This window comes from Pseudophryne corroboree, chromosome 5 (assembly GCF_028390025.1).
Source record: "Pseudophryne corroboree isolate aPseCor3 chromosome 5, aPseCor3.hap2, whole genome shotgun sequence".
NCBI lineage: Eukaryota > Metazoa > Chordata > Amphibia > Anura > Myobatrachidae > Pseudophryne > Pseudophryne corroboree.
In genome coordinates, this window is record NC_086448.1 from 343,772,341 (window position 1) to 344,314,706 (window position 542,366).

Below are 542,366 nucleotides of genomic sequence, written 5' to 3' on the forward strand. Positions count from 1 at the left end.
CAGCCCTTTCGATTTCCTGCAAGAGTTGTTCTTCCTTATGTATGCTAATATCTGGCTGTTTGTAGCACGTTCCTATAACTAGTTTTTTTGCATCAATACCCCCACTTGAGATTTCAACCCATAGTGACTCCACATTATCACCAGTCCCCTCATAAGTAACCTCCTTTAAGTATGGTTTAAGAGATGGTTTAACGGGGGGCGTGGCCTGGCTGCTGAGGCAACTAGACGTGTGGAGCTGGAGCTCCTGCCCGGGCCCCACATATTTACCCCATCTGCACCCCTTGGGTGTTCCACGACCCGCCACCCTCTCTGTTGCGGTCCCCCTGCTCCGGCCTGTAAGGTCCGCGGAGCCGGCAGACACCTCCTGTGTCTGCATGGGTTGCAGCCTGTGGGTCGGGGTGAAGCCGGGGCTTCTCCTGCTTTCTGGCTCCGGGACGTGCCTGCTGCTTCCGGACCCCGTGCGGCGGTGCTCACCTCGGCCACTGGACTCCTGCCTGCCGTCCGGGTCCTCCGGGCTCCCCTGGTCCTCACTTGGCCTCCTCACCCGCCTGGAGAAAGACGTCTGCCGCACACGAGACCTCCGGCCTCCTCTGCATCCGGAAGCCGGGTCCTGACACCGCATGCTGAGAGGTGAGATCCGGGGGTGCTGTGCGGCTGTGACGGGGGACACCGGTGGGCGGCATATATAGCCACAGACGGGAGCAGAGGGTGACTCCCAGCTGAAGCTTTGTGCTGGTCTTAGCAGCTTTCTTCAACCTGCCTGCCAGCAGCCTGCACACCTTTACCCTCCTTCCCTGACCTCTCCACGCGGGTCCTCAGCTACCTCTGCCTAGCGCTGCCTTCCCCATTCCCCTGGCAGCCTGTGTGTCTTCAGCACTCCTGCGGCCCGGGACCCCACGCTGAAGGCCCCCCTGCTGTGGCCCTCCGGAGCCCGTATTTCAGCCTGCCTGAGGGCCCCAGCACTCTCTCTGGCCCTGCACACTCCTGCCCCCCTGCGGGCTCCTGACTCTCCTGGCCCCCGTGATGGCCCTTACTACTGCTGGGGCCAGACACCCCTTTCCTGCCACCTGAGCTTGGTACTGTCCCGGTCACTGGCTGGTCCGTGTCCGGGCCTCATCCCCGCAGATCCTGGATAGGGGTGAATTTCCAGAGTGCACCAGCCCATCTCCTGCAACCTCTGATTGTCTGACTCCCCTCTGGGACCACATGGACCTTTCTATCTGCCGAAGCTCCCCGGCCCTGTCCCACCCACGCTGCTTTGCTGGCCGCGTCATGACATTTCTCTAGAACCCCCGCCTTACCCCCCCCTGGTCCTGAGCCATACTGCTGGAGCGCCTTCTCTCCCATTCTGCCGTCTACCCCCTTTCTCATCTGTTCAAGATGCCCAGAGGTGGCAAAAAATCGCAGGGATCTGACCTTACACCATTCCTTACTAAAAAGAGCACACCAGCCAAGAACAGGTCCGATGCTCCTGAACACCCCCATGGTCCCTCCGACTCCGATCCTAATGATGACGATCTCACACCCCTTACCCGCAGGGACTTTCTCTCCCTCCTTAAGGAGGTGCAGGATGTCAAGACCTCTGTCCAGGCTCTCCACTCCCTGAAGTCCGATATTGCCGAAATTGGCTCCAGAACTGATCAACTTGAACTGCGAGTAGAAGAGGTGGTGACGTTCCAACAATCGGTCGAGACCGACTTCCATCAACTCCGCCAAGATGTTGCCCAATTGCGGGAGGAGCATGAAGACCAGGACAATAGGGCGAGGAGAAATAATCTGAGGATTCGGGGTATTCCTGAAGAGGTTGAAGCGGCCCATCTTGATCTTTACCTTAAGCGCCTTTTTGCCCACCTATCACCTGACACCCCCGAAGACCATCTTCTCCTGGACCGAGCACATCGAGCCCTCCGACCTCGCTCCCAAGACTCTTCCCAGCCCAGGGATGTCATTCTCCGAATGCACTACTTCACTGCGAAAGAGGCCATTATGAGAGAAGCCAGGCGACTGGGGTCTGTGACCTTCCAGAATGTCTCCCTGCAGATCTTCCAGGACTTATCCCCGCTCACTCTAGCCAAACGTAGGGACTTTAAGCCCATCACTTCCCTGCTCTCCCAACACAATGTTAAGTACCGCTGGGGTTTCCCCTTCCGTATCCTGGTTTGGCATCAAGGGAAGCTGCTCACAGCCAGAAACCCACCTGAGGCTCAATCGCTGCTCTCCAAGCTGGGAATCCACACCGATGAACAGGACCTTTCTGCTCCACGCCTGCCTCCGCAGACACAGCGGAACCCACCTCCGCCTCTCCGTTCGGAGTGGTTCACGGTTCCAGCTTCTCCGGCCTCTCCGGCTCCACCTCCAGTTCCCTGATGGACTTCCAGCTTTCTGATTTGACGTCCTATATCTATATTTGTGTCAACCTTTCCTGGTCGTACTCCCTAGCTGGGGAGCTGTGTAACTTTAGATCTTCCATGTTCTGACTTCCCGATCCCTTAGTCGGTTCTCAACTGTTATGTTGTTACCCATTGTTACAATGTGATAATCTGTTTTTTCCATGCTCTGTTTTTCTCTTCTTCGATTTCTCTCTGGAGCTGGCGCACCATCTGTTCCTCGTTCCTGTTTTCTCTCTAGCTTTTCCCCTCAGGTCCCTCCAGGGGGGGTCTGCTTCTTAGCCATTCCTACGTGGTTTGTGATGCATCATCTGGATGCCATGCTGTGCCCCCTTAGGGCTTTTAGCCCTCTTGCTGACCTAGGTGCCCTCCTGACACATAGTACCCCTTTCCCCTGTCAGCACCACCGGTCCTGGCCTCTACCGCCGGATGACCAACTACCCTCCCTTCCGGTTTCCTTTCCTTCCTCCCTCCTTTCTGACCATGCTATCTTACGCTTTGTATCCCTCTCAGCTATTTCTCTTCCTTCTTACCCTACTTTCAGAGCTCTACACTCTTTCTATTCTGCCTACCTCTTTGCTGTTTGCCCATGGGTCTCTCTTTTAATGTGAAGGGCCTGAATAGCCCTCAAAAAAGAGGTAAGCTTTTTACCTCCCTTAAACTCCATAAGGGCGACCTGGTCTTTCTCCAGGAGACTCATTTCCTACATAACTCCCACCCTACGCTACAATGTAAACCATACCCTGATTCTTTCCATGCCTGTGATCATTCGGCCAAAAAACGGGGGGTCGCGATCTTATTTGCATGTCACCTCACCTTTGAGCTTCTAGATTCCCACGCTGATAAGGATGGCCGGTTTCTTGTTTTGGTGGGGAAACTTAACAACAAACTATGCACTTTAGCTAACATCTATGCCCCCAACCAACGACAAGAGTTATTCTTTGCAAAACTAGATACTCTCCTTACTCAAGTCCGGCAAGACGACCTCATACTTGCTAGGGATTTTAACTCTGTTTTAAATCCAAATATAGACCGCTCTCCCTCTCTGCCCACTGCTTCACCGTCTCATGTGATCCCAGCTTCTCTACGACTCCTGGAGGATAAAAGATCCCTCTGCGCGTGACTATACCTTTTATTCTGCTCCTCATAATTCCTACTCCCACATCGATATGGTCCTGCTCAGCCATGAACTTGCCCTGAATCTCCACGCTGCCCATATACACCCATTAATCTGGTCTGACCATGCCCCTATCTCTGCGACCTCTCTGGCCTGCTCTCTCGCTCCCGCCCCATGACATGGCGTCTTAACGACTTCCTCCTTCACAATCCGGAGATACGCTCCCATCTTCGGGATAAGCTTTCTGACTATTTTACCCTGAACGACTCCCCTGACATTTCTAGGTCCACTCTCTGGCTGGCACACAAGGCAGATCTTCGTGGGCACATCATCAGCCTGGCCTCGAAAGCCAAAAAAACAGTCTCTCACCCAGTTTAACAAACTCTCTATTAAACTCCACACCCTTGAGATCCAGCACAAGGCGTCCTCTGACCAGGTTATCTTGTCTGAACTCTGTACTGTCAAAGCGGAACTCGATCTCCTCTCCAGACGGGTGGCTAGACGTCTCAAATGGCTTCGCCAGTCTTTTTATGAGGAGGGAGATAAGGCAGACAAGATCCTGGCGGCACGACTCCGCTCCACGAGAGCCAAAACTAATATTATTTCTATTAGAGACCCTCTCAATCAGTTAGTTCATGACCCTACCACCATTAGGGCTGCCTTCCAATCCTACTACGCTGACTTGTACAACCTGCCACCCTCCTCACCTGGTTCTTCCTCCCCGTCCCACTCTGACCTAGTCTCTCACTTTCTTTCAGCTTCTAACCTGCCTAGATTGCCTCAGGACACCATGGACCATCTTAACAGTGAGATCTCGGTAGAAGAAATTGCCCAGACTATACTCATGCAAAAGATTGGTAAATCCCCTGGCCCGGACGGGTTCACAGCTCTCTACTACAAAAAAAATTCCGATCTTCTTTCCCCCCCACCTTCAGTCCCTGTTTAATAGGATTATCCATGGCGACTCTTTTCCTCCTGAGATGTTAGAGGCCTGAATTGTGGTGATCCCTAAGGAAGGCAAGGACACCCTTAACTGTACTAGCTACTGACCTATATCCCTCCTGAACCTGGACTTAATTTTTTTTGCTAAAATCCTAGCCAATCGCCTTAACCCATATCTCCCTTCCCTTGTCCACTACGACCAAGTGGGGTTTATTCTGGGCCGCCAGGCGAGGGATAACACCAGACGTGCTATCGATCTTATACACATCTCGAACTCCAGGGGATCCCCCGCTATCATGCTCTCCTTGGATGCTGAAAAAGCTTTCGACCAGATCTCCTGGAGTTTTCTGAGAGCCGCCCTGGAGGCCTATGGCTTGTCTGGTGTCTTTCTCACTGGTGTTCTGGCACTATACTCGACCCCCTCCGCCACAGTCTTAATCAATGGCGTCCCGTCTGCTCTGGTCCGCATATCAAATGGTACACGTCAGGGATGCCCTCTATCGCCGTTAATTTTTGCCCTTATTTTTGAGCCGCTCGCCTCCCAAATTAGAGCTCATCAAGGTATACATGGTATACAAGTAGGCCGTACTGATCCTAAAATCTCCCTCTTCGCTGATGACATTCTACTTTCCCTGACCCAGCCCCTTATCTTGCTCCCAAATTTATTTTCAGTCCTGCATTCTTATAGCCTTATATCAGGCTACAAGATCAATTATTCCAAGTCCGAGGCTATGCTGCTTCATGTTCCCCACTGAGAAGCTGAATCCCTTCGCGCCAACTTCAATTTTAAATGGCAGCCTACAAAGATCAAATATTTGGGGATTTACTTGACCTCCCGCTACGACTCTCTCTTCTGTGAAAACTTTCCACCCCTTCTCACCAAAACACACACTGACCCGACGTCCTGGAAAAGTCTCTTCATTTCGTGGCTGGGTAGGATCATAGCGGTTAAAATTAGCATAGTCCCCAAATGGCTCTATCTTTTTCAGACCCTCCCTGTGGCTGTCCCGGCCTCCTTTCTTCCTACTATCCAGCGAGAAGTCGTGCGTTTTATCTGGAACCACAGACCCCCTCGCATCGCTGCCAACACTCTGAAACGACCAACCTCCGCTGGCGGTAGGGGTCTTCCTGATATCAAACTCTATTACCTAGCCTCACATCTCTCCCATATTGTCACCTCTTATGCTCCTCCGGGGTCCGTATCCTGGTTGGATATCGAAGCAGCCCACGTCAACCTTACGGACCTGACCCCCTTGTGGGGTTTGCCCTCTACCTCCTGACCTCCAAACTCCTCCCCACTATTAAATTTAATCTTAGAATTTGGGATTCCCACTCTCTGAAGATAGGTCTTACCACTACCCCCTCACCCTTGACCCCTATCTGGCAGAACCCTATGTTTCCTCCTGGATTCTCAATTACGAGGTTCCGTACATGGATAAAGCTGGGCCTCAAATTCACGACTGATTTTGCCGATTGTGGTCAATGGTTGTCCCTACCTGATCTCCAACAGAAGACCCCCTCGTACTCACTTAATCCCTTTCAATTCCTACAAATCCGTCACTTTTTGGGTTCCCTGCCCTCTTCCGCTTTGCTCCGTGACCTTACCCCCTTTGAAAGTTTATGCATAAACTCCCACCTCTCCAAAGGTTTAATTTCCCAACTTTACTCCCTTTTACTGGATTCTTCCCTTCCCTCCTCCTGGTCCCATGAACTCGCATGAGAGCGTGATCTTGGGCCTCCCCTGGAGAACGAAGACTGGGAAGACATGAGACTGGGGATTGCTAAGTGCTCTATTGCTACTGCTTTCAAAGAGACGGCTTACAAAGTTTACTACCGTTGGTACTACACCCCTGATAGACTTAATAAATTCTTTCCATCTTCCTCCCCTAATTGCTGGAGGAACTGCGGATGTAGAGGCACTATGCTTCATATATGGTGCACTGCCCAACCATTGTTTCCTTCTGGAATCTAGTCCACTCCCTCCTTAACTCCCTTCTGGAATCCCCCGTGCTGAAAGATCCCTGGATCTTTTTGCTGTGTTACCCTCCCCCGATGCTTGATAAATTCTCCCAAAAACTGACTACACACATTCTAACTGCGGCAAAATCGCTGATAGCTCTCAATTGGAAAAACCCCTCTCCCCCCTCTCTCCCGTCCCTTAAAGCCAAAATTTGGCATATTGCATCAATGGAGAGGATTACATATTATCTCCACAATCGGGGTCATGTTTTTGAGCAGGTTTGGGCCCCCTGGCTCGTTACTGAACGTAGATCGCCGCCTCTCGCCTCTTGTTCCTAGCTCCATCCGCAGACCCATGGGCATCGACTACCGCTCCTCCTCCATCTCTTCTCTCCTTTTCTTTTTTCTTCTTCTTTTTCTCCTTCTTATCCTCTCTCGTCTCTCCCTTGCCCTCCTTCTCTTTCTTTTTTTCTGATCTCACTATTTCCAGGATATGTACTGTGCTTGGATTACACCGTGGTTTCCCCTCCCCTTATCCCCCTCTTTCTTCTCCCCCTTCCCCCCCATATTTGATACTTTGTTACCAATGTTTTATTTTTTATTGTTTTTGTTCTTTATTCTAAAAATGTGGTTTTTGTTGGACGTTGGTTCTCTTGACCGCTTGTCCCTTTTCTTTTCTTTTTTTAAACACATTTTATTAGGTGGATCACGAAATTGTTACATTAATAACAGAACATACCAGGCAAAGTAGGTAACCGAAGTACAAATGTAACTACAATAGGTTGTAACATCAACAGAGTGGATCCTTTTTTTTTTTTTAAAGTTAAGGCAATTGAAAAGGGTAACTCTCGGCAACGGAGTGGCCGTCCGTCAAAAAGAGTTGACAGTGGGAATTAGAAGAAAATAATACTCGGAGAGAAAATACAAGAGGTCAGAGAAATAGAAGAGATAGAGCAAATTCAGTCAAAAAGAAAGAAAGGGAGTAGAAAGGGGTGGAGGGGTGGCCTCCAGAGACAAGAGGTAGGTAGAGCTGCATGTTACGCACACCAGTGCTAACAGGAGTATACTGGTGTATGAACAGAGAGGGAAGCGAAGCAAACGAACTCACAGACAGTATAACATAACATACACAGGAGGTGATGGAATAACTAATAAACACAAAGTGAACGGAGAAGCCCAAAGGCTCAGGAATTGGGTGTCTCCCTAGTGTCAGGAATGCTCAGATGGAATAGAGCGGACAATGAAGCGATGTGTAGTGATTTAACATGTGGAGCACCTGAAATGATGTTGCTAAGAGCAACAGAGAAAACCCCAAAGGGTTACCAACGGGTGTGGGAATAAACTCCTTGGTCAGAGATAGAAATATAGACACAAGGAGAGTATCCACAATCCTAACCCCCACTTGCAGGGCACAGGTTCAGCTTACTGCCACTAAACTGACACCTGGACGCACAGTGAGGGAGGATTAAGCAAGCAGGTCTGAGAGTACAGTCGCAAACCTGCTGGGTTCACAGAATAGCAAAAGAACCCCAGCAGGTCAAACAACTGACTCCAGTCTTACTGCTAGGTCCGGATTGGCAGAATGAAGTACCGAATCCCAAGGCCTATTCGCAGTAAGCAACAAGTAAATACAAAGTCACACAGTACTAGCTAACTCTCTGGAACTGACTAACAAACAAAGATTCAGCAGCATTTGCCTAGCCTGAGGGGATGGTTTATATAGCAGGTGCTGTCCACGCCCCACTCAGACCTCACAGACTGTGAGCACAAAACCAGCACCGGATTCCCTGCCGTGCACAGAGCCTGTAACCACTACACAGTAAAAACCCGGACCGGAGTATCAGCTGCGCTCAGGTTACTTCGCTAACACTTGCCTCCCGGTTGCCATGGCGACGTGGCAGCACAGAGCAGGAGATCCTAACAGTACCCCCCCTCTGACGAGGGGTCAAAGAACCCCTACCACCGGGTTTATCGGGGAACTGCGAGAAGAAAGAGCGTATCAGTCTGGGGGCATGAAGATCACAACAGCGCACCCACGACCGCTCCTCCGGGCCATACCCCTTCCAGTGCACCAAAAATGACAGCCGACCCCGAACCATCTTGGAGTCAAGAACCCTTTCAACCACAAACTCCCTCTGACCCCGTATCAGAAGAGGAGAAGGTCTTCCACTGGAAGAAGGATTATTAATCGCCAGTTTTAAAAGGGAACAATGAAATGTTTTATTGATACCCAATGAACGGGGCAGATCTAACTGAAATGCCACCGGATTGATAACCCTGGTGATCTTATAAGGGCCAATGAACCGGGGGCCAAACTTATGAGATGGCTGTCTCAACTTCAAATTCTTGGTGGACAACCAGACGATGTCTCCTAATTTGAAGCTGCAGGGTCTTCTCCGCTTATCAAAAACCCTTTTGGTCACTAATGACAGAGACACAAGGGATTTCTTCACTTTCCTCAAATACCCCTAAGGACCGAAACAACAGAGGAACCACCAGACGTGGAATCCAGGGGGTCAAAAGAATTGGCCTTAGGATGATGCCCATTCACACAAAGGAAGGGAGAGATCCCTGTAGCAGAGTGAGCCGCGTTGTTATAGGCAAACTCCGCCATGGACAGATGAGCAACCCAGTCAGTATGACACTTGGAGACATAACACCTGAGGAACTGCTCCAAGGACTGGTTCACCCTCTCAGTCTGCCCATTAGACTGTGGATGGTAGCCTGACGACAAGCTCACAGAAATCTGGAGATCAGAACAAAATGCCCTCCAGAATTTGGCCACAAACTGGGATCCACGGTCAGAGACCACATCAAGAGGCAACCCGTGGAGGCGCACAACATGCTGCATAAATAACTCAGACAGGCGTCTGGCCGATGGCAACCCAACCAGTGGAACGAAATGCGCCATCTTCGAAAACCTGTCAACGACAACCCAAATGGCTGTCATCCCCGAGGATTTGGGCAAGTCCACCACAAAATCCATGGAAATGTGGGTCCATGGCTTAGACGGAATAGAGAGTGGATGTAATGGGCCGACAGGAACCCCTCTAGGAGTTTTATTTCGGGCACAAACGTCACATGCCCGAACCCACTGATCCACATCCCTAGCCACCGAGGGCCACCACACCGCCCTAGACAGCAACTCCCGAGTTCTGGCAATACCCGGATGCCCTGCCGACCTCTTGGCATGGAATTCCAGGAACACTCGCTGTCTTAACCTAGGAGGCACAAACAAGAGACCTACCGGAAGGTCTAGAGGAGCCTGCTCCTGTGCTCTAAGGACTAATGACAAGAGGTCCTGGGTAATGCCCACTTTAATACATGATGGGGACACAATGGGCAATGGCTCCTCGGTGGTCTCTTGAACTGGAGCAAAACTCAGCGAGAGCGCATCAGCCTTGATGTTTTTTGACCCAGGGCGATATGTTATCAAAAAATTAAAGCGAGCAAAAAACAAAGCCCATTGTGCCTGCCTGGCATTGAGCCGCTTCGCTGACTCTAAATATGCCAGATTCTTATGGTCGGTGAGAATTGAGACCACAAACTTAGCCCCCTCAAGCCAGTGTCTCCACTCCCCGAGTGCATCCTTTATAGCCAACAATTCCCGGTTACCCACATCATAATTCATCTCGGCAGACGAAAATTTACGGGAAAAGTAAGCACAGGGATGAAGGCGATTATCAGACACCCCCATCTGAGAGAGCACTGCCCCAATACCTATCTCCGAGGCATCCACTTCTACCACAAAAGGACGCTCTGGATCTGGGTGTCGCAGCACCTTGGCCGAGACAAATGCCCTTTTGAGACGGGCAAAGGCCGCTTTGGCCTCATAAGACCAGTGAGCAACATCCGCCCCTTTCTTAGTGAGTGCCACCAAGGGGGCCACTATAGACGAAAATCCAGCGATAAACCGTCTATAAAAATTTGCAAAGCCCAGAAAACGCTGAAGCGCCTTCAAACTAGTGGGCTGCACCCAATCCAGGACTGCCAGTACCTTAGAACCCTCCATTTGGAAACCTTCTGAGGAGATAATATACCCTAGAAATGCGATTTGCTGGACTTCAGACTCGCACTTCTCCAGCTTCGCCCCAAGCTGGTGGTCTCTGAGTTTCTGGAGGACTAAGCGTACATGCTTCCGATGTTCCTCCAGGGAATGAGAGAAGACTAGGATGTCATCTAGATAAACAACTAAGAATCTATCCAAATATTCCCTGAGCACATCGTTCATGAATTCCTGGAAGACTGCCGGGGCATTAGAGAGCCCAAAAGGCATCACCAAATATTCATAATGCCCTGAGTGGGTATTAAAGGCAGTCTTCCATTCATCCCCCTCTCTTATTCGGATTAGATTGTAAGCACCGCGTAGGTCAATCTTAGAAAAAATGGTGGCAGTACGAAGCTGGTCAAACAAAACCGAAATGAGAGGCAGTGGGTACGAGTTTTTAATCGTGATACGGTTCAATTCCCTGAAGTCGATGCAGGGTCGCAACGAACCGTCCTTTTAACCCACGAAAAAGAACCCCGACCCAACTGGGGACTGTGAGGGTCTGATAAATGCCTTAGCCAAGTTCTCCTGAATGTACTCTGCCATAGCCTGAGTCTCAGGACGTGACAGGGAGTACAACCTGCTCTTGGGAAGCTTAGCATCCGGCAACAAATCAATGGCACAGTCATAGGGGCGATGGGGAGGTAGTACCTCCACAACTTTTTTGGAGAACACATCCGCAAAATCTGCATAACATCCTGGCAATCCTGGCAAATTTAGCTGCGAGAGCCTGACTGGAAGGCTCAAGCAACTCCTGAAACAATCACTACCCCAACTAAGAATCTCCCCAGAGACCCAGTCAAATTGAGGGTTATGGGCCCTTAACCAGGGTAACCCCAAAACCAATGGGGCAAAAGAACAGACAGTCACATAAAAAGACAATTTTTCAGAGTGTGTGGCTCCAATAAACAAAGGAATTTGGCTGGTGCAGGAGGTAATTTTACCCTGGGACAATGGTTCCCCGTTTAACCCACAGATCTCAATCTCTGATGCCAAAGGTACTGAGGGAACAGAGTGTTCCAGGGCGAATTGACGGTCCATGAAAACCCCATCGGCCCCACTGTCATCACCCTCAGGCCCTGAAGTTTTCCGTTTTTTCTGGGCATGATACTACAACATGACCTTTATTCCCACAGTACAAACACAAACCCTGCTGTCTCCTCCGCGTCTTCTCACGCGAGGAGAGGCGGGTAGCCCCAATCTGCATAGGCTCCTCGGAATATTCCTCAGAATCTGAGGTTCCCTTGGGAAAAAAGGAAACTGCGGTCTCCCTTTCAAGCCTACGCTCTCTCAGCCGTCTATCCACCCGGATGGATAACTGCATGAGCTGATCTAAGCTATCAGGCGAGGGATATTGTACCAGTTGGTCCTTTATCTGGTCAGAAAGGCCCCTTCGGTACTGGTTTCTCAGGGCTGGGTCATTCCACTGGGTATCATGAGCCAACCTCCGAAACTCCGTACTATAAACCTCAGCTGGCCGTCGCCCTTGCTTAAGAACCGTAATCTGAGCCTCGGCTGAAGCTATCTTGTCAGGGTCATCATACAAAATGCCCAGTGCCGTAAAAAAAGCATCAACACTTTTAAGCAACAGACAGTCAGGCTGTAACCCATATGCCCAGACCTGTGGGTCTCCTTGTAGCAAGGAAATCACCATGCCCACCCGCTGAATCTCCGACCCAGAAGACTGGGGCCTAAACCTGAAATATAGCTTACAGCTCTCCTTGAAACAAAAGAACTGCGAGCGATCTCCAGAAAAACGATCCGGGAGATTTACTTTCGGCTCCATAACCCCTGAACTTGCCGCTGCTGCTGCGGGAGCTCCGCTAGCGGCCTGCGGGGTGTTCATTTTAATGGACATCTCATTAAATTGTCGAGTCAGGACCTGCACCTGATCGACCACCTGTTGCAAAGTATTTTGAGGGGTATCAGTGATCGCGCTGATCAAAAAAAAAAGTGGGTCCCAGGGACCCCTCACTTTTAAAAATTGGGGTCCTACCGGTCTTTTTCTGGGTCCCATCGGAATGAAGGTTCTTATTAATTTTAATCTTGTTTGGACACTACAAAAGTGTTGCAAGGTGGTGGGATGGGGTGACAATGCTGCTGGGCTGTGTAGCATGCAGGACACTCTGCACCAGAGCTGTAACTAGACATTTTGGTGCCCTAGGCATAAAGTGAATTGGTTTTCCACCTGCTAGAACGCAAAGCATAGGCAGTGCGCACCGCAAAATTTAAGAGGCATGGCTTCATGAGGAAGGGGCATGACCACATAAGTTCCAATTCACATTACACCACACACTAGTGCCGCTTATACACATTGCACCAGGTAGAACCGCCTATGCACACTGCGCCAGGTAGCGCACATTATACATATTGCGCCAGGTAGCGCACGTTATACATATTGCACCAGGTAGAGCACGTTACACATATTGCACCAGGTACAGCACGTTATACACTTTGCTCCAGGTACAGCACGTTATACACTTTACTCCAGGTACAGCTTGCTATACACTTTGCTCCAGGTAGAGCACATTATACACATTGCACCAGGTAGAGCACTTTATACACATTGCGCAGGCAGAGAACGTTATACACATTGCGCCAGTTAGAGTGCATTATTATACACATTGCACCAGTTAGAGCACATTATATACATTGCACCAGGTAGAGCACATATAAACATTGCACCAAGTAGAGCACATATAAACATTGCACCAGGTAGAGCACATATAAACATTGCACCAGGTAGAGCACATATAAACATTGCACCAGGTAGAGCACATATAAACATTGCACCAGGTAGAGCACATATATACATTGCACCATGTAGAACACTTAGACACATTGTACCAGGTAAAGCACATATAAACATTGCACCAGGCAGAGCACGTTATACACATTGCAGCAGGTAGAGCACATTATACAGATTGCACCAGGTAGAGCGCGTTATACACATTGCGCCAGGTAGAGCGCGTTATACACATTGCACCAGGTAGAGCGCGTTATACACATTGCACCAGGTAGAGCGCGTTATACACATTGCACCAGGTAGAGCGCGTTATACACATTGCACCAGGTAGAGCGCGTTATAGCACCAGGTAGAGCGCGTTATACATATTGCGCCAGGCATAGCACGTTATACACATTGCGCCAGGTGACCACTTAGACACATTGTAGCCACCATCTCGGACCCCCAGTTGTCATCCCCAGACACAGTGATCACGGGTGTCAGTGGAGGGGTTGTCAGATGGGTGTGTGCATAATGGGCACTGTGAACATGTTGTGGGGAGTGCGTATGATTGGCACTGTGTGAGTGTGTAATGGGCAATGTGTGAATATTGGGGGTGTGTATAATTGGCACTGTGTGAGTGTGTATAATGGCCAATGTGTGGGTATTGGGGGGGTGCAATAGGCAGTGTGTGTATGATGGGCACTGTGTGGTTGGTGGGGCGCATGTGATGGCACTTCGCTTCTACTCCTCACCGCCACGGCCAATCAGGACTCAGCGTTGCGGATGCCGCGCTGAGCCTTGGAATTCACCGGCGCATGCCCCTGCATCCTGAGTGCCCGTGGTGGTGATGGGGAGAAGTGAATAGCAGCGCCGGGATGAGGAGGAGACAGGTGGCCGCAGAGAAAGCCAGTTAATGCTGCAGTTCGGTCCGCCTTCTGAGTATGCCGGGTGCCGCAGCTGCATACAGGAGTGAAAGGCACCAACAGCTCCTCCTCCCCGTCTAATAGTCCTCACGGAAGCCCGGCTATTGGAAGGGTTTGAGAGGGAGACCACATTGTATCCACGTAATTAGCCGCTGGACCTGGATACCTAATAGGCACCACAGGATTGGCAGAGACATCAAAGAAGCCACAGGATTGACAGCGGGACCCGGCGGAGAGATCAAAGGAGCTACAGGACTGCCTACAACGGCACGCGTCCCCGGTACTCATTATGGAGTAAAATACACGCTATAGTGTGTTTTTGCGATCACTGAGGGAGCGATCTCCCTTTGGATCAATGCCAGTGTATACTGGGAATGGGCACAGGTGGGCTACATAGTGCCAGTGTACACGGGGTGAGAGCACAGACAAGGGGATGCAGCCAAGATCCTGCCAGTCAGAATACCACACACCATGGCACAGGAGAGGTATGTCACGGGAAAAGGGGGTTAATTTTAGCCTGCTTCCTGGGAGGGTTAGGGTGCAGGGAGAAGGGGGGGGGGGGGGGTTAGGCACCCCCTTCCAAAGGTTAGGCTTAGGCTGTGGGGTGGGAGGGATAGGTTTAGGCAGCGGGGACAGGGGGTTAGGTTTATACCCTTACCGGGGAAGGTTAGGGTTAGACACTGAGGGGGAGTAGGGGAGAGGGTAAAACTCCCCTTTCTCATCCCTTTCTGCTTTTTCTCACTCAGGATCCCGATGTTGGTATTTCTTACGTCGGGATCCCTTGCGCTAGCTTTCACTACTGAACCCCCAGACAAGGATGCAGTCTCAGTATACACAGGATGGGGGCATATATTGACTTTACAGTGTCAGTGTACACAGGGTTGGAGCAGAGGGAGGCTACACACAGTGTACTTCATACCTGTAGTTTGCAGACAGCTGCTACACAGGGGACACCAGTCTCCCAGTGCAATCACTCTAGAGTTGAAGTTCATATTGTGCAGGGATTTCATATAAATCAAATCCAGAGTGCTCTTAAGTTCAACAACCTCTGTGCCCCTCCAGCAGCAGGCTGCCTGTGACTCCAGGAGCACGAAGAGCAGCCTTATGTCGGCTGGGGGTGGGAGGGGGGAGTTATGGGTTGCAGTCTGCAAACTCCGTACTAGTCTACACAGTGAAATAGACTTTATTACTACTGGGAGGAGGGAGACAACGGGAGGGTTAAAGAAGAGGGACATTAGATTGTAATCTGGTCTGCCGCACAGGATGGAGGGGGCGGGGCTGGAGCTTGCAGTCCTCTCGCTGTTTCTACTCTATGCCTAAAGCTATGTGCGGCCAGCATTAGACTGTACAAGGGCATCAGCTTGCCGCAGCCCTGTAAGTGCACAGTATGATTCAGAAACCCTGTCCTGGAGCACATACCTTGGTGCCCTGCCCCGAAGCCGCCAATGTTGCTGATCGCAGTGCATATTCAATACAAGGGGTTAGCCTGTGCACTGCCGCTCAGTTCCTGGTGAGATGCAGCCTGTTTTCTTAAGCAGCACGGGAGCCCACCCTCTAGCCGGCACAGAACACGCTGATGCTGATGAGTGCAAAAGCCAGCAAATCCTGTTACCCGGAGTCCGTGGAGGAGGATGCCCAAATGCAGATTAAAGCTGCACAGAGGTAGGATGGGTGTGTGCTGGCGGCAGGACGCAATCGAATGGGGAGATGGGACTCGGGAGCCACTGCCGGCATCGGCAGTGATTGGCTGTGAAAACTGGGGACGCTGCAGCGGTGATTGGTTGTGACGGGGAATACTGCGGGCGGTGATTGGTGGGTGAGTCAGAGCGCGTCCTGCAGGACCCGCTCATATTTCAAAATTGAGTCCCTCACTGCCTATAGCGCGTAAAAAACGCGCTATAGCGCATTTTTGCGATCACTGGGGTATGCTCCATATTCCCACAAAATTTCAACAGGAGTAGGGCTGCTGAATATGTTACGCACACCAGTGCTAACAGGAGTATACTGGTGTATGAACAGAGAGGGAAGCGAAGCAAACAAACTCACAGACAGTATAACATAACATACACAGGAGGTGATGGAATAACTAATAAACACAAAGTGAACGGAGAAGCCCAAAGGCTCAGGAATTGGGTGTCTCCCTAGTGTCAGGAATGCTCAGATGGAATAGAGCGGACAATGAAGCGATGTGTAGTGATTTAACATGTGGAGCACCTGAAATGATGTTGCTAAGAGCAACAGAGAAAACCCCAAAAGGGTTACCAACGGGTGTGGGAATAAACTCCTTGGTCAGAGATAGAAATATAGACACAAGGAGAGTATCCACAATCCTAACCCCCACTTGCAGGGCACAGGTTCAGCTTACTGCCACTAAACTGACACCTGGACGCACAGTGAGGGAGGATTAAGCAAGCAGGTCTGAGAGTACAGCCGCAAACCTGCTGGGTTCACAGAATAGCAAAAGAACCCCAGCAGGTCAAACAACTGACTCCAGTCTTACTGCTAGGTCCGGATTGGCAGAATGAAGTACTGAATCCCAAGGCCTATTCGCAGTAAGCAACAAGTAAATACAAAGTCACACAGTACTAGCTAACTCTCTGGAACTGACTAACAAACAAAGATTCAGCAGCATTTGCCTAGCCTGAGAGGATGGTTTATATAGCAGGTGCTGTCCACGCCCCACTCAGACCTCACAGACTGTGAGCACAAAACCAGCGCCGGATTCCCTGCCGTGCACAGAGCCTGTAACCACTACACAGTAAAAACCCGGACCGGAGTATCAGCTGCGCTCAGGTTACTTCGCTAACACTTGCCTCCCGGTTGCCATGGCGACATGGCAGCACAGAGCAGGAGATCCTAACACTGCAATGCACGGTGTCAAGTTGCAAATGGGGAGGAAGCCTGTTGTAAGGTTAGCCATGGGGACCATATTTTATCAAATTGTTTCGAGGTGTTACGAATAACAGTGGTCATGTATTCCATTTTATGTACATACCAAATTCGGGAGATTATCACCGGTATTGGGGAGGGAGTCGGGTTCTTCCAGTCCGTGGCTATTTGGCATGTCATTGCCGAAACTACATGTCGAAATAGCTTGTTTTGGTGTCTGTTAAGAGTAGGGAGGGTCATAGGGAGCAGAAAGTATTGGGGGTCAGGAGAAATGGAGGTGTCAAATAAGCGCGAGAGCAATGTAATGAGCTCACCCCAAATTTTAAAAATTTTTGGCCAGGTCCACCATATGTGTAAAAACGAGCCAACGTCCACACAACCCCTCCAGCATCGATCCGGAGTGTCGGGAAACATAGTGTGTAGACGGGAAGGGACATAATACCAGCGGTAGAGTAATTTGTAGATATTTTCTTTAATTCTTACACATATGGAACTGGAGGCTGCATTATCCCAGATATCCACCCAATCTTCATTGTCTATAGTGAATCCCAGCTCCTTTTCCCATGCCAACTCGTGAGGGGCCCGGGATGAAGGAGGGTGGTCGCTAAGTAAAGCGTAAATATCGGAAATGAGGCCCTTAGTGTTGGTGCGTTTCCAGCTAATGTATTCGAAGGGGGATAGTTGTCTGTGGAGAAGGGTAGTGGTAATGGTGGAGTGAAAATGTCTAATTTGCAGATAGCGAAAGAAGTCCGAAGAAGGGATTACTGTTCCTTCTCGAATATCTGCAAATTGAGGGAAGGTAGCGTTAGAAGTGATGTCATTAATATATAGCATACCGCTCGAGCGCCAGGATGTATACGAGGACCTACACGTACCCGGGGGGAAGGCTGGATTATGAAATAACGGAAATAGCGGGGACGGGTTTGGGGCCAAAGTGAACCGTCTATTTGCCAGGTCCCATATTGCTAATGAGCGACTTACCACGGGATGTGAAAGGTCGTTCAACGCTTGTCCCTTTTCTTATTGTATTGTTTGCCCACTCTGTTTAACCACGCAAAAATAAAGAATTTAAAAAAAAACAGAGATGGTTTAACATAAAGACATACACCTTCTCCTCTTTTGCTTGCCCTGTCCCTCCTAAAAAGAGAATACCCCTCCATGTTTGCAACCCAGTCATGAGAGTCATCCCACCATGTTTCTGTAATACCTATGATATCATACTCAGCCCTTGATACTAACAATTCTAATTCTCCCATTTTACTTGCTAGACGTCTTGCGTTTGCAAGCATACATTTTAGTTTAGTGGTTCCCTTGCCCACCTGTTTTTTTAAAGGTGTCCCATCATGGTATACTAGAGCCTCACTAGAGTTACTCTTACTGACTGTCCTTTTCGCTCCCATTCCACCCCCACCATACTTAATACTGCCCACCTTACTCTTCTCTTTGATCAACCCAGTGTTTCGGCCAAAATTCTCCTCCCTGACATAAGTATTTTCTTTTATTCTACATGCATCCTTTTCTATATGCTGTAATGATGACACATAAATGTTAGTTAATGTTTTGGCCTTGTTACTACCCTTTTTAGAACCCATGCAAATACCCTTGCCCTTGCCGGCTGCTCTTTCCCTCCCCCCTCCTCCACCCCCATTTAGCTCACTACCACCATTTTTACTATTCTACATATATTCATACTTGCCTAAACTCCTGGAAGCTGCGGGAGAATCCTAATTTTTAGGGTAGTCCCCCGCAGCACCAAAAGGGTAAGTGGTTTTTCCGAATCCTGCTTCCTAGTGAAGTCAGCAAGATGAGGATTAAACCACTAAAAATGCTTGGACAGTGTGAAGGGGTGTTGCTAACTGAGGCACAAATTACGTCATTTAGCCCCACATCCTACCCGCGAATCTCGGGCATTTCCCCATCTTATGGGCAGGCCTGATGACATGACAGTAGGGTCCCGCCTTCTGAAGTAACCTCCTGCGTTTCCCTACGGGCTTCTCCTGGAGAGAGAGAAAAAAAAGTAGGTAAGTATACATACATTTATCAAGGGGCCCAGGCCATGCACTCATTAATGGTTAGCCAAACCAATATGGGGGCTGGACACACCCCATCTGGAGATTGACCACACCTCTAAACATGGTCCCTTACCACTGCATTCCCCTAGTGGGCCCTTCATGCCCCACTCCGACACTACAGGTGGCTTAGGCCTATGTTCCCTAAGGCTCATGCTCACCAGGACCAAATGTGAGGTCAGGGCTGAGGCAGACCACCAGGCAGTATTCATTTTGACAAGGATTTTCAATTTAGTTGTGGTCTTAGTTGCTTACTTAAAATTATAGTTGGTTTATAGTCACATTTTATTCTTTTTCTTTTGCTTTGTTTTAGTCAAGATTTAGGGGGATATATAATTAGCCCCGGTAAATTACCGGGGCTAATTGTTCCAACGGGGGCTAGCTAATTAGCCCTGATAAGCCGCGGCACGCGCCGGCTTATTGGGGATTTTGTTTCACCTGCCTCCTGCAGGTGAAGCAGAATCCCCGGAAGCAGCCCGTTTTTGTCCGAAAACGGGGCTGTTTCACATGAAAACACACAGGTTTCACTGAACCTGTGTGTTTTCGGGAGAAGGTTGGGGTTTTTTTTTTTACAGGCGATCCATCTGTGCTGAATTTGTATGATTTTTTTATTTAAATAGTGTGGTCACAATACCACTGGCACCGCGGATGTATGAGTGCTGTGGGTTCTTGCCTATTGATCCATCTGGATAGCCTGTAAAAAAAAAATCAGTGAAACATTGGAAAAAAGTCTGAAAAACGGCCCGATGTTTCACCAGGGATAATTGGATATCCCCCTTAGTCAGGGGATATCATTTTTTCATTTTAGTCTAATTTTAGTCAATGTTTTAGTCATAACTTTTGCAGTTAAATGATACTGTAATGAATTTTGCAGAAGAACATTGCTCTAAAATTCCCTTGAGAAGTTGGCATACCTTTAACTATGTGTTTAGTAATATATATTCAGTAGGCTGAGAATGTGTTACAAACTGAGTCTGACTTACCGTAGTACTCCCATACTGTATATCATATATACAGATTAATGCCTTAAGCTTGTTAGAACAAGTTCAATACACAATCCTATTTCCTTCACAGCAGTTCATATTGATTTTCTGCAAATATCTAGAACATATAATTTAATTTAAAACCCTACATCCAGTGTTAAGTCCAGTGTCCTTTGACAAGGATTTTAAATTTATATTTAGTCTTAGTCACTTTTTTGTGCTTCATTTTAGTTAAGATTCGCAGAACAAGGCCATCCAGCATATTAACTGCTGCCCCCCCTCCCCGACCACGCTGAAATTGCGGTCACATTGCAATTTCAGTCACCACGCAAACGTCACACAGCCGCCCCCATCACACCCATCATTTGACTGGCGCCGCCCCCATTTCTCTATCACCGCTCCTGCAACACTCCATCTCCGTCTTGGAAACGGAATGTTGGCGACGCCTCCCAGTAAATGCGGGTGCATGCGCAGGACAGGCCCTACGCATGCGCCCGCAGGGAAATCATAAAAAGTCAGTTTTGACCGCTATTTGCGATCCAACCTGAATTAGCCCCTTAATCAGTGAATCTCAGTTTTCATTTTAGTCTAATTGTAGGGGGATATCCAATTATCCCCAGTAAAACATTGGGTCTGAAAAACGGCCATTTTTCTGACTTTTTCCGATGTTTCACCGTTTTTTTTTTTACAGGCTATCCAGATGGATCACCTGTAAAAAAAAAAACAACCCTTCTAATTGGATATCCCCCTTAGTTTAGTCCTGACATAAACTGTTGTCGATGAATACTTCCAGTCTAAATTTTTGTCGACAACACTGCCACCAGGCCTGTGCCAACCTCCTCATGTCCGTTCTCTAGTCACTAATGCTACTGTTGCAGGATATTACGTTTCTGCAATGTTTGCTGTAGGGAAATCAACAGCCTCATGCTGCAGCAAGATTTTCCATTATCTCCATGAGCTAGGGGATCCTGCTGGTCTAGCAAGGGGACAAATTTGTCTTTCTGGTGATACATCCTCAGATTTGTGTTCCGCCACAATGCATGGTTACCCCACATCTATGAAAGAGAAAAAATGTTTTTTTCTATCTTTCTTAAATTAGTTGCTCTTGTTAATTCTTGAAGAGAAAAACAAATGTAATCACACAGATCCAGCTCGCTCCACTGTGTGTACCGTTGTGGGTACAGGTGTTTAGAGGCGCTGTGACCAGGCGTGTCGCCATCCTCCTGGTGATGAGTCCCATCTCTCGCTGAGTCATCAAACGACATTAATGACAAATAAAGTATCATATCGTAATCAAGTTATCATATGGAGTTGAAAATCAAAAGCACCCAAGAAAATATTTTTCCAACAGATTATAGTAAACTGTCTCTTAATGTGCAACCAGATCTTGTGATAACAAAAAGGAACAAATTGTATAAATGACAAGGATTTTGATTTGTGAGTTACATATGGCTATATATAGTACAGGTTGAGTATCCCTTATCCAAAATGCTTGGGACCGGAGGTATTTTGGATATGGGATTTTTCCATATTTTGGAATAATTGCATACCATAATGAGATATCATGGTGATGGGACCTAAGTCTAAGCACATAATGTATTTATGTTTCATATACACCTTATACACACAGCCTGAAGGTCATTTATTACAATATTTTGATAACTTTGTGTATTAAACAAAGTTTATGTACATTGAGCCATCAGAAAACAAAGGTTTCACTATATCACTCTCACTCAAAAAATTCCGTATTTCGGAATATTCCGAATTTCGGAATATTTGGATATGGGATACTCAACCTGTATTAGCAGACATGTTTGTGGATTGTTTGTGGATCTGGTTGCAACCTAGGGCACTGTGTCTTGCGGTGCACCATGGAGAGTTGCAGACAAAGCCCAAATTAATTCTGATGGTGCTATAATCCAATAGCATTGTCCCTTCTACTCCACCGCTTATGCCACACACTCACCGTCTCCTGCCAAAGCCGACTGCTTCAAAAGTTAGTCTGATTTTCATCCAAGACTGGACACATTCTGTTGGTATAGTGCGATGGATCGATACCATAGGTGTGCAGTGGGGAGCCTTAGATAAAGTATTACCTCAGGAGTTACCTTGTATACAGACAGAACGAGACTTGAGATGTATATCTTGTTTATATAGTACTGAAATAGCAGGATCAATACAACAGGTTTCAGTATCATCAGCTTATCTCCTTCTCCCTCAGAGACTCTTCTAGAATAACCACATGTGAGGTAAAACAAACAAGTACATAACATATGCAACAGACAAACACTACATCTCTGTAACTATACAGCGCCATCTGCTGCCCCTGTACGGTAACTACATGCATATTAACAAAACCATAGTCTGTTGTCCATATTTCAACACCCCTTCTCAACAGACTGGGTTTCTTCAGTTAGACCCATCTTTGACGTAAGTCTCCAATGTCTCTCTCTGGTAAGAGGCTTAGTCATGATATCAGCTGTCATATCTTCTGTTGGGCAATAGTTCAACTCTATAAGACCTTGTTCCTGTAGATCCCTTAGGAAGTGATGCTTGACATCAATGTGCTTGGTTCTTGGGTTCACTCTTTCTGTTTGCGCTAATGCAAGGCATCCTTGATTATCCTCATATATCTTGATAGGTTCTTCTTGAGGCATTCCTAGGTCTGATAGTAGTTGCATTAACCATACCACTTCTTGACTTAGTGTGAATGTTCCATTATCTTCTCTTGAGATTTGCATTCCCAAGTAATGCGTTATGTGGCCGAGGTCTTTTGTTTCAAACTGACGGTTTAGTTCTTGTAACAATTCAACTTCGTCCCCTTCTTGTTCAAAACAAACTAGCAAATCGTCCACGTAAATTAATACATAGAACCATCTTTCATCTATCAACTTTGTATAGAGACATGGGTCTGCTTTGCTTCTGATGAATCCCTTTTCTGTCAGAACTCCATTTATCTTTGTATTCCATGCTCTTGCTGCTTGTTTAAGACCATATATACTCTTGTTCAGTTTACATACGTGATCTGGGTTCTGAGAATTCACGAAGCCTGGTGGTTGTTCCATGTATATATCTTCCTTTAGTTCACCATGTAGGAAAGCCGTCTTTACATCGAAATGTTTCACTTTCATACCCTTTATGGCTGCTGTTAGGAGTAAGGTTCTAATGGTAGTGTGCTTCACAACTGGAGCAAACGTTTCATCATAATCTTCTCCAAATTTCTGTGAATATCCTTTAGCAACTTCTTCTCGTGATGCAGGTTCTTGCATGTTAACGGCTTTTGCTTTGTAAGATAAACGTGTAGGTGCTTTTCCCTTATTTTCTCTTGAAGAGCGTCTCACACCCTCGGATGTACTCTCATGAGTGTCGCTGGTATTTGTCTTGTGTTGCACTTCAACTTCTTGAGTGATCTCTACTTCATCTGTTTCTTTGAATTCGGTGCTTTCTTCTTCTTCAGTAGAGTCTACTGGAATTATGACATCATCTCGTGTTTCTTCTATGAATGTCACACTGTTGCTTATAACTACCTTTCCAGTTCTTGGATTTAAGATTCTGTAGCCTTTTGAATGTTCACTATAGCCGACTAGAACTCCCTCTTCTGCTCGGTTCTGCAACTTGCTTCGTTTTTCAGCAGGAATGTAAACGAAGGCTCTGCATCCAAAAACTCTAATGTGCTTTAAGTTGGGTTTCTTACCGTGCCACAGCTCATATGGTGTCTTCCTTACTGCTTTGGAAAGTAGTCTGTTTTGAAGATAGGTGGCTGTTGCTGCTGCTTCACCCCAATATTTATCAGGTAGTCCTGAATCTGTAAGCATGCACCTTATCATTTCTGTTAGTGATCTGTTTTTCCTCTCAGATACGCCATTTTGCTCTGGTGTATATGGTACTGTCTTCTGATGCTCAATACCGAGTCCTCTTAAGTACCGTTCTATTTTCTGTCCTGTGAACTCGCCTCCATTGTCGCTGCGTAGAGTTAGCATATTCCTCTTGAACTTGTTTCTGGTCATGTTCACGTAGTCTTGCAGCTTTTCAAAGACTTCATCTTTACTTTTTATTAGATAAGTGACTGTGAACCTGGAGTAGTCATCAATGAATGTCAGCATATACCTTTTGTCTCCTACGGTTCGCGTTTTCATAGGTCCGCATACATCACTATGTACCAGGTCTAGTGGTCTGGAAGCTCTGTTTTCACTTTTCTTAGGAATTGTTGTCCTTGTCGCTTTCGCTTTTATGCAGCATTGACACTTCATCATTTCTGAACAGTCTGACACTTTGAGATCCCTGGCTAGGTCTCTCTTCTGCATTTCCTTTATGCAATCTGGGTGTCTGTGTCCTAATCTTCTATGCCACTTGTGAATACAGTCAGCGTGTTTCTGTGTACTCAGCTTTGCCTGCTGTGCTGCGATATCCAGACAGTATAAATGTTCTTTTATTCTGGCTGTAGCTAGTGTTTCTCTTCCGTTTTGGATAAAACACTTATTATTCTGAAACTTTACAGTAAGTCCTTTTTCTACTAGATTCTTTACTGATAGCAGTGCTCCCTCAAGCTTGGGAACATATAGCACATCTGTTACGGGTATTTCTGTATAGCTGCCATTACCCTTGGAGCATAGGAATTGACCATTCCCTTTCCCTTCTGCAATGATATTTGTTCCATCTGCTAGGTAGATTGTTTCTTTATGGTTCAAATCAAGTTCAGTAAAGAAGTCCTTGTTATTTGTCATGTGACTAGTCGCTCCTGAGTCTACATACCACTTTTCTGATAATTGGTTTACTGTCGCTTTAAATGTTCCATTCCACTTGTGTGCTCCTGTATCTGTAAGTGTGGCTTTGGCTCTTTGTTTGTGTAATCTTTCTGGTGGTTTGTGCTGCTCTGCCTTCCATATGGTGCAATCTCTTTTCAGGTGACCCACTTTCTTGCATCTGAAACATGCTCTTGTTTCCCTGGTGTGTGGCTTAGTGTCCGCCATTTTAAGTGCTTTCTCTGTGTCACTTTCAGTATTGCACTCTGTAAGCTCCTTTCTGCGTTGATACTCCTCTATGAGCCTGTTCTTCACAAAGTCTGGTGTGATTTCTGCTTCAGGTCTCATTTCTAGTGCGTTTATTAGTGCACTGTATGTATCTGGTAAACTGCAAAGGAGGATGGCTACTATGTGGTTGCTTTTGATTTCTTCTCCCATTGACCTGAGCTGTATGGTTATCTCTAGTAGTGCACTGATGTGTTCTTGCATTGTCTTGCCTTTATTAAATCTCATTTGATATAATTTTCTTAATAGGAATAGTTTGCTGTTCAAACTTGCTCCTTCATGCACTCTCTGCAAAGCACACCACATGCCTTTAGCTGTACTCTCTTGTCTTATGTGTATAAGCTGTTCATCTTCCACTAGTAAACTTATAGTGGCTCTTGCCTGTCTGTCCTTCTTAATCCACTGCTGATCCTCTCCTTCAGGTCTGTCTGCATTTATAACATCCCATAAATCGTCTCTGGTTAATAGCATTTCTACTTTAAACTTCCATGTTTGATAGTTCTCATTAGAAAGCTTGCTAGCAGCTAGTCTGAGATCTGTGTAATTTGCCATAACCCTTCCTTGTATAGATCTCTCTATTCTTCTGTGGTATTAAACTTGTTTTACTCACAGTTTTCTTTCCAAGGTTCTCCTGGGTTGTTTCTTGTGCGTTACACAGTCTGCTGTCTGCGCCTGCTGGGACTTGCAGTGCGACTCGTGATCTGGATGCTGCTTAGGATGCACTCCTGAAAACTTTATCTTGTACAGACTCCAGTCTGGGCCCATAACCTGTTGGTATAGTGCGATGGATCGATACCATAGGTGTGCAGTGGGGAGCCTTAGATAAAGTATTACCTCAGGAGTTACCTTGTATACAGACAGAACGAGACTTGAGATGTATATCTTGTTTATATAGTACTGAAATAGCAGGATCAATACAACAGGTTTCAGTATCATCAGCTTATCTCCTTCTCCCTCAGAGACTCTTCTAGAATAACCACATGTGAGGTAAAACAAACAAGTACATAACATATGCAACAGACAAACACTACATCTCTGTAACTATACAGCGCCATCTGCTGCCCCTGTACGGTAACTACATGCATATTAACAAAACCATAGTCTGTTGACGATGCTGAAGTTAGCTTCTTATTCGGCCAGCTTCTTATTCACTTCTTATTCAAGCTCTAGCTTCTTATTCACTTCTTATTCGAACTCCAGCTTCTTATTCAGATCATTCAGTTTTGCAAGGGTTAATGAGTCTTGGGTAACACATTTGACACCAGAAATCAACAGAGCCCGGTCCCTTGCATATGACCCACTTGTATTTTGCCTGGCCCAACGCTGTTTTGGGCATGAAATACACTGGCAAAGTGGGCACACACACCATATTTTACCATTTTGAATAAGTAGCTGTAGTTTTGCAAGGGTTAACTAGTCTTGGGCCACAAATCTGACACCTGAAATCAACAGAGCGTGGTCACTTACATATGACGCAGTTGTATTTTGCCTGGCCCAACGCTGTTTTGGGCATGAAATACACTGGCAAAGTGGGCACACACACCATATTTTACCATTTTGAATAAGTAGCTGTAGTTTTGCAAGGGTTAACCAGTCTTGGGCCACAAATCTGACACCTGAAATCAACAGAGCGTGGTCACTTACATATGACGCAGTTGTATTTTGCTTGGCCCAACGCTGTTTTGGGCATGAAATACACTGGCAAAGTGGGCACACACACACCATATTTTACCATTTTGAATAAGTAGCTGTAGTTTTGCAAGGGTTAACCAGTCTTGGGCCACAAATCTGACACCTGAAATCAACAGAGGGTGGTCACTTACATATGACGCAGTTGTATTTTGCTTGGCCCAACGCTGTTTTGGGCATGAAATACACTGGCAAAGTGGGCACACACACCATATTTTACCATTTTGAATAAGTAGCTGTAGTTTTGCAAGGGTTAACTAGTCTTGGGCCACAAATCTGACACATGAAACCAACAGAGGGTGGTCACTTACATATGACGCAGTTGTATTTTGCTTGGCCCAACGCTGTTTTGGGCATGAAATACACTGGCAAAGTGGGCACACACACCATATTTTACCATTTTGAATAAGTAGCTGGAGTTTTGCAAGGGTTAACCAGTCTTGGGCCACAAATCTGACACCTGAAATCAACAGAGCCTGGTCACTTACATATGACGCAGTTGTATTTTGCTTGGCCCAACGCTGTTTTGGGCATGAAATACACTGGCAAAGTGGGTACACACACCATATTTTGCCATTTTACCATTTTGAATAAGTAGCTGTAGTTTTGCAAGGGTTAACCAGTCTTGGGCCACAAATCTGACTCCTGAAATCAACAGAGGGTGGTCACTTACATATGACGCAGTTGTATTTTGCTTGGCCCAACGCTGTTTTGGGCATGAAATACACTGGCAAAGTGGGCACACACACCATATTTTACCATTTTGAATAAGTAGCTGTAGTTTTGCAAGGGTTAACCAGTCTTGGGCCACAAATCTGACACCTGAAATCAACAGAGCGTGGTCACTTACATATGACGCAGTTGTATTTTGCTTGGCCCAACGCTGTTTTGGGCATGAAATACACTGGCAAAGTGGGCACACACACCATATTTTACCATTTTGAATAAGTAGCTGTAGTTTTGCAAGGGTTAACCAGTCTTGGGCCACAAATCTGACACCTGAAATCAACAGAGCGTGGTCACTTACATATGACGCAGTTGTATTTTGCTTGGCCCAACGCTGTTTTGGGCATGAAATACACTGGCAAAGTGGGCACACACACCATATTTTACCATTTTGAATAAGTAGCTGTAGTTTTGCAAGGGTTAACTAGTCTTGGGCCACAAATCTGACACATGAAACCAACAGAGGGTGGTCACTTACATATGATGCAGTTGTATTTTGCTTGGCCCAACGCTGTTTTGGGCATGAAATACACTGGCAAAGTGGGCACACACACCATATTTTACCATTTTGAATAAGTAGCTGGAGTTTTGCAAGGGTTAACCAGTCTTGGGCCACAAATCTGACACATGAAATCAACAGAGCCTGGTCACTTACATATGACGCAGTTGTATTTTGCTTGGCCCAACGCTGTTTTGGGCATGAAATACACTGGCAAAGTGGGTACACACACCATATTTTGCCATTTTACCATTTTGAATAAGTAGCTGTAGTTTTGCAAGGGTTAACCAGTCTTGGGCCACAAATCTGACTCCTGAAATCAACAGAGGGTGGTCACTTACATATGACGCAGTTGTATTTTGCTTGGCCCAACGCTGTTTTGGGCATGAAATACACTGGCAAAGTGGGCACACACACCATATTTTACCATTTTGAATAAGTAGCTGTAGTTTTGCAAGGGTTAACCAGTCTTGGGCCACAAATCTGACACCTGAAATCAACAGAGCGTGGTCACTTACATATGACGCAGTTGTATTTTGCTTGGCCCAACGCTGTTTTGGGCATGAAATACACTGGCAAAGTGGGCACACACACCATATTTTACCATTTTGAATAAGTAGCTGTAGTTTTGCAAGGGTTAACCAGTCTTGGGCCACAAATCTGACACCTGAAATCAACAGAGGGTGGTCACTTACATATGACACAGTTGTATTTTGCTTGGCCCAACGCTGTTTTGGGCATGAAATACACTGGCAAAGTGGGCACACACACCATATTTTGCCATTTTGAATAAGTAGCTGTAGTTTAGCAAGGGTTAACTAGTCTTAGGCCACAAATTTGACCCCCAAAAACAACAGAGGGTGGTCACTTGCATGTGACCCACTTGTATTTTGCTTGGCCCAACGCTGTTTTGGGCATGAAATACACTGGCAAAGTGGGCACACACACCATATTTTGCCATTTTGAATAAGTTTGAATAAGTAGCTGTAGTTTAGCAAGGGTTAACTAGTCTTGGGCCACAAATTTGACCCCCAAAAACAACAGAGGGTGGTCACTTACATATGACGCAGTTGTATTTTGCTTGGCCCAACGCTGTTTTGGGCATGAAATACACTGGCAAAGTGGGCACACACACCATATTTTGCCATTTTGAATAAGTTTGAATAAGTAGCTGTAGTTTAGCAAGGGTTAACTAGTCTTTGTTTGTACATTTTTCCTACCTTATATCTGTCTGTTTTTACCCAGTTGTTTACAATTGTAAAGTTCAACGTAATTTGCTGCGCTATATAAGAATCTGATAATAAGGAGATTTATTTTCAGAACTTAACTTTGTTAAATCTCTTTCTGCGAGGTACACTGGATTCCGCAGGGAATAACATTGGGGTGTAGAGTTGGATATTGATCCGAGGCACCAATAGGCTAAAGCTTCGACTGTTACCAGGATGCCTTGCACTGCCACCTCTATAACCCCGCCTGCATGTACAGGAGCTCAGTTTTGTTAACCAGTCCAATGCAGTAGCAGGTAAAAGATACGACAACAGTTAGTAGCCACACAGACCCACATTCTCACAACAGGAGAAGGTACCAGCGGCTAATGCCATACAAACCCAAAGAAGCTAAGTGTGTCAGGGTGGGTGCCCTGTGGAATCCAGTGTACCTCGCAGAAAGAGATTTAACAAAGGATAAGTTCTTACCATAAATATCCTTTTATGCAGCGGGGTACACTGTATTCCACAGGGAATAACATTGGGTATGTCCTAAATCAGTTCCTCATGGGTGGGGATGCAGTGTAGCGGGCACAAGAAACTTGCGTCCAAAGGAAGCATCCAGGGAGGCGGAAGAATCAAAGGCATAGAACCTAATGAACGTGTTTACTTAGGACCACGTAGCCGCCTTGTACAATTTTTCGAGGGAGGAGCCACGGCAGGCCGCCCAAGAAGGTCCAACAGCCCGAGTAGAATGGGCCTTGATAGTTGCAGGAGCTGGAAGACCAGCCTGTACATAAACTTGTGCAATCACCATTCTAATCCATCTGGCCAAGTTCTGCTTATTAGCAGGCCAGCCACGGTTTATGAAAACCAAAAAGAACAAATAGAGAATCCGATCTCCTAATGGAAGCGGTTCTCTTCACGTAGATACAGAGAGCCCGTACCACATCCAAATACCGCTCTTTGGAGGACAAATCAGGAGAGATAAAGGCCGGAACCACAATCTCTTGGCTAAGGTGGAATGATGACACTACCTTAGGTAAATAACCAGGGCGAGTTCTAAGAATCGCACGGTCACAGTGAAAAATCAAAAAGTGTGACCAACATGACAAGGCACCCAAGTCCGAAACCCGTCTAGCAGAGGCAATAGCCAGCAAAAACAAAACCTTAAGCGTAAGCCACTTAAGGTCCACAGACTTAAGAGGTTCAAACATAGCCTCATGCAGGGCATCTAGAACAACAGACAAATCCCAAGGAGCCACAGAAGGGACATAGGGAGGTTGAATCCTTAGAACACCCTGAGTGAAAGTATGAACGTCAGGCAGAGACGCAATTTTTTCTGAATCCATATCGACAAGGCTGAAATATAAACATTGAGGGAGGCCAGACGAAGGCCTAAGTCAAGGCCCTGTTGCAGGAATGCCAAAAGTTTTGCAGTACTGAACTTGTATGCATCATAATTCTTAGCCGCAGACCAGGTGAAGTAAGAATTCCAGACTCTATAATAAATCCGAGCCGAAGCTGGTTTACAGGCTTTCAACATCGTTTGAATGACCGCCTCAGAAAAAACTTTGGCACTCAGGACGGAAGCTTCAAGGGCCACGCTGTCAAAGCCAGACGGGACAAATCCTGGTAGACACAGGGGCCCTGAACTAGGAGGTCTGGGCATTGTGGAAGTAGAAGAGGACGCTCTATTGAGAGACCCTGTAGATCTGAGAAGCAATGTACTCTGGGACATGCTGGAGCGAGTAGAAGTAGGATTCCTCCTTTTTGCTTGAACTTCCTTATTACCCTGGGCAGGAGTGACACCGGAGGGAACACGTACGGCAGCCGAAAGTTCCATGGAATTGCCAGTGTGTCTACGAACGCTGCTTGAGGATCCCTTATTCTTGCTCCGAAGACCGTAACCTTGTCATTGTGTCGAGACGCAATCAGGTCTACATCTGGTAGACCCCACTTGTCTACTAGGAGTTGAAATACTTCAGGATGAAGGCTCCACTCTCTAGCGTGTATGTCCCGACGACCGAGGAAGTCCGCTTTCCAGTTGAGGACCCCCAGAATGAACACTTCCGATATGGCTGGCAGATGGCGTTCCGCCCAGTGAAGGATCTTTGACACTTCCAACATTGCCATGCGGCTTCGAGTGCCGCCTTGATGGTTTATGTACGCCACCGTGGTAGCATTGTCCATTTGTACTTGAAAAGGCCTGTTCTGTACCAGAGTCAGGGCAAGTTTCAGAGCATTGAACACTGCCCGCAACTCCAGAATATTTATCGGGAGGAGAGATTACTACCTGGTCCACCGACCCTGAAGAGAATGTAGTTCCAACACTGCACCCCAACCCCGCAGACTGGCATCCGTCGTCAGAAGGACCCAGTTGGAGATCCAGAAGGGACGACTCCTGCTCAATTGTTGGTCCTGTAGCCACCAGGTCAGTGACAGACGAACCTCTGGAGTAAAGAATATCATGCGAGATCTGATCCTGTGAGGCAGGCAGTCCCACTTGGCAAGGATTAGCTTCTGCAGAGGGCGAAAGTGAAACTGAGCATACTCCACCATGTCCAAAGCCGACACCATGAGGCCTAGTACTTGCATCGCCGACACTCGTGGGCGAGAAAGGAAGTATTGTAAACTGTCCTGACGCTTCAGGACCTTCTCCTGAGACGAGAACAACCGTTGGTTGAGTGTGTCCAACAATGCCCCGAGGTGCACCATGCTTTGAGCAGGGACCAGGGAGGATTTATTCCAGTTGATGAGCCACCCGTGGGCTTGCAGAAATTGGACCGTCAGTTCCAGATGACGGAGGAGAACCTCTGGGGAGTTTCCCAGGATAAAAAAATCGTCCAGACCTGGTGGGATCCTGATACCCTAACAGCGGAGTAGGGCAGTCATAACCGCCATGACCTTGTTGAAGATTTGTGGAGCCGTGGTCAGGCAAAAAGATAAGGCCTGGAATTGATAATGTAGGTTGCCAATGGCAAACCGCAGGTTTTGTTGATGCGATATGGCAATAGGTATATGTAGGTAAGTTTCCTGTGTGTCCATAGATACCATATAGTCCATGGGCTCCAAAGTCAGAACAATAGAGTGAAGGGTTTCCATACGGAACTTGGAAACCTTCACAAAATTGTTCAAAGAATTGAGGTTTAGAATAGGCCGGGAGGATCCATTCGGTTTCAGAACTAGGAACAACGTTGAATAGTACCCACTGCCTCTCTGAGCCAGAGGCACCATTACTATCACTCCTGTGTCCAGAAGGGATTGTACCACCAAATGGAGAGTTTTTGCTTTTACTGGGTCTGAGGGGATGTTTGTCAAGCAAAACTGGCAAGGGGGACATTTCTTGAAAGAGATAGCGTATCCGTGAGTGACGACTTCCCTTACCCAGTCATTTGAAGTGGTCTGTAACCATACCTGTGCGAACCTTAGAAGTCGGCCTCCCACCCTGGGATCCCCCAAGGGGAGGCCCACCCCATCATGCAGCAGGCTTTTCTGGTTTAGAAGCAGGCTGACGGGCCGCCCAGGAACGTTTAGGTTTGGGCTTAGAGGTTTTGGAAGTGTAAGCCTGTTTTCAGTACGCTTGACCCTTTGCTTTACTTGGAGGTAGAAAGGAATGAAAAGTGGTACTTTTAGCCTTCGGAGCGGAAGGATTAGTACACGTCATACATGCAGTTGTAGCAGACGCTAAGTCAGCAACAATCTTGTTCAAATCTTCCCCAAAAAGGATGTCTCCCTTAAAAGGGATAACCTCCAAGGTCTTTTTAGAGTCTGGATCCACAGACCAGACATGCAAGTCCACTGGTGGCAGAGTTTCCCAATTCATACTTAACTCTGCAGCGAGGGGATAATGAGCTAGCATTTTCTTAGAGAGGGCAAATTTCTTTCCTGGAGACTCCCAGGATTCCTGAGGTATGTCAACTAAATGGTCAGAAAGGTGCAAAATTAATTTAGTGACCTTCTGACGTTTGAACTTATCAGGTTTCTTAGACGTATCTTGAGGTGCAGATTCATCATCAAAAGAATCAGCCTGATAGCCTCAAGGAGGTCAAGAACATCCACCTGTGAAATAGATTACCCATCAGAAGCATCTGCATCAGTGTCTGTGGGGTCAGTGTATACGCCCATCTTCATGTGATGAAGTATCCGTAACATGCGTGGATTGTGAGGAGGTAATTGTCCGCTTATATTACCCTTTGGTCTTAGGGGGGGCGAGGGTTAGGTTTTTGTTTAACCAGAGACCGATTTAATTGCTGTACATGAGTTGACAGCATATCTGCCCAAGGCGGATTAACTGCAGGGACAATATGTGGCTGTAATGGCACAGTAGGTCTCACAGGGGGCGTAAGTCTCGTTATTAGCATAGTCAGCACATTAGAAAAGGCAGTCCAAGGTGGTTCTTGGTAAGCCACCAGTGCTACAGGCTGACTGAGGGGTACATAGCCCCCGGAACTTCGACCCTCAGCTGGAATATTTTCCTTAGATAAATCCTCGGCGTCACCACTGCATGACGCAGGATTCACCATGGATATCCCGCCCTGTGATGCAGACATAATATAGAAACGTAGACTTAGGGCGTAACAGTACAACATAGCCAGACGCACTACCTGACATAAACCCCCTGTGGAGTCTGACTGCAGATGCAGAACACAAACAGAGGATTTAAGCAGTATATGGTGACTGAAATAGACAGAAAAAGATACCGATGTAGTATTTCCTGTGAAACTCTCTCTCTCTCTATCTATATCTATATATATATATATATTTTTTTTTTTTTTATGATCCTGACTTACATAGCCCCCTCAGGGTACAGAATATAGGGAGAGATACATGGAATAAGAACCACACAGCAGCTATTGGCACACACAGTCACAGGTACAATGCAGAAATTATTACAAACAATAAAACTGCACCAGACTAGCAATACTAAGTAAAGCAGGGACGTGCAGTCAGGGGAGGCAGGGGAGGCAGTGCCTCCCCTGTCATTAATGATTACAGTAATACAAAGAAGATACTTATGACACATTCTGTGTCATAAGTATCATCTTTACATTATTCTAATAATTTTTAGGTATTAAATTAGTTTGGGAGGCACTGATAGCAGTGCCTCCCGCTGACAACAGTTACGGGGATAGAGAGGGGGGACGGGGCCGAGCACTGGGCTGTGAATGCCCATTGAAAAAAAGCAGTGAAAGCGGCACTTATACATGTGCCTCATTGACAGGGACGGGCTTCCCCTGCCAGCGAGGCACATGTGATTGGAGAGCGGATCCAGTGCTGGATCTGCTGGTCCAATTACCATACGAGGTTAACTCACCCCCCCTTCATTCCTCCCCTGCTGGTGGAGATAATGGGAGCTGCTGCTACCTTCCTGACAGGATCCGCCCCCGCTCGGAGTTCTCCGTTACCCGGCCGCTGGTGGTGATGATGAGAGCCGCTGCTGCCTTGCTGACAGGATCCGCCCGCGGCCGGAGCTCTCCGTTACCCGGATGCTGGTGGTGATGGGAGCCGCTGCTGCCTTGCTTACAGGATCCGCCCGCACCTGGAGCTCTCAGTTACCCAGCAATCAGCGGCGGCCGGCGCTCTCCTCCAGCCGAAGCTGGGAGTACACTGTGCGGCGGCAGCAGGCGCTCTCCCCCTACATTTCAGGAAGCAGCCTCTGCAGTGCCGCCGCCAGCTGCACTCTCCCGCTGGCAGCTCTCTGCACACAGGACCCAGGTGAGGGGCTAGGGGAGGAAAGTCATTGGAGAGCGGATCCAGCCCTGAGCGAGCTGTGACTATCTGACTGTCACTGCCAGTGCTGCGCCCCGGCTCTCTCTTTCCCTGTATTCCCGAGCCTCAGCAGCACCACATCATTCAGTGCTACTATGCACAGCACCTTGGCCCAGAACCTCTGTTTTATCCAGCGGGGACTCTACAGGAACGGTTTGACGATCATTAGTGCAGGGGTGAGTGGTTCCTTTCTCCCTGGCATGCCAGCCGCACGGCAACGCTGTCTCCCCATACCTGCCGCAAACCAACTGAATTTAACATTCTCCAGCAGCGGACACATCTCTGTGACTCCATAAATAAAGTAATATAGCCAAATTCATACAGTACTTGCATTTTTGCACAGCACTGCTTCATGTCAAGTGCATAAACCTCCCTTTTCCACCCCCATGTGTGCCTCCCCAGACAATGACCCCACCGCACGTCACTGAAGTAAAGCTATGTATGTATACAGATATAACAATGCACAGTAATACTGGATGGTATATCACAGTATACTTGTACTAAATATCCTAATAGTTATGCATTTGTTCTTAACTAACACTGTCTAAACGACATGTATAATACTTAAGTGTCCTGTAAATGCACAGCGCTGATGATGCAGGCGGCTTTACAGAGGAGACATCGCCCAGCAGTCCCAGAATCAGCGCAGCTCTGTGTAATGGCGCCCAAACGCTGAAAGGGAGTGAGGAAGAGAGAGATACAGCTCCATAGTGGGAACATTTGCAGTAAAGGATGCCTTGGTCTTGGGGAGGGGCAGGTCCAGTTATTGCCCTTGTGGCGCCCCGGGCAAAAGATATATGTGCGTGGCTTCATATGGGGACGTGATCAGTTACGCACCCATTTTTACCCCTTGAAGCGCCACTGAAAGAAAAAAAAAATACATTTATATTTACGATCCCCGCTCCTGATTCTAGACCACTGCAGACCTCCGCCGGCGCCGCTCTTCTCCTCTCCTCTCCTCCGATCTATGGGAGATGTCAGTCATGACGTCTCTCCCATAGCACAGCATAGACACTAGAGGTCAATTATGACCCCTAGCGTCTGTGCCACAATGCTGTGCGGTGCGCGATGACAGCAAAGGTCCTCTCCACGAAGGGAAACTAGACGCGTAGCGTCTGGTTCCCTTCGCAGCGGGGGGCACAGTGGCGGATCTGGCCATGGTGCGGTGCCCTCCAGAAGGCGGCGCCCCAGGCAAAAGTCCTGCTTGCCCGTGGCAAGATCCGCTACTGGGGAGGGGCTACAGGTCAGAGCCTTATCCCCTTTGATGGGCTTCACCACCGGGTATTGCGTGGCCTATTGTAAATGGATTTTAGTAAATCTGACCGGTGCCCCTTGCCCTGGTGGATATAGTGGGATCCCTGCCTAACCACAGTGTCCACGCCAGCTACGCCGTCCGTCTCCAGAGACCACGCTGGATTGCAATTTCTGTGGGTCCCACCTGGGGGGACCCTCTTACCTCCTCCCTGCACTTGCAGTCACGAGATCCCGGAGAGCAGCGGTGGGTGTGTGCCTGATGAAGCCAGAGCATCTCCGCTGTAAGTACCCTGCAACCAGGCGTGGGAGTATACAGCGCCGCTAGGGGAGAGGAGGGAGCCGCAGCACGCTATTTCAGACTGACATATAGCATTTCTAAATGCGTGTGCTGCGGCCCTTGAAGTCTTCTTTCTTGTCAGAAAAGCTCTTTTCAGGGCTGCCATAACAGCGTTGGGCCAAGGAAAATACAAGTGCGTCATATGTAAGTGACCACCCTCTGTTGTTTTTGGGGGTCAAATTTGTGGCCCAAGACTAGTTAACCCTTGCAAAACGACAGCTACTTATTCAAAATGGCAAAATATGGTGTGTGTGCCCACTTTGCCAGTGTATTTCATGCCCAAAACAGCGTTGGGCCAAGCAAAATACAACTGCGTCATATGTAAGTGACCACCCTCTGTTGGTTTCATGTGTCAGATTTGTGGCCCAAGACTAGTTAACCCTTGCTAAACTACAGCTACTTATTCAAAATGGCAAAATATGGTGTGTGTGCCCACTTTGCCAGTGTATTTCATGCCCAAAACAGCGTTGGGCCAAGCAAAATACAACTGCGTCATATGTAAGTGACCACCCTCTGTTGGTTTCATGTGTCAGATTTGTGGCCCAAGACTAGTTAACCCTTGCTAAACTACAGCTACTTATTCAAAATGGCAAAATATGGTGTGTGTGCCCACTTTGCCAGTGTATTTCATGCCCAAAACAGCGTTGGGCCAAGCAAAATACAACTGCGTCATATGTAAGTGACCACCCTCTGTTGGTTTCATGTGTCAGATTTGTGGCCCAAGACTAGTTAACCCTTGCTAAACTACAGCTACTTATTCAAAATGGCAAAATATGGTGTGTGTGCCCACTTTGCCAGTGTATTTCATGCCCAAAACAGCGTTGGGCCAAGGAAAATACAAGTGCGTCATATGTAAGTGACCACCCTCTGTTGTTTTTGGGGGTCAAATTTGTGGCCCAAGACTAGTTAACCCTTGCTAAACTACAGCTACTTATTCAAAATGGCAAAATATGGTGTGTGTGCCCACTTTGCCAGTGTATTTCATGCCCAAAACAGCGTTGGGCCAAGCAAAATACAACTGCGTCATATGTAAGTGACCACCCTCTGTTGGTTTCATGTGTCAGATTTGTGGCCCAAGACTAGTTAACCCTTGCTAAACTACAGCTACTTATTCAAAATGGCAAAATATGGTGTGTGTGCCCACTTTGCCAGTGTATTTCATGCCCAAAACAGCGTTGGGCCAAGGAAAATACAAGTGCGTCATATGTAAGTGACCACCCTCTGTTGTTTTTGGGGGTCAAATTTGTGGCCCAAGACTAGTTAACCCTTGCAAAACGACAGCTACTTATTCAAAATGGCAAAATATGGTGTGTGTGCCCACTTTGCCAGTGTATTTCATGCCCAAAACAGCGTTGGGCCAAGCAAAATACAACTGCGTCATATGTAAGTGACCACCCTCTGTTGGTTTCATGTGTCAGATTTGTGGCCCAAGACTAGTTAACCCTTGCTAAACTACAGCTACTTATTCAAAATGGCAAAATATGGTGTGTGTGCCCACTTTGCCAGTGTATTTCATGCCCAAAACAGCGTTGGGCCAAGCAAAATACAACTGCGTCATATGTAAGTGACCACCCTCTGTTGGTTTCATGTGTCAGATTTGTGGCCCAAGACTAGTTAACCCTTGCTAAACTACAGCTACTTATTCAAAATGGCAAAATATGGTGTGTGTGCCCACTTTGCCAGTGTATTTCATGCCCAAAACAGCGTTGGGCCAAGGAAAATACAAGTGCGTCATATGTAAGTGACCACCCTCTGTTGTTTTTGGGGGTCAAATTTGTGGCCCAAGACTAGTTAACCCTTGCTAAACTACAGCTACTTATTCAAAATGGCAAAATATGGTGTGTGTGCCCACTTTGCCAGTGTATTTCATGCCCAAAACAGCGTTGGGCCAAGCAAAATACAACTGCGTCATATGTAAGTGACCACCCTCTGTTGGTTTCATGTGTCAGATTTGTGGCCCAAGACTAGTTAACCCTTGCTAAACTACAGCTACTTATTCAAAATGGCAAAATATGGTGTGTGTGCCCACTTTGCCAGTGTATTTCATGCCCAAAACAGCGTTGGGCCAAGGAAAATACAAGTGCGTCATATGTAAGTGACCACCCTCTGTTGTTTTTGGGGGTCAAATTTGTGGCCCAAGACTAGTTAACCCTTGCAAAACGACAGCTACTTATTCAAAATGGCAAAATATGGTGTGTGTGCCCACTTTGCCAGTGTATTTCATGCCCAAAACAGCGTTGGGCCAAGCAAAATACAACTGCGTCATATGTAAGTGACCACCCTCTGTTGGTTTCATGTGTCAGATTTGTGGCCCAAGACTAGTTAACCCTTGCTAAACTACAGCTACTTATTCAAAATGGCAAAATATGGTGTGTGTGCCCACTTTGCCAGTGTATTTCATGCCCAAAACAGCGTTGGGCCAAGCAAAATACAACTGCGTCATATGTAAGTGACCACCCTCTGTTGGTTTCATGTGTCAGATTTGTGGCCCAAGACTAGTTAACCCTTGCTAAACTACAGCTACTTATTCAAAATGGCAAAATATGGTGTGTGTGCCCACTTTGCCAGTGTATTTCATGCCCAAAACAGCGTTGGGCCAAGGAAAATACAAGTGCGTCATATGTAAGTGACCACCCTCTGTTGTTTTTGGGGGTCAAATTTGTGGCCCAAGACTAGTTAACCCTTGCTAAACTACAGCTACTTATTCAAAATGGCAAAATATGGTGTGTGTGCCCACTTTGCCAGTGTATTTCATGCCCAAAACAGCGTTGGGCCAAGCAAAATACAACTGCGTCATATGTAAGTGACCACCCTCTGTTGGTTTCATGTGTCAGATTTGTGGCCCAAGACTAGTTAACCCTTGCTAAACTACAGCTACTTATTCAAAATGGCAAAATATGGTGTGTGTGCCCACTTTGCCAGTGTATTTCATGCCCAAAACAGCGTTGGGCCAAGCAAAATACAACTGCGTCATATGTAAGTGACCACCCTCTGTTGGTTTCATGTGTCAGATTTGTGGCCCAAGACTAGTTAACCCTTGCTAAACTACAGCTACTTATTCAAAATGGCAAAATATGGTGTGTGTGCCCACTTTGCCAGTGTATTTCATGCCCAAAACAGCGTTGGGCCAAGGAAAATACAAGTGCGTCATATGTAAGTGACCACCCTCTGTTGTTTTTGGGGGTCAAATTTGTGGCCCAAGACTAGTTAACCCTTGCAAAACGACAGCTACTTATTCAAAATGGCAAAATATGGTGTGTGTGCCCACTTTGCCAGTGTATTTCATGCCCAAAACAGCGTTGGGCCAAGCAAAATACAACTGCGTCATATGTAAGTGACCACCCTCTGTTGGTTTCATGTGTCAGATTTGTGGCCCAAGACTAGTTAACCCTTGCTAAACTACAGCTACTTATTCAAAATGGCAAAATATGGTGTGTGTGCCCACTTTGTCAGTGTATTTCATGCCCAAAACAGCGTTGGGCCAAGCAGACTACAACTGCGTCATATGTAAGTGACCACCCTCTGTTGATTTCAGGTGTCAGATTTGTGGCCCAAGACTGGTTAACCCTTGCAAAACTCCAGCTACTTATTCAAAATGGCAAATATGGTGTGTGTGCCCACTTTGCCAGTGTATTTCATGCCCAAAACAGCGTTGGGCCAAGCAAAATACAACTGCGTCATATGTAAGTGACCACCCTCTGTTGGTTTCATGTGTCAGATTTGTGGCCCAAGACTAGTTAACCCTTGCTAAACTACAGCTACTTATTCAAAATGGCAAAATATGGTGTGTGTGCCCACTTTGTCAGTGTATTTCATGCCCAAAACAGCGTTGGGCCAAGCAGACTACAACTGCGTCATATGTAAGTGACCACCCTCTGTTGATTTCAGGTGTCAGATTTGTGGCCCAAGACTGGTTAACCCTTGCAAAACGACAGCTACTTATTCAAAATGGCAAAATATGGTGTGTGTGCCCACTTTGTCAGTGTATTTCATGCCCAAAACAGCGTTGGGCCAAGCAAAATACAACTGCGTCATATGTAAGTGACCAGGCTCTGTTGATTTCAGGTGTCAGATTTGTGGCCCAAGACTGGTTAACCCTTGCTAAACTACAGCTACTTATTCAAAATGGCAAAATATGGTGTGTGTGCCCACTTTGTCAGTGTATTTCATGCCCAAAACAGCGTTGGGCCAAGCAGACTACAACTGCGTCATATGTAAGTGTCCACCCTCTGTTGGTTTCATGTGTCAGATTTGTGGCCCAAGACTAGTTAACCCTTGCTAAACTACAGCTACTTATTCAAAATGGCAAAATATGGTGTGTGTGCCCACTTTGTCAGTGTATTTCATGCCCAAAACAGCGTTGGGACAAGCAGACTACAACTGCGTCATATGTAAGTGACCACCCTCTGTTGATTTCAGGTGTCAGATTTGTGGCCCAAGACTGGTTAACCCTTGCAAAACGACAGCTACTTATTCAAAATGGCAAATATGGTGTGTGTGCCCACTTTGTCAGTGTATTTCATGCCCAAAACAGCGTTGGGCCAAGCAAAATACAACTGCGTCATATGTAAGTGACCACCCTCTGTTGATTTCAGGTGTCAGATTTGTGGCCCAAGACTGGTTAACCCTTGCAAAACGACAGCTACTTATTCAAAATGGCAAATATGGTGTGTGTGCCCACTTTGCCAGTGTATTTCATGCCCAAAACAGCGTTGGGCCAAGCAAAATACAACTGCGTCATATGTAAGTGACCACCCTCTGTTGATTTCAGGAGTCAGATTTGTGGCCCAAGACTGGTTAACCCTTGCAAAACTACAGCTACTTATTCAAAATGGTAAAATGGCAAAATATGGTGTGTGTACCCACTTTGCCAGTGTATTTCATGCCCAAAACAGCGTTGGGCCAAGCAAAATACAACTGCGTCATATGTAAGTGACCAGGCTCTGTTGATTTCAGGTGTCAGATTTGTGGCCCAAGACTGGTTAACCCTTGCAAAACTCCAGCTACTTATTCAAAATGGCAAAATATGGTGTGTGTGCCCACTTTGTCAGTGTATTTCATGCCCAAAACAGCGTTGGGCCAAGCAGACTACAACTGCGTCATATGTAAGTGACCACCCTCTGTTGGTTTCATGTGTCAGATTTGTGGCCCAAGACTAGTTAACCCTTGCTAAACTACAGCTACTTATTCAAAATGGCAAAATATGGTGTGTGTGCCCACTTTGCCAGTGTATTTCATGCCCAAAACAGCGTTGGGCCAAGCAGACTACAACTGCGTCATATGTAAGTGACCACCCTCTGTTGATTTCAGGTGTCAGATTTGTGGCCCAAGACTGGTTAACCCTTGCAAAACGACAGCTACTTATTCAAAATGGCAAAATATGGTGTGTGTGCCCACTTTGCCAGTGTATTTCATGCCCAAAACAGCGTTGGGCCAAACAAAATACAAGTGGGTGATATGTAAGTGACCACCCTCTGTTGATTTCAGGTGTCAAATTTGTGGCCCAAGACTAGTTAACCCTTGCTAAACTACAGCTACTTATTCAAAATGGCAAAATATGGTGTGTGTGCCCACTTTGTCAGTGTATTTCATGCCCAAAACAGCGTTGGGCCAAGCAAAATACAACTGCGTCATATGTAAGTGACCACCCTCTGTTGATTTCAGGAGTCAGATTTGTGGCCCAAGACTGGTTAACCCTTGCAAAACTACAGCTACTTATTCAAAATGGTAAAATGGCAAAATATGGTGTGTGTACCCACTTTGCCAGTGTATTTCATGCCCAAAACAGCGTTGGGCCAAGCAAAATACAACTGCGTCATATGTAAGTGACCAGGCTCTGTTGATTTCAGGTGTCAGATTTGTGGCCCAAGACTGGTTAACCCTTGCAAAACGACAGCTACTTATTCAAAATGGCAAAATATGGTGTGTGTGCCCACTTTGTCAGTGTATTTCATGCCCAAAACAGCGTTGGGCCAAGCAAAATACAACTGCGTCATATGTAAGTGACCAGGCTCTGTTGATTTCAGGTGTCAGATTTGTGGCCCAAGACTGGTTAACCCTTGCAAAACGACAGCTACTTATTCAAAATGGCAAATATGGTGTGTGTGCCCACTTTGCCAGTGTATTTCATGCCCAAAACAGCGTTGGGCCAAGCAAAATACAACTGCGTCATATGTAAGTGACCACCCTCTGTTGATTTCAGGAGTCAGATTTGTGGCCCAAGACTGGTTAACCCTTGCAAAACTACAGCTACTTATTCAAAATGGTAAAATGGCAAAATATGGTGTGTGTACCCACTTTGCCAGTGTATTTCATGCCCAAAACAGCGTTGGGCCAAGCAAAATACAACTGCGTCATATGTAAGTGACCAGGCTCTGTTGATTTCAGGTGTCAGATTTGTGGCCCAAGACTGGTTAACCCTTGCAAAACTCCAGCTACTTATTCAAAATGGCAAAATATGGTGTGTGTGCCCACTTTGTCAGTGTATTTCATGCCCAAAACAGCGTTGGGCCAAGCAGACTACAACTGCGTCATATGTAAGTGACCACCCTCTGTTGGTTTCATGTGTCAGATTTGTGGCCCAAGACTAGTTAACCCTTGCTAAACTACAGCTACTTATTCAAAATGGCAAAATATGGTGTGTGTGCCCACTTTGTCAGTGTATTTCATGCCCAAAACAGCGTTGGGCCAAGCAGACTACAACTGCGTCATATGTAAGTGACCACCCTCTGTTGATTTCAGGTGTCAGATTTGTGGCCCAAGACTGGTTAACCCTTGCAAAACGACAGCTACTTATTCAAAATGGCAAAATATGGTGTGTGTGCCCACTTTGCCAGTGTATTTCATGCCCAAAACCGCGTTGGGCCAAGCAAAATACAACTGCGTCATATGTAAGTGACCACCCTCTGTTGGTTTCATGTGTCAGATTTGTGGCCCAAGACTGGTTAACCCTTGCAAAACTACAGCTACTTATTCAAAATGGTAAAATGGCAAAATATGGTGTGTGTACCCACTTTGCCAGTGTATTTCATGCCCAAAACAGCGTTGGGCCAAGCAAAATACAACTGCGTCATATGTAAGTGACCAGGCTCTGTTGATTTCAGGTGTCAGATTTGTGGCCCAAGACTGGTTAACCCTTGCAAAACTCCAGCTACTTATTCAAAATGGCAAAATATGGTGTGTGTGCCCACTTTGTCAGTGTATTTCATGCCCAAAACAGCGTTGGGCCAAGCAAAATACAACTGCGTCATATGTAAGTGACCAGGCTCTGTTGATTTCAGGTGTCAGATTTGTGGCCCAAGACTGGTTAACCCTTGCAAAACGACAGCTACTTATTCAAAATGGCAAATATGGTGTGTGTGCCCACTTTGCCAGTGTATTTCATGCCCAAAACAGCGTTGGGCCAAGCAAAATACAACTGCGTCATATGTAAGTGACCACCCTCTGTTGATTTCAGGAGTCAGATTTGTGGCCCAAGACTGGTTAACCCTTGCAAAACTACAGCTACTTATTCAAAATGGTAAAATGGCAAAATATGGTGTGTGTACCCACTTTGCCAGTGTATTTCATGCCCAAAACAGCGTTGGGCCAAGCAAAATACAACTGCGTCATATGTAAGTGACCAGGCTCTGTTGATTTCAGGTGTCAGATTTGTGGCCCAAGACTGGTTAACCCTTGCAAAACTCCAGCTACTTATTCAAAATGGCAAAATATGGTGTGTGTGCCCACTTTGTCAGTGTATTTCATGCCCAAAACAGCGTTGGGCCAAGCAGACTACAACTGCGTCATATGTAAGTGACCACCCTCTGTTGGTTTCATGTGTCAGATTTGTGGCCCAAGACTAGTTAACCCTTGCTAAACTACAGCTACTTATTCAAAATGGCAAAATATGGTGTGTGTGCCCACTTTGTCAGTGTATTTCATGCCCAAAACAGCGCTGGGCCAAGCAGACTACAACTGCGTCATATGTAAGTGACCACCCTCTGTTGATTTCAGGTGTCAGATTTGTGGCCCAAGACTGGTTAACCCTTGCAAAACGACAGCTACTTATTCAAAATGGCAAAATATGGTGTGTGTGCCCACTTTGCCAGTGTATTTCATGCCCAAAACCGCGTTGGGCCAAGCAAAATACAACTGCGTCATATGTAAGTGACCACCCTCTGTTGGTTTCATGTGTCAGATTTGTGGCCCAAGACTAGTTAACCCTTGCTAAACTACAGCTACTTATTCAAAATGGCAAAATATGGTGTGTGTGCCCACTTTGTCAGTGTATTTCATGCCCAAAACAGCGTTGGGCCAAGCAAAATACAACTGCGTCATATGTAAGTGACCACCCTCTGTTGATTTCAGGTGTCAGATTTGTGGCCCAAGACTGGTTAACCCTTGCAAAACGACAGCTACTTATTCAAAATGGCAAAATATGGTGTGTGTGCCCACTTTGCCAGTGTATTTCATGCCCAAAACAGCGTTGGGCCAAGCAAAATACAACTGCGTCATATGTAAGTGACCACCCTCTGTTGATTTCAGGAGTCAGATTTGTGGCCCAAGACTGGTTAACCCTTGCAAAACTACAGCTACTTATTCAAAATGGTAAAATGGCAAAATATGGTGTGTGTACCCACTTTGCCAGTGTATTTCATGCCCAAAACAGCGTTGGGCCAAGCAAAATACAACTGCGTCATATGTAAGTGACCAGGCTCTGTTGATTTCAGGTGTCAGATTTGTGGCCCAAGACTGGTTAACCCTTGCAAAACTCCAGCTACTTATTCAAAATGGCAAAATATGGTGTGTGTGCCCACTTTGTCAGTGTATTTCATGCCCAAAACAGCGTTGGGCCAAGCAGACTACAACTGCGTCATATGTAAGTGACCAGGCTCTGTTGATTTCAGGTGTCAGATTTGTGGCCCAAGACTAGTTAACCCTTGCTAAACTACAGCTACTTATTCAAAATGGCAAAATATGGTGTGTGTGCCCACTTTGTCAGTGTATTTCATGCCCAAAACAGCGTTGGGCCAAGCAAAATACAACTGCGTCATATGTAAGTGACCACCCTCTGTTGATTTCAGGTGTCAGATTTGTGGCCCAAGACTGGTTAACCCTTGCAAAACGACAGCTACTTATTCAAAATGGCAAAATATGGTGTGTGTGCCCACTTTGCCAGTGTATTTCATGCCCAAAACAGCGTTGGGCCAAGCAAAATACAACTGCGTCATATGTAAGTGACCACCCTCTGTTGATTTCAGGAGTCAGATTTGTGGCCCAAGACTGGTTAACCCTTGCAAAACTACAGCTACTTATTCAAAATGGTAAAATGGCAAAATATGGTGTGTGTACCCACTTTGCCAGTGTATTTCATGCCCAAAACAGCGTTGGGCCAAGCAAAATACAACTGCGTCATATGTAAGTGACCACCCTCTGTTGGTTTCATGTGTCAGATTTGTGGCCCAAGACTAGTTAACCCTTGCTAAACTACAGCTACTTATTCAAAATGGCAAAATATGGTGTGTGTGCCCACTTTGTCAGTGTATTTCATGCCCAAAACAGCGTTGGGCCAAGCAGACTACAACTGCGTCATATGTAAGTGACCACCCTCTGTTGATTTCAGGTGTCAGATTTGTGGCCCAAGACTGGTTAACCCTTGCAAAACTACAGCTACTTATTCAAAATGGCAAAATATGGTGTGTGTGCCCACTTTGCCAGTGTATTTCATGCCCAAAACAGCGTTGGGCCAAGCAAAATACAACTGTGTCATATGTAAGTGACCAGGCTCTGTTGATTTCAGGTGTCAGATTTGTGGCCCAAGACTGGTTAACCCTTGCAAAACTCCAGCTACTTATTCAAAATGGCAAAATATGGTGTGTGTGCCCACTTTGTCAGTGTATTTCATGCCCAAAACAGCGTTGGGCCAAGCAGACTACAACTGCGTCATATGTAAGTGACCAGGCTCTGTTGATTTCAGGTGTCAGATTTGTGGCCCAAGACTAGTTAACCCTTGCTAAACTACAGCTACTTATTCAAAATGGCAAAATATGGTGTGTGTGCCCACTTTGTCAGTGTATTTCATGCCCAAAACAGCGTTGGGCCAAGCAAAATACAACTGCGTCATATGTAAGTGACCACCCTCTGTTGATTTCAGGTGTCAGATTTGTGGCCCAAGACTGGTTAACCCTTGCAAAACGACAGCTACTTATTCAAAATGGCAAAATATGGTGTGTGTGCCCACTTTGCCAGTGTATTTCATGCCCAAAACAGCGTTGGGCCAAGCAAAATACAACTGCGTCATATGTAAGTGACCACCCTCTGTTGATTTCAGGAGTCAGATTTGTGGCCCAAGACTGGTTAACCCTTGCAAAACTACAGCTACTTATTCAAAATGGTAAAATGGCAAAATATGGTGTGTGTACCCACTTTGCCAGTGTATTTCATGCCCAAAACAGCGTTGGGCCAAGCAAAATACAACTGCGTCATATGTAAGTGACCACCCTCTGTTGGTTTCATGTGTCAGATTTGTGGCCCAAGACTAGTTAACCCTTGCTAAACTACAGCTACTTATTCAAAATGGCAAAATATGGTGTGTGTGCCCACTTTGTCAGTGTATTTCATGCCCAAAACAGCGTTGGGCCAAGCAGACTACAACTGCGTCATATGTAAGTGACCACCCTCTGTTGATTTCAGGTGTCAGATTTGTGGCCCAAGACTGGTTAACCCTTGCAAAACTACAGCTACTTATTCAAAATGGCAAAATATGGTGTGTGTGCCCACTTTGCCAGTGTATTTCATGCCCAAAACAGCGTTGGGCCAAGCAAAATACAACTGCGTCATATGTAAGTGACCAGGCTCTGTTGATTTCAGGTGTCAGATTTGTGGCCCAAGACTGGTTAACCCTTGCAAAACGACAGCTACTTATTCAAAATGGCAAAATATGGTGTGTGTGCCCACTTTGCCAGTGTATTTCATGCCCAAAACAGCGTTGGGACAAGCAAAATACAACTGCGTCATATGTAAGTGACCAGGCTCTGTTGATTTCAGGTGTCAGATTTGTGGCCCAAGACTAGTTAACCCTTGCTAAACTACAGCTACTTATTCAAAATGGTAAAATATGGTGTGTGTGCCCACTTTGTCAGTGTATTTCATGCCCAAAACAGCGTTGGGCCAAGCAGACTACAACTGCGTCATATGTAAGTGACCACCCTCTGTTGGTTTCATGTGTCAGATTTGTGGCCCAAGACTAGTTAACCCTTGCTAAACTACAGCTACTTATTCAAAATGGCAAAATATGGTGTGTGTGCCCACTTTGTCAGTGTATTTCATGCCCAAAACAGCGTTGGGCCAAGCAGACTACAACTGCGTCATATGTAAGTGACCACCCTCTGTTGATTTCAGGTGTCAGATTTGTGGCCCAAGACTGGTTAACCCTTGCAAAACGACAGCTACTTATTCAAAATGGCAAAATATGGTGTGTGTGCCCACTTTGCCAGTGTATTTCATGCCCAAAACAGCGTTGGGCCAAGCAAAATACAACTGCGTCATATGTAAGTGACCACCCTCTGTTGGTTTCATGTGTCAGATTTGTGGCCCAAGACTGGTTAACCCTTGCAAAACTCCAGCTACTTATTCAAAATGGTAAAATATGGTGTGTGTGCCCACTTTGCCAGTGTATTTCATGCCCAAAACAGCGTTGGGCCAAGCAAAATACAACTGCGTCATATGTAAGTGACCACCCTCTGTTGGTTTCATGTGTCAGATTTGTGGCCCAAGACTAGTTAACCCTTGCTAAACTACAGCTACTTATTCAAAATGGCAAAATATGGTGTGTGTGCCCACTTTGTCAGTGTATTTCATGCCCAAAACAGCGTTGGGCCAAGCAGACTACAACTGCGTCATATGTAAGTGACCACCCTCTGTTGATTTCAGGTGTCAGATTTGTGGCCCAAGACTGGTTAACCCTTGCAAAACGACAGCTACTTATTCAAAATGGCAAAATATGGTGTGTGCGCCCACTTTGCCAGTGTATTTCATGCCCAAAACAGCGTTGGGCCAAGCAAAATACAACTGCGTCATATGTAAGTGACCAGGCTCTGTTGATTTCAGGTGTCAGATTTGTGGCCCAAGACTGGTTAACCCTTGCAAAACTCCAGCTACTTATTCAAAATGGCAAAATATGGTGTGTGTGCCCACTTTGTCAGTGTATTTCATGCCCAAAACAGCGTTGGGCCAAGCAGACTACAACTGCGTCATATGTAAGTGACCACCCTCTGTTGGTTTCATGTGTCAGATTTGTGGCCCAAGACTAGTTAACCCTTGCAAAACGACAGCTACTTATTCAAAATGGCAAAATATGGTGTGTGCGCCCACTTTGCCAGTGTATTTCATGCCCAAAACAGCGTTGGGCCAAGCAAAATACAACTGCGTCATATGTAAGTGACCAGGCTCTGTTGATTTCAGGTGTCAGATTTGTGGCCCAAGACTGGTTAACCCTTGCAAAACTCCAGCTACTTATTCAAAATGGCAAAATATGGTGTGTGTGCCCACTTTGTCAGTGTATTTCATGCCCAAAACAGCGTTGGGCCAAGCAGACTACAACTGCGTCATATGTAAGTGACCACCCTCTGTTGGTTTCATGTGTCAGATTTGTGGCCCAAGACTAGTTAACCCTTGCTAAACTACAGCTACTTATTCAAAATGGTAAAATATGGTGTGTGTGCCCACTTTGTCAGTGTATTTCATGCCCAAAACAGCGTTGGGCCAAGCAGACTACAACTGCGTCATATGTAAGTGACCACCCTCTGTTGATTTCAGGTGTCAGATTTGTGGCCCAAGACTGGTTAACCCTTGCAAAACGACAGCTACTTATTCAAAATGGCAAATATGGTGTGTGTGCCCACTTTGCCAGTGTATTTCATGCCCAAAACAGCGTTGGGCCAAGCAAAATACAACTGCGTCATATGTAAGTGACCACCCTCTGTTGATTTCAGGAGTCAGATTTGTGGCCCAAGACTGGTTAACCCTTGCAAAACTACAGCTACTTATTCAAAATGGCAAAATATGGTGTGTGTGCCCACTTTGTCAGTGTATTTCATGCCCAAAACAGCGTTGGGCCAAGCAGACTACAACTGCGTCATATGTAAGTGACCACCCTCTGTTGGTTTCATGTGTCAGATTTGTGGCCCAAGACTAGTTAACCCTTGCTAAACTACAGCTACTTATTCAAAATGGCAAAATATGGTGTGTGTGCCCACTTTGTCAGTGTATTTCATGCCCAAAACAGCGTTGGGCCAAGCAGACTACAACTGCGTCATATGTAAGTGACCACCCTCTGTTGATTTCAGGTGTCAGATTTGTGGCCCAAGACTGGTTAACCCTTGCAAAACGACAGCTACTTATTCAAAATGGCAAAATATGGTGTGTGTGCCCACTTTGCCAGTGTATTTCATGCCCAAAACAGCGTTGGGCCAAGCAAAATACAACTGCGTCATATGTAAGTGACCAGGCTCTGTTGATTTCAGGTGTCAGATTTGTGGCCCAAGACTGGTTAACCCTTGCAAAACTCCAGCTACTTATTCAAAATGGTAAAATATGGTGTGTGTGCCCACTTTGTCAGTGTATTTCATGCCCAAAACAGCGTTGGGCCAAGCAAAATACAACTGCGTCATATGTAAGTGACCAGGCTCTGTTGATTTCAGGTGTCAGATTTGTGGCCCAAGACTGGTTAACCCTTGCAAAACTACAGCTACTTATTCAAAATGGTAAAATATGGTGTGTGTGCCCACTTTGCCAGTGTATTTCATGCCCAAAACAGCGTTGGGCCAGGCAAAATACAAGTGGGTCATATGCAAGGGACCGGGCTCTGTTGATTTCTGGTGTCAAATGTGTTACCCAAGACTCATTAACCCTTGCAAAACTGAATGATCTGAATAAGAAGCTGGAGTTCGAATAAGAAGTGAATAAGAAGCTAGAGCTTGAATAAGAAGTGAATAAGAAGCTGGCCGAATAAGAAGCTAACTTCAGCCTCGTAGTCTGTTGTCCATATTTCAACACATTCTCTATCTTCTTTAATGAAATCTACAAACCCACGCCAAGTATCAACACAGATTCACACCCCGAAGCCCTCACTGAATCTCCACTACTGGGAAGTGAGAAAAGCGGATATCCAGTAAACAGTGCATTCCACACACATAAAGATACCACAAGGAACGATAGCACGGTGACACACAAAGTAGGAAGCAAACTGCTCCTATCACAGTACAGGGCCTAAGTCATGTTTGTACGCAATGGTCGATTATTACGAAATGGAGTGATTATCGTCAGACTGTGCATGTGCTGCAAACACCACACCGGCAGTTGCATTTGCACAGTTACCAACCAGCCAGCAAGTAAACACGGTAGTGGTACCTACTGGATTGAAAAAGTTTATGCGCCTGCGCAGTGCGAGGACCTGCCTCCCTGTCCGCTATTGGTCACCGTGTGACAAGTCACACGCCCCCGATCCTCAGCGCTCTGATGTCACGCACGGCAGGCTGTGGCCGGAGAATGCGCATGCGCGGGGCACGTCACCGGCCGGACGTTGAACGGGAAACCTCGAGAGAGAGGGAGAAGTGGCCCCGGGGTGACACACGGAGGGGGGTACAGAGGTAGGTCTGCTTGTCTATAACCAGGCATGCCATATATATACTGCGTGTGTGACATACTACTGCAGCATGCGCTCACAGGGCACGGAGCTGGGTAACTCACACACGCCGCACTGTACAGGGAGCATGTCCGCTGGCCAGACAGGGAAGAAGCACAATGGAGAGTGTCTGACAGCCTAGTGCACTGTATTCCTCCGCCATGCCCCTATCGCATAGGGTAGCTGCAACATCTATCCCACATCGTTATCCCACTGATACCAGTATATTATAGTACTGTCATCTCCCAGTCTAGTACCCTTGCACCCAGTATAGTGCTGTCACCTCCCATTATAGTACTGTCTATACCTAGTATAATAATCTGACACCCAGTATAGTACCCTGACATCCAGTATAGTGCTGTCACCTCCCAGTATAGTACCCTGACACCCAGTATAGTGCTGTCACCTCCCAGTATAGTACCCTGACACCCAGTATAGTGCTGTCACCTCCCAGTATAGTACCCTGACACTCAGTATAGTGCTGTCACCTCCCAGTATAGTACCCTGACATCCAGTATAGTGCTGTCACCTCCCAGTATAGTACCCTGACATCCAGTATAGTGCTGTCACCTCCCAGTATAGTACCTTGACACCCAGTATAGTGCTGTCACCTCCCAGTATAGTACCCTGACATCCAGTATAGTACTGTCACCTCCCAGTATAGTACCCTGACATCCAGTATAGTGCTGTCACCTCCCAGTATAGTACCCTGACACCCAGTATAGTACTGTCACCTCCCAGTATAGTACCCTGACACCCAGTATAGTGCTGTCACCTCCCAGTATAGTACCCTGACATCCAGTATAGTACTGTCACCTCCCAGTATAGTACCCTGACACCCAGAATAGTGCTGTCACCTCCCAGTATAGTACCCTGACACCCAGTATAGTGCTGTCACCTTCCAGTATAGTATCCTGACACCCAGTATAGTGATGTCACCTCCCAGTATAGTACCCTGACACCCAGTATAGTACTGTCACTTCCCAGTATAGTACCCTGTCACCCAGTATAGTGCTGTCACCTCCCAGTATAGTACCCTGACACCCAGTATAGTACTGTCACCTCCCAGTATAATACCCTGACACCCAGTATAGTACTGTCACCTCCCAGTATAGTACCCTGACATCCAGTATAGTGCTCTCACCTCCCAGTATAGTACCCTGATACCCAGTATAGTGCTGTCACCTCCCAGTATAGTACCCTGACACCCAGTATAGTGCTGTCACCTCCCAGTATAGTACCCTGACACCCAGTATAGTACTGTCACTTCCCAGTATAGTACCGTCACCCAGTATAGTGCTGTCACCTCCCAGTATAGTACCCTGACACCCAGTATAGTACTGTCACCTCCCAGTATAGTACCCTGACACCCAGTATAGTACTGTCACCTCCCAGTATAGTACCCTGACACCCAGTATAGTACTGTCACTTCCCAGTATAGTACCCTGTCACCCAGTATAGTGCTGTCACCTCCCAGTATAGTACCCTGACACCCAGTATAGTACTGTCACCTCCCAGTATAGTACCTTGACACCCTGTATAGTACTATCACCTCCCAGTATAATACCCTGACACCTAGTATAGTACTGTCACCTCCCAGTATAGTACCCTGACACCCAGTATAGTACTGTCACCTCCCAGTATAATACCCTGACACCCAGTATAGTAGTACCCTGTCACCTCCCAGTATAGTACTGTCACCTCCCAGTGTAGTACCCTGTCACCTCCCAGTGTAGTACCCTGTCACCTCCCAGTGTAGTACCCTGTCACCTCCCAGTGTAGTACCCTGTCACCTCCCAGTGTAGTACCCTGTCACCTCCCAGTGTAGTACCCTGTCACCTCCCAGTGTAGTACCCTGACACCCAGTATAGTGCTGTCACCTCCCAGTATAGTACCCTGACACCCAGTATAGTGCTGTCACCTCCCAGTATAGTATCTTGTCACCTCCCAGTATAGTACCCTGACACCCAGTATAGTGCTGTCACCTCCCAGTATAGTACCCTGACACCCAGTATAGTACTGTCACCTCCCATTATAGTTCCCTGACACCCAGTATTGTACTGTCACCTCCCAGTATAGTATCCTGACAACCAGTATTGTACTGTCACCTCCCAGTATAGTATCCTGACACCCAGTATAGTACTGTCACCTCCAAGTATAGTACTCTCCCAGTATTCTCCCAGAATAGTACCCGCATATCACTGTCACACTGCTAACAGTATTGTAGTACTACAGTGTCTTCCTCCAGCATAGTACTGTCACTGTATAGTACTGTCATTGCCCCAGTACAGTACCCTGACACCCAGTATAGTAATGTAATTTACCGTTATTCATTTAACTTGCCTCTACATGCAAGGGGGCAAGTTGCTGTTACATGGTGGCAACAGTAGCCAAACTTGCCCCTTCTCATGCCTGATCATGCCCTGTCCTCACTGATTTTTGTACGCAGCTCTGTGTGCGGCATATAAGTGCACTTACTCGCAGGGGTGAGGTGATCTCATACCTAATTGATTTGATCCCTAAATTGGCAACTGCAGTGTGATATTGTTACATTTTTTTATGTTTTTATGTTTATGCATAATAAAGAGAGGAACCAGGTCATACTGGTGTTTATAATTCCTAAGTGTAGGCTTCATATTTTTAAAGTAGTAACTGAGTATTTGGTAATTGTACAAATTTTGTAGCGAATATCTGATTTTAGCTGTGCTGCAGAAATGCAGTACGTGTGTGAGATAATCATGTCAAACTGTACTCATTAAAATAAAACAACAAAGGTTAAGAGTTAACTTGCAAAGTACAGTTTATTTCTTCCTATATCAGTGTTAGCCAACTACTTGGTTGTAAAGGGACATCAATTTTGGACTCCTAGAAAAGCTCTGTATTCTTAAGAGGAAAAGTGTTCCCATTCTAACACATGGAAATGCTCTTCCTCTGTCATAAAACAGTTTCTCCTAACTTCCATGCATCACTGGGTGTGCTGTAGAGTACTTACAAATGCTGCACATTTTTTGCCGGATCACCACCCTGAATTGCACATACAGTACATGTAGTATGAGCTAAATTTGTTCACAACATACTTGGCATCTCTGTTTTACATAAACACTATATATATATATATATATATATATATATATATATATATATATATATATATATATATATATATATATATATATATATATATATATATATATATATATATATTATATAGTGTGTGTATATATATATATATATATATATATATATATATATATTATATAGTGTATATATATATACATGCGAAAGCCCTCAGTCACTGACTGACTCGTACCCCTTTCACACCGCACAAATAACCCAGTATCAGCCCGGTATATTGCATGGTAGACCCGGGTCGCTGTGCGGTGTAAAAGGGGTCAGTCCCAAATTCTTGGGTCACCTGATCCGGGAATAAAGAAGGGTTATAACTGGGTTATTACCGGGTCAGGTGCAAATTGAACGGGTTGGCAGGTCGATGCGACCCGGAACCCGTTCACAGTATAGGCAGAGGCAATGTGGAGATGATTTCATCTCCCAGCGCCAATTCTGCAGCCGCCCCAGATGTCGTCAGCACTGGCTCCACCCCCTGCCCTAGATGACAACCCGATCTGAAAGCGGCATGACTCATCACTAATTCTCTTCTCGATATGTTAGGAAGCTGGAATTTAACAAAGGTATTCTTCAGATGGGAAATAGGAAAACTACGTAATTAGAATTTTAATAAGCCTCCCCTATGGGGATGAACAGGGTGTTGACATAATTACATCATTACCGATACGTGGCTTGTGTTGCCTGAACGAAAATGGACAATCGGATCAAAATTTGGATTGCACCTCCAGTGCGTATGATTTAATAAACTACAAAAATAGTCCTGTCACTTTTTACCATATCTGCTATGGGTGCTCCTTGGGTTACGCCAAGAACCATGGATTAGTGTTTACGTACATTAAGACATCTCAAATTTACATCTCTATAGATTTACCAAATTTTTAACACTTATTATATTTACAACCGTGAAAATCATAAACTCCCGTGCGAAGAACGGGTAGAACAGCTAGTACTAAACTAAAAACGTAAATGACTACATATGGAAGTTATAACATGATCTGCATCTCAGTTTCATTTGCATTCATTCAATATTGTACACTCAATAGAATATTTATGTCTGTACTTTAGTGTGGAAATAGTAAGTAAGTGTATGCGGTCTCCTGGGGATCAGTATGAATAACCGACGGTCGGGATGCCAGCCTTCAGTATACAGGCAGCGGGGCGAGCGCAGAGGGTCCCCTTGCAGGCTTGCTGCGCTTGCCACATGTTCTATTCCCCCTCTGTGGGTGTCGTGTACACCCACGAGTGGGAATAACCCCTGTGAGCCGGGATTGCGACTGCCGGCAATTTAACTGCACCCCGTCTTCTGGCTGTATGCATCTGTGCACATCACAGACAGAGTACTAGAATGCTAAGAACACTACAGCATTTCAAATGACACGTATCAGGCGTGAGCATAATTAATGACTATACATTTAAAATAAATGAAATAAGTTATTTACCCCTTGTTGGAGCATCAATCTAAGATCTGTTCCCTCTCAGCCTGTGAATAGCTATAGACAATGTAGTAAACAATGTTGTGACAGAACTCTGGACATATTTGTATTTAAGTTTTGTATGCCCATTGGGCAAAGGTTTGACTGAAAGGGCATGACGGAAGCTCACTGATTATTCATCCCTATGGTGTTGCTTAAAACTGCTTAAATTGCTTTGTTTCCACAAGGCTGCATTAGAAATGGAAATTTGAATGGTTTAATATCTTTATTGGACAACCTCTTGTAAAAACACATTAAAATGAACCTAGTCACCTACATGCCTGTCTCAGTTATTTCCTGTAACAATACCCATGAATATTAGCCACACAGTATTGTTATGTTGGTAACACTTACATAGTTTATGACATTACAAGAGTTAGAACAGAATGTTATAATTGTAGGCAATATCTTGAAAATATCAGAGCTGCGTATGGGGGATGTCGTAATTTCATATTTAATGTAGTTTATCTATAAACCTGTATCGTGTTCTTCGCATAATATGTTTTTGTTTTTTATTGCAGACTGGCTGTTGTTATTTTGGCAAAAGGAATAAGACAATATCAATAGGATTTAAAAAATGGGGACTCCTGGATCTGGAAGGAAGCGTACACAAATTAAAGACAGATTCTCTGCTGAAGATGAAGCCCTGAGTCATATAGCAAGAGAGGTTGGATTCTGTTTTCATAGATTTTGCTATACATCATCTATATTGTGTTCTTCCAAATTTATCTTTTTGCCATTTGAGTATGAAATAATGTTTAATGTCAGATACATATGTCTGTAATTGAACACTATGGGGTCGATTCTATTCGGCAACTTAAGAATAGCGCCGGGAATTAGCTCCCGACGCTATTCAATTCAGCTGCTAGTGACCCGCAATTGTCGGGAATTCTTCTCTCATCCTCGGGGGATGAGAGAAGAAACCCGACAAAAGTGCTGCCTCGCGGCCGGCGCGAGGCTGATTCTGTCGGGAATCAGCATCGCCGCGGGTAGTTAAGTCGGAGAATGCCCGTTATCCCGACAAAACTACCTGTTAAGTCGGCGAGAACGGGACATCGCCGACTTAACTGGAGCTGAATTGAATAGCGTCGGGAGCTAATTCCCGGCGCTATTCTTAAGTTGCCGAATAGAATCGACCCATATGTACAGAACAATATTTCGATGATACTGCGAATGTAACTTTTCCTGTGCACGAGGCGCCTTCCAAGAGACAACTACTTGGTCGTACTACTACTCCCCAACTATCTGCATTAACTTTGCCCACCAGCTAGGATGGTCAGCAGTCTGTTGTAACCATTAAATGGGAATCATTGCAGTGATCATTCCATGTCTTTTCTTAGACAGTATTATCCATAGCTTTCTCACTGCCGTGAATGCCAGCTGAGTGCATCTACATGTCAGCGATCACTCAGTGTACTATAATTGGGTTGCCAGTTATAAGGCTGTTTGTTAGAACCAGAGAACTAAACAGGGTGATTCAAAAGTCCCAGTACAGTCTTTTGTTTCAAAAACTGTGCTGGAAATGGGAAAACTGACTTAAGGTGGGTACACACTGGTAGATATATCTGCCGATCAATTGATCGGCAGATATATCTATGGACGAATCGGGCAGTGTGCTGTGCATACACACTGCCCGATCTGTCGGGGACTGACGTCATGAACTGGACGGGTGTGTACACACGCCCGCTCAGTTCAGCTGTCAATCACCGCCGGCTGCCGCAGCATGTGTACGGTACACACACAGCGACGCGCCAATATATCGTTAGATATATTGGCCGTCGGCTGTGCTGCGGGGCCAACGCGATACATCTGTGAACGACGGAGTTCACAGACGTATTGCCCGTACACACTGGCCGACGGACCCACAATATATTGGCCGTTCAAGAGAATGGCCGATATATCGGCCAGTTTGTACCCACCTTTAGATTCAAGATGGCCAATTTCAGGATGGCGCCCATGTTCGGTACATACCATAAAAGATAGCCCACCTCACCCATACCTTACTGGAGTACTCCAGGTTTCCCATTTCCTTCACAGTTTTTGAAACAAAAGGGTGTACTGTGACTTTCAAGTCATCCTGTATATTGGAAATTTGTAAACCATCAATTAATTTTTTTTTATTTCATTTCTCTGCTGTAGACACTTGAAATTAGCTCCTGAAGGGACTAGAAATTACATGTACCTTAAGTGGGTTGGTTATGGAATCCCAGCAGTCAGAATACAGACGCAGGGATCCCAGCCATCAGAATGCCGACAGCGGGGCGAGCACTAGAAAGCCACTTGCGGGCACAGTGGCTCACTGTGCTCGCCACAGGTTCTATTCCCACTCTATGGGTGTCGTGGACACCCACGAGTGGGAATAGCCCTGGCGCAGCTGTCGGCATTCTTGGCGGTCGGTATTCTGACCGCCAGGATCCCAACCGCCGAGATAGTAAATACATCCCCCTTAAGTGGACCTGCCTATGTGAATTATAGTGAAACAATTCCAGTGTTTATATCTGCCATTTTATAATAACATGATAATGCAAATTAGTTTTTAATTATGGTTCATATTCAACACCCACAAATGCAGGTTTATCTACTTTTCTGAAGCTGGAATGTATGCAGTCTCTCTGTAAGTTAATTAATAAATTAATTTGTCAGGGTTTTCACAGCCCACCTACAGTACTTCTGTCTTGTGTCAACAGATATGTTAAAGGTATATTACACCAAAATCTGTTAGGAAGTAAGTGGTTATCTTCCAGGGATGACCAACTACTTTTCAAGGTAGATTATAATTGAGGACAATTATGGAAACACATTCCAATACTAAAGCACTACACTTTAGGCTGGTTCAATATAAATCGGTGTGACAAACAACTACTACTCAGGTTCTAATTTGGGGAGCACTAACTTTTACATTAGCCTTAGTAAGGAGTCACACCAGATTGAGGATTTTTTTTTTCTTTTGAGTTCATATGACCAATTCAGGGTGGGAACACTCATCGGCCAGTGTGTACGCACCATTAGTGCTCCATGCAGATCTCAGTCTAATTGGACATCTGTGGTATGTGCAGGAAACTCAAGTCTAAGCCATGAGGCTCCATGAAAGACTACTGCATCTATTCTTTTCTTCACCTATATTCTTATATTATTTATACCACCAAAATGTGCAAAAAGCTAAAGTCTCTGAAAGCGCTTTGTGCTTCGACTTGTGTAAGCACATAAAGGTTTCCACCATTTACTATGTATGGTGACATTTGTTGAGTAAAGAGTTTACATTGGCTGATGAGTGGAGCTGTGTGGAGGGCGTTCCATTCTAGGCAAGGAATAGTTCCACTAGTGCACTTTGTTTTGAAAAGTATTTTCATTTCAAGGGTGTTTTGATAATGCATAGTTTTAGTAAATCTACCCCTTGGACTTTTCAGCCAAGGTGCTGATCACTGATGAGGGGACATTTTAATTTTGAAGAGCAAAATTTGGAAGTGACTTGTTGCTAAAACTGAAACACAGGTTTGGTAATGCATTTTAATGTGTACTTTGACCCATAGCTAACTCTCTTGTATTTAATTCTTCTCCAAAGCAAATCTTATTCATTAACGGGAATATTTTGATTTTAATTTCACAGCTTCAATCTTTACTTCACACCTTTGTACAAAAGTTCTCTGTTTTAAAATATTTTGCTGGTTTTGTCCTTAATTTAATGTCTTAGTATTTGTATTCAATAGCAAAATAAATTGTAGTACCTGACCAGAGTAATGTATTACCAAATAGAGTCAGTCAAGCATACTACCAGCAGTACAACCGGTCACAGTATGGACAAACCAAGAAAAAAAAATATTTTACAACCAAAATATTTATTGTATTTTTTTACCCATATGACTATACATCACTGACTGCCACTGAAAGTAACCTCCGGCAGAAGGGGAACAGCGGGGTGGGTCGGGCATCACTGCCCGAACTGCATTTGATCTCCAGCAGGAGGGCATTACTTCCCACGCTGAATTTAAGAGCCGGCAGGCGGGGGAGAGGGGGAAGAGGTCATCATGGCCCGCACTGAATAGCCGTCCCGGCGGGAGAGGGGGGTTTGGGCATTACTGCCCGCGCACAATACAAGAGCCGGCAGGAGGGGGAGAGGGGGTTTTGGGCATCACTGTCCAAGTTGAATATAAGCTCCATGTGGTACCCCTGCCCCGTGGCCACACGGCTATGGTGGTAGACCACAGCTGCCAACCTTCACAGCCATAGGGCACACAACAGACCCCCACCAATACTCAACCATGCCTACCAGCCAGAGTTGGGACAGAGACCAAGCTCAGGACGTCAGACAGTCAGCACACGCGCTCTTGTGTCCATAAAATGGCTGCTGCAAGGTTGTAGGCACGCCCATAAGCAGGTACTGGTTCCTGCCTCCCTGCACAAAATCTGGTTGCCAGGAAGCAGAATCTGGTCGCCATGGTGACCTGGCCCCCGGGATTTGTCGAGCCCTGTAACAAACCATGTATGTATTTGTGATTAATTAATAACACCGGTATCCTCACAATGCAGTAACATATAGCAAGCAATCAGTCATCAATTAGATTTGATCAGCCTACCAGAGAAGTTTATTTCTTTCTACATAATTAAGTAACTGAGCATTTAGACAAGCTATACTGTATGACTTTTAGGATGAGCAAAGGTTCTACAATTTTTCTTGATGATTTGCATCATTTTGTGAAGGTTGAACTATATACTACAGATATATAGTATGTCCTCATACAGTACATCTTTGCTGCAGTCACTCCAAACATGCCCTCTTGGCACACCAGGTCGCATGAGAATTCTCTAGCATCAGGCATCTTTTTTGCTTCTTTTTATGCCAAAAATGCATCTTATTCACAATGCAATGCAACTAACATGCATGGTAGACTGTGCTGCTCAATTTGATATCCGTTTGCGACGGAGTCTCTGAATCTGTATACGAAGTGCCACAACGTACGTAGCAGCCGCAGAGTTTTTCCAATACTAGTTCTGTTCTGCTCTGTATACAGTCTCAGTCACACACAATATACAAGTGTCATTTATCAAATTTATCAGCACAGCCGCCTTATGTGTTGCAAATTAGACTCCTTTTCCCCCAAAAATAGATCCTCTGCATTAGCAGAATTGCACAAGATCTGGGGGCTCACGCCAGGCATCTCACTCTGCATGGCTTATTGATGCTGGATGTGTGAGGACACCGTTGTACAGATATGTCCTCATATACGTCTTTACTACAATCACACCAAATAGCCCCTTGTGGCACGCCAGGTTACATGAGAATCTTTTAGTGTTGGACGTCTTTTTTGCCTCTGCCTCTTTTTGCCTCTGTTTTTGGCAAAAAATGTTTCTTATTCGCAACACAATGCAACTAGGAAGCATATGGATACTGTGCTGATTTATTTGATATATGTGTGACAGAGTCTCTCAATCTGTATACAAATTGCTACAATGTAGCAGCCACAGCTTTCTTCCAGTACAAGTTCTGTTCTGTTTACAGTGTCCGTCGCACAAAATATACAAGTGTCATATATCAAATTAATCAGCACAGTCTCCTCGTGCATCCATGTTGCATTGCGCTGCAAATAATACACATTTCTCTGACGTCCTAGTGGATGCTGGGAACTCCGTAAGGACCATGGGGATAGCGGCTCCGCAGGAGACTGGGCACAACTAAAGAAAGCTTTAGGTCACCTGGTGTGCACTGGCTCCTCCCACTATGACCCTCCTCCAAGCCTCAGTTAGATTTTGTGCCCGGCCGAGGTTGGATGCACACTAGGGGCTCTCCTGAGCTTCTAGAAAGAAAGTATAGAATTAGGTTTTTTATTTTCAGTGAGACCTGCTGGCAACAGGCTCACTGCAGCGAGGGACTAAGGGGAGAAGAAGCGAACCTGCCTGCTTGCAGCCAGCTTGGGCTTCTTAGGCTACTGGACACCATTAGCTCCAGAGGGATCGACCGCAGGCCCAGCCTTGGTGTTCGGTCCCGGAGCCGCGCCGCCGTCCCCCTAACAGAGCCAGAAGCAAGAAGAGGTCCGGAAAATCGGCGGCAGAAGACATCAGTCTTCACCAAGGTAGCGCACAGCACTGCAGCTGTGCGCCATTGCTCCTCATACACACTTCACACTCCGGTCACTGAGGGTGCAGGGCGCTTGGGGGGGGCGCCCTGAGCAGCAATAAAAACACCTTGGCTGGCAAAAATACCACAATATATAGCCCCAGAGGCTATATATGTGGTAAATACCCCTGCCAGAATCCAGAAAAAAGCGGGAGAAAAGTCCGCGAAAAAGGGGCGGAGCTATCTCCCTCAGACACACTGGCGCCATTTTCTCTTCACAGTGCAGCTGGAAGAAAGCTCCCCGGGCTCTCCCCTGTAGTTTTCAGGCTCAAAGGGTTAAAAAGAGAGGGGGGGCACTAAATTTAGGCGCAATATTATATATACAAGCAGCTATTGGGGAAATTTCACTCAGTTATAGTGTTAATCCCCACATTATATAGCGCTCTGGTGTGTGCTGGCATACTCTCTCTCTGTCTCCCCAAAGGGCTTTGTGGGGTCCTGTCCTCAGTCAGAGCATTCCCTGTGTGTGTGCGGTGTGTCGGTACGGCTGTGTCGACATGTTTAATGAGGAGGCTTATATGGTGACGGAGCAGATGCCGATAAACGCCCCCTGTGGGGCCGACACCAGAGTGGATGGTTAGGTGAAAGGTATTAACCGACAGTCTCCACTCCTTACATAAAAGGGTGGATGACGTAACAGCTGTGGGACAGCCGGCTTCTCAGTCCGCGCCTGCCCAGGCGTCTCAAAGGCCATCAGGGGCTCAAAAACGCCCGCTCACTCAGATGGCAGACACAGATGTCGACACGGAGTCTGACTCCAGTGTCGACAAGGTTGAGACATATACACAATCCACTAGGAACATCCGTGACTTGATCCCGGCAATAAAAAAAATGTGTTACACATTTCTGACATTAACCCTCTAAAAATGGGTTTTTATGTTGGGGAGAAAAAGCAGGCAGTGTTTTGTTCCCCCATCAGATGAATGAATGAAGTGTGTGAAAAGCGTGGGTTCCCCCCGATAAGAAACTGGTAATTTCTAAAAAGTTACTGATGGCGTACCCTTTCCCGCCAGAGGATAAGTTACGCTGGGAGATATCCCCTAGGGTGGATAAGGCGCTCACACGGTTGTCAAAAAAGGTGGCACTGCCGTTTTAGGAACGGCCACTTTGAAGGTACCTGTTGATAAAAAGCAGGAGGCTATCCTGAAGTCTGTATTTACACACTCAGGTACTAGACTGAGACCTGCAGATCGTGCTGCTGCAGCGTGGTCGGTGACCCTGTCAAACATGAGAACATATTAAAGACGTCGTCTTATATATGAGGGATGCGCAGAGGGATATTTTGCCGGCTGGCATCCAAAATGAATGTAATGTCCATTCTGTCAGGAGGGTATTAGAGACCTGTCACTGGACAGGTGATGCTGACTTTAAAAGGCGCATAGAGATTCTGCCTTATAAGGGTGAGGAATTATTTGGGGATGGTCTCTGGGACCTCGTATCCACAGCAACAGCTGGGAAGAAATATTTTTACCTCAGGTTTCCTCACAGACTAAGAAAGCACTGTATTATCTGGTACAGTCCTTTCGGCTTCAGAAAAGCAAGCGGGTCAAAGGCGCTTCCTTTCTGTACAGAGACATGGGAAGAGGGAAAAAGCTGCACCAGTCAGCCTGTTCCCAGAATCAAAATTCTTCTCTCGCTTCCTCTGAGTCCACAGCATGACGCGGGGGCTCCACAGGTGTAGCCAGGTATGGTGGGGGGCCGTCTCAAAAATTTCAGCGATCAGTGGGCTCGCTCACAGGTGGATCCCTGTTTCATTCAAGTAGTATTTCAGGGGTACAAGCTGGAATTCGAGATGTCTCCCCCCCGCCGTTTCCTCAAATATGCCTTGCCGACAACCCCCTCAGGCAGGGAGGCTGCGCTAGAGGCAATTAATAAGCTGTATTCCCAGCAGGTAATACTCAAGGTGCCCCTACTTCAACAAGGACGGGGTTACTATTCCACACGGTTTGGGGTACCGAAACTGCATGGTTCGGTGTGACCCATTTTATATTTAAAATCCTTGAACACATACATAAAAAAATTCAAGTTCAAGATGGAATCGCTCAGGGCGGTTATTGCAAGCCTGGACGAGGGGGATTACATGGGATCCCGGGACATCAAGGATGCTTACCTGCATGTCCCCATTTACCATTCTCGCCAGGAGTACCTCAGATTTGTGGTACAGGATTACCATTACCAAGTCCAGACACTGCCGTTTGGACTGTACATGGCACCGAGGGTGTTTACCAAGGTAATGGCCGAAATGATGATACTCCTTCGAAAAAAGGGAGTTTTCTCTGACGTCCTAGTGGATGCTGGGACTTCCGTAAGGACCATGGGGAATAGCGGCTCCGCAGGAGACTGGGCACAAACGTAAAAGCTTTAGACTAGCTGGTGTGCACTGGCTCCTCCCCCTATGACCCTCCTCCAAGCCTCAGTTAGATTTTTGTGCCCGAACGAGAAGGGTGCATGCTAGGTGGCTCTCCTGAGCTGCTTAGAAGTAAAAGTTTAAATAGGTTTTTTATTTTCAGTGAGTCCTGCTGGCAACAGGCTCACTGCATCGTGGGACTAAGGGGAGAAGAAGCGAACTCACCTGCGTGCAGAGTGGATTGGGCTTCTTGGCTACTGGACATTAGCTCCAGAGGGACGATCACAGGTTCAGCCTGGATGGGTCCCGGAGCCGCGCCGCCGGCCCCCTTACAGAGCCAGAAGAGCGAAGAGGTCCGGAGAAATCGGCGGCAGAAGACGTTCCTGTCTTCAGATAAGGTAGCGCACAGCACTGCAGCTGTGCGCCATTGCTCTCAGCACACTTCACACTCCGGTCACTGAGGGTGCAGGGCGCTGGGGGGGAGCGCCCTGAGACGCAATAAAACACTATAAAAACCTTATATGGCTAAAGAAATGCATCACATATAGCTCCTGGGCTATATGGATGCATTTAACCCCTGCCAGTTTTCCTGAAAAAAGCGGGAGAAAAGGCCGCCGTGAAGGGGGCGGAGCCTTTCTCCTCAGCACACAAGCGCCATTTTCTTTCACAGCTCCGCTGGAAGGACGGCTCCCTGACTCTCCCCTGCAGTCCTGCTACAAGAATCAGGGTAAAACAAGAGAGGGGGGGCACTATTGGCAGCTAATATAAAACAGCAGCTATAAAGGGAGTAACACTTACATAAGGTTATCCCTGTATATATATAGCGCTCTGGTGTGTGCTGGCAAACTCTCCCTCTGTCTCCCCAAAGGGCTCGTGGGGTCCTGTCCTCTTTCAGAGCATTCCCTGTGTGTGTGCTGGGTGTCGGTACGATTGTGTCGACATGTATGAGGAGGAAAATGATGTGGAAGCAGAGCAATTGCCTGTGTTAGTGATGTCACCCCCTAGGGAGTCGACACCTGACTGGATGGTTGTATTTAAAGAATTACGTGACAGTGTCAGCACTTTGCAAAAAACTGTTGACGACATGAGACAGCCGGCAAATCAATTAGTGCCTGTTCAGGCGTCTCAGACACCGTCGGGGGCGCTAAAACGCCCGTTACCTCAGATGGTCGACACAGACCCAGACACGGATACTGAATCCAGTGTCGACGGTGAGGAGACAAACGTAATGTCCAGTAGGGCCACACGTTACATGATCACGGCAATGAAGGAGGCATTGAATATTTCTGACACTACAAGTACCACAAAAAAGGGTATTATGTGGGGTGTGAAAAAACTACCAGTACTTTTTCCTGAATCAGATGAATTAAATGAGGTGTGTGAAACACCTCCTAGGGTAGATATGGCGCTCACACGCTTATCAAAACAAGTGGCGTTACCGTCTCCCGATACGGCCGCCCTTAAGGAACCAGCTGATAGAAGGCTGGAAAATATCCTAAAAGGTATATACACACATACTGGTGTTATACTGCGACCAGCAATCGCCTCAGCCTGGATGTGCAGTGCTGGAGTGGCTTGGTCGGATTCCCTGACTGAAAATATTGATACCCTGGATAGGGACAGTATATTATTAACTATAGAGCATTTAAAGGATGCATTACTATATATGCGAGATGCACAGAGGGATATTTGCACCCTGGCATCTAGAGTGAGTGCGATGTCCATTTCTGCCAGAAGAGCGTTATGGACGCGACAGTGGTCAGGTGATGCGGATTCCAAACGACATATGGAAGTATTGCCGTATAAAGGGGAGGAGTTATTTGGGGTCGGTCTATCGGACCTGGTGGCCACGGCTGGAAAATCCACCTTTTTACCCCAGGTCACCTCTCAGCAGAAAAAGACACCGTCTTTTCAAACTCAGTCCTTTCGTTCCCATAAGGGCAAGCGGGCAAAAGGCCACTCATTTCTGCCCCGGGGCAGAGGAAGGGGAAAAAGACTGCACCAGGCAGCCTCTTCCCAGGAGCAGAAGCCCTCCCCTGCTTCTGCCAAGTCTTCAGCATGACGCTGGGGCTCTACAAGCGGACTCAGGCACGGTGGGGGGCCGTCTCAAGAATTTCAGCGCACAGTGGGCTCACTCGCAAGTGGACCCCTGGATCCTGCAGGTAGTATCACAGGGGTACAAATTGGAATTCGAGACGTCTCCCCCTCGCCGGTTCCTGAAGTCTGCTCTACCAACGTCTCCCTCCGACAGGGAGGCGGTAGTGGAAGCTATTCACAAGCTGTATTCCCAGCAGGTGATAATCAAGGTACCCCTCCTACAACAGGGAAAGGGGTATTATTCCACGCTGTTTTGTGGTACCGAAGCCGGACGGCTCAGTGAGACCAATTTTAAATCTAAAATCCTTGAACACTTACATAAAAAGGTTCAAATTCAAGATGGAGTCACTCAGAGCAGTGATAGCGAACCTGGAAGAAGGGGACTATATGGTATCTCTAGACATCAAAGATGCTTATCTCCATGTCCCAATCTACCCTTCTCACCAAGGGTACCTCAGGTTTGTGGTACAAAACTGTCATTATCAGTTTCAGACGCTGCCGTTTGGATTGTCCACGGCACCACGGGTCTTTACCAAGGTAATAGCCGAAATGATGATTCTTCTTCGAAGAAAAGGCGTCTTAATTATCCCTTACTTGGACGATCTCCTGATAAGGGCAAGGTCCAGGGAACAGTTAGAGGTCGGAGTAGCACTATCTCAGGTAGTGCTACGTCAGCACGGGTGGATCCTAAATATCCCAAAATCACAGCTGATTCCAACAACACGTCTACTGTTCCTGGGGATGATTCTGGACACAGTCCAGAAAAAGGTGTTTCTCCCGGAGGAGAAGGCCAGGGAGTTATCCGAGCTAGTCAGGAAACTCCTAAAACCAGGCCAAGTGTCAGTGCATCAATGCACGAGAGTCCTGGGAAAAATGGTGGCTTCTTACGAAGCGATTCCATTCGGAAGATTCCATGCAAGAACTTTTCAGTGGGATCTGCTGGACAAATGGTCCGGATCGCATCTTCAGATGCATCAGCGGATAACCCTATCTCCAAGGACAAGGGTGTCTCTCCTGTGGTGGTTACAGAGTGCTCATCTTCTAGAGGGCCGCAGATTCGGCATTCAGGATTGGATGCTGGTGACCACCGATGCCAGCCTGAGAGGCTGGGGAGCAGTCACACAGGGAAGAAATTTCCAGGGCTTGTGGTCAAGCATGGAAACGTCTCTTCACATAAATATCCTGGAACTAAGGGCCATTTACAATGCCCTAAGTCAAGCAAGGCCTCTGCTTCAGGGTCAGTCGGTATTGATCCAATCGGACAACATCACGGCAGTCGCCCACGTCAACAGACAGGGCGGCACAAGAAGCAGGAGGGCAATGGCAGAAGCTGCAAGGATTCTTCGCTGGGCGGAAAATCATGTGGTGGCACTGTCAGCAGTGTTCATTCCGGGAGTGGACAACTGGGAAGCAGACTTCCTCAGCAGACACGACCTCCACCCGGGGGAGTGGGGACTTCACCCAGAAGTCTTTCAAGTGATTGTAAACCGTTGGGAAAAACCAAAGGTGGACATGATGGCGTCCCGTCTCAACAAAAAACTGGACAGATATTGCGCCAGGTCAAGGGACCCTCAGGCAATAGCGGTGGACGCTCTGGTAACACCGTGGGTGTACCATTCGGTGTATGTGTTCCCTCCTCTGCCTCTAATTCCAAAAGTACTGAGAATCATAAGAAGGAGAGGAATAAAGACTATACTCGTGGCTCCGGATTGGCCAAGAAGAACTTGGTACCCGGAACTGCAAGAGATGCTCACGGAGGACCCGTGGCCTCTACCGCTAAGAAAGGACCTGCTCCAGCAGGGACCTTGTCTGTTCCAAGACTTACCGCGGCTGCGTTTGACGGCATGGCGGTTGAACGCCGGATCCTGATGGAAAAAGGCATTCCAGATGAAGTCATCCCTACCCTGATCAAAGCCAGGAAGGATGTAACCGCAAAACATTATCACCGCATTTGGCGAAAATATGTTGCCTGGTGTGAGGCTAAGAAGGCCCCCACAGAGGAATTTCAACTGGGTCGTTTCCTGCATTTCCTGCAAGCAGGACTGTCTATGGGCCTAAAATTAGGATCCATTAAGGTTCAAATTTCGGCCCTGTCGATCTTCTTCCAGAAAGAACTGGCTTCAGTGCCTGAAGTTCAGACGTTTGTCAAGGGGGTACTGCATATACAGCCTCCTTTTGTGCCACCAGTGGCACCTTGGGATCTCAATGTAGTTTTAGGGTTCCTAAAATCACATTGGTTTGAACCACTCACCACTGTGGAATTAAAATATCTCACATGGAAGGTGGTCATGCTGTTAGCTCTGGCGTCAGCCAGGCGTGTCTCAGAATTGGCGGCTTTGTCATATAAAAGCCCTTACCTAATTTTTCATTCAGACAGGGCAGAATTGAGGACTCGTCCTCAATTTCTCCCTAAGGTGGTTTCAGCGTTTCACATGAACCAACCTATTGTGGTGCCTGCGGCTACTAGGGACTTGGAGGACTCCAAGTTGTTGGACGTAGTCAGGGCCCTGAAAATATGTTTCCAGGACGGCTGGAGTCAGAAAATCTGACTCGCTGTTTATCCTGTATGCACCCAACAATCTGGGTGCTCCTGCTTCTAAGCAGACGATTGCTCGTTGGATTTGTAGTACAATTCAGCTTGCACATTCTGTGGCAGGACTGCCACAGCCAAAATCTGTTAAAGCCCATTCCACAAGGAAAGTGGGCTCATCTTGGGCGGCTGCCCGAGGGTTCTCGGCTTTACAACTTTGCCGAGCAGCTACTTGGTCAGGGGCAAACACGTTTGCAAAATTTTACAAATTCGATACCCTGGCTGAGGAGGACCTGGAGTTCTCTCATTCGGTGCTGCAGAGTCATCCGCACTCTCCCGCCCGTTTGGGAGCTTTGGTATAATCCCCATGGTCCTTACGGAAGTCCCAGCATCTACTAGGACGTCAGAGAAAATAAGAATTTACTTACCGATAATTCTATTTCTCATAGTCCGTAGTGGATGCTGGGCGCCCATCCCAAGTGCGGATTGTCTGCAATACTTGTATATAGTTATTGTTACAAAAAAATCGGGTTGTTTATTGTTGTGAGCCATCTTTTCAGAGGCTCCTACGTTTATCATACTGTTAACTGGGTTCAGATCACAGGTTGTACAGTGTGATTGGTGTGGCTGGTATGAGTCTTACCCGGGATTCAAAATCCTTCCTTATTATGTACGCTCGTCCGGGCACAGTATCCTAACTGAGGCTTGGAGGAGGGTCATAGGGGGAGGAGCCAGTGCACACCAGCTAGTCTAAAGCTTTTACTTTTGTGCCCAGTCTCCTGCGGAGCCGCTATTCCCCATGGTCCTTACGGAAGTCCCAGCATCCACTACGGACTATGAGAAATAGAATTATCGGTAAGTAAATTCTTATTTTAATTATCCCGTACTTGGACAATCTCCTTATAAGGGCAAGGTCCAAGGAGCAGTTGCTAGTCGGGGTAGCACTATTTTGGAAAGTGCTACAACAGCACGGTTGGATTCTAAACAGTCCAAAGTCACAGCTGGTTCCTACGACACGTCTACTGTTCCTGGGGATGGTTCTGGACAGAGAACAGAAATAAGGGTTTCTCCCGGAGGAGAAAGCCAAGGAGCTGTCATCTCTAGTCAGAGACCTCCTGAAGCCAAAACAGGTATCGGTGCATCATTGCACGCGAGTCCTGGGAAAAATGGTAGCTTCCTACGAAGCAATCCCATTCGGCAGGTTCCATGCAAGAACTTTTCAGTGGGACCTGTTGGACAAGTGGTCCGGATCACATCTTCAGATGCATCGGCTGATAACCCTGTCTTCAAGGACCAGGGTATCTCTACTGTGGTGGCTGCAGAGTGCCCATCTTCAAGAGGGCCGCAGGTTCGGCATACAGGACTAGGTCCTAGTGACCATGGATGCCAGCCTTTGAGGCTGGGGGGCAGTCACACAGGGAAGAAACTTCCAGGGACTTTGGTCAAGTCAGGTGACTTCCCTACACATAAATATTCTGGAACTGAGGGCCATTTACAATGCCCTGAGTCAGGCAAGGCCTCTGCTTCAAAACCAGCCGGTACTGATCCAATCAGACAACATCACGGCAGTCGCCCATGTAAACCAACGGGGCGGTACAAGACGCAGGATGGCGATGGCAGAAGCCACAAGGATTCTCCGATGGGCGGAAAATCATGTGTTAGCACTGTCAGCAGTGTTCATTCCCGGAGTGGATGACTGGGAAGCAGATCTTCTCAGCAGACACGACCTCCACCCGGGAGAGTGGGGATTTCATCCAAAAGTCTTCCAAAGGATTGTACACCATTGGGAAAGGCCACAGGTGGACATGATGGCGTCCCGCCTCAACAAAAAGCTATAAAAGATATTGCGCCAGGTCAAGGGACCCTCAGGCGATAGCTGTGGACGCTCTGGTAACACTGTGGGTGTACCAGTCGGTTTATGTGTTCCCCCCTCTGCCTCTCATACAAAAGGTACTGAGAATAATAGGAAGGCGAGGAGTAAGAACGATACTCGTGGTTCCGGATTGGCCAAGAAGAGCTTGGTACCCAGAACTTCAAGAAATTATACCAGAGGACCCATGGCCTCTGCCGCTCAGACAGGACCTGCGGCAGCAGGGGCCCTGTCTGTTCCAAGACTTACCGCGGCTACGTTTTGACGGCATGACGGTTGAACGCCGGATCCTAAAGGAAAAGGGCATTCCGGAGGAAGTCATTCCTACGCTGATTCAAGCCAGGAAAGATGTAACTGCAAAACATTATCACCGCATATGGCGGAAATATGTTGCTTGGTGTGAGGCCAAAAAAGGCCCCAACAGAGGAATTTCAACTAGGTCGATTTCTGCATTTCCTACAAGCAGGAGTGTCTATGGGCCTAAAATTAGGCTCCATTAAGATACAGATCTCGGCTCTGTCGATTTTCTTCCAGAAAGAACTAGCTTCAGTACCTGAAGTTCAGACATTGTAAAAGGAGTGCTGCATATTCAGCCCCCGGTTGTGCCTCCAGTGGCACCTTGGGTTCTCAACGTGGTGTTGAGTTTCTTAAAATCACATTGGTGTGAGCGACTAAAAACCGTGGATCTAAAATATCTCACGCGGAAAGTGGTCATGTTATTGGCCTTGGCTTCGGCCAGGCGTGTATCAGAATTGGCGGCTTTGTCATATAAAAGTCCTTATCTGATTTTCCATATGGATAGGGCAGAATTGAGGACTCGTCCCCAGTTTCTCCCTAAGGTGGTATCAGCTTTTCACTTGAACCAACCTATTGTAGTGCCTGCGGCTACTAGGGACTTGGAGGATTCCAAGTTACTGGACGTAGTCAGGGCCTTGAAAAATTATGTTTCCAGGACGGCTAGAGTCAGGAGAACTGACTCGCTGTTTATCCTGTATGCACCCAACAAACTGGGTGCTCCTGCTTCTAAGCAGACTATTGCTCGCTGGATTTGTAGCACAATTCAGCTGGCGCATTCTGCGGCTGGACTACCGCAGCCAAAATCTGTAAAAGCCCATTCCACAAGGAAGGTGGGCTCATCTTGGGCAGCTGCCCGAGGGGTCTCGGCTTTCCAACTTTGCCGAGCTGCAACTTGGTCAGGGGCAAACACGTTTGCTAAATTCTACAAATTTGATACCCTGGCTGAGGAGGACCTGGAGTTCTCTCATTCGGTGCTGCAGAGTCATCCGCACTCTCCCGCCCGTTTGGGAGCTTTGGTATAATCCCCATGGTCCTTACGGAGTTCCCAGCATCCACTAGGACGTCAGAGAAAATAAGATTTTACTCACCGGTAAATCTATTTCTCGTAGTCCGTAGTGGATGCTGGGCGCCCATCCCAAGTGCGGATTGTCTGCAATACTTGTATATAGTTATTGTTAACTAAAGGGTTATTGTTATGAGCCATCTGTTGAGAGGCTCAGTTATATTCATACTGTTAACTGGGTATAGTATCACGAGTTATACGGTGTGATTGGTGTGGCTGGTATGAGTCTTACCCAGGATTCCAAATCCTTCCTTATTATGTCAGCTCGTCCGGGCACAGTGTCCTAACTGAGGCTTGGAGGAGGGTCATAGTGGGAGGAGCCAGTGCACACCAGGTGACCTAAAGCTTTCTTTAGTTGTGCCCAGTCTCCTGCGGAGCCGCTATCCCCATGGTCCTTACAGAGTTCCCAGCATCCACTACGGACTACGAGAAATAGATTTACCGGTGAGTAAAATCTTATTTTTTCGGCAAAATAAAAAAAAGATGCTCGCCGTTATCAGAGTTGCACAGGACCTGGTTGCTCACTTACGGCTGGATGTATGAAGACACATCTATATATTGTGGTAAAGCATACAGTATATTTTATACATCTGTTTGTAAATGTAGAATTATATTTACCTATGTATTTTAAAGATTTACTTAAGGAAAAACAAAGCTAAAATGAACCCCAACCTTTTCACCAGCGTATTATGAATTTGACTTTTCTCACTAATATGAAGTGTGTGTTGGTAACCTCTGGACAGCCAGCTAATGAAGTGGTCAGTTCCTATGATGGATAATACATTAAAGCTGCTTTTACGTTTTTAATCAATAATTTCTATAAAATCATCATCTTCTGCTATATGATTACCCCTAATATGAATGCTGTGTCTTCCGCTTAAACAGTTGTATCCAGAGAAGCTAGTGGTAGGGCGTAATGTCTGAGAATAACGCTTGTGTAGCTGCATAATGGAAAGCAAGGACATAATGGAAATGTATTCTTAAATAGGCTAAAATAGGCACATAAACTTAGTTTCTCTATCGTCCTAGTGGATGCTGGGGTTCCTGAAAGGACCATGGGGAATAGCGGCTCCGCAGGAGACAGGGCACAAAAAGTAAAGCTTTAGGATCAGGTGGTGTGCACTGGCTCCTCCCCCTATGACCCTCCTCCAAGCCAGTTAGATTTTTGTGCCCGGCCGAGAAGGGTGCAATCTAGGTGGCTCTCCTAAAGAGCTGCTTAGAAAAGTTTAGCTTAGGTTTTTTATTTTACAGTGAGTCCTGCTGGCAACAGGATCACTGCAACGAGGGACTTAGGGGAGAAGAAGTGAACTCACCTGCGTGCAGGATGGATTGGCTTCTTGGCTACTGGACATCAGCTCCAGAGGGACGATCACAGGTACAGCCTGGATGGTCACCGGAGCCTTGCCGCCGGCCCCCTTGCAGATGCTGAAGTAAGAAGAGGTCCAGAATCGGCGGCAGAAGACTCCTCAGTCTTCTAAAGGTAGCGCACAGCACTGCAGCTGTGCGCCATTTTCCTCTCAGCACACTTCACACGGCAGTCACTGAGGGTGCAGGGCGCTGGGAGGGGGGCGCCCTGGGAGGCAAATGAAAACCTATTTTGGCTAAAAATACCTCACATATAGCCTCCGGAGGCTATATGGAGATATTTAACCCCTGCCAGAATCCGTTAAAAGCGGGAGACGAGGCCGCCGAAAAAGGGGCGGGGCCTATCTCCTCAGCACACAGCGCCATTTTCCCTCACAGAAAGGCTGGAGGGAAGGCTCCCAGGCTCTCCCCTGCACTGCACTACAGAAACAGGGTTAAAACAGAGAGGGGGGGCACTAATTTGGCGTTAGAAATATATAAAACAGATGCTATAAGGGAAAACACTTATATAAGGTTGTCCCTATATAATTATAGCGTTTTTGGTGTGTGCTGGCAAACTCTCCCTCTGTCTCTCCAAAGGGCTAGTGGGTCCTGTCCTCTATCAGAGCATTCCCTGTGTGTGTGCTGTGTGTCGGTACGTGTGTGTCGACATGTATGAGGACGATGTTGGTGAGGAGGCGGAGCAATTGCCTGTAATGGTGATGTCACTCTCTAGGGAGTCGACACCGGAATGGATGGCTTATTTAGGGAATTACGTGATAATGTCAACACGCTGCAAGGTCGGTTGACGACATGAGACGGCCGACAAACAATTAGTACCGGTCCAGACGTCTCAAAAACACCGTCAGGGGTTTTAAAACGCCCGTTTACTTTAGTCGGTCGACACAGACACAGACAGGGACACTGAATCCAGTGTCGACGGTGAATAAACAAACGTATTCCTTATTAGGGCCACACGTTAAAGGCAATGAAGGAGGTGTTACATATTTCTGATACTACAAGTACCACAAAAGAGGGTATTATGTGGGATGTGAAAAAACTACAGTAGTTTTTCCTGAATCAGATAAATTAAATAAAGTGTGTGATGATGCGTGGGTTCCCCCCGATAGAAAATTATGGGTGGTATACCCTTTCCCGCCAGAAGTTAGGGCGCGTTGGGAAACACCCCTTAGGGTGGATAAGGCGCTCACACGCTTATCAAAACAAGTGGCGGTACCGTCTATAGATAGGGCCGTCCTCAAGGACCAGCTGACAGGAGGCTGGAAAATATCATAAAAGTATATACACACATACTGGTGTTATACTGCGACCAGCGATCGCCTCAGCCTGGATGTGCAGAGCTGGGGTGGCTTGGTCGGATTCCCTGACTAAAAATATTGATACCCTTGACAGGGACAGTATTTTATTGACTATAGAGCATTTAAAGGATGCATTTCTATATATGCGAGATGCACAGAGGGATATTTGCACTCTGGCATCAAGAGTAAATGCGATGTCCATATCTGCCAGAAGATGTTATGGACACGACAGTGGTCAGGTGATGCAGATTCCAAACGGCAAAAAGGTGTATTGCCGTATAAAGGAAGAGGAGTTTTTTGGGGTCGGTCCATCGGACCTGGTGGCCACGGCAACTGCTGGAAAATCCACCGTTTTTACCCTAAGTCACATCTCTGCAGAAAAAGACACCGTCTTTTCAACCTCAGTCTTTTCGTCCCTATAAGATCATATCTGCCCAGGGATAGAGGAAAGGGAAGAAGACTGCAGCAGGCAGCCCATTCCCAGGAACAGAAGCGCTCCATCGCTTCTGACAAGTTCTCAGCATGGCGCTGAGACCGTACAGGACCCCTGGATCCTACAAGTAGTATCCCAGGGGTACAGATTGGAATGTAGAGACGTTTCCTCTTCGCAGGCTCCTGAAGTCTGCTTTACCAAGGTCTCCCTCCGACAAGGAGGCAGTATGGGAAAAAATTCACAAGCTGTATTCCCAGCAGGTGATAATTAAATTACCCCTCCTACTACAAGGAAAAGGGGTATTATTCCACACTATATTGTGGTACTGAAGCCAGAAGGCTAGGTGAGACTTATTCTAAAAATTTTTTTGAACACTTACAAAGGTTCAAATCAAGATGGAGTCACTCAGAGCAGTGATAACGAACCAGGAAGAAGGGGACTATATAGTGTCCGGGGACATCAGGGATGCTTACCTCTATGTCCCAAATTTGCCCTTCTCACTAAGGGTACCTCAGGTTCGTGGTGCAGAACTGTCACTATCAGTTTTAGACGCTGCCGTTTGGATTGTCCACGGCACCCCGGGTCTTTACCAAGGTAATGGCCGAAATGATGATTCTTCTTCGAAGAAAAGGCGTCTTAATTATCCCTTACTTGGACGATCTCCTGATAAGGGCATAGTCCAGGGAACAGTTGGAGGTCGGAGTAGCACTATCTCGGATACTGCTACAACAGCACGGGTGGATTCTAAATATTCCAAAATCGCAGCTGATCCCGACGACACGTCTGCTGTGCCTAGGGATGATTCTGGACACAGTCCAGAAAAAGGTGTTTCTCCCGGAAGAGAAAGCCAGGGAGTTATCCGAGCTAGTCAGGAACCTCCTAAAAACAGTGCATCATTGCACAAGGGTCCTGGTAAAAATGGTGGCTTCCTACGAAGCAATTCCATTCGGCAGATTTCACGCAAGAACTTTTCAGTGGGATCTGCTGGAAAAATGGTCCGGATCGCATCTTCAGATGCATCAGCGGATAACCCTATATCCAAGGACAAGGGTGTCTCTCCTGTGGTGGTTATAGAGTGCCCATCTTCTAGAGGGCCGCAGATTTGGCATTCAGGATTGGATGCTGGTGACCACGGAGCCCAGCCCGAGAGGCTGGGGAGCAGTCACACAAGGAAAAAATTTCCAGGGAGTGTGATCAAGTCTGGAGACTTTTCTCCACATAAATATACTGGAGCTAAGGGTAAATTTATAATACTCTAAGCTTAGCAAGACCTCTGCTTCAAGGTCAGCCGGTATTGATCCAGTGGGAAAAACATCACGGCAGTCGCCCACGTAAACAGACAGGGCGACACAAGAAGCAGGAGGGCAATGGCAAAAACTGCAAGGACTTTTCGCTGGGCGGAAAATCATGTGATAGCACTGTCAGCAGTGTTTCATCCCGGGAATGGAAACTGGGAAGCAGACTTCCTCAGCAGGCACGACCTCCACCCGGGAGAGTGGAAACTTCATCGGGAAGTTTTTTCCACATGATTGTAAACCGTTGGGAAATACCAAAGGTGGACATGATGGCGTCCCGTCTGAACAAAAAACGGGACAGGTATTGCGCCAGGTCAAGAGACCCTCAGGCAATAGCTGTGGACGTTCTGGTAACACCGTGGGTGTACCAGTCGGTGTATGTGTTCCCTCCTCTGCTTCTCATACCTAAGGTGCTGAGAATTATAAGACGTAGAGGAGTAAGAACTATACTCATGGCTCCGGATTGGCCAAGAAGGACTTGGTACCCGGAACTTCAAGAGATGCTTACAGAGGTTTTATGGCCTCTGCCGCTAAGAAGGGACTTGCTTCAGCAAGTACCATGTCTGTTCCAAGACTTACCGCAGCTGCGTTTGTCGGCATGGCGGTGGAACGCCGGATCCTAAGGGAAAAAGGCATTCCGGAAGAGGTCATTCCTACCCTGGTCAAAGCCAGAAAGGAGGTGACCGCACAACATTATCACCACATGTGGCGAAAATATGTTGCGTGGTGTGAGGCCAGGAAGGCCCCACAAAGAAATTTCAACTCGGTCGTTTCCTGCATTTCCTGAAAACAGGAGTGTCTATGGGCCTCAAATTGGGGTCCATTAAGGTTCAAATTTCGGCCCTGTCGATTTTCTTCCAGAAAGAATTGGCTTCAGTTCCTGAAGTCCAGAATTTTGTCAAGGGAGTATTGCATATACAACCCCCTTTTGTGCCTCCAGTGGCACTGTGGGATCTCAACGTAGTTCTGGGATTCCTCAAATCACATTGGTTTAAAACCAGTCAAATCTGTGGATTTGAAGCATCTCACATGAAAAGTGACCATGATCTTGGCCCTGGCCTGGACCAGGCGAGTGTCAAATTGGTGGTTTTTTCTCAAAAAAGCCCATATCTGTTTGTCCATTCGGACAGGGCAGAGCTGCGGACTCGTCCCCAGTTCTCTCCCTAAGGTGGTGTCAGTGTTTCACCTGAACCAGCTTATTGTGGTGCCTTGCACCTACTAGGGACTTGGAGGACTCCAAGTTGCTAGATGTTGTCAGGGCCCTGAAAATATGTTCCAGGACGGCTGGAGTCAGGAAAACTGACTTGCTGTTATCCTGTATGCACCCAACAAACTGGGTGCTTTTGCTTCTAAGCAGACTATTGCTAGTTGGATGTGTAATACAATTCAGCTTGCACATTCTGTGGCAGGCCTGCCACAGCCAAAATATGTAAATGCCCATTCCACAAGGAAGGTGGGCTCATCTTGGGCGGCTGCCCGAGGGGTCTCGGCTTTTACAACTTTGCCGAGCGGTTATTTAGTCAGGGGCAAACACGTTTGTAAAATCCTACAAATTTGATACCCTGGCTAAGGAGGACCTGGAGTTCTCTCATTCGGTGCTGCAGAGTCATCCGCACTCTCCCGCCCGTTTGGGAGCTTTGGTATTATCCCCATGGTCCTTTCAGGAACCCCAGCATCCACTAGGACGATAGAGAAAATAAGAATTTACTTACCGATAATTCTATTTCTCGGAGTCCGTAGTGGATGCTGGGCGCCCATCCCAAGTGCGGATTATCTGCAATACTTGTACATAGTTACAAAAATCGGGTTATTATTGTTGTGAGCCATCTTTTCAGAGGCTCCGCTGTTATCATACTGTTAACTGGGTTCAGATCACAGGTTGTACAGTGTGATTGGTGTGGCTGGTATGAGTCTTACCCGGGATTCAAAATCCTTCCTTATTATGTACGCTCGTCCGGGCACAGTATCTAACTGGCTTGGAGGAGGGTCATAGGGGGAGGAGCCAGTGCACACCACCTGATCCTAAAGCTTTACTTTTTGTGCCCTGTCTCCTGCGGAGCCGCTATTCCCCATGGTCCTTTCAGGAACCCCAGCATCCACTACGGACTCCGAGAAATAGAATTATCGGTAAGTAAATTCTTATTTTCTAATAACAGATGGCCTTGCTATATGTAGATAGTTGAGCCTGTGTCATTGCTAAATTGTGAAACTAGGAAGTTGTTATTCTATATATAGAATTAAATGCCTTGTCAGCTGTTGTGACCCATTTTGAGCACCCCTGAGAAGCAAATACAAGTCTCTTGGCAGGTGTGGTTTTTGGATATAAGGATGCTACCATTTTGTAGTATCTTATTTGCATGTCTTAGTTCTTAAGTTTAAGGTTAATAAGGAAAGTTCATAAAAACAGGCAGTGGAAAAAATGGGAACACCTCGTTAAATGAGGGACACCAACCAAACAAATTAAAAGCAAGGACTGCCATACAGGTGTGGTTTGTACTTATTTTAGATAAGTAATTTCCCACCATGACCAGCGTCATGTATAAAAATCTGGGATATCCTTGATTGCCTGTAATTGAATCTAGCATAGCTGCAACAGGATATGTCAGTTTGAAAGAAGATTTAATGTTGGGGGTGTGTGATGAAACGTCAGTGACAGCTCAAAGTACTAATGCAAAACAGTACAGTTCAGATTACTTTTTTGTGGATTATTTTTTTTTCTACTTCTTGAATTGACAACTTGTTGATGTTTCATGAGCAATTGAGCCTTATGGCAACAGAGGGCCAAAATTCATTTTCCCATATAGACAGTGCTGAAAATAGGGTGGTATGGAGTACCATTAAGAAATATGTTGGTACCACCAGCCCACCGCTGGGGCATAATTTATAAGGGGCATTTTTGTGTGTGGGACATAAAATGGTGTCAGTGGCATAACTGTGTGTGGCATAATATGTAATAGGCATTACAGTGTGTGGCATAATGTGTAATGGACATTACAGTGTGTTGACATAATGTGGCTATGCCCCTGTTGTCATGTAGCCACTCCCCTAGTTTTGTGTGACCACGCTCCCTCATGACACGTGACCACCCCCATTTCTCTTACGTCCTAGAGGATGCTGGGGACTCCGTAAGGACCATGGGGTATAGACGGGCTCCGCAGGAGATAGGGCACCTAAAAAGAACTTTGACTATGGGTGTGCACTGGCTCCTCCCTCTATGCCCCTCCTCCAGACCTCAGTTAGATCTTGTGCCCAGAGGGGAATGGGTGCACTGCAGAGAGCTCTCCAGAGTTTTCTGTGGAAAAATAATTTTGTTAGGTTTTTTATTTTCAGGGAGTCTTGTTGGCAACAGGCTCCCTGCATCGTGGGACAGAGGAGAGAGAAGCAGAGCTGGCTTGTCAAGTTGGGCACTGCTTCTAAGGCTACTGGACACCATTAGCTCCAGAGGGAGTCGGAACACAGGTCTCACCTGGGGTTCGTCCCGGAGCCGTGCCGCCGTCCTCCTCACAGATGCCGAAGATAGAAGCCGGATAGAGAAGGCAGAAGACATCTTAGGCGGCAGAAGACATCAGATCTTCATGAGGTAAGCTGCGCGCCATTGCTCCCAGTCACACACACACAGAGCAGCACTGAAGGGTGCAGGGCGCAGGGGGGGGGGCGCCCTGGGCAGCAATAAACCTCATATTTTGGCACAAATACAGTTGGATTAGACTGCGGATGCAGTAAATCTATGATCCCCCGCCATTTTATTGAAAAATCACTGGGACCGAAGCCCGCCGTCGGGTGGGCGGGGCTTGATCCTCAGCAATAACCAGCGCCATTTTCTCCACAGAAGCTGCATGAGAAAACGCTGGCTCCCTGGTCTCTCCCCTGCTGAACTCACAGGCTGGAAAAAAGAGGAGGGGGGCACATTAGCGACGCAGTGAGTGGGAATTGGCATGATATATCTAAAAAAGTGCTATCTGGACATATTTTTTCCAGTGTTTTTAAGCGCTGGTGTGTGCTGGCATACTCTTTCTCTGTCTCTCCTTAAGGACCTGGTTGGGGTTTTGTCCCCTTATAGGTTAATCCCTGTGTGTGTGGGGTGTCGGTACGTGTGTGTCGACATGTCTGAGGCGGATGGCTTCTCCAAGGAGGAGGTGGAGCAAATGAGTGGTGTGTTCCCGTCGTTGTGCCGACTCCAGATTGGATGGACATGTGGCATATGTTGAATGCAAGTGTGGCATCTTTACATAAAAGGCTTGATAAGGCTGATTTTAGGGGGGGGCATCAGGGGGTCAATCCTCAGATTGGACCGACTCACAGGGCCCGTCGGGGTCTCAAAAGCGTCCCTTAACACAAGACACTACTACCGACACGGATTCTGATTCCAGTGTCGACTATGACGAAGTAAAATTGCACCCTAGGGTGACTAAAACCATTCAGTGTATGATTGTGGCAATAAGGGATGTGTTGCATATTGTGGATGAACCCTCGGTCCCCGACACAAGGGTACACATGTTTAAAGAAAAGAAACAGATTATTAACTTTCCCACATCTAATGAATTAAATTAATTCTTTGGAAAAGCTTGGGAGACTCCGGATAAGAGACCGCAGATCCCCAAAAGAATTTATATGGCATACCCTTTCCCTAAGCAGGACAGGGAGATTTGGGAATCACCCCCCACTGTGGACAAGGCCCTGACGCGCTTGTCCAAGAAAGTAGCGCTACCATCTCCTGACACAGCGGCCCTTAAGGACCCTGCAGATCGCAGGCAAGAAACTACCTTAAAGGGTATTTATTCTCATACGGGTGCTGTGCTAAGACCGACAATTGCGTCGGCATGGGGGTGTAGCGCAATTGCAGCTTGGACAGATGAGCTGACAGATCAATTTGATAATATGGATAGGGATACTATAGCCCATATTAAAGACGCAGTCTTATTTATGAGGATGCTCAAAAGGACATTGGATTGCTAGCTTCTAGGGCCAATGCCATGTCTGTCTCAGCGAGAAGATCCTTATGGACTCGCCAATGGACGGGTGATGCGGATTCCAAGAAACATATGGAAGTACTACCCTATAAGGGGGATGTATTGTTTGGGGATGGGCTGACGGACCTGGTTTCCACAGCTACAGCAGGTAAATCAAATTTTTTACCACATATTCCCCAACAGCAAAAGAAAGTAACACTCTATCGGATGCAGTCCTTTCGGTCGCACAAGTCCAAAAGAGGTCGGGGATCCTCTTTCCACGCCAGAGGTAAGGGCAGAGGCAAGAGAGCACCTGCTTCGGCAGGTGCCCAGGAGCAAAAGTCCTCCCCGGCTGCTCCAAAACCCACAGCATGACGCTGGGGCTCCCCTGAGGGAGTCCGCACCGGTGGGGGCACGTCTTCGACTTTTCAGTCAGGCCTGGGTCAGTTCGGACCTGAATCCCTGGGTGTTGGAAATAGTTTCCCAGGGTTACAAATTGGAATTCGAGGAGGTGCCCCCGCGCCGATTTTTCAAATCAGCCCTACCAGCTTCCACATCGGAAAGGGATGTAGTGTTAGCTGCAATTCAAACGCTGTGTATATGTCACAACTGAGGGCCTGAGCTGACGGAAGGCAGCCTCAGTTGTAGGGGCTGAGATGTACCGGAACCTGGGAGGTTGTATCAGACCCCTGGACATGTAAGTAACATGAAGAGAAACCGCCCGAAGGCGTGACCACGACAACTTGAGTAAAAGTCAATGATATTTATTTATGACAAACTCCATGCATCACAGTAGCAGTAAAAAGTAACATAAAAATCAGCAGAGAAATAATAATACAGTTCCTGGGTACTACAGGGTGGCAGGGGCCACAGAGCTCTGGTGGTATGAGACAGTTCTTATTATCTGCAAGTTGGAAAGTCCTTACCAGGCTCAACTGTAGCAATGAGGAAAGCCCAGGGTCTTACCAGCTGGTGTTCCAGGGAAAGCTGGACTGCTGTAGATAAAATGCTGCTGTGGGTACTGGTTAGAACCAGACAGGTGTTGGCACGGAGTGGATACTGGCTGGAACCAGTTAAATAATAAATAAAGCTTGAGAGCGATGCAATATAGATGAAATGTAGAATTTGAGAGCGGAGAAATAATAATACCGGTGGAGAGTGGTAAACTGCAGAAAGGACACCGGCCCTTTAAGAGAAGCTGTACACTGCTGGAAGCTGAGCTGGAAGCAGGTGATGTTGTAGCTGGAAACAGGTGAGTCCAGAATGGATCGGAGAGTCAGGCTACACCGCAGATGGAATGCTGGTGCGGGTCTCTATAGCAGAAGTCTGGAGACAGGAGCTGGAACCTGGAAGACATTCACAGAAGAGAGACAAACTGGAACTAGGTTTGACAACCAAAGCACTGACGCCTTCCTTGCTCAGGCACAACCTATTTATACCTGCAGCAAGGAAGGCATTGGCTAGGCAATTATGCAAATTAATAATACTGACAACGGATTGGTAGGAATGATCAGCTGACAGAATCCAAGATGGCTGCGCCCATGCAGACACTTGGAGGGAAGTTTGGATTGTAATCCATGTGGTCTGGAAAACAGTAATGGCGGCGCCGGCCACCGGAGACAGGAGACGCCAGGCTGACAGATGCACATCCGACCACGCGGACACAGCGGAGGCCGCGGCTGACGTAATCGCCACTCTGAATGCAGAAGCTCAGGGACGGCGGCCGCGGGAGACGCCATGCCAGATGTATAAGGCGTTACTGTGACTGCGTCCAGAGAGACAGGAGAGGATGCGGGAATGTGCACATCAGGATAACAGATGGGATCCGGTCCTGGAGCGCTGAGCCAGCCTTAGGAGGCATCTGATAGGTAAGAACTGGCGTCCAGATACCCGGATCGTGACAGCACCCCCCCCTTTAGGAGTGGCCCCAGGACACTTCTTTGGCTTTTGAGGAAACTTGGAATGGAATCTCCGGACCAAGGCAGGAGCATGGACATCAGAAGCATTGGTCCATGAACGTTCCTCAGGGCCATAACCCTTCCAGTCAATAAGATACTGAAGTTGACCGTAACGGTGACGTGAGTCCAGGATCTTGGCTACTTCATACTCTACGCCTCGTTGAGTTTGGACTTTCGGAGTTGGAGGAAGTGAGGAATGAAACCGATTCAAGATTAGCGGTTTCAACAGGGAAACATGGAATGTCCTGGGTATCTTTAAGAAGGGAGGCAACTGGAGTCTGTAAGCAACAGGATTGATGACTTGATCAATTTTAAAAGGACCGATGTAGCGAGGTGCAAACTTCATACTGGGAACTCTTAACCTCAAATTCTTCGTGGATAACCATACCCGATCACCCACCTTGAGAGCAGGAACTGCTCGACGCTTCTTATCCGCAAACTTCTTGTACCTGAACGATGCCTTGAGCAGAGCTGATCGTACGCTCTTCCAGATATTGGCAAACTGATGCAAGGTGATATCCACTGCGGGAACAGAAGTTGCTGGAAGCGGTTGGAACTCAGGGACTTTAGGGTGGAATCCAAAGTTGGTGAAGAATGGTGTTGAAGAAGATGAAGAATGATACTGGTTGTTATGACAGAACTCGGCCCAGGGAAGTAATTGAACCCAGTCATCTTGAGAGGAGGACACATAGATGCGGAGGAAGGACTCCAAGTCCTGATTCACCCTCTCAGTTTGACCATTGGTCTGAGGATGGTAAGCCGTGGAAAACTTTAGCTTGACTTGGAGGGCTTGACATAAACTTCGCCAGAATTTGGCTGTGAATTGAACTCATCGATCTGAGATAATTTCTTCTGGAAGACCGTGGAGTCGAAAGATCTCTTGTATGAATACTTGAGCCAACTTGGAAGCTGACGGAAGACCGGTGAGAGGAATGAAGTGTGCCATCTTGGTGAACCGGTCAACTACCACCCAGATGGTATTAAACTTGTTGCACATGGGCAAATCTGTAATAAAATCCATCGACAAATGGGTCCATGGTCGACGGGGAACAGATAGTGGAACCAGTTGCCCCGCAGGCGACTGGCGGGATACTTTATGTTGAGCACACTTTGGGCAAGATGCAATAAACTCCAAAACGTCCTTTTTCTGAGTTGGCCACCAATAGGACCTAGAGATAAACTCCAGGGTTTTTTGGATACCTGTATGTCCGGCAAAGCGGGAAGCATGGGCCCAATGCATGAGCTTCTTCCTTAGTGTCGGCTTCACAAAACTTTTCCCTGATGGGGGCGTAGAGTCCATCCCTACCGTGGAGAATGCCAACGGATTTATAATAGGATGCTTGTCTGAAGACTCTGACTCATTTTCTTGCTCCCATGAGCGGGAAAGGGCATCGGCCTTGCGATTCTGAGAGCCCGGACAGAACTGGAGTTTAAAGTCGAACCTGGAAAAGAAAAGTGCCCATCTGGCCTGACGAGGGTTGAGACATTGTGCGCCTTTCAGATATAGAAGGTTCTTGTGGTCTGTAAGGATGGTGATTGAATGAGAAGCTCCTTCCAACAGATATCTCCACTCCTCTAGAGCGAGCTTGATGGCTAGCAACTCCTGGTCGCCAATGGCATAGTTGCGCTCCGCTGGGGAGAACTTCCGTGAGAAGAAACTGCAAGGATGTAAATGGCCATCTTTAGCCCTCTGAGATAACACCGCTCCTACTCCAACGGAGGAGGCATCCACCTCTAGGATGAAAGGAGAGTCGATGTCAGGCTGTTTCAGGACAGGCGCAGAGATGAACCTCTGTTTTAAAAGATGAAAAGCTTGCATGGCTTCTTCAGACCACTTGGACGGGTTAGCACCCTTCTTGGTGAAAGCAGTAATAGGCGCCACAATGGTGGAAAAGTCTCGTATAAACTTTCGGTAATAATTGGCGAACCCTAAGAACCTCTGGACCCCTTTGAGGGTTAAGGGTACCGGCCAATTCTGGATTGCTTGTAGTTTCTCAGGATCCATCTCTAGTCCGGAACCGGACACAATGTACCCTAGAAACGGAATGGACTTGACTTCAAAGACGCATTTCTCTAATTTGCAATAGAGATGATTGACACGGAGACGGGACAGAACCTCCTTTACCCAAAAACGATGTTCCTCTAAATTGTTGGCAAAAATGAGGATATCGTCTAGATAGACCACGACATGACGGTATAGAATGTCTCTGACGATCTCATTGACGAAATGCTGGAAGACAGCTGGAGCATTGCTCAATCCGAAGGGCATGACGAGGTACTCATAATGTCCGTCACGGGTGTTAAATGCGGTCTTCCACTCGTCACCCTCACGGATCCGGATGAGATTGTATGCACCTCTCAAGTCCAGCTTTGTAAAGATGGTAGCTCCGCTAACTCTGTCAAAGAGCTCAGTAATCAGGGGTAAAGGATAGCGGTTCTTGATGGTAATGTCGTTCAAACCTCTGTAGTCGATGCACGGCCGCAGACCACCATCTTTCTTTTTTACAAAAAGAAGCCTGCGCCGGCTGGAGAAGAAGAAGGTCGAATGAACCCCTTTGCTAGGTTCTCTTTAATGTATTCCTCCATAGAATGCGTCTCGGGCAGAGACAACGGATAAGTTCGGCCTCGAGGTGGAACCTTCCCAGGAACGAGATCAATCGGGCAGTCCCATTCTCTATGAGGAGGAAGGGTATCGGCAGAAGCTTTACTGAACACATCCGTGAAATCTTGATATGGAGGAGGTGGAACATCAGACGACCTGGGGGAGGAAGAACAGACAGGCAACACTTTAAACAAACATGTCTCAGCACAGGAGGGACCCCATGCCAGGATTTGCGTAGTCGTCCAATCAATTGTAGGATTGTGAAGACGGAGCCATGGAAGGCCCAGGACCACAGGATGTGTGGCTCTTGGAATCACTAAAAGTGAAATAAGTTCGGAATGAAGAACTCCCACTCTCAGACGAACTGGCAGAGTCCTTAGAGCAATAACTGTATCAAAAATTTTACTGCCATCCACGGCAGTTAAGGAAAAGGAGGAAGGAAGTCTCTCGGTGGGTAGGGACCACCGTTTAACATAGGCTTCGGTAATAAAGTTCCCAGCTGCTCCGGAATCCAGGAGGGCAATGACGTTCCGATAACGTTGAGCAACTTGAAGCGAGACTGGGAGATTACAATCTTGAGGAGATGGAGAGGAGATCATTACTCCTAGCCGGCCCTCTCCTTGGCGAGCTAGGATTTGGAGTTTTCCCGGACGTTTGGGACAGGCATTAATAGTGTGAGACGAAGCTGCACAATACAGACAGAGAGACTCAGAGAAACGTCTTCGGCGCTCAGCAGGAGTTAAACGGGAACGGCCAATTTGCATGGGTTCATCTTTAGTTGGTGACAGTTGGCGAGGAGGAGGAGCAGAAGATTTTGGAGCAGATGATCTTCCACGCTCAGTTGCTCTCTCTCTGAAACGTAAGTCAACTTTTGTACAAAGTGAGATTAGCTCATCTAACTTGGAGGGTAAGTCTCTGGTAGCTAACTCATCTTTAATACGCTCGGATAAACCATGCCAGAATGCAGCATACAGGGCCTCGTCGTTCCATGCCAGTTCAGATGCCAGGATCTGGAACTGTATAAGATATTGTCCTACAGTATGTGATCCCTGGCGTAAACGGAGAATCTCAGACGAAGCTGAAGTTACCCGGCCTGGCTCGTCGAAGATGCGCCTGAATGTTGACACGAATGCAGTGTAAGAAGATAGCAGGGTGTCGGACCTCTCCCATAACGGTGATGCCCAGTCAAGGGCTGAGCCACTGAGAAGAGAGATGATGTAGGCAATTTTTGTACGGTCACTGGGAAAATTGCCAGGTTGTAGCTCAAACTGAATCTCACACTGGTTGAGAAATCCCCTGCAGAATCTTGGAGATCCGTCAAATTTTGCTGGCGTTGGAAGGTGAAGACGTGGAGCAGAAACGGGTAAGGTGGGTGGGGTTATAGTTGGAGTCACTGTGGTTGACGCCCCAGATGCGCCTGATCCACGGAGAGTTGTCTGAATCCCATCCAGCCGAGTAGAGAGATCCTGGAGACAGCGGATGATGTGGCCCTGTGCAGCCTCCTGATGTTCAAGTCGGGCTGCCAGTTCTTGCATCGGCCTGGCCGCTTGATCCTGGTCTCCGGCTGGATTCATTTGGTCAGTGCTTACTGTCACAACTGAGGGCCTGAGCTGACGGAAGGCAGCCTCAGTTGTAGGGGCTGAGATGTACCGGAACCTGGGAGGTTGTATCAGACCCCTGGAAATGTAAGTAACATGAAGAGAAACCACCCGAAGGCGTGACCACGACAACTTGAGTAAAAGTCAATGATATTTATTTATGACAAACTCCATGCATCACAGTAGCAGTAAAAAGTAACATAAAAATCAGCAGAGAAATAATAACAGTTCCTGGGTACTACAGGGTGGCAGGGGCCACAGAGCTCTGGTGGTATGAGACAGTTCTTATTATCTGCAAGTTGGAAAGTCCTTACCAGGCTCAACTGTAGCAATGAGGAAAGCCCAGGGTCTTACCAGCTGGTGTTCCAGGGAAAGCTGGACTGCTGTAGATAAAATGCTGCTGTGGGTACTGGTTAGAACCAGACAGGTGTTGGCACGGAGTGGATACTGGCTGGAACCAGTTAAATAATAAATAAAGCTTGAGAGCGATGCAATATAGATGAAATGTAGAATTTGAGAGCGGAGAAATAATAATACCGGTGGAGAGTGGTAAACTGCAGAAAGGACACCGGCCCTTTAAGAGAAGCTGTACACTGCTGGAAGCTGAGCTGGAAGCAGGTGATGTTGTAGCTGGAAACAGGTGAGTCCAGAATGGATCGGAGAGTCAGGCTACACCGCAGATGGAATGCTGGTGCGGGTCTCTATAGCAGAAGTCTGGAGACAGGAGCTGGAACCTGGAAGACATTCACAGAAGAGAGACAAACTGGAACTAGGTTTGACAACCAAAGCACTGACGCCTTCCTTGCTCAGGCACAACCTATTTATACCTGCAGCAAGGAAGGCATTGGCTAGGCAATTATGCAAATTAATAATACTGACAACGGATTGGTAGGAATGATCAGCTGACAGAATCCAAGATGGCTGCGCCCATGCAGACACTTGGAGGGAAGTTTGGATTGTAATCCATGTGGTCTGGAAAACAGTAATGGCGGCGCCGGCCACCGGAGACAGGAGACGCCAGGCTGACAGATGCACATCCGACCACGCGGACACAGCGGAGGCCGCGGCTGACGTAATCGCCACTCTGAATGCAGAAGCTCAGGGACGGCGGCAGAGGCCGCGGGAGACGCCATGCCAGATGTATAAGGCGTTACTGTGACTGCGTCCAGAGAGACAGGAGAGGATGCGGGAATGTGCACATCAGGATAACAGATGGGATCCGGTCCTGGAGCGCTGAGCCAGCCTTAGGAGGCATCTGATAGGTAAGAACTGGCGTCCAGATACCCGGATCGTGACAGTATACAGCAAGTGATAATCAGGGTTCCCCTGCACCAGCAGGGAAGAGGTTACTATTCAACCCTATTTGTGGTCCCGAAACTGGACGGTTCGGTCAGACCTATTTTGAATCTGAAATCCCTAAACCTGTACATAAAAAGATTCAAATTCAAAATGGAATCTCTCAGAGCGATAATAGCCAACATGGAGGAGGGGGAGTTTATGGTGTCTCTGGACATAAAGGATGCGTACCTTCATGTCCCCATATATGCCCCCCATCAGGAATACCTGAGATTCGCTGTACAGGATTGTCATTACCAATTTCAGACGTTGCCGCTTGGACTCTCCGCGGCCCCGAGGATTTTCACCAAGATAATGGCGGAAATGATGGTGGTCCTGCGCAAGCATGGAGTCACAATTATCCCATACTTGGACGATCTCCTGATAAAAGCGAGATCAAGGGAGAAATTGCTGAGCAGTGTGGCGCTCTCTCTGAGAGTGCTCCAGCAACACGGTTGGATTCTAAATCTACCGAAGTCACAGTTGATTCCGACAACTCGGCTACCGTTCCTAGGTATGATACTGGATACGGAACAAATGAAGGTCTTCCTCCCAATAGAGAAAGCCCAAGACATCCAGAACATGGTCAGAGACCTGCTAAAACCGAAAAGGGTTTCAGTTCACCAATGCACTCGAGTTCTGGGGGAAATGGTGGCGGCCTACGAGGCCATTCCCTTCGGAAGGTTCCATGCAAGGACTTTTCAATGGGACCTTCTGGACAAGTGGTCCGGGTCCCATCTTAGATCGGAAAATAACTCTGTCCCCAGGGACCAGAGTGTCCCTCCTGTGGTGGTTGCAAAGTGCTCACCTCCTGGAGGGTCGCAGGTTCGGAATTCAGGATTGGATCCTGGTTACCACGGACGCGAGCCTCCGAGGATGGGGAGCGGTCACACAGGGAAAACATTTTCAGGGTCTTTGGTCAGACCAGGAGTCCTGTCTACACATCAATGTGTTGGAACTCAGGGCCATTTACAATGGCCTTCGACAAGCGGAGAGTTTTCTTCGAAACCTACCGGTTCTGATTCAATCAGACAATATCACAGCAGTGGCTCATGTGAACCGCCAAGGCGGGACAAGAAGCAGAGTCGCGATGGCGGAAGCCACAAGGATCCTTCGCTGGGCGGAAAATCATGTAAGCGCTCTGTCGGCTGTCTTCATTCCGGGAGTGGACAACTGGGAAGCAGACTTCCTCAGCAGACACGATCTCCATCCAGGAGAGTGGGGACTTCATCAAGAAGTCTTTGCAGACGTAACACGTCTTTGGGGAACTCCTCAAATAGACATGATGGCGTCACGCCTCAACAAAAAACTTCGGAGGTATTGCGCCAGGTCTCGGGACCCTCAGGCAGTAGCAGTAGACGCTCTGGTAACACCGTGGGTGTTCAAATCGGTCTACGTGTTTCCTCCTCTTCCTCTCATCACAAAAGTGTTGAGGATCATAAGACGAAGAAGAGTACAGACGATACTCGTTGTCCCAGACTGGCTTCGAAAGGCCTGGTACTCGGATCTACAAGAGATGCTCACAGGAGATCCCTGGCCTCTTCCTCTGAGGGAAGACCTGTTGCAGCAGGGGCCCTGTGTATTTCAAGACTTACCGCGGTTATGTTTGACGGCATGGCGGTTGAACGCCGAATCCTAGCGAAAAAGGGGATTCCGGAAGAGGTCATCCCTACTTTAATAAAGGCTAGAAAGGAGGTGACTGTAAAACATTATCATCGTATCTGGCGAAAGTATGTGTCTTGGTGTGAGACCAAGAATGCACCTACAGAAGATTTTCATCTGGGTCGTCTTCTCCACTTCCTACAGACAGGAGTGGATATGGGCCTGAAATTAGGCTCTGTTAAGGTACAGATTTCGGCCCTCTCGATTTTCTTTCAGAAGGAATTGGCTTCTCTTCCAGAAGTCCAGACGTTTGTAAAGGGAGTGCTGCACATCCAGCCCCCTTTTGTGCCTCCAGTGGCACCATGGGACCTGAACGTGGTGTTGCAGTTCCTAAAATCACATTGGTTTGAACCGCTTAACAAGGTTGAGTTGAAATTTCTTACCTGGAAGGTGGTCATGTTGTTGGCCTTAGCATCAGCAAGGCGAGTGTCTGAATTGGCGGCTTTGTCACACAAGAGCCCCTACTTGATTTTTCATGTGGATCGAGCTGAATTGAGGACACGTCCGCAATTTTTGCCTAAAGTGGTTTCTTCGTTCCATATGAATCAACCTATTGTGGTGCCTGTGGCTACAAGTGACCTGGAGGATTCCAGATCCATGGACGTAGTCAGGGCCTTAAAAATTTATGTAACCAGGACTGCTAGAATTAGGAAAACAGAGGCTCTGTTTGTCCTGTATGCGGCCAATAAGATTGGCGCTCCTGCTTCGAAGCAGACTATTGCTCGCTGGATCTGTAATATGATTCAGCAGGCTCACTCTACGGCTGGATTGCCGGTACCAAATTCGGTTAAGGCCCATTCCACTAGGAAGGTGGACTCTTTTTGGGCGGCTTACCGAGGCGTCTCGGCATTACAACTTTGCCGAGTGGCGACTTGGTCGGGGTCAAACACTTTTGCTAAATTCTACAAGTTTGATACCCTGGCTGATGGGGACCTAGCGTTTGCTCAGTCGGTGCTGCAGAGTCATACGCACTCTCCCGCCCGATTGGATGCTTTGGTATAAACCCCATGGTCCTTACGGAGTCCCCAGCATCCTCTAGGACGTAAGAGAAATAAGATTTTAAACCTACCGGTAAATCTATTTCTCCTAGTCCGTAGAGGATGCTGGGCGCCCATCCCAGTGCGGAAACTCTGCAAGACTTGTATATAGTTGTTGCTTACATAAGGGTTATGTTACAGTTGACATCGGTCTTGGACCGTTACTGTCGTTTGTTCATACTGTTAACTGGTTATGTATGTTCCAAGTTACATGGTATGATTGGTGTGGGCTGGTATGAATCTTGCCCTTGGATTGCTAAATCCTGCCTTGTATTGTCCATCTCCTCTGGGCACAGTTCTCTAACTGAGGTCTGGAGGAGAGGCATAGAGGGAGCAGCCAGTGCACACCCATAGTCAAAGTTCTTTTTAGGTGCCCTATCTCCTGCGGAGCCCGTCTATACCCCATGGTCCTTACGGAGTCCCCAGCATCCTCTACGGACTAGGAGAAATAGATTTACCGGTATGTTTAAAATCTTATTTTTTATTATCCGTACCAGTAAGAAAAAAATTCTACTTGCACCACTGCCTGCGTATAGCTATACCATGCATTTATTTGAAGTACAAGGTAAAACTGGCAAGCAACTGATCAATTGATTGTAGATTTTAACCTGTGCACAAGCAGTCCGCTTCATTATACTGTATCTGGTCTGACAAGAACTCCGCAGAGTAATACCTCACAGCCCAGTTGCATAACCCACTCATTACACTTGGCAAAGTATGTTTATGAGTTCAGTGGTGCAAAGAGCATAGGCAATGGAATACCAAGCATTAGAGAGAGATGATATAGTTAAATCAATCATCTAAAGAACTAAACCATTCTCAGAGCTTGTTTCCACTAGCAAGGATTCAATGATATTGGGGGTAATTCAGAGTTGATCGCAGTAGCGAATTTGTTATCAGTTGGGCAAAACCATGTGCACTGCAGGTGGGGCAGATATAACATGTGCAGAGACAGGTTTGGGTGGATTATTTTGTTTCTGTGCAGGGGAAATATTAGCTGCTTTATTTTTACACTGCAATTTGTAATTCAGTTTTAACACACCCCAACCAAATCTAACTCTCTCTGCACATGTTACATCTGCGTGTAGTGCAAATATCTAGTCGCATTACGTTTACCTGCGCCTTGTCGCAGCGTGGTGTATACAGTCACAGTGTAATAAATTACGGGGGTGATTCAGATCTTATCGTAGATGTGCTAAATTTAGCACATCTACAATCAGTTGCTCAGGCATGCGGGAGGACTCCCAGCACATGGGTAGTCCAGCACTGGCAGGTGGCTACCCGCCATGTCCCGGGTCGCAGCGGCTGCGTGTGATGTCACGCAGCCACTGCGAGCTGCCCTCGCAACAGTCCGGACACGCCTTGGTTGTCCGGACCGCACCCCACCAACTGTATCCTAACACCATTGGCACGGGGCGCCTCTGCCTGTCAGTCAGACTGAGGTGATCGCAGCCCTGAGATGCTTTTAGCATCTCACTGGGCCTCCCGGGGTGTGTCCGATGCGCGTGCGCACTCCTCAAAGTGCTTCAGACTGCGATCGCTGCCACTGCAAAAATAAAGTTCTTAAACTACAAACATCATTTTACTTTACAATGGAGACTTCACACATGCACAACGGTGGTTTTCTAAAGCACAACCTGGTCGATGAACACCAGTATAGCACTCGATAAAGACTTAGGTTTTCAAAAGCAATACTGGTGTTCATCCACCAGGTGTTGCTTTTGAAAACCACCATTGCGCATGTGTGAAGTCTCCATTGTAAAGTCAAACGATGTTTGTAGTTTAAGAACTACTCTTTTAGATCTCTCCACAGTTCCCCCAAACAAAACCAGCATGAGTCATTTATTTACATACAGTAGTGTACCGGCCGTATTGTGTTTGTCATTTACTAAGCAGTACAAACCATTCCGTGAAATCACACAGCGTTGGAGACGCTGAGCAACTCTTTTTCGGTGTTCAAATTTCTAGTTAATGTAGGTATCATTTTATACAGGGGAACCTTCAGTTGTAAGGCATGTTGTCACTGGGGTGCCTGCCGTTTGGTGATTTTGCACTCCACCCTGCAGTATTAATATATTAAAACAGAACTACTATATTTAATGTGCACTGGCCCACTTGTCAGGGCTTGCCACATTGTTCAGTATTCCGCAGTGCCGTATCCATCTCCTGCTCTTCAGCACTGTACTGTAGTTTTCATTAGTAGAACAATCGTCACCCTGTGGTAAAATTGTATATTGCATGCTGTGGGTCCTCTTGTGCCTTATCACGCCTTACTTCGCCTACCTGCGCTATTTGTATGGCACGACTAGGACGCCTGTATGGTGCAGCAGCAGAAACAGTGAGCGTGGCTCCATCTGTAAGTGAGGCATAGATGGTTGGGAGAGTGGCCTTGAGACTAGGTTATGCAGAGGGGTATGCTTCAAAGAACAAGTGGGTTTTCAGTTCCCGTTTAAAGCTTTGCAAGGTCAGGGAGAGTCTTATAGAGAGTGAAGGGGGACAGCGCGAGAAAAATCTTGGATTTGTGCATGGGATGCAGTGATCATGGTAGGGCAGAGGTGATGTTCATTAACCGAACGGAGAAGGCGTGAGGATTTATATAGCGAGATGAGGTTGGAGATGTAGGGAGCTCACTTCAGTCCGATGGAAATGTCCTGCTGAGCCTGGTCCTGTTGTTCACCCCCCACAGCTCCCTGCCCACCTTGAGGAGTAGGCCCGGGCGCAGTCATGATTATCTCATCCAAGGGGTGGTAATCCTGGAGATCTCATGGCAGAGGTGAGCGGTGGACAAATAGTGATCCTGAGTTTTGTGGTTGTAACACAGTCCTTCTGTAGTAATGTTGGTTTGTTTGTTTGCCTTCTATTTTCCCTCGGTTTAACTCTTATAACACTGCTACTGATTTTAAGCTGATACTTTGGGGCAGATTTATTAAGCTCGGTGAAGTGATAAAGTGAAAGGTGATAAAGTACCAGCCAATCAGATCTTAACTACCATGTCACAGGGTGGGTTTGAAAAATGGCAGTTAGGAGCTGAGTGGCTGGTCCTTTATCACCTTCCACTTTATCACTTCACCGAGTTTAATAAATCTGCCCCTTTATAACTAAACACTTCATATACTATCCATATCACATAACAAAAACCGGATCTGAATTTATGGGAGATTCTGAAGCAAAGCTTGAGACAGTGTTCTCACTACCATGAACCAAGTAAGTGTCCATTGAGTCACATTTTTGTGGAAGACTGGTGCTACATTCCCATGCACAATTCAGTATATTGGTTTGCTAGCGGCCATGGCACCAAGGATGGCTGGGGCTGTATTTTAGTCCTGGTATCCCTCTCTGCACATGTGCAGAGCCTCACAGAGGTGTGGACATGCCTAATGGGGCATGACCTTGCTGTTCGCACCTGTCTCCTGCTTGTTAGCTGAGCAGATCGCCGGGAGTGCAGGGATGGCCAGTCTGTCCCTGCCTCACACAAACACATTTTATTGGCCTAGTACCTGTTCATTAAATTATGATCCTCATAAACTAGCATCCCATGTGGGTTTTTTCCCCCCCATTATAATATTAGCACAAAGTTACTGGAATTCACTTCATAACTAGTCATTTCTACAGATTATTACTTTCAGATGTGATCTGAGAAGTAAAATGCAAGTAGTTATTGGGGCAACTGAAGCCAGTTGTTATGTGTATCAGGAGAAGCTTATGCCAGTGTTCCCAGTATTTGAGGCTGTGTAATGTTGGCGAAATCAGCCATCTAGTGGAGTCTGTATGGCTGCCAATGGAATCTATGCAAAGTGGACTAAACTTGTTCTTACCTTAGATACAGGTTGAGTCTCCCTTATCCAAAATGCTTGGGACCAGAGGTATTTTGGATATGGGATTTTTCCGTATTTTGGAATAATTGCATACCATAATGAGATATCATGTTGATGGGACCTAAGTCTAAGCACACAGTGCATTTATGTTACATATACACCTTATACACACAGCCTGGAGGTCATTTTAGCCAATATTTTTTATAACTTTGTGTATTTCACAAAGTGTGTCTACATTCACACAATTCATTTATGTTTCATATACACCTTATACACACAGCCTGAAGGTCATTTAATACAATATTTTTAATAACTTTGTGTATTAAACAAAGTTTGTGTACATTGAGCCATCAAAAAACAAAGGTTTCACTATCTCACTCAAAAAAGTCCGGATTTCGGAATATTCCGTATTTCGGAATATTTGGATATGGGATACTCAACCTGTATACGTTTAGTGTGGTACCAATAAGATTAGTACAATGTGTGTGCAAGATCTGTAGAGCTTTAGTAAGAATAACATTTGTGACTATACCTCCCACCTTTCCCCCTTCTCTATTTTGCCCTCTCCCGTTTCCTGTCCTATGCCCTCACCTCCCTTTTACCCTGTTTAAATTGAACGTTCTCATTTGCAGATATCCCACCTACTTTTATTCCCATTTCAATGCGTAATATGCCTGTTTCACCAATATCGTACATGAATCTTCTATGTTAAGAAAAGTGTTGTGATTCTGTGTCCCGTACCGTCTCAATTTAAAGTTTAAAAAATAATTACGTTTGTGCAGTGTGGCTGAAGGTAAGATTGGGGAAATATACAAGGGAACATGTGTTGGAAGCAGGAAAAATTGGCAGTCATAAGTATATGAGTGACTTTAACAAGGACCAAATTGTGATGACTAGACAACTGGGCCAGAATATCTCCAAAAGGCAGGTTTTTTGGTGGATGTACACTCTTTGCAGTGGTTAGTAACCACCAAAAGTGGTGCAAGGAATGACAACCGGTGAATTGGCAACATGGTCATCAGCGCCCGAGGCACATTGATGTGTGGGGAGCGAAGGCTAGCCCGTCTGGTCGGATCCCACCAAAGACCTATTATAGCACAGATTGCAAAAAGGTTAATGCAGGCTATAAAAAGGTGTCAGAACACACAAAGCATCATATCTTGCTACGTAGCTAGCTGCAGACCATTGAGTGCCCATGCTGCCACCCTTCCACTATTGAAAGAGCCTACAATGGGCCCATGAGCACCAGATCTGGACCATGGAGTAACGGAAGGAGATTTTAAGAATCGCATTTCTTTTGCACAATGTGGATGGCTGGGTGCGTGTATGTCTCTTATCTGGAGAAGAGACAACACCAGGATGCATTATGGGAATAAGCAAGCTGGCAGAGGCAGTGTGATGCTCTGGTTACTGTTCTGTTGGTTAACTTTGGGTCCTGCCATTCATGTGGATGTTACTTTTGACACCACCTACCTAAATTTTGTTGGAGACCAAGTACACCCCTTCATGGCAATTGTATTCCCCGATGACACGGACCTCTTTCAGCAGGATAATGCGCGCTGCCTCACTGCAAAAATTGTTCACGAATGGTTGACAAACACTACAAAGAGTTCAAGATATTGACTTGGCCTCCAAATTTGAACATACAATACAGTATGTGGGATGTGCTCGAATAAAACAAGTCTGATAGGCCCTACACACTGGCCGATTTTCTGAAAGATATGAACGATCTCGTTCATAAATGAACGAGAACTCGTTCATATCTTTCAGTGTGGAGACTCCAGCGATGAACGATGCGCGGTCCCGCGCTCGTTCATCGCTGGTCTCCCGTCGGCTGTGCATGCAGGCCAATATGGACGATCTCGTCCATATTTGCCTGCACTTCAATGCAGCCGCGTGACGTGGGGAGTGAAGAAACTTCACTCCCCCCGTCACTGCCCCCCCGCCGCCGGGTCGCTCGTCGGCCACCTCGGCGGCGCATCGTCAAATGTGTAGGGGCCCTTAGTCAAGGAGGTCCAGCCTCGCAACTTACAGGACTTAAATGATCTGCTGCTAACGTCTTGTGGAGTCCAAGCCTCAAAGGGTCAGAGCTGTATTGGCAGCATAAGGGAGACCTATACAAATAGTAGGCAGGTGGTTTTAAAATATATATGTACATACATGTCAACTGTTTTTGTTTATTTGTATGTTGTGTGTGTATATATGCACACAGTAAAACAGTCCAGGGCAAAGTGAATTTTGTGCATCATTAGTCAGGAGTTAAAATGACAGCTGGAAAGTGCACTGAGTAAGAGCCAGCGCTGTACTCTGATGTGTATAAGGCAGTTTTTGTATTGGGAACAGTGTTAATAATTGATGGTAACTATTCTAGGCAGTTATTTTAATTTGTAGCTACAGTGCATCCGGAAAGTATTCACAGTGCTTCACTTTTTCCACATTTTATGTTACAGCCTTATTCCAAAACAGAATAAATTCATTTTTTCCTAAAAATTCTACACATAATATCCTATAATGACAACGTGAAAAAAAAATATATATTTTTCTCTGACGTCCTAGTGGATGCTGGGAACTCCATAAGGACCATGGGGAATAGCGGCTCCGCAGGAGACTGGGCACAAAAGTAAAAGCTTTATGACTAGCTGGTGTGCACTGGCTCCTCCCCCTATGACCCTCCTCCAAGCCTCAGTTAGATTTTTGTGCCCGGCCGAGAAGGGTGCATGCTAGGTAGCTCTCCTGAGCTGCTTAGAGTAAAAGTTTAAATAGGTTTTTTATTTTCAGTGAGACCTGCTGGCAACAGGCTCACTGCATCGTGGGACTAAGGGGAGAAGAAGCGAACTCACCTGCATGCAGAGTGGATTGGGCTTCTTGGCTACTGGACATTAGCTCCAGAGGGACGATCACAGGCTCAGCTTGGATGGGTCCCGGAGCCGCGCCGCCGGCCCCCTTACAGAGCCAGAAGAGCGAAGAGGTCCGGAAAAATCGGCGGCAGAAGACGTTCCTGTCTTCAATAAGGTAGCGCACAGCACTGCAGCTGTGCGCCATTGCTCTCAGCACACTTCACACTCCGGTCACTGAGGGTGCAGGGCGCTGGGGGGGAGCGCCCTGAGACGCAATAAAACACGTTTTAAACCTTATATGGCTAAAAAAATGCATCACGTATAGCTCCTGGGCTATATGGATGCATTTAACCCCTGCCAGTTTTCCTAAAAAAAGCGGGAGAAAAGGCCGCCGAAAAGGGGGCGGAGCCTATCTCCTCAGCACACAAGCGCCATTTTCTCTCACAGCTCCGCTGGAAGGACGGCTCCCTGACTCTCCCCTGCAGTCCTACTACAGAATCAGGGTAAAACAAGAGAGGGGGGGCACTAATTGGCAGATAATACAAATACAGCAGCTATAGAAGGGAGAAACACTTATATAAGGTTATCCCTGTATATATATATAGCGCTCTGGTGTGTGCTGGCAAACTCTCCCTCTGTCTCCCCAAAGGGCTCGTGGGGTCCTGTCCTCTATCAGAGCATTCCCTGTGTGTGTGCTGTGTGTCGGTACGATTGTGTCGACATGTATGAGGAGGAAAATGATGTGGAGGCGGAGCAATTGCCTGTAATAGTGATGTCACCCCCTAGGGAGTCGACACCTGACTGGATGGTCGTATGGAAGGAATTACGTGACAGTGTCAGCACTTTGCAAAAAACTGTTGACGACATGAGACAGCCGGCAAATCAGTTAGTGCCTGTCCAGGCGTCTCAAACACCGTCAGGGGCTCTAAAGCGCCCGTTACCTCAGATGGTCGACACAGACCCAGACACGGATACTGACTCCAGCGTCGACGGTGACGAGACAAACGTAATGTCCAGTAGGGCCACACGTTACATGATCACGGCAATGAAGGAGGCTTTGAACATTTCTGATACTACAAGTACCACAAAAAGGGGTATTATGTGGGGTGTGAAAAAACTACCCATAGTTTCTCTGACGTCCTAAGTGGATGCTGGGGACTCCGTCAGGACCATGGGGAATAGCGGCTCCGCAGGAGACAGGGCACAAAAGTAAAAGCTTTAGGATCAGGTGGTGTGCACTGGCTCCTCCCCCTATGACCCTCCTCCAAGCCTCAGTTAGATCTTTGTGCCCGGCCGAGAAGGGTGCAATCTAGGTGGCTCTCCTAAAGAGCTGCTTAGAGTAAAAGTTTTGTTAGGTTTTTTATTTTCAGTGAGTCCTACTGGCAACAGGCTCACTGCATCGAGGGACTTAGGGGAGAAGAAGTGAACTCACCTGCGTGCAGGATGGATTGGCTTCTTAGGCTACTGGACACTAGCTCCAGAGGGACGATCACAGGTACAGCCTGGATGGGTCACCGGAGCCGCGCCGCCGACCCCCTTGCAGATGCTGAAGAGAGAAGAGGTCCAGAAATCGGCGGCTGAAGACTTCCCAGTCTTCTTAAGGTAGCGCACAGCACTGCAGCTGTGCGCCATTGCTCTCAGCACACTTCACACCAACGGTCACTGAGGGTGCAGGGCGCTGGGGGGGGCGCCCTGAGCAGCAATGAAAGTACCTATGCTGGCTAAAAATACATCACATATAGCCCCTGGGGCTATATGGATGTATTTAACCCCTGCCAGGTTGTCAGAAAAACGTGAGAAGAAGCCTGCCGAAAAGGGGGCGGGGCCTATTCTCCTCAGCACACAGCGCCATTTTCCCTCACAGAACTGCTGGTGGGAAGGCTCCCAGGCTCTCCCCTGCACTGCACTACAGAAACAGGGTTAAAACGGAGAGGGGGGGCATTTTTGTGGCGATATTATTACATATTAAGATGCTATAAGGGAAAACACTTATATAAGGTTGTCCCTGTAAAATTATAGCGTTTTGGTGTGTGCTGGCAAACTCTCCCTCTGTCTCCCCAAAGGGCTAGTGGGGTCCTGTCCTCTATCAGAGCATTCCCTGTGTGTGTGCTGTGTGTCGGTACGTGTGTGTCGACATGTATGAGGACGATGTTGGTGAGGAGGCGGAGCAATTGCCTGTAATGGTGATGTCACTCTCTAGGGAGTCGACACCGGAATGGATGGCTTATTTAGGGAATTAAAGGTCGGTTGACGACATGAGACGGCCGGCAAACCAATTAGTACCTGTCCAGGCGTCTCAAACACCGTCAGGGGCTTTAAAACGCCCATTACCTCAGTCGGTCGACACAGACACGGACACTGACTCCAGTGTCGACGGTGAAGAAACAAACGTATTTTCCATTAGGGCCACACGTTACATGTTAAGGGCAATGAAGGAGGTGTTACATATTTCTGATACTACAAGTACCACAAAAAAGGGTATTATGTGGGGTGTGAAAAAACTACCTGTAGTTTTTCCTGAATCAGATAAATTAAATGAAGTGTGTGATGATGCGTGGGTCTCCCCCGATAGAAAATTAAAGGCGCTCACACGCTTATCAAAACAAGTGGCGTTACCGTCTCCAGATACGGCCGCCCTCAAGGAGCCAGCTAATAGGAGGCTGGAAAATATCCTAAAAAGTATATACACACATACTGGTGTTATACTGCGACCAGCGATCGCCTCAGCCTGGATGTGCAGCGCTGGGGTGGCTTGGTCGTATTCCCTGACTGAAAATATTGATACCCTTGACAGGGACAGTATTTTATTGACTATAGAGCATTTAAAGGATGCATTTCTATATATGCGAGATGCACAGAGGGATATTTGCACTCTGGCATCAAGAGTAAGTGCGATGTCCATGTCTGCCAGAAGATGTTTATGGACACGACAGTGGTCAGGTGATGCAGATTCCAAACGGCAGTATTGCCGTATAAAGGGGAGGAGTTATTTGGGGTCGGTCCATCGGACCTGGTGGCCACGGCAACAGCTGGAAAATCCACCTTTTTTTACCCCAAGTCACATCTCAGCAGAAAAAGACACCGTCTTTTCAGCCTCAGTCCTTTCGTCCCCATAAGGGCAAGCGGGCAAAAGGCCAGTCATATCTGCCCAGGGGTAGAGGAACGGAAGAAGACTGCAGCAGGCAGCCCCTTCCCAGGAACAGAAGCCCTCCACCGCTTCTGCCAAGTCCTCAGCATGACGCTGGGGCAGTACAAGCGGACTCGGGTGCGGTGGGGGGGGGGTCGTCTCAAGAGTTTCAGTGCGCAGTGGGCTCACTCGCAAGTGGACCCCTGGATCCTACAAGTAGTATCCCAGGGGTACAGATTGGAAATTCGAGACGTCTCCCCCTCGCAGGTTCCTGAAATCTGCTTTACCAACGTCTCCCTCCGACAGGGAGGCAGTATTGGAAACAATTCACAAGCTGTATTCCCAGCAGGTGATAATCAAAGTACCCCTCCTACAACAAGGAAAGGGGTATTATTCCACACTATTTGTGGTACTGAAGCCAGACGGCTCGGTGAGATTTATTCTAAATCTGAAATCTTTGAACACTTACATACAAAGGTTCAAATCAAGATGGAGTCACTCAGAGCAGTGATAGCGAACCAGGAAGAAGGGGACTATATGGTGTCCCTGGACATCAAGGATGCTTACCTCCATGTCCCAAATTGCCCTTCTCACCAAGGGTACCTCAGGTTCGTGGTACAGAACTGTCACTATCAGTTTCAGACGCTGCCGTTTGGATTGTCCACGGCACCCCGGGTCTTTACCAAGGTAATGGCCGAAATGATGATTCTTCTTCAAAGAAAAGGCGTCTTAATTATCCCTTACTTGGACGATCTCCTGATAAGGGCAAGGTCCAGAGAACAGTTGGGGGTCGGAGTAGCACTATCTCAAGTAGTTCTACGACAGCACGGGTGGATTCTAAATATTCCAAAATCGCAGCTGATTCCGACGACACGTCTGCTGTTACTAGGGATGATTCTGGACACAGTCCAGAAAAAGGTGTTTCTCCCGGAGGAGAAAGCCTGGGAGTTATCCGAGCTAGTTAGGAACCTCCTAGAACCAGGCCAAGTGTCAGTGCATCAATGCACAAGAGTCCTGGGAAAAATGGTGGCTTCTTACGAAGCGATTCCATTCGGCAGATTTCACGAAAGAATTTTTCAGTGGGATCTGCTGGACAAATGGTCCGGATCGCATCTTCAGATGCATCAGCGGATAATCCTGTCTTCAAGGACAAGGGTGTCTCTTCTGTGGTGGCTGCAGAGTGCTCATCTACTAGAGGGCAGCAGATTCGGCATTCAGGACTGGGTCCTGGTGACCACGGATGCCAGCCTGAGAGGCTGGGGAGCAGTCACACAGGGAAGAAATTTCCAAGGAGTGTGGTCAAGTCTGGAGACTTCTCTCCACATAAATATACTGGAGCTAAGGGCAATTTACAATGCTCTGAGCCTAGGAAGACCTCTGCTTCAAAGTCAACCGGTGCTGATCCAGTCGGACAACATTACGGCAGTCGCCCACGTAAACAGACAGGGCGACACAAGAAGCAGGAGGGCAATGGCAGAAGCTGCAAGGATTCTTCGCTGGGCGGAAAATCATGTGATAGCACTGTCAGCAGTGTTCATTCCGGGAGTGGACAACTGGGAAGCAGACTTCCTCAGCAGGCACGACCTCCACCCGGGAGAGTGGGGACTTCACACGGAAGTCTTCCACATGATTGTGAACCATTGGGAAAAATGATGGCGTCCCGCCTGAACAAAAAACTGGACAGGTATTGCGCCAGGTCAAGAGACCCTCAGGCAATAGCTGTGGACGTTCTGGTAACACCGTGGGTGTACCAGTCGGTGTATGGGTTCCCTCCTCTGCTTCTCATACCTAAGGTACTGAGAATTATAAGACGTAGAGGAGTAAGAACTATACTCGTGGCTCCGGATTGGCCAAGAAGGACTTGGTACCCGGAACTTCAAGAGATGCTCACAGAGGACTCATGGCCTCTGCCACTAAGAAGGGACTTGCTTCAGCAAGTACCATGTCTGTTCCAAGACTTACCGCGGCTGCGTTTGACAGCATGGCGGTTGAACGCCGGATCCTAAGGGAAAAAGGCATTCCGGAAGAGGTCATCCCTACCCTGGTCAAAGCCAGGAAGGAGGTGACCGCACAACATTATCACCACATGTGGCGAAAATATGTTGCGTGGTGTGAGGCCAGGAAGGCCCCACGAAGAAATTTCAACTCGGTCGATTCCTGCATTTCCTGCAAACAGGAGTGTCTATGGGCCTCAAATTGGGATCCATTAAGGTTCAAATTTCGGCCCTGTCGATTTTCTTCCAGAAAGAATTGGCTTCAGTTCCTGAAGTCCAGAAGTTTGTCAAGGGAGTACTGCATATACAACCCCCTTTTGTGCCTCCAGTGGCACTGTGGGATCTCAACGTAGTTCTGGGATTCCTCAAATCACATTGGTTTAAACCGCTCAAATCTGTGGATTTGAAATATCTCACATGGAAAGTGACCATGATGTTGGCCCTGGCCTCGGCCAGGCGAGTGTCAGAATTGGCGGCTTTGTCTCAAAAAAGCCCATATCTGATTGTCCATTCGGACAGGGCAGAGCTGCGGACTCGTCCCCAGTTTCTCCCTAAGGTGGTGTCAGCGTTTCACCTGAACCAGCTTATTGTGGTACCTGCGGCTACTAGGGACTTGGAGGACTCCAAGTTGCTAGATGTTGTCAGGGCCCTGAAAATATAGGTTTCCAGGACGGCTGGAGTCAGGAAAACTGACTTGCTGTTATCCTGTATGCACCCAACAAACTGGGTGCTCTTGCTTCTAAGCAGACGATTGCTAGTTGGATGTGTAGTACAATTCAGCTTGCACATTCTGTGGCAGGCCTGCCACAGCCAAAATATGTAAATGCCCATTCCACAAGGAAGGTGGGCTCATCTTGGGCGGCTGCCCGAGTGGTCTCGGCTTTACAACTTTGCCGAGCTGCTACTTGGTCAGGGGCACACCCTGGCTGAGGAGGACCTGGAGTTCCCTCACTCGGTGCTGCAGAGTCATCCGCACTCTCCCGCCCGTTTGGGAGCTTTGGTATAATCCCCATGGTCCTGACGGAGTCCCCAGCATCCACTTAGGACGTCAGAGAAATTAAGAATTTACTTACCGATAATTCTATTTCTCGTAGTCCGTAGTGGATGCTGGGCGCCCATCCCAAGTGCGGATTGTCTGCAATACTTGTACATAGTTATTGTTACAAAAATCGGGTTATTATTGTTGTGAGCCATCTTTTCAGAGGCTCCGCTGTTATCATGCTGTTAACTGGGTTCAGATCACGGGTTGTACAGTGTGATTGGTGTGGCTGGTATGAGTCTTACCCGGGATTCAAAATCCTTCCTTATTGTGTACGCTCGTCCGGGCACAGTATCCTAACTGAGGCTTGGAGGAGGGTCATAGGGGGAGGAGCCAGTGCACACCACCTGATCCTAAAGCTTTTACTTTTGTGCCCTGTCTCCTGCGGAGCCGCTATTCCCCATGGTCCTGACGGAGTCCCCAGCATCCACTACGGACTACGAGAAATAGAATTATCGGTAAGTAAATTCTTATTTTTTCCTGAATCAGATGAATTAAATGAGGTGTGTGACAAAGCGTGGGTTTCCCCCGATAAAAAACTGCTGATTTCTAATAAATTATTGGCATTATACCCTTTCCCGCCAGAGGTTAGGGCGCGTTGGGAAACACCCCCTAGGGTAGATAAGGCGCTCACACGCTTATCAAAACAAGTGGCGTTGCCGTCTCCTGATACGGCCGCCCTCAAGGAACCAGCTGATAGAAAGCTGGAAAATATCCTAAAGGGTATATACACACATACTGGTGTTATACTACGACCAGCAATCGCCTCAGCCTGGATGTGCAGCGCTGGAGTGGCTTGGTCGGATTCCCTGACTGAAAATATTGATACCCTGGATAGGGACAGTATATTATTGACTATAGAGCATTTAAAGGATGCATTACTATATATGCGAGATGCACAGAGGGATATTTGCACCCTGGCATCAAGAGTAAGTGCGCTGTCCATTTCTGCCAGAAGAAGTTTATGGACACGACAGTGGTCAGGTGATGCGGATTCCAAACGGCATATGGAAGTTTTGCCGTATAAAGGGGAGGAGTTATTTGGGGTCGGTCTATCGGACCTGGTGGCCACGGCGACGGCTGGGAAATCCACCTTTTTACCCCAGGTCACCTCTCAGCAGAAAAAGACACCGTCTTTTCAAACTCAGTCCTTTCGTCCCCATAAGGGCAAGCGGGCAAAAGGCCACTCATTTCTGCCCCGGGGCAGAGGAAGGGGAAAAAGACTGCAGCAGGCAGCCTCTTCCCAGGATCAGAAGCCCTCCCCCGCTTCTGCCAAGTCTTCAGCATGACGCTGGGGCTTTACAAGCGGACTCAGGCACGGTGGGGGCCCGTCTCAAAAATTTCAACGCGCAGTGGGCTCACTCGCAAGTGGACCCCTGGATCCTGCAGGTAGTATCACAGGGGTACAAATTGGAATTCGAGACGTCTCCCCCTCGCCGGTTCCTGAAGTCTGCTCTACCAACGTCTCCCTCCGACAGGGAGGCAGTACTGGAAGCTATTCACAAGCTGTATTCCCAGCAGGTGATAATCAAGGTACCCCTCCTACAACAGGGAAAGGGGTATTACTCCACGCTGTTTGTGGTACCGAAGCCGGACGGCTCGGTGAGACCGATTTTAAATCTGAAATCATTGAACACTTACATAAAAAGGTTCAAATTCAAGATGGAGTCACTCAGAGCAGTGATAGCGAACCTGGAAGAAGGGGACTATATGGTGTCTCTGGACATCAAAGATGCTTATCTCCATGTCCCAATCTACCCTTCTCACCAAGGGTACCTCAGGTTTGTGGTACAAAACTGTCATTATCAGTTTCAGACGCTGCCGTTTGGATTGTCCACGGCACCACGGGTCTTTACCAAGGTAATGGCCGAAATAATGATTCTTCTTCGAAGAAAAGGCGTCTTAATGATCCCTTACTTGGACGATCTCCTGATAAGGGCAAGGTCCAGGGAACAGTTAGAGGTCGGAGTAGTACTATCTCAGGTAGTGCTACGTCAGCACGGGTGGATTCTAAATATTCCAAAATCGCAGCTGATTCCAACAACACGTCTACTGTTCCTAGGGATGATTCTGGACACAGTCCAGAAAAAGGTGTTTCTCCCGGAGGAGAAGGCCAGGGAGTTATCCGAGCTAGTCAGGAATCTCCTGAAACCAGGACAAGTGTCAGTGCATCAATGCACAAGGGTCCTGGGAAAGATGGTGGCTTCTTACGAAGCGATTCCATTCGGAAGATTCCATGCAAGAACTTTTCAGTGGGATCTGCTGGACAAATGGTCCGGATCGCATCTTCAGATGCATCAGCGGATAACCCTATCTCCAAGGACAAGGGTGTCTCTCCTGTGGTGGTTGCAGAGTGCTCATCTTCTAGAGGGCCGCAGATTCGGCATTCAGGACTGGATTCTGGTGACCACGGATGCCAGCCTGAGAGGCTGGGGAGCAGTCACGCAGGGAAGAAATTTCCAGGGCTTGTGGTCAAGCATGGAAACGTCTCTTCACATAAATATCCTGGAACTAAGGGCAATTTACAATGCCCTAAGTCAAGCAAGGCCTCTGCTTCAGGGTCAGTCGGTATTGATCCAATCGGACAACATCACGGCAGTCGCCCACGTAAACAGACAGGGCGGCACAAGAAGCAGGAGGGCAATGGCAGAAGCTGCAAGAATTCTTCGCTGGGCGGAAAATTATGTGACAGCACTGTCAGCGGTGTTCATTCCGGGAGTGGACAACTGGGAAGCAGACTTCCTCAGCAGACACGACCTCCACCCGGGGGAGTGGGGACTTCACCCAGAAGTCTTCCACGTGATTGTAAACCGTTGGGAAAAACCAAAGGTGGACATGATGGCGTCTCGTCTCAACAAGAAACTAGACAGATATTGCGCCAGGTCAAGGGACCTTCAGGCGATAGCGGTGGACGCTCTGGTAACACCGTGGGTGTACCAGTCAGTGTATGTGTTCCCTCCTCTGCCTCTCATACCCAAAGTATTGAGAATCATAAGAAGGAGAGGAGTAAGAACTATACTCGTGGCTCCGGATTGGCCAAGGAGGACTTGGTACCCGGAACTCCAAGAGATGCTCACGGAGGACCCGTGGCCTCTACCTCTAAGAAAGGACCTGCTCCAGCAGGGACCTTGTCTGTTCCAAGACTTACCGCGGCTGCGTTTGACGGCATGGAGATTGAACGCCGGATCCTGAAGGAAAAAGGCATTCCAGATGAAGTCATCCCTACCCTGATCAAGGCCAGGAAGGATGTAACCGCGAAACATTATCACCGCATTTGGCGAAAATATGTTGCGTGGTGTGAGGCCAAGAAGGCCCCTACAGAGGAATTTCAACTGGGTCGTTTCCTACATTTCCTGCAAACAGGACTATCTATGGGCCTAAAATTAGGGTCCATTAAGGTTCAAATTTCGGCCCTGTCAATATTCTTCCAAAAAGAACTGGCTTCAGTGCCTGAAGTTCAGACGTTTGTCAAAGGGGTACTGCATATACAGCCTCCTTTTGTGCCTCCAGTGGCACCTTGGGATCTCAATGTAGTGTTGAGTCTCCTAAAGTCACATTGGTTTGAACCACTCACCACTGTGGAATTAAAATATCTCACATGGAAAGTGGTCATGCTGTTAGCCCTGGCTTCAGCCAGGCGTGTCTCAGAATTGGCGGCTTTATCATATAAAAGCCCTTACCTAATTTTTCATTCAGACAGGGCAGAACTGAGGACTCGCCCTCAATTTCTCCCTAAGGTGGTTTCAGCGTTTCACATGAACCAGCCTATTGTGGTGCCTGCGGCTACTAGGGACTTGGAGGACTCCAAGTTGCTGGACGTAGTCAAGGCCCTGAAAATATATGTTTCCAGGACGGCTGCAGTCAGAAAATCTGACTCGCTGTTTATCCTGTATGCACCCAACAAGCTGGGTGCTCCTGCTTCTAAGCAGACGATTGCTCGTTGGATTTGTAGTACGATTCAGCTTGCACATTCTGTGGCAGGCCTGCCACAGCCAAAATCTGTAAAAGCCCATTCCACAAGGAAGGTGGGCTCATCTTGGGCGGCTGCCCGAGGGGTCTCGGCTTTGCAACTTTGCCGAGCAGCTACTTGGTCAGGGGCAAACACGTTTGCTAAATTTTACAAATTCGATACCCTGGCTGAGGAGGACCTGGAGTTCTCTCATTCGGTGCTGCAGAGTCATCCGCACTCTCCCGCCCGTTTGGGAGCTTTGGTATAATCCCCATGGTCCTTACGGAGTTCCCAGCATCCACTAGGACGTCAGAGAAAATAAGAATTTACTTACCGATAATTCTATTTCTCATAGTCCGTAGTGGATGCTGGGCGCCCATCCCAAGTGCGGATTGTCTGCAATACTTGTATATAGTTATTGTTACAAAAATCGGGTTGTTTATTGTTGTGAGCCATCTTTTCAGAGGCTCCTACGTTTATCATACTGTTAACTGGGTTCAGATCACAAGTTGTACGGTGTGATTGGTGTGGCTGGTATGAGTCTTACCCGGGATTCAAGATCCTTCCTTATTATGTACGCTCGTCCGGGCACAGTATCCTAACTGAGGCTTGGAGGAGGGTCATAGGGGGAGGAGCCAGTGCACACCAGCTAGTCATAAAGCTTTTACTTTTGTGCCCAGTCTCCTGCGGAGCCGCTATTCCCCATGGTCCTTACGGAGTTCCCAGCATCCACTACGGACTATGAGAAATAGAATTATCGGTAAGTAAATTCTTACTATTTTTTTGAAATTTTTGCAAATATATTAAAAATTAAAAAACTAAGAAATCACATGTACGTAAGTATTCACAGGCTTTGCTTGATACTTTGTTGATGATTGTTTGACAGCAATTACAGCCTGAAGTCTTTTTGAATATGATGCCACGAGCTTGGCACACCTATCTTTGGGCAGTTTCGCCCAATCCTCTTTGCAGCACCTCTCAAGCTCCATCAGGTTGGATGGGAAGCGTCTGTGCACAGCCATTTTTCAGATCTCTCCAGAGATGTTCAGTCGGATTCAAGTCTGGGCTCTGGCTCGGCCACTCAAGGATATTCACAGAGTTGTCCTGAAGCCACTCCTTTGATATCTTGGATGTGTGCTTTAGGGTCATTGTCCTGCTGAAAGATGAACCGTCTCCCCAGTCTGAGGTTAAGAGTGCTCTGGAGCAGGTTTTCATCCAGGATGTCTCTGTACATTGCTGCATTCATCTTTCCCTCTATCCTGACTAGTCTCCCAGTTCCTGCTGTTGAAAAACATCCCCACAGCATGATGCTGCCACAACCATGCTTCACTGTAGGGATGGTATTGGCTTGGTGATGAGTGGTGCCCGGTTTCCTCCAAACATGACGCCTGGCATTCACGCCAAAGAGTTCAATCTTTGTCTCATCAGACCAAAGAATTTTGTTTCTCATGGTCTGAGAGTCCTTCAGGTGCATTTTGGCATACACCAGGCAGGCTGCCATGTGCTTTTTACTAAGGAGTGGCTTCCGTCTGGCCAATAAACCATACAGGTCTGATTGGTGGATTGCTGCAGAGATGATTGTCTTTCTGGAAGGTTCTCCTTTCTCCACAGAAGAATGCTGTAGCTCTGACAGAGTGACCATTGGGTTCTTGGTCACCTCCCTGACTACAGCCCTTCTCTCCCGATCGCTCCGTTTAGACGGCCGGCCAGCTCTAGGAAGATTCTTGGTGGTTCTGAACTTTTTCCATTTACGGATGATGGAGGCCACTGTGCTCATTGGGACCTTTAAAACAGCAGATATTTTTCTGTGTCCTTCCCCAGATTTGTACCTCGAGGCAATCCTGTCTCGGAGGTCTACAGACAATTCCTTTTGACTTTATGCTTGGATTGTGCTCAGACATGCACTGTCAAGTGTGGGACCTTATATAGACAGGTGTGTGCCTTTCCAAATCATGCCCAATCAACTGAATTTACCACAGGTGGACTCCAATTAAGCTGTAGGAACATCTCAAGGATGATCAGTATAAACAGGATGCACCTGAGCTCAATTTTGAGCTTCATGACAAAGGCTGTGAATACTTATGTACATGTGATTTCTTAGATTTTTTATTTTTAATAAATTTGCAAAAATCTCAAAAACTTTTTTCACATTGTCATTATGGGGTATTGTGTGTAGAATTTTGAGGGAAAAAAATGATTTATTCAATTTTTGGAATATGGCTGTAACACAACAAAATGTGGAAGAAGTGAAGCGCTGTGAATGCTTTCCGGATGCACTGTATATGAGCTGGAAAAAAAATCTGAACATTGGTTTCAAAGTCCATAACTTTCTCTGACGTCCTAGTGGATGCTGGGAACTCCGTAAGGACCATGGGGAATAGACGGGCTCCGCAGGAGACTGGGCACTCTAAAGAAAAGATTAGGTACTATCTGGTGTGCACTGGCTCCTCCCTCTATGCCCCTCCTCCAGACCTCAGTTAGAATCTGTGCCCGGCCAGAGCTGGGTGCTCCTAGTGGGCTCTCCTGAGCTTACTAGTAAAGAAAGTATTTATTAGGTTTTTTATTTTCAGTGAGCTTCTGCTGGCAACAGACTCACTGCTACGTGGGACTAAGGGGAGAGAAGCAAACCTACCTGCTTGCAGCTAGTTTGTGCTTCTTAGGCTACTGGACACCATTAGCTCCAGAGGGTTCGAACACAGGCACCTGTCCACGATCGTCCGTTCCCGGAGCCGCGCCGCCGTCCCCCTTGCAGAGCCAGAAGAACAGAAGCTTGAAGACGACGAAATCTGCGGCTGAAGACTCCTGTCTTCATTAAGGTACTGCACAGCACCGCAGCTGTGCTCCATTGCTCCCAGCACACTTACACACTCCGGTCACTGTAGGGTGCAGGGCGCTGGGGGGGGGGGGCGCCCTGGGCTGCAATTGAAGTACCTTTGGCATAAAAACATACATATATACAGTCTAGCACTGTATATATGTAAAAACCCCTGCCATTTTTTTACATGGAAAGCGGGACAGAAGCCCGCCACTGAGGGGGCGGGGCCTTCTTCCTCAGCACACCAGCGCCATTTTTTCTTCACAGCTCCGCTGGAAGCAGCTCCCCAGGCTCTCCCCTGCAGTATTTGGGTACAAGATGGGTTAAAAAGAGAGGGGGGGCACATAAATTTAGGCGCAAATAATACAAAAAAAGCAGCTATTGGGTAAATCACTTATTAGCAGTGAAAATTCCTGTGTTATATAGCGCTGTGGTGTGTGCTGGCATACTCTCTCTCTGTCTCCCCAAAGGACTTTGTGGGGTCCTGTCCTCAGTCTGAGCATTCCCTGTGTGTGTGCGGTGTGTCGGTACGGCTGTGTCGACATGTTTGATGAAGGTTACGTGGAGGCGGAGCAAGGGCAGATAAGTGTGGTATCGCCCCCGTCGGGGCCGACACCTGATTGGATGGATATGTGGAAGGTCTTAAATGACAATGTAAACTCCTTACATAAAAGGTTTGATGACGCTGCAGCCTTGGGACAGCTGGGGTCTCAGCCCGCGCCTGCCCAGGCGACTCAGAAACCGTCAGGGGCTCTTAAACGCCCTCTATCTCAGATGGTTGACACAGATGCCGACACGGAGTCCGACTCCAGTGTCAACGATGATGAGGCACATTTACAGTCTAAAATGACCAAGGCCATCCGATACATGATTATTGAAATGAAAGATATATTACACATTTCTGAGAGTAACCCTGTTAATACCAAGATGGTTTATATGTTTGGGGAGAAAAAGCAACCAGTGACTTTTCCTCCATCTGATGAATTAAATGAATTGTGTGAAGAAGCGTGGAGTTCCCCTGATAAGAAACTAGTGATTTCTAAGAGGTTACTGATGGCGTACCCTTTCCCGCCAACGGACAGGTTACGTTGGGAAACATCCCCTAGGGTGGACAAGGCGCTGACACGCTTATCTAAAAAGGTGGCCCCGCCGTCTCAGGATACGGCCGCCCTTAAGGAGCCTGCGGATAGAAAGCAGGAAGCTATCCTGAAGTCAGTGTATACACACTCTGGTACTCTACTGAGACCTGCTATTGCTTCAGCCTGGATGTGTAGTGCTGTAGCAGCGTGAACAGATACTCTGTTACACGACATAGATTCCCTCGACAGAGATACTGTTTTGCTAACCCTGGGCCATATCAAAGACGTCGTCTTATATATGCGGGATGCTCAGAGGGACATTTGCCTGCTGGGCTCTAGAATTAATGCTATGTCCATTTCTGCCAGGAGGGTCTTATGGACTCGGTAATGGACAGGAGATGCTGATTCTAAAAAACACATGGAGGTTTTGCCTTATAAGGGTGAGGAATTGTTTGGGGACGGTCTGTCGGACCTCGTGTCTACAGCGACAGCTGGAAAGTCGACTTTCTTGCCTCAGGTTTCCTCACAGCCTAAGAAAGCACCGTATTATCAAATGCAGTCCTTTCGTTCCCAAAAAGGCAGGAGGGTCAGGGGCGCATCCTTTCTTGCCAGAGGCAGGGGTAGAGGTAAGAAGCTGCACCATGCAGCCAGTTCCCAGGAACAAAAGTCCTCCCCTGCTTCCACTAAGTCCACCGCATGACGTTGGGGCTCCACAGGCAGAGCCAGGTGCGGTGGGGGCGCGTCTCCGAAACTTCAGCAGCCAGTGGGTTCGCTCACAGGTGGATCTCTGGGCTATACAAATTGTATCTCAGGGATACAAGCTGGAATTCGAAGCGACTCCCCCCCGCCGTTACCTCAAATCAGCCTTGCCAGCTTCCCCCATGGAAAGGGAGGTAGTGCTGGCGGCAATTCACAAGCTGTACCTCCAGCAAGTGATTGTCAGGGTCCCCCTCCTTCAACAGGGAAGGGGTTACTATTCCACAATGTTTGCGGTACCGAAACCGGACGGTTCGGTGAGACCCATTCTGAATTTAAAGTCCTTGAACACTTATATAAAGAAATTCAAGTTCGAAATGGAATCGCTCAGAGCGGTTATTGCAAGCCTGGAAGAGGGGGATTTTATGGTGTCGCTGGACATCAAAGATGCTTACTTGCATGTCCCCATTTACCCACCTCACCAGGAGTACCTCAGATTTGTGGTACAGGACTGTCATTACCAATTCCAGACGTTGCCGTTTGGCCTGTCCACGGCACCGAGAATATTTACCAAGGTAATGGCCGAAATGATGATACTCCTTCGGAAGAAGGGAGTTATAATTATCCCGTACTTGGACGATCTCCTCATAAAGGCGAGGTCCAGGGAGCAGTTGTTGATCAGCGTAGCACTCTCTCAGGAAGTGCTACTACGGCACGGCTGGATTCTGAATGTTCCAAAGTCGCAGCTGATTCCTACGACGCGTCTGCTTTTCCTGAGCATGATTGTGGACCCAGAACAGAAGAAGGTGTTTCTCCCGGTGGAGAAGGCCCAGGAATTAGCATCTCTGGTCAGGGACCTCCTGAAACCAAAACAGGTATCGGTGCATCACTGCACGCGAGTCCTGGGAAAGATGGTGGCTTCATACGAAGCCATTCCCTTCGGCAGGTTCCATGCGAGGTTCTTTCAGTGGGATCTGTTGGACAAGTGGTCCGGATCGCATCTTCAGATGCATCGGCTGATCACCCTGTCCCCGAGGGCCAGGGTGTGTCTTCTGTGGTGGCTGCAGAGTGCTCACCTTCTCGAGGGCCGCAGGTTCGGCATACAGGACTTGGTCCTGGTGACCACGGATGCAAGCCTCCGAGGATGGGGGGCAGTCACTCAGGGAAGAAACTTCCAAGGGCTGTGGTCAAGTCTGGAGACTTCTCTACACATAAATATACTGGAATTAAGGGCCATTTACAACGCCCTGCTTCAAAACCGGCCAGTGCTGATTCAGTCAGACAACATCACGGCAGTCGCCCATGTAAACCGCCAGGGCGGCACAAGAAGCAGGATGGCAATGGCGGAAGCCACTAAGATTCTGCGATGGGCGGAGAATCACGTGCAAGCACTGTCAGCAGTGTTCATTCCGGGAGTGGACAACTGGGAAGCAGACTTCCTCTGCAGACACGACCTCCACCCGGGAGAGTGGGGACTTCATCAAGAAGTCTACCAACTGATTGCAAACCGATGGGAACTGCCACAGGTGGACATGATGGCGTCCCGTCTCAACAAAAAGCTAAAAAGATATTGCGCCAGGTCAAGGGACCCTCAGGCGATAGCTGTGGACGCCCTAGTGACACCGTGGGTGTACCAGTCGGTATATGTGTTTCCTCCTCTTCCTCTCATACCAAAAGTACTGAGAATAGTAAGAAAGAGAGGAATAAGAACAATACTCATTGTTCCGGACTGGCCAAGAAGGCCTTGGTACCCGGAACTGCAAGAAATGCGCACAGAGGACCCATGGCCTCTGCCTCTCAGACAGGACCTGCTGCAACAAGGGCCCTGTCTGTTCCAAGACTTACCGCGGCTGCGCTTGACGGCATGGCGGTTGAACGCCGGATCCTAGCGGAAAAAGGCATTCCGGATGAAGTTATTCCTACGCTGATAAAGGCTAGGAAAGACGTGACAGCAAAGCATTATCACCGTATATGGCGGAAGTATGTTGCTTGGTGTGAGGCCAGGAAGGCCCCTACAGAGGAATTCCAACTGGGTCGTTTCCTGCACTTCCTACAGTCAGGGGTGACTATGAGCCTAAAATTGGGGTCCATAAAGGTCCAGATTTCGGCCCTATCCATTTTCTTTCAAAAAGAATTGACTTCACTGCCTGAGGTTCAGACATTTGTTAAGGGAGTGCTGCATATTCAGCCCCCTTTTGTGCCACCAGTGGCACCCTGGGATCTTAACGTTGTGTTGGATTTCCTGAAATCCCACTGGTTTGAGCCACTTAGGACCGTGGAACTAAAGTATCTCACGTGGAAAGTGGTCATGCTGTTGGCCTTAGCATCGGCTAGGCGTGTGTGAGAATTGGCGGCTTTGTCATGTAAAAGCCCATATCTGATCTTCCATATGGACAGGGCAGAATTGAGGACTCGTCCCCAATTTCTCCCAAAGGTGGTGTCATCGTTTCATTTGAACCAACCTATTGTGGTGCCTGCGGCTACTCGGGACTTGGAGGACTCCAAGTTGCTGTACGTAGTCAGGGCTTTGAAAATATATGTTTCCAGAACGACTGGAGTCAGGAAGACTGACTCACTGTTTATCTTGCATGCACCCAACAAGCTGGATGCTCCTGCTTCAAAGCAAACTATTGCTCGCTGGATCTGTAGCACGATTCAGCAGGCTCATTCTGCGGCTGGATTGCCGCATCCAAAATCGGTGAAGGCCCATTCCACAAGGAAGGTGGGCTCTTCTTGGGCGGCTGCCCGAGGGGTCTCGGCTTTACAGCTTTGCCGAGCGGCTATTTGGTCGGGTTCAAACACATTTGCAAAGTTCTACAAGTTTGATACCCTGGCTGAGGAGGACCTTGTGTTTGCTCATTCGGTGCTGCAGAGTCATCCGCACTCTCCCGCCCGTTTGGGAGCTTTGGTATAATCCCCATGGTCCTTACGGAGTTCCCAGCATCCACTAAGACGTCAGAGAAAATAAGAATTTACTCACCGGTAATTCTATTTCTCGTAGTCCGTAGTGGATGCTGGGCGCCCGTCCCAAGTGCGGACTTTCTGCAATACGTGTATATAGTTATTGCTTAACTAAGGGTTATTGTTATGAGCCATCCGTTGAGTGAGGCTCAGTTGTTGTTCATACTGTTAACTGGGTAAGGTTATCACAAGTTGTACGGTGTGGTTGGTGTGGCTGGTATGAGTCTTACCCTGGATTCAAAATTTCCTTTCCTTGTAATGTCAGCTCTTCCGGGCACAGTTTCCCTAACTGAGGTCTGGAGGAGGGGCAAAGAGGGAGGAGCCAGTGCACACCAGATAGTACCTAATCTTTTCTTTAGAGTGCCCAGTCTCCTGCGGAGCCCGTCTATTCCCCATGGTCCTTACGGAGTTCCCAGCATCCACTACGGACTACGAGAAATAGAATTACCGGTGAGTAAATTCTTATTTTTTGCTTTTTAGTTGTTTCATTTCTGGGCATAGTATGCAAAGAATGTTTAAACGCAGCTACTGTTGATCAGCCTTCACAAATCTCCATTGCATACTAATGTCCAGTACTATCATACAATGCTTAAACAGTCGGGCGTTGTATTATTAAGATTCAAAGGCCATTACACCGCAAGTCTGTAAATTAAAGAGATGTTTTACTGTCAGGTGACAACATTGCACAAAATATTTCACATATGTAGGATACCGAAGTTGCACACAAACCATTTCCACACACAGCTTGCAGCAGAATGTAGGCACATGACTATTGGGTTACAGTCTTGCTGAAAGTTAGCTGCATTGATTCAGGTGCTTGGAATGGGTCTTTTTCTGTTTTTTTATCCTTTTTTTTTTTTTTTTTTACTGTTGTAACTCTTGTATATGCATGGAATCCACGCATCTTTTCTATATGAGGCAGCTTAATGAGATCATCATTTTTAAAGGGTGGTCTTCTGGTTGCCGAATGTCGGGATCCCGGCGCACAGTATACCGGCACCGGAATCCCGACACCCGGCATACCGACACATATTCTCCCTCATGGGGGTCCACGACCCCCCTGAAGGGAGAATAAATAGCGTGGCGCCACCGTGCCCGCAGCATGGCGAGCGCAGCGAGCCCGCAATGGGCTCATTTGCGCTCGCCACGCTGTCGGTATGCCCTTTTTAAAGACTATTCTTTTTGTTTTCCCGCCTCATCAGGCAAGAACTGGTGTCTGATACTTAGTTATTTGTGCAGTAACAGTATACAGTATGGCTCTTATTTCTCTAACGTCCTAGTGGATGCTGGGGACTCCGTAAGGACCATGGGGAATAGACGGCCTCCGCAGGAGACAGGGCACTTTAAGAAAGAATTAGGAATACTGGTGTGCACTGGCTCCTCCCTCTATGTCCCTCCTCCAGACCTCAGTTTGAATCTGTGCCCGGACGAGCTGGGTGCACTTTAGTGAGCTCTCCTGAGCTTGCTAAATAGAAAGTATTTTGTTAGGATTTTTTTATTTTCAGAGAGATCTGGTGGCAACAGACTCTCTGCTACGTGGGACTGAGGGGAGAGAAGCAGCCCTACTCACTGTGGATAGGTCATGCTTCTTAGGCTACTGGACACCATTAGCTCCAGAGGGATCGTACCCTTGGTCGTCCGATCCCAGAGCCGCGCCGCCGTCCCCCTCGTAGAGCCAGAAGCCAGAAGCCGGCGTGAGAAGCAATAAGACTTCAAAAGCGGCAGCATATGAGGTAGCGCACAGCACTGCAGCTGTGCGCCATTGCTCCCACATTAAACCCACACTCTGGTCACTGTAGGGTGCAGGGCGCAAGGGGGGGGCGCCCTGGGCAGCAATTAGAGACCTCTGGGCAAAGTGGGCATATATACAGTTGGGCACTGTATATATGCATGAGCCCCCGCCATTATTTTACACAAAATCGCGGGACAGAAGCCCGCTGCTGAGGGGGCGGGGCTTCTTCCTCCGCACTCACCAGCGCCATTTTCTCTCCACAGCTCCGCTGAGAGGAAGCTCCCCAGGCTCTCCCCTGCAGATTCAAGGTAGAAAGAAGGTAAAAAGAGAGGGGGGGGGGGGGCACATAAATTTAACGCAAAATCAGTATATACAGCAGCTACTGGGTAAACACTAAGTTACTGTGTAATTCCTGGGTCATATAGAGCTGGGGTGTGTGCTGGCATACTCTCTCTCTGTCTCTCCAAAAGGCCTTGTGGGGGTTCTGTCCTCAAATAGAGCATCCCCTGTGTGTGTGGTGTGTCGGTACGCTTGTGTCGGCATGTTTGACGAGAAAGGCTATGTGGAAGCAGAGCAGGTACAAATGAATGTGGGATCGCCGCCGACGCCTGATTGGATGGATATGTGGAAGGTTTTAAATGATAATGTTAATTCCTTGCATAAATGGTTGGATAAAGCTGAAGCCTTTGGACAGTCAGGGTCTCAACCCATGCCTGCTCCTACAGCGCAGAGGCCGTCAGGGTCTCAGAAGCGCCCACTATCCCAAATTGTTGACACAGATATCGACACGGATTCTGACTCCAGTGTCGATGGCGATGATGCAAAGTTGCAGCCTAAAATGGCTAAAGCCATCCGCTACATGATTATAGCAATGAAGGATGTATTACACATCTCAGAGGAAAACCCAATCCCTGACAAGAGGGTTTATATGTTTGGGGAAAAAAGGAATGAGGTGAACTTTCCCCCTTCACATGAGTTAAATGAGTTATGTGAAAAAGCTTGGGAATCTCCAGATAGAAAAATGCAGATTTCCAAACGGTTGCTTATGGCGTATCCTTTCCCACCAACGGACAGGTTACGCTGGGAATCCTCCCCTAGGGTAGACAAAGCTTTGACACGCTTATCTAAGAAGGTAGCCCTGCCGTCACAGGATACGGCCACCCTAAAAGATCCTGCGGATAGAAAGCAGGAAGGTATCCTGAAGTCCATTTATACACATTCAGGTACCCTACTAAGGCCGGCAATTGCGTCGGCCTGGATGTGTAGTGCTGTAGCAGCATGGACAGACACTTTATCTGAGGAACTTGATACCTTGGACAAGGATACTATATTACTGACCCTGGGGCATATAAAAGACGCTGTCCTATATATGAGAGATGCCCAGAGAGACATTAGCCTACTGGGCTCTAGAATAAATGCAATGTCGATTTCTGCCAGAAGGGTCCTGTGGACTCGGCAATGGACAGGTGATGCCGACTCAAAAAGGCACATGGAGGTTTTACCTTACAAGGAATTGTTTGGGGACGGTCTCTCTGACCTAGTTTCCACAGCTACGGCTGGGAAGTCAAATTTTTTGCCATATATTCCCTCACAACCTAAGAAAGTACCATATTACCAAATGCAGTCCTTTCGATCACAAAGAGGCAAGAGAGTCCGAGGTGCGTCCTTTCTTGCCAGAGGTAGGGGTAGAGGAAAGAAGCTGCACAATACAGCTAGTTCCCAGGAACAGAAGTCCTCCCCGGCTTCCACTAAATCCACCGCATGATGCTGGGGCTCCACAGGTGGAGCCAGGATCGGTGGGGCGCGTCTCCGAAATTTCACCCACCAGTGGGTTCGCTCACGGGTGGATCCCTGGGCTATACAGATTGTATCTCAGGGATACAAGCTGGAATTCGAAGTGATGCCCCCTCACCGTTACCTCAAATCGGCCCTGCCAGCTTCCCCCATAGAGAGGGAAATAGTGTTAGCGGCAATCCACAAATTATATCTCCAGCAGGTGGTGGTAAGGTTCCCCTCCTTCAACAGGGAAGGGGTTACTATTCGACAATGTTTGTGGTACCGAAACCGGACGGTTCGGTCAGACCCATATTGAATTTAAAATCCCTGAACAGTTACCTGAAAAGGTTCAAGTTCAAGATGGAATCGCTCAGAGCGGTCATTGCAAGCCTGGAAGAGGGGGATTTTATGGTGTCTCTGGACATAAAGGATGCTTACCTGCATGTCCCCATTTATCCACCTCATCAGGAGTACCTCAGATTTGTGGTACAGGACTGTCATTACCAATTCCAGACGTTGCCGTTTGGTCTGTCCACGGCACCGAGAATATTTACCAAGGTAATGGCAGAAATGATGGTGTTTCTGCGAAAGCAAGGAGTCACAATTATCCCATACTTGGATGATCTCCTCATAAAGGCGAGGTCCAGAGAGCAGTTGATCAGCGTAGCACACTCTCGGGAAGTGCTGCAACAGCACGGCTGGATTCTGAATATTCCAAAGTCGCAGCTGATTTCTACGACGCGTCTGCCCTTCCTGGGCATGATTCTGGACACAGACCAGAAGAAGGTTTTTCTCCCGACGGAGAAGGCTCAGGAGCTCGTGACTCTGGTCAGAGACCTCTTAAAACCAAAACAGGTGTCGGTGCATCACTGCACGAGAGTCCTGGGAAAGATGGTGGCGTCATACGAGGCCATTCCCTTCGGAAGGTTCCATGCGAGGACCTTTCAGTGGGATCTGATGGACAAGTGGTCCGGATCGCATCTTCAGATGCATCGGCTGATCACCCTATCCCCCAGGGCCAGGGTGTCTCTTCTGTGGTGGCTGCAGAGTGCTCACCTACTCGATTGTCGCAGGTTCGGCATTCAGGACTGGGTCCTGGTGACCACGGATGCAAGCCTCCGAGGGTGGGGGGCAGTCACACAGGGAAGAAATTTCCAGGGTCTGTGGTCAAGTCAGGAGACTTGTCTGCACATCAATATCCTGGAACTAAGGGCCATATACAACGCCCTAAGTCAAGCGGAACCTCTGCTTCGCAACCATCCGGTTCTGATTCAGTCAGACAACCTCACCGCAGTGGCTCATGTAAACCGCCAAGGCGGCACAAGGAGCAGGGTGCCGATGGCGGAAGCCACCAGAATTCTTCGCTGGGCGGAGAATCACGTAAAAGCACTGTCAGCAGTGTTCATTCCAGGAGTGGACAACTGGGAAGCAGACTTCCTCAGCAGGCACGACCTCCACCCGGGAGAGTGGGGACTTCATCAAGAAGTCTTCACACAGATTGCAAGTCGATGGGAACTGCCACAGGTGGACATGATGGCATCCCGCCTCAACAAAAAGCTACAAATGTATTGCGCCAGGTCAAGAGACCCTCAGGCGATAGCTGTGGACGCACTAGTGACACCGTGGGTATTCCAGTCGGTTTATGTGTTTCCTCCTCTTCCTTTCATACCCAAGGTGCTGAGAATCGTAAGAAAAAGAGGAGTGAGAACAATACTCATTGTTCCGGATTGGCCAAGAAGGACTTGGTATCCGGAAATGCAAGAAATGCTCACAGAGGACACATGGCCTCTGCCTCTCAGACAGGATCTGTTGCAACAGGGGCCCTGTCTGTTCCAAGACTTACCGTGGCTGCGTTTGACGGCATGGCTGTTGAACGCCGGATCCTAGCAGAAAAAGGCATTCCGGATGAGGTCATTCCTACGCTAATAAAGGCTAGGAAGGACGTGACGGCTAAACATTATCACCGTATATGGCGAAAATATGTTGCTTGGTGTGAGGCCAGGAATGCCCCTACAGAGGAATTCCAGCTGGGTCGTTTCCTTCACTTCCTACAGTCGGGAGTGACTTTGGGCTTAAAATTGGGCTCCATTAAGGTCCAGATTTCAGCCCTATCCATTTTCTTTCAAAAGGAACTGGCTTCTCTTCCTGAAGTTCAGCCGTTTGTAAAGGGAGTGCTGCATATTCAGCCCCCTTTTGTGCCACCAGTGGCACCTTGGGATCTTAACGTGGTGTTGAGTTTCCTGAAATCACACTGGTTTGAGCCACTTAAAACCGTGGAGTTAAAATATCTCACGTGGAAGGTGGTCATGCTATTGGCCTTAGCTTCGGCTAGGCGTGTGTCAGAATTGGCGGCTTTGTCACATAAAAGCCCCTATCCGGTTTTCCATATGGACAGGGCAGAATTACGGACTCGTCCGCAATTTCTGCCAAAAGTGGTGTCCTCTATTCATTTGAACCAACCTATTATGGTGCCTGCGGCTACTCGTGACTTGGAGGATTCCAAGTTACTAGATGTAGTCAGGGCTTTGAAGGTTTATGTAGCCAGAACGGCTGGAGTAAGGAAAACTGAGTCGCTGTTTATCCTGTATGCATCCAACAAGCTGGGTGCTCCTGCTTCAAAGCAAACTATTGCTCGCTGGATCTGTAACACGATTCAGCAGGCTCATTCTGCGGCTGGATTGCCGCCTCCAAAATCAGTAAAAGCCCATTCCACAAGGAAGGTGGTCTCTTCTTGGGCGGCTGCCCGAGGGGTCTCTGCATTACAGCTTTGCCGAGCAGCTACTTGGTCGGGTTCAAACACTTTTGCAAAGTTCTACAAGTTTGATACCCTGGCTGAGGAGGACCTTGTGTTTGCTCATTCGGTGCTGCAGAGTCATCCGCACTCTCCCGTCCGTTTGGGAGCTTTGGTATAATCCCCATGGTCCTTACGGAGTCCCCAGCATCCACTAGGACGTTAGAGAAAATAAGATTTTACTTACCGGTAAATCTATTTCTCGTAGTCCGTAGTGGATGCTGGGCGCCCGTCCCAAGTGCGGACTTCTTCTGCAATGCTTGTATATAGTTATTGCTTAAATAAGGGTTATGTTATGGTTGCATCAGGTTTATCTGGTGCTCTGTTGTTGTTCATAATGTTAACTGGGTAAGTTTATCACGAGTTATACGGTGTGATTGGTGTTGCTGGTATGAGTCTTACCCTGGATTCCAAAATCCTTTCCTTGTACTGTCAGCTCTTCCGGGCACAGTTTCCTTAACTGAGGTCTGGAGGAGGGACATAGAGGGAGGATCCAGTGCACACCAGTATTCCTAATTCTTATTTAAAGTGCCCTGTCTCCTGCGGAGCCCGTCTATTCCCCATGGTCCTTACGGAGTCCCCAGCATCCACTACGGACTACGAGAAATAGATTTACCGGTAAGTAAAATCTTATTTTTTTTTGTGCTGCTTGCATACAGTAATTTTCAGAAAATCTGTTTCAGGTGTTTTTTTTTATTTTTCATTTTACCACTTACATGCTAACCTCTTCCCATAGAAAAATGTGCTGTATGTAGTCTGGTGGAATAGAGAGAAGCATCGATGCTGAAATCTTTTCTGATGGGATCCTCCACAGACATTATAGCAGCTGTATTATTTTCCTGCATTGTCCATTCAGAGGAGCCAGATACTATTATCTCGCTAATGGACCCAGACCCCCTGAAAAACTGCTGCTCCAGCTAGGGGAGTCATCAAGTTTGTAATATGTATACAGCAGTTGATAGTGTCGCGTTAACATCTTGGGGTAATTTACTTTGGGCTCTGAGCCCTGTTTTTGCTAGGATGTTGTACATGTCCTAAATTAGGAATCGGCTGTGAAAAAGTTGTAAGATGACTAAGTGCAATGATTTTCTTTTGTTCCCAACATATGTTTTTGGTTGAGTGACTTTGGCACATAGGGTGCAATAAAAGAAAAAAATAGCAGCACAATTACGGATTGTGTTCTATTCAGTTGGTTAATTGGCGTTCCAATAATGATAGTCTGATTAAATTCTTGTAATACACACTTACGTAATCATAATGCAGTTTTTTCTATTTTAAGCTGTGATGACAGTGCCAGAAAAAATAAGGTTTGTTCCCATGTATTTGTTGTGACTCAGGAAGCCATAGTAACATGGCTGATGTTTTCCATTCAGGCAGAAATGTTCCCCTTCTGTGAATGATTCTGCACGCCGATTGTTTCTGTATAAGTGATACCTCTTGGATGACATATATGGTGCATTTCTGATTGCTGGAACGACACTTCATAAAAACATGTCTGTGTGTGTAATGTAAAAACATAGTTGAGATTGGTTTTATTTTCATTTATTGATGTGCTCATTCTTTGACCTGTTTCTTCACAAGATTGAGAGCAAAGCTTTCTTACTACTTGTAACTGAATGCTGTATTTATTATAGAAGAAATAAGCCTCTAACATCCCATACTGTCTCTTTGTTTGTGTGATGCATGGAGGTATGCAGCAATGGTTAGAAATGGCTGTATTAGAAATTAGGTTATCCATGCAAATTCTATTGCAACTGGAAATTCATTGTTACAGAGCAGTGATGGGGAACATTTGGCACTCCAGCTGTTGAACTACACATCCCAGCATGCCCTGCTACAGTTTTAGCGTGGCCAAATAGCAAAACTGCAGCAGGGCATGCTGGGATGTGTAGTTTAACAACAGCTGGAGCGCCAAAGGTTCCCCATCACTGTTATAGAGGCAAGTTGTTTACAATTAAATGTCTACAGTTGTTTCCTGCCAATGAATACGCATTATTTTTAGGAAAAAATGCAGTTTAAGATATGGATCTCATATGTGTCTAAGTATGCATACACATTTCTCCCATATACAGTATGCACATTGAGAGCCAGAATTGATTTTGAAGTGTTTTTATTTTAATTTGGCATGCAGCAGAATTTGAATTGAAAAATGTGAAACCGTTTATTGAATAAATGTCTTTTTTTTTCTGAGTGGAATTCAAGGTTTACACTGAATATAGCAGACACGTTTACAGAAATAAATGTTAACATTGTGATATCTTCTTCTAGGCAGAGGCAAGGCTGGCTGCCAAGCGAGCGGCCAGAGCAGAAGCAAGAGATATTCGAATGCGAGAGCTGGAACGACAACAAAAAGAGGTAAATCTTGTGGCTTTCATTATTTGGCATTCACTTCTACTCAGCCTATAAATTGAATTGCCTGCTAACTGCCCACCACCTTTGGTGCTGACACAGAAATGTCTAGCATTTCCCTGTGCTTGGTGTCAGCAGTAATTGAACAGTTTCTATCCCTTCTGGGGCTCCATTGCTGCAATATATTCAGTAAGGGCAACCTTCTGATAACCACAGTAACTTAGCAGATGGGACGTCTGCTGCACACTTCATTTTATCAACAGAAATAATTGTACGTTTTCTAGATACAGGATTATTTTTGATTCCAAAAAGCAAAACTCAATGCACCAGTGCTCCACAGAGTGAGTTACCATAAGGTAAAAATATACTACAGAGCAGCAAATGGGCTGAGTCTGCGTGTTAGCTATTTCTGTTGTAGCAAGATCAGTCAGTGACCCCGTTTTGGTTTATATTTATTTATTTTTATATCTATCTAATGTCGATATAATAATTTTACAAGGTGTGTCCCATATCAGACATGGGAGCATGGCCCCCCCCAACTAAAGGCTTCCACTGTGGGGGGGCCTTGGGAAAGTGTGGGTTCAGTATTGTAATATGCATGTATTTATATGTATAACTGTCCATAAATCTTTCTCGGATCCCCCGGATCACCCCATAACATAACCCAAATACTCTTTGCTGAATAACGTGTACATTTTTATTTGGGATTTGAATATATCCAAACAATAACCTATATCTTGTGATAGATTATATGAAAGTCCTTACTAAAAAGTCAGTTACTAAAATTTTAAGTGTTGCTCTTGGGTGGCCACTGGCAAATTGGACCTAGAATAAATCAGTCAGCACATACACTAAGGGGGCACTCATAGTTTCTTCTAGCTAGTTTCCTCTGAAAAATGATATTTGTATTAAACATCTGCATACTTAGTATTCTTGTAAAATGCAAAAAAAAGAAAATCAAGAGAGCGCTAGTTCACATTTGATGTGGATATTTTATTTATATTAAATGAAAAAAAGTTATAAGAAAAATTTATTATTTCTCTAGCAATGTTTAAAACATTTCAACTTATTGCCGGCCGGCAGAAACACTCTCACCACATAAAAAATAATAATAATTCTAAAACAGGACAATTCCCTTTCTTAAAAAAGAACAATTTGCATGAATCCTAAAAATACAGCTATTTATATAGTAATCAGTGAATGCTTCACAATTTTTCTCACAGATTGTATATGTATTAATTTTAACCATGGATGTAATACTAGTCACATATTTTAAGCAAAGTCTCTCCAGAGAATTGAAACCTGTATTCAGTTGCTTTTTGAAATCTTGCTACAATGTAACAGTCCACGTATCAAAATTGTGAAGGAATGCTGAAGATATTCCTGGGTATGTTTATGAAACAATGAAACAACATTCAAATGAGCTATAATGATTAGTGGCAATTGCTTTCACTGGTAATTATTTGCTCTTAGATGAATATGCTCGTTAAGCCAATATACTTTCACAGATGTTTGAGCCAGTTATCCGTAGCCTGTACTAAATATATAGAATGAATGTTTTGTCATGCAAAAATGTCTCCGAAGCAATCACCGTGCGTGTGATAGTGCTCCCGGCTGATTGACTCACCGATCACCTGTTAGCTGTGGGACTTAAATTTCTCATCTATCCACGGCAGCAGACAGTTCGTCCTCCCGGCTTTTGATGGTAATATCTTGTACCTTTAGCCTTATCCGGAGTCCGTGAGTTCAAGCTGGTGGTAGTTTTCCCTTCTCAGGTGGTGTCGGTTTACACCGATCAGGCTGGTGTGAGTTCCTCCGTATGGATTCCTCCGCTATCTGTGCGGGCAATGATAGACAGACGCGTTTCTCCGCCTACTCCTCAGTATCGGCGGCTTCCTCAGTGTCATACCCTTAGCTCCCTTCAGCTTCCTTTATATATGTGTTTCATTGTCCAGATGGTGTGGATAATTTCTGATTGCTGTTCAAGCCTCACTTTCATCACATTGCTGGCTGTATACTTAACAACTTGATATGCTTAAAGGGAACCTGCAGTTATTTTATTTATTATCCTACATTCATAATAATCATTAAACAATATCAACAATATATATAAATAACAATTTAAAACATTGCTAGATATTTCTAAATATTTCATATATATAAAAGGACACACACATAACTATATGATGAATTAATATTTACCATTTAAAAATAATAATAATAATAATAAAGATGATCGAGATTAACAAAAAACAACAACAAACAAATAGATACTTTCATTTTGCATAGAACTTCCTTCTTCCGATATATATTTTATACCATGCAAATACATATGGATCTACATGTATCTAATATACAAGGAAATTACTATGCATTATTATTTATAGAGCTATACTGGTATATTCACAGTTCTTCATTTTTGGAAAGAATATATACATATGTATTGTTACAAGACTTTATTAACTCTAACCAAACAATTAGTAGTCATAAATTGAAAAAATATATGTACACAAAAGTTTAATCAAAAAAGTCTCTCTCTCAAATGCATATTATACACATTAACCTAATGACTTTTTTTCCCCCCTTCCACCATATATAGGTGGAGTATGAGAAAACTAAATGAATCAATGGTATAGAGGGGGGGGGGGGGGTGGAGAAACGAGAGATTGGGAAAGAAGAGAATGGATTTTATATGGGTAAAGGGGATCCGGAAACAAAAATAAAATAATAATAAAAAAAGAGGGGGGAAAGGGGAGGGAGGCGGGCAAAAAAGAAGGATTTTTTAAGAGGATTTTATAAACAACCTAATATTATCTATTTATACTCCATTGAGCTCCACCGTATCATTTAATCCTATTGGGACCATACAATCCAGTAAAAAAATCCAATATGCTTCACGTCTACGTAATTTATTAAAACGATCTCCCCCTCTATTCGTCACTCTAATATGTTCGATTCCAATCATAGTGATATTATCCCATTTGGATTTCTGGCATTGTACCACATGGTCAGACAATGGATGCTTTGCTCCCTTAAGTATATTCCTCCTATGCTCCATACATCTAATGTGTAGGGTTCTAGTGGTGCGCCCCACATATTGTTTCCCGCATTTGCAAGTAATTAAGTAGATAATATAAGTAGAAAGGCAATTGATAAAATCCTTTATAGGATATATTTCACCTGTTACAGAGGATTTGAAATTCTCACTTTTCCTAGGTGCAATGATGCAAGATTGGCAATTATTTTTCCCACATCTGTGGTAACCATTTGGCCTCACAGGAAGCCAGGAATTATTTGTCATATGGAGGATCTTCTTCTCTTTAACAAAGTGGCTCGGCATTAATTTTTTTCGCAGGTTGTCTGCTTTTCTATAGATGACTGCCCCTCTAGGGTTTATATGTGGTTTTAGTAAGTCATCCAGAAGTAACAGAGATGTATTTTTCTTTATGACTTGATTGATTTTATGTGCACAACTATTATATTGAGTTACAAACGCTGTGCTCCTATCATTTTTTGTACTACTTGTTCCATATTTATTGTTATTTTTATTTTTTGGGATTAATAGTTGTTCCCTATCCATATCTACAACTTCCAAAAAAGCCTTCTCCAATAGATCCTGAGGATATCCCTGTTCTAAAAATGATTCCATCAACAATTTAGCTTGTACCTGATATGTCACAACAGAGGAACAATTGCGTCTTAGTCTGACAAATTGTCCCCTGGGGATATTGTCCTTCCAACTTTGTTTGTGAGAACTATTATAATTTAAATATCGGTTTTGGTCCACTTCCTTAATGTATGTTTTAGTGACCAATTTATCTTGCTCAACGGATAGCTCTATATCAAGGAAACTGATATTTGTCTTACTATAATTGGACGTGAATTTTAATCCATAATCATTCTGATTGAGTGCATTGGTGAATGTGTGCAATGATTCCAACGTGCCCCCCCAAATTATAAATAAATCATCTATATATCGGCCATAGTAGACCAGATCCGCTCCGAGCTCGCCTCCCCACACATGCTCCTCCTCAAAAAACCCCATGTATAGGTTTGCGAAACTCGGAGCGAATCGGGCCCCCATGGCCGCACCTCGTGTCTGTAAATAAAATTGAGTGTCAAAAGTGAAATAATTATGTGTCAAAATAAATTGAATAGCTTTTAACACAAAATTCCGCAGAGAGTCTGAGAGTTTACCCTGTTTCAAATAATAATCAACTGCTGTAATGCCTTTATCGTGGGGTATGTTGGAATATAAAGCCTCCACGTCACAAGTTAGCAAATAATATTTATTATTCCAAGTAATTTTATCTAAAATATTTAGAAACTGTTGTGTGTCTTTTATATACGATTTCAGACCCTCTACGTGTGTCTGTAAGTGATGATCAACAAAAAAGGACAAATTATTGGTGAGTGATCCCACTCCCGAAATTATAGGTCGCCCCGGTGGATTAATAAGGGTCTTGTGAATTTTTGGTAAAACATAAAATGTGGGTGTGATAGGGTGTGCACAAACTAAAAAATTACCAGTTTCACGAGATATAGAGCCATCCTCCTGAGCCCAATCCAATAATTCTGTTAATTGTTTATGGAACAGGGTCGTGGGGTTTGAGCCTATTTTGCGATAGAATTTCTCATCCTGCAATTGTCTGTAACATTCCGACATATATTGCTCTGTGTCTAAGACCACAACCCCACCCCCCTTATCTGCCGATTTTATTACAATTGATAAATCACTTTGCAATATTTTAAGCGCCTTACGTTCCCCAGGGGTGAGATTATCCCAGTACTTAGACTCCTCAGATTTCTCACATATTGCTCTAAAGCTAGCCAGTGTGGATTTGTAAAAACTGTCCACATATGGACCCTTATATGTAAGGGGATAAAAATCCGTTTTTTTCTTAAAAGGATTTATTCTTATATCAAAAATGGGAAGTTCTGTTTCTGGTTCAAGGGTATCCACGGCACCTTCTTGTTCCAGAGACTCTAGGATCTCTCTCGCTCTCTCGTCATCTACATCTAATATTATAGGTACCTCGTCACTTTGATTATTTTTAAGAGCTTTCAGTGCAAAGTACCGTTTCCTACTAAGTGTGCGAGTGTAGCGATTGAGATCCACGAATAACTGAAAAAGATTGGGCCTGGCTACCGGAGCATAATTTAACCCCTTTTCAAGCAATAATTTTTCTTCCTCCGTTAGGATCCTCTTGGACAAATTAAATATACCTTTACCTGTTTTGTGAGAAGTTATTTTTTGCGCGGTGTTTTTACTCTGTTTTCGTCTGCCCCCTCTGCATCCTCTGCTTCTCTGTCTCTTCCTCTCTTTATTTGGAACTTGTTTGTTTGCCACACATATGGTTCCCTGCGCCTGTCTAAAAAATGATGACGACCTGGTGTATGGTCATATTCATCCTCTGTCTCAGATGGTCTCATTTTCCTATTTGTAAAGTGTTGATATTTATTTTCATCTAGAACCTGGAATCTATTTCTGTGTGTAAAATCTGTTCTATTTTTCGTTTGAACATATTGATCCCTCTCTCTACTCCCTTGATGATTATCCCACTGTCTTGGTGTATAATTACGTTTATAAGGTTGTTTTTTCCTATAACCTGTATTAGGTGTAGTCTGATTGGAATAAAATCGTCTCTGGGTATTAACCTTCTTATATTCACGGGATAGCCCTTTTTCATAATCTGTAACGTCTCTTTCCATTTTATGTTCTTTTCTATCTATTAATGTTTGTTCAAATTCCAATAATTTTTTATTTACTTTGAAATCTCTCTCTTTGAATTCTTCCAGTTTTTCAAAATCCTTTAGAGCAACATGTATTTTGCCTATTTCTATTTGAAGATCACTTACTCTTTGTTCTCTATACTTAATGAGTAATTGCATGAGATGCCGGGAACAATTATCTAGCGTGGTATTCCACTCATCAGTGAAGGTCTTGTCCTCCTTGAAGGTGGATTCCTTCAGGATTCTAAGTCCTCTAGGGATGAGTCCCCCATCTAGATATTTTTGTAAGGATACCTGATCCCACCAGTGTTTGGTTTCAGATATACATAAATTCTCTAATTTGTTATATAGCCCATGCATCTCTGCAACTGCTCCAGTACCTTCATCTGCATTTATAATTTTGTTACCTTTCAGATAGAGATCCCTCCTCTCAAGTCTGTTTGTAATGCACATTAATTGAGCCATATTGTCTAAAAAACAATTAACCTCCAAAATAGTTGTGTGTGTCCTCTATATATATCAAAAACAATTAAATTACTATTTTTCCTCCACTATAAATCACAGCTGCCTGGATACCAATACTAGAAAGACCAAAGAATGAACCAAACCTGGCGCTGTGATTTACACAAATGTTTTGAAGCTGCTCTCTATAGGGCTATTGGTATATATGCCCCAAATATAAAGCACAAAAAAGAAAATCAAGAGAGCGCTAGTTCACATTTGATGTGGATATTTTATTTATATTAAATGAAAAAAAGTTATAAGAAAAATTTATTATTTCTCTAGCAATGTTTAAAACATTTCAACTTATTGCCGGCCGGCAGAAACACTCTCACCACATAAAAAATAATAATAATTCTAAAACAGGACAATTCCCTTTCTTAAAAAAGAACAATTTGCATGAATCCTAAAAATACAGCTATTTATATAGTAATCAGTGAATGCTTCACAATTTTTCTCACAGATTGTATATGTATTAATTTTAACCATGGATGTAATACTAGTCACATATTTTAAGCAAAGTCTCTCCAGAGAATTGAAACCTGTATTCAGTTGCTTTTTGAAATCTTGCTACAATGTAACAGTCCACGTATCAAAATTGTGAAGGAATGCTGAAGATATTCCTGGGTATGTTTATGAAACAATGAAACAACATTCAAATGAGCTATAATGATTAGTGGCAATTGCTTTCACTGGTAATTATTTGCTCTTAGATGAATATGCTCGTTAAGCCAATATACTTTCACAGATGTTTGAGCCAGTTATCCGTAGCCTGTACTAAATACTAAATACAAGAAGGTGCCGTGGATACCCTTGAACCAGAAACAGAACTTCCCATTTTTGATATAAGAATAAATCCTTTTAAGAAAAAAACGGATTTTTATCCCCTTACATATAAGGGTCCATATGTGGACAGTTTTTACAAATCCACACTGGCTAGCTTTAGAGCAATATGTGAGAAATCTGAGGAGTCTAAGTACTGGGATAATCTCACCCCTGGGGAACGTAAGGCGCTTAAAATATTGCAAAGTGATTTATCAATTGTAATAAAATCGGCAGATAAGGGGGGTGGGGTTGTGGTCTTAGACACAGAGCAATATATGTCGGAATGTTACAGACAATTGCAGGATGAGAAATTCTATCGCAAAATAGGCTCAAACCCCACGACCCTGTTCCATAAACAATTAACAGAATTATTGGATTGGGCTCAGGAGGATGGCTCTATATCTCGTGAAACTGGTAATTTTTTAGTTTGTGCACACCCTATCACACCCACATTTTATGTTTTACCAAAAATTCACAAGACCCTTATTAATCCACCGGGGCGACCTATAATTTCGGGAGTGGGATCACTCACCAATAATTTGTCCTTTTTTGTTGATCATCACTTACAGACACACGTAGAGGGTCTGAAATCGTATATAAAAGACACACAACAGTTTCTAAATATTTTAGATAAAATTACTTGGAATAATAAATATTATTTGCTAACTTGTGACGTGGAGGCTTTATATTCCAACATACCCCACGATAAAGGCATTACAGCAGTTGATTATTATTTGAAACAGGGTAAACTCTCAGACTCTCTGCGGAATTTTGTGTTAAAAGCTATTCAATTTATTTTGACACATAATTATTTCACTTTTGACACTCAATTTTATTTACAGACACGAGGTGCGGCCATGGGGGCCCGATTCGCTCCGAGTTTCGCAAACCTATACATGGGGTTTTTTGAGGAGGAGCATGTGTGGGGAGGCGAGCTCGGAGCGGATCTGGTCTACTATGGCCGATATATAGATGATTTATTTATAATTTGGGGGGGCACGTTGGAATCATTGCACACATTCACCAATGCACTCAATCAGAATGATTATGGATTAAAATTCACGTCCAATTATAGTAAGACAAATATCAGTTTCCTTGATATAGAGCTATCCGTTGAGCAAGATAAATTGGTCACTAAAACATACATTAAGGAAGTGGACCAAAACCGATATTTAAATTATAATAGTTCTCACAAACAAAGTTGGAAGGACAATATCCCCAGGGGACAATTTGTCAGACTAAGACGCAATTGTTCCTCTGTTGTGACATATCAGGTACAAGCTAAATTGTTGATGGAATCATTTTTAGAACAGGGATATCCTCAGGATCTATTGGAGAAGGCTTTTTTGGAAGTTGTAGATATGGATAGGGAACAACTATTAATCCCAAAAAATAAAAATAACAATAAATATGGAACAAGTAGTACAAAAAATGATAGGAGCACAGCGTTTGTAACTCAATATAATAGTTGTGCACATAAAATCAATCAAGTCATAAAGAAAAATACATCTCTGTTACTTCTGGATGACTTACTAAAACCACATATAAACCCTAGAGGGGCAGTCATCTATAGAAAAGCAGACAACCTGCGAAAAAAATTAATGCCGAGCCACTTTGTTAAAGAGAAGAAGATCCTCCATATGACAAATAATTCCTGGCTTCCTGTGAGGCCAAATGGTTACCACAGATGTGGGAAAAATAATTGCCAATCTTGCATCATTGCACCTAGGAAAAGTGAGAATTTCAAATCCTCTGTAACAGGTGAAATATATCCTATAAAGGATTTTATCAATTGCCTTTCTACTTATATTATCTACTTAATTACTTGCAAATGCGGGAAACAATATGTGGGGCGCACCACTAGAACCCTACACATTAGATGTATGGAGCATAGGAGGAATATACTTAAGGGAGCAAAGCATCCATTGTCTGACCATGTGGTACAATGCCAGAAATCCAAATGGGATAATATCACTATGATTGGAATCGAACATATTAGAGTGACGAATAGAGGGGGAGATCGTTTTAATAAATTACGTAGACGTGAAGCATATTGGATTTTTTTACTGGATTGTATGGTCCCAATAGGATTAAATGATACGGTGGAGCTCAATGGAGTATAAATAGATAATATTAGGTTGTTTATAAAATCCTCTTAAAAAATCCTTCTTTTTTGCCCGCCTCCCTCCCCTTTCCCCCCTCTTTTTTTATTATTATTTTATTTTTGTTTCCGGATCCCCTTTACCCATATAAAATCCATTCTCTTCTTTCCCAATCTCTCGTTTCTCCACCCCCCCCCCCCCCTCTATACCATTGATTCATTTAGTTTTCTCATACTCCACCTATATATGGTGGAAGGGGGGAAAAAAAGTCATTAGGTTAATGTGTATAATATGCATTTGAGAGAGAGACTTTTTTGATTAAACTTTTGTGTACATATATTTTTTCAATTTATGACTACTAATTGTTTGGTTAGAGTTAATAAAGTCTTGTAACAATACATATGTATATATTCTTTCCAAAAATGAAGAACTGTGAATATACCAGTATAGCTCTATAAATAATAATGCATAGTAATTTCCTTGTATATTAGATACATGTAGATCCATATGTATTTGCATGGTATAAAATATATATCGGAAGAAGGAAGTTCTATGCAAAATGAAAGTATCTATTTGTTTGTTGTTGTTTTTTGTTAATCTCGATCATCTTTATTATTATTATTATTATTTTTAAATGGTAAATATTAATTCATCATATAGTTATGTGTGTGTCCTTTTATATATATGAAATATTTAGAAATATCTAGCAATGTTTTAAATTGTTATTTATATATATTGTTGATATTGTTTAATGATTATTATGAATGTAGGATAATAAATAAAATAACTGCAGGTTCCCTTTAAGCATATCAAGTTGTTAAGTATACAGCCAGCAATGTGATGAAAGTGAGGCTTGAACAGCAATCAGAAATTATCCACACCATCTGGACAATGAAACACATATATAAAGGAAGCTGAAGGGAGCTAAGGGTATGACACTGAGGAAGCCGCCGATACTGAGGAGTAGGCGGAGAAACGCGTCTGTCTATCATTGCCCGCACAGATAGCGGAGGAATCCATACGGAGGAACTCACACCAGCCTGATCGGTGTAAACCGACACCACCTGAGAAGGGAAAACTACCACCAGCTTGAACTCACGGACTCCGGATAAGGCTAAAGGTACAAGATATTACCATCAAAAGCCGGGAGGACGAACTGTCTGCTGCCGTGGATAGATGAGAAATTTAAGTCCCACAGCTAACAGGTGATCGGTGAGTCAATCAGCCGGGAGCACTATCACACGCACGGTGATTGCTTCGGAGACATTTTTGCATGACAAAACATTCATTCTATATATTTAGTACAGGCTACGGATAACTGGCTCAAACATCTGTGAAAGTATATTGGCTTAACGAGCATATTCATCTAAGAGCAAATAATTACCAGTGAAAGCAATTGCCACTAATCATTATAGCTCATTTGAATGTTGTTTCATTGTTTCATAAACATACCCAGGAATATCTTCAGCATTCCTTCACAATTTTGATACGTGGACTGTTACATTGTAGCAAGATTTCAAAAAGCAACTGAATACAGGTTTCAATTCTCTGGAGAGACTTTGCTTAAAATATGTGACTAGTATTACATCCATGGTTAAAATTAATACATATACAATCTGTGAGAAAAATTGTGAAGCATTCACTGATTACTATATAAATAGCTGTATTTTTAGGATTCATGCAAATTGTTCTTTTTTAAGAAAGGGAATTGTCCTGTTTTAGAATTATTATTATTTTTTATGTGGTGAGAGTGTTTCTGCCGGCCGGCAATAAGTTGAAATGTTTTAAACATTGCTAGAGAAATAATAAATTTTTCTTATAACTTTTTTTCATTTAATATAAATAAAATATCCACATCAAATGTGAACTAGCGCTCTCTTGATTTTCTTTTTTGTGCTTTATATTTGGGGCATATATACCAATAGCCCTATAGAGAGCAGCTTCAAAACATTTGTGTAAATCACAGCGCCAGGTTTGGTTCATTCTTTGGTCTTTCTAGTATTGGTATCCAGGCAGCTGTGATTTATAGTGGAGGAAAAATAGTAATTTAATTGTTTTTGATATATATAGAGGACACACACAACTATTTTGGAGGTTAATTGTTTTTTAGACAATATGGCTCAATTAATGTGCATTACAAACAGACTTGAGAGGAGGGATCTCTATCTGAAAGGTAACAAAATTATAAATGCAGATGAAGGTACTGGAGCAGTTGCAGAGATGCATGGGCTATATAACAAATTAGAGAATTTATGTATATCTGAAACCAAACACTGGTGGGATCAGGTATCCTTACAAAAATATCTAGATGGGGGACTCATCCCTAGAGGACTTAGAATCCTGAAGGAATCCACCTTCAAGGAGGACAAGACCTTCACTGATGAGTGGAATACCACGCTAGATAATTGTTCCCGGCATCTCATGCAATTACTCATTAAGTATAGAGAACAAAGAGTAAGTGATCTTCAAATAGAAATAGGCAAAATACATGTTGCTCTAAAGGATTTTGAAAAACTGGAAGAATTCAAAGAGAGAGATTTCAAAGTAAATAAAAAATTATTGGAATTTGAACAAACATTAATAGATAGAAAAGAACATAAAATGGAAAGAGACGTTACAGATTATGAAAAAGGGCTATCCCGTGAATATAAGAAGGTTAATACCCAGAGACGATTTTATTCCAATCAGACTACACCTAATACAGGTTATAGGAAAAAACAACCTTATAAACGTAATTATACACCAAGACAGTGGGATAATCATCAAGGGAGTAGAGAGAGGGATCAATATGTTCAAACGAAAAATAGAACAGATTTTACACACAGAAATAGATTCCAGGTTCTAGATGAAAATAAATATCAACACTTTACAAATAGGAAAATGAGACCATCTGAGACAGAGGATGAATATGACCATACACCAGGTCGTCATCATTTTTTAGACAGGCGCAGGGAACCATATGTGTGGCAAACAAACAAGTTCCAAATAAAGAGAGGAAGAGACAGAGAAGCAGAGGATGCAGAGGGGGCAGACGAAAACAGAGTAAAAACACCGCGCAAAAAATAACTTCTCACAAAACAGGTAAAGGTATATTTAATTTGTCCAAGAGGATCCTAACGGAGGAAGAAAAATTATTGCTTGAAAAGGGGTTAAATTATGCTCCGGTAGCCAGGCCCAATCTTTTTCAGTTATTCGTGGATCTCAATCGCTACACTCGCACACTTAGTAGGAAACGGTACTTTGCACTGAAAGCTCTTAAAAATAATCAAAGTGACGAGGTACCTATAATATTAGATGTAGATGACGAGAGAGCGAGAGAGATCCTAGAGTCTCTGGAACAAGAAGGTGCCGTGGATACCCTTGAACCAGAAACAGAACTTCCCATTTTTGATATAAGAATAAATCCTTTTAAGAAAAAAACGGATTTTTATCCCCTTACATATAAGGGTCCATATGTGGACAGTTTTTACAAATCCACACTGGCTAGCTTTAGAGCAATATGTGAGAAATCTGAGGAGTCTAAGTACTGGGATAATCTCACCCCTGGGGAACGTAAGGCGCTTAAAATATTGCAAAGTGATTTATCAATTGTAATAAAATCGGCAGATAAGGGGGGTGGGGTTGTGGTCTTAGACACAGAGCAATATATGTCGGAATGTTACAGACAATTGCAGGATGAGAAATTCTATCGCAAAATAGGCTCAAACCCCACGACCCTGTTCCATAAACAATTAACAGAATTATTGGATTGGGCTCAGGAGGATGGCTCTATATCTCGTGAAACTGGTAATTTTTTAGTTTGTGCACACCCTATCACACCCACATTTTATGTTTTACCAAAAATTCACAAGACCCTTATTAATCCACCGGGGCGACCTATAATTTCGGGAGTGGGATCACTCACCAATAATTTGTCCTTTTTTGTTGATCATCACTTACAGACACACGTAGAGGGTCTGAAATCGTATATAAAAGACACACAACAGTTTCTAAATATTTTAGATAAAATTACTTGGAATAATAAATATTATTTGCTAACTTGTGACGTGGAGGCTTTATATTCCAACATACCCCACGATAAAGGCATTACAGCAGTTGATTATTATTTGAAACAGGGTAAACTCTCAGACTCTCTGCGGAATTTTGTGTTAAAAGCTATTCAATTTATTTTGACACATAATTATTTCACTTTTGACACTCAATTTTATTTACAGACACGAGGTGCGGCCATGGGGGCCCGATTCGCTCCGAGTTTCGCAAACCTATACATGGGGTTTTTTGAGGAGGAGCATGTGTGGGGAGGCGAGCTCGGAGCGGATCTGGTCTACTATGGCCGATATATAGATGATTTATTTATAATTTGGGGGGGCACGTTGGAATCATTGCACACATTCACCAATGCACTCAATCAGAATGATTATGGATTAAAATTCACGTCCAATTATAGTAAGACAAATATCAGTTTCCTTGATATAGAGCTATCCGTTGAGCAAGATAAATTGGTCACTAAAACATACATTAAGGAAGTGGACCAAAACCGATATTTAAATTATAATAGTTCTCACAAACAAAGTTGGAAGGACAATATCCCCAGGGGACAATTTGTCAGACTAAGACGCAATTGTTCCTCTGTTGTGACATATCAGGTACAAGCTAAATTGTTGATGGAATCATTTTTAGAACAGGGATATCCTCAGGATCTATTGGAGAAGGCTTTTTTGGAAGTTGTAGATATGGATAGGGAACAACTATTAATCCCAAAAAATAAAAATAACAATAAATATGGAACAAGTAGTACAAAAAATGATAGGAGCACAGCGTTTGTAACTCAATATAATAGTTGTGCACATAAAATCAATCAAGTCATAAAGAAAAATACATCTCTGTTACTTCTGGATGACTTACTAAAACCACATATAAACCCTAGAGGGGCAGTCATCTATAGAAAAGCAGACAACCTGCGAAAAAAATTAATGCCGAGCCACTTTGTTAAAGAGAAGAAGATCCTCCATATGACAAATAATTCCTGGCTTCCTGTGAGGCCAAATGGTTACCACAGATGTGGGAAAAATAATTGCCAATCTTGCATCATTGCACCTAGGAAAAGTGAGAATTTCAAATCCTCTGTAACAGGTGAAATATATCCTATAAAGGATTTTATCAATTGCCTTTCTACTTATATTATCTACTTAATTACTTGCAAATGCGGGAAACAATATGTGGGGCGCACCACTAGAACCCTACACATTAGATGTATGGAGCATAGGAGGAATATACTTAAGGGAGCAAAGCATCCATTGTCTGACCATGTGGTACAATGCCAGAAATCCAAATGGGATAATATCACTATGATTGGAATCGAACATATTAGAGTGACGAATAGAGGGGGAGATCGTTTTAATAAATTACGTAGACGTGAAGCATATTGGATTTTTTTACTGGATTGTATGGTCCCAATAGGATTAAATGATACGGTGGAGCTCAATGGAGTATAAATAGATAATATTAGGTTGTTTATAAAATCCTCTTAAAAAATCCTTCTTTTTTGCCCGCCTCCCTCCCCTTTCCCCCCTCTTTTTTTATTATTATTTTATTTTTGTTTCCGGATCCCCTTTACCCATATAAAATCCATTCTCTTCTTTCCCAATCTCTCGTTTCTCCACCCCCCCCCCCCCCTCTATACCATTGATTCATTTAGTTTTCTCATACTCCACCTATATATGGTGGAAGGGGGGAAAAAAAGTCATTAGGTTAATGTGTATAATATGCATTTGAGAGAGAGACTTTTTTGATTAAACTTTTGTGTACATATATTTTTTCAATTTATGACTACTAATTGTTTGGTTAGAGTTAATAAAGTCTTGTAACAATACATATGTATATATTCTTTCCAAAAATGAAGAACTGTGAATATACCAGTATAGCTCTATAAATAATAATGCATAGTAATTTCCTTGTATATTAGATACATGTAGATCCATATGTATTTGCATGGTATAAAATATATATCGGAAGAAGGAAGTTCTATGCAAAATGAAAGTATCTATTTGTTTGTTGTTGTTTTTTGTTAATCTCGATCATCTTTATTATTATTATTATTATTTTTAAATGGTAAATATTAATTCATCATATAGTTATGTGTGTGTCCTTTTATATATATGAAATATTTAGAAATATCTAGCAATGTTTTAAATTGTTATTTATATATATTGTTGATATTGTTTAATGATTATTATGAATGTAGGATAATAAATAAAATAACTGCAGGTTCCCTTTAAGCATATCAAGTTGTTAAGTATACAGCCAGCAATGTGATGAAAGTGAGGCTTGAACAGCAATCAGAAATTATCCACACCATCTGGACAATGAAACACATATATAAAGGAAGCTGAAGGGAGCTAAGGGTATGACACTGAGGAAGCCGCCGATACTGAGGAGTAGGCGGAGAAACGCGTCTGTCTATCATTGCCCGCACAGATAGCGGAGGAATCCATACGGAGGAACTCACACCAGCCTGATCGGTGTAAACCGACACCACCTGAGAAGGGAAAACTACCACCAGCTTGAACTCACGGACTCCGGATAAGGCTAAAGGTACAAGATATTACCATCAAAAGCCGGGAGGACGAACTGTCTGCTGCCGTGGATAGATGAGAAATTTAAGTCCCACAGCTAACAGGTGATCGGTGAGTCAATCAGCCGGGAGCACTATCACACGCACGGTGATTGCTTCGGAGACATTTTTGCATGACAAAACATTCATTCTATATATTTAGTACAGGCTACGGATAACTGGCTCAAACATCTGTGAAAGTATATTGGCTTAACGAGCATATTCATCTAAGAGCAAATAATTACCAGTGAAAGCAATTGCCACTAATCATTATAGCTCATTTGAATGTTGTTTCATTGTTTCATAAACATACCCAGGAATATCTTCAGCATTCCTTCACAATTTTGATACGTGGACTGTTACATTGTAGCAAGATTTCAAAAAGCAACTGAATACAGGTTTCAATTCTCTGGAGAGACTTTGCTTAAAATATGTGACTAGTATTACATCCATGGTTAAAATTAATACATATACAATCTGTGAGAAAAATTGTGAAGCATTCACTGATTACTATATAAATAGCTGTATTTTTAGGATTCATGCAAATTGTTCTTTTTTAAGAAAGGGAATTGTCCTGTTTTAGAATTATTATTATTTTTTATGTGGTGAGAGTGTTTCTGCCGGCCGGCAATAAGTTGAAATGTTTTAAACATTGCTAGAGAAATAATAAATTTTTCTTATAACTTTTTTTCATTTAATATAAATAAAATATCCACATCAAATGTGAACTAGCGCTCTCTTGATTTTCTTTTTTGTGCTTTATATTTGGGGCATATATACCAATAGCCCTATAGAGAGCAGCTTCAAAACATTTGTGTAAATCACAGCGCCAGGTTTGGTTCATTCTTTGGTCTTTCTAGTATTGGTATCCAGGCAGCTGTGATTTATAGTGGAGGAAAAATAGTAATTTAATTGTTTTTGATATATATAGAGGACACACACAACTATTTTGGAGGTTAATTGTTTTTTAGACAATATGGCTCAATTAATGTGCATTACAAACAGACTTGAGAGGAGGGATCTCTATCTGAAAGGTAACAAAATTATAAATGCAGATGAAGGTACTGGAGCAGTTGCAGAGATGCATGGGCTATATAACAAATTAGAGAATTTATGTATATCTGAAACCAAACACTGGTGGGATCAGGTATCCTTACAAAAATATCTAGATGGGGGACTCATCCCTAGAGGACTTAGAATCCTGAAGGAATCCACCTTCAAGGAGGACAAGACCTTCACTGATGAGTGGAATACCACGCTAGATAATTGTTCCCGGCATCTCATGCAATTACTCATTAAGTATAGAGAACAAAGAGTAAGTGATCTTCAAATAGAAATAGGCAAAATACATGTTGCTCTAAAGGATTTTGAAAAACTGGAAGAATTCAAAGAGAGAGATTTCAAAGTAAATAAAAAATTATTGGAATTTGAACAAACATTAATAGATAGAAAAGAACATAAAATGGAAAGAGACGTTACAGATTATGAAAAAGGGCTATCCCGTGAATATAAGAAGGTTAATACCCAGAGACGATTTTATTCCAATCAGACTACACCTAATACAGGTTATAGGAAAAAACAACCTTATAAACGTAATTATACACCAAGACAGTGGGATAATCATCAAGGGAGTAGAGAGAGGGATCAATATGTTCAAACGAAAAATAGAACAGATTTTACACACAGAAATAGATTCCAGGTTCTAGATGAAAATAAATATCAACACTTTACAAATAGGAAAATGAGACCATCTGAGACAGAGGATGAATATGACCATACACCAGGTCGTCATCATTTTTTAGACAGGCGCAGGGAACCATATGTGTGGCAAACAAACAAGTTCCAAATAAAGAGAGGAAGAGACAGAGAAGCAGAGGATGCAGAGGGGGCAGACGAAAACAGAGTAAAAACACCGCGCAAAAAATAACTTCTCACAAAACAGGTAAAGGTATATTTAATTTGTCCAAGAGGATCCTAACGGAGGAAGAAAAATTATTGCTTGAAAAGGGGTTAAATTATGCTCCGGTAGCCAGGCCCAATCTTTTTCAGTTATTCGTGGATCTCAATCGCTACACTCGCACACTTAGTAGGAAACGGTACTTTGCACTGAAAGCTCTTAAAAATAATCAAAGTGACGAGGTACCTATAATATTAGATGTAGATGACGAGAGAGCGAGAGAGATCCTAGAGTCTCTGGAACAAGAAGGTGCCGTGGATACCCTTGAACCAGAAACAGAACTTCCCATTTTTGATATAAGAATAAATCCTTTTAAGAAAAAAACGGATTTTTATCCCCTTACATATAAGGGTCCATATGTGGACAGTTTTTACAAATCCACACTGGCTAGCTTTAGAGCAATATGTGAGAAATCTGAGGAGTCTAAGTACTGGGATAATCTCACCCCTGGGGAACGTAAGGCGCTTAAAATATTGCAAAGTGATTTATCAATTGTAATAAAATCGGCAGATAAGGGGGGTGGGGTTGTGGTCTTAGACACAGAGCAATATATGTCGGAATGTTACAGACAATTGCAGGATGAGAAATTCTATCGCAAAATAGGCTCAAACCCCACGACCCTGTTCCATAAACAATTAACAGAATTATTGGATTGGGCTCAGGAGGATGGCTCTATATCTCGTGAAACTGGTAATTTTTTAGTTTGTGCACACCCTATCACACCCACATTTTATGTTTTACCAAAAATTCACAAGACCCTTATTAATCCACCGGGGCGACCTATAATTTCGGGAGTGGGATCACTCACCAATAATTTGTCCTTTTTTGTTGATCATCACTTACAGACACACGTAGAGGGTCTGAAATCGTATATAAAAGACACACAACAGTTTCTAAATATTTTAGATAAAATTACTTGGAATAATAAATATTATTTGCTAACTTGTGACGTGGAGGCTTTATATTCCAACATACCCCACGATAAAGGCATTACAGCAGTTGATTATTATTTGAAACAGGGTAAACTCTCAGACTCTCTGCGGAATTTTGTGTTAAAAGCTATTCAATTTATTTTGACACATAATTATTTCACTTTTGACACTCAATTTTATTTACAGACACGAGGTGCGGCCATGGGGGCCCGATTCGCTCCGAGTTTCGCAAACCTATACATGGGGTTTTTTGAGGAGGAGCATGTGTGGGGAGGCGAGCTCGGAGCGGATCTGGTCTACTATGGCCGATATATAGATGATTTATTTATAATTTGGGGGGGCACGTTGGAATCATTGCACACATTCACCAATGCACTCAATCAGAATGATTATGGATTAAAATTCACGTCCAATTATAGTAAGACAAATATCAGTTTCCTTGATATAGAGCTATCCGTTGAGCAAGATAAATTGGTCACTAAAACATACATTAAGGAAGTGGACCAAAACCGATATTTAAATTATAATAGTTCTCACAAACAAAGTTGGAAGGACAATATCCCCAGGGGACAATTTGTCAGACTAAGACGCAATTGTTCCTCTGTTGTGACATATCAGGTACAAGCTAAATTGTTGATGGAATCATTTTTAGAACAGGGATATCCTCAGGATCTATTGGAGAAGGCTTTTTTGGAAGTTGTAGATATGGATAGGGAACAACTATTAATCCCAAAAAATAAAAATAACAATAAATATGGAACAAGTAGTACAAAAAATGATAGGAGCACAGCGTTTGTAACTCAATATAATAGTTGTGCACATAAAATCAATCAAGTCATAAAGAAAAATACATCTCTGTTACTTCTGGATGACTTACTAAAACCACATATAAACCCTAGAGGGGCAGTCATCTATAGAAAAGCAGACAACCTGCGAAAAAAATTAATGCCGAGCCACTTTGTTAAAGAGAAGAAGATCCTCCATATGACAAATAATTCCTGGCTTCCTGTGAGGCCAAATGGTTACCACAGATGTGGGAAAAATAATTGCCAATCTTGCATCATTGCACCTAGGAAAAGTGAGAATTTCAAATCCTCTGTAACAGGTGAAATATATCCTATAAAGGATTTTATCAATTGCCTTTCTACTTATATTATCTACTTAATTACTTGCAAATGCGGGAAACAATATGTGGGGCGCACCACTAGAACCCTACACATTAGATGTATGGAGCATAGGAGGAATATACTTAAGGGAGCAAAGCATCCATTGTCTGACCATGTGGTACAATGCCAGAAATCCAAATGGGATAATATCACTATGATTGGAATCGAACATATTAGAGTGACGAATAGAGGGGGAGATCGTTTTAATAAATTACGTAGACGTGAAGCATATTGGATTTTTTTACTGGATTGTATGGTCCCAATAGGATTAAATGATACGGTGGAGCTCAATGGAGTATAAATAGATAATATTAGGTTGTTTATAAAATCCTCTTAAAAAATCCTTCTTTTTTGCCCGCCTCCCTCCCCTTTCCCCCCTCTTTTTTTATTATTATTTTATTTTTGTTTCCGGATCCCCTTTACCCATATAAAATCCATTCTCTTCTTTCCCAATCTCTCGTTTCTCCACCCCCCCCCCCCCCTCTATACCATTGATTCATTTAGTTTTCTCATACTCCACCTATATATGGTGGAAGGGGGGAAAAAAAGTCATTAGGTTAATGTGTATAATATGCATTTGAGAGAGAGACTTTTTTGATTAAACTTTTGTGTACATATATTTTTTCAATTTATGACTACTAATTGTTTGGTTAGAGTTAATAAAGTCTTGTAACAATACATATGTATATATTCTTTCCAAAAATGAAGAACTGTGAATATACCAGTATAGCTCTATAAATAATAATGCATAGTAATTTCCTTGTATATTAGATACATGTAGATCCATATGTATTTGCATGGTATAAAATATATATCGGAAGAAGGAAGTTCTATGCAAAATGAAAGTATCTATTTGTTTGTTGTTGTTTTTTGTTAATCTCGATCATCTTTATTATTATTATTATTATTTTTAAATGGTAAATATTAATTCATCATATAGTTATGTGTGTGTCCTTTTATATATATGAAATATTTAGAAATATCTAGCAATGTTTTAAATTGTTATTTATATATATTGTTGATATTGTTTAATGATTATTATGAATGTAGGATAATAAATAAAATAACTGCAGGTTCCCTTTAAGCATATCAAGTTGTTAAGTATACAGCCAGCAATGTGATGAAAGTGAGGCTTGAACAGCAATCAGAAATTATCCACACCATCTGGACAATGAAACACATATATAAAGGAAGCTGAAGGGAGCTAAGGGTATGACACTGAGGAAGCCGCCGATACTGAGGAGTAGGCGGAGAAACGCGTCTGTCTATCATTGCCCGCACAGATAGCGGAGGAATCCATACGGAGGAACTCACACCAGCCTGATCGGTGTAAACCGACACCACCTGAGAAGGGAAAACTACCACCAGCTTGAACTCACGGACTCCGGATAAGGCTAAAGGTACAAGATATTACCATCAAAAGCCGGGAGGACGAACTGTCTGCTGCCGTGGATAGATGAGAAATTTAAGTCCCACAGCTAACAGGTGATCGGTGAGTCAATCAGCCGGGAGCACTATCACACGCACGGTGATTGCTTCGGAGACATTTTTGCATGACAAAACATTCATTCTATATATTTAGTACAGGCTACGGATAACTGGCTCAAACATCTGTGAAAGTATATTGGCTTAACGAGCATATTCATCTAAGAGCAAATAATTACCAGTGAAAGCAATTGCCACTAATCATTATAGCTCATTTGAATGTTGTTTCATTGTTTCATAAACATACCCAGGAATATCTTCAGCATTCCTTCACAATTTTGATACGTGGACTGTTACATTGTAGCAAGATTTCAAAAAGCAACTGAATACAGGTTTCAATTCTCTGGAGAGACTTTGCTTAAAATATGTGACTAGTATTACATCCATGGTTAAAATTAATACATATACAATCTGTGAGAAAAATTGTGAAGCATTCACTGATTACTATATAAATAGCTGTATTTTTAGGATTCATGCAAATTGTTCTTTTTTAAGAAAGGGAATTGTCCTGTTTTAGAATTATTATTATTTTTTATGTGGTGAGAGTGTTTCTGCCGGCCGGCAATAAGTTGAAATGTTTTAAACATTGCTAGAGAAATAATAAATTTTTCTTATAACTTTTTTTCATTTAATATAAATAAAATATCCACATCAAATGTGAACTAGCGCTCTCTTGATTTTCTTTTTTGTGCTTTATATTTGGGGCATATATACCAATAGCCCTATAGAGAGCAGCTTCAAAACATTTGTGTAAATCACAGCGCCAGGTTTGGTTCATTCTTGTAAAATGGCTTATCTGAACAACATGTGGGCATGGCAAGTTGTTCGAAAGGATGCAGTTGCAGACACTGACTGGTTTCCAAGAGACTGGAGCCCTCATGATTCCTCAATAATGTCCTTTCAAGGATGTTTGTCCCTGTAATTACAGAAGACGCCTACCTTTTTACGGATCATCAAGGGTGTTTGTCCCTGTAATTATGCCCTTGTACTGAATGCACCTGACAGAAAAGGCCCAGGTAGCTAAGTCTGTAGCTAAAACCACCAGTGCAGTAGAGGTAAAAAAGTGAATCCACTGAGCTCTTGGTAGAATCACTCATTGCTATGAAACGGTTCTGGAAAATAACGCCACCGAACGCATTTCATCTAAGGGGTGTGTTTGCATTTGACGGGCCAATGTGTGTATAAAATGTCAGATTGCCATGCCTGAATGTCCTATTCTGACGTTCTGCTTGTTTGGTAGTTTATCCAAACAGGTATATTTATTCTAACCAGAATCCCTACTAACACATACTCTACATATTAGTGAATAAATTCCAGTTCTTTAGATTTAGATTGAAGCCCAGATAAACTATTTGTAGTGTATTATCTAACTAATACTTGAATGCACTGTGTATACAAACCTAATGCCTGTAACATACTTGTGGAGTTCACAAATCTTCTGAATACTATATTATAGAAATAACTGATTACTGAATTATACACATCTCTCACCTCTACAGAAAACATAAGCTGCATCTGTGGTTTCAGTGTGTAGTTGAACCATAAATCGTCTGTGTGTATTTCTGCACACATACTTCATTTCTGATTACGTTTATAGTAACAGATTTCATAGGTCAGGACTATAAATGCTGCTTATGCTTTGCTATTTATTTGTGTTAATATGTGCAACCCATCCAGTCTGCTAAACCTCCAGTCTCCTCAGAGTTATATTCTTGCTGATCCTTAAATAAGTACAGTGTTTTGTGATATAACTGACTTGTGACAGTTTGGAGAGAACTCTAATGCTGCCAGGTCTGCTTTCCAAATACATTACAGTCTAATATAGGTATTAAAGATAACGTTTGTAAGCAACAAAAGGAATAAAGTCTAAGGTGAGATGAAGCATTCTACAAAGCAAGACTTTAGATAGTCAGTAGGTGTGTACACAGATTAGTTCCAGAATTCTCCACCTGTGTGCACTATCACTAGTCACTACAGAGGAATGTGGTCTTCTGGGCAGTGCTGCACTAACATGAGCATTTTTTGTTTTCCTCCAAAACACTCAAAATATTTTACCAAAATAATATCCATGTTTCTGAATCTTTTAAATAAACCTAATAATCAGAATGAAGTTTAGCTTTTTATGTGACGCCTGTAGATTTAATTGGAATATCATCTTACCTTGCGCTTAGCTCCTAAGTTACGTATTCTACATGATTTTGATAAGCACTCACATTAGTATAGTATAGCATTTTGTTTTACTGTGAGTGACCATCTTGTTTTTATTTTTATATAGTATACTTTAACTCAAAAGTATATAATGGACTCTGAAAAATATCTATCTATATATGTCCTAATGTTATTTGTTGACATGTAGCAGACTATGCCTGAGTGGTACTGTAGCTGTTGCCAGATTCTTACCTTCAGAGTGCAGGTCAGGTTTATGCAGGCCACTGTGTGCACTCCGCCCCTACTGCCATGTTATATTACCGACATCTGCTCATCATTCATAACAAGTGGTTAAAGCCTGGAGAGATATGTTGCGAAAGAAGACATGTAAATAGCTGTCCTCAAATCTTTAAATCCTTTATTCATAGTTCTCTCCCACCCAGAGACACTATTTCAGAAATAAATTCATACAGTAGACTTTAACCTCAGATCAACTGTGGATGTGCTAATTTAGCTTCATTCTGTATTTTAGTTGCATGAAGTTGCTGTAGGGTCATTTGAATTGCCTTTAGACTGCATTTAATCTTTGGCCAGAACACTTTGATTGACGTGTTACATGCCACAACATTCTGTAGGTAGTGGGTTTTTTGGTCATATTACATGGAATATTAGGGCAGATGTATTAAGCCTGGAGAAGTGATAACGCAGTGATAAGTGCAAGGTGATAACGCACCAGACAATCCGCTCCTAACTGTCATTTTTCAAATCTGTAATGATTGGCTGGTGCGTTATCACCTTGCGCTTATCACTGGTTTATACGGATGGTGTAATGGTTAGCATTACTGCCTCACAGCACTGAGGTCATCGGTTTGATTCCCACCATGGCCCTAACTGTGTGGAGTTTGTATATTCTCTCCGTACTTGCGTGGGTTTCCTCCAAGTACTCCGGTTTCCTCCCACAAACCAAAAATATACTGGTAGGGTAATTGGCTCCCAACAAAATTTACCCTAGTGTGAATGTGTGTGTGTGTGTGTGTGTGTGTACATGTGGTAGGGAATATAGATTGTAAGCTCCACTGGGGCAGGGACTGATGTGAATGGCCAAATATTCTCTGTAAAGCGCAGCAGAATATGTGTGCGCTATATAAATAACTGGTAGTAATAATAATAATAATCACTTCTTTATCCCTTCTCCAGGTTAATACATCAGCCCCATTGTGCTTTGTTGTGGTAGTAAAAGGTCACTATCTACAAGATCGTTTCAAAGATTTTATGGAAATGCTTTTTAAAATTGAACAAAGCAGGTGAATTTGCATTTAAATAATTATGTCTGAAATAGGAAACGGGGCAATTAAATGTATTTTATCAATTAAGCTAATAACTCCTTTTCAGTACAGTATGTAGTATTGACTCTTGATGTGTTCATATCCTATGTCTGTATTGGATTTACTGTTACAATAACTTCAAGCTTGTTGGCAAAATCCTATTAGGATTATCCTGCAGTGTAGTATGTGACTTCCCATCACAACCCGTGGTCCTTTGAGTTGTCCTCAGGAGCTCTGTTTGGATAGTAAGGCTACAACTGCAGCCAGCTATTTGTATGCAGGTATCTTTGCTTACATATGAGAATCATTATTTCCATTGGATTCTACAACTCTGAGCCATTAACGCATCAAGGAAAAAGTTAATTTCCCTAGCCTTTTATTTCCTGCATGTGAAGCTTCACTCAAGAATCCTTTTGTAAGTTGCCAATGCCATATTGTGACATGTGTGATGAAGATAAATGCATATGTAACTAGTTGCCAGTGGTAAGTCAGTGATCATACTATTTTATAGTATATCTTGTTTGTCGCTACTACAATTTCTCTATCGTCCTAGTGGATGCTGGGGTTCCTGAAAGGACCATGGGGAATAGCGGCTCCGCAGGAGACAGGGCACAAAAAGTAAAGCTTTTCCGATCAGGTGGTGTGCACTGGCTCCTCCCCCTTTGACCCTCCTCCAGACTCCAGTTAGATTTTTGTGCCCGGCCGAGAAGGGTGCAATCTAGGTGGCTCTCCTAAAGAGCTGCTTAGAGAAAGTTTAGCTAGGTTTTTTATGTTACAGTGATTCCTGCTGGCAACAGGATCACTGCAGCGAGGGACTGAGGGGAGAAGGAGTCAACTCACCTGCGTGCAGGATGGATTGGCTTCTTGGCTACTGGACATCAAGCTCCAGAGGGACGATCACAGGTACAGCCTGGATGGTCACCGGAGCCGCGCCGCCGGCCCCCTTGCAGATGCTGAAGACAGAAGAGGTCCAGAATCGGCGGCTGAAGACTCCTGCAGTCTTCTAAAGGTAGCGCACAGCACTGCAGCTGTGCGCCATTTTCCTCTCAGCACACTTCACACGGCAGTCACTGAGGGTGCAGGGCGCTGGGAGGGGGGCGCCCTGGGAGGCAAAATGAGTACCTATAAAGGCTAAAAATACCTCACATATAGCCCTAGAGGCTATATGGAGATATTTAACCCCTGCCTGATTTCTCAAAATAGCGGGAGACGAGCCCGCCGGAAAAGGGGCGGGGCCTATCTCCTCAGCACACGGCGCCATTTCCTCTCACAGCTCCGCTGGTCAGGACGGCTCCCAGGTCTCTCCCCTGCACTGCACTACAGAAACAGGGTAAAACAGAGAGGGGGGGCAAATTTATGGCGATATTTTTATATAACAAAGCAGCTATAGGGGAGCACTTATTATAAGGCTATCCCTGATATATATATAGCGCTTTTGGTGTGTGCTGGCAAACTCTCCCTCTGTCTCCCCAAAGGGCTAGTGGGTCCTGTCTTCATTAGGAGCATTCCCTGTGTGTCTGCTGTGTGTCGGTACGTGTGTGTCGACATGTATGAGGACGATATTGGTGTGGAGGCGGAGCAATTGCCAAATATGGGGATGTCACCTCCTAGGGGGTCGACACCAGAATGGATGCCTTTATTTATGGAACTACGGGATAGTGTCAACACGCTAAAGCAGTCGTTTGACGACATGAGACGGCCGGACAATCAATTAGTGCCTGTCCAGGCGACTCAAACACCGTCAGGGGCTGTGAAACGCCCTTTGCCTCAGTCGGTCGACACAGACCCAGACACAGGCGATGACTCCAGTGGTGACGGTGACGAATCAACCGTATTTTCCAGTAGGGCCACACGTTATATGATTTTGGCAATGAAGGAGGCGTTACATTTAGCTGATACTACAGGTACCACTAAACAGGGTATTATGTGGGGTATGAAAAAACTACCTATAGTTTTTCCTGAATCAGAAGAACTAAATGACGTGTGTAATGAAGCGTGGGTTGCCCCTGATAAAAAGCTGATAATTTCAAAGAAATTATTGGCATTATACCCTTTCCCGCCAGAGGTTAGGGAGCGCTGGGAAACACCTCCTAGGGTGGACAAGGCGCTAACACGCTTATCTAAACAAGTGGCGTTACCCTCTCCTGAGACGGCCGCACTTAAAGATCCATCAGATAGGAGGATGGAAAATATCCAAAAAAGTATATACACACATGCAGGTGTTATACTACGACCAGCTGTAGCAACTGCCTGGATGGGCAGTGCGGGGGTAGTTTGGTCAGAATCCCTGATTGAAAATATTGATACCCTGGACAGGGACAATATTCTACTGTCGTTAGAACAAATAAAGGATGCATTTCTTTATATGCGTGATGCACAGAGGGATATATGCACACTGGCATCACGGGTAAGTGCTATGTCCATTTCGGCCAGAAGAGCTTTATGGACGCGACAGTGGACAGGCGATGCGGATTCAAAACGGCATATGGAAGTTTTGCCGTATATAGGGGGAGGAGTTATTTGGAGTCGGTCTATCAGATTTGGTGGCCACGGCTACAGCCGGGAAATCCACCTTTCTACCTCAAGTCACTCCCCAACAGAAAAAGGCACCGACTTTTCAACCGCAGCCCTTTCGTTCCTTTAAAAATAAGAGAGCAAAGGGCTATTCATATTTGCCACGAGGCAAAGGTCGAGGGAAGAGACAGCAACACGCAGCTCCTTCCCAGGATCAGAAGCCCTCCCCGGCTTCTACAAAAGCCTCAGCATGACGCTGGGGCTTCTCAAGCGGACTCGGGGACGGTGGGCGGTCGTCTCAAAAATTACAGCGCGCAGTGGGCTCACTCGCAAGTAGATCCCTGGATCCTGCAGATAATATCTCAGGGATACAGGTTGGAATTAGAGACAGATCCACCTCGCCGTTTCCTGAGGTCTGCTTTACCAACGTCCCCCTCCGAAAGGGAGACGGTGTTGGAAGCCATTCACAAGCTGTACTCTCAGCAGGTGATAGTCAAGGTACCTCTTCTGCAACAAGGGAAGGGGTATTATTCCACTCTTTTTGTGGTACCGAAGCCGGATGGCTCGGTAAGGCCTATTCTAAATCTGAAGTCCTTGAACCTGTACATAAAGAAGTTCAAGTTCAAAATGGAGTCACTCAGAGCAGTGATAGCGAACCTGGAAGAGGGGAACTTTATGGTATCCTTGGACATCAAGGATGCGTATCTCCACGTTCCAATTTACCCCTCACACCAGGGGTACCTCAGGTTCGTTGTACAAAACTGTCACTATCAGTTTCAGACGCTGCCGTTCGGATTGTCCACGGCACCTCGGATCTTTACAAAGGTAATGGCCGAGATGATGATTCTTCTTCGAAGAAAAGGCGTATTAATTATCCCATACTTGGACGATCTCCTAATAAGGGCGAGGTCCAGAGAACAGCTAGAGATGGGATTAGCACTGTCTCAAGAAGTGCTAAAACAGCACGGGTGGATTCTGAATATTCCAAAATCCCAGTTAATGCCGACAACTCGTCTGCTGTTCCTAGGGATGATTCTGGACACGGTTCAGAAAAAGGTTTTTCTCCCGGAGGAAAAAGCCAAGGAGTTATCCGAGCTTGTCAGGAACCTCCTAAAACCAGGAAAGGTGTCTGTACATCAATGCACAAGAGTCCTGGGAAAAATGGTGGCTTCTTACGAAGCGATTCCATTCGGCAGATTCCACGCAAGAATTTTCCAAAGGGATCTGTTGGACAAATGGTCAGGGTCGCATCTTCAGATGCACCTACGGATAACCCTGTCTCCAAGGACAAGGGTGTCTCTTCTGTGGTGGTTGCAGAGTGCTCATCTATTGGAGGGCCGCAGATTCGGCATACAGGATTGGATCCTGGTGACCACGGACGCCAGCCTGAGAGGCTGGGGAGCAGTCACACAAGGAAGAAACTTCCAGGGAGTATGGACGAGCCTGGAAACGTCTCTTCACATAAACATTCTGGAACTAAGAGCAATATACAATGCTCTAAACCAGGCAGAACCTCTGCTTCAGGGAAAACCGGTATTGATCCAGTCGGACAACATCACGGCAGTCGCCCATGTGAACAGACAGGGCGGCACAAGAAGCAGGAGGGCAATGGCAGAAGCTGCAAGGATTCTTCGCTGGGCAGAGAATCATGTGATAGCACTGTCAGCAGTGTTCATCCCGGGAGTGGACAACTGGGAAGCAGACTTCCTCAGCAGACACGATCTTCACCCGGGAGAGTGGGGACTTCATCCAGAAGTCTTCCACATGCTGGTAACCCGTTGGGAAAGACCAATGGTGGACATGATGGCGTCTCGCCTCAACAAAAAACTGGACAGGTATTGCGCCAGGTCAAGAGATCCGCAGGCAATAGCTGTGGACGCGCTGGTAACGCCTTGGGTGTACCAGTCGGTGTATGTGTTTCCTCCTCTGCCTCTCATACCAAAAGTATTGAGAATTATACGGCAAAGAGGCGTAAGAACGATACTAGTGGTTCCGGATTGGCCAAGGAGGACTTGGTACCCGGAACTTCAAGAGATGATCACGGAAGATCCGTGGCCTCTACCTCTAAGGAGGGACTTGCTTCAGCAGGGTCCCTGTCTGTTTCAAGACTTACCGCGGCTGCGTTTGACGGCATGGCGGTTGAACGCCGGATCCTAAAGGAAAGAGGCATGCCGGAAGAAGTCATTCCTACTTTGATTAAAGCAAGGAAGGAAGTAACCGTGCAACATTATCACCGAATTTGGCGAAAATATGTTGCGTGGTGCGAAGATCGGAGTGCTCCGACGGAGGAATTTCAACTGGGTCGATTCCTACATTTCCTGCAATCAGGATTGTCAATGGGTCTCAAATTGGGATCTATTAAGGTTCAAATTTCGGCCCTGTCGATTTTCTTTCAAAAAGAATTGGCTTCAGTCCCTGAAGTCCAGACCTTTGTTAAGGGAGTGCTGCATATACAGCCTCCTGTGGTGCCTCCAGTGGCACCGTGGGATCTAAATGTGGTTTTGGACTTCCTAAAATCTCATTGGTTTGAACCACTAAAAAAGGTGGATTTGAAATATCTCACATGGAAAGTGACCATGCTTCTAGCCCTGGCTTCTGCCAGGAGAGTGTCAGAATTGGCAGCTTTATCTTACAAAAGCCCATATCTGATTTTCCATTCGGACAGGGCAGAACTGCGAACTCGTCCGCATTTTCTCCCTAAGGTGGTGTCAGCATTTCATCTGAACCAGCCTATTGTAGTGCCTGCGGCTACAAGTGACTTGGAGGACTCCAAGTTACTGGACGTTGTCAGAGCATTAAAAATATATATTGCAAGGACAGCTGGAGTCAGAAAATCTGACTCGTTGTTTATATTGTATGCACCCAACAAGATGGGTGCTCCTGCGTCTAAGCAGACGATTGCTCGTTGGATCTGTAGCACAATCCAACTTGCACATTCTGTGGCAGGCTTGCCACAGCCTAAATCTGTAAAGGCCCACTCCACAAGGAAGGTGGGCTCATCTTGGGCGGCTGCCCGAGGGGTCTCGGCATTACAACTTTGCCGAGCAGCTACGTGGTCAGGGGAGAACACGTTTGTAAAATTTTACAAATTTGATACTCTGGCTAAGGAGGACCTGGAGTTCTCTCATTCGGTGCTGCAGAGTCATCCGCACTCTCCCGCCCGTTTGGGAGCTTTGGTATAATCCCCATGGTCCTTTCAGGAACCCCAGCATCCACTAGGACGATAGAGAAAATAAGATTTTACTTACCGATAAATCTATTTCTCGGAGTCCGTAGTGGATGCTGGGCGCCCATCCCAAGTGCGGATTATCTGCATAAGTTGTACATAGTTATTGTTAACTAATTCGGGTTATTGTTAAAGGAAGCCATCTTTCAGAGGCTCCGCTGTTATCATACTGTTAACTGGGTTTAGATCACAAGTTGTACGGTGTGATTGGTGTGGCTGGTATGAGTCTTACCCGGGATTCAAAATCCTCCCTTATTGTGTACGCTCGTCCGGGCACAGTACCTAACTGGAGTCTGGAGGAGGGTCATAGGGGGAGGAGCCAGTGCACACCACCTGATCGGAAAAGCTTTACTTTTTGTGCCCTGTCTCCTGCGGAGCCGCTATTCCCCATGGTCCTTTCAGGAACCCCAGCATCCACTACGGACTCCGAGAAATAGATTTATCGGTAAGTAAAATCTTATTATTGTGTATAAAGTATTTGTGTACATGTGTCTTCTGCTTGTAACAATTTGTTTTGAAATTGTATTTGTATAAATAACACTATATCAAGAAGTGTAATATACTGTCGCGGTTTCCTTTATCAGTGAGTTGCTGATTTTTTAGTGTTACATTTTTCTAGCTCACTCACCGCTATCATGATAGAAAATGGGGACAGATCCAGAAGTGGATGGTAGTTATGCATGTGTGTTCCCTGTGAAACATAACGTGTTGGATTGATGTGGATTACTAACATAACATACAGTACATATCCTCTGTGTTTTATGCAGCAATGATTATGCTTGATGAACATTTTTATTTCCCTTATGGATTCTCATGTTTGATAAAGAACAATTTTTTATATGTTAATTTCCATTAGGATATTAAGGTTGTTGCGTTACTGTTTTATTTATGTGTATCATAAGCATCATCTTGAACACCGTTCTTAGAGTAAATAAAAGTGCCTTATTTACAGTTTAATGGTAAGATAAGTTGTGAAGTTCTCTTACACAATAAAATGCAATATATTAGAGGAGTATGTACAACTTTAAGTGCATAATCTTTGTCTGCGTTTTCATTTACTGGAAAGAGTATCTAATACCGTTGCAATGAATTATAGATTCTCCTGCTCTTAGACATAATCTCTTGTCAGGACCTGTTTGATTTGAAACAAGAACCTCGCAGCTCTGTGACATAATCCATAAATAGTGTACAACTTTTGTTAAGAACTCTAGAGTAAAAGTGCATTTTTGAATGTTGCCATACCATACTAAACATGGATTTCACAAGGGATCTGCAGTTAATGCTTTTTGCAAAAATTGAGAATTTATGATTACATTGTGATTAGCTGAATTAAAATAGGTTTCTGTATAAAATTAATAGACCATCATGGCCAGCTATTTAAAGTTTAACTAAACATATGGTCGACATGCATTATGTCGACAGGTCCAAAAAAAGTCGATGATGTGAAAAGGTCAACACAAGTGTTTTGGCCTTTTTGAGGCCACATCATGTATATTCAATGTTATGTGACCACAGTCTGTACACAAGTATACCCTTGCGGGCTCGCTTTGCTTACCATGCTTTGGGCAGGCAGGTTGCTAATCCCAATCGTAGTCCGCGTGTATAGTAAATTATGCAAATGTTCGTATAACATAAAAACACCCAAAAATGTGTCGACCATTGTCTTGTCAAACTTTTGTGCCTGTCAAGCTTTTGCACTATCAACCTTTTGTCCCTATCGACCTAATGCATATCAACCTATTGGCTATCTACCTCGATATTGTAGATCTAACATCTACATACCCATTCTTACATACATCAGTATGTCCTGTGGACATACTGATGTATGTAGTTAAGTGGATCCCATCCTTTTTTGAATCACAGCACCCAAAAGTATCAGCATTTTTTCATGTCACCCTTAGGCCATAAATTTCTTACTGAGAATTTCTGAAATGTGTTTTTTTTTTTTAAATTAAGTCAATTCTGGTTGCCTGTAATTCTTAGGTTCAGTTGTGTGTTGGTGTACAGCGTTGCGCTTCTGTTAGTCCACAGATTTTATGATTGGCAGCTACCAGCACTGGTTTTGCCTATCACATCGACCATAAATAATCTGATTTTGTTCTGCACTTCTGCAAGTTTCCCATGGCACCCAGTTTGGGAACCACAATTTGACAGGGAGCCCGTGTGAACAAGCCTTGTGTTACTTAATAATAATTGATTAACTGTGCATTCAGCCTCCAAGTATGTTTAAGGTAGCCCCTCTGCCTGTGCAGCCTAGCTGCGAAGGCAGACGCCGGGCTGCCATGTTTTGGGTCACAGCGGCTGCGCGTGACGCCACCCACCCGCCCTGCAAACGGTCTGGACACATGTTACGTTCACTGTACTTGGTACTCCTGGAACTGGGCGGATGAGCCCTAAGTACAGGAACGTAATGCTGCAATAGATACAGAGCTCGGCAGCAACCCCTACGGAAACCTGACTCCGTTGTCTCACCCTCGTCCGTTTATGCCTGCGAGACTATAGTTTCTTGGGCCCACGGCAGCCACGTTTGAAGGGCAGGTTAAGTCTGCCCAACTCCGATGCCCTCCGGTCTTAGTTGGAGACAAGGCGTAAACTGAGACGGGATGATGACAAGGGGAACCTCTAACTAAAGACAGAAATACAGAGTTAGGGGCGCTACAGAACTACATGAAAGTTTGCGCGGCTCAGCCGCCAAGATTAACCGCAAAGGCAATGCTGTCCACACGCCTACATGATACTGTCGTATACCGGCGAGGACAGCCAACGCAGAACCTCTGCAGAAACTCCAAAACAAATATAGCAAGACGCTGCGGCCTAGGCCGAGGGATGCGGCAGAGCCGCTACTCACGAAACCGGTACGAATACTGGCAAAAGGACAGGAACCCCCAAAGTAGCTGACACAGGCTCTCAGGACCGGAGGACAGGCAGAATCCCAAACGACAGACTGGTGGACACCAAGAAGCCAGATACTGGATCAGGCACAGACAAAGCCACAGGACTTCTGGACAGGAATGCTTCAAGGCAGGATACTGGATCAGACACTGGATTCCTGGACAAGAATGCTTCAAGGCTGGAAGCAGCTAGACAGAAGCTATCACTGGCGTCTGTGTAATGCACTGAGACAGAATATAACAAGGATTTCTTCCAATCACAGCAGGGACCCTAATTAATTATGTCGTGCAGCTGCCCTGCTGCACGACTCCAAACTTACAAGTGCAATTAACAGACAGGTGAGGCTAAACGTATGGAAACAGGCTGCAATTACACAGACTCACCACCGGCGGCCAACAAGAGTCTTCTAAACCAGAGCAAAGGGAAATCCTGGCCTGCAAGAGAACTATAACATAAAATACATGAACAGGAATGAACCACTGTTTGAGGTTCATAACAGTACCCTCTCCTTATGGGTGGACACCAGACACCCCATGACACCCACGGGGAACAGAAACAGAAGTATAACATAAAATACATAACCAAAATGCAAAACAGGAATGAGCCACTACCATGGCTCATAACAACACACCTCCATTGTCCGGACCGCATCCCCCCCAACATCGCACAACAACGCTAAAACGATGCCCCGTCCCTGTCCCCCGCCAGGACTTAGACTGCGATTGCTAAATAGTGATTTCCGCACTTCACCAATTCATGCTGATCGGGCCTATTGTGCAGTGAGCCTTATTGATGTAATCTGTTATTAGCTAAGCATGCAACTAGTGTCGCAAAAAACAGAGTTTTACTGGGAAGTGATGCATTTGCTTCCGGGCACAGTCATATAAGGGTCACTTCACGGATGTCTTTACTACCTGTTTCTCTAACGTCCTAGAGGATGCTGGGGACTCCGTAAGGACCATGGGGATAGACGGGCTCCGCAGGAGACATGGGCACTTTAAGAAAGAATTTAGTTCCTGGTGTGCACTGGCTCCTCCCTCTATGCCCCTCCTCCAGACCCCAGTTTGATACTGTGCCCAGACGAGCTGGGTGCTTTTCAGTGAGCTCTCCTGAGTTTACTGATAGAAAGTATTTTGTTAGGTTTTTTATTTTCAGGGAGCTCTGCTGGCAACAGACTCCCTGCATCGTGGGACTGAAGGGAGAGAAGCAGCCCTACTCTCTGAAGCTAGGTCCTGCTTCTTAGGCTACTGGACACCATTAGCTCCAGAGGGATTGGAACGCAGGATCTCACCCTCGCCGTCCGTCCCGGAGCCGCGCCGCCGTCCCCCTCGCAGAGCCGGAAGATAGAAGCCGGGTGAGTATGAGCAGAAAAGAAGACTTCACAGGCGGCAGAAGACTTCATGATCTTCACTGAGGTAATGCACAGCACTGCAGCTGTGCGCCATTGCTACCACACACCTCACATACTCTGGTCACTGTAAGGGTGCAGGGCGCAGGGGGGGTTGCCCTGGGCAGCAATATACACCTCTTATTTGGCAAAAGGAGCATATATACAGCTGGACACTGTATATATGCATGAGCCCCCGCCAATTTTACACTTTTAGCGGGACAGTAGCCCGCCGTCGAGGGGGCGGGGCTTCTCCCTCAGCACTCACCAGTGCAATGTTTTTCTCCACAGCACCGCTGAGAGGAAGTTCCCCGGACTCTCCCCTGCTTATACCACGGTAGAAGAGAGGGTTTTAAAGAAGAGGGGGGGGCACAAAATTCGGCGCAGATAATAACAGCGCTACTGGGTAAACATTAAATTGCTGTGGTTTTTCCTGGGTCATATAGCGCTGGGGTGTGTGCTGGCATACTCTCTCTGTCTCTCCAAAGGGCCTTGTGGGGGAATTATCTTCAGATGAGCATTCCCTGAGTTTGTGGTGTGTCGGTACGTGTGTGTCGACATGTCTGAGGTAAAAGGCTCTCCTAAGGAGGAGATGGAGCAAATGTGTGTGTGAGTGGTGTCTCCGTCGACAACACCGACACCTGATTGGATATGTGAAATAAAGTGCTGAGGTAAATTTATTGCACAAAAGATTAGAGAACAGACAGTGAATCTACACAGGTCTGTCCCTATGTCGCAGAGACTTTCAGAGTCTCACAATGCTCACTATCCAAAATAATAGACACTGATATCGACACGGAGTCTGACTCCAGTGTCGACTACGATAATGCAAAGTTACAGCCAAAACTGTCAGAAACGTATTCAATATATGATTATTGTAATAAAAGATGTTTTGCATATCACTGATGACTCATCTGTCCCTGACACGAGGGTACACATGTTTAAGGGGAAGAAAGCTGAGGTAAATTTCCCTCCTCTCATGAAGAAAAAGAGCGGGAATCTCCAGACAAGAAGCTTCAGCTTCCCAAAAAGAATTCTTAGGGAGTATCCTTTCCCTACTAGGGCCAGGATACGATGGGAATCTTCCCCTAGGGTGGACAAAGCTTTGTCACGTTTACCCAAAAGGTAGCGCTGACTTAACAGCTATCCTCAGGGATCCTGCAGATAGCTTGCAGTAAAAGTACTTTGAAGTCCATTTACACACATTCTGGTACACTACTCAGACCGGCGATTGTGTCGGCATGGGTTTATAGCGCTGTAGCAGCGTGGACAGATACCTTATCAGCGGAGATTGAAACCCTAGATAAGGATACCATGGTATTGACCCTAGGATATGTGTGTGTGTGTATGTGTGTGTATATATATATATATATATATATATATATATATATATATATATATAAGATGCTGTCATATATATATATATATATATATATAAAACATGCCCAAAGAGACATTAGTCTACTGGGTTCTAGAGTCAACGCTATGTCGATTTCTGCTAGAAGTGTCCTGGAGAACATGCAATGGACAGGTGATGCCGACTAAAAGAGGCATATGGAAGGTTTACCTTACAAGGCTGAGGAATTGTGTGGAGAAGGGCTCTCGGACCTGGTCTCCACAGCTATAGCTGGTAATTATGATCTATTGCCTTATATTCCCTCACAGCCTAAGAAAGCACGACATTATCAAATGCAGTCCTTTCGGTCGCAGAATAACAAGAAAGTACGAGGAGCGTCTTTTCTTACCAGAGGTAAGGGTACAGGGCACAGCTAGTTCCCAGGAACAGAAGTCCTCCCCGGCCTCTACTACATCCAACGCATGACGCTGGAGCTCCGCTAAGGGAGTCCGCCCTAGTGGGAGCACGTCTTCGACTATTCAGCCACATCTGAGTTCACTCACAGGTGGTTCCCGGGGCAATAAAAAATTGTTTCTCAGGGTTACAAGCTGGAATTCGAAAAGGTGCCTCCTCGCCGGTTTTTCCTTATCGGACCTACCGTCTTCTCCCCCAGGAAGGGAGATAATATTAAATACAATTCACACATTGTATCTCCAACAGGTGGTGCTCAAGGTTCCCCTCCTGCAACAAGGAAGGCGATATGACTCAACCTTGGCTGTAGTCCCGAAACCGTACGGTTCGGTCAGGCCTATTTTTAAAATTAAAATCTCTGAACCTATACGGGAAAAGGTTCAAATTTAAAGTGTAATCCCCCAGAGCGATCATCGCCAGCCTGGAAGGGGGGGATTTGATGGTGTATCTAAACATAAAGGCTGCATACCTTCATGTTCCCATGTATCCACCCCATCAGGCCTACCTGACAATTGCAGTACAGGATTGTCATGACCAATTTCAGGGTAATTGGCGGAAATAATGGTGCTCCTATGCAAGCAAGGAGTCACAGTTGTCCCATACTTGGACGATCTCCTAATAAGGGTGAGTTCAAAAGAGCAGTTGTTGAACAGCGTGTCACTTTCGCTGAAGGTGTCACAGCAACACGGCTGGATTCTCAATTTCCCGAGGTCACAGTTGGTTCCTATAACTCGTCTGCCCTTCTTTGGTATGATTCTGGATACAGACCAGAAATGGGTTTACCTTCAGATAGAGAAGGCCCAGGAACTCATGACTCTAGTCAGGGACCTATTGAACCCAAGACAGGTGTCAGTGCATCACTGCACTCGAGTCCTGGGAAAAACATTCCCTTCAGCAGGTTCCATGCGAGGACTTTCCAATGGGACCTACTGGACAAGTGGTCCGGGTCACATCTACAGATTCATCAGTTGATCACCCTATCCCCCAGGGCCACGGTATCTCTCCTGTGGTGGCTGCAGAGTGCTCACCTTCTAGAGGGCCGCAGATTCGGCATTCAGGACTAGATCCTGGTGACCACGGACGCGAGCCTCCGAGGCTGGGGAGCAGTCACACAGGGAAGAAATTTCCAAGGTCTTTGGTCAAGTCAAGAGACTTGTCTTTACATCAACATATTGGAACTAAGGGCCATATACAACGCCCTATGTCAAGCGGAGACCTTTCTTCGCGACCAACCGGTTCTGATCCAGTCAGACAACGTCACCGCAGTAACTCATGTAAACCGCCAAGGCGGCACAAGGAGCAGAGTGGCGATGGCGAAAGCCACCAGAATTCTTCGCTGGGCGGAGAATCATGTAAGAGCACTGTCAACAGTGTTCATTCCGGAAGTAAACAACTGGGAAGCAGACATATGCTCCTACGGAAGAATTCCATCTGGGACGTTTCCTTCACTTCCTACAAACTGGAGTGAATTTGGGCCTAAAACTTAGGCTCCATTAAGGTTCAGATTTCGGCCCTATCCATTTTCTTTCAAAAAGAGTTGGCTTCTCTACCAGAAGTTCAGACGTTTGTAAAAGGAGTGCTGCGTATCAGCCTCCTTTTGTGCCTCCGGTGGCACCTTGGGATCTTAACGTGGTGTTAAGTTTCCTAAAGTCACACTGGTTTGAACCACTTAAAACGGCGGAGTTAAAATATCTCACGTGGAAGGTGGTCATGTTATTAGCCCTGGCTTCGGCTAGACGTGTGTCAGAATTAACGGCTTTGTCACATAAAAGCCCCTATCTGGTTTTCCATATGGATAGAGCAGAATTGCGGACCCGTTCACAATTTCTGCCAAAAGTGGTATCATCTTTTCATATGAACCAACCTATTGCGGTGCCTGCGGCTACTAGTGACTTGGAGGATTCCGAGTTACTTGATGTGGTCAGGGCTTTGAAAATTTACGTGGCCAGAACGGCTAGAGTCAGGAAACTGAAGCGCTGTTTGTCCTGTATGCATCCAACAAGATTGGTGACCCTGCTTCAAAGCAAACTATTGCTCGCTGGATTTGTAACACGATTCAGCAAGCGCATTCTACGGCTGGTTTGCCGTTACCAAAATCGGTCAAGGCCCATTCCTCTAGGAAGGTGGGCTCTTCTTGGGCGGCTGCCCGGGGGGTCTTGGCACTACAGCTGTGTCGAGCTGCTACTTAGTCGGGTTCAAACACTTTTGCAAAATTCTATAGGTTTGATACCCTGGCTGAGGAGGACCTCATGTTTGCTCAATCGGTGCTGCAGAGTCATCCGCACTCTCCCGCCCGTTTGGGAGCTTTGGTATAATCCCCATGGTCCTTACGGAGTCCCCAGCATCCTCTAGGACGTTAGAGAAAATAAGATTTTACTTACGGGTAAATCTATTTCTAGTAGAGGTTGCTGGGCGCCAGTCCCAAGTGCGGACTTCTTCTGCAATACTTGTATATAGTTATTGCTTCAATAAGAGTTATGTTATAGTTGCATCGGTCTTGCACTGATAATATGTTGTTTTCATACTGTTAACTGGGTAGTTATCACAAGTTATACGGTGTGATTGGTGTGGCTGGTATGAATCTTGCCCTTGGATTAACAAAATCCTTTCCTTGTACTGTCCATCTCATCTGGGCACAGTTTCTCTAACTGGGGTCTGGAGGAGGGGCATAGAGGGAGGAGCCAGTGCACACCAGGAACTAAATTCTTTCTTAAAGTGCCCATGTCTCCTGCGGAGCCCGTCTATGCCCATGGTCCTTACGGAGTCCCCAGCATCCTCTACGGACTACGAGAAATAGATTTACTGGTAAGTAAAATCTTATTTTCTTTCTACTTTCATGTTGGTGCTTCATTAAAAGCTATTAATTGAGGGCTATAACTATACTTTAATGTATAACATAAGGAAGTAGCATAGTATGTAATCCAGTCCCTCACCACAAAAGTTTGTGCAATTGACATGTAGATGTGTGAAATCTTCATTAGAATGCTGAATACACCAACATACTGTGCATCTTCAGGTTTTGCTTATGGGCAGTTCTATGAAAATATGGACATAGAGCCTAAACCATAAGACAACACAGTGTTATGGAACTACAGCACAAATGCATAAGACCTCTATTGAGGGTCTTCTGCCTGCAAAAGCCACCTGTTATTCCTTTAGTGTTCGATGCACACTGCGGTACTTAGGATGCCGCCAGGTTTTATACCTTCGGCAGTAGAGCCTTACACAATTGGCTGGAGACCATAGGGTAGGAGGCTAGTGCAATATATGAGAGCCCGAAGGGATTAGACTGGAACATGGGGTTAAGGACAGGACTGAGTTTGGACCTCAGCAAAGTCAGGGGAGGCAATAAAGCTTGCAGTCTCTGTACTTGGAAGCAAACAAGTGGTTAAAAAACATTGGAACAGGGCAAGGCAAAGCTAGACAGGCAGAGTATCCACAAGACAGGCATGCGGTGCTGGCACCTGGAACACGGACCAGCAGCTTATACCAAAGCATAAAATATAATCGGCAGCAAGGAGCTGGCCTGACTGCCTTATAAGGGAGATTCACCAGTCAGTGCAGCCAGGGGAGGAAAGGCTTCTGATTAGTAAGTAGAAGCATATGCAGCGATGCACGTGCACTAGAGGTCTCTACTCGATAAATAGCAGTCCAACTGCCTGGCATCCTGGTTGCCTGGCAACAGCAGCCGCTATCTTTGTCTGGCGTCCTGGTTGCCTAGCAACCAGCGGGACCGTCTGACCTCGTGGTCAGAAGGTGCAGTGTCCCGATTGCTTACCAACAACCAGGACCCGACCATGAGACAAGCCGCAGAGGTGGCTTGTGACACACCGGTACAAGATGTTGGCGTTATCAATTGAAGTGCTAATTTCACTAATAAAGGAAAATAATTTTGATTTGTGATATAGTAAGTAATATGAGGACTCTTTAAACTATCAGTGTTCACTGAATGAAAACATCATTATGGGGAGCCTTTCATTCATTTGTATATAAAGCAATGAAAATGTGTTTGATTGAATTATCACATAGGGGTATATTTATTATTACCAGTTATTTATATAGCGCACACAAATTCTGCAGCGCTTTACAGAGAATATTTGGTCATTCACATCAGTCCCTGCCCCAGTGGCGCTTACGATCTATATTCCCTATCACATGTACACGCACACACATTCATGCTAGGGTTAATTTTGTTGGGAGCCAATTAACCTACCAGTATATTTTTGGATTGTGGGAGGAAACCGGCGTACCCGGAGGAAACCCACGCAAGTACGGGGAGAATATACAAACTCCCCACAGTTAGGGCCATGGTGGGAATCGAACCCATGACCTCAGTGCTGTGAGGCAGTAATGCTAACCATTACACCATCCGTACTGCCCGTATATTCAATTGAAGTCGGATCCATTCCGACATTCATTTGTCGGAATGGATCCGACCTGGGCTAATCAATGCAATCTCAATTCGAATTTAAAAAAAGTCGAATTGAGAGGTGGGAGCTGAGACCGGGGGAGAGAAGTGCTACAGCAGCGGCTATAGCAGCGTAGCCGGATGATATGTCACAGCCGCTGCTCACGGCAGCTTCCACTCGACAGCTTTCGACTTCAATTTTATATACCTAATAATATCTTAATATGAGGTTTCTTATAATGGTAATAAGGCAATTTAACAGCCATTACACTTTCTCTCCATGATATGATTAAATTAAAATGTACAACAGTAATGTTGATTCCATTAAAGAAAATGATAAAGTTTGATCATTCAGATTTTGAAATATTATCTCAAAATGTAGTTTTATATTAAAGTTTACCATGCTCATTACCCACTTGGTGATTCCATTACTTTGCTCTGTGCCCATGTTACACAAATTGTCATACTCATAGCATATTTATCCTGGAGGTACAGCTACAGAAATTTAGAAAATATCTAGAGTTAATTCTGGAAGCTGAATGTATCAATTTTGTGTACACACACATAGTAACATGTTTCATAAATGGTGATTAATTTACCAACTCTGAAAGCGTAGGCGGGTTATCAAGGATAACTTAAAAAAAGATAGCACTTAAGCTATATTGATAGTATTTTATATGTGGTTTAATGTTGGCTGTTGCTTTATGATCAAGGCCGAGTTATGCCCTCAGGGGGCCCAGGGCATTCAAGACAGGGCCCTCCCCACCTTATGTGGTTAATGTCTATTATTAGAATAAGTGGAGCTCCAGTCCACTAAATATTTTAACAAAAGCATACTTAGTGAGGTGTCCCTTTATGGCATTGGTTCTCAAACTGTGAGCCGTGGCACCCTGGGGTGCCTCCGGACACTTGCAAGGGTACCTTGGATTGGTGGTCCAGGACCAATTCCAAATAATTTGTTGACAACGTAATAGGCAAAGCCAGTGCTTGTGGCTGTCAATCACAAAATATGTGGACAAACAAAAGCAAATTTTGTCCCTCACCACATAACTGAACCTAACTATGGCAGATAAACACAATTTACTTAATGTAATATATTTTTTTACATTTCTCAATAAGAAACTTTTGGCCTAGGGGTGCCGTGTAAAAAAAAATTCTGTTACTCTAGGGCGTCGTGATTCAAAAAAGTTTGGGAACCACTGCTTTATTGGAAAGTTATTCATTATGGATATGTAAATAGAGTATCTTCATACTGTGTCAGGTTTAATTAGCTGCGTGATAAAAAGTGCCTGTAGTCTCAGACTGTTACTCCCGGAGCTATTCAATTAGAAGCTGTTTTCTTTGATCTGTAAATACGCAGCTAACACTTGTTAATCCATTGATATCCAGATAAGTGCCCATAACTATAGGTTTTTGCGTTTATGGCACCTGCGATAAGGGCTTTTAGCCCTACTTACTGCGGATTTCTGTTCAAGCTTCCCTAAAGCAATTGAGTAGCCCCGGCCACCGCAATAAGCACATCATAATTTGCGCAACTAATTTAATCTATCCCATAGACAGAACTGATGATATTTGCTTATTGAAATTGGTCAAATGTATTTCCTTTGCTTAAATTGTTGTATTAACCGCCTCTTATAATCACCAGAAAGTGTTACCTGAGTACTTTGTATAGATTTTCATAAAAGAATTACAAAACGTTTACAAGAGCTTTGTAGTAATCACCAAAGAATGCACGATCTTAAAGAGCTAGGTATGACATATTGTGAAAGTCTGAGTGTGCTGAATTCAGCTTTCACTCACAAGCAGTTTTACTTTGTCAAGTGGATTATCTTGAATTTTAAAATGAAAACAATCCAGTTATGTTACATTCCTTACAGTGTGGTCTTGTATTTGTGTTAAGCTGCACTTTACTGACAGTGGTGCTACAAAGTTTATAAACCAATGAGAATTGTCAGACTTTTTTGCAAAAATGTGACCATGACCACTTAACTGGCTAATATTGCTAGGTACATCTATTTAAAACATATCCAGCACCATTTTATTAAAAATTAAAAATAAAATAAAAATAAACTTTTTTTTAAAAACATTGAGTTAAACATCGAAGACTGGTATAGTGGACTATTGATGATCAGTCCATCTTAACATCACAGCTTTACATTTCCCAGCGGCTGCTCCTCCCTGCAGCTGCGGGTTAGGGGGTGCAGCCAGGCTGCCTGATCAGCAGTGATGCATGTCAGGCACTGGGGTAGTGAACAAGGAAGCAGAGGAGTCTGGAGGTCCCTCCTGAGATTGGTGGATATGTGACCATGTCAGGGAAACCCCAGCCTGGCGTGGTCACATCTGATGTGACCACGCCAGGCAAGTAGTTAAATGTGTTCAGTGGCTCTCAATAATTTTTCAACTGGGCTATCCCTTGGTAACTTATTTGCGTTGTTTGTACCCCCATCTTTTGCAGTTCAGTACATTTGTAATGAAAATAGTTGCTATTAAATATAATATTTAGGTGTAACTATGCATTAAAGTAATAAATGTTCTAGAAACAAGATTTAAAAAATAAATAAATTACACCATAAAATTAATCATACATATTACAATTTGTGAAAAAAATTAAACTGACAATAAAACTATAGACACACATGTTTTATTTTACAGACTTTAATTTAGTTGTCAGGGTCTTACTGCGAACCATGGGCTAGAGATTCCTAGGACACTGCTTTCGCTATGTCTATTTATCACCCAGATGCCCTGCTCCACCCCGCTATTACATGCAAAAGTACCTCTGAACGTCACAGCGAGGAACCCTGGAGGGTACTTGCAGCCCAGGTTGAGAGTTACTGATCTACATCATAAAAATGGATAAAAGGAACCCAATACATGAAATAGCAAACAAAAGCATTTCATATTTCTTTCATTTCTTGATAGAAATGATGCAGTATTAACTTTAAAAGTCTCGTGAACCTTTAGGATTAAGTTACTGGTGTGACCCGCTTCAGCAGCAATGACTTTGCCAGTAATTGTTGATCAGGTCCCCACTTTAGCTTGGAGGAATGTTGGCTCATTCATCCTTACACCACAGCTCTATCCCATGGATGGGGGTGGGCTGTCCTACATGAACTATGTCAAGCACTGCTGCTGGATTAAAGTCTAGAGCAGTGATTTTCAACCTTTTTTTACTCGCGGCACACCAAACAATATTTTAAAATTGCCAAGGCACACCATCCGTTCCCCACAGAAAAAAAACAAAAAACACACATTGGGCCTCACAGTAATAAAAAATCCACACATACATTGGCCTACACAGAAAAAACAATCACATTGCTCTCCACATAAATCATGTTGCTCCCCTCATAAATCAATCATATTTCTCCCCATTTAAACCCTATTGCTCCCCACATGAATTATTCACATTGATCCCCCCATAAATCCTACTGCTCCCCACAGGAGAAATAACATAACAAATAGCCCCTACCGGTCCTCCTCCCTGTTCCTCAGTGGCGGGGATTATTCATAGTGGAGTGCTGTGAATACTGAGCAGCGGGCGGTCGGGCAGGTGTGGATGTGGGTGAGCAAGGAAAGCTGTGGACGCAGGTGGGAACTGGAAGATGTGTATGCAGGCGGATGGGCTGGCTGGGTGGTGAGACGCGGTGGCTGTGACCTATGATATCACACCGTCGCGTCATCAAGGCATAGGTCACGGCCGGAGCACGACTGATCCTCTAAGAAGAGCCTGGGCCAACAGTTCACTCTGAAGGTGCAGGAAGCTGCTCTGGCTCCGCGGCACACATTGCAACTGGTCGCGGCACACTAGTGTGCCACGGCACACTGGTTGAAAAAGCCTGGTCTAGAGGTTCATGTTCTCTTTCTTACAAATTTAATATTGATTCATGAATAAATAAATTAATGTGTTAGATAAAAATCTGTATAATAGCACATGATAACACCAATGACAGGTAGATTTAAGCATTAAAAATATTATTAAATTGCTATTTTATTTCTTTGCCACGCATGTTTTATCTGCAAAAATACAAGTCATGGTGATTTATGAAAACTAGTCTCGTTTTTAGGCAACTTGTTTTAGGGATGCAGATAAATTCAGTTTAGGACAAATTTAGAGGCTACATTCTTTAGGAATTTAGTACTAATTGTATGGTGTCCTTCATCCATTTTATGGATTGTTATAAAAACCAATCTTCAAGAGAATTTAAAGTTAAACAATTTCGTTGATTAAGCTGTGATTGGGTAAACTTCATGCTAGACATTGTGTTACGCTGTCATTCTGCACAGTTTATGAACATAAATATGGAGTTATCTGCCAACCTTGCTTGGCCTCTGAAATGTTTGCGGTTGTTTCTGAACCTGTCATGTCTGCGTTTCTCTCAGCATGATGCTGCACACATTTCTTTCCACTAGTCCATATACCAAGAAATTGTATTTTGATAGGATTATTACACCTCAGTGAAGCTGAAAGGAAATCTTTGTAAAGACCTAAGGGGATTATGGGAAGTGAGGACAAATAACATCAGTCAGTATAATAGACTCATCAGATGCACCTAAAAATGTATCCCTTAATGTATGCATTAAAAAAATACCAAGCAATAAGGCTTTAACCTTAAAATCCATGCCTTTTTGTTACCTAACGGTTTATAGCCTCACCAAACACCAAAGGCCTGTAATTTGCTAAATATGTATTTATATACGTATGTGTAGGAGTATGTGTGTGTGAATGAATGAATATATATATATATATATCCCAAAAGAAAGGCGGCACTCAGACTTTGTAAATCACACCAGGTTCTTTAGTGAAAACACTGCAAAGTTACAACATCAACGTTTCGGGGCGTGTAGCCCCTTCATCAGGATAACCCCACACTGCAAATAAACGAACATTTATAGGTGCACTCACCCCTCATTGCTGTCCCCCACTGGCTGCCGCCGTCATCGTGTCCCAGGCCCAGCGTCCGTCCCCACGAGCAGAGCACTTCCGCCGGAAGTGACGTAGCGGGTCCCGGTCACGTTGCCGCGGCAACCTAAGAAGCCATAACATACCATACATATGAGCGCTCCGATCTGTCACAGCCCGTATCTGCTTCACTAAAGCTACGCCGGATAGCATGACTGTTCTCTCTTATATACATAAAGTGCTGAATGCAAATGGTGATTATTGGTAAACAACTAACCATGCTGGCCGGGAAACCCCGTCGCCCGCAGTGTCAAATCCTTATAAGTGACATCCTCCTTTGTATATAAATACTGTGTTAACAGTGCCCATGTGCAAAATGGTATGCAAAAACGTGTAAAAAATGTACATGCTTATCTCTCGTGTCCACATATACACTGCAATAAAAGACTACCTAAAGTGCATAAAATTGGTTAAAAAAGTTAATAAAACATTCATTATACAAAACATCATGTCATGCAACCACATCTAGCGCAGACTCCAATGGAGCCCTAAACGGGTCTTGCTCGAGATCGTGCTCTCTGTTAATAATCCAACATAACACCTTTTAAAGTGCATAATTAAGTGTACATATAGAAAAACATCTGCAATAATTTATACAACAGAACACATGTAAACTCCACACCATTGTAAGCAGCAACTCTTTCATGACCAACACTTAGTGTGCTACTGTATCATCAGAATACAAGCAACTAAGTATTTATATCTGGACATCATTATATTGTACTAATACTGGCATTATGAGTCCCACTAACCAGTAATGCTGCACTGATATAAATGTGCAACTAAACACATATGCATTAACTAAGTTTCATGTGACTGATACAGGACCAAAGTGCTCCCCAGAAGTGTCTGCATCAATCAGACTATGATGTCCAGATATAAATACTTAGTTGCTTGTATTCTGATGATACAGTAGCACACTTTGTTATGTGCACTTATTGTCACGATCCGGGTATCTGGACGCCATTTCTTACCCATCAGATGCCTCCTAAGGCTGGCTCAGCGCTCCAGGACCGGATCCCATCTGTTATCCTAATGTTCACATTCCTGCATCCTCTCCTGTCTCTCTGAGACGCTGTCACAGTAACGCCTTATTACATCTGGCATGGCGTCTCCCGCGGCCTCCGCCGCCGTCCCTGAGCTTCTGCATGCAGAGTGTCAGAGTGGCGATTACGTCAGCCGCGGCCTCCGCTGTGTCCGCGTGGTTGGATGTGCACTTGTCAGCCTGGCGTCTCCTGTCTCCAGTGGCCGGCGCCGCCATTACTGTTTTCATTACCACATGGATTACAAACCAAACTTCCCTCCAAGTGTCTGCATGGGCGCAGCCATCTTGGATTCTGTCAGCTGATCATTTCCTCCAATCTGTTGTCAGTATTGTTAATCTGCATAATTGCCTAGCCAATCCCTTCCTTGCTGCAGGTATAAATACACTGTGTCTGAGCAAGGAAGGCGTCAGTGCTTTGGTTGTCAAACCTAGTTCCTGTTTGTCTCTCTCCTGTGATTGTCTTCCAGGTTCCAGCTCCTGTCTCAAGACTTCCACCATAGAGACCCGCACCAGCATTCCACCTGCGGTGTAGCCTGACTCTCCAATCCATTGTGGATTCATCTGTTTCCAGCTACAACATTACCTGCTTCCAGCTCAGCTTCCAGCAGAGTACAGCTTCCCTTAAAGGGCCGGTGTCCTTTCTACACTTTACCACTCTCCACCGGTATTATTATTTCTCCGCTCTCAAGTTCTACATTTCAGTTCATATTTCATCGCTCCCAAGTTCATTTATTATTTAACTGGTTCCAGCCAGTATCCACTCCGTGCTAACAACAGTCTGGTTCCAGCCAGTATCCACAGCAGCTGTTTTATCTTCAGCAACCCAGCTTTTCCTGGAACACCAGCTGGCACAATCCTGGGTTATCTCCATTGCTACAGTCGGGCCTGGTAAGGACTTTCCATCTAGAAGATCATAAGAACTATCTCACACTACCAGTGCCCTGTGGCTCCTGCCATCCTGTAGTACCCAGGAACTGTATTTATTCTTTGCTGACTTTTACGTTTTCTTTTACTGCTGCTGTGTTGCGGAGTTGTCATAATAAACATCATTGACTTTTATCCAAGTTGTCGTGGTCACGCCTTCGGGCAGTTATTATTCATGTTACTTACATGTCCAGGGGTCTGATACAACCTCCCAGGTTCCGGTACATCTCAGCCCCTACAACTGAGGCTGCCTCCCGTCAGCTCAGGCCCTCAGTTGTGACACTTATTTACACATAACCAGTCCATATCCACCGCGGCTTGACGTGCCTGTAAGTTCCTGTGCCCCCGTGACAGCCGTTGGGCCGAGCGGCATGTATACGGAAGGTTGCCATGGGAACCAGGACGTCCAATGACGCGATGCCGGAACATGTGACCGGAGTCTGCACACTACGTCACCGCACTCACGAGCAGGGCAGGAAGTTCAGAACTGTCCCTGATAATGCTGCTGCACCTCCCGTTCGCGGGATTTCCTCACCCCCTTCAGCTATAAAGGTAAGCACACTGTTTTACCACTTACTTCTGTTTTGTTCACCTTGACAAAGGGGTGTTAGCACCCCGAAACGTTGGATCTGTTTTTTATCACCATGGAATAAATACCACTTGTTTGGAATACCGATGAGTTTTTTTCCCTGAGTGCCGCTGCATGCTAGGAGTCGCTGTATGTACTACAGATTCCAGAGGGAACCGGGGCCGCGTGTATCGTGAAGGGTGAGTGCCAATCCGCTGCTGCATATTTGTTGGACTTTGAGGTTTACACCACATTGACCGTCTGGGATGAGGCACCCCCACCTGTATTGCTAAACATTGATTTTATTGAAAATATAGCAATATTACAGTGTGACCCTTTGAGGAAAGGAGAAGACTGAGGAGTCATTCACAGCACAAGCACTTTGCACTTTTTTCTTGCACTTTTTCATCAGAACATTGTTTGCACTAAAGCATTAAGCACTTTTTTGGAGTCTGTTATGCACTGAATTGCTAGATATTGCACTAAATACCTTGCACGGCAACTTTAAAGCTCCCTGTACCTATTTGGAAGATAAGTGACCTAAGACATGGCACATGAACAAATCCCGGGCTATGGAGGTTTGCCGACCAACCTCACGGACACGTACAGCTTCACTGATGCAGACGCAGACAGGCTGAGATTCACTGAGGATTTAACTGAGGCGGATGACCAGTTAGGTATGGAGGACATCTTTCACCAATTAATAAAACTAAAGAGACGGGAACTGGACTTTTTAATGCATGGCATTTCTTTGTCCAACTATCACAGGGACAAAATGATCCCGCGAGGCTTTCGTATTCGTAATGTGCCCACTATAGGCCGGTTCAACACTGAGTTCTGTAGCCGCTGGATAGGCATTTTAAATAAATGCAGTATGGACCTGATGTTACTTGTTGTGGAGGAGGCGGGCCGTGAGCTCAAAGTCACTCGTGAGAAGATACATCTATTAGAGACTGCGCACAAAGACACGCTAAGCCTGGACTCCAGTCAGAGCTTGATTCAGCGCCTGCAGACACAAATGAACAAATACAAATGCGACCTTATAAAATTCAAGCGGGGGAAACAACTGACCGTTAAAGATGACTATGAGACCAACAAAGTCTGTCGATGGCTTGCTGGAGGGGAACCCGGCAATCACAGACCTTACAACTATAGGTCCAGGCACAGCTGGCGTAAGCGCCGTGAAGATCGCAATACTGACCCGGCGACTTCTAACAGTGACAGCGAGTTCGCCATGGGCGACTCAGAGGGACCATCAGCATCACCTAGTGTCCCTTTAGGGACCTCTCCAGCCACTCCGGCAGGCACAAGAGGACGCCCACCCGCAGGGGCAAACAAAACACAAGGCTCCAAAAATGCATCAACAAAAAAGAAAGCCTAATATATAATTCTATCTGCCCGCCAACTTAGTGAATTGGAAATGAGGGTACTAAGCAATGGTTTGTCGTTTGTGCCAACTAACAAATTTGACGGCCTAGGTTGGCAAGTTGAACTTCACAAGTTTGCACGCAAACTTCGTTTGCAAGAATTTTTTCAGCATCACCCTCTGCCCGCCAGCCCGGACCCCCACCAAAGTTATATCAGCTCTACCCACAAGTCTCAATTCGACCTTGTCTCCACAAATGCCTCAATTAAGTCTTTTATTCGACTTGTAGACGATTCAGTTTCCAGATATACATCAGCTTCAACGAGGATGCACTATAACCTATCCAAGTCGGAACACAGAGCACTAAAACAACTGGCATCATATAGGGACATAATAATCCGCCCCGCTGATAAAGGGGGCGGAATTGTTATTATGAACTTATCAGATTATAAAGCTGAGGTCTACAGACAACTCTCGGATCATCAAGTTTACCAAGAGCTACCCCAGGATCCCACCATGGAATACAAGCAGGAGATTGATAATATTCTAGATCTAGCGGAAACTGCTGGAAAAATTTCCAAGAAATTATGCTCGGTACTTAAACAAGAGGTCCCAGTGGTACCAGTTTTGTTTATAGTGCCCAAAATACATAAAGATGTGAACAAGCCCCCGGGAAGGCCAATCATTTCCGCGCACAAGTCACTTTATCAGCCAATTTCGACCTTTTTAGACAGTATACTACAGCCGCTTATCTGCCAACAACCCAGATGTATCAAGGACACCATCATGTTCCTTAATCAGCTCATGTTACTACCGGATATTCCCACGGGCACCTTGATCTGCACTATTGACATCTGCAGTTTATATACCAGCATCCCACAGATGGCGGGCCTTAAATCCATGAGGGAATTTTTAATTCGTGTGGGCATGGAATCAGTGGATGTGAACCTGTTTCTTAAACTGTTGGAGCTAACCCTCACAAGAAATTATTTTTTATTTGACGGTAAATTTTACCGCCAAACGAGTGGTTGTGCGATGGGTAGCAATGTGTCGCCGTCCTTCGCCAATACCTTCATGCTGCAGGAAGAACAAGTCATGTTTTTTGATGATTTTAATACATCACAGCACATTTTTTACTATTCAAGGTATATAGACGATATATTTATTTTATGGACTGGCGGCCAGGAGAAATTTGAAGCACTCATCACCCACATCAACAGCAGGGACTCCCCTATCAAGGTGACTGCGGCTTGTGACTTGGTTTCCTTGCACTATTTAGATGTAATGGTGTCTATTAACAACAATAAAATATCAACGGAGATATTTTATAAACCGACGGATAAGAACACATTGTTAAAACATAATAGTCATCATCCTGGGGCATTGAAGAAAGGCTTGCCCAAATCACAATTCATCAGGGCAGCAAGGATCACTAGTGATCCCACAAAGTTAGATGATGCCCTGACATCAGTAAAAGAACGGTTTATAGAAAGGGGATACGATCATAAAGCACTACACGACAGTCAATGTGAAGTAAGACGTATGCACAGGAGGGATCTATTATGCCAAAAGACCAAAAAAGATGCACAAGTCCTACCATTTGTCACAAAGTACAACACTGCCAGTCCAGTAGTGCCTAGGGCCTTACGGGCATTGTGGCCTATTATTACAACTGACAAAACACTACCGGCATTGCATAAAAACAAACCCATGGTATGCCACACTAGGGGCAAAAGCATCAAGGACTGGGTTGTCCATTCGGATATTACAGGCTTTGACAATCCATCACCGACCACGTTTCTCTCCAGGCCCCCAGGATGCTATAAATGCTTGGGATGCGAAACATGCAGATCCTTGGTCCCAGGGGCCACGTTTAAATCATGTTGCACAGGCAGATCATATAATATTAGGCACATACTTACCTGCACCAGCACTTTTATAGTGTACTTAATCACCTGTCCCTGTGGACTACAATATGTGGGCAAGACCATCCGTAATGCACGTGATCGTCTTGCACTACACAGATCTGCAGTCAAGATTGCATTGTCAGGCAAACCCTCGGAGCAACCGGTAGCTCGACACTATGCCGACCTCGGACACTCTTTAAGTGATTTAAAATTCCAGATCATCGATCAGTGTCCAAAGAGACTGAGGGGCGGAGACAGGGCCGGGGATCTGTTGAAACTAGAGGCGAGATGGATTTACAATCTGGCAACCATCAAGCCCAATGGACTTAATGACAAAATGCCGTGGAATGTATTTTGATATGTCAGTTTAAGAACCAGTGATATAGTACTCTATTGTAATAATATTATGTTACACACTGCCCACACCGGGATCCAGGACTAAGGAACCCCATGATGTATAGTCTGATTGATGCAGACACTTCTGGGGAGCACTTTGGTCCTGTATCAGTCACATGAAACTTAGTTAATGCATATGTGTTTAGTTGCACATTTATATCAGTGCAGCATTACTGGTTAGTGGGACTCATAATGCCAGTATTAGTACAATATAATGATGTCCAGATATAAATACTTAGTTGCTTGTATTCTGATGATACAGTAGCACACTTTGTTATGTGCACTTATTTACACATAACCAGTCCATATCCACCGCGGCTTGACGTGCCTGTAAAGTTCCTGTGCCCCCGTGACAGCCGTTGGGCCGAGCGGCATGTACACGGAAGGTTGCCATGGGAACCAGGACGTCCAATGACGCGATGCCAGAACATGTGACCGGAGTCTGCACACTACGTCACCGCACTCACGAGCAGGGCAGGAAGTTCAGAACTGTCCCTGATAATGCTGCTGCACCTCCCGTTCGCGGGATTTCCTCACCCCCTTCAGCTATAAAGGTAAGCACACTGTTTTACCACTCACTTCTGTTTTATTCACCTTGACAAAGGGGTGTTAGCACCCCGAAACGTTGGATCTGTTTTTTTATCACCATGGAATAAATACCACTTGTTTGGAATACCCATGAGTTTTTTTCCCTGAGTGCCGCTGCATGCTAGGAGTCGCTGTGTGTGTGTGTATATATATATGTATATATATATATATATATATATATATATATATATATATAGATAGATAGATATATAGATATATATAGATATATATAGATATAGAGAGAGAGAGAGAGAGCCAGGTCCATAAATATTGGGACATCAACACAATTCTCATATTTTGGGCTCTATACACCACCACAATGGTTTTGAAATGAAACAAACAAGATATGCTTTAACTGCAGACTTTCCGCTTTAATTTGAGGGTATTTACATCCAAATCAGGTGAACAGTGTAGGAATTACAATGGTTTCTATATGTGTCTTCCACTTTTTAAGGGACCAAAAGTAATGGGACAATCGACTCAAAAGCTATTTCATGGACATGGAAGGCTATACCCTCGTTATTTCATCATCATTTAAGCAGATAAAAGTTCTGGAGTAGATTCCAGGTGTGACATTTGCATTTGGAATCTGTTGCTGTCGACTCTCAATATGAGATCCAAAGAGCTGCCACTATACGTGAAGCAAGCCATCATTAGACTTAAAAATCAAAACAAACCCATCAGAGAGTTAGCAAAAACATTAGGTGTGGCCAAATCAACTGTTTAGAACTTTCTTAAAAAGAAAACTTAGCAAAACCAAAAGACTCGGAAGACCACGGAAAACAACTGTGGTGGATGACAAAAGAATTATTTCCCTGGTGAAGAAAAACCACTTCACAACAGTTGCCCAGATCAAGAACACTCTCCAGGAGTAGGTGTATATGTGTCAAAGTCAACAATCAAGAGAAGACTTCACAAGAGTGAATATAGAGGGTTTACCACAAGATTACCATTGGTGAGCCACAAAAACAGGAAGTCCAGATTAGAGTTTGCCAAACAACATCTAAAAAAGCCTTTACAGTTCTGGAACAACATCCTATGGACAGATGAGACAAAGATCAACTTGTACCAGAGTAATGGGAAGAGAAGAGTTTGGAGAAGGAAAGGAACTGCTCATGATCCAAAACATACCACCTCATCAGTGAAGCATGGTGGTGGCAGTGTCATGGCGTGGGCATGTATGGCTGCCAATGGAACTGGTTCCCTTGTATTTATTGATAATGTGACTGCTGACAAAGGCAGAATGAATTCTGAAGTGTTTCGGGCAATATTATCTGCTCATATTCTGTCAAATGCTTCAGAACTCATTGGACGGCGCTTCACAGTGCAGATGGACAATAACCCAAAGCATACTGCGAAAGCAACCAAAGACATTTTTAAGGCAAATAAGTGGAATGTTATGCAATGGCCAAGTCAATCACCTGACCTGAATCCGATTGAGCATGCATTTCACTTGATGAAGAGAAAACTGATGGAAAATGCCCCAAGAACAAGCAGGAACTGAAGACATTTGCAGTAGAGGCCTGGCAGAGCATCACCAGGGATGAAACCAAGCGTCTGGTGATGTCTATGCCTTCCAGACATCAGGCTGTAATTGACTGCAAAGGATTTGCAACAAAGTATTAAAAAAGTGAAAGTTTGATTTAGGATTGTTTAGTTTGTCCCATTACTTTTGGTCCCTTAAAAAGTTGGAGGCACATATAGAAACCGTTGTAATTCCTACACCGTTCACCTGATTTGGATGTAAATACCCTCAAATTAAAGCGGAAAGTCTGCAGCTAAAGCACATCTTGTTTGTTTCATTTCAAAACCATTGTGGTGGTGTATAGAGCCCAAAATATGAGAATTGTGTCGATGTACCAATATTTATGGACCTGACTGTGTGTGCTTTAGGGTGCTCCTTACAGTCTGTCCCAATTGAGCAGAATAGAAAAAAAAATCAATTAATTCAGTAATACCTGGTATTATAAAGACTTTTAGTACACTATGATATTCATAGGCTGGCTCTAAAGGCATATGACTGCCTGTTATTTGCTTGGGATGGATATTCAAGGCATTTTTAATGTCCCTTTCTTCTTGTGTGTGTGTGTGTGTGTGTGTGTGTGTCTCTCTCTCTCTCACACACACACACACACACACACACACACACACACACACACACACACACACACACACACACACACACTCTGTTTTCATAATGTTTCTGTTACTGGTTGCATGTAGTTTTTAAAATAACACTATATTGCATGAGCCTTAACCATATGCACAGGTTGTTTGTTTCACCATCACCTTACTAAAAGGCTTACCCATCAGCTGGTATTAAATAATTTATAGTGCAGTGTGCCAAATATTTATTTATTTATTTATTTTTAATCACATTGCTGAATAACCCTTCTAGATATTTGCTTTTTGTTTGTAGTGAGTTTGAGTTTTCATTATGACTCTCAATATTGTAATGCCAAATGAGTAATATTCCTATGTACTTTCTTTCCTCTCAGGAGGATTCCGACCGGGCCAGGTATTCTCACCGGTCCAGTCAGCGTCCCTTTCTGGTTTGTTCTTGACCACGTTTTTCTTTTTTCTTTTTATATATAATGATCTTCTCCTGCCACTCATTACTTTTCTTTCAAATTTTCTCTTCCAAGGAGTCTTCAAGTTTGGCAGATAGTAGATTCCATAGAACTAGAGTTAGTGTATTTGTATTAATATTTCCAATTGTAACCTAATTTGTATTATGAATGGGAAAGAGAAATTTGTATTGAAAACCTTCTATGGCATCAGCGATTTAGTTTAATGGACACTATTTAGCAACCAAGGTCTCATCAATCTTATTTCTCTCCCTATTGCAAAGGATACTTAGGGGTACCTGTCTGCTACATCTGAAAAGCGTCACCTTTACCATAGAGATGGATAATGATAGACTAGAATGTAAACACAGTTTTTCTGCCACAGACTTTAACCATTATAAAACCTTGAAATACTTCATATAGTAAATCAGTTGTTAAGATCGTTAATTTCCAGACACTTTATGGAGCACTTCATATCCACTTAATAATGGGAAGTACTAAAACCTCCAACTCGCCACCTCGAACTCCAATCTCAAACCTCTAAAGGACTAGTTGATTTTGCATGACGCCATTGATATTTCAAATCCGGGTACTTTATCAGCTGTGCCAGCAAACTAGCATGTGACACTGTGTCTAATGGTGCAACGGTTTCTTGCCCTTGGTATCGCTAGTCCTATTGCTGAACGATTATTACCCAGCTATCTCACAATACCTGAAAACCACTAGAGCATTTGACTTTCGATGCTGTGATGAAAAGCTAGTTATGTCTAGATCGTCACATGCAACTTTATCTTTAATCAGTACTCCCAAAATTGAATGACCAAGCCAGACTTTTTAAAATGTATTCCAGTGTGGTTTTCACAAACCATTTAGTGTATTTCTGAAAATGTGTGATTACCCACAGTGTGTAATAAAACGCACTTAGGTGAATCCTGTTATTTTCTTAGAATTCACAAAAGCAACTGACACTGTTATGTTTTATATTCTCCTTAATAGCCTCAAAATTAGTTGAATTGTACTATAAGCCCTGAACGTTTCTTGTCTGACGGATTCTGATATGTAGCATTATATTTCTCTTATCACCAAAATGTAACCTTTGAGCTACTCCAAGGCTCTGTACTCATACCTCCACTATTCTTTTTAGAATTGCACTAGATTTCCTATTATTTAGTCACGGGTAACTAGTTGCTTACCAGCAATCATGCATTGTGCAGAAAGCTGTTCTATGTTTCAAGATCTGCACAGGAGTGTTTTATTGCAGCATTGCATCACCATTATTAGGTTAGTGCAGAGCCACAATTTAATTATGTTGCATGACCTTTTAAAGGGTTAATTTGCGATGATCACCTATAATTGAATTAGTTATACATTGCTAGGTCATGTGATTCAGGACAGCAAGCGCTACTTTGACCTATGCAGTAATCTTTTAGAGATGAATGTTCTATGAATAATCGTGTAAAGTAGCATAAAATCCAATTAGCCCCGATGCCGTTTCGGATGATAGAAACGGCTGGTTATCGTGATTAATGACCGATGGTCATTATCGTGGTATCCTATTACAGGCTATTTACATTGCGCAAAAACGGACCTGCGATAGTGCAAAAACACATGGGATCAGAGATAAATCCTATCCCATGTGTTATCGTGGCTCCGGCTGCCCGCTGATAGCGAATTGTGCTTCAGGTGCCTGATTCAATGACCTTGAATATGGGTATTTGGCTGTCCCCCTAGGTCTTACAAATTATTTGATGATAAATTGTATTGCTGTTATTTTATTTGCAGATGACCTACTAGTCTATTCACAGGTATTCCCCAGCTAAAATGCAGAAAAAATTCTATATGGTGGAAAATGGGATAGGAAGAGACAAACATTTCCTCTACACAGACAGATCTGTTTTTACATTATTGCAAATCTGAAAAAGCAATTTAAACCAAAATCCAAAGATACATATTCAGTCAACTCTCAATTTAACCAGTGTTGAGGGGAGGATTTGACTTGACATGTGTACCTCATGGTTTAGTGAATACGTTGATAGCAAATTATGAGCTCAAATTAGATGCACTCTGTGTAAAAATGACTTTCTTAACCCTGCTGCTACAGAAACACATCAGTCAGTAGATTCGGTGTCTAGATGATAGACAGTATCTAGTTAGTCAGTCAATAGACCGCATATGTTAGACAGACATTAGGTCGGCAGGGTCAAAAGGTCAACATGAAAAAAGGTAGTACTAAAGGTCGACAGGGTCAAAAGGTAGACATGAAAATGATCGACATAAAAAAGGTAAACAGGTTTTAAAAAATTTTTACATGGTTTTTAGACTTTTTCATGCCTTCTCTATCCATGTCGGTATAGAGTTGGTTATAAACCTTGTGGCGAGCGCAGCGCGGGGATGCATTTCTATAAGTGGGGATCCCAGATGACAAAGCTTTACACACAAACCCCAAAAATGCCTTTTTGACTCTGTGGACCTTTTTAACCTGTCGAACTTTTGATTGTCTAACACAGGCATTCCCAACCTTGGTCCTCAAGGCACACTAACAGTGCAGGTTTTAGTAATATCCATGCTTCAGCAAAGATGGTTAAATTAAAATAACGGAGTTACTAATTAAGACAGATGTATTCAAACATGGATATCACTAAAACCAGGACAGTGAGTGTGCCTTGAGGACTGAGGTTGGGAATGCCTGGTCTAACATGTGGTGTCTATCTATTGACTGTCTAACTCAGGGATGGGGTACCTACGGCCCTCCAGCTGTTGTTGAGCTACACATCCCAGCATGCCCTGCAACAGTTTTAGCATGGCCAAATAGCAAAACTGTAGCAAGGCATGCTGGTATGTGTAGTTCAACAACAGCTGGAGGGCCAAAGGTTCCCCACCCCTGGTCTAACTAGACACTGTCTATCTGTTATACCACACCCGTAGATTCTAGTACCTAAAAGTGACTGGGATTTATGCTTGAGCTCCAAAAACAGAACAAGCTAAAACTAAAATATTTAATGTTTAAACAAAGCCAAATGTTGTGTGTAAATCAATGGTTCTCAAACTCCTTCCTCAGGACCCTAAACAGGTCATGTTTTCCAGGTCACCCAGAGATGCACATGTGACTGTAGTCATCACTCACTGACACATTTTAAAAGATCCATAAGTGGATCTAATTATTTAACTTGTGATTCTGTGAGGAGACCTGGAAACATGAGATGTTTGGGGTCCTGAGAACAGAATTTTAAACCTACGGTGTAAATAAATCTGTTGCTTTGTCCTGCAATGTCACAATCCACCTTTGTGGAATCTTGTAAATGTAAGTAGCGATCATCTTAAGCTAGCTTTACATTCACCTTTCTTGTTTAGCTTTCATCTACCTGGGTATTTTAAAATATCAGCTATAACGTCCTTCATTTTCTCTAACGTCCTAGTGGATGCTGGGGACTCCGTAAGGACCATGGGGAATAGACGGGCTCCGCAGACGACATGGGCATTTTAAGAAAGAATTTAGATTCTGGTGTGCTCTGGCTCCTCCCTCTATGTCCCTCCTCCAGACCTCAGTTAGAATCTGTGCCCGGACGAGCTGGGTGCTGTTCAGTGAGCTCTCCTGAGCTTGCTGTGAGAGTATTTTGTTAGGTTTTTTATTTTCAGGGAGCTCTGCTGGCAACAGACTCCCTGCATCGTGGGACAGAGGGGAGAGAAGCAGCCCTACTCTCTGAAGCTAGGTCCTGCTTCTTAGGCTACTGGACACCATTAGCTCCAGAGGGATCGTACACAGGATCTCACCCTCGTCGTCCGATCTCAGAGCCGCGCCGCCGCCCCCCTCGCAGAGCCGGAAGACAGAAGCCGGGTGAGTATGAGAAGCAAGAAGACTTAGAAATCGGCGGCAGAAGACTTCGTTCTTCACTGAGGTAATGCACAGCTCCCACACACCTCACATACTCCGGTCACTGTAAGGGCGCAGGGGGAGGGGCGCCCTGGGCAGCATATGGACCTCTTTTGGCAAAAGTACACATATATACAGTTGGGCACTGTATATATGTATGAGCCCCCGCCAAGAAAATGTATATTTAAGCGGGACAGAAGCCCACCATCAAGGGGGCGGGGCTTCTTCCTCAGCACTCACCTGCGCCATTTTTTCTCCACAGCTCCGCTGAGAGGAAGCTCCCCAGGCTCTCCCCTGCAGATACACGGTAGAAGAGGGTAAAAAGAGAGGGGGGGGGGCACATAATTAGGCGCAAAAATCTATATAAACAGCAGCTACTGGGTTAACATTAAGTTACTGTGTTATTCCTGGGTTTATAGCGCTGGGGTGTGTGCTGGCATACTCTCTCTCTGTCTCTCCAAAGGGCCTTGTGGGGGAATTGTCTGCAGATGAGCATTCCCTGAGTGTGTGGTGTGTCGGTACGTGTGTGTCGACATGTCTGAAGTAAAAGGCTCCCCTAAGGAGGAGATGGAGCAAATGTGTGTGTGAGTGGTGTCTCCGTCGACAACGCCGACACCTGTTTGGATATGTGAAATTAAGTGCTAAGGTAAATTTATTGCACAAAAGATTAGAGAACAGACAGGGAATCTACCCATGTCTGTCCCTATGTCGCAGAGACCTTCAGAGTCTCTCAATGCTCACTATCCAAAATAATAGACACTGATATCGACACGGAGTCTGACTCCAGTGTCGACTACGATAATGCAAAGTTACAGCCAAAATGGCAGGAAAGTATTCAATATATGATTATTGTAATAAAAAATGTTTTGCATATCACTGATGACTCATCTGTCCCTGACACAAGGGTACACATGTTTAAGGGGAAGAAAGCTGAGGTAAATTTCCCTCCTCTCATGAAGAAAAAGAGCGGGAATCTCCAGACAAGAGACTGCAGTTTCCCACAAAGAATTCTCAGGGAGTATCCTTTCCCTACTAGGGCCAGGATACGATGGGAATCTTCCCCTAGAGTGTCACGTTTGCCCAAAAGGTAGCGCTGACTTAACAGCTATCCTCAGGGATCCTGCAGATAGCATGCAGTAAAAGTACTTTGAAGTCCATATACACACATTCTGGTACTCTACTCAGACCGGCGATTGTGTCGGCATGGGTTTATAGCGCTGTAGCAGCGTGGACAGATACCTTAACAGCAGAGATTGAGGCCCTAGTATGTGTGTGTATATATATATATATATATATATATATATATATAGATATATATATAAAAGATGCTGTCTTATATCAACGCTATGTCGATTTCTGCTTGACGTGTCCTGTGGAACATGCAATGGACAGGTGATGCCGACTTAAGAGGCATATGGATGGTTTACCTTACAAGGCTGAGGATTGTGTGGAGAAGGGATCTCGGACCTGGTCTCCACAGCTATAGCTGGTAATTCTGATCTTTTGCCTTATATTCCAGCACAGCCTAGGAAAGCACGACATTATCAAATGCAGTCCTTTCGATCACAAAGAAACAAGAAAGTCCGAGAGTGCGTCCTTTCTTGCCAGAGGCAGGGGCAGAGGAAAGAAGCTGCACAACACAGCTAGTTCCCAGGAACAGAAGTCCTCCCCGGCCTCTACAAAATCCACCGCATGTTGCTGGGGCTCCACAGGCAGAGCTAGGCCCGGTGGGGGCACGTCTTCGAAATTTCAGCCACAAGTGGGTTCACTCCCTGTTGGATCCCTGGGCAATAGATATTGTGTCTCAGGGATACAAGCTGGACTTCGAGGAGATGCCCCCTCACCGACGGCCCTGCCGGCTTCCCCCCACGAGAGGGAAATAGTGTTAACTGCAATTCACAAATTGTATCTTCAACAGGTGGTGGTCAAGGTTCCCCTCCTTCAACAAGGAGGGGGTTATTATTCGACCATGTTGTAGTCCCGAAACCGGACGGTTCGGTCAGACCCATATTGAATTTAAAATCCCTGAACATATACCTGAAAAGGTTCAAGTTCAAGATGGAATCGCTGAGAGCGGTCGTCGCAAGCCTGGAAGGGGGGGATTTTATGGTGTCTCTGGACATAAAGGATGCATACCTTCATGTCCCCATTTATCCACCTCATCAGGCGTACCTCAGATTTGTGGTACAGGATTGTCATTACCAATTTCAGACGTTGCCGTTTGGTCTCTCCACGGCACCAAGAATATTTACCAAGGTAATGGCGGAAATGATGGTACTCCTGCGGAAGCAAGGGGTCGCAATTATCCCATACTTGGACGATCTCCTCATAAAAGCGGGATCAAGAGAGCAGTTGCTGATCAGCGTAGCACTTTCTCTGGAAGTGTAACGACAACACGGCTGGATTCTAAATATTCCAAAGTCGCAGTTGGTTCCTACGGCTCGTCTGCCTTTCCTAGGCATGATTCTAGACACAGACCAGAAAAGGGTTTATCTCCCGATAGAGAGAGCTCAGGAGCTCATGACACTGGTCAGGAACCTATTAAAACCAAAACAGGTGTCAGTGCATCACTGCACTCGAGTCCTGGGAAGGATGGTGGCATCATACGAGGCCATTCCCTTCGGCAGGTTCCATGCGAGGACCTTTCAATGGGACTTACTGGACAAGTGGTCCGGATCACATCTTCAGATGCATCGGTTAATCACCCTATCCCCCAGGGCCAGGGTGTCTCTCCTGTGGTGGCTGCAGAGTGCTCACCTTCTCAAGGGCCGCAGATTCGGCATTCAGGACTGGGTCCTGGTGACCACGGATGCAAGCCTCCGAGGGTGGGGAGCAGTCACACAGGGAAGAAATTTCCAAGGTCTGTGGTCAAGTCAGGAGACTTGCCTTCACATCAACATCCTGGAACTAAGGGCCGTATACAACGCCCTACGTCAAGCGGAGACCCTGCTTCGCGACCAACCGGTTCTGATTCAGTCAGACACCATCACCGCAGTGGCTCATGTAAACCGACAAGGCGGCACAAAGAGCAGGGTAGCAATGGCGGAAGCTACCAGGATTCTTCGCTGGGCGGAGAATCATGTAAGCGCACTGTCAGCAGTGTTCATTCCGGAAGTGGACAACTGGGAAGCAGACTTCCTCAGCAGACACGACCTCCACCCGGGAGAGTGGGGACTTCATCAGGATGTCTTCGGACAGACTGCAAGTCGGTGGGTACTGCCACAGGTGGACATGATGGCATCCCGCCTCAACAAAAAACTACAGAGGTATTGCGCCAGGTCAAGAGACCCTCAGGTGATAGCTGTAGACTCCCTGGTGACACCGTGGGTGTTCCGGTCGGTCTATGTATTTCCTCCTCTTCCTCTCATACCCAAGGTGCTGAGAATAAAAAGAAAAAGAGGAGTGAGAACGATACTCATTGTTCCAGATTGGCCACGAAGGACTTGGTATCCAGATCTGCAAGAAATGCTCACAGAGGACCCGTGGCCTCTTCCTCTAAGACAGGACTTGTTGCAACAGGGGCCCTGTCTGTTCCAAGACTTACCGTGGCTGCGTTTGACGGCATGGCGGTTGAACGCCGGATCCTAGCGGAGAAAGGCATTCCGGAGGAGGTCATTCCTACGCTGATAAAGGCTAGGAAGGACGTGACCGCTCAACATTATCACCGTATATGGCGAAAATATGTTGCTTGGTGTGAGGCCAGGAATGCCCCTACGGAGGAATTCCAGCTGGGCCGTTTCCTTCACTTCCTACAGTCCGGAGTGAATTTGGGCCTAAAATTGGGGTCCATTAAGGTCCAGATTTCGGCCCTATCCATTTTCTTTCAAAAGGAGTTGACTTCTCTACCTGAAGTTCAGACGTTTGTAAAGGGAGTGCTGCATATTTAGCCCCCTTTTGTGCCTCCAGTGGCACCTTGGGATCTTAACGTGGTATTGAGTTTCCTGAAATCCCACTGGTTTGAACCACTCAAAACGGTGGAGTGGAAATATCTCACGTGGAAGGTGGTCATGCTATTAGCCTTGGCTTCGGCTAGGCGGCGGCTTTGTCACATAAAAGCCCCTATCTGGTTTTCCATGCGGATAGAGCAGAATTGCGGACCCGTCCACAATTTCTGCCAAAAGTGGTTTCATCCTTTCAAATAAACCAACCTATTGTGGTGCCTGTGGCTACTACGGACTTGGAGGATTCCGAGTTGCTTGATGTAGTCAGGGCTTTGAAGGTTTATGTAGCCAGAACGGCTAGGGTCCGGAAAACAGAGTCTTTGTTTATCCTGTTTGCTTCCAACAAGCTTGGTGCTCCTGCTTCAAAGCAGACTATTGCTCGCTGGATCTGTAACACGATTCAGCAGGCTCATTCGGCGGCTGGGTTGCCGCTGCCAAAATCAGTTAAGGCCCATTCCACTAGGAAGGTGGGCTCTTCTTGGGCGGCTGCCCGAGGGGTCTCGGCATTACAACTTTGCCGAGCGGCTATTTGGTCAGGTTCAAACACTTTTGCAAAGTTCTACAAGTTTGATACCCTGGCCGAGGAGGACCTTGTGTTTGCTCAATCGGTGCTGCAGAGTCATCCGCACTCTCCCGCCCATTTGGGAGCTTTGGTATAATCCCCATGGTCCTTACGGAGTCCCCAGCATCCACTAGGACGTTTGAGAAAAAAAGATTTTACTTACCGGTAAATCTATTTCTCGTAGTCCGTAAGGATGCTGGGCGCCCGTCCCAAGTGCGGACTTCTTCTGCAATGCTTGTCTATAGTTATTGCTTAAATAAGGGTTATGTTATGGTTGCATCAGGGTTGACCTGTTGCTCTGTTGTTGTTCATACTGTTGACTGGGTATGTTTATCTCAAGTTATACGGTGTGATTGGTGTGGCTGGTATGAATCTTGCCCTGGATTACCAAAATCCTTTCCTTGTACTGTCAGCTCTTCCGGGCACAGTTTCTCTAACTGAGGTCTGGAGGAGGGACATAGAGGGAGGAGCCAGAGCACACCAGAATCTAAATTCTTTCTTAAAGTGCCCATGTCTCCATGGTCCTTACGGAGTCCCCAGCATCCACTACGGACTACGAGAAATAGATTTACCGGTAAGTAAAATCTTATTTTTTCTGCTAGAATTCCTTAAATACAACAAGGTAGATACTTAACCATTGTCCTCTTACCTTGCTGCTATATTTGGGAGAAAACGTGTCTTTAAATTCTAGTCATGTGCTTTGGTAGTAATTACTATTGCTAAAGCTTGTCACTCACCTAATACTTTTCCGACCAACCATTTAGTTGGTGCGAAAATCTGGTAATGTATGGGAGCATATGCCAATCAACCATTTGCGTATATACACCATAAAATGGTAATTTAGAAACATTAGCTGGATCAAATGCATGTAACAACTTGTCTGAATGATAATTTCTCTGACGTCCTAGTGGATGCTGGGAACTCCGTAAGGACCATAGGGAATAGACGGGCTCCGCAGGAGACTGGGCACTCTAAAGAAAAGATTAGGTACTATCTGGTGTGCACTGGCTCCTCCCTCTATGCCCCTCCTCCAGACCTCAGTTAGAATCTGTGCCTGGCCAGAGCTGGGTGCTCCTAGTGGGCTCTCCTGAGCTTACTAGTAAAGAAAGTATTTATTAGATTTTTTTATTTTCAGTGAGCTTCTGCTGGCAACAGACTCACTGCTACGTGGGACTAAGGGGAGAGAAGCAAACCTACCTGCTTGCAGCTAGCTTGTGCTTCTTAGGCTACTGGACACCATTTGCTCTAGAGGGTTCGAACACAGGCACCTGTCCTCGATCGTCCGTTCCCGGAGCCGCGCCGCCGTCCCCCTCGCAGAGCCAGAAGAACAGAAGCTTGAAGACGACGAAATCGGCGGCAGAAGACTCCTGTCTTCATTTAAGGTAGCGCACAGCACCGCAGCTGTGCGCCATTGCTCCCAGCACACTTACACACTCCAGTCACTGTAGGGTGCAGGGCGCTGGGGGGGGGGGGGGCGGGGGGGGGCCCTGGGCAGCAATTGAAGTACCTTTTGGCAATAAAAATACATATATACATTCTGGCACTGTATATATGTAAAAACCCCCGCCATTTTTTTACACAGAAAGCGGGACAGAAGCCCGCCACTGAGGGGGCGGGGCCTTCTTCCTCAGCACACCAGCGCCATTTTCTCTTCACAGCTCCGCTGGAAGCAGCTCCCCAGGCTCTCCCCTGCAGTATCCAGGTACAAGAAGGGTAAAAAAGAGAGGGGGGGCACATAAATTTAGGCGCAAATAAAACATATAAGGCAGCTATTGGGTAATCACTTATTATAAGTGAAAATCCCTGTGTTATATAGCGCTGTGGTGTGTGCTGGCATACTCTCTCTCTCTGTCTCCCCAAAGGACTTTGTGGGGTCCTGTCCTTAGTCTGAGCATTCCCTGTGTGTGTGCGGTGTGTCGGTACGGCTGTGTCGACATGTTTGATGAGGAGGGTTACGTGGAGGCGGAGCAAGGGCAGATAAGTGTGGTGTCGCCCCCGTCGGGGCCGACACCTGATTGGATGGATATGTGGAAGGTCTTAAACGACAATGTAAGCTCCTTACATAAAAGGTTTGATGACGCTGCAGCCTTGGGACAGCCGGGGTCTCAGCCCGCGCCTGCCCAGGCGACTCAGAAACCGTCAGGGGCTCATAAACGCCCTCTATCTCAGATGGTTGACACAGATGTCGACATGGAGTCCGACTCAAGTGTCGACGATGATGAGGCACATTTACAGTCTAAAATGACCAAGGCCATCCGATACATGATGATTGCAATGAAAGATGTATTACACATTTCTGAGATTAACCCTGTTAATCCCAAGAGGGTTTATATGTTTGGGGAGAAAAAGCAGCCAGTGACTTTTCCCCCATCTGATGAATTAAATGAATTATGTGAAGAAGCGTGGAGTTCCCCTGATAAGAAACTAGTGATTTCTAAGAGGTTACTGATGGCGTACCCTTTCCCGCCAACGGACAGGTTACGTTGGGAAACATCCCCTAGGGTGGACAAGGCGCTGACACGCTTATCTAAAAAGGTGGCCCTGCCGTCTCAGGATACGGCCGCCCTAAAGGAGCCTGCGGATAGAAAGCAGGAAGCTATCCTGAAGTCAGTGTATAAACACTCTGGTACTCTACTGAGACCTGCTATTGCTTCAGCCTGGATGTGTAGTGCTGTAGCAGCATGGACAGATACTCTGTCAGACGACATAGATTCCCTCGACAGGGATACTGTTTTGCTAACCCTGGGCCATATAAAAGACGTCGTCTTATATATGCGGGATGCTCAGAGGGACATTTGCCTGCTGGGCTCTAGAATTAATGCTATGTCCATTTCTGCCAGGAGGGTCTTATGGACTCGGCAATGGACAGGAGATGCTGATTCTAAAAAACACATGGAGGATTTGCCTTATAAGGGTGAGGAATTGTTTGGGGACGGTCTATCGGACCTCGTGTCCACAGCGACAGCTGGAAAGTCGACTTTCTTGCCTCAGGTTTCCTCACAGCCTAAGAAAGCACCGTATTATCAAATGCAGTCCTTTAGTTCTCAGAAAGGCAAGAGGGTCAGGGGCGCATCCTTTCTTGCCAGAGGCAGGGGTAGAGGTAAGAAGCTGCACCATGCAGCCAATTCCCAGGAACAAAAGTCCTCCCCTGCTTCCACTAAGTCCACCGCATGACGTTGGGGCTCCACAGGTGGAGCCAGGTGCGGTGGGGGCGCGTCTCCGAAACTTCAGCAACCAGTGGGTTCTCTCACAGGTGGATCTCTGGGCTGTACAAATTGTATCTCAGGGATACAAGCTGGAATTCGAAGCGACTCCCCCCTGCCGTTACCTCAAATCAGCCTTGCCAGCTTCCCCCATGGAAAGGGAGGTAGTACTGGCGGCAATTCACAAGCTGTACCTCCAGCAAGTGATTATCAGGGTCCCCCTCCTTCAACAGGGAAGGGGTTACTATTCCACAATGTTTGTGGTACCGAAACCGGACGGTTCGATGAGACCCATTCTGAATTTAAAATCCTTGAACACTTATATAAAGAAATTCAAGTTCAAAATGGAATCGCTCAGAGCGGTTATTGCAAGCCTGGAAGAGGGGGATTTTATGGTGTCGCTGGACATCAAGGATGCTTACTTGCATGTCCCCATTTACCCACTTCACCAGGAGTACCTCAGGTTTGTGGTACAGGACTGTCATTACCAGTTCCAGACGTTGCCGTTTGGCCTGTCCACGGCACCGAGGATATTTACCAAGGTAATGGCCGAAATGATGATACTCCTTCGGAAGAAGGGAGTTATAGTTATCCCGTACTTGGACGATCTCCTCATAAAGGCGAGGTCCAGAGAGCAGTTGTTGATCAGCGTAGCACTCTCTCAGGAAGTGTTGCAACAGCACGGCTGGATTCTGAATGTTCCAAAGTCGCAGCTGATTCCTACGACGCGTCTGCTTTTCCTGGGCATGATTCTGGACACAGAACAGAAGAAGGTGTTTCTCCCGGTGGAGAAGGCTCAGGAATTAGCATCTCTGGTCAGGGACCTCCTGAAACCAAAACTGGTATCGGTGCATCACTGCACGCGAGTCCTGGGAAAGATGGTAGCTTCATACGAAGCCATTCCCTTCGGCAGGTTCCATGCAAGGATCTTTCAGTGGAATCTGTTGGACAAGTGGTCCGGATCGCATCTTCAGATGCATCGGCTGATCACCCTGTCCCCAAGGGCCAGGGTGTCTCTTCTGTGGTGGCTGCAGAGTGCTCACCTTCTCGAGGGCCGCAGGTTCGGCATACAGGACTGGGTCCTGGTGACCACGGATGCAAGCCTCCGAGGATGGGGGGCAGTCACTCAGGGAAGAAACTTCCAAGGGCTGTGGTCAAGTCTGGAGACTTCTCTACACATAAATATACTGGAACTAAGGGCCATTTACAACGCCCTGAGTCAAGCAGAGCCCCTGCTTCGAAACCGGCCAGTGCTGATTCAGTCAGACAACATCACGGCGGTCGCCCATGTAAACCGCCAGGGCGGCACAAGAAGCTGGATGGCAATGGCGGAAGCCACAAAGATTCTTCGGTGGGCGGAGAATCACGTGCAAGCACTGTCAGCAGTGTTCATTCCGGGAGTGGACAACTGGGAAGCAGACTTCCTCAGCAGACACGACCTCCACCCGGGAGAGTGGGGACTTCATCAAGAAGTCTTCACACAGATTGCAAAGCGATGGGAACTGCCACAGGTGGACATGATGGCGTCCCGCCTCAACAAAAAGCTAAAAAGATATTGCGCCAGGTCAAGGGACCCTCAGGCGATAGCTGTGGACGCCCTAGTGACACCGTGGGTTTACCAGTCGGTATATGTGTTTCCTACTCTTCCTCTCATACCCAAGGTACTGAGAATAGTAAGAAAGAGAGGAATAAGAACAATACTAATTGTTACGGATTGGCCAAGAAGGACTTGGTACCCGGAACTGCAAGAAATGCGCACAGAGGACCCATGGCCTCTGCCTCTCAGACAGGACCTGCTGCAACAAGGGCCCTGTCTGTTCCAAGACTTACCGCGGCTGCGTTTGACGGCATGGCGGTTGAACGCCGGATCCTAGCGGAAAAAGGCATTCCGGATGAAGTTATTCCTACGCTGATAAGGGCTAGGAAGGACGTGACAGCAAAGCATTATCACCGTATATGGCGAAAATATGTTGCTTGGTGTGAGGCCAGGACGGCCCCTACAGAGGAATTCCAGCTGGGTCGATTCCTGCACTTCCTACAGTCAGGGGTGACTATGGGCCTAAAATTGGGGTCCATAAAGGTCCAGATTTCGGCCCTATCCATTTTCTGTCAAAAAGAACTGGCTTCACTGCCTGAGGTTCAGACGTTTGTTAAGGGAGTGCTGCATATTCAGCCCCCTTTTGTGCCACCAGTGGCACCCTGGGATCTTAACGTTGTGTTGGATTTCCTGAAATCCCACTGGTTTGAGCCACTTAAGACCGTGGAACTAAAGTGTCTCACGTGGAAAGTGGTCATGCTGTTGGCCTTAGCATCGGCTAGGCGTGTGTCGGAATTGACGGCTTTGTCATGTAAAAGCCCATATCTGATCTTCCATATGGACAGGGCAGAATTGAGGACTCGTCCCCAATTTCTCCCAAAGGTGGTATCATCGTTTCATTTGAACCAACCTATTGTGGTGCCTGCGGCTACTCGGGACTTGGAGGACTCCAAGTTGCTGGACGTAGTCAGGGCTTTGAAAATATATGTTTCCAGAACGGCTGGAGTCAGGAAGACTGACTCGCTGTTTATCCTGCATGCACCCAACAAGCTGGGTGCTCCTGCTTCAAAGCAAACTATTGCTCGCTGGATCTGTAGCACGATTCAGCTGGCTCATTCTGCGGCTGGATTGCCGCATCCAAAATCAGTAAAAGCCCATTCCACAAGGAAGGTGGGCTCTTTTTGGGCGGCTGCCCGAGGGGTCTCGGCTTTACAGCTTTGCCGAGCGGCTACTTGGTCGGGTTCAAACACCTTTGAAAAGTTCTACAAGTTTGATACCCTGGCTGAGGAGGACCTTGTGTTTGCTCATTCGGTGCTGCAGAGTCATCCGCACTCTCCCGCCCGTTTGGGAGCTTTGGTATAATCCCCATGGTCCTTACGGAGTTCCCAGCATCCACTAGGACGTCAGAGAAAATAAGAATTTACTCACCGGTAATTCTATTTCTCGTAGTCCGTAGTGGATGCTGGGCGCCCGTCCCAAGTGCGGACTTTCTGCAATACGTGTATATAGTTATTGCTTAAATAAGGGTTATTGTTATGAGCCATCCGTTGAGTGAGGCTCAGTTGTTGTTCATACTGTTAACTGGGTAAGGTTATCACAAGTTGTACGGTGTGATTGGGTGGCTGGTATGAGTCTTACCCTGGATTCCAAAAATCCTTTCCTTGTAATGTCAGCTCTTCCGGGCACAGTTTCCCTAACTGAGGTCTGGAGGAGGGGCATAGAGGGAGGAGCCAGTGCACACCAGATAGTACCTAATCTTTTCTTTAGAGTGCCCAGTCTCCTGCGGAGCCCGTCTATTCCCCATGGTTCTTACGGAGTTCCCAGCATCCACTACGGACTACGAGAAATAGAATTACCGGTGAGTAAATTCTTATTTTTTAACCATTTTCCCGTGTTTGGGAGCCAATTGTAGATTTTCTTCTTTTTTTTTCTCCCATACATTACCAGGTTTTCACTAGTTGGAAAGATGATTTTTAGGTGTGTGGGCAGCTTTGGCAATTACATCGGAACTATATAAATGATTTTGAACTGCACTACATATACCTGTAACACTCAACATATGTATTTTATGGTAATGTATTACATCTTTACCTGTCCAGTATTATTTAAAAAAGTTATAAAAAAAATAAAATGAAAGTTTCATTTTCATTAACAAACTTTTTTTATTTTTACACTTTAAGCAAGTCACTTAACAGTATGCACAGTATGCATCTTAAAGAGAACTAGACCCCTTGTCTAAAGCTGGTTACTCTCCTATACAAACCATGACCTGATCACCCAGTATTAGGTGAAGGGTATACGCTTAAGTTACCGGCAGTCATAATACCGACACCGGAATCCTGACATCTGGCAATGCTGGCAGCCAGAACACCGTCCAAACAGGACTATTCCTACTCGCGGGTGTCCACGACATCCATAAAGTGGGAGTAGAACCTGTGGCGAGCGCAGCGAGTCACAGACCCTGCAAGGGGATTCTTTGCGCTCGCACCGCTGCCGGCAGGGATGCTGTTGTCTGTATACTGACGGTTGGCATCCCAGCCGCCGGTAAGTCATACCGAACCCAGTGAAGGGCTGACTATTTTATAGGTGTGAATATAGGTCCATAAATTGCTTATAAAGCTCCTGCAACGGTCGGGATCAGGAGGTCATATCTTATGTGTTGTTTAATATTTTTCGGCTTGACCTTCTGATTACATAGAAGCCGGTGCACAGCACAGTGTGTATGCAGCTAACAGGGGGTCAAGCTGGGGACACTGTACTCTGGTTTAACGCTCCCAATCAGAGTGATTGCAAAAGTGCGTACCCAGCTTTACTTGCAAAGTGTAAAACATTCAAGTGGTAAGATGAGAGAATACTGTAACAGAGTAAGAGTACACAGTACTTCACTCAACAGAACACCCCAAACACTGCACTAACTGCTTTCTCTCACATTATTCTCTTACTGTCCTTTCCCTGTCTCTTCAGCTCCCAGCACCATAGCTGTAACTCTCAGCACCCATTCATATTTCTCTTCATGTACTTGGATTCCAAAAATGTTTAAGCCCTGACTACATAGACGCCTTATCATTTAGATACTATATCTAAAATTATAGTTTCTGCTACTTGTACATTCACATTGCTACACTGCAAGCATTTTTTAAATTGTATCAGATTTAGTAATATAACATTTGTTTTTACTCTGAAGAGCTCATCTGTGGATGCGGTTGGATTACACAAAGGCAGAGACAGTACTTCCAGGCGGAGAGACCATGTGGTGTGTAACCATGGCTTGCCTTGTGTGATCTATGTGTTCTTAACAGTCTTGTTAGTGTACCTAACAAATGCTCTGTATATCTGCGTTTTATAGAACATGCTTTGTACATCTTTGTGGTGTTGTAAAGTTTCTAAAATTGTTATAACAGCCTGGTGGATTGCTGTTTTTTCTCTAACGTCCTAGAGGATGCTGGGGACTCCGTAAGGACCATGGGGAGAGACGGGCTCTGCAGGAGACATGGGCACTTTAAGAAAGAATTTAGTTCCTGGTGTGCACTGGCTCCTCCCTCTCTGCCCCTCCTCCAGACTCTTGATTCTGTGCCCAGAGGAGCTGGGTGCTTTTCAGTGAGCTCTCCTGAGTTTGCTGATAGAAAGTTTTTTGTTAGGTTTTTTATTTTCAGGGAGCTGTGCTGGCAACAGACTCCCTGCATCGTGGGACTGAGGGGAGAGAAGCAGCCCTACTCTCTGAAGCTAGGTCCTGCTTCTTAGGCTACTGGACACCATTAGCTACAGAGGGATCGGTACGCAGGATCTCACCCTCGCCGTCCGTCCCAGAGCCGCGCCGCCGTCCCCCTCGCAGAGCCGGAAGACTGAAGCCGGGTGAGTATGAGAAGCAAGAAGACTTCAAAGGCGGCAGAAGACTTTGTGATCTTCACTGGAGGTAACGCACAGCACTGCAGCTGTGCGCCATTGCTCCACACACCTACACATACTCCGGTCACTGTTAGGGCGCAGGGGGGGGCGCCCTGGGCAGCATTTGGGACCTCATTCTGGCAAATGAACACATATATACTGCTGGGCACTGTATATATGTAGGAGCCCCCGCCAAAGAAATAAAATTTAAGCGGGACAGAAGCCTGCTGCCGAGGGGGTGGGGCTTCTCCCTCAGCACTCACCAGCACCATTTTTTCTCCACAGCACGCTGAGAGGAAGCTCCCCAGGCTCTCCCCTGCTGATACACGGTAGAAGAGGGTTGAAAAAAGAGGGGGGGCACATAATTAGGCGCAAAAAAGTATATAAACAGCAGCTACTGGGTTAACATTAAGTTACTGTGTTATTCCTGGGTTATATAGTGCTGGGGTGTGTGCTGGCATACTCTCTCTCTATCTCTCCAAAGGGCCTCGTGGGGGAACTGTCTACAGAAAGGACATTCCCTGTGTGTGTGGTGTGTCGGTACGCTTGTGTCGACATGTCTGATGTGGAAGGCTATGTGGGAGAGGAGCGGGAGCAAATGAATGTGGTGTCTCCGCCGACGGCACAGACACCTGATTGGATGGATATGTGGAAGGTTTTAAATGATCATGTAAATTCCTTGCATAAAAGATTAGACAAGGCTGATGCATTGGGACAGGCAGGGTCTCAACCCGTGCCTGATCCTATGTCGCAGGTACCGTCGGGGTCTCATAAGCGCCCACTATCCCAAATTGTTGACACAGATACCGACATGGATTCTGACTCCAGTGTCGATTACGATGATGCAAAGTTACAGCCAAAGTTGGCTAAATCACTCAGATATATGATTATAGCAATTAAGGAGGTTTTGCACATCACAGATGAAACCCCTGTCCCTGACACAAGGATTTATATGTATAAGGCAGTGGTTCCCAAACTGTGTGCCGTGGCACCCTGGGGTGCCTCGGGACACTTGCAGGGGTGCCTTGGATTGGTGGTCCAGGACCAACCAAAATTATTTCTGGTCAATGCAATAGGCAAAACCAGTGCTGGTGGCTGCCGATCATAAAATATGTGGACAAACAGAAGCAAATCTTGTTCCTCACCACATAATGGAACCTAAAGATGACATATAAACACAATTTTTGATTTAATATTTATTGGCATAGGGGTGCCGTGAATAAAATTCTGATACTCTAGGTTGCCATGATTCCAAAAAGTTTGGGAACCACTGGTATAAGGGAAAGAAACCTGAGGTAACTTTTCCCCCCTCACACGAACTGAATGAGTTATGTGAAAATGCTTGGGACTCTCCAGATAAAAAACTGCAGATTTCCAAACGGATTCTTATGGCGTATCCTTTCCCGCCAACGGACAGGTTACGATGGGAATCCTCCCCTAGGGTGGACAAAGCTTTAACACGCTTATCCAAAAAGGTAGCCCTACCGTCCCAGGATACGGCTACCCTCAAGGATGCTGCTGATCGCAAACAGGAGGGTACCCTGAAGTCCATTTATACACATTCAGGTACCTTGCTCAGACCGGCAATCGCGTCGGCTTGGGTCTGTAGTGCAGTAGCGGCATGGACTGATAGCTTATCAGAGGAGTTTGATACCCTAGATAGGGATACTGTTTTATTGACCCTGGGGCATATTAAAGACGCTGTCCTTTATATGAGAGATGCTCAAAGAGACCTTAGTCTGCTGGGTTCTAGAATAAACGCTATGTCGATTTCTGCCAGAAGGGTCCTGTGGACTCGGCAATGGACAGGTGATGCCGACTCAAAACGACATATGGAGGTTTTACCTTACAGGGGTGAGGAATTGTTCGGTGAAGGTCTCTCGGACCTGGTCTCCACAGCTACGGCTGGAAAGTCAAATTTTTTGCCTTATGTTCCCTCACAGCCTAAGAGAGCACCGCATTATCAAATGCAGTCCTTTCGTTCACAAAGAAACAAGAAAGTCCGAGGTGCGTCCTTTCTTGCCAGAGGGAGGGGCAGAGGAAAGAAGCTGCACAACACAGCTAGTTTCCAGGAACAAAAGTCCTCCCCGGCCTCTGCAAAATCCACCGCATGACGCTGGGGCTCCACTGGCGGAGTCGGGGCCAGGGGGGGGGGGGGGGGGGGGGCGCGTCTTTGGAATTTCAGCCACATGTGGGTTCACTCCCAGGTGGATCCCTGGGCAATAGAAATTGTGTCTCAGGGTTACAAGCTGGAATTCGAAGAGGTGCCTCCTCGCCGGTTTTTCAAATCGGCCCTACCGTCTTCCCCCCTAGAGAGGGAGATAGTGTTAAATGCAATACAAAAATTGTATCTTCAGCAGGTGGTGGTCGAGGTTCCCCTCCTTCAACAGGGAAGGGGTTATTATTCGACCATGTTTGTGGTTCCAAAACCGGACGGTTCGGTCAGACCCATATTGAATTTAAAATCTCTGAACCTATACTTGAAGAGGTTCAAGTTCAAGATGGAATCGCTAAGAGCGGTCATCGCCAGCCTGGAAGGGGGGGATTTTATGGTGTCACTGGACATAAAGGCTGCGTACCTTCATGTCCCCATTTATCCACCTCATCAGGCGTACAGGACTGTCATTACCAATTTCAGATGTTGCCGTTTGGTCTCTCAACGGCCCCGAGGATTTTCACCAAGGTAATTGCGGAAATGATGGTGCTCCTGCGCAAGCAGGGTGTCACAATTATCCCGTACTTGGACGATCTCCTCATAAAAGCGAGATCAAGAGAGCAGTTGCTGAACAGCGTATCTCTTTCACTGAAAGTGTTACAACAACACGGCTGGATTCTCAATATCCCAAAGTCGCAGTTGGTTCCTACGACTCGTCTGCCTTTCTTGGGCATGATTCTGGACACGACCCAGAAAAGGGTTTATCTTCCGATAGAAAAAGCCCAGGAACTTATGACTCTGGTCAGGAACCTTTTGATCCCTGGGCAATAGAAATCAAGACAGGTGTCCGTGCATCATTGCACTCGAGTCCTGGGAAAGATGGTGGCCTCATACGAGGCCATTCCCTTTGGCAGGTTCCATGCGAGGACTTTCCAATGGGATCTGTTGGACAAGTGGTCCGGATCACATCTACAGATGCATCGGTTGATCACCCTGTCCCCCAGGGCCAGGGTGTCGCTCCTGTGGTGGCTGCAGAGTGCTCACCTTCTCTAGGGCCGCAGATTCGGCATTCAGGATTGGATCCTGGTGACCACGGACGCAAGCCTCCGAGGTTGGGAGGCAGTCAAACAGGGAAGAAATTTCCAAGGTCTTTGGTCAAGTCAAGAGACTTGTCTGCACATCAACATCCTGGAACTAAGGGCCATATACAACGCCCTACGTCAAGCGGAGGCCTTACTTCGCGACCAACCAGTTCTGATCCAGTCAGACAACATCACCGCAGTGGCTCATGCAAACCGCCAAGGCGGCACAAGGAGCAGAGCGGCAATGGCGGAAGCTACCAGGATTCTTCGCTGGGCGGAGAATCATGTAAGCGCACTGTCAGCAGTGTTCATTCCGGAAGTGGACAACTGGGAAGCAGACTTCCTCAGCAGACACGACCTACACCTGGGAGAGTGGGGACTTCATCCAGAAGTCTTCGCACAGATTGCGAGTCGGTGGGAACTGCCACAGATAGACATGATGGCGTCCCGCCTCAACAAAAAGCTACAGAGGTATTGCGCCAGGTCCAGAGACCCTCAGGCAGTAGCGGTAGACGCCCTCGTGACACCGTGGGTGTTCCAGTCCGTCTATGTATTTCCTCCTCTTCCTCTCATACCCAAGGTTTTGAGAATAGTAAGAAGAAAAGGAGTGAGAACAATCCTCGTTGTTCCAGATTGGCCACGACGGACCTGGTATCCAATTCTGCAGGAAATGCTCACGGAAGATCCGTGGCCTCTTCCTCTAAGGCAGGACCTGTTGCAACAGGGACCCTGTCTGTTCCAAGACTTACCGCGGCTGCGTTTGACGGCATGGCGGTTGAACGCCGGATCCTAGCGGAAAAAGGTATTCCGGTTGAGGTTATCCCTACGCTGATAAAGGCTAGAAAGGACGTTACAGCAAAACATTATCACCGTATATGGCGAAGATATGTTTCTTGGTGTGAGGCCAGGAATGCTCCTACGGAAGAATTCCATCTGGGCCGTTTCCTTCACTTCCTACAAACTGGAGTGGACTTGGGCCTTAAATTAGGCTCCATTAAGGTCCAGATTTCGGCCCTATCCATTTTCTTTCAAAAAGAATTGGCTTCTCTCCCAGAAGTTCAGATTTTTGTTAAGGGAGTACTGCATATTCAGCCTCCGTTTGTGCCTCCGGTGGTGCCTTGGGACCTTAATGTGGTCTTGGACTTCCTAAAGTCACACTGGTTTGAACCACTGAAAACGGTGGAGTTGAAATATCTCACTTGGAAGGTGGTCATGTTATTAGCCCTGGCTTCGGCTGGGCGAGTGTCGGAATTAGCGGCTTTATCACATAAAAGCCCCTATCTGGTTTTCCATATGGATAGAGCGGAATTGCGGACACGTTCTCAGTTCCTGCCAAAAGTGGTGTCATCCTTTCATATGAACCAACCTATTGTGGTGCCTGTGGCTACACGGGACTTAGAGGATTCCGAGTCCCTTGATGAGGTTAGGACTTTGAAAATTTATGTAGCCAGCACGGCTAGAGTCCGAAAAACGGAAGCACTGTTTGTTCTGTATGCAGCCAACAAGCTTGGCGGCCCTGCTTCAAAGCAGACTCTTTGCTCGCTGGATCTGTATCACGATTCAGCAGGTGCATTCTGCGGCAGGATTGCCGTTACCTAAATCGATCAAGGCCCATTCCACTAGGAAAGTGGGCTCTTCTTGGGCGGGTGCCCGAGGGGTCTCGGCACTACAGCTGTGTCGAGCTGCTACTTGGTCGGGTACAAACACCTTTGCAAAATTCTATAAGTTTGTTACCCTGGCTGAGGAGGACCGCATGTTTGCTCAATCGGGGCTGCAGAGTCATCCGCACTCTCCCGCCCGTTTGGGAGCTTTGGTATAATCCCCATGGTCCTTACGGAGTCCCCAGCATCCTCTAGGACATTAGAGAAAATAAGATTTTACTTACCGGTAAATCTATTTCTCGTAGTCCGTAGAGTATGCTGGGCGCCCGTCCCAAGTGCGGACTTCTTCTGCAATACTAGTATATAGTTATTGCTTCAATAAGGGTTACGTTATTGTTGCATCGGGCGTGAACTGATGCTATGTTATTGTCATACTGTTTACTGGATTGTTATCACAAGTTATACGGTGTGATTGGTGTGGCTGGTATGAATCTTGCCCTTGGATTAACAAAAATCCTTTCCTCGTACTGTCCATCTCCTCTGGGCACAGTTCTCTTACTGAGGTCTGGAGGAGGGGCAAAGAGGGAGGAGCCAGTGCACACCAGGAACTAAATTCTTTCTTAAAGTGCCCATGTCTCCTGCAGAGCCCGTCTCTCCCCATGGTCCTTACGGAGTCCCCAGCATCCTCTACGGACTACGAGAAATAGATTTACCGGTAAGTAAAATCTTATTATTTTTTTAATGTGTTTTGTGCTTGTTTGCATATGTCTGTAGTACAATTCCTATAGCAATAATTCCTAACCATTTATTACTCCCTTTAAATAGCAAGTTAATTGTATTTTAAGCATACAACTGATACTTTTTTATTAGCTGTCATCCTATAAATGTGCCTTGTTCAGGTTTGTTAGCAAACCAAAAAAGCACACTAATGGCCAAAACCGTGTTGCACTGCAGGTGGGGCAGATGTAACGTGCAGTGAGAGTTAGATTTGGGTGGGGCGTGTTCAAACTGAAATCTAAATTGCAATGTAGAAATAAAGCAGCCAGTATTTACCCTGCACAGAAACACTATAACCTACCCAAATCTAATCTATCTGCACATTGTTACATCTGCCTCACCTGCAGAGCAACCTGGTTTTGTTTTTCTATACCCCTTTCAGATTTACTTTAAAGTCTCAGGTTTTTGCACGTGAATGGGCATTAACCCAGGAACACGTTCCTGGCTCGGTGTTACTGCTGTTGACCAGGGTTTTTTTCTGGGACAGTTGTCCTGGGTAACAAACCTTTGTTAAATGTGAGTGATGCAACCTGGGATTTTACTCCTGGGTCGCACTCTGATAGGCTGTTTGGGGCTGCCAGGAAGAAGCTGGGGCTGCCTGGGGACCAGGACTGTCCGCTTACACCCTGGGCTGTGTACCCTCGGAGATGTGCCTCCAGCTTCCCCCGCCCGGTCTGTGTGAGTGTGATGTGTGTGTATGACATTGTATGGGTGTGTATATGAAGTGTGTGTGTGTGTATATGACATGTATGTGTGTGTGACATGATAGCAGCCTGGCAGCCCTGGCATGTAGAATGCCGGGGCAGACCAGTTTATGTCTAAAAGGGGATGATCCGGAGTTTCCCGGGTCTCAGGTGTAGTGTAAACCAGTGTGTAGGTGAAGTCTCAAGCAATAACCTGGGATTTTTTAGATGTGATGAATCCGGGTCTGAGCCGGGAAATTCCCATTTATGTCTGAAAGTGGAATAAGTGTGCTTTTTTGGTTTGCTAACAAACCTGAATAACCACCTATGTTCTTTACAAAGATTCCTATGGAAGGGTATCAAATTATTGCTGCCACTTACACTGACTGGCTTACAGCATGTCATGTGGCAGAGAAGGAGGATATACCCAGAAGAAAAAAGCATAGGGAGTGTTCAAAGCCTCTCTGCTCACTACTTCATGTGCCATATGACTGTATTTGTTATGATAGTCACATGACACTGTCTAGAATTAGCATAATTAAAAATCCCTAATAGCCTAAAGAAACATGTTTATTGACTAAATTCCTCTTCTAGTTTGGCATCGTTTTAGGGGTTAAATAAGAAAAAAATAAAATGTTTTCATGGGATTGGAGCTTTAAGAAATAAGAAAGCTATATATTCTATAAGTTTTTTGTTTTTTGTTTTTTACTGTGAGACCTATTTTGAGAAAACGGCTGAATGTAAAAATATGGTAGAGGTAGCAAAATAAAGGTCTTACCATGTAAATATGATAGTTGAAGAGACAATTGATATTGGAGCTACGTTTCGGGCATTGCAGATTGGCAGAGTTCCCATTTCAAGTCTATAGGAGAAGCATGCGCAAGAAATATAAACATTTGCTCTACCCCTAGTTTCAAAATATCCACTTAATTTGTTTACGTTGTGAAGGGGATCATTGCCCTTGTCTACATAAGGCACTTAGTTTAGTGTCTGGCTTGGTGTGTGCATGGTGTTCTATGGTCAGTCCTAAAGTAAGTAAATATTGCTTACTTACCCTTAGAAAAATGTCTCCCCCTGCAGCAAAACAACAAAAAGAAAATGTAGGAGCCTTTTAAAAAAATATAATAACTAAGTCGATTTTGACGGATTTCCACTAGTCAAATATTAATTGCAGGTGTTAAAATATTTTAACCACTGAAATAATTGGCAGAATACGCTATAAAAGATTGCCATAAAATAGATTATTAGAAACTCCCCTTAAGAGAAAATTAACTGGCATGTAACAATTCAGTGAATTCTATATTATTTAATTAGTATAGTAGCCTTTCAACACATCAATGCAGTTTCTAACCCGTTTCCATCCGTTTTCTATTCAGGCAAATCAGTTGAAATACCATGGTTGCAAATTTGTTACATTATTATTTTTGACATGACCGCTATCTGTATGACATGCCCACATGTGCAGGATTAAAAATTTGCGTGAAAAATTTAGTACCTCTCCTTTCTGACACAGAAAAACAAGAACCCTGTTAGTGTAATTAGTGTATTTATTTTGATTTAAGCGTTGTGAAAATATATCCTTCACTACATCTTGTCTGTCAGGGGAGTAGTATGATTTGCCGGCGCTTGGGATCCCGGCGTCAGGATTCCGACCGCCGGAATGCTGGCAGCGGGATGGGCGCTCGCCAAGCTGCAGGCACGGTGACGTGCTATTTCTTCTCCCTCCAGGGGTGTCGTGGACACGCCAAGAGAGAATAGTTGTCTGCTTACCTGCTGTCGGGATTCCGGCCGGTATGCTGAGCGCCGGGGTCCCGACAGCCGGTATATTAAGTGCCACCCGTCTGTCAGGTTTAGTTTCTAGATTTGTTCTGTGCACCATGTTAATTTCATTTTTCATTCTATTTTTTCATCTTTTATTTGCAGTCTGATTTACTGAAAGATAAAGCTTTGAAGTCAAGTAGATATGGATCATCTGTATGTACACACAAAGGAGTTTCTGCATGGAAAACATTGGCATTTCTTTTAACTTTGTAAATAGAATGGTGTTACCTGCTCTAACAAAAAAATGCAGTTCTTTCTTGGCAATGTCTATGAATATGTTTGTGTCTCCGTTTGTGACATTTTTGTGACGTAACATAAATTCCCAACACAGTAAAATGAAAGGCAGTCAAGTAGTTACGATGAAATATTCTTCAAATAGAACATGGCTAATGGTTGTTATGAAAAAAGTTTATTTCTCTTATGTCCTAGTGGATACTGGGGATCTGTACTTCAATACCATGGGGTATAGATCGGGTCCACTGGAGCCTGGCACTTTAAAACCTTTAGTGTGTGTATGTGTGTGCTGGCTCCTCCCCTCTCTGCCCCTCCTACCAGACTCCGTTTAGAAAAATGTGCACAAGGAGCCGGGTGCATTTCTCTGGAGCTCCAGAGAGTTTCCTTTATTTTTTATTTTAGTTAGCTATTTTCGGGTAGCCCTGGTTGGTAACCAGGCTACCTGCTTCGTGGGACTTAGAGGGGGCACCGAACCAACCTCCTGAGGGTAAATGGTTCGTAATCCCAGCTGACAGGACACTGACCTCCTGAGGTGCTGATCACACGTCATTAGTATGTGTGCCGTCACCCTCTAACAGATGCCGAAGATCAAGGTGCGGAGAGTGTTACACCGGGGTCCTGGTTAGCGTGTCCCCAGTGCAGTTTTGGCGGCATGTCACGCAGCGGTCACGGGCCATGAGCTGCGGTGCCCGCCGCAGACAAACTGGCTCTCTTCAGCAGTGCTCCCTGTCAGACAAGACTTTGTGTGTAGTGTAATGGGTTTACTGTGTCTTAACGTGACCAGTATAAAAAACAAACTACAGGGACCGCGCGCCATGGCAAGGGGCGGTACCAGAGGTGGGAAGGCGCCATTTCCTGCTGCTGCTGATCATCAAGGCTGCATGAACGCTGTTGCTCCAGGGACCCACACTGTTACAGACTTCTGTCCTGGTAACAGGGGGTCATAGCAGGGGGGGAGCTCTCCAGCGGCAGTGCCGCCGCACTTACACAGGTTGTACACTTACATTCACACGTTGAGCTGCAGTGTTTGTGTGCTGGTCTCCGTTTCCTTAGTGTCACTCCAGGGGCTCTCTAGGGTCTGTGTGGAGGTGTTTTCTGTGAGCTGTGCTGTATTTTCAGTTGTGTAAATATGTCTGTGGACATGGTTATGTGTGCTGCTTGTAACTCTACCCCTTCATCAGCGGGGTCACTCATGTATGAACAATGCTCCATATCTCCACAGGGGCACAGTTCACAGGCACCTGACAGGTTAGATAATTTTAAAAGCATGATTCAGAATGTCAATTCAGAATTAGCTGCAGCTAAAAAGGAGAGACAGGTGTTGAAGCAGTCTATTGATTGTATGGCTAAAGCAGCAGATACCAGAAAGGCTTCTCAGCCCCCTCTGTTGGTTTCACATAAGCGCTCACTGCCACAGGTGCTCCAGTCTGATTCTGATCAGCCTGATGTGGATGATGATGATATGGATGAGCACAGCTCTCTGTCCCCAGGGGTGGAGGCCCTCATTTTTGCTGTAAGAGAGGTTCTTCACATACCAGATCAGGAGACAGAACCAGATGTGGAGTTGTACTTTAATGTTAGACCAAAGACCTCAGCAACTTTTCCTGTGTCTGAGGAGTTAAACTCCCTGGCCAAGGAAGCGTGGTTAAACTCTGATAAGAAATTTTGAATTCCTCAGAGGTGTTTCAGCTACCTTTCCCATTGCAGCTGAGGACAGGAAGGTATGGGAACCCCCCCCCCCCCCTTCCCTGTCAGTCAATACGTCTGTGTCCAGACCATCTAAGAAATCAGTACTGCTGGTGCCAGGGGTTATATCCCTAAAAGAGCCAGCTGACAAAATTGAGACCACACTCAGGGCAATTTATACGGCAGCGGGCGTTGCACAGCGCCCCACAATAGTTTGTGGGTGGATTTCTAGGGCAATGGTCAAGTGGTCCAATCATATTATCAATGGATTAGACCATGGGTTCTCAAACTCGGTCCTCAGGACCCCACACATTGCATGTTTTGCAGGTCACCTCACAGAATCACAAGTGAAATAATTAGCTCCACCTGCAGACCTTTTAAAATGTGTCAGTGAGTAATTAATACACCTGTGCACCTGCTGGGTTACCTGCAAAACATGCACTGTGTGGGGTCCTGAGGACCGAGTTTGAGAACCACTGGATTAGACAATCTACCCCAGGATAAGGTCATCACTCTGCTGCAACACATTCAGGATGCTGCTAATTTTGTGAGCGAAGCTATTAAGAAATTGTGTAAGATAAATGGCTGCACTACTGCTATGGCTGTTTCGGCACGCAGAGCTCTGTGGTTACGTCAATGGTCAGCAGACGCTGATTCCAAAAAGGGTGTGGAAAATCTTCCCTTTACAGGTGATGCCTTGTTTGGGGACAATTGAAATAAATGGATCTCCCGGGCAACGGCGGGTAAGTCTACCGATCTGCCGTCGGCTGCGCCACCTGCTAGATATTCTTACACAGGACCCTCCTTGCAGTCCTTTCGTGTGGCAAGATTCGGAGGCAGGGGCCGGGGCGTCTCCACCACTCCGAGAGGATCTCGTTGTAAGTCCCGTAAACCTGCAGCTGCTGCCTCCCTGGACCACACCACCTGATCCCCTGCCTCTAAGCCTTCTGCGTGACGGTTGGTCCCAGCGGCAAGGAGACTTTCAGGTGGGTGCTCACCTTCAACACTTCGCCCACGTGTGGGCAAAGTCCTTCCGGGATACTTGGGTGAGGGACCTCATTTCCCAGGGATACCGGCTGGAATTTCAAGCCCTCCCTCCTCACAGATTTTTCAAATCGGGCTTGCCAGCTTTACCCGCAGCAAGAGTTACCTTGCAAGAGGCTATTCAAAAACTTTTGCGGACAGGGGTGGTGGTCCCAGTACCTCCTCCGATACGCAACAGGTTTTTTTACTCCAGTCTTTTTTTTGTCGGTCCAAAACCAGACTGTTTGGTGCGACCCATCTTAAACTTGAAGTCTCTCAACCCGTATCTGCAGGTGTTCAAATTCAAGATGGAATCTCTGCGGGCAGTGGTGTCCGGTATGGAGGAGGGGGAATTCCTGGTATCCCTAGATGTCAAGGATGCTTACCTACACATTCTCATGTGGCCCCCTCATCAGGCTTACCTCAGGTTGCCATCTTGGGCGACCATTTCCAGTTTCAGGCCTTATACAGAAAATAATTAAAGCGCTAGTTTGGTCATATATGAGAGAAGCAGGTCACATGAAAAAACCACATTTAATAGTTGTAAAAACAATGATTTAAAATACACATGGGTATGTATAAAAAGACACTAGTGGGTGTCGGATATCAAAGCAGCAGTGCCCCTCTTAGTCCTGATATGAGTCAATGAAAGCAGTTCAAACCTGTTCCAATAAAGCAGTCCCCTAATAGTAAACTTAGGATGTCCCGTTAGTGTTCCATTAAATATGATATTTACCACCAGCAGTTGTTCAAGGTGTTTAAGCGGTAGGCATCCGCAGGAGCTTGTCCCTTGTTTGGCTGTGTGGAGCTTCCACGCTGGGAAGGGATGTTTTTCTAACGGGAGTCCAAAAGAGTATAGAGATGATGGGGACCTGGTCCAGGTGAAGATTCCTCAGGAGATTGAATTGGCAGATAGTGGGCACGCACAGCACCAGGCAGTTTCAGGCCTTGCCCTTTGGCCTGTCCGCAGCTCCGAGGGTCTTCACCAAAGTCATGGCGGAGATGATGCTGCAACTGCGCATGATGGGAGTCAACATAGTCCCCTACTTGGACAATCTCCTGATAAAGGCTATGTCCAGGGAGCATCTATTGCACAGCATCGATCTGACGACTCGTCTGCTTACGGATCATGAGTGGATCCTAAATTTTCAGAAATCTCACCTGGAACCGACCCAACGTCTTCAGTTCCTGGGAATGATACTGGATACAGTGTCTCAAAAGGTATTTCTTTGGATGGACAAGGCCTTGGCTATCCAGGCTATGGTCCGCTCAGTGCTCCGTCCTGGCAGGGTATCCATCCATCTTTGCATACGCTTGCTGGGCAAGATGGTTGCTGCTTACGAGGCAATCCAATATGACAGATTTCATGCCCGACCATTTCAGCTGGATCTGCTGGACAAATGGTCGGGGTCTCACCTTCACATGCATCAGGAAGTGACATTATCTCCAAAGGCCCGCATTTCTCTATTATAGTGGCTTCGAGTTCCTCACCTGGTAGAAGGTAGGTATTTCAATATCACTCGTGGATTCTACTGACAACGGATGCCAGCCTCCGGGGTTGGGGGGCTGTGACCCAAGGGGCCCAGTTCCAGGGGATATGGTCACGTCAGGAATCTGCTCTGCCGATTAAACATCCTGAAACTCAGGGTTATGTACAATGACCTTCTGCAAGCTTCACAGTGGTGGCATACATAAACCGACAAGGGGGAACAAGAAGCAGAGCGGCGATACGAGAAGTATCAAAAATCCTTCTCTGGGCGGAGGCCAACGCAAGGACCATCTCAGCCATATTTATTCCAGGAGTGGACAACTGGGAAGTGGACTTCCTTAGCAGACACAACCTTTGTCCTTGAGAATGGGGCCTACATCCCCAGGTGTTTTAACAGTTAATTCACCAGTGGGGCTGTCCGCAGATAGATCTGATGGCTTCTCGTCTCTTTCCTAAAAGGAGTTCTTCACATGCAACTGCACTTTGTGCCTCCCACGGCTCTGTGGGATCTCAATGTAGTTCTGTCCTTTATTCAATCGGACTGGTTTGAACCCTTTCATAGGGTGGAGTTGAAATTTCTCACCTGGAAGACATCACCTGTCTGCCAGACATGTTTCTGAATTGGGGGCCTTATCCTGTAAGAGCCCTTATTTGATTTTTCATGAAGACCGGGTGGAACTCAGGACCCGTCCTCAGTTTTTGCCAAAAGTGGTTTCAGCTTTTTATATCAATCAACCAATCCATTGTGGTTCCGGTGTTGTATGATGCTTCCATTGGGCCAGAGTTCTTGGATATAGTGAGGGCTCTGAAGATTTATGTCTAGAGGACGGCTCATCGTCGGAAATCTGATTTAGCTGTTTGTCCTTTATGATGCCACCAAGATTGGTCTTCCTGCATCTGAGCAATCAATCAATTGCTTGTTGGCTGCTGTTGACCATTCAACAGGCCTATACTTTGGCAGCTCTGCCTTTGGTGACGTCTATTCAGGCACACTCGACTAAGTCTGTGGGCTCTTCCTAGGCGGCTGCCCAGGGTGTCTCAGCCTTACAGTTGTGCCGAGCTGCTACTTGTTCGGGTTCGAACACTTTTGTTAAGTTCTATCGGTTTGACACATTGGCCAAGGATGACTTTCAGTTTAGTCAGGCGGTTTTACAGGGGTCTCTGCACTCTCCCACCCGTTTGGGAGCTTTGGGACTTCCCCATGGTACTAAAGTACAGATCCCCAGTATCCACTAGGACGTAAGAGAAAATAGGAATTTAATACCTACCGGTAATTCCTTTTTTCCTAGTCTGTAGTGGATACTGGGCGCCCGTCTCAGTGCTTCGATTCCTGCTTACCTGAGTAAATATTTGGTTGGCCCGCTGTTGCGGTCCCTTTATTTTGTTGGGATAGTTTGCTATCCTGGTTAGGTTAGCGTTGCTATCCTCTGTTCTGGTTAGTGCCCTCCTTTTGGTTCTCGTTGTGTGTTGGCATGTTGCCTCACCGCTGTTGTATTTGTTTCTTCTCTCGTGGTATGTCCGTCTCCTCGGGCACAGTTTTCCTAGACTGAGTCTGGTAGGAGAGGCATAGAGGGGAGGAGCCAACATACACATACTAAAGGTTTTAAAGTGCCAGGCTCCAGTAGATCTATACCCAATTGTACGAACATACAGTTCCCCAGTATCCACCACGGACTAGGAGAAAAAGAATTACCGGTAAGTATTAAATTCCTATTTTTGACTTATTTTTACACTCTAAAACAGGTGTCACTAAATTTTTGGCACAACAAAGTTACAATTGAAATACAATGTTTAGGTTAGTACTTCTGATGCTTAATGCATTAATATAAAAAAAATACACAGATATAGTAAAGATCTATGGTATGAACATTTTCAAAATTTCGCCTAATTAGTCAGAGCAGCTGTTTACATTCTGTGGTCTAGTATTCAACAGAGGAAAATAAGGGGGTAATTAGTCAGTGTATACTATTATATAGCATATAGCAAACTCCAAAAAGGTAGTTATTTGTTGTCTTAGGGGGGAATCAGTTGTGGACCAAGGGGGAAAATGCCATTGCCGCTGTGTTTAAATTCCGGGAATGGCATCCCAATTCGCCCCCTCCATCCGACCTTCTGAAAGCCGGATACACCTATGGGGTAGAGAGCACTTTTGAGCGAGATCCCCGCCGCAGCAAAGGTCGGCAGTGGTGGTGAATCCGTCCTGCACATAATTGTATTCCTCTTTAATGTGGAATCAATGATTCAGTGATTGGATCTTCAGTCACTGTTAGAATTATGCTCACCAATCCTGGGGTATGTTGTGGACCCTTGGCTATGTGGTTTAAGGGAACATGGGTGAACTGTAATATGTTGCATATAATTTGAATATTATTTTGATAGATCCAGTCAGTAGCCATTGTCCCTCTTTGTCCAAAGAAGTTTAATGCAGATAACCCCTGACACGTTTCTTCACTGCGAAGTCTGATTTCTTTTGAAGTTATATTATTTTAAACTGGTGTTAAAATGGAAACCTTTGTTTGCATTTACTTTGTGAAGTCACAATGGTACGTGCGTTATGTAGGATTACAGATTTTAGAAAGTAATGGAGCTGTAGCCTTTTTACTTATTACTCCACAATCTGTGACCAGTTTGACTACACGTTATACAGGAAGCCTCCACTGACGTATTAATGCCAACATCAGCGTGTCTGATTTATGGGAATTGCTGTAAATTTTCTGATTTAATTGTAAGAAATCGTTCTGGAAGTTTGTCATATATATATTCAGACAGGGCTGCCCGAGGCAACGTGTTTCTTCATCATTGTTCAAATAAAACTTACTTTATTTTTTATTTATTGTAGACCATGTGGTTGTCGCTAACTGAGCAAGAGCTGGCATTCAACACTGTAACTTTAAAAACATTAAGTCTTGCAACCCCCAGAAAGTCAGTGTTTGCCAAGTGACTTTAGGATTGGGGCACTTTTTAAATTTTTTATTATATGTTGTTTGTAACTTTTCTTTAATGAGTGTTGCAGGTGGCGGCTGGGAGCTGGGGCTGGCTTGCTGCAAGGCAGTGATGGTGGTGGTGGGAGCTGACTGGCACGGTCACTCCCTGATGTGCACTCTAGTCTCGTGAGGAGATGGCCTGGGGACTGGGTGCGCCTTCATCGTTTTAGAGGTGTTTGTAAGTTTCTGGTATGGCCAGAGTACGCATGCGACAGGCACCACCCTGTAGGGACAGTCTCAGAGTTTTTCTCCCTGAATAGGAACTACCCTGGGCTTCGCAGAGTGGAGATTCCTGAGGTAGGGGGCAAGCTTATCAGGGCTGGCTCTTTCCTGCTGCGTGTGTTTCTGGAGTCTGTGGAGAACTACAGGCAGCTGTTACAGGGCGATTCCAGGACCTCTGCTGCGGAGACACATGGCTCCTGACCTTTGCGGCCCTGGTGTAGTAGCCTTTCCAGAATTGCCAAGTACTCTGTTTACTAATTTAATATTTTGCTGCAGTGCTTTGTGAAACTGTGCTCCACATTTATTTCACAGTGGGTTCCTCTATTTCAATGCTGCCCTTGCAGTGTCATAGGGGTACATGGCAGACAGGGCAAAAGCCTCTATGGGTAAGGGAGCTACCATGGCATTCTTTTTTACTTGTGCTTGCTGTCACGTTAAATTGCCCTGTGGACAGCAGGTTCTCCGGGACTTTGTTGCGGATTATTAGGCATGTTCTGGGGATGTGCAGGTATCACTTTTTCTTCAGCACAGGCGTTAGCTTTGATTCCTCCTACAGGGGAGGTTGCTCAGCCGGTGTCTGATCCTTCCTAGCTCCGCACCATGGAGTGTATAGCTGTGAGATTTGAAAAGGTTTCCACAATTTTCTTTTGAAGATCCTAAACTGCGTGAAGGTGCCTTCCTTCTTCTAGCGGTCTGACGTAGGTTTCGGCATCAGATGTGGAGAGGGTGAAATCCCGGGGGAGGTGTTTTTTTTCTTTTTCCTGGGGTGACTCTTCTGTGGGGCATGGTGTTGAGGACCTCATTTTGGTAGTCCAGCACTCCTTAGACTGCTTGGCTCTGAGTACCCTTTTAAACTGCAGTGCAAGACTGTGGTCACTTTCTAGGCTTCTTTGGAGCTTTAGGATCTTATTGAAGATGGTTGGAAAATGCAGGAGAGAAAATTGTCTGTCCCTCTTAAATTCGTCCTTCCAGTGGCTCGTATATCCAAGTCGGAACAGTCTCCTAATTGAATGCCCCTGTAGCTCGCTTACAGATGTGTCTTTTTACATCAGTGCTGCAGTCATGTTAAACAGTCCTTCTATTTGCACCTAGTCATGAGCGATTATACTAACACTGGGGGTCTTTTTACGCATTTTCGCCAAAAATGTGTTTTATTAGCATCACTATGTGAAGAAGACGCACACGCATCCTTTGATGATTAAAATGATATGCAATATGCCTATACTCTGTTAGTGTTATCCAGGAAAACACTGTAATGTGGCATTTCATATAAGTCGAGAGGTTCTGAGCTTCGTGCATTTTGCTCTTCTTCTTTTCAGGGGTCACCCTCTAGAGGACAGTCCTCCCGAGTTTGAGTTTTCCCTAGCCAAAGGGCCGTTTTCACAGTGTCATCAGACACTCAGGAGCCAATGCTCCTAAGAAACCTATTATCTGATGGGGTCTTTCCTCACCCAATCAGGTCATGGGTGGGTTGCTGCCTGCTCCAGTTCAGGAACTGGTGGGTGGAGTGGTCTTCAGATGCCTGGGTGCTTGGCATCATTTCAAGGGGTTATATAATCAATCTCAGGTGACCTTTGCTGGGATGTGGAGAAGAGGGTGGTATTAGGTAGAGTGACCAGACTATCCCTTTTACCTGGGACGCTCATGGATATCACAGGTTTTGTGGCTGATTAAAACCAGCTGAAATGTAGGCTTGAAGTCAGCCAGCCACAGAACCTGTGTAATCCATGAGCATCCCAGGTAAAAGGGATAATCTGGTCACTCTATATTAGGCCAGGCTATAAGTTTTCTGCTTTCAGAAGGAGTTATTGCTCCAGTTCCAGCGCAAGAAATTAAACTTGGATTTTTACTCCAACCTATTTGCACAGAAGCCAAACAGTTCCTTCTGTCCAATTCTGAATCTTCCCACCTTTAAACATGAGGCTTTTAAGTGGATCATTTTTTGAATGCATTCTCTCCAAATGATGATCCATGGCATGGAGGTCAACAATTTTTGGTTTCTCTGAACTTCAGAGATGAGTATCTTCATATTTTATTTAGGCCGGTCCTTATTCTCTCCTCTGTTTTGCAGTTGGGTCAGCTCACTCTCCGTTCCAGGCCCTGCCATTCGGTATAGCCATGGCCTGCATGTTTTTACCAAGAGCATGTAATGGCAAGCCTGTTGTGCCTAGAAGGTATTACAATCGTACTTTATTTGGACAATACTCATGTGGGCTGATTTAGGTTTCACAGTTGGAAAAGAACATAGATCGCACAGTATAGCTGCTTCAAGATCACGGCTAGATCCTGAATTTTGAGAAGTCTCAGTTGACACCTGATCAGCGACTACTGTTTCTGGGGGTGGTCTTCAACACCTCTCTCCAGCAAGTATTCCAAAGCTCAGACTCTCAAGGACTTGGTCACAGATATTCTGTCAGTGCCTTGTCCATCAATATTGTTGTGTATGAAGTTGCTGGAAACAATGGTCTCCACCTTAAAGACCATTCAGTACGCTATGTTCCTCTTGCAAGAATTCCAGTCGTACATTCTCCAGAATGTTTTGTCCAGGGACCTGCTTGCTTCCGTAGTGGATGCCATGACATTTCCATGTGATCCTAGTGGCTTCGGACTGGCTGCACAAGTTCTGGTACGCAGATGTTTCCCACAATGGTGGTAGGTCCTGAGTCGAAATATGCTGTAGCAGTGTCCGTTTCTGCATGAGGGCCTTCCTCAGTTGGCTTTACAAGCCTGGCTTTTTCAGGCTGGGCTCTTGAAGGCTAAGAATTTCTCTCCTTCGGCAGTCCATATTATGTTTGGGGCCCGGAAACAGCTTTCATTGAGCAATAACCACAGAGTCTGGAAGATCTACATATATTTGTGTGAAAAGAGGGGGGGGGGGGCTTGGGGATTGTTCATACTTCAAGGTTTCAACTGCATTGTTTCTTGGCTTTTCTTTATGGAGGTTTGGAGGCCAGTTTATGACTGCGTTCCTTGAACGTGCAGATTTCTACTTTACAGGGTGTGTTGCAGGTTCAACCGTCATTTAGCTGCCGGTAGCTCCATGGAGTCTTAAACTTGTCCGCTCTGCACTCATGCGAGCTCCTTTTGAGCCTTTGGATTCACATACCTTAAGTTCATTATTTGGAAGCTAGCTTTCCTTATGGCAGTTGCTTCAGCTTGGCATGCTGACGAGTATGGTGCTCTGTCTTGCAGGCTGCCTTTTCTCGCATTCCATGACAATAGGGTGGTTTTCTGTATAGTTCCAATCAAAAGTTGTTTCGTCTATCCACTTAAACCAGGAAATTGTCTTTCCAGTGTTTCCTCCATTGGCTTCTTCCCAGGACCGGGATGATCTGGCTCTTTTGGATGTAGTCCGAGCCCTGCGGATCTACTTGGATGGGACTTTGTCTACCGCACAGATTCTTCTCTTCTTGTCCTTGATGACGCTCACAAATGTGGTTGGCCTGCTACGAAGCACACCATTGCACATTGGAACTGCTTAGTCATCACTCGGGCCTATTCTAGTGTAAGGTGTCCGACATTGGATCAGATGTCGGTGGCAGCGTGCGACATGGGGCTTCCACGGAACAAGTCTGCCTGCCTGCTACCTGATCCTCAAATGTTGCTTGTTTTTACAGTTTTCATATTTTTGCCTCGGACGACGCCCACTCAAGTGTATGGTTCTACGGTCCGGCAGCCTGAGCATTCCCTCCTCTGGGGGCGGCTGTTGAACCTCCTATGATCCAATGTTCCCCAGCCTTGAAAGAGAAAATAGGGTTTTTGGTTATTTACCATTGGATCCTTTTCTCTGAATCAGTCTGGGGGACACTGTTCCCTCCTTCATGCTCAATCATACTGGTTTTGTCATGACCATCGTTTACCTATTGTTCTGTGTTCTGGTTGTTCAAACAGTTTTACTAAGTTGCTGCTTTTCCTTGCCGAGCTTTTTGAAAGTTGACTGGACTTCAGGAGGTTGCAGGGGGAGGAGGTAATGTTTTTAAAGTTCGTGTTAAGTGCCACCTACTGCTCGCCCAGCGAGAACCCTATGATCCGGTGTCCCCCAGCCTGAAGGGCAAAATTTTAGACGTGATGTCTTACCTGGAAGAACTAAAAGATCTTAACATGTATAGTTTGGAGCAGAGAAGGGAAAGGGGTAACGCGAAAGAAACTTTAAAATAGATCAATGGTTTTAACAAGGTACAGGAGGGAGAGATTTTTTTAAAGGAAGAGAAGTAATATAGAACGTGAGGACATGCATTGAAATTTAAGGGAAGTAGGTTCAGGGGAAACATGAGGGAAAAATTACTTGACAGAAAGGGGGGTGGACAAGTGGAATAGCCTCCCAGCAGAGGTGGTACACACACACACAATATGATGGCAGTCCTGTTTGTGTAAAGTAACAGTACTTAATGGCTACTGGTTTTTCAATGCAGCTACAGTTCGCTTCTCATAAGTAACACATTAGAAATGCTGCTGCTGTGGGAATAAAAAAAAAATCATAAATTTTTTAGAACCTCTAATAGTCATAGCTCATGAGAAAGCTCATGGAGGGGGAGGCAATTCACTCAGTTAGCACTAGAATAGAAGCCTTTTCACTGACTCATGAGGTTGATCATGTGCGGCTTTATGCCAGTGCTTACTCATATCCATTTGCTTCTGGTTGATGATGGATAACAGGGTGTGTCCTGTTTTGGGTTTCCTGTTCTCTATCTTGAATTGAAGCCAGTTGGAAGCCTGTGCCAGTTTTATTGTTCAGTGGGCATAAACAGTTGATGTAGTTGTGAAAACATAGAGAATATAGACATAATTCTTACATGTGCAGATAAAGAATTACAGGGAAGACACACACACAACAGGCTGAATATGCATGGAAAATAATCTTAATTTCCAAAACTATTTATTTTTGCATAGTGTCTGTTTCTGAAGCTTTACACTAAATAAGGTGGTGCTCCTGTTTTCATTCTGTAACGTGAATAGTTATTTTCTAGTCAGCAGTTGACGTGGGTAATGTTATATCAGTCCATCCTGCATGTAAGCAGGTTTGTTGGAATTGAAGTCTTAATGAATAGACTTTTCATAGTTTGTTTCTTTGTTTTAATTATTTTTTCTTTTTTCTTTCCTAATGTCAACGTCAGTATGACTTGTCGAAAGATTCATCCACAAGAAGCATACTCTCTGTATGTAATAAAGTTATATGCATGATGTGACAAAGGTGTTATAAATAATTAACTGAAGTGTTCCTTTTTTTTATTCTAACTTTTATATGTTGCACGTTAATTTGCCACAAGTTACTTTACAGCAGATGTCCTTTGGTGCTTCCAACCCATCTTAAACTTTTGCAGATAAAACGTTGTTCCTGGGGGCTAATTGTTTTTGTATATTATCGTTGCATTACCAGCTATTAGAATTAATAATTTATAAGCGGTAATTTGTCAAAAAGATGACACATTAGGCTGCGGTAAGATGCTCCTGCTTTACGTGTAGTCTTTTTATAGCTAAAATGCTCCATTGTAATAGGATGTGAGTAATTTCACTTCACTTCAGCCGGACAGATTGGCCCAAGTTATGATATGTCATGTAGTTGTCTGGAAATTGTTTTGTTTTACGTTTGGATCACTGCTTTTGGTGGGTAATTTGCTATTCATCGCAGTTTCACTTTATATCAGTAGGTATGTCTAATTACCAAATACAACAAGCTGCAACTTACTGTTGTGAACTATAGCAATTGTTCATTACCAGTGTTTAGCACCATCCTTTTCGGTGTCTTGTTTTCTATTCTATGTCTGTTTAGTCTCTAAACGCACTTTTTCGTTCAGCCCTCGTTACTCTTCTTCCTTTGATCCCATTGATACTTCGTGCCTTGCTTTTTGTGTTGGCCACTCCCCTCTCGCATGTATACATATATGAGCAGGGCCCTCTTTCCTTATGTTTAACTTCTCTCTCATGCCCATGCTACTGGGCACTGGCCTACTTTTCCGCATATTTCTACACCTCTTAAGATATTTAGGTCACTGTGTATTATGATGTTGCAATACCTGTATTAGTGTTTTCTATCACCTTTTATTGATTCAATTAACTAATAAAATATTACTGGAGCAAACGAGAGAATACTGGTGGGAATCGATAAGAGAAGACTATTACAGGTCTTTTCTCTACATAATAATGAGGGACCTTAGAAAAGTTGATTGTAATGCCCACTTTATTATTAAAAAAGAAAATAAAAAAAGATGTTCTAACTCTGTACTGGATTTCTTCCAATTTTTAAAATTTCTGGTGCTTCTGTACTTACACTATTTGTGTTTGATGGATGTTTGCATGATACTTTTGCCAGTTTATGGGGTTTTAGCTGTGTTAAGTTAATTAGTTGTAAATATATTCTTAAGCCCATATTTCATTTACAACAGAAATTTGACTAAATTTGTTCAGAGTAACAGGCCATTCTCCCCTGGATACTACAAGTACTCTACTCCTGTCTTTGCTGTTATCACTTTAGCTTAGAGCATGACAAGCACTGCATTATAGTACTAAAGAATGTTGTGTTAGAATAAATGTAAATTTTTTTTCCAGAACCATACATACAACTCTTATGGAACCAAGACTAAATCCAGTGACTCTAATAAAGATTTATTGGTTGGTACCAAAGTATTTTTAAATGGTTACATATGCCATGTTTGCTGTCCTTTTACAGACAGGCTTGGCTAATACTTGGCTCACTGCTTTTGTGTAATGACAGAAAGTCTAACTTTCTTACAATATGTGTAGCTACTGTACATTAGTGTCTGCTGGGCCCGCTTAAGACTGTGGGTACAGATATTGTACTGGTACATCCTATATTGTGATGTTAAATACTTCCTTATAAAAGTATTGTTAATCGTGCTTTTTAGGGTACCTGCGGTTTTGAGAAATCTTGAAAATGTCTATTTCCTTGCAACATGGAAAATGCCTCTGAGCACTTGAGCTGTGAGTAGCAGCCTTATAAGTGACTTCCATACTGTATGACAGGGAGTGTTTCTTTAACTCCTGTGCGTCATTTTTGGGACCGTTAGGAAAATGCTTGTGCAACACTCGAATGATCTGTGGTACCATAACATTTAGAAGTGTATTTTTGAGGGGTGGGGGCACTTTAATGTGCTACTGTATTACATGTGGAGTCTACATGTTGCAAGCACAGTGGCTCTAATTATTCATTATGATTCTCACTGTCAGGTACTAAGGTTTGGATAAAGTGGATAGAGATAAACTATAAACCAATCAGTTCCTGTCATTTTTCAAAAAGATTCGGTATTATATACCGGCGACAGCGGGATTCCGGGATCCCAACTGGCGGTATGTTAACCACTTCCCTTTCAAACACAGCCTGTAACATGACAGTTGGGAACTGATTGGTTGGTACTTTATCACCATCCACTTTATCACTCTCCAGAGCTTAGTACATTTGCCCCCATAGAATGGGAATGAAAAGCAGGTATGATTCATTCATCTCTGTGTTTAAACATTGTCCAATCTAATGTGTGAAAATACAGAATACATGGTAAAAGTACTTTGGATGATGCAGCCCTATTCATAGTACAGGATTTTATAGATATTTACAGTTAAATATTACCCCAGATATAAATGACAGGAAAAAGTATTCATAATAAAGGCTTTAAATCTATTTCTGATATGGAATTAACATTTTTAAAGAAATTAGAAATGCGTAACTTCCAAGAAAAGGGGAACTACCGTATAGGAGAAACCTTTTGGTGTGGATAAACATGCAAGCTCACTGGGTTTAATATACATTATGTTTGTATACTATATTTCTCTTCCGTCCTAAAGGATGCTGGAGACTCCGTAAGGACCATGGGGTATAGACCTTTTAATGGGCGTGAACTGGCTCCTCCCTCTATGCCCCTCCTCTAGACCTCAGTTAGATTCTGTGCCCAGAGGAGACTGGTCGCACACTAGGGGAGCTCTACTGATTTTCTCTGGAAAAAGACTTTTGTTAGGTTTTTTATTTTCAGGGAGCACTGCTGGCAACAGGCTCCCTGCTTCGTGCGACTGAGGAGAGAGAAGCAGACCTACTTTACTGATAGGCTCTGCTACTTAGGCTACTGGACACCATTAGCTCCAGAGGGTCGGAACACTTGGTACGCCTAGCTGTTCGTCTCAGAGCCGCGCCGCCGTCCTCCTCACAGAGCCGGAAGATAGAAGCCGGGTGAGTATGAGAAGCAAGAAGACTTCAAAGGCGGCAGAAGACTTCAGATCTTTGTGAGGTACCGCGCAGCGGTTGCGCTGCGCGTCATTGCTCCCACACACACACACGAGGCACAGCAAGGGTGCAGTGCTCAGGGGGGGGGCGCCCTGGGCAGCAATAATTACCTCATAAAAGTTCACTGGCACGCATAGATACTGTATGGGCAGTATATACAGACCCCCACCAGTATAAAAATTAGCGGGACCGAAGCGCCCCATAGAGGGGGCGGAGCTTAGTCCCTCAGCTCTAACCAGCGCCATTTTCTCCACAGCTTGCTGCAGAGACGCTGCTCCCGGACTCCCTCTACCGCTGTATACAAGTAACAGGGTGCAAAACAGAGGGGGGGGGGGGGGCACATTAATTTGGTGCTAGTGTGATACAGAAAGCGCTTACATGTCTGGGACATTATTAATATTTCAGACCGCAGTGGCGCTGGGTGTGAGCTGGCAAACTCCCTCTCTGTCTCTCTAAAGGAACTTATTGTGGGTCTGTCCCCTATATCCCAGTGTGTGTGGGGGTGTCAGTACAGGTGTGTCGCCATGTCTGAGGCGGAAGGCTCTTCCAGAGAGGATGCTGAGCAGAATGTGATAGTGACTCCGTCGGCACCGCCGACTGCTGATTGGGTAGACATGTGGAATGTTTTGAATGCAAGTGTGGCAATATTACATAAAAGGTTGGACAAATCTGAGTCCCAGAACCAAGCATGGAGACAATCCATGGATATTAATGTGTCACAGAACCCATCAGGGTCCCAGAAACGTCCCTTTACCCAGATAGCAGACAACTCCAGTGTCGACTATGATGACACTCGGTTACACCCAAGGGTGGCCAAGAGTATTCAGTACATGATTATTGCAATAAAAGATGTATTACATATCACAGAGGACCCTTCTGTCCCTGACACACGGGTCTGTATGTTTAAGGGGAAGAAACCTGAGGTAACATTTCCCCCATCCCATGAGCTGAACGCTCTATTTGAAAAAGCTTGGGAAACTCCAGACAAAAGACTGCAGATTCCTAAGAGAATTGTTATGGCGTATCCTTTCCTTTCGCAGGACAGGTTACGGTGGGAATCATCACCCACGGTAGATAAGGCTTTGACACGTTTATCCAAAAAGGTGGCCCTACCGTCTCCGGACACGGCGACACTAAAGGATCCTGCTGATCGCAGGCAGGAAACTACCTTGAAGTCGATTTATGCGACTACGGGAACCCTGCACAGACAAGCGGTAGCATCGGCATGGGTGAGTAGCGCGATTGCAGGATGGGCAGATAACTTGTCATCTGACATGGACACCCTCGACAGGGAGAGTGTATTGTTGACATTGGGTCACATCAAGGACGCAGCGTTATACCTAAGGGAGGCTGCGAGAGATATTGGCCTCTTGGGATCGAGGGCCAATGCCATGGCAGTTTCAGCTAGGAGGGCGTTGTGGACCCGTCAATGGACAGGTGATGCTGACTCCAAGAGACTTATGGAGGCCTTGCCTTACAAGGGTGAACTTTTGTTTGGGGACGGCATCGCTGACCTGGATTCCACAGCTACCGCAGGTAAGTGTTCTTTTTTGCCTTTTGTTCCCCCACAGCATACCATACCAGATGCAGTCCTTTCGGTCTCATAAATTCAGAAAGGGACGTGGATCATCCTTCCTCGCCAGAGGCAAGGGTAGAGGGAAAAGAACACCAGCTGCGGCTAGTTCCCAGGAGCAGAAGTCATCTCCGGCCTCTACCAAATCCACCGCATGATGCTGGGGCTCCGCTGCCGGAGTCCGCACCGGTGGGGGCACGTCTTCAGCTCTTCAGCCAAGTCTGGATTCATTCGAACTTGGATCCTTGGGTGCTAGAAATTGTAACCCAAGGATACAGACTGGAGTTCGAAGACGTGCCTCCACACCGATTTTTCAAATCAGCCTTACCAGCTTCTCTCCCAGAGAGAGAAATAGTTTTAGCTGCGATACAAAAGCTGTGTCAACAGCAAGTGATTATCACGGTTCCCCTGTTGCAACAGGGAAAGGGGTTTTATTCAACTCTATTTGTGGTCCCGAAGCCAGATGGCTCGGTCAGACCAATTCTGAACCTAAAATACCTAAACCTGTATTTGAAAAGATTCAAATTCAAGATGGAATCTCTCCGGGCTGTGATTTCCAGTTTGGACGGGGGGGGGGGGGGGGAGGGGTATTTTATGGTGTCACTAGACATAAAGGATACATACCTTCATGTCCCCATATATTCTCCTCATCAGGCGTTCCTGAGTTTTGCTGTACAGGATTGTCATTACCAATTTCAGACGTTGCCGTTTGGGCTTTCCACGGCCCCCAAGGATTTTCACCACGGTAATGGCGGAAATGATGATGCTCCTGCGCAAGCAAGGTGTCACAATTATCCCGTACTTGGACGATCTCCTGATAAAGGCGAGATCAAGAGACCAGTTACTAAAAAGCGTGGCACTCTCTCTGAGGGTACTACAACAACACGGCTGGCTATTAAATTTGCCAAAGTCGCAGTTGATGCCGACAACTCGACTCGTTTTTGGGCATGATTGTGGACACGGAACGGCAGAGGGTTTTTCTCCCATTGGAAAAAGCTCTGGAACTCCAGAACATGGTCAGGGATATGCTGAAACCATCAATGCACTCGACTGTTGGGAAAGATGGTGGCGGCCTACGAGGCCATTCCGTTTGGCAGGTTCCATGCAAGAACTTTTCAGTGGGACCTACTGGACAAATGGTCAGGGTCCCATCTCCAAATGCATCGGATGATAAGCTTGTCCCCCAGGGCCAGGATATCTCTCCTGTGGTGGCTCCACAGTGCTCACCTCCTAGAGGGTCGCAGGTTTGGAATCCAGGATTGGGTTCTGGTAACCACGGACGCGAGCCTCCGAGGCTGGGGAGCGGTCACACAAGGAAAACATTTTCAGGGAATAAGGTCAAGCCAGGAGGCTTGTCTGCACATAAATGTGCTGGAATTGAGGGCCATATACAACGGCCTGAGACAGGCGGAGCATCTTCTTCGCAACCTACCTGTACTGATTCAGTCAGACAACATAGCCGTGGCACATGTAAACCGCCAGGGCGGAACAAGAAGCAGAGCATCGATGGCGGAGGCCACCAGGTTTCTTCGCTAAGCGGAAAATCATGTAAGCGCTCTGTCAGCTGTTTTCATCCCGGGAGTGGACAACTGGGAAGCAGACTTCCTCAGCAGACATGATCGCCATCCAGGAGAGTGGGGGCTTCATCAAGAGGTCTTTGCAGAAGTGACAAACGGTTGGGGACTCCCTTATATAGACATGATGGCGTCACGCCTCAACAAAAAGCTTCGGACGTATTGTTCCAGGTCGAGGGACCCTCAAGCAATAGCAGTAGACGCACTAGTGACACCGTGGGTGTATCAGTCGGTCTATGTGTTCCCTCCACTTCCACTCATCCCAAAGATATTGCGGATCATAAGAAGAACAAGAGTTCAAACGATGCTCATTGTTCCGGTCTAGCCTCGAAGGGCCTGGTATCCTGATCTTCAGGAAATGCTCACAGAAGATCCTCGGCCTCTTCCTCTAAGAGAGGACGTGTTACAACAGAGGCCGTGTGTGTTCCAAGACTTACCGTGGTTACGTTTGACGGCATGGCGGTTGAACACCAAAACCTAGCTAGGAAAGGTATTCCAGGGGAGGTCATCCCTACTCTGCTTAAAGCTAGGAAGGAGGTAACGGCGAAGCATTATCACCGTATCTGGAGGAAGTATGTGTCTTGGTGTGAATCCAAGAATGCTCCTACGGAGATTTTTCAGCTGGGTCGTTTTCTCCATTTTCTACAGGTGGGGCTGGATAGGGGCCTAAAGTTAGGCTCCATTAAGGTGCAGATTTCGGCCTTATCAATATTTTTTCAGAAGGAATTGGCCTCTCTTCCAGAAGTGCAGACTTTTGTGAAGGGAGTACTGCACATCCAACCTCCTTTTGTGCCCCCAGTGGCACCGTGGGACCTTAACGTGGTGTTACAGTTCCTTAAATCACATTGGTTTGAACCACTTCAAACTGTTGAGTTAGAATTTCTCACTTGGAAAGTGGTCATGTTATTGGCCTTGGCATCTGCAAGGAGGGTGTCAGAATTGGCGGACTTGTCTCACAAGAGCCCCTATCTGATTTTCCATATGGATAGAGCGGAATTGAGAACTTGTCCACAATTTCTATCTAAGGTGGTTTTGTTGTTTCACCTGAACCAACCTATTGTGGTGCCTGTGGCTACGGATGTCTTGGAGGATTCCAAGTACCTTGATGTAGTCAGGGCTTTAAAAATCTATGTATCCAGAACGGCTCGTATTAGGAAAACGGATGCTCTGTTTATCCTATATGCAGCCAACAAGGTTGGCGCTCCTGCTTCCAAGCAGACTATCGCACGCTGGATCTGTAACACGATTCAGCAGGCTCATTCTACGGCTGGATTGCAGTTACCAAAATCGGTAAAGGCCCATTCCACTAGGAAGGTGGGCTCTTCTTGGGCGGCTGCCCGAGGCGTCTCGGCGTTACAGCTTTGCCGGGCAGCTACTTGGTCGGGTTCAAACACTTTTGCAAAATTCTATAAGTTTGATAACCTGGCTGATGAGGACCTCTCTTTTGCTCAATCGGTGCTGCAGAGTCATTCGCACTCTCCCGTCCGGTCTGGAGCTTTGGTATAAACCCCATGGTCCTTACGGAGTCCCCAGCATCCTCTAGGACGTAAGAGAAAATAAGATTTTAAACCTAGCGGTAAATCTTTTTCTCCTAGTCTGTAGAGGATGCTGGGCGCCCATCCCAGTGCGGAATTAATCTGCAGTACTTGTACATAGTTATTGATAAGTCTACACAAGGGTTGTGTTGCAGTTCAGATCAACCTGTTGCTGATCTTATTTGTTCATACTGTTAACTGGTTTAGTTATATCCCAGGTTGTACGGTGTGTTGTGGTGTGAGCTGTTATGTATCTCACCCTTAATTAACAAAATCCTTTCCTTCGAAATGTCCGTCTCCTCTGGGCACAGTAACTATAACTGAGGTCTGGAGGAGGGGCATAGAGGGAGGAGCCAGTTCACGCCCATTAAAAGGTCTTAAAGTGCCCATGTCTCCTGCGGAGCCCGTCTATACCTCATGGTACTTACGGAGTCCCCAGCATCCTTTACGGACTAGGAGAAAAAGATTTACCGGTAGGTTTAAAATCTTATTTTTTTGCATTCTCATGAAGGTAGCTAAATTGTTGGTTTTTTTTTTTCCAGGATTGCTAAGCCTGGTGAGCTCCTATTATTATTACCAGTAATTTTATCTTTCTGTATCCCGTGGTGTGTCCACAGACAATAATTACACCCTGTATGGAAGTAACCTGGGTTCTTGTGAATGAGAATATGTTCTCTGTTTTCGGTTTTAATAATGTCATTTTTTTTCTTGTGTACTTCTACAGAGTGGACTTTATAAAGATCAGAGAAGCTATAGTAGTCTTAAATATAGCAAACCCACCTCCAGCTACCACGCACGGGTCTGTCATTCTGTTTTCTAGCAGTCCTTTGCCATTATCACATGCGTGTTGTAACTGATAATATGTTTGAGAAGTTGGAGTTAACCAGCATGTCAGATGACCGTAATAAATGTAGGAATATACACCGCATGCATGCTGCCATACAAGGCATACAGATGTTAAAGTAGGACATAACTTTAAACAGGAAACACTGTTATTGCTTCTCCTTCAAGTGGGGGGTGGGGGAGTGATCCATTTAACCTTGCTCCTTTGTTTCTGGAATAGCATGCAAGAGTTAATAATAACACTGTGTGTGCCAGCGTTTACATTATTTTTGTTGAAGTGATATGTTTAGAAGCTTAAAATTAAACCGTACATGTTTCTTCAATATCATTTCTATAGGAAAGCAGTGCACTATTAACCTATGTCTGTAATAACCTGTGTACCACTATAAATTATTCATTTAATCCTTTATGAATCCAAGTGAAAACATGGCATGGTTTAAAGAGCAGCGTGCTTTACAAAATTTGACCAGGGTGCTTTCACAGCCTTTAATTTTTAATCTAAATATTTCCCTCCCTTTAGTCCTCTTCTCTTTACAGCGACCCATTGGCCACCTCCAGGAGTTACAGGGTTAGTACAGATTAGATAGCTGGTAAATTTTGTGTACAAAACTCTTCACAGTAATAAACATTTTTGAGTTGTACAAATATAGAAAGGTTATTGTTCAGTACTTATATGTTAGGTACTGTGGTCACTAGTTTCATAATCCTTTCTGTAACGTCCTAGTGGATGCTGGGGACTCCGTAAGGACCATGGGGAATAGACGGGCTCCGCAGGAGACTGGGCACTCTAAAGAAAGCTTTAGGACTACCTGGTGTGCACTGGCTCCTCCCTCTATGCCCCTCCTCCAGACCTCAGTTAGAATCTGTGCCAGGAACAGAGCTGGGTGCTTTTAGTGAGCTCTCCTGAGCTTGCTAATAAGAAAGTATTTTAGTTAGGTTTTTTATTTTCAGAGAGCTTCTGCTGGCAACAGACTCTCTGCTACGTGGGACTGAGGGGAGAGAAGCAAACCTACTAACTGCGGCTAGGTTGCGCTTCTTAGGCTACTGGACACCATTAGCTCCAGAGGGATCAAACACAGGACCTGACCTTGTCATCCGTTCCCGGAGCCGCGCCGCCGTCCCCCTCGCAGAGCCAGAAGACAGAAGCCGGCAGAAGCGGAGAAGACATCGAAATCGGCGGCAGAAGACTCCTGTCTTCACATGAGGTAGCGCACAGCACTGCAGCTGTGCGCCATTGCGCCCACACTAACCCACACACTCCGGTCACTGTAGGGTGCAGGGCGCAGGGGGGGGCGCCCTGGGCAGCAATTGATACCTCCTGGCGAAAGCTGCATATAGACAGTTGGACACTGTTATATGTATGAGCCCCCGCCATTTATTTTACAAAAAATCGCGGGACAGAAGCCCGCCGCTGAGGGGGCGGGGCCTTCTTCCTCAGCACTCACCAGCGCCATTTTCCTTCCACAGCTCCGCTGAGAGGAAGGTCGCCAGGCTCTCCCCTGCAGAATCACGGTAGAAGGGTAAAAAAGAGAGGGGGGGCACATAAATTTAGGTGCATTAATCATAATACAGCAGCTACTGGGTAAACACTAAATTACTGTGTAATCCCTGGGTTATATAGCGCTGGGGTGTGTGCTGGCATACTCTCTCTCTGTCTCTCCAAAGGGCCTTGTGGGGGTCCTGTCCTCATTTAGAGCTTCCCCTGTGTGTGTGGTGTCGGTACGCGTGTGTCGACATGTTTGACGAAGAGGGCTATGTGGAGGCAGAGCAAGTGCAGTTGACTGACGTGTCGCCGCCGACGGTGCCGACACCTGATTGGATGGATATGTGGAAGGTGTTAAATGATAATGTAAACTCCTTACATAAAAGGTTGGATAAAGCTGATACCTCGGGCCAGTCAGGGTCTCAACCCATGCCTGATCCTACAGCGCAGAGGCCCTCAGGGTCTCAAAAGCGCCCACTATCCAAAATGGTTGACACAGATGTCGACACTGATTCTGACTCCAGTGTCGACGACGATGATGCAAAATTGCAACCGAAAATGACAAAAGCTATACGTTACATGATTATAGCGATGAAGGATGTTTTACACATATCAGAGGTAAACCCTGTCCCTGACAAGAGGGTTTATATGTATGGGGAGAAAAAGCAAGAGGTGACTTTTCCCCCTTCACATGAGTTAAATGAGTTATGTGAAAGAGCGTGGGATTCCCCAGATAAGAAAGTCCTGATTTCCAAAAGGTTACTTATGGCGTACCCTTTCCCGCCAGAGGACAGGGTGCGCTGGGAATCCTCCCCTAGGGTAGATAAAGCTCTCACACGCTTATCTAAGAAGGTGGCCCTGCCGTCACAGGATACGGCCACCCTAAAGGATCCTGCAGATAGAAAGCAGGAGAGTATCCTGAAATCTGTTTATACACATTCAGGGACTCTACTGAGGCCGGCAATTGCGTCGGCGTGGATGTGTAGTGCTGTAGCAGCGTGGACAGATAATCTATCTGAGGAAATGGATACCTTGGACAGGGATACCATTATGCTGACCCTGGGGCATATAAAAGACACTGTCCTATATATGAGGGATGCCCAGAGGGACATTTGCCTACTGGGCTCTAGAATTAATGCAATGTCAATTTCTGCCAGGAGGGTCCTGTGGACTCGGCAGTGGACAGGTGATGCGGACTCCAAAAAACACATGGAGGTGTTAACTTACAAGGGTGAGGAATTGTTTGGGGACGGTCTCTCGGACCTGGTTTCCACAGCTACTGCTGGGAAGTCAAACTTTTTGCCATATATTCCCTCACAACCTAAGAAAGCACCGTATTACCAAATGCAGTCCTTTCGCGCACAAAGAAGCAAAAAGGTCAGAGGTGCTTCCTTTCTTGCTAGAGGCAGGGGTAGATGGAAAAAGCTGCACCTTACAGCTAGTTCCCAGGAACAGAAGTCCTCCCCGGCTTCCACTAAATCCACCGCATGACGCTGGGGCTCCACGGGTGGAGCCAGGAGCGGTGGGGGCGCGTCTCCGACATTTCAGCCACCAGTGGGTTCGCTCACAGGTGGATCCCTGGGCTATACAGATTGTGTCTCAGGGATACAAGCTGGAATTTGAGGTGATGCCCCCTCAACGTTACCTAAAATCGGCCCTGCCAGCTTCCCCCATAGAAAGGGAAGTAGTGGTAGCGGCAATTCACAAGCTATTTCTCCAGCAGGTGGTGTTAAAGGTTCTCCTTCTTCAACAGGGAAAGGGATACTATTCCACAATGTTTGTGGTACCGAAACCGGACGGTTCGGTCAGACCTATATTAAATTTAAAGTCCCTGAACATTTATCTGAAAAGATTCAAGTTCAAAATGGAATCGCTCAGAGCGGTCATTGCAAGCCTGGAAGAGGGGGATTTTATGGTGTCTCTGGACATCAAGGATGCTTACTTGCATGTCCCCATTTATCCGCCTCATCAGGAGTACCTCAGATTTGTGGTAAAGGACTGTCATTACCAATTCCAGACGTTGCCGTTTGGGCTCTCCACGGCACCGAGAATATTTACCAAGGTAATGGCAGAAATGATGGTGGTCCTGAGAAAGCAAGGAGTCACAGTTATCCCATACTTGGACGATCTCCTCATAAAGGCGAGGTCAAGGGAGCAGTTGCAGATCAGCGTAGCGCACTCTCAGGAAGTGTTGCAACAGCATGGCTGGATTCTCAATATCCCAAAGTCGCAGCTGATTCCTACGACGCGTCTGCCCTTTCTGGGCATGATTCTGGACACAGACCAGAAGAAGGTGTTTCTCCCGACGGAGAAGGCTCAAGAGCTTGTGACTCTAGTCAGAGACCTCTTAAAACCGAAACAGGTGTCGATGCATCACTGCACGCGAGTCCTGGGAAAGATGGTGGCATCGTACGAAGCCATTCCCTTCGGCAGGTTCCATGCGAGGATCTTTCAATGGGATCTGTTGGACAAATGGTCCGGATCGCATCTTCAGATGCATAGGCTGATCACCCTGTCCCCCAGGGCCAGGGTGTCTCTTCTGTGGTGGCTACAGAGTACTCACCTTCTCGAGGGCCGCAGGTTCGGCATACAGGACTGGGTCCTGGTGACCACGGATGCGAGCCTCCGAGGGTGGGGGGCAGTCACTCAGGGAAGAAACTTCCAAGGGTTGTGGTCAAGTCAGGAGGCTTGTCTGCACATAAATATCCTGGAACTAAGGGCCATATTCAACGCCCTGAGTCAAGCGGAGCCCCTGCTTCGCAACCAACCGGTGCTGATTCAGTCAGACAACATCACCGCAGTGGCTCATGTAAACCGCCAGGGCGGCACAAGAAGCAGAGTCGCGATGGCGGAAGCCACCAGGATTCTTCGGTGGGCGGAGAATCACGTGCAAGCACTGTCAGCAGTGTTCATTCCGGGGGTGGACAACTGGGAAGCAGACTTCCTCAGCAGGCACGACCTTCACCCGGGAGAGTGGGGACTTCATCACGAAGTCTTCATTCAGATTACAAATCGATGGGAACTGCCACAGGTAGACATGATGGCGTCCCGTCTCAACAAAAAAGCTACAACGGTATTGCGCCAGGTCAAGAGACCCTCAGGCGATAGCTGTGGACACCCTGGTAACACCGTGGGTGTTCCAGTCGGCCTATGTGTTTCCTCCTCTTCCTCTCATACCCAAGGTGCTGAGAATCGTAAGAAGAAGAGGAGTGAGAACACTACTCATTGTTCCGGATTGGCCAAGAAGGTCTTGGTACCCGGAACTGCAAGAAATGCTCACAGAGGTCCCATGGCCTCTGCCTCTCAAACAGGACCTGTTGCAACAGGGGCCCTGCCTGTTCCAAGACTTACCGCGGCTGCGTTTGACGGCATGGCGGTTGAACGCCGGATCCTAGCGGAAAAAGGCATTCCGGAGGAAGTTATTCCTACGCTGATAAAGGCTAGGAAGGACGTGACAGCAAAGCATTATCACCGCATATGGCGAAAATATGTTGCTTGGTGTGAGGCCAGGAAGGCCCCTACAGAGGAATTCCAACTGGGCAGATTTCTGCACTTTATACAGTCTGGAGTGACTATGGGCTTGAAGTTGGGATCCATAAAGGTCCAGATTTCGGCCCTATCCATTTTCTTTCAAAAGGAACTGGCGTCTCTTCCTGAAGTTCAGACGTTTGTTAAGGGAGTGCTGCATATTCAGCCCCCTTTTGTGCCACCAGTGGCACCTTGGGATCTCAACGTGGTGTTGGGTTTCCTGAAATCCCACTGGTTTGAACCACTTAAGACCGTGAAGCTAAAGTATCTCACGTGGAAGGTGGTCATGCTATTGGCCTTAGCTTCGGCTAGGCGTGTGTCAGAATTGGCGGCTTTGTCATGTAAAAGCCCCTATCTGGTTTTTCATATGGACAGGGCAGAATTGCGGACTCGTCCCCAATTTCTGCCAAAGGTGGTGTCATGTTTTCATTTGAACCAACCTATTGTAGTGCCTGCGGCTACTCGTGACTTGGAGGATTCCAGGTTGCTAGATGTAGTCAGGGCTTTGAAGGTTTATGTAGCCAGAACGGCTGGAGTCAGGAAAACTGACTCGCTGTTTATCCTGTATGCCCCCAACAAGTTGGGTGCTCCTGCTTCAAAGCAAACCGTTGCCCGCTGGATCTGTAACACGATTCAGCAGGCTCAATCTGCGGCTGGATTGTCGCATCCAAAATCAGTGAAAGCCCATTCCACAAGGAAGGTGGGCTCTTCTTGGGCGGCTGCCCGAGGGGTCTCGGCTTTACAGCTTTGCCGAGCTGCTACTTGGTCGGGTTCAAACACCTTTGAAAAATTCTACAAGTTTGATACCCTGGCTGAGGAGGACCTTGAGTTTGCCCATTCGGTACTGCAGAGTCATCCGCACTCTCCCGCCCGTTTGGGAGCTTTGGTATAATCCCCATGGTCCTTACGGAGTCCCCAGCATCCACTAGGACGTTAGAGAAAATAAGATTTTACTCACCGGTAAATCTATTTCTCGTAGTCCGTAGTGGATGCTGGGCGCCCGTCCCTGAGTGCGGACTTTCTGCAATACGTGTATATAGTTATTGCTTAATAATGGGTTATGTTATGTTGGCATCCATTGTTGATGCCCTGTTGTTGTTCATACTGTTGACTGGATAAGTGTATCGCAAGTTATACGGTGTGATTGGTGTGGCTGGTATGAGTCTTACCCGGGATTCCAAAATCCTTTCCTTATAATGTCTGCTCTTCTGTGCACAGTTTCCTTAACTGAGGTCTGGAGGAGGGGCATAGAGGGAGGAGCCAGTGCACACCAGATAGTACTAAATCTTTCTTTAGAGTGCCCTGTCTCCTGCGGAGCCCGTCTATTCCCCATGGTCCTTACGGAGTCCCCAGCATCCACTACGGACTACGAGAAATAGATTTACCGGTGAGTAAAATCTTATTTTTTTATTCTCATTTCCAAGTCTTTGAAGCCTTCTGTCTATTTTGCAATAAATGCTTTACACATTGGTCGTTCTCTAAAGTTAGAGCAATCACTTTCACATGTTTCCCCATGTGTGTAAGAGCTGTCAGAGTGAAATGTAACTGCTCATACATTGTTTTAAATAAAATATTAGACCACCTCTTTTTAATTAACCTGAAACCTGGGTTTTACTGAAACTAATTGTTTACGGGGTTGGCGCATTTACACATATATGATAAAATATATAATAAAACTTCAGAGGCATTAGCCACATATGTGATCAACAAGTACAGCCACTGTCCCCTAGAGAACTGATAACTTAAAAAGGTTATATGCCGTCTGTCTCCTGATATACATTACACTTACCAAACAGTGTAGGGGGCTGAAGTTCATTTTGAACCAATTATTGATGATTTATACGCTGGGGCATTTAAGGAAACGCATGTTTTTTTTTAAGCACTTAAATGCACATAATATGTTTTACATAGGGCTCAAGGATTCAATTCATTCTAGAGCGTCGGACATATCTCATAGGTTTAAATGGCCATGTACATAAGCCATTTCCATAGTCAGATTGTATCTAATAGACACAAATGGCCATGTATATAAGCCATTTCCATAGTCAGATTGTATCTAATAGACACAAATGTCTACGTATATAAGCCATTTCCATAGTCTGAATATATCTAATACACACAAATGCCCACGTATGTAAGCCATTTCCATAGCCTGATAGTACTTTTGATTTTTCTGGGTTTTTTAAGCAATAGTACTGTGAGTTGCGTATTAGTGATACAAATATTCTATTGTAGAACCTGATGCATAATTAAATGCCAATCCTTAAAACTAAATATTTTGTTCACAGACTTCTCCAAAATTAAGCACTACTTTGGCTCGGAGTACCAGTTCGGTTAGTATTTCCAGCCTGCTTCAGCTGCTTTAAGTAGATCAGACAATAGTGTCTAATAAATTTGTAGAAAATACAGTCAGTTACTTCAGTTTTTTTTTGTAGGAATTGGGGAATTTTCTTCTTGCTAATTTTATATTATATCTGTATGACCTGAGCATAAATTGGATTACTCGTAAACGTTTGACACTTTTTTGTTCCTTTTATGACATACTGTAGATATGTGCTTTCAATTTTCTTTCTGATAACTAGACCATGTCTCTTTAGTTGACCTTAGATAAGATTGTAGGCAGGTACACTAATTATTTTTCTGTAACAAGTATTGGGTACAATTGCGAGTCTTATGTTCAGAAAAGAATATGTCCACGTGTTCTAACGGAATATAGCTTTCTAGTAGGAAAGTTATTATATGATAGCTATGTTTGCTGTCTAGTAACTAAATAAATAAGAAAACAAAGCTAGATGACCTATATAAATATTTAATAAGTGCAGCATGATTTCAGTGTTATTGTTGTGTGACAATACTTGGCAGCCATATTAATCACTTGCAGAAGGCACACCTGACACAACTTCTATTCCACATGTATTTCTATTCTCAGACATCACTCTATGAAGATGGCTTTACTAACTCATACTGTTCCCGAACTGTAAGTGTGTAAGAAAGCTGGTGCAGCGATTTCTTTCCCAGAGTCCTGAAACAAGCCATCTTCAATAACTGATTTTCTCTTCTTTGCTAATGCTGTCTCCAGCCCTCTGAGTACAGCCCCTATTCTTCCAGAGGCGGCTCATCAAGAAGCAGCCCAGTGGTGAGCACTCCTTGTGCACGTGTGTGATTTATTCCAGCACAACCTCAGTAGTGATTACATGGATATACCAAGAGTTAGAATATTTGCCAATTGGTGCTCATTATTTCATATTTTTATTTCATGTTGGTTTACTGATAATAATTCTATGGAACTAGATGCTCACAATCAATATATTTTATACTAAAAGATGTAGGTGTAAATTTACTAATGCTTCTAAAAGTGAAAAGTGGTGATGTTGCCCATAGCAACCAATCAGATTCTGTCTATCATTTATCTATTGCAGGCATGTCCAAACTGCGGCCCACCAGCCATTTAGAAACTACACATCCCAGCATGCCCTGACACAGCTTTAGCATTCACTGACAGCAAAACTGTGTCAGGGCATGCTGAGATATGTAGTTTCACAACAGCTGAAGGGCCGCAGTTTGGACATGCCTGATCTATTGCATCCTAAAAAATTATAGACAGAATCTGATTAGTTGCTATGGGCAACGTCACCTCTTTTCACTTTTAGAAGCTTTAGTAAATTTACCTTGTATATTGTTTTATGGGTCATGGTTCTAACATGATTAGATACTGCAGCCATAATTCATGAGTGCCACTAATAACTAAACATTGTGTGTTGTATTTCCATTTATTGTTTACAGTTTTTAATGTCTCTGGTTTATATATCTTAGTATTTCAGTTGCAGCATGTGTCACCGGTAACATTTTGTAGGTCCTTCTGATGCAATAGATGCATCTTATTTTCCTACGCTTTTATTAAGTAGTTATGATTTGTCTACTTCATTGGCCTTTACCAGTGACGTGCGGTGCGGTGAGGCAGAGCCTTTCCTGTCATACTAATGTATACGGCAGAGTTTTGTGTGTGTGTGTGTGTGTGTGTGTGTATATATATATATATATATATATATAAATAATATGAAAAATACAAAGAATGTGTTATAAATATCTTTTTTGTACGATTCTAATATTTTTTATAGCCACTCTGGAGTAAATAGTCTGACATGTGAGGCAGTGCCTCCCCTGCCTATCTTTTCTGCACATCTCTGAGCAAAACTCACCAAATTTCAAGCACTATATAATGCTGCACCTGTGTATAATGCCCACATGAACACACTAGCTCATATATTGTGTGTAAATCTGGCTCTGGTCCTAGTTACTGCCTTCTGAGCTATTTACCTCACCGCACATCCCTAGCCTTTACATGTTCTTTTAGTAAATGTAATTAAAGTGAATAAAATATGGTTTTAATCTGATATAGAGTATTTGCAAAGTGCACGTATGCCGCTGTTCTAGAAACACATGAATTAACATTATTTATTTGCATGACCTAAGTTTAACTTCTCTTATGCTTATACAGCTGTAGCCATACTCATCTTGCTACGATACGGCATGCTACATGGCGCGTCGGGCTGTGACTGTTTACAGCCAATGATCACTCCATTCTATTAGAAATTAATGGAGCAATCGCCGGCTGCGAATAGTCGCATCCTGGCATTCCATGCAGCAAGCCGTGTTGCAGCATTCCGCATAGCAGCACAAATGAGCAATATTGGTAGAATCCAGCAGTCTCTCTTCACTGTTATACTTTAAGCCGGTGATGCCACCTTGTAAGCCCAATTGATACGCATGGATCGCATTGTGAGACCAGTCAGTTGGAGTTTGAATATCTAAATGGGTTTTGTGTACACGTGTTAATGATGTACTGGTTCTTCGTTAATAAATACATCACTAAGCTGAAACTTTTCATTTACTGGATACAGTTAGGGGGGAATTCAATTGATTTTTATTGTGGCTTTAACTAATGAGCTCCTCATGGAGCAATTCAATTGTTGTATCGATCGGGCGCAAATGCCACGTACGCCTAAATTTCTGCTCCGTTCTGAGATTGCAAACAGTCCATAGTTTGGGTGCCTTATATGGTTAAACCTGTTGGTTTTGAGAAATAATAGATTTCCAAAAGCAATTGAATTGCTCTGTTGGGCACCCATTAGCTGAATTGCTCTGTTGGGCACCCATTAGCGACAGTGGCCATGAAAAACAATTGAATTGCCCCCTTATTGTTAGCATTATGAAAAGATATATATTGGACGAATCACTACAGCAGTTCATCAATAGTTCTGCAGCCTATCAGGTTGCACCCATCCCTGGCACCACCTTACACCACAGACCGAAAGCTCCATGTCCTCTTTTCAGGAGGTACAGTACCTTGTAGCTGGTTAAGAGGTGGGAAAATGATAGTAAATCAAGAAGTTTCTATTATAGTTTTTCTTTCATGGTAGAAAAACACAACACATTTTTTTTGTTTTCTTAAGGAAAATTCATATGTTGATTTTAACTTTTTCTTTTGGTCATTATGTGCATTTGTTGTAGTGTACAGATGATGAGGGCTCCGTGTCCTCTTGTAGTGTTGGACGAGGACGAAGGGATAGTGTGGTGAGCTCATTTGCATGCATATGTTTTGGCACACTACTGTTAACTAAAATACTCTAAAGATCCAGTTGTGAAGTTTTTTTCTGCACCTCACTAGAGCTACCGCCGAGATGTTGAAACTAACATAACACACACAATTTTTGTGTAAATGCTGGAGTGCATTGTGTGTTAATAATAGACAGATTATACACTTGGTGACACTATTGGAAGTATTCAGTTAACCACTAACTTTTACGCCCAGATATGTTTAATTAGAAACCCTTTTCCTCAAGCCGAAATCCATGATTAAACGCATGTTAATCCATATTTTCCTTGATACGTGCCCAGAGTTATGGGTTAATTTGTTTGCAGCACCTGCAATAAGGACAGTTAAGGTGTGTACACACCGTGAGATAAATCTGTAAGATTTTGACTATATAGTCAAAATCTTATGAAAAGTTCGTGCATATCTCAAGGTGTTAGCTTGCGATCCCGATTCGATCCCGATGCGCGCTCCCATGGGGTCGGTATCGTAAGGCAAGATACTGTACAGGCAAGTCAATCTGGACTATCTACTGTACTATCTAGAACAGGGGTGGGCAATTATTTCAGCTGGGGGGCCGCTTAACACTTCCAGTGAATAGTCGAGGGCCACACACAAAATATCTTGTAAATCGGGTCTGAACTGCGCATGCACCGCAGTCCCTACCTCCTTTCCCCTGAACCTATATAGCAGTGCCTTCCCCCCCCCTCCCCTGAACCTATAGTCCCTACCCCCCTTCCCTGAACCTATATAGCAGTCCCTACCCCCCTCCCCTAAACCTATAGTCCCTACCCCCCTTCCCTGAACCTATATAGCAGTCCCTACCCCCCTACCCTGAACCTATAGTCCCTACCCCCCTTCCCTGAACCTATATAGCAGTCCCTTCCCCCCCCTTTCCTGAACCTATAGTCCCTACCCCCCTTCCCTGAACCTATATAGCAGTCCCTTACCCCCCTCCCCTGAACCTATAGTCCCTACCCCCCTTCCCTGAACCTATATAGCAGTCCCCACCTACCTCCCCTGAACCTATAGTCCCTACCCCCCTTCCCTGAACCTATATAGCAGTCCCTTCCCCCCCTCCCCTGAACCTATAGTCCCTACCCCCCTTCCCTAAACCTATATAGCAGTCCCTACCCCCCTACTCCCCTCCCCTGAATCTATATAACAGTCCCTACCCCCCTTTCCCCCCACCTATATAACAGGTTTTATCTCCCCTTCCCTGAACCCATATTGCAGCTTAAGTACAGATCCATTTCAGGTACTGGCTGGGCAGGGGGCGTACCTTTTTTTCACAGTGGAAGACGATCCGCTGCCTGATCCCCACTGCCCGTGCTTCACGGAGTCGCTGCTGCTGCCTGCTGCCTGGAGTCACTGTTGCTGTCCGCCCACCGCTTGCCGCACCTGCTGTGGCTACGCCCCCCTTGCAGCCCAGCGCATGACATCACAGAGGAAATCCCGGTCAACAGACCCTGTGACATGACCGGGATTTCCTCAGCGGCGCAGCGTCTGGCAGCAGTGTAGCGCAATGACAAGCGGCTCAGCCAGTCGGGCTGCTTGTCATTGCACACTGATGGGAGACAGCGGGCAGGGCAGGATCAGGCCGCATGTTGCCCACCACTGATCTAGTACAAAGTATAGTCAAAACTGGCACTTAGTCAAAATCGTGTGTAGACAAAATCTCAAGCACAGATAGTCAAAATCTGTAATATCTGTGCTATCTGGGCTCTGGGGGAGTTCAAGGGAAATCGCTTAGTCAAAATCGGGCATAGCATGGATCTCACGATCCGTAACTCGAAACGTAAGGCAGATAAAGTGATTTGGTTTGGATTCAGGAATAAGAGTTACCTCAGGGGTGCAAATTTTGTTGTGATTCCTTAATAAACACCCGTGATACTTGAAATAAACTGGATAAAGAAGCTGCGATTAGTAAATAATTTAATACATTGAAAAATCTATATTTAATAAACGAATTGTCAGACAGTCGAGATATTTGTCAGAAATAGTTTTTTTTTTACATCCTTTCTTAACTAAAAAAATTTCAGAGAAATTTGAGATGGGTGGTGGACACGCCTGGTTGAACTGACATGGAATGACCCAGTTATGAAAACTATTCTGTGTTATATCCTGCTAATTTTGTTTTTGTGTGCTTCTACATTTATTGCTGTACGAATATTTGATTTGTTTTTATTTCATCAAGTCATCAGATTTTTCTGACCAGAGTGAATCAGCTGCTGATTATTTTAGCCGCTCCAACCGTAGGGGGAGTATAGTGTCTGACGATGTCAGTATACCTGATCTTAATAATGTGAGTTGTAATGCATGTTGTTGTGCTCAGGCAGTGACTGCTATTTGCTTTAGTTTTTACATTCCCTTCCCTATCTAACATGCATCAAGTTTTGTGATTACAAATATTCTCTGTGTGCCTGAAACAGTGTAACTATTTTAGAAGTGCTATAAGTTTATATAAACCTTGGTATAATACAAGTTATTGTTTGCATGTCACTTTTAAGAATACTTACATTTGGTGTTTGAATGGGTCATCGACTGTTGTATGAATGTTCTTGTAATGACAAGTCTAAAATAATAACACAGCAGATGCGTCTGTCAGTGCCGCCACCTCAATGACCGTGTGTGAGGAAAATGTATATTGGTACTGTGCATTATGTTACCATAGGTAATAATTGCCACTTATATTGGGCAAGATTTAGTCATTGAATGCACCTATAATCCGCTATATGAGTGTGAGTTATGAACTAATCAACTTTTATATTTGCTAATTTGTGTTTGCAGTAGCCACTGTATACTAGCTCTGTACCAGCGCAGATGCATAAATAGGTGAACACGAACGTGTCTGGTGACCAGGAGATTTCATGTGACTACGGTCCTAGAACTGTTAGCACAATATTAATGTAAGGTGTACAAGAAAGGCATCAGTACAGGTCTTGGTCACTATTCTTCTTCATGTGGTAGATTAATTTTCTGTCATTGTAATGTGTAAATGTTTCATAGGCTTTGTGGTATATCCCATTGTATAGTATAGAATGTGAGCAAATAACTGATTATAGATGTGTGGTTACAAACCAGTTTGGCATTACCTCTATTCAAAGTGACCTGAGAAAAGTAAAACTATTTTTGTATAGCAGATAGATTTGTTATTATTTGTAGGTGAGTCTGTCCTTGCATTTATATTTGTTAGTTTAATTCCTATTCGTAAAAATAATGTGATTTAAGGGCATATCACACTTTGAATATTTATTTGATGTTATATGGAAAGCTAGTATTGAAAATTAAGTTTTCTTCTATCAGATGGTAAATCCGCTCTAAAGATAATTCAAGGCATTTATAACAACATAACCGTGGCTATCTTTTTTGTGTGTGTATTGTTTTGTAAGGCAGACACAGTGTAGCTAAGTTTCTATAGGTTTTCTGATGTGGGTTTTTTCTGTTCCACCAGCTGGATGAGAAGATTGACAAGCAGTACACTGAGAACTTTTCCAGGGTAAGTACATTATGCTTCATAATTATTGTGGCTTTTGCAGGAATCCCATTTGTTAACCTTACAAAACAGTAGTTCAATCAAGAATGAGATTTTATTCATGTTAGCATGTTTGAACTTTAAGGGGCTTTTATTAATCTGATATTAACATACAGCTCATCACAAAATTCCAAAGCAGATCCCTTATTGTTTAGGCAATTGCTGAAAACAAATAAAAGCTATATAACTGAAGTCACAAAGCATATCCTAGTAAACACAAAAAAAGCATGCAAAATGTACTCATATAATTACTAGTCATTCAAATTGTAATACAAGAGTTGGTTATAGTAACATTACCTAATGCTCACATATATTAATAATAATCAGGCTGCTAGGAATTGTGAGTCCATGGACAAAGTATGCTGTATGTGAATCATAATGGTAGTCCAATAAAACCAATAGTTATTATTCCAATTGCAAATTTTGTGTTGTACCAGTATTAAAAGCACTATGTGTATCCTCCACGATCACACTGGCTGTAGGATGGCCATGTTGCCTAAATGTAATGTCCCACAGCTTTAACTCACCCTCTGAAGTTGGTAGCAGCATGGAGGGGAAGCTGCTAATAAGTGTTGCTCAGAATGCTGCTGGACCCCGCTGCTAAGTGCTGGCTGGATTCATTCTGCAGTCCTTTCCCGTAGAACCAGGTTGGTAGACCCGTTATACAGCCGACAACCAGCCAGCTCCCCGCGATTTAGTGTTGAGCCCAAAGTGCGGCTGCGGAAAAGGACTGTTGAATTCATCCAGCCAGCACTTAACATCAGGGTACACAACTTGGATTACACTACCTCCATGTATCTGGTGTGGATCATTAGGTCAACTCTAATACTGTCGACATGGTCATTATGTTGACATGTAAACGGTATACATTGTAAAAGGTGAACAGGTCGACACATGAAAATGTCAACATGGAAAGTGGTTGTCACAGCATTTTATTTTGTTTGTTGTCGTTTTAACTGTCAAAGCACAGGGAACCCGAATGAGTGTCCCGCGTCCCATTGCTGCGGGCACAAGATACTGTTCCCAATTGTGTTGACCATTGTCATGTTGGCTATATGAACCTGTCGACCTTTTGTTACTAGAATTATTCAGAGCGCTGCTGTCCAGATAGGAATTGACAACAATAATACTTTTAATATTTATTAAACATCACACACGGCCAGTTGTTTGTAAAAGTCACCATTATAAATAAAATAGTTCTGCGTAAGTGTCAACTCAAGAAGTTTCATAAATAGATCGATGTCAAGATCACTGATGCCTTCTTGTGCATAAAAGGATCTGACAGCCATTAGGCCTTGTGTATGTGGTATAGAAGTATAGAGACTATTTATGTCTATCGTACACAAGATAGTATCCGGTGGAATCTCATTCAATGTTGTTAGGTGAGTAAAGAAGCTGGTGGTATCCTTAATGAATCTCAGATGTTTGAGGATGTAAGGTTGAAGAATACTGTCAAGATACATGGCGATGGGTTGGTAAAGTGAATTTCGTGCTGATATAATCAGGCGCCCCCGGCGGATGAACCAGGTCCTTATGGATCTTGGGCACCGTGTATAAAATAGGGCTTACTTACAAATAACTTTTCTTCCAATAGTCCCTCCGACTTTGCATTCTGTAAGATCTCCATAACTTCCGTTTGGTATACTGGGGTGGGATCACTTTTTGATAAACATCTGTGTCCGCCAATTGGCTGCCGATCTCAGTCATATAATCCGTATATATATATTTCTCTGACGTCCTAAGTGGATGCTGGGACTCCGTAAGGACCATGGGGAATAGCGGCTCCGCAGGAGACTTGGCACAACTAAAAGAAAGCTTTAGACTACTGGTGTGCACTGGCTCCTCCCACTATGACCCTCCTCCAGACTTCAGTTAGAATCTTGTGCCCGGCTGAGCTGGATGCACACTAGGGGCTCTCCTGAGCTCCTAGAAAGAAAGTATATTTTAGGTTTTTTATTTTACAGTGAGATCTGCTGGCAACAGACTCACTGCAACGAGGGACTAAGGGGAGAAGAAGCGAACCTACCTAACTGGTGGTAGCTTGGGCTTCTTAGGCTACTGGACACCATTAGCTCCAGAGGGATCGACCACAGGACCCGACCTCGCTGTTCGGTCCCGGAGCCGCGCCGCCGGCCCCTTTACAGAGCCAGAAGCAAGAAGTGTTCCTGAAAATCGGCGGCAGAAGACTTCTGTCTTCAACAAGGTAGCGCACAGCACTGCAGCTGTGCGCCATTGCTCCTCATGCACACCTCACACTCCGGTCACTGATGGGTGCAGGGCGCTGGGGGGGGGCGCCCTGAGGGCAATATAAGACACCTTGGCTGGCAAATCTACACCATATATAGTCAGGAAGGCTATATAGGTGTAAAAATACCCCTGCCAGAATTCCAGAAAAAGCGGGAGAAGTCCGCCGGAAAAGGGGCGGGGCCATCTCCCTCAGCACACTGGCGTCATTTTTCCCTCACAGCTCCGCTGGAAGGACGCTCCCTGGCTCTCCCCTGCAGTTGTCAAGCTACATAAGGGTAAAAAAAGAGAGGGGGGGCACTAAATTTAGGCGCAGTATATATAAAATAAGCAGCTATAAGGGAAAACACTCATTTATAGTGGGATCCCTGTGTTATATAGCGCTCTGGTGTGTGCTGGCATACTCTCTCTCTGTCTCCCCAAAGGGCTTTGTGGGGTCCTGTCCTCTGTCAGAGCATTCCCTGTGTGTATGCGGTGTGTCGGTACGGCTGTGTCGACATGTTTGATGAGGAGGCTTATGTGGAGGCGGAGCAGATGCCGATAAATGTGATGTCACCCCCTGCGGGGTCGACACCTGAGTGGATGGTGCTGTGGAAGGAATTACGCGACAGTGTCGACTCCTTGCATAAAAGGTTTGACGACATACCAAATGTGGGACAGCCGGCTTCTCAGCCTGTGCCTGCCCAGGCGTCTCAAAAGCCATCAGGGGCTCTAAAACGCCCGCTACCTCAGATGGCAGACACAGATGTCGACACGGATACTGACTCCAGTGTCGACGACGATGAGACTAATGTAACTTCCAGTAGGGCCACACGTTACATGATTGAGGCAATGAAAAATGTGTTGCACATTTCTGATGTTACTCCCGGTACCACAAAAAAGGGTATTATGTTTGGAGAGAAAAAACTACCAGTAGCTTTTCCTCCATCTGAGGAGTTAAATGAAGTGTGTGAAGAAGCATGGGCTTCACCTGATAAGAAGCTGGTAATTTCTAAGAGGTTACTAATGGCGTACCTTTTCCCGCCAGAGGATAGGGCACGTTGGGAAATATCCCCTAGGGTGGATAAAGCGCTGACACGCTTGTCAAAGAAGGTGGCACTACCGTCTCCGGATACGGCCGCCCTGAAGGAATCTGCTGATAGAAAGCAGGAGGCTATCCTGAAGTCTATATATACACACACAGGTGTTATACTGAGACCAGCCATTGCTTCAGCATGGATGTGCAGTGCTGCAGCTGCGTGGTCAGATTTCCTGTCGGAAAATATTGATACCCTAGACAGGGACACTATATTGCTAACTGTAGAGCATATTAAAGACGCACTTTTATACATGAGGGATGCACAGAGGGATATTTGCCGGCTGGCATCTAAAATTAGTGCAATGTCCATTTCTGCCAGGAGAGGGTTATGGACTCGGCAGTGGACAGGAGATGCAGATTCTAAAAGGCACATGGAAGTTCTGCCTTATAAGGGTGAGGAGTTGTTCGGGGATGGTCTCTCGGACCTCGTTTCCACAGCAACAGCTGGGAAGTCAGCATTTTTACCCCATGTTCCCTCACAGCCAAAGAAAGCACCGTATTATCAGGTACAGTCCTTTCGGCCCAATAGGGGCAAGCGGGAGGCAGAGGTAGAGGGAAAAAGCTGCAGCATACAGCCAGTTCCCAGGAGCAAAAGTCCTCCCCCGCTTCCTCTAAGTCCACAGCATGACGCTGGGGCTCCACAGGCGGAGCCAGGTACGGTGGGGGCCCGTCTCAAATATTTCAGCAATCAGTGGGCTCGCTCACGGGTGGATCCCTGGATCTTTCAAGTAGTATCTCAGGGGTACAAGCTGGAATTCGAGACGTCTCCCCCCCGCCGTTTCCTCAAATCTGCCTTACCAACCACTCCCTCAGGCAGGGAGGCAGTGTTACAGGCAATTCACAAGCTGTATTCACAACAGGTGATAGTAAAAGTGCCCCTACTTCAACAATGACGGGGTTACTATTCCACAATGTTTGTGGTACCGAAATCGGACGGTTCGGTGAGACCCATTTTAAATTTGAAATCCTTGAACACATATATAAAAAAATTCAAGTTCAAGATGGAATCGCTCAGGGCGGTTATTGCAAGCCTGGACGAGGGGGATTACATGGTATCACTGGACATCAAGGATGCTTACCTGCATGTCCCCATTTACCATCCTCACCAGGAGTACCTCAGATTTGTGGTACAGGATTGTCATTACCAATTCCAGACGTTGCCGTTCGGTCTATCCACGGCTCCGAGGGTCTTTACCAAGGTAATGGCCAAAATGATGATACTCCTTCGAAAGAAGGGAGTTTTAATTATCCCGTACTTGGACGATCTCCTGATAAAGGCGAGGTCCAGGGAGCAGTTGTTGGTCGGGGTAGCACTATCTCGGGAGGTGCTACAACAGCACGGCTGGATTCTAAATATTCCAAAGTCACAGCTGGTCCCTACGACACGTCTACTGTTCCTGGGAATGGTTCTGGACACAGAACAGAAAAAAGTGTTTCTCCCGGAGGAGAAGGCCAAGGAGCTGTCATCTCTAGTCAGAGGCCTCCTAAAACCAAAACAGGTGTCGGTGCATCACTGCACGCGGATCCTGGGAAAGATGGTAGCTTCCTACGAAGCAATTCCATTCGGCAGGTTCCATGCAAGAACCTTTCAGTGGGACCTGTTGGACAAGTGGTCCGGATCGCATCTTCAGATGCATCGGCTGATAACCCTGTCTCCAAGGACAAGGGTGTCTCTGCTGTGGTGGCTGCAGAGGGCTCATCTTCAAGAGGGCCGCAGATTCGGCATACAGGACTGGGTCCTGGTGACCACGGATGCCAGCCTTCGAGGCTGGGGGGCAGTCACACAGGGAAGAAACTTCCAAGGACTATGGTCAAGTCAGGAGACTTCCCTACACATAAATATTCTGGAACTGAGGGCCATTTACAATGCCCTAAGTCAGGCAAAACCCCTGCTTCAAAACCAGCCAGTACTGATCCAGTCAAACAACATCACGGCGGTCGCCCATGTAAACCGACAGGGCGGCACGAGAAGCAGGACGGCGATGGCAGAAGCCACAAGGATTCTCCGATGGGCGGAAAATCACGTGTTAGCACTGTCCGCAGTGTTCATTCCGGGAGTGGACACTGGGAAGCAGACTTCCTCAGCAGGCACGACCTCCACCCGGGAGAGTGGGGACTTCATCCAGAAGTCTTCCAACTGATTGTAAACCGTTGGGAAAGGCCACAGGTGGACATGATGGCGTCCCGCCTAAACAAAAAGCTAGAAAGATATTGCGCCAGGTCAAGAGACCCGCAGGCGATAGCTGTGGACGCTCTAGTGACACCGTGGGTGTACCGGTCGGTTTATGTGTTCCCTCCTCTTCCTCTCATACCAAAGGTACTGAGGATAATAAGGAGAAGAGGAGTAAGAACTATACTCATTGTTCCGGATTGGCCAAGAAGAGCTTGGTACCCGGAACTTCAAGAAATGATCTCAGAGGACCCATGGCCTCTGCCGCTCAGACAGGACCTGCTGCAGCAGGGGCCCTGTCTGTTCCAAGACTTACCGCGGCTGCGTTTGACGGCATGGCGGTTGAACACCGGATCCTGAAGGAAAAGGGCATTCCGGAGGAAGTCATTCCTACGCTGATTAAAGCTAGGAAAGAAGTAACCGCAAACCATTATCACCGCATATGGCGAAAATATGTTGCGTGGTGTGAGGCCAGGAAGGCTCCTACGGAAGAATTTCAGCTGGGCCGTTTCCTGCACTTTCTACAGTCAGGGGTGACTATGGGCCTAAAATTGGGTTCCATTAAGGTCCAGATTTCGGCTCTATCGATTTTCTTCCAGAGAGAACTGGCTTCACTACCTGAAGTTCAAACTTTTGTTAAGGGAGTGCTGCATATTCAGCCCCCTTTTGTGCCTCCTGTGGCACCTTGGGATCTCAACGTGGTGTTGGATTTCCTAAAGTCACATTGGTTTGAGCCACTTAAAACCGTGGAATTGAAATATCTCACGTGGAAAGTGGTCATGTTGTTGGCCTTGGCTTCGGCCAGGCGTGTATCAGAATTGGCGGCTTTGTCATGTAAAAGCCCTTATCTGATTTTCCATATGGATAGGGCAGAATTGAGGACTCGTCCCCAATTTCTCCCTAAGGTGGTATCAGCTTTTCATCTGAACCAACCTATCGTGGTGCCTGCGGCTACTAAAGACTTGCAGGCTTCCAAGTCGTTGGATGTAGTCAGGGCCCTGAAAATTTATGTTTCCAGGACAGCTGGAGTCAGAAAAACTGACTCGCTATTTATCCTGTATGCGCCCAACAGGTTGGGTGCACCTGCTTCAAAGCAGACTATTGCTCGCTGGATCTGTAGTACGATTCAGCTTGCACATTCTGCGGCTGGACTGCCGCATCCTAAATCAGTGAAAGCCCATTCCACGAGGAAGGTGGGCTCTTCTTGGGCGGCTGCCCGAGGGGTCTCGGCTCTTCAACTTTGCCGTGCAGCTACTTGGTCGGGGTCAAGCACGTTTGCAAAATTCTATAAGTTTGACACCCTGGCTGAGGAGGACCTAGAGTTTGCCCAATCGGTGCTGCAGAGTCATCCGCACTCTCCCGCCCGTTTGGGAGCTTTGGTATAATCCCCATGGTCCTTACGGAGTCCCAGCATCCACTTAGGACGTCCGAGAAAATAAGAATTTACTCACCGGTAATTCTATTTCTCGTAGTCCGTAGTGGATGCTGGGCGCCCATCCCAAGTGCGGATTGTCTGCAATACTTGTATATAGTTATTGTTTAACTAAAGGGTTATTGTTGAGCCATCTGTTGAGAGGCTCAGTTGTTTTCATGCTGTTAACTGGGTATTGTATCACGAGTTATACGGTGTGATTGGTGTGGCTGGTATGAGTCTTACCCGGGATTCAAAATCCTTCCTTATTGTGTCAGCTCTTCCGGGCACAGTATCCTAACTGAAGTCTGGAGGAGGGTCATAGTGGGAGGAGCCAGTGCACACCAGTAGTCTAAAGCTTTCTTTTAGTTGTGCCCAGTCTCCTGCGGAGCCGCTATTCCCCATGGTCCTTACGGAGTCCCAGCATCCACTACGGACTACGAGAAATAGAATTACCGGTGAGTAAATTCTTATTATAATGTTCATTTATTTTATTTTCTCATTTAAGCCATCATCTCGAAATGCAACCTCTGGGCTTCCAGGAACCTTTACGCCTCTGAGTGGGTCATCTTCTCGCAGAGGTAGTGGAGATGCAAGTAGTTTATTGGATCCAGATGCTTCACTGAGTGAATTAAGGGTAAGATAATTGAAGATAATATACCTTAGCAGGTATTGACTTCTACAACAGTGTTACTCATTTAGAAAGATCAATTTTTCTGGATTTCCTGTTAGTTGAAGGTCTCTCCATGGTCAGATAGCTAGCTGGCCATGGTGCATCTGCATATTGCTCTGCACTGTTTCTGCAGTCCTCGAGAAGGCTCACCGTCAAGATCTCCCTTTGACAATTGTAGAAGCACTAAGGGTTATCACTCGTTACAAATGATAAATGGTGCTGCAGCCAATCAGCTCCTAACTATAATGTGTTTGAATAATTACAGGAGCTGATTGGCTGGAGCATCATTTATCATTCCTAGTGAATGATAAGAATATCACTCGTTGATGAATCTGCCCCTTAGCATGGAACGTTATGGCCAACATTTAGCAGGCCAATGCATGCTTCCTTGCCCCAATATTTAGCACCTGGTTGTCAGTGGAAATGGTGATACATTGATGGCAAAGCTTATGGTTAGTGTGTAACAAAAACTGTTGTTCATACAAATTGGTTATTTTTGTTATTTACCAATTTGTCTGAATGACAGGTTTTGTCCTTTTTTCTTTGTTTTGGGAGTAAATGGTTGATTGTCATTTGCTCTCATCCATTACCAGATTTTCATTTCAATTAACCAGATCCGGCAAATAATCTCTAAGATAATTGTATAGTGTATTCCCAGATTTAGAGAAATGTTTTGCCTCACACTTTGACCATGTAACTTGCAGGATTTCTACGTTCTAGTGTCCATCTCTTGCAGTGCATGAAGATATCTTGACCTCCGTGTTTTCAGAATTACCTGGAAATGTCCCCAACTGTTTAGTTACTGTAACTCCACAGTCACATTTTTTCTAAACTATATATATATATATATATATATATATATAGTGTACACAGCACGCATAACTGCTGTGTCAATTTTTTCACAGGATTTGAATGTATTTGTATTCTGCCATTTTTGTTCTTCTTTGTTTTCACCATTTGACTTCTATAGCTACAGCTTGTTGTTACAGCTTGCTAGCATGGTTCATTGCCTATCTCCTGCAGGATATCTATGATCTTAAGGACCAGATTCAAGATGTAGAAGGGAGATACATGCAGGGACTAAAAGAACTAAAGGTATCAGGGTCCCAGTCCTTTTGCTGCCCATTCCCACGCATGCTTTCTGGACTGCCAAAATGGAGCACATTATGTTCACTTCTCCCTAACAGACTGCTTAGGGCTTAACTAACTTTTAATATAAAAAAGACACTCTGAAGCATGCAACAATTTAAACTTTTGTATTACTTTTATCTGTTTTTTTTTCTTTTTTGATTTTTTTTGTTACCTGTGACACCTTTTATGTCCGTTTAATTTCAGATTTGTTTTGTAGTTATATAGAAAGCATTTTATAGTTCAGATACCTACAATGACCAACGTGAGACACCAAGTCTGACGGAAGTAAAGCAGAAAAATGCAAGTAACTTTGCACCTTGTTATAGCCATGTTACACTGCAAATGGGGCAGATTAAAAATGTGCTGAGAGGTTTGGATATGAGATGGGAGCTTCCAAATTCAAACATAAATTCCAGTGTTAAAATAAAGCTGTCCAGCTTTTGTGGGCTGCATGCAAACCAGCCAGTATTTACTCAGCATGGAAAACAAAAAAATGTTCAGTTAGGTCCATATATATTTGGTAACAGACACAATTTTTGTCATTTTAGCTGTTTACCAAAAAAATATTTGCGTTACAGTTATATAAAGAATATGGTTTTAAAGTGCAGACTATCAGCTTTAATTTGAAGGTATTCACATGAAAATTGGAGAATAGGTTTAGGTATCACAGTTGTTTGATATGTAGGCACCTCTTTTTCAAGGGACCAAAAGTAATTGTGCAGTTGACTCAAAAGCGGTTTCATGGACTGGTATGGGCTATTCCTTTGTTATTTCTTAACCAATTAAGCAGGCAAAAGGTCTGGCGTTTATTCCAAGTGTGGCGTTTGCATTTGGTAGCTGTTGCTGTGAATCCCCAATATGCGGTCAAAGGAGCTCTCAATGCAAGTGAAACAGGCTATCCTTAGGCTGCAAAAAAAAACAAATCCATCAGACAGAGAACCTTAGGAGTGGCCAAATTAATAGTTTGGTACATTCTGAGAAAAAAAAGAACATACTGGTGAAGTCTGCAACACAAAGACCTGGTCATCCACAGAAGACAACAGTGGCGGGTGATCGCAGGATCCTTTCCATTGTATAGAAAAAACACTTCATCACATCCAGCCAAGTAAAGAACACTCTCCAGGAGTTAGGATTGTTATTGTTCAAGTCTACCATAAAGAGAAGACTTCACAAAAGCAAATACAGACGGTTCACCCACCACAAGGTGCAACCATTTATAAGTCTCAAAAATAGAAAGGCCAGATTAGACTTTGCCAAAAAAAATCTTAAAATCTTTGCTTAGTTTTGGAACAGCATTCTAATGAAACTGATATCAACCTGTACCAGAATGATGGGAAGATAAAAGTATGGAGAAGGCTTAGAATGGTTCATGAGCCGAAGTATACAGTATCACATCTTCTGTACAACACTGTGGAGGCAGTGGGATGGCATGTTCTTGCCTGACTTCTATTGGCACTGAGTCACTAATGTTTATTAATGATGTGACACAAGCAGCCAGATTAAAGGGGGGTACACACTAAAGAGAGGTGTGCTGAGCGATCTGTCACAGACCTCTCAGCAAACATCTCTCCCCCCACTCAGCACAGCGCGAGGGGGGAGGGAATGGGGGGGGGGGGGGGCGCTCACTTCACACAGCGCTGATGTGAGCGACCTGCTAGATTAAGCCTGCTCAATCTAGCACCAGCGATAGCGATGCTGGGGGGCATACACATGACAGATCCGTGCTTAAGTTCTAAGCAATCTAGTCAGGTTGCTTAGATTTTAAGCACGGATCCCCCTTAATTCTGATGTTTATAGATGTAGACTGTCTTGATTGGACAGTGCTTCGCAGTACATATGGACAATGACCCAAAATTTACTACAAAATCAGCCCAGGAGTTTTTTTAAGGTAAAGAAGTGGAATATTGTGCAATGGCGGAGTCAATCACCTGATCTCAACCCGACTCAGCATGCATTTCACTTGCTCAGGACAGTACTAAAGACAGAGGGACCCATGAACAAACAACAACTGAAGAGCAGTAAAGGTTGGCAAAGCAAAACAAAGGAGTAAACCCAGCATTTAGTGATGTTCATGGGTTCCAAATTCAGGCAGGCATTGCCTGCAAAGGATTCTTGACAAAGTATTAATAATGAACAATTTATTTATGATTGTGTTAATTTGTCCAATTATATTTGAGCCCATGAAAATAGGGCACTGTTTATTAAAATGGTTGCAATTCCTAAACGTTTCATACATTATTTTTGTTCAACCCCTTGAATTAAAGCTGAAAGTCTGCACTTCAATTGCATCTCCATTGTTTAATTTAAAATCTGTTGTGGTGGCTTACAGAGACAAACTTAGGAAAATTGTGTCGGTGGTCAAATATATATGGACCTAACTGTATTTGCCTCCCTTGCATTGCAGCTTAGTTTGTTCAGGTGCACAGTTACTTGAGGCAAAATGTAATAGCATCCTAGATTGCCAGAGGTGCGGGATGCCTGCCAATCTTAGACGTTTTTTATTTAAAGCGTAGTCATTTACAAGGCATGGTTTTACCTTGTAAATGACTGTCGCTTTACAAAAACGTCCGAAATCGGCTGGCGTCCCACACTTCCAGCAATCTCGGATGCTATTACATCATGTATTTGATCTTTTTTGCTTTACTCCCTCCTGTATAGACATTTTAATCCATTACATTGTTTGTTGTAGGAAATAAACAGATGACAAATAAGCAAAAGCAGAAATATAAAACTGACCAAGAGCTGCTCATTTTGCCTACAAAGAATGCATTAAGGATTGTGTCATAGCTAGCATGTGGGGTTTCTGGTGAGAAAAGCGCTTGCGTTTGTAACACTCAAAGGGGGGGAACCATATTCCCCAGTAATGTAAGAACAATTACTCCACTTATGCCGTTTTACACCACCAACACTAAATAGTATACACCATCGTTTTATCTTCTTACTAGATTGTAATGTTTTGTTTTTTTACAGTTTATGGAAGGTGTGAAAATGGTATAGGTGGAGAAGTGTGCACTTTACATTTTCAGCACCTCTAAAAGTATTTTAGATAAACGTTTTTTATAAACAAGTTACTCTATAACAGTGAGGGTATTCAGATGTATGCATTGACAACAAACTGCCTCTACAACATTCAGGAGAAGGCACCTCTTGGTCTGTAACATCAATAAATTTCACATGCACCGCATAGAGTTGTGCAGGATAATTTAGCAATGTTACTGTACCGTATTCTACCAAGATGTGCGTAGGTGCGCATCACAGATTCAATTCAGTGATGGTTCCATCATAACCCCACGCATTCTGCAGCTGCGCAGGATTCCAACCATTACTGTAAATCTTGCTTGTATTTTGCTTGAGATGTGAGCTAAAACAGTTCCCCGCATGGAATTGCGTTCCCCTCTTACTATTTATTAATATAATCCTACTTAAGTGATGAGTCTTTGTTTACTTTAAGTTTTTTATTGTATTGGGCTGTATAAGTAAAGTGTATATTTTTTTTCTACATTTTCATTGTTCCAGTGTTTGAAAATATATAGATGTAGTTTCAAATTACATTGTTACATTTCCAGTTTATGCTACAAGCTAATAGTTTTGTTGCGCTATGTCTATAGTATATAGATGGGTTTTTTTTATTTGGTAAGGTATTTGCTGTTTAATAGTTATGTATGTGTGTTTATTTTATAATTTTATTTTTACTAAACCATTAACAGATATGTTCTTTTACATAAATCGCTAAAATGCATTTGACATGTCCTCTTACCCTGAATGATCACTGCATGCATCTGTGTATGTCTGTTCTGCCTGCCACTAATTGCTTTGCAGAATCCCAGACCGAAAAAGAGCTAAATGGATTAGTACAGTAGCATTTACCTGAACTGTTTCCTGGCCTAATATTTACACTTCTCAATTGCACAGGACTCTTTAGCAGAAGTGGAGGACAAGTATAAGAAAGCCATGGTATCCAACGCTCAGCTTGATAATGAAAAAAGCAATCTTGTATATCAAGTGGACACATTAAAAGACGTCATTGAGGAAATGGAGGAACAGATGGCAGAGTATCATAGAGAAAATGAAGATAAGACAAAGGTATTTTGGAATTATGTTCTTTTTTTCTTACAATATCTTTATAACTACATAAATGACTGTTTTGCCACACCTTAAAAAGAATACAATCACCAAGTGCTATGATGCTTTAGAATAGAACTTGAGTAAGGCCAGGTACACATCAGTCCTACCGGCAACCTTGCTGATGGTTAGAATGAATTCCCTTTGTTCCAGACCATGTAAGATTGTCGGTACGCACCGCCCAATGTAATGAACGACATCTCGTGCTGTCCTTCACTAACATGCACAGCGCCGCATACGATATCTTCCAGTTGGCTGTGCAGCATGGCCAACCAGAAGATATTCGCAGGCGAGTCGCAGGACTGTGCAATCGGGCATACACACTAGGCGATATGCACGATTTGTAGTTCTGATACAGCAAATCGTGCCAATATCGCTTTAGTGTGTACTCGGCCTGGCAGTTGTAATTGCTTCTCAATTTGAATACAGTTAGTATAAAATACTTTTGACAGCAACATTAATCCATGTTTGTGCTTTAGAAAATTCACTTAATTCCCATAAAGACTAATAAAATCAATGTGAGCTAGAGTTCATGAGATAAACTTTGTATGGTTAGTTACAAAAGTGTCTGAGCATTCTCCTGCCATTGTTAGAAGTTACCCATTCAAAAGATGGCTCTCATCACTATATTTTGTACAAACATCTAAAAAGATGAATACTGCATATTTTAGACTGCCATAACAAAAAACAATGTAACATGTTTATGTATATGTTGTGTGCTCTGCTAACTACTTAAGGGTGTATTCGATTGTAGTCTGAACTGCCGTCTAGTCGGAAAGACGGCAGTTTCCGACTTTTTTAGGTTGAATCATAATTCAATGGGGCTGCCATTTTTCCGACTTATCGGAAAACACGTGGATCGGCGGATTAGCCACGGATCCACGTGTTTTGACGGATTTGTGGCCAAATCCGACAATGTCAATCCGACTTTAAAAAAAGTTGGATTGGTATTGTCGAAAACGGGCAGAGCCAGTCAGATTTGCCCGCAAATTGAATACTGCATTGTCGGGTCGATCAGACATGTATTGAATAGACCCAGTAATGTGTATGCTTCACTTGTATATCTAAATAAAAGAAAGGTTGAAGATTAACAACCCATCCCCTGGTCAATCCAGCACAATACTATGAAAGGTAGATGGAGGCATTGCGGTGAAAAAATGTCTCAAGAGAAAAAGGAGTGCGGAATAAAATAGAAGAGGTCCATAACAAACTTCTAAATAAGTGTATATCCAAAATATCCAGTTTATTACTAAATGAAAAAGTAGAAGTACTACTGTGTGACATATGTAAACAAAAGATTCAGACTGCAATAAACTGATTAAAGTTACTTGTGGCGGGGGGGCATGGCCACGGCGGCAAGTGGGTAGGAGGTGAGTGGAGAGAGCTCCCGGGACACTCATCCTGAGAGACCCATCCTGTGCCCGGTTCCCGCAGTGCTCACCTGCGCAGCCCAGATACTGCTGCCTCCGGAGGTGCCGTGTATTCTGTTCCCTGCCCGCTGATTCACCTGCGGCGGTCTCCCTGTCTGTGCGGCCTGACTGGCTGCGTAGCGCCGTGGACCCACGTGACTTCCTGCGTCTCCCTGCTTGGAGCCCTGACTGCAGGGCCTGAGGCAGACGGCCTGTATTCGGCTGGCATTGAGTGGGGGAGTGTGAGTCCCTGCTGATATGAGTCTCCGGAGGCTTGCTTACATAGCACCATCTCCTGCTTGTTAGTGTGGGTGAGGGAGAGGCGTAGAAGGGCGGCGGCCATCTTTGCCCTTGTTGTATGGGAGTGGGCTCACCTGCCAACCCACAATATCAGAGTACTGTTACCACTTGTCTGCTATTAGTCTACACACCATACACCTGCAGCTGCCAAGCTGGAAAAGTATGCCAGAAACTCTGCAGCTCAGGCTCCTGCCTCTTCTGCTGCTTGTACCCAGAGTGCATCTGGTGACTGAAGTTTCGCAAGACTCCCCTGCTATTAATGCACCCTCGCCTCAAGTGTCTCTCCAGCAAGTGTTAAAAGCTATATCCAATAGTGATAAGATATTGGCCGACAAAATTGAAAAGGTGCAGTGCGATGTCTCTTTGCTCAGACAGGATGTACAACATATCCGAGAACGGGTTGGCGAAGTAAAAACGCGCGTTTCCAAAATGGAAGATGCATACAATCCGCTAAAATCTATTTTATCTTCTGTATCTCACCAAGTCTCTTCCATGCAAAACAAGCTTCTGGATATGGACGGACGCCTCCGCAGAAATAATGTGCGTTTGTTGGCTTGCTGGAGCAGGAGGAAGGTTCCTCTCCGGAGGCCTTTCTTGAAACCTGGCTGCTTGAACTGTTTGGCAGTGACTCCTTTACCCCTCATTTCACAGTGGAAAGGGTGCATAGGATTCCTTTTCGCCCTCCACTTCCTGGCGCCCCTCCTCGCACCTTTATTGTGAAATTCCTGCACTACAAAGACAGTGACTCTGTTCTACGTCTTGGATGCACTAAGGGCTCCCTGACAAGAAATGGGGTGAAAATCAGCCTTTCCGGATTTCGCTGCTGACGTCCAAAAAGACAGAGCCCAATTTGTTCCAGTGAAGCACCAGATCTTAATCTTGCCTACTCTATGTTCTTCCCATCTAAATTGCGTGTTGTTGCAGACGGTGAGACCAAATTCTTCACCTCTCCCCGGGAGGCATCTACCTGGCTAGATCACTTTGCTCAAATGGCTCCAGACTGATCCTCCTGTATACACATACTGTTATTTTTCCTCATGTGTTTTATTTCAGCTATGAATGGTGTGCCTTATATATGGTTGTCGCCATCTGTATGATGATCCGCATAGCATTTAACTTTCCTCTGGTTGCCCTTTCTTCCACTAAGAAATAATGCATGTTCTGGGCTTCTTTTCTATTTTTGGGGAACCGGGTGTCTGTTTACTGTTCATTACCTGTCCCCGGTGGGCTCCCTTGCATTGGTGGTCATATATATTCATTGCCTTCATATAGTTCCTTTTAACTTTTTTAGTAGCTGTCCCATGTAGTGATTGGTATTGGATTTCTGCATTCTTTTGCCATGGATAGCTACTGATTAGTTCAGCAACTATTTGCTGTATTTTGTTGAAGTTAGGGTGTCAAGTATGCAGCGGTTGAGGGAGGTATATGGGGTGGGGGGTTCTTTTAAAGGTTTTTGGTATTTTACAATTTTATTATTTTATATTCTGTATATCACGCAATGGATAATGTATAATATGTCTGGGTTTGCTTATGCCCATATTTCTCAGCAATGTACACATATGGACGTTGGGATGGATCCTGTGCCTCGGCTTCTGTATATCGTTCACTCTTAGGAACCCTAGCTTTAGGGCTGGTTTCCTAAGCGGCTGTTAAAATGGGGTGATAGTCACCCTATGTGGCAAAGCAAAAAACGATATATAAACAGCGCTAACCAGGTGCTAATGTAAAACACTGTGTGCAAATTTAATGAACAATAAAATACACATAAATAAAATCAAAATAGAAAAGCCTCAAATGTTTGTCTTATGACCATAATAATTGTCCATGGACATCTCTATCGGCCAGGTAACGGATGTAAAGGTTCCAATATTATTTCAAACAATGGCCAAGCAGGGATAACCAATTTATAGTTACCAGATTCCAAGTGGTGAAAAAGCCGGGTATTCCATCTAGCAAGGTAAGTGATACTTCTGTCCTACGCCAGTGTCAGTGGTGATTCTCCCCTTTTATTAAACGTCCACAATGATGGATTCTGGTTAGGTACCCGGATGGATGAATATTGGATGGGTCAGAGCTCTGACAACCACTATGGGTGATCCCAAGTATTAGTGTCCAAAAAGGTGGAAGACGAATGGATGACAGTTCTGTGGACCGCTGCAGATGGTGTCAATCGCTTGCCTGGCGATGTCCTGGTCTTATGCTGGCATACTAACGCGTTTCGCTGTCAATTTGGCAGCTTTATCAAAGGTGATCTACTAGACGCATAATGCCCTTTTATATAGGGGACTTGATTACAAGAACAATTAGCAACTGGACAAACTTATTAACATAAATACACTGCTCAAAAAAATAAAGGGAACACTAAAATAACACATCCTAGATCTGAATGAATGAAATATTCTTATTAAATACTTTGTTCTTTACATAGTTGAATGTGCGGACAACAAAATCACACAAAAATTATCAATGGAAATCAAATTTATTAACCCATGGAGGTCTGGATTTGGAGTCACACTCAAAATTAAAGTGGAAAAACACACTACAGGCTGATCTAACTTTGATGTAATGTCCTTAAAACAAGTCAAAATGAGGCTCAGTAGTGTGTGTGGCCTCCACGTGCCTGTATGACCTCCCTACAACGCCTGGGCATGCTCCTGATGAGGTGGCGGATGGTCTCCTGAGGGATCTCCTCCCAGACCTGGACTAAAGCATCCGCCAACTCCTGGACAGTCTGTGGTGCAACGTGGCGTTGGTGGATGGAGCGAGACATGATGTCCCAAATGTGCTCAATTGGATTCAGGTCTGGGGAACGGGCGGGCCAGTCCATAGCATCAGTGCCTTCGTCTTGCAGGAACTGCTGACACACTCCAGCCACATGAGGTCTAGCATTGTCTTGCATTAGGAGGAACCCAGGGCCAACCGCACCAGCATATGGTCTCACAAGGGGTCTGAGGATCTCATCTCTGTACCTAATGGCAGTCTGGCTACCTCTGGCGAGCACATGGAGGGTTGTGCGGCCTCCCAAAGAAATGCCACCCCACACCATTACTGACCCACTGCCAAACCGGTCATGCTGGAGGATGTTGCAGGCAGCAGAACGCTCTCCTTGGCGTCTCCAGACTCTGTCATGTCTGTCACATGTGCTCAGTGAGAACCTGCTTTCATCTGTGAAGAGCACAGGGCGCCAGTGGCGAATTTGCCAATCTTGGTGTTCTCTGGCAAATGGCAAACGTCCTGCACAGTGTTGGGCTGTAAGCATAACCCCCACCTGTGGACGTCGGGCCCTCATACCACCCTCATGGAGTCTGTTTCTGATCGTTTGAGTAGACACATGCACATTTGTGGCTTGCTGGAGGTCATTTTGCAGGGCTCTGGCAGTGCTCCTCCTGTTCCTCCTTGCACAAAGGCGGAGGTAGCGGTCCTGCTGCTGGGTTGTTGCCCTCCTACGGCCTCCTCCACGTCTCCTGATGTACTGGCCTGTCTCCTGGTAGCGCCTCCATGCTCTGGACACTACGCTGACAGACACAGCAAACCTTCTTGCATTGATGTGCCATCCTGGATGAGCTGCACTACCTGAGCCACTTGTGTGGGTTGTAGACTCCGTCTCATGCTACCACTAGAGTGAAAGCACCGCCAGCTTTCAAAAGTGACCAAAACATCAGCCAGAAAGCATAGGAGCTGAGAAGTGGTCTGTGGTCACCACCTGCAGAACAACTCCTTTGTTGGGGGTGTCTAGCTAATTGCCTATAATTTCCACCTGTTGTCTATTTCATTTGCACAACAGCATGTGAAATTGATTGTCAATCAGTGTTGCTTCCTAAGTGGACAGTTTGATTTCACAGAAGTGTGATTGTGTGTTGTTTAAGTGTTCCCTTTATTTTTTTTTGAGCAGTGTATATCCAAAACAATCTCAAATTCTATAGAAAGCAGCAGGAAGACAAACCATATATTACTCTTCTTTTAAAATAAAAAAACGAAGCTTGTAAACTATAAAATAAAAATGTATTTCTCAGTATAATATAAAACACGATCACGTGGTCACCTTCACAGAGCGCCGTCATTGGTAGTGTCAACAACAACCTAGGTTGCTGTGACGACCATGGATCTCTCTGGCCCAAACTTCCGTGTCACATGATAAACGCCTATGCCCTTATTTGGGCTTCCGGTAACGTCATGTTTCCGGTCACGTGACCCCACCCCGCTCCCCATCAATAGAATTGGCCACGTCGTCGGACGACGGCTAACAGCGGGACAAACATTATAAATGCGTGTCTCCTATGCCCCTATTAGGGCATCCGATGATGTCATGTTTCCGGTCACGTGACCACATCCCACTCTTTATCAAAGGACATGGTCAGGTGATCGGACGGCGTAAACAGAGGGGAAAACACTATAGATACGTGTCTCCGGCCATGTGACCACACCTCATTATTCAACAATGAACATGGCCACGTGACCGGACGGCAGCTCACAACAGGGCAGATATTATAGCTCCCTCTAATGGTACACAATCAATTTATCCGGTCACATGACGTTTACATTTCTATACACTGATAACATGTCACAATCACGTAATCCTCACCTAGGGATAATTTAAAACAAAAGAAATAATCTTAATTTCTCTGACGTCCTAGTGGATGCTGGGGACTCCGTAAGGACCATGGGGAATAGCGGCTCCGCAGGAGTCTGGGCACAAAAGTAAAGCTTTAGGACTACCTGGTGTGCACTGGCTCCTCCCCCTATGACCCTCCTCCAAGCCTCAGTTAGATTTTTGTGCCCGAACGAGAAGGGTGCACACTAGGTGGCTCTCCTGAGCTGCTTAGTGAAAAGTTTAGTTTTAGGTTTTTTATTTTCAGTGAGACCTGCTGGCAACAGGCTCACTGCATCGAGGGACTAAGGGGAGAAGAAGCGAACTCACCTGCGTGCAGAGTGGATTGGGCTTCTTAGGCTACTGGACACCATTAGCTCCAGAGGGATCGAACACAGGCCCAGCCATGGAGTCCGGTCCCAGAGCCGCGCCGCCGGCCCCCTTACAGAGCCAGAAGCAAGAAGAGGTCCGGAAAATCGGCGGCAGAAGACATCCTGTCTTCACCAAGGTAGCGCACAGCACTGCAGCTGTGCGCCATTGCTCCTCAGCACACTTCACACTTCGGTCACTGAGGGTGCAGGGCGCTAGGGGGGGGCGCCCTGAGCAGCAATAAAAACACCTTGGCTGGCGAAAATACATCACATATAGCCCCCAGGGCTATATGGATGAATTTTAACCCCTGCCAGAATACACAGAAAAACGGGAGATAAGGCCGCCGAGAAGGGGGCGGAGCCTATCTCCTCAGCACACTGGCGCCATTTTCCCTCACAGCTCCGTTGGAGGGAAGCTCCCTGGCTCTCCCCTGCAGTCACTACACTACAGAAAGGGTTAAAAAAGAGAGGGGGGCACTAATTAGGCGCAGTATTAAAAATACAGCAGCTATAAGGGGAAAAACACTTATATAAGGTTATCCCTGTATATATATATATATAGCGCTCTGGTGTGTGCTGGCAAACTCTCCCTCTGTCTCCCCAAAGGGCTAGTGGGGTCCTGTCCTCTATCAGAGCATTCCCTGTGTGTGTGCTGTGTGTCGGTACGTTTGTGTCGACATGTATGAGGAGGAAAATGATGTGGAGACGGAGCAAATTGCCTGTAATAGTGATGTCACCCCCTAGGGGGTCGACACCTGAGTGGATGAACTGTTGGAAGGAATTACGTGACAGTGTCAGCTCTGTATAAAAGACAGTGGTTGACATGAGACAGCCGGCTACTCAGCTTGTGCCTGTCCAGACGTCTCATAGGCCGTCAGGGGCTCTAAAGCGCCCGTTACCTCAGATGTCAGATACAGACGCCGACACGGATACTGACTCCAGTGTCGACGGTGAAGAGACAAATGTGACTTCCAGTAGGGCCACACGTTACATGATTGAGGCAATGAAAAATGTTTTACACATTTCTGATAATACGAGTACCACCAAAAAGGGGTATTATGTTCGGTGAGGAAAAACTACCTGTAGTTTTCCTGAATCTGAGAAATTAAATGAGGTGTGTGATGATGCGTGGGTTTCCCCCGATAACAACTGATAATTTCTAAAATGTTATTGGCATTATATCCTTTCCCGCCAGAGGTTAGGGTGCGTTGGGAAACACCCCCTAGGGTGGGTAAAGCGCTCACACGCTTGTAAGAACAAGGGCTCTACCCTCTCCTGAGATGGCCGCCCTTAAGGATCCTGCTGATAGAAAGCAGGAGGGTATCCTAAAATGTATTTACACACATACTGGTGTTATACTGCGACCAGCAATCGCCTCAGCCTGGATGTGCAGTGCTGGGTTGGCGTGGTCGGATTCCCTGACTGAAAATATTGATACCCTAGATAGGGACAGTATATTATTGCCTATAGAGCATTTAAAAGATGCATTTCTATATATGCGTGATGCACAGCGGAATATTTGCCGACTGGCATCAAGTGTAAGTGCGTTGTCCATTTCTGCCAGAAGAGGGTTATGGACACGACAGTGGTCAGGTGATGCGGATTCCAAACGGCATTTGGAAGTATTGCCTTATAAAGGGGAGGAGTTATTTGGGGTCGGTCTTTCAGACCTGGTGGCCACGGCAACAGCTGGGAAATCCACGTTTGTACCCCAGGTCGCCTCTCAACATAAGAAGACGCCGTATTATCAGGCGCAGTCCTTTCGTTCCCAGAAGGGCAAGCGGGCAAAAGGTTCCTCATTTCTGCCCCGTGACAGAGGGAGAGGAAAAAGGCTGCAGAAATCAGCCAGTTCCCAGGAACAGAAGCCCTCTCCCGCCTCTGCCAAGCCCTCAGCATGACGCTGGGGCTTTACAAGCAGACTCAGGCACGGTGGGGGCCCGTCTCAATGAATTTCAGCGCGCAGTGGGCTCACTCGCAAGTAGACCCCTGGATCCTTCAGGTGATATCTCAGGGGTACAAATTGGAATTCGAGACGTCTCCCCCTCGCCGTTTTCCTAAAGTCGGCTTTACCGACGTCTCCCTCTGACAGGGAGGCAGTTTTGGAAGCCATTCACAAGCTGTATTCCCAGCAGGTGATAATCAAGATACCCCTCCTGCAACAGGGAACGGGGTATTATTCCACACTGTTGTGGTACCGAAGCCGGATGGCTCGGTGAGACCGATTCTAAATCTAAAATCTTTGAACACTTACATACGGAGGTTCAAATTCAAGATGGAGTCACTCAGAGCAGTGATTGCGAACCTGGAAGAAGGGGACTACATGATGTCTTGGGACATCAAGGATGCTTACCTTCATGTCCCAATTTACCCTTTTCACCAAGGGTACCTCAGGTTTGTGGTACAGAACTGTCACTATCAGTTTCAGACGCTGCCGTTTGGATGGTCCACGGCACCCCGGGTCTTTACCAAGGTAACGGCCGAAATGATGATACTCCTTCGAAGGAAGGGATTTTTAGTTATCCCTTACTTGGACGATCTCCTGATAAGGGTAAGATCCAGAGAACAGTTGGAGGTCGGTGTAGCACTATCTCAGGTAGTGTTGCGGCAGCACGGTTGGATTCTCAATATTCCAAAATCGCAGCTGGTTCCGACGACTCGTCTTCTGTTCCTAGGGATGATCCTGGACACAGTCCAGAAAAAGGTGTTTCTCCCGGAGGAGAAAGCCAAGGAGTTATCCGAGCTAGTCAGGAACCTCCTAAAACCGAGCCAAGTCTCAGTGCATCAATGCACAAGGGTTCTGGGAAAAATGGTGGCTTCCTACGAAGCAATCCCATTCGGCAGATTCCACGCAAGAACTTTCCAGTGGGACCTGCTGGACAAATGGTCCGGGTCGCATCTTCAGATGCATCAGCGGATAACCCTGTCACCAAGGACAAGGGTGTCCCTCCTGTGGTGGTTGCAGAGTGCTCATCTTCTAGAGGGCCGCAGATTCGGCATTCAGGACTGGGTCCTGGTGACCACGGATGCCAGCCTGCGAGGCTGGGGAGCAGTCACACAGGGAAGGAATTTCCAGGGCTTATGGTCAAGCCTGGAGACATCACTTCACATAAATATCCTGAAGCTAAGGGCCATTTCCAATGCTCTAAGCTTAGCAAGACCTCTGCTTCAAGGTCAGCCGGTGTTGATCCAGTCGGACAACATCACGGCAGTCACCCACGTAAACAGACAGGGTGGCACAAGAAGCAGGAGGGCAATGGCAGAAGCTGCAAGGATTCTTCGCTGGGCGGAAAATCATGTGATAGCACTGTCAGCAGTGTTCATTCCGGGAATGGACAACTGGGAAGCAGACTTCCTCAGCAGACGCTCTGGTAACACCGTGGGTGTACCGGTCAGTGTATGTGTTCCATCCTCTGCCTCTCATACACAAGGTACTGAGAATTATAAGATGGAGAGGAGTAAGCACTATATTCGTGGCTCCGGATTGGCCAAGAAGGACTTGGTAACCGGAACTTCAAGAGATGCTCACGGAGGATCCGTGGCCTCTACCTCTAAGAAGGGACCTGCTCCAGCAAGGACCCTGTCTGTTCCAAGACTTACCGCGGCTGCGTTTGACGGCATGGCGGTTGAACGCCGGATCCTGAAGGAAAAAGGCATTCCGGATGAAGTCATCCCTATCCTGATCAAAGCCAGGAAGGATGTAACCGCAAAACATTATCACCGCATTTGGCGAAAATATGTTGCGTGGTGCGAGGCCAGTAAGGCCCGACGGAGGAATTTCAACTGGGTCGATTCCTACATTTCCTGCAAACAGGAGTGTCTATGGGCCTGAAATTGGGGTCCATTAAGGTTCAAATTTCGGCCCTGTCAATTTTCTTCCAAAAAGAACTAGCTTCAGTCCCTGAAGTTCAGACGTTTGTAAAAGGGGTACTGTATATACAGCCTCCTTTTGTGCCTCCAGTGGCACCTTGGGATCTCAATGTAGTTTTGGGTTCCAAAAGTCACATTGGTTTGAACCACTTAAATCTGTGGAGTTAAAATATCTCACATGGAAGGTGGTCATGCTGTTGGCCCTGGCCTGGGCCAGGCGCGTGTCAGAATTGGCGGCTTTATCCTGTAAAAGCCCTTATCTGATTTTCCATTCGGACAGGGCGGAATTGAGGACTCGTCCTCAGTTTCTCCCTAAGGTGGTTTCAGCGTTTCACCTGAACCAACCTATGGTGGTGCCTGCGGCTACTAGGGACTTGGAGGACTCCAAGTTGCTAGACGTTGTCAGGGCCCTGAAAATATATGTTTCCAGGACGGCTGGAGTCAGAAAATCTGACTCGCTGTTTATCCTGTATGCACCCAACAAGCTGGGTGCTCCTGCTTCTAAGCAGACTATTGCTCGTTGGATTTGTAGTACAATTCAGCTTGCACATTCTGTGGCAGGCCTGCCACAGCCAAAAATCTGTAAATGCCCACTCCACAAGGGAGGTGGGCTCATCTTGGGCGGCTGCCCGAGGGGTCTCGGCTTTACAACTTTGCCGAGCAGCTACTTGGTCAGGAGCAAATACGTTTGTAAAATTCTATAAATTTGATACCCTGGCTGAGGAGGACCTGGAGTTCTCTCATTTGGTGCTGCAGATTCATCCGCACTCTCCCGCCCGTTTGGGAGCTTTGGTATAATCCCCATGGTCCTTACGGAGTCCCCAGCATCCACTAGGACGTCAGAGAAAATAAGAATTTAGTTACCGATAATTCTATTTCTCGTAGTCCGTAGTGGATGCTGGGCGCCCATCCCAAGTGCGGATTGTCTGCAATACTGGTACATAGTTATTGTTACCAAAAATCGGGTTATTGCTGTAGTGAGCCATCTTTTCTAGAGGCTCCTCTGTTATCATGCTGTTAACTGGGTTTAGATCACAAGTTATACGGTGTGATTGGTGTGGCTGGTATGAGTCTTACCCGGGATTCAAAATCCTTCCTTATTGTGTACGCTCGTCCGGGCACAGTATCCTAACTGAGGCTTGGAGGAGGGTCATAGGGGGAGGAGCCAGTGCACACCAGGTAGTCCTAAAGCTTTACTTTTGTGCCCAGACTCCTGCGGAGCCGCTATTCCCCATGGTCCTTACGGAGTCCCCAGCATCCACTACGGACTACGAGAAATAGAATTATCGGTAAGTAAATTCTTATTATTTAATATATAGATGATAATACCCACTTATCTTTTAAGTAATGTTTAAGATCTAAATACAAACAAATGACCAAACCAGATCTCACAGTCACATGACCCTAGCTCCCAGAGTAAAATTTTGGCTATTAATGTAAAACAGGAAACCATCAGTTATAACCATCTATATCAAAATATATGTATAACTTTATCAAACTTAATTATCAAGTATAGGTATCCTAAAATGATTAAGGTAATTCTGCTTAGTGTATATATATATATTAGTACAAAAGGGAGAAGGGCAGAACAATACTAACTGGAGGAGGATTTAAAAAAAAGGGGGGGGGGGGGAAGAAACACTGTCAAAAGATAAAATGTATCATAAAACTGAATTAAGTTCTATTGCTTCATTGAGACCATAAGGATGGAGGGAGTTAAGCTTAAATATCCAAAAAATCTCTTGTTTACAGAGGATTCTGAACCTATCTCCTCGTTTGGTTTTTACAATCTGCTCTTGTTCTTAAACTGGTCAAACAATATAATCCAGATGTGGTGTGCCTCACCGAGACGCACCTGGAGGGAGGTAAAGTTATTTCTCTGCGCAAGCCATGGGTAGGCTGGACATTTCATGCCTCTTATACATCCTATTCTAGGGGGATTTCCATACCCATCAAAAAAATCAGTGCATTTTGTATTGACTTCAGTTAAAACCGATGCGCTAGACAGGTATGTTTTCCTAGACTGTAAACTTCACTCTCAAACTTTTTTCATTTTGGCGGTATATATACCACCTCCCTTTAACTATGAAGTGCTGAAACTGGCGGCCTCTTTTATAGCTCACTCCCCTGACACCCCCGTGATATGCATGGGAGATTTTAATAACCTTATGAACCAGTCTCTAGACAGGCGGAGGGAAATGTCTGATCCTGACCCGGGGAGCGGCCCTTCCGGCTTTGCTAAATTCATAGATACACTGGGCTGGATAGCTATATGGAGATATAAAAATCCAATGCTCAAACAATTCTCTTGCTTCTCAAAAACGCACCACTCCTTCTCCAGAATTGATCTTGCTCTGCCATCACCAACTCTGCTTCCCAAAATTACTGATGTCCATTATAAGGCTCGGGGGGTGTCCGATCATTCCCCCCTGTCTATGACGATGGATATAGAGCGCCAGAGGGGTGTTCTGGAAGCTTCATTCCTCTTGGCTACTTAATTTTGAAGCAAACTCTGATCTTGAGGATCTGTGGGATGGTTACTTTTCTGATAGTGTGGGTTCTACATCGACTACTATTGTCTGGGACTCTTTTAAAGCATATATGAGGGGCACCTTAATTCATCGTATAACCTCCTTAAAACTCTATTACAGAAAGAAAGAGGTTGAGTTGGCTTCTGAATGTAGGAAGCTAGAAGACCGATTTTTGTTAGATGGGCTGGTTGATGCTAGGTCTCGTTGGTACGAGGCTCAATCCACTTGGCTATCGTTTTTGAAAGAACGTAATTTGCGTAACATATTACTTCGATCTCATAATCACTATATGAACTCTGACAGGACGGGCAGCTGTCTGGCACACTTGGTTCACTATGCTCGACCTACAGTACTTCTACAGTTGCACAGCTTATTGATTCTCTTGTCAGAGAGGCCTTCTCCACCCCCGATATAGCTGATGTTTTCCTCTCATTCTATAGACATATATAGATCTCGTTTAAATTTCACAAATTTTTCTCTAGCATCCATAAGCGAATATTGGGGAAACTAGTACGATGTGGTATAGACGGGGTCCAAAGGAGCCAGTGCACTTAAAATTTCTTCAACTGGGTGTGCTGGCTCCTTCCCTCTATGCCCCCTTTCACAGGCAGTTTAGAAAAAAGTGCCCTCCAGAGAGGATGCACATCTCTACAGCTCCAGAGAGTTTTCTTCAATTTAATTTCAGTCTTTTATTTTTTTTCGGCATGCTGTCTGGGCAACAGCATACCTGCGCTGTGGGAGTTAGTGGGGGCGGGGGGGCGGTCACGGGCTCGCGAGGAGTCAGAGCCGCTTCCCCGCTGCAGGACCACCGTCCTGAGGAGCTGTTTGTTCAGCGGGCACTGCGCCTTGGCTGTCGCAGCACGCTGCACATCCCTAACACTGCCTGAAGGTGACATCAGTGGTGAGTAGGGGGGTCCCCGGTTCAAAGTGCGTCTGATCACGGACGCGATGTACGGGACCTTCCGGTTTACCCTACCGGTAAATCCTTTTCTCGTCCATAAGGGATATTAGGCGCCCTCCTCAGTGCGTGGACTTTTCTGCAGGTTCTTGTTCTCTAGTTACCTGTTCAGCGGTTGCTGTTATTGTTACCGGTTGTTATATAGTTGTGGTGTGTAAATCTCACCACCATTTGTTATCATGTTTCTTCTCTCATATATGTCCTTTCTCCTTCTGACACATATTTATCTATAACTGCCTGTGGGAGGGGGCATAGAGGGGAGGAGCCAGCACAGCCAGTTAAAGAAATTTAAAGTGCACTGGCTCCTTTGGACCCCGTCTATACCCCATCGTACTAGTTTCCTCTAATATCCCTTATGGACTACGAGAAAAGGATTTACCGGTAGGTATTAAAATCCTATTTTCTAAATTCTATAGTTTTACCAAAACGAAGCTACAGATTTCTTAGATGCCCCTATCACTGTGGACGAAGTGACCACTGCACTTGGATCTTTTCCGGGTGGTAAAGCTCCGGGAACCGATGGTATACCAGTTGAATTATATAAAAAACATTCTGTATTCTTTGTTCCTAGTTTGTTAAAACTTTTTAATGACCTCTTAGATGAAGGCATGCTTCCGGCCTCTATGTCTGAGGCCATTATTGTGGTGCTACCTAAACCTGATAAGGATCCTAAGTTTCCTGACTCTCTTATAGGCCTATCTCCCTGATTCCCACAGATGCAAACATTTTGGTAAAGATCCTGGCCATACGCCTTAATACAGTAGTTACCTCTATAATCCATCCAGACCAATTTGGATTTATGCCCAGCATGTCCACCAGTGTAATCTTCCGACGGCTTTTCACTCATCTGCAGGTCCCTCATCAGGGAGAATCTGATTCTGCTGTAGTTTCACTCGCCGCCACAAAGGCGTTTGTTTCTGTCGAATGGCTGTATAATATTTACCAATGATTCTGTTAATTTTATGCCTAAAAAATTCTTACCTTTACTTACCTATATACGCGATAAGACCAAAATATGGAGTAAGCTTCCACTTACTGTGACGGGAAGAGTGAATCTTATTAAATTGATAGTGTAACCTAAAATTCTGTACATAATGCAGCAATCGCCAATTTATATTCCGACCTCCTTTTTTAGGAAACTTAATTCCATACTCTCGTCATTTATTTGGACCAATAACAGCCCCAGGATTATCTTAGATACTCTTACTAGACCAAGCAATGAGGGTGAATTGGCTCTTCCTCATTTTTAGTTGTATTATTTTGCTTCTCAGTTGGCATGTCTGTGCTTGTGGGCTCAGGACGATGGCTTAGTGTCTCTGCATGTGGCTCTGGTTCAGCTGGCTGCCCCTGGGTATACCCCTTTACAAGCACTGTTGAGTGGAGAATCCTTTCCACGCTGCCCTCCCATTTTCTCTCAAGCTATTAGGGTTTGGCATGAAGTGAGGACACTATGGGGTATATGCAATTGTGGTCGAATTCCCGAAATTGTCGAATTTCGGGTCATTTTCGACCAAAAAAAAAAATTCCCCTATGCAATCCAGTGCTTTCCGACCAAAAAACGGACTTTCAAAATTCGACTTTTTGAAATTCGAATTTTTGCAAATTCGACTTTTCTGCAATGATACAAGTGCTGCAATTCGACCAAAGCATATTCAATTCAAGTTTTGAAATTCGACAGCAGTGCTTTTAGACAGCAAATTCGTCATTTTCAATCCGCCACACTTTGGAGGGTGAAAACAAATAAAAAAAATTTAAACATGTTTTTTTTGGTGTTTTTTTTTTTGGGAATAGCAGATCTATTTATATTAGAAGGGATTAGGTACTTTTTTTTTTTTTTGGGAGGCACAAATATTATTTATATATTTTTTAAAATATTATTTTTTTTATTTTTTTTTATTTTTATGCTGGAAGGGTAAAATCATTAAAAAAAATGGCGTGGGGTCCCCCCTCCAAAGCATAACCAGCCTCGGGCTCATTGAGCTGGTCCTGGTTCTAAAAATGCGGGGGAAAAATTGACAGGGGATCCCCCGTATTTTTAAAACCAGCACCGGGCTCTGCGCCTGGTGCTGGTGCCAAAAATACGGGGGACAAAAAGAGTAGGGGTCCCCCGTATTTTTAACACCAGCATCGGGCTCCACTAGCTGGACAGATAATGCCACAGCCGGGGGTCACTTTTATGCCGTGCCCTGCGGCCGTGGCATCAAATATCCAACTAGTCACCCCTGGCCGGGGTACCCTGGGGGAGTGGGGACCCCTTCAATCAAGGGGTCCCCCCCCCCAGCCACCCAAGGGCCAGGGGTGAAGCCCGAGGCTGTCCCCCCCCATCCAATGGGCTGCGGATGGGGGGGCTGATAGCCTTTGTGATAATAAAAAGATATTGTTTTTTCCAATAGTACTACAAGTCCCAGCAAGCCTCCCCCGCAAGCTGGTACTTGGAGAACCACAAGTACCAGCATGCGGGAGAAAAACGGGCCCGCTGGTACCTGTAGTACTACTGGGAAAAAAATACCCAAATAAAAACAGGACACACACACCGTCGACAGTAAAACTTTATTTCATACGTCGACACACACATACTTACCTATGTTCACACGCCGACATCGGTCCTCTTCTCCATGTAGAATCCACGGATACCTGTAAAGAAAAGTTCAAAATACTCACCTCAACCATGGTCCAGAGATAAATCCACGGACTTGGCAAAATAAGAAAACGCAAATACCCGCACCAAAAACGGACTGAAAGGGGTCCCATGCTGACACATGGGACACCTTTCCACGAATGAGACCTGTCAGTGACAGCTGTCACTGACAGGTCTCTAAGCCAATCAGGAAGCGCAACTTCGTTGCGCTCACCTGATTGGCTGAGCGCTGTCTGCACTGTGACAGCGCATCGCACAGCTCCCTCCATTATATTCAATGGTGGGAACTTTGCGGCTAGCGGTGAGGTCACCCGCCGGTCAGCGGCTGACCGGCGGGTGACCCCACCGCTACCCGCAAAGTTCCCACCATTGAAAGTAATGGAGCGGCTTTGCGATGCGCTGTCACAGTACAGACAGCGGACAGCCAATCAGGTGAGCGCCACGGAAGTAGCGCTTCCTGATTGGCTGAAGGGACGTCAGTGACAGGAGTCACGTGATGTCCCGGCATTCGGGAGAAAGGGGTCTGATGTGAAAACATTGGACCCCTTTCTAGTCCGGTATGGATCGGTGTTCGGTTTGTTTTTTTGCCAAGAACGTGGATTTACCTCTGGACGTGGATGTACCTCTGGACGCTGGAAGGTGAGTATAATTTTTTCACAGGTACCCTCGGATCGTCGGCGACCGTGGCAGTCGGCGTGTCAACATAGGTAAGTATGTGTGTGTCGGCAGTATGTAATAAAGTTGTACAAGTCACGGTGTCTGTGTCCTGTTTTTATTTGGGTATTTTTTTTCCAGTAGTACTACAGGTACCAGCGGGCCCGTTTTTCTCCCGCATGCTGGTACTTGTGGTTCTCCAAGTACCAGCTTGCGGGGGAGGCTTGCTGGGACTTGTAGTACTAATGGAAAAAACAATATCTTTTTATTATCACAAAGGCTATCAGCCCCCCCATCCGCAGCCCATTGGATGGGGGGGGACAGCCTCGGGCTTCACCCCTGGCCCTTGGGTGGCTGGGGGGGGGGGACCCCTTGATTGAAGGGGTCCCCACTCCCCCAGGGTACCCCGGCCAGGGGTGACTAGTTGGATATTTGATGCCACGGCCGCAGGGCACGGCATAAAAGTGACCCCCGGCTGTGGCATTATCTGTCCAGCTAGTGGAGCCCGATGCTGGTGTTAAAAATACGGGGGACCCCTACTCTTTTTGTCCCCCGTATTTTTGGCACCAGCATCAGGCGCAGAGCCCGGTGCTGGTTTTAAAAATACGGGGGATCCCTGGCCAATTTTTCCCCTGCATTTTTAGAACCAGGACCAGCTCAAAGAGCCCGAGGCTGGTTATGCTTTGGAGGGGGGACCCCACGCCATTTTTTTTTCGGGTTTTTCACGTTTTTTTCCCGTTTTTTAAAATCGCGGCAAAATCCGCCAAATCGGCCGATTTTCGCCCGCGATTCTGGCGAATCCGTTTTTCATTGAATATGGTGAATCCCGGCAGGCACCTGCCGGGATTCACCTGGCGAATTTGGTCGAATTAAAAAACGGCGATAATTGCCGCGAATTCGACCGCAATTGCATATACCCCTATGTGAGTTTAATGATATAGATCTGGACACCCCTCTCTGGCGCTCTAGATGGTTATCGGAATTGGGTACCTTATCTGGTATGGTATGGGGGACTAGAGGAGTCATCACAATGATGTTCTCAAATAATTTCAGCAGCTGCAAGATGAATTTGTTCTTCCTTCTACATTTTTCTTTCGCTGTCTACAGCTTTAGCATGCTCTCCGGGTTCAGTTTCAGGACAACCCTCCTATATTTCGTCCCTCACCGGTTAAAATATTTATCACAAATTTGGGGCGTACTAAATCCATCTCCCTTGCATACTCATTTCTCCTGTCCAACCATCACTGTAACGATATTCCTCGCTTGCAATCACGCTGGGAGACCGACCTGGGGCCCCTTAATGAAGACGAATGGGAGACTGCCAGAGACTCTCCACGTAAAGCTACTCTCTCTATTCGATATCAGCAGATACAACTATTATCTTGCATAGAACTTACTTGACCCTCACCAGATTAAAGTTTAGGGGGGCGTTCCTCCGCGGATTGTTTTAAATGCGGTAATGATAATGGCTCGTTTTGGCACCTAATATGGGAATGCCCGGTAGTTCATGCTTTCTGGACCCAGATCAAAGTTGCAGTGGCAACTACTGGAATTCCCTCTAAAGTGTTTATGCCTAAACTATGTGTTCTGGGGGTTGGAGCTGAAGAAGCTCTTAGCGGACCTGATGTTCAATATGTAATAAATCTATGTACCCTAGCTAAGGTGTGTATAACACGCTCCTAGATAGCGCGGACAGGTCCTGCACTTAATGGTTGGATAGCTTTAGTGAACAACTCCATAGATCATGAACGCTTTATTCATATGGCCCGTGGGACCAGCTCTAAATTCGATAATATTTGGTCCAGATGGTTGGACTCCTCTTATACTACCCGTACTTGAGCTTTCTCACGTCACCTATCAGCATACTCTGGACATATTCATGATATTACGATTTTATCACAGTCGTGATTCTGCAATCATTTTTTTTTTTTTTCTGTTATGTTTTTCCCTTTGGGATCAGTTGGGGTTTATGTAAATGAAAATACAATACAATTTGTACCAAGTAATAATAATAATAATACTTTATTGTCATCAATAGTTCAATGAACAATCAACGAAACTAAAAAGCAAGCATATACAGAGACCATAAGAACAGAACGAAGAGAGCACTCCTAAACCCAAGACATTCCCAATTGTCAATTTATCTCGGTCCTATCTGGTTTAACATGTTTATTGCTGTTGGGAAAAAACTACCCCTTAACCGGTTTGTCCGACAAAGAATAGAACGTTAACGCCTATTAGATGGCAACACAGAAAACATCCCCCCATTTGGATGAGATAGATCTCCCAGAATACTTTTCACCTTAGTGAGGAGCCTTTTTTCATATATATCCTGAATACAGGGCAGGCTGACTCCAATTACTCTACTTGCAGTTTTAACCACTCTCTGAAGGGACTTACGTTCTATAGCAGTACAGTTTCCAAACCATACCATAATTCCGTATGTGAGGACACTCTCTAAAATTGCTGAATAAAAGTTTACTAAAATCTCCTTACGTATCCCCGCCATGCGCATTTTCCTCAATAAAAACAGGCGTTGTTGGGATTTTTTAACAACACATCGTGTATGGATACCCCAAGACAGGTCATTGGAGATGTTAATACCCAGGAATTTAAAGGACTCAACTGTCTCCACAACCTGGTTATTTACGACTAGGGGACAAGAAGGCTGCATGTGAATTTTCCTAAAATCTACAATCATTTCTTTTGTTTTTTTTACATTTAAAATTAAATGATTAGTTTGACTCCAAGCTTCTAACCTAGCGACCTCAGATCTATATTCTGACTCATCGTCCTTACTTATTAAACCTACGACTGCGATATCATCGGCAAATTTAATAATGTGAACTGACTCCGAATTTGAATGGCAATCATAGGTAAACAGAGAGTACAGCAGGGGACTCCGTACACAACCCTGAGGCACCCCTGTACTGATTACAAGTTCGCTTGACAGGGAATTGTACAATCTAACAGATTGGGGCCTGTTAGTCAAGAAATCCAAGATCCATCTACATACAAAGTTATTCAATCCCAACTCAGATAATTTAGACACTAATGATGTTGGGATTACTGTATTAAATGCCGAACTGTAATCCACGAACAAAATTCTCGCAGAGGAACATGTGGATTCTAGATGGGTAGCCACACGATGAATCAAGGTGATAGCAGCGTCATCTGTCGACCTATTTGCTTTATATGCAAATTGAAAAGGATCCAGATTGGCTGGGATACTTTTTTTTATGTGTCCCATAACCAATCTTTCAAAGGCCTTCATTATAAGAGATGTCAGAGCAATTGGTCGGTAATCGTTTGGCTCACTGGCCTTACCATTTTTGGGGACCGGGACAATAATAGATGACTTAAAACACTTAGGCACATGACAAGTGGCAAGAGAAAGGTTAAAAATTATAGTAAAAATCCCAGCCAACTGCTCAGCACATGTCTTGATAATATTTCCCGGAATCCCATCTGGGCCGGGGGCCTTACCTGATTTAGAACTGGCAAAGCACCGTCTGACAGACAATTCATCCAGTACCAGGGGCTCCGCGTTCTCCAGATTCCCATCCCAGTCTACAGGGGAAACAGCCATGCTATCAAAACGAGAGTAAAATATGTTTAATGTCTCCCCTAGGGAACTGTCAGCCTCTTTATGAGAGGGGTTCTTATTAACTTTGTAGTCAGAGATATCTTGAATACCTTTCCACAGACTTTTTGCATCTTTATCATTTTTAAACTTGCTTTCGAGTTTAACAGAAAAGGCCCTTTTTGCCTCTATTATACCCTTTTTTAATTTTTGACGGGCAGCCCTAAAAACATTTTGGTCACCAGATCTGAAAGCTTTGTCTCTCTCACTTAATAAGGTTCGAACCGTACCATTTATCCATGGTTTATCATTTGCGTAAGTACGAACACACTTTTTAATTGTTACACTCTGTATGCAACAACACACATAACCAAGGACCATGGAGGTAAGGGAGTCCACATTCACATTATTATCATCCCCCAGTGATTCTTCAATGAACAACCCCCAATCAGTAAATACCAAAGCATCCTGAAGTTTCTGTATTGCCCCCTCAGGCCAAACTGTAATACTAGTACTAGTCGGCCTAAACCGTTGGACTACGGTTTTGTATGCTGGAACCAAAAATAGGGACATGTGATCAGAATGACCAATATTGGGATATCTAAAAGTCGCATAAGCATCCTTAATATTACAATAGACATGGTCCAACACATTTCCCCCTCTAGTAGGGACTTTAACATATTGATAGAATTTTGGTAAAACTACCTTCAATCTAGCCTGATTAAAATCCCCTGCTACTAAAAGAACCCCCTCAACATATTTAGTTTCCAGTTTAACTATAGCAGCGTGCAAGATATCTAATGCAGATTCTACATGAGCAGAGGGAGGAATGTATACGGCCATTACCAACGCCACTGAAAATTCTCTTGGCAAATAGAATGGTCGACACTTAACCACCATATATTCCACATTTACAGAGCAAAAAGTCGCAACAAGACTGGCATCAGTACACCAGTTATTATTTACGTATACACATAGTCCACCTCCTCGCGTTTTCCCAGATTCCATGGTTCTGTAATCACACAAAGAGGTTTTTTATACTTGTGTACTACATGATGTTTTACTGCAACTACTATGTACCTATGTACAGCTTCATTCAACCTTAGCCACCTTTTTTCTTTGACTTTCATTGTCCCGGTTATATTGTTATACTGTTCGTATTTGGACTGCAATGGTTTATATACGGTATATGCTGATCGAATTGTGTGTTGTAACTTTCCTGCAATAATAAAAGTTATGTTATTTAAAAAAAAAAAAAAAAATTACATGTGGCACTGTGAGCTGTTTCTGAGTTTGGAACAAGGTAAACTGCAATGCAAGGGGTGTAGATATGTTTATTTTTCTGCATGCAGGGTAAATACTGGCAGCTTTGGCATATAACCCACAAATACTGGACCGCTTCATTTTTATACTGCAATTTATCTTTGAGCTAGTCACAATCTTCTGTAATCTTAATCTATCTGCACATTTTAATCTGCCCCAACTGCAGCGCAGCATGGTTTAAACAAGGTTCGCAGTTACTTGCTCTCTAACGCTTTACTCTGCACTCACAATCTGCCCCTATACAGCACCTTTATGGGGGATATTTATCAAAGCTTGAAGAAGAGGCAAAGTGAAGAGAGTTCTAACCACTCAGCTCTTGTCTCTATTTTAAAAAACAGTCTGTAACATGACTGTTAGGAGCTGATTGTTTAGAACTTTCACCACTTTGGTCAATATTCAGTTGAAGACGGAAATGCCGTCTAGTTGGAAAGACAGCAGTTTCCGACTTTTTTTAGGTTGAATCATGATTCGACCTATTCAATGGGGCTGCAGTTTTTCCGACTTGTCGGATTTGCGGCCAAATCTGACAGATTTTACACCCGTTTCGACAATGTCAATCCAACTTTAAAAAAAGTCGGATTGACATTGTTGAAAACTGCCAAAACCTGTCGAATTTGGCTGCAAATTTAATACGGCCCTTTATCTCCAAACTTTGATAAATCTCCCCCTAAATTAATATACATAATAAACCATATCACTTGTAATATGCATCCCAGCTCTATCAGAAATGAACATGAAAAGTTTGAATATCAACAGTTGCTGCAAGTGTAACTTCAATATCTTAAAAAGGAACTTATTCCCGCCTGTCTGTCTGTCTATATATTGGTGGAACAGGAAGGTTGCATATATGAAATAATTTGTTTTTGCCTCCTTTAGGAATTAGAGAGACAGAAACACTCTTGCAGCATCCTCCAGCACAAGTTAGATGAACTTAAAGAAGGTATTCGCCAAAGAGATGAATTTATAGAGGTATGAATTACATTGGCCATAGATTGGTGTTATTAAGACCAAGTATTGTGGTTCTGTGTCCTGCCTGTGGTGTTAGTATGTATGCCTTTCAGACAATGTGTGGTAATACTTCCTTAAACATGCATGAATTATAGAAAACTTTTACCTGATTCTTTAGCTGTAGCTTTTTCTTTACATCTTATCTTGTTTCTGCAAGCATAATTGCTGTACTGATAATTTCTACTTTGTATTTTAAAGTTTCCTTCTTTCGGTTTGTGTTTTTCTGTTTCCTTTCTTCTGTCTTTTTGCTATTTCCTCTAACTCCAGGAAAACCAGCGTATGCAGCAGAAATTAGACTCTCTGACCAGAGAGGTGTATGATCTCCAAGAGACAGTTAATTGGAAAGATAAAAAAATTGGGGTAGGAAAATCCCAAGACAGTGGTGAATAGAAAAGTAATGCATGGCTTGTCAGAACCTGACCAACACTGATATGGCACAATATCAATAAGTCCCACCCGATAAAAGTATGTGTTGCTCAAAGTGAACCATAGATGGTACACATAATATGTAATCCCAGTGATTGTGCTCCTTACACTGTAGGGAAGAGTCTGGGGCCTATTTCTGAGATAATTTTGTTTATACAGGCCCCTTAATGCACATTGAAACTCATTGTAAAAGATTAAAATAGTGCATGCTTATTAAACCTTTAATAATGTCTTTGACACTGCCCTTCTGTATGTGACATTTCTCTGCACTGTAAAAGGTAGAGGCACGCTGCAGCTTCCTGTTACTCCAGTATCTCACTGCCTTTAATTAAATCTGAATGGGAGAAAGTAATCAGAACTTTCAGGTTGTAGTTCTGTTTTAGACATTATACAACAGAGAGAGAATGCACAAGTGGGTAGAAGTTATGTAGTCACACCACACCTATGTGCTACCATTGAAATGTGTAGGTCATTTCCACCTCTACTTCCCCAGATTGCACTTCTACAGTACAAAGAGTACATTTGGAGTGATGGACTTTCTCTAGACGTATTACACCCTAAAATGCCACCAACATTGTTACTCCCCATGAAGTTGTGTCACCATTTTAGGTTTTCCTGACAAATTTTCTCTATTTTTATTTTTTTGGGTTTGTTACTAACAAGTAAAATGCAAACGCATGCTAGTATTTCAGTGATAAGTGTGTGTTGTTGGACAGTGTGCACAGTACACAACAAATTGTGTTTTGCAGATATATTTTAATTGGCTATAGACTAAGGGTGGGTACACACTACGCCTATTGGTACGATATTTAGTTTCCATCAAAATCAGAAAGGCATATCGTGCATATTAGGCAGTGTGTATCCTCCTAGTAAAAGCATTATTTTTTATGCCAGTGGGTCATTTGCCTTAAACTGCCTATGCCACTCTTTCACACATTTTAATAGCATTCTTCCAGGTTTCAGTCTTCAAACCAAACAATTTACTAGTGGAGACTCTAAATCTAATAATAGAGAAATATTTTACTACTTTCTTCAGCGCCCGTGTTTCTTAGTGATGTAAAGGTGCAGTACTGTGGGATTACACCTTTAATGATTACATCTTTGTTTATGTGTACCTGTGTAAAATTCTCTCCTGTTGAGATGCATTCTTTACATGCCTGACCACTGCATGTCCCATTCCTGTGCAGAGTGTAAATGATACTTGTGTTCTGTGTGTGTGCACAATTTCCTATTCTTCCCTTGTGTATCTTATTTCCCTTCTTTCTCTTTTCTTCCTACTGCTCTCACTGTCTTTGCTGTTCTGCTGGGCAATTGTCTGCGTGCAGGCACTAGAGAGACAGAAAGAGTACTTTGACTGCATTAAAAATGAACGGGATGAGCTCAGAGATGAGCTGGCTGATGTGAAAGGGAAAATGAAGATAGGAGAGGTACGATATGTCAGCTGCTGCGTGTGTCAGCACAGTGTGACTGTCTAGGCAATGTAACTTTCTCAATTGCCATTTTGCTTGATTTTTTTTCTAATGTTATTTTTACTTAGACAATTTGTTTTAGGAAGCTGCTATTCTACATTTCAAATGATTTTAGTTTTGGGTAGAAATACTTTAATGTTGTGTTTTAAGATTACTGGTTTGTGATGGGCTTATGTAATGACTTTAAACTAAGGGCTTAATACAGTTAAATTTGAGGGGGTCGAGGTGCCGTTGTGACTGTCAAACTTGCAGCTTTGTGGCCCAATCTCGTCCTGGATTCTCGGATTTTTGTACACACCCCAGCCCCATGAGGCAGCAAGTAAAAATCAACTAATCTATACAGTAGCTACCATGAGTGCGGCATATAGCAGCACTTACTCGCAGGGCCAAGTAATTAAATCAACCCCTAAGAGTTTTATAACTATTTCCCTTCCATCCATAGGGAATACTGTGGAATGCTTATAACAATGGGGGTATAGATGGGTCCGCTGGAGCCGGTGCACGTTAAGAAATCTACAACTGACTGTGTGCTGGCTCCTCCCCTCTATTTCCCCTCCCACAGCTCAGTTTAGAAAAATGTGCCCTCAGAGCCGGTCACATCTCTGGAGGGCTCCAGATTTTTTCTTCATATTTATTTTAAACTTTATTATTTTCAGACAGGGTACCTGGCACCTACCTGTCTGCTTTGTTGGACTTGGGGAGGGAAGGGGGCGGGGGGGAGACCTGTCCAGACCTAATAGAGAGGCATGGCCCCAGTTCCTCGGCTGACAGGACATCAGTCCTGAGGGTACTCGCACTGCGGTCAGATTCAGGACTAGTGCTTGGACCCGCAGTCTGCCGCCACCCCTAACAGAGCTGAAGATAAGAAGATTGGTGAGAAAAAAAATGGGGCCCCAAGTAGCGGGGTCCCCGGTTCAAATGGCGGCACAGACGCACACTGGTCACACTACTCTGCATAAAGAGAGCTACTGCGACAAAGAAACTGCAAAACTGGCTATCTCAGGCTGTTAGAGCGAGGGAACACTGCTTTCAGCAACATATATCAGCACTGCCAGTATATATAATAAGTGAGCAGAGGACAGCACACAGTGGGCGCCATCTCACCGCTGTTACAGATAGGCAGTGTGGCTGCATTAACACCACAGCCTGAGGGTACCTCACAAATCTAAGACTGTCATAACAGTGGGGGATAAATGTGGGGAAGCGGTTAACATTAAAACCAGATCATTGCTAGTGGATTCCGGAATAATTCTGCCTAGCTAAGGTCTTCATTAACAGACAGAGTGTTCTGGTTCTTCCTTCTCTGTGCTTCTCATGTTACTATCTGGGTAAACTAGTGTCTGAGACTTGTTTTATTCCAGTGTGTGTAGGTGTGTAATTTTGCTGTGGGAAAATGCTGCATTAGCAGGATCACGATTTTGTAAGCAGTGTATAAGTCTGCATCACAATTTAGTAACAAAGACACCAGTTTGGCTGTCCACACTGACAAATATTACCTCAGAACTGGCTGTTGCCAGACAGGACAGGCTCTTAAAAGTCTGTAAAGGTCTGTGGACCAGGGTTCCAAAAAAATCCTGTTATCATTTATGCCTCAAAAGCGCATGTTACACAAGTATTACACATACTAGCTGTAAAATGAATTTGAGATCTAAGATGGTAACACCCCTTCTCAGGGAGTGGAGATGCTCAATTTGACAATAAAAGAGATTCTGGAGATTCCAGATAAGGACACTAAAGCATACATGCCTACCTTGTGGCTGTTCCCTCCGGGAGGTAGCAGCCTGATCATATAGGAGGAGGCGGTACAGGGCGTGGTGATGCGAATGCGTCATCGTAGCCCCACTTTACAATGCCCACATTACCGCCATTGGAAAGCAGGAGCGGGGCTACAATGACGCGATTTAACACGAATTGCGTCATCACCCCACTCCGTCATTCTTTGTTGAGGGATGCCTCTGTGACCGTGTTATGCGGCGGGGGTGAGCGCAATGCAAGAGACTTGCCCACTTCCCCGGGGGACCAGGGGTGCCACACGATTTTCGGGATCCTCCCGGACTTTCCAGGAGAGTAGGCAAATATGCACTAAAGTGCAGTCTGGGGTTCCACAAACCACAGAAATTGTTACCTTCCCAGTGTCCCCAAAATTATATACCCAGTTAAAGGCTATATGTATGTATATACAGATGGAGCCTTCGTTATCTTTGCTGGCTGAGGCGCACTCCCAGCGTGACTAGGCGATCGGTCCACCTAATCACGCCTGGAGTGCACAGAGCCGCTTCCCATTGTAAGCGTCTCTGAATGTGCGCGCGCCTTCTCAGACGGAGACGCTCTACATTCAAGTGAATGAGGAGCGTCTCCGTCCGGGCGCACGTACTGACGGAGACGCTCACAGTGATGGCGCGCCTAGTCACAGAGGGAGCCACGACTAGCGTGGCTCCATCTGTATATAATTATGTAGGATATATATATATATATATATATATATATATATTTCCATCGGTACTTCCGACACTTCACTATTGATTGAAGTCCAGGTTTCCGCCCTTTCGAAACGGTAATTCCGACTTGTCGGAAAGCATGAGCGGATTCGCCGCTCGTCCATGTATTTTCGACATGCACAGGTGAAAACATGTCCGTTTTCGACCATTCTTTTCGCCTATAGGGACATTAATGAAATAAGATTCTTTAGTCTCTATAAAGGGAGGTGATAAAGCTTCCCCTCACCCAGTGCTCCAGCGGCTCATAGCGCTCAAACAGATTAATGCAGCAATATAGTGAATTCCCTAGGGATTTTTTGTCATCATTCCCATCTCTAGATTTAGGAAGCTTTGGGAAGAGCCACTAACAGTGAATCCATTGGTTTCACGCCTGTCAAACAAATATTGACTTCCGGTCCCAGGGGCTTCCTCCCCAAAGTAGCTTTCAGACCGTAGTATAGAAACCACCCTAAAATCTATTATATACAGCTACAGTAGTGGACCTGCAACCTGTAAAGGTTTGATGCTGGGTCACAAAACCCTTAAGGGGGGTACACACGGGGGGATCCGTGCTTGAATTCTAGGCAATCTAACTAGATTGCTTGGAGGTTGAGCGCGGATCTCTCCGTGTGTATGCCCCACAGCGATAGCGATGCGCGGCGCTATCGCTGTTTCTATATTGGCCTGTATGCAGGCACAATATAGCACATCACTCATTTCACCGCTGGGTGAAATGAGCGGACGCGCCCCCTCGGTCGGCACGCATCGCAGTGTGTGCTGAGCAGGGGGGAGATGTGTGCTGGGCGTTCATGCTAGATCGCTCAGCACGCATGTCTTGGTGAAATCTCCCTGTGTGTATTGGGCAATAGAGCCTGAACTAGATCCAGACACAATGGCTCACTCTAGCACAACACCAAAGCAATCAGCAACCTATTGTGTGAGATCACTCTGTAGATAGGACTGAATTACTCTCAAATGACATCAATGGCTGTCTCCGCCCTCAGACCCTTGTGGCTTCGTTAGTGGACAGCGGATGCCGAGTCCAAATGAGAGGTGAAAAGCCATCAATATATAGCAGGTTTTGTTTGGAGTGGAGTAACGTAAGTGGTTCACAAGTTACTGCTGACAAATCCACTTTTTTCCCCTTCAGCTCACCAGCTAGACGGCCTTATTTGCAGTGTCCTTTCATTCCTTTCATGTTGCAAGATTAGAGACACAGCCATATGTGCTCTGTGGCTCATCTCACTACAGCACAGTGCCAGTAAACTCAAGCATCATAGTTTGAGTCCCAGTGTGGTCCCATTAAGGAGCCTCAAATATGGCCCGTAGCCCCAGAAGGCAGGGGACGGAAATCAGCTGTTACAGGCAGGGCCTACAGCATGAAGCTCTCCTTCCGCGCCTAGAGGATCTCAATGTAGGACCACGCCTAAGACATTTCAGTCACATGGGAAAAGCTCCTACCAAGATGCCTGGGTTAACACCCAAGGATACAAAATAGAGTACCCGCCTCATAAGTTTTCACTTCAGGTTTACAAGTTTTCCTCAAAAGACAGGTATCCCTACAGGAGGCCATACACAGAATCCTGCAAACACAGGTATTTGTCTTGGTTCCAACTCGTCAGGGAACAAGGGATTCTATTCCATCCTGTTTGGTAGTTCTGAGACTGAATGAGTCGGTGGGACGCTTCCTGAATGAAGTCCCTGAACCCTAAGGGTCTTCAACTTCAAGAAGGAATTCGCTAGGGCAGTCATCACAGGACTGGAACAAGGTGAGTTCTTGTTATCTTTGGATATCAAGAAGGCCTGCCTTCACATTCTAATATGGTCGTTCACAAAGGTCATGGCGGAGATCATCTAGCATTCCTAGAATTTTTATTCAAAAATATCCACTGCCAATTCCAGGCCTCACCTTTCGGTCCTTCATCAGCTCCGAAGGTATTCAAAAGGTCAGGGTGGAGAGGAGGCTACAACTCCTAATTAAAAAAACATAGTTTAGTATCTGGACACTTCCTCATAAGGGCGCTATCCTGCAAACCGCTATTGCACAGCATCATTCTCGACAAAAGGGCTATTAAGACATTACGTAGGGATTCTCAATATACAGAAATCCCACTTTAAGCCTATTTGGAGATTTCAGTTTCTGTGTATGATTTTGGACACAGTAGCTTAGATAGTTTTCTTCCGCTGGAAAGAGCCTGAGGAATCCAGACGTTCGTGCGGTTAGTCCTGAAACCACATGAAGTCTCCATAAATATCTTGGAAGTGACTGCAATTTACAATGCTCTACATCAGGCTTTCCATCTACTACAATCAGGACATTAATTTACTGTCCGACAACGCCACATCAGTGCCGTACAGAACGAGGTGGAAGAGCAGCAATGAGAGAGGTTTCCAAGATACTTCTTGAGGCAGAAAGAGATGCCACGGCCATCTCAGCCCTCTTTTATACCGGTTCTGAGCAGACACGACCTACACCCAGAGTAGTGAGGTCTTCATCCTCAGATCTTCCAACAGATAGTATATCAGTGGGGATGGCCATAGGTAGACATGATGGCTTCTTTGAACAACAAGAGGCTTCATAGTTATTGTTCAAGAACAAAAGATCCACAAGCGTCTGCAGTGGATGTGCTAACGACGCCTTTGAATTAGCAAATAGTATATCTGTTCCCTCCATTTCCTTTACGAGAATAAGAGAGAATTCAGACAATCCTAATTGCCCCAGACTGGCCACGCAGAGCTTGGTACGCAGATCTCATTTCCCTGTGGGTAGAAGAACCCTGGCCTCTGACGCTCCAGGAAGATCTTCCTTAACAAGGCCCGTTCGTCTATCCAGACTTACACCGGCTACGTTTAACGGCATGGACGTTGAAATGGCGAATTATAGCCAGGAAGGGCATTCCAGGTGCTGTAATGCAAACTATGCTTTGAGCCAGAAAGGCAGTCACTTCACAACAACCCCATAGAATATGGAAGAGGTATGTCTCCTGGTGTGAAGGACGACAATATCCGCCAGCGGATTTCAAACTGGGTTGCCTTTTACGCTTCCTACAGTCAGGAGTGGATGTGGGCCTAAGTTTAGCTCACTAAACGTTCAGATTTCAGCTTTATCAATCCTTTTCCGGAAACAACTGGCCATGCTGCCAGAGGTTCAGACATTCCTCAAAGGTGTGCTTCACATACTACCACCTTTTGTACCACCTCCGATACCTTGGGATCTAAATCTGGTTTTAGATTTCCCACAATCTTCTTGGTTTGAACCACTACAAATGGTAGATGAAAGGTATCTTATGTGGAAGACACTAATGCTGTTAGCCTTGGATTAGCAATCTAATCAGAGTTAGGGGCATTGTCGGCCAAGAGTCCCTACCTTCTGTTTCACGTTGACAGTACAGAGCTCAGAACTCAGCAGAAGATCTTACTGAAGGTTATTTCAGCTTTTCATATCAACAACCGGTAGTGGTTCTGGTCATTAATGACGTCTCAGCTGCTCCAAGATCACTGGATGTAGTAAGAACACTGAAGATCTATGTCCGAAGAACTGCTCGTATTGGAATGTCAGATTCTCCTTTCATTTTGTACAGTGCCAACCAGATCGGTTGCCCAGCTTGAAATCAGGCAATAGGTCGTTGGATCAGACTCACTATCCAACAGGCTTATTTGTCCGCTGCTTTGCCTCTACCACATTCCATTACAGCCTACTCTTCAAGGTCAGTGGCCTCCTGTTGGGCAGCTGCCTGGGGAGTCTCGGCATTACACCTATGCCAAGCGGATTTGCTTTCTGCGTTCCCAGATCCACCCATTTGTACTATACTAATTTGTCTCTTTCCTTGTGTATACTGTTTTCATCTTCCTTTTCTTTCTCTCTCTTTTTTCTATTTTCGTACATAGGTGCACTCTCATTGGTGTACTATCATAAAAATTCTCTACTATCATACCACGCTGCCAATGCCCGATCTCGTCCGATCTTGGAAGCCAAACAGCGTTGGGCCGGGTCAGTACCAGGAGAGGAGACTTCCTGCGAATACCCGGTGTTGTAGAGCAGGGACCATTTCCCTCCATATATGAGTTGCGACGCCAACAGCAGTATCACCACTAACTCTCACCTCCTTTTCTTTATTTAAGGCTTACAACCTATTTTTTGTGGCTTACGTCCGAAAGTCAGGCCCTGTTGAATGCAGGAGACTACCTATCTTCGAATTAAGTAGCCCTAGTGGGACATACTTATCAAATAATTCTTATGACCACTCCTTGGTTCCATCAATACAGATATTCTGTACTGGTCAGGGGAAATGGGGGTAAGACGATCAAATGTCTACAACCATTCCAATCACGAATTGTGATTAAACAGACCAGAACATTTTTAAAAACTCTTATTATTATACTTTTTCTTTGTTATGGATCATCTATATGGGTATTTTCATTATAAACGTCAATATTAAAAGTTATGTTTTAAGTATCTCTTTCTATATGTTATAGGAATTTTCCTTTCTTTCTAAGAGTGCGCCCACACAAGAGCCTTCTTTTTCTCCCTTCTTTCTAGTATATGTACTCTCTGGCTCTGGGCGCACCACCAAGTAGGACAACGTTATCTATCGAAGTAAAAAACATGTTTTTTTTTCTTCTTTTTCCCATTTTGGAGTGTTTAATTGTCCAAATTTTGGTTCTCTAGTATCAATGCAGCACTAATTTGACCGGTGCCCGATCGCCCTTTGTCTAGTCATACGTCCCCATTGTAATAAGCATTCCCCAGTATCCCCTATGGATGCCTTTTCTCGCAGCCCATAGGGGATACCTCTGTGCTTAGTAAATTTTCCTGCAAAAGGTAAGTTCTTGTGTGACAGATTGTTGGATCAGCTTTCCTATCCGTTTCTGGTTTTTGGATCAGCTTTTTGCTGTCCCTTCTAATTCTTCTTGTTGTGCTGGTTATGTTTTTTCTCGTTCTGTTCTGTTTCTTCCTCCTCTCAAAGTATGTTCCGTCTCCTTCGGGCACAGTTTTTCTAGACTGAGCTGTGGGAGGGGGCATAGAGGGGAGGAGCCATCACACAGTCAGTTGAAGATTTCTTTAAAGTGCACCGGCTCCAGCGGACCCATCTATACCACATTGTAGTAAGCATTCCCCAGTATCCCCTAAGGACTACGAGAAAAGGCTTTACCGGTAGGTAACAAAATCCTATTTTAAGAGTGTTGATATCTCCCATGGTCTTCATTTGGTTCGTTTAACTAGCTTGAAAACCCAGTTTTTGACCATTAGTGAGCCAAATTCACAAACACGATAAAATATTTTAAGTTTCATTTTTTAATTTTCATTTTTTTTTTTACTTAGTCACAAATACTGCAAACTGCAGTATATTTGTGTATTTGGTATTAGCCAGTCACAGTGTTATGCAGAATTTATGGGTTAGCGCAAATTAACCCTGTGTTTACCACAGGGCGAAAATAATATTTTATTGAAACGCTCTGGGCTTGAAACCTGGAGCCATTCCCTGCACAGCAAACAGCATGGCTGATTGGATTCCCCCGTAGAGTGTCTGCTGCTCCATTGTCCTATACTGTAGCTCCTCTGCGGATGTTAGACAGAGGTGCTATGTGACGCAGATAGGGGCAGCAGGGACCGTGTGCGAGTCTGTTTCCACAGGCAACTTGACATGTTTGGATGTTTTAGCCACCAAATAGCACACAATACACTATGTAAAACATGCTTGAAATTAAACCTGTCCATAAAAAAGTGTTTTAATGAAACAAAATGTTAGTAATATCCCTTTTATTAGTTAAGACCTGCTACTAATTGCTCATAGACCTTAAGTTGTTAGTCAAGACCAGGGGACTTATGTAATAGCCTGCAAGCTGTGCGGGAATCGCGCCCGTATTTTTAAAGCTGCAACCATGTTTGGTTTTGCCTCGTAAATGTGCCTCTTTAAAAGTGCAGGCAGACTCACCAGCTTGCAGGCTATTACATAATCCCCCAGGGGTTCTCAAGTACCACCAACATGTCATGAGGATTTCTATAATCATGCACATGTGACTTAATCTATTTCACTGGGTCAGTAAATATCCCACCTAGTACCACTGACAGAAATCCTCTAAACATGACTTTAGGATAGCGGTTGACTGTTTAAGACGTTAGAAATGTTATGTTATGTAATGTGTTGGTGGCTTTACAAATTGTCACATAAGTCATTTTTTCTTTAATGTTGTTTGTTTCAGAAACACGGCTTAGTTATTATTCCTGATGGTATGCCTAATGGTGATATAAACCATGAGCCAATGGTTGGAGCAATAACTGTTGTATCCCAAGAAGCTGCACAAGTGTTGGAATCTGCAGGAGAAGGACCTCTTGGTAAATGGGAACTATAAGCATGTTTTGTGATTTGAAATGGCTTTAGTCTGCGCCCGCCACATTCATTATCAAGTGGGGTAAACACTCAAGGGTGTATTCCTTGCTCACTTAATGGCATAATCCGTGTCATCAAGTTATGCCCACTGCATTTTACTAGTTATAAACTCTTGTAATAAACACCAGTGAGGATGAGCTCTTTGAATCGCGGTTAATAGTTATATATTGTACACTACATGGCAAAAAGTATGTAAACACACGTTCTGCTTATCGTGTTTGGCCATTCCAGCCAGCCCTGTTGCTAATAGGTGTGTGCAATCAAGCATACAGTCTTGAAATCTTGACTTCACAGAGCTAGATGGGAATACCTGCAGCCATGTTCTAGTGGAAATTGTTCCCAGAAGAACGGGAAAGCTTGGACATGAGAGCTAAAAGTTTGTGGAGAATGAAAAGAGTTGTGCACTAAGTTTATATTAGTACACGCTTTGGTTGAATTGTTTCATCGGCGCACCATGGGTGGCCATTGTAGACTAGTTGACAGGCGAAGTGTAGGCCTTGTGTCAAGGAATGCAGTTGTTACTGATCAAGGGTGTGCGTCTAAAGTCAGTGAGAAAAATTAGACCGGTGAAATGGCCTGTACAGTATTACCATTGAATATTGAGAGATATCTTCAATTGTGGTGACTGTGTAGTGGACTTGAATTTTATTTTATAAGACATGTGCAGCCACTGAAGAGCCTACAAAGGGCTGGATATAAAAATCTACAAATCTGTGGTGAGGGGGGTGAGTTTCAATGTCATTGCCAGTGTTCACATGCAACAACAACTTGCTTAATTGAATTGAGCTCAGTGGTTGATCATCAGTTTTTCCATAGCGTATTTACATATAAAATTTAGAAGAAAAATATATTTATGTAAGGATTGTGTATATTATACGTATATACTGAATTCAAGGTACAGTATTAAAATACTGTATTCTGTTTGGCACATGGCTGTATATTATTAAATATATATTGTCATGTTATCAAATTGAATGCATCTATCCATACATCTGCAGTGACCACATTCTAGATTATGCTGCCACTTTTTCTTTGTGTAAGCTTTTCAGATGTGGCATTGAAGGATGCAAGCGATAGAAGTCTGCTGCTCCAGCAAATAGTTGGTGCTCAATAATTCATTTAGAACCAGTGCATTTAAACTATGGTCTTATTACTGTACTTGGTGGTGATAGAAACAATAATATCTAATGAGATCATCAGAATGTTCACAGCAGCTGAAGATTGAGAGGGTGCTGATCTTGTGGGAGAGAGTGACCTATCCTGATGTAATTACATGAGGCTGGGCAGGACTGCATACTGTATATTCCGGAGAATGTCATAATGTGATGGAGTGGATGGAGACCAGCAGGAATACACAGACAGAGTAGATATTGGAAGCGGCAGTGTACCCCAAACAATGGCACAGATTACTGGTGGGGGAGTCCTGTCAATCATTTCTAGTAAAGTTTTGCTAATAGCAGCTTGTTTATTTTAGATGTGAGGCTACGGAAACTGGCTGAAGAGAAGGACGAGTTGGTATCACAGGTAAGCCTTTCCTGTTCTTATATCAGTGTTCTTACAATTTAACATACGTTTTATACTCATTACATTTTTTAAATTGTAACACTTCTTTGTTTTGATCCAGCATAGACTTCCATTGCAGCATGTTTTTTGATGTTACATGGGTGAGAAGAATGCTGAAAGTGTGTATAACATTACACTAATCTGATCTTGTTTCATTGTCTCACAGATCAGAAAGTTAAAGTTGCAACTAGACGAAGAGCGGCACAAAAATACGAGAAACGACACTACGATGACGGATTCTGCTGGACCAGAAAACGGTTCAGACCTACAACTTATTGAAATGCAAAGTATGTGCCCATTTGTGTCTGCAAATGTACTGTACCTACTATGCAAATTCCGAGCAATTAGCAGACTTTTATAGATCAATAGGTACTATTGACTACAGTAGTAGACTACAGTAGCCTAGATATTGATCTTTTTTATATTTACAATTGTGTGGATATTTTGGTAGTATATTTTGTATTAATATTTCTCTAACGTCCTAGTGGATGCTGGGGACTCTGTAAGGACCATGGGGAATAGACGGGCTCCGCAGGAGACATGGCACTTTAAGAAAGAATTAGGATACTGGTGTGCACTGGCTCCTCCCTCTATGTCCCTCCTCCAGACCTCAGTTAGAATCTGTGCCCGGACGAGCTGGGTGCACCTTAGTGAGCTCTCCTGAGCTTGCTAAAAAGAAAGTATTTTGTTAGTTTTTTTATTTTCATAGAGATCTGCTGGCAACAGACTCTCTGCTACGTGGGACTGAGGGGAGAGAAGCAGCCCTACTCACTAGAAGATAGGTCCTGCTTCTTAGGTTACTGGACACCATTAGCTCCAGAGGGATCGTACACAGGAACGCCAGAGGGATCGTACACAGGAACGCACCCTTGGTCGTCCAATCCCGGAGCCGCGCCGCCGTCCCCCTTGCAGAGCCAGAAGACAGAAGCCGGCGTGAGAAGCAAGAAGACTTCGAAATCGGCGGCAGAAGACTCCAGTCTTCATCTGAGGTAGCGCACAGCACTGCAGCTGTGCTCCATTGCTCCCACACTAAACCCACACACTCCGGTCACTGTAGGGCGTGGGGGGGGGGGGGGGGGGCGGGCGCCCTGGGCAGCAATTGGGAACCTCATGGTAAAAAGCAGCATATATACAGTTGGTCACTATATATATGCATGAGCCCCCGCCATTATTTTACACACAAAACGCGGGACAGAAGCCCGCCGCTGAGGGGGCGGGGCTTCTTCCTCATCACTTACCAGCGCCATTTTCTCTCCACAGCTCCGCTGAGAGGAAGCTCCCCAGGCTCTCCCCTGCAGAATCACGGTAGAAAGAGCGTACATTTGGCGCAAAAACTGATATACAGCAGCTACTGGGTTAACACTAAGTTACTGTGTGATTCCTGGGTCATATAGCGCTGGGGTGTGTGCTGGCATACTCTCTCTCTGTCTCTCCAAAAGGCCTTGTGGGGGAACTGTCTTCAAATGAGAGATGCCCAAAGAGACATTAGCCTACTGGGCTCTAGAATAAATGCTATGTCGATTTCTGCCAGAACGGTCCTGTGGACTCGGCAATGGACAGGCGATGCCGACTCAAAAAAGCACATGGAGGTTTTACCTTATAAGGGTGAGGAATAGTTTGGGGACGGTCTCTCGGATCTGGTCTCCACAGCTACGGCTGGAAAGTCAAATTTTTTGCCATATATTCCCTCACAACCTAAGAAAGCACCGTATTACCAAATGCAGTCCTTTCGCTCACAGAAAGGCAAGAAAGTCCGAGGTGCGTCCTTTCTTGCCAGAGGCAGGGGTAGAGGAAAGAAGCTGCACAGTACAGCTAGTTCCCAGGAACAGAAGTCCTCCCCGGCTTCCACTAAATCCACCGCATGACGCTGGGGCTCCACAGGCGGAGCCAGGCCCTGTGGGGGCGCGTCTCCGAAATTTCAGCCACAAGTGGGTTCACTCACAGGTGGATCCCTGGGCTATAGAGATTGTGTCTCAGGGATACAAACTGGAATTCGAAGTGATGCCCCCTCACCGTTACCTCAAATCGGCCCTGCCAACTTCCCCCATAGAGAGGGAAATAGTGTTAGCTGCAATTCACAATTTGTATCTCCAGCAGGTGGTGGTAAAGGTTCCCCTCCTTCAACAGGGAAGGGGTTACTATTCGACAATGTTTGTGGTACCGAAACCGGACGGTTCGGTCAGACCCATATTGAATTTAAAATCCCTGAATATATACCTGAAAAGGTTCAAGTTAAAGATGGAATCGCTCAGAGCGGTCATCGCAAGCCTGTAGGAGGGGGATTTTATGATGTCTCTAGACATAAAGGATGCTTACCTTCATGTCCCCATTTATCCACCTCATCAGGAGTACCTCAGATTTGTGGTACAGGATTGTCATTACCAATTCCAGACGTTGCCGTTTGGTCTGTCCACGGCACCGAGAATATTTACCAAGGTAATGGCAGAAATGATGGTGCTCCTGCGAAAGCAAGGAGTCACAATTATCCCATACTTGGACGATCTCCTCATAAAGGCGAGGTCCAGAGAGCAGTTGCTGATCAGTGTAGCACGCTCTCGGGAAGTGTTACAACAGCACGGCTGGATTCTGAATATTCCAAAGTCGCAGCTGATTCCTATGATGCGTCTGCCCTTCCTGGGCATGATTCTGGACACAGACCAGAAGAAGGTTTTTCTCCCGACGGAGAAGGCGCAGGAACTCATGACACTGGTCAGAGACCTCTTAAAACCAAAACAGGTGTCGGTGCATCACTGCACGAGAGTCCTGGGAAAGATGGTGGCGTCATACGAGGCCATTCCCTTCGGCAGGTTCCATGCGAGGACCTTTTAATGGGATCTGTTGGACAAGTGGTCCGGATCGCATCTACAGATGCATCGGCTGATCACCCTATCCCCCAGGGCCAGGGTGTCTCTTCTGTGGTGGCTGTAGAGTGCTCACCTTCTCGAGGGCCGCAGATTCGGCATTCAGGACTGGGTCCTGGTGACCACGGATGCAAGCCTCCAAGGGTGGGGGGCAGTCACACAGGGAAGAAATTTCCAGGGTCTGTGGTCAAGTCAGGAGACTTGCCTTCACATCAACATCCTGGAACTAAGGGCCATATACAACGCCCTAAGTCAAGCGGAGACCCTGCTTCGCGACCAATCGGTGCTGATTCAATCAGACAACATCACCGCAGTGGCTCATGTAAACCGCCAAGGCAGCACAAGGAGCAGGGTGGCGATAGCGGAAGCCACCAGAATTCTTCGATGGGCGGAGAATCACGTACGAGCACTGTCAGCAGTGTTCATTCCGGGAGTGGACAACTGGGAAGCAGACTTCCTCAGCAGGCACGACCTCCACCCGGGAGAGTGGAAGTCTTCACGCAGATTGCAAGGCGATGGGAACTGCCACAGGTGGACATGATGGCGTCCCGCCTCAACAAAAAGCTACAGAGGTATTGCGCCAGGTCAAGAGACCCTCAGGCGATAGCTGTAGACGCACTGGTGACACCGTGGGTGTTTCAGTCGGTTTATGTGTTTCCTCCTCTTCCTCTCATACCCAAGGTGCTGAGAATCATAGGAAAAAGAGGAGTGAGAACAATACTCATTGTTCCGGATTGGCCAAGAAGGACTTGGTATCCAGAGCTACAAGAAATGCTCACAGAGGACCCATGGCCTCTGCCTCTAAGGCAGGATCTGTTGCAGCAGGGGCCCTGTCTGTTCCAAGACTTACCGTGGCTGCGTTTGACGGCATGGCGGTTGAACGCCGGATCCTAGCAGAAAAAGGCATTCCGGATGAGGTTATTCCTACGCTAATAAAGGCTAGGAAGGACGTGACGGCTAAGCATTAGCACCGTATATGGCGAAAATATGTTGCTTGGTGCGAGGCCAGGAATGCCCCTACAGAGGAATTCCAGCTGGGCTGTTTCCTTCACTTCCTACAGTCGGGAGTGACTTTGGGCCTTAAATTGGGGTCCATTAAGGTCCAGATTTCGGCCCTATCCATTTTCTTTCAAAAAGGACTGGCTTCTCTTCCTGAAGTTCAGACGTTTGTAAAGGGAGTGCTGCATATTCAGCCCCCGTTTGTGCCTCCAGTGGCACCTTGGGATCTTAACGTGGTGTTGAGTTTCCTGAAATCACACTGGTTTGAGCCACTTAAAACCGTGGAGTTAAAATATCTCACGTGGAAGGTGGTCATGCTATTAGCCTTGGCTTCGGCTAGGCGTGTGTCAGAATTGGCGGCTTTGTCACATAAAAGCCCCTATCTGGTTTTCCATATGGACAGGGCAGAATTGCGGACTCGTCCACAATTTCTGCCAAAAGTGGTGTCATCTTTTCATATGAACCAACCTATTGTGGTGCCTGTGGCTACTCGTGACTTGGAGGATTCCGAGTTACTAGATGTAGTCAGGGCTTTGAAGGTTTATGTAGCCAGAACGGCTAGAGTCAGGAAAACTGAGTCGCTGTTTATCCTGTATGCATCCAACAAGCTGGGTGCTCCTGCTTCAAAGCAAACTATTGCTCGCTGGATCTGTAACACGATTCAGCAGGCTCATTCTGCGGCTGGCTTGCCGCTTCCAAAATCAGTAAAAGCCCATTCCACTAGGAAGGTGGGCTCTTCTTGGGCGGCTGCCCGAGGGGTCTCGGCATTACAGCTTTGCCGAGCGGCTACTTGGTCGGGTTCAAACACCTTTGCAAAGTTCTACAAGTTTGATACCCTGGCTGAGGAGGACCTTGTGTTTGCTCATTGGGTGCTGCAGAGTCATCCGCACTCTCCCGCCCGTTTGGGAGCTTTGGTATAATCCCCATGGTCCTTACGGAGTCCCCAGCATCCACTAGGACGTTAGAGAAAATAAGATTTTACTTACCGGTAAATCTATTTCTCGTAGTCCGTAGTGGATGCTGGGCGCCCGTCCCAAGTGCGGACTTCTTCTGCAATACTTGTATATAGTTATTGCTTAAATAAGGGTTATGTTATGGTTGCATCAGGGGTATCTGATGCTCTGTTGTTGTTCATGCTATTAACTGGGTAAGTTTATCACGAGTTATACGGTGTGATTGGTGTGGCTGGTATGAGTCTTATGCAATAGAAGATAAAAACTTAACCTCACTCGCAAGAGTGGGTGAGCCACGCGCTTGACAGAGTTGATTCTCCTCTAGCAGCTGAAAAAAATTGGAACGTCACTCCAAACTGAACACAATATGCAATTGTACTCTAGGTACCAAAGACAGCGCTTAGTGATACACAACAAAATATTATTAAAAAGTAAAACAGATGTATGCAGACAGGTGTAAAGGATCAATCAATATTTATTTAATTTCTATTTGGTCGGTTAAAAATGCTTTGTTACACATATAAGGGCATTTATGTGAACAAGTTAAAACATGACTGACTTGAAGCAAGCTGGGTGATCGTATGCAGGGCACTAATAAGTAACCAGTGGTTGGTGGACCTATGTTTCCTGGGTATAAATGGTAAGTCTCTCCATTAATAGTTACCGATCCTGGTGGAACCAAATGTCACATTCCCTGGTGATGTCTCAGCATGAAGAGATTTCAACACACCGGTTGGGGGAAATAGGTCCTCCGTTTAGCAATGGAAAGGTCGTCAGAGAGAGTCCCAGGCTTGTTCTGAAGAAGGTCCACCGTCCAAATGTCCTGGATAGTAGTGCCACACGGTCCACTAGTATGGTCCTTACGCGTTTCGCTGACTTCCAGGGGCAGCTTAATCAAAGCCTATTTCCCCCAACCGGTGTGTTGAAATCTCTTCATGCTGAGACATCACCAGGGAATGTGACATTTGGTTCCACCAGGATCGGTAACTATTAATGGAGAGACTTACCATTTATACCCAGGAAACATAGGTCCACCAACCACTGGTTACTTATTAGTGCCCTGCACACGATCACCCAGCTTGCTTCAAGTCAGTCATGTTTTAACTTGTTCACATAAATGCCCTTATATGTGTAACAAAGCATTTGTAACCGACCAAATAGAAATTAAATAAATATTGATTGATCCTTTACACCTGTCTGCATACATCTGTTTTACTTTTAATTTTTAATAATATTTTGTTGTGTATCACTAAGCGCTGTCTTTGGTACCTAGAGTACAATTGCATGGTGTGAGTCTTACCCTGGATTCCAAAATCCTTTCCTTGTACTGTCAGCTCTTCCAGGCACAGTTTCCTTAACTGAGGTCTGGAGGAGGGAATAGAGGGAGGAGCCAGTGCACACCAGTATCCTAATTCTTTCTTAAAGTGCCCTGTCTCCTGCGGAGCCCGTCTATTCCCCATGGTCCTTACGGAGTCCCCAGCATCCACTACGGACTACGAGAAATAGATTTACCGGTAAGTAAAATCTTATTTTTTACCAACAATTATAATGTTCTACAATATAAAAGTTAAGTAAATGTATTTAAATCACAGATAACAGAAGTGTAAATGTTGCCAAAAATACTATTTGACCACGGTCCTCCCCTTCCTCTTATCGTTCAAACTGACACGTTTTCTGGGTCTGATTTTAAATTTATAAACTCATCAATCGACCCCCAAAAGTATCTCATTCTTAATTATACAATAGCATGTATTTTATTGCTTTTTATATATTGTAACTGTATATAGTAACTTTTCTTTTATGATTATTTGTACATATCCAAGAGTCTGTGTATACAGTATGCCTCTGCACTGAAGAAACCAATCTCAATGGATCTTACATAGTTTGTTAATACATTTACACATTTTCAGTGCTAAATAAATGAAACCCAGCTTTAAACAGGCTTCTTTGGAATACTGCATTATGATCGCCCAGTTACATAGTTTTTGCTAATCAAATGATGTTTTACCTAGGAGATGCCAACAGACAAATTAGTGAATTCAAGTTTAAACTTTCAAAAGCAGAGCAAGATATAACTACTCTAGAACAGAATGTAAGTACTTCTATTCTCTACCCAGTCTCCCTCTACCTCAACTGGCTTGAAGTCTTCCTACCTGTTACAGTACTGTATACACCGTTTCTGCTTAGGAGTACAACCTGTACTTCTCTACAGCCTCCTGTGCATAACTGTGTGAGAGTTCCTTGTTACAAATGATAATTTTGTCAATATTGCCTCTTTGCAGCTGTCTTGTGTAGATTATAATGATATTAAACGTTACAGAGGAGTTATGTGGCCATATACTGTTCATGTTAGGTCAATTCTAATATTGTTATACTGTAATCTAAATGCTACAGAATGCAATATGAATTATAATACTCAATTCATTTGAGTTTATTGTTGGACATGTAAAATACTGTAAATAAAATTACGACTGTGAAAGAAAGAGATGATGGAGAAATTCCCTAGAGCTGTTTTGCCGTGAGAGAGATGAGCTTTTTGTGCGTGCCTGGTTTGTTTGCTTCTGTTTGCTTTATCCTTTTCTCATGTGATTGTTATTAAAGTAAAAGCCTAAGGAATATAACAGAGTGCAGTGCGTAAAGCGGAGTAACATTAGGTATAGGGAAGATGGTGGTTTGTGTTTGTCTCTCAATATATACACTCTGTACCCCTGCCTATAGGCTAGAATTGGTTATTTCTAACACATGTAACCTTGTTTTATAGAGAAATTTGTATTGTAAATTATGTTTCTCTGACGTCCTAGTGGATGCTGGGAACTCCGAAAGGACCATGGGGAATAGCGGCTCCGCAGGAGACTGGGCACAACTAAAGAAAGCTTTAAGGTCACCTGGTGTGCACTGGCTCCTCCCACTATGACCCTCCTCCAAGCCTCAGTTAGATTTTGTGCCCGGCCGAGGTTGGATGCACACTAGGGGCTCTCCTGAGCTTCTAGAAAGAAAGTATATAATTAGGTTTTTTATTTTACAGTGAGACCTGCTGGCAACAGGCTCACTGCAGCGAGGGACTAAGGGGAGAAGAAGCGAACCTACCTGCTTGCAGCTAGCTTGGGCTTCTTAGGCTGCTGGACACCATTAGCTCCAGAGGGACCGACCGCATGGAACTGGCCTTGGTGTTCGGTCCCGGAGCTGCGCCGCCGTCCCCCTTACAGAGCCAGAAGTAAGAAGAGGTCCGGAAAATCGGCGGCAGAAGACATCAGTCTTCACCAAGGTAGCGCACAGCACTGCAGCTGTGCGCCATTGCTCCTCATACACACTTCACACTCCGGTCACTGAGGGTGCAGGGCGCTAGGGGGGGGCGCCCTGAGCAGCAATAAAAAGACCTTGGCTGGCAAAAAATACCACAATATATAGCCCCAGAGGCTATATATGTGATAATTACCCCTGCCAGAATCCATAAAAAAGCGGGAGAATAGTCCGTGAAAAAGGGGCGGGGCTATCTCCTTCAGCACACTGGCGCCATTTCTCCCTCACAGCTCCGCTGGAAGGAAGCTCCCTGGCTCTCCCCTGCAGTCTACACTACAGAAAAGGGTAAAAAAGAGAGGGGGGGCACTAAATTTAGGCGCAGTATATATAACAGCAGCTATAGGGGACATAATTCAGTTAGTCCCTGCATTATATAGCGCTCTGGTGTGTGCTGGCATACTCTCACTCTGTCTCCCCAAAGGGCTTTTGTGGGTCCTGTCCTCTGTTAGAGCATTCCCTGTGTGTGTGCGGTGTGTCGGTACGGCTGTGTCGACATGTTTGATGAGGATAATGATGTGGAGGCGGAGCAGATGCCTATAGAAGGGATGTCACCCCCTGCGGGGCAGACACCTGAGTGGATGGACTTATGGAAGGAATTGCGTGCACGTGTCGACTCCTTACACAAAAAATTTGACGACATGCCAAATGCGGGACAGCCGGCTTCTCAGCTTGTGCCTGTCCAGGCGTCTCAAAGGCCATCGGGGGCTCTAAAACGCCCGCTACCTCAGATGGCAGACGCGGATGTCGACACGGATACTGACACCAGTGTCGACAACGATGAGTCTAGTCTAATGTCCACTAAGGCCATTCGTTGCATGATTGAAGCAATGAAAGAGGTGTTACAAATTTCTGATAAAAACCCAGGTACCACTAAAAAGGGTATTATGTTTGGGGAGAAAAAACTACCCGTAGTCTTTCCCCCATCAGAAGAATTAAATGAAGTGTGTGAAGAAGCGTGGGCTTTCCCTGATAAAAGATTGGTAATCTCTAAGAAGTTACTAATGGCGTTCCCTTTCCCGCCAGAGGATAGGTCACGTTGGGAGACACCACCTAGGGTGGATAAAGCGCTCACACGTTTGTCTAAAAAGGTGGCACTACCGTCTCCGGATACGGCCGCCCTCAAGGAACCTGCTGATAGAAAGCAGGAGGCTATCCTGAAGTCTGTATATACACACTCAGGCATTATACTTAGACCTGCTATTGCGTCAGCATGGATGTGCAGTGCTGCCGCTGCGTGGTCAGATTCCCTGTCAGAAAATATTGACACCCTAGACAGGGACACTATTCTGCTAACCATAGAGCATATAAAAGACTCAGTCTTATACATGAGAGATGCACAGAGGGAGATCTGCCGGCTGGCATCTAAAATAAGTGCACTGTCCATTTCTGCTAGGAGAGGCTTATGGACTCGCCAGTGGACAGGGGATGCAGATTCAAAAAGGCACATGGAAGTTTTGCCTTATAAGGGTGAGGAGTTATTCGGGGATGGTCTCTCGGACCTAGTTTCCACAGCAACTGCTGGGAAGTCAGCATTTTTACCCCATGTTCCCTCACAGCCTAAAAAGGCGCCGTTTTATCAGGTACAGTCCTTTCGGACTCAGAAAAACAGGCGTGGAAAAGGCGGGTCCTTTCTGTCCAGAGGCAGAGGTAGGGGAAAAAGGCTGCAACAAACAGCAGGTTCCCAGGAGCAAAAGTCCTCCCCCGCTTCTTCCAAGTCCGCCGCATGACGGTGGGGCTCCACAGGCGGAGCCAGGTACGGTGGGGGGCCGCCTCAAAAATTTCAGCGATCAGTGGGCTCGCTCACAGGTGGATCCCTGGATCCTGCAAATAGTATCTCAAGGGTACAAACTGGAATTCGAGGCGTCTCCACCCCACCGGTTCCTAAAATCTGCCTTGCCGACAACTCCCTCAGGCAGGGAGGCTGTGCTAGAGGCAATTCACAAGCTGTATTCCCAGCAGGTGATAGTCAAGGTGCCCCTACTTCAACAAGGACGGGGTTACTATTCCACACTGTTTGTGGTACCGAAACCGGACGGTTCGGTGAGACCCATTTTAAATTTGAAATCTTTGAACACATACATAAAAAAATTCAAGTTCAAGATGGAATCGCTCAGGGCGGTTATTGCAAGCTTGGACGAGGGGGATTACATGGTATCCCTGGACATCAAGGATGCTTACCTGCATGTCCCCATTTACTATCCTCACCAGGAGTACCTCAGATTTGTGGTAAAGGATTGCCATTACCAATTCCAGACGCTGCCGTTTGGACTCTCCACGGCACCGAGGGTGTTTACCAAAGTAATGGCGGAAATGATGATACTCCTTCGAAGAAAGGGAGTTTTAATTATCCCGTACTTGGACGATCTCCTAATAAAGGCGAGGTCCAAGGAGCAGTTGTTGGTGGGAGTAGCACTATCTCAGGAGGTGCTACACCAGCACGGTTGGATTCTGAATATTCCAAAATCACAGCTGGTTCCGACGACACGTCTACTGTTCCTGGGTATGATCCTGGACACAGTCCAGAAAAAAGTGTTTCTCCCGGAGGAAAAAGCCAAGGAGCTGTCATCTCTAGTCAGAAACCTCCTGAAACCGAAACAGGTATCGGTGCATCACTGCACGCGGGTCCTGGGAAAGATGGTGGCTTCTTACGAAGCAATTCCTTTCGGCAGGTTCCATGCCAGAATCTTTCAGTGGGACCTGTTGGACCAATGGTCCGGATCGCATCTTCAGATGCATCGCCTAATAACCCTGTCTCCAAGAACCAGGGTGTCTCTGCTGTGGTGGCTGCAGAGTGCTCATCTTCTAGAGGGCCGCAGATTCGGCATACAGGACTGGGTCCTGGTGACCACGGATGCCAGCCTTCGGGGCTGGGGGGCAGTCACACAGGGAAGAAACTTCCAAGGACTATGGTCGAGTCAGGAGACTTCCCTACACATAAATATTCTGGAACTAAGGGCCATTTACAACGCCCTAAGTCAGGCAAAATCCCTGCTTCTGCACCAGCCAGTACTGATCCAGTCAGACAACATCACGGCAGTCGCCCATGTAAATCGACAGGGCGGCACAAGAAGCAGGATGGCAATGGCAGAAGCCCCAAGGATTCTCCGATGGGCGGAAAATCACGTACTAGCACTGTCAGCAGTGTTCATTCCGGGAGTGGACAACTGGGAAGCAGACTTTCTCAGCAGGCACGACCTCCACCCGGGAGAGTGGGGACTTCATCCAGAAGTCTTCACGCTGATTGTAAATCGATGGGAACGTCCACAAGTGGACATGATGGCGTCCCGCCTAAACAAAAAACTAGAGAGATATTGCGCCAGGTCAAGGGACCCTCAGGCGATAGCTGTGGACGCTCTAGTGACACCATGGGTGTACCAGTCAGTTTATGTGTTCCCTCCTCTGCCTCTCATACCAAGGGTACTGAGAATAATAAGAAAACGAGGAGTAAGAACAATACTCGTGGTTCCGGATTGGCCAAGACGAGCGTGGTACCCGGAACTTCAAGAGATGATCTCAGAGGACCCATGGCCTCTGCCGCTCAGACAGGACCTGCTGCAGCAGGGGCCCTGTCTGTTCCAAGACTTACCGCGGCTGCGTTTGACGGCATGGCGGTTGAACGCCGGATCCTAAGGGAAAAGGGCATTCCGGAGGAGGTCATTCCTACGCTGATTAAAGCCAGGAAAGATGTAACTGCAAAGCATTATCACTGCATATGGCGGAAATATGTTGCTTGGTGTGAGGCCAAAAAGGCCCCAACAGAGGAATTTCAACTAGGTCGATTTCTGCATTTCCTACAAGCAGGAGTGACTATGGGCCTGAAATTAGGCTCCATTAAGGTACAGATCTCGGCTCTGTTGATTTTCTTCCAGAAAGAACTGGCTTCACTACCTGAAGTTCAGACGTTTGTGAAGGGAGTGCTGCATATTCAGCCCCCGTTTGTGCCTCCAGTGGCACCTTGGGATCTCAACGTGGTGTTGAGTTTCTTAAAATCACATTGGTTTGAGCCACTTAAAACCGTGGATCTAAAATATCTCACGTGGAAAGTGGTCATGTTATTGGCCTTGGCTTCGGCCAGGCGTGTGTCAGAATTGGCAGCTTTGTCATGTAAAAGCCCTTATCTGATTTTCCATATGGATAGGGCAGAATTGAGGACTCGTCCTCAGTTTCTCCCTAAGGTGGTATCAGCTTTTCACTTGAACCAACCTATTGTGGTGCCTGCGGCTACTAGGGACTTGGAGGATTCCAAGTTGCTGGACGTTGTCAGGGCCTTGAAAATGTATGTTTCCAGGACGGCTGGAGTCAGGAAAACTGACTTGCTATTTATCCTGTATGCACCCAACAAGCTGGGTGCTCCTGCTTCTAAGCAGACTATTGCTCGCTGGATTTGTAGCACAATTCAGCAGGCGCATTCTGCGGCTGGACTGCCGCATCCTAAATCAGTAAAAGCCCATTCCACAAGGAAGGTGGGCTCATCTTGGGCGGCTGCCCGAGGGGTCTCGGCTTTACAACTTTGCCGAGCTGCTACTTGGTCAGGGGCAAACACGTTTGCAAAATTCTACAGATTTGATACCCTGGCTGAGGAGGACCTTGAGTTCTCTCATTCGGTGCTGCAGAGTCATCCGCACTCTCCCGCCCGTTTGGGAGCTTTGGTATAATCCCCATGGTCCTTTCGGAGTTCCCAGCATCCACTAGGACGTCAGAGAAAATAAGATTTTACTCACCGGTAAATCTATTTCTCGTAGTCCGTAGTGGATGCTGGGCGCCCGTCCCAAGTGCGGATTGTCTGCAATACTTGTACATAGTTACTGTTAACTAAAGGGTTATTGTTGAGCCATCTGTTGAGAGGCTCAGTTGTTTTTCATACTGTTAAACTGGGTATAGTATCACGAGTTATACAGTGTGGCTGGTAAGAGTCTTACCCGGGATTCAAAATCCTTCCTTATTATGTCAGCTCGTCCGGGCACAGTGTCCTAACTGAGGCTTGGAGGAGGGTCATAGTGGGAGGAGCCAGTGCACACCAGGTGACCTAAAAGCTTTCTTTAGTTGTGCCCAGTCTCCTGCGGAGCCGCTATTCCCCATGGTCCTTTCGGAGTTCCCAGCATCCACTACGGACTACGAGAAATAGATTTACCGGTGAGTAAAATCTTATTTTTACATGTACAATGACGTATGTTGCTATAAATGTCCTTTGTTAATTGTATATTAACATGAATTGCTTTTCTGTTTTCTCTGCTGTTATATAGGTTCTTAGACTTGAAGGACAAGTGGTCCGATATAAAACTGCAGCAGAAAATGCAGAAAAAGTAGAAGATGAACTAAAAGCGGAAAAAAGAAGACTTCAAAGAGAGGTAATTACCTGACATGATTAATTATCTCTACAACTGGAATCCATATTTAATTGGCACCACTTTTTACTTTTGTTTCAAAATTATGTGAAAGCTCCTAACAAAGGTAAATACAATCTACTCATTTCTGCCAGCAAGGTTCATTAATTAAAGTTCATTTCTTGACATTTTTTAATTCCTTGTCTAATCTGAAGCACTAAAAAATATACAACCACCTCCAAATAACAAAAGAACAACTTGCGAAGTCCTTTGGTGATAGACTAATTCGCTGCCAGGACAGATGAAGCTACCAACTCTAGAGATGACTTCATTGTGGTAGATAGTCCAGCACAGAAATACCAAGAAGAGATAGCGTAGTTTGGTGTTGTGCTGTTACTAACCAAGTGAAAACAAATTATGTTTAAATATAATGCACTCAACAAATTTGTTCTTTCCATGTGCCGATGATAAACCCAAGACATGGAAAAAAAAGAAAACAGTAGTGCACAGTGTATAAGTTAGGTTGTCAGTATAAGGAATATGGCGGAAAACTCTTTTATATCAGGTATAGATCAGCAGATACAAAGGAAGTCTTCTGTTCTCTGTTATACTGTAGCTATGGATCAGTCTGCATGATCAGTTTACACGTGTGTACCATTTATAATGATTGGATAGTGGAGAAACTGAAGTAGTCCCACTTACGTAGTATAAGATGAATATTTCAAATAAATAGGATCAAATTTTCTCTGACGTCCTAGTGGATGCTGGGAACTTTGTAAGGACCATGGGGAATAGACGGGCTCCGCAGGAGACTGGGCACTCTAAAAGAAAGATTAGGTACTATCTGGTGTGCACTGGCTCCTCCCTCTATGCCCCTCCTCCAGACCTCAGTTAGATTTCTGTGCCCGGCCCGAGCTGGATGCACACTAGGGGCTCTCCTGAGCTTCTAGAAAGAAAGTTTAAAATTAGGTTTTTTATTTTACAGTGAGACCTGCTGGCAACAGGCTCACTGCAACGAGGGACTAAGGGGAGAAGAAGCGAACCTACCTGCTTGCAGCTAGCTTGGGCTTCTTAGGCTACTGGACACCATTAGCTCCAGAGGGATCGACCGCAGGACCCGTCCTTGGTGTTCGTTCCCGGAGCCGCGCCGCCGTCCCCCTTACAGAGCCAGAAGCATGAAGATGGTCCGGAAAATAGGCGGCAGAAGACTTCAGTCTTCACCAAGGTAGCGCACAGCACTGCAGCTGTGCGCCATTGCTCCTCATGCACACTTCACACTCCGGTCACTGAGGGTGCAGGGCGTTGGGGGGGGGGGGGGCGCCCTGAGCAGCAATAAAAACACCTTGGCTGGCAAAATAATCACAATATATAGCCCCAGAGGCTATATATGTGATAATTACCCCTGCCAGATTCCATAAAAAAGCGGGAGAAAAGTCTGCGAAAAAGGGGCGGAGCTATCTCCCTCGGCACACTGGCGCCATTTTCTCTTCACAGTGTAGCTGGAAGACAGCTCCCCAGGCTCTCCCCTGTAGTTTTCAGACTCAAAGGGTTAAAAAAAGAGGGGGGGCACTAAATTTAGGCGCAATATTGTTTATACAAGCAGCTATAGGGGAAAATTCACTCAGTGATAGTGTTTATCCCTACAGTATATAGCGCTCTGGTGTGTGCTGGCATACTCTCTCTCTGTCTCCCCAAAGGGCTGTGTGGGGTCCTGTCCTCAGTCAGAGCATTCCCTGTGTGTGTGCGGTGTGTCGGTACGGCTGTGTCGACATGTTTGATAAGGAGGCTTATGTGGAGGCGGAGCAGATGCTGAAAATGGGATGTCGCCCCCTGTGGGCCGACACCAGAGTGGATGGATAGGTGGAAGGTATTAACCGACAGTGTCAACTCCTTACATAAAAGGCTGGATGACGTAACAGTTATGGGACAGCCGGCTTCTCAGCCCGCGCCTGCCCAGGCGTCTCAAAGGCCATCAGGGGCTCAAAAACGCCCGCTCCCTCAGATGGCAGACACAGATGTCGACACGGAGTCTGACTCCAGTGTCGACGAGGTTGAGACATATACACAATCCACTAGGAACATCCGTTACATGATCTCGGCAATAAAAAATGTGTTACACATTTCTGACATTAACCCAAGTACCACTAAAAAAGGGTTTTATGTGTGGGGAGAAAAAGCAGGCGGTGTTTTGTTCCCCCATCAAATGAGTGAATGAAGTGTGAAAAAGCGTGGGTTCCCCCGATAAGAAACTGGTAATTTCTAAAAAGTTACTGATGGCGTACCCTTTCCCGCCAGAGGATAAGTTACGCTGGGAGATATCCCCTAGGGGGGATAAAGCGCTCACACGTTTGTCAAAAAAGGTGGCACTGCCGTCTTAGGATACGGCCACTTTGAAGATACCTGCTGATAAATAGCAGGAGGCTATCCTGAAGTCTGTATTTACACACTCAGGTTCTAGACTGAGACCTGCAGATAGTGCTGCTGCAGCGGGGTCTGTAACCCTTTCAAACAATAAGACGTCGTCTTATATATGAGGGATGCACAGAGGGATATTTTGCCGGCTGGCATCCAGAATTATTGCAATGTCCATTCTGTCAGGAGGGTATTAGAGACCCGACACTGGACAGGTGATGCTGACTTTAAAAGGCACATAGAGCCTTATAAGGGCGAGGAATTGTTTGGGGATGGTCTCTGGGACCTCGTATCCACAGCAACAGCTGGGATGAAAAATTTTTACCTCAGGTTTCCTCACAGCCTAAGAAAAGCACTGTATTATCAGGTACAGTCCTTTCGGCTTCAGAAAAGCAAGCGGGTCAAAGGAAAAAGCTGCACCAGTCAGCCAGTTCCCAGAATCAAAATTCTTCCCCCGCTTCCTCTGAGTCCACCGCATGACGCGGGGGCTCCACAGGCATAGCCAGGTACGGTGGGGGGCCGCCTCAAAAATTTAATCGATCAGTGGGCTCGCTCACAGGTGGATCCCTGGATCCTTCAAGTAGTATCTCAGGGGTACAAGCTGGAATTCGAGACCTTTTGGAGTGGCAGTGTGTTGTATCTATATTAAGTGATCATTCCAGTAAAAAATATTTTTTATCGGGGGCGTGGCTTGGCTGCAGAACTAGGCAGACGTGTCTCCCTAGAGCTCCTGCCTTGGACACATTGCTATAGGCACCTAGCTGCACTTTGGGGACAACCCTCTATCATCTGGGGAACCCCTACACTGGGCAGCACGGTCTGCGGAGCCGGCGGGTGTCTCCTACACCCTTGCGGGTTGCGGCCTGCTGACCCCCCTGAAGCCCAGACCTTGATTTACATGTGGCCCTGAGGGAAGTGATTGGATTCCGGCACGGAGGGCGCCACCCCACCCCCCCGCTCATCGCCTGTGTGCATGGTCCACCACCAGATACCCTCTGCCTTCTTCCCCCGGTGAGTGCTGCCTGCTGCCCTCATTACCTCGGAGTGGCGCCCGCCTGACATCGCGCCGCGCTGTGGAGGGCCGGTGACGGGCGAGCTCTCCTCTCCTGCTGCGGCGGCCTCTTCCGCTGAGCGGCGCCTGGACGGGGGACCCCGGCCCGCGTGACCCGCGCGCTGCTGTGCCCGCTCCCGGCTGATCTGGTAACAGCCTCCGGGAGCCTGGGCAGCGGAAGGCCTACTCGGAGACCCGGCGGCGCCATCTTGTGTGCTGGCAAAGCACCTCGTGGAGCCCTCACTACCTGCTTGGGACTCAGGCATCTGTTTAGATTCAGCCTCTGACTGAGGGGGTGCCCTGTGATTAATACATTTCCTGGACACTGTCTGGGACCTCTCCAGCTGCATTAATTTAGTCAAAAAAGGAACAAAACAAAAAAAAGAAGAGAATAAATACATAATAAATAAAGAGCATTCTCTGGCCGTGGCCTGCGGGCTGAACGGGCAGGCTGGGCTTTCTATGAGCTCCCAGGGACCTGGGAGTTTCTACAACTTAAAATAGCCTCCCCACACTTGTTTCCTGATTTATCTGCCTTGTACTGCGCCAGCTATTTATGTGTCTGTCCACACTCTCAAGTTGGCTCCCCTACGACCCTGCCGTCCTATGATTGCGAACTCTCCATAATGTGAGTGTACTTGCTCTGCTTCCACCGCCACTCATGTTTGCCTAATCGACATGTTCCTGACCTACTGTGGCTGAGTACACCTGTGTCACGCTTCACCTTTGACCGGACCCAGCGGAGTTAAGGCGCCCGTTCACTCTCCACTGCCTTCACTTCTACTGATGAACGATGCCTCCCAAAAAGAACAAAGACCCAGCGCCTTCCAAAATATCCTCCCCCCCCCCCCCCCCTAAACCACTCCAAATCTCCCCTCTACAAAGAATCCCCCCGCCCACTGTGCCAGACCCTGTGCTGTCGACTGGTCTGCCATCCATGCTCACGGTCTCCGGAGTTGATTGCGATTCTGATGCACCCTTGACTGTGAAGTCTCTTTGCCAGATTCTCTCCGCCTTTAAATCGGAACTCTCTAAAGACCTGACCTCTGCTGTTCGTGAGGTCAAAACCGAGCTGGTGGCAATCGGGGACAGGACCGACCACTTAGAACGCAAGGTGGAAGAACTGGTCGCCTCCCACAACGAGATGATCACCTCCCATGATCGTCAACAACAGGAGATGGACCAATTCCGGTCTAAGTTAGCTGACATGGAGGACAGATCTCGACGGAACAACATTAAGATGAGGGGCATCCCCGATTCTGTCACTAATTCTGAACTCGAACCCTATGCCATCGCCCTCTTCAGGAAGCTCCACCTGCTGCGGATACCGCGGAGCTCCTGATTGACCGTATCCACCGCCTCCCCCGGCCACGCACAGTTTCCTCTGACCTCCCTAAAGATACCCTCCTCCGTGTGCATTTCTTTACAGTCAAGGAACGCATCATGAGAGCTGCCAGAGAATCTAAAAATTCAGACACCTTAGGGGGCCGCCAAATATTCCAGGGTTTTTCCGCTGCCACCATTGCGAAGAGATGTGCCCTTTCACCTATTACCCTGGCGCTCAGGTCCCATGATATCCACTACCGCTGGGGATTCCCGGTCAAACTGATAGTTTCCTATGAGGACTCCACTTACATCATCTCCTCCCTCGATGTGGTAGTCAAGTTGCTCTTGGATTGGGACATTACTGTTCAGAAGTCATCTGCTCCATCCCGTCTGTCCTCAATCCGACAGGAATGGTCGAACCCCTGAGCCATCTGATCACAGCATTGGGTCTCTCAACATTCCTTTCTGACTCTGTGAAACTGTAGACTTCTTTCCCCCTGCTGTGAGGGGAAGATATTAACATTTATTGTACCCGTTATGCGTTGTGATATTTCTCTTGGTCTATATGCTACAGGTTACTCTTTCACTAGTTACGATGTGCCTCTTATCATACGCTGGTTATTTGTCGCAGTTCAGGTTTAATCCAGCTCCCAGGGGCACTATGCCCCCCGCCGTTTCCTCAAATCTGCCTTGCCGACAACTCCCTCAGGCAGGGAGGCTGTGCTAGAGGCAATTCACAAGCTGTATTCCCAGCAGGTGATAGTCATGGTGCCCCTACTTCAACAAGGACGGGGTTACTATTCCACACTGGTTGTGGTACCGAAACCGGACGGTTCGGTGAGACCCATTTTAAATTTGAAATCCTTGAACACATACATTAAAAAATTCAAGTTCAAGATGGAATCACTCAGGGCGGTTATTGCAAGCCTGGAGGAGGGGGATTACATGGTATCCCTGGACATCAAGGATGCTTACCTACATGTCCCCATTTACCATCCTCATCAGGAGTACCTCAGATTTGTGGTACAGGATTGCCATTACCAATTCCAAACACTGCCGTTTGGACCGTCCACGGCACCAAGGGTCTTTACCAAGGTAATGGCAGAAATGATGATACTCCTTCGAAAAAAGGGAGTTTTAATTATCCCGTACTTGGACGATCTCCTTATAAAGGCAAGGTCCAAGGAGCAGTTGTTGGTCGCAGTAGCACTATCTCGGGAAGTGCTACATCAGCACGGATGGATTCTATACGTTCCAAAGTCACAGCTGGTTCCTACCACACGCCTACTGTTCCTGGGGATGGTTCTGGACACAGAACAGAAAAAAAGTGTTTCTCCTGCAGGAGAAAGCCAAGGAGCTGTCATCTCTAGTCAGAGACCTCCTGAAACCAAAACAGGTATCGGTGCATCACTGCACACGAGTCCTGGGAAAAATGGTAGCTTCTTACGAAGCAAAATTCCATTCGGCAGGTTCCATACAAGAACCTTTTAGTGGGACCTCTTGAACAAGTGGTCGGGATCGCATCTTCAGATGCATCGGCTGATAACCCTGTCTCCAAGGACCAGGGTATCTCTACTGTGGTGGCTGCAGAGTGCTCATCTTCAAGAGGGCCGCAGATTCGGCATACAGGACTGGGTCCTGGTAACCACGGATGCCAGCCTTCGAGGCTGGGGGGGCAGTCACACAGGGAAGAAACTTCCAAGGACTTTGGTCAAGTCAGGAGTCGTCCCTACACATAAATATTCTGGAACTAAGGGCCATTTACAATGCCCTAAGTCAGGCAAAACCCCTGCTTCAAAACCAGCCGGTACTGATCCAGTCAGACAACATCACGGCAGTCGCCCATGTAAACCGACAGGGCGGCACAAGAAGCAGGATGGCGATGGCAGAAGCCACAAGGATTCTCCGATGGGCGGAAAATCACGTCTTAGCACTGTCAGCAGTGTTCATTCCGGGAGTGGACAACTGGGAAGCAGACTTCCTCAGCAGACACGACCGACACCCGGGAGAGTGGGGACTTCATCCAGAAGTCTTCCAACTGTTGGTAAACCGTTGGGAAAGGCCACAGGTGGACATGATGGCGTCCCGCCTAAACAAAAAACTAGATATTGCGCCAGGTCAAGGGACCCTCAGGCAATAGCTGTGGACGCTCTAGTGACACCATGGGTGTACCAGTCGGTTATGTATTCCCTCCTCTGCCTCTCATACTGAGAATAATAAGAAAACGAGGAGGAAGAACGATACTCGTGGTTCCGGATGGGCCAAGAAGAGCTTGGTACCCAGAACTTACAGAAATAATATCAGAGGACCCATGGCCTCTACCGCTCAGACAGGATCTGCTACAGCAGGGGCCCTGTCTGTTCCAAGACTTACCGCGGCTGCGTTGGACGGCATGGCGGTTGAATTCCGGATCCTAAAGCAAAAGGGCATTCCGGAGGAAGTCATTCCTACGCTGATAAAAGCCAGGAAAGAAGTAACCGCAAACCATTATCACCGTATTTGGCGAAAATATGTTGCGTGGTGTGAGGCCAGGAAGGCCCCAACAGAGGAATTTCAGCTGGGTCGTTTTCTGCACTTCCTACAGTCGGGAGTGACTATGGGCCTAAAATTGGGTTCCATTAAGGTCCAGATTTCGGCTCTGTCGATTTTCTTCCAGAAAGAACTGGCTTCACTGCCTGAAGTTCAGACTTTTGTAAAGGGAGTGCTACATATTCAGCCCCCTTTTGTGCCTCCTGTGGCACCGTGGGATCTCAACGTGGTGTTGAGTTTCCTGAAATCACATTGGTTTGAGCCACTTAAAACTGTGGATTTGAAATATCTCACGTGGAAAGTGGTCATGTTATTGGCCTTGGCTTTGGCCAGGCGTGTGTCAGAATTGGCGGCTTTGTCATGTAAAAGCTCTTATCTGATTTTCCATATGGATAGGGCAGAATTGAGGACTCGTCCCCAGTTTCTCCCTAAGGTGGTATCAGCTTTTCACTTGAACCAACCTATTGTAGTGCCTGCGGCTACTAGGGACTTGGAAGATTCCAAGTTACTGGACGTAGTCAGGGCCTTAAAAATTTATATTTCCAGGACGGCTGGAGTCAGGAAAACTGAATCGTTTTTTTTGTTTATCCTGTAGGCACCCAACAAAATAGGTGCTCCTGCTTCTAAGCAGACTATTGCTCGCTGAATTTGTAGCACAATTCAGCTGGAGCATTCTGCGGCTGGATTGCCGCATCCTAAATCAGTAACAGCCCATTCCACAAGGAAAGTGGGCTCATCTTGGGCGGCTGCCCGAGGGGTCTCGGCTTTACAACTTTGCCGAGCTGCAACTTGGTCAGGAGCAAACACGTTTGCTAAATTCTACAAATTTGATACCCTGGCTGAGGAGGACCTTGAGTTCTCTCATTCGGTGCTGCAGAGTCATCCGCGCTCTCCCGCCCGTTTGGGAGCTTTGGTATAATCCCCATGGTCCTTACGGAGTTCCCAGCATCCACTAGGACGTCAGAGAAAATAAGATTTTACTCACCGGTAAATCTATTTCTCGTAGTCCGTAGTGGATGCTGGGCGCCCATCCCAAGTGCGGATTGTCTGCAATACTTGTATATAGTTATTGCCTAACTAAAGGGTTATTGTTGAGCCATCTGTTGAGAGGCTCAGTTATATTTCATACTGTTAACTGGGTATAGTATCACGAGTTATACAGTGTGATTGGTGTGGCTGGTATGAGTCTTACCCGGGATTCAAAATCCTTCCTTATTGTGTCAGCTCTTCCGGGCACAGTATCCTAACTGAGGTCTGGAGGAGGGGCATAGAGGGAGGAGCCAGTGCACACCAGATAGTACCTAATCTTTCTTTTAGAGTGCCCAGTCTCCTGCGGAGCCCGTCTATTCCCCATGGTCCTTTCGGAGTTCCCAGCATCCACTACGGACTACGAGAAATAGATTTACCGGTGAGTAAAATCTTTTTTTTTTTTATGCAGTGAATGAGAGAACTCCTTTATTCTACAATAAATACCAAACCATATATTGTTTGAATTAATATTACGGGCTAAACGTAATAGCCTTTAAAAAGCAGGAAGTGCAGGACTTTATGCTAGTCTGGCCGGATTTTTAAATTACCAGTCATTTACATGGCATCGCTAAGTCATAGACTTCCTGCTTCTTGCAGGCTATTACATTAGCCCCATATATAGGAACATCTGCACTTTTCTTTTCTTTGGGATACCTTAGATCTATCACTGTCACGGAACCATATTATACTCATTGTAACATCTAAATTTAGTGAGTGTATTATATTTAACTATGATTTGGTATAAAATTTTTATCACTGTTGCACACTGTACTAGCTTTCTCTCTGTTGGGTCATTCTGCAGCAGACTTTCTACCATATTGAGCTGAAGCACTACAGTCATTGCACCTATGAAGTCATTTACAGCTCTTTTAGGATTACAGATTTTGGGTAGTGCTAGCTGTGTAAGTAGCGTTGAAGAGCTGAAGGACTCTGTCTGCTGGACTACACTTCCCACTGTTCATGTGACTGTCCTCAGCTGATACATATGCTGCTGATAAACACACAATTTTTAAATGATTTTAGTTACTTCAGATAAAAGGCAGGCGATGTGGTTATTGGCTAAACATCACGTTGGTATATCAGAGACTTGTTTTTTTGACAAACAGGGATATCATGGACATTTCCAATATTTACAAAACTGTTCGTAAGAAACAGCCAAATCTCTATACGCCAGCAAAGAGAGAGTCCCAGTAAAGGAATCTCCACTAAATATGTGAAGGGATGATGCTTTCAAAAGACCTTTTGGAGTGGCAGTGTGTTGTATCTATATTAAGTGATCATTCCAGTAAAAAATATTTTTTATCGGGGGCGTGGCTTGGCTGCAGAACTAGGCAGACGTGTCTCCCTAGAGCTCCTGCCTTGGACACATTGCTATAGGCACCTAGCTGCACTTTGGGGACAACCCTCTATCATCTGGGGAACCCCTACACTGGGCAGCACGGTCTGCGGAGCCGGCGGGTGTCTCCTACACCCTTGCGGGTTGCGGCCTGCTGACCCCCCTGAAGCCCAGACCTTGATTTACATGTGGCCCTGAGGGAAGTGATTGGATTCCGGCACGGAGGGCGCCACCCCACCCCCCCGCTCATCGCCTGTGTGCATGGTCCACCACCAGATACCCTCTGCCTTCTTCCCCCGGTGAGTGCTGCCTGCTGCCCTCATTACCTCGGAGTGGCGCCCGCCTGACATCGCGCCGCGCTGTGGAGGGCCGGTGACGGGCGAGCTCTCCTCTCCTGCTGCGGCGGCCTCTTCCGCTGAGCGGCGCCTGGACGGGGGACCCCGGCCCGCGTGACCCGCGCGCTGCTGTGCCCGCTCCCGGCTGATCTGGTAACAGCCTCCGGGAGCCTGGGCAGCGGAAGGCCTACTCGGAGACCCGGCGGCGCCATCTTGTGTGCTGGCAAAGCACCTCGTGGAGCCCTCACTACCTGCTTGGGACTCAGGCATCTGTTTAGATTCAGCCTCTGACTGAGGGGGTGCCCTGTGATTAATACATTTCCTGGACACTGTCTGGGACCTCTCCAGCTGCATTAATTTAGTCAAAAAAGGAACAAAACAAAAAAAAGAAGAGAATAAATACATAATAAATAAAGAGCATTCTCTGGCCGTGGCCTGCGGGCTGAACGGGCAGGCTGGGCTTTCTATGAGCTCCCAGGGACCTGGGAGTTTCTACAACTTAAAATAGCCTCCCCACACTTGTTTCCTGATTTATCTGCCTTGTACTGCGCCAGCTATTTATGTGTCTGTCCACACTCTCAAGTTGGCTCCCCTACGACCCTGCCGTCCTATGATTGCGAACTCTCCATAATGTGAGTGTACTTGCTCTGCTTCCACCGCCACTCATGTTTGCCTAATCGACATGTTCCTGACCTACTGTGGCTGAGTACACCTGTGTCACGCTTCACCTTTGACCGGACCCAGCGGAGTTAAGGCGCCCGTTCACTCTCCACTGCCTTCACTTCTACTGATGAACGATGCCTCCCAAAAAGAACAAAGACCCAGCGCCTTCCAAAATATCCTCCCCCCCCCCCCCCCCTAAACCACTCCAAATCTCCCCTCTACAAAGAATCCCCCCGCCCACTGTGCCAGACCCTGTGCTGTCGACTGGTCTGCCATCCATGCTCACGGTCTCCGGAGTTGATTGCGATTCTGATGCACCCTTGACTGTGAAGTCTCTTTGCCAGATTCTCTCCGCCTTTAAATCGGAACTCTCTAAAGACCTGACCTCTGCTGTTCGTGAGGTCAAAACCGAGCTGGTGGCAATCGGGGACAGGACCGACCACTTAGAACGCAAGGTGGAAGAACTGGTCGCCTCCCACAACGAGATGATCACCTCCCATGATCGTCAACAACAGGAGATGGACCAATTCCGGTCTAAGTTAGCTGACATGGAGGACAGATCTCGACGGAACAACATTAAGATGAGGGGCATCCCCGATTCTGTCACTAATTCTGAACTCGAACCCTATGCCATCGCCCTCTTCAGGAAGCTCCACCCGCTGCGGATACCGCGGAGCTCCTGATTGACCGTATCCACCGCCTCCCCCGGCCACGCACAGTTTCCTCTGACCTCCCTAAAGATACCCTCCTCCGTGTGCATTTCTTTACAGTCAAGGAACGCATCATGAGAGCTGCCAGAGAATCTAAAAATTCAGACACCTTAGGGGGCCGCCAAATATTCCAGGGTTTTTCCGCTGCCACCATTGCGAAGAGATGTGCCCTTTCACCTATTACCCTGGCGCTCAGGTCCCATGATATCCACTACCGCTGGGGATTCCCGGTCAAACTGATAGTTTCCTATGAGGACTCCACTTACATCATCTCCTCCCTCGATGTGGTAGTCAAGTTGCTCTTGGATTGGGACATTACTGTTCAGAAGTCATCTGCTCCATCCCGTCTGTCCTCAATCCGACAGGAATGGTCGAACCCCTGAGCCATCTGATCACAGCATTGGGTCTCTCAACATTCCTTTCTGACTCTGTGAAACTGTAGACTTCTTTCCCCCTGCTGTGAGGGGAAGATATTAACAGTTATTGTACCCGTTATGCGTTGTGATATTTCTCTTGGTCTATATGCTACAGGTTACTCTTTCACTAGTTACGATGTGCCTCTTATCATACGCTGGTTATTTGTCGCAGTTCAGGTTTAATCCAGCTCCCAGGGGCACTATGCCCCCCGCCGTTTCCTCAAATCTGCCTTGCCGACAACTCCCTCAGGCAGGGAGGCTGTGCTAGAGGCAATTCACAAGCTGTATTCCCAGCAGGTGATAGTCATGGTGCCCCTACTTCAACAAGGACGGGGTTACTATTCCACACTGGTTGTGGTACCGAAACCGGACGGTTCGGTGAGACCCATTTTAAATTTGAAATCCTTGAACACATACATTAAAAAATTCAAGTTCAAGATGGAATCACTCAGGGCGGTTATTGCAAGCCTGGAGGAGGGGGATTACATGGTATCCCTGGACATCAAGGATGCTTACCTACATGTCCCCATTTACCATCCTCATCAGGAGTACCTCAGATTTGTGGTACAGGATTGCCATTACCAATTCCAAACACTGCCGTTTGGACCGTCCACGGCACCAAGGGTCTTTACCAAGGTAATGGCAGAAATGATGATACTCCTTCGAAAAAAGGGAGTTTTAATTATCCCGTACTTGGACGATCTCCTTATAAAGGCAAGGTCCAAGGAGCAGTTGTTGGTCGCAGTAGCACTATCTCGGGAAGTGCTACATCAGCACGGATGGATTCTATACGTTCCAAAGTCACAGCTGGTTCCTACCACACGCCTACTGTTCCTGGGGATGGTTCTGGACACAGAACAGAAAAAAAGTGTTTCTCCTGCAGGAGAAAGCCAAGGAGCTGTCATCTCTAGTCAGAGACCTCCTGAAACCAAAACAGGTATCGGTGCATCACTGCACACGAGTCCTGGGAAAAATGGTAGCTTCTTACGAAGCAAAATTCCATTCGGCAGGTTCCATACAAGAACCTTTTAGTGGGACCTCTTGAACAAGTGGTCGGGATCGCATCTTCAGATGCATCGGCTGATAACCCTGTCTCCAAGGACCAGGGTATCTCTACTGTGGTGGCTGCAGAGTGCTCATCTTCAAGAGGGCCGCAGATTCGGCATACAGGACTGGGTCCTGGTAACCACGGATGCCAGCCTTCGAGGCTGGGGGGGCAGTCACACAGGGAAGAAACTTCCAAGGACTTTGGTCAAGTCAGGAGTCGTCCCTACACATAAATATTCTGGAACTAAGGGCCATTTACAATGCCCTAAGTCAGGCAAAACCCCTGCTTCAAAACCAGCCGGTACTGATCCAGTCAGACAACATCACGGCAGTCGCCCATGTAAACCGACAGGGCGGCACAAGAAGCAGGATGGCGATGGCAGAAGCCACAAGGATTCTCCGATGGGCGGAAAATCACGTCTTAGCACTGTCAGCAGTGTTCATTCCGGGAGTGGACAACTGGGAAGCAGACTTCCTCAGCAGACACGACCGACACCCGGGAGAGTGGGGACTTCATCCAGAAGTCTTCCAACTGTTGGTAAACCGTTGGGAAAGGCCACAGGTGGACATGATGGCGTCCCGCCTAAACAAAAAACTAGATATTGCGCCAGGTCAAGGGACCCTCAGGCAATAGCTGTGGACGCTCTAGTGACACCATGGGTGTACCAGTCGGTTATGTATTCCCTCCTCTGCCTCTCATACTGAGAATAATAAGAAAACGAGGAGGAAGAACGATACTCGTGGTTCCGGATGGGCCAAGAAGAGCTTGGTACCCAGAACTTACAGAAATAATATCAGAGGACCCATGGCCTCTACCGCTCAGACAGGATCTGCTACAGCAGGGGCCCTGTCTGTTCCAAGACTTACCGCGGCTGCGTTGGACGGCATGGCGGTTGAATTCCGGATCCTAAAGCAAAAGGGCATTCCGGAGGAAGTCATTCCTACGCTGATAAAAGCCAGGAAAGAAGTAACCGCAAACCATTATCACCGTATTTGGCGAAAATATGTTGCGTGGTGTGAGGCCAGGAAGGCCCCAACAGAGGAATTTCAGCTGGGTCGTTTTCTGCACTTCCTACAGTCGGGAGTGACTATGGGCCTAAAATTGGGTTCCATTAAGGTCCAGATTTCGGCTCTGTCGATTTTCTTCCAGAAAGAACTGGCTTCACTGCCTGAAGTTCAGACTTTTGTAAAGGGAGTGCTACATATTCAGCCCCCTTTTGTGCCTCCTGTGGCACCGTGGGATCTCAACGTGGTGTTGAGTTTCCTGAAATCACATTGGTTTGAGCCACTTAAAACTGTGGATTTGAAATATCTCACGTGGAAAGTGGTCATGTTATTGGCCTTGGCTTTGGCCAGGCGTGTGTCAGAATTGGCGGCTTTGTCATGTAAAAGCCCTTATCTGATTTTCCATATGGATAGGGCAGAATTGAGGACTCGTCCCCAGTTTCTCCCTAAGGTGGTATCAGCTTTTCACTTGAACCAACCTATTGTAGTGCCTGCGGCTACTAGGGACTTGGAAGATTCCAAGTTACTGGACGTAGTCAGGGCCTTAAAAATTTATATTTCCAGGACGGCTGGAGTCAGGAAAACTGAATCGTTTTTTTTGTTTATCCTGTAGGCACCCAACAAAATAGGTGCTCCTGCTTCTAAGCAGACTATTGCTCGCTGAATTTGTAGCACAATTCAGCTGGAGCATTCTGCGGCTGGATTGCCGCATCCTAAATCAGTAACAGCCCATTCCACAAGGAAAGTGGGCTCATCTTGGGCGGCTGCCCGAGGGGTCTCGGCTTTACAACTTTGCCGAGCTGCAACTTGGTCAGGAGCAAACACGTTTGCTAAATTCTACAAATTTGATACCCTGGCTGAGGAGGACCTTGAGTTCTCTCATTCGGTGCTGCAGAGTCATCCGCGCTCTCCCGCCCGTTTGGGAGCTTTGGTATAATCCCCATGGTCCTTACGGAGTTCCCAGCATCCACTAGGACGTCAGAGAAAATAAGATTTTACTCACCGGTAAATCTATTTCTCGTAGTCCGTAGTGGATGCTGGGCGCCCATCCCAAGTGCGGATTGTCTGCAATACTTGTATATAGTTATTGCCTAACTAAAGGGTTATTGTTGAGCCATCTGTTGAGAGGCTCAGTTATATTTCATACTGTTAACTGGGTATAGTATCACGAGTTATACAGTGTGATTGGTGTGGCTGGTATGAGTCTTACCCGGGATTCAAAATCCTTCCTTATTGTGTCAGCTCTTCCGGGCACAGTATCCTAACTGAGGTCTGGAGGAGGGGCATAGAGGGAGGAGCCAGTGCACACCAGATAGTACCTAATCTTTCTTTTAGAGTGCCCAGTCTCCTGCGGAGCCCGTCTATTCCCCATGGTCCTTTCGGAGTTCCCAGCATCCACTACGGACTACGAGAAATAGATTTACCGGTGAGTAAAATCTTTTTTTTTTTTATGCAGTGAATGAGAGAACTCCTTTATTCTACAATAAATACCAAACCATATATTGTTTGAATTAATATTACGGGCTAAACGTAATAGCCTTTAAAAAGCAGGAAGTGCAGGACTTTATGCTAGTCTGGCCGGATTTTTAAATTACCAGTCATTTACATGGCATCGCTAAGTCATAGACTTCCTGCTTCTTGCAGGCTATTACATTAGCCCCATATATAGGAACATCTGCACTTTTCTTTTCTTTGGGATACCTTAGATCTATCACTGTCACGGAACCATATTATACTCATTGTAACATCTAAATTTAGTGAGTGTATTATATTTAACTATGATTTGGTATAAAATTTTTATCACTGTTGCACACTGTACTAGCTTTCTCTCTGTTGGGTCATTCTGCAGCAGACTTTCTACCATATTGAGCTGAAGCACTACAGTCATTGCACCTATGAAGTCATTTACAGCTCTTTTAGGATTACAGATTTTGGGTAGTGCTAGCTGTGTAAGTAGCGTTGAAGAGCTGAAGGACTCTGTCTGCTGGACTACACTTCCCACTGTTCATGTGACTGTCCTCAGCTGATACATATGCTGCTGATAAACACACAATTTTTAAATGATTTTAGTTACTTCAGATAAAAGGCAGGCGATGTGGTTATTGGCTAAACATCACGTTGGTATATCAGAGACTTGTTTTTTTGACAAACAGGGATATCATGGACATTTCCAATATTTACAAAACTGTTCGTAAGAAACAGCCAAATCTCTATACGCCAGCAAAGAGAGAGTCCCAGTAAAGGAATCTCCACTAAATATGTGAAGGGATGATGCTTTCAAAAGACCTTTTGGAGTGGCAGTGTGTTGTATCTATATTAAGTGATCATTCCAGTAAAAAATATTTTTTATCGGGGGCGTGGCTTGGCTGCAGAACTAGGCAGACGTGTCTCCCTAGAGCTCCTGCCTTGGACACATTGCTATAGGCACCTAGCTGCACTTTGGGGACAACCCTCTATCATCTGGGGAACCCCTACACTGGGCAGCACGGTCTGCGGAGCCGGCGGGTGTCTCCTACACCCTTGCGGGTTGCGGCCTGCTGACCCCCCTGAAGCCCAGACCTTGATTTACATGCGGCCCTGAGGGAAGTGATTGGATTCCGGCACGGAGGGCGCCACCCCACCCCCCCGCTCATCGCCTGTGTGCATGGTCCACCACCAGATACCCTCTGCCTTCTTCCCCCGGTGAGTGCTGCCTGCTGCCCTCATTACCTCGGAGTGGCGCCCGCCTGACATCGCGCCGCGCTGTGGAGGGCCGGTGACGGGCGAGCTCTCCTCTCCTGCTGCGGCGGCCTCTTCCGCTGAGCGGCGCCTGGACGGGGGACCCCGGCCCGCGTGACCCGCGCGCTGCTGTGCCCGCTCCCGGCTGATCTGGTAACAGCCTCCGGGAGCCTGGGCAGCGGAAGGCCTACTCGGAGACCCGGCGGCGCCATCTTGTGTGCTGGCAAAGCACCTCGTGGAGCCCTCACTACCTGCTTGGGACTCAGGCATCTGTTTAGATTCAGCCTCTGACTGAGGGGGTGCCCTGTGATTAATACATTTCCTGGACACTGTCTGGGACCTCTCCAGCTGCATTAATTTAGTCAAAAAAGGAACAAAACAAAAAAAAGAAGAGAATAAATACATAATAAATAAAGAGCATTCTCTGGCCGTGGCCTGCGGGCTGAACGGGCAGGCTGGGCTTTCTATGAGCTCCCAGGGACCTGGGAGTTTCTACAACTTAAAATAGCCTCCCCACACTTGTTTCCTGATTTATCTGCCTTGTACTGCGCCAGCTATTTATGTGTCTGTCCACACTCTCAAGTTGGCTCCCCTACGACCCTGCCGTCCTATGATTGCGAACTCTCCATAATGTGAGTGTACTTGCTCTGCTTCCACCGCCACTCATGTTTGCCTAATCGACATGTTCCTGACCTACTGTGGCTGAGTACACCTGTGTCACGCTTCACCTTTGACCGGACCCAGCGGAGTTAAGGCGCCCGTTCACTCTCCACTGCCTTCACTTCTACTGATGAACGATGCCTCCCAAAAAGAACAAAGACCCAGCGCCTTCCAAAATATCCTCCCCCCCCCCCCCCCCCTAAACCACTCCAAATCTCCCCTCTACAAAGAATCCCCCCGCCCACTGTGCCAGACCCTGTGCTGTCGACTGGTCTGCCATCCATGCTCACGGTCTCCGGAGTTGATTGCGATTCTGATGCACCCTTGACTGTGAAGTCTCTTTGCCAGATTCTCTCCGCCTTTAAATCGGAACTCTCTAAAGACCTGACCTCTGCTGTTCGTGAGGTCAAAACCGAGCTGGTGGCAATCGGGGACAGGACCGACCACTTAGAACGCAAGGTGGAAGAACTGGTCGCCTCCCACAACGAGATGATCACCTCCCATGATCGTCAACAACAGGAGATGGACCAATTCCGGTCTAAGTTAGCTGACATGGAGGACAGATCTCGACGGAACAACATTAAGATGAGGGGCATCCCCGATTCTGTCACTAATTCTGAACTCGAACCCTATGCCATCGCCCTCTTCAGGAAGCTCCACCCGCTGCGGATACCGCGGAGCTCCTGATTGACCGTATCCACCGCCTCCCCCGGCCACGCACAGTTTCCTCTGACCTCCCTAAAGATACCCTCCTCCGTGTGCATTTCTTTACAGTCAAGGAACGCATCATGAGAGCTGCCAGAGAATCTAAAAATTCAGACACCTTAGGGGGCCGCCAAATATTCCAGGGTTTTTCCGCTGCCACCATTGCGAAGAGATGTGCCCTTTCACCTATTACCCTGGCGCTCAGGTCCCATGATATCCACTACCGCTGGGGATTCCCGGTCAAACTGATAGTTTCCTATGAGGACTCCACTTACATCATCTCCTCCCTCGATGTGGTAGTCAAGTTGCTCTTGGATTGGGACATTACTGTTCAGAAGTCATCTGCTCCATCCCGTCTGTCCTCAATCCGACAGGAATGGTCGAACCCCTGAGCCATCTGATCACAGCATTGGGTCTCTCAACATTCCTTTCTGACTCTGTGAAACTGTAGACTTCTTTCCCCCTGCTGTGAGGGGAAGATATTAACATTTATTGTACCCGTTATGCGTTGTGATATTTCTCTTGGTCTATATGCTACAGGTTACTCTTTCACTAGTTACGATGTGCCTCTTATCATACGCTGGTTATTTGTCGCAGTTCAGGTTTAATCCAGCTCCCAGGGGCACTATGCCCTGCTGGAATTATTCCCAGTTGTTTATATGTGATGTCCCCTATGCTTTCACCTATTGCGTCATAGGGCCAGTTTAACATGTTCTTATTCTCTCTTTACCTTGTTGTATCTGAGTGGCGGTGCCTGCTCTGCCGGCCCGTCCCCGACTTTTTTCTAAACTACTGCAAGTTGTTTTCTCCCCCTGCAGTAGTCATGCAGGTCCAATGTACCGGACCTTTTTTTTTTTTTTGTCTACCCCGCTCCTCCCAGTTTACTTTGTCCTCCATGTACCCCCTCCTGTCTTTCTTCCCCCTGAGCTCCAGACTCATGGTTTCCCTCCGCTTCCTGTGGTACTCTGTTCTCCATTTCAACAGTAATTATGATGCCTTGTATAGATATTTGTCTCTCACCCTTGCCTTACTCTTTTAATGGTTAACCTCCTCTCTCTCAATGTTAAGGGTCTAAACCCGCCCAACAAACGCAGACTAGCCCTCTCTTTTTTCCGTCAACAAAGAGCAGACGTAGTCGCGCTGCAAGAAACCCATTTCTCCTCTGCTAACCCCCCCTGTTCAAAGATAATTATTTCCCTGTGGGATATTACGCAAACACCCCGTTTAAACGTAACGGTGTAGCTATCCTCTTTAGTAAACATGTTTCCTTTACCCCTCACTCCCAAATCTCTGAGAAGAGTGGCCGCTATCTAATCCTTATTGGCCTCCTGGACGACAAACCTACTACACTAGTTTCCCTCTACACACCTAACTCGAACCAAACACAGTTCCTACGCAAATTATTTCTCCTAATTCGCAAATCGCTTAAAGGCTCCCTAGTTGTCCTGGGGGACTACAATTTAGTTTTAGATCCAAAACTGGATAAATCTGGCCTTCTCTCACGACCCATACCCTCGGCTCAATCCGGCACCTCTCTAGCCTTCCGCAATCTCCTCACGGAGTTCGATTTATTTGATATCTGGAGGATTAATAACCCCTCAGGGCGGGAATATACCTTCCACTCCTCAGTACACAATTCCAATTCCAGGATAGATTTAATTTTATGCGATAAATGGTCTCTCCAGAGAACTAGGGACATTACTATTCTACCGATCACTTGGTCAGACCACGCCCCTGTTCTCTGAAAATGGAACCTCTCCGCTCCCCAGAACCCCCCTAGGCAATGGCATGTCTATCCCTACCTATTAAGCAATCCTCTCTCCAAAACACGTATCCTAGACTCTATTAACTCTTATCTCGCCACCAACTCTCCCCAGGACACCTCTGTCATTAACCACTGGTGCGCCTTTAAGGCTGTTACCCGTGGTGCAGCTATGCAAGCTGGTGCCATCCTCAAGAAACAAGCTCTCCAGTTACAGTCGAAACTGGAGGCCGAATTACTAGATCTTGAATCACGCAATATGGCCACTCCCTCTAGAACCCTCAAGAAGGAACTCTCTAGTGTTCGTAGCCAATTCCAAAAATTGATTCTCGCCCATATTCAAGCGGCTTTAAACAGATTAAGACACAAGTTCAATCTTCTGGGTAACAAATCTGGTAGAATGTTAGCCCGTAAGCTCCGGGCTCAGCAAGCTTAGGAACAAGATCAAATTTGTATACTCCCCCTCCAAACGGAAAGTCCTCAATCCTAAAGACACCACAAATCAATTTGCACATTACTACGCTAAACTTTACAATTTACTAACTGACCCATCTACCCCTCTCTCCATCTCTTCTTTTCTGGACAATCTCTCTTTTCCCACACTGAATCCAGAGCAACTATCCGCTCTCAACGCCCCATGGACCCCTGCTGAGGTTGCCGCAGCCGTTAAGTCCTCTCCCCGCAACAAAGCCCCGGGCCCTGACGGGTTCGTCTCTAATTTCTATGCCTCGTTCCTTGATGTTCTCTCTCCCCACCTGACCGCCTTCTTTAACAATTTCTCGGATAAAGGAACTTTACCGGCGGAACTTCTAGAAGCACGAATAGTCACTACAGTCTCAGTAGGGGAACCAAAAATGTGGGATTTTGAATTTTGGATAAGGGATACTCAACCTGTATTCCCAAACCTGGCAAAGACCTTGCTTATCTACACAATTACCGCTCCATTGCCCTGCTTAATACCGATATCAAATTATACGCTAAACTGATTGCGTCACGAGTGAACAGATTGTTGTCATTGCTGATACACCCGGAGCAGACTGGTTTTGTCCCGGGCCGACAGGCGTCGGACAATACGCGTAGAGTTTTCAACTTGATTGATTCTCTCTCTACAGATCAGGGCCTTCTCCTGCTATCCTTGGATGCCGAGAAGGCCTTCGATAGATTAAATTGGTCCTATATGCGCGAAGTCCTCCGATTTGGGTTTAAGGATAGCATCCTATCCTCTATTTTAGCATTATATAGCTCTCCTTCGGCCCGGGTGTTCAGCAATGGCTTTTTATCCGACCCTTTCCCAATCACAAATGGCACCAGGCAGGGTTGCCCTCTCTCCCCCCTGATGTTTGTTTTGTCAATTGAACCCCTGGCTATTACAATTCGCGACAATCCCCACTTCCCAGCCCTAAAATTCGGCTCTTCCCACCATAAATTAAGCCTTTTTGCGGACGATGTTCTCTTTATTTCTGACCCTTCCACCACTCTCCCTCTTCTGACCTCCATCTTACATGCCTTCAGCTTAGCCTCCTATTACAAACTTAACATCACAAAGACTGACGCCCTCCCCATTAACCTCTCACACGCTCTTCCGACCCTCCAATCTTCTTTTCCTTATAACTGGCAGGTTAAAATGCTTAGGTGTCCATATTCACACTCCCGATGTCTTTACATATAATCTCTCCCCTTTATTAGTTACATTAGAGGCTTTATCAAAATCTTGGGCGGCATACGAAGTGTCTTGGCTAGGACGTATGGCTGCATTCAAAATGTCCCTCCTGCCCAAACTAATGTACCTGTTCCGCACGATCCCATATACCTTCCCTAAAAAAGCCCTTCAGACTTGTTCTTCTATAATGACCAAGTATGTATGGTCTTCTAAACCCCCATTACTGGCTCGCTCCAGAATGATATTACCAAGAGCCTTAGGGGGTCTCTATTTACCCAGCATTTCTCTATACCAGGAAGCTTCCTTATTAGCCTCCCTTAAACATTATTTTACCACTGATTCTCTAGTATCTTGGGTGGAACTGGAACAAACCCAAGCCCATTCGGTCCCCCTTTCGGATCTTTTCCGCATTCCCAAGTTGGTCCGACCTGCCCTTCCACATCTCCTCCCAACCACTCAAGCCTTGCTTAAGACTTGGGATAATCTACATGCCGTCCTGTCGTCACCTGCTTGCTGCATCGCCCAGGTCTCCATTACCACCCTCTCAGCGATTATCCCCCATTTAAATCTTTCCAAATGGAGACAGCTGGTCATATTATGTTTAGGGGATATATTGGATGGACTTTTCATGTTGCCCTTCCTTGCTCTCCAACAGAAATTCTCTCTTCCTGCCCCCGAACTTTTCCATTATTATCAGGTCGCACACTGATGGAAATCGATCCCTGCCACCTTTTTAACCCTGGATTCCACCTCGCAAGCCCTCTTTTCCCGGCTTTCTTTAAACAAATCCAGAGGCGATATCTCATTCTGGTACAAGCTACTTATTACCCCTATCTCCCCCTCCAAATCTACTGCTCAGATGAAATGGGAGTTGGATCTGGGTAGAACGCTGTCACCTCAGGAATGGCGTACTGTTTTCCTAACCTCCCACTCTATGTCCCAATGCCTGAACCACACTGAAATGCATGTTAAACTTGTCCATAGACTGTATTTGACCCCCAACCGATTACACAAGTTTTGGCCTACTTGCAGCAACAAATGCTGGAGACTATGTGGATCAATAGGACATATTTACCACATATTCTGGTCCTGCCCGATAATTACACAATACTGGTCCGAGGTGTTCAACTTGATTAATAAGGTTCTCCACACACAACTTACTCCTGACCCGACTGTAGCGTTACTTCACTTACTCCCCTCCCTCGCCCCCCCTACTAGCAGATATGTTCTGGGACATATTTTGATAGCCGCCCGCGCTAATCTTGCTCAACTATGGAAGCAATCTACTTCCCCAGTTCTACTAAACGTTATTCACAAAAAGCACCACCACTACCTCATGGAAACTGAATACGTCCCTGTCTCTGGCATTGCTTCCTCCCCCCTGACCCGCTGGTCCCCATGGCAGGTGTTTGTTACTACTGGTCCAGGTTCCCAGTATTTCCATAACCCTTCTAACAGCGTCTCAGCCCATTTTAGTCTAACTGAACTCCCTGATAGTGAGTGAGTGAGTGAGTGAGTGAGTGACATTCCAGGTCCCCTCCCAGAGTAGCTCCCTTGGTTTCATTATAGTATGGGCTCTCCTCCACTTGCCCTAATAGGGTGTAGGATCATGTTTATGTTTCAGTCCCCTTTCTCTCCCTATGCCTTCACATATTCTTTTTGACTTTTTTTTTGTTCCATATGATATGTCTCTTTAAAACAATATATCTGTCTCTTTCGCATAGCTTTTTCACATGAGTTCTTATCTCAAATTTAATATTTTTGGTATGTCTATCACTTGAAGTGGTCTCATCCCCTCTTCTGTCCTACGTACTCCTCTTTCCTCTTCTCTCTTTCTGCCACATTTGTTGCAGGGTACCTCCACCACTGTGTTACTGGACGCTCCCCCCCCCCCTCCCGTGTGCCCCCCATCTGCATCCCCCCCTATATCGTGTTACCGTGTTATGTTGTTTTTTGTACCCCATAAAATTGCTTTTCTCGAATAAAAACTATTGCCGTTAAAAATATATATATATATATTTTATATCAACCCTACCTCCCTCCCAGCTATCATAACTCCCTTACTGCCAGACCCATACCATCTACTTTCTGATTTCTCCACATCGAAGAATGTTAGTTACACGAACCTCTACTTCAGTGGTTCTCATCCTCAACCTTCAAGTTTTCTCAGCAGGTCATGTTTTGAGGATTTTTGTATGTGGAAGCAGGTGGGTACTTACTGACCCAGCAAAAGAGATTAACTCACCTGTGCATGATAAGAGATCCACAAAACATGATCTGTTGGTGGTGCTTGAGGACTGGAGTTAGAACCACTGCTTTAATTTATGTATGATATGGTGACAGGAACAGGTTATCTTTGTGTCTTTGTATACACATATATTATGATACAGCCACTTCCCAATACAAAAAGGTTTGTTTGTTTTGTATAGCTCTTATGGATGATTGCTTGCAGTTTACTTTGTACCATGTGTAAAAACGGTTCTTTACCTAGTCTTCCTGCTAGGTTGCGGGCAGGGGTTTTTCAGTTCATGCTTGGTCGGCTGGGGACGGTGCCCCGGCCCTGTCACCGTCACGCATGGGGGCAGCCCAGCACTTCCAGACATGCTGGGCTGGCCTCAAGCCTTCCCATCACTGTGAATAGATGCTTAAAGGTTTAGCGTACCTTAAATAATAGACGTGTGCACAGCATAAAAGGTGTTTGAATGCGGTTTATGCCTGAAGTGTTTGAGTCTCTGAATATCACTGAAGTAATGTGCAAATGCCAAGCATTGTTTATATACTGGGATAAACTAAGTAACCTGTTACCTTTTACTCAACAGCTGCGCACTGCTCTGGACAAGATGGAAGAGATGGAGATGACAAACAGTCATTTAGTGAAGAGGTTAGAGAAGATGAAAGCCAACAGGACTGCACTTCTGTCTCAGCAGTAAATAGGAAACAATACTAAACCATAATGCACTGCTCCACAAAACACTGCGCCCTCACTTGGTCTTACTATAGACATTCTCATTGGCACTCGGTGCACATGCTGCCTCGGCCAGCCAGAGACTTGGCAGCAAAGTACAATCTTTAATTTACAAGAGGATTGAAAAACTGATATAAATACCCCAAACATTGATGGTTTCTACTTTCCAGCACACTGATTCGGGTATATTCTGAGCTGAGGCACAGCCCGCTGGATTCCTGATCTTCCATAGGATGCAATTTTTTTTTCCACTCACATTATTATAATCAACTTTACTCACAATCTTGTTTTTGCCTGCTGCTTACTTATGCTGGTGAACATAAACTACTGCATGAAGAGGATATCCTACTACAACTCTATGACATATGCCTATGTAATACTGTACTGAGACTGAATAGACTCAACCTAACCCCTTCTCTGCACAGATAGTCCTGGAATAGTGTAGAAACATTGTTCTTGCCAATTATGGATCTTTAAGAAGAAATCTCCTGCTGTTTGTTCAATGTAGCTCGTATTGAGCATGCTCTACTGGGAAAGACAAGTGCCCAGGCCAATTCTTAAGTGTCTTACAGTACCACTTCAAGAACTGTAGTGCAGCGGGGATGGGGTTAAAAAGTGCCTTCCTCACTGTAATTTCTGTAACTTAATTACTATTAAGCTGTTTAAAGCTATTAAATGGAATTGCACTAACATTTATACTTAGGAAAGTTCTAATATTGGGGAGGGGGTGAGAGAATGTGCATTCATTAAACTTTATACATTTTGAACAAAATACTTTTTGTAAAAATATTTTAATTTGTATAAGAATTTATAACAAAAGGCAGTGACTGTATATGTCTTTTTATTGCATGGGTGACGGCACAGCTGGTTAATAGTATTTTAAAGAGAGTAATTGGTTCTCCTTAAGAATTCAACCCATACATTATGTCAGATATATTTTGTTGCACATTGTAATTTGTATAATCTGTCGCTTGAGTGTGAGTGGAGTGTTTAGACTAAGCAAATTGCAGGGGACCTATTAAATGGACACTTTTAATGGTCACGTCATTGTGAAAGTTTTTAATTTTATATTTATTAACCATTTTAAATCATACATATGATATTTTTCTTTGCCATCAGGAACATTAATTACTAAAGTCTGAAGTAAAAGGCTAATTTATGTATGTATTTTATTTTTAAAGGGAAAATTATCACAAATTGATTTATCCACTTAGAAATAAGTAGGAGTTCACCCGTTCAGAGTGCGCTGTAATGTCCTGGAGCGGTGCACACATTTTACTTTTAAAATGCATTTTATGTTCAAGCTTATTACATTACTGTCAATGAATAGGCCTTACAGTACAAAAACTAACCCTCAAGGTTTTCATTGTCGTTTGATATATATGTATCTCTCTATCTCCATATCTCCAAGATATGCCGGCACTCTGTAGTAAATACACAGAATGGCCTGGTGCTCGATTCATACAGAAGATCAGGAATGGCACTCTGAGACTGTCACAGATGCAAGCCAAGACCACAAAATACAAGAGATAACACGAAGCACACTTGATCATGTAAATAGTAGAAGACACACATGAAAGACACCCGCGTCTCTATCCCCATTGACTCACCATCTGGAAGCTCCTGGTTGACGTATTTCCTATTTCTGCCCTCCCCCGTTGCTGGTGGAGTGCAGAAACCGGAATTTAATTCTCCACCTTATTTATATATATATATATATATATATATATATATCAAAAGCGGCACATCAAAATCGGGAGACTGGACCCGTTTATTTGAATTAAGTCCTGGAGTGCCGCTTCATTGTGCTTATATCTTCAACCTGCAAAGTTGATTTAGAGGGCACAGGGCAAGCTGACTGTGATTTTGATTTCATGAGTGCCGAATACAAATTATATATATATATATATATATATATATATATATATATATGTGCTCATAAGTTTACATACCCTAGCAGAATTTGTGATTTTCTGGCCATTTGTCAGAGAATATGAATGATAACTCACAAACTTTTCTTTCACTCACAACTGCGGGGAAAATTGTTCGGGATGCAAAGAAAAATCCACAAATAACTTCAGCTGAAATACAGGACTCTCTGAAAAAAAGTGGTGTGGTTGTTTCAAGATGCACAATAAGGTGGCATTTGAAGAAAAATGGACTGCATGGTCGAGTCGCCAGAAGAAAGCCATTACTACGCAAATGCCACAAAGCATCCCACTTACAATACTCCAAACAGCACAGAGACAAGCCTCAAAACTTCTGGAACAAAGTCATTTTGGAGTGATGAGACCAAAATGTAACTTTCTCATACGTCCTAGAGGATGCTGAGTACACTAAAAGATCCATGGGGTATAGACTGGATCCGCAGGAGGCATGGGCACTTTAAGACTTTCAAAAGGGGTGTGCACTGACTCCTCCCTCTATGCCCCTCCTCCAGACTCCAGATTTAGAATTGTGCCCAGTGAGACTAGACGCACTACAGGGGAGCTCTACTGAGTTTCTCTGAAAATACTTTTTTGTTAGGTTTTTTATGTTCAGGGAGGCTGCTGGCAACAACCTCCCTGTTTCGTGGGACTGAAGGGAGAGAAGTATGACCCACTTCCAGTGAGTTCAAGGGCTCTGCTTCTGGCTACAGGACACCATTAGCTCCTGAGGGTTTGATCGCTGGGTACACTCAGATGCTCGCTCCCACAGCCGGCCGTCACCCCCCTTACAGAGCCAGAACTCAGAAGACAGGTGAGTAGAAGAAGAAAGAAGACTTCAGTGACAGCATTTCTCTGAGGTACCGCGCAGCGGACGGACGCTGTGCACCAAGCTCCCGCTCACACCCACAGCACTTCTGGGTGCGGGGGGGGGGGGGGGCACGCGCCCTGGGCAGCTTAAAATACCTCAGCAAAAGTCTGGCAAGAGGGGACATTAGTGTAAGACACTGTCCTAACCCCTGCCAGTATAATCCGTAGAGAGGGAAGGAAGCGCGCCATTAAGGGGGCGGAGCTTGGTCCCCGCAGCTCACTCTGCGCCATTTCTTCTCCGCTGGCTGCAGAAACGCTGGACCTTCCTCACACTGCTGAACAAGTATCAGGGTGCAAAGCGGGGGGGGGGGGGGGGGCAGGTTATTTGGTGCAATATTATATAATATAAAAAGCGCTACAGGTCTGGGGCATTTTAGTTAATGCTTCTGACCCATTGTGTTGGCGCTGGGGTGTGAGCTGGCAAATTCCCTCTGTGCCTCTCTGACAGGCTTCTCTGTGGGTCTGTCCCCTATAAGCCCAGTGTGTATTACACGTGTGTCGGCATGTCTGAGGCTGAGTGCTATTCACAGGAGGAGACTGTATTAGAGACGCAAAAGGAGGTGGTGGTGACCGTGTCGGCACCGCCGACTCCTGATTGGGTAAAGGTATTGAATGCTAATGTAGCTCGTATTAGTAAAAGATTGGACAAGTCTGAGTCTCAGACCCAAGCATGGAAGAAATCTGTGGAAGATATTTTATTGCAAAGTCAGGTTCCCTCAGCGTCACAAAAATGTACGTTGGCCCAGTTGGCAGACACTGCTACCGACACGGACTCTGATTCCCATGTCGACTACAGCGATTCCAGATTAGATCCAAAGTTGGCAAAAAGCATTCAGTACATGATTCTGGCGGTTAAAGAGGTATTACATATCACTGAAGACCCGGCTGTCCGTGATAAAAGGGTCTGTATGTATAAAGAAAGGAAACCTGAGATAACGTTTCCTCCCTCTCATGAACTGAACACGCTATTTGAAAAAGTCTGGGAAGGTCCTGACAGAAAGTTTCAGATTCCCAAAAGAATTACGGTAGCTTATCCATTTCCCTCGGCGGATAGGGAAAAGTGGGAGTCACCACCCACCGTGGACAAGGACCTGTCACGTTTGTCTAAAAAGGTGGCGCTCCCGTAACCTGACACGGCGGCCCTTAAGGATCCGGTGGATCGAAAACAAGAAACTATGTTAAAGTCCATTTATGCAACCACAGGTACGCTACTCAGACCTGTCATTGCGTCTGCGTGGGTAAGTAGTGCTATCGAAAAGTGGGCATACAACTTGTCTTCTAAAATCGATACCCTAGATAGGGATAGCGTCCTCTTGACGCTGGGTTATATCAAGGACGCTGCAGCATACCTTAAGGAAGCTGCGAGAGATATTGGTCTTTTGGGATCAAAGGCCAATGCCATGGCAGTCTCAGCTAGACGAGCGTTGTGGATTCACCAATGGAATGCTGATGCTGATTCCAAGAAAAGTATGGAATCTCTACCATATAAAGGTAAGGCTTTATTTGGTGACGGCCTTGATGATTTGTTATCTAGAGCTACCACGGGTAAGTCATCCTTTTTGCCTTATGTTCTTCCACAACAAAAGAAAACGCATCACTATCAGATGCAGTCCTTTCGGCCCAATAAATACAGAAAGGGCCGAGGTTCTTCCTTCCTTCCTTGCTACTAGAGGAAGGGGAAGAGGTAAACGATCACCAGCCTTGTCAGGCTCCCAGAAGCAGAAGTCCTCCCAGACTTCCACCGCATGACGTTGGGGCTCCTATGCGGGAGTCCGCACCGGTGGGGGCACGTCTCAAATTCTTCAGTCTGTTTTGGGTTCGTTCGGACCTAGACCCATGGGTTTTACAAATAGTTTCCCAAGGGAACAAGCTGGAGTTTCAAGACGTTCCCCCTCGCCGTTTTTTCAAATTGGCCTTACCAGCTTCTCTTCTGGACAGGGAGGTAGTTTGCGACGCAATACAAAAGTTGTGTCAAAATCAAGTTATTGTCAGGGTTCCCCAGTCACAACAGTGAGAAGGCTTTTATTCGTGCCTGTTTGTGGTCCCGAAGCCGGACGTCTCGGTCAGACCAATCCTAAACCTGAAATCCCTACATTTCTACCTAAAGAAATTCAAATTCAAGATGGAGTCTCTCCAAGCAGTGATCTCCAGTCTGGAGGAAGGGGATTTTATGGTGTCGGTGGACATAAAGGATGCCTACTTACATTCCCATTTATCCTCCGCATCAGGCTTACCTGAGGTTTGCAATTCAGGATTGTCATTCCCAATTCAAACGTTGCCATTTGGTCTGTCCACGGCTCCGAGGGTTTTCACCAAAGTGATGGCGGAGATGATGGTTCTCCTTCGCAAGCAAGGAGTCATGATTATCCCATACTTGGACGATCTCCTGATAAAGGAGAGATCCAGGGACCAGTTGGTAAAAAAAAAGTTGAACTCTCCCTGACAGTCCTTCAGCAACATGGTTGGCTCCTAAACTTGCCAAAATCACAGTTGATTCCGACAACGCGGTTGTCGTTTTTGGGAATGATATTGGACACAGAACTACAGAGAGTTTTTCTTCCAGTGGAAAAGGCTCTGGAACTTCAGAGTCTGGTCAAATTCTGAAGCCAGCAAGAGTGTCAATCCATCAATGCATTCGGTTACTGGGGAAGATGGTTGCGGCCTATGAGGCCATTCAGTTTGGCAGGTTCCATGCCAGAGTGTTCCAGTGGGACCTGTTGGACAAGTGGTCCGGGTCCCACCTACACATGCACCGGAGGATAATCCTGTCTTCCAAAACCAGGGTATCACCCCTGTGGTGGCTACACAGCTCTCACCTCCTAGAGGGGTGCAGGTTTGGAATACAGGACTGGATCCTAGTGACCACGGATGCAAGCCTCCGAGGCTGGGGGGCAGTCACAATGGGAGAAAACTTCCAAGGAAGATGGTCAAGTCAGGAAACTTGTCTCCACATAAATGTTCTGGAGTTAAGGGCCATTTACAACAGCCTTATGCAAGCGGAACATCTTCGAGATCTACCTGTGCTGATCCAGTCGGACAGTGTAACAGCAGTAGCGTACACAAACCGTCAGAGCGGAACGAAAAGCAGAGCGGCAATGGCAGAAGCCACAAGGATTTTCCACTGGGCGGAAAAGCATACAAGCGCTCTGTCAGCGATCTTCATTCCAGGAGTGGACAACTGGGAAGCAGACTTCCTCAGGAGACACGATCTCCATCCAGGAGAGTGGGGCCTCCACCAAGAAGTCTTCGCAGAGGTGACCAGTAGTTGGGGAGTTCCTCAAGTAGACATGATGGCATCTCGTCTCAACAAGAAGCTTCAGAGATATTGTTCCAGGTCAAAGGACCCTCAAGCAATTGCAGCGGATGCACTGGTGACACCGTGGGTGTTTCAGTCGGTGTATGTATTCCCTCCACTTCCTCTCATTCCAAAGGTTCTAAAGATCATAAGAAGAACAAAGATCCGGGCGATCCTCATTGTCCCAGACTGGCCAAGGAGTGCTTGGTATCCAGATCTTCAGGAATTACTCATCGAAGATCCCTGGCCTCTTCCTCTGCGCGAGGACCTGTTACAACAGGGGCCGTGCGTGTATCAGGACTTACCGCGGCTACGTTTGACGGCATGGCGGTTGGGCGCAAAATCCTAGCCTGTAAGGCTATTCCCAGTGAAGTCATTCCCACACTTATTCAGGTCAGAAAAGGGGTAACGTCTAAACATTACCACCGTATTTGGAGAAAATATGTTTCTTGGTGTGAATCCAAGGGGGCTCCTACGGAGGAGTTTTGGCTAGGACGTTTTCTAGTAGGTGTGGATGCGGGCCTAAAATTGGGCTCAATTAAGGTACAGATTTCGGCCTTATCGGTTTTCTTTCAGAAACAATTGGCCTCCCTTCCAGAAGTTCAGACTTTTGTGAAAGGCGTGTTGCACATCCAACCTCCATTTGTGCCTCCAGTGGGATCTTAATGTGGTGTTGCAGTTCCTTCAATCGCATTGGTTTGAACCTTTACGGAAGGTGGAGTTGAAATTCCTCACTTGGAAAGTGGTCATCCTGTTGCCCTTGGCATCTGCAAGGCAGGTGTCTGAGTTAGCGGCCTTGTCTCACAAGAGCCCTTATTTGATCTTCCATGAAGATAGAGCTGAATTGAGGACACGTCAACAATTTCTACCGAAGGTGGTTTCCTCTTTCCACATGAACCAACCTATTGTGGTGCCTTTGGCTACTGACGCCTTCGCTGAGTCAAAATCTCTGGATGTGGTCAGAGCTTTGAAGATTTATGTCGCCAGAACTGCTCAGATTAGGAAAAATAAGAATTTACTTACCGATAATTCTATTTCTCATAGTCCGTAGTGGATGCTGGGGACTCCGTAAGGACCATGGGGAATAGCGGCTCCGCAGGAGACTGGGCACATCTAAAGAAAGCTTTAGGACTAACTGGTGTGCACTGGCTCCTCCCCCTATGACCCTCCTCCAAGCCTCAGTTAGGATACTGTGCCCGGACGAGCGTACACAATAAGGAAGGATTTTGAATCCCGGGTAAGACTCATACCAGCCACACCAATCACATCGTATAACCTATGATCTGAACCCAGTTAACAGTATGATAACAGAGGAGCCTCTGAAAGATGGCTCACAACAATAATAACCCGATTTTTGTAACAATAACTATGTACAAGTATTGCAGACAATCCGCACTTGGGATGGGCGCCCAGCATCCACTACGGACTCTGAGAAATAGAATTATCGGTAAGTAAATTCTTATTTTCTCTAACGTCCTAAGTGGATGCTGGGGACTCCGTAAGGACCATGGGGATTATACCAAAGCTCCCAAACGGGCGGGAGAGTGCGGATGACTCTGCAGCACCAAATGAGAGAACTCCAGGTCCTCCTCAGCCAGGATATTCATTTTGTAGAATTTTACAAACGTATTTTCTCCTGACCAAGTAGCTGCTCGGCAAAGTTGTAAAGCCGAGACCCCTCAGGCAGCCGCCCAAGATGAGCCCACCTTCCTTGTGGAGTGGGCATTTACAGATTTTTGGTTGTGGCAGGCCTGCCACAGAATGTGCAAGCTGAATTGTACTACAAATCCAACGAGCAATAGTCTGCTTAGAAGCAGGAGCACCCAGCTTGTTGGGTGCACACAGGATAAACAGCGAGTCAGATTTCCTGACTCCAGCCGTCCTGGAAACATATATTTTCAGGGCACTGACAACGTCTAACAACTTGGAGGCCTCCAAGTCCCTAGTAGCCGCAGGCACCACCAATAGGTTGGTTCAGGTGAGACGCTGAAACCACCTTGGGGAGAAACTGAGGACGAGTCCTCAATTCCGCCCTGTCCGAATGGAAAATCAGATAAGGGCTTTTTCAGGATAAAGCCGCCAATTCTGACACGCGCCTGGCCCAGGCCAGGGCCAACAGCTTGACCACTTTCCATGTGAGATATTTTAACTCCACAGATTTAAGTGGTTCAAACCAATGTGACTTTTGGAACCCAAAACTACATTGAGATCCCAAAGTGCCACTGGAGGCACAAAAGGAGGCTGTATATGCAGTACCCCTTTTACAAACGTCTGAACTTCAGGGACTGAAGCTAGTTCTTTTTGGAAGAAAATTGACAGGGCCGCAAATTTGAACCTTAATGGACCCCAATTTCAGGCCCATAGACACTCCTGTTTGCAGGAAATGTAGGAATCGACCCAGTTGAATTTCCTCCGTCGGGCCTTACTGGCCTCGCACCACGCAACATATTTTCGCCAATTGCGGTGATAATGTTTTTGCGGTTACATCCTTCCTGGCTTTGATCAGGATAGGGATGACTTCATCCGGAAAGCCTTTTTTCCTTCAGGATCCGGCGTTCAACCGCCATGCCGTCAAACGCAGCCGCGGTAAGTCTTGGAACAGACAGGGTCCTTGCTGGAGCAGGTCCCTTCTTAGAGGTAAAGGCCACGGATCCTCCGTGAGCATCTCTTGAAGTTCCGGTTACCAAGTCCTTCTTGGCCAATCCGGAGCCACGAATATAGTGCTTTCTCCTCTCCATCTTATCAATCTCAGTACCTTGGGTATGAGAGGCAGAGGAGGGAACACATACACTGACTGGTACACCCACGGTGTTACCAGAGCATCTACAACTATTGCCTGAGGGTCTCTTGACCTGGCGCAATACCTGTCGAGTTTTTTAATCATGTGGACGACTTCTGGGTGAAGTCCCCACTCTCCCGGGTGGAGGTCGTGCTGAGGAAGTCTGCTTCCCAGTTGTCCACTCCCGGAATGAATACTGTTGACAGTGCTATCACATGATTTTCCGCCCAGCGAAGAATCCCTGCAGCTTCTGCTATTGCCCTCCTGCTTCTTGTGCCACCCTGTCTGTTTACGTGGGTGACTGCCATGATGTTGTCCGACTGGATCAACACCGGCTGACCTTGAAGCAGAGGTCTTGCTAATCTTAGAGCATTGTAATTGGCCCTTAGCTTCAGGATATTTATGTGAAGTGATGTATCCAGGCTTGACCCTAAGCCCTGGATATTCCTTCCCTGTGTGACTGCTCCCCAGCCTCGCAGGCTGGCATCCGTGGTCACCAGGACCCAGTCCTGAATGCCGAATCTGCGGCCCTCTAGAAGATGAGCACTCTGCAACCACCACATGATGGATACCCTTGTCCTTGGTGACAGGGTTATCCGCTGATGCATCTGAAAATGCGACCCGGACCATTTGTCCAGTAGGTTCCACTGGAAAGTTCTTGCGTGGAATCTAACGAATGGGATTGCTTCGTAGGAAGCCACCATTTTTACCCAGAACCCTTGTGCATTGATGCACTGAGACTTGGTTCGGTTTTAGGAGGTTCCTGACTAGCTCGGATAACTCCCTGGTTTTCTCTTCCGGGAGAAACACCTTTTTTCTGGACTGTGTCCAGGAACATTCCTCGGAAACAGAAGACAAGTCGTCGGAACCAGCTGCGATTTTGGAATATTGAGAATCCAATCGTGCTGCCGCAACACTACCTGAGATAGTGCTACACCGACTTCCAACTGTTCCCTGGATCTTACCCTTATCAGGGAATCGTCCAAGTAAGGGTTAACTAAAATTCCCTTCCTTCGAAGGGATATCATTTCGGCCATTACCTTGGTAAAGACCCGGGGTGCCGTGGACCATCCCTACGGCAGCGTCTGAACTGATAGTGACAGTTCTGTACCATAACCTGAGGTACCCTTGGTGAGAAGGGTAAACTTTGACATGAAGGTAAGCATCCTTGATGTCCCAAGACATCATGTAGTCCCCTTCCTCCAGGTTCGCAATCACTGCTCTGAGTGACTCAATCTTGAATTTGAACCTCTGTATGTAAGTGTTCAAAGATTTTAGATTTAGAATCGGTTTCACCGGGCCGTCTGGCTTCGGTACCACAATAGTGTGGAATAATACCCCGTTCCCTGTTACAGGAGGGGTACCTTGATTATCACCTGCTGGGTGAATGGCTTCCAAAACTGCCTCCCTGTCAGAGGGAGACGTCGGTAAAGCCGACTTTTGGAAACGGCGAGGGGGAGACGTCTCGAATTTCAATATGTACCCTTGAGATATTACCTGAAGGATCCAGGGGTCTACTTGCGAGTGAGCCCACTGCGCACTGAAATTCATTGAGAACGGGCCCCCACCGTGCCTGAGTTTGTAAGGCCCTAGCGTCATACTGAGGGCTTTTGCAGAGGCGGGAAAGGATTTCTGTTCCTGGGAACTGGGTAATCTCTTCAGCCTTTTTCCTCTCCCTCTGTCACGAGCAGAAAAGAGGAACCTTTTGTCCGCTTGCCAACAAAGGACTGCGCCTGATAATACGGCGTCTTATTTTGAGAGGCGACCTGGGGTACAAACGTGGATTTCCCAGTTGTTGCCGTGGCCACCAGGTCTAAAAGACCGACCCCAAATGTCCCCTTTTAAAGGCAATACTTCCAAATGCCGTTTGGAATCCGCATCACCTGACCATTTTACTGGTAGAATTGGACAACGCACTTATACTTGATGCCAGTCGGCAAATATTCCGCTGTGCATCATGCATATATAGAAATTCATCTTTTAAATGCTCTATAGGCAATAATATACTATCCTTATCTAGGATATCAATATTTCCAGTCAGGGAATCCGACCATGCCAACCCAGCACTGCACCTCCAGGCTGAGGCGATTGCTGGTCGCAGTATAACACCAGTATGTGTGTGAATACATTTTTGGATACCCTCCTGCTTTCTATCAGCAGGATCCTTAAGGGCGGCCATCTCATGAGAAGGTAGAGCCCTTGTTCTTACAACACTCAGGTGTCGACCCCCTAGGTGGTGACATCACTGTTACAGACACTCTGCTCCATCTCCACATCATTTTTCTCCTCATACATGTCGACACAAACGTACCGACACACAGCACACACACAGGGAATGCTCTGATAGAGGACAGGACCCCACTAGCCCTTTGGGGAGACAGAGGGAGAGTATGCCAGCACACACCAGAGCGCTATATATATATATACAGGGATAACCTTATATAAGTGTTTTTCCCCTTATAGCTGCTGTATGTTTTAATACTGCGCCTAATTAGTGCCCCCCTCTCTTTTTTTTAACCCTTTCTGTAGTGCAGGGAAGAGCCAGGGAGCTTCCCTCCAACTGAGCTGTGAGGGAAAATGGCGCCAGTGTGCTGAGGAGATAGGCTCCGCCCCCTTTTCGGCGGCCTTATCACCTGTTTTTCTGTATATTCTGGCAGGGGTTAAATGCATCCATATAGCCCAGGAGCTATATGTGATGCTTTTTTTGCCATGTAAGGTATTTTTATCGTGTTTTATTGCGTCTCAGGGCGCCCCCCCCAGCGCCCTGCACCCTCAGTGACCGGAGTATGAAGTGTGCTGAGAGCAATGGCGCACAGCTGCAGTGCTGTGCGCTACCTTATTGAAGACAGGAACGTCTTCTGCCGCCGATTTTTCCGGACCTCTTCGCTCTTCTGGCTCTGTAAGGGGGCCGGCGGCGCGGCTCCGGGACCCATCCAGGCTGAACCTGTGATCGTCCCTCTGGAGCTAATGTCCAGTAGCCAAGAAGCCCAATCCACTCTGCACGCAGGTGAGTTCGCTTCTTCTCCCCTCAGTCCCTCGATGCAGTGAGCCTGTTGCCAGCAGGTCTCACTGAAAATAACAAACCTAAACTAAAACTTTCACTAAGAAGCTCAGGAGAGCCCCTAGTGTGCACCCTTCTCGTCGGGCACAGAAATCTAACTGAGGCTTGGAGGAGGGTCATAGGGGGAGGAGCCAGTGCACACCAGTTAGTCCTAAAGCTTTCTTTAGATGTGCCCAGTCTCCTGCGGAGCCGCTATTCCCCATGGTCCTTACGGAGTCCCCAGCATCCACTTAGGACGTTAGAGAAACAGAGGCTCTGTTTTTCCTGTATGCTCCCAACAAGGTTGAGTGTCCTGCTTCCAAGCAGACCATTGCACGCTGGATCTGTAATACGATTCAGCATGCTCATTCCACGGCTGGATTGCCGTTACCGGAATTGGTAAAAGCCCATTCTACTATAAAGGTGGGCTCTTCCTGGGCGGCTGCCTGGGGGGTCTCGGCATTGCAACTTTGCCAAGCAGCTACTTGGTCGGGGCCAAACACTTTTGCAAAGTTCTACAAGTTTGACACCTTGGGCGATGAAGACCTTAAGTTTGGTCAATCGGTGCTGCAGACTCATCCGCACTCTCCTGCCCGTTCTAGAGCTTTGGTATAACACCATGGTTCTTTTGGTGTCCCCAGCATCCTCTAGGACGTATGAGAAAATAGGATTTTAATACCTACCGGTAAATCCTTTTCTCTTAGTCCGTAGAGGATGCTGGGCGCCCGTCCCAGTGCGTACTGTATCTGCAGTCATTAGTTATGGTTACACACCTGTTGTGTTCTGTTTATAGTCAGCCTGTTGCTGAAATTGTTCATGCCGTCAGCTTGTGTTCTGTTGAATACCACATTGTACGGCGTGCTTGAGGTGTGTGCTGGTATGAATATCACCTTAGTTTAACAATAAATCCTTTCCTCGAAATATGTCCGTCTCCTTGGGCACAGTTCCTATAACTGGAGTCTGGAGCATAGAGGGAGGGGCCAGTGCACACCCATTTTGAAAGTCTTAAAGTGCCCATGTCTCCTGCGGATCCCGTCTATACCCCATGGTTCTTTTGGTGTCCCCAGCATCCTCTACGGACTAAGAGAAAAGGATTTACCGGTAGGTATTAAAATCCTATTTTTTGGCCACAACCATAAACGTTACATTTGAAGAGGAGTCAACAAGGCCTATGATGAAAGGTACACCATTCCTACTGTGAAACACGGAGGTGGATCAATGATGTTTTGGGGATGTGTGAGCTACAAAGGCACTGGAAACTTCGTCAAAATTGATGGCAAGATGAATGCAGCATGTTATCAGAAAATACTGGAGGAAAATTTGCACTCATCAGCCCGGAAGCTGCGCATGGGACGTACTTGGACGTTCCAATATGACAATGATCCAAAACACAAGGCCAAGTCGACCTGTCATTGGGTACAGCAGAATAAAGTGAAGGTTCTGGAGTGGCCATCTCAGTCTCCTGACCTCAATATCATTGAGCCACTCTGCGGAGATCTCAAACGTGCAGTTCATGCAAGACAGCCCTAGAATTTACAGGAACTGGAGGCTTTTTGCCAAGAAGAATGGGCAGCTTTACCATCTGAGAAAATAAAGAGCCTCATCTACAACTACCACAAAAGACTTCAAGCTGTTATTGATGTTAAAGGGGGCAATACACGGTATTAAGAACTGGGGTATGTAAACTTTTGATCAGGGTCATTTGGGTAGTTTCTGTTGTCATTATGATTTAAAAAGAGTAAACACAGTTGTTTGACAATAAATGGCTTCACCCAACCACTAACCATGAGTGAAAGAATAGTTTGTGAGTTATCATTCATATTCTGTCACAACTGAGGGTTTAGGCTGACATGAGGAAGCCTCAGTTGTAGGGGGTGAAATGAAATTAAACTTGGGAGGTTTAATCAGACCCCTGGACATGTAAGTGTAGAAGGATTACCCGAAGGTGTGACCATGACAACCAGGTTAAAAGTCAATAAAAGTTTTATTAACAGACTCCGTGTAGAAACAACAGTATTCACAGTTGATAAAAGCAAATGGCAAATAATACAGTTCCTGGATCACTTATAACCATGAGAGGTATCACAGAGCACTGGTAGGTTGAGGAACAGATGTTAAAGTCCTTTGATGGAATAACCTTACCAGGCCTGGCTGTAGTAGTGAAGATAGCCGAGGAACACGCCAGTAGAAGTGTAGATGTAGTTGGTAACTTGAACAGACTGTTGTAGATACTGGATGGAACCAGCCAGGTGGTAGAGACACGGAGTAGATGCTGAATGGAATCAGCCAGGTGATGAAGACACGGAGTGGATGCTGGATGGAACCAGCCAGGTGAAGAAGACACGGAGTGGATGCTGGATGGAACCAGCCAGGTGATGAAGACACAGAGAGGATACTGTAAGATGCTAGGGAGCGTGGAAACAGAAGAGTTGACAAGAGGTTACCGGTGGTAGTGGATACTGCTGGTAAGTAGGGATCCGCTGGAATAACACCGGCACTTTAAGGAAACTGGATACTGCTGGAAGCTGACCGCTGGAAGCAGATTAATTAATAGCTGGAATAGCCACGGAGGGCTGCAGAGTCAGGCTGCACCGCAGGATGGAAGGCAGGTGCGGGTCTCGTAGTGGATGCTGGAGACAGGAGCTGGAACCTGGAGAAACAACCACAGGAGAGAGAGACTGGAACAAGGTTTGACATTCAAAGCACTGACCATCTCCTGGTTCAGGCACAGGATACTTATACCTGCTGCAGGGCAGGCATTGGCTGGCCAATCATGCAGATTGATAGTGCAGCGGATTGGTGGAGATTGAACATGTGACTGGAACAAACATGGCTGCGCCCATGTTAGTACTTGGAGGGAAAGTTGGTTTGGAAAACCATGTGGAAACATAGCAGCAATGGCGGCGCCGGCCGCGGAGGACAGGAGACGCCAAACCGACATCTGCACACTGAGACACATGGAGGACAGCGGAGGCCGCGGCAGGCATGGGGCACCACTCTGACAACCTGCATACTGGAACACAGGAGCGGAGGCCGTGGAGGACGGGAGACGCCACACTAGGTTCAATCATGGCGCCGCTGTGACAGCGTCTCAGAGTGACAGGAGGGATATGCAGTGTGTGGACATCAGGAACACAGATGAGATCCGGCCCTGGAACACTGAGCCAGCTTCAGAAGACATCTAAAAGGCAAGTAATGGCGTCCAGATACCTAGATCGTGACATATTCTCTGACAAATGGCCAGAAAATCACAGATTCTGCTAGGGTATGTAAACTTATGAGCAAAACTGTGTAGATAGATAGATAGATATATGGCAAATACCACGGACTCATCACAAAATGTCCTGAACCATAAGGATTAGGAACTTGTGACTAAGAAGGGATTTTTCAAAATGCCACCCGCAAAGGGACTAAAAAAGGGGGTGTTAATTCCCCCCTCACAGAGGAGAGTTAAGACAGCCTACCCAGCCAGGGCTATAAAGAATGCAAGTCGCGGAGAGGGGAGGACAATGCTCTGTTCAGTTGCAGTTGCAGACAACTCCATTATTCAAATACGGGAGCCACATCAACTGCCACCCCTAAACACTATTTCTCTGACGTCCTAGTGGATGCTGGGAACTCTGAAAGAACCATGGGGAATAGCGGCTCCGCAGGAGACTGGGCACAACTAAAGAAAGCTTTTAGGTCACCTGGTGTGCACTGGCTCCTCCCACTATGACCCTCCTCCAAGCCTCAGTTAGATTTTGTGCCCGGCCGAGGTTGGATGCACACTAGGGGCTCTCCTGAGCTTCTAAAAAGAAAGTATATAATTAGGTTTTTTATTTTACAGTGAGACCTGCTGGCAACAGGCTCACTGCAGCGAGGGACTAAGGGGAGAAGAAGCGAACCTACCTGCTTGCAGGTAGCTTGGGCTTCTTAGGCTACTGGACACCATTAGCTCCAGAGGGATCGACCGCATGGAACTGGCCTTGGTGTTCGGTCCCGGAGCCGCGCCGCCGTCCCCCTTACAGAGCCAGAAGCAAGAAGAGGTCCGGAAAATCGGCGGCAGAAGACATCAGTCTTCACCAAGGTAGCGCACAGCACTGCAGCTGTGTGCCATTGCTCCTCATACACACTTCACACTCCGGTCACTGAGGGTGCAGGGCGCTAGGGGGGGGCGCCCTGAGCAGCAATAAAAACACCTTGGCTGGCAAAAATACCACAATATATAGCCCCAGAGGCTATATATGTGATAATTACCCCTGCCAGAATCCATAAAAAAGCGGGAGAATAGTCCGCGAAAAAGGGGCGGAGCTATCTCCTTCAGCACACTGGCGCCATTTCTCCCTCACAGCTCCGCTGGAAGGAAGCTCCCTGGCTCTCCCCTGCAGTCTACACTACAGAAAAGGGTAAAAAAGAGAGGGGGGGCACTAAATTTAGGCGCAGTATATATAACAGCAGCTATAGGGGACATAATTCAGTTAGTCCCTGCATTATATAGCGCTCTGGTGTGTGCTGGCATACTCTCACTCTGTCTCCCCAAAGGGCTTTGGTGGGTCCTGTCCTCTGTTAGAGCATTCCCTGTGTGTGTGCGGTGTGTCGGTACGGCTGTGTCGACATGTTTGATGAGGATAATGATGTGGAGGCGGAGCAGATGCCTATAGAAGGGATGTCACCCCCTGCGGGGCAGACACCTGAGTGGATGGACTTATGGAAGGAATTGCGTGCACGTGTCGACTCCTTACACAAAAAATTTGACGACATGCCAAATACGGGACAGCCGGCTTCTCAGCTCGTGCCTGTCCAGGCTTCTCAAAGGCCATCGGGGGCTCTAAAACGCCCGCTACCTCAGATGGCAGATGCAGATGTCGACACGGATACTGACACCAGTGTCGACGACGATGAGTCTAGTCTAATGTCCACTAAGGCCATTCGTTGCATGATTGAAGCAATGAAAGAGGTGTTACAAATTTCTGATAAAAACCCAGGTACCACTAAAAAGGGTATTATGTTTGGGGAGAAAAAAAACTACCCGTAGTTTATCCCCCATCAGAAGAATTAAATGAAGTGTGTGAAGAAGCGTGGGCTTTCCCTGATCAAAGATTGGTAATCTCTAAGAAGTTACTAATGGCGTTCCCTTTCCCGCCAGAGGATAGGTCACGTTGGGAGACACCACCTAGGGTGGATAAAGCGCTCACACGTTTGTCTAAAAAGGTGGCACTACCGTCTCCGGATACGGCCGCCCTCAAGGAACCTGCTGATAGAAAGCAGGAGGCGATCCTGAAGTCTGTATATACACACTCAGGCATTATACTTAGACCAGCTATTGCGTCAGCATGGATGTGCAGTGCTGCCGCTGCGTGGTCAGATTCCCTGTCAGAAAATATTGACACCCTAGACAGGGACACTATTCTGCTAACCATAGAGCATATAAAAGACTCAGTCGTATACATGAGAGATGCACAGAGGGAGATCTGCCGGCTGGCATCTAAAATAAGTGCATTGTCCATTTCTGCTAGGAGAGGCTTATGGACTCGCCAGTGGACAGGGGATGCAGATTCAAAAAGGCACATGTAAGTTTTGCCTTATAAGGGTGAGGAGTTATTTGGGGATGGTCTCTCGGACCTAGTTTCCACAGCAACTGCTGGGAAGTCAGCATTTTTACCCCATGTTCCCTCACAGCCTAAAAAGGCGCCGTTTTATCAGGTACAGTCCTTTCGGACTCAGAAAAACAGGCGTGGAAAAGGCGGGTCCTTTCTGTCCAGAGGCAGAGGTAGGGGAAAAAGGCTGCAACAAACAGCAGGTTCCCAGGAGCAAAAGTCCTCCCCCGCTTCTTCCAAGTCCGCCGCATGACGGTGGGGCTCCACAGGCGGAGCCAGGTACGGTGGGGGGCCGCCTCAAAAATTTCAGCGATCAGTGGGCTCGCTCACAGGTGGATCCCTGGATCCTGCAAATAGTATCTCAAGGGTACAAACTGGAATTCGAGGCGTCTCCACCCCACCGGTTCCTAAAATCTGCCTTGCCGATTACTCCTTCAGACAGGGAGGCTGTGCTAGCGGCAATTCACAAGCTGTATTCCCAGCAGGTGATAATCAAGGTGCCCCTACTTCAACAAGGACGGGGTTACTATTCCACACTGTGTTTGTGGTACCGAAACCGGACGGTTCGGTGAGACCCATTTTAAATTTGAAATCCTTGAACACATACATAAAAAAATTCAAGTTCAAGATGGAATCGCTCAGGGCGGTTATTGCAAGCCTGGACGAGGGGGATTACATGGTATCCCTGGACATCAAGGATGCTTACCTGCATGTCCCCATTTACTATCCTCACCAGGAGTACCTCAGATTTGTGGTACAGGATTGCCATTACCAATTCCAGACGCTGCCGTTTGGACTCTCCACGGCACCGAGGGTGTTTACCAAGGTAATGGCGGAAAATAAGAATTTACTTACCGATAATTCTATTTCTCATAGTCCGTAGTGGATGCTGGGAACTCCGTAAGGACCATGGGGAATAGCGGCTCCGCAGGAGACTGGGCACAAAAAGTAAAAGCTTTAGACTAGCTGGTGTGCACTGGCTCCTCCCCCTATGACCCTCCTCCAAGCCTCAGTTAAGATACTGTGCCCGGACGAGCGTACATAATAAGGAAGGATCTTGAATCCCGGGTAAGACTCATACCAGCCACACCAATCACACCGTACAACTCGTGATCTGAACCCAGTTAACAGTATGATAACCGTAGGAGCCTCTGAAAAGATGGCTTCCAACAATAAACAACCCGATTTGTTTGTAACAATAACTATATACAAGTATTGCAGACAATCCGCACTTGGGATGGGCGCCCAGCATCCACTACGGACTATGAGAAATAGAATTATCGGTAAGTAAATTCTTATTTTCTCTGACGTCCTAGTGGATGCTGGGAACTCCGAAAGGACCATGGGGATTATACCAAAGCTCCCAAACGGGCGGGAGAGTGCGGATGACTCTGCAGCACCGAATGAGAGAACTCCAGGTCCTCCTCAGCCAGGGTATCAAATTTGTAGAATTTAGCAAACGTGTTTGCCCCTGACCAAGTAGCTGCTCGGCAAAGTTGTAAAGCCGAGACCCCTCGGGCAGCCGCCCAAGAAGAGCCCACCTTCCTTGTGGAATGGGCTTTTACAGATTTTGGCTGTGGCAGGCCTGCCACAGAATGTGCAAGTTGAATTGTACTACAAATCCAACGAGCAATCGTCTGCTTAGAAGCAGGAGCACCCAGCTTGTTGGGTGCATACAGTATAAACAGCGAGTCAGATTTTCTGACTCCAGCCGTCCTGGAAACATATATTTTCAGGGCCCTGACTACGTCCAGCAACTTGGAGTCCTCCAAGTCCCTAGTAGCCACAGGTACCACAATAGGTTGATTCATGTGAAACGCTGAAACCACCTTAGGGAGAAATTGAGGACGAGTCCTCAATTCCGCCCTATCCGAATGAAATATCAGGTAAGGGCTTTTTTAGGATAAAGCCGCCAATTCTGATACGCGCCTGGCTGAAGCCAGGGCCAACAGCATTACCACTTTCCATGTGAGATATTTCAAATCCACTGTGGCAAGTGGTTTAAACCAATGTGATTTTAGGAACCCTAAAACTACATTGAGATCCCAAGGTGCCACTGGAGGCACAAAAGGAGGCTGTATATGCAGTACCCCTTTGACAAACGTCTGAACTTCAGGCACTGAAGCCAGTTCTTTCTGGAAGAAGATCGACAGGGCCGAAATTTGAACCTTAATGGATCCTAATTTTAGGCCCATAGACAATCCTGCTTGCAGGAAATGTAGGAAACGACCCAGTTGAAATTCCTCCGTAGGGGCCTTCTTGGCCTCACACCACGCAACATATTTTCGCCAAATGCGATGATAATGTTTTGCAGTTACATCCTTCCTGGCCTTGATCAGGGTAGGGATGACTTCATCTGGAATGCCTTTTTCTTTCAGGATCCGGCGTTCAACCGCCATGCCGTCAAACGCAGCCGCGGTAAGTCTTGGAACAGACAAGGTCCCTGCTGGAGCAGGTCCTTCCTTAGAGGTAGAGGCCACGGGTCCTCCGTGAGCATCTCTTGCAGCTCCGGGTACCAAGTTCTTCTTGGCCAATCCGGAGCCACGAGTATCGTTCTTACTCCTCTCCTTCTTATGATTCTCAGTACTTTTGGTATGAGAGGAAGAGGAGGGAACACATATACCGACTGGAACACCCACGGAGTTACCAGAGCGTCCACCGCTATTGCCTGAGGGTCCCTTGACCTGGCGCAATATCTGTCCAGTTTCTTGTTGAGACGGGACGCCATCATGTCCACCTTTGGTTTTTCCCAACGGTTTACAATCACTTGGAAGACTTCTGGATGAAGTCCCCACTCCCCCGGGTGGAGGTCGTGTCTGCTGAGGAAGTCTGCTTCCCAGTTGTCCACTCCCGGAATGAACACTGCTGACAGTGCTATCACATGATTTTCCGCCCACTGGAGAATCCTTGCAGCTTCTGCCATTGCCCTCCTGCTTCTTGTGCCGCCCTGTCTGTTTACGTGGGCGACAGCCGTGATGTTGTCCGACTGGATCAATACCGGTTGACCCTGAAGCAGAGGCCTTGCTTGACTTAGGGCATTGTAAATGGCCCTTAGCTCTAGGATATTTATGTGAAGAGACGTTTCCATGCTTGACCACAAGCCCTGGAAATTTCTTCCCTGTGTGACTGCTCCCCAGCCTTTCAGGCTGGCATCCGTGGTTACCAGCATCCAATCCTGAATGCCGAATCTGCGGCCCTCTAGAAGATGAGCCTTCTGTAACCACCACAGAAGAGATACCCTTGTCCTTGGAGATAGGGTTATCCGCTGATGCATCTGAAGATGCGATCCGGACCATTTGTCCAGCAGATCCCACTGAAAAGTTCTTGCATGGAATCTTCCGAATGGAATCGCTTCGTAAGAAGCCACCATTTTTCCCAGGACTCTCGTGCACTGATGCACTGACACTTGTCCTGGTTTTAGGAGGTTCCTGACTAGCTCGGATAACTCCCTGGCCTTCTCCTCCGGGAGAAACACCTTTTTCTGGACTGTGTCCAGAATCATCCCTAGGAACAGTAGACGTGTTGTTGGAATCAGCTGTGATTTTGGGATATTTAGAATCCACCCGTGCTGACGTAGCACTACCTGAGATAGTGCTACTCCGACCTCTAACTGTTCCCTGGACCTTGCCCTTATCAGGAGATCGTCCAAGTAAGGGATAATTAATATGCCTTTTCTTCGAAGAAGAATCATCATTTCGGCCATTACCTTGGTAAAGACCCGTGGTGCCGTGGACAATCCAAACGGCAGCGTCTGAAACTGATAATGACAGTTTTGTATCACAAACCTGAGGTACCCTTGGTGAGAAGGGTAGATTGGGACATGGAGATAAGCATCCTTGATGTCTAGAGATACCATATAGTCCCCTTCTTCCAGGTTCGCTATCACTGCTCTGAGTGACTCCATCTTGAATTTGAACCTTTTTATGTAAGTGTTCAAAGATTTTAGATTTAAAATTGGTCTCACCGAGCCGTCCGGCTTCGGTACCACAAACAGCGTGGAATAATACCCCTTTCCCTGTTGTAGGAGGGGTACCTTGATTATCACCTGCTGGGAATACAGCTTGTGAATAGCTTCCAATACTGCCTCCCTGTCGGAGGGAGACGTTGGTAGAGCAGACTTCAGGAACCGGCGAGGGGGAGACGTCTCGAATTCCAATTTGTACCCCTGTGATACTACTTGCAGGATCCAGGGGTCCACTTGCGAGTGAGCCCACTGCGCGCTGAAATTCTTGAGACGGCCCCCCACCGTGCCCGAGTCTGCTTGCAGAGCCCCAGCGTCATGCTGAGGACTTGGCAGAAGCGGGGGAGGGCTTCTGCTCCTGGGAAGAGGCTGCATGGTGCAGTCTTTTTCCCCTTCCTCTGCTCCGGGGCAGGAACGAGCGGCCTTTTTCCCTCTTGCCCTTATAGGGACGAAAGGACTGGGTTTGAAAAGACGGTGTCTTTTTCTGCTGAGAGGTGACCTGGGGTAAAAAGGTGGATTTTCCAGCCGTTGCTGTGGCCACCAGGTCCGATAGACCGACCCCAAATAACTCCTCCCCTTTATACGGCAATACTTCCATATGTCGTTTGGAATCCGCATCACCTGACCACTGTCGCGTCCATAACGTTCTTCTGGCAGAAATGGACATCGCACTTACTCTAGATGCCAGGGTGCAAATATCCCTCTGTGCATCTCGCATATATAGTAATGCATCCTTTAAATGCTCTATAGTTAATAATATACTGTCCCTATCCAGGGTATCAATATTTTCAGTCAGGGAATCCGACCAAGCCACTCCAGCGCTGCACATCCAGGCTGAGGCGATCGCTGGTCGCAGTATAACACCGGTACGTGTGTATATACCTTTTAAGATATTTTCCAGCCTTCTATCAGCTGGTTCCTTGAGAGCGGCCGTATCAGGAGACGGTAACGCCACTTGTTTTGATAAGCGTGTGAGCGCCTTATCTACCCTAGGGGGTGTTTCCCAACGTGCCCTAACCTCTGGCGGGAAAGGGTATAGACGCTTTATCACACACCTCATTTAATTCATCTGACTCAGGAAAAACCACTGGTAGTTTTTTTACACCCCACATAATACCCTTTTTTGTGGTACTTGTAGTGTCAGAAATGTTCAAAACCTCCTTCATTGCCGTGATCATGTAACGTGTGGCCCTACTGGACATTACGTTTGTCTCGTCACCGTCGATACTGGATTCAGTATCCGTGTCAGGGTCTGTGTCGACCATCTGAGGTAACGGGCGTTTTAGCGCCCCTGACGGTGTCTGAGATGCCTGAACAGGCACTAATTGATTTGTCGGCTGTCTCATGTCGTCAACAGTTTTTTGCAAAGTGCTGACATTGTCACGTAATTCTTTTATTACTACCATCCAGTCAGGTGTCGACTCCCTAGGGGGTGACATCACTAACACAGGCAATTGCTCTGCTTCCACATCATTTTCCTCCTCATACATGTCGACACAATCGTACCGACACCCAGCACACACACAGGGAATGCTCTGATAGAGGACAGGACCCCACTAGCCCTTTGGGGAGACAGAGGGAGAGTTTGCCAGCACACACCAGAGCGCTATATATATATACAGGGATAACCTTATATAAGTGTTACTCCCTGTTATAGCTGCTGTATTTATATATTAGCTGCCAATAGTGCCCCCCTCTCTGTTTTACCCTGTTTCTGTAGTGCAGGACTGCAGGGGAGAGTCAGGGAGCCGTCCTTCCAGCGGAGCTGTGAAAGAAAATGGCGCTTGTGTGCTGAGGAGAAAGGCTCCGCCCCCTTCACGGCGGCCTTTTCTCCCGCTTTTTTCAGGAAACTGGCAGGGGATAAATGCATCCATATAGCCCAGGAGCTATATGTGATGCATTTTTTTTAGCCATATAAGGTTTTTATATCGTTTTTATTGCGTCTCAGGGCGCTCCCCCCCAGCGCCCTGCACCCTCAGTGACCGGAGTGTGAAGTGTGCTGAGAGCAATGGCGCACAGCTGCAGTGCTGTGCGCTACCTTATTTGAAGACAGGAACGTCTTCTGCCGCCGCTTTCTCCGGACCTCTTCGCTCTTCTGGCTCTGTAAGGGGGCCGGCGGCGCGGCTCCGGGACCCATCCAGGCTGAACCTGTGATCGTCCCTCTGGAGCTAATGTCCAGTAGCCAAGAAGCCCAATCCACTCTGCAGTCAGGTGAGTTCGCTTCTTCTCCCCTTAGTCCCACGATGCAGTGAGCCTGTTGCCAGCAGGACTCACTGAAAATAAAAAACCTATTTAAACTTTTACTTCTAAGCAGCTCAGGAGAGCCACCTAGCTTGCACCCTTCTCGTTCGGGCACAAAAATCTAACTGAGGCTTGGAGGAGGGTCATAGGGGGAGGAGCCAGTGCACACCAGCTAGTCTAAAGCTTTTACTTTTTGTGCCCAGTCTCCTGCGGAGCCGCTATTCCCCATGGTCCTTACGGAGTTCCCAGCATCCACTAGGACGTCAGCGAAATGATGATACTCCTTCGAAGAAAGGGAGTTTTAATTATCCCGTACTTGGACGATCTCCTAATAAAGGCGAGGTCCAAGGAGCAGTCGTTGGTGGGAGTAGCACTATCTCAGGAGGTGCTACACCAGCACGGTTGGATTCTGAATATTCCAAAATCACAGCTGGTTCCGACGACACGTCTACTGTTCCTGGGTATGATTCTGGATACAGTCCAGAAAAAAGTGTTTCTCCCGGAGGAGAAAGCCAAGGAGCTGTCATCTCTAGTCAGAGACCTCCTGAAACCGAAACAGGTATCGGTGCATCACTGCACGCGGGTCCTGGGAAAAATGGTGGCTTCTTACGAAGCAATTCCTTTCGGCAGGTTCCATGCCAGAATCTTTCAGTGGGACCTGTTGGACCAATTGGCCGGATCGCATCTTCAGATGCATCGCCTAATAACCCTGTCTCCAAGAACCAGGGTGTCTCTGCTGTGGTGGCTGCAGAGTGCTCATCTTCTAGAGGGCCGCAGATTCGGCATACAGGACTGGGTCCTGGTGACCACGGATGCCAGCCTTCGAGGCTGGGGGGCAGTCACACAGGGAAGAAACTTCCAAGGACTATGGTCGAGTCAGGAGACTTCCCTACACATAAATATTCTGGAACTAAGGGCCATTTACAATGCCCTAAGTCAGGCAAAATCCCTGCTTCTACACCAGCCGGTACTGATCCAGTCAGACAACATCACGGCAGTCGCCCATGTAAATCGACAGGGCGGCACAAGAAGCAGGATGGCAATGGCAGAAGCCACAAGGATTCTTCGATGGGCAGAAAATCACGTACTTGCACTGTCAGCAGTGTCAGTGTTCAACTGGGAAGCAGACTTTCTCAGCAGGCACGACCTCCACCCGGGAGAGTGGGGACTTCATCCAGAAGTCTTCACGCTGATTGTAAATCGATGGGAACGGCCACAGGTGGACATGATGGCGTCCCGCCTAAACAAAAAACTAGAGAGATATTGCGCCAGGTCAAGGGACCCTCAGACGATAGCTGTGGACGCTCTAGTGACACCGTGGGTGTACCAGTCAGTTTATGTGTTCCCTCCTCTGCCTCTCATACCAAGGGTACTGAGAATAATAAGAAAACGAGGAGTAAGAACAATACTCGTGGTTCCGGATTGGCCAAGACGAGCGTGGTACCCGGAACTTCAAGAGATGATCTCAGAGGACCCATGGCCTCTGCCGCTCAGACAGGACCTGCTGCAGCAGGGGCCCTGTCTGTTCCAAGACTTACCGCGGCTGCGTTTGACGGCATGGCGGTTGAACGCCGGATCCTGAAGGAAAAGGGCATTCCGGAGGAAGTCATTCCTACGCTGATTAAAGCCAGGAAAGATGTAACTGCAAAGCATTATCACCGCATATGGCGGAAATATGTTGCTTGGTGTGAGGCCAAAAAGGCCCCAACAGAGGAATTTCAACTAGGTCGATTTCTGCATTTCCTACAAGCAGGAGTGACTATGGGCCTGAAATTAGGCTCCATTAAGGTACAGATCTCGGCTCTGTCGATTTTCTTCCAGAAAGAACTAGCTTCACTACCTGAAGTTCAGACGTTTGTGAAAGGAGTGCTGCATATTCAGCCCCCGTTTGTGCCTCCAGTGGCACCTTGGGATCTCAACGTGGTGTTGAGTTTCTTAAAATCACATTGGTTTGAGCCACTTAAAACCGTGGATCTAAAATATCTCACGTGGAAAGTGGTCATGTTATTGGCCTTGGCTTCAGCCAGGCGTGTGTCAGAATTGGCAGCTTTGTCATGTAAAAGCCCTTATCTGATTTTCCATATGGATAGGGCGGAATTGAGGACTCGTCCCCAGTTTCTCCCTAAGGTGGTATCAGCTTTTCACTTGAACCAACCTATTGTGGTGCCTGCGGCTACTAGGGACTTGGAGGATTCCAAGTTACTGGACGTAGTCAGGGCCTTGAAAATTTATGTTTCCAGGACGGCTAGAGTCAGGAAAACTGACTCGCTATTTATCCTGTATGCACCCAACAAGCTGGGTGCTTCTGCTTCTAAGCAGACTATTGCTCGCTGGATTTGTAGCACAATTCAGCTGGCGCATTCTGCGGCTGGACTGCCGCATCCTAAATCAGTAAAAGCCCATTCCACAAGGAAGGTGGGCTCATCTTGGGCGGCTGCCCGAGGGGTCTCGGCTTTACAACTTTGCCGAGCTGCTACTTGGTCAGGGGCAAACACGTTTGCAAAATTCTACAAATTTGATACCCTGGCTGAGGAGGACCTTGAGTTCTCTCATTCGGTGCTGCAGAGTCATCCGCACTCTCCCGCCCGTTTGGGAGCTTTGGTATAATCCCCATGGTCCTTTCGGAGTTCCCAGCATCCACTAGGACGTCAGAGAAAATAAGATTTTACTCACCGGTAAATCTATTAGTCGTAGTCCGTAGTGGATGCTGGGCGCCCATCCCAAGTGCGGATTGTCTGCAATACTTGTACATAGTTATTGTTAACTAAAGGGTTATTGTTGAGCCATCTGTTGAGAGGCTCAGTTGTTTTCATACTGTTAAACTGGGTATAATATCACGAGTTATACGGTGTGATTGGTGTGGCTTGTAAGAGTCTTACTCGGGATTCAAAATCCTTCCTTATTATGTCAGCTCGTCCGGGCACAGTGTCCTAACTGAGGCTTGGAGGAGGGTCATAGTGGGAGGAGCCAGTGCACACCAGGTGACCTAAAAGCTTTCTTTAGTTGTGCCCAGTCTCCTGCGGAGCCGCTATTCCCCATGGTCCTTTCGGAGTTCCCAGCATCCACTACGGACTACGAGAAATAGATTTACCGGTGAGTAAAATCTTATTTAAACATCGCTGAGAGTGGCTCCACTATTTGAGTAATGGAGTGCTCTAAAACTGCCATTGGCAAGGAAGTGCAGCCTTATGGTTCATGAGATATTGTGATGAGTCAGTGGTATTAGCCTTTTATAGTTTTACATGTGTGTGTGTGTGTGTGTGTGTGTGTGTGTGTGTGTGTGTGTGTGTGTGTAACAATGGAGGCAGCACTCGGTGCAAATAAGCAGAATAAACGCAGGTTAGTGCAACAACGTTTCGGAGTTTATTTACCCCGTCCTCAGGATGAACTGAATACAAACAACACATACCTTTTTATCCTCTGTACACCATCAGTCGCTGCGGCGTGGGCTCCGTGCTGCGACGCCCATAAGTGACGGCACAACACCGTACCGCATCATTGGGGCAACCATCTAAACACAATACATGTAACAGAACAAGATACAAGTTCCATGCAGCGTATACCAAAAGTTAAAATACAGTATCATAGTGGATACTACATCACTGTAAAAAGGTATGTGTTGTTTGTATTCTGTTCAACCTGAGGACGGGGTAAATAAACTCCGAAACGTTGTTGCACTTACCTGCGTTTATTCTACTTACTTGCACCGAGTGCCGCGTCCATTGTTTCATGTGTTGGACCTGCTGCTAAAGGTACCTAGGAGGGCACCGGCCACATTGCTTTTTACATTGGGAGTGCTGCCACATGTACGTATGTGTGTGTATATATGTATATATATATATATATATATATATATACACACACACACACACACACGTCCATCCCTCAGCAGCACTGTTGGGGCATGAACAGAACCAGCATTAGCTGGTTATTCCCCTGAAGGTTTGATACCAAAAACGGCTGTTTGGGATGCCACTCATGCTATGTCTCTGCTGCACTATGATGAGTATATGTTGAACTTTGTCTTACGTACTTTGTTGGCACTATGGAGTAAAATACGCTATTGAGCTAAGAGCAGTGTGCTGGTTCAGTTCATGCCCAAATGTTGCTGCTGAGGGATGGACATGTGTTCTTATGAAATCAAGTTCTAATCGGACACCTGCAATTTGGTTTGAGAGTGTCAGTGCAGCTTCCCAGGACACTGTGTTCTGTGATAACATACATATATACTGTGTGTGTGTATATGTATATATATATATATATATATATATATATTCATATGCATTAAAGGAAAGCCTGATAGTCAGCATCCGCTTATTTGCAGTGCAAAGGGTACCGACAGCTCTCCCAGTGATCTTAAGTGTTGTGTGAAAATTTTTACCTTTTTACCTCGAAGGAGCCTTAAAAAGAGTGAGAAGTTGAGCAAGTAGACCTAGGCCCCTTTGGAATACAGTCGGCCTATCCCTGCAAACCTTACATATTTAACATACAGCGGGCGGAGCTTGGCCTGTCGTCCCAGCATTTACAGCACTGAGCAGGGCAGCATCAGAGGTGGGGCGGGGCAGAGAAGGAGGCGGATTATTCTCCTCAACGCCAGCCTTTTGACAGCATCAACTGGGGAAGGCCCGTCCAGAGGTGCGGCCAGTCAAAGATTGGCAGCGGTGGGCAGAGCATGTTCTGTTGTAAGTGTAATTAGCTTACCATGAAGACCTTCAAAATTATAGTTATACGCACGGAAATACTTGAAATCCTGTAGCGAAGCACAGGTATTCAGCTAGTATATTTATATCAAAAATAAATTATTAATATTTATACTACAGGAAAAAAACTGTTAGAAGTACTTGCCTTTTAGGTTTTACTTTCAGGGTTTTTTTTATACAATTAACAACGGGTAAATTTACAAAGCAACTGTTCTGTCAATTTGAAACCGATGGACAGCGATGGCGTATTGCAATCTAAAAAAAACAACAACTGTATTTACAGATGAAGCCTCGTTCATCTATGCTGTCTATGGCATTAGTACCGATCACGGAGTTGCAGCGTTCCTGGGGGCAAGGTGGCGTGCCTAGTCGTAGGGAGGCTCACAGAGCTTATCATCCACCAGATGTCGCTTTTTAAAATCACCATTGCGCATGCGTGTGGTCTCTATTGAAATAAAGTACATATAGTGCAAGAACTACTTTACTGTGCACTGTATGGACAATGCTGTATGAGCGTATCATTACGCTATTTAAAATACACTGCGGCAATGAGGTCCCGTAGACAAACCAATAAATAAAAATAGTGTATAAAGACGCAAACGAACATGTTAAAGCAGTTGTCCATTGACGTTAGTTATATGTGAGCTATTAAATAAAAATGAGCTTAAAGCTTAATATCTCCGGTTCTGGGGATCCAATTGACTCAAAACCTGGGTTGTATGGTCTAGGAGACGATTAGCTACCAGAGGATACCGACCCCAAGTTTCTGTGACCCCCCCCCACCCCCACACACACACAAGGCTAATGGCAAGCGTCGGAACCCATGGTGGGTCTGAATTAAATCTATGGGAAAATGGGCCCACTTTGCGCCCCGATATCACTGGTTCTGGGTGACTGGCCACTAGTTTATATGATGACGCAAAGGGAAATGGCAAGCAACCGTGTTTCGGGTCCCCTCCAGATGTCCGCCCAGCTTGCACGGGGTGTGGGGCTCTGGCTATATAGAAAATACTATACAGAGACGCTAAGCACATGGTTTTGGCATCCAGGAAGTTAGGGAGGAGCTTTTATCTCCCCATTATACTTATAAAAATAACACTTGCCGCTGTAGCCTTTAGTGTAGAGTACGTTACAAGCTGTTCGTGCTACTTAGTACTCAAATAGATAATACTGTACAGAGACGCTCTAAAGGCAACAGCGGCAAGTGTTATCTTTATAATTATAATGGGGAGTGAATAAAGCTCCTCCCAAAGTTCTTGGATGCCAAAACACTGTGCTTAGCATCTCTGTACAGTATTTTCTATTTGAGTACTAAGTAGCACAAACAGCTTGTAACATACTCTGCTCTAAAGGCTACAGCGGCAAGTGTTATCTTTATAAGTATAATGGGGAGAGATAAAAGCTCCTCCCTAATTTCCTGGATGCCAAAATTATGATATTTTTAAAAAATAATGTTTCTCAAACATCGGAACATCGATCGAAAAGATCGGTAACATCGGAACATCATGACCATCGCAACGTTACTTTTTACAGCCGCTAGGTACACAGTGGTTCTGGGGGTGGCTTGAGTTTTATTTTACACCTTCCCAGTGGCTGCTATTGTCTGCAGCCGCTCTGGGTGGGGGGTCCTGCAGTGCTGACCGATCAGCAATGATCAACAGCATGGCAACACTGAGGGGAAGGGTGTAGGGAGGCAGAGGGACCTTCCGGTCCCTCTGAGAGCAGCAGCAAGATCGCAAAGTGATTGTAAGTTCAGATTTACTCAGAAACTGCACAAAATGTTTTTGCAGAGCTCGGCTGCACAGGCGTTCGCACACTTGCAAAGCGAAAATACACTTCCCTATTGGCGGCGACTATCTGATCGCAGCGCTGTAAAAAGTAGCTAGCGAGCGATCAACTCGGAATGACCCCCCTATGTCCCTTCACTATAAAACCAGCTGGCCAGTCTGGTACAGCCTAATGCTGGTTATTGGAAAATAATTGGGATCAATCAGAAAAATAAAACCTACTCTTGGTAAATATACCCCACAGTACCCTTCTATATTATGTCAAATTTTGTACAGATACAGTATATTGTATACAGTACGTCCATACTTAAGCATTCATTCGACACACACAAACATTTTTTGGAAAATTGCACTCTTGCCATATTTATAGATATTCCAATGGTGACTGTCATTTATGTAGAAGAGGACTTTGAATGAAAGTACATCTGGGGCGTCATTTCAGCATTTCCATTAAAGTATTATCTTATTCTGATGTTTCAGATCCTTAAGACACTTGAACACTACTGAATTTAACTCCCAGTAGTGTTTTCTTTCATACTTTTTTATTTGCTTTTAATGTGAAATGTGTGTATTCAGTTGGTGTCGTGTACACGTGATGTAATTAATAATTATCTGTTGCCTATGAAGTCCCAAAATGTGTTACATTTAAACTTGTTACAGATAAAACACATCAAATTAAATTTTGTCATTAACAAAAAACGTTAGCGGCAATAACTTTAAGTATTTTCTGTACAAGTTTCTCTTACAGTTTGTTTGTCCGACTCCTCCTTACAACATGGCTTCAGTTCAGTACAATAACATTTGAGGGGATACAGTCGGGATCCGGACAGTCAGAATACTGATAGCTGCATCCCAATGGTCAGTATCCCTGTGGTAAGTACAAGGGCTTCTGGTTAGGCATTAGCCACTTCCCTGGCATGGTCATCAGATGCGACCATGCCTGCAAGTGCTTTATGTGACCTGGTCGTACAGGATGCGACCAGTCAGATCAACAGTGCTAGCAGCGGCAGGGAAGGGAAACTCGCTGCACTCTCCCCTACTGATTGCCGTGCTGCTGATCACAGCTGATCGGTCAGCACGGCAGGACCCCCCTCCAGTGGCTGCAGACAATAGCAGCCGCTGGGGAGTGTAAATTAACCCCCCCCCGGGCCCCCCCTGTGTACCTGGAGGCTGTCCTGGCTTTCAAAATGAAAGCCACAATGTTTCCAATGGTCTTGATGTTCCCCATCGATGTTTCCATGTTTGGAAAAAAAATATTTTAAAAATACTTTTTTTTTGCTATTTTTAACTAAAACCCAACAATTTCAGAGGAAATTTTTTGGGGGAAATCGTCCGTTATGTGGTTAAGGGGAGGGTTACAAGAGTTAGGCTGCGGGAGAGGTGGGCAATGGTTAAAATGCCGGGATATGGGATTTTGACCCACAGGATGCCATTCTCAGCATCCTGACCATCAGACTTTGACTTTACCATTCCACAACTATGATTCTTTCTTTTTTGGCTATTTGGCTGATTTATTTGCATGTGTAAGATCAATTTAATGTTGCTTGATGCCAGTTTGTGCAAGCTTTAGTTGTCATACCATTAGCCTCTCATGCTCTACAATAATATTTTTTTGTGTGTTGGTATGGAAATGTTGAAGTGAATGGCCACCCACTAAAGCATTTTAACGCTGTATAGTATAAACTAAAATATATTAACTACTTGCTTAGCATAAACGCATGGTATACGACCGCAATCAGGAGTGCATTACTTGAGCAATTACTATCCCATATGTCCATGCCTCCCTGCTGCATCCCCCATCTGTGTGGGAGAAATCAGTGCAGAGCAGACTTTCTCCTCATGCTGAAGCCCCCTGGGAGTGATGTTGCGGTTTGTGACTGCCGACATCACTCTCAGAATCAAACCCCAGAATGCCGCGTGAGCTGTACTATGGGGCACATGCGCCAGAGCTAAAAGTGTAAGGATGGAAACATTACACACACACACACACACACACACACACACCATCTACCCTACAATACAATCTCTGCATGTGCAGAGGTTAGCTTCAGCAGGGAGGGCTGATGATCAGTGACCCCTGACACATGCTCCACTGTGATCTGTATGTGGGGGAATATATGCCCATGGAGGTAGGGGATAACCCCCTGGGGGGCGTATAGTATTGGTGGGGGAGGGGTAACAAAGCCATGAGGCTGGAGGAAGGTCAAAATAGAAAAAAAAATACTAGTCACAGGGTAGGAGGACGAGGGGTGAAAATAAAAATGGTCTTTTTACGGGACGGTTATAGACGGATTTTTATTTATGATTACTATTAAGGTACTGGCGGTGGTGGTTGGGTAATGTTAGGATTTATAACCACTGGAGGGGTCCATTGCCAGTGGGAGGTGAGAAGTTATTTTATACTGGGGGCTTATGGTCATGGAGGGGGGGGGGGGGGGAGTGTGAGTGCAAAATGAACCTTTTTTTATCAAATATTTAAATATATTATTAAAAATACCTTTTCAACTTCAAAAACTACAGTTTCAGCGCTGTTTTGTTGGAAATGATGCAAGGCTATGATGCTTTGTATATGAATACCTCTTCCTTCATACCTGCACATTCACAGTTTATTTGCAGATTTGTCAGCTGCGCATTCACATTCCACCTCATCTCATAGGTGTTCATCTGAAATCGTGGTCATGAAACCAGCTTAAGATAATGGGGGTCATTCTGAGTTGATCGCTCGCTAGCTGCTTTTAGCAGCATTGCACACGCTAGGTCGCCGCCCTCTGGGAGTGTATCTTAGCTTAGCAGAATAGCGGACGAAAAATTAGCAAAACTGCTACTAAGTAATACTTAGCATTTTCTGAGTAGCTCCGGACCTACTCCTAGATTGCGATCAGCTCAGTCCGTTTAGTTCCTGGTTTGACGTCACAAACACGCCCTGCGTTTGGCCAGCCATTCCCCCCGTTTCTCCAAACACTCCCGCGTTTTTCCCTGACACGCCTGCGTTTTTTTGCAAACGCCGGGAAAACGCTGAGTTGCCACCCAGAAACGCCCCTTTCCTGTCAATCATTTACCGAACAGCAGTGCGACTGAAAAGCGCCGCAGAAGCCACAGCAAAACTGGTAAGTTTTGTGTTAAATAACTAAGCTCATGCGCCCTGTGTGCCTTGCGCATGCGCAATTTGCAACAAATCGCAGCATAGCGAAAATCGGCTACGAGCAAACAACTCGGAATGACCCCCAATGTGTGGTTTGTGTATAGGGGGATATGTACTAAAACATAGAGAGAGATAAAGTACCCGGCAATCCACTTCTAAATGCAATGTTACAAGCTGTTTTTGAAAAATGACAGGAGCGGATTCGTTGGTACTTTATCTCTCTCCACTTTTCACTCTCCAAGGCTTAGTACAACTGCCCCCTAGTGTGTTATCCTGTTGGGAGTAGCCATTAGAAGATGGATGGACTGTGGGTATAAAGGGATGTACAGTGCATCCGGACAGTATTCACAGCACATTTTGTTATGTTACAGCCTTATTCCGAAATAGAATAAATTCATTTTTCTCTCAAAATTCTACACAAAATACCCCATAATGACAACGTGAAAAAAGTTTTTTTGTGATTTGTGCTAATTTATTGAAAATAAAAAACTAAGAAATAACACGTGTAAATAATATGATATGTTCCTACAGCTTAATTGAAGTCCACCTGTGGTAAATTCAGTTGATTTGACATGATTTGGAAAGGCACACACCTGTCTATATGAGGTCCCACACTTGACAATGCATGTCTGAGCACATCCCAAGCATCAAGTCAAAGGGATTGTCTGTAGACCTCCGAGACAGGAGTTTCTCGAGGCTCAAATCTGGGGAAGGGTACAGAAAAATATTTGCTGCTTTGAAGGTCCTAGTCAGGGAGGTGACCAAGAACACAATGGTCACTCTGTCAGAGCTACAGCATTCCTCTGTGGAGAGAGGAGAACCTTCCAGAATGCCAACCATCTCTGCAGCAATCCACCAATCAGGCCTGTATGGTAGAGTGTCCAGACGGAGGCCACTCCTTAATAAAAAGCACATGGCAGCCCGCCTGAAGTTTGCCAAAATGCACTTGAAGGACTCTCAGACATATGAGAAACAAAATTCTCTGGTCTGATGAGACAAAGATTTAACTCTTTGGTGTGAACGGCAGGCATCACGTTTGGAGGAAACCAGGCACCGCTCATGACCAGGCCAATACCATACCTACTGTGAAGCATGGTGGTGGTGGCAGCATCATGCTGTGGGGATGTTTTTCAGCAGCAGGAACTTGGAGACTAGTCAGGATAGAGGGAAAGATGAATGCAGCAATGTACAGAGACATCCTGGATGAAAACCTGATCCAGAGGGCTCTTGATCTTCGACTGGGGCGACGGTTCATCTTTCAGCAGGACAATGACCCTAAGCACACAGCCAGGATATCAAAGGAGTGGCTTCAGGACAACTCTGAATGTCCTTGAGTGGCCCAGCCAGAGCACAGACTTGAATCTGACTGAACATCTCTGGAGATCTGAAAATGGCTGTGCACCGACACTTCCCATCCAACCTGATGGAGCTTGAGAGGTGCTGCAAAGAGGAATTGGTGAAACTCCCCAAAGATAGGTGTGCCAAGCTTGTGGCATCATATTCAAAAAGGCTTGAGGCTGTAATTGCTGCCAAAGGTACTTCAACAAAGTTTTGAGCAAAGGCAATGAATTACTTATGTACATGTGATTTCTTAGTTTTTTATTTTTAATATACCCGTATTTGCCGGCGTATAAGACGACTGGGCGTATAAGACGACCCCCAACATTTCCACTCAAAATATAGAGTTTGTTATATACTCGCCGTATAAGACTACCCCCTTCCACACACCAAATAAAACGTAAAAGAACATCAGATTTGTGACATACTGTATATTATGACCTGTGAAGAGCTTTGGATAGGGAGTATTTATCAAGGTATGCGTAAGAAGGGGGGAGGGGGCGAGGAGAAAGTTGTAAAATGTATAAAAGTATACCCCTGTGTGCATTTAGTGTTACCGGTTTCACATGAGTGCCATTAGTATTAGTATTAGTGCCATTACAGTACCTGTCATTGTCACCATTGTACGGCCACAACGCGACTGCAGCGCCTCCGGTCAGTCCCTGCATCTCCCTGTAATTGGCACTAGTGACCCGCCGCGGCCGCACTGGATATCGCGCGATACTGGATGGTGAGTAGAATGAGGTGGGCGGGCATCGGGAGGCCACTATGGGCACCGGGCGAGTATCGGAAGGCCACTATGGCAGCTATGTCTATCCCAACTGAAGTGCACCCGGCGTATAAGACGACCCCCCCACTTGGAGGCATGTTTTTCAGGGCAAAAAAGTAGTCTTATACGCCAGCAAATACTGTATTTACAAAAATCTCAAAAACACTTTCTTCATGTTGTTATTATGGGGTCTTGAGTGTGGAATTTTGAGGGAAAAAATTTATTTATTCCAGTTTGGAATTAAGCTGTAACATAACAAAATGTTGAAAAAGTGAACCGCTGTGAATACTTTCCAGATGTACTGTACATGTTGGTCAGCACCAATACTCACGTAGGCCGTAGCACAGGCCTGGCCAGCCTGTGGCTCTCCAGCTGTTGTTAAACTACACATCAAAGCATGCCCTGCCACAGATTTAGCATTCTCTATAGCAAAACTGTGGTATGGCATGCTGGGATTTGTAGTTTCACAACAGCTGGGGAGCCACAGGTTGGCCAGTCCTGCTATAGCAGTTGGGATTAAGGGTTCTAATATGTGTCATGAAAATATTCCCCACATCATTATACCAGCACTACCATCTTAAACCACTGACAAAAGGCAAATGTATTCGATGTTTACTCTGTTTTCTGTTTTTAGCTTATAGATGTTGCTCCTGGTATGATAGTCTGCTGCTGTAGTCCATCCACTTTAAAGTATGACATGCTGTACATGCATACCTCTCAACTGTCCCGATTTTTCGCGGGACAGTCCCTTTTTTTGGGGGACTGTCCCGCTGTCCCACCCGCGAGCAGCAGTGTCCCGTGGTGGAGAGTACAGTTGGGAGGCTCTTGCACTCGCTGCAGAGCAGGGTGAATAGACGCTGTGCGCATGCGCACCCAGACAGAGGGACTGGGGGCATACCAGCAGCTCACTGAGCGCTGGCCATGCCCCATAGTGACAAGAACTCGGGCCGTGGCTCACGATCGCGACATTTCAGCGAGACTACGCCCCTTTCTGTGAAGTCACACCCATTTTCCATAGCCACGCCTCCTTTTCATCAGCAGAAGGCGTGGCTATGGAAGAGGGCTTCGCCGCGCATGGGATCCCTCTTCAAGATCCTGTAAAGTTGTTAGGTATGTGTTCATGCAAGGATGTGTTTCGACATACCACTATTGCAACACATGATTATTTTAGTTACTCTTACCTCCTTATTGTCAGCGCAGATAAGCCTGGTAATTCTTCTTTGACCTATCTCATAAACAAGGCATTGTTCTCTCACAGAACGAGTACTCACTGCATACAGTAAGCCTGGTAATTCTCCTTTGACCTATCTCATAAACAAGGCATTGTTCTCTCACAGAACGAGTACTCACTGCATGTGTCTTGTTTTGCTCATCATTTTCTGTACACTCATTAGATTGTTCTGTTAAAATCCCTGATCAGCACCTCATCTGGCCAAACAATTATTCCATGGTTAATGTCACAATGATCACATTTCTTCGCCATTCCGATTTCTTCTTGATCATGTCTGCACACTTTCATGCACTGAGTTACTACCATATGAGTGGTAGTAGTTTACTTTGCATACATCTTTTTTTTTGGGGGGGGGCAGGTATTGCGGCAGGAAGCAGTTAAAATACCACTAGTCGGGATCCTGTCGTTGTCAATGCTGATGCCGGAATCCCGACTAGCTGTGGAATGACGCCGCCGGAATCCCGACTAGCTGTGGAATGACGCCGCCAGAATCCCAACTAGCGGTGAAATGCCGATGCCTGAATCCCGACTAGCGGTGAAATGCCAACGCCGGAATCCCGACTAGCGGTGAAATGCCAACGCCGGAATCCTGACTAGCGGTGAAATGCCAACGCCGGAATCCCCTACTAGCGGTGAAATGCCAACGCCGGAATACTGACTAGCGGTGAAATGCCTATGCCGGAATACTGACTAGCGGTGAAATGCAGATGCCGGAATCCAGACTAGTGGTGAAATGCCACAGCCGGAATACTGGTGTCACAGGGTGACGACACCCATAGAGGGAGAATTGAACCTGTCTGGTGAGCGCAGCAAGCCACCGTGCCCGCAGCGTGGTGAGCGCAGTGAGCCCCGCTTCCGGCATTTCTGCAAACTATAATATGCCACAACGGGATTAGTATGAAATGCCGGCGGACAGGCTGTCATAATCCTGACAGCGTGGTCCTGTCCGCCGGCATTTCATACTGATCCCGTTGTGGCATATTATAGTTTGAACAATAAGCTGACGTAAAACCAGTATTTTTGGGGGGGTTTTATATTGATGAGCACATGCAGAAATCTTAAAATAAAAAAAGTTTAAGGATGTTAAGAAGGTTAAAAAAAGGATGTCCATTTAAATAATAGGTGCTAAAAAAATGTAAGCCATATACCTGTAGCATTAATGCATCTGTGGAAAAAACAAATGAGATACTTATGCTAACTTCTATCACTAATCTTTCTGACGCAATCATGACACAATCTGATACACTTATTATAAAATTGTGATCCCAGCTTAAGTTGACAGTAGGAGATACAATTCAATAATAATTGGTATACCACAATGTACTTCAAGTATAAGGATTGTGAGTTATTACTAGAGATGTGCGCCTGACAATTTTTGCTGGTTTTGGTTCTGGTTCTATTTCGTCGTCCAATTTTGGTACTGCATTTTTTTTTTTAAATGTACAATAAAAAAAAGCTAAAATCACATAATTTGGGCCTTTTTTTATTCCTAGAGTATTGTTAACCTCAATAACATTAATATTCTTTTCTACGTTTTCGCAAATGACACTGCGGAGTCACACTGCAGTGGGTTTCGGCCTGTGAAGTCACAGTGCTTGTATGTTATGGATGGACAGTGGGCTACAGCAAAAAAAAAGAAAAAAATGTTAGTACTTTTGTTAACTTTTTGAAACTTTTCTTTTTCCACTTTTTTTTCCTTTTCTTGACTTTTTTAAAGTTTTCTTTTACTTTTTTCAACTTTTTTTGCTTTTATCAACTTTTTTCAACACTGGATCGGATAGACCATCTGGCGCATGCGGCTCGGCCGGCTCTTGGCCACCACTGCCCGGAACATACACTTGTCACTCTTCAATTCAGCGCTGGTCCGTGAGCCAATCAGAGCTCGCAGACCGGCAGCTAAGGCTGCCGGACCGCGAGCTTTGATTGTCTCACGGACTGGCGCCTAATTGAAGAGAGACACCGCCGCCGGAGAGTGAGGGGCAGGAGAGGCGTATGCTGCGCTCTCCTCCGCTCACAGACAGCAGCACGGGGGAAGGGGGGGCATGTATAGCTGTCACTGGGGGCATGTATAGCTGGCACTGGGGGGCATGTATAGCTAGCACTGGGGGCCATAGCTGGCACTGTGGGGACATATATATCTGGCACTAGGGGCATAGCTGGCACTGGGTGGACATGTATATCTGGCACTGGGGACAAGTGTATCTGGCACTGGGGGCAGAGCTGGCACTGTGTGGGGACATGTATATCTGGCACTGGGGGCATAGCTGGCACTGTGGGGACATATATATCTGGCACTAGGGGCATAGCTGGCACTGTGGGGACATGTATATCTGGCACTGGGGGTATATCTGGCACTGTGGGGACACTGGTATTGAGGACAGCTGGCACTGTGGGAACATGTATATCTGGTACTGGGGGCATAGCTGGCACTGTGGGCATAGCTGTCACTGTGCAGACATGTATATCTGGCACTGTTAGCATATCTGTCACTGGGGGCATAGCTGGCACTGTGGGGACATATATATCTGGCACTGGGGGCATAGCTGGCACTGTGGGGACGTATATCTGTCACTGTGGGCCTAGCTGGCACTGTGGGGGCATGTGTAACTGGCACTGGGGGCATATCTTGCACTGTGGGGACATGTGATTCTGGCACTGTGAGCATATACAGTATGTATCTGGCACTGTGAGGCATATATGTATTTGGCACTGTCGGGCATATGTGTATCTGGTACTGTGCGGCATATGTGTATCTGGTACTGTGCGGCATATGTGTATCTGGTACTGTGGGGCATATATGTATCTGGCACTGTGGGGACATGTGTATCTGGCACTGTGGGGACATGTGTATCTGGCACTGTGGGGACATATGTTTCTGGCAGTGTGGAGGCACCCATTTATTGGCATTTTTATATGTATATGGCACTGTACTGGGGCATTTTTTGTATGTGGCACTGTACAACATGACTAAAAACGGAGTTATGACACAAGGTCATTCTACAAATGTCATACCGAAAGGCGTGCGCACAAACATGGGGTGTGGCTTTGTGAAAACTAGGCCATGCCCCCATTTTGCACGCAAGCCTTTGGCGCGCATGATACTGGCTCTTGCCCTTGACTACAGATCTTTTCTGGCTCTTTGCCTCGGACTGGTTGGCCATCCCTGGATAGACACTGGACAGGTGCGTCGTCAGCACTGGAGCAGATGGACACTGGACAGGTGCATCAGCAGCACTGGAGTGGATGGACACTGGACAGGTGCATTGTCAGCACTGGAGCGGATGGACACTGGACAGGTGCATTGTCAGCACTGGAGCGGATGGACACTGGACAGGTGCGTAGGCAACACTGGAGTGGATGGACACTAGCCAGCCACTTAATGGACACAGCATAACCACATCTGGATGGATATAGCACAACCATTTCTGGATGGACACAGCACAGCCAATTAATGAACATAGCACAGCTACTTTAGATGGACACAGCACAGTCACTTGTATATGGAGTCTGGACACAGCACAGCCACTTGTATATGGAGTCTGGACACAGCACAGCCACTTGAACTAGCAGAGTACAGCGCAGCACACAGCAGCATGCCTGAGAACAGAGTGAAATGGCACAGAGTCACCGCCGCAGGACCCTTATATAGAATCCAAAACCTACGAGAATCCGATGCCAGGATGATGTTTTGCCTCGATTTGGAATCTGAGTCTGGCGGGAAAACCTGAGCTTGGATTCCTTGCAATCTGAACCGCTCATCTCTAGTTATTACCGTTGGTGGATTTTTGTTATTTTTAATTTATTTGTAAGATTTCTTGGCTGGGCGGAAATCCTGGAGCTTTACTCGCACACTAAACACTGCAGGTTACTGAATATGCCAACTGATTGTTCCACAATTTCCAGCATTGTGCCATGTATTTTGTGAGGCAGCCCTCATATTTTTTTAACTACAGTACTTGGATAAGTGGCTAAACAATGCATGCTGCAGGTACGTGTTCTTTATTATCATGTTTTGTTTTCTTTTTAAGCTTGGTTAAACTTTAAGATGAGGTAAACGATTCATTAAAATCAGACAATTAACTCCTTCCTTCATATTGACATAAGTAAACGCTAAATGTTATACATGCTTGCCTACCTTAAATTTCTCCTCTCCAGGAGAAGCCCGGAGAGGAAACGCTGCAGGAGACTTTGGGGGGTGGGGCCGGGCTGTGACATCATCAAGCCCCACCCCCACATTGGAAAAAGCCATGATTCGCAGGTCAGCAGGAAGAGGGCGGCGCTAAAATGACGCGATTTGCATCATTTTAACCCTTTCCCCACCCCACGGACCCGCGTATACAGGAGATTATCTCTCCATCCTGCCCCCATCACTAGGGTGCGAGCAGGATGCAGGAGTCCTGCCTACTCTTCCGGGGGTGTAGGGGGGGGGCTACCCCAAAAAACGGGAGCCTCCAGCAGCTTTCGGGAGAGTAGGCAAGTATGATGTTGTATAATGTCTCACTACAGAATGACACAGTAATAATAAGAAAAACCCAGCAAGTTCAAGGTGGCAGAGCTCATATGCTGAAAGACTTATTGTTCACAAGTGATACAAGTGCGTACAGAGACCGTTACTTAGTGTGAGGGATGTAACTGTGATTAGTTAGAAATCACACAGAAAGCTTTATACTGAAATCCTCATATCATAATGCAATATCCAGATTACAAGACCCATTTACTTTCGCAAAGGGGAGCGAACTTTCCAAGAGAAATGGGAGATGCCTCAAGTCTGTTGGATCCAGATGCTTTGCTCAATAAACTTTGGGTAAGATATCTTATCAATGCACATCCATATTAAACACTTGTTCTTTATTGCATGGAATCTACTTACAAAAATTACTGTTATCCTTGTGAGGTCATATCCAGCATTAGAAATTTACTTAGACATTTTGTATATTGGGCCTAATTCAGACCTGATTGCTAGGGTGCGTTTCTTGCATCCCTGTGATCAGGGAGAGGGGGAAATCGCTGTGCAGGTGTACGATCGCATGTGCAGGAGATCTGCACAAACAGAAGTTTGTGCAGTCTCTGCACAGACCAGGACTTACTTTTCCAGTGCGATGATCGGGGCCAGGGCTGACGTCAGCAGCCCTCCCTTCTAACCCCTGAATCCTCCTGTGTTTCTCTGGACACTCTTTAAAAACGGTAAGTTGCCACCCACAAACAGCCTCTTCCTGTCAGTCATCTTGCGATCGCCCGTGCAATCGCTTTTCTCGCACCATCCCGTCGCTGCCCGGCAATCCCCGTCGCTGTAGACCAACGCGCCTGGGCATTGCGGTGCATGCGCAGTTCAGACCTGATCGCAGGTTGTACGAAAACGCAGCCTAGCTATCATGCCCATTGTCCCTAACCTTTACTTTCTACTATTGTATAAGACTTCAGATGCACAGTATTGATATGCTGCTTTTTTAGAAAAAAAAACTAGAAAAGCATTACAAGTATAGGTGTGTACACATGGTGAGATATATCCTTTCGATTTTGACTATATAGTCAAAATCACAAGGAAAGTTAGTGCACATCTCAAGGTGTTAGGCAGCTTGTGATACCGATTCAATACCGATGCGCACTCCCGCGGGGTCGGTATCGTAAGGCTAGATAGACTGTGCAGGCAAGTCAATCTTGACTATCTAGTGTACAATCTAGTACAAAGTATACTTGCCTACACTCCCAGAAGCTGCTGGATGCACCCGGTTTTTGGGGGTAGCCCCCTGGGAGAGTAGGCAAGTCTCTCACATCCTGCTCGCACCCTAGTGATGCGGGCAGGATGAGAGATCATCTCCCGTATTTGTGGGTCCGTGGGGTGTGGAAGGGGTTAAAATGATGCAAATTGCATCATTTTACCCCCGCCCCCTTCCCGCAGACCCGCAAATTGCTGTGTTTTCCAATGTGGGGGTGGGGCTTGATTATGTCACAGCCAGGCCCGCCCACCGAAGTCTCCCGCAGTGTCTCCTCTCCGGGCTTCTCCCAGAGAGGAGAAATTTAAAGTAGGCAAGTATGGTACAAAGTATAGTCAAAATTGGCACTTAGTCAAAATCGTACATAGACAAAATCGAAAGTACAGATAGTCAAAATCTGTAATATCTGGGCTCTGGGGGAGTTCAAGGGAAATCGTATATTCAAAATCAGGCATAGCAAGGATCTCATTGTGTGTATGCACCTTAAGCATACCTTCCAACATAACCCTCTCCAGGAGGGACACAATGCCCTGCTTCTGGACTTTTAATTTATGATTGTCAGCACCTGTTTTGAACAGGGTAATGGGTAAAAAAAAAAAGGTGTTTTGGCACAGGTGACGGCAATCATAAAGTAAGAGGGAAGTTCAGGAGAAGAGCATTCTGTCATGTTGGGAGGTATGCTGCACAGTCTATCTAGGCTTGTGATCCCACCCAGCGCGGATCGAATCGGGATCGCAAGGTGACTTTCACCATATGCACTTTCCTTGCGATTTTGACTGTATAGTCAAAATCTCAAGTACATATCTCACCGTGTATACACTCCTTTAGTGAGGATGTACATTTAATTTTAATAATTGACTTTTAAGAATTGTACGCATGGTTAGAAGGCAGCATCAGAGGACCTATCCCAGTGGCTCTCAAACGCAGTCCTCAAGGGACTCCAACAGTCAAGGTTTTAAGGATATCCATGCTTAGTCACAGGTGACTTAATTAGTACCTCAGTCAGTTTGATTATATCATCTGTGCACATTTCTTACAGCTTCTCCCTGTATGCATCTGGTTTGCCATTAAGTTACAATAAGGCTCACAGCTTTCTCACAGATGGTCCATCCACATTGGGTGAGATTGATAAAATCTGGGAGCGATAAAGTACCAATTATTCAGCTGTCATTTTACAGACTGTGAAAATGTAGTTAGGATCTGATTGGTTATTACTTTAGCTCTCTCCCAGCTTTGATTCATTTCCCCCATGGTCTCTGGATACCTGCAAGTTTGTACTAACCTTCATTTCTCTTTTGTAGAGAACTTTGTTATTCAACTTATCCTAGTTTGTTTGCTATGGAATTGCTGTAGCCTGTAACATGACAGGATATTTCTGCAGCGGGGTACACTGGTTTCCACAGGGAAACATTTGGGTGTAGAGATGGATCTTGATCCAGGCACCAACAGGCTAAAGCTATAGACTGTCCCAGGATGCATTGGGGCCTCCTCTATTACCCCGCCTCCAGGCACTGTGAGCTCAGTTTCGAGTCGGTGCAGAGCAGGTCACTTAACAATGGGGCTGCACTGGGCAGCCCTGAAAAAGCTTTTACTTGAAGACTTCAAGGGCCATAGCACTTACATGTCAGGGTGACAATCTGTGCTGCGGCTCCGTCACCTCACAGCTGGCTCAATTCCAGGGTACTTGCGGCGGGGGCGCTCCGGCATTGGGCACACGGTCGCAGCGCTCTCCTGGTTCGTGTGGCTGTTACAAAGGGAGGAGGTAAGAGGGTCCCCCAGGGGGACCCGCCATTAAATTGCGTTCTGATCGCAGTCTAGGGAGAAGGGACTGCGACGCTGGCATGGACACTGTCACCAAGCATGGACCCCACTATGTCCACCAGGGCATAGGAGTACAGGAGGGTGTACTAATGCCCACTTTAATAAGACTCCATAGTACCAGGTCGTGAGGACCAGCATAGGGTAGACGGCGCTTGACCTGTAGTCCCTCCCCCGGCCCAGGGCGCCATCTACTGCTGGTGTTCCTGCCCTGGAGCTGCCTCACACTCTCCCTCACACCCTGACTGAGACGCTGGGTGCTATCTTCTAAGCATAGCTGCGACTAGTCTCCGGGACTGCAGGGCAAGGTCTCCTCTGTAAATCCGCCTGTACATCAGCGCTGTGATTTTACAGACACTTAAGTATTCTACATGTCAATATAAAGACAGCGTTAGTAAGGAACAAGTGTACCTCTGCCAGAATATATTGTACGAGTATTCTGATATATACATCGGGTCAGGGACCACGCTTTGTTATATATATATATGTATATATACATACATACATATACTAGTCCAGTGCAGTTTTATTGTCTTACCAAAATAATAATCTGCATTGTCACTGTGACTGTGTGTGCCTGTATCTGCTGTGTGGATTTCACTTTCAGTGTATCCCAGCTTTGTCTATCACTGTTTTCTGTACCCTAAAAGTATTTACCATTAAGTGTACTTAGTCACATAATACTGGATTTATTCACTGGTGTTGTGTACTGGGGACTCAGTCGTATAATACCGGACTTATTCGCTGGTGTTGTGTACTGTGTACGCGGTCACATACTAGGGAATTTATTCGCAGGTATTGTACTCTGTCTGGCTGTATCGTACTTATACGCTCTGTTGTTGCATAACTGAAAATGTCTAACACAAAGGGCGTTAAATTTGAGGAAGCACCAAAGGTTTGCCTGAGGGTGAAGTTTTGTAGGATGGTCTGTATACTATGTGTCATACATCTCCCAGTCAGTCCGCAGCTCCTGTAACCAATCAGGAGCCACCTTGGGCAGCATTCTCAACTATGTTAGATACGCTTGTGACACACTTTAAGCCCCCTATGGGACCTCCTGTGCCATTATAGTCACATATTGTCCCTATGGTAAATCCGCCTTGGGTGGATAATTTGTCTACCCAGTTGCAGCTATTGAATCAATCTTTAGTTAGACATAAGACTGCCCAAGCCACTCTCGGGTCACGGGGTCATCTAAGCGGGCCACTTCCTCCTCACAATCCACTAATCTCTCAGAAGACTCTTCTGAAGAGGACGGGGAGCATACTGTCCCATCAGACACTGACACAGCTGCTTCTGACGAGGATTCTACAACTCAGGTTGATGTCCCTGACCTAGTTTTTGCTATTAAACAGATCCTGCAAATATCAGATGATGAGGATTCCACTATGGCAGGGGTCAGGGAACTTTTTTACCTTTTACCCCCAAATATATTTAGATACGCCGACATTATCCCCTTGATTTGAAAGGAAGGAAATCATATATTATTGTGCATATATATAATGGTTATCACTGTTTATATGACTTTTCTGAGATACTGTATGTATAGACGGGACACCTGGAGCCATTGGCACTTTAAGAATTTGAGAGTGTGGGCTGGCTCCTCCCTCTATGCCCCTCCTACCAGACTCAGTTTACAAAATGTGCCCGGAGAAGTCGGTCACAGCTAGGGGAGCTCCATAGGAGTTTCTCTGGTTTTATTTTTTTTATTAGAGTATAGGCACAGGGAGGCTGCTGGCAACACCTCCCTGCTTCGTGGGACTAAGGGGGGGGAGTAGTGTCCGCCCTGAGGGGTCTGAGCCACTATCTGTGCTGACAGGACACTGAGCTCCTGAGGGGAATGATCGCTCACCCCCGCAGCATGCCACCACCCCCTTACAGAGCCAAAAGATCAAGTGGTGAGTGAGTCTCCGGCTCCCCTAGCAAGCGGGGAGCCGGCAGCAACAGGTTGGGAGCACAGTACTAACTGCGCTCCGGAGGCTCAGCGGTACTTAGTGCGGCGCTGTGAGGGGCGCCCTGAGCCATCGCCATACCCTACACTGGTATTCAAGTCTGTCAGGGGCCCCGGTTCCTATGCCAGCATAATCCTCAGGCTAGTATAAACGAACAGTGGAGCGGGAAGCAGCACGCCATGAAGGGTGGGGGGGGACTTATCCTCAGAGCGGACCCAGCAGCGTTAAGCGCCATTTTTTCTGCCTGCAGATCATTGTGGAGACGCTGACAGGGAGAGCTGTCCCTCCAAATCAACTCCAGGTATCCTGTACGGTACCAGGGGGTTGTAAGGGAGGTGGGGGAGGGAGGCTGTGTAGCCTATTAAGGTGCACAGTAAGCGCTGGGTAGTGGCTTCCCTCTATCTAAAAAAGCGCTGTGTGTGGGTTGGCTCCAATCTCTGTGGCTCTCTTGGCATTCTTAGGGGGAGACTGTATCTGTCCTTTCCCTGTGTGTGTGTGTGTGTGTGTGTGTGTGTGTGTGTGTGTGTGTGTGTGTGTGTGTGTGTGTGTGTGGAGTGTTTGCGGTCTCCAAAAACCATGTCTAGGGACTCTGTGTCATATGCTGCAGAGGATAATTCCCATTCCATGTAATCAGGATTGTACTGTTTTATCACAGATCCCTGCAAGGGAGCCTGAGTGGTTAGCCTCTCTTAAGGGTATGATTTCTCAGATTTCTACTAGGGTAGCACAGACAGACTGCAACTCAGGTTTTACAGAATTGTATGGTGGTTTGGTCCGGTTCTGTTCCTTCTGGGGCCCCTAGCTCCTGCACAGATTATACAAGATGACATGGATACCGATTATGACATGGCAGATGGTGATGCGGGGGGGGGGGGGGGGGGCGACATCTCTTGCAAAAGGAGTGCAGTTGATGATTGAGGCCATTAGAGATGTGTTGAATATTGCTGACACAACACCTTAGCAGGTTGAGGAGGCTTACTTCACGGATAATAAGAAAGCCTCGCTGACCGTCCCAGCGTCTAAAGAATTAAACGCTATATTTGAAAAATCCTGGGAAAACCCAGCGAAAAAATTCCAGATCCCAAGAAAGGTTCTGATTGCTTTTCCCTTCCCTCAGGGGGATAGAAAGAAATGGGAAAACCCACCCATAGTTGACGCATCTGTTTCCAGACTGTCAAAGAAGGTGGTTTTACCTGTCCTGGGACCTACCGCGTTAAAAGAACCGTCAGATCGCAAAATCCATATACACGGATGCAGGGGCGATACTGTGACCTACTATTGCCTGTGCATGGATTTTCTAAAGCTATTGTAAAGTGGTCAGGCGCGTTGCTTGAGGACTTGGATACAATGGATAAAAGTGACGTTGAATTGTTTTTACGTAACATACAGGATTCTGCAGGATTTATGCTGGAATCCATGAATGACCTGGGATCGATGGCTGCAGGGATATCTTTCATGTCTGTCTCGGCTCGCAGGGGACTCTGGCTACGCCAATAGTCTGCTGACGCGGAATCCAGGAGAGGTGTGGAGAACCTACCCTACACAGATCAGGCTCTATTTGGGGAGGCGTTGGATGCGTGGATTTCCACAGCAACCGCGGGTAAGTCACCTTTTCTTCCCTCAGCCTCACCAGCTACGAAGAAACCTTTTTCTTCTTCTACATCGCAGTCCTTTCGGACGGCTAAAACAAAGAGGACCAAGCCTTCTAACACCTTCTTTAGAGGAGGTTGGTTAAAATCCAAAAAACCTGCTAGTGCAGGTTCCCAAGAACAGAAGCCTACTTCTGGTACATCAAAATCCTCAGCATGACGATGGACCGCACAGCCTGGAGGAGGGGCCAGTGGGGGTCTGAATCCCTGGGTACAGGATAGTGTGTCCCAGGGGTACAGACTGGAGTTTCAAGAACTCCCGCCTCACCGTTTCCTCAAATCAGGCTTGCCAGCTTTATTGGCAGACAGGGCTGTCCTACAGGATAAAATCAAAGAATGAGACAGCGCTATTCACTTTGTATAGAAAACCTTTTTGTTTACTTTTTTATATGTAAAAATACAGCATAAAAATATAACATCTAAATATACAGTGCAAATCTTATACAATACATGTTAATCAGTTTGGTTGTTACGATCTGTAAGGTGGTTAATAATTCAGTTGTTTAGCATTTGATTAAACGAGAAAACAACTCCTTGATATAAAATTGAGAGTTAATACCTGATTAGTATTGGTTAGAAGTTCTATGGAGAGTGCTGCATAGATTCCCATCACCACCAATCCTTGTTGGAGCGGCTGCCATGCCTACAGCATTCTGAGGAGAGGTACATTACTGAGTACTTAATATACGGTACTCTAAGTGAAATCTGGGACTCTCTAAGTATAAACAGCTACATTGTGTTTCTATCCATATTAACAGCTGAACTTCTAACCAATACTAATCAAGTATTAACTCTCAATTTTATATCAAGGAGTTGTTTTCTCGTTTAATCAAATGCTAAACAACTGAATTATTAACCACCTTACAGATCGTAACAACCAAACTGATTAACATGTATGGACGGTAATTATCACAAAGGAGATCCATCAGTGGGATTAACCATACTAATCTATAACAGGTGACTGTGTTGAAATATATGGATTTTAACCATTATAAAAGAGGTGACACATCTGATAAATACACCTTGCTGGATTAATCGTAAAACAGCTGATCATAAATTGACATTGTGTCGTTGATTACATTTCTAAATGTTTTAACATATTGCCTGCTATGATGAATCAATATTCATAGTTACGAGAACAATATTGATAATTGCTGTAGCGGATTAACATCGTGTTGATAGTGTATTAGGAGATTGGTTTATTTGGTTATTGATTTATATTAATTGACCACTGTGATACAGTGACTCTACAAATAAGAACTCCCTTTAAAGGGACATAGAGTCCTATAACACAGGTGGAAAAAAGTTGTTTCATTGTGGAAATATCTAGCTTTGATATAGCAGATGTTTTAATTAATTCTTAATTAGATTAATACTAGTACCGGCCGGTGCTATTGTATAAGATTTGCACTGTATATTTAGATGTTATATTTTTATGCTGTATTTTTACATATAAAAAAGTAAACAAAAAGGTTTTCTATACAAAGTGAATAGCGCTGTCTCATTCTTTGATTTTATTCTATATATCCTTGGGAGAACTGGGATCAGTCCCCCGAGACTAGCTGCTTTCACCTTGTAAGGTGACAGCGCCAGGTGTAAATTTCTGTAACATTGCTCTGTCCTACAGGAAGCCATCCAAAAATTGGAAAAGTCACAGGTCATTGTCCCAGTTCCACCTCATATGCAAAACAAAGGTTATTATTCAATCCTTTTCGTTGTACCGAAACCGGATGGTTCAGTCAGGCCAATTTTGAACTTGAAATCATTAAACCCCTTTCTGAGGAAGTTCAAATTAAAAATGGAGTCTATTAGAGTGGTGATCTCAGGTCTGGAGGAGGGGGAGTTCCTGGTATCCCTGGATATCAAGGATGCGTACCTCCACGTCCCAATTTGGCCGCCGCATCAGGCTTATCTCCGATTCGCACTGTTAGACAGTCACTTTCAGGTCCAGGCACTACCATTCGGCCTCTCCACAGCACCAAGGGTGTTCACCAAGGTGATGGCAGAGATGATGGTTCTCCTCCGCAGGCAGGTGGTGAACATAATCCCATATCTGGACGATCTGCTAATAAAGGCATCGTCCAGGGAGATGTTGTTGCAGTCCATTGTTCTCACTACTCATCTGCTCAGGGAACACGGTTGGATCCCGAACCTTCCAAAATCACGTTTGGAGCCGACAAAGAGATTGTCTTTTCTGGGAATGATCCTCGACACGAAGGTGTTTCTACCAGAGGAGAAAGCATTGGTGATTCAAACAATGGTCCGGGATGTCCTGAAGCCCATCCGGGTATCGGTTCACTAGTGCATTCGCCTTCTGGGGAAGATGGTTGCTCTTACGAGGCTCTAAAGTACGGAAGGTTTCATGCTCGGTCCTTCCAACTGGATCTCCTGGGCAAGTGGTTGGGTTCTCATCTCCACATGCACCAGAGAATACGTCTGTCACCGAAAGCAAGGATTTCACTCCTATGGTGGCTGCAGTTACCTCACCTTCTGTAGGGCCGCAGATTCGGGATTAAGGATTGGATCCTCCTAACCATGGAGGCAAGTCTCAGGGGCTGGGGCACTGTCACTCAGGGAGTAACCTTCCAAGGAAGGTGGTCAAGCCTGGAATCCAGTCTTCTGATAAACATTTTGGAACTAAGAGCCGTGTCATGGCTGTGGTTTTGTGAACCCGGTGTTAGTGAAGTCTGTGCGGGCAACTGGAGGACTATGTGAATATTAGGCTGGTCTGTAGGAATCAGTGAGAAGAAGGAGCAATACCTGACCGGGGATCGAACCCGGGCATCGGCAGAGGAAGCCGTATCTTGACCACTGGTTCACCAGGGACTTTGATAGCAGGATGATGAATGTATAGGTGAGACTGTACTGGATATAGTGTCACAGGAGTAGGTGCTTATGTACTCAAGGTTACTGGCAAGATAGTAAGACGGACTGGTTACTGGTGAGACTGGGATGCAACTGTAATGCGTGCTGGTACCGGATATAACTGGAAACACAACTGAAAGTAGAACGATGACTGTGGCTATAACTCTAGTACGAGGCTGAAGAACCCTGCGGCTGTGATGGTAGAATACTGCAGCTGTGGTTTTCAGTTGAGACTATGGAATACTGTACTGTGTCTTTAAGATGAAACACTGCAACTGTGCCTTTAAGTGGAGACACTGGAATACTGTACTGTGCCTTTAAGATGAAACACTGCAACTGTGCCTTTAAGTGGAGACTATGGAATACTGTACTGTGCCTTTAAGATGAAACACGGCAACTGTGCCTTTAAGTGGAGACGGTGGAATACTGTACTGTGCCTTTAAGTTGAGACTCGTGGAAATACTGGATATCAATGGCAACACAAATGTAATCCAAACTGGGTAACAAAGAAACAGAGTTTTTACAGGAACTAAAGTACAAGGGTTACCTTTAGGGAGCTCAGCTTCAAAGCTCACACAGAGCTGTGTGTGACACGAGGAACTGGCCCAGTTTCCAACTCAGTCTCCCGACTTATCCTTCCTGGTCCTTGGTGATTGGTGAGCAGTGTCAGGTGATTCAGAGAGTCTCAGGCTGGCAGGGGATTGGGCAGCTCTGGGTCAGGTGAACAGTCACTGTCATGTGAGTACTCTAGACTAGGCTGTGATGTGGAGTGAGGCCTAGCAGGCCGAGAGAACACTGAAGCCTGAACTTCTGCAAACACAGGATGCTGGCCTTTTAGGCCTAAACTTCTGATTGCTGAATTCAGACTCACACAGAAGATCACCACAGGTGGAGCTCGTTAACTATTACCTTCCAGGCAGAGAACTCCGGAAACTCATGGTATTGGCATGCTGTTTATATCAGTGAGCAAAAAGGCACAGGATCCAGGACAGATGGCAGGGGTAAGTCACCAAATACGAGAACTACAGTCAGGATCGTGACAAGCCGTCTACAACTGTCTTCTCCAAGCAGCTCATCTTCTGCGAGATTGAGCCATTCAAGTACAGTCAGACAATGTAACGACGGTGGCCTACATAAACCGACAGGGCGGAACGGAGAGCAGAGCTGCAATGTCAAAGGTAACAATAATCTTCCTATGGGCAGAAAAACACGCGTTAGCGTTGTCAGCAATCTTCATTCCGGGTGTAGACAACTGGGAAGCGGACTTCCTCAGCAGACACGATCTCCATCCAGTAGAGTGGGGCCTCCATCCGGAGGTGTTCACGGAGGTGACTGATCTTTGGGGTGTACCTCAAATAGACATGATGGCCTCCCGTCTCAACAAGAAGCTTCGGAGGTATTGTTCCAGGTCAAGGGACCCGCAAGCCGTGGCAGTGGACGCCCTGGTGTCTCCGTGGGTGTTCAAGTCGATGTACATGTTTCCTCCACTTCCACTCATTCCAAGAGTTCTAAAACTCATAAGGAGAACAAGAGTTCAGGCAATCTTCATTGCTCCGGACTGGCCAAGAAGGGCTTGGTACGCAGATCTTCTGGGTCTTCTGCTGGAAGATCCGAGGCCTCTTCCTCTTCATGAGGACCTACTGCAACAGGGGCCGTTCGCTTATCAAGACTTACCGCGGCTACGTTTGACGGCATGGAGGTTGAATGCCAGATATTCGCTTGGAAAGGCATTCCGAACAAGGTTATTCCTACCCGGATACAGGCTAGGAAAGGAGTAACGTCTAGACATTACCATCGCATTTGGAAAAATAGTATGTCTTTTGGTGTGAATCCAAAAAGTTTCCTACGGTGGAGTTTCAACTGGGATGGTTTCTCCTCTTCCTGGATATGGGCCTGAGGTTGGGATCCTTAAAAGTCCAGATATCGTCCCGATCCATTTGTTTCCAGAAACAGCTAGCTTCCCTCCCTGAGGTTCAGACTTTCTTGAAAGGGGTCATGCACATCCAGCCTCCCTTTGTGCCACCTATGGCACCCTGGGATCTTAACGTGGTGTTGCAGTTCCTCCAATCGGCTTGGTTCGAGCCTTTACAGGAGGCTGAGGTCAAGTTTCTCACATGGAAGGCTGTCACTTTGTTGGCCTTAGCTTCTGCTATACGTGTGTCGGAGTTGGGGGCTTTGTCGTGTAAGAGCCCCTACTTGATCTTCCATGAAGATAGAGCTGAGCTCAGGATGCGTCAGCAGTTTCTTCCGAAGGTTGTGTCGGCTTTTCCTATCAACCAACCTATTGTGGTGCCAGTGGCTACTGACTCCTCAATTACTTCTAAATCCTTGAATGTTGTGAGGACTTTGAAAATCTATGTGAAGAAGACTGCTCGTCACAGAAAATCGGACTCTCTGTTTGCCCTGTATGATCCCAAGAAACTTGGGGGTCCTGCTTCTAAGCAGACGATTTCTCGCTGGATCAGGTTCACTATCCAGCATGCGTATTCTACGGCAGGATTGCCGTGTCCAACATCGGTTAAGGCCCACTCTACTCGTAAGGTGGGTTCTTCCTGGGCGGCTGCCCAGGGTGTCTCGGCTTTACAACTTTGCCGAACAGCTACTTGGTCAGGGTCGAACACGTTGGCTAAGTTCTACAAGTTCGATACTTTGGCCTCTGAGGACCTAATGTTTGGTCTATCAGTTCTGCAGGAGCCTCCGCACTCTCCCTCCCTTTCTGGGAGCTTTGGTACATCCCCATGGTACTAATGTGGACGCCAGCATACTCTGGGACGTAAGAGAAAATAGGATTTCAATTATCTACCAGTAAATCCTTTTCACCTAGTCCGTAGAGGATGCTGGGCGCCCGCCCAGCGCTTCATTATCCTGCAGTGTTTACTTGATTCAGTACGACTCTATTTTTAGTTTTGTACTGCGTTGTTACTTGGTTGAGTAATGTTTTTCAGCTGTTGCTGAGTTTTAAGCTAGTTAGCTTGGTTTGCCTTGTTGTGTGAGCTGGTGTGAATCTCACCACTATCTGTGTAATCCTTCTCTCAAAGATGTCTGTCTACTCGGGCACAGTTTCTAGACTGAGTCTGTTAGGAGGGGCATAGGGGGAGGAGCCAGCCCACACTCTCAAACTCTTAAAGTGCCAATTGCTCCTGGTGGACCCATCTATAACCCATGATACTAATGTGGACCCCAGCATCCTCTACGGACTACAAGAAAATGATTTACCGGTAGGTAATTAAAATCCTATTTTCACCAATTATTTTTTGGCAATGAATGGGTTATTTAACACTTTCTCCCCGAAACACCAGAATGAATGTAAGAAAGATGGATGAGGGGGGAAGGGGGGACATGACTTTTAGGAGACAGATGGTCACATCCTCACCTCAGTAATGTCAGTGGAAATTTCCCATTGTTATGTGGGCCACTGTCTGATCCTGCGGAATTCTGTCAGCGGTCAGCCACAGAACACTTCAAGTTCTGTGTGTAGGTTGGCGGGTCACGGGCGGTAGTACAGGACAGGACAGTGTAGGACGGGTGGGCGGGAGCACCGTGCGACGTCAGCACGTTACACCGCGGCCAGGAACACAGCACAGGGCGGCCATGAGCACAGCGCACGGTGGGCAGGAGGGAGAGCAGTGTGATGTCAGCACGTCACATTGCTAGCTGGCTGGTTCTGGACGGGGCTGTGTCTCGGCAGCGCGACCGTCCATTACCCCCAGGAATTTCATTCTTACCCCATTTGGGGTAATTTACCCCTGTTCCCCGACCACTGCACTACGGTGTCTAAAAAAACCTAATAAGTTTAAACGTCAGAAGTTAATTAAAACACTATTACCGCATTCTGACCATTTAGTGGACATACGACAAGGACCCTGGATTACTCCAGGAAAGAAATTCTCCCTGTCTAAACGGATGGTAGCTCACTATCCTCTCCATACAGAGTTGTGTAACAAGTGGGAAAATTCAACGCCAGTGGATTCCCATGTCATCCGTCTGGTGGTGTCATCTACTCTGCCTGTCACCACACTGAAGGAACTGACAGATAAGCGTGTGGAGAAATGCCTGAAGTCTATTTACTTCCTTACAGGTGCTGTACATAGACCCATTATAGCAGCCTCCTGGACTGCAAAAGGAATTGAAGCATGGGTTCATGCATTAGAGGATGAGTTTCTCCAGGATATATCTGACAATGCCAGACAATACCTGTCTCATATTACCACCGCCGCCTATTAAATTCAGGAGGCGTCCTCTGAGGCTGGTGTGTTGGCAGCCAAGGCATCAACTACGTCCATCCCGACTCCCCGTATTCTGTGGTTGAGGTCATGGAAGGTGGACCTGGCCTCCAAAAAGACCTTGTAGGTACTCCCGTTTAAGGGAGACACCTTATTTGGGGAAGACCTCAATAAAATTGTGGCTGACTTGACGGCTGTTAAGACTGCCTTTCTCCATAATACTACTCCTTCTGCACAGAAGGCTAAAGGTACCACTTTTCGCTCCTTTCGACCTCAAGGGAAAGCAAAGGGTCTGACATACCGGAGACAATCTCGTGCTTCCAAAACCACAATGCCCAAGACACAACAATCCTAGGCAGTCCGCCAGCCTGCTTCTAAACACGACAAGCCTGCTGCATGACGGGGCGGGCCTCCCCCTGGGGGACCCCAGGGTGGAAGGCCAACTTCTGCGATTCACCCAGGTCTAGTTAAAGACCACTTAAGATGCATGGGTTCGAGAAGTTGTCTCTCACGAGTACGCAGTCTCTTTCAAGAGACGTCCCCCTCGCCAGTTCTGCACCACGGTTATCCCTTCGGATCCGTTAAAAGTGCAAGCTCTTCAATTGGTTGTGCGTTCCCTCCTGGATACAGGAGTGGTGATGCCGGTACCTCTGTCCCAAAAGGGCAGAGGATACTACTCGACCCTGTTTCTGGTACTGAAACCCAATGGGTTTGTCCGGCCTATACTCAACCTCAAATCACTGAACAAGTTTGTGAGACTGTCCAAGTTCCATATGGAAACACTGCGCTCAATTGTACTGGCCATGGAACCCGGAGACTATATTGTATCCCTGGATATACAGGATGCTTACCTGCATATACCTATTGCCATGTCACATCAGCAATATCTGCAGTTTGCTATTGGCAACCTACACTATCAGTTCCAGGCTCTGCCGTTTGGATTGGCCACGGCTCCTCGGATCTTCACCAAGTTTATGACCGTGATGACTGCTCATCTCCGTCGCCAGGGAGGCAAGATCCTGCCGTATCTGGACAACTTGTTTATTCTGGCAAACTCCCACGATGTCCTCCTCAGTCCTCTGCAACTGATGGTGAACTTCCTCCAAGCCCATGGGTGGCTCATCAACTGGAAGAAGTCCTCGCTGGTCCCAGCTGAAAGCATGGTACACCTGGAGGCATTGCTGGACACACACAGCCAACACCTGTTTCTATCTCCAGAGAAGGTCCTAAAGCTTCAGGACATGATCACATACTCCCTCTCTCGCCCAAGAGTGTCGGTACACTCGGCAATGCCCATATGCAACAGGGGAGGGGGAACATAGAACGTGGACAGCAGAAGCAGCTCGCACTACTCTGTCCTTTCAGTCCTTGGTGGACGGCTCTTCCCCGCTCTCATTGTACCCACCACTGCCCACTGTGGTATATGGGGCAACAGTAGAAAGGGTATCCGTTTCCACACACCAAGGGCTCTTGTTTATATCTGTTTCTCCCTATCTGATGCACTTCCAAAATATTTTAATAACATACAGTGTTAAATGGGATTTTGAATAATAAGCTGCAATATTAATAACCAGTCCCTTGGTATAGCAACCTATTAATGCCATTTATTACCATATAAATGATAAAAGCTGTTGTAAATGTGGAGATTTTGAGATATGGACAAATGAGTCTAATTATACGGTTGTACCTTTCTATATACACGATAAATTTGTCTATTTGATGGATCGAGACCAGCATCTAACATCTGATTGTGTCTATTTATATTTGATAAATTAATGATCACTTGTGAGACTGTATTTATCATCAGGAGTATCAATTATTTTGTTTATAACCTGACCCCCTTTTTTTCCTCACAGTTCTCATTAATATCTTTACAAGAGACAGTTCATTTATTATCTGTTCTCTAGTATCTGTTGTTATGCCAGCCATATAATTGTTGCAAGTTGGTGGACATAACTTTGTATCAATTTACATCTGCACTATCTATACAGTCTTGAACAGTAGACTGGTGTAAAAGATGGCGTTATGTTAGAACACTTTCACATTTTCCTTTTAGGTACAAATTTTGCCTTGCAGCAGTCTGGGTCCTAGAAATAATAAAGGACTACTAATTTAATGAGCCGCATGGGTTAATAATTCTCTGAATTAATAGCCTATTAGCATTGATAATTTCTGAATAAATATTCACACAGCTTGGTTATAAAATCTGTATTTTTAATTTATTAATAATATATGTATCTCAATATTTCATTTACTTTAATCTCATTGTAGAATTACTATTATTACAGTATTTTGAAATTTGGGGTTAATATAATACTTTATTACTTCGCACTCTCAGGCTATCAGATGACTTGTTCTGCCTGGCTACAGAGATTTATTTTAAAAGATTAAATAAAAGTTATGTTTTAACACTGCATTTATATTTCAAAAGAGTGCGCCACACACTAAGCCTTCTTTTAGTGAGAAACCCACTAGTGGTTTACACTAATAACGTTTAGAAAAACACTGCATACTCAGCTTAGTGGCGCACCTCCAACCCAGTTTCAACTTGACTAGGGCTTCTCTTTCTCTTAGCCCTCATTACATTTCATCTATCGGTTGGTTAACTACAATTACTTATGTGAATTTTAGTAAAAATACCTGTGCATTATCCTTCAGACGTTTTGTCCTTCCCTCAAAAGATGCAAGTACTAGGCCTGATGGTGTCGGCGTTCGACATGGTAGAGTACGCTCAATTTAATTCCCGCCCTCTGCAGAGGTTAATCCTTTCCAAGTGGGACGGCCTGCCTCATCGGATCAGGTCTCATATGATCACCTTGACTCCAGAGGTTCGTCTGTCGCTGTCCTGGTGGCTACAGGACAAGCAGTTGAGGAGGGGCCGTCCCTTCTGGATCCCTAACTGGGTCCTACTGATGACGGACTCCAGTCTGAGGGGTTGGGGCATGGTGTTGGAGCAACACTCTTTCCAGGGTCGGTGGACCATGGAGGAATCACTCCTCCCGATAAACATTCTAGAATTGCGGGCAGTGTTCAATGCTTTGTCTCTCGCCCTGCCTCTGATACAGAACAGGCCTGTTCAAGTATGGTCAGACAACGTCACCACGGTGGCATACATAAAAACCATCAAGGAGGCACTCGAAGCCGCATGGCAATGATGGAAGTGTCAAAAATCCTTCGTTGGGCGGAACGCCATCTGCCAGCAATATCGGCAGTGTTCATTCCGGGAGTCCTCAACCGGGAAGCGGATTTCCTCAGTCGTCAGGGCGTGCACGCCGGAGAGTGGAGTCTTCATGCGGAAGTCTTTCAACTCCTAGTGGACAAGTGGGGCCTACCAGATGTAGACCTGATGACGTCTCGACATAATCACAAAGTTCCAGTCTTCGGATCAAGAACCAGGGGGTATATTTACTAAGATTCGTAATTGTCGGGATTTGGAGGGAGATTAAACACGAATGACATCGGTAGTGTGAATTTGCAACTTTTTGTTTTTTTTTATGCCTCATTTACTATGCTGTCGTATTCTTCATTTTCATATTTTCCGATGTGATTCGTAATGTCAGGCAGTGTTTTACGGGAGTGATTAGTAAAACACTGCCTGACAAAACACAATGAATCCCGGCCGGATTTGCGAGATCCGTGCAGGACTTTATTGTGTATATTAGGAGGTGAAGAAAGAGTTAAAAATCAGGAAAAAAAATTGCGTGGGGTCCCCCCTCCTAAGCATAACCATCCTCGGGCTCTTTGAGCCGGTCCTGGTTGTAAAAATACGGGGGGGGGGGGGGATTGACTGGGGTCCCCCCATATTTAAACAACCAGCACCGGGCTCTGCGCCTGGTCCTGGTGCAAAAAATATGAGGGACAAAAAACGTAGGTGTCCCCCGTATTTTTTAACACCAGCACTGGGCTCCACTAGCCAGGGACATAATGCCACAGCCGGGGGACACTTTTATATTGGTCCCTGCGGCCCTGGCATTAAATCACCAACTAGTCACCCCTGGCCGGGGTACGCTGGAGGAGTGGGGACCCCTTAAATCAAGGGGTCCCCCCCTCCAGCCACCCAAGGACCAGGGGTGAAGCCCGAGGCTGTCCCCCCCATCCGTGGGCGGTGGATGGGAGGCTGATCGCTTCTTGTGTAAAAAAAGAATATTGTTTTTTTTGTAGCAGAACTACAAGTCCCAGCAAGCCTCCCCCGCAAGCTGGTACTTGGAGAACCACAAGTACCAGCATATGAGGGGAAAAGGGGCCCGCTGGTACCTGTAGTTCTACTACAAAAATAATACCCAAATAAAAACAATACACAGACACCGTGAAAGTAAAAGTTTAATGAACATACATGCACACTTACATACATACATACTTACCTATGTTGACACAAAGCACTCGGTCCTCTTGTCCAGTAGAATCCAGGGGTACCTGTAAATAAAATTATACTTACAAAGAATCCGGTGTAAATCGGTCCTCTTCTTAAAAGTTATAATCCACGTACTTGAAAGGGGTCCCTTGTTTACACATGGAACCCCTTTCCCCGAATCTCAGGACCCCCCTGTGACTTCTGTCAAAGAGGGTCCCTTCAGCCAATCAGGGAGCGCCACATCATGGCACTCTCCTGATTGGCTGTGCGCTCCTGCACTGTCAGTCAGGCGTCGCACTGTGGATACAATGTAGCGCAGCGGTGCTACATTATATCCAATGGTGGGAACTTTGCGGTCTGTGGTAGACCGCAAGGTTAAGTGGGGTCACTCTTGTGGTTGGCCCCACTTAACCTCGGCTATGTTTGGCTATTGCCGGCAGTGATTGTAAATACGAATTTTTAGTAAATTACCGAGTTGTATAAAATAACAGGTGTGTTTGACCGATGGTGTATTCATTCATATTTTTTTTCTTTGCCTTCAAAAAACCCCCTCAAAATCGGTCAAAATCGGGAGCTTAGTAAATATACCCCCAGGGATCCTCAAGCAGTGTTCGTGGACGCACTGGCAATTCCATGGAACTTTCGGCTGCCCTACATGCTCCCTCCAGTGTCACTCCTGTCCAGGGTACTGCGAAAGTTCAATCAAGAAGGAGGAATACTACTTCTAGTCGCTCCATCATGGCCCAGACGGTATTGGTTCTCAGACCTGCAGGGTCTATCGATAGAGCGCCCTCTTCTACTTTCTCAACGCCCAGACCTCCTTGTTTAGGGCCCTTGTGTCTACTCGGACCTGGGCAGACTGGCTCTTGAAGCTTCACTCCTGAGGGCCAAAGGCTTCTCCGAGGTAGTTATCCAAACTATGATGAAGGCCCGCAAACCGGCATCTGCGCGGATTTATTACAGGGTCTGGAATTCGTACTTTATCTGGTGTGCTGCTAAGAATTACGATGCTTACAAATTCAGTACTTCCAGACTTCTGGCTTTTCTGCAACAAGGCCTGGACTTAGGCCTTCATCTGGCCTCCCTCAAGGTTCATATCTCTGCTTTGTCAGTGTGGTTTCAGAGAAAACTGCGTCTATTCCTGATGTTCATACTTTCACTCGGGGGGTTTTACGGATTCAGCTTCCCTATGTACCTCCTGTGGCTCTATAGGATCTGTCTGTTGTCCTGATTGCCCTGCAAGAGTCTCCATTTGAACCTCTTGAGTCAGTGGCCCTTAAATGGCTCACGGTTAAGGTCCTGTTCCTACTTGCTATTGCCACTACTAGGAGGGTGTCAGACCCTGTCCTGTCGTCCACCCTTTCTGATTTTTCACTGTGACCGAGCAGTTCTTAGAACTCGCCCTGGTTATTTGCCTAAGGTGGTGTCATTTTTCACCTGGTTTTTTGGTTCCGGCCTTTACCTCTTCTGATTTATCCTCCAAAGAGCGGTCTTTGGATGTGGTAAGGGCTCTCCGTATATATGTGGAGAGGACTGCCTCTATCAGGAGGTCAGATACCCTTTTTGTACCTTTTGGTTTTCATAAACGTGGCTGGCCTGCGAATAAGCAAACATTGGCCAGATGGATTAGAATGGTGATTGCACAAGCTTATGCGCAGGCTGGACTCCTAGCTCTTGCTGCTTTCAAAGCCTGTTCTACTCGGTCTGTTGGACCTTCTTGGGTAGCCCGCCGAGGCGCATCCACTGAACAATTGTGCAAGGCGGCTACGTGGTCCTCAGTGAACACGTTCATTAGGTTCTATGCCTTTGATACTTCCGCCTCCTTTGGACGCCGGGTTCTTATACCCGCTACGGCGCATCCCCTCCCATGTGGAACTGCTTTTGGACATCCCCAATGTTTCCCTGTGAAAACCAATGTACCCTGCTGCAGAAAAGGAGATTTATGGTAGACTTATCATGGTTAAATCTCTTTCTGCGAGGCCACAGGGCGCCCACACTGACACACCTAGATTCTATGGGTTTGTATGCATGCTCCTCGACAGGGGGGAACAAAGGGGACATCTGTACAGGGCCCCGAGGTTCAGGGGGGCCCCATAGATCAGGGGGACAAAAAACAGGGCCACTGTGCCTAATAATGCTGTTTATAGTGTACACCTCAGCTGCCCTTGATTTAAGTAAAAAAAATAAATAAATAAAAAAAAATATATATATATATATATAGACAGATATACGTATACTGTATATACTATGTGTGTGTGTATGTATGTATATATATATATATATATATATATATATATGTGTATATATATATATATATATAACACACACACACACACACACACACACACACACACACACAGCAGTTCCGGCATTCAATGTACATAAATCGATTGCCTCGGTGTCCTAGTCCAACGCGGTGTGTCCGCCAGGTATATGAAAAAATATGGGACGGCACTCAGAGGTCTTTTCAAAGTTGCAAAAGTTGTATTAAAACATGCAGGAAAAAGTTACATACTTCTGTCAACGTTTCGGTGCCAGCATGCACCGTCGTCAGGACGTGTAACTATGCAGAAAAAAACACAAAATAACACATATAACAAGATCACCAACAACTTACCCTTCTTATATACCTATCACATTCACCATTAACTCCTACAGCTGTGCGTTAGCGCGGGGCTCCGGATCGCTGTACGGGGCGCACATCAGTGACGTCATCCCGTTGCCATGGTGATATCCAATACGGCCGGCGGCGTCCTCCTCATATAGCGCTTCCCGTAGCCACACTGTTCACTGGTGCGGGTCCCGGTTACCATGGACGCTGGTGCGTCACTAAGGCCATCCTACTCACACTCCCAGTACTGTGTATATCCGTGTGTGCCAACGCGATCGTCACCAGCTTGTGTCTGTTAAAAACAAAGTATTAAAATTTACATATTTTCACTGGAGACAAGCTTCCATGCTACTTAAACACTATGTTAATGCAATATTACTACAATACTTAACAGTAATTGAGTAATAGTTATTAATACTATCAACAAGACTCACTCTGTTCTAACCCCCTCTATACTATATTTACTTCACAAGTGTCCCGTGATGCTAGATGTTCATACAGAAATCATCTTACTAAAATACCACTACATAAGGCTATTCCAACATATTTTTTCATTAAGGCCACGTGGTGCAACAGTGTCCAATCTGGAAATCCATTTTGCTTCCAATATTAAAAGTTGTTTATTTCTATCTCCTCCTCGCCTATTCAGCGGTAGATGATCAATGATCATGTATTTCAAACTGGCCAGTGAATGCCCACATTCCGCAAAGTGCTTTGCTCTGGGTTGATCACTGGTGCCGCTGATTATAGCCGCTCTGATGGCTGATCGGTGCTGCGTTGCTCTCCCTTTAAATGGGCGTATTGTCTTACCCACATAATATTGTCCGCATGGGCAACGCATGATGTAAATAACATATGGTGTGGTGCATGTGACTGGATGTTTGATCGTGATGTATTTTCCACTATGTGGATGTCGAAACGCTTTACCCACATCCATATGGCTGCACGTAGCACAGTGGATACATCTGTAGCACCCTTTGCGTTGTTGTGTGACAGTTCTTTCAGGTCCCTCCTTAAAGTTAGTGATGTCTGTTCGCATCACAATTTTTTTTTATGTTTCTTCCACGTTTATAACTGGCCATTGGTGTTTTATTTTTAAATGCTTTTAAATCCGTGTCAGTACTGACAATTGGCCAAAGTGCCTTAGTGGCTTTTTGTACAATGACAGAAGTATGTAACTTTTTCCTGCATGTTTTAATTCAACTTTTGCAACTTTGAAAAGACCTCTGAGTGCCGTCCCATATTTATATATATATATATATATATATATATAGTCCCTTTACATATAAATATGTATATATACTATATAAAAGTGAAAATTTGTTCTTCTGTCTGTATTTCTATACAAATCTACAGTTTACAAGCGAAGATCGTGAAATTTGACATACAAGCATATTAAAACACGGCGGAGACAACTAAAAATTTTTGAATTCCTTAGCACCCCTGGGGATGGGGGGGGGGGGGGGAATGACAGCAGCACAGAGTATATCAGGAGACAGCATAACTCCGGAATTGCTGGAGCAATGTACTAAAAAATCGGTACACATATGCATTACTATCTGGGAACAAACACTGTGGGGGGGAAGACACCCCTAGCGGTGACGCAGCAGCGCTGGGTATTTCAGCAGATCGCATAACTGTGGAAGGACTGGAGCAATTTACACCAAACTTGGTACACATCTGATTTACAATCTGGGAACAAACTCTGTGGGGGTTAGACACCCCTAGCACCCCTAGGGGTGAGGCAATGGCACTGAGTATTTCAGCAGCCAGCATAACTCTGGAATGGGGGACCAAAAAGGGGTCCAGCCACTACACAAAGTGAGTCAGGGAAGCAAGATATGCCTATATACTAGATCTCCGACCAACGTAAATTAATGAACAACTATCATTCTAATTTACCATCTTCATCCTGTAGCAAAGCACGGGTATTAAGCTATCTACAATGTTATTTATACTGTGTGTTTAATATTTACATTTATTTTTGTAAACAGACATTCTTAAAATCCTGGGCAACAACAGGTACTCCAACTAGTGTATGTGTGTGTATGTATATATATATATATATATATATATATATATATATATATAAATGAACTGGATCATCCGGCACTAGTATTTAAAAAGCTGTACTTGCTTCGGTGCCCTCCATGGGAATTTATTCCCAATGCATATGTGGACAGGATGGCGGCACTCAGAGTCTCCACTCATGTAGATAGAGAATAGCTTTTATTTAAGGCATCAACGTTTCGGGTAGGCACCCGTCGTCAGGATAGCATAGTAACAAATAAAGCATCTTACCACATTTATATACCTAGGCATACCTCCGTTTGATTACCAGGCTGGGTCCAGCTGGGCGCCGCTCTGTCGGATTCCGGCTGCCGTGCGGTGAGGATGCAGCTCCGTCCCGCTCAGTGACGTCATCCACATGCGTCCACCCAGTCTGCCCGGCCAGGCGTCATCAGGATATCACCATGGTAACTATACAAAAACAAATACAGAAACAGAAAAAGAAAAGAAGCACCATAACAGGTTAAAAACAATAATTAAAAACGTTACTGTCTGTAACATATAACAATGGTGAGCAATATCGTTATATTAATGAGGAAACTAAATATATACGCTACCACTTATTGTTAAGGCACTAACAAGTGCTCATTTGTTAAATTATATAACTTGCTTTTTGCACAGGGACTAGTTTGGCCCTATGACATACCTGTGGTAACGAAAATCATACTCTAATGTATAAATGACTGCTGTGTTACATGAAACATTTGAGACCCAATGTGTCATTAAGTCCCCTAGGGGCTATAGTGTCTAGCTGGAAAATCCATCTGCTCTCCAATTGGAGAAGCACCTTTCCTCGGTTACCTCCCCTAATAGTAGCTGGTACATGATCGATCAATTTTGATCGTAGGCTGGCTATACTATGTTTGGCCTTGGCAAAATGCCGCGCTACTGGTTGGTCACTATCACCTGACTCTAGAGCTGCCCTAATGGCGGATCTATGTCCAGCCATTCTTTCCCTAAATTGTCGTTCGGTTTTACCTATATAACTTAATCCGCACGGACAAGTTAAAATATATACGACAAATTTAGTAGTACAAGTCAGCGCATGTCCAATTGTGTATTTTTTTCCGGGGTGGGTAAACGTGCCACCCGGTATGAGGGACCTACAAGTGGTGCATCCCAGACAGCGGTAGCACCCTGCCCTCTGTGTCAAAAAATGTTGTTGTGATTGTTTCTTTAAATTAGTGACGTCTCTCTTAACCAAACGGTCACCTAAATTACGGCCTCTAGTATAGCAAGGAAGAAGCCGTGAATCTTTGAGTGAGGGTAAGTTCTTATCCGTGTTGATTATTGGCCAGAATGTTTTTGCTACCTTATTTGTGAGTTGACTTCTGGTATTGTATCTAAGTATTTACCCAAGGCAAAATAGATGTTTCTGATGGTTTTTCTCTGATGGTTTTAAGCACATCATCTCTAGGGATAGCTAACACTTTATCCCTAGTTTTTTCCAATTGTTTACGGGTGTACCCTCTCTCCACAAACTTATTCACCATATTCGTCATAGCATGTGTAGTTTCTAAAGGATCACTGGTAATTCTCCTCACTCGCAACATCTGCGAGTAGGGTAACCCATTTCGTAATGCTTGTGGGTGAAAACTATCCTGTTTTAAGATGGTATTCCTGTCAGTGTCCTTCACGTATATTGCGGTTCTAATTATCCCTGATTGAAGTGAAATTTTCACATCTAGGAAATGAATGACCTCTGGTGAAATGCTATACGTGAATTGGACTGCATGACCCGTCCTATTGTGTGTAGTTAATAGGGTGATCAAGGATGATTCCTCACCCAACCAAATCAATAGGAGGTCATCTATATATCTCACATACAGTGGCAGATATGTCATGACTTCAGGTTTAGACAATAGCAGTTGTTTTTCGACCATTATCATAAAGGCGTTGGCGTACGATGGGGCCACATTCGACCCCATCGCACACCCCGCCAATTGCACATAAAAACGTGCGTCATACATGAAATAGTTTCTAGTTAAAACTAGATTAAGTAGTTGTAGAAATAAATGTACTGGGGGGCCTTTATAATGTGGGTTATCAGTAATCAACAATTCCACTGCCCTTAATCCATCATGATGAGGGATACATGTGTACAGACTGTTGACGTCTGCGCTACATAGTAATGTTCCCGAAGGAAGGGGCCCCAAGTTCTTAAGTTTTAACAATAAATCTGTCGTGTCCTTAAGGTAGGTACTGGAGTTCTGGACACATGGATTTAATAGGGAATCCAAATACACAGATATGGGTTGGTAGAGAGATCCCCAGGCAGATATGATAGGTCTGCCTGGGGGCCTCTCCAACCCCTTGTGTATTTTTGGCACAGGGTAATATATTGGTACCACTGGGAATTCTACTGTAAGTGCCTTTGCTACTTCTGATGTAATGTATAGATGTGAAACTGCTGCTGATAGGACTGAATCTAATTCTTGTTTATAGCTCATAGTTGGATCCCTCGGCAATAATTCATATGTGTCAATATCAGATAGCTGTCGTAGGCATTCTGCATCATAGTCCTCAAGGGATTGCACTACAACTGCTCCTCCCTTATCGGCCTTACGTATGACTATGTCATTACATTTACTTAGCCTACTGACTGTTTCAAGTTCTACTCTAGACATGTTGTTTCTGAATGGCTTTTCATAATTAGATACTGTACCCATCTGATCCATCAATCTAGTAAATGTCCTTATTGATGGGTTAGCACTAATAGGGTCAAATTGGGACTTGGGTTGGAGCTTTCTTAGATTCTTAGGTATTTTTACATCTGGGGAATCCTGTGACCTTAATTGTGCTTCATTAAAGTGTTCCTTGAGCCTCAGAGTCCGATTAAGCTTGTAAGTGTCCACTTTCCACTGAAAGCTGTCAAACTTAGTGGGAATGTAAGAAAGACCTTTAGATAAGACTTCATATTCTTGATCTGATAAGAATCTGATATAGGTTGAACACCTTGTCTATTTTCTGCGCGGCGGTCTGCCCCTTGTTCTGCCTCGCATTTTGTCTCCCCCTCCGCGTCTTTCTTTCCCCGGGCCTGTGGTGGCTGCCTGGGTGGTAACCCCTAAAGGGTGATGATGACCCGTGGAAGTGGATGGTTGAGGCTCAGATTCACTGGCCGACGTGCTAGTGTCTTCCCGTTGTGATCGGTCAAAGTGTTGGCGTCGAAATCTGGGTAGGGTATTGTTACGTGGCTTATTGCCAATGGCATTCAGCCAAGAGTAAACTTGATGTCGCTGATAGTCCAATTGTACTTTTTTGTATTTTTCCCTTTTGAATTTTATTAATTCATTTTTATGTTGTTCCACCTGTGTTGTTAATTTACTGAGCCAATCCTCACTGGTGTTCTTTATGAATTCGGCCTTATGTTGGAGCTCAAACGTGGTCCGTTTTTCCTTTGTTGTATTCAATTCCCGTGTGGATTCTTCTATGACTGCTAATATAAGGTCCATAGAACATTTATTTAGGATCGAAATCCACTTACGGCAAAAGGGAACTGAATAGCGTCCAATCGTAGGCATATTCCGAATTCTAAATCCTCGTGGAATTAATTTTTCCCTATAATAATCTGATAAGGTAATGGCGTGGTATTTAAAATCAAGTTCTCATTTTTTCAAATTAAACCACTCTTTAAATAGTTCTTCCTGGGTCAGATTACTTGTATCATCAACAAATTTCTCTGTGCAAAGAATGGCCTCAGCTTCAGAATCAGTATAACTGAACTGATCTTGTGTGTCCATTTCCATCAATTGCTGGGCCATATCTGGGGTATCCATGTTTCTTGCAGTCATATTGGATTTAAACAATACTCAGTGAGATACTGTTCCTGTATAAACCTCCAATATAAAGTTGTTCATGATATGCTGTCGGCTGAAGATTCACTGTGCCATGATAGAGAAGCAGAGCTGCAGGCTCAGCCTTCCCAATATAAATGAACTGGATCATCCGGCACTAGTATTTAAAAAGCTGTACTTGCTCCGGTGCCCTCCATGGGAATTTACTCCCAATGCGTATGTGGACAGGATGGCGGCACTCAGAGTCTCCACTCATGTAGATAGTGAATAGCTTTTATTTAAGGCATCAACGTTTCGGGTAGGCACCCGTCATCAGGATAACACCCGTCGTCAAGATTCACGGCTTCTTCCTTGCTATACTAGAGGCCGTAATTTAGGTGACCATTTGGTTAAGAGAGACGTCACTAATTTAAAGAAACAATCACAACAACATTTTTTGACACAGAGGGCAGGGTGCTACCGCTGTCTGGGATGCACCACTTGTAGGTCCCTCATACCGGGTAGCACGTTTACCCACCCCGGGAAAAAATACACAATTGGACATGCGCTGACTTGAACTACTTAATTTGTCGTATATATTTTAACTTGTCCGTGCGGATTAAGTTATATAGGTAAAACCGGACGACAATTTAGGGAAAGAATGGCTGGACATAGATTCGCCATTAGGGCAGCTCTAGAGTCAGGTGATAGTGACCAACCAGTAGCGCGGCATTTTGCCCAGGCCAAACATAGTATAGCCAGCCTACGATCAAAATTGATCGATCATGTACCAGCTACTATTAGGGGAGGTAACCGAGGAAAGGTGCTTTTCCAATTGGAGAGCAGATGGATTTTCCAGCTAGACACTATAGCCCCTAGGGGACTTAATGACACATTGGGTCTCAAATGTTTCATGTAACACAGCAGTCATTTATACATTAGAGTATGATTTTCGTTACCACAGGTATGTCATAGGGCCAAACTAGTCCCTGTGCAAAAAGCAAGTTATATAATTTAACAAATGAGCACTTGTTAGTGCCTTAACAATAAGTGGTAGCGTATATATTTAGTTTCCTCATTAATATAAAGATGTTGCTCACCATTGTTATATGTTACAGACAGTAACATTTTTAATTATTGTTTTTAACCTGTTATGGTGCTTCTTTTCTTTTTCTGTTTCTGTATTTGTTTTTGTATAGTTACCATGGTGATATCCTGATGACACCTGGCCAGGCAGACTGGGTGGACGCATGTGGATGACGTCACTGAGCGGGACGGAGCTGCATCCTCGCCGCACGCCCGCACGGCAGCCGGAATCAGACAGCGCGGCGCCCAGCTGGACCCGGCCTGGTAATCAAACGGAGGTATGCCTAGGTATATAAATGTGGTAAGATGCTTTATTTGTTACTATGCTATCCTGACGACGGGTGCCTACCTGAAACGTTGATGCCTTAAATAAAAGCTATTCGCATCTACATGCGTGGAGACTCTGAGTGCCGCCATCCTGTCCACATATGTGTGTGTATATATATATATATATATATATATATATATACACAGTGGGCGAAGTGGGGCGGTATGGTATACCGCCACTTCTTCCACTGACCCGGAAATGAGCACATGAAAGTGCAGCAGGAGGCGAGGGAAGTGGCCATCCTGCTGCACATGGTGCTCCCTGTCCCTGTGTGGCGGCCGTGTAGGGCACTGTAGTAGCTCACAGCCACCCGCCGCACGCCACTCGCCAGCCGCCCCGCCGCCGCCGCTCACCATCCGCCCGCCACCAGCAGCCCACCGCTCACCGCTGCCAGCAACAAATGAGGTAATGTTCCCCTGCTGTCACCTCTCTCCCTGTCGTCACTCTCTCTCCCTGTCGTCACTCTCCCTGTCGTCACTGTCTCTCCCTCTCCCTGTCGTCACTCTCTCTCCCTCTCCCTGTCGTCACTGTCATCACTCTCTCTCCCTGTCGTCACTCTCTCTCCCTGTCATCACTGTCTCTCCCTGTCATCACTGTCTCTCTCCCTGTTGTCACTCTGGCTGTCCCTGCTGTCACAATTTCAGCTCATTCATTGTGCTACAATGTGAGTTTCGGCTCATTCAGTGTGTTACAATGTGAATTTCGGCTAATTCAGTGTTCTACAAGGTGAATTTCGGCTCATTCAGTGTTCTACAATATGAATTTCGGCTCATTCAGTGTGCTACAATGTGAATTTCGGCTCATTCAGTGTGCTACCAGGTGAATTTCGGCTCATTCAGTGTGCTACAAGGTGAATTTCAGCTCATTCAGTATGCTACAATGTGAATTTCGGCTCATTCAGTGTTCTACAAGGTGAATTTCGGCTCATTCAGTGTGCTACAATGTGAATTTCGGCTCATTCAGTGTGCTTCAATGTGAATTTCGGCTCATTCAGTGGGGTGTAGTATGGTATGCCTGCGGTCGGGCTCCCGGCGACCAGCATACCGGCGCCGGGAGCCCGACCGCCGGCATACCGACAGTGTGGCGAGCGCAAATGAGCCCCTTGCGGGCTCGCTATGCTCGCCACGCTGCGGGCACGGTTTTCTTTCTCCAGGGGGGTCGTCGACCCCCACGAGGGGGAATAAGTGTCGGTATGCCGGCTGTCGGGATTCCGGCGCCGGTATACTGTGCGCCGGGATCCCGACAGCCGGCATACTGAAGACCACCCATTCAGTGTGCTTTAATGTGAATTTCGGCTCATTCAGTGTGCTATAATGTGAATTTCGGCTCATTCAGTGTGCTTCAATGTGAATTTCGGCTCATTCAGTGTGCTTCAATGTGAATTTCAGCTCATTCAGTGTGCTATAATGTGAATTTCGGCTCATTCAGTGTGCTATAATGTGAATTTCGGCTCATTCAGTGTGCTATTATGTGAATTTCGGCTCGTACCGTGTGCTATGTCAATTTCGGCTCGTACCGTGTGCTATAAAATGAAAGGGGCACCAGTACTAGATAGTATAAGGGGTTCTACTACACGGGACATGCCCCCTTTTGGGTGACTGCGCCCCCTTTTGGGTAACCACGCCCCCTTTTCAGGAGCCTGCGCGCATAATTACATCCTTCACTTTTGCATACCCCCACTTCAAAATTTCCACTTCAACCACTGTGTGTGTGTGTGTGTGTGTGTGTGTGTGTGTGTGTGTGTGTGTGTGTGTGTATATATCTATATATATATATATATATATTAGTGATGAGCGGGTTCGGATCCTCGGGATCCGACCCGCCCGAACTTCACCTTTTTTTTTACACGGGTCCGAGCGACTCGGATCCTCCCGCCTTGCTCGGTTAACCCGAGCGCACCCGAACGTCATCATCCCGCTGTCGGATTCTCGCGAGATTCGGATTCTATATATGGAGCTGCGCGTCGCCGCCATTTTCACACGTGCATTGAGATTGATAGGGAGAGGACGTGGCTGGCGTCCTCTCCGTTATATTAGAAAAGAACAGAGTAAACTGAGTGACTTAGTTATGTGGGGAGGATTGGGGACGGGGAGCAGCTGTTAGGGAGTACAGTGCAGGGTTTACCACCAGTGAGTTAGTTTAATCCTTTGTTTCTCTGCCTGAAAAAAACGCTCCACCATATCTGTGCTCAATGTGCTGCACTGCTGCATGATATATCTGTGCTGAGTGCACTGCTCACACTGCCTAATTGTGAGGACTGGGGAGCAGTTATAGCAGGAGTACAGTGCACAGTTTTGCTGACAGTGACCACCAGTCCAGTATACGTTTGTCTGCCTGAAAAACACTCCTGTGGTGTTTTTTTTTTTCTTCATACTAGTTTAGCAGTCTGCTGACAGTGTCCACCAGGTCCATTATATACAGTATATTATATATATAAGCAGTACGGTAGGCCACGGCTGTACCTACCTCTGTGTCGTCAGTGCACTCGTCCTCCATAAGTAATATAATACTATACTATCCATCCATCTACATTGTATACCTACCTGTGGTGGGTTTTTTTTTCTTCATACTAGTTTAGCAGTCTGCTGACAGTGTCCACCAGGTCCGTTATATACAGTATATTATATATATAAGCAGTACGGTAGGCCACGGCTGTACCTACCTCTGTGTCATCAGTGCACTCGTCGTCCATAAGTAATATAATACTATACTTACTATCCATCCATCTACATTGTATTGTATACCTAACTGTGGTGGGTTTTTTTTTCTTCATACTAGTTTAGCAGTCTGCTGACAGTGTCCACCAGGTCCGTTATATACAGTATATTATATATAGTATATTATATATATAAGCAGTACGGTAGGCCACGGCTGTACCTACCTCTGTGTCGTCAGTGCACTCGTCCTCCATAAGTAATATAATACTATACTATCCATCCATCTACATTGTATACCTGTGGTGGCTTTTAGTTGTGCGCATTAAAATATGGAGAACAAAAATGTGAAGGTTAAAAAAATAGGGAAAGATCAAGATCCACTTCCACCTCGTGCTGAAGCTGCTGCCACTAGTCATGGCCGAGACGATGAAATGCCATCAACGTCGTCTGCCAAGGCCGAAGCCCAATGTCATAGTACAGAGCATGTAAAATCCAAAACACAAAAGATCAGTAAAAAAATGACCCAAAAATCAAAATTAAAAGCGTCTGAGGAGAAGCGTAAACTTGCCAATATGCCATTTACGACACGGAGTGGCAAGGAACGGCTGAGGCCCTGGCCTATGTTCATGGCTAGTGGTTCAGCTTCACATGAGGATGGAAGCACTCATCCTCTCGCTAGAAAAAAGAAAAGACTTGCGGCAAAAGCACAGCAAAGAACTGTGCGTTCTTCGAAATCCCAAAGGAGAGTCCAATTGTGTCGGTTGCGATGCCTGACCTTCCCAACACTGGACGGGAAGAGCTTGCGCCTTCCACCATTTGCACGCCCCCTGCAAGTGCTGGAAGGAGCACCCGCAGTCCAGTTCCTGATAGTCAAATTGAAGATGCCACTGTTGAAGTACATAGTTCTAGTTAACCTCTTGCGCTATTGAATTAAAGGTAACATGACTTGAAGACACTTAATTAATGATTGAAATAGATTTAATATCCATAAAATAAATTACAAACATAAAAATAAATAGTTAAGTATGCGCATACACATAAAAAGATAAATACTAAACTTTACTAATGAGCATAAGAGGTGGATCATATAATTAATTGTGACCATGTATAACTAATCAGTATTCATACGTTGACAGTGTCCTTTAGTTGGTATTTTCAATATGGAACAGTCCCATTAGTTGTGCTCATAAAAATGAGTTTAGATGTGTACCAAGTGACACATCTAAACTCATCTAAACTCATTTTTATGAGCACAACTAATGGGACTGTTCCATATTGAAAATACCAACTAAAGGACACTGTCAACGTATGAATACTGATTAGTTATACATGGTCACAATTAATTATATGATCCACCTCTTATGCTCATTAGTAAAGTTTAGTATTTATCTTTTTATGTGTATGCGCATACTTAACTATTTATTTTTATGTTTGTAATTTATTTTATGGATATTAAATCTATTTCAATCATTAATTAAGTGTCTTCAAGTCATGTTACCTTTAATTCAATAGCGCAAGAGGTTAACTAGAACTATTTTCTCTACACCTGGTTTCAATCAGGTGTGATTGTGTTGGCCATTTCCACAGGCCATTTCACCTTGTTTGCGGCTATTTAAATTATATGAGTTGTAAGAGAATTATCCATTCATTTATAAACTATTTATAACTGTTGATAGCGCCTGACATCAGTACTAATATTTAGACTGTTGAAGTACACCAGGATGAGGATATGGGTGTTGCTGGCGCTGGGGAGGAAATTGACAAGGAGGATTCTGATGGTGAGGTGGTTTGTTTAAGTCAGGCACCCGGGGAGACACCTGTTGTCCATGGGAGGAATATGGCCATTGACATGCCTGGTCAAAATAAAAAAAAAATCAGCTCTTCAGTGTGGAATTATTTCAACAGAAATGCGGACAACTGGTGTCAAGCCGTGTGTTGCCTTTGTCAAGCTGTAATAAGTAGGGGTAAGGACGTTAACCACCTCGGAACATCCTCCCTTATATGTCACCTGCAGCGCATTCATAATAAGTCAGTGACAAGTTCAAAAACTTTGGGCGACAGCGGAAGCAGTCCACTGACCAGTAAATCCCTTCCTCTTGTAACCAAGCTCGCGCAAACCACACCACCAACTCCCTCAGTGTCAATTTCCTCCTTACCCAGGAAAGCCAATAGTCCTGCAGGCCATGTCACTGGCAAGTCTGACGAGTCCTCTCCTGCCTGGGATTCCTCCGATGCATCCTTGAGTGTAACGCCTACTGCTGCTGGCGCTGCTGTTGTTGCTGCTGGGAGTCGATCGTCATCCCAGAGGGGAAGTCGGAAGACCACTTGTACTACTTCCAGTAAGCAATTGACTGTCCAACAGTCCTTTGCGAGGAAGATGAAATATCACAGCAGTCATCCTGCTGCAAAGTGGATAACTGAGGCCTTGACAACTATGTTGGTATTAGACGTGCGTCCAGTATCCGCCGTTAGTTCACAGGGAACTAGACAATTGCTTGAGGTAGTGTGCCCCCGTTACCAAATACCATCTAGGTTCCACTTCTCTAGGCAGGCGATACCGAGAATGTACACGGACGTCAGAAAAAGACTCACCAGTGTCCTAAAAAATGCAGTTGTACCCAATGTCCACTTAACCACGGACATGTGGACAAGTGGAGCAGGGCAGACACAGGACTACATGACTGTGACAGCCCACTGGTTAGATTTATTGCCTCCCGCTGCAAGAACAGCAGCGGCGGCACCAGTAGCAGCATCTCGCAAACGCCAACTCGTTCCTAGGCAGGCTACGCTTTGTATCACCGCTTTCCAGAATACGCACACAGCTGAAAACCTCTTACGGCAACTGAGGAAGATCATCGCAGAATGGCTTACCCCAATTGGACTCTCCTGGGGATTTGTGGCATCGGACAACGCCAGCAATATTGTGCGTGCATTACATCTGGGCAAATTCCAGCACGTCCCATGTTTTGCACATACCTTGAATTTGGTGGTGCAGAATTATTTAAAAAACGACAGGGGCGTGCAAGAGATGCTGTCGGTGGCCAGAAGAATTGCGGGCCACTTTCGGCGTACAGAAGACTGGAGCACCACCAAAAACACCTGACATTGCCCTGCCATCATCTGAAGCAAGAGGTGGTAACGAGGTGGAATTCAACCCTCTATATGCTTCAGAGGATGGAGGAGCAGCAAAAGGCCATTCAAGCCTATACATCTGGCCACGATATAGGCAAAGGAGGTGGAATGCACCTGTCTCAAGCGCAGTGGAGAATGATTTCAACGTTGTGCAAGGTTCTGCAACCTTTTGAACTTGCCACACGTGAAGTCAGTTCAGACACTGCCAGCCTGAGTCAGGTCATTCCCCTCATCAGGCTTTTGCAGAAGAATCTGGAGGCATTGAAGGAGGAGCTAAAACAGAGCGATTCCGCTAGGCATGTGGGACTTGTGGATGGAGCCCTTCATTCGCTTAACCAGGATTCACGGGTGGTCAATCTGTTGAAATCAGAGCACTACATTTTGGCCACCGTGCTCGATCCTAGATTTAAAACCTACGTTGGATATCTCTTTCCGGCAGACACAAGTCTGCAGAGGTTCAAAGAACTGCTGGTGAGAAAATTGTCAAGTCAAGCGGAACGCGACCCGTCAACATCTCCTCCTTCACATTCTCCCGCAACTGGGGGTGCGAGGAAAAGGCTACGAATTCCGAGCCCACCCGCTGGCGGTGATGCAGGGCAGTCTGGAGCGACTGCTGATGCTGACATCTGGTCCGGACTGAAGGGCCTGCCAACGATTACTGACATGTCGTCTACTGTCACTGCATATGATTCTCTCACCATTGAAAGAATGGTGGAGGATTATATGAGTGACCGCATCCAAGTAGGCACGTCAGACAGTCCGTACGTATACTGGCAGGAAAAAGAGGCAATTTGGAGGCCCTTGCACAAACTGGCTTTATTCTACCTAAGTTGCCCTCCCTCCAGTGTGTACTCCGAAAGAGTGTTTAGTGCCGCCGCTCACCTTGTCAGCAATCGGCGTACGAGGTTACTTCCAGAAAATGTGGAGAAGATGATGTTCATTAAAATGAATTATAATCAATTCCTCCATGGAGACATTCACCAGCAGCAATTGCCTCCAGAAAGTACACGGGGACCTGAGATGGTGGATTCCAGTGGGGACGAATTAATAATCTGTGAGGAGGGGGATGTACACAGTGAAAGGGGTGATGAATCGGACGATGATGATGAGGTGGACATCTTGCCTCTGTAGAGCCAGTTTGTGCAAGGAGAGATTGATTGCTTCTTTTTTGGTGGGGGCCCAAACCAACCAGTCATTTCAGTCACAGTCGTGTGGCAGACCCTGTCGCTGAAATGATGGGTTCGTTAAAGTGTGCATGTCCTGTTTTTACAACATAAGGGTGGGTGGGAGGGCCCAAGGACAATTCCATCTTGCACCTCTTTTTTCTTTCATTTTTCTTTGCGTCATGTGCTGTTTGGGGACTATTTTTTTAAGTGCCATCCTGTCTGACACTGCAGTGCCACTCCTAGATGGGCCAGGTGTTTGTGTCGGCCACTTGGGTCGCTTAGCTTAGTCACACGACGACTTTGGTGCAGCTCTTTTTTTCTTTGCATCATGTGCTGTTTGGGGACTATTTTTTTAAGTGCCATCCTGTCTGACACTGCAGTGCCACTCCTAGATGGGCCAGGTGTTTGTGTCGGCCACTTGGGTCGCTTAGCTTAGTCACACGACGACTTTGGTGCAGCTCTTTTTTTCTTTGCATCATGTGCTGTTTGGGGACTATTTTTTTAAGTGCCATCCTGTCTGACACTGCAGTGCCACTCCTAGATGGGCCAGGTGTTTGTGTCAGCCACTAGGGTCGCTTAGCTTAGTCGTCACACAGCTACCTCATTGCGCCTCTTTTTTTCTTTGCATCATGTGCTGTTTGGGGAGTATTTCTTGGAAGGGCCATCCTGCGTGACACTGCAGTGCCACTCCTAGATGGGCCAGGTGTTTGTTTCGGCCACTAGGGTCGCTTAGCTTAGTCGTCACACAGCTACCTCATTGCGCCTCTTTTTTTCTTTGCGTCAAGTGCTGTTTGGGGAGTATTTTTTTGAAGGGCCATCCTGCGTGACACTGCAGTGCCACTCCTAGATGGGCCAGGTGTTTGTGTCGGCCACTTGGGTCGCTTAGCTTAGTCACACAACGACTTTGGTGCAGCTCTTTTTTTCTTTGCATCATGTGCTGTTTGGGGACTATTTTTTTAAGTGCCATCCTGTCTGACACTGCAGTGCCACTCCTAGATGGGCCAGGTGTTTGTGTCGGCCACTTGTGTAGCTTAGCTTAGTCGTCACACAGCTACCTCATTGCGCCTCTTTTTTTCTTTGCGTCATGTGCTGTTTGGGGAGTATTTTTTTGAAGGGCCATCCTGCGTGACACTGCAGTGCCACTCCTAGATGGGCCAGGTGTTTGTGTCGGCCACTTGGGTCGCTTAGCTTAGTCACACAACGACTTTGGTGCAGCTCTTTTTTTCTTTGCATCATGTGCTGTTTGGGGACTATTTTTTTAAGTGCCATCCTGTCTGACACTGCAGTGCCACTCCTAGATGGGCCAGGTGTTTGTGTCGGCCACTTGGGTCGCTTAGCTTAGTCACACAACGACTTTGGTGCAGCTCTTTTTTTCTTTGCATCATGTGCTGTTTGGGGACTATTTTTTTAAGTGCCATCCTGTCTGACACTGCAGTGCCACTCCTAGATGGGCCAGGTGTTTGTGTCGGCCACTAGGGTCGCTTAGCTTAGTCGTCACACAGCTACCTCATTGCGCCTCTTTTTTACTTTGCGTCATGTGCTGTTTGGGGAGTATTTCTTGGAAGGGCCATCCTGTGTGACACTGCAGTGCCACTCCTAGATGGGCCAGGTGTTTGTGTCGGCCACTAGGGTCGCTTAGCTTAGTCGTCACACAGCTACCTCATTGCGCCTCTTTTTTACTTTGCGTCATGTGCTGTTTGGGGAGTATTTCTTGGAAGGGCCATCCTGCGTGACACTGCAGTGCCACTCCTAGATGGGCCAGGTGTTTGTGTCGGCCACTAGGGTCGCTTAGCTTAGTCGTCACACAGCTACCTCATTGCTCCTCTTTTTTTCTTTGCGTCATGTGCTGTTTGGGGAGTATTTTTTTGAAGGGCCATCCTGCGTGACACTGCAGTGCCACTCCTAGATGGGCCAGGTGTTTGTGTCGGCCACTTGTGTCGCTTAGCTTAGTCACACAACGACTTTGGTGCAGCTCTTTTTTTCTTTGCATCATGTGCTGTTTGAGGACTATTTTTTTAAGTGCCATCCTGTCTGACACTGCAGTGCCACTCCTAGATGGGCCAGGTGTTTGTGTCGGCCACTAGGGTCGCTTAGCTTAGTCGTCACACAGCTACCTCATTGCGCCTCTTTTTTTCTTTGCGTCATGTGCTGTTTGGGGAGTATTTTTTGGAAGGGCCATCCTGCGTGACACTGCAGTGCCACTCCTAGATGGGCCAGGTGTTTGTGTCGGCCACTTGGGTCGCTTAGCTTAGTCACACAACGACATTGGTGCAGCTCTTTTTTTCTTTGCATCATGTGCTGTTTGTGGACTATTTTTTTAAGTGCCATCCTGTCTGACACTGCAGTGCCACTCCTAGATGGGCCAGGTGTTTGTGTCGGCCACTTGTGTCGCTTAGCTTAGTCACACAGCGACCTTGGTGCGCCTCTTTTTTTCTTTGCATCATGTGCTGTTTGGGGACTATTAAGTGCCATCCTGTCTGACACTGCAGTGCCACTCCTAGATGGGCCAGGTGTTAGTGTCGGCCACTTGTGTCGCTTAGCTTAGCCATCCAGCGACCTTGGTGCAAATTTTAGGACTAAAAATAATATTGTGAGGTGTTCAGAATAGACTGAAAATGAGTGGAAATTATGGTTATTGAGGTTAATAATACTATGGGATCAAAATGACCCCCAAATTCTATGATTTAAGCTGTTTTTTAGGGTTTTTTGAAAAAAACACCCGAATCAAAAAACACACCCGAATCCGACAAAAAAAATTCGGTGAGGTTTTGCCAAAACGCGTTCGAACCCAAAACACGGCCACGGAACCTAACCCGAAACCCGAAAAATTTCAGGTGCACATCACTAATATATATATATATATATATAGAAATGGATTCTCGTGGGAGCCAATATGCCTTTTGTATGACAATAATTAAAAGTTTTTATTGTACAGAAACAAACGATATTTATCCTAAGCGTTCGTTATTGACACAACCTTCTAAAAATTCATATAAAACAATATTACAATCTTATACATAAATTACAGTTGGATGTGAGGATTTTACAGCCAGGTGATCACAGTCAGAACTCGAAATGGATGTATCTCCAACCAGATGTTTGTGATAAGGACTTTGTTAACCAGACGTTGGGTTTTGCAACGTCTGGTTAACAAAGTCCTTATCACAAACATCTGGTTGGAGATACATCCATTTCGAGTTCTGACTGTGATCACCTGGCTGTAAAATCCTCACATCCAACTGTAATTTATGTATAAGATTGTAATATTGTTTTATATGAATTTTTAGAAGGTTGTGTCAATAACGAACGCTTAGGATAAATATCGTTTGTTTCTGTACAATAAAAACTTTTAATTATTGTCATACAAAAGGCATATTGGCTCCCACGAGAATCCATTTCTATTTGTAATCTACTTTTAATACCTTATCTGACAGAGGGTATTTCTTGTTGGTTTGAGACTAGAGGTATAGCGCAAGATATTAGGGTTGATTTTTTGTTTTGTATATATATATATATATACACACACACACACACACACACACACACACACACACACACACACAAACCATCTGCTTTAAAAGGGGGGTGTTTGCGGGGTCCCAGCGATATCGCTGTACCGGGCCCCACGATTTCTGTTGCCGCCCCTGTTTGTATGGCATTAGCCGCTAGTCCCTTCTCCTGTCGTGAGAACGTGGTTCTATGTGACTAACATCTACAGTACCTTCTTTTTACCTGCTCCTGCATTGGACTGGTTAATGAAACGGAGCTCATAGTGCCTGGAGGCGGGGTTATAGAGGAGGCCCCAATGCATCCTGGGACAGTCTAAAGCTTTAGCCTTTTGGTGCCTGGATCAAGATCCATCTCTATACCCCGATGTTTCCCTGAGGAACCAATATACCTCGCAGAAAGAGATTTAACCATGGTAAGTCTACCATAAATCTCCTTATTTTTACACAGTAATACAGGATACTGATTTTCTATGGAAGAAGTGTATGGTGCTATATGTACAGTGTTACCTTTCAGCCTTGGACATAAAGAGTTTTTTATTTTAATGTTTTATTCTTGCAATGCAGGTGTTTACATTTATACAACAAACTGTAGCTATTAACTCTAGGACTCTCATCCAGGTACAGAGGCGCAACTAGGGTTTTGGAGCCCAGGGCAAGATCAATAATGGCGCCCCCCCCCCCCAAAAAAAAAAAAAACAACAACAAAAACTAAAAAGGAAACTACAGCACACCACTGTCACGCACTGAAAAAAATGGCCACTGTGCATAAAGATGTCAGGATGTGTATGTATATATGGAGGTGCAGTGGTTGAAGTGTAAATTTTTAAGTGGGGGTATGGAAAGGTGAAGGCAATTATGCGCGCTCCGGAAAAGGGGGTGTGGCCACTCTAAAGGGGACGTGTCCTTCAGTGTAGTAGTAGGACCCCTTATACTATCTAGTACTGGTGCCCCTTTAACATTATAGCACACAGTATGAGCCGAAATTCACATACTAGCAAACGGTATGAGCCGAAATTCACATTATACCACACGGTGTGGGCGGAAATTCCTATACTAGCACACGGTATGAGCTGAAATTCACATTATACCACACGGTATGAGCAGAAATTCACATTATACCACACGGTATGAGCCGAAATTCACATACTAGCACAGGGTATGAGCTGAAATTCACATTATACCACACGGTATGAGCCAAAATTCACATTATACCACACGGTATGAGCCAAAGTTCACATACTAGCACACGGTATGAGCTGAAATTCACATTATACCACATGGTATGAGCCGAAATTCACATACTAGCACATGGTATGAGCTGAAATTCACATTATACCACACAGTATGAGCCGAAATTCACATTATACCACACGGTATGAGCCAAAATTCCCATACTAGCACACAGTATGAGCTGAAATTCACATTATACCACACGGTATGAGCCGAAATTCCCATACTAGTACACGATATGAGCTGAAATTCACGTTATACCACATGGTATGAGCCGAAATTCACATACTAGCACACGGTATGAGCCAAAATTCACATTATACCACACTGTATGAGCTGAAATTCACATACAAGCACATGGTGTGAGCCGAAATTCACATTATACCACACGGTATAAGTCAAAATTCACTTACTAGCACACGGTATGAGCTGAAATTCACATTATAACACACGGTATGAGCCGAAATTCCCATACTAGCACACGGTATGAGCTGAAATTCACATTATACCACACGGTATGAGCCGAAATTCCCATACTAGCACACGGTATGAGCTGAAATTCACATTATACCACACGGTATGAGCCGAAATTCCCATACTAGCACACGGTATGAGCTGAAATTCCCATTATACCACACGGTATGAGCAGAAATTCACATTATAGCACATAGAATGAGCCGAAATACACATTATAGAGTGAGGGGATCCTACCCCCTTAATTAACAAGGCCCGCGGGGCACTACGGTGAGGGGAGTCTACCCCCTTAATTAACTAATCCTGCAGGGCACTGTGGTGAGGGGAGTCTACCCCCTTAATTAACTAATCCTGCAGGGCACTGTGGTGAGGGGAGCCTACCCCCTCAATTGACTAATTCCAGAGTTTTGCAGCGGAAGTGTTACAGCGATTTCTCACCCCAAGCTGCGGCGCTTCTGCCACCTCCGACACTTCACGTCTTCGGCGCCACCCGGGATGCAGAGCACCGCACCGGGAATGCACCCTTTTCAGTGTGGTCTGCTGCGCTCCGAAGGGGGATTTTCTCTCCAGCTGCAGGATCCCGATCTGCGCCATCCTCCCCGCTGTTCCACGCCATCTTTTTTAAGCCAGCCGGGTTCTTCTATGGGTCCTTGCTCTGGTAAGCGGGTGTCCTCCGCGATGCTGGTGCTCCCGTCATTGGTCAGTCTCCTCCCTTGCTGCAGGGACCCGGTCCGCTGAAGGTTGGATGTCCTTCCCCGATCCTGCGGCTGGCTGGATTCCTCTTCTGCGGCGTCTTCTCCACTCAGCGCGGACGGCTCTGGTGATAGGCGCAGGCGTGGTCAGCTCCTCCCTGGCGTTGGTCCTCTCCTGGTCCTGCAGCTCGCTCCCTCGCGTCTCTTCAGCCGGTGCGCAGGTCTCCGTTCCCGGGGGGCGCAGCCAACTCCCTCTTCCAGGGTGAGTCCTCCAGGACCTCCGGTCTCCTTCCTACATGCTGCTGTCTGCACACTGCTAATTAAAAAAAAAAAAAATTTTAATATATATATATATATATATATATATATATATATATATATATATATACATATACATATACATATACATATATATATATACACACACACTTCCGGGTCTGTGGAGAAGTGCCGGTATGCCATAGTGCAGTATACCGGCCCACTTCGACCACTGTGTATATATATATATATATATATACACACACACACACACACACACACACACACACATAATACATACATGGAAAACACACACATACACAATTATACACAGACACACTGAACATATACACACACGTAGAAGACATACACACAAACATGTAGACAAACACACACACTGACACCTGGACACCTGAACGAGGCTGAGGTATGCTGCAGGAGATCACTGGCAGGCAGGTCAGTTTTTTGTATGGTGCAGCAGGAAGCTGGATGCACCTTTATACAGTGGGCTGCTCTTGCAGCCCCAAAGCTTTTGTTTTCTTAATTTTTTCTCTTTTTACACTGAGCCTGTTTGCGTTGGAAGTCTGTTAGACTCCATCACACAGAATCCAACACTCCCCGCCGGCGTCAAAACTCGCGCTTGGCCACTGCCTCAGACGGGTACTTGCAGTGGGACCCACACACAGGCGGCTAGCACCCCTGTTGCTGGAAACCCCTGCACTGCGTGGCAGGCCATCGGGTAGTAGGCAAGAGGGTCCACTGCGTGTCCCGGGAGGTGGACGCCGGCACTGGCTATGGACACTGATGTCGACCAGGGACTCCACTAGACCGCTAGGTCATATGGGGGCACAGGTCATGTTTAGTATGGGCCCCCAGTACCAGTGATTGAAATGCCTGCATGGGGGAGGGAGCGCCAACATGTAGCCCCTCCCCCAATCCACCGCAGACTTCCCGCCGCTCCACACCCTCCTTCCCTCAGAGACGCCGGCAGCCATACAGTGCAAGCAAGCCAGGGCTCCGGGAACGTTGGGTCCAGTCTCCCTGTAAAACAATTTCCAGAGCAGTTTTTCGCAGCGGTGCAATCAGGTCTGTAGTGCACCTGCGCATGGGTCACAATGCACAGGCACGTCGTTCCCTGGCGACGGCTGATGCCAGGAAGCGGCAGCACTAACGAAGAAAGCAATCGCGCCCGCAAGAAGATTGACAAGAAGAGGACGGCCGGAGGCGTCAACTGACCGTTTTCAGGGAGTGTCTGTCCAAACGCAGGCGTGCCCAGCTGTTTCCAGGGAGGGATCCTGGCGTCAGCTCCGTCCTGGATGATCGCAGCGGGTGAGTAATTCCTGAGCTGTGCAGAGACTGCACAAACCTTTGTTTGTGCATCTCTCTGCACAAGCGAGCGCAGCCCTGCACAGCGTTTCTCCCCTCCCTTGTAGGCGGTGACTACCTGATCGCAGCAGTGCTAAAAGTAGCCTGCTAGCGATCAGGTCGGAATGACCCCCATGGTTTTGCCCAACTGCTAACAAATTTGCTGCTGCGATCAACTCTGAATTGCCCCCACAGTCTGTCACTGATTCTTGCATTCTCGCAGAGGATCCTCCCAACTTAGTGGACGTGGTTCCTTTACTTGATACTATTAAACACATCCTTCAACTCACTGAGGATGAGCCTGAGCCTGTTGCAAAGAAAACTGATGTTTTTAAGCGACAAAAGATAATTGAGTCTGAATTCCCTAATTTTGATCATCTTATGGATAATAGGCTGGAACCCTGAAAAACTCCAGGTGAAAAGTTCCCTCTGGTCTAAACGTTTGGCTTCCCGTTACCCCATTCTGGAAGAGAATTGTGCTAAGTGGAAGGCTCCCCCTCTGGTAGATTCACACTTGCCTCACTGAACGAACCCACTGATAGATGCATTGAAAATTGCCTTGAGTCTATTTTCTCTCTCACCGATGCGGTTACCAGACCAACTGTGGCTGCCTCCTGGGCTGCAAAAGCCATTGAATCATGGTTGCAGGCCCTAGAGGAGGAATTAGCCTCAGATATCTCTGAGGATTGCTTGTCATATTTTGCTCTTATATGGCAAGCAGCTGCCTACATCTGTGAGGCCTCATCTGATGCTGTAGTATTCACAGCTAAGGCGTTTACCACCTCGGTACTAGCACAGCGCATTGTCTGTCTCTGTTCCTGAAAGGCTGACCTTCATTCCAAGAAAACTTTTGAATTTCTACCCTTCACGGATGAAGTGTTGTTTGGGGAAGAATCAAACAAAATTGTCACTGCATTGACAGCTGCTAAGACTGCTTTTCTTCCATCCACACCAACTCAGAGTGCTCGGAGTTCTAATTTTCATCCCTTTCGCCCTCAAGGCAAAGCAAAAGGTCAAGCTTTCCCCAGACAAGCTTCCGCCATTAGAACTAAGTCCAAGTCCAAGCAACCCTGGGCTGCACGTCAACCTCCTGCAGAACCTGACAAGTCCGCAGCCTGAAGGGGCGGGCCCCCTCCTGGGGGACCCCAGCGTGGGAGGCTGTCTTCTTCACTTTGTGCATGTCTGGACTCTAACCACCTCAGATGCCTGGGTGCAGGAAGTGGTGTCTCGGGGGTACGTTGTCTCTTTTAAGAGATGCACACCCCCACAGTTCTTTCGCACGGGCCTTCCCTCAGTTCCACAAAAGGCTCAAATTCTGCAACAGGTTGTGCAATCACTCCTGCACTCAGAAGTGATCATACCAGTTTGTCTATCTCAACGTGGACTGGGTTATTTTTCCTCCCTGTTTCTAGTGCCCAAACCAAATGCGTCACACAGACCCATACTCAACCTCAAATCTCTAAACAGATATGTCAAGTTTCCAAAATTCCACATGAAGACTCTTCGATACATATGCCTGGCTTCTCTCAAAGTGCATATCTCTGCTTTGTCTATATGGTTTCAACGCAGGATTGCTCCTCTACCGGATGTCTGCACCTTCCTACAGGGCGTTCTCCGACTCCAGCCTCCCTAAGTTCTTCCTTTTTACAAACGTGGTTGGCCAGCTAACAGACAGACTCTAGCCAGATGGATGCTTCATTTGGACGCCGGATTCTACTATCCACTCAGGAGCATCCCCACCCTTGAAGTATAGCTTTAGTTCAACCCCAATGTTATCCCAAAGAAGAGATTTATGCTAGACTTACCTCTGTTAACTCTGTTTCATTGAGATCCATAGGGTCCACAGGGCACCCACCTTGACGCACCAGGTCTATATGGGTTTGCGGCCTTAGTCACTGATTCCCTTCTCCTGTCAGTGAGACTGTGTTCTTATGTGTACCTTCTCTCTGCTTCCACTTCCTGCTTTGGGCTTGTTTACAAAACTGACCTGCCTGAGCATGTGGGCATGGTTATAGTGAGAGGGACTGAAGCATCCTAGGTTATCTGAAATGTTTAAAACTGTATGGTGCCCCAGCTAATCCTACCACCTCTACCCCCAATGTTATCCCTGTGGACCCTATGGACTTCGAAGAGAGTTAACAAAGGTAAGTCTATCATAATTCTCCTTTTACTTAATGTAATATTTTTTTCTAAATAAGAAACTTTTGGCCTAGGGGTGCTGTGAAAACATTTCAGATACTCTAGGACTCCGTGAGTCAAAAAAGTTTAGGAACCACTGGTTTAGGGCGAGTTACTGTACGCAGTATACACAGATCATCTGAGTAACCCTCTTAATCAAGTACACTAAAAGATTCACAGTGATTCACAATATGGGACTGCACTAGTACACAAGGTATGTAATGCTGTTATTGACATGTAGAGTGTTCAGACAGCATATGGTGCAGATGGCATAAAAGGGGTATATGGAGAATATCTAATTGCATTTAAAGCGCATCTTTGGCTCCTGATGGCATATGAAGGGCATGTGAAGGAGTCTTATGGCATGTAAAAAGCACATTATGCAAAAAATAATAATTAATCTTTCTGAACACAAATGTGTCATTATTTGGGACCTTATTTTGAGATGGGAGTAACTGTGTACCTGGACAAACCATGTTTCAATGCAAGAGGTGCAAACACATTTACTGTATACTTAATTTATACTTTTTATGCACACAGGGTTAATACTGGCTGATTTTACATGTAGCACACACGCAGGACAGCTTTATTTTTATACTGCATTCAAGATTTGAGTTGGAACATGCCCCTTCAAATACAAATCTTTCCGCACATTTTTAATCTGGTCCACCTTTAGTGCAGCATGGTTTTTGACAAGATGCACAGTTTCAAGCACCTTTTTTTTATAGTTTTTTTTACCAATTCAGAACATACAGTAGGTAAGGACGGTGGTCCAGTTGCCAGGAAACCCCCCTCTTCCCCACAGCCTGGCCAGCATCCACTACATCATACTTACCTACTTTCTGGCAGCCCTCTCCGGGAGAGAGCTGCCAGGTTGGCTCAGTGGAGGGGCTGTCCGGGACAATGACGAGAGGAGGGGGCTGGGAGGAGGCAGAATGGTGTGTGGTGGAGGCGGGTCAGAGGCGGTATGAGGGCTTGGTTACATTGACACCACGTTTAAGCCCCCCCCCCCCCCGCTCTGTAATGCCACTATAACTGGCATTTTGCAGCAGGGGGCGTGACTACGATGACGCGATTCTTGTTGAATCGCGTCATCAAGTGTCCGGGCCGGGCAGGTGGTAAGTGAAAAGTCGGGAGACTTGTCTGCTCTTCCGGGGGGCCGAGAGGGTCACCCGATTTTCGGGAGCCTCCCGGCGATTCCGGGAGAGTAGGCAAGTATGCACTACATGCAGTATAAAGGGCAGAATAGAGCTGTTGTACATGCCCAGAGTCAGCACATTTTCCTACCAAGACTGCTTTGTGTGTCTGTGGATCTGATTGCTCAGTCAATGCACCAGAGAGAGAAACTGGTAAGTGGCTTATCGTTATCATCGGGCCTGCATATGGCTGAAGTACTGTATTCCATAAACTGCACTTTGTTTGGGGCAGATTATAGCTTGTTACATGTAATTATGCCTCCTTCATGGGCTGGTGACAATTGCTCTAAAATCAAACCTCTGGAAACCCCCTTCCAGAATCAGGCCCCTGGCATTTAATGTGAAGCACATAGCAGGGTGCGTATTAAGGAAACGTGTTTGACTTCTGTTGAGGTGATATATCAGAAAATCTGATGGCATAAATCCATGTTTTCTGTTTACTTTATTAGAATTAAAACGGACAAAAACATAATTGTAACCCTATTACGGTTTGGCCATGCCCCCCTGGACATAACCCATGTCCTTATATTTTAAAATAAAAAGGTACTAACCCTACTTCACTGATACAATATGTAAATTGGTTGTGCTCTCTAAAGTAGGAAGCATTGCACATCCTTCTTTACCAGCTCTAATTGCCACCATCATAAGGTTGCAGACACTGGGGGTTATTCAGAGTTGTTAGCAAACCAAAAAAGTCAGCAACTTGGAATTACCCCCTGTGTGCAGTGCAGGTGGGGCAGATGTAACATGTGCAGAGAGAGTTATATTCGGGTGAGTTATATTGTTTCTGTGCAGGGTAAATAATGGCTGCTTTATTTTTACACTGCAATTTAGATTTCAGTTTGAACACACCCCACCCTAATCTAACTCTCTCTGCACATGTTACATCTGCCCCACCTGCACTGCACACAGGGGGTAATTCCAAGTTGATCGCAGCAGGAATTTTTTTTGCAGTTGGGCAAAACCATGTGCACTGCAGGGGGGGCAGATATAACATTTGCAGAGAGAGTTAGATTTGGGTGGGTTATATTGTTTCTGTGCAGGGTATATACTGGCTGCTTTATTTTTACACTGCAATTTAGATTGCAGATTGAACTCGCCACACCCAAATCTATCTCTCTCTGCACATGTTATATCTGTCCCCCCCCTGCAGTGCACATGGTTTTGCCCAACTGCTAAAAAATTTCCTGCTGCGATCAACTTGGAATTACCCCCACTGTTTTTTACTCCAATTGCTAACGCTTTTGGATTGTTAACAACTCTGAATAACCCGCACAGTCTTTTTTTTTTTTTAGGACAGGCTTTGAATTACTTGGAATGATCTATGACCTTTCTATGTCGGTGTAATGAAGAGCAAAGCAATAACTCATTGTTATTTCTTTCTACTGGAAATGCAAGTGAGATGGGATAACAAAGTCTGGGGGATTTATCTGAAGTCATTTGGGGAAAATAGACATCTTCAAGGCCTGATTCCGAGATGGAAGCAGTTTCAGCCATGACTGCAACTTTATGCTAATGCCTGCGACCGATGGTGTTTCTACTGAGACGCCCACCGACGGTGGTGCTAATCCATCACTCTGCATACTAAAACGTACCATCGGTTGCACCTTTGAACATTGTACCAGTTCTTTGGAGGTGCACTTTCCGTATGAATATGGGTGCCTGTGTCAGAACAACTGAGTCACTGACCATGATATGCCTACTATGGGCAACTTCTCCACTCTTTTCCTAATTAGGTAATAATAATAATAATTTTATTTATATAGCGCTCTTTCTCATAACAGGACTCAAGGTGACGAGGTAGTACAATGAACAGGAGTTGAGCACTGCCAAGCCAGATCCCACTAATGGCATTTTAATCCATTCATAATGTCCAGTAGAAACAGATCTAATCATAACACATCCTTATTTATGAATGTTTGCCCACCAGTGCAGGTCCAGATTAAGAATGGCGAGGATAGGGCTCCACATAAAAATAGGAACATCATCATGGTAACATGACACTTACCAGACAACTAGCTGGCCACACAGTCAGCCATAAATCATATTGAAAAAGGGAGGTAGGTGGGCGCTAGTAAAATGGCTATAAGACACCTAGAATACTGTTACTGTTCTCTGGCAGCAGCTTCCCAAAGTCGAGGTGCTGATCCTCAACCCAAAAAATTCATAGAACAAGAAATACTCAGAGAAGCGCTACCATTAAACAGTATTGATAAAATGTATTATTAAAAATATTTTATATATAGCTGTCACAATCATAGGCGTGCGCAGGGGGGGTGCCTGGTGCGCACAGGCACCCCCTAATGTCCAGCACCCCGATCTCATATGCCTGATGCAGCGATCGCCAAGCAGGCTGATTATTGTCCCCTCCGTGCTGCACCCTGTCAGGACTGCATTACTGACCGGACGCCTGGTTTAATCAAGGGTGCCACTGCCACCGGCTTTTAAACTCCCGGCTCCACCTCCATGTACAAAAACAGCGTTATGTGACGTGATGACGTCATGCTGCTCGCACGCCCACCCGTCACACCCGCCCACCTCTTTCCTTCTATGGTATGCCAAAGCCAGCCACTGATGAGGATCAGCATGCAGCCAACGTTCCTCTTAGGGAGACAAATTCAATACTGGCAGCCGGTCCGCAGCAGCATTGACACGTCACTCGATTTCCAGCAGCAGCAGTACTAGTCTGCGACTGTCAGTGTCAGTGAGTGACTGCAGCTTGCAGGGGAAAGAGAGGGGGAGCCAGACCAGGCTGAGGAGGAGTAGTGTAATTGCAGTGAGTGCCATCAGGGGAGTTTGTTTGGTGCACACCACAACATTTGACAATGCATCTGCATTATTACGATTGGTACAAGGGTGGATATTTTATATTGCGTTGACCATCAATAGATGGTATTAGACACGCCCAAAAGGCGGTGCTAGACACACCCCTCTGATGGTGCACCCCCTAATAAAACGTGCTGCGCACGCCTATGGTCACAATTCAGTGAATAAACCAATTATCCTGGAATATGATTCATGTAATATACACCAAAAATTAATAGCTAAAGATGGTAACAAATATAAGATACATTGTAAGAGCTCCCTTGGAAAAACGTAACCACCTGTATTCCAGATAAAGATGCAGCATTTATATTTCACTAATACTTCTTAGATTAAGCTCCATGCATGGGCTAATTTGATCACATAAATTCATTAGATGTTTCTTTGGAAGTCCATCCACATTAAAATTGATATATACTTGAACTATCCACCATTTGATAAACAGCTTGAGTGCTCACAGTCTCATCCAAATAAAGGGAGGCTTTTACTGGGCAGCTTAAATGAACATGTTTCCATGTATATGCAGTGACTTTTAAGCTGGAACCACTATTTGTACAGTCTCGTGCAAAAGCTTACCCAGGCCTTTCAATGGTGGAGAGATTAATCGCTGTCTCCTTCCTGATAGTGGGCGCCGGCTGCCCACACCGCTGTGCGGCGGCACAGGAGAAGCTGTCAGTAGCCCTGGATGGATGCTGAACTCACAGGACAGTGTCGGAGCGTGGCTGATCAGGGCCAGAAGCCGTTCGCTCGTGATTCCGTAGCGGGAGCCGCTAATACACACTGCTTGTGTGTTAAGTGTAGGTGATGACCAGGATACCGGACAGAACGTCGGGCGGGATGCTTGACACGTTTCTCAGCCTCGAGAGCAGGGGCTGTTTCATCAGAAACTGTCCTGTGAGTTCAGCATCCATCCAGGGCTACTGACAGCTTTCTTCTGTGCCGCCGCACAGTGGTGTGGGCAGCCGGCGCCCACTATCAGGAAGGAGACAGCGATTAATCTCTCCACCATTGAAAGGCCTGGGTAAGCTTTTGCACGAGACTGTACAAATAGCGGTTCCAGCTTAAAAGTCACTGCATATACATGGAAACATGTTCATTTAAGCTGCCCAGTAAAAGCCTCCCTTTATTTGGATGAGACTGTGAGCACTCAAGCTGTTTATCAAATGGTGGATAGTTCAAGTATATATCACTTTTAATGTGGATGGACTTCCAAAGAAACATCTAATGAATTTATGTGATCAAATTAGCCCATGCATGGAGCTTAATCTAAGAAGTATTAGTGAAATATAAATGCTGCATCTTTATCTGGAATACAGGTGGTTACGTTTTTCCAAGGGAGCTCTTACAATGTATCTTATATTTGTTACCATCTTTAGCTATTAATTTTTGGTGTATATTACATGAATCATATTCCAGGATAATTGGTTTATTCACTGAATTGTGACAGCTATATATAAAATATTTTTAATAATACATTTTATTAATACTGTTTAATGGTAGCGCTTCTCTGAGTATTTCTTGTTCTATAAATCATATTGTTTAAAAGCTTTTTTTATATATTTATATATTTTTATATATTTAGGGAGACAATGGGGAAGATAGTGTAAGGGGAGTACACAGTCACATGGCAATGGCCACACCCACACAGCACTGGTGACAGCTCCTCCACTACTTACTATAGGTCCTTTAACTTTTTAAACCCCAGGCCCAAGTGGTCCTTAATCCCCGCTCTTCGCAAGTGCCATGTATAGTATTGGTATTTTGCACTGGCCCCACTCTGTGCCAGAGGCCACCTGTTGATTATGCGCTTTCTTCTCCGCATTCTCCATAGATACAGCACAGAGCTGCAATAGCAATAAGCAGTTTCATCTCAATGTATAGGCGCAATGGGCAACTGCCCAGGGTCCCACAATTCTAGGGGCCTTCGAGTAGGGGCAGGTGATGGTCATATAATCACAGCAGCCAGACAGCATTCTCTACCTGCCTCCCAGCCTTCAGCCAGATAGTGAATGGCTGTTAGCATGCGGATTGGTGGATGGATGGCGCTATTCACCAATCTTTGTGCTGATAGCCATTACTGTATGGAAGCATGTGGAGAGATGGTGCAGGGCGGGCATGTCATGATTTTTTTTTTTTATTGGTTTCTATCAATGGGTGGGCCCTGGTGTATTGCCGTTATCAGAGGACACATCATTTACTACACTTCTCATAGAAACAGGGAACATAGATTAAAATTGTCCTCTTTGACTAAAGAGGTTCACCAGTTGGAAACTTCCCAGAAGCATCATCAACTCACATCCGTTAAGGCATCTCTCAACTCTCTCCTAGCCGAAAAAAAAAAACAAAATCTCTCTCGGCTGGCTTGGTCAACGCTTTTACGAAAAAAGTAACAAAGCAGATACCCTACTAGCGAATAAATTAAAAGCACGAAAAGCCTTGACCACTTTTCCAGTCATAAGAAATGAAAACAACATTCCCAAACACAACCCGGTCACTATCAACACTATCTATAAGACCTATTACGAACTTCTCTATAATCATCCTGAACCTATTAATTCAACGTCCTCTACCGACACAACAACATATGATTATTTGACCTCTTGCAATTTACCGCGTATAGACTCCGCAACCTCATCCACTCTCGATAGTCCTATAACTAAAGAGGAAACCAACTCAACCCTTAAAACACAAAAACCTTCCAAGACACTGGGTCCTGATAGATTTCCGATGTCCTTATACAATACTTTCCAGTCTATCCTAACCCCCTATTTGTCGAAGTTGTTTAAACATATTCTCAATGGTGCTCCATTTCACCCAGGTACGAAGAAAGCTACAATCACGATTATTCCGAAACCCAACACTGATTTGAAACTTTTTGCTAAAGTACTAGCCAATAGACTAAATCTACTCCTACCCACTCTGATCAACCCCGATCAAGTGGGCTTTGTCCCATCCAGGCAAGCACTAAATACCAGGTGCACAATCAACATCATTCATTATGTCAATGTTCACAAACTTCCTTCTCTTGTGCTTGCTCTGGACGCAGAGAAAGCCTACAACAGGGTTGCCTGGCCATTTATGTTCCAAACATTAAATCACTTTGGATTTCGAGGAAAATTCCTCCAAGCTATACAAGCTTTATACTACAATCTATCTGCTACGGTCCAGGCTGCCGATCTACTCTCTGACTCATTTCTTAATTACAAACGGGACCAGACAGGGATGCCCCTTGTCTCCCCTTATTTTTGCGCTTCTAATAGAGCCGCTCGCTAGTCGGATACGAGCAAATCCTGACATTGTCAGTTATACATTCTTAATACAGTATACTTTATTCTTATTTGCTGATGACATACTACTCACACTAACCAAACCACTTATTTCCCTCCCAAACGTATTCCACAAACTCTCTCTCTTTGGCAATCTATGGGGATACAAAATTAATCACACCAAGGCTGAGGCTTTACCTCTTAATCTCCCTGGAGATATGAAAAAACTCTTGAGGCTAAACGTCAACTTTTTTTTTATGGAGAAAAGACTCGCTTAAATATCTTCCACATTGGGGCGTGGCTTGGATCGGAATGGAGTAGCAGTGTGCAACTCTAGCTCTCCATAATAATCCTGCTAAAACATCCTTTTTCCCCTAACCCGTGACTCCTGGGACCTACCTGCGGGCATAGGAAGGTGTGCTGCCCCTGCTGCCATCCGCGCTGGCCGGGAGCGTGAAGCGGCTCCTTGTGTCAGACCCCTCCAGTGTGCTGGCCCGGCTCCCTGCCTCTCTGCGTGCCGGAGCTGGAGAGAAGACGCGTGGGACACGCGACAGCGCTCCTGACGGCGGCCCTGCAGTGATCCCCCAGCTGGGGATCGGAGACTGAGGAGTCCCTGACTGACGGCCGGGAGTAGCGGTGACTACCAGAGGACTCGGCGGGCGGGTGAGTGCAGGGAGGAAAGCCCGCGAAGCCGCCATCCTCTTTTCTTTTCTCTAGTCTGCACATGTAAAACTGGTCTCTCAGCGCCATCTGGTGGTGGAATACAGTAAAGTGAGCTGTGGCTGGAGCTTCCTCTATATCTCCCTCCTGGGCTTAATAAATAACCAAAAGTGTGGTGCCTCAATAAAACGGAAGGGGGAGGAAGGGAAAAAGAATATATATATAAAATACAAAATTATTGCTCCCCCTACATCCACTGAGGAGTTCCTGATTATACAGAAGAAGAAGGGGAATAGAGAGCAATAATAAGGAAGGAAACAGCACAGTCCTTATATGCTCCCTGCAAACCTGCAATAACCACATAGTTTTGCTCTTGGGCTGAATCAGCTAGTCTCCTATTCTCTGCATACAACCTATTTTGCGGTGTGCTCATAGGCCTGCTCTACTTTGCTACATTATTATTTATCATATCTGCCCGATCCGAGCGGCTCCAGCACCTGTGCTGACCTGATACTGCTCAGAGACTTTTTTGCTGTAATATCCTTGGAGTCCTGACTTCGCGTCCAGTGCTGCAATGGTGAAAGGAGGTCAGAGCGCGGCGAGCGCCGCCGCCGCCGCTGCAAAACTGGAGAAATTCGCTAGGTCGCAACAGGCAACTCATTCGGCAAAGCAGGGTGACACTGACCCATCCCCGCCTGCGGCTGAGGTCGCTGCCCCTGACCCCACTGAGCAGGTTCAGTCTACCCAGCAAATACTACAGGCCATTTTTGCGTCTGAGCAAAGGGTCACAGACAGGATTGGGCAAGTCCAGGCGGACGTCTCTCTCTTAAGACAGGATCTACAAAAAATCCGGGAAAGAGTGAGTGAAACTGAGCATCGGATATCTGATCTGGAAGACACTACATCACCCTTACAATTGAAAGTGGCCGACCTATCTACCCAGGTGATATCTATGCAGAGTAAAATGTCCGATATCGAGGGGAGACTACGGCGCAACAACGTTCGGTTTGTTGGGCTCCCTGAGAGGGCAGAGGGCACCTCCCCAGAATCCTTTCTGGAAAATTGGCTTATTAAATTATTTGGCAAAGAAGCATTTACCTCTCAATTCGCGGTGGAACGAGCGCACAGGCTCCCGCCTAGACCGCCACCACCCGGGGCTCCGGCTAGAACATTTATTGCTCGTTTCCTACATTTTAAGGACCGTGACGCTATACTCCGCATGGCCCGGACACAGGGCCCTATCCAACTAGATGGACATAATATATCCGTTTTCCCTGACTTTGCCCTGGAGGTGCAAAAGAGTAGATCACAGTTTCTGCAGGTTAAGCGTCAACTCCGTGACCGCAATATACAATACTCTATGCTGTTCCCGGCCAAACTGAGGGTGGTGTCTGATAACACCACTCATTTCTTCTCCACTCCTCAAGATGCTGCTGCATGGTTGGAACGACAGCCTCGTCCTCCTCGTTGATGTAATATCATACATTTGTTGATCTGTTACTTTCTTATTGCTGGCTAAGACTAACTGTTCCAAATCACGATACGCTAGTCATGCTGTGGATATATATGCAAAGTACTAGGGGGGCAATGTTGAGCAGCCTAATGTTGATATTAATCTCAATCTCGTTTTTATATGTTGGGGTACGCTGCTAGATATGTTTTTCTTTTCTTTTTCTTCCTTCTTTTTTTATTTTTCCAGGGTTAGGGTAATACTTCTACTGGTATTCTGAGGAGAGTTTATGCCGAAGATAGTGTAGGGGCATTTCTTTGGGATCTTAGTTAGGCCCCTATCCCTTAGATTAGTTACTTTGGTGGGAGTTATGGGATCCAGGTATACCTTATGTTCGCAAGGTGATACAGGGTGGGTGTGGGGGGGGTTAGTTTGTTTTTTTTCATGCCATCAATTTTTGACTATGTGTGTGTTCTGCTACACTGTGTTATTAGGTGATACAGGGTGGGTGCGGGGGGGGTTAGTTTATTTTTTTCCAAGCCATCACTTTTTAGCTCTGTGCGTATTTTGCAAAGACGTGTATTCTCTGCATTATGTTGCTTTGTGCTCATGTGCCTCCAGGAACGTAGGGGGACTGGTTATTCCTGTCCCTATGTACTGTTGGCTCAGCGTTGATATGCTGCGATGCCAGGCTCTGCTATATGTCTCTTTAACCTATCCTGTTATCCCTCTCCGGTATGATTTCTATGTCTACTGTTTCTGAAGGGCTCCGTCTGCTCAGCTGGAACGTTCGGGGATTGAATGAAAAAATCAAAAGATCGTTAGTCCTGACTCAGGTTAAAAAATATCAGGCAGACATAATTTGTCTTTCTGAAACACATTTGCATGGAGGTAGAGTGTTGGCGCTTAGAAAACCATGGGTCAGTCACGTGTATCATTCCACCTTCTCTAGCAATGCAAGAGGCGTTTCTGTAATGATTAAAAAGTCCGTACAATTTCATATGGATGAATGTGAAACTGACCAATATGGCAGGTACGTCTTCCTACGAGCCCATATTAACAGCCGACTGTTTAATATATTAGCAGTATATGTCCCCCCGCCATATAACAATGAGGTCCTCCGGCACGCTGCCCGTTTTCTGGCCCGGTCCCCTGCCACCCCTGTGATATGTCTGGGAGATTTTAACAATGTCATGGATGGTGGTATGGACAGGTGGAGGGAGTCGGTTGCATCTTCCCCTCCCATGGCGTCCCCTACCTCATTCGCAAGACTGGTGGGGGAGATGGGGCTGGTGGATATATGGAGATGTCGAAATCCCGCGGCCACTCAGTTCTCCTGTCAATCCGCTACCCATCACGCTTTTTCTCGTATTGATTTGGTGTTGGTCTCCCATGGTTTGTCCCCGGACGTACTGGCGGTGGATTATCTCCCTAGGGGCATATCGGATCATTCTCCTGTTTTGGTCACAGTTAATATAGGTTGGGAGCAGGGAGCAAAAATGTGGAAGCTTAATCCCTTTTGGTTGACTCTGCTGGGGAAGGGTGAGGATCTGGTGGCCGCCTGGGAAGGGTTCCAGGAAGATAATTCATTATACAATGTTCTGACAATGAAGCATGATGCTTTTAAGGCGTTTCTGCGGGGCTCCTTTATAAAGCGGATCTCTGAAGTTAAAGCGTTCAGTAAAAGGGAGGAGATGCGGTTGGAATATTTGTGTCAGCAGTTGGAATCTCAATATCTTAATACCCATTTGCGGTCTGATGAATTGTTGTGGAAGAACGCGCAGAATGAGTGGTCGGATTGTTTATTTGAGAAATCCAGACGTAGACTCCTTTTTGCGGGACATGAGCAGTATTTTCGGGCTGAGATGAATGGTAGCTATTTGGCCTTTTTGGCCCGATCTGACTCCCCTAGAACAGTAATTCAGTGTGTGAAAGACTCTGCTGGCCAAATGTGTTACTCTGGATCAAAGGTGGCGGAGACTTTCCGTAGTTACTATACCTCGCTCTATGCATCCCGAGCCGATTACTCTGATGATCAGCTGGGGGATTTTTTGGCTCAGCTGACCTTGCCATGCTTGTCCCGGGAGGACTCTGGGGCTCTGGATGCGCCTATCACGGTGGAGGAGGTGGAGGCCGCGATCCTGTCTCTCCCGGCGTCTAAGGCACCGGGATCGGATGGACTCCCGGGCGAGGTCTATAAAAAATACATTACTTTCTTTGCCCCCTATCTCCTACAACTGTTTGAACTACTCTTAAAGGGTGGGGCCCTCCCGCGTTCTATGGCCGAGGCCAATATAATTGTCCTGCTGAAACCAGGGAAAGACCCCCTGCTCCCCGAGTCCTATCGACCCATTTCCCTCCTCAACACTGATGTAAAAATATTAGCAAAAATCTTGGCATCTCGATTGAATTCGGTAATTACAACGATAATTCATCCAGATCAGACGGGCTTTATGCCGGGTAAGTCCACGGCCCAAAATTTACGTAGATTGTTCTGCCATCTCCAGAGAAATTATGTGGGGGGATCGGACGCGGTGGTGGTGTCCCTTGATGCGGCCAAAGCGTTCGACTCCGTAGAGTGGAGGTACCTATGGGGGGTGCTGGAGAAATTTGCCTTTGGTCCTCGTTTTATTGGCTTTATCCAATTATTGTATTCCTTGCCCGTGGCTCGTGTGACGGCCAATGGTTTCACGTCTGAGCTTTTTGCACTGGAGAGGGGCACTCGACAGGGCTGCCCCCTGTCTCCTGCACTGTTTGCGATGGCCGTGGAGCCGTTGGCCGCCCTGCTACGAGGTAATGGCGGGGTCAGGGGAGTTGAGATTGGGGGTCATGTGGATGTGGTGGCGCTATACGCGGATGACATGCTACTTTTCCTGCAGGACTCTGATGACTCCCTACGTACAGCATTACATGTAGTGGAGAATTTTGGTATCTTTTCCGGTCTGCTAATTAACTGGGACAAATCCCACATTTTTCCTATCTCTGGCCTTCTTCCCGAAAACACACAGGGGGCGTATCCTTTGCAATGGACACTGCGATTTAAATATCTAGGTATCTGGATTACTCCTATGGCGAGTAGCTATATGGCCCAAAATATTGACCCCATACTAGCGACATTTAAAGAAAAGGCACATAGCTGGAAAAAATTACCGCTGTCTGTCCTGGGTAGGGTCAATTTATTTAAAATGGTGATGCAGCCAAAGTTTCTCTATGCTCTACAGAATTCCCCGGTCTACCTTCCCAAGAAGATCTTTACTGTTATTGAGGGAGTATTATCCTCATTTATATGGAGTGGCAGGCAGGCGCGGGTATCTATAAGAACGATGTGCAGATCTCAGATGTCTGGCGGAGCAAGCCTCCCAGATCTCAGACTATACTATGTGGCCACTCAGTTGGCCCATCTGGGTGAATGGACTGGGGGCTATCTGGGGGATACGATGAGGGGGTTTCTGGCTGAGTGGACGGAGTGCTCTCCTGCTTTCTCTCTCTCTCCTCTTCAACTTCTCCTTTCTGGTCTCTCAACGTCTGGCATGCCTCCCTTGTTGCGTCAAGCCTTGCTTATTTGGCGTTATGCGCACACTTTGTATGACTGGGAGGGACATGATACCTGTACTCCATTGTGGTTCAACAGTGCATACCCTGAGCTATATGAGATGTCGCTAGATAACATATGGATTGCTAGGGGAGTCGTGGCACTGGGTCAGCTATACCACGGTGGAGTGCTGAAGTCATTTCAGCAACTTAAGATCGAATTTGATGTGCCTAACACAGTTATGTTCCGATACTTTCGGCTTAGACATGCTATACAGACCCAATTCCCTCACGGCCCACCATCGATTGCTGACTCACCTGTTAAAACGCTGCTTGCTTCAATGAGCCGGAGGGGGAAGGTGTCTACCATATATGCTGCTCTAAATAACAATAGCTACCCCGATCTATTAAACAATCTCCGTACTAAATGGGAGACTGACTTAGGGCAATTGTCCCAAGAGCAGTGGCTTCAGATTATGAGTTCACTTAAATACACTACTCCATGTATAAGGTATAAGCAGGTTTTTTTCTACATTCTACACAGGTCCTATCGCACTCCGATTGGTATGCAGAGGGCTGGTCTTAGGGAAGATTCTAATTGCCCCAGGTGTCAGGCAGCTGATGCCGGATTTTGGCACTTATTGTGGGACTGCCCTGAGATTTCCCTTTTCTGGCATAGAGTTTGGGGTGATGTAGTCATGACAGCACCGTCCCTTCCTACATTAGATCCTGGCATATGTTTATTTGGGCTAGATTTGGAGGAGACGCACTCTGTTTTGCTGTACAAATATGTCCTGTGTCTCACAACGCTAGCTAAGGTGGTTATTGCTAGGGTCTGGTTCTCTGCTGATACACCTAGGGTGGAGCACTGGAGGGCGTTGGTGAACGAGGTAATTCGCCATGAGAGACATATGTATAAAATACGGGGTTCCACCTCTCGGTTTACGGAGATGTGGGGCCGCTGGGGTGGCGCAGGGCTGGGCGAACAAGTATTAAGCACATGAGCGACATTGTAAAACTATGGATATTCCTCGTCATGGATATATATATGTAACTATATATGATAAGAAATAACACGCACACCAAAATGTGATTGGAAAAAACGGTTTATTGATGGCAACTGTTAAAGTTATAGTTAAATTTCAATGTTGATGTTTTGTTTTGTTTGTTTGTGACATAAAACTCAATAAAAACTACTTGATTTAAAAAAAAAAAATATCTTCCACATTACTAAATCATATAACACCCTTTAAAAGGCCAACTACCCTCCTCTGTTTAAATCAATATATAGGGACCTTCAAAAATTGCATTATTTCCTCTCCTGGGTAGACCATATCAATGGTATAAAAAATAGGATTTTAATTACCTACTGGTAAATCCTTATCGTAGTCAACAAGGGATATTGAGGAATTAGTACGATGGGGTATAGACGGGGTCCAAAGAAGCCAGTGCACAATTTCTTCAACTAGGTGTGCTGGCTCCTCCCCTCTATGCCCCCTCCCACAGGCAGTTATAGGTAAAATAGTGCCCGAAGGAGAGAGGACATACTTGAGAGAAGGAACATAACAATGAGTGGTGAGATTCACACACCAGCACACCAATAACATAAAACGACAAGCAACGGCTGGTAACAAACAGCAACAGCTGAACAGGTAACCATATAAGAGACAACCTGCAGAAAAGTCAACGCACTGAGGCGGGCGCCCAATATCCCTTATAGACTACGAGAAAAGGATTTACCGGTAGGTAATTAAAATCCTGTTTTCTCTAGCATCCATAAGGGATATTGGGGAATTAGTATGATGGGGACGTCCCAAAGCTTCCAGAATGGGAGGGAATGTGCAGAGACGCCTGCAGCACTGCCTGCCCAAACTGGTTATCCTCTTTGGCCAGGGTATCAAACCTGTAGAACTTCACAAAAAAGTGTTATTCCCCGACCAGGCAGCAGCTCGGCATAGTTGCAAGGCCGAGACTCCACGGGCAGCCGCCCAGGAAGACCCCACCGATCTTGTAGAGTGGGCCTTCAGTGACTGTGGAACAGGTAAGGCTGCCAACACATAGGCTTGTTGGATAGTAAGCCTAAGCCAAGGAGCAATGGACTGCTTGGAAGCAGGGCAACCCTTTTTCTGAGCATCATATAGCATGAACAAGGAATCCGTTTTTCTGATCCGAGCCGTTCTCTTGACATATATCTTCAAGGCTCGCACAGCATCCAATTCCTCCGGAGGAGCAGAAGTAGCAGAACTGGACGGAACCACCATAGGTTGATTCAAGTGGAACGCAGAGACTACCTTCGGCAGGAACTGCTGACTAGTCCTGAGCTCTGCTCTGTCTGTCAGGCTCTGTCTAGTTTGTGTTCCCAGAGAGGGCACTAGTGGGTCAGTGGAGATGGGATGGAGAAAACAAGGAGGCTGGATGAGATTCCTGCGCATGTGCGCTGTGTTTATTTAGCAATTGATTCAAACAATATGGCAGCAGGAATACTGATGACAACAGAAGATATGCAATTGTGGGCTGAAAGTCTATAGCAAAGTCTGTGACGTGAGCAACAATCGATCAGGGGACCGATGTATCGATATGGAAACCGATGGTTCCTGGATCGTGGAGCACAGCAGGGGTGATGGTGGGAATAGCGAGCCAGTTAACTGTTTGCAGGAGACAGGAACAAGTGGTTTAAATCCTCAGTGCAGGTTGGAATAACACTGGCAGCTTGCAGGCTGACGAACAGGTGTAGGTTAACGAGATGCACCTGGAGGAGAGTCTCTACTGCAGAGGGCTGGAGCACACTGTAGCTGGATAAGGTGTGAAGTTGATCACAGGTACCCGGGTTGCTGGTGCTTGTGGTTCCACGGCAGTGCAGGACCAGACTGGAAGGCAGAGCAGGTACAAAGAGGAACTGGAGAATGGAGCCAGAGACACAGGTCAGAGGAATGACACGAAGTCCAAGGCAAGGACTGACTCACCCTGCTGCTCCTGATATACCCCCCCGGTCTGCAGGTATTGGTTGGGAGTGAATGGGAGGTGCTGCCAGGCTCTGGATTGGCTGATGCGGAAGAGCTGACGGGGACTGTCATGGCAGCGCCCATGCCGTGGTTTGGCGGGAATGCGGCGTGCATGCACGCCTGCTAACAACAGAAGTGTCCTTTAGGCCCAGAATGGCATTTAACGACAAGGTGACCAGTGGCAGCGAGACATGGGAGCCTCAGACGGACGTTGCACTGGCGGACAGGTGCAGCTGCAGCATGTCGATTCGTGACAGTACCCCCTCCTTTACGCGTGGGCACTGAACACCCACGTGGTTTGGATGGGTGATTTCTGTGGAAAACATGGACCAACCTTGGAGCGTGGATATCTGTAGCATTTACCCAACTCCTATCCTCAGGACCATAACCAGACCAATCGATAAGGTATTGCAGGCGACCATACCGGCAACGGGAATCCAGAATCTTCTCTATTTCAAACTCAATGCCCCTCTGAGTTCGTACTTTGGGGCCAACGGGAAGAGCTTTTTGGAAACGATTCAGGATCAAGGGTCTAAGGAGGGAGACATGAAAGGCATTAGGTATTCGCAAATAAGGAGGCAATCTGAGCTTGTACGCTATAGGACTGATGACTTTGTCAATGGGGAAAGGACCAATAAAGCGTGGTGCAAATTTCATTGATGGCACTCTGAGACGAAGGTTCAGGGTGGAGATCCAAACCTTATCGTTAGGTTTTAAGCTGGGAACTGCATGTCTTTTGCGGTCAGCAAAGAACTTGTAACGGCTTGAGGCCTTTTTAGGGGAAACATTAATTTTTCTCCAAGTAGATGAAAACTGGTTTAGAACAGAAGTGCCTGCAGGAACATCGATGTTTGGTAGATCTTGGAAGTCTGGGACACGAGGATGTTGCCCATATACAGCAAAGAACGGGGTGGTCTCTGTGGCAGTATGATAGCGAAAGTTGTGAGCAAATTCTGCCCACAGAAGCAGGTCTACCCAGTCATCTTGGGAAGTGGAAATATAAAGTCTCAAGAAGGTCTCCAATTCTTGATTCACCCTCTCAGTCTGTCCATTCGTCTGAGGGTGGTAGGCTGATGAGAACTTAAGTTTAACTTGTAGGGCAGAACAGAGAGCTCTCCAAAATCTTGCTACGAACTGAACTCCACGGTCAGATATAATTTCAGTAGGCAGTCCATGTAGGCGAAAGATCTCCCGTAGGAAGACTTGAGCAAGTTTTGGAGCAGAAGGAAGACCCTGGAGTGGAACAAAGTGGGCCATTTTGGTAAACCTGTCGACAACTAACCAGATGGTATTGAATCCTTGAGAGGAGGGTAGATCGGAGATGAAGTCCATGGACTGGTGGGACCAGGGACGGCTGGGTATTGATAACGGCTGTAACTGACCTGCCAGAGACTGACGGGGAGTCTTATGCTGGGCACATTTGGGGCAGGATGCCACAAAATCCTGGATGTCGACCTTCATTTTAGGCCACCATTAAGTTTCAGACAGGAACTTGAAAGTCTTTAGGACACCAGGATGCCCTGTGAACTTAGACTGATGAGCCCAAGACAACAACTTGGAACGAAGCTCAGGAGAAACAAATATCTTGCCAGGAGGCGGAACAGGAGTGACTTGAGCTGAGGCAAACACGACTGGATTCAAAACAGAATGAGGAACTGGATCGGGAATCTCCTCTTCGGATCCCATTGAACGGGACAGAGCATCAGCTTTGGTATTTTGGGAACCTGGATGAAAATAAAGCTTGAATTTGAAACGAGAGAAGAACATTGCCCACCGGGCCTGGCGAAGATTGAGACACTGGGCTGCCTTTAAATAGAGCAGGTTCTTGTGATCAGTGTAGATGTTAAAAGGATACTTTGCCCCCTCCTGGAGATACCTCCACTCCTCAAGGGCCAGTTTGATCGCCAGTAATTCTTGGTCACCGATGGAGTAATTAGCTTCCGCAGGAAGAAACTTGCGAGAAAAGAACCCACAGGGATGAATTTTTCCATCGGCTCCTACATGGGAGAGAACAGCTCCAACTCCTACTGTAGAAGCATCTACCTCCAACTCGAATGGCTTGTTAATATCTAGTTGTGACAGAACTGGAGCGGACATGAAAGCCTGCTTAACTCTCTGAAACGCAGCCAAGGCATCTTCTGACCAGTTGGAATGGTCTGCCCCTTTTCGAGTTAAGTTGGTAATAGGAGCAATGAGAGTTGAGAATCCTCTGATGAACTTCCTATAGTAATTAGCGAACCCCAAGAATCGCTGGATGGACTTGAGTGTACTCGTAGTGGACCAATTAGCAATAGCTTCTAATTTTGTGGGGTCTATCTGGAGATCTGATCTGGAAATTACATACCCTAGGAAGGGTATGGAAGGAACTTCGAAGGTACATTTAGACAACTTGCTGTAGAGGCGATTCTCACGAAGACGTCGGAGGACCTCACGAACTTGCAGACGATGCGAGGAGAGATCTTGAGAGAAGATAAGGATATCATCCAAATAGACTACAAGATATTTCTACAGGACATCACGGATAATTTCATTAACAAAGTGCTGGAACACTTCTGGGGCATTGCTCAACCCGATTGGCATTACAAGGTACTCGTAATGACCATCCCGAGTGTTAAAGGCGGTCTTCCATTCATCGCCACTTCGAATTCTGATGAGATTGTAGGCACCGCGGAGATCTAACTTAGTGAAAATGCGGGCTCCCTTGACTCTATCAAATAATTCAGTGATGAGAGGTAATGGATAGCTATTTTTGATGGTAATATCGTTGAGTCACCGATAATCGATGCACGGACGTAATCCTCCATCTTTCTTTTTAACTAAAAAAAAACCCGCTCCGGCGGGCGAAGACGAGGGGCGGATGGATCCTTTCTGTAAATTCTCCATGATATACTCACTCATTGCCTCGGTTTCAGGTACAGATAACGGGTAAGTAAGCCCCCTAGTGGCTTCTTGCCGGGGATGAGATCAATGGGACAATCCCACTCTCTATGGGGCGGCAGAACATTGGCGGCCTTTTCACTGAAGACGTCAGTGAAATCTTGGTAGGCTACTGGGAGACTTGACTGAATTTTAACTTCTGAGGACCTTACAGGACGAACTTGGGCTAGGCAGAACTGATGACAATGTGAACCCCAAGAAGTCAGTTGTAACATGGGCCAGTTAATCTGCGGATTATGTAGCTGGAGCCAGGGCATACCCAAAACGATCTCCTGAGTTGCCTTAGGGATGACGAGGAACTCGATTAATTCGGATTGCAGGAACCCAAAACAACTGGCTTGGTTTGATGGGAGATGGAACCCTTGGAGATTCGGCTACCATCCACTGCAGTGATATAGACTGGGTATGTGAGTCCGCGGATAGGCAGACGGAACTTGTCAACTGCAGCTTGAGTAATGAAGTTTCCAGCAGCTCCACAGTCCACTAACGTGGATACAGACTGGAGTCCAGCACTAGTCTCTAAAGTCACAGGAAGGATAAGGTCTCGGTTTGAAGGAGCTTGTCTAGAAGATCCCAACTTGACTCCTCCTTTACAAGTCAGGATCTGGCGTTTCCCGAACGCGCCATACAAGAACTAATTTGGTGACCTGTTGCCGCACAATAAAGACACAGTCTCTCTCGAAGTCTTCTTGACCGCTCCTCAGGGGTTAAGTGGGACCTATTTATTTGCATAGGCTCATCGGAAGATGGAGGCTGAAATTGTGTCGAGGGTACCATTCTCGGCTTGCGGAGCTCACTGCGAGCACGCTCACTGTTGCGTTCGCGAATGCGAGAGTCCAACTTAATACACAAAGAAATTAGGTCTGATAATTGCTCAGGAATGTCACGAGTGGCTAATTCATCTTTAATTCGGTCAGAGAGTCCATGCCAAAAGGCTGCTACCAGCGTTTGATTATTCCATTGAATCTCTGAGGCTAACGCCCGGAACTGGATGACGTATTGACCCATGTTACGGGTACCCTGACGAAGTTGAATAAGATCTGCAGAGGCTGACGTTGCGCGACCTGGTTCGTCAAAGATGCGTCTGAAGGTTGACACAAATTTGGTATAGTTATTCATAAGAGGGTCAGCACGCTCCCACAGAGGAGACACCAAACTCAGGGCTGGTCCAGAGAGCAGCGATATAATGTAAGCAACCTTGGATCTTGGCGTGGGGAAATTGTGCGATAGCAACTCAAACTGAATTTCCCATTGAATGAGAAACCCGCGACATAACTTGGGACTGCCATCATATTTGCCGGGCACGGGCAGATGCAGGCGTTGATGCAGCCGGTAAAGGAGAACCCACTGAACTTGCAGGTGCAAAGGTGACTGGAACTGAAGGAACGACAGCACTGGGCAGTGACTGTTGCAGTGTATCGAGACGGGAGGACATTCCTTGCAGGAATTGGATTATCTGCTGCTTGACCATACAGGCGGGAGACCAGATTTTGTAAGGCCCCTGACCCCACATTCTGACCACCGTCCGAGTCCATTGGCCTTGGACTTACTGTCAGGCTCTGTCTAGTTTGTGTTCCCGGAGAGGGCACTAGTGAGTCAGTGGAGATGGGATGGAGAAAACGAGGAGGCTGGATGAGATTCCTGCGCATGTGCGCTGTGTTGTTTATTTAGCAATTGATTCAAACAATATGGCAGCAGGAATACTGATGACAACAGAAGATATGCAATTGTGGGCTGAAAGTCTATGGCAAAGTCTGTGACGTGAGCAACAATCGATCAGGGGACCGATGTATCGATATGGAAACCGATGGTTCCTGGATCGTGGAGCACAGCAGGGATGATGGTGGGAATAGCGAGCCAGTTAACTGTTTGCAGGAGACAGGAACAAGTGGTTTAAATCCTCAGTGCAGGTTGGAATAACACTGGCAGATTGCAGGCTGACGAACAGGTGTAGGTTAATGAGATGCACCTGGAGGAGAGTCTCTACTGCAGAGGGCTGGAGCACACTGTAGCTGGATAAGGTGTGAAGCTGATCACAGGTACCCGGGTTGCTGGTGCTTGTGGTTCCACGGCAGTGCAGGACCAGACTGGAAGGCAGAGCAGGTACAAAGAGGAACTGGAGAATGGAGCCAGAGACACAGGTCAGAGGAATGACACGAAGTCCAAGGCAAGGACCCTGCTGCTCCCGATATACCCCCCGGTCTGCAGGTATTGGTTGGGAGTGAATGGGAGGTGCGGCCAGGCTCTGGATTGTCTGATGCGGAAGAGCTGACTGGGACTGTCATGGCGGCGCCCATGCCGTGGTTTGGCGGGAATACGGCGTGCGTGCACGCCTGCTAACAACAGGAGTGTCCTTTAGGCCCAGAATGGCATTTAGCGACAAGGTGACCAGTGGCAGTGAGACATGGGAGCCTCAGACGGAGGTTGCACCGGCGGACAGGTGCAGCTGCAGTAAGTCGATTCCTGACACTGTCCTCATAAAAGACCAAGTAGGGACTTTAACATGATAAGTCCCCAATTCTGAGACACGCCTAGCAGAAGCCAGGGCCAATAACATCACCGTCTTCCATGTGAGGTACATACTTGTCGTCTTCTTGAAAAATCGTTGGGGAGGATCGCCGTCCAACTCCAGCTGTAGCCCTGAGAAATGAGGTCCTTTACCCAGGTATCCTGGCAGGAGCTTTCCCAGATGTGGCTGAAGTGACGCAGCCGAGCTCCCACCTCGAGATCCCCTCGGGGTGGGTGGGCACCGGCATGCTGAGGCCTTAATGAAAGCTGAACTGGTGCTCTCCTGAGAACCTATGATTGCTGGTTTTCTTGTCTTACCTCTGGTGCCTGTAGCCGCATTGGATGCACCTCTGGCCCTAGATCTAAATCTGTTAGACCAAAAGGACTGGGTAGATGGCCCCGGATAGGAACGTCTAGCCGGCAGAGCCCCAGAGGGGAAAAACATGGATTTCCCCGAAGTAACTTTAGAAATCCTTCCACCCTGAAGAGCCAATCACCAAAAAAGGAAGAGACTCTACACTGCACTTGGACTCTGCGTCCACTATCCACTAATGCAAACCACAAAGCTCTGAACGCCAACACTGCCATAGCAGTGGTCCTAGCGTTAATATTGCCTAACTCCTTGAGAGAGTCACACAGGACACGTGCAGTGTCCTGAATGTGTTTTAGGAGAGTCACTGTAGTGACCAGGGACATATCCCGAGAGGCCCTCCTGAATTTGAGTAGCCCACCTATCAACGGCATCCAGCAACCTGCTATTATCGGTCTTTGGGATATACCTTGTAAAGTTTGATTAACTTTCAGGAAGAAAAGCAATACTTTAAATGTACAACTGTTCAGGCCGCTGCGACCGCTAAGCGTGTGTGTGTGTGTGTAACCCCTAACAAATGCGTACACGTCGCCACACTGTAAGCACAAAGTAGCTACACGTGCGGCGGAATACACTTCATAACCCCTAACAGGAAAGGAATGCGACACAATTGGATATGTAATGTTGAGGTCCAAACGACCAACAAGTATTTACTCAAAAGGGGATACAACAAGAAATACAATCACATAAGAGAATAGGCTACAATCAATGGATAGATACATTTGTTCGCCTGCGCCACCCAGTCCCGGTCCTCAGTCAATCTGGATAGATGACCATCAGAGAATGTGTCTAACTGGCCAGGAGGCTTGGCTTTTATACATTAGTCCAAATCATGAAACAATGGAAACTTTAATCTCTTCACCCATAGGTCAAAGGGCTGGTCATTTACAGTACAGGAGGGGTCATAGGTCGATTTGAATAGGTGGGCGATGCCTGGTCCAGGTGCACTTGCAGATGTTCTCCACTGGGTTCCCGCTGAATATCAAGAGTACAGTAAATACAATGTAATATTAATACCCTGTTCCTGTGCATATCTATGCGCAGGAGCATGCTGTCACAACTGAGGGCCTGAGCTGACGGGAGGCAGCCTCAGTTGTAGGGGCTGAGATGTACCGGAACCTGGGAGGTTGTATCAGACCCCTGGACATGTAAGTAACATGAATAATAACTGCCCGAAGGCGTGACCACGACAACTTAGATAAAAGTCAATGATGTTTATTATGACAACTCCGCATCACAGCAGCAATAAAAGAAAACGTAAAAGTCAGCAAAGAATAAATACAGTTCCTGAGTACTACAGCATGGCAGGAGCCACAGGGCACTGGTAGTGTGAGATAGTTCTTATGATCTTCTAGATGGAAAGTCCTTACCAGGCCCGGCTGTAGCAATGGAGATAACCCAGGATTATACCAGCTGGTGTTCCAGGAAGAGCTGGGTTGCTGAAGGTAAAACAGCTGCTGTGGATACTGGCTGGAACCAGACTGTTGTTAGCACGGAGTGGATACTGGCTGGAACCAGTTAAATAATAAATGAACTTTGGGAGCGATGAAATGTGAACTGAAATGTAGAACTTGAGAGCGGAGAAATAATAATTCCGGTGGAGAGTGGTAAAGTGTAGAAAGGACACCGGCCCTTTAAGGGAAGCTGTACTCTGCTGGAAGCTGAGGCTGGAAGCAGGTAGTGTTGTAGCTGGAAACAGATGAATCCACAATGGATTGGAGAGTCAGGCTACACCGCAGGTGGAATGCTGGTGCGGGTCTCTATGGTGGAAGTCTTGAGACAGGAGCTGGAACCTGGAAGACAATCATAGAAGAGAGACAAACAGGAACTAGGTTTGACAACCAAAGCACTGACGTCTTCCTTGCTCAGGTACAGCTTACTTATACATGCAGCAAGGAAGGGGTTGGCTAGGCAATTATGCAAATCAACAACACAGACAGCAGATTGGTGGAAATGATCAGATGGCAGAATCCAAGATGGCTGCGCCCATGCAGACACTTGGAGGGAAGTTTGGTTTGTAATCCATGTGGTCTGGGAAACAGTAATGGCGGCGCCGGCCACCGGAGACAGGAGACGCCAGGCTGATAGATGCACATTTAACCACGCGGGCACAGCGGAGGCCGCGGCTGATGAAAAGACCACTCTGTATGTGGAAACTCAGGAACAGCGGAATCCGGTCCTGGAACGCTGAGCCCGCCTTAGGAGGCATCTGAAGGGTAAGTAATGGCGTCCAGATACCCGGATCGTGACAGCACCCCCCCCCTTTAGGAGTGGCCCCAGGACACTTCTTAGGCTTTAAAGGAAACTTTGCATGGAAATTTCGGACCAAGGCAGGAGCATGGACGTCAGAGGCATTGGTCCAAGAGCGTTCTTCAGGACCATAGCCCTTCCAGTCAATGAGATACTGAAGTTGACCGTAACGGTGACGTGAGTCCAGGATCTTGGCCACTTCATACTCAACGCCTCGTTGAGTTTGGACTTTCGGAGTTGGTGGAAGTGAGGAATGAAACCGATTCAAGATTAGCGGTTTCAACAGGGAAACATGGAATGTCCTGGGTATTTTTAAGAAGGGAGGTAACTGGAGTCTGTAAGCAACAGGATTGATGACTTGATCAATTTTGAAAGGACCGATGTAGCGAGGTGCAAACTTCATACTGGGAACTCTTAACCTCAAATTCTTCGTGGATAACCATACCCGATCACCCACCTTGAGAGCAGGAACTGCTCGACGCTTCTTATCCGCAAACTTCTTGTACCTGAACGATGCCTTGAGCAGAGCTGATCGTACGCTCTTCCAGATATTGGCAAACTGATGCAAGGTGATATCCACTGCGGGAACAGAAGTTGCTGGAAGCGGTTGGAACTCAGGGACTTTAGGGTGGAATCCAAAGTTGGTGAAGAATGGTGTTGAAGAAGATGAAGAATGATACTGGTTGTTATGACAGAACTCGGCCCAGGGAAGTAATTGAACCCAGTCATCTTGAGAGGAGGACACATAGATGCGGAGGAAGGCCTCCAAGTCCTGATTCACCCTCTCAGTTTGACCATTGGTCTGAGGATGGTAAGCCGTGGAAAACTTTAACTTGACTTGGAGGACTTGACATAAATTTCGCCAGAATTTGGCTGTGAATTGAACTCCTCGATCTGAGATAATTTCTTCTGGAAGACCGTGGAGTCGGAAGATCTCTTGTATGAATACTTGAGCCAACTTGGAAGCTGACGGAAGACCGGTGAGAGGAATGAAGTGTGCCATCTTGGTGAACCGGTCAACTACCACCCAGATGGTATTGAACTTGTTGCACATGGGCAAATCTGTAATAAAATCCATCGACAAATGGGTCCATGGTCGACGGGGAACAGATAGTGGAACCAGTTGCCCCGCAGGCGACTGGCGGGATACTTTATGTTGAGCACACTTTGGGCAAGATGCAATAAACTCCAAAACGTCCTTTTTCAGAGTTGGCCACCAATAGGACCTAGAGATAAACTCCAGGGTTTTTTGGATACCTGTATGTCCGGCAAAACGGGAAGCATGGGCCCAATGCATGAGCTTCTTCCTTAGTGTCGGCTTCACAAAACTTTTCCCTGATGGGGGCGTAGAGTCCATCCCTACCGTGGAGAATGCCAACGGATTTATAATAGGATGCTTGTCTGAAGACTCTGACTCATTTTCTTGCTCCCATGAGCGGGAAAGGGCATCGGCCTTGCGATTCTGAGAGCCCGGACAGAACTGGAGTTTAAAGTCGAACCTGGAAAAGAAAAGTGCCCATCTGGCCTGACGAGGGTTGAGACATTGTGCGCCTTTTAGATATAGAAGGTTCTTGTGGTCTGTAAGGATGGTGATTGAATGAGAAGCTCCCTCCAACAGATATCTCCACTCCTCTAGAGCGAGCTTGATGGCTAGCAACTCCTGGTCGCCAATGGCATAGTTGCGCTCCGCTGGGGAGAACTTCCGTGAGAAGAAACTGCAAGGATGTAAATGACCATCTTTAGCCCTCTGAGATAACACCGCTCCTACTCCAACGGAGGAGGCATCCACCTCTAAGATGAAAGGAGAGTCGATGTCAGGCTGTTTCAGGACAGGTGCAGAGATGAACCTCTGTTTTAAAAGATGAAAAGCTTGCATGGCTTCTTCAGACCACTTGGACGGGTTAGCACCCTTCTTGGTGAAAGCAGTAATAGGCGCCACAATGGTGGAAAAGTCTCGTATAAACTTTCGGTAATAATTGGCGAACCCTAAGAACCTCTGGACCCCTTTGAGGGTTAAGGGTACCGGCCAATTCTGAATTGCTTGTAGTTTCTCAGGATCCATCTCTAGTCCGGAACCGGACACAATGTACCCTAGAAACGGAATGGACTTGACTTCAAAGACGCATTTCTCTAATTTGCAGTAGAGATGATTGACACGGAGACGGGACAGAACCTCCTTTACCCAGAAACGATGTTCCTCTAAATCGTTGGCAAAAATGAGGATATCATCTAGATAGACCACGACATGACGGTATAGAATGTCTCTGAAGATCTCATTGACGAAATGCTGGAAGACAGCTGGAGCATTGCTCAATCCGAAGGGCATGACGAGGTACTCATAATGTCCGTCACGGGTGTTAAATGCGGTCTTCCACTCGTCACCCTCACGGATCCGGATGAGATTGTATGCACCTCTCAGGTCCAGCTTTGTAAAGATGGTAGCTCCGCTAACTCTGTCAAAGAGCTCAGTAATCAGGGGTAAAGGATAGCGGTTCTTGATGGTAATGTCGTTCAAACCTCTGTAGTCGATGCACGGCCGCAGACCACCATCTTTCTTCTTTACAAAAAAGAAGCCTGCGCCGGCTGGAGAAGAAGAAGGTCGAATGAACCCCTTTGCTAGGTTCTCTTTAATGTATTCCTCCATAGAATGTGTCTCGGGGAGAGACAACGGATAAGTTCGGCCTCGAGGTGGAACCTTCCCTGGAACGAGATCAATCGGGCAGTCCCATTCTCTATGAGGAGGAAGGATATCAGCAGAAGCTTTACTGAACACATCCGTGAAATCTTGATATGGAGGAGGTGGAACATCAGACGACCTGGGGGAGGAAGAACAGACAGGCAACACTTTAAACAAACATGTTTTAGTACAGGAGGAACCCCATGCCAGGATTTGCGTAGTCGTCCAATCAATTGTAGGATTGTGAAGACGGAGCCATGGAAGGCCCAGGACCACAGGATGTGTGGCTCTTGGAATCACTAAAAATGAAATAAGTTCGGAATGAAGAACTCCCACTCTCAGACGAACTGGTAGAGTCCTTAGAGAAATAACTGTATCAAAAATTTTACTGCCATCCACAGCAGTTAAGGAAAAGGACGAAGGAAGTCTCTCGGTGGGTAGGGACCACCGTTTAACATAGGCTTCAGTAATAAAGTTCCCAGCTGCTCCGGAATCCAGGAGGGCAATGACGTTCTGATAACGTTGAGCAACTTGAAGCGAGACTGGGAGGTTACAATCTTGAGGAGATGGAGAGGAGATCATTACTCCTAGCCGGCCCTCTCCTTGGCGAGCTAGGATTTGGAGTTTCCCGGACGTTTGGGACAGGCATTAATGGTGTGAGACGGAGCTGCACAATACAGACAGAGAAACTCGGAGAGACGTCTTCGGCGCTCAGCAGGAGTTAAACGGGAACGACCAATTTGCATGGGTTCATCTGTAGTTGGTGACAGTTGGCGAGGAGGAGGAGTAGAAGATTTTGGAGCAGATGATCTTCCACGCTCAGTTGCTCTCTCTCTGAAACGCAAGTCAACTTTCGTACAAAGTGAGATTAGCTCATCTAACTTGGAGGGTAAGTCTCTGGTAGCTAACTCATCTTTAATACGCTCGGATAAACCATGCCAGAATGCAGCATACAGGGCCTCGTCGTTCCATGCCAGTTCGGATGCCAGGATCTGGAACTGTATAAGATATTGTCCTACAGTACGTGATTCCTGGCGTAAACGGAGAATCTCAGACGAAGCTGAAGTTACCCGGCCTGGCTCGTCGAAGATGCGCCTGAATGTTGACACAAATGCAGTGTAAGAAGATAGCAGGGTGTCGGACCTCTCCCATAACGGTGATGCCCAATCAAGGGCTGAGCCACTGAGAAGAGAAATAATGTAGGCAATTTTTGTACGGTCACTGGGAAAATTGCCAGGTTGTAGCTCAAACTGAATCTCACACTGGTTGAGAAATCCCCTGCAGAATCTTGGAGATCCGTCAAATTTTGCTGGCGTTGGAAGATGAAGACGTGGAGCAGAAATGGGTAAGGTGGGTGGGGTTATAGCTGGAGTCACTGTGGTTGACGCACCAGACGCGCCTGATCCACGGAGAGTTGTCTGAATCCCATCCAGCCGAGTAGAGAGATCCTGGAGACAGCGGATGATGTGGCCCTGTGCAGCCTCCTGATGTTCTAGTCGGGCTGCCAGTTCTTGCATCGGCCTGGCCGCTTGATCCTGGTCTCCGGCTGGATTCATTAGGTCAGTGCTTACTGTCACAACTGAGGGCCTGAGCTGACGGGAGGCAGCCTCAGTTGTAGGGGCTGAGATGTACCGGAACCTGGGAGGTTGTATCAGACCCCTGGACATGTAAGTAACATGAATAATAACTGCCCGAAGGCGTGACCACGACAACTTAGATAAAAGTCAATGATGTTTATTATGACAACTCCGCATCACAGCAGCAATAAAAGAAAACGTAAAAGTCAGCAAAGAATAAATACAGTTCCTGAGTACTACAGCATGGCAGGAGCCACAGGGCACTGGTAGTGTGAGATAGTTCTTATGATCTTCTAGATGGAAAGTCCTTACCAGGCCCGGCTGTAGCAATGGAGATAACCCAGGATTATACCAGCTGGTGTTCCAGGAAGAGCTGGGTTGCTGAAGGTAAAACAGCTGCTGTGGATACTGGCTGGAACCAGACTGTTGTTAGCACGGAGTGGATACTGGCTGGAACCAGTTAAATAATAAATGAACTTTGGGAGCGATGAAATGTGAACTGAAATGTAGAACTTGAGAGCGGAGAAATAATAATTCCGGTGGAGAGTGGTAAAGTGTAGAAAGGACACCGGCCCTTTAAGGGAAGCTGTACTCTGCTGGAAGCTGAGGCTGGAAGCAGGTAGTGTTGTAGCTGGAAACAGATGAATCCACAATGGATTGGAGAGTCAGGCTACACCGCAGGTGGAATGCTGGTGCGGGTCTCTATGGTGGAAGTCTTGAGACAGGAGCTGGAACCTGGAAGACAATCATAGAAGAGAGACAAACAGGAACTAGGTTTGACAACCAAAGCACTGACGTCTTCCTTGCTCAGGTACAGCTTACTTATACCTGCAGCAAGGAAGGGGTTGGCTAGGCAATTATGCAAATCAACAACACAGACAGCAGATTGGTGGAAATGATCAGATGGCAGAATCCAAGATGGCTGCGCCCATGCAGACACTTGGAGGGAAGTTTGGTTTGTAATCCATGTGGTCTGGGAAACAGTAATGGCGGCGCCGGCCACCGGAGACAGGAGACGCCAGGCTGATAGATGCACATTTAACCACGCGGGCACAGCGGAGGCCGCGGCTGATGAAAAGACCACTCTGTATGTGGAAACTCAGGAACAGCGGAATCCGGTCCTGGAACGCTGAGCCCGCCTTAGGAGGCATCTGAAGGGTAAGTAATGGCGTCCAGATACCCGGATCGTGACACATGCTATCTTCTGCAAACTGCTACCAGAATATTGCTCTTAAGATACTGTACAGCAGGATACCAAACACCACCTTCTAACCTAATTCTATCCCCTCATATCCTGTAAAGTTGAATCCTTCTGTTGTTATACCTTTCAAGCAAATGTAACTCGCTGGTGTAGTGCATGTAGGCTGTGTGTAAATTATGTACTATGTGGATTAAATATGAAATATGTGGCTTTTCCATGCAAATGCGTATGCTACCGTATTTACTCATACCACGCGCTAACACGCAGGACCGCGTGAGCGATTATACGTAACTTGTAAGCATGCGCACGCACGGCAGAACAAGCACCCACACGGAGGCCATCTGTGTGGTGTTTGTACGTGATGCGTGTGACTATAATATTTTCAACTTCGATAGTCCACCCTTTGGCAGTCAACAATAACTGCCACACCTAACTAATAAAACTGAAAATATTACCTATACATTATATACAAAGTTCGGATGACCGGGGTAGAGTTGTAGGTGGGAAATGTATAGCCTAGTGAGATAGGAAAAAGCATGTATGTATGAATTAATGTCTGAGGGGCATGTATCATCGTGCCGTATATGTTCTAAGTAAGCTTCGAGGTATTGCGAAGTATACATTAAATCCTTCTCATCCCATATTAAGGGTCTGTACGTGGGCAAACAAAGACTACCGAGCTCTTCTCGGGCAAAGGCTTTCAACCCTCATCTTTTCGGCTTCTTATACCAACAAATGGGGAGCACATTTATCTGAAGATACATGGAGGGGAAAAGTATGTGTGTGCTACTATATGTAGATAACATTTATCGACTATGTGTGCCATTAACTGAAGGTTGCAGAGATGAGGGTAAGACACATAAAAAAATACATACACATAAAATTGGGTATGGTTGACGTCTTTTCCGGTTGGATGTTTCTGGGTAGAGGGGGAAACAGAAAAAAATGGTGAAAGAAACAGGCCATGAAATTCATTTGCAATCCTTATCATAACACTGTTTCTACAGATGTCATAAATGAAATCTGCTGCTGTAACAATGCCCTCGCTCCTTAGACTCATCAAATTTGTGCTGTGTTTGCGCCACGTCACAATTCGAACACACCTGAATATCAGACCAATAATTATGACGACACCCAGGATACAAAGGAGAAACTTTCCTACACTCGCAATTACATTTTGCGCCCACTCTCCTAATCCAGAAAACCATTCGAGTGGGTTCAACCATGAGGCCTAGCCGGTTAATTCATTACCCACAGCCGTCAAGGTTAGGTTGTGTTTCCTCCTGAACTCCCACTTTAACTGCAAGATCTCGTCCATCTTTTGATTGATGATCTCCGTAGGGTCGTCAGTGCTATTCGTAATATACGTACAGCACTTCACACCATATTGAGTTGCCAGAGTAACACAGTACCCACCTGTCATAGCCGTAACATAATTCGGGACCATCCTGTGCTGGACCAGCTCCTTCTTGTAGGCTTATAACTCCCTGCCCATATACCTGAAGGTGTCATCATACATCTCGGTGATATTATCTATCAAGTTCGCTAGCGCATGGATGTACCTATATATATATATATATATATATATATATATATATATATATATATATATTCCTCTGGCAGTACGGGTGATATCTAATGCGAGAAGGACCTGAATCCCGGTGGAGTCTGAGCGTTGCGGTGAATGTCTTTCATTTTTTCGTGTGCTATGGTCATAACCTCTGGTAGTACTCTCCCAATATAACACAACCCTTCAGAGCTCGGAGTAAGCCACTTGTACACTTTCCTCCCACATATGAAATAGGCATCATCTGGGAGAACATAAGGGACAAAATGCAACAACCCCATATCACATATCTTCCTTATAAAGAAACCAGTCCCCAGTTCTCTCATTTGCTCAGTACAAGTATCGGGCTGGATGATGTGGGCACAATACCCCTGCGACACTTTTCCAGCCCACATGGTTTTAATCCCACGTGTATACCTATATCGAAAGTACTTCCCACTGGTGGCTATCTTGCGTACAAGTTCAGAGTCGATAGGTATTCTATCAGCTCTGTGTGAAAAAGTCATTGTCTGGTTATTCCATGTCACTTCCCAATTTCCTGGTTTTCGGAAATTGGACACATTAAAACACAACAGTGACCTATCTACGTGGTACTGGTGGAGCTTCAAGCTAGGGGGCCTAGATATATTGAATTTCTTGTCCACCGGTCTCCCACCCCGTAATTCGAGTACCTCATCTATCATTAAAGGATATGGCACTAATCCCGACTTACTCTGTTCTTGAGGTACCTGTGAGCACACCCAGCATTCTGTTTGGTTTAAGACCGTACCCACTAATGAGTGGTAATCACTCAAAGGATGTCGGCCAATGTCGATATTACTGTTTGACTGACATCTCTGGATGCACCCACCTTCGACTATGTTTTCGCAATGTTTACACATACAATATTCATCAGACAATAACCCTTCACATTGCCTCTGAGCTCCATGACTACCAGAGCTCTTACTGATACCAGCCTTTACTAGAGTGATTTGCTGCTCCTGTGGTCCTATGAATCCGTACTCTCCATCAGAACCCATTCCAGATCCTTGCTCAACGTCTCTGGGGCCCTCACAAAAACAGATTGTCCTGATCAAAAACAGTGTCACCAGAAAAAGCCAAAACACAGTCTCTTTTTTTTTTTTAAAAAGGTTTTATTAGTCGATTTACAGTTATACACAAAATCAAAGTGTTGCACCAGAACAGTAAAAATTACGGTACATATAATAACCCAGAAAAGGAATTATCTAGCGAGCTGGCGAGTAAATCTTTTTTTGTCTAAGTAAGCAAGATGACAGAACTAGTGTATGAAGAGAGAGAGTCCCTCAGGCTTATGGTGTGGCCAACCAGCCTAGGGGGGCGAGAGAGTGGAAAAAAAGAGACAGGAAGAAAAGAGAACGAGATCGAGAGCAAAGAGAGAAAGGAGGAGGAGAGGGGTCCAGGTGGTGGGGTCCGGGCAGTCAACACAAAAAGTAGGGAAGGTAACTTAGTTAGCTACAGAATGGGGAGGGGGCATTTTGAGAAGCTAGCCAAGGTAACCAGACTTTGTTAAATGCCCCGGTAGACTGCCTAATGATACTGGTCATATATTCCATCTTATATACGTACCAAACGTAAGAGATGACGGATTGCAAGGATGGTGAAGTGGGAGATTTCCAGGCTTTTGCTATTTGGCATGTCGTAGCGGTAGCCACATGGCGCAATAGCTTGTTCTGGTGTTTAGTTAAGGTCGGGGAGTCTAGAGGCAGTAGGAAGTATTTAGGGTCCAGGGGGATTGGGACAGCGAATAGGCACGAGAGAAGTCGAATAACGTCTTTCCATAAAGATACTAATTTCGGACAAGTCCACCATATATGCATGTATTTCCCTTCAGCAGCGCAACCCCTCCAACAACTGTCTGTAACATCGGGATACATGGCCTTTAAACGAGAGGGTACATAATACCAACGGTATAACAGTTTATACACATTTTCCTTTATCCGAACACAGATAGTACTAGGGGACGCGTTACTCCATATTTCTCCCCATTCCTCTTCATCCAAAGTGACACCCAAATCCCTCTCCCAGGCCAGCTCTCTGCTATCCTTTGGAGCTGCGGCGCCCTGCAATAGCAAAGCATAGAGGTCAGATATAAGACCTTTCGTGGAAGAGCGTCTCAGACATATATTTTCAAGAGTAGTGAGAGGCCTAGAAGAGAGAGTGGTATGAACCCCGGAGTGGAAGTGTCTAAGTTGAAGGTATCTAAAAAATTCACTATGGGGGAGAGAGTATTGAGTCTGAATCTGGGTGAACAAAGGAAAAGGTGTGCCAGATGTGATGTCATTGAGGAAGTAGACGTTCCCCTGTTTCCAGAGTGAAAAAGCAGATTTAACCATACCCGGCGGGAAGGCAGGGTTATGGAACAGGGGTATAAGGGGAGATGGGTTAGGGGCCAATTGTAATTTCCTTAGCACGAGATCCCAAATGCACAGAGAGCGGGCCACCACTGGGTGGAGTGAAGTGGCACGAGGACGGGCGGTTCTCGGAAGCCATAAGAGGGAAGAAAGTGTGGAGAGTCCCAGCTCACCGGCCTCAATAGTTATCCAAACCTTGTCCGTCCCAAAACCACACCACTGAACACAGGAGGCTATTTGAGCTGCATAATAATAGTATTTAAAATTGGGTATGCCTAAGTCTCCGCACCTAGAAGGCTGTTGTAATTTAATTCGGGGGTGTTTATTGGCCCAGACGAATCGGGAAGTTTGGTGCTGCAAGAATTTAAAGACGTAGGAGGGAATATAGATCGGGAGCGTTTGGAAAAGGTATATAATCCTAGGGAGGATATTCATCTTTACAGAATTGGCATGACCAATCCATGAATGAAATAGGAGGACCAGGTTTGGAGATCCGAACGAATTTGGTCTAAAAGTCGCGGAAAGTTCACCTGAAAAAGTTGGTGGTGTCTGTGGGTAAGGTAAATTCCTAGATATTTAATTTTACGGTTATGCCAGGAGAATGGCAATGTCGATTCAAGTTGTGTCCTAGATGCAGGGGTAATATAAAAATCAAGTACTTCTGTTTTAGTAGTATTAATCTTATAACCAGAGTATTGTGAATATAGGTCTATCTCAGAGAGGAGAGGAGGAAGTGAGGATGTTGGGTTAGTAAGAGAAACCAATACATCGTCAGCATAAAGTGCAATTTTATATTCCGCCTGGCCGATTTGAACCCCATTGATATTCGGGTTGAGACGAACCCTGGCCGCTAAAGGCTCCATGACGAGGGCAAAAATCAAGGGTGAGAGCGGGCATCCTTGTCTGGTCCCATTAAATATCCCAAAGCTTGAGGAAGTGACCCCATTGACAGAGACCCGTGCTGAGGAGTTACGATACAATGCCGAGACACCATCATAAAACTTACCGGAAAAGCCCATGCGTTGAAGAACGGAGAAGGCGAAAGGCCACGAAATGCGATCAAACGCCTTCTCTGCATCCAAAGCTAATAACAGGGAAGAGGACTTATGCAGATGGATAGAGTGGATAATATCAATGGCCCTTCTAGTATTATCCGAGGCCTGACAGCCTGGGATAAATCCGACCTGATTGGGATGTACTAATATAGAAAGAAGGGGGGCCAATCTCAAAGCTAGGATTTTTGCGTAAATTTTAAAATCGACATTGAGCAGTGAAATAGGCCTATAATTGCCGCACTGGGTGGGGTCTCTGTCAGGTTTCGGGATCACAACAATTTCAGCTTGGGTGGTTGCCGGAGCGAAGGATGCGCCCCCCAAGATCTGGTTAAAGAGGGCGGTAAGGTGAGGGGCAAAAACTTTAGCGAAGTGTTTGTAATAGTGCGCCGTGAAACCGTCAGGGCCGGGGGGCAGCTGAGGGCCGCATAGACTTCACGGCTTCTAATTGGGCTGTGGAGATGCTCGGGAGAGGGGTCGAGGACAGGTAGGAGTGTAGTCTCCCTGGGTCGAGGGAAGGGGAGTGCGTTGGGGTTGGCAAATTATAGAGAGAGCTGTAGTAATCCTTAAACTCTTCGACCATTTGTTTAGGGTCATAGGTGAGACCACCAAAGGTTCGGGAATACAGTTTGTCAATTGCGCCACCCGCATGTTTACGTCGAAGTTTATTCGCCAGTAGAGAATCAAATTTGTCCGCTTTATCATAAAACTTCTGATTCAATCTACGAAGAATAAAAGCTGCACGACGGGACAAAAGCGCGTTTAATTGGCCTTGTAAGTTAGTCAGTTGTGCAAGTAAAGCGTGGCAGGGATTTGACTTATGTTGGGTGGTTAGGGTAGCGATTTGCACTTCTAGCAAGTGTATCTCCTGCGTCGCCTTTTTGCGAAGCGAGGAGGTCCGTGCCATGAGAAGACCCCTCAAGGTGGCCTTATGAGCTTCCCAAATAATACCAGAAGAGATGTCAGGTGTGATATTTTCAGCGAAGTATTGTTCCATCGCCAGTTGTATTTCTGCGGAGACTGATGGGTTAAGCAACAGATATTCATCGAATCGCCATTTGCGAACCGTGTGTGCGGAGTGATATAGGTCCATGAGACTATAAACACCCGAATGGTCAGTCCAAGTGAAAGGGGTTATTCCCGCATCAGTAATTCTAGAGGCAATGGAGGAAGAGATGTGTAGCATATCAATCCGGGTGTAGTGTTGGTGCGGGGCCGAGTAGTGGGTATAGTCTCTGGCGACCGAGTGGCATAGACGCCACGAGTCTCGGAGATCGTGAAATTTAAGGGAGGCTGCGAGCATGCGTGAGGCTCTCAGAGGCAAGGGGGGGGGGGCAGTCCTATCTAACATGGGGTCAAGAATAGTATTAAAATCCCCACCCAATACGATGTGACCCTGTGCAACTTTGCCAATGTGACAGAAAAGGGAGTGGAAAAACTGAGGTTGATCTTGGTTAGGAGCATATACAGAGATAAGTGTCAGGATTTCAGAACGGAGTGTACCAATAACCATCAAGTATCGACCGCCTGGATCCGCCACCGTTTTGCTATGTGTAAATGGAATGTGACGATTAATTAAAATTGCAACCCCACGTTTTTTTACAGTCCGCTGAGGCGAAGAAAGTTTGTGTAAATTGCTTACCACGGAGTTGAGTATGGGAGCCCGTAAGGTGAGTTTCTTGGAGAAAAACTACGTCAGCCTTCTCACGTCTACAGGCACTCAGGAGCACCGTCCGTTTTTTAGGGGAATTGAGGCCGTTTACATTAACACATAATATCTTTAGGGGCATGGTGGCCTGGGGAACAATATCTCATTTGGAATCATAAAAAAGGGGGTACAAAAACAAAGGCCTACCCATAAAAGAGCGATGGCCAGTAAAATGGATACCCGGAACCCACCACAAGGACAATGGGAGAAAAAGGATTTGGGGGAAAAGAAGGCCACAGAAAGAAAGCAAGGAGGAGCAAGAAGAGAGAAGAAAAAGCCCACTCGGGCAGAAACCCTGTAACAACAGGGCCCGTAACAGGACCGCCAAACAAAGGAAAAATACAATCAATAAAATATTCAAATAAGGGAGCATGGGGGTAGTGGCACGCACCAACACAGCAGGTTGGCGGCCTAACCTAGAACAAAAATGGCCGAGGCCAAAAGAGTATGCGACATGAAGACAAACCTGTGCCAGGAAGGGAGGGAAGGGAGAGGGGGGAGGGAAGGGAAAGGGAGAGGGGGGAAGAGAGAGGGAAAAAAGAGGGGGGAAAAAAGGGTTGACTGGAGGGTTGAGAAGGAGGGGAAGGGGGCATCAAAGGGGGCAGTGAAGCAGCAAAATGTGGTCCGAACAATAGGCTACGTAACCATGGACCAAACCACAAAATGACCAACTTTTGACCAGGAACCTAAAGGCAAAGTAAACAGTTAGAAACGTAATGGGTGAAGCATCCGCAGGACCATCATATAGAATGCCTGAGATAAACCAAGGGGGTCCACGGAGCAGGGACCAAGTCAATCCGCTCCGAGGGGGGCCTCAGCATCCAAAAAAATCTGTAATCAGTGGATATATAATCTTAACAGCATTATACCAAGTCAACAAAGAAAAAAACCACCACATCCACAAGGAAGTCCTGAGAATAAAGGACAAACAGTCTAGTCCAGGGGGGGCCTCCAGCAGGTAGATGTAATGGCACAATGAAAACAATGGGAGAGGAAAGTGTGGGAGGTCAGGGGGAGCACCATCTTCGTCCCCATGACGAGACACTCTCATCCAGTCCGGCTGGGGCGGACGGGGTCATTGTGATTTCGGAGAATCTGATGGGTCGACAGAAGAGGACAATGATTCTGGGAGAAGGCCGAGCTTGTGAAGCAGTTCCTGCCCTTGAGGCAGGGTTTTAATTGCATAATTGGTGCCTTTAAGAGAGAACTGTAATTGGAAGGGGAATCCCCAGCGATATCGGATCTGGTGCTGGCGTAGAAGCCTAGTGATCGGCTGGAGGTCCCGCCGCTTCTGGATGGTCGAGGGTGCCAGGTCTTGGTAATCTGCAACTGTATGCCTCGGAAGACTATGTCAGAGGAGTCCCGGACGGAGGCAATTATCTTTTCTTTCGAGCGATAATAATGGAGACGGGCTATAATGTCCCGGGGAGGCTGGGATGTTGACGGTTTGGCCCGCAAGGCTCTGTGTGCTATATCAAAGAGGCAATCCTCATCGGACAAATCCGGGACCAAATGCTGAAAAAGGTCTTTCAAGAAGAAGGGCAACGTGGAGCTCTGAACTGATTCCGCCACATTCCTTATCCGCAAATTATTGCGCAGGACCGGTTCTCTTGGTCTTCCTGGCGCTCCTTCAGGGTCTCCATTTCAGCGTGCAGCCTTGAGAGCTCGTAGTCCAGACGCAGTTGCGAGCGGCATAAATCGTCGGTCTTAGTCTCCAAGGCGTCTGTACGATTTCCAAGCGAGGCAATCTCTGATTTGAAGTCCAGGACTGCCTTGGACAGTTCCTGTTTGAAGGCTGTTTGCACCCCCTCCAAGAGGCCAGACATCACTGCCTGTATCTGAGGGTCAATACCCAACTCCGAAGATCACGGGGATGAAGGAGACTCCGGAGAGTGTGCCAGGTTCTGGGGACCCTTAGTCTTGCCGCCAAAAAAATTTGTGGGTGCTTGGGGAGCCTTCTTGTTCCTTTGTGACATAATGAAAGTGGGAGGGGGAGGGGTCTATCCTCTCCAGTAAAGATGTAAAAAAAATGGGGAAAGGAGCAGGGAGGTAAAGAGTAGTAGTTGACACAGGAGAGCTATGAAGGGGTCAGGCCGACCATGGGGTGCTATTCATCCAGATACCATTGTGGCCACGAGGAGCACCAGGGCCGGGATGTGGAGGTGGCAAAGATGGGAAGAATATGTTGCTGCCGTAGCGGCTTTAATACAAAGTTGGAGCTGCCGCGTCTACTTTCCAACGCACCCCTGTAGTAAAGTGTATCGGGGATCCCCAGGAATTGCCCAATAGTGGGCAGGAGGTAGTGGGCCCCGGCCACGGATCAGCCAGAGACCAGGGTACCCCGCAGCAAGCCCCAGGGATAAGCAACCTACACAGGGGCTCAGGCAGGGATATAATGCGGGCCAGGACAGAGGGTGGTGCAATAAACCATATGCGTGGGGTACGCACCCCAGGATAAATATAGTGGGTTGCAGGCAGTCCAGTGTATCCCCTAATACCCCTGATGGCTTACAGCCCCAGTCAGCCTAGAAACATATGATAAAACACAGGCAGGGACAGTGAAGAAATAGGCTGTCACAGCCCTGCACCTTCAGATTGCTCCACGCTCCTGTGCACTCCCGGCAGCTGGTGTAGAGAGCCGCGGCTCCCATGCAGGTGCGCTGTGCTTCGGAGACCCGCCAGCCACGCCGACCAGCAGGAGGGATGCAGCAGATGGAACTCCCGTCCGAGCGCCGAGCAGCGGCGGAGGACGTCAGCGGGTCTTTCCCTCACTCGCGGGCAGGGGCGGGAGTCTCGGGGAAGGACGGAGTTGCCAGCCGTACTCACCTTCTCTAGCGGCAGCAGGGCAGGAGATCCTTGCAGTGGCGTCAGCGCGGGGAAGGAGGAAGGGATGTCTGCGGCCCGAGTCCTGGTCACCGAAGGAGGCAGTCAAGGTCCCGGCTTCCTCTGGGCTGCCAGGCCGCAACCCGCACAGACGCAGGAGGCGTCTGCCGGCTCTGCAGACAACAGCACCCAGTGAGGGGGGACCCCAGTCGGTAAGGAGGGCACCCCAGTTCACGATAAAGGCAGTAGGAGAGGGGCTTTGAGGCAATCAAGGCAGGAGCTCCAGTTCCACACGTCTGCCTGGATTAGTTGGCAAGCCACGCCCCCAAAACACAGTCTCTTGATGTAGATCCATTTCGTTAAAAAGCAAACAAAATAAGAAGGGAAACAAAAAGAAAAATGCAGTGGGGAGGGGTGAAAAAAGAAAAATGGTATGACAACCGTTCTTGATTTCGTTGTTCTCCGCGCTCAGGTGCCGTTCAACAGTCCTGCCTTTTAGCTTTCCCGGAACAAATTCTCTAGTGATATGAGGTTCTCTTCACCTTTCTCTTTGTCACGAGTTTTCTCCGGGTCAGCAACCTTCTTGCAGTGGGACGAGTGGACCCAAGTCTCTCTCACGGCAACCTTTAGTGCTGTCGTGCTGGTCAACAAAACTTGATACGGTCCTTCCCCCCAGTCTATGAGGCAAACTGAGCGTAAAAAATTTCGAATCATCACATAATCCCCAGGCTCAATGTCATGACAATTACTGCTTGGTAGGTCAGGAATTGACAGTTTTAGATTCCTTTGCTGGTTTCTCAGTTGCTGGCTCATCCTAACCAAATATTGCACAGTTATTTCGTTATTGCCCTTCAAATCATCCTGGGGGTCTATCATTACATGGGGTTGTCGTCCAAAAAGAACTTCGAAAGGTGATAAGTTAAGCAGTGACCTGGGAGTGATTCTGATGCTGTACAACATTAGTGGCAATGCATCTGGCCACAACAACCCAGTTTCAGCCATCACTTTGCTCAGCTTGTTCTTAATAGTGCTGTTCATGCTCTCCACCTTGGCACTTGCCTGTGGCCGGTATGGAGTATGCAGCTTACTATTAATACCCATCTGTTTGCACATGACCTGAAAGACTTCACCTGTAAAGTGGGTACCCCTATCACTTTCAATCATTCTAGGGATACCATATCTGCACACAAATTCCTGCACGATTTTCTTTGCAGTGAACACAGCAGTATTTGTGGCAGCGGGGAATGCTTCTACCCAGTTTGAAAAGACATCCATACCAACACATACTTCAAATTCCTACAGGGTGGTAACTGTATGAAGTCGATTGTATTACCTGAAAAGGTCCATCTGTAGGAGGGATATGGGATGGCTCCGTTGGTATTGTCTTACCAATATTCTTCCTCAAGCAAGTAAGACATGTCATTGCTTTCTTACATGCATGAGAAGAGAACCCTGGTGCACTCCAGTAGGCTCCTACCAATTTGCACATACCTTCCTTACCCAGATGAGACAAACCGCGTGCCGCCTCAGCTAGGCTCGGGAGACATGCCCTGGGGGCCACTGGCTTACCGTGTCCATCTGTCCAAAGTCCTGAGGACTCCTGACCATATCCCTTCACCTTCCAGACCGCCTTCTCCTGTAGGGAACACAAATTTTGCATTTCGATTAATTGTTGCATGTTAATTGTGTTAAATGTCATCAGTTGTGTGATTTTGGTTTGTATGGTGGTGCTTGCTGCTGATTTTGCAGCTTCGTCTGCCCGGCTGTTACCAAGTGAAATTGGGTCTTGGTTGTAAGTGTGTGCTTTACACTTGATAACAGCCACTCTGTCTGGTTCCTGTATTGCTGTCAGAAGCCTCTTGATGTATGACGCATGCGCTACAGGTGTGCCAGCTGCCGTCATGAAATTTCTGAGGCGCCACAGGGCCCCAAAATCATGCACCACTCCAAAGGCGTACCTAGAGTCCGTGTATATATTAGCTGACTTACCCTTTGCCAACTCACATGCTCTGGTCAGTGCTACCAGCTCAGCGACTTGTGCTGAGTGAGGTGGACCAAGGGGTTCAGCTTCTAGGATACCTTCGTCATCTACAACTGCGTATACGGTGCACAGGTCTCCCGATTCCGTCTGTCTGTGGCAACTACCGTCAGTGTAGAAGGTAAAGTCTACTCCTTCCAGTGGGTTGTCACTGATGTTAGGTCTCGCAGTGAATGTCTGGTTCAGGTATTCCATACAATCATGCATATCAGTGTCTGCACTAAATCCTCCTTCACCATCATTCTCATCCTCCACCCTTTGTGCATGACCAGGCACACTCGGCAAATAAGTTGCAGGATTTAGTGTGCTGCACCTCTTTATGGTGATGTTTACAGGGGCCATTAGTGATAGTTCCCACCTTGTAAACCAAGCAGATGAGACATGTCTGGTTTGGGCGGAGTTTAGCAAGGCTGATACTGCATGAGGTGTATGGATGGTCAAGTCGTGTCCTAACACTACGTCCTCGCTTTTACTTACCAGCAAAGCTATGGCTGCAACACTTCACAAGCAAGTGGGGAGAGACCGTGCTACAGTGTCCAACTGTGCACTGTAGTAGGCTACCGGTCTGCTGGCATCACCATGTTTCTGTGTTAAGACTCCTGCCGCGCACCCAGCACTTTCAGTACCGTACAATTCAAAGGGCTTCTCGTAATCTGGCATACCCAATGCTGGTGCTTGTGACAAACACTGTTTTAGTCTCTCAAACGCCAGTTCAGAATCTGTGTGAGAGACCCATTCTGGTTTATTCGAGGAGACCATTTCTTGCAAAGGTAGTGCCAGTATAGAGAACCCTGGAATCCAGTTCCGACAGTACCCACATATTCCGAGGAAAGTGCGGATCTGTTGCTGGGTTTGCGGCAGAGTCATGTTGCGGATAGCCTGTATACGGTCAGTGGTCAGGTGCCTAAGTCCCTGCGTCAAGCAATGTCCCAAGTATTTAACCTTAGTCCGACACAACTGCAACTTATCCTTTGAAACCTTGGGCAATATTGACTAATATTCGTGTTTGAGTCGGTTTGTGTAGTGTTTAAACTCGTTTTGTATCAGGTACATTTTCATGCAACTTTTTGAATCCATATACGCAAAGTTACGAAGCAGTCGACTTTATGGTTTTCGTGTTTTCCGGTGTCGATGCCAGTCGGGTTTTTTTGGCACATTTACGGCCGTCATTGTCGTTTGCGTACGTGTTTTTGTTGTATTTGTTGGTTTTTTTCCTAAGTTAAACGTGGCAGGGTTTTTTTTTTTCCGCGGCCGCATTTTTCATTTCAGATTCGATTTTCATCCCCGTTCGTGATTGGTTGTGTTTCAGATGGTAGGAGTGTCTGTGCGCAACCATATAAATACGCCCCAAACCGTCCGCACCTCGTGGGTTTAGTTAGTGGTGAGGAGGAGGGTGGTTGTGCTGTGGAGGTAGGTGAATTTGTGGTTTGAAGAGGAGTGGTGGTAGCGATTTCTGAGTGTGGTATTGTGTTTGAAAGTCGTCTCGTCATTCTTGTTGTCTTGTATTTTGTGGTTTTGTCTCATTTTTAGTCCAAGTTATTTTTCTTTATAGTCCCTTGTCAGTGTTTGTGTTTGTGTGTGTGTATGTGTGTGTGTGGGGGGTGAGTTGTGTAGTGGTAGTGGAGGAGTGTGTTGTTTGTCTTTTTTTTCCCTGTGTTAACTGTTTAGACACACAATTATGTGTGACTCAGAGGTGGAGGGTGTGAGTGAGGGGGAGGAGGTTGGTCAGGTGGAGGAGGTGAGTGTTAGTGAGGTGGAGGAGGTGGGGGAGGTGGGGGAGGTTGCTGCAGCAGCCTCAAGTGATAGTGACAGTCAGAGTGCTCCGCAGCCACGCACCACTACTAAGGCTGGGCAGAATGTTAAGTTTAGTTTTGCAGAAAATGTGGCATTGGTGTGTGAGCTGATGAAGTATCAGAGGCAGCTATTTGGCCCTGAGTCCGCCAAGGTGCCAACACGGAGGAAGACGGTGTTGTGGGCGAAAGTAGCTGCTGCTGTCAATAGTGAGGGGGTGGTCAAGCGGACGGAGGACACGTGCCGCAAACGGTACTATGACATAAAGCGACGTGTCAAGTCCAAAATGGCCAAGGAGGCCAAGTCGGCTCGGAAAACCGGTGGTGGGCAGCCCTATATTGCAAGTTATCTGGAGTATGAGGAGCCCATGCGGAGTGTAATACCTCCAGAAGTTGTCTCTGCAACCCATGTCCGGGATTCAGATATGCCCAGGAAGAATGGTGAGCATGTGTATTTGCATTTACATTCTATTTTTTTGTAATGTGTGTCATGTGACGTTGCATATTACTCCCATCTTCAAGTGTGTGTCAGCAAATACATTGTTGTGGTTAATGTTTTATATAAAAGCCAATGTAACATCTTACTTTATTGTATGTCATGTGTTTTTCAGACAGATATTTTGCATGTGTAGTTTGGACTTGGTGTGTCTCTGAATTGTCCTGCAATAATGTTCTCCTTTTGGGCGTTTGTTTGTTTTTTAAATTGTGACTATGTTTTATATTGAAGTGATCCATGTGGTATTTTAAAAAAAAAGTGCTTGTCATGTTAGAGGCTGGAGTACTGGAAAATGGTTTGGAAACCACTTACATGTGTAATGTCATCTTTAGATAACGTTAATTATTTAATTAAAAAAAACAATATATATATTTTTTTTTTGCTTGTATTTGTACCGTGACACCACACTGCAGTGTAATTTTTTTTATAAATTGCTGCATTTTGTTTTTGCTCATATAGTGGTAATGTGTCTTTGGAGTGCCACATCACAGAGCAAATTATATATTGCATCTGTAATATTTTTCCTTCCAATACAAAATGAAGTTGTGTGTGGTTTTTTTTTTTAAACCTTTTCTTGAACTTGTGGCCTATGTCAGTGTCCTGCACATGTTTTCCTGTGTTGATGTTGCCATAGTGCATATGTGTTTTGGTCTTTGTTTTTTTTTTCAATTTTTTTATTTCTGGTCCTTATGTTTGTTTTAAATAAAAACCAAGCATTTCTAAAAGAATAAATGTTTATAAGCATAATGGGTGGATGTATACACAATAGCATGATTTTTTAATATAATTCATTTTATACAGTGTCTGAAAAAAGCAGTACTACTCGTCGGCCAGTAACTCCTATCACATCTGATGATGATGACGCTGCGGAAACAGGTAAAGTGTCCATTGTAGTATAGGGTATGCTTGTAAAGGAATGGGCATAACAAAATTGCACTTTCATTAAAAGGTCCATCAAAAGAAGTATGGAGCAGCAGAAGTGGCACTTCTGTAAGACATCACCACAAAAAACCTGTGGCCGAAAAGAAGCAAGGTCGTATGTCCCGACACATACACAGCAGGCTACCCCGCCACGAAGATTATCGTCCGTATGTTCTGTACCCCCACTCCAAATTTTGGACACACCTCCAAGACATCATCCACCCTCCCCTCATCTTGATTGTGAGTATCAAGCTGAAAAAAATGTGTAAAATGTCAGAACATAATCAAAATCAGTCATAACCGCATTAAGTCAAAACACATCCAAAACTAAAATACTTACCGCAGTAAGTAAAAGCTGAAATGGAATCCAAACTAAATGGCCTTGTCCACATCCAGTAAAGATATGTATGTCCACTTGAGCCATACAGTATGACATTGGGTATAAGATGCTGCAACAAAAAAGCATGTTGGTTTGTTTGCAAAAAGTAAGGTTGTTTTTCCAAAATTCACATGTGTGCTTGAGGTAACATTGCACAATACATATAAAAACATTACTATGTTTGTTTGAACAAAGCTATAAGGTAACACATTATGTATTCCAATGTGTTTTTATGGTGGAGTATGTGTGAGCTACAATAAAACTAAAGTGTTTGATTTCACAATTAAGTAACCAGACACATTTGCCTCAAACAGGCATATGTATGTATTTAAGCTATGAGTGATGATGTTGCTAGCCAGAATAGTTGAAAGCAACAGTGAATGACATGTGTTCCATGTGTAGTGATTTTTTAACATTTCACAAACATATGGATAGCTAACGGAGATTTGTTTAACATTTCAGCTTCGAGTCCTGGGAACAGCATCCCTCCGCAACAACACCAACACAGTGACATGGAGGAGACAAACATCTTAGAAATGCAGCCATTAATGCAAGGAATGAGCCACCCAGCACCTGTGAGTACCCCACCACAGCAAAGCACACCACCACCACAACACAGCCCAACAACACCAGGAACACAAGGCCCTGATCAGGTGTTTTGGACTATTTGGGCTAGACAGCAGGCCACTAATGAAGATTGCCTGCGTAAGCAGACACAAATGTTTGCAAGCCTACCATCTCACCTCAGAAGAATATCAAGAAATCTGAGTCGACAAAATGAACAAACAACCAGAATAGGCAATACCATGGAACTCATGCGTACAAACATTACACAGGTCATGGGCAACTTACAGTGCATAATGGAAGAACAGCACAGACAACAGCAAAGTTATATGAGCATTTTTCAAAACAATCAAAAGATTAATGAAAGTTTATTCCGAATAGTAGACAATCAAAATGCTGCTACACGTGAACTCAATGGCACCCTCACTAACCTGAATGAAACACTCAGATGCATGCACCAACAGCAAACAAGCAGCAGTTCTGGTATGACTACTCCAAATATCACGCCAGTCTCATCACCACCAAGACGGTCCACCAGAGCACGACAACATGACAGTGAAAAAAATCAAGTTAGACATTTGTGATAAGTAACTCAAAATAGTTAGCAAGTGTTTTTGTTGCTAAAAAAATATAACACTTAGCTCCTTGACCCTTTTTTCAACATCATTAATTATAAGTGGGCCAAAAAAAACAAATTTAGTACGCACATTTATTCATTAACATTTTTTTTTTGGTATTGGAGGAGGGAAATGTTGATGGAGCCACACATACATGTTAGCAGGAAGTAAACTGACCACTTAATTTTTTTTCTAATCATTACTCTTTCTAGATTCCAATCATTCTCTTTGCCTGCAGACAATCCAAATTACAATGTTAGTGATACATATCTTAGCTATCTTATCTATACAACATTACAAGAAGAACACAATTGAGTTGCGTACAAAGCTTGTAATATGTTGCCTTTGATTTGTTTGAAAAACATTGTCCAAATTAATGTCAGTATTGTTGGGACATGTTTGTGTGTGTAAAAAATTATTAAGCATGTTTTTACACATGATGCTGAAACAAACAAATATGTACTTTTACAACAAAAAACAAAAACTGTGTATAATAATGTATATGTGTGGCAAACTGTGTATTTACTTACACATCATCAAGTTTACAGCATCAAACATTAGGAAATACATTATTCCTGATTACAGTAAGTTTGTGAGTCTTAAATATGATGGTGCATCACACATAGGGACACATGTATTCCTCAAGGCTAACATATTATATGTTGAGGAGTGTTTTTTGGGAACACAGGTTCTCAAACTCGGCCCTCAGGAACCCACACAGTGCATGTTTGGCAGGTCTACTCACAGAATCACAAGTGACATAATTAGCTCCACCTGTGAACCTTTTAACATATGTCTGCGAGTAATTCATACACCTGTGCTTCTACTGGGTTACGAGAAAAACATGCACTGTTTGTGGTCCTGAGGGCCGAGTTTGTGAACCTGTGCATTAGGACGTTACACACAATGATAAAGTGAAATACTAAATGGATGATGTGGGCTTGTAAGAAATTAGCACTGCAAGTTTTCGATCACTTATCCAGACTTAATGCATGCCACTCATAATCTGTTATTTTGAGATTAAAAATACACACAATACACATGCGACATGTTTTTCATATAGCGAGGGTATGTTTGTATGTGTCAAGGAGACAGACACATTCTGAGTAATGGATTTTGTTAAAAAAGGCAAAACATATATTTATGAATACACAACAAATGAAATAAGCAAACCAAGCTTACCTTAGAAATAGCGATTGATGATCTGTTGCCTAACCTGCCTCCCTACATCAGTACTCCAAGTATCACCAGATGTCTCTAATTCCTCTGCTTGCTGGCTGCTTTCTTCCTCCTCCTCCTCCTCAACATGTGGCAGATGTTGTTGCAAACACATGTTATGAAGAAAGCAGCAGCAGAACACAATTTGAGTCACCTTGGACTATACAACAAAAGGCCACCAGACTTATCCAGACACCGAAACCTAGATTTCAGCACACCAAAACATCTTTCTATCACATTCCGCGTGGACTTATGTGCATTATTGTAATTGTGTTCAGCAGGGGTATCAGGTCGGGACAATGGAGTTAGAAGCCAAGAGAAACAGCCATATCCTCCATCACCTAAAAGACAGATATAGTAACGTGATTCATGTTAAGATACAGCAACACATAAGTAACACACTGTGGGGCAGATGTATTAACCTGTAGAAGGCATAAGGAAGTGAAAAACCAGTGATATGTGCAAGGTAATAAAGGCAGCAGACAATCTATTTCTAAATGTTAATTTACATATTGGAGCAGATTGGCTGGTGCCTTTATCACCTTGCACAGATCACTGGTTTCTCACTTCCTTATGCCTACTACAGGTTAATACATCTGCACCTGTATTTGGACAAAGTATACGCAGGCCTACACATATCAAATTACATACCCAGCAGCCATCCATCTGGCATTTGTCCGTCCTCAAACTTATCAAAGAGGGATGACTGACTGAGGATGAAGGAGTCATGGCAGCCCCCAGGGTAACCAGCAACAACACTCTTTATTTTGAGATTTGCATCACAAACCACCTGCACATTTGTGGAGTGTTCGAAAATAAGAATTTACTTACCGATAATTCTATTTCTCGGAGTCCGTAGTGGATGCTGGGGTTCCTGAAAGGACCATGGGGAATAGCGGCTCCGCAGGAGACAGGGGGAATAGCGGCTCCGCAGGAGACAGGGCACAAAAAAGTAAAGCTTTACTAGGTCAGGTGGTGTGCACTGGCTCCTCCCCCTATGACCCTCCTCCAGACTCCAGTTAGGTACTGTGCCCGGACGAGCATACACAATAAGGGAGGCATTTTGAATCCCGGGTAAGACTCATACCAGCCACACCAATCACACCGTACAACTTGTGATCTAAACCCAGTTAACAGTATGACAACAGAAAGGGCCTCTTAAAGATGGCTCCTTAACAATAACCCGAATTAGTTAACAATAACTATGTACAAGTATTGCAGATAATCCGCACTTGGGATGGGCGCCCAGCATCCACTACGGACTCCGAGAAATAGAATTATCGGTAAGTAAATTCTTATTTTCTCTATCGTCCTAAGTGGATGCTGGGGTTCCTGAAAGGACCATGGGGATTATACCAAAGCTCCCAAACGGGCGGGAGAGTGCGGATGACTCTGCAGCACCGAATGAGAGAACTCCAGGTCCTCCTTTGCCAGGGTATCAAATTTGTAAAATTTTACAAACGTGTTCTCCCCCGACCACGTAGCTGCTCGGCAGAGTTGTAATGCCGAGACCCCTCGGGCAGCCGCCCAAGATGAGCCCACCTTCCTTGTGGAGTGGGCTTTTACAGTTTTAGGCTGTGGCAGGCCTGCCACAGAATGTGCAAGTTGAATTGTGTTACAAATCCAACGAGCAATCGACTGCTTAGAAGCAGGTGCGCCCAACTTGTTGGGTGCATACAATATAAACAGCGAGTCAGATTTTCTGACTCCAGCCGTCCTTGCAATGTATATTTTTAAGGCTCTGACAACGTCCAACAACTTGGAGTCCTCCAAGTCGCTAGTGGCCGCAGGCACCACAATAGGTTGGTTCAGATGAAATGCTGATACCACTTTAGGGAGAAAATGCGGACGAGTCCGCAGTTCTGCCCTATCCGAATGGAAGATTAGATAAGGACTTTTATAAGATAAAGCCGCCAATTCAGATACTCTCCTGGCAGAGGCCAGGGCTAGTAACATAGTCACTTTCAATGTGAGATATTTCAAATCCACCTTTTTCAATGGTTCAAACCAATGGGATTTGAGGAAATCTAAAACTACATTTAGATCCCACGGTGCCACCGGAGGCACCACAGGAGGCTGTATATGCAGTACTCCCTTGACAAAAGTCTGGACCTCAGGGACAGAGGCCAATTCTTTTTGGAAGAATATTGACAGGGCCGAAATTTGAACCTTAATGGATCCCAATTTGAGACCCATAGATAATCCTGATTGCAGGAAATGTAGGAAACGACCCAGTTGGAATTCCTCCGTCGGAACCCTCCGATCCTCGCACCACGCTACATATTTTCGCCAAATGCGGTGATAATGTTTCACGGTGACTTCCTTCCGTGCCTTAATCAAGGTAGGAATGACTTCTTCTGGAATGCCTTTCCCTTTTAGGATCTGGCGTTCAACCGCCATGCCGTCAAACGCAGCCGCGGTAAGTCTTGAAAAAGACAGGGACCCTGCTGTAGCAGGTCCCTTCTCAGAGGTAGAGGCCACGGTTCGTCCGTGAGCATCTCTTGAAGTTCCGGATACCAAGTCCTTCTCGGCCAATCCGGAACCACTAGTATTGTTCTTACTCTTCTTTGCCGTATGATCTTCAATACCTTTGGTATGAGCGGCAGAGGAGGAAACACATACACTGACTGGTACACCCAAGGAGTTACCAGTGCGTCCACAGCTATTGCCTGTGGATCTCTTGACCTGGCGCAATATTTGTCCAGTTTCTTGTTGAGGCGAGACGCCATCATGTCTACAATTGGTCTTTCCCAACGGTCTATTAACATGTTGAAGACTTCTGGATGTAGACCCCACTCTCCCGGATGAAGATCGTGTCTGCTGAGGAAGTCTGCTTCCCAGTTGTCCACGCCCGGGATGAACACTGCTGACAGTGCTATCACGTGATTCTCCGCCCAGCGAAGAATCTTGGCAGCTTCTGCCATTGCACTCCTGCTTCTTGTGCCGCCCTGCCTGTTTACATGGGCGACCGCCGTGATGTTGTCCGACTGAATCAACACCGGCTTTCCTTGCAGGAGAAGTTCCGCCTGGCTTAGAGCATTGTAGATTGCTCTTAGTTCCAGAATGTTTATGTGAAGAGACTTTTCCAGGCTCGACCACACTCCCTGGAAGTTTCTTCCTTGTGTGACTGCTCCCCAGCCTCTCAGGCTGGCGTCCGTGGTCACCAGGATCCAATCCTGAATGCCGAATCTGCGGCCTTCTAATAGGTGAGCCTTCTGCAACCACCACAGAAGTGACACCCTTGTCTTTGGTGACAGGGTTATTCGCAGGTGCATCTGCAGATGCGACCCTGACCATTTGTCCAACAGATCCCTTTGGAATATTCTTGCATGGAATCTGCCGAATGGAATTGCTTCGTAAGAAGCCACCATTTTTCCCAGGACTCTTGTGCATTGATGTACTGACACTTTTCCTGGTTTTAGGAGGTTCCTGACCAGATCGGATAACTCCTTGGCTTTTTCCTCTGGAAGGAAAACCTTTTTCTGAACCGTGTCCAGAATCATTCCTAGGAACAGCAGACGAGTTGTCGGGATTAAATGGGATTTTGGAATATTCAGAATCCACCCGTGTTGTCTTAGCACCTCTTGAGATAGTGCTAAAGCTGTCTCCAGCTGTTCTCTGGACCTTGCCCTTATTAGGAGATCGTCCAAGTATGGGATAACTAATACGCCTTTTCTTCGAAGAAGAATCATCATCTCGGCCATTACCTTGGTAAAGACCCGAGGCGCCGTGGACAATCCGAACGGCAGCGTCTGAAACTGATAGTGACAGTTTTGAACAATGAACCTGAGGTACCCCTGGTGTGCGGGGTAAATCGGAACGTGTAGATACGCATCCTTGATGTCCAAGGATACCATAAAGTCCCCTTCTTCCAGGTTCGCTATCACTGCTCTGAGTGACTCCATCTTGAACTTGAACTTTTTTATGTAGAGGTTCAAGGACTTCAGATTTAGAATAGGCCTTACCGAGCCATCCGGCTTCGGTACCACAAATAGAGTGGAATAATACCCCTTTCCTTGTTGTAATAGGGGTACTTTGACTATCACCTGCTGAGCGTACAGCTTGTGAATGGCTTCCAACACCCTCTCCCTTTCGGAAGAGACGGTTGGTAAGGCAGACTTCAGGAAACGATGAGGAGGATCCGTCTCTAATTCCAACCTGTACCCCTGAGATATTATCTGCAGGATCCAGGGGTCTACCTGCGAGTGAGCCCACTGCGCGCTGTAATTTTTGAGACGGCCCCCCACTGTCCCCGAGTCCGCTTGAGAGGCCCCAGCGTCATGCTGAGGTTTTTGCAGGAGCCGGGGAGGGCTTCTGTTCCTGGGAAGGAGCTGCCTGTTGGTGTCTCTTCCCTCTTCCTCTGCCTCGTGGCAGGTACGACAAGCCCTTTGCTCTCTTATTTTTGTAGGAGCGAAAAGGCTGCGGTTGAAAGGTCGGTGCCTTTCTCTGTTGGGGAGTGACTTGAGGTAAAAAAGTGGATTTCCCGGCAGTAGCCGTGGCCACCAAGTCTGATAGACCAACTCCAAATAACTCCTCCCCTTTATACGGCAAAACCTCCATGTGACGTTTTGAATCCGCATCGCCTGTCCACTGTCGTGTCCATAAGGCTCTTCTGGCTGAAATGGACATAGCACTCACCCGAGATGCCAGTGTGCAAATATCCCTCTGTGCATCACGCATATAGATAAATGCATCCTTTATTTGTTCTAACGACAGTAAAACATTGTCCCTATCTAGGGTATCAATATTTTCAATCAGGGATTCTGACCAAACTACTCCAGCACTGCACATCCAGGCAGTTGCTATAGCTGGTCGTAGTATAACACCTGCATGTGTGTATATATTCTTTTGAATAACTTCCATCTTTCTATCTGATGGATCCTTAAGTGCGGCCGTCTCAGGAGAGGGTAACGCCACTTGTTTGGATAAGCGTGTGAGCGCCTTGTCCACCTTAGGGGGTGTTTCCCAGCGCGCCCTAACCTCTGGCGGGAAAGGGTATAATGCCAATAACTTTTTTGAAATTATCAACTTTTTATCAGGAGCAACCCACGCTTCATCACACACGTCATTTAATTCTTCTGATTCAGGAAAAACTGTTTGTAGTTTTTTCACACCATACATAATACCCTGTTTTACGGTATCTGTAGTATCAGCTAAATGTAACGTCTCCTTCATTGCCAAAATCATATAACGTGTGGCCCTACTGGAAAATACGTTTGAATTTCTACCGTCGTCACTGGAATCAGTGCCCGTGTCTGGGTCTGTGTCGACCGACTGAGGCAAAGTGCGTTTTACAGCCCCTGACGGTGTTTGAGGCGCCTGGACAGGCATTAATTGATTGTCCGGCCGCCTCATGTCCTCAACTGACTGTTTAAGGGAAGATAAACCATCACGTAATTCCACAAATAAAGGCATCCATTCTGGTGTCGACCCCCTGGGGGGTGACATCTGCATATTTGGCAATTGCTCCGCCTCCACACCAATATCGTCCTCATACATGTCGACACCACGTACCGACACACACCGCAAACTCACAGGGAATGCTCTAATGAAGACAGGACCCACTAGCCCTTTTGGGGAGACAGAGGGAGAGTCTGCCAGCACACACCACAAAGCGCTATATATACAAGGGATATCCTTATATTAAGTGCTCCCTTATAGCTGCTTTAATATATATATATATAGCCATTAATGTGCCCCCCCTCTCTGTTTTACCCTGTTTCTGTAGTGCAGTGCAGGGGAGAGACCTGGGAGCCGTTCTGACCAGCGGAGCTGTGACAGAAAATGGCGCCGTGTGCTGAGGAGATAGGCCCCGCCCCTTTTTCGGCGGGTTCTTCTCCCGCTATTTTTCCAGTCAGGCAGGGGTTAAATATCTCCATATAGCCCCTATGGGCTATATGTGAGGTATTTTTAGCCTTGTATAAGGTTTATATTTGCCTCTCAGAGCGCCCCCCCCCAGCGCTCTGCACCCTCAGTGACTGCCCAGTGAAGTGTGCTGAGAGGAAAATGGCGCACAGCTGCAGTGCTGTGCGCTACCTTATGAAGACTGAGGAGTCTTCAGCCGCCGGTTTCCGGACCTCTTCACGCTTCAGCATCTGCAAGGGGGTCGGCGGCGCGGCTCCGGGACCGGACTCCACGGCTGGGCCTGTGTTCGATCCCTCTGGAGCTAATGGTGTCCAGTAGCCAAGCAGCAAATCCACTCTGCATGCAGGTGAGTTTACTACTTTCCCCCTAAGTCCCACGTTGCAGTGATCCTGTTGCCAGCAGGACTCACTGTAAAGAAAAAAACCTAAACTAAACTTTCTCTAAGCAGCTCTTTAGGAGAGCCACCTAGATTGCACCCTTCTCGTTCGGGCACAAAATCTAACTGGAGTCTGGAGGAGGGTCATAGGGGGAGGAGCCAGTGCACACCACCTGACCTAGTAAAGCTTTACTTTTTTGTGCCCTGTCTCCTGCGGAGCCGCTATTCCCCCTGTCTCCTGCGGAGCCGCTATTCCCCATGGTCCTTTCAGGAACCCCAGCATCCACTTAGGACGATAGAGAAATGGCGGTTTGTATATATGTGCTGCCTGCCCATAGGTGGTCTCAGCTGAATGTGTGTGCAATCTATGGCTCCAAGCACATTGGGCATGCCAGCCAGCTCATAGAAATCTACCCTGACGGCATGCCACTGAGACTCCTGGGTAGGGAAGCAGATTGAGGCCTCGATGTGGGGCTGCAAAACAGCCAACACCTGTGTGAACATTTTAAAGAACAATAAACATGAGATTTTTTTTTCCAGAACTGGCCACCGAGAAATTAAAACAAACACAAAACAGAAGAGGTCGTTAGGTATACATCACCTGTGTTAAGATTCTTGAAAATGAGGGCTGTGAGATTCCTATGACATCCCCAGACACAGCCTGAAAGCTGCCAGTAGCCATAAAGTGCAACACAGCCAGGAGTTTGTGCAGGCCTGAGACAGGGCGAGAGCGTGCTGTCTCAGGGTCTAGGCCCAGTTTGACAAGGTCATACAGACAGAAAATGTTGTTACGATTTAGATGGAACATCTGTATGACCTTATCATCGGACAATGCGTTCAAGTTTAAACGCCCCCTAAAAAAATGAGGCCTGCGCAGCCTCCGCGGAACCTGTACAACCTGCTGACCATGTTCAGTTTCTTGGCCCTGGGTACTTACAGGCTGATGTCTGAGTCTGAGGAATCCCACAGCACACAAAAGATCACTGGCCCACAGTCCTGCTGCCATTTCTGAGTGTAGGTGTATTGAAATGGGCCTAACATCCTTTTATAGGCATCCTAATTCAGGTGTGAGTGATTTTTTATTTGCAACACATGTAAACATGACTGAAAAAAGCCGCTTTTTTTAACGAATCGCGAAAAAATACGACCGCATTTGAGCACTCAGAGACTAACACCCAAATACGAATGAATAGTGAATTCCCGTATTCTATGAAATAACAGCCGCGTTTGACCGATGGTCTATTCATTCGTATTTCGGAACGTTGTCATTCAAACCATTACGAATAGACCAGACACTGCCGAGATTGGTGCTTAGTGAATTCCCTGATTGGGACTTAGAAAAAAAAAACACAAATCGGCCAAACTCGGATTTTTAGTAAATACTGGCCCTTGTGTCCTGTCTGGGAGAGATGAAACAGAAGCTGATTAGTGTCTGCCAAGGATGACTCGAATGAGTCAGAGCACAACAAGTCATCAACATATTGTATTATCACCGACCCACTCTCAGGTTGAAAAGATTGCAAACAGTCATGTAAGGCCTGGGAGAAAATACTTGGGCTGTCAATAAAACCTTGGGGAAGTGAGTCCAGGTGTACTGTAGTCCCCTGTATGTGAAAGCAAAGAGGTATTGGCTGTCAGGGTGGAGAGGGACAGAAAAGAATGCAGAACATAAATCAATAACGGTGAAGAACTTGGAGGTTGAGGGAATCTGCATGAGGATGACAGCTGGATTGGGCACTACAGGGAATTGACTCTCAACTATCTTGTTTATCCCCCTTAGATCCTGCACTAGCCTGTAACCCCTCCCCCCACTCTTTTTCACAGGGAAGATGATGCCCTGCTGTAGCAGCCGTTCTATGACGGGGTATACTCCTAATTCTACCTCTGGTTTCAGAGGGTACTGTGGGATTTTTGGAGCTATCCTGCCATCTTTTACTTGTACTGCTACTGGGGCTACATTCGCCATCAATCCAGTGTCCTGTCCATCTTTGGTCCAAAGGGAACCTGGTATTTGCAAGATCATTTCCTCTACCTGCGATGGACATGTGTCTATAACGGTGGAGTGTAACATTAGCCTTTGAGGGGTGTCTAATATATCTTGTACCTCCTGTGCATGGTTCTCAGGGATATCTAAGAACACACCCTCAGGGGTACAGTATATGACACACCGCATTTTACACTACAAGTCTCTGCCCTGTAGATTAGTCGGAGCAGATTGCAGCCAACAGGAAAGAATGTTTGGTTTGCAATCGCCCTATCGTAATCTCTGCAGGTCTACTCAAAGGATATTGCTGCACCTTTCCCGTTACTCCCATTGCCAAAATCGTTTTACCCGTGATTTTTACACCTGTGGTGGAATTTAGTACTGATCTGGCCTCCCCTGTGTCTACAAGAAAAGGTAGTGGTACACCAGCTACATCAACCATGACCTCAGGTTCACTACCAAGGCCAGCAATCAATTTCACTGGCTGCAGACTACAGGGGTGGCCTAACCTCTATTGTGTAGTGGGACCCTCCCACCGGGCATTGGGAGCTGCAATATGTGAGGGGGATAACTGTGAGCTTTCGGGGGTCTGCCAGTCCCTCGTGGGTGGGTACCTCCTTTTTTCCCCTCTATGCGGCTCATAATCCCTTCTATGTGGTCCCTGATCCCAACTATGTGTCTTGTAGCGTGGTTCGTATTCAGGTCTAGGGGGTCTATATATACGTTATGTGTTCTGCTACTTCTACAATCCCTTGCAATATGCCCTTTACTCTTGCAAAGATAACACGTTGTTGACCGTGACTTACGATCAGGGGTCTGGGGTTCAAACTTTCCTGTAAGAGCCTGTATACTTACCATCATCAGCTTATCCCCTTGTGACTCCCTGTGTTTACTGATGTTGTGATCATGCTCGATGATGGACTCTCTCAGCACAGCTACCGAGATACCTCTCCAATTTGGCAGAGAGGTATGCACCCTCGTCCTCAGTGCCTCCTTTAAACCATCCATTAGTACAGAGACAGCTACCTCCCTGTGGTTGGTATTCTCATTAATATCCTCTATCCCAGTGTATCTAGCCATTTCCTGCAGTGCTCTATGGAAATACTCGGATGCCATTTCACTGTCCTTCTGTCTTATGGAGAAAATTTTGTTCCACTCTACAATAGTAGGGAAATACAGTCCTAATTGTAGATTAATTTGTTTTACATTCTCCTGGTTGTACTCATCAGTGAGAGGCACTTCTACATCTAATTTACAATCAGTTATGAACTTTGGGATGTCAATGTTTGAGGGTAAACTCGCTCTTAGCACTGTCCGCCAATCTTTATACGTGGGCTCATGGGCATTGCCCAATTCTTTAATGAATTTCTGGCATCTGACTAGATCTTTTCTGGGATTGGGGAATTCTGACATAATTGAGCTCAGTTCTGATCGGGACCAAGGACAATGCATTGCAATGTTCCTGATGGGAGCTACTCCCTAATTATCAGTTCTGCCATTGGGGACTGTAATCACCCTGACTGGTTTTAACTCAACCACATCCTTTTTATTTGACTCTATAATACGGGAAGCTATTGTCTCTGTGTAATGTATGGTGCCGTACTTACCGGTGGACACGACCTCACTCACCCCCCCGCTGGGGGGCATCGCCACTACTTTCACCGGTTGGGCCATGCCCACCTCGGTATCCTGTATGGTAGCTGCTAAAGAGAGTGCTGATATCATGATAGGCTCGTCATCCTCCTCACAACCTTGTGGAATATTCAAAACGGGATACAACTGGCAAGGGTTAGGGTTAATACATTGATTAATCATTTTGCTATCCTTTACCGATGCACCATTGGTTGTAGCCAATTTCTCCCCATCGACATATGGCGGTGATGGTGCGCTTGCAATCGCTTTCCCGCTAGGTTTGGAACCTGCTGTGCGAGCCAGTTCCCTTTGCACCTCCCCCTCTTGTTGCCACAGATTTAAACAGTTGGTATGTCTGATCCTCTGTTTTCTAGATTTGATCATATTATAATCCTTATGCACTGCAGTACCTCTGATTCAAAGCTACCCACCCTAGGGAATGATGCCCTATCTTCAGCAGTCATACGCACCCATTCATCGCAAAAAGCCTCCGCGTGTGGACCATATTTCTCTGGCTGGGTCCACAGGTATCCACAGGATAACATTGGGATATGCCGGAGCGACAGCGGAAATGGCACCAAACGGTCACAAGCTTTCTGGCCTCCCAGCATGCATCAGGGCTCCACCATATAATCCTGCCCACTGACTCAGTCCAATCAGTTTTTTGTTTGGTGCGGCAGGAGCCGGACCATGGTCACTGGGCTGTTGTTAATAAAGCAGCCTGAAGCTTTTATTATTTTATTTTTATAGTCTTACTATGTTTTTTTTGAGTGACTTTTCTTAATAGCGTCTTAAACGCATACTAGAAAGAGTCGCTCCAACAACTCCCCACCAGGTCGCAACAACGCTTACCTTCGCGGTACAGTGCTGTCTCGACGGGCGTCTGTGTCGGATGTTCTAGCAGGTCCAGCAGACGTAACCAGGCTGTGGCCGGAGCATGGGGAGAAGGTAAGTCTATGGATTTCCTCTTACTAGGGGTTCCGGACACAGCTACACTGTATTGGTGGAGACTACAAACAGTGTGTTGATGCGCTGAACACTCTCAGGTGCGACAGCGCTACGCTCTAGGGATTGTAGGCGTCAGGACTAGGTTGTGGCCGCGATCCTTAAAGTTTAAGTCTACGGGGGGAATTAGACGCTCTCCTGGCCGCCCCTCCCCCAAGTTCATGACCAGTTTCCACGCGTCTCCCGTCCATGAACTGAATGACCTCACTTCCGTCTCAGATGCTACCACGAGGGTACTCGGACGCAGCTTAGACGCTGCGGTTGTGTATACTAGATTGTCGGACCGAGTCGCAGGACTTAGCGTCTGCATACATGTGGCATTCACTGAGCGTCCGTGTCCGTTAGTGAGCGTCCGTGTCCTTCATCAGTTATCAGAACGGCAGTGTACACCAGTAGCGTCTGAATCCACTCAGCGTCTTGCAAGCGTATTTGATGGATATGGAAGTGTGGTGAGTCTCCCTGTATCCCGCTCTATGGAGGAAGGGCTATACAGTACTAAAAATTCTCTCTACTTGTTAGTATGAATTGTTAATTTTGGTACATATTGCATATGAGACCTGTATATTACTGTTGTTCTGCATGTGATGTTTGAAAAAAAACAGTTAAAATCAGAAATACAATTTTCCTACTTACTTATAAGTCATTATGATGGTTATTGTATTCTCATATGACAATGTTTAATGCTTTAACATGTGACTGACTGCTAGTATGTGTGCTGACTTTTCCATGTTGTCAGTCCTGTTCTGAATCTCAATTCAGGTGCATGGTTGTGGTCAGATTGATCTCACTTCTATATATATATATATATGATTTTCAGTCACAAATTGTGTAGTTATAAACAGAATATTACCATGTCTGTGAGCGACAAAAGTGACGAGGAGAATTTATCAGGCACTCCTACATCCCTAACATGTTTATCTTGTAAAACAGGGTTAATTGGTATAGGCCAGTTGGTCACTTATAAGGGGTTATGTGCGAACTGTTTTGCTTTTCAGCAAAGTAAAAAACAGGAATTGGTTCAACAACCAGCAGAGCCACCATGGAGTATGTTCGCAGACTTTGTCTTCAATAGCGGACAGGTTAACTCCGGCAGCACCACCCCAGGGGATAGTTTACACTATTAACCCATACATGCAGCTCCCTTCCTACGGTTTTGTTCCAGTAGCCTCTACAAGTAACCAAGGGACAGGTAAGACTAAGACAGATGCGTCTATGTTGCAGACTACACAAGATGATACAACAGATGATGATACAGTATATTCAAATACTCCGTATGATGATCAGTCGCAGAGTTTTAGTTCAGAGGATGTAGCTGAACTTATTGATGCTGTGAAGGCTGTTCTCTCTTTGGAGGAATCAGCCAAAACAGTGCCAAAATCTAAAACACATGTGTTTAAACGAACAAAGAAGGTTAAACCTGAATTCCCAGCGTCAGATGAGCTGACGGAAATGATGGAAGAATCTTGGGCGACGCCCAGTAAAAAGTATAAGATTCAGAAAAAGTGGGATTCTTATTATCCATTTCCAGCTGCGGATTGTTCGAAAAGAGAAGTTCCTCCGAAAGTAGATGCACATGTACTGCGACTTGTGCATAAATCTGCTTTACCACTGTCATCTACCTCATTAAATGATGTCACAGACCCGATAGAAGGGTAGATAGCTTCTTGAAAAATATATTTTCTCTCTCAGGAGCAGTGGTAAGACCTGCTATGGCTTCGGCCTGGATAGCAAAGGCAATGGGTGAATGGATAGAGGAACTAGAGAATGGCCTCTCTCCTCCTAATAGGGAGCAAGAGTATTATTTAAGCCAGGCATGTCCAAACTGCGGCCCTCCAGCTGTTGAGAAAGTACACATCCCAGCATGCCCTGACACAGCTTTAGCATTCTCTGACAGCAAAACTGTGTCAGGGCATGCTGGGATATGTAGTTTCACAACAGCTGGATGGCCACAGTTTGGACATGCCTGATTTAAGCCGTTTAAGACAAGCTGCCCAATATTTGGAAGAAGCATAAATTGATATGGGTACGATTGCTTCTAAAGCATCAGCCTTGATAGTAGCCGTGCGTAGAGCAGTTTGGCTACGTACTTGGAAAGCAGATGCTGAATCCAAGAAAGAATTGGAAGCATTGCCTTTCATTGGTAATATATTGTTTGGAAAAACAATTGTCTGATATTCTAGAATCGGAAGCTGAATCGAAGAAGGTCAGATTTCCGGCTAGTTATAACCCTAAGACTAAGGGTTCAAAGTTTCGGCGATTTAGGTGGCAAGGCAAAGCGAAAGCTAAAGAGGAGTCTAAGCAACCCCAGTCCAATAGATCGGCCAGGGGTAGGAAGCAACGGGCTAGTAGAAAGCCAGCTTCCAAGCCTGAACAGAAACCATCAGCCTGAAGAGACGAGCCTCCACCTGGAGGACTCCAGGGTTGGGGGCTGACTCCTTCATTTTGCACACAGATTGCAACAGTCGACAACAGATGCTTGGGTGCAGAAGGTGGTATCTCAGGGGCATGGGTTCCCATTCAGGAGGCAGCCTCCTCAAAGATTTTTTTGCACCAGCCCGTCTCGTATAGAGTCAAAGGCCAATGCCCTGCAAGAAGCAGTCCAAAAATTACTGCAGTCAGGTGTGATTGTCCCAGTACCTCCATCACAAAAGGGACAGGTTTTTACTCCAATCTTTTTCTGATTCAGAAGCCAAATGGGTCATTCCGACCAATTCTCAATCTCAAAATAAACAAATACATTTGGATTCCAAGGTTCCACATGGAGACATTACGCTCCATAATGTTGGCTATGGAACCGGGAGATTACATGGTATCTCTGGATATACAGAATGCTTACCTACATGTGCCTATAGCACGATCTCATCAGTGTTACCTCAGGTTTGCCATCCTCCAGGAACATTTTCAGTTCCAAGCCTTGCCCTTCGGGCTAGCAACAGCACCCAGGATGTTTACCAAAATGATGGTGGTTATGGCAGCTTATCTCCACAAACAGGGGATAAGAATATTTCCATACCTCGATGACCTGTTAATCCTAGCACATTCGCAGGAGTTACTTTTGAGCCATCTTCAACAGACAGTAGTTTGTTTACAGAGACGCGGGTGGCTCATAAACTGGGAGAAGTCGTCACTGAATCCGTCACAGCGGATGGTTCATTTGGGGGCCATATTGGATTCAGGTCTACAGAGAGTTTTATTACCAGAGAAAAAGATAATCAAGGTGCAGGTAATGACTCAGGAAGCGTTGCGCACTCAGACAATGTCAGTCCATGCAGCAATGCGACTGTTGGGTCTGATGGTATCAACCTTCGATATGGTGGAATATGCACAATTCCACTCCAGACCACTGCAGCACCTTATTCTGACCAAATGGAACGGAAATCATCAGACAATAAAAAAGCAGATGATAAAGTTTCCAGTAAACGTAAAAAGGTCTCTAGCATGGTGGCTACAGACAGACCATTTAAACAAGGGGAGACCCTTTTGGATAAAAGAATGGCAAGTCCTGACAACAGATGCCAGTCTTCAAGGCTGGGGAGCGGTACTCAAAAGCCTTTGGTTCCAGGGAAAATGGACCATAAGGGAAAGTCGCCTGCCAATAAATCTGTTGGAAATAAGGGCCATTTATATGGCTCTAGTTCAGGCAAAGGACAGTCTGCAAGGAAGACCAGTCCAGATTCGCTCAGACAATGCAACAGCAGTAGCGTACCTCAATCATCAGGGAGGAACTCACAGCAAAAGATTGATGGAGGAAGTAACTCCCATACTAAGATGGGCAGAACTCCATCTTCCAGCATTGTCAGCAGTGTTTGTCCCAGGTGTACTGAACTGGGAAGTGGATTTTCTCAGTCGACACACCATTCAGGAATCCGAATGGGTATTACACCCAGAAGTGTTTCAGACCTTAGTGAACAGATGGGATCTACCGGAGATAGACCTCATGGCGTCTCGTTTAAGCAACAAAGTTCCGAGGTACGGATCAAGAACAAAGGATCCCGGAGCGGTCCTTGTAGACGCACTGTCAGTAAAATGGAAATTTCATCTGGCATATCTGTTCCTTCCAATATCTCTGTTACCCAGAGTAGTGAGAAAAATAAAGCAAGCTAAGGGAGCCATAATTCTAATAGGTCCAGCTTGGCCAAGAAGGCATTGGTACACAGATCTACTGAGAATGTCCGTGGAAGCACCGATACTGCTCCCTCAACGTCCAGATCTGCTAATGCAGGGTCCTTATTGTCACAGCCATCTGGATCGTCTGACTTTGACGGCGTGGCTGTTGAAACCTCTATCTTAGAAGCTAGAGGATTTTCAAAACAAGTAATTCAAACTAAGCTTAGAGCAAGAAAGCCTTCTTCAGCTCGTGTTTATCATCGAATATGGCAAGCATATATTCATTGGTGTAGTGAAAAAAGTTTGAATCCAAGATCCAGGATTTTGGATTTCCTTCAAGCAGGATTGGATAAGGGTTTGAAAGTAGCTTCCTTGAGAGTTCAAGTATCAGCGTTAACTGTATGGTTTCAGCTAAAGATTGCTGATTTACAGGATGTGCGTACTTTCTTTCAGGGAGTTGTACACATTCAACCTCCATTTGTTCCTCCTGCAGCTCCCTGGGATTTGAATCTAGTTCTTAAATTCCTTCAGGGACCTCCGTTTGAACCACTTAAGAGAGCAGATCTTAAATGGTTAACGGCTAAAGTACTCTTTCTACTGGCAATGGCCTCAGCTAGAAGAGTATCAGATTTAGGAGCGCTGTCGTGTAAGTCTCCTTTCCTAAGTTTTTTTCCAGATAAAGCAATTCTCAGAAGTAGATCTGGTTATTTTCCGAAGGTGGTTTCAAAGTTTCACCTTAATGAAGAGATTGTAGTCCCAGCTTTTCAGGTATCGGGACTGTCTGCGGGAGAAGCGTCGCTGGACGTAGTCCGAGCATTAAGAATCTACATAGATCGTACTAGTGCCATCAGAAAAACAGATTCTCTCTTCATCCTCTACGGATTTCATAGAAGAGGATGGCCTGCTAGTAAACAGACGCTGGCAAGATGGCTCCGAATGGTAATATCAGAAGCTTACTCTCATGCAGATCTCCCTACTCTGGCTAATGTCTCTGCACACTCTACACGTAAGGTAGGTCCTTCATGGGCAGCACAACAGGGTGCTTCAGCAGAACAGATTTGTAAGGCAGCCACATGGTCTTCCATAAACACATTCATCAGACATTATGCCTTGGATACTTTTGCCTCTCATTACGCAGAATTCGGGCGAAAGGTCCTCCTGTGTAATCAGGAGCGTCCCCACCACTAAAACTGGCTTTGGGAATCCCAATGTTATCCTGTGGATAACCTGTGGAGCCAGCCAGAGAAATATACGTTATGGTAAGAACTTACCGTTGATAACGTGATTTCTCTTATGTCCACAGGTATCCACAGGGGTCCCACCCTGACGCACCTGATTTGAGGATCTTGACAATCACTAAACCTCTTCCCTCTTGTATGGAAGGGTGTGCATGTGTGTTCTTATCGCCTAAATAGGTTTCTACGTGATGCTCCTGCCTAATCGCTGTGGAAAGAACTGATTTGACTGAGTCAGTGGGCGGGATTATATGGTGGAGCCCGGATGCATCCTGGGAGGCCAGAAAGCTTGTGACCGTTTGATGCCATTTCCGCTGTTGCTCCGGCATATCCCAATGTTATCCTGTGGATACCTGTGGACATAAGAGAAATCACGTTATCAGCGGTAAGTTCTTACCACAACGTCTATTTCTCACACATTATAAACCGAGCTGACCCCCTGGATCGCAGCTCTCCAGCCTGAACCCTGGCTGCCGAACGCCCCACTTGTGCAGTTGGATTCCATCGCTGACTTTTTGCCTTCGTACACAATCCTCAACTGCACAATCGAGATGACGGTAAAAGTCCTCCGAGCGCTTTCCACCCGCTCCTTCTCCACTGATGTACCACAACTCACTCCAATAGTGAACACCGCGTACCCAGTGAGGACCCTAACTGGTTTCTATTCACTGGAATTTTGTAGGACCAATCACCTTTTCCAGTGAATATCTACCGTTGAAGATTTTCCTGAGAGATAAACAGCGAAAACTTCCCTTTTACTATACACAAATCACATTTGCGTATGCTTTACACGACGCTAATGATGACGCAGTTTACGCAAAAAGCATGCAAAATGGTATCACGTTGTGCCGCGTATCGGACACATGAACGCAAGGTCCAATCGCACAGCGTATAGATACTTGTTATCTATCCGCCCTACTATCACTGGAGTCAAATCCACAAGCTGCGCTCCTCAGCCGGAGCATAACACAAAACCTTAACTTCAATTCACACTTCTATACTCACAATTCACAATTCTATATCACGCTCCTGTGCAAGTCTCCTCACGACTTGCGTATTTCTCTATTTATGTATTAACGTAAGTTAGCTCACCTTACGCCACCAAGCCTCTGCTTACTCAGCGTCTCCACGAGATCCCGATTTCTGGGTTCAACAACCATTCACTCCTCCTTTCAGCTCACACAAATACACAGTGTTTTTCTGTACAGAAAATAATCACTCCCATTGATTGGTTACTTTACCCCACAGGCAGTACAGTTTAAACAAAATATTACGGTAATCTGCTTTTGAAATCAGATAGTTATGTGCTACCGTATTAAATGTATACTATCCCGCCTTAAATTGAACAGCTATCGTGCGATTATACCTTGCGCCCGCAACTCTACGCAACCTTGCGTAAACACGCGACCATGCGTGCCTCTACGCCACGTGTGTGACCCTGCGTGGTGTGCACGCTTCTGTACGCTGACCTCATGTTTCGTATCACATGTACAAATGTGCATTAGCAATTCAATAAACCACACAATCTCAACAAATGTGAGCAATAAAATAACTATTACTCACTAGAACAACACACACTTGTTCCGTACGCTCGCCGGAGGTCACCCACATGGGCAATCTCCTTTTGAGTGTAAACCTAAATGTTTTAGGCCGTCACGCTGTAAGCACAAAGTAGCTACACGTGCGGCGGAATACACTGCATAACCCCTAACAGGAAAGGAATGCGACACCAATTGTATATATAATGTTGAGGTCCAACCCACCAACTATTTACTCAATAGGGGATACAACAAGAAATACAATCACATAAGAGAATAAGCTACAATCAATGGATACATACGTTTGTTCGCCTGCGCCACCCAGTCCCGGTCATCAGTCAATCTGGATAGATGACCATCAGAGAATGTGTCTGACCGGCCAGGAGGCTTGGCTTTTATACATTAGTCCAAATCATGAAACAATGGAAACTGTAATCTCTTCACCCATAGGTCAAAGGGCTGGTCATGTACAGTACAGGAGGGGTCATAGTTCGGTTTTAATAGGTGGGCGATGCCTGGTCCAGGTGCACTTGCAGATGTTCTCCACTGGGTTCCCGCCGAATATCAAGAGTACAGTAAATACAGTGTAATATTAATATCCTGTTCCTGTGCATATCTATGCGCAGGAGCGTGCTATCTTCTGCAAACTGCTACCGGAATATTGCTCTTAAGATACTGTACAGCTGGATACCAAACACCACCTACTAACCTAATTCTATCCCCTCATATCCTGTAAAGTTGAATCCCTCTGTTGTTATACCTTTCAAGCAAATGTAAGTTGCTGGTGTGGTGCATGTAGGCTATGTGTAAATTATGTACTATGTGGATTAAATATAAAATATGTCTTTGTGGCTTTTCCATGCGAATGCGTATGCTACCGTATTTACTCATACCACGTGCTAACACGCAGGACCGCGTGAGCGATTAGACGTAACTTGCGAGCATGCGCACGCACGGCAGAACAAGCACACGCATGGAGGCTATCTGTGTGATGTTTATATGTGATGCGTGTGGCTATAATATTTTCAACTTCGACACCCTGCTGCTGTGCAGGTAGACTTCAGTGTAGTCTCTATTATTCTTTCCCCAGGGTCCTTTACGGTAAAGGAGCCCGGAGCTGGCAGTACTGCCTTTTTAGATAGGCGAGAGACTGATACGTCAACAGCCGGGGGTTCTTCACAGATTTTCCTGCCTTCAGGAGCAAATGGGAAAGTGCGCAAAAACTGTCTTGACACTTGGTATTTTTTTTTATCTGGATCTTTCCAGGCTAACTTAAACAGGTCATCTAACTCTGCAGAGTAAGGGAAAGTGACAATGAGTTTGTTCTGTGTTAAGATAAATGACTGCTGTGCCGCATCATCCTCTAGAGGGAGTTTTAACACGTCCCGAATAGCTAGAATGAGAGGTTCAATACCCTGTGTAGAAGGGGAATCCCCAGTAACAGGATCCAATTCCTCCCCCTCCTCCTGTGTCTCCTCATCAGAGTCTGAGAGTAAAGCAGGTAACCCACGCTTTTGTGGTCCTGATCTAGAGAGGGAGGGCTGTAGAACAGCTGCCCTTGCAGCTAAGTCTGCAACAGCCTGCTGCAGTTCTTGAGTTTTTGAGTATTAACAGTGAGCTGAGATGAAATATCTGACATCCTGGATTTTATGGCACCTAGCCAGGAAGGCTCTTGACCCTCCCCCCCAGCCCCCTCACTGGGTTGTGAGGACTGGCTGCATTGTTCACATGATATGGAATCAGATGTAGAGGGAGGGAATCTGGTGTGGCATACACTGCATAATTGGTATTTTACCATGTTTACAGTAAACAACACTTATACACACATACAAGTAATATAATATCAAGCCTGCCCTTACTGTATGTGAGAGGGATCTCAGTTACACACATTTGCAAAAGTATGAGAAGCCCCCAGGCCACTTCAAGGAGTATCTGAGTACTGAGGGTACCTAATATTAAGTCTAAGTGCGGTGCACGACACCCCACAAACCGGCAAGGGCCAGACACCCCAGCGCAGCACACCAGTGTAAGGTAAAGTGCAAGTGAAAATTAGGAAGCTGCAGCTATATACAAAAGAAGATTCACATGAAAGGTGTAAATTAAAAAAGTGAAATTAGTAGAAAATCATGTGAAAGTCAGAGGCGGAACTACCGCCAGTGCAACCAGTGCGTTGCACTGGAGCTCGCCTCTGTCCAGGGGCCCAAAGCATGTAAGGAGTAAAAACTGACTCATTACATGCCGCTGTGTGCTGCGGGCAACCGCTGCCCGCAGCACACAGCCGCCCGGAGAGGAGAGGAGCGCACTGCAGCGGCCACGGGGGAGAAGGAGGAGGGAGCCGCAGCAGCGCTTTGTTACTGGTGGAGGCGCTGCTGCTGCTGTCCCTCTGTTTCACTATAGGCTGTCTTCCGAGAACAGCCTATAGTGAAGCAGAGGGGCAGCAGCAGCAGCGCCTCCACCAATAACACAGCGCTACTGCGGCTCCCTCCTCCTCCTTCTCTCCTGCCCGGGAATCGTCAGAAGCTGCACCGAGGAGCCTGAGCCAGCGGAGAGGGTAAGTATAATTCTTCTTTCTTTCTGTCTTTCTTGGGACTGTCTGCCGTGTGTAAAAATGGGGAATCTGCCTGCCGCAATGTGTAAAAATGGGGAATCTGCCTGCTGCAATGTGTAAAAATGGGGAATCTGCCTGCCGTAATGTGTAAAAATGGGGAATTTGCCTGCTGCAATGTGTAAAAATGGGGAATCTGCCTGCCGCAATGTGTAAAAAGGGGAATCTGCCTGCTGCAATGTGTAAAAATGGGGAATCTGCCTGCCGCAATGTGTAAAAATGGGGAATCTGCCTGCCGCAATGTGTAAAAAGGGGGAATCTGCCTGCCGCAATGTGTAAAAATGGGGAATCTGCCTGCCGCAATGTGTAAAAATGGGGAGTCTGCCTGCCGCAATGTGTAAAAATTGGGAATCTGCCTGCCGCAATGTGTAAAAAGGTGGAATCTGCTTGCCGCAATGTGTAAAAAGGGGAATCTGCCTGCCGCAATGTGTAAAAAGGGGGAATCTGCCTGATGTAATGTGTAAAAAGGGGGAATCTTTGCCGTAATGTGTAAAAAGGGGGAATTTTTGCCGCAATGTGTAAAAAGGGGAATCTGCCTGACGTGATGTGTAAAAAGGGGGAATCTGCCTGCCGTAATGTGTAACAAGGGCACGCTGTCCGCCGTAATGTGTAAAAAGGGAGACGCTGTCTGCCGTAATGTGTAACAAGGGCACGCTGTCTGCCGTAATGTGTAAAAACTGTACGCTGTCTGCCGCTATGTGTAACAAGGGCACGCTGTCTGCCGTAATGTGTAAAAAGGGGACGCTGTCTGCCGTTATGTGTAAAAAGGGCATGCTGTCTGCCGTTATGTGTAAAAAGTGTACGCTGTCTGCCGCTATGTTTAACAAGGGCACGCTGTCTGCCGTTATGTGTAAAAAGTGTACGCTGTCTGCCGCTATGTGTAACAAGGGCACGCTGTCTGCCGTTATGTGTAAAAAGGGGACGCTGTCTGCCGTTATGTGTAAAAAGTGCACGCTGTCTGCCGTAACGTGTAAAAAGGGGGACGCTGTCTGCCGTAATGTGTAAAAAGAGGAATCTGTCCGCCGTAAGGTGAAAAAGGGTGTCTACCTGGTGTAGTGGTGCTACTGTGCGGCGTAATTTGAATAATGGAGACTACTGTGCACTGTTTTGTGAATTGGTATTATTTTGTGGCCACACCCCTTCCCCACGAAGCCAAGCCACTATGTATTTTTGCGCGCGCCTACGCCGCGCACTGCCCCTGTTTTACATGCAGGGGTGGGGCTCCGATGCAGTTTCTTGCACACAGTGCTAAAATGACTAGTTACGGCACTGTTGCTAGGTATCCATTTCTCTGGCCCTGAGCAGGTCCCCCTCACCAGATCCTCTCCAGGGGTGAGGGGGTGGGATGGGATGGGGGGGGGGGGGGGGCAAAGTATTTTGTCGCACCTGGGCCCACCGCTCGCTAGTTCCGGCACTGGTGAAAGTGATATATAAAAGTGCTAAATTAAATGTTACATTGTGCTACCCCAGAGCAGCCCAGTCCCACCAGACCAGGGAGTACCACGCCCCAACTAATCCTCAAACTTATAAAAGCATACTGTATATTTGCTTGGTACATGGCCATATGATAATGGCACATACACAAATGCAACTAATTGGGAGCAATATTACCTGGAGATACCCCTAATGTCATCCAGTGTGCTGGGGGATACCAATGTTTCTTGTTCAGAATAACCCCTCCCTTTCATGCACCTGGATGACATTACTAATTGCATAAGAGCAGTTACCAAACTTCTTGTTGCAGTATGTGAGAGTGAGACAGAGAGAAGGGAACTGCACACCCAAGCTAAACAGCCCCCGTGAGGCTGCAAGCTGTTATATCACGGTGTAACACCGGAGTATTAGCCCTTTTCAGGAGACAGATTGTATACAATAGCAGCTATCCCCCCTTGCTACACCCCTGTACCAGTTTTCTTGCTTAACCAGAGTGTCTGTAGGAACTGAGTGTGCCTGCTGCTGCAGCTGTAAGCAGTGGAAGGCGCCAAAACGCTGCTGGTCCCACTCTGAGGAAGCTCCGCCCCCTGTAATGGTGCTGGAGCTTCAGTGATATTTATACTGACCAAATCTCCATATAAGTGTAAAACATCACAGCAAGTGTTAGGTTTCACTACCGCTGCCAGTGTACACAGCAGGGCTATAGCAGGGGCCCCCAGGAGGGTCCCGTATGCCGCCCCTGTGTCTTTGCAGCACTTTTAACCAGGGGACTCCCTAGCGGGGCCTCCGGTTTGTACTCACCACTGTCGTCACCTTCAGGCAATGTTAGGGGTGTGCGGCGTACTGCAACTGTGTCTGCTAAGGCGCAGTGCCCCGCTGCACAACAAACTCTCAGGATGGTGTTTCTGCAGCGGGAAAGCGGCTTTGACACCTTACAGAGGCCGGTGACCACCCCCCCTCCTAACCTCCATGGTGCAGGTATGCTGTTGCCCAAAATGCATACCGAAAATAATAAAGTTATAAAAGAAACTGAAGAAAACTCTCTGGAGCCCCAGAGTGTGCATGCTGTCCTGAGGGCACTGTTAGCTAAACTGCCTGTGGAAGGGGGCATAGAGGGGAGGAGCCAGCACACCCAGTTGAGGAAATTTAAAGTGCACTGGCTCCTTGGACCCTGCCTATACCCCATCGTACTAATTCCCCAATATCCCTTATGGATGATAGAGAAATATACGTTATGGTAAGAACTTTCGGTATTTCTCCTAAGTCCACAGGATCCACAGCATAACAATGGGATCTGATGAAGCGACAGCGGATTTGCACCAATCGGTCAAAGCTTTTCCGGCCTCCCAGCATGCAACGGGCCCGTCCATATATCCCCGCCTCCTTGCTCAGGCAAATCAGTTGTATTCCAAAGCTCAAGGCAGGAGCATCATAGATAGTCCTAATCAGACGATAAGAACACACATGCACATCCTTAAGAGGTTAGTGAGTAAAAGGATCCTCGAATCAGGTGCGTCAGGGTGGGATCCCTGTGGACTTAGGAGAAATACCGTTCTCAACTGTAAGTTCTTACCATAACGTATATATTTCTCCGGCAGGGTCCACAGGTTATCAACAGGATAACAATGGGATTTCCCAAAGCAATTTAGTGGTGGGGACGCTCCTGATTGGACAGGAGAATCAGAGTCATGAGAGGCAAAGGTAGCCAAGGCATAATGTCTAATGAATGTGTTAATGGAAGACCATGTGGCTGCCTTACATTTCTGTTCTGCTGAGCACCACATTGTGCTGCCCACGATGGACCTACCTTACGAGTAGAGTGAGCAGAGATATTAGCCGTAACAGGGAGATCAGCCTAATATGCTTCTGAAATCGTTATCCGAAGCCATTTTGCCAGTGTCTGCTTATCAGCAGGCCATCCTCTCTTGTGAAATCCATAGGGAATGAAGAGAGAATCTGTCTTTCTGATGGCACTGGTACATTCCACATAGATACTTAATGCACGGACCACGTCCAGCGATGCATCTCCCGCAGAAAGGCCCGGTACCTGGAAAGCCGGGACTACAATTTCTTCATTAAGGTGGAATTTAGACACCACCTTCGGATGATACCCAGATCTAGTTCTGAGAACTTCTTTATCTGGATAAAAAAAATCAGTAATGGGAAACGACATGATAATGTCCCTAAATCTGATACTATTCTAGCTGACGCCATAATCAGTAGAAAGAGAACTTTAGCTATCAACCATTTAAGATCCACTTTATTAAGTGGTTCAAATGGGGCAACTTTAAGGGCTTTCAGGACTAGACTTAAGTCCCAAGGCACTGTAGGCGTAACAAAAGGAGGTTGAATGCGCAGCATTCCCTGGAAAAAAATATGCACACCCTGTAAATTGGCAATTTTCTTTTAGAACCATACAGTCAATGCTGACAATTGCACTCTCAAGGAAGCCACCTTCAAACCTTTATCCATTCCTGCCTGAAGGAATGCTAAGGCCCTGGAAACTCTGAAAGACTTAGGGTCCATTTTTCGTTCACTGCACCAATGAATATAGGTTTGCCATATTCGGTGATAAATGCGAGTTGAGGAAGGTTTCCTTGCTCTGAGCATAGTTTGAGTTACCTGTTGTGAGAATCCTCTTGACGTCAGGAAAGAGGTTTCAAGAGCCACGCCGTCAAAGACAGTCGATCCAGATGTCTGTGATAACATGGACCCTGCATCAGTAGATCTGGACATTGAGGGAGCAGAAGTGGAGCAACCATTGACATTCTTTGCAGATCTGTGTACCAATGCCTTCTGGGCCAAGCCGGAGCTATTAGTATCACGGCACCTTTCCCTTGCTTTATCTTTCTCACCACTCTGGGTAATAGGGTGATTGGAGGAAACACATAAGCCAGATGTAAGTCCCATCTCACCGACAGGGCATCCACGAAGATCGCTCTAGGATCCTTTGTTCTTGACCCGTGTGTGAGAACTTTGTTGTTCAGACGGGATGTCATGAGATTTATATCTGGCAACCCACACTTGTCTACTAGAGTCTGGAAGACCTCCAGGTGTAGAGACCATTCCCTTGCATGAATGGCGTGTCGACTGAGAAAGTCCGCTTCCCAGTTTAGGACTCTCTGAACGAACTCTGTGGACAAGGCTGGATGATGAAGTTCTGCCCACTTTAGTATGTGACTTACCTCCATCGCTTTTCGGCTGCGAGTTCCTCCCTGATGGTTGAGGTTCGCTACCACCATCGCATTGTCCGAGCGGTTCTGGACTGGTTTTCCCCGAAAAATGTCCTTTGCCTGAATCAGTGCCATGTATATGGCCCGAAGTTCCAATATGTTTATTGGCAGGCAACTTTCTTCCCTGAGTCCATTGCCCCTGAAAACACAACCTTCCTGACACTGCTCCCCAGCCCTGGAGACTGGAGTCTTCCCAATCTGATATCCAAAGGGGTCTCCCCTTGTCCAGATGGGATGTCTGTGCCACCAGTCTAATGACCTTCTTACTTCTATCGTAAGGGACATGGTCTGTGTTTTTATCATCTGATGCAACCCATTCCATTTGGCAAGAATTAGACACTGCAGAGGCCTCGAGTGGAATTGTGCATACTCCACCATGTCGAATGTTGACACCATCAACCCCATCACGCGCATTGCTGAGTGAATGGATACCTTCTGACTGTGTAACAAGTCCTGAATCCTTGACTGAACCTTGGATATCTTGTTCAGAGGTAAACTTACTCTCTGAAGACCTGAATCCAGTACAGCCCCCAAGTGAGTCATCAGTTGTGACGGAACCAGAGACTATTTTGCGCAGTTTATGAGCCACCCGTGGTTTTGCAGACACGTTATTGTCTGTTGCAGATGACATAAGAGCAAATCCTGCGCCTGTTCCAGGATTAATAGATCGTCGAGGTATGGAAAAATTCTTATTCCCTGCTGACGGAGATAACCTGTCATTACCACCATAATCTTGGTAAATACTCTGGGAGCTGTGGCTAACCCAAAAGGCAAGGCCTGGAACTGAAAATGCTGTTGGAGGATAGCGAACCTGAGATAGCACTGATGGGACAGTGCTTTAGGAACATGTAGGTAAGCATCCTGTATGTCCAGGGATACCATAAAATCCCCTGGCTCGATGGCCAAAATTATGGAACGTAACGTCTCCATGTAAAACGGAGGTACCCAAATGTATTTGTTCAGTACTTTGAGATTGAGAATGAGCTGAAAGGACCCATTTGGCTTCTGAACTAAAAACAGGTTGGAGTAAAAACCCTGTCCTCGTTGTGCAGGAGGAACTGGAATGACTACTCCTAAGTGAAGCAATTTCTGAACTGCCTCTAACAAAGCCCTGGCCTTCGTCTTTACCCAAAATGGGCTGGTACAAAAAAAATCTTTGAGGAGGGTGCTACTTGAAGGCAAAAGCATAACCTAGAGATACCGCTTCCTGTACCCAGGCATCTGTTGTAGACTGCCTGCCAGATCTGTGCAAACTGAAGAAGTTGGCCCCCCACCCTGGCGTCCCCCAGGTGGAGGCCAGCGCCATCAGGCTGATGGTTCATTATCTGTCTTCCCAACCGGTCCTCTGGTAGCCCAATGCTTTTTAGTCTTACCAGACTAGTTGTATTGGGCCTGCTTGCCATCACTTTTTCCTTTAGCTTTTCCTTGAGACCGAAAAGGGCCGAAACTTTAGGTTTGAAATTGTATGTGGCAGGAAACTTGTCCTTCTTGGAGTCTACTTCTGACTCCAGAATATCTGTCAATTCTTTACCAAAAAGAATATCTCCAGAAAAAGGTAACGATTCCAAAACCTTCTTAGATTCTGAATCAGCTTTCCACGTACGTAGCCAAACTGCTCTGCAAGCAGCTATTGCTGAAGCTGATGCCCTGGATGCAATAATACCCATTTCCAATGCTCCATCTTCCAGGAACATTGCAGCCTGTTTTATATGAGCTACTGTATATGAGATTTTTGCTCTCTAGAAGCTATAGAAAAATCCCCCTCCAATGTATCAGCCCAGGCAGCCACTGCCTTTGCCATCCAAGCTGAAGCCATGGCTGGCCTTATGACTGCCCCAGACAGGGGAAAAAATTTTTTTTTGAAAACCATCCATTCTCCTATCCGTGACATCATTTAATGATGTTGAAAGCAAAGGTAATGTAGATTTTCGTACTAATCGAATTACGGTGGTCATTCCGAGTTGATCGCTCGTTATTTTTTTTCCGCAACGGAGCGATTAGTCGCTAATGCGCATGCGCAATGCCTGCAGTGCGACTGCGCCAAGTAAATTTGCTATGCAGTTAGGTATTTTACTCATGGCATTACGAGTTTTTTTCTTCGTTCTGGTGATCGTAATGTGATTGACAGGAAGTGGGTGTTTCTGGGCGTTAACTGGCCGTTTTATGGGAGTGTGCGAAAAAACGCTGCCGTTTCTGGGAAAAACGCGGGAGTGGCTTGAGAAACGGGGAAGTGTCTGGGCGAACACTGGGTGTGTTTGTGACGTCAAACCAGGAACGAAACTGACTGAACTGATCGCAGTTGCCGAGTAAGTCTCGAGCTACTCAGAAACTGCTAAGAAGTGTCTATTCGCAATTCTGCTAATCTTTTGTTCGCAATTTTACTATGCTAAGATACACTCCCAGTAGGCGGCGGCTTAGCGTGCGCAAAGCTGCTAAAAGCAGCTTGCGAGCGAACAACTCGGAATGACCACCTACATGCGTATCTTCTTTAGGAGCCACCTCCCTTTTTAAACAATCCCCAGCTGGAAGAGGATAATTGGAATTCCATTTCTTAGGAATTCTAAACTTCATATTAGGCGTAGCCCAAGCCTCTTCCATAATTTCCGTCAGCTGATCTGGCCCTGGAAACTAGGTTTTAACTATTTTGGGATGTTTAAACACAGGTGTCTTGGTTTTTAATACAGGCTCTGCTGAATCCTCTAAGGACAGAAAGGCTTTCATTGCTTTAATTAACTCCGCTATATCCACTGAGCTGAGACCTTCCTCCTCCTCTTCGTATGCCGGTTTATCAGCTTGTTTCTTTTGAGAAGCTGCTGCTGGAAGTGATACACCATAGGTGGGGAGCAGCATCTAAGGGTTAATAGTGTAACCTATCCCTGGTATAGGAGTTGGAGGAATTATCTGTTCAGCTATACTGGATGAAGTCTGTGCAAACATAGCCTAAGGTTGATTAATCTGCACCTGAATGTTCCCTAATATTTTTCATTAGCCCATGATGAAAGCTAAAACAATTTGCACATAAACCATCCTGAACCAGATCCTGAGAGGATAACACAGTTTTGCAAGACAAATATGAGTGTTGGTGTTGCTGTGAGTGTACCTTCCTCACCTTTGCCGCTCTTAGACATGATAAATAATCAACACTTCCACAGTGTACTACACAATTTGTGACTGTAATCACTTCAAACTTCTTAAAGTGACATACAATCCGACCCTACTCATGCACCAGCATTGAGGATCGGAATAAACGAACTGACAGAAATATAGTTAAGTCAGGAATCACACTAGCAGTCAATCGCATGTTATACATTAGTATATTAAGCAATATGAGCACATCATCAACTACATCTACATTTTAACTATGTAGGACAGGCTTTTTCAACCAGTGTGCCGTGGCACACTAGTGTGCCGCGACCAGCTGCAAGGTATCTCGCGGAGCCAGTGCAGCTTCCTGCACCTTCAGAGTGAACTGTTGGCCTGGGCTCTTCTTAGAGGATCAGTCCTGCTCCAGCCGTGACGTATGCCTTGAAGACGCGGCGGTGTGATCATAGGTCACGGCAGCAGCGTCTCACCACCCAGCCAGCCCACCCGCCTGCATAGACATCTTCCAGTTCCTGCCTGTATACACAGCTTTCCTTGCCCACCCACATCTGCCTGAACGCCCGCTGATCAGTATTTGTAGCACTCCACTATGAACAATCCCCGCCACTGAGGGACAGGAAGGAGGACAGCTGACCGGTAGTGGCTAATATTTGTTTTTTGTTTTCTCTTGTGGGGAACAATAGGATTTATGTGGGGAAAATAAGGATTTATGGGGGGGACAATGTGAATAATTCATGTGGAGAGCAATAGAATTTATGTAGGGAGCAATATGATTTATGTGGGGAACAATGTGATTGTTTTTCCTGTGTAGGCCAATGTATGTGTGGATTTTTTTTTACGATGAGGGCCAATGTGTGTGTTTTTTTTCCTTTCTGTTAGGAACTGATGGTGTGCCTTGGAAATTTTAAAATATTGTTCAGTGTGCCGCGAGAAAAAAAAGGTTGAAAATCACTGATGTAGGAGAACATATTACTACATCACGTTTAAACAGATCTAAAGTATTCAGACGCAAATGCGAAAGAAACAACAGTAAAAGTATACAGAATCGTATACAATAGGCACTTATCTAACTATTCGTACTCAAAAGGTAGATACAGACTTTAGTGCTGTATAACCCGTACTCAGTAGAGTGGTATACAGGGAGACTCACCTCGCTTCCAGGACCGATCAATACGTTAGCGAACGCTGAGTGGATCCAGACGCTACTAGTGTACACTGCCGCTCCATGAACCTATAGTGAACACAGACGCTCAGTGAACACAGCCGCCTATGCAGCGACTGGGTCCCCTACGTGTACAGCATCTGAGATTGAAGCGGGAAACATTTCATGGTGGGAGACTCGGAGGAAACTGGTCATGAACTGGGGGGAGGCGCAACCAGGAGAGCGTCTGACTCCCCACTGCTGACATCAACCCTAGGGATCGCGGCCTTATATTATTCCTGGAGCCTATGATCCCTAAGGCCTAGTACTGGTACACCCGGGGTGGCAGCTGCATCAGCGACTGTTTGGTGGTCTCCTCCCAAAACAGTGGGGCTGTGTCCGCATTCCCCTTCTAAGCGGAACCGATGCATTACCTTCTCCCCGTGCTCTGGCCACAGCCTGGTATCATCTGCTGGACCTGCTAGTATATCCGACACAGACGCCAGCCGAAACAGCACTGTACTCATGGGTAAGCGTTGTCGCAACCTGGCGGAGAGTTGTTGGAGCGACTCTTTCTAAGGTACGTATAAGACGCTGTTTAGAATGATCACTAAAAAAAATAGTAAGACTAAAAAAAAAAAAATAAGAAAGCTTAGGGATGCTAAAAACCAGCAGCCCTCTGACCATGGTCCTTCTCCTGCCGCACCAAACAAAAAACTGATTTGCCTGAGCAAGGAGGCGGGGATATATGGTTGGGCTAGTTGTATGCTGGGAGGCCGATTGGTGCAAATCCACTGCCACTTCGTCACATCCCTTTGTTATCCTGTAGATAACTTGTGGACCGTGTCGGAGAAATGAGCATTCTCACCAAATTATTATACCTCTTACAAACGCTGCCAGTACAAATCCCATCCCATTCCCTTCATGTGCTTCAATCCTCTCTTGGCTACAAGAAGTCACACATCCGTCGGGACAAAATGGAGGTCTGGGCCTCCCTATCCTCCAATGATACTATAATTCTACTAGGTTAAGTCAGATGGTCGCCTGGCATTCCCCACGGCACATTACAAGATGGGTTGATTTAGAAAGTGATCTGGTAGGCTTTATTTCCATCTCACATTTACCATGACTATCACGTAAATATCATCCACAAATTGTTTCTTTATTACCTACCATCGAGCTTATTGTTGGCACCAGGGATATGCTTAACAAAAAAAAATTAGATGATCTACTAACCCATCTCCTCTCACTCCTATATGGAACAACCTTACATTTCCACCTTGCCTCTCGCCCGCAATGGCTCTTCCTTGGGTTATCTAATGTTACAAGGTTTCATCATATTATTGAGGACTTTGCCTCTAAGTCCTTTCCCAAAATTCAGGAAAAATATGGGATCTCTAATACGCTTCACTATCAATACTTACAAATCCGCCATTTTATCACCTCATTATGTCCTGCACCTTCGTACTGAACCCCCTCCCCAATAGAAAGACTTTGTATCTGCAAAAAAAGGGTACTATGTCAATTTTATATAACTCTATATTGGCATTGGAGCATCCTCCACTCAAGATCCACAAACAGGATTGGGAATCAGATCTGAGCATACACCTTGAAGAAGATGAGTGGCACACCATCCATACAGCTGTCTCTAAATCCTCTATCAGTGTTTCCATTCGATAAAACTCTTATAAAGTGTATGATCGTTGGTATTTAGTCCCTGAACGCCTCAAAAAATGTACCCTAAAACCTCCAATCTATGTTGGAGAAACTGTGGCCAACGGCTCATATTTTCACATCTGGTGAACGTGCCTAGTCATCACATCATTCTGGAACATGGTCCGTGCCCTACTAACTCAACTTGCTACTCTTCCAACCACTCCATCCCCCATCAACTTGCTCCTTTGTGCCCCAATTTAGCATATTTCCTCTCCATATATATTATGCGCAGCTAAATACCAAATAGCCCACAATTGTAAATGATTAAATGCTTCTAGTCGGCAGGAACTATTTAACAGAATCTGGTTCATCGCAAAAATGGAATACACTACTAGCCTACAAATTGACACTGTTAAGAAATCTCATTCTGTGTGGTGTCCTTAGTATGCCCATCCTAATATACCTCTCCCAGGCCTCGAATGATATAACCCAATTCATACAAATTTCATCTACTCCCCATTACCCTCCCAACCCAGACTCGCTATCCAATCCCCTTCCTTATCCCCCTTCCTTCTTTTTCATACTCCTCCTTCATGTCAGGTAATTGTTATGTTGTAATTTACTTGACTAGTTTAATCTTTTCAATTGTTCTCACCTACTTTAACCTGAATCGGTAGGACTCCTCCATAGTAAAACATCGCTTTATCAATGTCCTATCCTTCTCATAAATATGTTGATGTTGTTATTTCTGTATCTCATTGTTTTGAAGAGCGTTATATGTTTCTAATCCCTTTTATGTACTACTGTAAGCACCTAAATGCCTAAAAAACAATTATAAACAAACCCCCGACCCTGACAGTATGTACACTGTTGGGTTGCATTTTAAAGCCACCAGAAATCTGTGTCATGCATGTTAAATCCATGAGAAAGTCACTAAAGAGCCTGGAACTTAAACCTCCAGAGATTTGGAGTTTGCGTGTCTTATGTATTTGGATTGGAAACTGTGTTTTTGCAGCTCACTGCAGTGTGATGGTCAGGGCCTGGTCATTATAAAGATAAGAGCTAGAAATAATGTTTTGTCTGTTTTATTGTTAAATATAATAAGTCGATAATTTTAATTTTTATGTTACATTTGAACTGAGACCAGTGTGTTATAATGAAGTAATTGATGGTGTCGAAGTCAAATATATTACATTGAAAGAACATACAGACTCCACACATATAAGTCGCTATGCTTGCAAATACGCGCAGCGAGCACAGCAATATATGGTAACACACGCATTTACACGGACATGCCACAGAGATGGATTCGACACTTATTTCATACAGCACATAATTATAATATCATCAAGCGCCAGACATCATAATGATTTAAAATTATATAATGGAGTAATGTCATGTATGTGTATTATTGGAACGAAGCAAGATAGACCTGTCATATTTGGTATTAAAGCAACCAGATTAATGTGTAGATTCATTTGATACTTGTTATTAAGTTGTAGGACATTGCAACAATGAGTTATGATTAAATGTATGAAAGCTAAAATCACTCTTATTAGGACAATAGACATTTCCAAACAGGTGGTGGACAGGAAACTCAGGCCAGCCCCTTTTGATGTCTTCAAGGCTGAACCTGTTTAGCATACGAACAGACCAGTGACTCATCATGAATGAAAAAGTTCCCTCCCTTAGACTAGATGTGTGCACCCCCCCCCCCAAACTAGATAACACATTGCTGATCAGACACACACAGGAGTTAGTTGCTGTTTTGTCCCAGACGATGATGGAGGTGCTGCCAGACCAGTTCCTGTATTTATTTGCTGAGAGAAAGATATATATTAAGAGGAGGATGCATTGAAAGATATGGTAATTGTATCACTGGCCTGTAACTGTATGTATTAACTGCTTACTGTATAAATTGTAACATTACTGTACATTACAAACACGGCTGTGATCTACCGGCTACCGATGGACGCATCGCGGCGCTGACGAATAACATCCAAGTGTATTGTTGTGTTATCAGTAAGCCGATGATATGAAAATTCAAGGGACAATGTGTTTCTCATAATATTTAAAATGCTAAAATGTATTTTTATTGTTGCAAAACAAAGTTCAAATAAGTCATATTGTGTTTGATTCAGATTGGATTGTTTATCTGTTTAGTAGATTTAAAAGTACATTTAAAAGTTGCTGCATAGCCTTGATATAGGTTTGGTTTTTTTTTAAACACAGGCCTACAGTAACTTCTGGTGCTTGTATAATTTGTGATTTCTTTGTGACAAAGGAAGCCGCATGGTCTGCCCTCCATTTTGGACTAACCACATGGCTTGTCCACCATCTTGTGTAAACCTCATGGATGTGGCAGGGGGAGGAGCAGTGGCCATTTTAGGAAGGTCACTTTCTAAATAGCTGATTTTCAGTCTGCTCAGAACAATCAGTTTCCTTTGTCACATCAAGCACCATTTATGAGTTACCAATGCATTTATTTAACCCATGCCATAGTCCATTACAAATAGTTTCAATTGGGCCTAGTGAGAGTAAATGGTGAGATAATTTATTTTTTTTCCTTCTTGTCTGTGCGTAATTACTTTACATAAAGTGGGGAGTTGCACACAGATAGAAAAAGGAAAGAAAGAGTTTTGTTTTTTCTTTTTCTTCCAAGACTTGTAGAATCTGCTTACTAGGGAGGATAGCCATTGAAATGCAAATTAACCCGTGTAACTGCTTTTTTTTAGCAGTGAAAAGCACATATCTTTAAGGTGTCTCATAGAAGGCCAGTGAATGATACCTATATATAATATTATTATAATTATGTGTATATTTATATCAGTGTATGTTCTGCAAGATAGCTATCCAATCTGAATCATATCATTTAAATTATAGATTATTGCAGTCATTATAGATCTGTGTGAAATCAGATACATTTGTTTGCTATACAGATACATTTTAAATAAATGTATTTAAGGGAGTAATTATAGACATGAAACGCAGTTCTGGCCTGGTTGTTAAGAAAAAAAACTGGGTGTTGTGTTAAGTGAGCGATTATAGTTAGTATTGCTCACATTTATAGAGTTGTGTTATTTGTTTTATTGCGTACGCACATTGGTACACGTGGTACGGAACCAGAGGACAGCATACAAAAATGTGCACGTGGCGCAAGGCCGCACACGTGGCATAGGGGTACGCACGGTTACTTAATTACGCAAGCTTGCGTAGGGTTGTGTGCGTATGATAAAACCACACGATATTTGTTCAATTAAGGTGTGATAGTAGACGTTTAATACAATAGCACATAACTATCCGATTTCAAAAGCAGGTTACTCTAAATTTAGTTTAAAAACTGTATTGCTTCTGGGGGTAAAGCTGCCGATCAGAACGAGTGAAAATTTTCTGTACAGAAAAACAAAGCGTATTTGAGTGAGTGAAAGTAAGAGTGAACATATTGAACCCTGGGAATTCGGGATCCCGTCGTGTGGTACACCAAGTGAGTGGAGGCTTGGCGGTGTGAGGCGGCTGACTCACGTTAGTATAGATTGGAATACGTCAGTCGTGAGGAGACTTACACAGGAGCATGGTAGGGAATTGTGAACTTTGTGACCCATATAGTTTTTTTGATATGCTCCGGCTGCGGTTTCGCGGCTTGTGATTAGATTCCAGTGGTCGTAGGGCGGATAGGTGACAAGTACCTATACGCTGTGCGATTGGACCGCATGTTTGTGGGCGCGATACATAGCGCAACTTAATACCCTTTTACGAGCTTTTGCGTAAAACCGTGGTATCATTAGCGCTGTATAGAGCATACGCAAGTGTGATTTGTGTACAAGTGCATAAAGGGAGTTTTTGCTGGTCTCTCTCAGGAAAATCTCCAATGACAGATATTTACTGGAAAGGGTAAGTTACTCCTAAAAAACTTCCAGTAAATATAGGTTATTAGGGGCCCTAAGTTGGGTACATCACCTTTGCTATCGACAGTGTATGGTAGTACCGGCCAACGTGGGCGAAAGTGGGTGGAAGCGCTCGGAGAACTTTCACTGTCGCCTTATATTGAGTATTTTGGTATTTGTGGGATTAGCCGAGAAGGCAAGCCCACAAATTATGGGAACCAGTTGCTCAACTAAGGGACGTATGGTAGCCAGGGTTCAGGAAGAAAAGTCGGGACCGAGAAGGTCAGACTTGGGATCGAGAAGGTCAGAATTGCGGCCGAGAGGGTCAGCAAGGTTTATTATGTGTGGAAAATATGGTCCACACGCTGAAGTTTACTGTGACGAATGGGTACGTATGACTGACAACGATAGGGTATCATTCCCAAGGGTGGGCATCTTTGAACCAGAGGTACTGCAGAATGTAGGTATTAAAATATGTCTGATTAAATCCAGAAAACAAAGGGTCAGACATACAAATTGTTTAAACCTGTGGCAGCAAGAGGGGTTGGTGAGTTTGATCCTAAGGTATTGCAGGTGGTATGTCTAACTAAAGTCATATAAGACAAGAATGGAAATATAAGAACTGTTTGAACTTGTAGCAACAATAAACAAGTAGGAAGAAAAAGAGAAAGCAAGTACACCGCCATATGTAGATGTGGAAGCAGTTACGGCCAGCATACAAACTATAGAAAATAATAAAAAATATGAAAAATATGACTGTAACCTATATATGTACTAATGAATGTTGAAGTTTTATTTAGGAGGAGAAGGTGACCTGATTGTTTTCAGCCATTTCTCATGCACTCAGAGGAGTATCCAACCGGCAAAAGTAGACCAGTAGCCTGTGGGGGAAGTGGCTGAGACCAGTGGAACTGGTAAGTATGGTATCATTCGTGTACATATATAGTAAAACCCAAAAATAAAACAAAAATCAAGAAATTAACGTCAGAAATGGAGAAAAAACCTGTCCGCACATTAGTATTTGCCAGTAGGAAAGCGGACAGAGACAAGGTAACCCCCGGGTATTTCTTTCAGTTACCATATAAGAAGTATTCATTCCTAGTAATGCCCCTAGTCAAGATGAGCTTGGAAATGTTTGTTGGACCATGTACAGACCCTTAATACGGGATGAGAAGGATTGAATGAATACTTCGCATAACCTAGAAGCTTGTTAAACTTTTTTCTTTTGCAGTAATAGAAAACTCTCCATCTGGATAAGATCACTGGTAAACACTAATTTGGCAAATGGGAGGTGGCTGTCTCTGTGCTAATGGACGGACTCAATAAGGCATTGAGGGTCAGGGTGCAGACTTCTTTGCCAAATTGGAAAGGGGTCTCAGTAGCTAATCTTAAAGAGTGTGCTATTGAACATCACAAGAATAGTGCTAGGTGCAGAGAACAACAGGTGGAGAGGTTGAGGACGGTAAGTATACTGGCACATACAGGAAAGACCCATCAGTCCAAACCCCAGATCCCTAATGGTCAATAATATGTTACATTTGTAGGAAGAAAGGGCATTTTGCCAGAGATTGTAGGAGTAGTAGGACACTAGACAGAAAACACAAGCCACATTATTAAACACATAGACGGGACCAAGGGACATATAGTAAGGAATCATAAGCCATATAGAAAACACAGATTCGGCTAATGGGAAGAACAAAATAAATGCAACATTACCCTTTGACAAACTTGCTGGGGTTAAGATGGGGCCTCTAAACTTTTGCTTCTTTTTCCTAGCAGAAATGGCCCCTGATTAACTTAACAGGAGCTTTGTTAGATATGATATACATATAATGTGCTCCCGCTCAGGAAGTACAAAGTATGTTCGACACCCACGAAGACTAATGTTACATTTCACTGTTCTAGATGCCTGTCCATCACAGGTAGAGGAAATCATCTCACAGATACCGGGTTCCCTATGAACTTAGGATGGACAGGACACTGGATTGATGGCTGGGATAGTCCCAATAGCGATACGACAAACAGAATTTTTTTTAAGGGGAGTAGACCAAGTAGAGAATCACTTCCCCGTAGTGCCCAATCCAGTTGTCAATTTTCTATAAAATCTCCTCCACCTCTACAAACTCACCTGTCACCAACCTCTATTTTGTTTCTCCATAGTTTCCTCTTCATCTTTTACAGTTCAAACTCCACATGCCTAGGTCCTTCAGAATTTCTGCCCAAACCCAGTATATCCCAACAGCATGATAACATCAGTATTACTGCAGTGTGCCTTGTCATGCACAAAGGGTGGAGGAAGGATGAGAATACTGGTGAAGGGAAATGTTGTATAAGCACTGATATGCCTGTTGGTGAATGGCAAGCCTGACATTTTCTTTTTAATTTTCTTCTCTCTCTCCTCTAGAGATGTTTCTTTTATCTTTTTTGAGTTATGCTCATGGTACTCTACATTGCAAACACACAATGACTTCGTACAGTTATCACCCTTTAGGAATTATTGTTATGTATTGGTGTGCACTGATGTTTTCTCAAACTGGGTAAAGACATTTCCTGCCGCCACGGATGCTGCTGTGTTTACCGCAAAGAAAAATTGAGCAGAAATTTGTGTGTAGATAATGGTACCCCTAGAAGTAGGAGCAAAGCTTGAAATTGTACTATTGTGATCATAGACACTGCCACCAGTATTATGTAGCATCGGAACCACTCCCAGATCTTCACCTAACGAATCACCCTCTTCGAAATTTGTTTTTGTTTTGGTATTTGTGTCTTTTTTGTTGTTTTTGGAAGACAACCTCATGTCATTATTGATCCGCACAATGATCAGAAATACACCAATGAGATGACAGTACAGTACTTTATCGAGATGAGCCAGCATTTGAGAACTTGACAAAAGAACTTGAAACTGTTGATTGCTGGTCTGCCAAATACTAACTGTTTTGATTGTGAACCAAGAGACTGTGTGATTGTTCTTACGCTCAGGTTGCCTAATAGACAGGTGGGAAGGACCGTACCAAGTTTTGGCGACAGCACTATCCCAGTGAAAGTAGCCGAGAGAGAGACTTGGGTCCACGATTCCCATTGCAGGAAAGTCGGTAGTCCGGGAGGAACTCGTAAATGGAGTGAGATCGCAAAAGTATCACCAGAGACTCTGTTCCGTGAAGACTGAGAGGTGGCACTGTTGAACACTATCTGAGCGTACTAAAGGATTGCAGAAAAGACCAGTCATTGTAATTGATTCGTTATGAACAAGAGTTGTTTTGTTCTATTTCTCTTTTCTCTCTTTCCCGCTGACAAACATTTTTTTTCAGGCCATTCTATTTTTGTGAGGTTTTTTTATGAGGAGTCAAGTGTGGGACTGGAACTGGTTCTGGAGGAAGGAGTAATTTCCTTGTAGGATCCCAGGATTAGCCGATCAGTTTGTTAAAGCCAGAGAAAAATCAAAGGTCTAGCAGTTATGGAGATCGGAGGTAATCAGGAACAATCAGACAATGGCTATTCACACATTGCAGATAAAGAGCTCATTAATATATGTGGAAGAAAGGTTTATGAGTGGCTCTCCCCGAACTCCGAAGGTTTATGTTATTAGGAAGGACACTACTTATAACCCTTGTTCAATGATTAAACAGACCTAGCATACGTTCCAGAAATGGAAACAATGTTCAGAAAATGATAGGAATATGAAGATCATGAAAATTTTATGTCACTTTCACGATTTGTTTGTGTCTTCCTCATCTACCCAGCAGAACCTCAATCGAATCCAAACATCAGTGTACAAAGACGTAGGTACATGTATGTGTGAAATGTTCGTCGCAAATCAGACATTATAGGCCAAAGCACTGTCCCAGCATACTCTATAGGTTGAATGTTGTCCCACACCCAACCAGTGGTCCCGTGACCGCCGAGTGCATATAGAGGATGTCTCGTCCTCCTCCCTGTCTTCCCCAAATATAGTCAAGTGTCTGATTTGTGAAATGAATAAATACTTGTGTCTAGGTCATCGATTATTGTCTGAAATATTTTTTCTTATGTTAATAATTGATGGCAGTTATTATTTACTGCCAAAGGGTGGACTGTCGAAGTCAAAAATATTACATAGAAAGAACATACAGACTCCAGACATATAAGTTGCTATGCCTGCAAATACGCGCAGCGAGCACAGCAATATATGGTAACACACGCATTTACACGGACATGCCACAGAGATGGATTCGACACTTATTTCATACAGCACATAATTATAACCAGCGCCAGACATCATAATGATTTAAAATTATATAATAAAGTAATGTCATGTATGTGTATTATTGGAATGAAGCAAGATAGACCTGTCATATTTGGTATTTAAGCAACCAGATTAATGTATAGATTCATTTGATACTTGTTATTAAGTTGTAGGACATTGCAACAAGGAGTTATGATTAAATGTATGAAAGCTAAAATCACTCTTATTAGGACAATAGACATTTCCAAACAGGTGGTGGACAGGAAACTCAGGCCAGCCCCTTTTGATGTCTTTAAGGCTGAACCTGTTTAGCATACGAACAGACCAGTGACTCATCATGAATGAGAAAGTTCCCTCCCTTAGACTAGATGTGTGCACCCCCCCCCCAAACTAGATAACACATTGCTGATCAGACACACGCACAGGAGTTAGTTGCTGTTTTGTCCCAGACGATGATGGAGGTGCTGCCAGACCAGTTCCTGTATTTATTTGCTGAGAGAAAGATATATATTAAGAGGAGGATGCATTGAAAGATATGGTAATTGTATTGCTGGCCTGTAACTGTATGTATTAACTGCTTACTGTATAAATTGTAACCATGTAACTATATGTATACTGTACATTGTAATATATTGAATACATATCCTTTTAATAACAAATATATACATCAATGAGCTTTGGAACTCAGATAATGTGTGGGTGTATTGTTTTCTCTTATGGGATGCAGTGTTTTGCTATGTATAGCGCACATTCATGGCACATTGTAATAAGATGCGCAGGCGTCTACAATATATATTAGAGCGGGCATTTTAAATATTTGTTAGAAAGTAATTTGGTATTTACAATGGGATAAGATTAACTACTGTATGTACATTTTATTATCTATTGATGTACATACCACTCTTCCAGGAATCTCTGGCTGATGTGACAGGTAAATACAAGGAAGCCATGGTTTACATTGCTCAGCTTGATAAAGAAAACCGGAATCTGGTGTATGAAGTGGACAATTTAAAAGACATCATTGAAGAAATGGAGGAAAAAATATCAGAGTATCATAAAGAACATGAAAACAACTCAAAGGTACTTCAGAATTCTAATTACACACGAAAAATAAGATTTTAAACCTACCGGTAAATCTTTTTCTCCTAGTCCGTAGAGGATGCTGGGGACATGGGCACTATAAAGAACTTTAGATATGGGTGTGCACTGGCTCCTCCCTCTATGCCCCTCCTCCAGACCTCAGTTAGAAAAACTGTGCCCAGAGGAGACGGACAGTACCAGGAAAGGATTATTGTTAATCTAAGGGCAAGATTCATACCAGCCCACACCATCCACACCGTATAACATGGATATATGAACCAGTCAACAGTATGAAACAAAACAGCATCAGCCCAAGACTGATCAAAACTGTAACATAACCCTTATGTAAGCAGAAACTATATACAAGTCTTGCAGAATGCAGTCCGCACTGGGACGGGCGCCCAGCATCCTCTACGGACTAGGAGAAAAAGATTTACCGGTAGGTTTAAAATCTTATTTTCTCTTACGTCCTAGAGGATGCTGGGGACTCCGTAAGGACCATGGGGATTATACCAAAGCTCCAAAACGGGCGGGAGAGTGCGGATGACTCTGCAGCACCGATTGAGCAAACATGAGGTCCTCATCAGCCAGGGTATCAAACTTGTAGAACTTTGCAAATGTGTTTGAACCCGACCAAGTAGCTGCTCGGCAAAGCTGTAATGCCGAGACACCTCGGGCAGCCGCCCAAGAAGAGCCCACCTTCCTAGTGGAATGGGCCTTTACAGAATTTGGTACCGGCAAACCAGCCGTAGAATGAGCCTGCTGAATCGTGTTACAGATCCAGCGAGCAATAGTCTGCTTAGAAGCAGGCGCGCCAACCTTGTTGGCTGCATACAGGACAAACAGAGCCTCTGTTTTCCTCACCCGAGCCGTTCTGGCAACATAAATTTTCAATGCCCTGACCACATCAAGGGACTCGGAATCCTCCAAGTCCCGCGTAGCCACAGGCACCACAATAGGTTGGTTCATATGAAAAGATGAAACCACCTTGGGCAAAAATTGAGGACGAGTCCGCAACTCTGCTCTATCCACATGGAAAATCAGATAGGGGCTTTTGTGAGATAAAGCCGCCAATTCCGACACTTGCCTTGCCGATGCCAAGGCCAACAACATGACCACTTTCCAAGTGAGATACTTTAATTCCACTGTTTTAAGAGGCTCAAACCAGTGAGACTTAAGGAACCGCAACACCACGTTAAGGTCCCAGGGTGCCACTGGAGGTACAAAAGGAGGCTGGATATGCAGCACTCCCTTCACAAAAGTCTGTATTTCTGGAAGAGAAGCCAATTCCTTCTGAAAGAAAATGGATAGGGCCGAAATCTGAACCTTAATGGAGCCTAATTTTAGGCCCAAATTCACTCCAGTCTGTAGGAAGTGAAGGAAACGGCCCAGATGGAATTCTTCCGGAGGAGCATTCCTGGACTCCCACCAAGAGACATACTTCCTCCAAATACGGTGATAATGTTTTGCTGTCACGTCCTTCCTAGCCTTTATCAGAGTAGGAATGACCTCATCCGGAATGCCCTTTTCCGCTAGGATCCGGCGTTCAACCACCATGCCGTCAAACGCAGCCGCGGTAAGTCTTGCAACAGATAGGGCCCCTGTTGTAACAGGTCCTCTCTGAGAGGAAGAGGCCACGGATCTTCTGTGAGCATTTCCTGCAGATCCGGATACCAGGCCCTTCGATGCCAATCTGGAACAATGAGAATTGTCTGTACTCCTCTTCATTTTACGATTCTCAAGACCTTGGAGATGAGAGGAAGAGGAGGAAACACATAGACCGACTGGAACACCCACGGTGTCACCAGGGCGTCCTCTGCTACCGCCTGAGGGTCCCTTGACCTGGCGCAATACCTCGGTAGTTTTTTGTTGAGGTGTGACGCCATCATGTCTATCTGAGGCAGTCCCCACTGACTTGCAATCTCTGGGAAGACTTCCTGATGAAGTCCCCACTCTCCTGGATGTAGTGTCTGCTGAGGAAGTCTGCTTCCCAGTTTGTCCACTCCCAGAATGAAGACTGCTGTCAGAGTGCTAACATGATTTTTCACCCAGCGAAGAATCCTGATGGCTTCTGCCATTGCCACTCTGCTCTTTGTTCCGCCTTGGCGGTTTACATGAGCCACTGCGGTGATGTCTGACTGAATCAGAACCGGTAGGTCGCGAAGCAAAGTCTCCGCTTGACGAAGGCTGTTGTATATGGCCCTTAATTCCAGTACGTTGATGTGAAGACAAGCCTCCTGGCTTGACCAGAGACCCTGGAAGTTTCTTCCCTGTGTGACCGCTCCCCAACCTCGGAGGCTCGCGTCCGTGGTTATCAGAACCCAGTCCTGAATGCTGAACCTGCGACCCTCTAGAAGGTGAGCACTTTGCAGCCACCACAGGAGAGATACCCTGGCCCTAGGGGACAGGCTGTTCATCTGATGAATCTGTAGATGTGACCCGGACCACTTGTCCACAAGGTCCCACTGAAAAGTCCTTGCATGGAACCTGCCGAACGGAATGGCCTCGTAAGACGCCACCATCTTTCCCAGAACTCGAGTGCAGTGATGCACCGACACCCTTTCTGCCTAAGAAAGGCAAACGGGTCGTCGGAACCAACTGTGACTTTGCTGATATTGAGAATTCAGCCGTGCTGCTGCAACACCCTCAGGGAAAGCGATATGCTGTTCAGTAACTGCTCTCTTGATCTCGCTTTTATTAGGAGATCATCCAAGTACGGGATAATTGTGACACCCTGCTTGCGCAGGTGCACCATCATTTCCGCCATTACCTTGGTGAAAATCCTCGGGGCCATGGAAAGCCCAAACGGCAACGTCTGAAATTGGTAATGACAATCCTGTACAGCAAATCTCAGGGACGCCTGATGAGGCGGATATATGGGGACATGAAGGTATGCATCCTTTATGTCCAGGGACACCATATAATCCCCCCCTTCCAGGCTGGCTATGACCGCCCTGAGCGATTCCATCTTGAATTTGAACCTTTTTAAGTATAGGTTTAAGGATTTTAAATTTAAAATGGGTCTAACCGAACCGTCCGGTTTCGGGACCACAAACAGGGTTGAGTAATACCCCATCCCCTGCTGAAGCAGGGGAACCTTGACCACCACTTTTTGAAGACACAACTTTTGAATTGCATTTAAAACTATCTCCCTCTCTGGGGGAGAAGGCGGTAGGGCCGATTTGAAAAACCGGCGATGAGGCACCTCTTCGAATTCCAGCTTGTAACCCTGGGAAACAATTTCTATTGCCCAGGGATCCACCTGTGAGTGAATCCAGACGTGGCTGAAAAGTCGATGACGTGCCCCCACTGGGGCGGACTCCCTCAGCGGAGCCCCAGCGTCATGCGGTGGATTTTGTAGAGGCCGGGGAGGACTTCTGCTCCTGGGAACTAGCTGTGGCTAGCAGCTTTTTCCCCCTGCCCTTACCTCTGGCAAGAAAGGAAGATCCCCGCACTCTCTTGGGTTTATGCGACCGAAAGGACTGCATCTGATAATGTGGCGTTTTCTTAGGCTGTGAGGAAACATAAGGCAAAAAAGCTGATTTACCTGCCGTAGCTGTGGAAACTAGGTCCGTGAGACCTTCCCCAAACAATTCCTCACCCTTGTAAGGTAAAACCTCCATATGCCTCTTCGAGTCGGCATCACCCGTCCATTGTCGGGTCCATAGGGCTCGTCTAGCGGAAATCGCCATAGCGTTGGCTCAGGAACCCAGTAGGCCAACGTCTCTCTGAGCATCTCTCATATATAGGACAGCATCTTTAATATGACCCAGGGTCAATAAAATGGTTTCCTTATCCAGCGTATCTATATCAGCAGATAAGGTATCTGTCCACGCTGCTACCGCGCTACAAACCCAAGCCGACGCTATCGCCGGTCTGAGTAAGGTACCAGTATGTGTGTAAATTGACTTCAAGGTAGTCTCCTGCCTGCGATCAGCAGGATCCTTGAGGGTCGCCGTATCTTGAGATGGCAGCGCTACCTTTTTGGATAAGCGTGTCAACGCTTTGTCCACCCTTGGGGAGGATTCCCACCGAATCCTGTCCTTAGCCGGGAAAGGATACGCCATAAGAATCCTTTTGGGAATCTGCAGTTTTTTGTCTGGAGATTCCCAAGCCTTTTCAAATAACTCGTTCAGTTCATGAGATGGGGGAAAGGTTACCTCAGGTTTCTTTTCCTTATACATACGTACCCTTGTGTCAGGGACAGAGGGGTCATCTGTGATATGCAACACACCTTTTATTGCAATAATCATATAATGAATACTATTAGCCAATTTTGGCTGTAACTTTACATCATCGTAGTCGACACTGGAGTCCGAATCCATATCGGTATCAGTGTCTACTACTTGGGATAGTGGGCGCTTTTGAGACCCAGAAGGTCCCTGCGACATGGTGAAAGGCAGGGCTTGACCCCCTGTGCATTCCCTGGACTCTGCTTTGTCCAACCTTTTGTGTAATAAATTCATATTTGCATTTAAAACATTCCACATATCCAACCAATCAGGTGTCGGCGTTGCCGACGGAGATACCACACTCATTTGCTCCACCTCGTCCCTGGAAGAGCCTTCCGCTTCAGACATGCCGACACACGCGTACCGACACCCCACACACTCAGGGAATTCTCTATCTGGAGACAGTTCCCCCACAAGGCCCTTAGGAGAGACAGAGAGAGAGTATGCCAGCACACACCCAGCGCCAATGACCCTGGAAAAAATACCCAGATAGCGCTTTTATTATATTATATTCACTGCGCCAAATTATGTGCCCCCCCCCCTTCTTTAAAACCCTCTGTCACCGTGTCCAGCAGGGGAGAGTCCGGGGAGCCAGCTTCTCAGCGGTGTGCTGTGGAGAAAATGACGCTGGTGAGTGCTGAGGGATCAAGCTCCGCCCCCTCAGCGGCGGGCTTCGGTCCCGCTCGATTCCTTTAAAAAAACTGGCGGGGGATCTCTAATATACAGCGCAGAGCCTATATATATACTTTATTTGCCAGCCTCTGAAGTCTTCTTTCTTCTCACACTCACCCGGCTTCTATCTTCCGGCTCTGGGACGAACAGCTAGGAGAGACCTGCGTTCCGACTCCCTCTGGAGCTAATGGTGTCCAGTAGCCTAAGAAGCAGAGCCTATCATTTAAGTAGGTCTGCTTCTCTCCCCTCAGTCCCTCGATGCAGGGAGCCTGTTGCCAGCAGGCTCCCTGAAAATAAAAAAACTAACAAAAATTCTTTCTTTCAGGAAACTCAGGAGAGCTCCCTGTAATGCACCCAGTCTCCTCTGGGCACAGTATCAAACTGAGGTCTGGATGAGGGGCATAGAGGGAGGAGCCAGTGCACACCCATATCTAAAGTTCTTTTTAGTGCCCATGTCTCCTGCGGAGCCCGTCTATTCCCCATGGTCCTTACGGAGTCCCCAGCATCCTCTAGGTTGTAAGAGAAATAACAGATATTAGTGTATAATAATAATAATATACAGTTAAATGTACAGTGAGGGTGTGCCACTGATATACCTGGGGCCATGTTTTAGCTACATTTTCTATCTTCTTCAAAAATTATACTATCTGGCCTTGTTTCTTTTTATAGTTTTAGAATGCCTACGAGTCTGTCTCTACATATACAGATATGAAGGATTAGTAACTAAAAAAATAATCACTACCATACATCGTTATTTTTAAATGCTATTGAAACAGAATTATTAATTAGTTGTAAGAGATGTCCTAATGCTATAGGTGTGTGCAGGCTCTGAGCAAGAGGTGCGCAGTCTCCCCTCTTCATCCACGGAAACAGACCACTCATGTAGAACAAGAACAGGATATCATTTAAAGCAACAATAAATGATTATAGGAAGAGGTGTGGTGATAGGAAATATTTTGGGTGACAGTGCATGAGTGACTGCAGTATAGTGTACCTCCATGGGTGATGGACGGGGGTGCCGTTCGATGGCAAATAATCGCAAAATAAAACAACTTTTCAACCCGACCATCTCTGATTTTTATGAAATTTGATAGGATGGTAGACAACATAAAGTAACTATCATATGTAAAATTTTAACCCTCAGTAATACACGGTGTTCATGCAACAGGGTTGCAAACATGACAAAAAATGTAAAATTTACGCTTGCAAGGTCCTTTAATATCAAATGAGTTGCAGCACTGAGTCTTAATGTACTTCTTAAGACGAAGGGCGGTTGATTAGTGACTGCAGAGATTTGCAAAGCGAGTGATAGGTAGTTATCATTTGGGGGTGGTAACGGAGTGCGACTGGAAAAATGTAGGTGTGTCGCCACTGTTTCCTGGGCGTGTCCTAGTCTTCCACTGCAAATTTGTTGTCATTTGGGCAGGCCCCAGTTCAGGATGTTGTGTCTATTGTACGTAAGTGGCGTATGTAAGACGCTGCCAGTGTAATCAGCATTTCTTAACAAGTCTGCTGCGTTCAAAATCACAGTTGCAAGCGCAGCTGTGTGCACCTCTCAATAAGGCGCTTTCTACAGTATAGTTCAGTATTTGCTGTGCCTGCCTACGGGATGTACAGAGTCAGATGCACACCGTGCACATGTCTATGCTGGTTGCTACACTGTGAGTAAGCACTTACTAATAAATAGGGTTCTAATACTATGACAAGATCAATTATGAATACAGAATGGCATTGACAAACCTAGAGTACACTATAATTCACTCAATGTTTACTGCAAAACGCACTGTCTCTAATATACAGATGTTCCTCATACTTCTAGCCATACGCATGCCTCCCAACTGTCCCAACTCTCGTGGGACAGTCCCGTTTTTTGGGACTGTCCCGCTGTCCCACCAGCAGGCCTCAGTGTCCCGTGGTGGGAAGGGGCAGTTGGGAGGCTCCTGTAACTGCTGCTCTGCTTAACAGAGCAGAGGTGAATAGACACTGTGCTCTGGGCATGCCTGATTCAGTGACGGCAAACGAGGGGGCGTGACTCACGATGGCGGCAGTGTCACACCCCCTTTTAAATAGACCACACCCCTTTTTGGGCACGTGCGCGGAGGCCCCTCTTCAGAAGATGAAAATGTTGGGAGGTATGCATACGACAAAAGCCGCTAGGCGCAGCTGAGCCACTCTGAGAGGTGTAGCATCTTATTTGCAGCACAGACATAAGCACCACTCACGGTGTACTACAGACACTGGGCTGCAACTTTAACCATACGCAAATTAGTTTTAAACATGTGCAAAGTTACAGATGAAGCCCAACAGAAGTTGGCGTATGTAACATCCACGGCTACTGCATTGTAGCACTTCATATAAAGATGTACAAATGTCGCACATCAAATTGATCAGTGCAATCTAGCAGAGCAGTTTTGTCACTTTCAGTGTTTTTGTTTTTTTTTTAGTGGAAGAGACACTTGGGGCAAATGTATTAGGGTGCGAGAAGCCGGAGGTCTAAGATTTCGTCTGAGAATGGCCATATGTTTAAAGCTGCAATCATTTAAAAGGCAAAACCAGGTTGGTTCTGCTTTGTAAATGATTGCCGCTTTAAAAATACAGCCATTGTTGGACAAAATCCCGGATCTTCGGCTTCTCGCACCCTAATACATTTACGCCTTAGTGCATCTGAATTGCCCAGGACTTGATGCATCAATAGGCTACAGTGTATGAGGACACATCTGTATATAATATTTTAATCCTGGCATTTCCAGTGTTTGGTGTAATGATGCAGAGTTATACACATTTGGGCATCTCAAGCTGTTGCCCTAATTCAGACCTGAAGCCCATTCTGGAGTGCGCATCCAGTAAGACCCAGTGAGATGCAAAAGCATCTCACTCGTGCGATCGCCTTTGCCTGATTGACAGGCAGAGGTGGTCACGGGGCGGGAGGGGGCGTTAGAACGACGTTGGTGGGGCGCGGTCTGGACAACGCAGTCATGTCCAGACCTCTGCACAGGGGCAGGCCGCGGCTGCTGCGTGACATCACATGCAGCCGCTGCGACCCAGAGCGTGGCTTTCACACCCGTTGGGGGAATGGGGGGGGGGGGGTGGCGTAGGGCCTGACATGCGAGGCAGACTAGCCCTGTGCTGGGCGTCCCCCTGCATGTCAGAGAAACTGATCGTACATGTGCTAAATCTAGCACATCTACGATCGGGTCTAAATCACCCCGTGTCCGGGTCTATGTGTCAAGATATCAGACATACATCATAGATACAATTACACCTGACCAAGTCATAAGCGCAAGCAACTCAAACATTGTTATGATGAAAAAAGATGCATTCACTATTAAGTTCAATTCACATCAAAAACATTTTTTAATAAAACTTGTATGATACATGCGCTGCTTTCCCAGTGACAAGGAGGTGAGCTAACGGTTGTTTTCTTATTTATTAGCTCTACAAAAAAGGAAATATAACAATGCTGTGTAAATAGTAGTAACCACAGCGCCCTTTTTTTGTGTTGGTAAAATAGTTCTGAAAGGTCTTAGAATGTGCAGATTAGGGCTTGATATGGCAACAGCAAGTAACATTTTAGCAGAAATGTGCATAAAGAAATAACACGTAAAAAATAAGATTTTACTTACCGATAAATCTATTTCTCGGAGTCCGTAGTGGATGCTGGGGTTCCTGAAAGGACCATGGGGAATAGCGGCTCCGCAGGAGACAGGGCACAAAAAGTAAAGCTTTTCCAGATCAGGTGGTGTGCACTGGCTCCTCCCCCTATGACCCTCCTCCAGACTCCAGTTAGGTACTGTGCCCGGACGAGCGTACACAATAAGGGAGGATTTTGAATCCCGGGTAAGACTCATACCAGCCACACCAATCACACCGTACAACTTGTGATCTAAACCCAGTTAACAGTATGATAACAGCGGAGCCTCTGAAAGATGGCTTCCTTCAACAATAACCCGAATTAGTTAACAATAACTATGTACAATTATTGCAGATAATCCGCACTTGGGATGGGCGCCCAGCATCCACTACGGACTCCGAGAAATAGATTTATCGGTAAGTAAAATCTTATTTTCTCTATCGTCCTAGTGGATGCTGGGGTTCCTGAAAGGACCATGGGGATTATACCAAAGCTCCCAAACGGGCGGGAGAGTGCGGATGACTCTGCAGCACCGAATGAGAGAACTCCAGGTCCTCCTTAGCCAGAGTATCAAATTTGTAAAATTTTACAAACGTGTTCTCCCCTGACCACGTAGCTGCTCGGCAGAGTTGTAATGCCGAGACCCCTCGGGCAGCCGCCCAAGATGAGCCCACCTTCCTTGTGGAGTGGGCCTTTACAGATTTAGGCTGTGGCAGGCCTGCCACAGAATGTGCAAGTTGGATTGTGCTACAGATCCAACGAGCAATCGTCTGCTTAGACGCAGGAGCACCCATCTTGTTGGGTGCATACAATATAAACAACGAGTCAGATTTTCTGACTCCAGCTGTCCTTGCAATATATATTTTTAATGCTCTGACAACGTCCAGTAACTTGGAGTCCTCCAAGTCACTTGTAGCCGCAGGCACTACAATAGGCTGGTTCAGATGAAATGCTGACACCACCTTAGGGAGAAAATGCGGACGAGTCCGCAGTTCTGCCCTGTCCGAATGGAAAATCAGATATGGGCTTTTGTAAGATAAAGCTGCCAGTTCTGACACTCTCCTGGCCGAAGCCAGGGCTAGAAGCATGGTCACTTTCCATGTGAGATATTTCAAATCCACCTTTTTTAGTGGTTCAAACCAATGAGATTTTAGAAAGTCCAAAACCACATTGAGATCCCACGGTGCCACTGGAGGCACCACAGGAGGCTGTATATGCAGCACTCCCTTAACAAAGGTCTGGACTTCAGGGACTGAAGCCAATTCTTTTTGAAAGAAAATCGACAGGGCCGAAATTTGAACCTTAATAGATCCCAATTTGAGACCCATAGACAATCCTGATTGCAGGAAATGTAGGAATCGACCCAGTTGAAATTCCTCCGTCGGAGCACTCCGATCTTCGCACCACGCAACATATTTTCGCCAAATTCGGTGATAATGTTGCACGGTTACTTCCTTCCTTGCTTTAATCAAAGTAGGAATGACTTCTTCCGGCATGCCTTTTTCCTTTAGGATCCGGCGTTCAACCGCCATGCCGTCAAACGCAGCCGCGGTAAGTCTTGAAACAGACAGGGACGCTGCTGAAGCAAGTCCCTCCTTAGAGGTAGAGGCCACGGATCTTCCGTGATCATCTCTTGAAGTTCCGGGTACCAAGTCCTTCTTGGCCAATCCGGAACCACTAGTATCGTTCTCACGCCTCTTTGCCGTATAATTCTCAATACTTTTGGTATGAGAGGCAGAGGAGGAAACACATACACCGACTGGTACACCCAAGGCGTTACCAGCGCGTCCACAGCTATTGCCTGCGGATCTCTTGACCTGGCGCAATACCTGTCCAGTTTTTTGTTGAGGCGAGACGCCATCATGTCCACCATTGGTCTTTCCCAACGGGTTACCAGCATGTGGAAAACTTCTGGATGAAGTCCCCACTCTCCCGGGTGAAGATCGTGTCTGCTGAGGAAGTCTGCTTCCCAGTTGTCCACTCCCGGGATGAACACTGCTGACAGTGCTATCACATGATTCTCTGCCCAGCGAAGAATCCTTGCAGCTTCTGCCATTTCACTCCTGCTTCTTGTGCCGCCCTGTCTGTTCACATGGGCGACTGCCGTGATGTTGTCCGACTGGATCAACACCGGTTTTCCTTGAAGCAGAGGTTCTGCCTGGTTTAGAGCATTGTATATTGCTCTTAGTTCCAGAATGTTTATGTGAAGAGACGTTTCCAGGCTCGTCCATACTCCCTGGAAGTTTCTTCCTTGTGTGACTGCTCCCCAGCCTCTCAGGCTGGCGTCCGTGGTCACCAGGATCCAATCCTGTATGCCGAATCTGCGGCCCTCCAATAGATGAGGACTCTGCAACCACCACAGAAGAGACACCCTTGTCCTTGGAGACAGGGTTATCCGTAGGTGCATCTGAAGATGCGACCCTGACCATTTGTCCAACAGATCCCTTTGGAAAATTCTTGCGTGGAATCTGCCGAATGGAATTGCTTCGTAAGAAGCCACCATTTTTCCCAGGACTCTTGTGCATTGATGTACAGACACCTTTCCTGGTTTTAGGAGGTTCCTGACAAGCTCGGATAACTCCTTGGCTTTTTCCTCCGGGAGAAAAACCTTTTTCTGAACCGTGTCCAGAATCATCCCTAGGAACAGCAGACGAGTTGTCGGCATTAACTGGGATTTTGGAATATTCAGAATCCACCCGTGCTGTTTTAGCACTTCTTGAGACAGTGCTAATCCCATCTCTAGCTGTTCTCTGGACCTTGCCCTTATTAGGAGATCGTCCAAGTATGGGATAATTAATACGCCTTTTCTTCGAAGAAGAATCATCATCTCGGCCATTACCTTTGTAAAGACCCGAGGTGCCGTGGACAATCCGAACGGCAGCGTCTGAAACTGATAGTGACAGTTTTGTACAACGAACCTGAGGTACCCCTGGTGTGAGGGGTAAATTGGAACGTGGAGATACGCATCCTTGATGTCCAAGGATACCATAAAGTCCCCTTCTTCCAGGTTCGCTATCACTGCTCTGAGTGACTCCATCTTGAACTTGAACTTCTTTATGTACAGGTTCAAGGATTTCAGATTTAGAATAGGTCTTACCGAGCCATCCGGCTTCGGTACCACAAATAGAGTGGAATAATACCCCTTCCCTTGTTGCAGAAGAGGTACCTTGACTATCACCTGCTGAGAGTACAGCTTGTGAATGGCTTCCAAAACCGTCTCCCTTTCGGAGGGGGACGTTGGTAAAGCAGACTTCAGGAAACGGCGAGGTGGATCTGTCTCTAATTCCAACCTGTACCCCTGAGATATTATCTGCAGGATCCAGGGATCTACTTGCGAGTGAGCCCACTGCGCGCTGTAATTTTTGAGACGACCCCCCACCGTCCCCGAGTCCGCTTGAGAAGCCCCAGCGTCATGCTGAGGCTTTTGTAGAAGCCGGGGAGGGCTTCTGATCCTGGGAAGGAGCTGCCTGTTGCTGTCTCTTCCCTCGACCTCTGCCTCGTGGCAGATATGAATAGCCCTTTGCTCTCTTATTTTTAAAGGAACGAAAGGGCTGCGGTTGAAAGGTCGGTGCCTTTTTCTGATGGGGAGTGACTTGAGGTAGAAAGGTGGATTTCCCGGCTGTAGCCGTGGCCACCAAATCTGATAGACCGACTCCAAATAACTCCTCCCCTTTATACTGCAAAACTTCCATATGCCGTTTTGAATCCGCATCGCCTGTCCACTGTCGCGTCCATAAAGCTCTTCTGGCCGAAATGGACATAGCACTTACCCGTGATGCCAGTGTGCAGATATCCCTCTGTGCATCACGCATATAAAGAAATGCATCCTTTATTTGTTCTAACGACAGTAAAATATTGTCCCTGTCCAGGGTATCAATATTTTCAATCAGGGACTCTGACCAAACTACCCCAGCACTGCACATCCAGGCAGTCGCTATAGCTGGTCGTAGTATAACACCTGCATGTGTGTATATACTTTTTTGGATATTTTCCATCCTCCTATCTGATGGATCTTTAAGTGCGGCCGTCTCAGGAGAGGGTAACGCCACTTGTTTAGATAAGCGTGTTAGCGCCTTGTCCACCCTAGGAGGTGTTTCCCAGCGCTCCCTAACCTCTGGCGGGAAAGGGTATAATGCCAGTAATTTCTTTGAAATTATCAGCTTTTTATCAGGGGCAACCCACGCTTCATTACACACGTCATTTAATTCTTCTGATTCAGGAAAAACTATAGGTAGTTTTTTCACACCCCACATAATACCCTGTTTAGTGGTACCTGTAGTATCAGCTAAATGTAACGCCTCCTTCATTGCCAAAATCATATAACGTGTGGCCCTACTGGAAAATACGGTTGATTCGTCACCGTCACCACTGGAGTCATCGCCTGTGTCTGGGTCTGTGTCGACCGACTGAGGCAAAGGGCGTTTCACAGCCCCTGACGGTGTTTGAGTCGCCTGGACAGGCACTAATTGATTGTCCGGCCGTCTCATGTGGTCAAACGACTGCTTTAGCGTGTTGACACTATCCCGTAGTTCCATAAATAGAGGCATCCATTCTGGTGTCGACTCCCTAGGGGGTGACATCCTCATATTTGGCAATTGCTCCGCCTCCACGCCAATATCGTCCTCATACATGTCGACACACACGTACCGACACACAGCAGACACACAGGGAATGCTCCTAACGAAGACAGGACCCACTAGCCCTTTGGGGAGACAGAGGGAGAGTTTGCCAGCACACACCAAAAGCGCTATATATATATATATATCAGGGATAGCCTTATAATAAGTGCTCCCTTATAGCTGCTTTGTTATATCAAAATATCGCCATAAATTTGCCCCCCCTCTCTGTTTTACCCTGTTTCTGTAGTGCAGTGCAGGGGAGAGACTTGGGAGCCGTCCTGACCAGCGGAGCTGTGAGAGGAAATGGCGCCGTGTGCTGAGGAGATAGGCCCCGCCCCTTTTCTGGCGGGCTCGTCTCCCGCTATTTAGAGAAATCAGGCAGGGGTTAAATATCTCCATATAGCCTCTGGGGGCTATATGTGAGGTATTTTTAGCCTTTATATAGGTTACATTTGCCTCCCAGGGCGCCCCCCTCCCAGCGCCCTGCACCCTCAGTGACTGCCGTGTGAAGTGTGCTGAGAGGAAAATGGCGCACAGCTGCAGTGCTGTGCGCTACCTTTAGAAGACTGCAGGAGTCTTCAGCCGCCGATTCTGGACCTCTTCTGACTTCAGCATCTGCAAGGGGGCCGGCGGCGCGGCTCCGGTGACCATCCAGGCTGTACCTGTGATCGTCCCTCTGGAGCTTGATGTCCAGTAGCCAAGAAGCCAATCCATCCTGCACGCAGGTGAGTTGACTCCTTCTCCCCTCAGTCCCTCGCTGCAGTGATCCTGTTGCCAGCAGGAATCACTGTAAAATAAAAAACCTAGCTAAACTTTTTCTAAGCAGCTCTTTAGGAGAGCCACCTAGATTGCACCCTTCTCGGCCGGGCACAAAAATCTAACTGGAGTCTGGAGGAGGGTCATAGGGGGAGGAGCCAGTGCACACCACCTGATCTGGAAAAGCTTTACTTTTTGTGCCCTGTCTCCTGCGGAGCCGCTATTCCCCATGGTCCTTTCAGGAACCCCAGCATCCACTAGGACGATAGAGAAATAATATGAATACTTTATGAAATAAACCTAAACTGTATGCCTGTAGTTAGTTGTATTTGCTAAGTAAAGATACAGTAATACCAATAGACAGTATTTACAATCAGTGTCGGACTGGGACATGAAGGGCCCACCGGGGGGATGCTACTGTAGGGGCCCATGCTTAAAGGTGTAGCCAGGTTCCAGTGTGGGCATGGCCAGCCACCACAGGGGTCTGACTAACCTTTACATGTTCTGAGCCCCTTGCTAAATATATAATAAACCAAATTATTGTGAAGTATAATGTAACATATGTATAAAGCATAAATCCAGTGCACTAGGATAGTCTGGAACTTGATCCGTAGAGGAGGAGGAGGGCCCACAGGCAGTAGGGCCCACCGGTGGTTTCCCATGTTCCCCTGTGGGCCAGTCCGACCCTGTTTACAATAGAAACAAGATGTGTAATGTGATAGTTATAGTATTAATGTAGTTACAGTATTACGTTGCATATTGCTCTTTTGCATATATTAAAATAGTTTTCAAGCATTTGAACGCTGCCTAGCTGCCGCATCTCAAATATAGAGGTTACATCACATAGGGGCAGATGTATTAACCTGGAGAAGGCATAAGGAAGTGATAAACCAGTGATATGTGCAAGGTGATAAATGCACCAGCCAATCAGATCCTAACTGTTAATTTACATAATGGAGCTGATTGGCTGGTGTGTTTATCACCTTGCACATATCACTGGTTAATCACTTCCTTATGCCTTCTCCAGGTTAGGTTAATACATCTGCCCCATAGTGTCCAAATGTCAGTTCCCATAAGCTCGTTCTGATATGTTGTATTTCATGTACACATTATATGTTTGCTTTTGTTTTCTGCATAGGAGTTTCACATCCTGCAAATAACGTTGGAGGAGTTTAAAAAAAGCCTTCACTATAGGGATGAACTTTTGCTGGTAAGAAATTATACAAATACAGATATACTGTAGATAATCTACGATATAGAAAGGACTTGTTCACGGATGATATGCTTTTGATGATATACTGTACATCTGTCCTAGGGTGGCCAATCTCGGGATCCCCAAATTTGCCGGGATTTGAATATAGGGATTGGAGCTTCCAATTCTGGAATTTTGGGATTAAGATGTGTATGCATGGTTTCTTATTTTCTTTGGGCAGCGCTGAGCACCTGGGCACTCAATTCAGACGGTCGGCTGTGCGCGATGCCACATGACATCAAAAGTCATGTTGTGCAGCCCCATACCAGCCTGCCCCTTCAGCCGCACCGCCAGTCAGTTTTCTCACTCTTTTTTCGCATTTTAGTATCACCTAAATGTGCTAAAACACAACTGAATGAGAATTCCACAGACCTTAATATTATAAAAAAAATTAAAAATAAAATGCACATCAGAACAAAAAACTCAGGAGGAATCACCAGCAGGCCTACGAAGTCCCAATGGGAAAAGAGCCCATTTATGCAAGTGTTTATGAAATTTGGGGAAGGCCTGCCATCTGGTAAACATGAAGCGCTCAGGATCAATTGTGTCAATAACCAAAGAAATCCACTAATGTATATCCGGAAGGTCAGGCGCATAGCAGGAGCGAGTAATAATCACTTTAGCCAGGGTAGACAGGCCCGAAACATATCTTTAGGTGGTAACACGAAACAATTATTCAATATCTAAAGCAAACAGACAGATTTTAGCTTCCACGGGTGGTAACGCAGGAAAGGTGAAATGGATGTCACCCAGACCAGAATCCAAGCCTTGGGACAATTAGTTGAGACAGTAGTATCATACCGAGCTACAGCAACAGGTTAACAATATGCCCTATGTAAAATAAAATAATGGATTTGCTGAAAATGTATACATGGGAAAGTAGGTCGTATGGAACCCTATAACTGGGCCCATTGTTCACCCTGATGAGGATCCAAATCTAGTTCCCATTTAACTCTGAAGGAGGCTAGAGCATCTGGCAAATCACAGAAAGTGAGATCACTATAACTAAAAGGCAGGAGACTGTCTTTCGAGAGGGCCACTAAAGGAGCGCAAGCTTTAGAGGGGAAGGAGCAATCAAAATGGGGCCAGTTCCAAACTGAGCGCGCAGGGCATGACGGAGCTTGAGATATTTGTTGAAGACCGTACAAGGATGGCCAGACTCCAGACAGAGATGCTCAAAATGAGTGAAGAACACCATTATGGTACAATTGTCATCCTGCCATGAGAGGTCCAAAAAGACTCCAAACCCAGCCCGCCCAGATCAGAAAGGCCACCCCTGTACCAAAGCAGGGTCTCAGGCTCCCTTATCCACATTCCTAAACAACCCGAGCAAACTGACATACCAGACAAGCCTGTTGAAGCAAGGGAGGGGCCTACTCCAGCGTTTTCATGGAGAGTAATATTTGCAAAGGAACCAATTGGGACACCCCTGCTCAACCAAAAATCCTGCCAGAGTAATATCCACACCAGCTGTCAACCAGGACACCAAGTGGGACAATTGTGCCACCATATAGTAGAGTCGTATGTTGGAAAAATCCAAGCTCCCTGCAGATTTAGATCTAGTCAGCATTGGAAGAGCAATCTGAGGCATGTTATCATCCTAAGCAAAAGAGGAAATAGTTGTCATTTTACAAAAAAAAAAACTTTACTGAGAATATAAATAGGGGCTTGTTGTAAAACATAACAGGTATTTAGGTTAAAAACCATTTTTTATAAAGTAATGCGACCCATAACCATAAGTTTCTTCCATACATGTAAGGTAATGGGCCTAACATTAATTGTAAAAAAAATCAGCTGGATCGATCGAAAAGGAAATACACAGGTATTGAAAGGAGAGAGTCTACTGTAAAGATCAGGAAAAGACAGGGGAAGGTGGCAAAGAGCCACTGAAAGGAAAAATAGAAGATTTGGATCAGTTATCAGATTCAGATTTTGGACCATCCCCAATAACCATCACCAGGTGAGCCAATGACGGACCTGCATCCTCCAAAAATAACGGCATGTCGCCTGCATAGAGAGCTATGGTGTCAGTTACCGAACCTGCACGCAAACTCTGAATGGCTGGATCAGAGCAAATGAGACACACCAGGGGCTCCAAAGTACTTTTATTTAAAAAAAAATTAAAAACTTATCCTTTATTAACTTTTTTTTTTTTAACAGACAGATCCAAAGTAAACCTTCTAGATCCCATTGTAATACAAAAGGCAACAAAATAAAAACAATAATATGTGACAAAACAAAAACAAAAAAAAAGTGTATTTCAGGAGCACTTGGGAGAACAAAAGGATGCAAGAGGTAGGGATCTCGAGATGCAAGTCCAGATTAACAGAAAAGCTTGCATGGTGCACTATTGTACATTACGAATGACATAGCATATACTGGGCGGTCCTATTAGCTCCGGTAAAACTTCGGGCGCAAAAAGCTGATGTTTTTCACAATTTTTCCAGCTGTTTCACGGTTTTGTTTTTTACAGGCTGTCCTATTAGATCGCCCGTAAAAAAAAAAGCCCTTTATCCCGAAATACACAGGTTCAGTGAAACTTGTGCGTTTTCGTGAGAAACTGCCCGCTGTTTACGGTGATTTGGTTTTGCAGAATCTCCGATAAACCGCAGCTCACTACGGCTTATCGGGGCTAATAGGATAGCCCCAGGCGAGGCCTTTAGCTGCGGTAATTTAAAGCAGCTAATCGGATACCACCCATTGTGTATTTGGGCAGGTAAAACATTGCCATTGGATTGGGAACATGCTACATACTAGCGCAGAGGTTCCCTAAATCAATACTCAAGGCACCCTTATGGTCCAGGTTTTAAGGATAATCATGTTAGGGCACAGGTGCCTTAATTAGGACATCAGTTCATTTGATTTAACCATCTGTGCTCAGCAATGGATATCCTAAAAATCTGGACTGTTAGGGTGCCTTGAGGACTGAGTATGGAAACCTCTTCCTTAGTGTTTTTTATTTGGTGTGGGCGTTTGATAAGTGGAGGTGAGAGCTGTGGGGGTCATTCCGACCCGTTCGCACGCAGCGGTTCTTCGCTGCGGTGCGAACGGGACAGAACAGCACATGCGTGGCGGCCGCAATGCGCAAGCGCATCGTTGCCCGACGACTGTCGTTGCCAGGCAACGACCAGAAGAAAGTGATCGCTAGCGCAATCGCAAGAAGATTGACAGTGGAGAGGCATTCCGGGCGTCTACTCACCGTTTTCCGGGCGTGGAGATGTGAACGCAGGCGTGTCCAGGTGTTTGGAGGGCGGATGTCTGACGTCAATCCCGGGACCTTAGTCGCTGGATCCGTCGCATAGGGTAAGTAGGTCTGACCCTGGTCTTGTTTTGCAGGAAACTTTTTTAGCATAGCAGGGCTGCACAAGTGATCGCAGCCCTGCTGTCAGGATTATGATTTTGTCTGTTCCCAGAGGGGACACTAGTGGGTCAGTGTTGGAATGACATATGAAGCGTGGAGACTGAATAAAGTCCTGCGCATATGCGCTGTTTAATAAACACAAAGGTCACAGAACAATGATATAATAATAAATGGTACGTAGCATTGGTAGTAGCAGAACTGAAATGATAAACGGTAACTGAATCCAAGGTAATGATAAAAAGTCTCTGGCAACACAAATATATATTGGTGACAAGTTGATGGCAGAATGCAGAAGGTTTAAAGCAAATAAAGTCACTGGTAACACAAACGTGAAATAACTTGATAAATGCAAATGGCTTGGAAAACAGAACTCCGGTAATACTTGTAAAAGCACACAGTCTCTGTAACATAAAAGTTCTTTAGCCAAGCAAGGCCCAGGCAGGAGACAGTCCTAACCTCAGCATGCTTGTTAAGTGCTGGATGCAATGCACAGAAATGAATGGAATGCTGGTAATAAGGTGCACAAGTTAGGCAATGAATAACACCTGAGGAGAGTCTCTTACTGCTGATGAACTGTGGCAGGCTGTGGCTGGAGTTTGTAGTTCCACAGGAACACTGGAACAGGTAAACAACTCGGAAATGCCAGAAATAGGAGATCGCTGGAAACAGGGGATTGAAGACTGGAACCTGGAACGGAACTGGGACTGCTGGGACCTGTAGTTCCACAGGTCCAATACACAGGGGTATCTCTGCAGACAGAGGACTGCAAACAGGAGACGCCTGTTCACAGAATGTGACGTGTTGTCCAAGGCCATGAGACTGAGCCAGGAACTGAAGTTTATACCCCTTGGTCTGTGATGATTGGATGTTGCATCTCTGTGAGAACACACCCCGCTGGATTAGGTGTTCAGATCAGCTGTGAGTTAGCTGAAGCACTGTGTACTCCAGGCTGCAGTAAACTGAAAACTGGAACAGAACTGAACTGCTGGAACCTGTAGTTCCACAGTAGTGATGCGACGGAGAATGCAGATTCTGACAGTACCCCCCCTTTTATGAGTGGGCACCGAACACCCACGCTGGAACTTGGAGGATCCTTGAAAAAGAACCTATGAATACACAAAAGCAGAGGTCCTCAAAAGTCTTCCCAACTTTCATCTTCAGAAGAAAGACTTTTGTCATCAGAACAACTTGACCATTCATGGTCATTTGAGACAGAATTTACTGGAATCGGCTGGAACCAAAGGAGGTAGCCCATCATTGGAGCCACTCAGGCTGGCTGGAACCAGTGGGGTCTTACTGGAATCGGCTGGAACCGAAGGAGGTAGCCCATCATTGGAGCCACTCAGGCTGGCTGGAACCAGTTGGGTCTTACTGGAATCGGCTGGAACCGAAGGAGGTAGCCCATCATTGGAGCCACTCAGGCTGGCTGGAACCAGTGGGGTCTTACTGGAATCGGCTGGAACCGAAGGAGGTAGCCCATCATTGGAGCCACTCAGGCTGGCTGGAACCAGTGGAATCTTACTGGAATCGGCTGGAACCGAAGGGGAGGCTTACTGGAATCGGCTGGAACCGAAGGAGGCTTACTGGAATCGTCTAGAACCGAAGGAGGCTGATCCGGACAGACGGATGGGACCGGATTGGGTCCGGAAGAGCTTGAACCGGCAGAGTCTTACTGGAATCGTCTGGAACCGAAGGAGGCTTACTGGAATCGTCTGGAACCGAAGGAGGCTTACTGGAATCGTCTGGAACCGAAGGAGGCTTACTGGAATCGGCTGGAACCGAAGGAGGCTGATCCGGACTGACGGATGGAACCGGATTGGGTCCGGAAGAGCTTGAACCAGCTAGAACCGGAGGAGTCTTACTGGAATCGGCTGGAACCGAAGGAGGCTTACTGGAACCGGCTGGAACCGAAGGAGGCTTACTGGAACCGGCTGGAACCGAAGGAGGCTTACTGGAATCTGCTGGAACCGAAGGAGGCTTACTGGAATCGGCTGGAACCGAAGGAGGCTTACTGGAACCGGCTGGAACCGAAGGAGGCTTACTGGAACCGGCTGGAACCGAAGGAGGCTTACTGGAATCGGCTGGAACCGAAGGAGGCTTACTGGAATCTGCTGGAACCGAAGGAGGCTTACTGGAATCGTCTGGAACCGAAGGAGGCTTACAGGAATCGGCTGGAACCGAAGGAGGCTTACTGGAATCGACTGGAACCGAAGGAGGCTGATCCGGACTGACGGATGCAACCGGATTGGGTACGGAAGAGCTTGAACTGGCTGGAACCGGAATAGTCTTACTGGAATCGGCTGGAACCGAAGGAGGTAGCTCATCATTGGAAACAGAGCTACTCGGGCTGGCTGGAACCAGTGGAATCTTTGGACCGACGGCTGGAACCGGGTTAGGTCCATTGATACTTGACTCTTGATCACTGAGTCGTGACACCAAACTTTGGAGTGACCCTGACCCCACACTCTGACCACCGTCCGGGTCCATGGGCCTTGGACAAACTGTCAGGTTTCTGATTTAGTCTGTCTCGGAGGGGGCACTAGTGGGTCAGTGTAGGTGTGACGTATTACACGAGGAGACCGAAGAATAGTCCTGCGCATATGCGCTGATATTTATTATGTCACAGGGATCACAAAGCAATTGAATAACAGGTGCAGTGAAATGCAATTGCAGTGGAATGCAAAACCAGAAATAACAGGAAATAAATATTCAAAAGTCACTGGTAACTATGATTGAAACAAACAGAACTCCAGTAATTGTAAAAAGCACACAGTCTCTGTAACATAAAAGTTCTTTAGCCAAGCAAGGCCCAGGCAGGAGACAGTCGTAACTCAGCATGTTTATTAAGTGCTGGATGCAATGCACAGAATGGAATGCTGGTAACAAGGTGCATAGGTTAGGCAATGAATAACACCTGAGGAGAGTCTCTTACTGCAGATGATTAGTAGCAGGCTGTGGCTGGAGTCTGAAGGGGGAACCACTGGAAACAGGAACACGGGGAACCACTGGAGACAGGAACACACCAAATATGACACGTAGGAAAGCTGGAATGGATGCTGGTACTTGTAGTTCCACAGGGACACTGGAACAGGGAAACAACTTGGAAATGCCAGAAATAGGAGATCGCTGTAAACAGGGGATTGTAGACTGGAACTGGAAACGGAACTGGAATGGAACTGCTGGAACCTGTAGTTCCACAGGTCCAATACACTGGGGAATCTCTGCAGACAGAGGACAGGAGACGCCTGTTCAAAGGATGTGACGCGTTGTCCAAGGCGATGAGACTGAGCCAGGAACTGGAGTTTATACCCCTTGGTCTGTGATGATTGGATGTTGCATCTCTGTGAGAACACACCCTGCTGGATTAGGTGTTCAGATCAGCTGTGGGTTAGCTGAAGCACTGTGTACTCCGGGCTGCAGTAGACTGAAAACTGGAACAGAACTGAACTGCTGGAACCTGTAGTTCCACAGTAGTGATGCGACGGAGAATGCAGATTCCTGACACCTGCTATGCTATAATACACTCCCCCCATATGCGGCGTCAAGGTGATCGCACGAGCAGCAAAAAGTTGCTACGTGCGATCAACTCAGAATGACCACCTGTGTGTTTGCATTTTTAAACTTTGTAACAATGCCATTAAACTACACCATTGAAATTAAGGTATACTTTAGTGACATACAGTATATCTCAACATAATGTGTTGTTTTGCTGTATTCCAGAAACATGGCATTGTGCCAGAAGATACTCCCAGCTATGCTATTGCACAAGAGATAAAGGTTGGAATGAGACATTTGGTATCACAAGAAGATAAAGTACAAAGATTAGAACCTGCCGGAGATACAGAACAGGGTCACACATTTTGACGTCATTTATGATTTAGATTTCTAAAATTGTAAGATTTTAACAAGTTTATCATGTCTGGTATTATCAATCATCTGCTATGTATTTCGTGTTACTAGCAATATTTTCTACTATACTCAGTATTTTCTTCCTAAATCTAACGTACTGTACAAGTGCATAGATTACAGTGAATTGCCAGTACGTGTGATAAGGTCACCGTATACTGTATTTGGGTAGGCTCTAGAAGTTTAGAATCACATTTTTGGTGCCACAGCTGCCTCTGATTACTGGGCAGATGCCACAAGAATGCCTCAAAGCTGTCCTGTGTTTTCAAATGTGTAATTCAGGTTTCTCAACTGCTGTACAGAATAAGAATTATATATTATCTATATTATATTTAGACTCAATACCTAACCGCACCATTCTCAAAATAGTTTTGTTATATGCATTTGTTATATTGCTGATGTATTGAGCACTTTTAAATGATATTGTACAACACACACACAAAAAAAAAATCATAAAGTGTAGTCACAAAAAAAGTTTTGCTTAACTCCTTCACAGCCGAGTTTTGTTTGTTTAAAGTCCTGTGCCCATTTGTCAGCTTTAGCACTGTTTACTATCCAACATTAATAGCACTAATTGTTATATGAACCCACAGAAATTATACCTGTCTCACATCCCTTCCCCCCCCGCCAGAAGATGCGTCTTCAATAAATACCATTAATCTATTTGCTTTATATAATTTGTTGAATACAATTTTACAAAATAAGCACAAAAAAAAAATACATTCCTTTCTTGAACCTGCAACTGAACTAAAAGCACAAGTGTATTAAACTGTGTGGTTCTTGCATTAATACCACTGCAGAAACTATTTTCTGGTGTACTGTTACTGTCTCATGATGACCTGACAATGACCATAACTACGGATGGGGCACACTGACTCCTCCCCTATGGTATTCACCACCAATCATATAACTCTCTGAAATCCTTTGCATATTAAAAAAAAAAAAAAAGGTAACTGTTAGGTCTGATGGGTGCATATATGAAAACAATAGTATACAGTATGTTTTGCCATCAGTTGAGAGTTTCACATACATGTATCTACAATCTGTATAATTCCACACAACAAATTTTAAGACATTAATTAAAATTTATGGATACTTAGGGGGTAATTCGATTGTTCACAGTACATTTTACTGTGCAAAAAAACAAATGGGCTTTATGGCAATGTTTTTACTGATGTATTTATCGGGCTATTCAATAAACGCCCACTATTTTTGCAGTACAACTTACCCACTATCATGGAATAAACACAGGATCTGGTATATGTTCCCGAATCAATTTGTTTTCATGATCGCTGCCACAAAAAAATGGCACTTACTGTTTCGCAGATTTTGTTTCTCCTCCTCCAGACAGATGAAACAAAACCCCCTATAGTGCCGTTATAGAATCACCACCTGGAGATCAATTTACTGCGGATAATTGAATTCCATCCTAAAACAGGAATAATAACTAAAACAGATGAAATGTATAAATAAAAATAGGATTTTAATTACCTACCAGTAAATCCTTTTCTCGTAGTCTGTAGATGATACTGGGGTCCACATTAATACCATGGGGTATAGACGGGTCCACTAGAAGCCATAGGCACTTTAAGAAATTGATAGTGTGAGCTGGCTCCTCCCTCTATGCCCCTCCTACCAGACTCAGTCTAGGAAACTGTGCCCGAGGAGACGGACATACTTTGAGAGGATATAAAAGGATAGTGGTGAGATTCCGAACCAGCACACACAAACTAGAGGAAAGACAAACTAACCAAACATAAAACCAGGAACAGCAACTGCTGAACCAACAATACTTAACCAAGTAACAGTGCAGGAATAAACGAAGCACTGGGCGGGCGCCCAGTTTCCTCTACAGACTACAAGAAAAGAATTTACCGGTAGGTAATTAAAATCTTATTTTATCTTACGTCCTAGAGGATACTGGGGTCCACATTAGTACCATGGGGATGTACCAAAGCTCCTAAACCGGGCGGGAGAGTGCTGAGGTTCCTACAGAACTGATTGACCAAACTGAAGGTCCTCAGAGGCCAAAGTATCTTAACAATTTAAAGTATACAATGCTTAGGAACAACTTACTGTATGTAAATTCGTGTTTCTACACACAGTACTAATCTTTAATAGCAACCAAACATATTCTAATGTATTAGGCCCTCCCCAAATGTCAAACTAAGATAGAGAGGGAGAGGAAAAAATGAGAAGAGAAGATAAAGGAAATATTATCAGCTTAATTTTAAAAAGTAGAGAGACAGCCACTTAAGTGGTACTGATATAAATAGTTAGAGAGAGACACGACTATACAGCAGGGAAAACACTGTAGAAAACCAAAGTGCACGCACATTCACCGCTATACCACCGGCCTCTCACCGGCTGAATAACGAACATTGTCCTGGGCTCCACGCAGCACAATTTAATCCATACAGCCGTGAGTGATCTCTAATACACTGACATTCATATTTCAGGTTCCTATCTAAGTGTATGCACTGAACATTGCACTGCTCACTTTCCCCTTTGGGGTTATCAGCAATTGAACTTTTTATTTTCTGTTATAATTGGTGTCCAAGCTACACGCTGGACGCTCAGTTATATTACATATCAGTATTATTGTTATGTTTTAATATTGTAATATACCCCCGGGAGGTTGTTGTATTTTATATTTTTAATTAAATGTCTCCAACTACTTGATTGTTAAGCGCCACTTGGTTTTGTTTGTTACTAGTGTGTCTTAAGGGATTGGCAATTCCCTTTACAAGCGGCTGCTGACAATCATTATACATTACCACCCACCAGAGCGCTTAGTTTTTTCTTCTTTTTTCATACGCCCTGTGCGTGTTTTGCCTAACTATAGCAGCTTGGTGACTAGTACTATAAGATGGATTTCTATACTGATAAAATCCAACGGAGACAAGAAGTGTTAAAGAACTATGAGACTGGGAATTTTAGTACTGAGGAAACGCCACATGATGAGTTCTTGAAAAATTCAAACAGACTGGAAGAGCTACTAAAATCTGAATTGAGACATTGGTGGGACAAAATGTCCCTATCAAAATATATGGAACATAATAAAATACCTCGGAGTCTGCGAATTTTCAAGAGCTCATCTTTTAATAATGATCCTGATCTTTTAGAACAATGGGAAAAATTTTTAGATAAATGCTTGTTTGCACTAATGCAACTACTAATCGATTATAGAGGAAATAAACTAAGTGAAATTGAGGATGAGATTAAGCAAATTTAAGATATACTTTTGAAATATAAAGATGAGGATTACTATAAAGATAGGGAAACAGTAATGAATAAAAGATTAGAACACTATGAGAAGGAGATAATAGAGAGGAAGGAGAAGAAATTCTCACGGGATTTGAGAGATTACAATACAAACACTATTAAAAATTATCATACTAGAAATAGAACAGGGGATGGATCTAGATCAGAGGTCCGACAGCAGTCTAGCCACAGTGAGAATAATGTTTACCATCCCAAGCCACAAAGAAGCCTCAACATAGGTTTACGCAGTACAATACTCGGAATACCCACACATCAGCAAGTAACCACCAATCCTCCAATGCACGGATGTCGTCAGGGTGGACAACTGTACCTCCCAAAACGACATCACGGCATCAAGAACCCACCTTAGCAGCTTCTGACGAAGAGTCTCCCCAGGAGCGCCGTCATTTTTTAGACAGAGGGAGGAGAGACAGGAGAGAGCCGAGTGTCAGAGGGAACAGGTATCTCACACACAATCATTACGACCCTCTAATGAAAACACCAAAAAGAGGACGAGATATCGACCAAGAGGTCGAAGAGGAGCCAAGAGGCAACAAAAACCAAAGGTTTCGTTAAAACCAGCTGGCATCTTTAATCTTTCCTCCACATCTCTAACTAAGGCCCTCATTCCGAGTTGTTCGCTCGCTAGCTGCTTTTAGCAGCATTGCACACGCTAAGCCGCCGCCCTCTGGGAGTGTATCTTAGCTTAGCAGAATTGCGAATGAAAGATTAGCAGAATTGCGAATAGAAATTTCTTAGCAGTTTCTGAGTAGCTCCAGACTTACTCAGCCATTGCGATCAGTTCAGTCAGTTTCGTTCCTGGTTTGACGTCACAAACGCACCCAGCGTTCGCCCAGACACTCCCCCGTTTCTTCAGACACGCCCGCGTTTTTCTCAAACGCCAGCGTTTTTTCGCACACGCCAAGAAAACTGCAAGTTTCCGCCCAGAAACATCCACTTCCTGTCAATCACATTACGATCACCAGAACAATGAAAAAACCTCGTTATGCCGTGAGTAAAATACCTAGCTTTTGTGTAAAATAACTAAGCGCATGCGCTCTGCAAACCTTGCGCATGCGCAGTAAGCGACTAATCGCAATATAGCGAAAATCGGCAACGAGCGAACAACTCGGAATGACCCCCTAAGACTGAAGAAAAACTTCTTTCTAAAGGGATGAATTTTGCACCTACCACACGCCCCAACTTTTTTGAGCTCTTCATTGAGCTCAATAGATTTGTCAGAGGATTGTGTAGAAAGAGATTTTTTGTGACAACAGAAAAACAGAATAAGCTTACCAGTCAAGACAATTCTGAAATCATATTGGACCAGGATGATGCTTCTGGTCTCAATATGCTGAATGAATTGTTGCTTGAAAATATGCACCCCGATAATTTAGATCAGCAGGCTAAGACATTGCTATTCGATATCAACAGAGTTACCTTTAAAAAAAGATCTCAATTTTTCCCCACCCAACATAAAACTAGTGCTATAGATATTTTTTACCATACAACCCTGGAAGAATTCAGCAATTTATTTGATTATAAAGTACATCCCTGCCTGTATAACTTACAGCCTGACGAAAGAAAAACTCATAAGAGACTCTCGGACAATCAGGCTCTTACCATTAAACCAGCGGACAAGGGAGGAGGGGTGGTGCAAAACACTGAGGATTATGTTAGAGAGGCAAAAAGACAACTGTCTGATACCACCTTCTATAGAACTCTAGGATATGATCCAACCTCTGATTATCAAAAACAATTTAAAAATATGCTGACACTGGCTTGTGCTGACGACGTTCTCACACGTGATGAGTTTGAGTTCCTCTACCCCCTCCACCCAATCACTCCCATTTACTATCACCTTCCCAAAGTACACAAGACACTGCACAATCCCCCAGGCAAGCCTATTATTTCAGGGATCGAGCGTCTTACATCTAATTTGTCTTATTATGTTGATTATTATTTACAGCCATACCCATCCTCTCTGAGATCTCATATTAAAGACACTACTGAGTTTATTAAACTAGTGGAAGGTTTGAAATGGAATTCAGATTTTTTGTTCATCACTTGTGACGTTCAAGCTTTGTACACAAATATCCCACACAAAAAAGGGATAGAATGTGTGGCAAAAAGTCTATGTGAGGATATGGGTATCTCAGAGAGGAAGCGTCAATTTATTCTGTCTGCCATTTCCTTTATTCTGTCTCACAATTATTTTTTATTTGATCACTGTCACTACCTGCAGGTCCTAGGTACAGTGATGGGGACTAGGTTCGCGCCCAGTTTTGCGAACATTTACATGGGCGACTTCGAAAACACCTACATCTGGGGAGGCGCCCATGCTGCGAACCTGGTCCTGTATGGTCGCTATATCGACGACCTGTTTTTTGTTTGGAAAGGGGATTCTATTTCAGTCACTGAGTTTGTTAGTTATATTAATAACAACACTTATGGTTTAACCTTCACGTGCACTCACCATCCCTCACAGATTAATTTTTTGGATGTTACGGTGGAGGTGGTAGAGGAAACAGTCACAGTATCTCCGTTTAAAAAAATCAGTGGATGTATGTAATTATATACCATATTCCAGTAATCATAATAAAAACTGGCTTAAGAATGTACCAAAAAGCCAGATACATAGAATTAGAAGAAATTGCACATTTGATGTAAAATATCAAGAAAAAGTTATGGATCTGGTGGAAATATTCAAAGGTTGTGACTATCAACAAGTAATATTGTATGAAGCTCTGGTATATGCCTCTAAACTTGTTAGAAAAGATACCCTCACTGTCTATGATGGCAAAAGCCATGCTGACACACGGACATTTAGTCACTTAGGTGGTGTTAATCTTGAGATTAATGCTGAGAATACCATCTCTATACAGGAGATTCCTTTAGTACTACTAAAAACAATAAAAATAATAATATTAATAACAAAAATAAAAATAAAATAAAAAATAATAGGCATAAAGACAAGTATAGTCTAGTTGTTAAGTCCAAATTTAATGTAGCTGCTAGTAAAATCAGGAGCATAGTCAATAAGAACTATAGATTATTGTTCACTGACCCCGTTCTTAAGGACCATTTAGATGAAACTCCAGTGATAGACTTTAAGAAGGCAAGGAACCTGAAAAATATTCTGGCTTCCAGTTTCTTCAAAGGCACTCGAATCAGGTCTCAAAGAGCACACAAGGAACTCTAATTGGACCAGATGTTATAGGCTTTTATAGGTGTAATCATGTGAGATGTACTACTTGCTCTTTTGTTCTGAATAAAACTAAAAGTGTTGTTTCTACTGTTTCTAAAAAAGAATATAGAATCCATACTTTTATTAATTGCAGTACTCAATATGTGATATACTTACTAATATGTCCATGTCAATTATATTATGTAGGTCGAACCATACGACCTCTAAAACTTAGGTTTATGGAACACAGAAGAAACATTTTAACTAAATGCACGAATCACAGTGTTCCTCGACACTTCTTGGAGTCTCACGGAGGAGACCCTACGGTGCTCCTGCCGGTTGGGCTGGAACATGTCCCAGCCACCAGCAGGGGAGGTGACCGTTTCAGAATCCTGAATAGACAGGAGGCAGCTTGGATTCTGAGATTACAGACACTTAACCCCCAGGGTCTTAATGAAACTATCGATCTTGAGTTTATTTAGAAGTTTATTCATGTTCCCCTGGTTTGAAGACTGTATCATGAGGGTATCCAGATTTGTTCTCATTATCCTGTTTTAGGGGTTCCCTATATTGCATCTTCCTTGTGTAATAGTGTCCACCACTTTTGGTTTTCTACAGTGTTTTTCCTGCTGTATAGTCGTGTCTCTCTCTAAGGGGTCTATTCATGAAGCAGAGAAAAGCCCTGTTTTGCGGTAAACAGGGCTTTTCTCTGCTTACCGCAATTCACAGAGCTGGTTACCGTGGAGAAGTCTCTGACTTCTCCAGCGGTACCCCCGCTCTGTGCCTGAATCGCATCACCATACCTTTGTATGGTGAGTGCGATTCATGAAGGTGCGGAAAGCTCTGCTTTCCGCTTCTCCATGGAGTTCAGGTTCGCCATCTGAGGACGGCGTAACCTGAACTGCGGTGCGGAGACGTCAGGGAAGCTCAATGCTTCCCTGATCGCTGCTCTGCACCTCGTGCTGGCTCCGCCCCCCGACCTCCCAGCAACCACTGCGGCCTGCCGGGAGGTCACTGAGCTGCGCATGCGCAAAGGGATTGTCGCTGGACTCCGCGCATCGCAGGGAGGGACCGCCGGAGAAGACGTCACCGCGGGAGCCCCAGACACCGCAGCGCATCGACGGAAGGGTAAGTATACATGAATTGCTACTTATCACGGCTATACATCGCATCGAAGCGATGCGATGTATAGTGATAAGTAGCAATTCTGATTTCATTTTCTACATGAATAGACCCCTAACTATTTATATCAGTACCACTTAAGTGGCTGTTTCTCTACTTTTTAAAATTAAGCTGATAATATTTCCTTTATCTTCTCTTCTAATTTTTTCCTCTCCCTCTCTATCTTAGGCCCTCCTCAAATGTCAAACTAATACATTAGAATATGTTTGGTTGCTATTAAAGATTAGTACAGTGTGTAGAAACACGAATTTACATACAGTAAGTTGTTCCTAAGCATTGTATACTTTAAATTGTTAAGATAACATAGATTATATATATGAAAAACGATATAGAAATTATAAAATGTTATAATACATTTTCCAGGTAAAAATTATCCATTACCAGTCTCATGTTCAGTCTATTTATTGTTTAGGTCTTGTATCAATTGTTGCTATTATGTGTTATGGTATCAATATAGACGCGTTAAGGATACAGGTGATTCACTTTGAGGATCAGCACTGCTGTGCATTCTAGCAAAGTCTGCCTTGGAGCCAAGTCCGCTTGGAGAATTCAGCCTGCAGCAATCCATCTGCTTACCTGCACAGACCAAGCCATTTACACCTTGGCCCGGCGGCAAGGGCGGTCACTGCCTTTTCACCAACAGGTCCGGTACGGGCTCACGGACAGAGACCGCTTCAGGCTTTCTCCTCACTGCCACACATCGCCGCTGAGAGAGGTCGGCTGTCAATCAGCGCACCCGCCTAACGACTGCTGCAGCTCCGGTGTAACAACTCAACTGCCCATGCTCGGGTGACACGGAGTCGGCTGATTCTGCACCGGTCCGGCGGCGGAGGTTTACTCGGGCTTCCTGCACGTTGCGGCATGTATTCCGCACACCGCTGAGGCTCTGGTGCCTTTATCTTCCCTGGCCAACGGGATAGCACCAGGGAGCAGTTACAGTCAGCTCCTGCCCGGCGTTACACGTGCATACACATTCACCGCTATACCACCGGCCTCTCACCGGCTGAATAACGAACATTGTCCTGGGCTCCACGCAGCACAATTTAATCCATATAGCCGTGAGTGATCTCTAATGCACAGACATTCATATTTCAGGTTCCTATCTAAGTGTATGCACTGAACATTGCACTGCTCACTTTCCCCTTTGGGGTCATCAGCAATTGAACTTTTTATTTTCTGTTATAATTGGTGTCCAAGCTACACGCTGGACGCTCAGTTATATTACATATCAGTATTATTGTTACGTTTTAATATTGTAATATACCCCCGGGAGGTTGTTGTATTTTATATTTTTAATTAAATGTCTCCAACTACTTGATTGTTAAGCGCCACTTGGTTTTGTTTGTTACTAGTGTGTCTTAAGGGATTGGCAATTCCGTTCACAAGCGGCTGCTGACAATCATTGTACATTACCACTCAACAGAGCGCTTAGCTTTTTGCATCTGTGGTTAGCAGAATCCAATTTTGAATCCCGAACCATCGGCCCTCAGTCAGGTGAGAAGTCTGTAGCCACCACAGAAGAGAAATCCTGGCTTTTGGCGACAGACGGATCCTTTGGTGCATGTGAAGATGCAATCCGGACCATTTGTCCAACAGATCCAGCTGGAAGGGCCTTGCGTGAAACCTTCCGTATTGCAGCGCTTTGTAAGCGGCTACCATCTTTCCCAGAAGGTGAATGCATAGATGCACCGAAGTCCGGGTTTGTCTTAGAACATCTCGCACCATCGAGTGGATCACCAATACCTTTTCCAACGGAAGGAATACCTTCTGCGCCTCCGTATCCAATATCATCTCCAGGAACGGAAGCCTCCGTGTTGGTTCCAGATGAGATTTTGGTAGGTTCAAAATCCACCCATGATCCTGGAGTAGCCGGTTTGAGAGAGCAATGTTGACTAACAACTTCTCCCTGGATGGTGCCTTTATCAGCAGATCGTCCATGCTACGGTATTATGTTCACTCTGTTTGCGGAGAAGAAACATAATTTCTGCCATTACCTTGGTGAACACCCTCAGTGCCGTAGAGAGGCCAAATGGCAGGGCCTTGAACTGGTAGTGACAACCCTGTAATGCAAACCTTAGATAAGCCTGAAGAGGCGGCCAAATCGGAATATGAAGGTACGCATCCTTGATATCCAGAGACACCAAGAATTCCCCCTCCTCCAGACCTGAGATCACCGCTCTCAGAGACTCCATCTTGAATTTGAACACCTGTAAGTACGGTTTTAACGACTTGAGGTTTAAAATGGGCCTTACCAGTTTCGCAACTACAAACAGGTTGGAATAATAACCATGGGTTTGCAGCTGAAGTGGAACTGGAACAATGACCTGAATCTCTACCAGTTTCAGAATTGCTTCCTGTAAAGTCATACTCCCTTCTTGAGAAGCTGGTAAGCCTGATTTGAAGAATATGTGAGGTGGGTGTTCCTGAAACTCCAGTCTGTAGCCCTGGGCTATAAGATCTTTGACCCAGGGATCCTGACATGACATTGCCCATATGTGACTGAAGAATCTCAAAAGGGGTCCCACCTGCCTGTCTTTCAGGCGGTGCGGACCACCGTCATGCTGAAGGCTTAGAGGAAGCAGAACCGGGGTTCTGTTCCTGTGAACCTGCAGTTGCTGCTTTTCTGGGTTTACCTCTATTGCCTCTGAAGGCCCTAGAAGAACCTTTGTTTTTACATTTCGATGTCCGAAAGGACTGCAGAGTTGGAGCAGTATAGGATTTTCTAGTCAGGGGAGCTGCGGAAGGAAGGCATGTACTTACCCGCCGTATCCTTGGATATCCACATATCCAGTTCATCGCCAAAAAGGGCTTCACCTGTGAAAGGAAGGTTTTCCACGCCTTTCCTGGAATCCGCGTCCGCAGTTCACTGGCGTAGCCACAAGCCTCTGCGTGCTTACACTGCCACGGCAGTGGCCAGTGCATTGAGTAAACCAATTTCCTTTATGGTCTCCACCATAAAGTTAGCAGAATCCTATATATGCTGTAGGAGTAAAATTATCTCTCTCCTGGATAAGGAATCCAACCCGTCAATTCGATTACCTGACAATTTTGCAATGGCCTAAGAGATTTATGCATAAGCTATAGTGGGTCTCTGGGACACCCCCGCAGCTGTGTACAGAGATTTGACAGTGGTCTCAATCTTGCAATTTGCAGCATCCTTCAAGGAAGCTGCCCCAGGAACAGGTAAAACTATCTTACGTAACAGCCTACAAACCGATGCGTCAACTATCGGTGAGTTTTCCCATTTTTTCCTGTCATCCTGAGGAAACGGGAAGGATGTGAGTAACCATTTTGGGATCTGAAACTTCTTGTCAGGATTTACCCAAGTAGCTTCGAATAGGGAATTTAATTCCTTAGATGCAGGGAAAGTAGCTGAGGATTTCTTTTTTACATTAAAATAAGATTCCTCATCGTCGTCTGTCACTTTGTCAGGGGTGTGCAGGACATCTCTAATAGCTTCTATCAGGGCCTGTATTCCCTGTGACAAAGCTGCATCCCCCCTCCTGAGTCCACCTCACCCTCCCCTGGGTCTGATACATCATCATCGGTATCAACCAGCATGATTTGGGCCAGAGTACGTTTCTGTGGACAAATGGCAGGGGTCTGAGACGCTGGAATAACCACTGAATTCATCAGGCCATCAACAGATTGCCTTAAGTATTGCATCTCCTCATTTTGGGATAAATTATTAGAAATCATCCCTTATAATGAATCTAACCGTACTGGTTCAGATCCACTAGCCTGAGAATGTGTACTATCCTGAGTACATGGCAATGATCCCCCAGATTGAGAAAAACACTCTGCTGTGCATGATACACACTCCTTTGACATAATTAATGTGAAAGAAAACACCCCCACACAGGAAAATGGGGTAAAACACAGTTAACCCACAGAGCCCTCTAGGGAGTCACAGAGTATAATGGAGCCAGCCACACAGCGCCAGAATGGGGGGGGCAAGGGGGCAGCTCGCTCCCCCCAAAATATGAGAGAGGCGCCAATCCACCCGCGCCAGTGTGCAGCCGCTGCGTCCAGCTTCAGCGCTGCTATATTAGAAGTGTTACTATAACTTTACATGGTGGGCAGCGCTGAAGCAGCCTTCCCCGCAGAGCCGATCTGCGGTGCGGCGCTACGTCCCGTCCCCGCTCCCCACTGCAGCGGCGGCAAGGTAGGCGCATCAGAGCAAAGCCACAGACGGGCAGCTGAGCGACGGCTCAGCTGTCCAATAATGTATGAACCATGCATCCTGCCGCCCGTCTATTTGCTGGGGGCGCAAGCTGCAGGGAAGGACTGGGATCCCTGGCAGCTTGTGGATCACGGAGCCAGGGTCCAGCGTTATTTGGGTGGTGTGTGACCGAGAGCAATAAAAAGTAAGGCTGGCAGTATTGTTTATATATATATATATATATATACACTGTACATTATGTGTATATCTCTCTCTCTATATATATATGTATATATCTATCTATCATGTAGGTTCAGTATGAAAAGCCGGCGGTCAGTATACCGACGCCGGCATCCCAATCATGGCAATGCAGACAAGGGTGCGCAGAGTACTCTAACCACCCATGTTCACAGCCTAACCCTAACCTTCCCTACTGGTGGCTAACCCTAACCTCCGCCCCCCCCCCCCCCCTTTGCGCAGCCTAAACCCAATCCCCCCCCTCCCCCCCGGAGTGTGCCTAAACTTAACACCCGTTCCAGCACACTAAACCTAAACTGGCAGTTCATACTTACCTTCGGAACCTTGGCTGTCGGGATATCTTCGTCTGGATCCTGATCTCTTCGGGATTCTGGCATCGGTATTGCAGCTGGTGGGTCTCCGGTGTCGGTATTACAGCTGCCGGGATCCTGAACGCATACTGTTTGTATATGTGTGTGTGTATATATATACAGGTTGAGTATCCCTTATCCAAAATGCTTGGGACCAGAGGTATTTCGGATATGGGATTTTTCCGTATCTTGGAATAATTGCATACCATAATGAGATATCATGGCGATGGGACCCAAGTCTAAGCACAGAATGCATTTATGTTCCATATACACCTTATACACACAGCTTGAAGGTCATTTTAGCCAATATTTTTAATAACTTTGTGCACTAAAAAAAGTGTGTGTACATTCACACAATTCATTTATGTTTCATATACACCTTATACACACAGCCTGAAGGTCATTTAATACAATATTATTAATAACTTTGTGTATTAAACAAAGTTTGTGTACATTGAGCCATCAAAAAACAAAGGTTTCACTAGCTCACTCTCACTCAAAAAAGTCCGTATTTCGGAATATTCCGTATTTCGGAATATATGGATATGGGATACTCAACCTGTATATATATATATATATATATATATATATATATAGAATTAATCTGCCTGCTCTTTATTAGGGGCCCTACTGTCTGAAGTTCCCCGGGCCCCCCATGGCCTTAATCCGGCTTTGCTTCCCCGTGTGCTCCGTTCCCACCTCGTAAACCTGCAGTGTCTGCGCTTTGCGAAGACGTGCTGCCCATGACCGCAGAGGTAAGCAGCAGCATAGCTGCTGGCTGTGGGGAAAGAGTAGGGAGTGGAGCAATGAGGAGCTGGAGGCACTCTATCTAGCAGATGTATATTATGGGCTCTACCAGGCGTAATGTGTATAATGGGCTCTACCAGGCGTATTGTGTAACGGGCTCTACCAGGCGTAATGTGTAACATGTGTAATGGGCTCTACCAGGTGTAATGTGTAACATGTGAAATGGGCTCTACCAGGCGTAATGTGTAACATGTGATGTGGGCTCTACCAGGTGTAATGTGTAACATGTGAAATGGACTCTACCAGGCGTAATGTGTAACATGTGTTATGGGCTTTACCAGGCGTAATGTGTATAATGGGCTTTACCAGGCGTAATGTGTAACATGTGTAATGGGCTCTACCAGGCGTAATGTGTATAATGGTCTCTACCAGGCGTAATGTGTATAGGGGCTCTACCAGGAGTAATGTGTACAAGCGGCTCTACCAGGCGTAATGTGTATAATGGGCTCTACCTGGCATAATGTGTGTAATGGGCTCTACTTGGCATAATGTGTATAAGGTGCTCTATCAGGTGTAAAGTGTACAAGGGGCCACTCCCAGCTGTTCCATAGAGTTCCACACAGGTTCAAGAGACCTGTCTAAGGTGGCCAGGAGCTAGGGTCGCCAAACTGAGATTTTATCTTGCCCCCCCAACCAAAAAACATTCTGACGCCCCTGCACAGCGCCCCCATAGCTAAAGTACAAATAGGGTTTAGTACACCAAATATTGCTCCCCCACTTTGCTATGACCCCCTGGTACCGCTGAGGTGCTCTGGAGTCCTTGTGGAGGAGCTGCGCTTCCCTGCCAGTCTGTCTGCAGAGGGAAAATGGCGCTGGTGGGCTGCTAGATCCGCTTATAGTGAAGCCCCAACCCCTTATTGTCGCACGGTCTTCCCGTTTTTTTATATACTGGCTGAGGTAATTTTTGTTCTACAGTGGGATAAAACCCCTATAGAATTGCTGCCAGTGTGGGGATATGTCTGTTGTGGCCTCAGCTTGCCTCTCAAAGCGGGACACACAGCACCCTGCATGCCTCTGAAGCCTGGAGCCGCAGCCTGCTTACCAGCGCTGCGCTCCTACCCCTTGTGCCACCTTTACAGCCAGCGACCCGCTAACTGGGACTCCGGCCACCTACTCACCACTCTTCTTAGTTCTGGCTCTGTTAGGGGTGGCGGCATGCTGTGGGTCTGTATGCTCGCCGTGGTGGGGCTTGCGAATAAGACACTCAAGAGCTCAGTGTCCTGTCAGCGGGGAATTGGGCCATTAACCCTAGGGAGGTTGGGCCCCCCATTCCCTCCCCCCCAAAGTCCCACGAAGCAGGCAGGCTGGTGCCAGCCAGACCTGCCTGAAAACAGTAAAATAGAAAATAACTGCAGAAAACTCTTCAGGAGCTTTCCAAGAGTGACCGGCTCCTCCGGGCACATTTTCTAACCTGAGTCTGGTAGGAGGGGCACAGAGAGAAGAGCCAGCCCACACTATCAATTTCTAAAAGTGCCTATGGCTCCTAGTTGACCCCTCTATACTCCATGGTACTAATGTGGACCCCAGTATCATCTAGGACGCATGAGAAAATATTAACAATAAATGGGCTACAATAGCTTAATATTGATTAGATTCAGTAAATAGCAGCATACATTAAGCAGACTTAGTAGTTAGTGGAAAGTCAGCATGTATGGTCAGAATTACTGTGGATATGGATTCCTTATCTTCCAATTATGAGGATGGATGCATGGCCATTTAAATGATCACAACAATCCAGCTTAAGGAAGTTTTTTTTTTTTTACCAATTCCATGAAGTCTGGGGTCCTGTTTTAGCAATGGGATTCAGTGCACAGTGGATGGTTCCTCATCTGGACATGGTATAATTTGCTGGAAATATCAGGAAATAGGTAAGGTCCAGTAGTAGATACCACTGAAGCCATTAGAATGAAGATACTGCTGACACAGTGGGTCACTGCCGCGGCGTTTCCCTGGCTGCTTTATCAAAGGTCATAAGTGTATACTGTACAGGACATGCAAGAGTGTATGCCAGCAGTACAATGGGTATACTGTATGTTTATTGAAACAATATATCTATGGTAAAAAAAAAACACTGTACAAAGAAACAAATGGATGACTGGATGCAACATCAGATTACCATCTGTAACTTGAACACCACTGGGCAATACACATGTTGGTGATTGTAACTCAAACGTAGAAATAAATTGATAGTTGTAACAAACGAAAATAAAAAGAAAATGGTGGAACAAAGCAAAAGTCCCAAATCTTCCACCCATTTGGTTATAATCTTACAGACAGACTCTCCTTTGCCCAGGTAAGTCATTAGGAAATGTGGGACATGGCAAAAGTACCGTAAGTGTAGTACTGATTTTCAATAAAAATGGCCTGTGAAAAGTCACACACATAGCTGTTCGTGCTAATTAGTACCCTAATAGAAAATACTGTACAGAGATACTAAGTACGATGATTTGGCATCCAGGAACTTACTGAGGAGCTTTTATCTCTCTCCATTATACATAGAAAGATTAAACTTGCCGCTGTACGTTACAAGCTGTTCGTGCTAATTAGTACCCTAATAGAACATACTGTACAGAGATACTAAGTACGGTGATTTGGCATCCAGTTAAAAGCTGTTCGTGCTAATTAGTACACTAGTAAAACATACTGTACAGAGATACTAAGGATGGTGATTTGACATCTAGGAACTTAGGGAGGAGCTTTTATCTCTCCATTATACATAGAAAGATTAAACTTGCCACTGTACGTTACAAGCTGTTCGTGCTAATTAATACACAAGAAGAACATACTGGGGACTCGGACTCATACAGTACTTGCATTTCAAAAGCACAGTATTTTCCACTGCTCCCGCTAGCCCTTCGCCCTTCCCCCCCTGGGAGCCTGCACAGGTCATGCAGTAGACATGGAGGGTGTTATTCACATTAACCAGGGCAAAGATGCAAAGATGCAGGAGCAGTTGTACTGTTAAGGTTCTATGCACCATACGGTACACATACAATTCTGTAGCAGTGCAGACTCAATTGAAATGGCTACCGCCTGTGACTCCTTGCCCCATGGAGGCCCTCGGCTATGGAGCAAGTAACAGCACAGATTTTGTAGGTCATGGGGCAATGCTGAAGGAGCGTCAGAATCCCCTAGCTAAAATACACGGGGTCGATAGGGATAAGTGAGGTCTATGCACAAAGTGACAAAATGTCCGAGGCACACGAACATCCGCCTTGTGTCAGCACTCAGCTATGGAGCGAGTGACGGCATAGGTTTTGCAGGCTACGGGGCAGTGCTGAAGGAGCGTCGGAATTCCCTAGCTAAAATACACAGGGGCGATAGGGTTAAGCGAGGTCTATGCACATGATGCTACAAGGCGGGGGTTCATGTGCCTCGGACATTTTGTCACTTTGTGATGCGATGGGGTCTGGTGTATCGTTATGTGCATAGACCTCGCTTATCCCTATCGACCCTGTGTATTTTAGCTAGGGGAATCTGACGCTCCTTCAGCATTGGCCTGTTCTTTGAACGCAGAATTTTCCACTGCCTCGCCCTACCCCCATCCCACTTTCCCCTTCCCCCCTGGGAGCCTGCACAGTTCATGCAGTAGACAGGTAGGGAGTTCCGATCAGGTTACAAGACAAGATTTATGTGAAACCTGTGTGCACCCTTCCATTAAAGGTATAACAAAGAAAAAAAAATATAATAAAGTGAATGTCACAGGAACTCGGACTCTCATACCGTACATGTATTTCAAAAGCACGGTGTTTATGCATTGTACATACTTTCTTTTACACAATTAGTTGCGTCTCCATACACAATCTTGCATCTGCATACACAAGTGTTTTAACATGTTCGTTTGTGTCTGTATAAACTATTTATTTATATTGAGAACTCTCACCGTCTGACCATTGGTCACCATCTATTAACATTACAGTCGTCACTGACCATTTGCCAGAGCTGTAGATCAATCCGCCGCTATACGATCGAAAGTACTGGATTAGTGGAGCATTAGCCACTCAGTGGTGGAGATGTGTAATGCATGCTGAGTATCTAGAATCGCCTCAACGCGCCTGCCTGTGATTAAACTCAGCAAGCTAAGCTATCGCCTTAGCGTGACTATACACCCGTCTAGGCGGAGAATCGGTCAAGATAAAGGCGGCTACATCTGTAGTGCACCAAATTAATCAGGGCCGACTCTATGTAGCACCTATATCACAACATGAGCTGGATGCCATGATTCTGAGGCAACCAGCATAATGGAATACCTACAGGGCTCTTCCTAACTAACCAGATAAAGTGGTGGCTTCAGAAACTAGACACCAAATGTACATTACACAACTAGCCTCACAAAATAGATACTGGTTTTATTTTCCTATATTACAATATTTATTACTGTACTAGGAAGGGCCGGTGCTAGGGTGTTTGGCGCCCTCCTGCAAACTATACATTTTGCGCCTTTCTACAAACACAGATGTGGCCGAACTCATCCTACTCGCAAACAACCACATCGCGCATAAGACTACCTGTGGCCAGTTCGCGGGAGTATACATACCATGCAATTGTATGTTATCCCAGGTGCATGCACACTCACGCAAACCCACGGGCAAGCTTATCATGGCAAACAAATCCTATTTGCTGAGAAAGCAGAGGGTGAAAAGAGAGGATGACAGGGAGAGGGTGAGAATCAGAAGGAGGTGACGGGGAAAGGGTGAGAAACATAGGGTGACAGGGAGCGTTTAACAGGAGAAAGAGGTGATGGGTAGAGTAGTGGGTGACAGGAGAGAGAGGTGATGGGGAGAGGGGTGGGTGTCAGGGAGAGGGTGTCAGGAGAGAGGTGATGTGGAGACGGGTGGGTAACAGGCAGGGCCGCCCCGAGCTTATTTTATTTTAGTAAGCAAAAATCAATTTTGGCACCCCATGATGGCGGCGCATGCCACAAAAGGGGTGTGGTCGTACAAGAAAGGGGTGTGGCTATACAATTGTACCCCCAGGGGTACAGGGCGATGGGGGGTGACTGAGGCAGAGGCGACAGGGAGATAGTGGGTGAGGCCGGGGGGAGAGGGAGATAGTGACAAGGGACATTACACACAGGGAGCAGTTGCACACTGACACACACACTGTGCAGGGAGAGCAGACAGCCATGCAGAGGGACATACCATTTCACCTCTGTCAAGGGGCTGCAACAGCTTCCTGCCATCACCACACGCTGCACTGTTCCCTCTCCCTGTTTCCGGGAATCAGGGGAGGGCTGCGATGCAGGGCGGGCGGCCGCAGCGCTGTAGAGAGTGAGTCAAGATGACTCACTGTCTGCAGCAGCGCCTTCTACTGTCTGGCGCTCTATACGGCTGCGTAACCCGCATATGCGCCGGGACGGCCTTGGTAACAGGGAGAGAGTGACAAGAGAGAGTGAGTGGGTGACCAGAGAGAGAGAGAGAGGTGATGCAGCGGGTGATAGGCACCCCCCAATGACTAATTAAGCAATTTTCCAATTAGCTTAGTCTTCAATTACTTACCTTCTGCAGAGCTGCCTCTCCTCCGATTCTATTTTTCTTCTCCAGCATCGCAGAAAGATCTTCCAGGGACCGGCTGGGCACAAGAAAGGTACATACTACCCCTGTACCCCCTCCACGCACACTACACTGCAGCCACTGCCCTGAAGCCCCCTCCCACACACTACACTACCCTGCACCCCACACACTACATCGCTGCTACCTTGCACCTCTCTCCCTGCACAAACTACACTACACTTACCGTCTCTGGCTGGCTTCCTTCTTCATGCAGGAGTTGGTCCAACGGTCAGAGAATGCAGCAGCACGGAACAGAAAACAGCGGCCGGCCGGAGCAAGTGAGTATTCCCTTTTCTTTGTTGTTGCACCACTGGGTTTCCAAAGCAGAAAACCCAGCATGCAGAACATATTTTTAATATGCCACGTACCCCCCCCCCCCAGTACACATTGTTTATATGACACTTTCCCCACTCCTCAGCCCACATTGATACCCCACCTCCGCATAACACAATGACATGCCCCCATCCCCAGCACACATTAATATTACACCTACGCTCCCCCTCCCCCCCCTCCCCAGCACACATTAATATTACACCTACGCTCCCCCTCCCCAGCACACATTAATATTACACCTACACTCCCCCCCCCCCCCCCCCCCCCTCCCCAGCACACACGTTATTACACCTACACTCCCCCACCTCCCCAGCACACACATTAATATTACACCTACACTCCCCCCCCCCCCTCCCCAGCACACACGTTATTACACCTACACTCCCCCACCTCCCCAGCACACACATTAATATTACACCTACACTCCATCCCCTCGCCAGCACACACAGTAATGTTACACCTACACTCCCCCACCTCCCCAGCACACATTAATATGACCCTCCCCAATCAGCACGCATTAACATGACAGATTTTCTCCCCCTCTCCCTCCCTTTTATCTGCAGCAAAATGTACCTGCGCCCTTGCAGTGCCTTAGCTCCTCTGTGCCTGTGTTGTGGCTGCTCCTCTACTCTGCAGGCTCCTCCACCACTGCACACAGACAAGTGCACCACGTGACTTCCTGGGTTTTAGTGACTCCACGGAGGGGAGGGGAGAGAGGGAGTGGGTCTTCAGAGTCAGGGGGAGGGAACGGGGTGGACAGGGACGCTGCCGTTGGTTTCTAGCTTGACGTGCAGCGGGAGGAGGAGACAGAAGGGCCCTGACACAGGAAATCCTCACACTGAAGAGCTGCTGCTGGCGCTGCTGCTGCCTGTCAGTGTGACAGCACTGCACATCAGCAAGTCTGCAGAGCGGGGAGCGCCTCTCTTGCCCAGCGCCTCCCTGCTTTGCAGACCTTGTTGAGCGGGTAGTGCCGGGCCTGGTACTAGGCTTAGATGGGATGCGGTTATGTTACCGGCACTCGGGATCCCGGTGGTCAGCAAGCCAACACCTGGATCCCGAACGCTAAAAATGCCGGCAGTCGGAATGCCGACCCACAGGGTTTATTACCACTCGTGGCTGTCCATGACAGCCATAGAGTGGGAATAAAATCTGTGTCGAATGCAGCGAGCTCACAAGGGGCTTTGTTGCACTCGTCCCCCGTGGCGGAATGCTGACCGCCGGGA

The 542,366-nt window shown here is 45.8% G+C and overlaps 2 protein-coding genes and 1 pseudogene across 15 annotated transcripts; all 3 read left to right on the forward strand.

Annotated features, from left to right (window-relative positions):
• The first annotated feature begins 51,032 nt into the window (after window positions 1–51,032).
• On the forward strand, window positions 51,033–327,811 carry LRRFIP2 (LRR binding FLII interacting protein 2). 13 transcript variants are annotated; one of them, XM_063922583.1, is made up of 29 exons: window positions 51,033–51,184; window positions 56,339–56,484; window positions 124,545–124,631; window positions 155,772–155,822; window positions 179,899–179,952; window positions 196,266–196,334; window positions 205,188–205,238; window positions 217,838–217,879; window positions 219,270–219,332; window positions 226,360–226,434; window positions 226,999–227,046; window positions 233,778–233,822; window positions 234,419–234,466; window positions 234,569–234,625; window positions 237,001–237,063; window positions 239,280–239,387; window positions 240,537–240,581; window positions 248,029–248,157; window positions 249,217–249,288; window positions 253,237–253,407; window positions 276,545–276,637; window positions 276,944–277,036; window positions 278,428–278,529; window positions 287,253–287,385; window positions 288,915–288,964; window positions 289,170–289,290; window positions 295,829–295,908; window positions 302,360–302,464; window positions 326,624–327,811. In XM_063922583.1, exons 2-29 carry the CDS (start codon window positions 56,395–56,397, stop codon window positions 326,732–326,734), a joined length of 2,256 nt encoding a protein of 751 aa, XP_063778653.1. In that variant the 5' UTR covers window positions 51,033–51,184; window positions 56,339–56,394; the 3' UTR covers window positions 326,735–327,811. The 13 variants fall into 13 exon arrangements, with proteins under 13 accessions (XP_063778653.1, XP_063778657.1, XP_063778656.1 ...); XM_063922587.1 differs by lacking the exon at window positions 249,217–249,288; XM_063922586.1 differs by lacking the exon at window positions 226,999–227,046.
• LOC134931099 (5S ribosomal RNA) lies at window positions 284,970–285,088 on the forward strand (annotated as a pseudogene).
• A 40,274-nt stretch (window positions 327,812–368,085) lies between the features above and the next one.
• On the forward strand, window positions 368,086–524,725 carry LOC134927726 (leucine-rich repeat flightless-interacting protein 2-like). 2 transcript variants are annotated; one of them, XM_063922598.1, is made up of 4 exons: window positions 368,086–368,230; window positions 499,449–499,619; window positions 514,668–514,739; window positions 521,863–524,725. In XM_063922598.1, the coding sequence occupies exons 1-4, from the start codon at window positions 368,114–368,116 to the stop codon at window positions 522,004–522,006; spliced, it is 504 nt and encodes a 167-aa protein (XP_063778668.1). In that variant the 5' UTR covers window positions 368,086–368,113; the 3' UTR covers window positions 522,007–524,725. The 2 variants fall into 2 exon arrangements, with proteins under 2 accessions (XP_063778668.1, XP_063778669.1); XM_063922599.1 differs by lacking the exon at window positions 368,086–368,230 and adding an exon at window positions 395,671–395,816.
• Window positions 524,726–542,366: the final 17,641 nt, after the last annotated feature.

What these genes read in the sequence shown, in the direction of transcription:
- LRRFIP2 (XM_063922583.1), top strand. Translation starts at nt 56,395, where the DNA reads ATGGGGACTCCTGGATCTGGAAGGAAGCGTACACAAATTAAAGACAGA. An exon ending in GGAAAATGAAGATAGGAGAG is followed by an intron (nt 278,530 to 287,252) that starts GTACGATATGTC and finishes TGTTTGTTTCAG; the next exon opens with AAACACGGCTTAGTTATTAT. An exon ending in TGCAGGAGAAGGACCTCTTG is followed by an intron (nt 287,386 to 288,914) that starts GTAAATGGGAAC and finishes TGTTTATTTTAG; the next exon opens with ATGTGAGGCTACGGAAACTG.
- LOC134927726 (XM_063922598.1), top strand. Translation starts at nt 368,114, where the DNA reads ATGCAATATCCAGATTACAAGACCCATTTACTTTCGCAAAGGGGAGCG. An exon ending in AACATGAAAACAACTCAAAG is followed by an intron (nt 499,620 to 514,667) that starts GTACTTCAGAAT and finishes TTTTCTGCATAG; the next exon opens with GAGTTTCACATCCTGCAAAT. An exon ending in ATAGGGATGAACTTTTGCTG is followed by an intron (nt 514,740 to 521,862) that starts GTAAGAAATTAT and finishes GCTGTATTCCAG; the next exon opens with AAACATGGCATTGTGCCAGA.